The sequence below is a fragment of the Schistocerca cancellata genome, chromosome 3 (genome assembly GCF_023864275.1).
Source record: "Schistocerca cancellata isolate TAMUIC-IGC-003103 chromosome 3, iqSchCanc2.1, whole genome shotgun sequence".
Lineage (NCBI taxonomy): Eukaryota > Metazoa > Arthropoda > Insecta > Orthoptera > Acrididae > Schistocerca > Schistocerca cancellata.
This window is the reverse complement of record NC_064628.1, coordinates 544,779,099-545,280,269: the sequence shown is the minus strand read 5'-3', so window position 1 is coordinate 545,280,269 and position 501,171 is coordinate 544,779,099. Positions and strand designations below refer to the sequence as shown.

Sequence of the window (501,171 nt, the reverse complement as noted above, 5' to 3'; positions counted from 1 at the left end):
AAGTACATCAGTGGTATATAACTGTGTCCAGATACTTGATAACATGAGAACCAAAATAGGGTATAGTAAACCAGAGGTTGAATATTAGGAATTCTGTTGTCAGATGTTCCTTCACAAAGGAAAACAAGCAGCTGAAACTGGTAAAACTCAACTTAAGACCTGGTATAGTCTCTGCGATGATAACCTTTCATTTGTTTCACACATCTCAATCTCAATCATTTGTATGTTTATATCATCGTAAGAATTCTGTGCCTCTTCAAAGCAGGCCAACAATCTTTGGAATTTTTTATTTTCACATCTGATTTGGTGTTTTCTCTCGCAATATTGCTGATATTGCTCTCCTATGTTGAAGAGTCCATAGTCCCTTGAAGTGATGTGCCACATGCAAATAAAAATACCAACCCTCTTACAATATCTGCACATTTATCTGTGACATCTTACAGTTTTCATTGACAAGTGTCTTTCAGCAGTAAATCTAAAGTATGCTCCACAGAAGGTTCTAAAATGGCTTACTTTGGTTACTTCTAGTCCCTTGTAGCTTATGGAGTAGATTATAGGAGTAAAACTATTAGTTAAACAAAAGTTTTACATTACAGAAAAGAACAATTCAAATCTTGTCACATGGTTCTAGAAAGGCTCGCAACAAGCCCCTATTTAAAGATGATGTTTGTGCTTACAGTAACCTTCCTGTACATATACAAAACTGTGTTTATTACAAGAGATAACCTTGGAGCACTGCAAACTAATAGTAATCACCGTAGTTTAGGTTTACCGTGAATTCCCTAAATTGCTTAAGGCAAAAGCCGGGATGGTTCATTTGAAAGTGCATAGCTGATTTCTTTCCCTACTCCGATGGAACCAATGAGCTCACTGTTTGGTCTCCCCTCCCAAATCAACCAACCAATCGCTTTAATACTCACACCTGTGGGTCCCTCCATGTAGAGCGAGCAACTTATACTCAAAGGTATGTGAGCCACTTTGCTGTTATTTTTTATACTTCACTGCTAACAAACATAAAGAAGTTGTACAAGGACACAAATTTTAGAGCAGAATTAAAAATCACTTCTTGTTTTCGAAGTGTGTTTACATAGTAGGTCAATATGTTAGCTTGCAGAAATACTAGGCCCTTGTTTGTTGTTGAATATTTTTTTTACCTGTTAACAGATGCACCATCAACACTGTCTTTGTCTTTGCACAAGAATGCTGCTTCTGTTGATTTCCTTTATTTCAGATCTGATACAGTACACCTCAGAGAAGGGGTAGGCTGCAAGATTAGTTGTGATTGGTATAGTGTTGGCAGGTGGACATGCATTCATGTGTAACACTTTTAATTCAACAGTATTATATTATGTGTTCATGTGTTTTCATTTTTATTGAAGAATGTTTTATCAAAGTCATGCTTTAGTTGTGTCACTGATTATACTTATTGTGCAAGTTGTAATCTCCTTGCAGACTGTGTATATGTGGTTTCCTTTCCAATCATGTACTGGCTGAGGTTGATAAGCCAGTTTTAATACATTGGACTCAAATTGGGGAGGTTTGGGTTGTTTGCCCCTTACTGCCATCCGGATATGAGTTTTCCACGGTTTTCCCAAGTTGCTATAGTAAATACAGGGATGGTTCCTTTGCTAAAACCGAGGCCAACTTCCTGTTCTATCCTTGCCTAATCCTATTCTACTTTGTGTATATCTTATGTACGTACTATTGGAGAAACCCAGTGTTGTTTAGGTATTTATTTATAGCTGTGCATCCATGCCCATACCATGCAGCTTCTGGTCTTGTGCTTAATGTTTATGATTTCCTATGTTCGGAACCATGTGGTGTACAATGATATAATTTTGTAAGCACATTCAGTGGCGTAGGTGGACAATTTCTGCGAAACACGCTGTCATTGGTAGTAGCAATGAAGTAATAAATTTAAATGTCATGCATGATGCTGGACCTTTTCACAAATCTCGTTCATGACGTAATAATCTGAACTACACTGAGGTGACTCAAGTCATGGGATACCTCCTAATATCATGTCAGACCTCGTATTACATGGTGTAGTGCAGCATTTCAATATGGTATGGACTTGAACATGCTGCTGGAAGTCCCCCTGCAGAAATATTGAGCTATGCTCCCTCTATAACCATCCATAATTGTGGAAGTGTTACTGATGCAGGATTTTGTGCACAAACTGACCTCTCAATTATATCCCATAAATCTTTGATGGCATTTGTATCAGGTGATTTGGTTGACTAAATAATTCACTCAAATTGTCTGGAATGTTCTTCAAACTGATCACAAACACCTGTGGCCCAGTGACAGGGCACATTGTCATCCATAAAAATGCCATCATTATTTTGGACCACTAAATCCATGAATGGTCTCCAAGTAGCCGAACATAACCATTTCCTGTCAATGATTGGTTCAGTATGACCATTCCTTGTACACACAGCCTATTCCATTATGGAGCGATCACTGGCATGCACAGTGCCTTGTTGACAACGTGGGTCCATGGCTTTATGGTGTCTGCACCACACTCAAACCCTATCATCAGCTCCTACGAACTGAAATAGGGGCTCATCTGACCAGGTCACTGTTTTCCAGTCATCTAGGGTCCAACAGGTATGGTCACGAGCCCAGGAGAGGCACTACAGGCAATGTTGTGCTGTTAGCAAAGACACTCTTGTTAGTTGTCTGCTACCATGGCCCACCAATGCAAAATTTTGTGTCACTGTTCTAACAGATGCTTTTGTGATACATCCCATGTTGATTTTTGCGATTATTTCACAAAGTGTTGCTTGTCTCTCAACTCTGACAACCCTACGCAAACACCTCTGTTCTCGGTCGTTAAGTGAAGGCCGTCAGTCACTGCGTTGTCTGTGGTGAGAGGTAATGCCTGAAATTTGATATTCTGGGCACACTCTTGACACTGGGTATTCCAGAATATTAAGTTCCCTAATGATTTCCAAAATAGAATGTCCCAAGCATCTAGCTCTAACTAACATTCTGTGTTCAGAGCCTATTAATTCCAGTCATGCGACCTGAATGACATTGGGAACCTTTTCGCATGAATCACCTGTGAATCACTTGAGTACAGGTGACAGCTCCACCAATGCACTGCCCTTTTATACCCTTGTATGCGATACTACCGCCATCTGTATAAGTGCATATTGCTATCAATGACTTTTGTCACCTCGGTGTATGCTTTGTACACAGACATGATTTTGCATTGACATTCAGTGGTATATGTGCTTATTGCTGTGTTACAGTAAGGTATATGTGCACCAGATTGGTTGGAATCGGTCCATTGGTTTAGGAACAGATGTGGAACACACACACACACACACACACTTACTTTTGTTATGTATCTGACACATCCGATACTGCTGTTCTGCTGAATGGTCTAAGAACGAATAAATAAATAAAATTATGAAGCGGTAGTTGCTGGACTCAGTCTCAATCAGATATACCTGACTCCCTTTTGTCACATATTGTCAGTTGTGAAGTATGAACCATTTGTATAAATACACATTCTTGTTAGTTGGCTTCCTGTATAATGCAAAGTTAATACAAAAGTGAAATTTTGTGTGGTGAACTATAATATTTTCATCTAATTCAAATCTGCTGCATCTGTAAACTTCTAAATTACTAGGCTGTTCTAATTAAAATGTAGCTACTCACAGAGGTCCAGTGTGGGCTGTAGTTACCACAAGGCAGCAGAACTTGGTAAATATGCTAATGCATTAATGCAGAATCGATTTACACTGGAAAAAAATTTGTCCCAATTGTGACCATCAGTAAGACATTTCCTGGGGCAGATGTAGATTCTGACCACAATCTATTGGTTATGAACTGCAGATTGAAACTGAAGAAACTGCAAAAAGGTGGGAATTTAAGGAGATGGGACCTGGATAAACTGAAAGAACCAGAGGTTGTAGAGTGTTTCAGGGAGAGCATTAGGGAAAAATTGTCAGGAATGGGGGAAAGAAATACAGTAGAAGAAGAATGGGTAGCTCTGAGGGATGAAGTGGTGAAGGCAGCAGACGATCAAGTAGGTAAAAAGACGTGGGCTAATAGAAATCCTTGGGTAACAGAAGAAATATTGAATTTAATTGATGAAAGGAGAAAATATAAAAATGCAGTAAATGAAGCAGGCAAAAAGGAATATAAACGTCTCAAAAATGAAATCGACAGGAAGTGCAAAATGGCTAAGCAGGGATGGCTAGAGGACAAATGTAAGGATGTAGAGGCTTGTCTCACTAGGGGTAAGATAGATACTGCCTACAGGAAAATTAAAGAGACCTTTGGAGAAAAGAGAACCACTTGCATGAATATCAAGAGCTCAGATGGCAACCCAGTTCTAAGCAAAGAAGGGAAAGCAGAAAGGTGGAAGGAGTATATAGAGGGTTTATACAAGGGCGATGTACTTGAGAACAATATTATGGAAATGGAAGAGGATGTAGATGAAGATGAAATTGGAGATAAGATACTGCGTGAAGAGTTTGACAGAGCACTGAAAGACCTGAGTCAAAACAAGGCCCCGGGAGTAGACAACATTCCATTAGAACTACTGATGGCCTCAGGAGAGCCAGTCATGACAAAACTCTACCATCTGGTGAGCACGATGTATGAGACAGGCGAAATACCCTCAGACTTTAAGAAGAATATAATAATTCCAATCCCAAAGAAAGCAGGTGTTGACAGATGTGAAAGTTACCGAACTATCAGTTTAATAAGTCACAGCTGCAAAAATACTAACGCGAATTCTTTACAGACGAATGGAAAAACTGGTAGAAGCCGACCTCGGGGAAGATCAGTTTGGATTCCGTAGAAATGTTGGAACACGTGAGGCAATACTGACCTTACGACTTATATTGGAAGAAAGATTAAGAAAAGGCAAACCTACATTTCTAGCATTTGTAGACTTAGAGAAAGCTTTTGACAATGTTGACTGGAATACTCTCTTTCAAATTCTGAAGGTGGCAGGGGTAAAATACAGGGAGCGAAAGGCTATTTACAATTTGTACAGAAACCAGATGGCAGTTATAAGAGTCGAGGGACATGAAAGGGAAGCAGTGGTTGGGAAGGGAGTAAGACAGGGTTGTAGCCTCTCCCCGATGTTATTCAATTTGTATATTGAGCAAGCAGTAAAGGAAACAAAAGAAAAATTCGGAGTAGGTATTAAAATTCATGGGGAAGAAGTAAAAACTTTGAGGTTCGCCGATGACATTGTAATTCTGTCAGAGACAGCAAAGGACTTGGAAGAGCAGTTGAACGGAATGGACAGTGTCTTGAAAGGAGGGTATAAGATGAACATCAACAAAAGCAAAACGAGGATAATGGAATGTAGTCAAATTAGGTCGGGTGATGCTGAGGGAATTAGATTAGGAAATGAGACACTTAAAGTAGTAAAGGAGTTTTGCTATTTAGGGAGTAAAATAACCGATGATGGTCGAAGTAGAGAGGATATAAAATGTAGACTGGCAATGGCAAGGAAAGCGTTTCTCAAGAAGAGAAATTTGTTAACATCGAATATAGATTTAGGTGTCAGGAAGTCATTTCTGAAAGTATTTGTATGGAGTGTAGCCATGTATGGAAGTGAGACATGGACGATAACTAGTTTGGACAAGAAGAGAATAGAAGCTTTCGAAATGTGGTGCTACAGAAGAATGCTGAAGATAAGGTGGGTAGATCACGTAACTAATGAGGAGGTATTGAATAGGATTGGGGAGAAGAGAAGTTTGTGGCACAACTTGACTAGAAGAAGGGATCGGTTGGTAGGACATGTTCTGAGGCATCGAGGGATCACAAATTTAGCATTGGAGGGCAGCGTGGAGGGTAAAAATCGTAGAGGGAGACCAAGAGATCAATACACTAAGCAGATTCAGAAGGATGTAGGTTGCAGTAGGTACTGGGAGATGAAGAAGCTTGCACAGGATAGAGTAGCATGGAGAGCGGCATCAAACCAGTCTCAGGACTGAAGACCACAACAACAACGTGACCATCAGGTGCGAACCGGGCACTGTACACTGTTTGTATGACATCCATCTCGTTATTGGACAAGCCATAACATGAATGAACACTATGGCTATTATTGGCTATATTACTGAAACTTTTATGTAAATGGCAGACTAGGCATGATGTCATTAAATGGGTTATAGAAGATGATAATGAAATTTGGAAACAGAGATGAGCTTGGTGTGGCACCCGGAAGAGGAAGGTATCCTATCCTGATGTAAGTTATTGATAAGGTTGCTGTTGCTGTAAGTGACCATCATCACATGCCCTGGGTACTGCTAGTATTCAAGCAGTGTCACAAGAATTTTCCATCCCATGGTTAACAGTACGGAAAGTTTTGCGGTCTATCTGCAGCAATATTCTGAATTAATTTTCTATGGAGTGATAAGGCACATTTTACACTACAGGGTGCAATGAATACTCGGAACTGTGTATTTGGTGTATTATTAAACAATGTGTTGTGGGCAAAGAACTACAATACTCACCGTGTGTGACTCTGTGGTTTGGATTCACAAGCACCTTTATTCTCGTTCTATTCTTCTTTTAAGAGAATACACCTAGACATTCTGTCAGGTGTACTTGATGTCTGAATGTTATTAAGAGCACGTTGTACAGCATGTGGTTCCTACTCCGGAAGAGTGTAACTATGTGAAAACAACTGTTCTCAAGCAAGATGAGGCAAAATCTCATGTAGCTCACCCAGTGAAAGATCTGCTTAATGCAACCTTCCAATAACAGATTATATCCAGAGGATCTCCAGATGCATGGCCTGCAAGACCAGCTGATCTGAATTCATGTGACATTTGGCTCAGGGGAAAACTGTTCACCAGGGCGGGTCTGATGATGTCGCCATTTGGTCCATAACCCTTCTCAATTAATCAATCAGTTTACCAGGGACACATTCAGTCTCTACCGGACCTGAAGGCCAGTATGCAGGAATACATTGCTCAGATCCCACGGTAACTGCTGCAAGTAACAACTGATCATGTCGTTTTACAGATGCAGCATCTCATCAACATCTCCAGTACTCATATTGAACATATTGTTTAAGGTGCGGTTAATAATAAAATCAACAGTAGGCATTTCTCACTTTTTTCTGCCCGTGTCCCGTTCCTAATCCATTACACATGGAAACATTTCTTTCTTGCAATCACAGAACCAAATTTGCCTGGTGACTATTTTTTGTTCCACTCTGCAGTGTAAATCAGATCCACATTAACATATTAGAATATCTACCAAGTTTTGCTGCTATATGAGGGTTAACAGCCCACACTGGACTTTTGTGAGTAGCTGCACTTTAATTATACCACCCAGTATACCCTAAGTTTTAATTTGCCCTTTTTTTCTTTTTGCTTTATGTATAAGAATTTGGATTTCTGAGTCTCTGTTTTTTGATATATTTTGATTTATTAAGGAAACTGGTATTAAAATTTGGTCATATATTGTCTATGACATTTTATCATGTGTGAAATTCAAGTAACTAGCAACATCCATTCTTCACCAAGTTTGAATTCCTCTAAATGTATAGAGGAGAAATCTTTAATTATGAATCTGCTTCTCAAAAAATGATGACATCTGTGATTTTATAAATAAGTGTCACTTGGGCACATTTTAGCCTGTTAGGAAACATACCCTAAGAAATTTCGAAAATACCGGTAGCTTAGCAATGGTCTTATATATCCAGAACTAGAAACCAATCATAGCTGACAGTTTTGCAAGTTTTTAGTGACTTAGTAAACTTTGTAGTCTCCTCCGAGACTGCATTTTTTAAACTGATGTCTCCTGGTGGTACATACAGTGTTTGTGGAATTAAATCTAATGCTGTTATATTTAGTTGTTTACTTGTAGACACAATGTTGGCCATTCCTGTGAGGAAGTAAATACTGAATCTGGTGACCATGAATTCAATGGCTCACCATTTCCGCCTCAGTAATTTTTTGGGACAGGCCAGAAGTATCTTTAATAAGATGAAAAATGCATTCTGTTCGAGAGACATTTGTTTAAACACAAAAATGAGGTTGCTAAGATGCTATGTATTCTCAAAATTACTATACGGAATGGAAGCGTGGACATTGAAAAAGAAGGACATGAACAGTTTAGAAGCTTTTGAAATGTGGGCATATAGAAGAATACTTAGAATTAGTTGGGTGTCGAGGATTAATAATCAAGATGTCCTAAGAAGAATGGGAAAGGAAAAAGAATTAATTAAAACTATTAAAGTAAGGAAGCTACAATATTTAGGCCATGTTATTAGGGGAGTAAATTACAAAATATTGCAAATAATACTAGAAGGGAAAATTTGTGGGAAGAGAACGAGGGGTAGAAGACGGACATCCTGGATTGACAATTTAAAAAATTGGTACAACTGCTCAACGTCAGAACTCCTTAGATCAGCCAAATCAAGATCAGAAATTGCCATGATGACAGCCAACCTTCTTAGAGGAGACGGCACATGAAGAAGAAGAATTTTTTGGGAACTCACAACACTGTATTTGTGTACTCCTTGTTGAAGGTAATGAGAGTGAGCAGTGAGAAACTTTATAACATCAGGATTGGTGATCACAAAGTATAAAAGTTAAGGACTTCTGCCGCCTAGGCAGCAAAAATAACCCATAATGGATGGAGCAAGGAGGATATAAAAAGCAGACTAGCATTTGCAAAAAGGGCACTCCTGTCCAAGAGAAGTCTACTAGTATCAAACATAGGCCTTCATTTGAGGAAGAAATTGCTGAGAATGTATGTTTGAAGCATGGTAGTGAATCATGCACTGTGGGAAAATAAGAATCAAAGCATTTGAATGTGGTGCTACAGATGAATGTTAAAAATTACGTGGACTTATGAGGTAAGGAATAAGGTGGTTCCCCAGAGAATCAGTGAGGAAGGGAATATATTGAAAACACTGCAAGAAGAAGAGGCAGGATAGTAGGACAACTGTTAAGGCATTAGGGAATAACTTCCATGGTATTAGAGGGAGCTGTAGAGTGTAAAAACTGTAGAGAAAGACAGAAGATGTAGGTTGCAAGTGCTACTCTAAGATGAAGAGGCTGGGACGGAGGAAGAATTTGTGGCAGGCGCATCAAATCAACCAGAAGACTGACGACTCAAAAACAAAACAAAAAAAAAAGTTGAGAGGTCAGTTCGTACACATCCTGGACCGGAAACATCTTCGCAATTATGTACGGCTATAGAGGCAGCATCGCTCAATATTTCTGCAGGGGCTTCCAACGACTTGTTGAGTCCATGTCACGTCAAGCTGCTGCAAAAGACAAAAGGAGGTTCGACAAATTAGGGAGCTACCCCACGACTTCAGTGTATGTTCCCATGTCGTGGCATTTTAATAAACTGGCGTTACAGGACCAAATGGAAGAGAATAAATTTGCGCATACTTTTGACTTCTTTTTCATTGTGAGCGCTGAAGTTCCACGGTCTATGAGCACGAAGTTGATTTAGGTCTAATCACAGGTTTTGAATGTGACATTTCTGTTAACAGATTTTCATGTCTATAATCCTCTCTCATTTAAACCATTCTCTGGACCTGCGTCTTATTTTTTTCTTGGTTTTCGCGTTCCTCTTCAAAAACATTGCCAGAGTCAATGTTAGAAATGTTTCACCTGCATTTGTAGTCATTAGTATCAGAATACAGCGTACACGAAACGCATCTGTTTCAAGGGATTAAACTGAAAAATTTGCTTGATTTGGTACGTGTACGGACTTGTTTGACACATCCGTTGCTAAATACGAACGAGTCTGACAAATTTGCCCTTTTGCATGGGCCTTAAAACGTTATTAAAAGTTTAATCGTCCATTCGAAGAAAGCTAATGTAGATAATCATCGGCTTCTGACAGTAATATACCCTTTAGCAGATTTTCAGGGTCGGTCTTTCTCATGTTAATCTGTTCCCTTGATCAGCGGCTTCTTTTTGTTGTTTGTATTCTTAAAAAACAGCGCAGTAAATGCTTGCATTGGGGGCATAGTGAGTGTCACGTGTCCTCTACTGTGGTTGGTTGACGGAAACGAAACAGAGCAGGGAATTTTTTCTTGTGAAGTGCTGTATTTTGCACTTTTCGTGTTTTACAGTTCCACTTCTGTCTTCCCAAGTATCAAAGGATTATTATAAACTCATCATTTTTGTATAATTCCTAAAATAAAATGTGGGAAACGCTTTGTCTTGTCTGTCTATCAGCGTGTTACCTATTGTCACACTATTGAACCGCCAACAGAATCAATTTGGAATTACGAAAGATGAAAAGATGACATATCTGCCCACATACACACACACGATTTCGTTTCTATTGCGGGTAAACGGAAGTGCTAATATTTGAAGGTTTTGTGGCATTGTCTTTCAACGCTTAGGTGAAGAAGACATAGTTCTGTCAGTTGCTGAGAGTATGGTGCAAACATATTTTTATCTTGCTTGTTTGTTCGCGGGCTACAATGAAGTGTGGAATTAAATTAGGAGCCGTTATCTTTCTTGTCTGTGTTTTTATTATCATCGTTGCGCCAGGAAAGTTTAGTTACCAGCATACTCTAGACGTGAGTAGATTTCTCAGCGTTAGATTGTGTACAACATTGTGCAGTGCTACCTTAACTGTGAAATTGTGGTTATTGCAGATGGCAATCGACTGGAAAACTGTTGATATTTTGGGTAAAGAATTTCCTGAAGAAGCTATTAAGAAAAAAAATGATGTACAAATCACTTCCCACACGCATAAAATACACGTATGTACGCCAAGTTTTGTACGAATCCAACGTTTGTTCACATTAGCGTTTTAATACAATAGTAAAACATATGCCATTTAATAGGGCGTTGACATGTTTTACCGAGAAGCCGAAATTCCAAATGGTGTAAAGGCATCCGGACAATCGCTTCTTTTCCTACATGGACGAAGTTTTAAGTCAGAAACCTGGGAAAATCTTGGGACACTGCAGTTAATGGCAGCATTAGGTCATAAAACGGTGGCAGTTGACTTACCAGGTAACTTCGAGACTTTTAAACGACACGTTATAATGACTACAAAATAAAAATGTATGTGGAATCACTAATGCATCCGGTATTTTCATATTTAATATATATTTTCATATTTTAGTAGAATTATATTGGACCTCAGATATTTGCCCCCAGAATTTGAGGTACCTGTTTAATATGTATTTAAGTACTTATATTTTGACTAACTCTCTTACATTGTGACTGACTCCTCATTTTGATTACTTTTTATCAATCTATTCATTATACTGACATTTCAGTACCTGTTTGCAATAACAATACCTGTGCAGAAGGTTGTAAGGGACTTCAAACGAAAGGACCAGCTAATTGTTGTACTGAATTCACAATTTATTCAAGTGACAAAGTGGGAACGTGCCCAGAACACATTGTATGTGCTCAAAATTTCAATACATTGTATACTGTAATGATACATTAAGAGATGAGTAACATGAAGCAGTAGATAGATGCCTGAACAGGGGAGTACTCTCCCCCCCTCCCAGGACTTTGCAACCTGTAACTCTAGACAGAAAGTGTACTGTGGGGAAGGAGAAAGTACTTTAACCCTGCAGTGGACAACTTCTAATGGTCGATTCTCTGTCATTTTCAATCAGTCATGAGGCTGCAAATGCAGGCAGTGCACAACACCAGTAGGGAGTGTCCACTGCAGTGAACAGTGCGAGTTTGCAGCCTCAGGACTGATTGAAAATAGCAAAGAATTGACCATTAACAGTTGTCCACTGTAGTGGACACTATGTGCCACAGGGTTAAGTTTACTAATAAAATTAAATTATGTGTGTGACGGAGAGAAATGTAAACCTCATGAGAGTGAAAACATAAAAAGAGGATTATGAATTTGGCGGGACCATCAAGATTAATAAGCCTTTGTCGAATATTATAAATACATTCTCCAGAGAGGAAATGTATCCTAATGAGTTAAAAATAGCAAAAATGGGGTCCACCTACTGATATGGATGTCGGCTTCATAATATAGGCTAATCTAATGGAATGATAAGGTGGCATGTCATATCCTATGTGCTTTTATACAAACAGAAAGAGGGCAAGTGTATCAGATTTTGAAATGGTTGGTTGGGGTGACAATGATCTGTAATGTAACCCATAGTTGAGGTTATGCTGGAACGTGACAATTTGGTTGAGTTGGCAGTCACAGGATGTAAATACTTCGTCTTAGATAATAGTGAAATAATTACTTATCCATTGCGTGGCCCAAGGTTAAGATTTTTTTATGTTGAAAGGTGTTAGTTTAAGTCGGTTAAGTGGCATCAATTGCTTCAGTTGATGGACAAAAGATAGACTTTTGTATCAAAAAGGGAAAAATTGGCTTAACTAATTACGGAAAAATTGCAATATTGGGCTAAAATTATGTCTTACTTTCTCTCCCTCCCCAAAATTTTGGTTGTGGTGACAGACTGATGTATATAATGCAGCCTGAGGTCTAGCCTTAGTTGGAAGGTGACAGTTTGGTTGAGAATTGAAGCCTATTGTTTACAATCACACCATACTGCAAAATTCAAGGGGTTCCAATACTTACCTTGTGCTGAATATCAAATGTCTTCCTGAAGATATTCAATTATTCTTTGATGTAACATCAGAGAGAATCATAACCATAAACTGTATTATTTCATTTTCACAAGAGCATAATTTAATCATAGCTAACACTGAAAGAAGGTTATATATGTCGAAGAGACCTAGAGACAGTGGAGGGTTTCAGAGTGATTATATAATGGTAAGACAGAGATTTCAGAACCTGTTTCTAAATTGTAAGACATTTTCAGTGGCATATGGGGACTCTGACCACAATTTATTGGTTTCAAAGTGTAGATTAATACTGAAGAAACCAAAAATGTAGTAATTTGAGGAGATGGGACCTAGATAAACTGAAAGAACCAGACATTGCAAAGATTTTCAGAGGGACCATTAGGGAATGATTGACAGGAATAGGAGAAAAGAATACGGTAGAAGAACAATGGGTAGCTTTGAGAGATGAAATAGTAAGGCAGCAGAAGATAAAATAGGTAAAAAGATGAGGGCTAGTAAAAATCCTTGGGCAAAATAAGAGACTTTAAATTTAATTGATGAAAGGAGAAAATATAGAAATGCAGTAAATGAAGCACGCAAAAGGGAGTACAAATGTATAAAAAATGAGATTGATAGAAAGCGCAAAATGCCTGAACAAGAATGGCTAGAGGATAAATGTAAGGCTGCAAAAGCATATATCACTAGGGGTATGAAGAGTTCAGATGGAAATCCAGTCCTAAGCAAAACAAAAGAACGCAGACAGGTGAAAGGAGTATATAGAGGGTCTATACAAGGGAGATGTACTTGAGGGCAATATTATGGAAATGGAAGTGGTTGTTGATGAAGATGAGATAGGAGGTATGATACTGCATGAAGAATTTGACAGAACACAGAAAGACCTGAGTCAAAACAAGGCCCAAGGAGTACCCTACACAACATTCCGTTAGAACTGTTGATAGCCTGAGGAGAGCCAACAACGACATAATTCTTCCATCTCGTGGGCAAGATGTATGAGACAGGCAAAATATCCTCAGACTTCAAGAAGAATATGATAATTCGAATTATATAGAAAGCATGTGCTGACAGGTGTGAAAATTACCGAACTATCAGTTTAATAGGTCACTATTGCAAAATACTAACATGAATTCTTAACAGAATAAGCCACGGTTGCAAAATGCTAACACAGATTCTTTACAGAATGGACAATAAACAGTTTAGACAAGAAGAGAATAGAAGCTTCTAAAATGTGGTGCTACAGAAGAATGCTGAAGATTAGATGGATAGATCATGTAACTAATGAGGAGATACTGAATAGGATTGGGGTGTAGGTAAATTTGTGGCATAACCTGACTAGAAGAAGGGATTAGTTGGTAAGACATATTCTGACAAGGGAACCTCCCCATCGCACCCCCCTCAGATTTAGTTATAAGTTGGCACAGTGGATAGGCCTTGAAAAACTGAACACAGATCAATCGAGAAAACAGGAAGAAGTTGTGTGGAACTATGAAAAAAATAAGCAAAATATACAAACTGAGTAGTCCATGTGCAAGGTAGGCAACATAAAGGTAACTCTGAACTCAGGAGCACCGTGGTTAGCGTGAGCAGCTGCGGGACAAGAGATCTCTGGTTCAAATCTTCCCTCGAGTGAAAGATTTATTTTCGCAAAGTTATGATCTGTCCGTTCGTTCATTGACATCTCTTCACTGTAATAAGTTTAGTGTCTGTGTTTTGCGACCGAACCACAAAACGGTGCGATTAGTAGATGAAAGGACGTGCCTCTCCAATGGGAACCGAAAACATTTGATCGTAAGGTCATAGGTCAACCGATTCCTCCACAGGAAAACACGTCTGATATATTCTATATGACACTGGTGACAGATAATAATTGTCTGAAAATAAAAAATTGAACTCTTTACTCAAGGGAAGACTTCAATGCAGGACCACTCGTTCCACAGCCACTCACGCTAACCATGGGACCACGGCGTTCCTGAGCTCGCTCTTTCCTGGATGTTGCCTATCTTTCACATGGACTACTCAGTTTGTATATTTTGCTTATTTTTTTCATAGTTCCACACAACTACTTCCTGTTTTCTCGGTAGATCTGTGTTCAGTTTTTCAAGGCCTATCCACTGTGCCAACTTATAACTAAATCTGAGGGGGGTGTGATGGGGAGGTTCCCTTGTGAGGTATCAAAGGATCACCAGTTTAATACTGGAGGAAGTGTGGGGGCTAAAAGTCGTAGAGGGAGACCTAGAGACTAATTCAATAAGCAGATTCACAAGGATGTAGGTTGCAGTAGTTACTCGGAGATGAAGAGGCTTGCACAGGAAAGAATAGTGTGGGGAGCTGCACCAAACCAGTCTTTGAACTGAAAACCACAACAAAGACAGGACCTCTACACATGCTAGTTCATAGATCAGAAACCACCAGGAATGTCAAAAGTATTGTTGGTAAATGGTCTACCACTGAACATACACTACCAATTCATCCAATTCTGTGCAAGGTGACTGTATATTTAATGGGAAAATTTTAGGAAAGTGTGGTTCATCTGTCATCTGTAAAGGTGACCTTTTGTAAGACTGGTGCGACCAGTTCTTGAGTACTACTCAAGTGTTTGGGATTCCCACCTGATCGGACTAAAGGAAGACATCAAAGCAGTTCAGAGGACAGCTGATTGTTACCGCTAGTTTCGATCCACACACGAGTATGACGGAGATGCATTATGAACTCAAATGGTATTGGAACAAAGACAATGTTCTTTACGAGGAGCACTATTGAGACAATTGAGAGAACCTCCATTTGAAGCAGATTGTAGAACTATTCTACTGCCACCAACACATATTTCTCATTAGGACCATGAAGATAAGATTAGAGATATTACAGCTCGGACAGATACATATAGACAGTTTTTCCTGTTACTCTATTTGTAAGTGAAACAGAAAAGGAAATGACTCTTATGGATAAGTGTACCCTCCGGTCTGCACCATACGGTGGCTTGCGGTGTATTTGTGTAGATGTAGATATTCTCATCACTACAGGACGAAGGAAAGGAAATGTGTATGAGCTGGTTGTTCAAATTTCATGGGTGTTCATATTAATCAGCACTTTAATTTGAGAAAAAATATTATAGATTTCCTCACATTGTTTCTCAGTAAAATTTACTGTTGACTTTGGTGATAAAAACATTAGAAAATTATTGTATTTTGCCTAGTTCCGTCTGTTGTTGTTATATGGCAGAATTTTCTAGGGTAACTCCATACACAGCATTCATTGCACAGAAACATGGTGTAAGTATATCATCTGGTAAGTATATCATCCTCAAACTGAAAGGCAACTGCTTAAAAAATTAGATACAAGCCAACTAATAATGCCCCTGTACTTTTCACAATATTTTTGCTCTTTTACGAAGTGCAGAATCGGGCGTAATTTGAAAAATAGCCTGTGCTATCCACAACTTAACCTTACTTTAGCATGGAAAGGAGCAAATTATGCAGTCATAAAAATATATCTCAACCTCCCTTATGAATTAGATACTGGGAAGTAGTGAAAATGTTAAAAACAAGTAGTAATCATTTCTAATTGACAGTCCGTCTACTACATAGAAGAATTTCTGAATATGTAATATATATGCCCTTCAGTTCATTTAGTAAATTTTGTGTTAGGTTAAAATTTAAAAAATATATATATATAAAGTTACGCAAATAGCCAGCAAGTGGCCACGTTTTATATGTACAAAATCTGTATTTATAAACATGCTGACAAACTTTATATCATGGTGAGCTGTCATGAATATGGAAAAGAACTAAATCCACTGTGGGCATATTTCTTGAATAGTGAAAAGCATTTAATATGGTCAGCTTTGAGTTACTCGTTGCAAAATTTGTGAAATATGGAATTTGAGATGCTGTCTGTAATCAGGGGCGATTCTAGAAGTCTTTCAAGGGGGGCTAATGGGGGAGGGGTTTGGGGGAATGGAATATAATTTAACAAAAGGAGAGTTGGGGTCCTCCGCTGACATACTGGTAAAATTTTGTTATGCTTAAAGTAGTTTTTGGTAAGGGTTTTGTAGTTCAGGGTAAAAAATGTGTATTAATAAATAATAAGATGCCCATTTTAAGTTAAATGATATTTATTGGCTTAGATAGTATGCTATTAGCCACTCTTATTCTTTTGTTAAAGTGTGTTTGGAATACATTGCAACCTGTATTGCTACATAATTATAAAAAAATGGTTGAATCTGCTGGAGTAATATATTCGCTGATTTCTGAAGTCATTTTATCCAGTCTAATATGGTACTCCATTGGGAGGGGGGGGTGGGGGGGTGGGGAGGGACTATAGCACCCCCCTCCCCTTGCTACTGTACCTGTCTGTAACTGATGTTGTAGCTGTCTCTATGGAAAGGGGCAGTTTGCCGAAAACAGAAACTCTAAGAAGTCTTTATCTTACTGGCCAAGTAAGCAAAGAAAGTAAAATATATTGTTCCTACATGGCTTGGTTCCTGGTCCTGCCCTTTTCGCATTTTCGGGCCTATATTAATGACATGCCTAAGAATATTCCTAAGGCTAATTCATTTTTATATGCAGATAACACACAGGTACTGATAACAAGTGGAGAGAATATGCTTGATGATGTAGTCAATGGAAACACTTCTGATATAAAATGCCGGTCTAAGCAAACATAATTGATGGACACACAGAAAACTATAAGCATGAATGTTACCACTTGCTTTGCAGATATACGCTGTGGCAGAAGTAGCCTTGATAATACACAAGAAAATTAAATTTCTTGGGCTTACTACACTAAAGTGGAAATAGAAGCTTCCAGAATGAATATTTCACTCTACAGCTGAGTGTTTGTTATTTTGGAAACTAATTGATAACTACAGGCAGAATGAAACTGTGAAGGTTGGCTGTGTGTCATCCATGATAGCTCAGTTGGTAACAGCAGTGCCCACAGATGGCAAGCTTTTGGGCTTGAGCAGAGATCTGTCACAGAGTTTTAATCTGCCAGGAATTTTCTTTCGCATACATAATTGAAAACCCTTCCACTGTACATAGTGCCTCGACTGCGAAGTGAAAACAAAGGAGCTCATCCTGGTCAAAAGCTGGATCTGACCTCATCAGAAGTCAGGACAGTGCATTGGCAGTGGCATACTGTGTAGTACACCTAAAATGAGACAGAAACAAGGCCCAATATTGGAGATGATGTGCTTCATTCTCAAGCAATGAATTAGAAGGATGAAACAACATAAACAAAGGCTTGCAATCTGTAATGAGGTGGAATGTAGATCCATACAAGAACACACACAACTTTTTGAGGGCATACAAGATAACAAGTGCTTTCTTTTCAACTTGGGAGTAGTGTTGCTGAGCGGAGTTGTGCGTTTTTGACGCGTAAGCTATCGGATTCTCAGAACCGTCCTCACAGCTATGTGCAAGAATGGCCCTGTGACCATACTGAGAGACATCTGTAAACAAGACCGGGTGGTGGCCAGGATGGAAGGTAGACTGCAGAATGTAATTTAGATTTCAAAAGCACGTTCGCAGGCCAGCGTCCACCAGAAAGCAGCATGTTTGTGAAGCAGTTCATAGAGAGTATGGGCCAATGTGGCCACACCTGAAATTAATTTACGATAGTAGGCAATTTTCTCTAAAAACAATTTGAGTTCTTTGACATTGGAAGGGCGAGTCAGAGTTGTGACAGTGCCAACATGATGATCCTGAGAAACCTCAAACCCCAAACACACAATGGATGGCCAAAAAAAGTGGCACTTGGTCAAGTGGCACTTCAGCCCTGCTGTGTGTAAGACTGTGAACAAGGAACATAAACTGTATTAATTCTCTTCCATGGATGCACCCATCATGACAATGGCAGAGAGGTAGTTGATGCACCCTGGAAGAGACTTCATCAATTGTTGCAGAAAATGCTGAAAAATCAAGGGGGTGCTACCAAACTGAATGGGACGTGCTGATTTTGGTACAACTCAGAAGGTGAGTTGATCACAAGGAGCTTTTTGAAAGCCTCATCCAATGGAACCTGTGAATAGGCTTCAGGTAAATCTATTTTAGGGAAACACTGGCTCCCTGTGAATTTGGCCAACAGCTTGTCTTGGCAGGGCGAAGGGCAAGTGTCACTGATAGATGAACATTAATGGAAGCTTTTAAGTCACTGCAAAGGCAGAGCTGGACATTCAGTATTTAGACCACTCATTTGACATAATAGGCTGTATGACCCCAATGGTGTCAGTCTGTACATTTTTAATTTCACTTGATCGTGCAAAGCCATAGGGATAGGGCAAGTACGAAAAAAATGCAGCAGCACCGTAGGTTTCCTGATAATATGGGCTGTACAATAAGTGACATAACATTACTCATCTGAAAAAAAAAAAGAGAGAGAGAGAGAGAGGGAAGAACGCAGAATAACGCTTATCTAACTGCTGGTAAGGCCTGCTTGGTAACGAGGTGCAATGCATCTGCAATGAAAAAACCAAAAGCATCCAGACTGAGCAGATTGTTGGCATCAGCATCATTAACTACCAAAAAAGCTAAGGAACAGACCACAGATGTATATGCAATGGGAGCCATAAATTGCTCCCATATTGGAATATTCTGCCTGTTGTAATTCACCAAACGTCGATTAATTGGAGACAACACTTGAGATCCCAAGTCCACATAGATTTGTGCGTTCATAAATGTAACAGCTGCACCCATGTCCACTTGTAGCCCGAGTTCTTTGCCCATCACTCACACTGCAATAAACAGTTTGTTTTATTTGTAAGCAGGAGACAGGCAATTTAACATCCACATCCAATTCTGCAGCTGGGAACAATACACAGATACTCTATGTCATTTTTTCCAGTAGTTGTAAGTCACCCAGCACTTAAGGCACATGGTCCTGTCATGTTGCACAGTATGGGCAAGATGGGAGTGCTGCATATGTTGTGGCTGTTTTTGTTTGGGGCACATCAATGTCCTGTGTTGCAGAGGCTGTGTATGCATGGCTGCCTCACGGTCCTCCTCCTGGGAATTGACTGATGCCTGATGACCAGAAATAGAGCCACCATGGTCACCAAGCCTCAATCTGCTCACCAGCAGAATGAGATACCTTGAAAGATTGAGCAACATTTCAGCTAAAGATGGATTCTCCCACTGTAGTGCATGTTGATGCGCCTCCTTGTCCAGGGCAAACCAAATGATGGTAGCACGGACCGTAGAAGCTGCATAGGAATCCTGATGAACATCAGTAACAAACTGACATATGCAACTGAGGCTGTGGAGTTTATCTGACCAAGCCCAGTGGGACTAATGGAGCTGTTTATGACAGTGATAGACCTCGGTCCATGCTGCAATGATGTATGCAGTCACAGTGACAACTGGACAACAACTTATGCTTATCATTGAACAAAGCTGATGCTGGTTCCTGGAGCAGGGCTAACTGGTAAATAGCTGGTAAATCCGAGGGGAAATTTAAGAAAGGAACAAACCCTTACATGTTTGCAACAGTCACACCAAAAACAAGGAATTGTTGCCAACGCCACTTCTTTAAGGGTCTCAGTCATCAGCTGCATCATCCTAAGGGGCAAATGACGATGGGTAGGCTGATGGCATAGAAGACTGCATAGTCGATGTGACTGAAAAATTTGTGGTAGCATCCATAAGAGCCTGCTGCTGCTCGAGGAGAGATTCGAGTACTGCCTCCATGGACATTAGAACCAACAAAACAACCAAATAGGCTTAGCACCTGGAAGTGAACACCACACTCATTACCAGTTGTGCCATAATGCTAGACACAAACAGTAGTGTGGCTCGGCCACAAAGAACAAAAGTTTATTTGTCCACATTCAAGTAAACAACAAGCACAGAAATGGTACAATAAACAGCAGAATACAATCTGAGGTCGAGCACCTGCTGTGCTGTGCTTATATAGAGGGCTCCAGTAGATGGCATGTTGGGTGCCGTGCAGTGTGCCCAAGTCATGGACAGCGGCTGGCGCACTCAGGTGCTGTTGGCAGAGTATTTGAGTGTAGAATGCTGGTGGCCAGGTGCCGTGACACATGTCCAGATGTGATGCACAGGCTTATAGTGCTGAGGATACTGGTCAATGATCTGGGATTTTTTTTCTGATTTTCAACATTAGACATATTGTCTGCAAACAGAACTGATGGGGAGCTGATATTTAATGGTAAATCGTTAACACAGAATGGAAATAGGACTGAGCCAGGTATGGAGCCTTGTGAAACAACCTGAGCTATTATTTTCCAGTCAGAATTATTATTTATCCCATTTGAAATAATGCTAACTCTTTCCTTTCTGTTGCATAAGGGATTTAAGCCATTGTAGATTGCTGCACCTAATGCCATACGTGTCAAGTTTGTAAATAAATAAGGCATAGTTTACAGAATCAAAAGCCTTTGTGAGGTCACAGAAAAGTCCTACTACCTTATTGCTCTTCTCTAATGATGTACATATCTTGTCAACAAAATTGATTTCTGTTAAAATCAATATTTGTTCATAGAGGAGATGTTCTGCTATAACCAGCTCGTCTCTTGGAAAACAGTTTCTTGTAACAGCTGTATAATGGAATATTTTACTGTGAAGTATTGGATTTGGGTAACAGCAAATATCTCAAGTATTGTAGATATGACAGGGAGACCTGAGATAGGACAATAATTTCCTATAATCTCTCTTGATCCCTTTTCGAAAAGTGTTTATCTTTGGCATACTTCAGCACATCAGGAAGCAGAATCTCCAAAACAATAATTAATTGCTTGAGCTAGTGGATGTATGATTGTATTGTGTATTGCTTTTACAACTTTAGTGGGTATTTCATACCAACCTGCAGAATTTTTGTTTTTTATGCTAAAATTGCATTCTCTGCGTCCTTCATGGAAACTTCTGAAAACTTTGTCAGGTGTTCAGAATCTTTATGAAGGCCAAAGGGATATCTATTGTTGTAATAATCTGTTACACTGACATCAAACTTCACTACAGTTATAAAGAATTCATTGAAACATTCTTGCGTTTGGGTTGGATATACACGCTTACGTATCTGTGTACCTAATCAGTGATAATTAATTGTCCATTGTACTTTGCAACTTTACATTCAACAAAAATATTTGAATTCTGGTAATTCCAGTCATAATTATTCTGCCTCAGCATAGATTAGTATAGCTCATAAATGTACTTTATAAAATTGTTTCTCATGGCTGCTAAAACTACATTGGTTACCTGTTTTTTCATAAATAACTCGCCCCAACTTCATTATATTGATGTACTGTGTATCATATGTACAGATATTTAATGATCACATTTAAAGGACAAATAAGAATGAAAGGAAATGAAACAAGTAAAGGGAGCAGAGACAGATGTATGGCGGTGGAAGTTAAAAGACTGAAGGGTGCGTGGGAGGGACAGTTCCCATTTACAGAATTCAGAGTTACTGCTACACAGTGTTGAGGATGAATGTATATGTATGATCCAATTAGTATGTGTTGTGAACTGCTGAATCTGACCACACTGATCTGCAAAAAGATGGTGTATGCCATTTTCCTGGATATTGGCCTATACATTTTCAGATCCACCAAATAACCTTTGTATGTATAAACCAGTCAACCATAAACTGTATATCATTTTCACTTTCGTGTCTGATATTCCGTACTCACTAACAAGTCTCTCAGTTATGGCCATTTTTCATATTTGTTCTACAATTGGACTGAAGGTTCCACATTATTCTCACACTGAGTGCACAAATGTGTTACATTCTAATGCGCTTTTAATTCGTAAGTCACACCTGCCGACCAGCCACAAATAGCATAACTCTTATCGTTTTGTCTGAGTAATAGCAGTCATTGTTACCAGCTTGAAACAGCAACAGATCAGCATTTGATTTTGTGCCATTTACTTTCATGTGTGCTGAAGTGAATAGGATCTTATCTTGTCTGTCTTAATTTAGCTGTCTTATTATGTAAGGTTATTATTGTTACATGTGTGTATTGACTGTGTCCGGTTTAATTGCTTTTCCCTCCACGTGGTAGCAGTAAGAAGTGTCTCAACTGATTCTTAAGTTAGTGTTCTTGAGGTTTTTAGCTTAAATTATTTGGTTATATTAATGCGTACTGTGTGTTTCTTTGAAAGAACAGACACCACGCAGATCCCGCAGCTTCAAAACATTAAATTTAAATGGAAGGGGGATTGCTGCTGTCAGCTACAGTGGGACATTAAGTGGAGTCAGTGGCAACAAGCGAAAATGCATACCATCCGGGATTTGAACCCAGGATCTCGTGCTTGCTAGGCAGATAGGTGGCACTCGGTGGGAGTGTGGATTGGCTGTGAGGCGTACTGAGATAGCATGTGCAGTTGCGGTAACACTGTGTCCCAGATGGCACAGTGGTTACTGCACCTGCCTAGTAAGCAGGAGATCCCTGGTTCAAATCCTGGTCCAGTACACATTTTCGCTCATTGCCACTGATTCTGCTTAATGTCCTGCTGCAGCTGATAACAGTGATTCCCCTTCCACTTACATATAAATTATTCGGTTTTAGTATTTTTTTAAATTTTCTTAAGCTAAGATTATTCTGTTCGGTGGTGAAAGATGCCTAGGGACCGTACTAGTTATAGAAGCTGTGTTGCCTACTGTCTACAGGCTTTGGCTGCTGTCCAGTGCTGTGCTGGAGTGAGAGTGCCCAGCATAAAAACTCTGGCACCTAAGGTACCTTTGATGTCACCTGAGATCTCGAGCTGTACATTCTGATGTGACTGAGGAGATTGGTCCAGCTATGTCAGGGGTAGAATGGCAGACTGTTCACAGATCGTGAGTCTTTGACTACAAGGATATCAATTGCCTGGTTGTCGTTGACATAGTCTGTTGCTGGAAAGACTCTCGAGCTAGCCTCAGTTGTTTAATCTGTTGCAAATGAGATTGCTCTTTTTAGAATGGCCAGAAAAGCACACAGGGAAAGATTTGGTCTCATTGGGTACTCATGTATCGGAGGAGAAGGGTTGCCGTGAACAGTGTAATCGAGACTATAGAGGGAAGAAACAGCCAGCTTGGATGCCTTTGTTAGTGGCTTATTTACTGTCAAAAACAGTCACACATAGTGAGATGAATGCCAATTCAGGATGCCATACCATCTGAGAGAAGCTGTGCATGAAAAATGGCCCAAAAATATTAACTGGTTATCTATAGCAGCAAGTACATCAAGTATCAAATTGATTAAAAACTTCCAAGAAAGGTCAGTGAGTCTAAAACCATCAGTTCTCTTATCATGCTGTTGTAATGGGGAAGAGTGCAGTTTTCCAGGTTGTGAGATTCATAAGTTTAATACAGATGGCAGGGTTGAAGATCTACCGAGTGTTGTATTAAATGTCTTTTCAGAAATTTATCTAGGATACAGAATGATATTTTCACTCTGCAGCAGAGAGTGCGCTGATATGAAACTTCCTGGCAGATTAAAACTGTGTGCTGGACTGAGACTCGAACTCGGGACCTTTGCCTTTCGCGGGCAAGTGCTATACCAGCTGAGCTACCGAAGCACGACTCACGCCCGGTACTCACAGCTTTACTTCTGCCAGTACCTCATCTCCTACCTTCCAAACTTTACAGAAGCTCTCCTGCGAACCTAGCAGAACTAGCACTCCTGAAAGAAAGGATATTGCTTAGACATGGCTTAGCCACAGCCTGGGGGATGTTTCCAGAATGGCAGGTGACCTTGAACCGGACTTAGCCACTGCACGAGGTGCCACACAGGATCGCGCTAAGTTTTAACTAAGCGCGATCCGCTGGAAAGGGTCCCTTCCGGTCTGCCACTGCGCTGTAGCGCGGGCTTACTTCTGGTGCCACACCCTGATATTCTTATCTCTATGACGTCAGGGGCCGCCTTATCTCGCTCGTGAGGGAACAGCATGCTCATTCGACTCGAGGCAGCCGCACGCAGCACACAGCCATGCTGTACAGGAGGAGAAGATATACTCATCGTTCCAGAATGTCAGTTTACAAGACTGTCAGCAGTTTTGATATGGCTCCGAATGAAGTGTCTCAGCAAGAACTACTTACTGGTCCTCTTACATTTGTTGGGTGTAAGATTAATTTTTCTTGCACTATAAAAGACTGGTAATTCTTGGATGACCTTGGCTATAGTAAGGGGTACTGAGAAACCTCTTGCTGGCCTTGAGTCTTATTACGACAGAGACATTATTGCTTTTCGTACATTTGCAATTGGAGTTGTAGCAGACAGGAATTATGGTACCTGTGTTGTGACTACAGACAAGCCATTTTCATTGTATACAAGGAACAGGAGGAGAATTAATGCTAATGAGAGAGTTAATATTTGGTGTAAAATTGATGGTGTTTTGACAAAATATATTGATGTACAAGGTGATGTAACTGTGTACTATCATGCCTAATAAACGAACCATCCTTATCTATCCTTTCTTTCAGGAGTGCTAGTTCTGCTAGGTTCGCAGGAGAGCTTCTGTAAAGTTTGTAAGGTAGGAGACGAGGTACTGGCAGAAGTAAAGCTGTGAGTACCGGGTGTGAGTCGTGCTTCGGTAGCTCAGTTGGTAGAGCACTTGCCCGCGAAAGGCAAAGGTCCCGAGTTCGAGTCTCGGTCGGGCACACAGTTTTAATCTGCCAGGAAGTTTCATATCAGTGCACACTCCGCTGCAGAGTGAAAATCTCATTCTGGAAACATCCCCCAGGCTGTTGCTAAGCCATGTCTCCGCAATATCCTTTCTTTCAGGAGAGCTAGTTCTGCTAGGTTCGCAGGAGAGCTTCTGTAAAGTTTGGAAGGTAGGAGACGAGGTACTGGCAGAAGTAAAGCTGTGAGTACCAGGCGTGAGTCGTGCTTCGGTAGCTCAGTTGGTAGAGCACTTGCCCGTGAAAGGCAATGGTCCTGAGTTCAAGTCTCGGTTGGGCACACAGTTTCAATCTGCCAGGAAGTTTCTTATCTAGGATAATTAGACAATCTACACACGATGGTGAGAACTTGAATCTCATGTAAACAACAAAATATGATTCCAGATTGAAAATTTTGCAGGAGCGCTTTTGCGAAGTTTGGTGGGTTGTAGATGAGGTACTGGCAGAAGCAGAGCTGTGAGGATGCATCATGAGTTGTTCTTGTATTCCTCAGTTGGTACAGTATTTTCCCGTGAAAGACAAAGATCCTGAGTTAGAGCCTCAGTCTAGCACATGGTTTTAATCTGCCAGGAAGTTTAATAAGGTATGAACTTTAAAATTTATTAAAATTTGAGAAAGGAATTGGTGACCTTATGGCAATTAGATCTGAATGATTATTTGTACAGAAAAAAAGTTAAAAATCACATGAAGCCACTGTTACTTAACTGTTGTGACAAGGAACTGTTTCCCAATGAGTCTGCTATAGCAGAATATCTCTTCTAGGAACAAACTCATTATTTAAAGGGCAAACACTAAGTGCTCTTCCATGAGTAAAACAAACGTTTGGCCATTCATTTTGCTCTTCTACATTTACATCTATACTTTGCAGACCACCGTGAAGTGCATGGAAGAGAGTACATCCCATTGTACCAGTTATTAAGGTTTCTTCCCTGTTCCAGTAATTTATGAAGAATGGGAAGACTGATTGAATACCTCTGTGTGTGCTGTAATTATTCTAACCTTGTCCTCACGACCCATGTGAGTGTGATATGTAGGGGGTTGTAGTATATTCCTGTAGTCATAATTTAAATCCGATTCTTAAAACTTTGCCAGTAGACTTTCTTGCGATAGTTTACATCTGTCTTCAAAACTCTGCCAGTTCAATTTCTTCAGCGTCCCTGTGACAGTCTCCTGTGGATCATACCAACATTCACCATTTGTGCTGCCCGTCTTTGTATATGTTGAGTACCCCCGGTTAGCCTTGTTTGGTATGGGTCCCACTCACGTGAGCAATATTCCATGATGGGTCACAGGATTGATTTGTAAGCAGTCTCCTTTAAGAACTGATTGCATTTCACTAGTATTGTACCAGTAAATTGAAGTATACCCCTACTTTACCCACAATTGAGCCTACGTGATCATTCCATTTCATCTCTCTTCAAAGTGTTACAACCAGATATTTATATGTGTTGGCTGATTCCACCTGTAACTCATTGATGTCATAGTCATAGATACTACGTATTTTTGTTTTGTGAAGTGCACAATTTTAAATTTCCGAGCATTTAAAGCAAGTTGCCAGTATTTGCAACACTTTGAAATTTTATCAAGATCTGACTGAATATTTATGCAGCTTCTTTCAGACAAACTTCAATATAGATAAATTCATCATAAGAACGAGTCTGAGGCTAATATAAATATTGTCTGCAAGGCAATTAGTATAAAACATGAACAGCAAGTATCCCACACACTTCCCTGGGGCACACCCAAAGTTACTGCCACATCTGACAATGACTGTCCATCCGAGATAACGTGCTGCATTCTCCCTACCAAAAAGCCCTCAATCCTGAATCACTTGATACCCTGTATGATCATACTTTTGACAATAAGCATAGGTATGATACTGAGTTTAATGCTTTTCAGAAATCAAGAAGTACTGTGTCTTCCTGACTACCATGGTCCAATTTATTTCATGTACCGTAGATCCTGGTAGCGAGTGAATCACAAGGATATGGAACGTGTCAGATTCTGTGTAGTTCAAATATAACTTGTATAAATACAATAAAACGATACAATGTCACTAAAAATCAACTAAACAACAGAACACTCAATTAACAGAAAATTGTGATTCACATGTTACGGATGAGTAATATATTTATGATATAGAATGTGTCAGATTGTACATAGTTGAAATATATCTTACATAAATAAAAGATATGAAAGTAAGATATCAGCTAAACAACAGCTCATTCAGTTAACAGAACATTTTTGTTTCACATGTTAAGGATGTGTAATATATACAGGAGTCAAGATAAACTAAATATTCCAAAGGAAATACAGGAATACCAATAAATAATTGTCATATGCCTATGATAGTACTCAAAATAAAATTAATTATATTAAGTTTACAACACTTAGAAATTTAGTGATTATATACATTTTATTTCACATATTCATCAACTGTATAAAAAGATTTCTCTATCAGGTACTCCTTGAGAGTTAGTTTGAATGCCGGCAATATTTTGTGAAGGCGTTTGATGTGTGGTGGGAGAGCATTAAACAGCTTAATGCTGGAGTAATAAGCTCCTTTTTGAACCATAGTGAGACTTTTCGGTTCAGTGTGCAGACTGTTATTGGTTCTCATGTTAAAGTCATGAAATTGGCTATTATCTTTGTAGACAGAATGGTTTTTATAGACAAAGGTCAACAAGGAAAAGATATATTGTGAGGAGGTGGTAAGGATCCCCGTCTTTCGAAACAAGCGCCTGCAAAAGTGCCTGTGATGGACACCACTCTAATGGCTTTTTTTTTATGCAGTGATTATTTTCTTTGCGAGAAGTTGGTTCCCCCAGAATATAATAGTATATGACATTAATGAATGAAAATAGCCAAAGTACGAAGCCTCAATGGTGTCCACTTCAGCCACTGAAGCAATAACCCATAGTGCAAATATTGCTGAGCTAAGTGTTTTATAAAGATGAAGAATGTGTGCTGATGAGTTACATTTGCTGTCTATATTTTTCAGGAATTTTGTAATCTCAGGTTTTTGTATATCTTGATCTCTGCTCTTAATGTTAATTTCTTCCAGATTTCTTTGTGGAGTATGGAATCCCATATAAAGGGTTTTATCTGTATGAGTGAGAGACCATTTGAAGAAAACCAGTTTACAATATCTTTGAAAACTTTATTCGTAGTTTGTTCAAGATTGCTGTCTGTAAAATCGTCAATTAGAATTGTAGTGTCATCTGCAAAAACAGTAAATTTACTGATTGTATCAGAACAAAGTGGGAAATCATTAATGAAGATGAGAAATAGCAGTGGACCCAAAACAGAGCCTTGTGGCACACCACAACATACTGAGCCCCACGCAGATGAAGCAGGTTCTTTGGATGAGCCATTCAGCATTACAGTCTGCTTTCGGTCCTTTAGGTATGATTAGAGCCATCCAAACCATTATATTCTGCCTTTTTCAAAAGGACTAGATGGTTTACACAATCAAAGGCTGTTGAGAGGTCACAAAAAATACCTACTGGAGACATTTTTTGTTCATGGCTTCCAGAACTTGGTTGATAAAACAGAATACTGCTTGTTTTGTAGAAAGACCAGCATGAAATCCAAACTGACTCTTGTTTAGGATATTGTAGAAGCTAAGATGATTGACAATCAGCCTGTGCATGAGTTTTTCAAGAATTTTGGAAAAGATGGTTAAGAGGGATATTGGGCAATAGTTTGTAACATTGTTTTTCTCACCTTTTTTTAAACAGTGGTATCACTACAGCTAGTTTTAGCCTGTCGGGGACTATTCCTTCTTGCAGAGATATATTGAATTTGTTGCAAAGGACAAGACATATATTTATAGCAATATTTCACTATTTTACAGGAAATATTGTCCACACCAACAGACTTCTTATTTTTTAATGAGGTAATAATTCTTTCAATCTCTTTTACTGTAACATGAGGTAAGGATAATTGTGGGGGTCTATTACTGATAGCTTTCTGTAGAAGAGGCAATGACCCATCCACAGAACCTTTACAGCTTGCCTTCTCTGCTGCTGACAAAAAGTGCCTGTTGAAGATTTCTGCAACCATTTCAGATTTCTTTACAATATTGGTATCTTGTTTAATTTCAATGTGTGTCCTGTTCCTCCCCCCCCCCCCCCCCCTTTTTTTTGCCAGTTTCCCACTTCATTACATTCGAAATTGTTTGTATTTTGTTGTCAGACTTATCAATTTCAGACTTAATGCACATATTTTTTCATTTATTTATTACCTGCTTTAGGATGCTACAGTAAAGTTTGTAGTGCTGACATTTCTTTGTATCATTACAATACCCTTTGTTAATCCTGTTAGACATGGGTCTATGGGTCCCACTCACATGAGTAGTATTCTAGGATAAGTTGCACGAGTGTTTCATAAGCACTCTCATTTATAGAGTGACTGCATTTTCTCAGTATCCTACCAATAAACTGAAGTCTGACTCCCCCTTTATCTGCAATGGAGTCTGTGTGACCATTCAATTTCATGTCTGCACAGATTGTTGTAGCCAGGTATTTGTATGAGTTGACTGATTCAATTCATATTATTGACATAGAACTAATTTTTTTATTTTTTATTTATTTTTTATTATTATTTTTTAATTGCAATATCTTAAGTTGTTGAATGTTTATTTATTGATCCTGTGAATGTAGGACTGTACAGTGTACAAAAAGTATTGGACCATTTCTTAATCAATATACACATCTCTTGAAATTTTTTACAGACATCAGTTTAGCAAAAGGTAATATTACACAATATTACCGTATACACATTATAAAAACAATCTTAATTGATGGTACAGTTTTGCTTGTCTAGATATTCCCCTTTCTGTAGAGATGCAGTGCTTCACAAAGTGACCCTTCACTGTTGATCTGAAAATGTTTCAGTCTATTATTATTCTTTTGGAATTTGGGAATGCATTATACAGTTCGATGCCAGGATGAGGTACACTTTCCTATAATGGTGCTGTATTTGTCAGTTGTCCATATACATAATTTGTTTGTCTTGTGTGTACAGATTCATTGCAGGTGATGCATGGGCTGTTACTGTTCAATTTCTCTTTTATATTATTAACATTTTCAAGTATGTAAAGACATACAAGTAGAGTACTTTATTTTTCTTGAATAGTGGTTTGCATGATGATCTTTGATCTATCCCTTCCATTAGTCTAATGATCTTTTTTCTGTAATCTAAATGATCTCAAACTTACTCCACAATTTGCCCAAAATAGTGCACAATATTCCAATTTTGAGTGGACATAGCAAAATATATCGTCCGGAGATTATCATATGATGTGCAATTTCTTAGTAATTGTATTATGAAACAAGTTTTACTCAGTTTTATGTTCATGTAGTCTGTATGTCTGTTTCTTGCTCAGTTGTATCCATCTACCAAGAAAATTTGTACTCTGTTTTTCCAATTGTTCTTTCATTTATTTCAGTATGAGATATAGCTGGTGTCCTATTCTGGGTGGTGAATGTGTCCATTGCAACAGCTTTTTCCAGTTTGATTATGAAATTGATTTCATCAGTGTATTCAGTTTCTGTTCTGTTTATTCACCATTGACCACATATGGCAGAATAGGTTTGAATATTAAATAAGCAATTAACAGTTTTTACCGTAACATTTTTATAATGTAATTCCATAACTTTTGTATGAGGGTCGGAACTTAAATAGTGGCAACCACTTATTCACAACCGATATAAAAGAATTACATGTTTGCACCTGTTACTGTCCTTCAAAGTAGTCACTAGCATTGCTTAGAACCTGTTGCCAGCAATGTTAATGGCGTAGTATACCATTAGCAGAGCCTGTTCTGTTGATGGTGTGAATGGAGTGGTCTAAAGTTATGGTGATTCTCATGTATGACTGTGATGGTGTTATCCTTACACATTATGTTCCTCCACAGCAGACCATCAGTGCACGGTATTACTGTTCATTTTTGGAGCATCACTTGCGACCAGCTTTGCGAAAGAAGCAGCAACACTTTCTGCACAACCCACCCATCATTTTGCACGACAATGTGCGGGCCCATACAGCGCAAGCTGTCACTGTACCATCCATCATACTCCCCAGATTTAAGTCCGTGTGACTTTGATTTATTTCTGAAGATAAAGGAACCACTTTGTGGCATTCACTTCAGAACTGTTCCAGAGACTCAATAGGCAGTAGACCACTCTATTTGCACCTTCAAGACAACAGGCTCTGCTAATGGTGTACTACGCCTTCCACATCGCTGGCAATGGGTTCTGCACAACGCTGGTGACTGCTTTGAAGGGCAGTAACAGGTGCAAACATGTAACTCTTTTGTTTCAGTTGTGAATAAATAGTTGCCACTATTTAAGTTCCAACCCTCATAGGTATCCTTAAATACTATTGTCAGTCACGTTTATTTCATATAATTCGACTATTTTGTAAAATGGGTGTTTGAGTAGCCAATCATATATCTCAATTTTGAAAATACTGTAGGGTATTGCCCAAGTAGGTATTGGAAGTTTATTAAAAAAGTTTTAAGTGTGTTATTTTGTGTGAGTTTGCAGTCTTTGTGACTCTGGTCTCAGTATATCGAGGTCCATGTTGCCTCTGGTAGTGGGAAGGTGTATAGTCTCTCTCATTTAACTTGCTTTTGACATAAAGCAATGCTGTGTAGATATATAGATTAACATCAGTTAATAACTGGAGCTTGATAAAGAGGGGACAGCAGGGTTCCCTGCTCTTAATTTTTATATATTTTTCACTGACGTGGCAAGTGTGTTCCCAAAGCAGTATACTGTAGGAAAAGTGTGATTGAAATAGGCCAAAATAGGCCACCTTCAGATACTTTTCAGTGACCGCATCTGTCACTTTCCACATGAGATAGCATACTCTCGCTTTTCTCTTGCAGATGTGGTTAATATGTTCCTCACAGTTTAATTTGGAATCAATGTAAAAGCCTAACAATTTTATTGATTTGCTTTCCACGGTTGTAGCTAAACCCAGAATTAGTTGCTGTAAGATTACATAGAAGCCCAATGAAAGAAAACCAATTCATTGTTCTAATGTTTCCTGTGCTGCCTGTACAGGTTTATCACGCCATGGTGCATACTGAGCAGTGTTATGTCATATGCATAACAAACTATTGAATCTGCTCCTACAAGGTAAGTCAGATTGTTAATGGCAAAGATGAATGGAAAGGGGCCTAGGGCCAAGCCCTGTGGCACTCCACACCAGACTTCATTCTATGAGGAGCATCTATTTTTAACTGATACAAGCTGCCTCTGTTGCTTAGGTATAATTTGATTACTGTTAAAGACGGGCTGTTTATGCCATTATATGCCAGTTTTGAAAGTAGGAAATTAAATGGTATACAGTTGAAAGCTTTCCTGAGTTCATACAACACAGCTGATACTAGTTCCTTACTTTTAAGTGCAGTTAACATCTGGTTAACAGCTTCAGTGACAGCAGTAGTGGTGTTTTTGCCTTGTTGGAATCCATACTGTCTGTTGGGGGGAAGTTCATGCTTTCCGAAATCATCGAGTTGTTCACGTGATATTGATTGGACTGTTACCTGTAAACACATGGCCAGCCACTGTGGGCGAGCGGTTCTAGACGCTTCAGTCCGGAACCACACTGCTGCTATGGTCGCAGGTTCCAATCCTGCCTCGGGCATGGATGTGTGTGATGTCCTTAGGTTAGTTAGGTTTAAGTAGTTCTAAGTCTAGGGGCTGATGACCTAAGGTGTTAAGTCCTGTAGTGCTTAGAGCCATTTGAATCATTTGTAAACACATGACACATCAGTGCTCTTGGAAGAGAGCTGTGGCGGTGATGTGGCTCTGTTGTTGTTCCCGCACAGTGATTTGCAAAGATGGAAAAAATTGAGATTCAAGCAGTGATTAAGTACTTCATAAAGAGATATATGAAATCAAAGGACATTCATGCCAACTTCCAGAATACACTGGAGGACTCTGCTTCTTCATATTCAACTGTTGCCAAGTGGGCAAATGAATTTAAATTTGGTCGGGAGAGCTTAGATGATGATCCGCACAGTGGTCAGCCAAGAAGTGTCACTACTCCAGAAATCATTGCAAAAGTGCACAAAACGGTCATGTAGGATCGCCAATTGAAAGTGCGTGAAATTGCTCATGCTTGCCAGATGTCATCTGAAAGGGTATATCACATTTTAACTGAAGAATTAGAAATTAAAAAATTATCTACAAGATGGGTGCCGCGACTCTTGACACTGGATCAAAAACGCATGAGAATGGACATATCGCAGCAATGTTTGGCTGGTTTTAGGAGAAACGAACAAGATTTTTTGCACCGGTTTGTGACCACAGATGAAACTTGGGTTCACTACTATACCCTAGACACAAAAGTCAAAGCAGTGGAAATATGCTGATTCTCCACCACCAAAGAAAGCAAAGACAGTTCCTTCAGTGGGATAGGTCATGGCATCAGTGTTCTGGGATTTGAAGGAGCATCTTGTTTGTAAATTATCTCTCCACTGGGCAAACAATTACTGGAGAATACTATGCTAATCTCCTGGACAAATTGCAACAAAAGATATGTGAAAAATGGCCAGGTTTAGCATCAAGACAATGCACGCCTGCACACATGTGCCGTCGCTATGGCAAAATTACATGAATTAAGGTATGAATTGTTACCACACCCACCTTATTCACCCGATATGGCTCCATCAGACTTCCATCTCTTCCCAAAACTGAAAATTTTTCTTGGTGGATGAAGATTCACTTCAAATGAAGAATTGATAGCTGGAGTTGACAACTATTTTGCAGGCTTGGAGGAAACTCATTTTCGAAATGGTAACAAGGCACTGGAACATTGTTGGACCAAGTGCATTAATCTACACGGAGGCTATATTGAAAAATAAAAAAAAATCAGTGATGTACATACTTTATGTCCATTCTGTTCCAAGAACTTTTCAAACCATTCTTGTAGTTATTTAGGTGGTTGCACATTATATTCTAAAAAAGTTTGGAGTAAACTGGGAAAATAAAAATTGACCAGTAGTTTTGGGGCAGATGCTAATCTCCCTTTTTTTAAGACTGGCATAATCTCAGCAATTTGGAGTACATTGGGAAAACTCCAGATTATAAACACATATTATAAATGAAAGAAAGACGTGGGAAAGCGCTGGTAGATAGACACAATAAAAAAAAACCACACACACACAATTTTAAGCTTTCGCAACCCACGGTTGCTTCATCAGGAAAGAGGGAAGGAGAAGGAAAGACGAAAGGATGTGGGTTTTAAGGGAGAGGGTAAGGAGTCATTCCAATCCCGGGAGTGGAAAGACTTACCTTAGGGGGGACAACTTTTTTTTTTTTTTTTTAATATATTTTCCCCATGTGGAATGTTTCATTCTATTTTATATATATATATATATATATACACCTAAAAACAAAGATGATGTGACTTACCAAATGAAAGTGCTGGCAGGTCGACAGACAGACAAACGAACACAAACATACACACAAAATTCAAGCTTTCGCAACAAACTGTTGCCTCATCAGGAAAGAGGGAAGGAGAGGGAAAGACGAAAGGATGTGGGTTTTAAGGGAAAGGGAAAGGAGTCATTCCAGTCCCGGGAGTGGAAAGACTTACCTTAGGGGGAAAAAGGGACGGGTATACACTCGCACACACACACATATCCATCCACACATATACAGACACAAGCAGACATATTTAAAGACAAAGAAAATATGTCTGCTTGTGTCTGTATATGTGTGGATGGATATGTGTGTGTGTGCGAGTGTATACCCGTCCCTTTTTCCCCCTAAGGTAAGTCTTTCCACTCCCGGGACTGGAATGACTCCTTTCCCTCTCCCTTAAAACCCACATCCTTTCGTCTTTCCCTCTCCTTCCCTCTTTCCTGATGAGGCAACAGTTTGTTGCGAAAGCTTGAATTTTGTGTGTATGTTTGTGTTCGTTTGTCTGTCACAAGCAGACTGTCTTTCCCTCTCCTTCCCTCTTTCCTGATGAGGCAACAGTTTGTTGCGAAAGCTTGAATTTTGTGTGTATGTTTGTGTTCGTTTGTCTGTCTGTCGACCTGCCAGCACTTTCATTTGGTAAGTCACATCATCTTTGTTTTTAGGTATATTTTTCCTTCGTGGAATGTTTCCTTCTATTATAACCATATATATATATATATATTGTTAAAGACAAAGAAAATATGTCTGCTTGTGTCTGTATATGTGTGGATGGATATGTGTGTGTGTGCGAGTGTATACCCGTCCCTTTTTCCCCCTAAGGTAAGTCTTTCCACTCCCGGGACTGGAATGACTCCTTTCCCTCTCCCTTAAAACCCACATCCTTTCGTCTTTCCCTCTCCTTCCCTCTTTCCTGATGAGGCAACAGTTTGTTGCGAAAGCTTGAATTTTGTGTGTATGTTTGTGTTCGTTTGTCTGTCTGTCGACCTGCCAGCACTTTCATTTGGTAAGTCACATCATCTTTGTTTTTAGGTATATTTTTCCTTCGTGGAATGTTTCCTTCTATTATAACCATATATATATATATATATATATATATATATATATTGTTAAAGACAAAGAAAATATGTCTGCTTGTGTCTGTATATGTGTGGATGGATATGTGTGTGTGTGCGAGTGTATACCCGTCCCTTTTTCCCCCTAAGGTAAGTCTTTCCACTCCCGGGACTGGAATGACTCCTTTCCCTCTCCCTTAAAACCCACATCCTTTCGTCTTTCCCTCTCCTTCCCTCTTTCCTGATGAGGCAACAGTTTGTTGCGAAAGCTTGAATTTTGTGTGTATGTTTGTGTTCGTTTGTCTGTCTGTCGACCTGCCAGCACTTTCATTTGGTAAGTCACATCATCTTTGTTTTTAGGTATATATATATATATATATATGAGGGAAACATTCCACGTGGGACCAAGGGTGTATATGCGGATGGATATGTGTGTGTGTGCGCGAGTGTATACCTGTCCTTTTTTCCCCCTAAGGTAAGTCTTTCCGCTCCCGGGATTGGAATGACTCCTTACCCTCTCCCTTAAAACCCAAATCCTTTTGTCTTTCCCTCTCCTTCCCTCTTTCCTGACGAGGCAACCGTTGGTTGCGAAAACTAGAATTTTTTGTGTATGTTTGTGTTTGTTTGTGTGTCTATCGACCTGCCAGCGCTTTTGTTTGGTAAGTCTCATCATCATATATATATATATATATATATTGCACGTTTAGAGAACAATAACAGTCCATACTTATGGATATACTAAGATGGTATCTGTTCTTTCGGAGATGGCTCACCGGCCACTTGACAATCTTCTTTTTCTGTGCGAATGCACAAACAGTGCCCGAACTCTTACGGGAATCGGCAACGCGCCGCAAGTAATGAGTATAATGGGCGGGGCCACTACGAATGCAGTGCGGGACAATATGTTGAGAATGTGGATTTCACGGGAGGCGTGCCAGAGATAAATCCCTGCAGTCCGGCTATCCTCTGTGTCCTCGGTGGCTCAGATGATAGAGTGTCTGCCAAGGTCATCTGTTCCCGTTGATGTATGTCAACGCCTGTAAACAGCTAAGGGTGTTCATTTCATTGTAATTTCATACTTAAGGAGTTTGAGAACCTTGACACAGCTTTTATAATATCCTTGTGGGTGATAACTTTCCAGTGGAAGCCGTACCTCTTCACGTGATTCAGTACTAAGGTCTAAAGCACATACATACATAAATACTTGTTCCATAGATCATGAATACAACATTTCATAAGGATGTGGAACGTGTCACTTTACCATAAGTGGTGTTTTTTTTGACAGCATCTTCTACCTAATGTTCACATGCAAGTTTTTAGGCCAGTATCAATTTATTTTTGTCATTCTTTTTCATTGCAAGTAAGCTCTATAAGAAGTGTCATCCAGCTCAAGCCCTCATGTACAAGAACTTTTTACATATTCTGCACAGTCTAGTCAGCTAATCTGTACGCCATTTCAGCCGTTTCTTTTTCTGTTTATGCTTTGGGCTCACTTTGATTAATGGTGAACAGGAGTACCATAATTCAGTGAGTTCAGAAAATTATCAAACATTGCTCCCCCACCACCCTTCCCATGTTAGTTGGTTGGTTAGTTAGTTACATATCCCATATATCATGTTGCATGGTAGATCATGATTATGTGGAATGAGCCATTTTACATTCACATTGCAAGTTAATTTGTTCATATTGTTGCAGAAGAAGGACAGTAGCGCAGTCGCCATAGTGTAGTGGTTATGATACTAGATTGTTGCATGGAGGCTCGTGAGTTCAAAACTCTTCTGAACTGTAAAATTTTAATTTCAATATTAGATTCGAGTACATTCTAGAAGTATCCATAAATGGCAAGAATCATTGTACTGGAATGTTCTGTAGCTGTATACATACCATATGTGTTCTGGCCAGAGGCAGTTCGCTCCGCACTCTTGTATGTCAAGTGCTGAATAAGCCTTCATTAAGTGAAGTTAATGTTTGTCATTCATCTACTTACACCTTCCTCTATGTGATATTATTCTGGTGGAGGCGCTGGGTATTGGAACCTGTGATACGGCACATTATCGACGACACAGTGGCTCCCATTAGACCACGACAGATCTACCGTTTACGTGGCGAGAAACACGAGTTCGAGCCAGATTCAACAAACCGCTATCTATCTGAGACAGAATAAGAACAGGACATCACGATGACAGCAACTATGTGCCACCACATGTGACATCCTTCCGGGTTCTCTGGTGACAATGGCCAAGATCCAAACAAGTGGCTGAAGGTATATGAGCGTATAACTAAATTTAACAAATGAGATGACACTGTGTGTTTGGCTAACGTATTTTTCTACTTGGAGGGCACTGCCAAGCAATGGTATGTGAACAATGAGGAAAAGTTCACTAGCTGGGAAGTATTCCAGACAGAACTGCGGAAGTATTTCAACGACACACAACGACAGAAGTGCAAGGCTGGAGATAAATTAAAGTGCAGAGCACAGTGTCCAGGAGAAACTACAGCATCCTACATTCAAGATGTCTTAGAGCTGTGTAAAATAGTGGATCCTACAATGGAGGAGGAAGATAAGGTTGCACATCTCATGAGGGGTGTTGCTGTGGACTTATATCAAGCCCTACTCCTGAAGGAGGTTTCGACAGCAGATGACTTCATAAAACTGTGCCAGTATATCGAGACAATTACAAGCAAGAAGTTTGAACGGCTTCCAAACATCATATCTGTGATGAAGAAAGAAATTGATTTCACACGTGTTCTTCGTCAGATAGTGAGAGAGGAAGTGCAGAAGGCACTTGGATTGCACGGTGAGCAAAAACCCGAGACGCTTCAAGAGGTCATAAGAGAGGAAGTAGAACAGACATTGAACCCAATCTCTCGTCCTTCATTTCCCTTTAAAACAGTAAAAAAGTCAAGACCCAGGTGAAATTACGTTCCTACAATACCGCACTAGGAACCTGTTTGGGCACCAAGGAAGATTGATGTCTAGAGGACCCAGGATAACCAACTAGTATGTCTCCACTGTGGATGACTGGAACATGTGGTGCACTATTGTCGAGAAAGGTGGTGGATGTTTGATGATGCCTGTGCCAGAAGACAGCAGACCGATCTTAGCTGCCGCCAACTCCGGGACGACGGAGAGTAACAAGATGATGTGGGTGCAGGACGACTTAGGTCACCATCGCACAAGCTAGCCACTGGAGAGGACACTCCCCAACACGCCGATCAAGGCCTCCATCGCCGTTCAGAAGTTCCAGCTGATCACCTAGCCGCCGCAACCTGGAAAACTACAGGGTGCGACCTTCCTTGGAGGTGAGGCCGCCAAAGAGAAAAATCCTCCGCTGTTGATCACTACAAAAATGATAGGAAACTACATCAATATCCTCATGGATGGCCAACCAGCCAAAGCTCTTGTGGACTCTGGAGCATCATATTCAGTCATTTCGGAGAAGTACCATCGCCAGTTGCACAAAACCTTATTCATCGCCAACAAAACATCTCTGCTGAAGGTGGCTAATGCGAAATATGTAAAACCTACAGGAAGATGTGTCATTCGTGTGGGTATAAGTGGCTATACATAGCCCTTAGAATTCATCGTCTTACAAGAGTGCAGTCATGACGTCATTCTTGGATGGGACTTTTTGAAAGCTTCTCAAGCAACTATAGATTGTGGTTGCTCGAAGATTATGCTAGATGAGATGAGATACTGTGGACAGGAAGATGTGCATCCAAGTGTGTGGAGATTGTGTGTGCTGGATGAAGTGATCATTCCTGCAGTCAGCGCTAGAAAGGTAACTGTCTCGTGTCAGTCCGTGCATCAGCCCATGGATCTTGTAGTGGAATGTAAGAGAAGCATACAGCTGAAGAGTAACTTGGTCACCCAGCCTCTGTCATCTTGTTTAAGAATGGATTTGGTGAATTGTGGATAGTTAATTGTTGCTGAGAACAGCAGATCCTTCCAAGACACATGTGCATAGCAAATGCTGAGCCATTAATTGCAGAACAGCTGAGCGTCATAGAAACCTCCCATGCCGAGTCTGTGGGTGAAATTAGCACTACCATTATGAGACAAGATCTTCTAGCTCGACTATCACCAGATCACACTAAGAAACAACAGAAGAAGCTACCTGCTATTCTTCAAGAGTTATCTGAATGCTTCAATCCACAGGTGAAGAGCAAATTAGGCAAATCAACGGTGAACACTGGAGACCATCAACCAATAAGCCAGAGAGCATACAATGTGTCAGCAACGGAACGTTGAATAATTCATGACAAGGTAGAGAAAATGAAGAATCACATCATTCAGCCTTCGCAGAGCCCATGGTCATTACGAGTGGTTCTCGTCAGGAAGAAGCGTGGCAGTTGACACTTTTGTGTTGATTACAGGAAGCTTAATAAGATAACTAAAAAGGACATTTACCCTCTTCCACGAATTGATAATACACTAGATTGTCTGAAGGGGGCTAAGTTTTTCTCAACCATGGACATGTACTCGGGGTACTGGCAAATCGAAGTAGATGAGGCTGATCGTGAGAAAACTGCATTCATCACCCCTGAGGGCCTGTATGAGTTTAAGGTAATGCCGTTTGGTTTGTGTAATGCACCAGCAACTTTTGAACAAATGATGGATAATCTTCTGCGGCACCTGAAGTGGACGATGTGTTTTTGTTATTTAGATAGTGTTCTCGGAGACATTTGATGAACACATACAAAGACTGAGGACCGTTCTTAACTGTCTCCAACAAGCCGGACTGAAACTTAATCCAAGAAAGTGTCTCTTTGGAGCAAAAGAAATCAAAATATGTGGGCACCTAGTGTCAAATGAAGGTTTGCGGCCAGACCCAGAAAAGGTGAGAGCTATAATGGAATTTCCTATTCCTAAAAGTATTAGAGATGTGAGAAGCTTCCTCAGATTGTGTTCTTATTACCATCGTTTTATCAAAGACTTTTGTATCAAAGCCAGGCGACTCCAAGAGTTGTTAAAAGCTGATGATAAATTTATCTGGGATGGTGCTCAACAAGATTCTTTCGATGTGCTGCGAAAAGCTCTGTCGACTGACCTTGTACTTGGTCTGTATGATGAGAGAGCACCTACAGAACTACACACAGATGCCAGTGGGTATGGGCTCGGTGCTGTTCTGGTGCAGATTTTGGATGGAAGAGAGAAGGTTACAGCCTATGCTTCTAGGACACATACAAAAGCCGGGAGAAACTACTCAACTACTGAAAGAGAATGTCTTGCTGTGATCTGGGCCATGTGCATATTTCGACAGTATCATAATGGATGGCCATTCACAGCTGTTATAGACCATCATTCACTTTGTTGGTTGACAGGTCTTAAGGATCCAATAGGATGACTCGCCAGGTGGGCACTACATCTTCAAGAGTACCATAGTGTACAAAAGTGGAAGGAAACACCAAGATGCCGACTGTCTCTCAAGAAACCCTGTGCAAGACCATCAAGACTTTGATGAAGATAGTGACTGTCTCGCTGCACTCCAGGATCTCTCTGCTGAGCAGAAGAAGGATGCCAAGATATCTCAAATTATGCTTGCCTTAAATTGGTCAGGGAATGTGAAAGGACTATTAAGGTATTTAATGGATTACTTTACAAGAAAACTTTGATCTGTTGAAAAGAGGTGGCTACCAGTGATTCCTAAACACATGCGCTTAGATATTCTACAGAAATTCCATGACGCACCTGAGGCCAGACATTTAGGATTTATTAAGACATACGACAGGATCCGCAAGAGATTTTTCTGGCCAGGTTTATTTAGGAGTGTCCGTCACTGTGTGTCGCACTGTCGAGAGTACCAGAGGAGAAAGGCAGTTCCTCAGAAACCACCTGGACGACTCATCCAAAACGCCTTTCCAGATTCTTGGGATTGACCTCCTTGGATGATTTCTGACATCTGTTAGTGGCTATTGATGGATTATTATTTGGACTGATTATCTGATGCGCTATGCCATTACAAAACCCGTGAAAACAGCCAAAGCATTTGAGGTAGCCAAATTCATTGCAGAAGACATTGTATTCAAACATGGTGCTCCAAGGTCATTAATTACGGATTGAGGGAAAGTTTTTCAGTCGAATCTTGTGACAAAGATAAATCGTTGTTGCAACATTACTCATCACATGACGACTGCCGACCATCTGCAAACTAATGGGCTTACTGAACGCCTTAACAAGACCTTGGCCAACATGCTATCATTGTTCGTCAATGTTGAGCAGAGCTACTGGGATGAGGTGCTACCTTTTGTGACGTTTGCCTACAACACTGCCAAACAAGACACCACTGGATTTACGCCATTTTTCCTGGTGCATGGGCTGAGGCGATGACGACGATGGACACTGTGTTTCCGTTACATCCTGATGACATGGACAACGACTACATTGGTCAAGTGTTAACCAAAGCTGAGGAAGCTCAGCAGTTATCTCGACTCCACATGCTGCAGGCTCAAGAAAATGATTGCCAAAGGTATGACGCGAGCCACCGCCCTGTTGTCTACTAGCCTGGTGATCTCGTCTGGATCTTCACTTCTGTTCGGAAGGTTGGGCTCTCTGAGATGCTCCTCAGACGCTACTTTGGACCTTATAAGGTTGTAAGACAGTTTTCTGATGTTACAAGTCAAGTTGAAGATTTTGACCCTGACACAAGATGACAAAAGGTCAGAGATACGGTCCACGTCGTTTGAATGGAGCTCTATAAGGATCCTGCAAGCCAGGGTAAATTTGAAGCTCCAGCAGCAGGCAACAAGTGGAAAGGTAATAAAGAACGTAGTGGCAAAGGAATTTCTAAGATGATCACTGCCAGGGAAAACATCAGTCATCAAGAGTTGGAGTATGCAGGACCGATGACTCATTCCCGGACTAGGAGGATGTAACACCAAGACACTGTTCTCTTAAGGAGCGAGCAGTGTCGCAGAAGAAGCCAAGTAGCGCAGTCTCTGTAGTTAGTGGTTATGATACTAGATTGTTGCATGGAGGGTCGTGAGTTCAAATCTCACCTGAACTGTAAAATTTTATTTTCTATATTTGGTTCGAGTACATTCTAAAAGTATCCACAAATGGCAAGAATCATTGTACTGGAATGTTCTTTAGCTGTATATATACAGTATGTGTTCTGGCCGGAGGCAGTCCGCTCTGCCCTCTTGTACGTGCAAGTGCTGAATAAACCTTCATTAAATGAAGTTAGAGTTCGTCATTCATCTACTTACACCTTCCTTTACATGGCAGTATGGTTACATTCTGAACGTTTCTAAGTTTTTAATTTTTTTTAATTTTTGTAATTACAAAAAGAAAAAAAAGGATTTACATATGTGAGTTAGTAATTCATATACCCCACCTTTTACATGTTACAGTAATAGAAATCTTTCTGCGGACTAGGAGGAGTTGTTAAGGTTAAACTTCCTCAGTTTGTTATCAGATTTTACTTTGCTGTCTGTCAGTCTTTTTATATCACTGGGTAGGTGATAAAGAATTTTTGTTTTGGCGTTATGCATCCTATTTTGTGCTAAAGATAACCTTAATGTGGAGTAATGGATGTCATTTTTACTTATGGTATTGTAATTATGTACTTCATTATTCCTTTTCAACTGTAGTGTGCTATTTATTATAAACTGCACGAGGGAATAAAGATACTGTGAAGCAGCAGTCAGAATGCCCAACTCCTTAAACTGATATCTACAAGATGATCGTGAGTGAGAACCACATGTTATTCGTACAGCACGTGTCTGTGCAATGAAGACTTTCTTTTTTAAAGATGAGTTTCCCAGAATATTATTTGATATGACATTATTGAATGAAAGTATGCAAGCTACGTGAAATTACTAATTTGTCTCTTCCCAAGCTTTGCAATGATTCTATGCACAAATGTGTCTAAACTAAGTTGTGTTAGGAGTTCCAAAATGTGTTTTTTCCAGTTTAGATTCTCATCAATACGGACCCCTAAGAATTCTGAAGTTTCCACCCTATTTATTATTCCATTATCTTGTATTACACTTATCGCTGGTGTAGTACCTCTAGATGTGCAGAACTGAATATGTTGTGTGTTTTAAAATTGAGGATATGTCCCTTCACAGAAAACAAGTCAATGATTTTTTTAATAACTTTGTTTACCATTGCTTCTGTTTCTTTATGTATACTTGGATTGATTACAATACTAGTGTCATCTGCAGAAAGAAGTAATACTGTTTGTTGTATACTAAGACAGAAGATCACTTACATATATGAGCAACAGTAGTGGACCTAAGAGTCAACCTTGGGGAACCCCCATATGTGATTTCTCTGTAATCATAATTATATCCGTGCACTATATTGCTTGAATTGCTAAGTACAATTTTCTGCCTTTCATTGGTGAGTTATGACAGTATCTATTGATTCACTGTACCATCAATCCCATAAAATGTCAATTTATCTAGGAGAATACTGTGATTCACACAGTCAGATGCCTTAGAGAAGTCACAGAAAGTACAACCAGAGCCATTTTATTGTTTAATGCTTATAAAATCTGGTGAGTGAATGTGTAAATTGCATTCTCAGTAGAGAAACCCTTCTGAAACCCAAACTGTGATTTGCTGAGGATACCATTGTAGCTAAGGTGAGATACTGTTCTAGAATACATCACCTTCTCGAGAATTTCAGTGAATGGTGCCAGCAGTGAAACAGGTTAGTATTTATAAACATCTCTCGTATTGCCTTTCTTAAAGAGGGGTTTAACAACGGCATATTTCAGTCTCTCTGACAAAATGCCTTGAGTTAGCGATGTGTTACATATTTTGTATAAGACTGGGCTTATTACATGGAAGTGAATCTTTAGTACTTTACTAGAAACACCATCAAAAGTAGGTGAATTGTTATTTTTGAGAGAATGTGACACATTAATATGATTGAATTTTATGAAAGTTTTGCTCTTGAACTGTTTGTCCCTATGCTTTCTTCTGCATTTAAGAAATGATTATTAAATGCATTTGCTACCTGTGACTCGTCGTTTGTAGCCATTCCATTCAGTTCAGTAGTGATATTGTCTTGTACTGTGGCTGGTTGTCCTGTCTCTCGTTTCACTACATTCTATTAGGCTTATGTCTGTTGTCAGAAGTACTGATTTCTGACATTATGTGCATGTTCTTTGATTTTTAATAACCTTTCTTAGTAATTTTGAGTAGTTTTTGTAGTGTATAGCTACTGCAGGATTCCTACTTGTTCTTGGCAAAAGATACATTTCCCTTTTCCTTTCACATGATACTTTAATCACTCCAGTTATCCATGGCTTTTACATGGCTTTTTGGTGTCCTTTCTGATTAGCTGAAGCGGAAAGCTATTTTCAAATAATGATATGAATTTATCGTGGAATAGATAAAAAATTTACATTTGCATATGATTCATTATGAATTACATGCCATGTCATCTCCTGTAAACTATTCTTGAAACATTTGTCATGGAGTCATCAATTACTCTAATAGATTTCCACTGAGGAGTATCCATACTGTAAGGCACAGTGTTATTTATCTTAACTAAATGTACATCATGATCAGATGATGCATTTATTACTGTGTAAACTGTTATTTTCTTGCTTTGAACTTCATCAAAGAAAATATTATCAATTAGGTTCCTACATTCCTTATCCACCCATGTTTGAGATCAAATTGCAAGATCCAGGTTGTTTGTTCTACACAAGTCTAAGCTAACATGGGCTAGTCTGTCTGTAAATAAATTAAACAATGGAAATCCAGGATGGAAATTGCATAATATTAGTAAACAAATTAATATATTCATGTTTCTGGGTTGCTATCCATGTTGCATTAGACTGGATGCTGATTGATGTGTCTGTCTTGGATAACTGATCAAAGTGTACTGTAAAAATTAATGGTTCATGATCTGCTGGTGCACCACTAACAAGTCTGACATCACACATATCTCTAGAAAAATTAACTATAACATTATCCAATAGACATTTTTTCGTGTGGTGCTGTAGTTCATACAATGTCAATCTAGAGATCTTATGGATTAAAAAATATTCTTATAACTTGTTCATTATTGTTGGTCATTTCAGTGTTGAAATCACCATAGACAGTGACTTTTGTTTTAGATTTTAAAATTTTCCTCATAAGCAGCTCAAATCTTTCAAAAACTGTATTATCATCTTCACCTGGAGATCTATGTAAATTAACAATTATGGTATTCTCTGCATTCAGCCTAATATAGCAAAATTCACCATCTAGTTCAGTACATTAAGAGCTGACACATATCTTAGAAAACATTAAAGTTTCTCTAACAAATAAAGGCACCTCCATTCTTTCTTTCACTTCTACCCATAATGTCACCAACTGCATAATCTCTAAGAACGAAATATTCTATCTGATCTTGTCTCATCAAATGTTCTGAAACACTCACAACAACATTTTCAAATGTTGTAGATGTTTTTTTGCGCTGCAGCAACAGAGTTATGTTCACTGTTTATTGTCTGTAAACACTCACCCTTTTGATGTGTGTTGCTTTTAGTATCCAGCTCAAGTGCTGGAGGTTTATTGCCTGTCGTGTCACTGTCTTTTATCCTACAAAAATTGCATCCATTCCTGTTATTATTCAAACCACTACATTCATAGACAGTTTTATTCTATTTGATTTTTTTCGTTGACATGATCACATACTAACCTTTTCCCTTCATAGTTTTGGTGGAACTCATGCTTCTACGTATTAGAATGTGCCAATGTGGCACTGCAGCAAGTACTGTGTCCTTGATTTATTCTTTTCTAGAAAATTCTACAGAGCTCTTTTTTTTTTTTTTTTTTTTTTGTTAGTAAAAGCACAGTACTTGTTTTGTCTGATGATGTACTATACTCTTTGTGATGACCTCAATGTTATTTTCAAAGGTTTATTGAGTACTTCTTGTAATTAAGTGGCTGTGATAACTCTAGGAAAATGTGTTCCTGCTTTTCTAGGGCTGGTAGTATTTCATACAGAAAACAGTAGGTGTGGTTTTGGCCGAGTGATTTTTCCTAAAACCATGTTGTCATTCTATTAATATATTAAATTTATTTATGAAATTAGGCAGTCCTTAAGAAAAAGTTCTCAAGAATTTAAAGACATTTGTCAGTTTTTGCATCATTTTGAAATCTTACCAAGATCTGATCGGATATTTGTGTAGCTATTTTCAGATAATACTTTGTTATAGGTAACAGCATCAGGCTTTTAGTAATTATTGTCTTCCAAGTTATTAATGTGTAAATGAACACTGAAGGTCCCTACACACTTCCTAAGTGCACACATAAAGTTGCTCACATGTCTGTTAACGACTTTCGATACTAGATGAAATGCTGCATCCTCAATCCAGTCACAAATTTTGTTTGACTCTCCCATTTACTCAAACTTTTGTTAATAAGAATTGCTGTGGTACTAAGTCAGTTGTTTTTTGAAATCAAGAAGTATACCATCCACCTGATTGCCTTGATCTATGGCTTTCAGTATGTCATCTGAGAGAAGTGTGAATTGGGTTTCACTTGATCACTGTTTGCAGAATCCATGCTGGTTGGAATAGAGGAGGCCAGTCTGTGCAGAATACATTCAAGATGATGTAATACTGGACATTTGGTGTGTGAATGACTTCTATTACCTTTCTTGTAGGTGGATTTAACATATGCTTTCCTCCAACCTCTGGGTACAGCTTTTTGTTCCAAATATCTGTGGTCTGGTTTTGTTAATTCTCTATGGAATCTGACAAGAATTCCAGTAAGCCCTGGAGCATTGTTCCATTTTAGAGATATCAGCAATTTCTCAATACTACTGACACTAATATCTTAGCAATGTTATAAAAATTAAACTAGGGCACCACTCCTGAATCTTCTTTAGTGAATGAACATTTTAATGTGGAGTTCAGCATTTGTAGTTTTGCTTTGCTAACCTCATTTCAATTTCTGAGTTATCCAGGAATGTCTGGACACTTAACTTTGATGTCACTACCAACTTCATACAACATGAATTTTAAGGGTTTTGTGAGAGGTCTTTAGTATGATTGTGCCTTGGTAGTTGTTGGATGTTTCATGCATTGCCCTTTTCAGAGCTAAACACATTTCATTCAGCATCTCTTTCAGTACTTTACAGTGACTGTATGCTATTGGTGGTGAGAGGGAGTTCTTGTCGTCTTGCGAAAGCAGAGGGAGCCTCAACTACAAAGTGAAAATTGGTATGAAGGACAGCTATGTGAGGAGCATTCTGTATTTAGAATCAATAGCTCCTCCTTAAAAGAAAATGGTATTATGGAAGTCAATTAATGAAAATAAATCACCTGTCCAGTTACTGATTACACTGGCAGTAAAATGCAAGGAGTTTGAAGTATTAGTTACCTTCTTGCCTCACTGAAGAAAATTGCACTGCAGTTCCAATTATCAAATCATTCAACTGATAAAAAATTACAGATGTAAAGAAAAGGGATTACGTAACTGCAAGTAATAGGGTGAAGACCAGTGAACATGATGGAGTAGCTGTTATCTCTTATGGTGATTGCATGTTAGAACCAGCCTGTCTTTCAGCATTAGTTTATCATAGACCTCGGCTGCAGCTGAGTATTGTATGTGATAAAAGCACAGATAAAAAAAGGAGGTTGCCTGGTATAAGTTTTATTACAGTTTTGAAATAAGCATTTTGTTGACAAATGAATTATGTTGTGAAACCCAGCTTGCTTTTTATTAAATATATGCAAAAGACAACGGGAAACGGTTCAGTTGGTACTGTGGCTGAGACACCGGACTCATATTGAGGAAGAGTGTGGTTCTGATCCCTCACAGACCACCTTTATGTAAATTTTCTGTGCTCCCACTAAAACATTTGAGTCGTGTGTCTTGTGGTGTCTCCACCACACCCTCAGGTCTCTCTCTCTCTCTCTCTCTCTCTCTCTCTCTCTCTCTCTCTCTGCTGCTCACTCACTCACTCAACGTACAAAAGAGTTAGTTCCACAGCAATGCTTATATACAAAGGTGTGATCACATGGGGGAGTCAGACATAATCAGATGTAATGTAATATGCACAATAGGTCAGAATAGTGAATTTGTAGGATTACACCATCATAGAGTAATCAGTGATGACCATTAAATGCTTATTCGTATCATCCACCTCTACAGTTTCATTGCCCTCCCTTTATGTTTCCCAAATGCCAAATCTCTTCTGCATTCACCCAACCAACCTTATCTGAGACATCTGCCCTACTGCTCAAGTCACAGCATTCAGAGAAAGTTTAGCAGATGTGTATATGTTCTCTTATAAGTAGAGGGGCAGCAGCAGGGGCAACAGTCTGGATGACTGACTGATCTGGCCTTGTAACACTAACCAAAACGGCCTTGCTGTTGTGGTACTGCGAACTGCTGAAAGCAAGGGGAAACTACAGTTGTAATTTTTCCCGAGGGCATGCAGCTTTACTCTATGATTAAATGATGATGGCATCCTCGTGGATAAAATATTCCGGAGGTAAAATAGTCCTCCATTCGGATCTCCGGGCGGGGACTACTCAAGAGGATGTCGTTATCAGGAGAAAGAAAACTGGCGTTCTACGGATCGGAGTGTGGAATGTCAGATCCCTTAATCGGGCAGGTAGGTTAGAAAATTTAAAAAGGGAAATGGATAGGTTAAAGTTAGATATAGTGGGAATTAGTGAAGTTCGGTGGCAGGACAAACGAGACTTTTGGTCATGTGAATACAGGGTTATAAATACGAAATCAAATAGGGGTAATGCAGGAGTAGGTTTAATAATGAATAAAAAAAAAATAGGAGTGCAGGTAAGCTAAGCATAGTGAACGCATTATTGTGGCCAAGATAGACACGAAGCCCATGCCTACAGTAGTACAAGTTTATATGCCAACTAGCTCTGCAGATGATGAAGAAATTGATGAAATGTATGATGAGATAAAAGAAATTATTCTGGTAGTGAAGGGAAATGAAAATTTAATAGTCATGGGTGACTGGAATTCAACAGTAGGAAAAGGAAGAGAAGGAAACATAGTAGGAGAATATGGATTAGGGCTAAGAAATGAAAGAGGTAGCTGCCTGGTAGAATTTTGCACAGAGCATAACTTAATCAATGATAGCTAACACTTGGTTCAAGAATAATGAAAGAAGGTTGTATACATGAAAGTACCCTGGAGATACTAGAAGGTTTCAGATAGATTATATAATGGTAAGACAGAGATTTAGGAACCAGGTTTTAAATTGTAAAACATTTCCAGGGCCAGATGTTGACTCTGACCACAATCTATTGGTTATGAACTGTAGATTAAAACTGAAGAAACTGCAAGAAGGTGGGAATTTAAGGAGATGGGACCTGGATAAACTGAAAGAACCATAGGTTGTACAGAGTTTCAGGGAGAGCATAAGGGAACAATTATCAGGAATGGGTGAAAGAAATACAGTAGAAGAAGCATGGGTAGCTGTGAGGGATGAAATAGTGAAGGCAGCAGAGAATCAAGTAGGTAAAAAGACGAGGGCTAGTAGAAATCCTTGGTTAACAGAAGAGATACTGAATTTAATTGATGAAAGGAGAAAATATAAAAATCCAAAAAATGAAGCAGGCAAAAAGGAATACAAACGTCTCAAAAATGAGATCGACAGGAAGTGCAAAATGGCTAAGCAGGGATGGCTAGATGGCAAATGTAAGGATGTAGAGGCTTATCTCATGAGGGGTAAGATAGATACTGCCTACAGGAAAATTAAAGAGACCTTTGGAGAAAAGAGAACCAGTTGCATGAATATCAAGAGCTCAGATGGAAACCCAGTTCTAAGCAAAGAAGGAAAAGCAGAAAGGTGGAAGGAGTATATCGAGGGTCTATACAGGGGCGATGTTCTTGAGGACAATATTATGGAAATGGAAGAGGATGTAGATGAAGATGAAATGGGAGATATGATACTGCGTGAAGAGTTTGACAGAGCACTAAAAGACCTAAGTCGAAACAAGGCCCCGGGAGTAGACAACATTCTGTTAGAACTACTGACATCCTTGGGAGAGCCAGTCCTGACAAAACTCTACCATCTGGTGAGCAAGATGTATGAGACAGGCGAAATTCCCTCAGACTTCAAGAAGAATATAATAATTCCAATCCCAAAGAAAGCAGGTGTTGACAGATGTGAAAATTACCGAACTATCAGATTAATAAGTGACAGCTTCAAAATACTAACACGAATTCTTTACAGACGAATGGAAAAACTGGTAGAAGCTGACCTCAGGGAAGATCAGTTCGGATTCCGTAGAAATGTTGGAACACGTGAGGCAATACTGACCCTATGACTTATCTTAGAAGAAAGATTAAGGAAAGGCAAACCTATGTTTCTATCATTTGTAGACTTAGAGAAAGCTTTTGACAATGTTGACTGGAATACTCTCTTTCAAATTCTGAAGATGGCAGGGGTAAAATACAGGAAGCAAAAGGCTATTTACAATTTGTACAGAAAGCAGATGGCAGTTATGAGAGTCGAGGGACATGAAAGGGAAGCAGTGATTGGGAAGGGAGTGAGACAAGGTTGTAGCCTTTCCCTGATGTTATTCAATCTGTATATTGAGCAAGCAGTAAAGGAAACAAAAGAAAAGTTTGGAGTAGGCATTAAAATCCATGGAGAAGAAATAAAAACTTTGAGGTTTGCTGATGACATTGTAATTCTGTCCGAGACAGCAAAGGACTTGTAAGAGCAGTTGAACGGAATGGACATTGTCTTGAAAGGAGGGTATAAGATGAACATCAACAAAAGCAAAACGAGGATAATGGAATGTAGTCGAATTAAGTCGGGTGATGCTGAGGGAATTGGATTAGGAAATGAGACACTTAAAGTAGTAAAGGAGTTTTGCTATTTGGGGTTGAAGTAGAGAAGATGTAAAACATAGACTGGCAATGGCAAGGAAAGTGTTTCTGAAGAAGAGAAATTTGTTTACAACGAGTATTGATTTATGTGTCTGGAAGTCGTTTCTGAATGTATTTGTATGGAGTGTACCCATGTATGGAAGTGAAACATGGACAATAATTAGTTTAGACAAGAAGAGAATAGAAGCTTTTGAAATGTTAGATGGGTAGATCACATAACTAGTGTGGAGGTATTGAATAGAATTGGGGAGAAGAGAAGTTTGTGGCACAACTTGACTAGAAGAAGGGATCGGTTGGTAGGACATGTTCTGAGGCATCAAGGGATCACCAATTTAGTACTGGACGGCAGCGTGGAGGGTAAAAATTGTAGAGGGACACCAATAGATGAATACACTAAGCAGATTCAGAAGGATGTAGGCTGCAGTAGGTACTGGGAGATGAAGAAGCTTGCACAGGATAGAGTATAGAGAGCTGCATCAAGCCAGTCTCAGGACTGAAGACCACAACAACAACAAGTAGAGTTACATTGTCAATACTTTTACAGTGAGCATATCTTCTGCTCAATGCATATTCTATGAAGTAAATGTAATTCCTAAGGTTGGTTTTATGATTCATGGAAGGGTTATTTCAGTTTCAGTTTGCAATAACAATCCAGGATAAAACATTTGCAACTTCTAGGCTTGTTAATTCTAGGTGAAAAATTAAACTTTTGATGATCTCCACCATCATCTTTGTCAGCGATGACTGGCTGTCATGGCTTGTGCTGTGGTGGACTTGTGTAGCCCATGGACAGCTTCTCATTGGTTGGCATATGTCATTATGCTGTCATGGATGATGTTAAAGTCTGTGCTGGTGGCACCACCACTGTCATAGGAGTGCAAACAATTTGGCAAATTGCTCTATTTATTCTCTGCATCGAAAGCTTTTTTCCACTCACTGCTAAGATTATTTCCGGTGTTGAAGTTGTTCCCAGGGACAAAAATTTTGTTTTGCCCAGTGGTATATTGTGTTTCTTTGTGAGACAGTGCTCACCAACTTTTGATTTCTCAAGTTCCCAATTTTTTATGTGGCTTTGACGTTCTGCACAGCGATCGGAAATTGTACAGATGGACTAATCAGTGTAGTTTCCTCTGCACTCACAAGTGATGATATAAATCCCTGTGTCTGTGAGGATTGTCATTAATTGGGTACAGCATCTTATTTATTTTCTTAGTTTATCAGAAAGTAGGTCTATTTCTCATCTTTCCAGGTCTGTGCCTATTTTGCTAGATGTAGTACCACAGGTTGCAAGGAGCACAATCAGTGTCTCACCACGTGATTGTTCAACATTTTCATGTTAATTTTTCTTGGAGAGCACGACCTTTATATCACATGCTCTGTAGCCATTCATTGGGACATATAATTCAGATGTTTACTTTCAGACACCAAGTGGTGCTCATCAGAAATAGTTTTAGCTTGGTATATCAGTCTATTTTAAATGGCTGTCCTCAAGGTTGTATGGCCGAAATTCTGAATGCTGAGATATAAAATCAACTGAGATATAAAATCAGCTTGCAGTACACAGAGTGGCCTTGGTCCCCATCTGTCTCACTCAGATTGTAACTATATTATTACGGCCTGTTACGTTTTATGCTAAAAAGTACTGGTACTTTTCTGTCTTCTTTCTTGGCTATGGTAATATTTGCTTGACTTACTCAGGAGACAAAGCTGCTTACCTGAAGTCAATAATAGACGAACTAACATTGACTAAACCTATTGTAATTTCCCCTTGAGTGGTGGTTATTCTGTAAGCTTTTCTTTTGCTTGACCAACATATTCTTTTCTCTCCATCTTGACAGTGAACTGGTTGTTTCACTCCTTCCTGTTTATGTGGTCAAGTAATAGGTCAAGAGTCAAGAGCTTCAGCGAAACGTGGCCAGTCCGTAAACATGTCATCAACATAATGATAAAATGAAGATGGTTGAAATGGAACAAAATGCATGTTCCTCAAAACATTCTATCAAGAAATTAGCCAGTACTGGAAACTGTGGAGAACCCATAGCCATTCCATCAGTCACTTCATACAATTTATGTCATTACCATCTCTTTTTATCTACATGTCTCTCACCACTTGACTGGGAGTGAGTTGGTATGACCACAGCAGCTCATCAAAGAGCTCATCACAGCATTGTAATGGCAAAACAGACCAAAAAATTGAATGTCTTGCAGTTATGCTAAGAATGGTGTTATCTAATGGAACAGAACAGAACGTACTGTTATGAAGCCCTCAGACAAGAACCTATATGGAAGAACTAATTTTTTCCTGAATAGAGGATTAAATTCACTCTTATACTATGCACTGTGCCTACTGTGGATATTATTAGTGAAATGCAACAGACAGTGATACATCTCACACAGGACATCACTGATGGCGTACAAGTTGCCACAAGTTGTGTCTTAAACATAGCCAAGCCTCCCAAGTCAAACAATAACAGAGCGGAGACGGATGGAATTCCTGCATTGCAAAGAGATAAAGGTCTTATTGTGATTCCAGTTGCAAAGGGAAATACCACTGATGTTCTTTGGAGAACAATACATACAAGTGCCTAAAATGGATCCCTACCCTTTCATACAGCAGAAAAATGGTGGAGTTGCTGAAGAATTTTTGTGTATGGGGTGAAGAACTATACCTCCAAGGTGAAACAGATTATCTCAAATCACAAAGAAGGTGTCTCATTGACACATATTGATAGTGTCATTGACACACAATGTTAGTGCTGTTGGTCCTCCCATCTACTTGCAGCCAAGTATCTGACCAAGTTAATGACTCCCATAGCTGACTGCTATGAACACCACATTAAAAACTATCATATATTCATTTAGAAAATCAAACAAATTACAGTTGGTCCAAATAATATTTTATTCAGTCTGGATGGACTTTATGTACAAAAGTTAATATGGAAGACAATTGAAAATGTTGGCAGAGCACTTTTTTTGTTGTTGTAATTATAAAGTTGTTCCAACCTTCTTTGACCACAACCTACTTCTTGTATGGCAGTAAATTTTGTGAAATGACTGATAGAATAGCTATCAGTTTGCTATTGTCTCAAACTGTTGGCTAACTTCTTTATGGAACATTTCAAGGAACACACGTGAAATTTGGTTCAATTTCACCCAAACACCTAAGAAGAAAAAAGTCTTGGCTTCAGGTACCGGCAATTTTTAATATCCCTAGTGAGTGCAGAACAACTACATGAATCAGTCCATGTATACCATATCCTACAGCTGTGTAGAATATCAATGGCACATTAAAAGCCAAGAACTTGAGAAATCAGGAGCTGCTGATCACAACCTCGTATAAATAAATATAAAATTCTGCTTGGTGGAACAAAACTTATTTTTTAGAGTTGTACATTCTGCAGTTGTATTACTAATGTGGCTGTAGAAATTAGAATGTGTGAGAGCAACTTCAACAGTGAATATAATTTTAGTGGTGCATGGGTGCAAGATCTCGATGCAGAGAAGAAACAGAGAAATTTGCCAAATTGCTTACACTCCTAGCAGCTGTGGTGGCACCAACAGTGCACGCTTTGAAACTATCTGTTGCAGCATGCCAATGTAAGCTGACCAGTCAGAAACCATCCTGAAGCTGCAAAATCCACCACAGCAGCAGCCACAGTGCTCAGTTGCTCCTGGAAAATGCAATGGTGGTAAATGTCAAAAGTTTAAGGTTTTACCCAGAACTGATACGAGAAGAAGTTCAAGAATGTGTTATTCATTTTCAGATATTTGCATATCATATAGAATGTATTTCCTTAATCTATAATTTCTATGGTATTATCTTCATTTTTAGATATGATTTGATGCCCAGCAGCTATAAGAAATATTATTCTAAATAATTCACTGAATTTCAATTTCATGACATAAGCTGCAATGGGTATTACCCAATTGTAAAGACATACGAAAATTTGTACCAGGTTCAAGTCCTGGTCAGGCAAAAATTTTCATATCTCACAACTGTGTAATTCATGTATATCCACTGCACTGATGTCATGAAATTTGCATTCAGTAAATAATTTGGAAGAATTTTCTTCATTCTCATTTTTTTATTTGTTGTTTTGTTTCTTGGCCACTATTTCTCGTAAGAAGGTATTTCTTCTCATTTTTGTTTTGTATTATTACCTCCTACACCAGGAAATTTTCTCACATTTTTTTCTCAACTGATGTTTGTCTATCTTTAGTGCATTAAGTGATTAGTGAAATGTGAACTTATTTTATTTTGTTATATCTCTATAGTAATCTAACAAAAAAATTCTTTTTTGTGGCATAGTCTACAGTTTACATTGTGTGCTCATTACATTTCTGTGCCATTGTATGACATCACATTGTCTCACCCAGATTGTAACTAAATTTTTATGGCTTGTTACATTGTATGCTAAAAAGTACTAGTACTTTTCTGTCTTCTTTCTAGGCTATGGTAATACTCACATGACTTACTCAGGAGACAAAGCTGCTTTCCTGAAGTCAATAATAGAAGAACTAACATTGACTAAACCTGTTGTAATTTCCCCTTCTATGAGTGGTGGTTATTCCGTAAGTTTTTTGGGAAAATACGCTGACCTCATATCTGGTTATGTGCCTGTAGCTCCAGTGGCCTCAGATTCTGTACCAAAAAGCGTTCTCCAGCATATTGAGGTATGTTTTATGTCTCCCTCTTCCATGAATGATAAAATTGAAAATCACCTTAAAACATCAATTGTTTCTCTTTTAATGTTGCATACTTTTTCAAGAGTGAAATCATTTCTTGCATAACTGGTGAAGGCAATTGGAGCTTATATTTTTGGTTAAAAAATGGAGTGATAAACCATTCACCAACAGATGGTTTTCTAATGACATGTTAGCTTACCAAGCAAAAATCATTAATTTAACAATTTCACAGAGTCTAGTTTCACAAAGATTTATGCATAAGGTACAATGCTCTTTTCTGTATACATAGTTACAACCAAGGTAAATGATAATGCCAAAACTAATTGTACATTACGTATTCACATTTCATCAATTGTCGTTGCACACACCACACACGTCTTTGGACACAAAATATCCATTTTGTTCATTGCCAAATGGTTGATCAAGGTGCAGTTTTGTCTGAATGTGTTATATTATGTTAGAAGATTTAAAAAGATTGTCCTACTACTTTAAATTGTGTTTGATCACCATCACATTTTCAAGAAAATATTAGACTGTGGTCAGTTAACTTGAGGAGTGGCGCATAGGAAAAACCAACTGTATAACTAACAAACCTGAACTTTATGTTTGAAGTGACATTGTTTTAGAGGCTGTATGTTTGTGTTAATTTCATATTACATGAGTTTAAGAAGGGTGCCATTAACTCACAACTCATATGCCTCAAGTACCAGCAAAATACAGTGTGTTTTACTGGCATTATTACATCTGAGACTCAATACCCAGTTTGCTTATCAGAATCTGAAACACAAATAGAGGACATTTTAATATCAAACTGCTAATGACATAAACTAATTCCATCCAATCCTCAGAAGAGTTGTCATTTACTGAGGAAAAAGACATATTCAACAGGGACTGAGGTGTCCAGTGCATCAGACTTTACCGCAACTGTACTACTCGTTCCTTCACTTTAACTGTATCTCTTCAAGTTAGCTGTGCACTGTGACAGATGCCTGCCTTCCATGTCCAGCTAGCAGAATTAAGCAGCTGTGGTGTCTCCTTAGCTTCCCAGAGTTCTTCAGGGGAATGAAAGTTTCTTTTCTGTATGATATGCTCCACACTGTTACAGAGAGCATGCTGAGACAAAGATTATCAGTATACGACAGCTAGTTCAATGCAATACTGATATTGTACGTAGGTAAAGGAGGATGCAGAACTGGCTGTTGAAAGTAAGTTGTAAATCAGGTGTAGCTTCTTTAAAGGGCTGACAATGACATTTTCATACACTATAATAATGACTCACGTTGTCATCTTCTTCATGGGCCATCAGTATCTCATGTGTGCTTGCTGTATGTACTCCCATCAGACTGTGATGTATTTTTATGTCACAGCCCTATTTATATCAGAGTTTTGCTCCTGACACTCACTGCCCCCTTTGTCACATGTAAGTTTTTTTGTACATATGCCATTATCTTGTGAAATGCACTTTTCCTTGATGTTTTCTGCGTATTGGATGAAAAGCCTACAAGAGTCGTTACAGGTGTAGTGCCAGAACTCAGTTCTTGCTTACACTGAAATATATACGCTTGTTTATAAGATTTGTAACATCCGTGTTTCAATTTATTCCTTAATTGTTCTGTACCAAAAACTTGGAGCCTGTGCCATAATACTGGTTTTGTCATGTCTCATGCCATGATTGTTTTCTGGGCATCACTTAGTGATAGCTGATTTCGTTGGCTGTTTTAATGAAGTGCATCATTGATGCTCATTGCACACCTCCTCTCCTCTATCACCAAATTTTTCTTGGAGTAGCCCAGTTTGCAAGAAATTGCCCATCATTATGCATGATTATACAAATTAAACATGTAACCTATCATAGTAAATATATATTTTTTACATTTAACTGTACAGCAAACAATTTCTAATTCTGTAAATAATCTTCATTATAAAATCCTATTTCTTGCATCAGGGAGCGTCCTGTAATCCTTCGTCCACGCGACTGACACAATCTAGGACTCTTTGTTGGTATTGTCAGCTGCATCAGTAAAGAATGTCAGCAGATAATCATTTTTTTTAAAATCAGTCATTTTTTGTTTTGCTGCTTGGTAAATTTTATAGTTTCAGTAGTTTTGCGCATTTGCTAGTTCACTCTTTTCACCATGGATAGATCTGTAATAAGGAAAAAGAAAGTCTTAGATGTTGACAGCTCTTCTACATCTTTGGTCATCTGGTAACCAGAGAAACATAAAACCAGGATCAAGCATGGTCCAACATAACCGCCGCTATAAAGAAGAATATATAAATGTCAGAGTAATGTGGCCAGGTGAGGTGGCAAGCCTACAGCAAAATGTTTGGTGTTCTGCAAAGTGCTGTTAAATTGGTAAATGAGCCTGTGGTACTGTATTTAACAACCTGAAAAGGCATTTGGAATGAAACCACCACAGTGTCTTTCAAAACCCATGAGAGTATTTTCAACATCTGTGCACTATCATTCAATCATCTTCTGTCTTGATGAAAAAATCGATAAAACCTTGGCATCATTCAAATTTCTGAAATGGTTGCCATGAAACAGAAACCCCGTAACATCAGCAAAGAACTTATTTTCCTGGCATACACAGAAATTGTTGCTACTGGAAGCAGTTGAACGGCTTTCAAAAGTACCTTTGTCAAATGATACAGTTCATCATAGGGATTGTGGTTATGGTTGAAACAACCAAGTTTTGGTTGTGTTGGTTTTTTCGATGCTAATTTAACCTGACTGTTAAAACCACTAAAAAACAGTTTCTTAAATAGCTAATGTTTGGTTTTGTTTCCTATTATTTGTTGTAATAAACGTAGGAATTGAACAGAGATTTAAAAATTTAGCCTTCCTCAGTTTGAAGATATGTAGGATCAAAATATTAAATTAAATAGGCAAATAAAAGAAGACTTAGTTTGCTCACTGTTCACTGCTTTTCTCGAGAAGTGATAAGTAGTTGAATTTCTCTTACTGATTGTAATGATTTGAAAACTCTGCTCAAAAACATTTTGTAATAAAGAAACATACCACTATTTGGGCATTATGAATAGTCAGTAGTAAAGTGTGAAAACTGATGTTGAATAAATCTGTTTTTCATGTTAACTTGTCAATTTTCAAGACCACAAGTGGATAAAGGCATATTATGTAGACATGAATAGCAGATCAGCTACTTTCTATTTTTATCGTAAACTATGAATGAGTTTTTAAGTCTTAAGTTTTCTCCTCGCGTGATATCGCAAGCTTGTTGTGGCTCCTCCCATTTTTAATCTTTTAAAGCAAATGGTGCATTTTACTTTGTTGGTACCATACTTCGGAAAATACTTCCAGATTAGGGATGGTACCATTCTGTAATACAAGTGATGTCAGACGATGACAGTGAGAAACCACCATACAGAGCAGATGGGCAAGTCATGCATACTGCATGCACATGTATACCATCTAATAGGCCACACAATATGGTAACGTTACAGTATTGTCTCAGCAGCGCTGAAACATTTCTTATCCCATGTGTTTGTTGCTTGTTTCTGTCAGCATTGTCATGAAAATAGAATATTTGCTTATCCCATTTTCTGTTATAACCCAATATTTCAAACCAATGGAAACTTTATGTATAAAAAAGGTTTATTTAAAAACCATAAATTTTAGCACTGTTGCTATAGCTAATTGGCATTTTTCAAACAATGGAAAATCTTGGATGGAATGTAACAATATTGTGAAAAGGAAGGTTGCTACTCACCATATAGTGGAGACGCTGAGTCACAGATAGGCCCAATGAAAAGACTATCACAGATATAGCTTTTGCCCAGTAAGGCCTTTGTCAAATTAGACGACAAGCGCTCCCTCCAACCCCCCCCCCCCCCCCCCCCATGCTGAAACAGGAAAATTAAAGTATCTGTAGATATCGTTACACACACACACACACACACACACACACACACACACACACGCATGACTGCACACTCAGTTGAGTGTGGCCTCAGTTGCATGAGACTGCAGTTGTGTGTGTGAGTTGCATTTGCATGAGTATGTATGTAAGTGTTTGTCGTCTAATTTTGACAAAGGCCTTACTGGCTGAAAGCTGTATTTGTAACAGTCTTTATGTTGTACCTGCGCGCGACTCAGCATGTCTGCTATGTGGTAATTGATATTTTTTTTCTCTTGCCTGGTTATTAGTAAGCAATTAAAAAAAAAGCCTGTTATAACTCAGGCGAAAGAAATACAGGTAAATACCAGTTACTCAGAACTAAAATAATGGTATCAGTTTTAAACATTCAGTTTTTCCTGTCCCTAGTTCATTGGCTTATTATGGACACGTCAGTTGCTTTTCAAAGTAATGTTATAGAAAACAAACACGATAATTTGCGCTGCAGTTAGAGTACTGATATTTCTGGCAAACCTCAATTATTATCTCTTGTGAGATTTGTTGTAGATTGAAAATTACTGAGCAGTACCTATTTTGTCAAGAACTGGAAACAACAATCACGGGAGCTGATGTATTTGGTGCTGCTGAGAGTTTCTTTCAAGGTAATGGATTCAAGTGGATGGACTGCATTGCTGTATGTACTGATGGCACTGCTGCAATGACAGAAAATATAAAAGGGTTTCTAACTTCTGTTCAGAATAAAAAGCCATAATTAACAACAACTCATTACTTTGTAGATAGAGAGGCTCTAATGGTGAAGACTATGGATGGAAATCGTTTGTGTTATGTCATTCTAACAGCTGTTTTAATGATAAGCTACGTAAAAACTTGTATAAAATCGTGTGTGTTTGAGAAACTCTTTAAAGAAATGGGTGCAGATCGTAAAGCATTATTATTCCAGAACAATTTTCATTGACTTTCCAAAAGAAAAATATCTACTAGATTTCAAGAATTGAAAGACAAACTACTTGCATTTTTCTAAAATAATAATAATAATTTGATTTATTGAGCTTGTGTACCTTTACAATATTTCCAAATTTACTTACACACAGATGATATGAAATGATTATATCATCAAGCAATAAAATCAGCACATTTTTTAAAACACTCTTCCTTTGGACCTCAGCTATAGGAGAGAATGATCTAACTGTATCTCCAACTATGGCTACCACACCAAGTGAATTGAACGCAGAAGAAAAAGTCAGATAAAGGAACGCGTAAAAGGACGCATATCTGGATTACAAGCAGGGCTACCAAAAAATTTCTCTCAACCTTGACTACTGGCCAGGAGAGGTTGATTGTACCTGACAAGGAAGACATCTCAAAAACAGAATTGAACACCTCTGAAAAAGAGCAACATATCAGAATATCATTGAATACAGTCCTGAGATTGAAATTTAAAGAAACTGATCCCGACGTTTTTCAGATCTCAATAAAAAGTGAATATCCAGATATTACAAATACAGCAGTATCTCTTTTATGCCCTTCTCAGCATCCTACGTGTGTGTGTGTGTGTGTGTGTGTGTGTGTCTTTACATTGGAGAATATAAAATATGACTACAGGTCTTACCTCCTTATGTGGATGGTGAGATGAGAGTGTGTCTTTCAAGAGTTTGTCTGTGTGGCATAATAGCACCTCTGCTAACAAAAACATTCAACCAGTCTTTGAACAGGGATGCTTTTGTGATGTTTTGAATTATGCCAAAGTCAGACCTCTGTTCAGAAAGGCTTGAGGAAAGAAATGGGAAACTATCAGCGTATTTCTATTCTTCCGGTCCTATCAAAAGTGTTGGAGAAAGTAGCCTGCAAACAGGATCAAAACCTTTATTGTAAAAAATGATATTATCATAAGTAACCAATTTTTCTTTCAACCAGGAAAAAAACACTCTGGATGCAGTAAATAACTTTATTGAAAAGATAGGCAAATCATTGGGTCACAGGAGTAAAGTTGCATATATATTCTGTGACCTCATAAAAGCATTTGACTCCTTGAACCATGACTTGCTTACCTACAAATTAGACAGATATGGGATGAAGGACACTGCTCTAAATTACCTAACATCATACTTACACAACAGAAAACAAAGGGTAACTATCACCTCAGATGTGGTGAATTATTATTATAAACGAAGTGCAGTATCACAAGGTGTGTGTCAAAGCTCCATTTTGGGGCCAGTCCTTTTCCTGTTCTACATACATGACTTACCCATAAATATAAATTCCCCATCAGTTCTATCTACAGATGATACTTCTGTTTTAATTGAAGATGATGGTGCAGAAAAAATTCCAAGCTCCAGCGTAAGCACACTGGATACTTTAGAAAACTGATTCCAGTTAAATGGGTTGAAACTGAACTTTGAAAAAAACCCATATGGGACATTTCAAAACCAAAACTCAAAATATGTGGACCTTAAAGTACAACGTAACAATCAACCTATGGAAGAAGTTGACGCAGTCAAATTCCTCGGACTAAATGTGGACAAGAACCTAAGCTGGAATACACATATTGACTTCCTATCAAACAAAATAAGCAGTTTTACATTTGCAATGCAAATACTAGCAATTCCACTGACTTGTGTACACATGAAACTGCTTACCATAGTTATTTTGAATCTGTCATTAGATTAGATATGGGATAATTTTCTGGGGAAGTTCAAGTAGTGTATCTTGAATACTGAAACTGCAAAAGAAAATTGTCTGGTACATGTGTACTGCACAGCAAACAGAGTCTTGTCACCCATTATTTTGGAAACTACAAATCCTAACTTTTCCCTCCATATATATTTATGAAATTATAATCTTCCTACAAAACAAGCAAAAATTATTTGAGGAGAAACATTTTAACCACACATATAACACAAGAGAGAAAAATAATTACATGCTACCCACACACCAGTTGAAATTATATGCATGGACTCCACAGTATATGGGGATGACAGTACAAGAAGTTAATACGCAAAAACATATTTAATATGAATCCAGAAATTTTAGAAAAGAGGCTATAGCAGATTCTGTGGGAGAAATGCTACTATTGAATAGAAGAATTCACAGAGGATGAAAGGATAATTTGAACAATGGGTAATTAAGTGTTAGATTTTATTGTATGTATGTGTAACAAATTTGTACTATTATTATGATTCTGTTTGTTAACATCAGCTGTTCTTTGTTTATGGTGAAATTTTACCACAAATTGACGTGTCCCTGTATCAGAACCAAAAAGATTTAGATTATGTATGTTATGAGACAAATAAACTACAATTCACAGATCTACTTCGAAAAAATCACCAGGGCAAATATCTTACTACTTTTAAGTTTTCAGTCTCTCTATATTTCTGATGTTAATGCTTATTTTTTATGTTCCTGCTCGCACAGCACAAAGTCTGAAGCAACTGGAAAGAAGTGCAGGTGACCCCTGTATATAAGAGGAGTAGAAGGACAGACCTGTAAAATTACAGACCAATATCCCTAACATTGGTTTACTGCAGAATTCTTGAACACATTCTCAGCTGGAATGTAATAAATTTTTTGAGACCAACAATCTTATGTCCACTAATCAGCAATGCTCGTGTGAATCTCAGCTTGCCCTTTTCTTACATTATATCCTGCTTACCGTGGTTGAAGGGCAACAAGCAGATACCACACTCCTAGATTTCTGAAAAGCGTTTGACACAGTGCCCCATTGAAGACCGTTAACAAAGGTACAAGCGTAACAAATAGTTTCCCAGCAGCTCGTAGATTGCTTAAGTAATAAAATCTGGTATGTTGTTCTCGACTGCAAGTGTTTATCAGGGACAAGAGTATCGTCGGCAGTGCCCCAAGGAACTGTGACAGGGCCACTGTTATTCTCTACATACATAAATGATCTGATGGAAAAGGTGAGCAGCAATCTGCAGCTGTTTGCTGATGATGCTGCAGTGTGTGGAAAGGTCTCATGATTGAATGGCTGCACAAGGACACGAGATGACATAGAAAAAATTTCTAGTTGGTGAATAGCACCTGCCTCTAAATACAGAAAAATGTAAGTTAATGCAGATGATTAGAAAAACAGTCCTGTAATGTTGGAATACTGCATTAGTGGTATTCTGCTTGACGTGATCATGTTGATTAAATATCTAAGTGTAACATTGCAGAGTGATATGAAATGGGACGACTATGTAAAGATAGTAGTAGGGAAGGCGAATGACCAACTTCAGTTTATTGGGAGAATTTTAGGGAAGTGTGGTTCATCTGTAAAGAAGACTGCATATAGGACACTACTGTGGCCCATTCTTGAATACTGCTCAAGTGTTTGGGATCCCCACCAAACTGGATTAAAGGAAGACATTGAAGCAGTTCAGAGACAGGCTGCTAGATTTGTTACATGGTAATTTCAATCAACATAAAACTCAATTGGAAATCTCTGCATGGAAGGCAATAGTCTTTTTGAGGAACACTATTGAGAAAATTTAGAGAACTAGCATTTAAAGCTACCTGCGGAACGATTCTGCTGCTGCCAGCATACATTCCACATAAGGACCACAAAGATGAGATAAGAGAAACTGGGGCTCATCTACAGGCATGTAGAGAGTGGTTTTCCTTGCTCTATAAGGGGTGTTCAAAAAGAAATGAGCCGGAGGCATTATTACAGAAACCAGTACCTGTGTGTTAGAAGTAGTAACCCTGACTGTTGAGACACTTGTCCCACTGCGGCAGAAGGCGGTGAATGGCTGTCACATAAAATTCCCGGGGCTGCGATGATAACCAGTTCTGCACATACAGCTGGATGTCATTGTCCAACATAAGTTGTTTGCCCTTCAGAGTTTTTAAGGGGACCAAAAATGGCGTAATCACAGGGAGAGAGGTCTGGACTGTATGGAGGGTGGCTGAGAACCTCCCATTTGAATTTCTGCAGGAGTGCCGTGACTGTGTTGGACATATCAGGCTTTGCATTGTCGCGGAGCAGAATGACCCTACGGGTGAGATTGCGTGGTCATTTTGATTTGATCGCTTGGCAAAGGGTGGCCAAGGTTTGCGAGTAACGCTGGGCATTCACTGTTGTCCCATGCCACAGGAAGTGAACCAGAAGGGGGCCATCTTGGTCAAAGAAGAATATCCGCATAACCTTTCCTGCACTCACGTGGATGGCCTTGGCTTTTTTTGGTGGTGGTGACACGGGATGCTTCCACTGGAGACTTTGCTGTTTTGATTCTGGTTCGAAGTGATGACACCATGACTCATCTCCAGCCACCACTTGTGCCGGGAATGCATTGCCTTCCCAAGCATAGTGCTGCAGATGAGCAAGAGAGTAGGCCATTCGACATGATTCCTGGTGTGGTTGAAGACTGTGGGGCATCCACTGGGCACACACTTTGCGCATGTGCAGTTGTTCCTTCATGATGGTGTGAATTCCTTCATGATGGTGTGAACACTTCTGACGCTCAATGCGACCATGGCTGCTATGGCTTTGACTGTCACTCAGCAGTCCTAGGTAATGAGTGCATCCATCAGCTGGGCAATGTCATCAGTAATGCATTGTGATGCTCCAGACCGTGCATCATCAGCTAACAACACTCATCCTGCCCTGAAGCACTTATGCCACGCCTTGACCCTTGCAAAAGACGTGCAGTGTTTGCTGTATGCTTGTGACATTCGTTGATGAATGTCCGTTCATCATACTCCTTCTGCTGTCAGAAAACAAGCAACACTTCTTGCTCATCTTTTAATGCCTCCATGTCACTGTTTGCAATGCAACTGACAGCGTTGGACGATTGATGCATGCTGCTGCTAGCTCTGTATAATCACGTGACATGCACGCGTGCCCTCTAGTGATGGGCTGTGACCTTCCACGCTCTGGTTGGAACCACACCTCGTTACAGACGCCATGATATTACCCTCCTGTCACGAGTTTGCACATTCCAAACTCCAGCTCGTTTCTTTTTGAACGCCCCTTATATTTGGGAGTGGAACAGGAAAGGAAATGACTAGTAGTGGTAGAAAATACCGTCCATCACACACCATATCATGCCTTGAGGTGTATGTGTGTATATGTAGAAGAGGCAGAAGTTCCCTTATTAAATGACTTATGTTTATATTCAGCTGTTTCTATTCAAAAGTCTTAACACAATAAATTTGTATCTAATAGTTGTTCTGTAATTAAATAAATGTATTGTATTTGCTTTATGTGTTTGCATCATGGAATGAAGTCACATTTAGGGAGTGCCACGTACTTTGTTGTGCCCCAAAGGAAAACAGGTTGTGAAATGCAGAGTTAGTTGCACAATTGTTCATTCATTAATGCTGCTCTTTTTATTAAATGAGTAGCTATGGCAGTAAATGGGCACCTCTATGGTGTGATTATTTTTCTTTTTTGTGGTACGTGCTTCTGTGGGTAGCCTTGCTGGACAGTAGCAGGAGGCACCAAATGTCACGCAGGTACACAGAAAATTCAAGTTCTTCAATGTTTTCATTCTTATGTATTGATGATCACATTTTCCTGAATATCATGATATAATATTTGTGTAATAATGAGTACCCCTTACCCCATGAACCATGGACCTTGCCGTTGGTGGGGAGGCTTGCATGCCTCAGCGATACAGATAGCTGTACTTTAGGTGCAACCACAATGGAGGGGGTATCTGTTGAGAGGCCAGACAAACGTGTGATTCCTGAAGAGGGGCAGCAGCCTTTTCAGTAATTTCAGTGGCAACAGTCTAGATGACTGACTGATATGGCCTTGTAACATAAACCAAAACGACCTTGCTGTGCTGGTACTGTGAACAGCTGAAAACAAAGGGAAACTACAGCCGTAACTTTTCCTGGCGGTATGCAGCTTTACTGTATGGTTAAATGATGATGGCGTCCTCTCGGGTAAAATATTCCGGAGTTAAAATAGTCCCCCATTCTTCAGGTGGGAAATACTCAGGAGGGCGTCGTTATCAGTAGAAATAAAACTGGTGTTCTACATATCGGAGCGTGGAATGTCGGATCCCTTAATCTGGCAGGTAGGTTAGAAAATTTAAAAAGGGAAATGGATAGGTTTAGGTTAGATATAGTGGGAATTAGTGACGTTCAGTGGCAGGAGGAACAAGACTTCTGGTCAGGTGAATCCAGGGTTATAAACACAAAATCAAATAAGGACAATGCAGGAGTTGGTTTAATAATGAATTAAAAATTGGAGAGCGGATAAGCTACTATGAGCAGCATAGTGAATGCATTATTGTATCCAAGATGGACATGTAGCCCACACGTATCATATTAGTACAAGTTTATATGCCAACTAGCTCTACAGATGATGATGAAATTGAAGAAATGTATGATGCAATTGTAGTAACACTGTTCACGTTACGTCGCACTTCACTTAGCGTAGACCGGGACTGTGTCCTAGGCATGCCCGATGTTGACTGACTGCGCTCAGCCCGTCCTGCCGGAGTTGTTGTTGTTCTTGATGTTACGTCGGCAGAGGGCGCGTCCGAATTCTCGCGTGCCCTCTGGTGGACGGGACTCTACTTGCGGCAACTACCGTCCATGACGCACCGTGCCAATGTGCGCCTCCCGCGATCTTTCTGGTGGCTACTACACTCCTCCTCCTTTGGGGGGTGAAGCCACTGTGATCCACTGCGTCGGAAGGTGGAGCGTCGGGCAGGAGCGATGACCTCCACATCCATGGGATGGCCGGAGGCGAGGGAATCTGCCAACCCTCGAGCCGGAACCTTCGAATACGGCTGGAAGTGACCCACACGAAGAGGCCCCCGTCGTCCCACAACCGGAGCCTGGGACAGAACGGGCGACAAGCTGTCGAACTCTGGATCCTGTTCCACCTCAGGAGGGGCAAGACCCAGTGGCGGGGACAAAGGGGAAGGGACGACCACAGGGGAACTAGCCCCCTGCGAAACCGGGCCGGCTAGGGGGGCCGGCTCTCGCTGGGGCAGCTCGAATGACGGCGATGCCGGTGCTGGAGCCACTGGAGGCTGCCAAGGCTGAGAACCATCACAGTGCGGCAGAGTCACAGCGGGGAGAGGAGGTAACGTCCCCTGTGAAACCAATACAGGTGCCGGCAATGGGGAAGCCGGTGTCCGAGAGGTCGGAGGGTGGGCGCCCGAAGGTGGACGTAGCTGATTTTGGTGACGACGTACCACCCGGTCCCCCACCTGCAAGGTATAGAGCCGGCGGCCATGTCGGTGCAGGACCACCGCCGGTATCCAACGTGGATTGCGACCAAACCCACGGGCCCAGACTGACATACCCAGCTGATTTTGGTGACGACGTACCACCCGGTCCCCCACCTGCAAGGTATAGAGCCGGCGGCCATGTCGGTGCAGGACCACCGCCGGTATCCAACGTGGATTGCGACCAAACCCACGGGCCCAGACTGACATACCCAGTGGAAAGCCAGGTACTCCGTTTTGGGAAGACTGGCGAGGACCACGCTGGAGGAGGTGCAGCAGAGTCCTAGGTTGACGCCCTTGGAGGAGCTCTGCGGGGCTGCGGTCTCCCATTGGTGTGGTCCGGTATGCCGTCAAGAAAAACATCAATGCTTCCTCTGCAGGAAATTCGTGCACATACTTTTTCATCTGCGTCTTAAAGGTGCGCACCATGCGCTCAGCTTCCCCATTCGATTGTGGATGGAAGGGGGGAGAGCAAACGTGCCGAATACCGAAGCGCCTACAAAAATCCTGGAAGGTCTGCGAAAGAAACTGTGGTCCATTGTCCGAGACCAGGGTGATTGGCAGACCTTCCACAGAAAAGATTTTTGCTAGTGCCTGGATTGCAACTTCTGAAGTGGTTGAGGAGCAGCGAACCACATATGGGAATCGGGAATAAGCATCAATGACAATGAGCCAAAAGCCATTGAGAAACGGCCCCGCAAAATCGATGTGAACACGTTCCCACGCCTGGGTTGCCGGCGGCCATGAAGAGAACGCTGCCCTGGGAGATGCTTGTTGGCTCGCACACTGGGAACAGGCGGCCACCAAGTGCTCAATTTCTCTGTCAATACCGGGCCAGTGCACATGTCTGCGAGCCAAGGTTTCAGTACGGGAAACACCCCAGTGCCCCGCATGTAATAACTTGAGGACCTCCCGTCGTAAACTTGCAGGAACAACCACGCGAGGAGCTGTATCATCGGTAGCCAGAAGGAGAACTCCTTCCAAGACCGAGAGACGGTCTCGTAGAAGAAAATAATTACGAAGAGGGTCCGAGGCCCGGCCCGGAGGGCGGGACGACCACCCCTGCTGAATGAGGTGAACAACTTGCCGGAGAACCGGGTCAGCCGCTGTTTCCCTGGCGACTCGAGAACTGGTGATCGGGAAGGCATCAACCGCCTGGCGGGACGCCACATCCAAATGAAAACACATAATCTCCTCTCGATCAAATGTAGGGTCCGGGCCCACCGGAAGACGGGAAAGAGCGTCGGCGTTGGCATGCTGGCCTGTAGGGCGAAAACGAATGTCATAATGGTACTTAGAGAGGAACAAGGCCCAGCGCTGTAGTCTGTGGGCCGCCCTATCCGGAATCTGAGAGGCGGGGCCAAATAACGATATTAACGGCTTATGGTCAGTGATTAACTGAAACTTCGTGCCATACAAGAAAGGGTGAAACTTGGTAACAGCATAGACAATGGCCAAAGCCTCTTTTTTCCACCTGGGAGTAATGGGCCTGCGCGAGACTAAGCGTTTTCGACGCAAACGCCAGTGGTTGCTCTGAACCATCTGCGTTGCGATGGGCCAGGACCGCCCCCACCCCATACTGCGAAGCATCCGTAGCCAGGACCAACGGCTTATGGGGATCAAAAGTAGCCAAACAAGGGGCTGACGTGAGGAGGCCCTTCAACGAGGTGAACGCTCGCTCGCATGCAGGCGACCAAGCAAAAGGAACACCCTTGTGCAGAAGGCAGTACAGGGGGTGGGCTATAGTGGAAGCCCTGGGAATGAACCGATGGTAATAGGCTATCTTGCCTAAAAAAGCTTGTAACTCCTTCAGCGATGTGGGCCGAGGAAGGTTGACGATACCTTGGACCAAACTTCCTAGTGGCTGGATGCCATGCCGAGAGATGGTGTAGCCCACATACTCAATGGACGGTTGGAAGAAGGTTGACTTATGCAGGTTGCAACGCAAGCCCACAGACCTGAATTTGAGAAAGAGGGTGCGAAGGTTGTGCAAGTGGTCTGTCGTGCTGCGGCCCGTGACAATTATGTCATCCAGGTAATTAATACAATGAGGGATTGTCGACGTGACATGCTCAAGATAACGCTGGAATATCGCCGGGGCACTGGATATTCCAAAAGCCAACCGCTGGTATTGGTAAAGGCCAAACGGCGTGTTGACGACTGCCAGCCGTTTGGAGTCCTCATCAAGTGGTATCTGATGATAAGCCTCTGACAGATCGATTTTCGAAAAATAGTGGCCTCCCGCCATGGCGGAGAACAATTCATCAACACGAGGCAAAGGATAGGTGTCCACCACCAATTGGGAATTAATGGTGGCCTTAAAATCGCTACAAAGACGTAATTTTCCCGAGGGCTTCTTGACAATAACGAGGGGTGAAGCCCACTCACTGGAAGAAATGGGAAGAACGACCCCTAGGCTGTCAGCCGGTCTAGCTCTTCCTTTACCTGAGGGCGGAGAGCCAAGGGGATCTGCCTCGCGCGTAGAAAACGCGGGCGAGCCGACACCTTCAACGTTAAGTGAGCTTCAAAATCTGAAACACGCCCCAGGCCCTCCTCAAAAATATCTGGAAAGTCTGAGATCAAAGATTCCAATGAGTGATAGGGAACGTCTTCAGAGACCAACTGTATGGTGTCAGCGATAGAAAAACCGAAAGCTTGAAAGGCATCCAGGCCAAAAAGGTTAGCGGAGCTCGCATCACTGACAACAATAAAAGTAATAGGCCGAGTGACTGATTTGTAAGTCACGTCGGTAGTGAATTGACCCAGTAGGGGAATGAACTGTTTACCATAACCGCGTAGACGCCGGTAAACTGGCGCCAACGGGGGTGATCCAAGGTCTGAATACGCTTGTGCATTCAACAACGAAACTGCCGCACCCGTATCTACTTGCAGTTGTAACCGGCGCGACCGAACTGACACCTCGATAAAGAGTTTGCGTGCCGATGCGTCGGGAGCCTGGCCCGATGAAACTTCCTGAATGTCAACGTCCACGTCCTCTGTACTTGCTTCCTTCGATTCTTTTGAGGCTGAGCGGCAAACTTTAGCAATGTGACCGTTTTTATTACATTTGCGACAAACGGCCCAACGCTGGGGCCACTTCGACCGATCGTGATGTATATAGCACGACGCACAGGACGGCAACAGGGGCTGGCGGCCGGAATTCTGTTTACGCGCCGCGCGGGAGCGGCCGTAACGGCCGGATTGTACCGCTCGCACATCGTCCACCCCGGACACAGTGGACGCGGCCGCGCCGCCCTGAACCTCCGCGACGTCGCACCACGCTTCCAGCTGTTGACCTGCTGCGTGAGAGACTTCATACGATTGAGCAATGGACAGGACTTCTTCGAGGGAAGGGTCTTCTAACTGCAGGGCCCGTTGCCGGACCTCCCTATCAGGGGCCGAACGAACAATGACGTCGCGTACCATAACATGGGCATACGACTCCCGCGACTGCTCCGTGACAAAATGACACTTGCGACTAAGACCGTGCAGGGTTGCGGCCCATGCCCGGTAAGATTGATGGGGCTGTTTCTTGCATTGATAGAACTCGACCCTAGCCGCCACAACATGCGTGCGGCGGCGATAATATGAAGACAGCAATGAACACAATGCGTCAAAAGACAAGGACGAGGGTTCCTGCAACGGCGCTAGCTGCCGCAAAACTTGATACAGCGAGGGAGATATCCAAGACAAGAAGAGAGCACGACATACCTCCGCATCGGCAACATGAAACGTCTGGAAATGCTGCCGAAGGCGATGTTCATATGCGTCCCAATCCTCCGCCGTCTCGTCGTACGGGGGAAGGGGAGGAGGGAACGGCGCCGGAGCAGACGGCGTGGAGAGCAACGCCGGAAGCACTTGTTTCATGGTGGCCATGAGCTCCGTCTGCTGCGCAACCAAAACCCGCACCAAATCCTCCATGCCGTGGAGAAACTGCGAAACCGGAACAACGACGCAACACGCGAAAGAACGACCCTACTCGTCGCCAATTGTGTAGTAACACTGTTCACGTTACATCGCACTTCACTTAGCGTAGACCGGGACTGTGTCCTAGGCATGCCCGATGTTGACTGACTGCGCTCAGCCTGTCCTGCCGGAGTTGTTGTTGTTCTTGATGTTACGTCGGCAGAGGGCGCGTCTGAATTCTCGCGTGCCCTCTGGTGGACGGGACTCTACTTGCGGCAACTACCGTCCATGACGCGCCGTGCCAATGTGCGCCTCCCGCGATCTTTCTGGTGGCTACTACAGCAATAAAACAAATTATTCAGATTGTTAAGGGAGATGAAAATTTAATAGTTACAGGGGACTGGAATTCGTTAGTAGGTAAAGCAAGAGAAGGAAAAGTAGCAGGTGAATATGGACTGGGGGTAAGGAATGAAATGGGAAACCGTCTGGTAGTATTTTGCACAGAGCATAACTTAATCATACGTAACACTTGTGTTAAGAATCATGAAAGAAGGTTGTATATGTGGAAGAGGCTTGGAGACACTGGAAGGTTTTAGATAGATTATATAATGGTGAGATAGATTTAGGAACCAGGTTTTAAATTGTAAGACATTTCCAGGGGCAGAAGTGGACTCTGACCACAATTTATTGGTTATGAACCGTAGATTAAAACTGAAGAAACTTCAAAAAGGTGGTAATTTAAGGAGATTGGACCTGGATAAACCGAAAGTACCAGAGGTTACAGAGAGTTTCAGAGAAAGCATTAGGGAATGATTGACAAGAACAGGGGAAAGAAATATAGTAGAAAAAGAATGGATAGCTTTGAGAGATTAATAATGAAGGCAGCAGAGCATCAAGTAGGTAAGAAGACTGTTGTAACCACAACCAACAGTGGGAACGCCTTGGGCTGCGGATCAGAGCCGCCAGGTGGGGAAGCCGCCGGCGGTGGAGCACGCACCACCGTGTAAACACAGGACGAGTCGAACGACAGACCAACGACAACTGACAACAACCGACCACGACCGACTATGAGCGACACAACAAGGAAGAGATAAACAACAGAGGCTTGTGGAAACCACAACACCAAATGCCTAACGTAAATCCACTCGGAACCAGAGCCAGGCAAATGTCAACAACGAGCAACGACCAGAACGCAGTACCGCCGAGATAGAAACGAAATCCAGAGTGGGTAGCAGACTGGCTGGACTAGGGCAGAGCGGGTCCCTATATATGAAACTGGAGAGAGCGGCTATTGGCCGCTGTCTGCACGTGGCTTAGCGGTGGCGCCCCCGCTGCACGGAATATCCGCTGCGGAGGCGGAGCCCTCTATGGGCTGACCATGTCCATTTGTTCTGCCGCGTGTTCGACTTCCACGGCAGAAGGTACTAGAAAGATGAGGGCTGGTAGATATCCTTGGGTAACAGAAGAGATATTGAATTTAATTGATGAAAGGAGAAAATATAAAAATGCAGTAAATGAAGTGGGTGAAAAGAAATATAAATGTCTCAAAAATGAGATTGACAGAAAGTGCAAAATGGGTAAGCAGGGATGACTAGAGGATAAATGTAAGAATGTAGAAGCATTTATCACTAGGGGTAAGATAGATATAGCCTACATGAAAATTAAAGAAACGTTTGGAGAAAAGAGAACCACCTGTATGAATATCAAGAGCTCAGATGGAAAACCAGTCCTAAGCAAAGAAGGAAAAGGAGAAAGGTGAAAGGAGCATATAGAGGGTCTACACAAGGGAGATGTACTTGAGGGCAATATTATGGAAATGGATGAGGACGTAGATGAAGATGAGATGGGAATGTGATACTTCATGAAGAATTTGACAGTGCACAGAAACAAGGCCCCGGGAGTAGACAACATTCCGTTAGAATTGTTGATAGCCCAGAGAGAGCCGGCCATGGCAAACTTCTTCCATCTGGTGGGCAGGATGTATGAGACAGGCAAAATACCCTCATACTTCAAGAAGAATATCATAATTCCAATTCCATAGAAAGCAGGTGCTCAAAGGTGTGAAAATTTCTGTTTAATAAGCCACGGTTGCAAAATACTAACATGAATTCTTTACAGAAGAATGGAAAAACTGGTGGGAGCTGACCTCAGGGAAAATCATTTTGGATTCCGTAGAAATGTAGGAACGTGCAAGGCAATACTGATCCTAAGATTTATCTTAGAAGATAGATTAAGGCTGTTTACAATTTTTACAGAAACCAGATGGCGGTCGTAAGAGTTGAGGAGCGCAAAAGGGAAGCAGTGGTTGAGAAGGGAGTGAGGCAGGGTTGTACCCTATCTCTAGTGTTATTCAATCTGTATATTGAACAAGCTATAAAGATAACAAAAGAAAAATTGAAGTAGGAATTAAAGTTCTGGGAGAAGAAATAAAAAGTTCGAGATTTGCTGATGACATTGTAATTGTGTCAGAGACAGCAAAAGACCTGGAAGAGCAGTTGAACAGAATGGACAGTGTCTTGACAGGAGGATATAAGATAAATATCGACAAAAGCAAAACGATTATAATTCAATGTAGTCAAATTAAATCAGGTGATGCTGAGGGAATTGTATTAGGAATCAAGGCACTTAAAGCACTATCTAGGTTTTGTTATATGGTCAGCAAAGTAACTGATGATGGCTGAAGTAGAGAGGATATAAAGTGTAGACTGGCAATGGCAATAAAATTGTTTCTGAAGAAGAGAAATTTGTTAACATCAAGTATAGATTTAAGTGTCAGAAAGCCATTTCTGAAAGTATTTGTATGGAGTGTAGCCGTGTATGGAAGTGAAACATGGACGATAACTAGTTTAGACAAGAAGAGAATAGAAGCTTTCAAAATGTGCTGCTACAGAAGAATGCTGATGGGTAGATCATGTAGATGGGTAGATCACGTAACTAATAAGGAGGTACTGAATAGAATTGGGGAGAAAAGGAATTTGTGGCACAACTTGACTAGAAGAAGGGATCGGTTAGTAGGACATGTTCTGAGGCATCAAGGGATCACCAATGTAGTACTGGAGGGAAGTGTGGAGAGTAAAAATCATAGAGGGAGACCAAGAGATGGATACACTAAGCAGATTCAGAAGGATGTAGGTTGCAGTAGTTACTTGGAGCTGAAGCAGCTTGCATAAGGATAGAGTCGCATGGAGAGCTGGATCAATCCAGTCTCTGGACTGAAGACCACAACAACAACAACAACAACAACAACAAGTACCTGTGAAGTAAATGTGCTTTCTGCATATTTACTCATCTGGAAATTTTACACTTAAATCTCAGCACTAACCACACCTGACGGTTATATTTACATTCTAATATTTATGGAAATCTGAATCCTTTTAAGTGACTTATCCACACTTAAAACAAAAAGAATACAAATTTTGAAATTTAGGATGATGGCTTTTGCCTTTTGTGGGATATCTTTTGAAAATATGTCTTAATTCTATGCAAAACAACCATGCACTGAAGTGCCGAGCATAACCTGGAACATCCACATTTTCTCGTCAAGGGAAAACTGCCACATTTTAAAACAGGAATGACATCATATTCAAAATGGAAAAAAAACTCTGAAATATAGTCTCTCTTTTTCATTGAAAATTCTTTCTTGACTGAAGTAAAAAATAATTGTGGGCAGAGTTTTATATTGACTCTCATTCTTTATAATGTAGTAAATTTATGCTTCACCCAGACTGAGTAGAAAAATTAGAATAATGCTTAGTAAATCATGAATGAGATCAATATATACATCACATGTTACTGATCTTTTTTATTGTAGATTGAATACAGATTCTGGAAGTTTACAGAATACAATTTTCAGTTTTGCTAAAATCTTTTTTTTTTTTCCAGGTTCCTACACTAATAGTCTATGGAAGTGATGACAACACAGGTTTAGCAGAAACTTCATTTAAAAATTTGAAAGTGCTACCTAATAGCAGGGAGGTAAAGATTGAAAAGGCTGGTCATCCAGCGTATCTCAACCAGCCCGAGTTGTGGCATAAACTGTTGTATAACTTTATGAAGTTACTGCAGTAAGTTAGAGGTTATTTTACAAAGCTATGTACTGTCAGAACATAAAAAAATGTATTGTCAGCTGGTTATGCCACATGATGTGATACAGTATTTTTGAGTGATATGTAATATTTTTATAGGTGAGAAGTTTGTGCATACATTCTTTATTCTTCATCAGATTCTTGAAACTGAATTTAACATTGTATGTGACGCATGTGTCATTATTTCTGTATGCTCTGTCTGTTGTGTAGTGGGTAACTGCCATTGCCTCATTGGTTTGTTCTTTTGTGAAATGTTGAATGGCAAAGTAAGATAGCCTTGGTACATTTAATAAAGACTGATTCTCACAGGCTAAACTGCATTGTTGTCTTTTGTATCCCCTGCCATCAAAAGAGGTGGTCCCTCTCAACCTGGGACTCTGAGTGAGTGTTTCTCCATTCCAGTCTTCTACTTATTCCTCTTTCCTGCCCAAGAAAGGAACTTACAAGGTCAAACACCTACATATAGGTTTTTTTCCCTATTTTTTAAGGTTTCATTCAAAAATCCTGTTCTAATTTTGTCTCCTGGAGATAAGTACTGATCGGCCATTCTTCTCCTGTTGTTTTACATGTTACTTAATTACATTTAGACTGTTCATTTGTGTATAGTTCGAGAATTGTTTATTTTTTAGCAATTGTATTTATCCTTTCTCCATACAGTGGAAATTTATATTTTATTCTGTAAATGAAATTTTAGTACTGCATTTGGAAGAATGGTGTTTAAAATTTTTGGCCCAACCATTGTGTTAATTTCCCTGCTTTGTATAAATCACATTGTGTGGAGCTACAGTTCATTCCTTGCTCATTTTGTCCCAGTAGTTCCTTACTCGACAACACAATATACTGGGTGATCAAAAAGTCGGTATAAATTTGAAAACTTAATAAACCATGGAGTAATGTAGATAGGGAGGTAAAAATTGACACACATGCTTGGAATTACATGGGGTTTTATTAGGAAAAAAAAAAAAGTTCACAAAATGTCCGACAGATGGCGTCAGTGACTGCGCATGACAATTGTGTATAAAAGGAGCTGTAGTGAGAGACAGAATCTGATGCGCCAGCAGTCGCAGCATGTTGACGTTACCTTTTAGTGAAGCTGTATTATCAGAATGAGGAAAGTGCTAGTTCAGCGTTACGATCCTATCGCCATAGGAAGGTGATTCGAACGGGTAAAGGTCCATTGACAAATGCAGTTGTGCCGAGAATGATTTCGAAGTTCGAAGCCACGGGTTGTTTAGACGATAGACCCCATAGTGACTGACCAAGCACAAGGCGTAATGCTGCTGAGACAGTTCAGGAAGAAATGGAGACTGGAGCGGGTTCGTCTATGCACGGGGAAGTCAGCGCTCGTGCAGTTGCACGTCACACCGGCATTCCATACACTACTGTTTGGTTGGCACTGAGGCATACCCTCTGATGCTATCCGTACAAAATCCATCGGCACCATGAACTGTTACCTGGTGATTTAGTGAAGCGGAGGGCATTTGCGGTGTGGGCGTTTCAAAAGATGGCGAAAGATGACGATTGGTTGAGTAACGTGTTGTGGACCAACGAAGCTCATTTCACGCTCCTAGGGTCTGTCAACGCCCACAACTGCAGAATTTGGGCTACCGAAAATCCTAGAACTGTCGTGGAAACTCCATTGCATGACAAGAAAGTCACGGTATGGGTTGGATTTACCACATCTACCGTTATCAGGCCTTTTTTCTTTGAGGAAATGCGTGATTCTGGTTTTGTAACTGCTACCGTGATGGGTGAGAGGTACACCGATATGTTACAGAATCGCATCGTCCCCAGCCTGGCTGATAAAAACCTACTGGAACGTACAATGTTTATGCAGGATGGTGCTCCACCCCATATTGCTAGATGCGTGAAATATCTCTTGCGTGCATTGTTTGGTGATGATTGTGTGCTCATCCGCCACTTGCATCATGCTTGGCCTCCCAGGTCCCCAGACCTCAGTCCGTGCGATTATTGGCTTATTGGGTTACCTGAAGTTGCAAGTGTATCGTGATCGACCGACATCTCTAGGGATGCTAAAAGACGACGTCCGACGCCAATGCCTCACCATAACTCTGGACATGCTTTACATTGCAGTTCACAACATTATTCCTCGACTACAGCTATTGTTGAGGAATGATGGTGGACATATTGAGCATTTCCTGTAAAGAACATCATCTTTGCTTTGTCTTACTTTGTTATGCTAATCATTGCTATTCTGATCAGATGAAGCGCCATGTGTTGGACTTTTTTGAACTTTTGTATTTTTTTTTGGTTCTAATAAAACCCCATGTCATTCCAAGCATGTGTGTCAATTTGTACCTCTCTGTCTACATTATTCCATGATTTATTCAGTTTTCAAATTTATACTGACTTTTTGATCACCCGGTATATTCAAAGTACTTAAATTTGTGTGATAGTGGCATTCCGTATTGGTTTTTCTTAATTACAGTGTCATAATAGTTTGGTTGATTTTAGAATAATTACTTAATTACTGTGTTTAATAAATATAAAACATGCATAACTGTTAGCTATTGACTTGCACTTCATAATGTTTACAACTGCCTATCACTGTTCTTTACATTCCAAAGCCCGTGTATCAGTTTAAATTTGTAACACTGTGACTTTTCCTTATTTGATCTTTTCATGGGTTATCTCTCTTTGCCTGTTGAATACTTGGTACTGTCAGATACTAAAACTCTGGATGGCAAATATGTGTGAAGCTGAATTCAGTTTCATGTCAGCTATTCCCAAATCTACCTTTGCATTTACAGGGTACATCAGAAACACTTACAAACTTCAATGGTGAATTCATAATAATAAAATAAGGGAAGAATCTCACAAACATTGAGAGTCATTCATGTATATTAATTAAAGAGTGTTTTAAAAAAATTCCAACTAGAAAAAAAATTCAAAATATCTTTTATTTGCTTCTACAAATGTGTGGATTCATTGGGTCATGTACTATTACACCCATCCTCCAAGTGGTGTGGTGTTGAACAGTTTTGTAGGCTTCTGTGACATAGATGAATTATGCCTGTGTTCAAATTGCCTACTGTCTGTGACAGATGAATTATGCCTGTGTTCAAATTGCCTACTGCATGCACACATAGTAATCTACAATTCTGACACATTCATTAGCCAGCTGCTGCTGTTGTTCACCTTAAAATTCAGCATGAGGATTTTTGTTCTCCCATAAATATTGTGGGAGTGCATCCATTGTAGAGGCAAGCTGAGGACAACATTTTTATGCTTGAAAACATTGAAAAAAATTTCAGTAATAACTGAAAAAAAGGATTTTTGAATGTATTTATATGGAAAATTTGTCTTTTGCTGTCGGTACTGTACCTCCACAATTGGTAAAAAGGCCGAGCAAGGTGGTTCATTGGTTAAGACAATGGACTTGTATTTGTGAGAACAATGGGTAAAACCATTCAGATTTAGGTTTTCCGTGATTGCCATAAATTGCTTATGGAGAATGCTGAGATGGTCCATTTGAAGGGGCACAACTGATTTCCTTTCACTACCATTCCCAAATCTGAGCACGTGCTCTATCTCTAGTCACCTCAGTGATGCTGTGTCATTAAACCGATCTCTCCATTCCTCCTTTCTGTTGTTAAAAATATTTCTGATACATCCCATTCACCTGAAAAGCCACAGGACTGTGCATGGCAGATGGTACTTTGTACCAGTATTTGTGATTTTCTATCGTATTCCATTTACATATGAACCACTTGTATGAATATCAAGAGCTCAGATGAAAAACCAGTTCTAAGCAAAGAAGGGAAAGCAGAAAGGTGGGGGGAGTACATAGAGGGTCTATACAAGGGTGATGTAATTGAGGGCAATATTATGAAAATGGAAGATGACTTAGATGAAGATGAAATGGGAGATATGATACTGAATGATGAGTTTGACAGAGCACTGAAAGACCTGAGTCAAAACAGGGCTCCAGCAGTAGACAACATTTCATTAGAACTACTGGTAGCCTTGGGAGAGCCAGCCCTGAGAAAACTCTACCATCTGGTGAGCAAGATGTATTAGACAGCCGAAATACCCTCAGACTTCAAGAAGAATATAATAATTCCTATCCCAAAGAAAGCAGATGTTGACAGGTGTGAAAATTACCGAACTATCAGTTTAATAAGTCACGGCTGCAAAATACTGACACAAATTCTTTACAAATGAATGGAAAAACTGGTAGAAGCCAACCTTGAGGATGATCAGTTTGGATTCAAGAGAAACGTTGGAACACGTGAGGCAATACTGAACCTACAACTAATCTTAGGAGATAGATTAAGGAAAGGCAAACCTACATTTATAGCATTTGTAGACTTAGAGAAAACTTTTGACAATGTTCACTGGAATATTCTCGTTTCTGAAGGTGGCAGGGGCCAAATACAGAGCGCAAAAGGCTATTTACAATTTGTGCAGAAACTAGATGGCAGTTATAAGAGTTGAGGGGCATGAAATGAAAGCATTGGTTGGGAAGGGAGTGAGAGAGGTTTTCAGCCTATCACCAATGTTTTTAAATCAGTATATTGAACAAGCAGTAAAGGAAACACGAGAAAAATGTGGAGTAGGTATTAAAATCCATGGAGAAGAAAAAACTTTGAGGTTTGCCAATGACATTGTAACTCAATCAGAGACAACAAAGGACCTGGAAGAACAGTTGAACGGAATGGACAGTGTCTTGAAAGAAGGATATGAGATGAACATCAACAAAAGCAAAATGAGGATAATGGAATGTGGTTGAATTAAATCAGTTGATGCTGATGGAATTAGATTAGGAAATGATACACTTAAAGTAGTAGATGAGTTTTGCTGTTTGTGGAGCAATGCGACCAATGATGGTCAAAGTAGAGAGGATATAAAATGTAGACTGGCAATGGAAAGAAAACTGTTTCTGAAGAAGAGAAAAATTTAACATCGAGTATAGATTAAAGTGTCAGAAAGTTATTTCTGAAAGTATTTGTATGGAGTGTTGCCCTGTATGGAAGTGAAACATGAACGATAACTAGTTTAGACAAGGAGAGAATAGAAGCTTTAAATGTGGTGCTACAGAAGAATGCTGATGGGTAGGTCATGTAGATGGGTAGATCACGTAACTAATGTGGAGAAATTTGTGGCATAACTTAATTAGAAGAAGGGATCAATTAGTAGGACATGTTCTAGGGTATCAAGGGATCACCAATGTAGTACTTGAGGGAAGCATGGAAGGTAAAAAACATAGAGGGAGACCAATAGATGAATACACTGAACAGATTCAGAAGGATGTAGGTTACAGTAGTTACTCGGAGATGAAGCAGCTTGCACAGGGATAGAGTAGCATGGAGAGCTGCAGCAAACCAGTCTCTGGACTGAAGACCACCACAACAACAACATGAAGTTGGGAAAAAATAAGTTGCTGAATTTGGCTTGTCCTCCGTCTTCTGTATACAAGATGATTGCGAATAAAAACAATCTATGTTTCAAATGAATAGTAGAACCTGTGCTGGGGGGAGATCAGTCTCTATTCCTTGAGAAATGTCATTATGTTTTGATTAGGATTTCCTGTAGACTCTTTCAACATATTTGTGTTAGTTGGTCTTTAATTCTGTGCATGCAATTCTTTTACCCTTTTATTAACAGGAGTGACCTGTGGAGGCAACGGCGGCAGGGAGGGGGGGGGGGGGGGGATGCTTTCCTCATCTGCAGTGTGTGTGTATGTGTGCAATAAGTCACATTGCCCTGTTCCGTCAAATGAGCAGGACCTCAGACCACAGAGAACTCCATTAGGTTTGCTAGGTATTAGCTTGATGTTCTGAAGGTTTCCAAACTATGAGGTCATAAGCTCAATAATTTTTCTGATCTGGACATATTTTAGTGGCCACCATGCAGTGATGGAAAATTGTATGCTACAGGAAACAAGCATCTGTGCTCAACTGACTGGATCTATATGCTGGGGTTGTAGATGGCTGTTGAGTTGATATAGTCATTCCCGAGGAAACTCTTGAGTTGTTGCCTCACCTCAGTGTTATGCTTGTCCTGATAACTTGTGGCTCTGTCTGGATCAACCCAAATTTCCCTTGTTAATGTCAAATTCAAAATCTGAAAACGTTAAATATGAAGTCCCATACTGGCTTGTCAGCTCTTGACCTACAAATATATTGGAGTACTCTTCAAAATCTTTTGCATCCATAGATGGTACAGATATACTGATAAAGGATGCAAACATGTCAACACCAGACATAGCCAGGAGAACAGTGGAACCGGCTTACAACAGATTTACTGTAAACAGCTTGACTTCTATTTTTCCTCAGAAAAACTCATGTTACGTAATAGAAACCAAATAAAAACACCTTACAAGTATCAGAATAGAGATCAGTGTGCATACACTAATTTAAATTCTGTGTATAAAATTTCTTGGCATCCACATAGATACGAAAGATGAAGTGGAATCAGCATGTGTAATTATTCAAAACACTCAGTTTTACTTGTTTTGCGTGTAGAAAATTCTCTTACTGTGTTGTCCTGCAAATGAGATGGCTAAAATACTTCATCCACTTTCACTGAATACTGCCTCATGAAATCATCTTCTGGGACTGTGCAGCTTAAGTGAGAAAAGCTTTTATTTTGTAAAAGTGAACAGTAGGAGTATTGTGTAAGTTGGTAACTGAACATTATACAGATGGCTCTTCAGGAACCTTGGAGTTGTTACACTTATGTACTAATACACCTATTCCCTAAAAGTACACGGTGACAGTTATTAAACTGTATGAAAAAAATGTAAATTAGTTACAAACTACAGCATGCACACACTTTATTCAACTTGCAAATGTCACTACAGATATCCAGATTTAGGTTATGATTATGTTTGATATGCCTGCCTTCCTTGGTGATGATGTGGTGCAGATAAATAGCAAAATTCTGCATGATCCGCTGAAGTGACGAAACTTTGATGATGTTGATGACCTCCTGAAAGGCTGTTTTCAGCTCAGCAATGGTTTTGGGGTTATTACTGTACACCGTGTCTTTAATATGGAAATGAAGTCCCATGCTTTTTGACAAGGCCCATGCCAGTGGCCTCTACATACCCCAGAGCTGAATGCTGTTCCCAAAGTGCTCCTCCAGGAAATTAGATGCTCTCCTGCTTCGAAGGTGTCGAGCTTTGTCTCGCTTGAACCACATCTTGTCGAAATCAGGGTCACTTTGGATAAAGGGGATGAAATCATCTTCCAGAATCTTCAAGTACCATTCGGTAGTCTCCATGCCATCAAGGAATATCACATAGATTATTTAGTGACTGGACATAGCACACCACACAGTCACCCATTGAGGGTGAAGAGACTTCTCGATCACGAAATGCAGATTCTCAGTCCCCCAAATGGCCAGTTTTGCTTATTGACGAACGCATCTGAATGAAAGTGGGCTTCGTCACTAAACCAAACCATATTCACATCAAAGCCATGTTCGTCAATTCTGTGGAAAATAGTGTTGGCAAAACACAACTGCTGTTCCATGGCCTGGGACTTAAGCTGATGGGTTTGAATTTTGTATGGGAGGAGATGCAGGTCTTCAACAACAGTTTGTCACAGTGTCTCCTGGTTGATTCCCACCTGTTGTGCAAATTGTCTAATCAGTTTGCTGGGGCTGGTTTGAAACACAGTGCGTGTCTTCTTGATGTTTTCAGTTGTTTTCATCCTTTCTAGATGAACAACACTGCCATCACAAACACTACCTGTTTCCTCAAACTTGATTATTTTCGAGGGGGACATCTGCTGGTGCTAAAATTAGCCTTCCACCCCAGCCCCACATGTGTGGGTCAACATTTGTAAAACTCTAATCCCTCTCTCTCAAAACCCACCCTATTGGGGGGGGGGGGGGGGAGTTTTAGCTTAAGTGAATGAAAATTTACAAAGTAAATAAGTATGTTTTATTTATCCATAACCATTTTCCATGCAAAAATGAGAACATGGATATTCTTGAATTACAGCGTCAACTACCAAGAACCAAAACAAATGTTTAAGACAAAATGTATGTAGTTTTTTTATGTAGAATCTGATTCTGCAATAAAGAAATTGAAAGTTGAAATTTTAAAGTTGCCTCCCACCCCACCCCCAGGGGGCTGGGGAGGATGCTAATTTTAGCACCAGCAGATGTCCCCCTCGAAAATAATCAACTTTGGATTCTACACATTTTTTCATGTGAAGCTTATTTTTCGAGTTACTCTGGTTTGTCAACTTAAAATTTACACCCTGTATAGACGTCTGAAAATGTTTTGTATAAATTAACAAGAATTCTTTAGTTTTAGCTCTCTGAGACTGTAGACGTGTGTGCAAGTTGCGTTTGCGTGAATCTTTTTATTGTGCCTATCGCGACTCAGCATCTCCGCTATATGGTGAGTAGCAACTTGTTAGAATGGACATAGATTTTTCTGGTGAAATGATTCAGTTTGATTATGGAGAAGATGTTAGGGGAGCAATGTGAAGGAAGAGGTCAAGGGATGAGCTAAGCCTAGCAGAATAAGATATACACTATCCAAAAGTTATGGGACTCTGTGCTATGGTGATGAGTACTGAGTTAAAAGTTGAACACATAATCACAATGTCAGTGGAAGGGAAATGTAAGCTGATTTTTCATGGGTGGGATCAGTTACTAGCACTGCTGAAACGAAAACAAGCGTTCTTACTGAGACAATGAGTGGGAAAAGCTTCACTTGTAAATGGAGGATTAGTCTCTAGAAACTAATTTTTCTTAAAGCGTTTCCAGTCTGAGTAACTATTAAGAAAATTATTAGGGTTGGATTGACCAACTGGTGCAGTGAGTGATAATGAAAGCCCCTCAAAATTCTTATAATAACCACTTTGATGATGTGAAGAAACATGGTGGTTCAGTGTATTCATTGTTGGTTGTCCGTTCTCTGAATTGTTACATTAAAACTGAACAAAACAGATTACTAGTAATTGCAGAAATAAGGGTACCTTTCATTAGGAAAATGGGTGCACTCAGTGACTGTGATATGATTTATAAATTATAGAGTGCAGCAATCAGTCCTTTTTTTTTCCGGCTTTATTTGGCAAATCCAGATTTCGGCTAGTGCCTAGCCATTATCAATGCACTATTTTTTATTCTTGATTCATGTCAGTTCCTTGTTCTTTGGATGTCAGTCACAGTTTTTTGAATACTACGACATTGATAACAGTTAGGCACTAGCCAAAATCTGAATTTGCCAAAAAAAAAAGGGGGGATGACTAATTGCTGTGCTTTATAATTTATAAATTACAAAATTGATAATGAAGCTTGCTAGAGTGAACTACTTTCATCGCAATAGTGGGATACAAGAAGATGCTTCTAAAGGAAGAGTTGTGGCCCTACACAATGTTTTTATTCAAAGGACGTGCCTGTCAGATTAATGTCTTGCTTTTTAGAATTAAGGGGTCTGCACATGTGTTTATGAGTGAGTTGGACACGCCCATAGGATTGGAACTAAAAACACAGCCATGTATGTAGATGTGGTAATTGTCTCAAAGACCAGTGACATCCTCTGTTGGCTTTTGAACTAATTAGCAGGGCAAGGGATCACAATGAAATTATTAAAATATTAATATGGAGTAACTGAGGTTATGTTTCTTGGACATATGGTGAGTGCAGAAGGGTTAAAACTACTCCAAAGAAACTCAAAGCTGTCAGGAAATGTTGTGAACTGTAAATGAGATCCAAGTAAAAGCCTCTTTAAGAATGATAGAACTTTACCAAAAGTTTTTTTATTGCTAATGCAGTTGCTATACCTACAGTAGTGATGTTGAGGAGAGTATGGTTGTAAACCCCTAAATGTTGAACAGAATTTATTAAGAGAGGAATTAATGAGTGTGCCCTTATTGCACTATACAAATTGTGACCTTACTTCCAGCCTAGTAACCAATACTTCTGTTCGTATCCTTAGTTGTTCAATGTTCTGCATAGGTGGGTGTGAGGGGGTGCCGAGGGGGGAGGGGAGGGGACAAGAGGGAGCACTTTCCCTGATTTTAAATCTGGAATACAGAGTGTTTATTCACATGTTTAGTGGATGACCACCAATTCTCTGGGATATAATACAATTTTTGTGTCACCTATAAAATTTACCACTTGTGGTGTGACATTTCTTGAAACTAACCAACTCATTTACATGAGGTAAGGGATTGGGAGCAGGGCTTGTGTAAGGATGTACTAGTATATTGTGTAGGTTCAGTGGACGGTGGGATACCACTGTGGGAGGGGTGGGAAGGATAGTGGGCAGGACATTTCTCATTTCAGGGCACAGCGAGAGGTAATCGAAACCCTGGCAGAGAATGTAATACAGTTGCTCCAGTCCTGGGTGGTACTGCCTCTGTGGCCAGATGGTGGGGCTTTGGGAGGTGGTTGGAGACTGGAAAGATATTGCTTTTGTACAAGGTTGTGATGATAATTACAGCCAGTGAAGGCTTGAGTGACACCCTAGGTATATTTCGAGAGGGACTGCTCATCACTGCAGATGTGGCAACCACTGGTGGCTAGGCTGTACAGATGGGACTTCTTGGAATGGGTGGCAACTGACGAAGTGGTGGTTAGTAGGTTTGATATGGAAGGAGGTACTGATGTAGCCATCTTCAAGGTGGAGGTCAACATCTAGGAAGGCGGTTTGTTGGGTTGAGTAGGACCAGGGGAATCAAATTGGGGAGAAGATGTTGAGGTTCTAGAGGAATGTGGATAGGGTGTCTCACCTTCAATCCAGATAGCAAAGATGTCATCAATGAATCTGAACCTGGTGAGGGGTTTAGGATTCTGGGCGTTTAGGAAGGATTTCTCTAGATGGCCCATGAATAGGTTGGCATAGGATGGTGCCATGCAGGTGCCCATAGCCATACCCCTGATTTGTTTGTAGGTAATGCTTTCAAAGGAGAATTAATTGTGGGTGAGGATTTAGTTGGTCATGGCGACTAGGAAGGAGGTAGTTGGTTTGGAATTTGTCGGGCATTTGGAAAGGTAGTGTTCAATAGTGGTAAGGCCGCGGGCATTAGGAATGTTAGTGTACAGGGAGGTGGCATCAGTAGTGACAAGCAGGGCACTGTGTGGTAAAAGGGACAGGAACTGTGGAGAGTCGGTGGAGGAAATTGTTGGTATCTTTTATATAGGAGGGTAGGTTCCGGGTAATACGTTGAAGGTGTTGGTCTACGAGAGTAGTGATTCTCTCAGTGGGGACACAGTAACCAGCAACAATGGGGTGTCCTCTGTGGTTAGGTTTATGGATTTTCAGAAGTATGTAGAAGGTAGGAATGCGGGAAGTGGTAGGGATGAGCAGAGAGAGAGACTCCAGGGAGAGGTTCTGGGATGAGACTAATGATTTGAGTAGTGACTGAAGATCCTGCTGGGTTACAGGAAAGGGGTCACTGTGGCAAGGTTTGTAGGTGTAAGTATCTGACAGCTGGCAGAGTCCTTCCACCAGTTAATCCTTGCAATTCAGAACAACAGTGGTGTAGCCATTGTCAGCAGGTAGGATTATAATGTCAGCATCAGTTTTTAGATGGTGGGCTGCAGTTCTTTCTGCAGATGTAAGGTTAGTCTGCATGTTGAGGGATTTGGGGAATGATGGTGAGGCACAGTTTGAGGTTAAGAAAGGCAAAGGTCTCGTGTTCGAGTCTCGGTCCGGCACACAGTTTTAATTTGCCAGGAAGTTTTATGATATCCTTCATTTCAATGACTGCTTCATAGCCTGTGCCATATGGATCCTTCCCTCCAACACCAGCTTTTTTGAATTGTTTTTTTATTTATTTCTCTCCATTTCCGCTACTTCCCCCCCCCCCCCCTCTCCCCTCCCCCCCCCCTCTCCCCTGTCCACCACCCAACCTGCAGCAATTCACTGTCCACCATCCCCACCATACTGTCCCTCTCCCCACGCCAGCCTCCTCCTTTCCCCCACCCAATCGCCACTCCCATCATGCACTGGTGCTGCTGCTCGCAGTGTGGTTTCAGTTGCCTTAGACTGCAGTTGTGTGTGTGAGTTGTGTTTGCGTGAGAGTGTGTGTGTGTTTGCGTGTCTGTTGTGACAAAGGCCATTGGCCGAAAGCTTTAAGTATGAAAATCTTTTTGTTGTGCCTATCTGTGACTCAGCATCTCCACTATATGGTGAGTAGCAACTTTCCTTCTCATAGTATTGTTACATTTCATCATTGATTTTCCATTGTTTGCTTTCATAAAATTGTTTGTTTCAGGCTTCACCAAAAATTGAGTCACAGTTTTTAAACCTGTCATCTTTTCTTCTGTAATATCGGATTTGCATAAGATATTGCCTATTCTGTTGCCTCTTCCTTTTTGGTCACACCTTTCTTGAAAACATTAATTTCAGTCCATTGTTGTAGTTCATTGAAGGTCCTTTTAACCAGAATTTTGCCAGGATTACTAGAAGTAACTTTTTTCCATGAAAGTTTTGTAATGTTAATGTTCGCTGTGTTAATAAAAGTCCCTGCTGCTTTTTTGATGAAGAAAAAATCAGCTTCACTTAACATGTTTACTTTAAATGGATTTGTCACTTTAACATTTTCTGTCATAGATCTTAAGTCTTCTAGAACATTGTATTTAGTAAGTCTTTTTGCTTAGCAACAGTGGCAAAATCACGGTTGCAGTTGAGTGAGGAGTGATCCCTGACTAAGAACGTATGGTTCATTTCTGTATACATTTCAATGCAAGCTAAATACACCCACAAAAATATCATCATTTTATTTTTATTCTGCTCACAGCATTTATCACTTCACACTGTGAGTTTGTCTGTAGATTCAATTTCTTTGAGGACTCAAAAGACACAGGTTACAACTTCATTCCCTCCCCTATCTGATATTCCTTCATGCCACATATTTATCATACTGATTTTACTGTGTAAATGGGTGCAGAGGTTGAAATTGAAATTTGGCCTTAGGTAGTACATGTTAGTATGAGTGAAACTCAGTAAAGTTAGTACTTTTTCTAAATCAAATGCAAATGTCACACTACAGCTACTAGGAATGAGATTCATTAAAATCTTTTATCACTCCTTTCTTGCTTTTTCAGCTTTCAAATGATGAAGTTTTAGTTTATTTCTGAAATCTGTTTTAGCTGCACCAGACAGTGTTGCGATTTGACAAGCTAACAAATCACATGTTGTATTTGTGTCTTCTCTAGGTTGCTTGAAGAATAGTTTACTTCTGAAGTACTTATTAAATACCAGATAATAAAGATGGTACAAGACAGTGCTGCCAGGATATTGTTTCTTAAAAGCCTCGTACTATGTGGATATGTTCAAATTGTGTGAAAGATATTCCTTCCCTGAATCCTGCCTCCCATAGTGGTTTACATCTCTTGGGAATAATTGTATGCGCTTGAAAAGCTGGCACCTTTTACTGGAGATAGCAAAAATATTGCAGAAAGTATTCTTAAAGACTTGCACAATTTCCTCTTCCCCATCTGTAACAGTGTACATCGCCACTGATTGACACCTACTTTGTGCAAGATTTCCCTATATACCATGCCTGTGTCTTGCAATGTGATTAACTTGGTTTAGGCTTAGAAGATGGTTTTGTTGTTTACAATGGTCTAAGTTATAAAACTCATCAAAGAGTAAAAGTTTTTGGTCATACGGTATACATTTGCACTTGTATTTGCACTTACATACAGTTTGTTTTGATGGTGCATCCTTCGCCTTCACTACAGTACTAGTAGCAGTAACATAGGCCTTGCGAGCATTTCTCAGCTTCTTATTTTCTTCTCATAGTCTCCCTTCTCCTTTCTTCCTTTGCTTCTTAACACCCTCATCTGCCATAATTTATACTGAATAACACCGATAAGCCTTCTAATGATAGGCCTAGTCACTCACAACACACTGCAGAAACAACAGGCTGCAACATAACACAATAATGATGACTGACAAACACGAGACAGGCCGCTGGCACATCAGGAGTTGGATCCCTTTATGCATTTGACCATTCTAGTTGGTGTGATGAGTGGCAGCTTGCTCTAATTGTAAAAAAAATGTAAGTTAATGCAGATGAGTAGGAAAAACAATCCCATAATGTCCAAATACAGCATCAGTAGAGTGCTGCTTGACACAGTCGTGTCGATTAAATGTCTAGGCATATCAATGCAGAGAAATATGAAATGAAATGAGCGTGTAAGGATGGCAATAGGGAAGGTAAATGGTTGACTTTGGTTTCTTGTACAAATTTTAGGGAAGCGTAGCTCATCTGTAAATGAGACAGCATATAGAACACTAGTGTGACCTGTTCTTGAGTACTGCTTGAGTGTTTGGGGATCCCACCAAGTCAGATTAAAGGAAGACATCAAAGTAATTCAAAAGCATACTGCTAGATTTGTTACTGGTAGGTTCAATCAACATGTGACTATTATTAAGATACTTTATGAACTCAAATGAGAATCCCTGTGTGGAAGATGATGGTCTGTTGGTCTTTATGCGAGGCAATATTGAAAAAATCTAGAGAACTGACATTTCAAGCTGACTGCAGAATGTTTCTGCTGTTGCCAATGAAAATTTTGCGGAATAACCACAAGGATAAGATAAGAGAAATGAGGCCTCCTATGTAGGCATATAGACAGTCGCTTCATTTTGCAAGTGGAACAGGAAAGAAAATGGCTGTAGTGGTAGAAGCTACCTTCTGCCATACACCATATGGTGGCTTTCAGAGTACATATGTAAATGTAAAATAGGTTTACATACTCTCCATTTTAAAAAGTTAAGTACCTAATGAGGACAGAGAACTGGAATGTATATGTATTATGTAGGCTAAATTTAGGTTTACTTGCATGAGAGGATACGGAAGAACAAAGAAAGATTACTCTGTGAGGTCCTTTCAAAAAATTCCTTAACTATGTCGACAAAATGCAGATATGTTACTGCTCTAACTCTCCTATCTCGAAATTCACGAATTGTGCGACACAACATTTTACTCAATACAGCACTGAATACTAACTAACAAACATACAACAGTGAAACTTCTGGCAGTTACTCATTAAACACTATGTCTGCAGAGATGTCAATCACATTTTGCTCTTGAACAGACCTAGTATTTGCTAAAACTAAACGAGTATGTAGCTACACCAAAACTCTATGTAGGCACCTATACAGTCTCCAAATGAAGAGTGAGGAAATAAAGCAGCTTATTCCTATTAGAATACAAGAAAGAACAAGTATGTGAGGAGTGAAGATTGCATAAGGGATTATTATTCAGAAAATATTTTTAGCAGGAAGTCCATTGGTTACATTGACTCAAAAAGGTCATGGGAAGCTAATGTAATATATTCACACTGGGTATGCACACTTTAGTGCACAGTACTTTGTGAGGCATTTAAAAAACTATTGTCATTTCTGAAATATATTTTAGTTAAGGAATCTTAATTATCTGTATAGGGCGCCAAAGTTTATGGCCAGCTCAACAAGACAAAGCTTTTTGCTATGTTGACTGGAATAGACTCTTCGTAATTCTGAAGATAGCAGGGATAAAATACAGGGAGAAAAAGGTTATCTACAACTGGTACAGAAACCAAACTGCAGTCATAAGAGTTAAAGCACATGAAAGGGAAACAGTTGCAATGTGAGTGAGACAGGGCTTAGCCCATCCTTGATATTATTCAATTTGTATATTGAACAAGCTGTTAAAGAAACTGAGGAAACACTTGGAACAGGAATTATAGTTCAGGGAAAAGAAATAAAAGTTTTGAGGTTTGCCAGTGACACTGTAATTTCATCAGAGATAGAAAAAGACTTGGAAGATCAGTTGATCAGAATGTATAATGTCTTGAAAAGAACTTATAAAGTGAACATTAACAAAAGTAAAATGAGGTTATTGGAATACAGTCAAATTAAATCAGATGATGCTCAAGAAATTTGATTAGGAAATGACACACTGTAAATAATATATGATTTCCGATAAAAGCAAAATAACTGATCATGTCCAAAACAAAGGAAGTAAAATGCAACTGGCAATAGTGAGTAAAGAGTTTCTGAAAAAGAAGAATTTGATAATATTGTACATAAACTTAAGTGGTAGTAAGTCTTTCAGAAGGTATTTGTATGGAATGCAGCTTTCTATAGAAGTAAAAGGGACAATAAACAGTTTACACAAGAAGAGAACAGGAACTTTTGAAATGTGATGCTGCTGTAGGATGCTGAACGTACTGAATCAAATTGGGAGAAAAGGAATTTAACTTAACTGCATGAAAGGATCAGCTGATATGACACACCTGGAGGCCTCAAGGGATTATCATTTTGGAAATGGTGAGAAATGTGGGGACAAAAAGCTGTAGAGAGAGACAAAGTGTTGACTACAAGAGCAGGTTCAAATGGGTGTAGGTTACAGTGGTTATGGTGAGATGGAAACACTTGCACAGGGCAGACTAGTGTGGGGAGCTGTGCCAAACTGGTCTTCTGACTCAAGACCACAACAGCAATGACAAAACAGCATACAGATTTATGTCTGATATATCTCTAAAGGTCTCTGGCATTTGGTCCTCATGGAGCTCTATTGTCCACTGCCTAGAGATCAGGGAGACATGTCACTCCTTCTGGTGTTACACGAATACTGCTGCAAGCTCTTGAAACTGTATTCTTTGTAAGCTGGTATGGGAGAGGCCAATTTGAAGTGTCTTAGAGAAGATAAAAAAAACTCAATAAGGTATTAATGGAAAATGATGCTCTGTTTATGACAATAATGTTCAGACTTCTTAGCCTGATAGAGTGTAAGACGTATACAGATTACAAAATACCACCCAATAAAACCTCTCAAAAAGAGTTACGAGGTACCTTAGAAGGACCCATAAAATCTACTGTGGAAAAAGAGACATGGTGCAAGTAGAAATGTTGCTGGAGCTCAAAAAATCACTCAAGAAGTTAATTTATTCCACCACAATAATTGTAAAGAGGTGGTTGAATCTAGATAGAAGGCAAGACTTTGCTGGACAAGGTTGGCATAGCCCAAGGAGGAAGCAAGGAATGTGAATCTGTTGAAGGAGATTGTAGAATTACTGACCTGATTCTCATAGTGCCTCCTTGGTAATTCTCCTAGTGCCTCCTCGGTAATTCTCATAGTGCCTCCTTGGTAGCATCACTCTCAATCTCTGCAAAGCTGCAAGTCTAAACTAGTGCTCAGATACATATGTGTCACTTAATTTAGATAGCACTGACACTTGCCTTTATTCTTCACTAAGTCCAGTTATTAACAACAATGGCCAGTATGTCAACTATGAAAATATATCAGCACACTGAACCAGATCAGCACCTACAATAATGGACAATCACAGTCCTGCAGTGAAGTTAATTATTTAAATGTCATACAAAACAAAACATATTTACATGAAAACATCACAGCTCATACTTAATGCAATTCCATATTAATTTATTATGTTGGATTACACTTCTGTAGTTAAGCTCTTTCGGTCCATTATCTACATTTACATGTGCAATCTGAAACCACTGTGAAGTGCACAACAAAGGGTACAGCCTATTGTACCAATACTAGTGTTTCTTCATGTTTCATTCATGTACGGAGCATGCTGTAATTAGTCTAATCTTGTCCTCACGAGCCTGTGTGAGTGATACATAAGGGGTTGTAGTATAACCCCACAGTCATCTGCTAGTCCTAATTGGTATGAGCCCCACACCCACTTTAGCAGTATTCTAGGACATGTCTCACGACTTATTTGTAAGCAATCTCCTTTGTACATTGATTGCATTTCCCTAGTATCTTACAAATAAACCAAAGTCTGCTACCTGCTTTACCCATGACTGAACCTCTGTGATTATTTCATTTCATATCTCTACAAATTATTACACCCAGGTAATTTGTATGAGTTGGCTGATTCCAACTGTAATTCATTGATATAATAGTCATTGAATAGTACTTTGTTTTCTTTTACTGAACATTTAAAAAAAATGCCAATCTTTGCACCTCTTTGATCTTTATCAAGATCTGACTGACGATTTATGCAGCTTCTTCTGAGTATTTCATTACACATAACTGCATCATCTGCAAAAAGTATGAGGTTACTATTAATATTGTCTGTAAGGTCATTAATATATGATGTGAATATCATGGGTCCCACTGGGAAACACCCAAAGTTAGTTCTACATCTGACAATGGCTCTCCATCCAAGATAACTTGCTGTGTCCTCCCCATCAAAAATTCCTCAATCCAATTACAGAATTGTATATCTAAAAAGATGATGAGACTTACCAAACAAAAGCGCTGGCAGGTCGATAGACACACAAACAAACACAAACATACACACAAAATTCAAGCTTTCGCAACCAACGGTTGCCTCATCAGGAAAGAGGGAAGGAGAGGGAAAGACGAAAGGATTTGGGTTTTAAGGGAGAGGGTAAGGAGTCATTCCAATCCTGGGAGCGGAAAGACTTACCTTAGGGGGAAAAAAGGACAGGTATACACTCGCGCACACACACACACACACACACACACACATATCCATCCGCATATACACAGACACAAGCAGATGGTGTATCAAGCCATGCTTGTGTCTGTGTATATGCAGATGGATATGTGTGTGTGCGCGCGAGTGTATACCTGTCCTTTTTTCCCCCTAAGGTAAGTCTAACCGCTCCCGGGATTGGAATGACTCCTTACCCTCTCCCTTAAAACCCAAATCCTTTCGTCTTTCCTTCTCCTTCCCTCTTTCCTGATGAGGCAACCGTTGGTTGCGAAAGCTTGAATTTTGTGTGTATGTTTGTGTGTCTATCGACCTGCCAGCGCTTTTGTTTGGTAAGTCTCATCATCTTTCTTTTTAGATATATTTTTCCCATGTGGAATGTTTCCCTCTACTATATTCATACAATTACAGAATTGGCTTGATACACCATCTGATTGTACTTTTGACAATAAGTGTGGATGTGGTACTGAGTCATATGCTTTTTGAATGTCGAGAGATACTGTATCTATCTAACTGCCTTGATCCAAAGCTTTCATTAATTTTAAGTCATGTAAGAAAAGTGTGAGTCGGATTTCATATGATCAGTGTTTTTGGAATCAACACTGGTTAGCATGGAGGAGTTTGTTCTGTTCTCTTCAAGATGCCTCATTATGTTTTGAGCTCAGAATATGTTTTAAGACTCTACAGCAAATCGATATCGAGAATACTGGGCTTAGTTTCGTGGATCATTTCTACTACCCTTCTTGTAAATGGATGTGAACTGTCCTTTCTTTCAACTGCTGGGAACAGTTTCTTGTTCTAGGGATCTGTGATAGAGTGTAGTTAGAAGAGGTGGCTAACTCTGCCATGAATTCAGTATAGAATCTGATAGGAATTTCATTGGGCCCTGGGGCTTTGCTCAGTTTTAATTATTTCAACTGTTTCTTAGAGCCACTGACACTAATATCTATTTCAGTCATCATCTCAGTGGTACGAGAATTTAGTTGGGGGAAATACTCCTTGGTTTTCCTTTGTAAAGGAACATTTGAAAACAGAGTTAAGCATTTCTGCTTGTGCTTTGCTACTCTCAACTTCAGTTCAAGTCTCATTCTTGAGCGACTGGACGCTAATGTTGGTGCTGCTAACAGCTTCTGTATACAATCATAATTTTTTGGGCCATTTGACAGTATTCTGCTATGATAGTCATTGAAGGCTTCACACACTGCTCTCTTGATGACAGCCAAATTCATTTCTTTCAGCATCTCTCTATTTATACTCCTGTGCTTTCTTTTGCCCTTACTATGCCGTAATCACTTTTTCCTTAAAAGTTTCTTTGCATTGAATTGCATGGTCAACTGTTTGTTTAAACTTGAGCCATAGTTCATTTACATGCTCCTTCCCTGTGCTGGAAGTTTCTAGCTCCTCATTTGTATATGACACTAATGCATTTTTATCTATTTTACTCAACATATGTAGGGTGTTTTAAAATTATGTCATCAAACTTTGGGGGCGACGTAGAAGGTGTCTTGAGAAACAAAATGAGGATAGGAACCCATGTCCAGAAACATCATCCAGTGATGCTACAGAGCATCAGAGTTACAGATGTCGTCGCATTCCTTCCAGCAGTGGCGTGTCATTGTACACGAACAAATCGCAGGCACGTTGAGATCTGTGGGTTTTTATATTCAGTGATTGCGATTCATTACCATGGTTGCCAGTAGATCAGATGGAGCTAACTGCAGCATAGCCATTCCTTGTCTTGAATGAATGAATGCAATGCTCTGTTGCCATGGTAGCTGACAGTGTCGGACACAGGCTTTATCCACAGTATATTGTGTCCAAGAACACTCTACTCAATCTGTGAAGTTTTGTGATACAGTGTACAAGATTTAACAGACAGAGAATGACAGCACTGAAATTGCGGAGGCGAACATTGGCATATACAGGAGCCGTCACAGTCCACCCCACCATTACATGGATAATGGCAGACTTTCCTGGACGTCAACATCTTTATTGAACTTAAAAGACAGGTACCAAGAATGCAAGAAAATGGGAAGGAACCATATGTAGACACTGTGGTGGGAATCAGACAACAGGATATAAGAATGTACATTACCATTTATTCCACTGGCACACGAAATTAAATACAGCATACAAAGTAAACAACAGATGAAACAAATGTTAAAAACTAAATGTTCCATTGCAAACATTTTGTCCTTTGTATAAATTAGTTTATCAGATTGCTGGTATTCCCCACATCAATGCTTTTACCATTTACAAATTAAATACAGTTATAGTAGGTGCTCACAGCATGCCACACTCACTCAAAGCTACCTGGTATGATGCAAACAGCCTCACACGCTGCATTTAGCCTTGCCAGTATGTCTTCCACTGACTCCACCAGGTTTTCATGCACCACATTTTTGTGGTGGCACCTCCAATAATTCCAGCAGCACTTTCCAGATATCATTGTGTAGCTATCACCTGAGAGTCAAAGGGGAAGCATTTAGGACCATGCCAGCCCATACATTGATGGTGAACTTTTCTTGATGACCTTATTCATGGGTGATGTGTGGGCTCTCCTCCACCCACTTATGGCAGTTGTTCGGTATTGAACACATGCTCACAGGTGAAGTATGCCTCATTCATGAATAAGACACACACAGTGTAATATCACTGTGTGGTGCAACATTGCAGGAACCACTGATCAAACTCCCCACTTACAGCAAAATTGAGTGCTGCCAGCACCTGTGTCTTCGGAAGATGAACTGGTTACCTTCCCTTCTCATGCAGCGCCTACCAAACTGTTCATTGGGAACTTTGCATTGCATGTGCCACATTGTGAGTGCTTGTGGATGGGTCTGTTTCGAGCCTCTCTAGTATGCCCTCCACAAATTGTGTTGTGCGTGCACTTCGTGCATGACCGTTGATATTTGATGCTCTATGAAACCACTTGTTTAACCCAGACAGTGAGGAATGCCCGCAAACATGGAATGGTGTGGTTGACCATTATTGAGATACAATTGCCCATAGATGTATAATCCTACATGCCCGTTGCCTCTCTCCTCATTACGTGCAAAATACATGTCACACTGCTTGACCCAGATGAACAGTTCCATGATTTGGCAAACCTACATGCAACAACCTATGACTGAACACAGTGTTTCTCTGCATATATTTGTGATTGCCCACTGCCACTACTGCTGTTAGTGGTCTCTACAGTGATGGTGTGACAAGAATGTCTATGTTCAGCACCATCTAATGTCCAGTGTGCTGTCAGCTACGTTGTGAGTCATTGTGCCTATGGTCTCTTTGTGCACAGTCACAACTGTTGCCCCCGGGAGGGAGGAAGGGTGGGGGGGAGGGCTAGCAGCAAGTGGTGGCACCTTTAACTTTGACGCTCTGTAGTGTCACTGGATAATGTTTCCGGCCATGCCATGGGTCCTATACTGATTTTGTTCCTCAAGACATCATCTACATGCCCTCAAAGTTTGTCAGTTTAATATTGAAACACCCTGTGTACTTGTCACTTGTTTTAGTTGTCCTTTATACTTTGGTAATCGTTATTGCCACAACTGTGTCATGATCACAGATACCAGTTTTTATGTGGACAACTTCAAAGAGATCAGGTGTATTTGTTGCCTTTAGGTCCATTATATTTCCATCAGGAGTGGAGTATTGAACTAACTGTTCTAGGCACTCTTCAGAGAAGGCATTCAGTAGTGTTTCACGAGATCTTTTGTCATGCCCTCCACTAACAAAACTGTAATTTTTCCAGTTGATTGTTGGGTGATTAAAGGCTCCACTGATGATTAGAGTATGATTGAGGAACTTACGTACAAGTGAGCTGAGAGTTTCTTAGAAGTTTTTGGTTGCATCAGGACATGAGTCTGGTTGATGACAGAAGGATCCAGTTACCATTTTATGCCCATCTCCGATACTGAGACTTTCCCAGACAATCTTGCATGCAGCATTAAGTTCTATCTCAGTGGATTTGAGTTTCTTGTCTACTATGTCAAATATACCACCTCCCATATCATAGCCTTTCAAATAGCTTTCTATACCTAATATTAAATGAGCTTCAGTGCTTTTCAGGATTGCATCAAACTCTGGCATTTTGTTGTGGAAGCCTTAGCAGCTAAGTACTAGGATTTTAATACTCTCACATGGAGAGGGCGGGGGTCACATTCCATATTCTTGCACTTTTGGGTCTCCTATAACTATCATTATCTGGACTGGATGGAGACTCACCTAAACCGAGGAGGGGGGGGGGGGGGGGGACCCTTGGGTGCACTGCACACACAGTCAGCTACGTGGGTATCAGCCTCTGATATGTAGCACACACCTGACTAATTTAGGTAGACCCTACTGTTCTCAACCCCATGGTGCAAGTCCAGGAAGTTGCAGTTTAGCTTTTCACAGGATCTTCGAAGTCTCTGGTTCAGTCCTTCCAGTCAACTCAAAACCAGGGAGCCACGATCAGTTCTGGGAACAATGCTGTAAATTGTGAGCTTTGTTGAAATTCTGTGCACAAGGCTGGTCTTCTCAATCTTCTCTGCCAGTTGCTGGAATGGCCCAAGCATGACTTCAGAGTACAATGTGCAACAATCACTCATTTTTATGACAATGACATTGCTCACCATTTATTGATTACAAAATAAACTTGTTAAAATGTTCTTTAATTTAGAGTACTGAAATCACTCAAACGTCTTTAAACATAAAAGTTCTTGAGTTTTGCATATGTTGGTGGTTTTTTTTTCATGTACAGAGTGAGCATGACTCTGGCACGGGCCAACACCAAGAGTGCATGCAACATAGGTCTTACTGATGGAGTGTCTTTAATTATCAGTTTTGGATGACATCCAACTAGTTAAAGATGGACATGGGAATAAATTGTTGTTTTATAAACTACATTATTCTTTGAAAGTCAACCTGGGCGGATTTTACTGTTTTTTATGAACTGCAAGAACTAATGTGATTTTGGAATATAGGAAACATAGCTCATCAGAACTTTAGAAAAATGCAAGGACATTGTCATTCTTATGCAATGTGAATCCCCTTGGTTACATGTATGAGTGCCATATTGCAAATTAGGATAAATTTCTTGAAATTGTTAATGAGTGAGTTAATTAATCAGTGTTGTAGGACATTTTCTACAGAAAAATTAAAGTAACAAAAATATGTATTCACATTTTGGAATCTAACAATGATTATGACGAAATCTGCAATGAAAAATGGTGTTTCTTGTGAACTTGAATGCTAAATATCTGTTTGATTACCAGTAATTAGTTTCTGTTAATTCAAAGTACTTTACAGGAGAGTGAGACTGCCAGACTTTCTGTTGGCATATGTCACATTTCTCAAATACACTGATTAACTCAATGGGTTTTGCATATGCAAACTTTAGTTCTGACATCAGTTAATTGTATTTTCTAAGTAAGAGTGTCCTAATGAAAGCTAATTACATCATTGTAAACAGGATAATCAAATCATAATCTGATCAATAAATTCAAGTGAAATCAAATCTTAATAAGTACTTGAGATTTTTATATAAGTGATAAATGTACTGAAAATAAGGTGCAGTAGCCACCAGAAAGATCGCAGGAGGCGCATGCACCTCCACGCCACTCCACTCTGTCTCTCGCTACCGCTATGGCCCGCACAAAGCAAATGGCCCGCAAGTCCACCGGCGGAAAGGCGCCACGCAAACAGCTCGCCACCAAGGCGGCGAGGAAGAGCGCGCCCACCACTGGCGGCGTCAAGAGGCCCCTGTTACCGTCCTGCGCGTCGTGCTATATACATCATGATCGGTCAGAGTGCCTCCAGCGTTGGGCTGTTTGTCGCAAATGTAATAAAAAAGGACGAGACTTTACTTGTGGCAACTACTGTACGTGACGCGCCGTGCCGATGTGCGCCTCCCGCGATCTTTCTGGTGGCTGCTGCATAAGGTATACCTATTTGTCAGGGAATAGGACACATATGTTCTCCTTGAAAAATAGGTCCATAAACTGGATGCATCTCGTACACCAGCAGCAGGTTTAGGTAGGTAACTACAAGCTCCATTTCTTCAAAATTTTGGCTTGAAGCAATTCATCATTAGCTTCCTTGCAACTTTTGAGCATTCAAGTTGTATAGAGGTCAGTGGCTGCACATACTCAGTTGCTAACAGTTTTTATATTGTCATGTTGATTAATAGTGTTTCTACCAGTTATTCGTGTCTTTCCTGCATGATATTTCTTGCCCCTGGGACACCGGTTTCCAGCTGAGCTCGGCCTGGAAACCATCACTTGATCTTCTGAAGACACAATGTAGACAACATCCAGACCTCAAGGGACACAAGTATAAGGATGGAATTAGAGATGACAGCCCAGTACACATAACTAAGAACATACGTGAAATGGCACCTCAGACAACAGACAAAGTATCTGAGGACACTCTTGCAAGTCACGAGCGATGATTTGAACACAATCGGCCTGAAAATGATGCTGCAGTCGCTCCTGGGGGGCAAGAACTTTGGACAGAATGCTCAACATGACACAGCACGGTAATCAAATGTCCTAATTCACATGAAGACTCAAATGGAGACAACTGGAAGATAAAATGTCTAGCACAGCTTGGACGCCATTCAGAACTTAATTCAGCTATATTGACAATAGATAATAACCACAAAGTACGCACACAGTGTTTGGAACAGCTGTGGCTAGAAGATAATGCTACAGCTGTTGGTATTGGTCAGCGCACACCATGGACAGACTGCCAGACTTGGCGCGGACCGCAGAGGGAATGCCTATCTCAATGTAGGCATAAATACTTGGCTCATTCCACACTGGAATCAGTATCAGACAGCATCTGTAGAAGACTGCGAGTGACGCAGTTGAAATATTGTGCAGGAAAGACGCGAATAACCAGCAGAAACCCAATTAATCAACATGACAACATCTGGCTGGGAAAGCTTGAAGAATTACATGAGTTTTTATATTGTCCATTAAAGCCTCAGTTAGCATTGTGTTTACTGTGGAGATCCACTTGCATTGTACCTATATTGTGGTTTTATTTACAAACTATGGCCGCAAGTGACTGAATATACTAAAGAGCATTGAAACAGGACTGCAGAAAGTCATTTCAGGCCACCTCCAACTGAAAAAAAAATGATAAGAACTTGTTGGCATCAGGAAAATATTTTAAAGAAAGCACCTCACAGTAAACATAATCAGAGAAATGGACTGTTAAGTGGCCAAAACTTGAAGCAGGACTCAATACAGACTTGGACTTTAGAGAACAGATAAGTTGGATATTCAGTTTCTACAAAAGTGATCAGTCATCAAGTGAAAGCAGTACCCACTAACAAAGGGATTGCTGACTTTACTGGATCAACATCATGGTGTCCAAGATTTATGAAGAGATAGTGACCATGTATGCAAACCAAGACAAAAATATCACAGAATATGCCAGCTGAGTATGAAGAAAAAATTATTGAGTTTCATAAATTTTTTGTTAGTGCAAGAAAAAGTGAAAAGTTAAAACTTTCATAAACTGGAAATATGGATGAGACTCTGCTAACCTTTGATGGGCCTTTTAACAGAACTGTGGATTCCAAGGGCAAAAAATTGTTATTTTTAAAACTGCAGGGTATGAAAAGATTCGTGACACAGTTGTTTTATCATGCTGTGCTGGTGGGATAGAATTGCCACCATTTTTTTTTATTTTTAAAAGGAAGTCACTCCCTAAGGAACAGTTGCTAAAGGAGTATTTTTTCATGTACACAATAAAGGCTGTATGGATGGAGAAGGAATGAGGTTGTGGACAAATCAAATTTGGTCTAGGTGACATGGAGGCCTACTGAAGAAGCTTGCCCTGTTAGTATGGGACCATATTTGTTGTCATAGAACAGAAGACATTAAAAATAAACTGAATGAACTGAAGACTCAGTTTGCTGTAGTTCCAGGAGGGATACCTAGTTTACTTCAACCATTAGATGTGTGTACAAGATCTGTTCAAAAAATTCCAGAGCATTTGTAATTTCACACCAATACATGCTGGGGCAGAAATGCAGCTGGCATCCCTGCACACCCCTGTGTTTTGTGTGTAGCTGTCAGAAGTTTCATTGTTGTATGTCTTGTTATTTATTGTTCAGTGGTGTATTGAGTAAAATGTTGTGTCGCACAGTTCGCAAATTTCGAGATGGCAGAGTTAGAGGTGCAACATGTCTGCATTAAATTTTGTATGAAACTCAAGAAAACCTTTACACAGATACACCAAATGATACAGTAAGCTTACAGTGATAAATGCTTAAGCCATACTTGGTGTTACAAATGGATCACATGGTTTAAAAATAGCCAGACAGAATTTAAAAATGACCCTCGTTCAGGATGCCCTTCGACATCTACCAACAACGCTCATGTCAGGAACATCAATAAAGTTGGGTGTGCCAACCTTAGACTGACTGACTGACTGAGAGATTGCAGAAGAGTACAAAATTTCAGTTAGATCAAGTGATGAAATCCTGACACAGCATCTTGGAATGCACCATGTTGTTGTCAAGTTTGTTCCACGGCTAATGATTCAGGGCCAAAAAGACCTTCACCTCACAATCTGTGAAGAGCTTTTGGATTGCACAAATGAGAATGGAATGTTCCTTAAGAGAATCATAACTGGTGATGAGACATTGGTTTATGGTTATGATCTTAAGATCAAGGTTCAGTCTCCACAATGGATCATCGGGAAAGGTTATCCAAAACCAAAAAAAGCTAATCAGGTCAGGTCAAATGTGAAAGCCATGCTGATAGTTTTCTTTGACATTGAAGAATTAGTTCATCATGAATTCATGCCACAGGGACAAACTGTTAGTAAGTGGTAATGTCGGGATATGTTGCAATGCCTGTGAGAAAATGTGAGAAAGAAATGGCCTGAAATGTGCAGAACAGCATTTTGTGCGATCCATCAAGAGGTGTACCAAGACTGCTTCCTGAAATGGAAACGGCATTGGGAGCAAAGTATCAATCGTGGAGGAGAGTATTTCAATGGACACTGTGCACAATAAGTAAATGTTAAGTGTAGAAAAATTTTGTGGACAAAGTTCCAGAATTTTTTGAACAGACCTTGTATCAAGAGACCATTTTAGGCACTTGTGAAGGAGGAGTGGAACAGATGGATGAAATCTACAGATTTTGAAACTACCCTATGGGGAAGGAGGAAGAGAAATAGCATTTCTCAAGTTTTTGAATGGGTCAAAGGTTCATGAGACAATATAAAAACTGAAACAGTGATTAAATTGTTTAAGAATTGTAGAATCAGTAATGCACTGGATTGTACAGAGGATAATTTATTGTAAGAGGATTCAGTTTCTGATATGGTGGTCTCAAGCATTTTTTTCCTTCAGCTCTGAGGATGAATTTTGCAGATTTGAGGTCAAAACTTAAAAGGTGAGCACTTTTTCCTACTTATATTGGCTAGATATTTGATGTACATGCACATATTAGTTATAACTGTTCTGAAGTAGATGTATAAGGGGGCAATCAAATGAAAATGGATCCCAATCCACAATGGGACCAAGGAATGGTTCCATTCAAAAGTAAACACCACATGGGCTAAGACATTTTCTCTCTGGGAGATAAGATGATAAATTCCTGTTTTGTAGAACATCGTCAGCTGCTGGCGATCCACAACCCCACACACTCTTACGTCGTCCGACTGAAACCAATGTCCATGCAGGTCATTCTTCAGGTTGCCAAAGATGTGCAAGTCACATGAGGAAAGATGTGGACTGTAATGAAGACACTATAGTGTTTCCCAACTAAATTGCTGGAGTGTAGCCTTCATCTGACAGTGTGGGGACGGGCGTTATTGCGCAACAGGATGATTTCGTCCTACAGCGTTCCTGGGTGTTTTGACAATGGTACATCACAGTTTCTGCAAAGTGTCTTCATACTACTGTGCACTGATTGTGGTTCCATGCTTGAGGAACTTGATCAACAGAGGAGTGCTGCAGTCAAGAAAGAAGATTATCATGATCTCACCATCGCCAGAACTTGTGTGAACAGCATTGGATTTCTTTGGCTAGGGAGATGTGGGATGTTTCCACTTTTGGCTTTGCCATTTTCCCTTGAGGTGTCAGAATGCAGTCTGACAGAATCATCCAATTGTGTGGTAAAGTCAACTCCAACACCGCCAATCAGACGAAGGCTACACTTCAGAAATTAGGTTGGAAAAAACTGCAATAACCTCTGAACAGTCAGACTCTTTCAATATGTGAACTTTACATCTTTGAAAACTTGAAAAAAGATATGCATAGATGTTGGCATCGGTCAGACAAGGAAGTGGAAGAGTGGGTGGGGTTGTGGATCTGTCAGTGGCTAACCGTGTTCTATGAAGCAGGAATTGATCATGTCATCTCCATGTTGGATGCATGCGGTGATTACTTTTCAAAGAAACTATTCCATGGCCCCATTTGGTAGGTGTTTGCTTTTAGTTTGACTGTCCCTCATAGTAAGTGGGACATGTTTTCCCTAAAAAAAGTCTTAAAAAGTGGGTGCACATTTTATGCTGGTGCATATTATATGCTGGCAGATATGGTATATAGCAAAAAGAAAAAGAGTTATTTATGGAAATAGAAAAACATTGGGAATGGGAAGAATCCAGCATGCTATGTCATAAGGTGTACTACTAATTAGTTAAAAGAGAGATTGAAAAGTAAAGGAGAAAACAAGGATATTCAGTAGAGTATGAGGTGTGTTCGAAAAGTAAGGTGACTTTATATTTTTATGAAAAAATATTTATGTGTTCATCAATATTCATGTTGTCCCCTTCAAATTAATTCCACTCAGATACAATACACTTGTGCCAATGCTTTTCCCAATCCTTGAAGCATTTCTCACAAGCACTTTTTGGTACAGCTTTGAGCACTTCCAGCGATGTAGTTTTTATTTCTTCAATCATTGAGAATCTTCGACCTTTCATAAGTCTATTCACTTTTGGGAACAGGAAAAAGCTGCAGCGGGCCAAATCCAGCAAATATGGTGGTTGAGGCATGATTGTCATGTTGTTTTTGGCTAAAAAATCTCTCACAAGCAATGATGACAGAGCAAGTGCACTGTCGTGATGCAAAATCCATGAATTGTTTTCCCACAATTCCAGACTTTTTTTTGCATATTTCTTCTCGCAAACAGCACATGACGTCAAGGTAATACTTGTTATTGATTGTCTGACCTTGAGGCAAAAATTCGTGATGCACTACGACATGAAATTGCGGGGCAGGGGTGCGGGGGGGGGGGGCAATGTGACCAAAACTTTAAGATTTGATCGAACGTGGCATGCTTTTTTAGTTCTTGGCTCATGGGAATGCTTTAATTGTGACAACTGGGCTTTGGTTTCAGTGTCATAACTGGAAAGCCCTGTTATGTCACCAGTTATGACTCTTTTGAGCAAGTCAGCATCATCATTGATGTCATTCAAGAGCTTCTGAGTGATGCTCATACGATGGCTCTTCTGATAAAAATTGTGAAGTCTTGGAACAAATTTTGCTGACAAACGTCTCATGCCCAAAACACCCAAAAAAATTGCATGACACGAGCCGACCGATATGCCAACATCCAGAGTGACTTCTCTTACAGTAATATGACAATTTTCCAAACATTTTCTTCACAGTTCAGTGTTATTATCTGTTGTTAATGTGCTGGGGTGTCCAGATCAAGGTTCATCATTGACATTCTCTTGGCCATCTTGTACCACTTGTAAACTTTTTTTTTTTTTTGCTTTGAGCAGACTCCCCATATGCAACTGTCAACATTTCAAGTGGTTTAGAGTACTTGATTCCATTTTCACACAAAATTTAATGCAAATTCTTTGCTCCATCTTTTCTAATAATCAAAAATCGCTGAGCGCACTAAAACATGTCTAACATTTCTGTTTGTCAAACAATGGAAAATCCAGGATGGAATGTAACAATATTATGAGAAGGAAAGTTGCTACTCACTATATAGCAGATGTGCTGAGTCACAGATTGGCACAACAAAAAGATTTTCACACTTACAGCTTTCAGCCAATGGCCTTTGTCAAGAATAGACACACATACGCACACACACACACTAAAGCAAACACAACTCACACACACGACTGCAGTCTCAGGCAACTGAAACCACACTGAGAGCAGCAGTGCCAGTGCATGATGGGAGTGGCGACTGGGTGGGGGAAAGGAGGAGGCTGAGGCAGGGAGGGGGAGGGATAGTAGGGTGGGAATGGCAGACAGTGAAGTAGTGGAAATGGAGAGAAATAATAAAATAAAATAAATGACTGGGTGTGGTGGTCGAATGATGGCTGTGTAGTGCTGGAATGCGAGCAGGGAAGGTGCTGGATGGGTGAAGACAGCAACTAACGAAGGTTGAGCCCAGGAGTGTTATGGGAACATAGGATATATTGCGGGGAAAGTTCCCACCTGCACAATTCAGAAAAGCTGGTGTTCGTAGGAAGGATCCATATGGTACAGGCTGTGAAGCAGTCATTGGAATGTAGGATATTATGTTTGGCAGCGTGTTCAGCAGCAGGGTGGTCCACACGTTTCTTGGCCACAGTTTGTCAGTGGCCATTCATGCGGACAGACAGCTTCTAGGTTATCATGCCTGCAGAGAATGCAGCACAGTGGTTGCAGCTTAGCTTGTAGACCACATGACTGGTTTCACAGGTAGCCCTGCCTTTCATGGGATAGGTGATGTGACCGGACTGGAGTAAGTGATGGTGGGAGGATGTATGGGACAGGTCTTGCATCTAGGTCTATTACAGGGGTATGAGCCATGAGGTAAGGAATTGGGAGCAGGGCTTGTGTAAGGATGGATGAGTATATTTTGTAGGTTCAGTGGACGGTGGAATACCCTTGTGAGATGGGTGGGTAGGGTAGTGGGCAGGACATTTCTTATTTCAAGGCATGATGAGAGGTAATCGAAACCCTGGTGGAGAATGTAATTCAGTTGCTCCAGTCCTGGGTGGTACTGAGTTACAAGGGGAATGCTCCTCTGTAGCCGGACAGTGGGGCTTTGGGAGGTTGTAGGATACTGGAAAGATTTGTTTTGTTTTTGTACAAGGTTGGGAGGATAATTACGGTCAGTGAAAGTATATTTTGAGAGGGACTGCTCGTCACTAAAGATGTGACGACCATGGGTGGCTAGGCTGTACAGTAGGGACTTCTTGGTATGGAATGGGTGGCAGCTGTCGAAGTGGAGGTATTGTTGGTGGTTAGTAGGTTTGATATGGAAGGAGGTACTGATGTAGCCATCTTCGAGGTGGAGGACAACATCTAGGAAGGTGGCTTGCTGGGTTGAGTAGGACCAGGCAAAGCAAATGGGGGAGAAGATGTTGAGGTTGTGGAGGAGGTTGTGGAGATGTCGAGGTTGTCTTCACCTTGGATCCAGATAGCAAAGATGTCATCCATGAATCTGAACCTGGTGAGGGGTTTAGGATTCTGGGTGTTTAGAAAGGATTCCTCTAGATGGCCCATAAATAGGTTGGCATAGGATGGTGCCATGCGGGTGCCCATAGCCTTACCCCTGATTTGTTTGTAGGTAATGTCTTCAAAGTAGAAGTAATTGTGGGTGAGGATTTAGTTGGTCATGGCGACTAGGAGGAACATTGTTGGTTTGGAATCCATCGTGCATTGGGAAAGGTAGTGTTCAATAGTGGTAAGGCCAGAGGCATTAGGAATGTTAGTGTACAGTGAGGTGGCATCAATAGTGACAAGCAGGACACCATGTGGTAAACGGACAGGAACTGTGGAGAGTCGGTGGAGGAAACAGTTGGTATCTTTTGTATAGGAGGGTAGGTACCAGGTAATACATTGAAGGTGTTGGTCTACAAGTGCAGAGGTTTTCTCAGTGGGGGCACAGTACAGGCCACAATGGGGCATCCTGCAATACATCCTACATTCCCATAACCATCCTGGCCTCAACCTTCGTTAGTTGCTTTCCTCACCCATCCAGCCCCTTCTGTGCTCCCAATCCAGTACTACACAGCCATCATTCCACCACTATACTCAGTCTTTTTTATTTATTTTGCCTGCTGCCCAACCTGCAGCACTTCACTCTCCACCATTCCCACCCTACTATCCCTCCCCCTCCTCACCCCAGCCTCCTCCTTTCCCCCATCCTGTTGCCACTCCCTTCATGCTCTGGTGCTGCTGCTCGCAGTGTAATTTCAGTTGCGTGAGACTGCAGTCGTGTGTGTGAGCTGTGTTTGTGTGAGTTTGTGTGTGCGTATTTGTGTCTAGTGTTGACAAAGGCCATTGGCTGAAAGCTTTAAGTGTGAAAATCTTTTGTTGTGTCTAACTGTGACTCAGCATATCTGCTATATGTGAGTAGCAACTTTCATTCTCATAATATTGTTACTTTCTATCTGTCAATCTGTCAGAAACAAATGAAGGATGCTGTACACTTGGATCTGTGAACATATAATCAGTACATATGTACCAATATAACAAAAGAAAAAAAGATTGGTAATCGAATGTATGTTGCCCGCACAATTTGAAAAGTCACCTTATCTCTGAAGAGCCTTTTCATACCTTAATCAGAAGCACATATTGAGGATGGAGAATGAAAAACTGGCAATAAAATTGTTTCCCCAGTATGAAAGCTCTTTTTGGAGTTACAAACATACAAAACTATTAGTCCTGTGGCATCCAAAAATTCGTAAAGTCAAAATATTGTGAAGCAATCAGGATTTGAAAATGTTTATAGGTCAACAAGAGATTAAGTAAAGACATAATTTCAAAATTTTTGGAAAACAGGTATTGACTGTGGCATGCTTATTAGCAGTTATGTTCAGAAGAGGCTGGGTTAATTTTATTTTATCTTCAGAATGATAATTGTTTTAATTTTTGGTTTAAAAGAGAGAAAGAAGGATAGTGTCTTTTGGACCACTTTCGGAGAGATTCAGTTTTGGGAAATGGATGTAACCTTGAAGTTAGTAAAATCGGCTGAAGAGGTTGGAATTTTAGCTGAGGATTTCTGAGACAGAGGACTTTCATTGTCTCACAGAAATGTTAGTGGATGAAAAACAACTGATGAAGGAAGCAGACTGTAAATGAAAAGAATGGTTCCCCAAGATTGGCAGGCACTGAAGTTCAGAGCACAGTGTTGCATTATGACTGCAAGTGAAGTAGACTGCTCACACACAGAAAGGAGTCAAAGGGCATCTCAATGTCAGAGCACAGGTTAGGAGAGATACTGATGAATCCACCCCATCCTCATCATGTGGGAAATGGGACAGGTCAACTTCAATAGAAAATGTGCATGGGCTTTTGAGTAAATTTTGGATTATTCAATGTGTGATGAAGATCTTGGTGCTGAAAAGATGAGAGAAAGGAGTGAGAAGGGCATCTCACTGTCAGAGCACAGGCTAGAAGAGGTACTGATGAATCCACCTCATCCTCATCATGTGGGAAAGGGAGCAGGTCAACTTCAATAGAAAATGTGCACAGGCCTGTGAATAAATTTTGGATTAATCAATATGTGATGGAGATCTTGGTGCTGAAAAGATGAGAGAGTGGTGATAGAAATACAATTGGAGATAGTTTCTTCTTAGTACAAGATTGCTTTCATGATCAACAGTCTCATTCAAGTCCCAGAGCTTCTGAATGAATAATGACTGTAGAGGTTTTTTTTAGAAAATTATAGCTTTTTTTTCAATTGCAAATATGGTTTTTCTGGTTCCTGCAGGATACATTTCACTGCTAACATAACTGTTGATATATCAGCTAGTTACCTACCACTCAAGTTTTGATACTGCCATACTCAAGAAAAGGTTTTTTGAGAATAGCAATAGCAATAGCAAGAATGGAGCAGAAGGTGATGTTACTACCTGTAGATGTATCCATATTATGTGCGTCTTAACCATTTTTAGTAGCCTTGGATGATGACATTCTGTAGGACTCATGAACATCACTGCCATCCAATTTACTGGTGAAGCCCTTCTGCTGGAAGGATCTTAGGGGTGATGGAAGGGGCGGGAAGGGGGGCGTGAAGAATTACTTGTTATTCAGAAGTATCTTCTTCCTTCTTTTAATGTAACTGGATAGATAAGAAATCTACTCACTGAGCAGTGGTTGGAGGACACACAAACAAAGGTACTGAAATTTGCAAGCCTTCAGAACCAGTGGCTCCTTGTTATGGCAGAAAAGTTGAAGCGGAAGGAAGAGGGGCAAAGGAAAAGGACTGGTGAGGTTTAGGAAATGGGGAGAGTTCTGAAAAGTTGCTCCAGAACCCCAGGTCAGGGAGACTTACTGGGTAAGATGAGAAGGAAAGAATGATTGTTGGGGACTGCACCAGATGAGATTTGAAAACCTAAGAGTGTAAAGGTGGGAGATAATGTGATATGTAAGACAGAGATCACTGACAAAACATGATGCATGAGTTAGTAAGAGCAGAAAGCTAAGTGCATTGTATGTGGCAGAGGTTGTTGGATGGTGGGGGGGGGGGGGGGGAGGAGGAGGAGGAGGAGGAGATGAAGGCAGGGCAAAATGGACAGGTCAGAAAATAAAAGACATAGAAAAGTAAAAGGGAGTAAAGAAAGGAATAGTTAATGAGAAGAAATGCTGAGGCCAAAGAAACTAATGTAAATTAAGACTAGGTGGCTGGCGAGAACCAAGGACATGTTGTAAACCTTTCCCATCTATGGAGTTCTGAGAAACTGGTGTCTGGGAGAAGTATCCAGATGGCATGTGTGGTGAAACAGGCTCTGAGTTCATGAATTTCATGTTGTAGAGCGAGCTCTGCAACAGGATATTGTGTGTTGCCAATATATGCCCTGTCCCTGTGCCTATTCTCCCTAATTGATAACTTGGTGGTTGTCATGCCAATGTAAAAGACAGAACAGTGTACTGGTATACAACACATACCATTTCACTGGTGGCTCTCCCTTTGTCAGTATATGCTTTACCAGTTACAGGGCTTGTATAGGTGGTGGTAGGAAGTGCATAGGGCAAGTCTTACAGTGGGGATGGTCACAGGTATAGGAGTATTGTGGTACGGAAATGGATGCAGAAGGAGGAAAGGGTCTGACAAGGATAATGTGGAGATTGGGAGGATGACAAAAAGCTATTCTCGGCGTTGTGGGCAAACTGTCGGACAGAATGGACCTCACTTCGAGGTATGATTCTAGGAAATGATAGACTTGTCAAAGAAGCTGATGTTTTGTCAGTAATCTCTGTCCTGCACGTTACCCTATCTTATACCGTTAAGTTCTTACATTTTCAAATATCATCTGGGGCAGACATCAACTATCAGTCTCTCCTTCTCACCCTGTCTCGTAACTCTTCCCTGACATGAAGTTCTAGGTGACTTTTCTGAACTCTCCCCATGTTCTAAATCTCACCAGTCCTTTTCCAATACCCTTCTTCCTACTCCTTCAACCTTTCTGCCAGAAAAGGGAGCCACTGCTTCTGAAAGCTTGCAAATTTTGATACCTTTATATATGTGTTCTGCTGCTGCCTCTTGGTGAGTAGATATTTTATCTACCCAGTTACATTATATTTCCAGAAGCTGAGCTTTATTTGTATTCATTCTTCATTTGGCTTTGAACATTGATTTCTTTATTTTTCCTTTCTTCTTTCTGCTTCAGCTATTGGTAAGGCTTTTGATCTAGTGCCCCCCTTCACACATGTAGATGTTGCAGTGTGATAGCTCTCCCAGCCTTTAAACAATAATTGTCTTTTCTTCCCTTGCATCCTTGTGGAGGAACATTATTACAAAACTCTGTGAGGTGTGATTACCAGAGAGCAGTGGGTTCATCCACCTGTATGGAGTAGAGACAAGGTAATTCACGTGCTTTCTCTACCTCTACATCTACATCCATACTCCGCAAGCCACCTAACGGTGTGTGGCGGAGGGTACCTTGAGTACCTCTATCAGTTCTCCCTTCTATTCCAGTCTCGTATTGTTCGTGGAAAGAAGGATTGTCGGTATGCCTCTGTGTGGGCTCTAATCTCTCTGATTTTATCCTCATAGTCTCTTCGCGAGATATACGTAGGAGGGAGCAATATACTGCTTGACTCTTCGGTGAAGGTATGTTCTCGAAACTTTGACAAAAGCCCGCACCGAGCTACTGAGCGTCTCTCCTGCAGAGTCTTCCACTGGAGTTTATCTATCATCTCCGTAATGCTTTCGCGATTACTAAATGATCCTGTAACGAAGGGCGCTGCTCTCTGTTGGATCTTCTCTATCTCTTCTATCAACCCTATCTGGTACGGATCCCACACTGCTGAGCAGGATTCAAGCAGTGGGCGAACAAGCGTACTGTAACTTACTTCCTTTGTTTTCGGTTTGCATTTCCTTAGGATTCTTCCAATGAATCTCAGTCTGGCATCTGCTTTACCGATGATCAACATTATATGATCATTCCATTTTAAATCACTCCTAATGCATACTCCCAGATAATTTATGGTATTAACTGCTTCCAATTGCTGACCTGCTATTTTGTAGCTAAATGATAAAGGATCTATCTTTCTGTGTATTCGCAGCACATTACACTTGTCTACATTGAGATTCAATTGCCATTCCCTGCACCATGCGTCAATTCGCTGCAGATCCTCCTGCATTTCAGTACAATTTTCCATTGTTACAACCTCTCGACACACCACAGCATCATCTGCAAAAAGCCTCAGTGAACTTCCAATGTCATCCACCAGGTCATTTATGTATATTGTGAATAGCAATGGTCCTATGACACTCCCCTGCGGCACACCTGAAATCACTCTTACTTCGGAAGACTTCTCTCCATTGAGAATGACATGCTGCGTCCTGTTATCTAGGAACTCCTCAATCCAATCACACAATTGGTCTGATAGTCCATATGCTCTTACTTTGTTCATTAAACGACTGTGGGGAACTGTATCGAACGCCCTGCGGAAGTCAAGAAACATGGCATCTACCTGTGAACCCGTGTCTATGGCCCTCTGAGTCTCGTGGATGAATAGCGTGAGCTGGGTTTCACATGACCGTCTTTTTCTAAACCCATGCTGATTCCTACAGAGTAGATTTCTAGTCTCCAGAAAAGTCATTATACTTGAACACAATACGTGTTCCAAAATTCTACAACTGATCGACGTTAGAGATATAGGTCTATACTTCTGCACATCTGTTCGACGTCCCTTCTTGAAAATGGGGATGATCTGTGCCCTTTTCCAATCCTTTGGAACGCTACACTCTTCTAGAGACCTGTGGTACACCGCTGCAAGAAGGGGGGCAAGTTCCTTCGCGTACTCTGTGTAAAATTGAACTGGTATCCCATCAGGTCCAGAGGCCTTTCCTCTTCTGAGCAATTTTAATTGTTCCTCTATCCCTCTGTCGTCTATTTCGATGTCTACCATTTTGTCATCTGTGCGACAATCTAGAGAAGGAACTACAGTGCAATCTTCTTCTGTGAAACAACTTTGGAAAAAGACATTTAGTATTTCGGCCTTTAGTCTGTCATCCTCTGTTTCAGTACCATTTTGGTCCCAGAGTGTCTGGACATTTTGATTTCATCCACCTACCGCTTTGACATAAGACCAAAATTTCTTAGGATTTTCTGCCAAGTCAGTACATAGAACTTTACTTTCGAATTCATTGAACGCCTTTCGCATAGCCCTCCTCACACTACATTTCGCTTCGCGTAATTTTTGTTTGTCTGCAAGGCTTTGGCTATGTTTATGTTTGCTGTGAAGTTCCCTTTGCTTCCGCAGCAGTTTTCTAACTCGGTTGTTGTTCCACAGTGGCTCTTTTCCATCTCTTACGATCTTGCTTGGCACATACTCATCTAACGCATTATGTACGACGGTTTTGAACTTTGTCCACTGATCCTCAACACTATCTGTACTTGAGACAAAACTTTTGTGTTGAGCCAATAGGTACCCTGAAATCTGCTTTTTGTCACTTTTTCTAAACAGAAAAATCTTCCTACCCTTTTTAATATTCCTATTTACAGCTGAAATCATCGATGCCACAACTGCTTTATGATCGCTGATTCCCTGTTCTGCATTAACTTTTTCAAATAGTTTTTGTCTGTTTGTCACCAGAAGGTCTAATATGTTATTGCCACGAGTTGGTTCTCTGTTTAACTGCTCAAGGTAGTTTTCAGATAAAGCACTTAAAAAAATTTCACTGGATTCTTTGTCCCTGCCACCCGTTATAAACGTTTGAGTCTCCCAGTCTATATCCGGCAAATAAAAATCTCCACCCAGAACTATAACATGGTGGGGAAATCTACTCGAAATATTTTCCAAATTATCCTTCAGGTGCTCAGCCACAACAGCTGCTGAGCCAGGGGGCCTATAGAGACATCCAGTTACCATCTCCAGGAACACTCTTCTGAGTTTAAACACTTCCACTGGCCACCAAACTCCCCAGACATGAACATTGTTAAGCATATCTGGGATGCCTTGCAACATGCTGTTCAGAAGAGATCTCCACCCCCTTGTGCTCTTATGGATTTATGGACAGTACCAGTAACCCCACATAATCCATCCTTTAAAGAACTGAATTGCCATACATAAAACAGCTCCATTTTAAGAGAAGTTAGCTCTTCACACATTTGAATATTTAGGGCATAATATGTTTTGAACTTTGTGTTGTACAATGATGTAATTATGCTAGTACATTCAGTGGTGTATGTAGATGCTGTGCACAAAATGTGTTCCTAATAGGGTTTGTAGTAAAGTAGCAACAAATGAAAATGTCATGCCTGATGCTGAAGTTTTACTGTGTGAGCAGTGAAAATGTAGTAAGTGGTGGAGTTTTCTCCTTTCATTACCTTGTGGGTGGCGTCAGTGGGAAAAAGTTTCAAAAAGTTTTAAAATTATGCATAAAGTTTCATGAAAGTCATGAAGTGTTCTACTTTAAAATACTGGCTGAATATAGTCTGGGTCCATGTTTCTCAATATTTTTCCCTTTGGGGCATGCCAAAATACATTTCAGACTGCCATAACACCACTGAAAATGATTTTTTCACTAGATGCAAAAAAGCAAAGTACATGAAGTACAAATAATACATTTGTGGCGACCATCGACCACCAGTAACTGCTGCCTACCAAGTGCAGAGTAAATTGCCTTTGGACTTTGTGTTCTTTTGGACTGTGTATGCTTTTTACTCTGGTGTGGACATTTGAGTTGTTATTGTCTGCAATGTTTTTCCTGTGTCTGGTGTAATAATACGAGCCGTAATAAAAGTGCCCAATCATAATCAGTTGGAGTTTGCTGTGCACGGTCAGCCGCAATAGCTAGAAAACCCACTTTGGTGACCCGGAGTTGCAAAAATATGCATTAACTTGCTGTGTATCACCGCTTTCACACGAATAGACAATGTTGCAACCTCTGGCAGTGCAGGGTTCTGTGACTGCAGAAGGGACCTTTGACTGAGATGCACAATGCTTTACCCCATGTGCTACTAATACACTGGGAATATTCGTGCTCCCAGTGTTTGCTTCGACAGGCCAGATGATCCTAATCTCCACTGGCACACCACATGGGGAGCTGTAACATCAATGCGGGTGCCTTCTATGGCATTCTATGCTTGAAAGGATGCTTCTCCAGCACAAGATTCGAGATTCCCTTCACCTCATTTGCTACTGCACTCCAACAGAGACCACACAGCTGTCTGGTTTTGGGGTCCACACGCATGGCTACCCTCTCCTCAGAGCAGTCCATGGTTTAATGTGTTCCCCTCAGCACCAGTCGAAGGGACACCCGCATCATTCACACTGAGCCACATATACACCTATCCATTCTGCCGCTCTGCGCACACCTCTGGCAATGCACCTGACGTGGTTCTGCCATGTGACTCGGCACTCGTCACGATTTTGCGCCTCTGCTCAAGATTTCGTCTGCATAGGTTGTCGATCCTTCTGTGCCTGCTGCGTCATGCTTGTTGTGTAGCCATACAGATTTCCTTTCTACAGGAACTGGACACCACATCTTGCCTGCACAGCTACCTGATGGTCAACACACCACATTGCCCATCACCGAGGCACAGTTTGTGTCAGTGAATCCCCGCATGGTTCGTGCCTTTTCTACATCCCCACAAGCATTGGCCTCAGGTCATTTTCCAAAGCTGCCACTGTTACAACCGGACAACCCAGTGACGTGGTTTACCTTGGTGGACAACATGTTGGACATACATGGCATTGTGGACAACAGCACTCGTTTTGTGTGTTTAGTGAACCACCTGCATGACCACCCAGATCTTATCAGTGACATGTTGCTGAATCCACCCAAGAGTAAGAAATATGCCTCTGTGTGTGCACCACTCATCAAATGCCTTTCTTGTTTGCCAGCTGATACTATTCACAACATTATTTGTGACGAGACTTAAGGTGACACAAACACCTCCCAGCTGTGGTGACACTTGCATGCACAGTTCTCTACTAAGATCTTACCAAATTAGTGCTCTGGATATTGTAGTTGGTGAAGCTGTTGCAAGAACTATAATTACATTTGCTTCCCCACACTGAAGCAACACTCGAGGATAAACTACAGTTGGCACACCAGGAGGCATACACCATTATTTGGCACCGCCACCTTCCTTCGCGTAGCACAGCACCTAATACTGCGAAGGTTGGTAATACTGTCACTATACTTCCACCACAGGGGCAGAGGCTGTGCATGTGTGTATCGCCACCTAGTGGCCAAGATGGGGAATTGCCAGCGGTTCAGCGCCAGCCTCTCCCCACCCCAACCGGGCTAGCACCTGCCCTCTGAGCCTTCCCCTTGCCTGGTGCTTCAGCCGGTGGGATGAGTACAGCTGACTTGTGCATATGCTGGTTCCACTCCACTTATGGGGATGCCACTTGCAACTGCCGCCTGCCTTGTGCATTCCCAAATGCCGCACACAGGCCAAAATAGGTGCCATGGTTCGTGGGTATATGGAAGGGTGACCACAGATTCTGTCAGATCCTCCACCTCACGAGACCATCTGTACCCCTTGGATTTAGGTTTCCGCTGGTATTTTCCCATTGTGACTGGAGCAGACATTAGCGTCACACCTCCCTCATTTACTGTAATGGACACAACACCAACCAAACTGTTTCTTTGAGCAGCAAATAAACTGCCACTTCATGTCAATGGTTTTGCCGAATCACCTACTGAACTCATACCTGGCAAACGCTTCACTTGGTCCTTCTATGTGGCTAACGTAGATGACCTAGTATTAGGCATTGACTTCCTTTTTCACTTCAGTCTGTCTCCAGATCTCCAGTTCGCCGCATTATTGCATTACGCCTCATCTACTCATATTGTGTGTTCAGTTGCCTCCTCGGCTCCCCCTTCCCCTCAGCTTCACAATGATTTCAAAAGGGCTCTCATCGAGTGGTCTTCACTGGTGGACAGCCTTGCAGCTTCCATCACACAGCTTCAATCCGAGCACTGTGCAGTCGATGATCTCCGCACTTGCAACGCTGAACTGAACCGTGCCATATTGTTGGCTACAAAAGTGCTCACTGAGGCACGTTGCCTCATACAACACCTGTCAATGCCACTGCCCCTCCCCCTGCTCCCCACCACCACCACCTCCCCCGACACCGACAACACACCTCGTGGTTGATGCTGCCACTCCCCGACACTGGCGACGTACCTTGTGGAACTTTGATGCCGCCACCTCAGACAGCTCTGCCAGCACATCAGGTTAGTGACACTTGTGTGCTACTGAGTCCCATTCGCAATGGCCCCTGAGCGAGTTTGGTTGCCCTGCTGAATGTTATCACAAATGGAACAACACACAAAATTGTCACAATGGATGGGCCAGCATTGCGTCATAAAGCACGCAGACTACCGCTACATGAACTAAGCCTTGCTAAGGCTGCAGTAGAGAAACAGGTATTGTCCATCCATCAGGCAGCAACTGGCTTCACCAATACATTTAGTTTCCAAAAAGGATGGCACATTGTGACTCTACGGTGACTCTCACCACCTCAATGCGCGGACCTTATTAGACAATTACCCTATACCTCATATACAAGATTTTGCGAAAGTACTTAGCAGAGCACGCATCTTCAGCATCTTGAATGCCGCAAGGTATATTTACAGATACCCATGAAACAGAGTGACATACCAAAGACAGCATTTGTCACACCCTTCACCCTCTACAAATTTTGTTACATGCCTTATAGTCTCAAAAACACGGCCCAAACTTGGCAGCGTTTTATAGACTCACTTTTGTTTAACTGCTTATATTTTTGGCATATACCTTGATGATATACTCATTTTTTCCTCCTCTGACGGAGAACACAAACTCCACCTGGCCAAGTCAGAACTTCAACGCATCGCTGTCACTTTTCTGGGGCACACCATCTTCTCCAAAGGTATACACCCCCCTTGGGTCTGGGTTGACTTCATTGGTAACCTACCTCTCCAAGTGTCATTTCATGGATTATGCTGGCTTTTAGGAACCATCAATTTTTACTGTCATAACCTACTGATGCCGGCAGCCATTCAAACCCCTCCGGCTGGTAAACAAACCTCTGGCAATAGCCGAGTACAGTGGACTGACAATATGGTGAGAGCTATTGAAGATCTTAAATCAGCATTAGCACATGCTGTCACTCTCACGTACCCTTTGCCAGACGCCCACATCTCTATTACAGTGGATGCGAGCGATTTCATGATCAGTGCAGTCATACAACAGCACATTGGTGACATGACGCAGCAACTTCAATTTTTTTCCAACAAACTATCTGGAGTTCAACATAAATGGTCAATGTTTGACAGACAATTGCTGGTAGTGTACAAAGCTGTAAAATATTTCTGTGAAGACATTGAAGGAAGGAATATTACACTTTTCATAGATCATCACCCCCTCACAAATGCTATCCATAACCCCACTGTTGATCTTCCTGCACATCGGTCTTGGCAGATGGACTTAATAAGCCAATACATAACAGACATTGGTTACATCCGAGGTTCAGAAAATGTGGTGGCTGACTACGTATCATGTATCAATTCAATTTTGTCGCTCATTAATTTCAACGAAGTGGCCCACTTACAGGACAATGATACTGAACTGCAGAACCTCTGACAGGACTCCACTACTTCCCTCCAGATAATTTCCTGCAACCTACCAGGCTTGGTAACGTCACTATGGTGCGATATGTCCATGAGCACCAGACGGCCTATTGTTCCGTCTGTGCTGCTTCGCCAAGTATTCACTATGTTACATAACCTTTCAAATCCTGGTGCTAAGGCTACTATGTGCTTTGTTACAGAATGCTTTGTGTGGCCAGGTGAAGAGGGAATTTCGTACGTGGGCTTATGCTTGTATACAGTGCCCGCACAGCAGAGTCAGCAGGCACACACATCCTGAAAGGCCACTTCCGACATATGCATCTGGACCACATAGGACCCTTACCTGTGTCTGATGCTTTCAGGTATATGCTAACTGTCATCTACCATGTTACCTGCTACTTGAAGGACATTACCGTGGATTCCATAGCATGAGCATTTATATCCTCCTGGATAGCTCAATCTGGCTGCCCTACATCCATCACCCATTACCAGTGTAGGCAGTTTGAATCCTTGCTGTTTAACAAACTCTGTGTGCTTAGTGAGGTGGATAGATTCTGCATTATGGCTTGCCACCCACAGAGCAATGGACTGGTTGAGCATTGGCACAGGACTCTGAAAGTGACCCTCATGTGGAATGGCGATGAGTGGTCCAATGCCCTTCCCTGGGTTATGTTAAGAATACGCATGGCTTATAATACAGACCGTGAGGCTTCACTTGCGGAGCTCCTGTGTGGCAAGACCCTAATTCTCCCCACAGAGGTTGTCAACAACGAAATAACTGTCAACCTATCTGACCTCCCTGCTCTAGTTGAGAGTGTCTGGTTGCACAAAGCCACAATCTGCATTCCCCTCCATGACCACACACCTATCATCAGGTTTTTCTGTATTTGGCTCTGGACTCTTGCAAGTTTGTTATGTTACAGGATGACACAGTCAAATCAGCATTACAGCCACGTTACTCTGGCCTGCACTGAGTATTGGCTCACATGGACAATACTATGTATATCCTCATCAATGGCCATCAACACAGTTTCTCTTCAACATGTGAAACCAACCTGGACAATTGAAGAATCTGAACCACAACCTCCTGATTTGAGTGCTCCTGTGTCATGCAATGGCTCTGATCTCACACATACCGCCCACTCCCCTGTGCCCCACCCTGATCATATGTGTTCAGCTGTGATAATATTCTACCCTCACTTCACTCAGGCATTGCGTGTGATGATCCACAACCTCAGGCCCAACCACATGTGGTGTGTGACGTTAACCCGTCACAAGTGTTGGCAACCAATGCCCCACAGAATGTTTTACTGCTTCCCCTGAACTACATTATTCTCCCCACCCCCCATTCCCCCTAGTATTCTCTACATCCACTGTTGATGACCTTTGTCTGTCAATCAGTGCCTCTGGGTGTCCACATGATGAGCTTCCCTTACAGCTCCACGAGGGATCCATCTTCGTTCTCCTAATAGGGGACTTTTCGTAATGTCCCTATCTCAAACAGAGTGGATTCAGCTGGCATAGATGCAATGTTCAGCACCAACAGAATGCTCAAGATTCACACCCCCCTCTCCACCTGTACTTCAATGACGACATCTTCCGTGCCAGTCCAGTTCACGCATGTAGTCAACCAGTCCATCCTCCGCACTGGATGTCAGACTATAACATCACTAGTTCACACACCCATCCCCCCCCCCCCCCCCCATAGTTCTCCGCACTCCTGGGGCAAGAGGGGCGGGAGGGCGGCGGCCTCTGTGGCGACCATCGACCGCCAGTAACTGCCACCTGTCAAGTTCAGAGTAAATTGTCTTTGGACTTGGTGTTCTTTTGAACTGTGTGTGCTTTTGACTCTGTTGTGGATGTCTGAACTGTTATTACCTGTAATGTTTTCCCTGTGTCTGGTGCAATTATATGAGCTGTAATAGAAGTGCCTGATCGTAATCAGTTGGAGTTTTCTGTGTGTGGTCAGTCGGTATAGCTAGAAAACCCACAGATTTGTTGTTAAGGCATGGCTATGAGATATAAATTTTAGAAATTTATTGTGTAAGATTCTTGAAGAGGCTATCTTCTAGATATTTTTTCTGCATAAGATTAGAAGAAATTAAAAATCATATGACACATCTGATACATATTCATGACATACCATTGTGTCGCAACATGGCGGTTGAGAAACCCTGGTCTGGTTAACTTGCACACTGAGTTACATTGTCTTAAGTTATATACAAAGCTTCTAACTTTAGTATGTGACTTATTGTTTTAAGCCTTTAATATAAATTATACCTCTTGATGAGTAGATTATGACAGCATTTTAAATTTTGAAATTTGGTGAATAGTTATATTAAATATTGAAAATCAAATTTTTGTTCCCCTGTGAGCCTTTAGCTACACAATGTGCTACTGGGATTTGATGACTGTTTTGTAATAGAGATTCATAAGTCAGAGCCACAATTCCTTAGCCTCCTTGACCAATCTAGTTTAATGACATTATTGGTGCCATCATTGTTAGTGACAGAATAAAACATTAATAAGACTTTTCCTTGGGAGACAAGCCCACATGTAGTGCAGTGATTTATATGCTTTCAGTAGGTAACATATATTCTCTCATGGGTAAAGATTTCTTTCTTTATATTTAGAGGAATCCATACTTAAGTCAAAATACTGAAATTTGTGAACTTCATTTAACAGTAAATGGACTTTTTGTAGTGCATATTTCAAAATATTTAATTTGCACAAATGGCAAGTGGCTGATGTTTTGTTTTCTTACAGAAGTGTAGTTTATACCATCTTGGAGTAGGGGGTCTTGTGAGCACAAGACAGTATCAGAAATAAACAAGTATCTCAGTAGACTCTTTAAACTTTATTCTTGTCTTTTGAACTTAACTAACAAACTCCGTTGTTGCCTAATAAACTTCAGGTAGTTGTTAGAATTTTTAACCACATTATCATTCACTTTATAATAAAACACCAACATGAATATTCACTCTCTCTGACATGAAAAATAAAAAAATATACAGTTTTATCTGAAGAAACAATACACATCAATTACAATAACTAACATTAGTTATCTGCCTGCAGTACTTTTAAAATCTCTCAAAGCCAGTGAATAAGAATGTGCAGATTAGCATACACAACATATCTCATTCATTCATTGCCTTAGCAACACACGTCTTTTGAAGCACCATATTTCCATAAATCATTTTGCATGAAAACATAAATCTATTTTCATAGTTTTTCTTCTGTTAATAGTTGCAACAATTATGTATTTTCACATATACTGCTAACCAGTAGCAATATAGTTACTTGTTGTAGTACGTAACACTTCTTTTCTCATACAACATTGTTTTAGATATTTCTTAATAACAAACAGCAGCACTATGTAAAAATATGGAGGAAAATTTATGTAAAAATATGAAGTTTTTATGCTTACTAGCATATAATGTGAATGTTTCAATGTTTGATACATGGAAGTGACTTGTACGTCCACTAGCAAGGAATATAAATTGAAATTCATAAACTCAAGAATGTTTCTCTTCGTTTGACAGTGTTTTATGGTACCACCACGCTAAGTCTTACTTTGGACAAAGAAACATTTGTAATTTTGAGATTAGATGAGTGAATTGTAAATAAGTGAATCTATGAACAAAGATGTCAACAATACAATGACTATTTGTATTTTATTAAAAATACTAAAAAGCTAAAAAGATAAATGGAGATCATGGAAATATCTGTATGAACAAAAATAACTAACCTTACAGGCTTGCATTTTATGTCTGTTCTTTGTATTTAATAGAAATGATTTTTGGCCTCTGTCATCATAATCTTTTTGTGTGTGTTGTGAGTAGATTATTACCACTTATGGAAGGGGCATAAATGACATTCACTGGTGCCTAAAAGCATTGTGACTATGTAGATTAATGAGTGATGTGCTGGGTAGAGCAAGACTGGAAAAATGTTTAATGATGGATATGGCAGAAATATTTTTCAAAATTGTTTTCTGTGTAGGACTATTTGCATTATGCACACTACAGCGTAGCTTCACATTGAGTGCCATGTAAGGGGACACACTTTGTGGTTCTTAAAATTAAAAATGCAGTGTCATAAAAGTTACTGAATCCTGGAATCAAATGAGACAGAGAAAGCAGAGAAGAAACACCGAGAAAAAAATTTAGCACAACTCAGCAGTGTCAACGCCCATTGAGGAAGTTTCAGGAAAAATGAAAATATGTTAGACCAGTAGTGTTTTATTGGAATACAAGGTTTTCCATTAAATAACAGTGCAATTTTCCAACAATATATTTGTTTCTGAAACTGGAATTCATAGCTTGGAAAGAATGTGCATGATTTTAACATTCTAATTGTGAGACATGAAGGGTGAGACTGTAGAGAATGCAAGACATGGTTAATCTGCTTATGTGAAGAGACTAAGAAGAAAAGATGTGTGAACAAAACATAAAGAACTAACTGACTGGGTGAAAGGCTTAAATAGCAGGAGATGTAAAGGCAAGAAAGCAGTAATTGTTTAACAGTCATGTGAGAACCAACAGAAGATAAATGCATCTTGTGTGCCTAATTGTTGTTGTTGTTGTTGTTGTTGGGGTGGTGGTGGTGGTGGTGGTGGTGGTGGTGGTACATTACAATAACACTGGAACAAAAGGAGACAGGATCAATTTATATGCTACATTGCAACATTAGGTGGAAAGGGAAAGGGGTGGGTGAAGGGACAATCATGATGGTGGCAGTATTATATTAAATGATACAATTTCTCAGGTAATTTGTGTGTAGTTTTTTGGGAAATGTCTGTCTACAGACTCTTTGTTATTAAATTTCTGAAAGTATTTTAAAAATGACTTAAGGTAAACTAATATTGATCTTGATGCATCAGTTTCATTTGTCACTTCATTATGATAGAAAACAGCATTTTATTGCACCATCTTATTCCTGTTGTAGTAAGGCTGCATGATAAGAAAAGTAATTATTTCCGTCCAGGTGAAAGCAGCTCTACAGGTGGAATATATCAAATTTGTATGGTAATGCCCTCCTTTGTGAAATAGTTTGCGGACTCAGAGCATAATGAAATTGCATTAATTTTAAATTTGTTCTGCAAGGAATATGTAAATCTGTATCACAAATTATCACCACATTTTAGCAAATGCAGTCCTTGGGCTATTTTTCACATTACAGTTTTAACAACATTGGATATTGATGCCTTGTTTGAGAATGCCAAGTCTTCAAAACCATGACCTTTAAATGACAGAGAAATGCCATTTATTTACACCTTATTTGGTAATTAAAAAAGTCTTTAGTTCCTCACATTTGCTGCTGGCTTGTCCACTTCCACAGAAAATACGCGCACGCGCGCGCACACACACACACACACACACACACACACACACACACACACACACACACACACACACACACACACACAGAAGTTTGCTTGCTACTGTTTTTAAGTCACTTTGGTTTTATCATTTTCACTTGGAAGAAAATAAAAGATCCAGTACACAGCATTAAATAGCATGAAAGAAACTGGAAAAATGATCCGTGAATATTTATCTATGATATTAACATCCTTAATTTTTGGCATGGAGGCCTTAATAGCTGATGCTCCTCGTTTTAGAGCATTGAACACTTTTGGCCGATGATTTGTATGTTGTATATGGCTCCTCGATCCTCGAAACCTCAGTCCACCAGTAGATCGAACTGGAAATGAATATCCTGGAGAACGATTCATACGGAAACTAGGAGGAAATCGAGAAGGATCCACAGGCTCTGTGGATGATGTAGAAAAGCGACTGTTGTGTCGGTTGCGTATGGATGGTATTGGAGACATCCGCACATCTTGAAGTTCAATTATTTCCTGATCGGGTGATGCACCTGTTGCAGAAGCAAAACCATCAGTTGTTGAAGTAATGGGCTTCATGCCTGTGAGAAAGGAAATTATATTTTTATTATGTTATTTACATGAACAAATTTGATATAGATAAATGTTCACAAACTTGGTATTGTCGTGCCTTGCGTTGTCTTCTTCTCCTCAGCCTCCTTGGTTTTCTTAGACTTCTTTTTGGCCCGTGCTCCCCAGTATGTATAATTAACAGCTGCATATTCAAGCAGGGCAGCAAAGACAAATACAAAGCACATAACTAAATATATGTCAATTGCTTTGACATAAGATATTCGAGGAAGAGAACTGCGGACACCTGTACTTATTGTTGTCATTGTCAGTACAGTTGTGATACCTGAAAATCAATGAAATAACATAATTAACTCTTTATGAAGTTTGCATAACATATAATAACAAGAAAATTTGCATGGACTGTAGTGCTGCTCATTTCTACACTGTGTGGATGTTGTATTTTTATGGAATAGTTACTTTCTCAGCTTTATTATCATCTCATGCTAGCACATGCTTTTTGTTTAGTTTTGTTTTCATAACTGTGGTGCCAAATTGGAGTACCAATAGTGTGATGGATCAAAGGACTTTTTTTCATGTTGTAGTAAGTCCCACAAATGCCAAAGAAGAAAACTATGTGAAGAAATTCATGTGGAACAAACAGGTTTGATGCTACATATAAAGTCATGATGTAATGTAAGTGTGACAAGACTACTTACACAAGAACTTTGACTACTGTATATTGTTAAATACATGAATTGATTCAAACATGCATTGAGAAAATAGGAAAAATCCAGTGTGACTTGTAAAATTATGTAAAATTTGCAACATTAATCAGTAATCGTTAAGGACATGAACTATTAAAACATTATATTCAACATGAATAACTCGTAGCTGGGCTAACCTTTTTAGAGTTTGGTTTATACTTAACATGACAATTTTGTACATTCACATTTTAACTCTATAATCATACCAGAATATCATTCACATTGCATGGCACTGTGAAATGTGTTGCAGTTTCAATAAAAACTGTTTTTAATAGCTCTCAGAAAGATGTTGACCATGTTTTTAGACTTGATTATGCTTCTGTCAAATACTATGAAACTCCATACATGACTGCAACAGGGGTAAAAACTTAATAACAGATACAGTGAGATGTACCTTCTGTTATACACTTTGCAGTGGTTGGCAGAGTGTAGATGTTTATGTAGTTGTAGAAGGTGTACATAACAAACATACAACACAATATAGCTTTTTTTCCTATTATATCTGATTATTTACATTCTTGAAAATTTTAGTAGCAGTATTGGAATCTCATAACGTTTGATCAGAATTTCAACTCCTGTGTAGATCTTTATTTCTCTTCACATGAAAATTAAGTTTTACTCACAACTGCTTGACATGCAGTGGAAGTAAAAGAAATTCATTGTTATGAAAAAGATAAATCACTACCCACTATATAGAGGACTCAATGACTTCTCTACTCTGCTCTACTCTACACTACTCTACTCATCTGGTGAGTAGCAATCTATCCTTTTCATAAAAATGTATTCCTTTTACTTGTGCTATGTCTCTAACAGTTATGACTAAAATTAGTTTTCCCTGTGAGGGGAAATGAAGATCTACTCACGAGAAAGCGAAAAGTTATAAGCAAAAACTGTTCTGTTACCTGTGACATTGGAATACATGTACTCTATGGCATTGGCCCATTACTTAGCTTGCATTTATCACGAATCTCTAGTCCAGTGCGAAGTCCCAAGTGACTGGAAAGAAGTGCAGGTGACTTCTATGCATAAGAAGGGCAATGGAACAGACCCGCAAAATTACAAACCAATATCCCTAACATTGGTTTGCTGCAGAAACCTTGAATATATCCTCATTTTGAATATAATAAATTTTCTTGAGACCAAAAGCTCATGTCCTTGAATCAGCATAGTTTGAGAATGCATCACTCGTGTGAAGCTCAGCTTTCCTTTTTCTCATATTATATACTGCGAACTATGGATGATGGTCAACAGGCAGATTCCATATTTTGGAAAGTGTTTGACATGGTGCCCCACTGCAGGCTATTAAAGAAAGTACAAGTTTATGGAATAGGCTCACAGATATGTGAGTGGCTTGAAGGCTTCTTAAGTTATAGAAGCTGGTATGTTGTTCTCAATGGCAAGTGTTCATCAGATGGAAGAGTATTGTCAGGAGTGCCCCAGGGAAGTGTGACAGAACTGCTAATATTCTCTACGTACATACATGATTTGTTGGACATGTTGGGCAGCAATCTGTCGATACAAGACGACCTGGACAACATTTCTAGTTGGTGTGATGAATAGCAAACAAACCTGTAACGTTCGGATACAGCATTAGTGGTGTCCAGTTTGACACAGTCACATCATTTAAATATCTGGGCATAACACTGAAAAGCAATATGAAATGGAATGAGCATGTGAGGACTGTGGTGGAAAAGGCAGTGTATTTTATTGTACTGTATTGTATTTTATTTATTGGTCCTGTTGTCTACAAAGCAGCTTATGCATAAGACATTGGACAAGTCAAGTTATAAGTATACAGCTGTAAGTCATTTCTAGGCATTCTTATTGAAGGTTACAATAATACACTTTATACATAAGTATTTATATAACACGTTTCATAAATTTAAATGACTTTCAATGGAGTAAAAGCAGTGATTCTGTAAATATGAATTTAGAGATTTTCCAAAGGTGCATTTCCCATTTGGAAAGTACGTTTCTGGCACAGAGCTGTGCTGATTTGGGTTATATGTGAATTTCTGATTTGTATGGTAAAGTGATCATGTATATAAAAGTTTTTTTTTCAGTCCTTACCTATTACATTTATTTCAAAGAATAAAAGGGTTTCCATAATGTATACACATGGTAATGGAGGATTAACCAGATTTCTTAAACAGAGGTTTCCAAGAGTCACTAGGCTTGCACCCAGAAAAGATTCTAATGGCCCTTTTTTTTAGTTTAAAATTGCTACAGCTGTTTTAGAGTTTCCGCAGAAAGTGACTCCATATCTAAGTCGAGAATGAAAGTAGCCATGATATGCATTCATTATTGTTTTCTTACTACAGAATGATTTTAGTTAGCTAAAAAGGTAACATGTTCTGCTCAGTTCTGCATTGAGATATTCAATTTGCTCATTCCATTTTACATTGCTTAGCAGCCAAAGCCCTAAGAATTTGGCTTCAATACTGTTAACAATTAGTTTGTCATTGATAGAGACCTTTGAGATAAACAAGTCCTTGTTAGGAACATTGTGGAATTTTAGTACAATGGCTTTTTACTGTTTATTATAAGCTGATAATTCTGAGCCCAGCTGGTAAGTTGTTTTGTGACCATGTTAACTCACTGCTGTAACTGTTCATTGCTGTCTCCTTTTAGTAGAACTGTGGTGTCATCTGCAAATATGATTGCATCAGCATTTAAGTTTAGATCATTTATGTACAGAAGGAACAGAAGGGGTCCCATTACTAATCCTTGGAGTGCACCACATTTAATTTGTTTATAGTCAGATAAGTGTTCAGATACAAAATTGTTAAGGCTTTCATGGCCACTTGTTTACAAACTGCCTGTTGGTTTCTGTCTCGGGTTCTTCAGCTGACATTGGTCTGATGATTTTACTGACGTTTTGCCAGCACAAATGGCTGGCATTACCAAAGTTTCACCCTCCATTTCTGGTAGTGGACTAGAGCTGAGCTTGCGGCTGCAGACTATATGTATCTGGCATGCCAACGTCTGAGGGCTTCTCCACAAACATTTACGGTGTGGTTCTCTTGCTATTTGCGATGGTCGTTCACTGCAGCACAGGAAGCCAAGCTCCATTTGCCTTGAGGTTTTCCTCTTTCTTGTTGAAGCTATTCTCACGACTGTTCATTTCTACAGCTTCTCTGAACAAGTTGGTGTGATAGTTCTTCTCTACAGCCAGAACTTCCATGTCGCCGAATTTTACTACATGGTCGGTCTCACACAGTGAGTGCTCTGCCACAGCCAATTTCTCCAGCTGTCCCAACCTGCAATGTCATTTATGTTCAGTAATCCTGGTGTTCATCGATCGTCCAGTTTCCAACAAACTTTTCCACATGTGCATGGTATGCAGTATATTCCTGGCATTGCAAGTGGGTCCCTTTTCTCCTTTTCCAATCTGAGATCCTCTTTGATTTTCTTTGTCGGTTTGTTAATAGTCCTTACACCATTTTTGTGCAATCTACGGCCGATTCTGTCCATCACTCTGGGAATGTATGGCAGGAAGGCCATATCCGACACTTCTTTTCCTGATTTCTCACTTTCCTGAGTGTTTGGCTCTGTTATACTTCTAATATCACAGGTACTCCACAAGTGTTATTAGAAATATAACAGAACCAAACACTCGGCAAAGTGAGAAATCAGAAAAAGAAATGTTGGGTATGACCTTTCTGCCATACATTCCCAAAGTGATGGACAGAATTGGCTGTATATTGCAGAATTAGCCATATATTGCACAGACATCGCATAAAGACTATTTACAAGCTGACAAAGAAAATCAAAGAGTGTCTCAGATTGGCAAAGGAGAAAAGGGACCCACTTGCAATGCAGGAATATACCGCATACCATGCTCAGGCACAGAAGTTTATGTTGGAATGACTGTACAATCAATCAACACCAGAATTACAGAACATAAATGACATTCCAGGTTGGGTCAGATGGAGAAATCGGCTGTGGCAGAGCACTCACTGTGAGAGACCGACCACATAGTAAAATTGTAAAATTTGCCGACTTGGAAGTTCTGGTTGTAGAGAAGAACTATCACACCCGCTTGTTCAGAGAAGCTGTAGAAATACAAAACCATTAGAACAACTGCAAAAAGAAAGAGGAAAGCCCCAAGGTAAATGGATTCTGGCTTTGTGTCCTGCAGCGAACAACCATTGCAGGTAACAAGAGAATCGTATTGGAAATGACCGCGGAGAAGCCCTCAGACGTTGGTGCTCCAGATACATACAGTCTGCAGCCATGGGCTTGGCTCCAATCCACCACCAGTAATGGAGGGTGAAACTTTGACAATGATGGCCTCTCGTGTTGGCAAAATGTGAGAAAAATCATCAGATGAACGTTGGCTGAAGAACCCAAGACAGAAGCCAACAGGCAGTTTGTTCAGATACAGTTTTTAGTATGATATATGTGTGCTTGATGCACACTTTCTGCTTACGATTAGCCATATCTTTCAAGCTTTGATAGCAGAATTTTATGATCCACCATGTTGAAAGCTTTTGACAAGTTAGTAAAAACTCCTATTGATTTGTTTTTTTGTCCATCAGGTTTATGATGGAATTGATGCACTCACAAACAGCAGTTGTCGTTGAACTCTTATTTCTGTATCCATATTGTTCATTATGTAGGATGTTTTTTTTAGTTCATAAATTTTATAAGTTTGTCATACATAACTTTTTCTAATACTTTTGAGATGCAGGAGGCAACTGTGATCAGTCTGTAGTTATTTACATTATCTTTCTCGCCTTTTTTTATATACTGAAAAAACTTTTGACATTTTCAGTACATCAGGGAAAGTGTCTGCCTGAAGTGAGCAGCCACATAAGTGTGTGAGTATTTCAATTAGGTTTTTTGCACTCTTCTTTCATACTGTTAGAGGTACATCATCAATGCCCACAGAAGGCAAATGGTCAACTTTGGTTTATTGGGAGAATTCTAGGAAAGTGTGGTTCATCTATAAAGGAGACTGCATACTATATGCTAGTGTGACCCATTACTGAGTACTGCTTGAGTGTTTTGCATCCATTCCAGGTTGGATTAAAGCAAGACATTGAAGCAATTCAGAGGCAAGCTGCTAGATTTGGTACTGGGAGGATCGAATAACACACAAGTATTACAGGGATGCTTCAGGAACTCAAATGGGAATCCCTGGAGGGAAGGCGAACATTCTTTTCAAGGAACACTATTAAGAAAATTTAGAGTACCAGCATTTGCATCTGATTGCAGAATGATTCTGTTTCCTCCAACATACGTTGTGTGTAAGGACCATGAAGATAAGATACAAGAAACAGGGTTTATGCAGATGCATATAGACAGCTGTTTCTCTCTCATTCTATTTGTGAGTGTATGATCAATCACACTCCTCTAATATTACCTTTTTTTTTTTAATAGAGATAACCAATACCACGTATACCATCGGTTCTTGCATAGGTTAAAATTATCTCAGCTGTTTCATTAAAAGAATTCATATGATTTTGTATATAATGTATTATATTTCAGGCTAAAATGTATAAAAAAGGAAATTAATGTGTTACAATTGATATGTACTAACAGTTAAAATTATTCTTCTTCTAAAAATATTTGAAATTATGAAATTTATGGTATACTTAAAATTTATATTACTAATTGTACAATATAACTCTAATCATTAAATTTATTTCTAGATTTACTGATAAAATAACGATATAATTTGATGAAGATTCTTCTTTGGTAAAGAAAGTTTGTAAACTCTTCTGCTTTGTAAGCTCTTTGGAATAATGTCAGTACTGCAGAATGTAAGTAGTGGTAGACATGCCTCTGATGGAAGTAGATACTTGGTCCAAGAATTCTTTGACTGTGAAGAAAGCGAATGGACAGAGTGAACATGACATTGTAATTATTGTTTTTTTTTATTTTTTTATTTTTATTTTTTTTTTAATGTGGAAAATGTAAGTTGGTGTGATGTTGAAAGATGTGACAAAGAATAAAATTCAAGAATAATACAGGCAAATCTTCATCAGTTATTTAGTCATCAAGAACCTACAAAATCCAAATTTCTGCAGCAAGTGTTTGAGCCATCAACATCAACAACAACGAGATAATGAAGAGAAATAAAAAGTTATTTTTTGGTATATCTTATGCCTCTTGAAGCTTTCAAAATTTGTGCAAAGACAGAGAATTTTGATAGTTATGTGTGGGAGGGCAAGATTACAAGTGGAATGGGAAAGGAAATGACTAATAGTGGTAAGGGATACCCTCTGACATGCACTGTAATGTAGATTGTGGAATAAGGTAGAAACTTTCAGAGGTGATAGTATGGATGGAAAAAAGAAAAAAAAAAAAAACCTAGTAAACACGGGCTCTAAAATACATACCTTAAGAGCTATGTGGACTTGTTCAATAGAGGAGATGTGTTTCACAATAGCAAAGGTTAACAAGTGCTCATAGCTCCCCCAGTATGAATTTCAGAGCCCACATTCTTTGTACATTTCTTTCCTTATTTTGGTTCATACTACCATGTTTGAAAGCTGCCTATCCTACAGTATTGGCAACAACATTACCAATACATGTATTCCACTATCAGAGGTATCAGAACAGTTTTTTGACGTGTTTGTTTCTGGTACAGGGGCCATTACCTCAGATTGATACATTTATCCTTCTCCATTATCCTAGAAAGTTTATAACACAGAATCACCTTGTTTCTACATACATTACAGGTACTGGCACCTATAACACTGATGCTCTGTAGCATCACTGGATGAAATTTCCTATTCAAAATATTATATACTCACTCCCCTCTAAAAGTCCTAAAGGGAATTTCAAACACTCAGTACTAGAAAACAAAATGAACACTGATAACTGTCTAATATGCTTTGTTCCATAGCCACATTTTGTATGGATTACAGCTATGGAGTCATTTGGCAGGCTGCAAGGATATAAAACAAGAGAGACTTTTCTGGTGATTGCTGTGAGGATGTTCAACAAACTACCTGTTGAATTGCATTGAAGACCCTACCACTGGACAACTTCAAGAAACAAATTGCTGAAGGCCTAAAACAATGCCCACTATACTCAGTCCAAGAATTCTTTGACTGTGAAGAAAGCGAATGGACAGAGTGAACATGACATTGTCTATATACATTACCTGTATTAAGTTTAGATGTTATTCTGTAATTAATTATTTTTTAAATCACTTGATTGTAACTTTGACACAGTCTGTCCAGCCATGGCTGGTGAATGACAAAGACTGGTAATAAATGGTAGTAATAAATGGTAGTGGACATTCCACTGCAGAGTGAAAAATGTGTTTTGAAAATGTAATTGGCCATCAAGTAATATGTGGTTCCTGAAGAGGGACAGCAGTCTTTTTACTTGTTGCAGGGGCAACAGTCTGGGTGATTGAGTGACATGACCTTATGACATTACTCAATGGCTTCACAAGGCTGGTACTGTGATTGGCTGAAAGCAAGGGGAAACCACAGCTGTCATATTTCCTGAGGCCATGCACCTCTATTGTATGGTTGAATGATGACTGTATCCTCTTGGGTAAAATGTTGTGGAGGTAAAATTGTTCCTCATTCAGCATTCTGGCCAGGGACTACTACCCCTCCCCACCTCCATCTGGAGAAACAAAACTGGTATTCTATGGATTGGAGTGTGAAATGTTAGTTCTTTTACCATGTAGATAAGCTAGAGAGAGCATGAAATAAGAAACACTGTATAACAGGAAGCATGCTGGATAAAATGGATGAATGCAGGAAATGGAAAAATAAAAGTCTGAAGAAGGCAGAAGACAGTACATAAAACTTAACAAGGTGCTAAGAAAAGTTAACTGACCAAGCTGGAAAGGATTGGATGAGGAAACAGTTTGAAGAAATAGAATAACTGGAAAAGATAAAAAAAAGGGAACTTGGAAATATACAGAACAATGTAATCCCTGACAAGAAAAAAAGTAATGAAAATAAGAAAACAAGTAGTGTTAAATTAAGATGGAAAGAAGACATCACGTATAGATGAAAAGTTGAAAGTTTGAATGGATTACGTGGAAGACTTGCACAGTGCACATGCAGGTAACATCATACTGGTTTTCGAAGATGAACAGGGAAAGGAAGAGAGAATGAAGAAGACTGAAATCCTAAAATGGAGAAGTGGGAATCAGAGAAAGCAATTCAGGGGTTCCAGGAAAAGAAAGCATTGGGCTACTATAGAGCACCATCTGAGGCACTGAAAGTCTTAGACCTGACAAATTCATGGATGGAGCAATACATACAATAAGGGAAAGGCAACTACTTGCCTATACTCGATTATTGAAAGCAGTTGCCTGAGAAGATAGAGGTGGGGAGGGGCTACAGAAGGATGCAAGGAGGGAAAGAGTCAGGTCTTTGGACAGATGACTTCAGAGCCACACAACAATGCAAAAAGAATATAGACCAGACGGAACAACAAATGAGATGTAGGAAGAGGGAGAGGGGGGGAACTGAAAGGGAAGAAAGGGGTGGGGGGAAGAGAGAGAGAGGGGGGAGGGGGATGTTGAATGCCCATATGGGGGAGGGGGAAGTCAAGAGGAAAAGCGATGGGAGAAAGAAGACAGTGCATGATCCGGATGGAGAAGGAGTGGCATTGGCAGAAGAGAATAGGGAAAAGACAAGGTGAGGCAGTGGAAACAAGTTGGCAGAGGCTTAGGCCATGGGGATTGCAAGAATGCAGACTGAGTTGAAGAAACAATTCCCATCTGCATAGTTCAGATAGGAATTTCCTCCTGTACCCCCTCCCCACCTCCATCAGCTCAGGCAACTGCTTTCAGTAACTGAGTACCAATAATCAGGAGATTATGCATTTGGGTATCTGTGTGGTTGTGTGTGTATGAATGTGTGTACTACTACAAGAAAAAGAAATAGTACTTGAAAGCTAGTGTGAATACTGTTTTCTGTTATGTGTTTGTATGCTACATGCATTGATCACACAAGGAAATTATGACACAGGAATTTTGTCTCAAGACCTTCATAAGACTATTCTAGTACCTTTGCCTAACAACTGCACTGCAAAAAAATGCAAAGTCCACAGGACAGCTAGTTTTATTAGTCATGTTATGTTATGAAGACTGTAATGAGAATTATATTAAGGAGATTGAAAGAAAATTGAGGAACATATAGTGGAAGAAGACCAGTTCAGGTTCACAAAGGGTAAAGGAAAAAGACATGCGCCGGCCGAAGTGGCCGTGCGGTTAAAGGCGCTGCAGTCTGGAACCGCAAGACCGCTACGGTCGCAGGTTCGAATCCTGCCTTGGGCATGGATGTTTGTGATGTCCTTAGGTTAGTTAGGTTTAACTAGTTCTAAGTTCTAGGGGACTAATGACCTCAGCAGTTGAGTCCCATAGTGCTCAGAGCCATTTGAACCATTTTTTTGAAAAAGACATGCAACAGGTTGTCTGAGGAAAATACAGGGGAAGACCAGTTCAGGTTCACAAAAGGTAAAGGAAAAAGACATGCAACAGGTTGTCTGAGGATGACTGGAGAAAGAACAGTAAAAATTGCCAAGAAGCTATATATTTATTTTATCAGTTGGGAGAAGACTTTCGATAGAATCAACCAGAGTGTACTGCTGGTAATTTTAAAAGACGTTGGTATAGACTAGAAAGATAAAAGGTCAATAAATGAAATATACACAAAGCAAAATATGACAGAGTAGGGAAGAAGAAGATGGAATACATGAGCACTGGAAGAAGTGTAAGACAAGGATGTTCACTGTCAGTAAATCCGTTCAACGTATATGGAGAACAACTGCTACATAAGGCCATAGAGGATACAAGAGAGATTGTAATTGGAGGAGAAATAATAAAACTATAAAATATGTTGATGGTGAAGCAGATCTGGCAGAATCAGAAGAGGAGCTGCAGCGGATTCTGAAAAGAACTGCAAGAAAAGGCAAGGAGTATGGAATGAAAATAAATATAGAGAAGACAAAAGCGATGGGAATAAGCAAGAAGAAGCTCCATTTAACATATTCTTAGACAAAAAATATGTAGAACAAGTAAAAACTTTTCTCTATGTGGTAAGTATATGATATGGAATGGAAGATGAACAGACAAAATGAGGAGGAGGATATCTATAAGAAAGAGAAAATTTACAAAGATGAAGCAGTTACTAACATCTGGAATAATTCCAATGGCACTGAGGAAAAAAGGTTCTACAAAGTTTTGAAATGTTGCTGTGGAGATGAATGCTTAAGGTGAAATGGACAGACAGATGTAGAATGAAAAAGTAATGAAGAAAATAGGGGTAGAAAGCAGATTACTGAGTGTGATCAGAAAAAGAAAAAGATCTTGGCTTGGACATGTACTGCATAAGAATTATCTGCAACTAAGAATTATAGAGGGAAAAGTGTAGGGATAAAAGGAAGACTTAGAAAGATAATTGGAACGATGGATGACTATGGAAGGGGGACATACAAATAGATGAAGGAGGATACTCAGGACATAACACAGTGGAAAACCTTCAGTTGAAACCTGTCGTAAACAGATGTACTAAAGAAGAAGGCTAGAGAATTTAAAGAGGGAACTGTACAGGCTGAAGTGAGATATTGTGGAAAATAATGAAGTGTGGTGGCAGGAGGAACAGGACTTTTGGTCAGACGAATACAGAGGTATAAATACAAAAAGAAAATACGGGTAATGCTGGAACAGGTCTAAGAAAGTGAGTACAAAAAAGCCAAATAAATGTGAAGCCAACTCTCACCACAACAGATGGCAACTAGCAGTGCAGCCTGTCAAGAAGTTCAATAATGTATGATGAAGTAAAAGAAATTATTCAGATAGTTAAGGGAGATGAAAATTTAACTGTGATGGGGACTGCAATTTGATAGTAGAAAAAGGAAGAGAAGGAATAGACAGTGAGAGAACACAGATCAGGGGAAAGGAATGAAAGAAGAAGCCACCTGTTTGAATTTTGCACAGAGCATAATATAATCATTGCTAACACATGGTTCAAAAAGCATGAAAGATTATATATGTGGAAGAGACCAGGGGACTTGGGAGGATGTCAGACTGATTACATTATGATGAGACAGAGAATTTGAACCAGATTTAGTCTGCAAAATATTTCCAGGGGCAAAGGTAAGCTCTGATCCTAAATTATTGGTTATGAACTGCAGATCAAAAACTGGATAGTTTGCAACAAGGTAGGAAATTGAAGAGATGGGACTCAGACAAATTGAAATAACCAGGCATAGTTGAAAGTTTCAGAAATAGCAGTAGGCAATGCTTGACTGGATCAGGGGCAAGGAATACAACAGAAGATGATTGGGAGCATTGAAACATGAAGTAGTGAAGACAAAAGAGGATTGAATAGGCAAAACTAAGAAGCCCAGTAAAAATTACTGAATAATTTATAAGATACTGAATTCACACTGAAGTGACAAAAGTCATGGGATACCTTGTAATATCAAGTCTGACCTCCTTTTACCTGGCTAATGTAGCAATTCGACATGGCATGGACTCAACAATTTGTTGGAAGTCCCCTACAGATATATTGAGCCATGCTGCCTCTATAGCCACCTATAATTGTGTTGCCAGTGCAGCTTTTTTGTGCACAAACTGACCTCTTGCGCATGTGCCATAAATATTCTAAGGGATTCATCTTAGGTGATCCAGATGGACAAATCATTCACTTTAATTATCCAGAATGTTCTGTAAACCAACTGTGAAGAATTGTGGCTTGGTGATACATTTGGGAACATGAAGTATATGAATGGCTGCAAATGGTTTCCATGTAGCCAAAAAAACTGTTTACAGCCAATGATTGGTACAGCTGGGCCAGAGGACCCAGTCTATTCCATGTAACCACAGCCCACGCCATTATGGTACCATCACTAGTTTGCACAGTGCCTTTTTGACAACTTGGGTCCATGTAGTCTGCACCACTCTCAAACCATACCATCACCTCTTACCAGCTGTAATCAGGACTTATTTGACCTGGCCAAGGTTTTCCAGTCATCTAGGGTCCAACCAATATGGTCATGAGTCCAGGAGAGGTGCTGCAGGCAATGTTGTGCTGCTAGCAAAGGCACTCACGTTGGTCGTCTGCTGCCATGGCCCATCAAAGCCAAATTTTGCCACACTGTCCTAACAGATACATTCATTATACATCTCATATTGATTTCTGTAGTTATTACATGCAGTTTTTCTTGACTTTTAGCACTCACAGTGCCACACAAATTCCCTGCTTTTGGCTTTTGGCTATTAAGTGAAGGCCATTTTGCACTGTATTGTCCATGGTGAGAGGTAATGCCAGGAATGTGGTATTCTTGGCGCACTCTTCGCACTGTGGATCTCAGAATATTGAATTCCTTAATGCTTTCTGAAACTGAATGTCCCATGTGTCTAGCTCCAACTGCCATTCTGCAGTCAAAGTTCATTAAATCTCATTGTATGGCCATAATCACATCAAAAACCTGAATTACCACCATTTTTATATGTGCATATCACTACCACATGATTTTTGTCACATCAGTGTAATAGATGAAAGGAGGAAATATAAAAATGCAGCAAAGAGGTAGAAATTATATATGTCTAATAAATATGTATGACTAATAAATGATATCTAAAAACAAAAATGCTAGCAGGTCGATAGACACACAAACAAACACAAACATACACACAAAATTCAAGCTTTCGCAACAAACGGTTGCTTCAACAGGAAAGAGGGAAGGAGAGGGAAAGACGAAAGGATGTGGGTTTTAAGGGAGAGGGTAAGGAGCCATTCCAATCCCGGGAGCGGAAAGACTTACCTTAGGGGGAAAAAAGGACAGGTATACACACTAAAGGCCTTTACAAATGTCTGCTTGTGTCTGTGTATGTGCGGATGGATATGTGTGTGTGTGTGTGTGAGTGTATACCTGTCCTTTTTTCCCCCTAAGGTAAGTCTTTCCGCTCCTGGGATTGGAATGACTCCTTACCCTCTCCCTTAAAACCCACATCCTTTCGTCTTTCCCTCTCCTTCCCTCTTTCCTGATGAAGCAACCGTTTGTTGCGAAAGCTTGAATTTTGTGTGTATGTTTGTGTTTGTTTGTGTGTCTATCGACCTGCCAGCGCTTTTGTTTGGTAAGTCTCATCATCTTTGTTTTTAGATGTATTTTTCCCACGTGGAATGTTTCCCTCTATTATATTCATGTCTAATAAATGAGAGTGACAGCAAGTGCAAAATGGCAAAGCACAAATGGCTGGACAAAAAATGCAAGGATGTAGTAGATGTACAGCTAGGAGAAAGATAGATGCTGTGTGTAGGAAAATCAAAGAAAACTTTGGAGAAAAGAGAAGCAGCTTTTTGGAAATTGGAAGCATTGATGGGAAACCAGTAATAGGCAAAGAATGAGCGGTGCAGAAGCCCTGTGAAGGGAGATGAACTTGAAGAGGAGGAGGAGGAGGAGGAGAGAAGAAGAAAGTGATGGTGATGGGTGACTGGGTGATGGTGATGGTGATTTGGGAAAAATGATACTGTAAGAAGAATTTCACACAGCATCAAAACACCTAAGTTACAAAAGGCCTTTGGAGTCGATATTTACTCAGAATTATTCAGTTCTGTGGTAGAGAAAGCCATGAAGAAACTAGCCCATCTAGTGTGTAGGATATACGAGACAGACAAAACAGACTCAAACTCAAGAAAGAACATAATAATTCCATTTACAAAGAACACAGTAGCTGACAGTTGTGAATACTACCATATTTTCAGTGTAATGACTCATGGTTGCAAAATAGCACCCCTGGGGATGATAAATTTGGCTTCTGTAGAAACGTAGGAATGCGAGATACAATACTGAACCTATGAATTATCTGAGAAATTTGGATGATGAAAGGCAGATGCATGTTTATAGCAATTTTGGGTATAAATTTAAAGAAAGCTTTTGATAATACTGACTGGAACAGAAACTTTGAAAATTTGGAGTTAGAATTGATAAAATGCAAGGAGTGAAAGGTTACCTACAATTCATACAGAAACCAAACTGCGTTTACAAGAATCAAAGGGCATGAAAGGGAAGGTTTAGTTGAGAGGGGAGTGAGACAAGGTTGTAGCCCACCCCCAATGTTATTCAATTTGTACACAGAGTAAGCAATAAATGAAACCAAGGAATAATTTGGAAAGGAAATTAAAGTTCAGGGAGAAGAAATAAAAACTTTTTGAAGTTTGTTGATGACAGAGGAGGCAAAGGACTTGAAAGAGCAGTAGAACAGAATGGACATTGTCTTGAAAAGAGATTATAAGATGAACTTCAACTAACGTAATACAAGGCTAATGTGATGTCACAAAATTATTCCAAATGATGGTGAAGAAATTAGATTAGAAACAGAGACATTAAAGTAGTAGATGAGTTCTCTGTTTGGGCAGCAAAAAAACTCACAATGGGCAAAGTAGAGAAAATATAAAGTGCCAACTGGCTATAGCACAAAAACATTTTTGAAAACCAGGAATTTGTTCACATTTATGCTGATGGTATACTCATGCAAAGGGTAAACATTTTTAGCAAAAATCTGAAGAAGTCATTGATTGGTTTACTTCACATTTTTATATGATACTCTAATGAATATTCAAACAGACATAAGCTGTATAGATTAAAACTGTGTGCCGGACCGAGACTCGAACTCGGGACCTTTGCCTTTCGCGGGCAAGTGCTCTACCTTTCTTTCAGGAGTGTTAGTTCTGCAAGGTCTGCAGGAGAGTTTCTGTAAAGTTTGGAAGGAGGGAGATGAGATGAGGTAGTGGCAGAAGTAAAGCTGTGAGGATGGGGCGTGAGTCGTGCTTGGGTAGCTCAGTTGGTAGAGCACTTGCCCGCGAAAGGCAAAGGTTCCGAGTTCGAGTCTCGGTCCGGCACACAGTTTTAATCTGCCAGGAAGTTTCATATCAGTGCACACTCTGCTGCAGAGTGAAAATCTCATTCTATAAGCTGTAAATTTTTTTCTAATAAAAAAAGTTCAGGTTTTCTGTTAAAACAGACTATGAAAAAGAAGATGCTGTACTGTGCTGTGAAAATGTGTGCTTCATTTTCTTTCTTGGAGCCAGTTGTAACTGTGACAGCAGGGTATTTAAACCATTAGATAATATCTCCCACATATAAACTGATCCATTAGGACCACTGCCCACTGTAAGGTTGTATTCTGCTTCGTGGCACTGACGGCACAGAACATGGTAAGAGAAGTATATGAGCAGAGCAGAGATGAATGGGGGATCATTCTAGTGATGATAAGTGGCGCAAATGCAGAAATCTCCTGACTTAAGTGAATTTGATAGAAGCCAGATTGTTGTGACCCACTACCTGGGAGTGAGAATCTTGGAAATGTCAAAGCTGGTTGGCTGTTTGCATGCTACTGTCATGGGCATCTATGGAAAGTGGTTGTAGAATGCTGAAACCATGAGTAGGCAACAAGAAGCTGCACATCCATACCTCATCACAGAACATAGTGATCAGAGGCCTTGTAACTCTCTAAAGCAGGATAGACAGCAATATGAGACAGATCTGATGACAGAGTACAGAGCTGGTGCAGGGACAAGTGTTTTAGAGACTTTTCAGTGGACAGTGTGAATGTGGTGTTCTGCAGCACAGGACCCCTACAGGTTCTCATGTTGACCCAACAACATCATCAATTATAATTAGAGTGGGCACAGGATCATCGAGATTGGACTACAGATCAATGGAATCATAACCTGGTCAGATGAATCCTGTTATATTGTTAAACCATGTCGATGGTCATATACAGATATGCTGTCATCCATGCAAATGACTACTCGAAACATGCTGTGCCAGTGGGGGAGGCCTGTGGGAGTAGTATTATGTTATGAGGGACATTCACCTGGGCTTCCATGGGGACTGTGGAAGTAATTGAAGGCACCATGACATCTGTGGACTATGTGCACATTATTAGAGACCACCTGTAACCCTTTAAGCTTGATGTCCTCCCCAACAGTGGTGACATCTTCTCACAGGATAACTGTCCCTGTCACAAGGCTAGAATCATGCAGCATTGGTTGAGGAGCATGACAGTGAACACACATTGATGTCTTGGCCATCAAATTGGGCTTATCTGAATCCAATGAGACCCAAATGGGAGGCTATTGGGCACCAGCTCCATGCCCATAAACCATCCGCCTGTAAATTGTGGGAATTGTGTGACCTGTGCATAGGCATCTGGTGCCACAAACCTCTGGAAACTTATCAAGTACTTATTGAATCCATGGCATACAGAATGACTGCTGAATTGCATTACAAAGGTGGACCAGCATGCTTTTAAGTAGGAGGGCGTAATGTGTTGTATCATCAGCTTATTGTTTCTCCAAATATCTAATTTTAAACAAAGATTTATTGGATAACAATGTGCTGCCTTAAATAAAATTATGGGAATGGCCAATCACCAATACCAAGGCTGATGCATGGAACACAGAGACATTTAAGAGGAAGCAGCATTCACATTAGCTTTTAAGTTCTTGCTCTTTTTCTAACAAAAGTACACACACACACAGACATCAAAACAGGCACTCCCATGGCCACAGCAGATCTTATTATTAATACTTGGTTACTGAAAGCAGGCAGAGACTTACCATACAGGATGAAAAGGAAAGATGGATTGTTGGGGACTTGTCGGATGCCGTCCCCAACAATCAGTCTTTTCTTCTCATCCTGTACGGTAAGTCCCCCTGACCCGCAGTTCTGGGTCAATTTCCTGAAATTTACCCATTTTCCTAGACCTCTCCAGTCCCTTTTCCTTCGCCTTCTTCCTACCCCCTCAACCCTTCTGCCTGAAGAAGGGGCCACTGGCTCCAAAAGCTTGCCAACTACAACCATCTTTACCATACAAATTTGAAATACTGCCAGAAAATCTGACAGAAGCAGTTACTCAAATAAATTTTCTTGTAAGAATATGCAATAGAACTGATCCTACAATTTCAGGTGAAAAACAAAAGTCAGGATTAGTTTCTCCATAGGAGGCAAGAGGGGATACTTGCCCCCTTCTGGAATCTAGGTGCAGGAGTTTTATACATAACAGAATGCTCATAAATTCCTAGCAATGATTCTCTGTGACTTATCTAACCTGCACATTTAACTTTTCTGAGTTCAGTGGGAAATATAGTGACAATCACCTTTTATGTTGGATTTGTTTGCTTGTCACATTTTTCTTTGGAAATTATGATGATTCCTTAGTGTGGCACCAGTTTCGGCACTGTTCTATAGTCAAGATGTACACAAAACCTTGCAGAACAGCACCAATACAGTGTCCACAATATTTTTTCTGTTGTTTTTTCATAGAGCCCTTATTGAAGTAATAAAGGATTGATCAAACACACTGATGTGTGGATTCCCAGAACAACATGAACATGGCCTAGGCCTGTCATTCATCCCTGATTCCTTCAAGTATGCTCTTACTCATGCTGCATAACAGGATCATGACAGTATTTAACCATTTGTTTTTACACAAATAAGACCCTTGATGGTTGCTAATTCTACATTCAGTTTTATATGTGGAAGATTCTGAAGAACATAGTCATATAGGTATGTACATCTACACTTAATATATGGGACCAATTCATGCATCAAAAAACTATTTTCTGCATTAGAAGAGGGGGAAAACAGCGTGAAACTTCCAGGTAGGAAAGATGTCCTGTCCAAGCATTGTGATCTCCTCAACCCTATGGGATGGTACCCAACATTACATTTAGTCACGAGCTACAAATTTCACATTCGAGTTGGCATGGCAGCACAGTAATGTCACAAAATGGAGACACAAGGACTTCCTTGTTTCTATTTTAAGCTGTTAAAATCGATTCTATGAGCCAATTTAAGGGTAGTTTTGGGAGATTTCCCAAGCTCAGCTAGTCATATAGTGCCCCTGGGTTACATTTTAACCAGCCCAAAAAAATAATTTTCAGAGCTCATTTGTTTCACTTTTCTTCATGCCACTCAACATCAAGAAAAGTAGAAAATGTGAAAGCAGTTCAGTAAGACCATTAGTTATCAGGCATAAATTTTTATAAATGAACTTTAGATTATGTATGTTATGAGGCAACTAAACCACAATTCACAATTCAGCACCAAAGTTGAATAACTCTTGTTTAAAGTTTATTCTCTATTTCTCCTCTTTGAGGTGTATTAATGTACAGTAGCATTTTTGTTTGGTTATTTTTGTTGATATCCAATACGGTTTTCTGAACTGTTCTGATTTTTTTCTATTTAAGGTTTGTGAGTTTTCAGCTTCAACCTAGCATTATTGGAATATGAACACTTTTGTGAATAGTTCTAACTTTGTTTCATAACTCATTAGATACTCTGGATTTAATCACATGAGGATGTAATTTTAGATCATTGACTCAGTCTGCAAGATATGGGAAATCCTTCAGAAAAGGGGAATTGGAAGGCTGACTATGAGAAGAATAAAGAAAATGTATCAAGAAAATGTGAGTTGTTTAAAAACAGGAGGTCAGAAGACATAGAGGTTTGAATAGAAAAATAAACTGAAACAAGAGAGTGCACTATTCCCTCTACATTTCATCACTCTTATGGAAGAGATGATGACAGGGGTGTAGCATGAATAGGAGGTGAAAATATAAAAGTAGAGGTGTTCCAGAGATTTATTGGTATGGGGAAACTGAGAAATGCAAGAGAGGCTAAATGTATGGGACGAAGTAGTGGGATGGTATGACGTGAAATTTAATGCAAAGAAATGTGAAATCTGAAATGATTGTGTAAGTGAGGAATAAGAGAGGAGTAGAAATGGAAGCAAGTATCAGAGGGCAGGTGCTAAAGAAGGTGGAAAGTTTCAAGTACTTGAGGAGTATAATAGAAGACAGATGGAAGAATGAGAAGGGGTATGTAAGCCCATGGTTTCCTGCAGAGTGTAAGAAGACTGGTTTGGAGCAAGGAAGTAGTGCCAAAATCAAGCAAATGTTACAGCAAGCATATTATGCTCCAGTACTCATGTATTCACCAGAAATATGGATAATGAACAAAAGGCAGATGAGCAGGATACAGGCTTGTGAAATGAAATTTTAAAGAAGCAGAATGGGGCTAACTAGAGTGGGTAAAGTAAGGAATAAGATGGAGTAAAAAACAATGGATGAGAGGTCCATGCAAGAGACTACAGAGAAGACAAAATTAGAATGGTATGGGCATGTTACATGAATGAGAGTTGGCAGGAAACTGAGGCAGGCCCATGAAGTGACAGCAGGAGGTAAGAGGTTCAGAAGAAGACAGAGAGACAGATGGATTGTTGGAGTGAAGGAATGTGTAAAGAAGAGAGGAGAAGACTGGAACAGAGTGGAGAGAGAATCATGGTGGGATGATAGGGAAAGATGAGAGGTTGATGTTCTACACAGACCCAACTATGGGCAGGAAACTGTGGGAGGAGGAGGAGGAGGAGGAGAACAAGAAGAAGAAGATAATGATGATGAATCATTTTACATCCATGTTCATGTAAATAACATAAAGAGAATTAAGTACTTTTCATGAAGTATCAAAATATGCTGTCTGTTTAGTTATGAAAGCAATCTACCTTAAAAATACTAAGTGCAAAAATATCAATTCTATAAGATACACTTTTAGAATCTTGCCCTCTCTTGGCAAAGTTTCTACAGATGTACGTGACAGGTATTCAGATAGGTAAAATAGGATGATGTAGTGAATTTAAATATCTTTGAGAAAATGTACAGCAAAATGGAATAGAAATACCGTATTTACTCGAATCTAAGCTGCACTCGAATCTAAGCCGCACCTGAAAAATGAGACTCGAAATAAAGGAAAAAAAAATTCCCAAATCTAAGCCGCACCTGAAATTTGAGACTCGAAATTCAAGGGGAGAGAAAAGTTTTAGGCCGCACCTCCAAATCGAAACAAAGTTGGTCCATTGTAATATGAGACACAATTTAGGTCGAATGAATGACGATACAGCTACAGTAGTTTGGTTCGAGTCGAAAGCTTAGCAGTTAAGCTTTACCAGGTAGCCATTGCTATGCGTCAGGCGCTCCGTCCGTATTTATAAGGATACCCTTCCTTTTTCACGTGCTTCGTCTGGTTTGAATCGATTGATTATTTTGCTTTAATCTGATAAGTGCCGTTTTCTATGTTATAGGTGTTTACGTCAGTCACTCTAAGCTGAAAATGCGTTACTATACTGTGTCATGCATTGTTTGACGCATTCGATAGTGCGTGTTTACAGCCTGTCGCTGCTCGCGGCATGGCTTGCTTTTGTGCGCGCTACCGCCGCCTGCAATTAAAAAAAGAGAGGAATCGTCTCATTAGCGAAACAATGGCAAGAGACTGCTATTTGTTGTTACTTACACTGCTGCTTTCTTTGATAATGATCAACAAGAACCAAATAATAGACTGCGTATGATAGAACATGTTCTGAACGAGAGTTTGGCGAAAATTTTTCTCCGTTTGAAACTCTTTGCGGCCGCTTCTTTAGTACATCAAATTCTGCACAGAAATTAGTCATCTTAGATTTAAAAGTCTAGTCAGTTGCCGTGCTTCATTTCTGACTGTATCACTATTAGGCATAAGAGTAATACGAATATAAACATGACACGATACGTATATTCTTCCGCGTTTGCTGTTGTCTCACTCTAGTTTCGTAGTTTATTTGGCAGACAGGATTTAAATGAGATAGAAGCAAACACGAAAGAATACATGGCAAAATGTTTATATTCGTATTATTCTTATGGTGAAGAGAATACTGCATGTGATTCACATTTCATCAAGTTCCTATTAGCAACCATCTATTCTCACAGGTGGGAAAAAATTCAGAACGTAGAGTTGGCCATATTGACAAAAATCCCAGTATTACCAGTCGGATTTTCGTAGTACATTGAAATTCGAAGATGAACAATACAGAATTTGTATTTACTTCGTTGGATAATGTATGAAAAAGCAGTGGTCGAAACTCGGGCGGAGAAAAAAAACTCGTCTTCCAATTTTTATTTTATTTTATTTACTGACGCAGAGGTTTTGGCGCCAGTATTTATCTTTGTGCGTACAAAGGATGCCTGTGTAGTGAGTGCTACATATATTCGACGGCAGAAGTTAGTTGTGGCGGCACCTATCAACATTTTTCAGAACTTCCGCTTGCTTTGCACTCGATTCTAAGCCGCAGGCGGTTTTTTGGATTACAAAAACCGGAAAAAAAGTGCGGCTTAGATTCAAGTAAATACGGTATATACAATAGGTGTAATAATGAATGAAACAGAAACAGCATGTGGATCAGCTAAAAATATTTACATCAAGCAGTGCATCTCTGTATATACAAAACTGAAAAACTGTGCCTCAGTCACACTGCCACAATGTATAAGTGTGAATCTTGACAAATAATTTTAAGCTGGAAAAAATAGAACTGCTTGAATTCTTGGTGTGATTGATTAATGGAGTACTGTTGGGTGTTCTACCAAGCTGTTGTTTCCACTTTATGCATAAAACACGAACAACAACTTAGCAGGACATCCAGAAGCCCACCATTAGACAACACAGGGTTGGAAACTGAGAAGTAATGAGGAGATCTACCAAAACATAGGGTGCCCATAATTAAAATTCCAGTAGAGAGAGAACAACTGTTCAGAGTGATTTCAAACTTGAGCAGCTTATTATTTATGCAGCGGGAAATGTCATGGGGGGGGGGGGGGGGGGGAAGTTTCTCAGTTTGTATCCAAGATGCCCAACATGACTGTCTACATGAAGGGTCATGGAATGCTAGCAAAGCTCTTTTACAAGAACGGTTATTATGCACCAGTAGCTCTGCAGTAGTTTCAGACACTCAAGGGTATGAAAAAAGCATTCTTCCAATGTCTAAGAGTTTCATGACCATGATTACAAAATTAAAAAAGACAGATTCTTTTGAAGTGCAGAGTGGCAGAGGAAGGAAAGCAATTGATCTGACATCTGTCAACGATGTGGCTAAAGTATTGCAGGAGGGGTCAAGTGGTGGCATGCAAACTTGCTGTGCACTGGGAATGGCCCGAATGTTGGACATGCCTGTGAGCATGGTGCACAAAATCCTACAAAACATCCTGCATTGCTATCCATACAAAACCAAGCGTGTTCAGGAGTTGCTTCCTGCTGATCTTCCAGCAAGAAAAATGTTTGCTCTGGAATTTCTTCCTCACATGGAAATGGACAATGAATGGCCATGACACATTCTGCAGACAGATGAAGCCCATTTCTATCCCCAAGAACATGTCAATATGCAGATCTGCAGAATATGAGCAATGGAAAGTCTGCACACACATTAACTGTTAGCATTTCATTGTGCAAAGGTGATTCTGATATGGACTGATGGCATCACTTATTGTAGGGACATATTTTTTGAGTTGATCCTTGTGGGTCCTGTTACCTGTACTGTCACTGGTAAAAGCTATAAGAGTCTTCTACACATCAATGTCATCCCAATCCTTCAACAACATGGATGTGTGGGTAGCATCATTTTTATGCAAGATGGCACTCCTCCACACATTGCAAAGCCAGTGAAGTGGCTGCTGTAGAGGGATTTCAGAAATGCTAGAATTATCAGCCATTATTTTCCTACAGTTTGTCCATATGGCTCAGCTAATCTTAATCCTTATGACTTCTAGCTGTGGGGTTATCAGAAAGATGGTGTGTTCAGTGCTTCAATCAGAAATGTAGCTGAACTGAAGGCATGCATTGCACAACACATTCTTTATGTGCCCACTGAGACAAATTGGTCTGTTGTGGGACATGCTGTTACTCAGTGTCAGCTTGTGGCAGAAAACAATGGACAGCATCTTGCACCAGTCTCATGACAATTAGAAACAGATCCCATTTTGCTTTTTATGCAGTTTTTAGCATCAGGACAATTAAAAACTGATTTTTGCCATCCAGTGTGCTAAATCCATGATGTGGTGTATGGGCTTGCCTAACTAACTGTGCAACAACTGTTGACTGTCAAACTTGTGTGGTCATGCACATTGGGCAGTGCAGATGATGTAATGTGTGAATCAAGCCACAGCCATCATATTGTGATTCACCTGTCATTTGTAGCTGACCCCATTTATGATAAGATGCTTATGGTGCCATCTGTTGGTAAATTTTTTGTTTTTTTTCCCCATGACATTTCCCCCTGTGTTAATACTATCCTGTTCAAATTTGATATCACTCTGAGTAGTGGTTTTGTTTTTACAGCATTTTGAAACTGGGACTTTAATTGTGGATACCATGTATTTAGAGAATATGAGAATTAATAGCAAAGAGAAGGTTAATATTCTTTGGACACATCTACCAAATGAAAGAGAACCAGCTAGCAAAACAAATATACTTGTGAAAATAATTTACTGTGCAGCACATTCACACTTATTTCAAATGATATGACTTATTTTGGCTATCATCAGATCACAAAATACATATTATGTTTCAGTTCTATCACTGACGACACAACATTGTCAATAACTGACAATGTGGTTTTCTCAGTGGTATGACCGAACCATGAAGTGTTAACAACAACAACAAATTTTTATCATAACATAACATGCTTCATAAATCAAACATTGTGACATAGATGACTTGTCAATTTTAAGACCAATAAACTAATCTAGGGTGACATAGATATGTATTACTTTACAGGGTTATCATTTTTTTTTTCAAAAAAAATCTATGGTTATGGCATATATGGTGTTACATTTTAGAGAGATACTATATTACATGGTAATAATTCAAGAAATCTTCTACACTATAGTAGCAGTTACTTTTAAAATGTTTTTCAAGGTCACTTTTCATCTTACAGATTTTATTTATAAATTTCATGCCCATGCCCATGTAGTGTGGAGTTTTTCATAGTTGAGTCTGTCGGTAGGTAGCATGTAAGGCTTTTCAAATTGAAGTTTGCAGTATTGATTCTTTTTAGCTCCCACCATGGCTTGAATGATATTTTTTAATTTTTTTTATTTTTTTATTTTTTTTATTTTTTTTTTATTTTATTTTTTTTTTTTTTTTTTTTTTGTAGTCTAAAGGCTTTGAATAGATTACTTTTCTCAGATCCCCCAGAAAATTCTGCTATACTTAACTACTGAAACAAAATATGCATAATACACAGCTTTTTAACTGCTAAGTCAATGATACTAGATAAGACATTCATGACATACACAATATTGTTCAATCAACTGAGAATTCTGTCTACATTACTGCTCCACAACATATTTTTATTTATTAACACACCAAAGAATTTGACACTGCTTGTGGTTTCCAGCTTTTTGTCTGTGTAGCTTATTTCACTTATATATCATGCTGATGGTTTCAAATTGAAGTGAAAAATTTCTGTATTTGCAAAGTTTGATTTCAAATTATTATTTTTTCCTATGCCTCCATTTCCCCAAGTGCCTACTCAATACAGTGGATGAAATTTTCATTGGTTTTACAGCAGACTATCATTGCTGAATCATCTGCATAGAGGATGGTGTCTATCTCAACCTGGCATGGCATATCATTGATATAATACAAAAATAGTAGTGGACCTAATATTGAGCCTTGTGTGACACCTAATTGTAAGTGTTTCTAGCCATAAAGGAATTTCTTGCCACTGTTATGAACAAGCACTCTTTGTTTTCTTTTTGCCAAGTATGATAACATCCAACTAAGAGATTTTCCTTGAAAACCACAGCTAGTCAGTTTTTGAAGAAGCCAGTCATGATTTACAGTGTTGAAGGCTTAGGTAAGATTGCAAAAGATGCCTGATACACACTTTATTACTGAGACAACTGCTAACTCATGCTTATGAACTTGGTTGAAAAGTTATCATAGTTCTCGTTTATTGAAGTTTGTATGCTGACTGACCAAATAGTGAAGCTTAGTTTTTTTTAATAAATATCTCCATATTCATTTGCATAGGTTGTGCTGGAGCCTTCCCTGAAACTACATTGATTGCATAAAATAATATTGTGGGATGAATTATGACTTTCTATCTAGTCACATGCAGCTCTTTCCAATATTTTTGAAAAATTTGGTAACAATGAGATAGGCCTATAGTTTTCCATTTAATCTCGTTTGCCCTTTTTGTGAACTGGTACAACTTAGCATAGTTTAACTGATCTGGAAAACACCTCTCTTCAAAAGACTGCTTGGTTATGAGGGAGAGTGGGTGCGCAATACATGATGTACTGATTTTATTATTCCAGCGGTAACCTCATCCCAACCCAACTGAATTTAAAATGTTTATGTGTATTATTGTTTTAATGACAGCAGAGCTTGAAACAGGTGAAAATTGAAAACCCAAGGAATTTCTTTCCGTCATACTAGAAATTGTACTTGGTGTTGAGGAGTCACCAATTTTGTTACAACTAATGAAAGAGTCACATATGACACTGGGCTCTGCACTGTCCTTCCATCTATCATTAGTTTAGAGGGACATTCTCTTCACTTCACTGCCAAACTCACTTCTTATAACAGAGTAAACAGCATTGGATTTGTTTTTATTTTAAATGCATGCGTTGTTTGCAATATGCTTTGCTGGTTTAACTACTTTGTCAAATGTTTTTTTGTATATGGTAACATATTTAAGAAATTTAGGATTTCAATTAACTTTTGCCTCCATATGCTGTTTTGTCTTCTTGATGATAGACACTCTAATTCCTTTTGTTACCCATGATCTACTTTTATGCAACTCAGTCCATACTGTTATAAAAGGGAAGCATTCATTGAACATGCAAGTGAATTTGGTTGCAAAGTTATTGTAGTTGTCATTTGTTGAAGTGGGTTTGCTGACTGATCAAACCTTGAGGCTTAGTTTTTTAATAAATATCTCCACATTTTCTTTGCAGGAGTTCCTACATCTATTTGTTGTGCAGCCTGAATTTCATTCTGATGATGTCATAAATAGTATTGCATTGTCTGATATTCCTAAAATTAAATACATTTTTCTTTGATGCTGTAATTGTGACTACTTACAATATTATCAAGACATGTTGCTGCCACTCTTATGCATAGGCCAAAATTCAAATTTAGCCCATTTGTGTCCACCAGTCTTTAAATGTGAAGCAGATTTGTCATCAGTTCTTATTCTATGTTGCAGTCAGCACATATAACTAGTTTCTTGCACAGTTTTTCAGTTTTTAATTTATGTAACGGAGTTTCAAATTTATCTAAAAGCACAGAGCTTATATGGTACCCAGGTATGTGATATATACTGTTGATTAACATGTTATACTCCTTAAATTATGTACAACAACTTTCAAAAGTAAGTTCATATACATACATTAATCCTTGTTCCATAGATCATGAATACGACATTTCGTAATGATGTGGAACATGTCACTTTAACATAAGTTTTCTTTACAGAAAATAATTAATTAATTAAGTTTTTTATACAGTTACTACTTCATATCTAAGAATTCGTCTATTGAATAGAAGGAGTTGTCATTCATAATTTTTTTTAATTTGCTTTTAAATGTTGATTGGTTGTCTGTCAGATTTTTAATACTATTTGGCAAATGACCAAAGATTTTTGTGGCAGCATAATTCACCCCTTTCTGTGCCAAAGTGAGATTTAATCCAGAATAGTGAATATCATCCTTTCTTCTAGTTTTGTAGCTATGCACTTTGCTGTTATTTTTGAATTGGGATGGGTTATTAGTGACAAATTTCATAAGTGAATATATGTATTGCAAAGGTACTGTGAATATCCCGAGTTCCTTAAATAAATGTCTGCAAGGTGATCTTGGGTGGGCTCCAGCTATTATTCTGATTACACGCTTTTGTGCAATGAATACTTTCTCTCTTAATGACAAGAACATATTCATTTAGATAGCTAAAATTCTGTCTGATTTCACAGTTCACCATGGGAATGGATTAATATGAATGAGCCTCCATACTTGTTAGTTCTACAAAAGCTGGTGGCTAGTTTATAGCCTGGAAGTGTGTTGAGGAGATTGATATTTTCAGTTTTAAGCCAATGTTCATTAAGACATATTACCTTTACTGACTCTTTCATACTTCCTCATGGAATTTGCATATCATAAAGCTTGCGATCATTCCTTCAAATAGACATCCGATGTTCAAATGCATAATGAAATTACTACTGTATATATTATCAGGTAAAGCATGTTTATAACTAGTTTGTTTACATGGCAAAGGAACTTCCACCTGCGTACTGAATACTACTTTTGTATTGTTAGAGTTGGGCCAAATTTTTATGGTCTGAAAGACAAAACTAGTAATGTTGTTTAATTTAGTATGATTGTGCTGGATAATAAATTATTTTCAGAACAGTCAATTACTGTATGTCTCCAGCTCAATTGAATTATTGTTCTTTCCAAAATATTCATGTATTTCTAGAAAAAGAAGTAAACAATAACATGGGTTGCAGATTAAAAAAAGAGCTAGAAATAAATAAATCAAACAAGCAGAAATAATAGAAAGAAACTGTACTAAAAATGAAGTAGTAAATTTGGTAAGCTCCTGAGACAAAAAAGGTAAGAAATCAGGAACTGTATGGGTAGAAGGACTGATGACCTCAGATGTTGAGTCCCATAGTGCTTAGAGCCATTTGAACCATTTGCATGGGTAGAATAAAGTGAAAGACAACATGGGGATAGGATCAATGTTTACTTGATAAAAAGGAAACAACAAAGGAGGAACAGAAACTGAAGTTGGTACATGATCCCAGTAGGTCAGTAGATCAACTGATTCTCATTTGTTATCTCAGTCATCACAATCCCATTCTTATCAGTCTTATTACTGCAATGACAGCAATCAACAATCTAAATGCAAATAAAGAATATAAAATTTTGTCTGACGCACTCCATTAAGTGTTTCAGATAATTACCTAAAAATCTCTAAGATTCCAGATACAGCTGTAACTATCGATCTCTGTATATCAAATTATTACATTACCATAACAGCTCCTTGAACCAGTGTTTAATTTAACTGGCTGAAAATGACTGGATCCTTTCAAATGGTGTTTACTCCTTACATAGTTACATATTTAGTTGTCTCTAAGCATTTAGTTTCTTGTGTGTGGAGGCACTTTAAGATTTAAAAAGATGTGCTACTCCCATGCAATCATACTATTAAAATTTGTTTCATAGGTCACCAGAAATTGCTATTTTCTTCCTAAAGTCACATATATGTACATGGATGTTTGACAGGTACAATTTTTGATGTCTCCTTTTTTACTTCTTTTTATTTATTTTTACAAAGAGTGTACATTAAAAGAATGAAAAAGAGACTGCATTATTTAATGATCTTTCTTTTATTGTACAAGATGTGATCTGATCTCAACAATGACACTACCTTAATTTCAAATCTCACTAGCACTGCTTCAATACTTTTGCAACATGACCTGATTTGAAGGAAATTTTGGCTGTATCCACAAATAACTGGGTCATTTGACAAATACTTAGCAGGGTGACTTGGCCTCCTTATACAACTCAATGAGTATCATAATCCAAATGAACCATAATTAACTAAAGAAACATAGCAATATTAGTTTATGAGATTTATTATTAAATACTTGAGATGAAATAATTCCACTTTCTACTTTCAACAAATAAATGTGTTGTTTTGCCTGTCAGATTGTATTTTGCATGACACTTATTAATTTGTTTTGGTACTATTACAACAGTAATTTTATATATGATATGTTGTAGAAAAGAGTGTCTAAAAGACCTTTAAAAATATATATATATACTACTTCATTGAGTGGTGTTCACAGGGGAAGAACTAGAAAACCTTGCCAATGGCATAGCCACTTTTGCACCACCACATTAGGATCTGAAGATAAACTTAAGCACTTAGGATAACTGATTCAGGTTGAACTTCTGCATTTTTACACAGAACACTAAACATCATATAGTTGAAGCAGGTGGAAACTGTTATTATCTTGTGCCTACTTCTGGTCACTCATGAGGAATTATTTCAATTACTTCCTACATAAATATATTTGTCAGATAGCTGACCTATTTTGGGAGTTCCATATTTTTTTCGATTGTTGCAAATCATATCTCCATTGCAGTAGGTCCTCTTATATTAACAGGGATGAAGCCAGAAGCTGCTAAGAAGGGAGCTGAGTGTAGTAGGCAGCTGCTGGAGACAGGCATGCATAGGGTATGCTATACAAAGGAAAGTAAAAAGTTGGTTTATTAATCATAGGATAACTGGTTTTATGTAATGTGATCACTGTTATGAATTAATCATGAAACTGAAGGAAGTGGCTCATCCAGTGTGAAAGTCACGATTATAAGATCTGTGGGCAATAGAATGAGATTTGCTTATTGAGCATTTTCAAGGAAATTTGGATATAATTATACAAACATATTTTGTTTAACAAAGTTCCAAATCATTAATTAAAGAAAGCAAATAACAGACATTCAGAAATAAATACCACAGTTTGAAATAGCTCTTCAGTGAACTACAATTTGCACACAAAAATATTGTGCAACATGCAGAATTAGTGAATAAGGCACTGACATTGTGTAAAACTACCAAGTACTGACTCACCAACAAAACAGGAAAGCACCTGTCTGTCTCTTTTAAAAATGTAGCATTGTAAGCAGAAAACTTACCTAATGCTACACGAGCACTGGTTGCTTCATGATTGATCCAGAAAGATACCCATGACAGCATAACAATTAATATTGAAGGAAGATATGTCTGAAATATGAAGTAACCAATGTTTCTCTGAAGTTTGAAGGATAAGGAAAGTCGCTGATAGTTCCCAGTTGCCAGTCTTTCTTTGCGGTCATTGGTTCCATATCCAACAATTGTGAACTGAGGTAGTTCTGCCTCCTCCACTCCTCGTACTGGTGTTTCCTTCCAGTACATTACAACATCAGATACAGTGTACCCATCTGATGGAAAAAATGGAAAAATAAATTTTCAGAGAGGTGCATAAGTATTATCTGTTGCCATTACATGCAGTGCAATATTACTACTATTTGTATAAGGAAGAGAAAGGTCTGTTTCATTCACATGTATTACTGGTGCAGTGAACTGATGCTCACACTTTAATGTTTTTTTTTCTGATTTGGTTAATAACTTCTTCAGAACACAATGGGTATCAGGACAGCACTCCCAAATCATTGCAAAGTGAACAGTTTTTGCTGTAGCTAGCAACCAAACAGAGAACATATGGGAGAACATGTATGTCATTTTCACCATCCAGCACACCAGGTTGTGTGTATAAATTATATATATTGGGTTGTGTTCTGGGTGTCTTAATAGCTTCAAGGGCTCATTGTTTCACAATGGCAATATAAGTTTTCTTTTATGGAAAATAATTCTTATAATCTTTTTTGCGTTGGCAGGTGCAACTTGGATATTGCAAGACAGAAATATGTTGGAAGAAGTAGTCTGTTTTATAGTGACAGTAAGTTACTTGCATATAACAGAACAGTTCAGTGAAATTATTTTGTAATTAGAACTAAAAAGAACAGATATTGAGTCATTATTTGCATTTCACTTTTTTAATTCCCAACAAAGCTGCCTCTTTGCTGTGCCATACGCAAAGATATTAAGTTTTGATTACTGTGCCCAATCCTCAGCTATACCTTGTTACCAGCATCCTTACTGTTCTGTTTAAAGGTATGGAGATCTAATAGAGAGAAGTGGATAGAACTTTTGGAAAATCTGAAATGGGGTATCCAAAAGAAACCAGAATTATTATTTAAAAGTTACATATTTTCAAATTGTTTACAAAACAACCATATCCCCTTAAAAATATTCTCCATTACAACTAATATATTTGTCCCACCAGTGCTTCCAATGTTCAAAACATTTTTGTAGCCATCTTTGGAAATGGCTGACAGCTCCTTCCTTGTTTTTTCTTTACCTCTTCAATGTTGTCAAATTGGTGTCCTTTCACACCCATTTTCATGCATGGAAACAAGAAGAAGTCTCACAGGGCCAGGTCAGGAGAGTAAGGTGTGTGGGGCAGTGGAATCATGCCATGTTTAGCCAAAAACTGTCTAACAGAGATGGCTTTATGGTAGGTGTGTTGTTGTGGAAGAACCAGTACCCTTTCTGCCACAAATCAGGTCTTTTTTGATGAACACTGTTTTGTAATATTCTTAAAACTTCCAAATAAAAGGTTCAATTAATGGTCTGACCGGGGGGAACAAACTCTGACTGAACTATACCCTTGGCATCAAACAGACAAGTCGGCATTGTTTTGATATTTGATTTGACTTGATGACATTCTTTTGGACGGGTGACAATGACGTCTTGCATTGACTTGACTGTTGCTTCGTTATTGGGTCATAACCATAGTATTATGACTCATCACCAGAAATGACCTTTGACAGAAAATCTGAATCAGTTTCAAGCTGTTGTTTCAAAGCGCCTGCAAGAAAATGTGAGAAGGAAATGGCCTGAAATGTGGTGAGATAATTCATAGCTCTTGCACCATGATAATGCTCCTACACATTCATCCCTGTTGCTGTGTGAGTATTGCACAAAAAACAAAATCACTGTGCCGCCTCATCCTCCATACTCTCGAAACCTGGGCCCTGCAGACTTTTCATTGCTTTCAGAGTTGATAACTCCATTGAAAGGATGAAGATTTGCAGTGGTACACGAGATAAAAGAAAATTCATGATACAGCAAGAGGCATACCAAGACTGCTTCCCAATGTCAAAACAGTGTAGGGAGTGGTGTATCAATCGTGGAGGAGAGTATTTCGAAGCAGACCATGCACAATAAGTAAAAGGTAAGTGTACAAAAATTTTGTGGACAAAGTTCCAGAATTTTTTGAACAGACCTATATATGTATGTATCTTTTATCCTGAAGTTAGATGCTTTGATGTAAATAAATAATAAATTGCCAATGTAAACTACAGCCAGCTTTAGTTCTCTTTTTGTTAACTTACAGCCTTGTATTTTGTATATGAGAGTTAGCAATTATCAGAAGTATTTTCCTTCAGTTTTAATTAAACTTTTTGAATCTCTCATGTGACAGATCTTCAACAGTGTATATCTCTGTTCTGTAACAGTGCTTTGTCTTATTGTTTATTTTCCATAAGGAACTGACTTTTCTTTTTGTAAAGGTAACTGTACTCAGATAAGTATAAACAACCTAGAATCATATTTTACTGACAGCATGGAGTATATGATTCATGGCAAATTAATATGGCATGGAAATTTGCAAAGCAGCTACAGTAGGTATTCAGACCAAAATAGAAGAAATGGTACTTATACTCTGAATGACTGGAAACAATCACACTAGAAAATCTGGGATGAAGTAGTAACTTGAATATTAGGACAGATTGCTACTCATCACACAGAAGCTACCTTTTTATCCGAATATCTGTGATTTCGTTTTTTGTCCAGTACTCGCTTACCAACAGGGATGAATGTGCAGGAGCATTATCATGGCGCAAGAGCCATGAATTATCTCACCACATTCTTTGGTCTCTCAAATACAGTCATCCAGATTTAACTTCTTGAGATTGCCTAAAGCATTTAAGATGAATACCAGAATGGTCTCCCTGAACAGATAAGACAATTTCTTTCCTTATCCTGGTCCAAACTGAGTATATACTCAAATGGCCTATTTATCAATAGGGAGTTAAACCAGGTCTTCCTTGTTTTCTAGTTCTCAGTAAAACTAGGAACACACCAATTTACTCCACAGTTGTGGGCAGCAAGTCCTTGGAAAGTATTTCATAGGGACAGAGTTCAGTTTTGGGTGGGCTTTAATATTCTTTTGATGCACAAACTGACTTTCATTTACAAGGGAAAGATCCTAAGTTCTCTGACAGTGCAGAGATAATAGAGATATCAATGAAATTTTGTTTTTGTTATGTTGGTACATATTTTATAATGATGTAAATCAAGTGTTAACTTGACTGTTGATTGGCTTTACTTATAACTTAAACAGCTTTTTAAAATAACAAAGTATGTTTTAAGTTATCAAAATGGTACACTTTGTGGTAAAATTCTTTGTTTCAAATTGTTTATTACCAAAGGAAATGAGCCTAAATTTTATAAGGAGTTTGCTCCCTTGTTTAAAACAGGTGGGAAATAGAAGACTGAATTCACAGTTGCCTGTATATCTTCCATGCCCTTGTGCATTGTACGGTCAGCATGTGAATGCTTTTTACAAGATATTACTTGCATACTGTGTTATTCAGTCTTATGAAAGCAGTTATCTAACCAGTCTAATGATTTCATTTTCTTTGACATTTTTAGAATAACTGATTATGTAGTAAATGTAGTTTTTGAAATAATGGTTATAAATTTCTAATATCAGTGTCATAAAGCACAATGGTTAATTATCAATAGCCATGTTATGGTTATCTGAATACTACTTGAAAACTACAAAAATTGAACAGATATATTTAAACAGATACAAATAAACATCATATCATTACATTTAAAAAAAGGGAAAGCAAATGGCCAAGTAGATAAAATTGCTTTAATTGCTCCAATGGAAGTTCCAAGTAAGGACAGAAGAGTTTAGAGCAACAGCTATTGAAAACTTTGTTTTAGATCCAATTTCCATAAGTTACTGACACACAATAACTGCAGTAAATAGTGTAGCTGAGTATTGTGTTCAAATAAAAAGAAAAAAGCATTGCAACTTCTTCTTGTTTTTCCTCTTTTTTTTTCTCTCTTCATCCCTTCTTCTTCTTCCTTTTCTTCTGTACTTCATGCATAAGGCTTTTGCCCCTGGAATTTACTTTCTTGTTGTTAGCAAGAGACCTGCAACTCACTTCTCTACTGTAATACAGGGACAACACTACTTTATAAAACATCATAACTGTTACTACTCGTATATCTGTCTACATCTGCATCTATATCTGCATCTGCATCTATATCAATACTCCACAAGTGGAGGGTACTTATGGTACCACTAACTGATCCCTGCTTTCCTGTTACATTCACTAATGGCATATTGGAAAAATAATCATCAGTAATTCTCTGTATTAGTTCTAAATTCTTGAATTTTCTCATTGTGGTCATTTCACGAGATGTATTTGGGAGGAAGTAGTATGCTGTCCGACTCTTCCCAGAAAGTACTACCTTGAAATTTGTATAGTAAACCTCTCAGTAATGCTCAGCAAATCTCTTGTAGCACTTAACATTGGAGTTCGGTGAGCATCTCTGTAACACTCTTGCACAGATTCAATGATTCTGTGACAAAATGTACCACTCTTTGTTGGATCTTCTCTATCTCTTCTATTGGTCCTACATGGTAATGGTCGAAGACTGATGAACAGTACTCAAGAACTGGTTAAACAAGTGCATTGTAAACCACTTCTCTAATAGATGAATTACATTTCCTTAAGATTCTTTCTATTAATTTCATCCTTCTGTCTGCTTTTCCTACTATTTGTTTTCTGTAGTCATTCTTCTGAAGTTCACTCTGGATAGATACTCCTAGATATCTTATGGTAGTCACTGCTAACTTGTAATCAGTAGTGAAGTTGTACATAGTAGATTTATTTTCCTACGTATGCACACTGTATTACATTTATTTTGTTAAGGGTCAACTGTCAGATCACACACCATTCATCAATCCTCTACAGGCCATTCTGTAAATCAATACTGCCTTCTGGCATTGCTACTTTCTTATAGATAACTGCATCATCTGCAAACAGCCCTAAAAAGTTTCCAATGCAGTCTACTAGATCATTTATATATGTAAACAGTAATGGTCCTATCACACTTCCTTTTGGTACTCACAAAATTACCTTTATAGCTGTTGATTTTGTTTCAGTAAGAGCAATGTGTTGAGTTCTACCTACAAGGATGTCTTGAATCCATTCACCAATCTGGTCCCATACTCAGTAAGCTTGTATTTTTTGTCACTAAGTGGCTGTGCGGGACAGTGTCAAGTGCCTTCCTGAAGTTGAGGAACACAGCATCGACCTGAGGACTGATGTCTAGAGCACTATGGACCTCATGAAGGAACAGAGTGAGTTGAGTTTCACAAGATCTCTTTCTGCAGAATTCATGCTGATTTTTATAGAGGAGTTGGAAGCTGAAGAAATGAATCAAAGTTTGTGCCACAGCCAGAACTCAAACCCGGGTCTTCTTGCTTACTAGGCAGATATGCTGACCATTACACTACCACAGTACTATGGTTAACATAGCTGCACGAACTACCCAAGTCAAATGCCATCCCCGACACAAACTCTAATTCATATCTCCAGCTTATTTTCCCCTTACATTGTGACTATCGCCAGGGCTCTCCGACACTGGAACAGCACCACAGCATTGGACTTAATGGGGAAGTCCTCTACTACATGTGATTGTATGGATCTTATAATTATAAGATCTATCTTATCTACCTTCCCCCTTATGTCCAATGCTGGGGTGCTATTCCAATGTTGAAGAGCCCTGGTAATAGTGAGAATGTAAGAGGAATATAAGCTGGAGATGTGAATTAGAGTTTGTGTTGGGGAGGGCAGTTGACTTGGGTAGTTCGTGCTGCGGTGGTGTAATGGTCAGCATATCAGCCTAGTAAGCAAGAAGATCCAGGTTGAGTCCCAGCCGCAGCACAAATTTTGATTCATTTCTTCAGCTTCCAACATTATCATAGATAAAGATGAGACTTAAATGTCTCAGGAAAATTTAAATATAAAATTTATAGAGGAGATTTTTATGGTCCAAAAATATCATAATATATGAATATAAAATGCGTTACATACTTCTACAACAGATTGACATTAACAATATGAGCCTATAATGGTATGTATGTGTCCTAAAACTCTTGAAAGAGCGAATGACGTACGCTTTTTCTGGTCAGCAGGTATCCTTCATTGCACAAGTCACCTTTGATGAGCTGCTGCTAGAAGGGGAGCAAGTTCTTTCACATAGTCTCTGTAGAATCTGACTGGTATCTCATCTGGTCCTGATGCTTTTCCACTACAAAGTGACTCTAATTGTTTCTCTGTTCTGCAATCAGTTATTTCAATATGTGTCATTCTGAAATGCCACGAATTCACGAATTCCTTTCCTGTGCTAACTTCTTCATCTCAGAGTAGCACTTGCAACCTACGTCCTCAATTATTTGCTTGACGTATTCCAATCTCTGTCTTCCCCTACAGGTTTTGCCCTCTACAGCTCCCTCTAGTACCATGGAAGTCTTTCCCTCATGTCTTAGCAGATGTCAGATGTCCTATCATCCTGTCCCTTCTCCTTATCAGTGTTTTCCACATATTCCTTTCCTCTCCGATTCTGCGTAGAACCTCCTCATTCCTTACCTTATCAGTCCACCTAATTTTCAACATTCGTCTATAGCACCACATCTCAAATGCTTCAATTCTCTTCTGTTCCGGTTTTCCCACAGTCCATGTTTCACTACAATACAATGCTGTACTCCAGACGTACATCCTCAGAAATTTCTTCCTCAAATTAAGGCCGGTATTTGATATTAGTAGACTTCTCTTGGCCAGAAATGCCTTTTTTGCCATAGCGAGTCTGCTTTTGATGTCCTCCTTGCTCCGTCCGTCATTGGTTATTTTACTGCCTAGGTAGCAGAATTCCTTAACTTCATTGACTTTGTGACCATCAATCCTGATGTTAAGTTTCTCGCTGTTCTCATTTCCACTACTTCTCATTACCTTCGTCTTTCTCCGATTTACTCTCAAACCATACCGTGTACTCATTAGACTGTTCATTCCGTTCAGCAGATCATTTAATTCTTCTTCACTTTCACTCAGGATAGCAATGTCATCAGCGAACAGTATCATTGATATTCTTTCACCTTGTATTTTAATTCCACTCCTGAACCTTTCTTTTATTTCCATCACTGCTTCCTCGATGTACAGATTGAAGAGTAGGGGCAAAAGGCTACAGCCTTGTCTTACACCCTTCTTAATACGAGCACTTCGTTTTTGATCGTCCACTCTTGCACCATTTTATATTGTGGAACGCTTTTTCCAGGTTGACAAATCCTATGAAAGTGACTTGATTTTTCTTTAGCCTTGCTTCCATTATTAGCCGTAACATCAGAATTGCCTCTCTCGTCCCTTTACTTTTCCTAAAGCCAAACTGATCGTCACGCAGCACATTCTCAATTTTCTTTTCCATTCTTCTGTATATTACTCTTGTAAGCAGCTTCAATGCATGAGCTGTTAAGCTGATTGTGCGATAATTCTCACACTTGTCAGCTCTTGCCGTCTTCAGAATTGTGTGGATGATGCTTTTCCGAAAGTCAGATGGCATATCGCCAGACTCATATATTCTACACACCAACGTGAATAGTCGTTTTGTTGCCACTTCCCCCAATGATTTTAGAAATTCTGATGGAATGTTATCTATTCCTTCTGCCTTATTTGACCGTAAGTCCTCCAAAGCTCTTTTAAATTCCGATTCTAATACTGGGTCTCCTATCTCTTCTAAATCGACTCCTGTTTCTTCTTCTATCACATCAGACAAATCTTCACCCTCATAGAGGCTTTCAATGTATTCTTTCCACCTATCTGCTCTCTCCTCCTCATTTAACAGTGGAATTCCCGTTGCACTCTTAATGTTATCACCACTGCTTTTAATGTCACCAAAGGTTGTTTTGACTTTCCTGTATGCTAAGTCTGTCCTTCCGACAATCATATCTTTTTCGATGTCTTCACATTTTTCCTGCAGCCATTTCGTCTTAGCTTCCCTGCACTTCCTATTTATTTCATTCCTCAGCGACTTGTATTTCTGTATTCCTGATTTCCCTGGAACATGTTTGTACTTCCTCCTTTCATCAATCAACTGAAGTATTTCTTCTGTTACCCATGGTTTCTTCGCAGCTACCTTCTTTGTACCTATGTTTTCCTTCCCAACTTCTGTGATGGCCCTTTTTAGAGATGTCCATTCCTCTTCAACTGTACTGCCTACTGCGCTATTCCTTATTGCTGTATCTATAGTGTTAGAGAACTTCAAACGTATCTCGTCATTCCTTAGTACTTCCGTATCCCACTTCTTTGCGTATTGATTCTTCCTGACTAATGTCTTGAACTTCAGCCTACTCTTCATCACTACTATATTGTGATCTGAGTCTATATCTGCTCCTGGGTACGCCTTACAATCCAGTATCTGATTTCGGAATCTCTGTCTGACCATGATTTAATCTAATTGAAATCTTCCCATATCTCTCAGCCTTTTCCAAGTATACCTCCTCCTCTTGTGATTCTTGAACAGGGTATTCGCTATTACTAGCTGAAACTTGTTACAGAACTCAATTAGCTTTCTCCTCTTTCATTCCTTGTCCCAAGCCCATATTCTCCTGTAACCTTTTCTTCTACTCCTTCCCCTACAACTGCATTCCAGTCGCCCATGACTATTAGATTTTCATGCCCCTTTACATACTGCACTACCCTTTCAATATCCTCATACACTTTCTCCATCTGTTCATCTTCAGCAGCATGTATACCTGAACTATCGTTGTCGGTGTTGGTCTGCTGTCGATTCTGATTAGAACAACCCGGTCACTGAGCTGTTCACAGTAACACACCCTCTGCCCTACCTTCCTATTCATAATGAATCCTACACCTGTTATACCATTTTCTGCTGCTGTTGATATTACCCGATACTCATCTGACCAGAAATCCTTGTCTTCCTTCCACTTCACTTCACTGACCCCTACTATATCTAGATTGAGCCTTTGCATTTCCCTTTTCAGATTTTCTAGTTTCCATACCACGTTCAAGCTTCTAACATTCCACACCCCGACTCGTAGAACGTTATCCTTTCGTTGATTATTCAATCTTTTTCTCATGATAACCTCCCCCTTGGCAGTCCCCTCCTGGAGATCCGAATGGGGGACTATTCCGGAATCTTTTGCCAATGGAGAGATCATCATGACACTTCTTCAATTACAGGCCACATGTCCTGTGGATACACATTACGTGTCTTTAATGCAGTGGTTTCCATTGCCTTCTGCATCCTCATGTCGTTGATCATTGCTGATTCTTCCGCCTTTAGGGGCAATTTCCCACCCCTAGGACAAGAGAGTGCCCTGAACCTCTATCCGCTCCTCCGCCCTCTTTGACAAGGCCGTTGGCAGAATAGGGTGACTTCTTATGCCAGAAGTCTTCGGCCACCAGTGCTGATTATTTATCAAAATTTAGGCAGTGGCGGGGATCGAACCCGGCACCGAAGACGTTTTGATTATGAATCAAAGATGCTACCCCTAGACCACGGGTCTTTACAATGATTGAAAGGAGGAATCTTACTATGATTTTCTATGGTGAAAAAATTTTGGAAGACCAGATTCTCTCTCTGTCTTTTCCATTTTATTGCCATTGTGGTCACTGAGTGACTGAATAGATTATTTTGAAGTGCTGACTGATTTTACATAAGACTGAAACCTCTTAGGATTTCCATTAGATTGATTGACAGTTTTTTTCTTTCAATGTCACTGAACACAGCTCGCCTTATGTTCATTTTCACTTCATTAAGCTATTGTTTGTCAGCCAGATTTTGAGTTCTCTTGAAACTGTGAGGAAGCACCCTTTGTTTACAGGCAAAGCAGTTTTCTGAAATGGTTATTAAACTATGGTGGGTCTTTCCCATCCCTTAAAACTTTGCTCAGAACATACTTGTCTAAAGCATATTGAATAATGCGCTTGAATTTTTTCCATTTGTGCTCCATGTCTTTGCCCTCAGCACTGAATACTTGATGTTGACTACTCAGATACTCTGCACTTTGTATCTTGTCACTCTTGCTAATCATAAATATTTTCCTACCTTTCTTAACATTCGTTGTAATACCTGTAGTCATAAGTACAATTACAGCCTAATGACCACTGATACTGTCCTTTATGATAATTGATTTGAGATTGTTTTTTAAACAATATTAACTCAGCACATAGAGGAAGTATTGAGTGGCAGACAAGTACATAAAACAAAAACATAACCACCAGTCAAATATTGGGCCTTAGTTAATCCCACTGGATGACTGCCACATACAAGGCAATATGAGGAGCAATCTATGATGATGGGACATGTAATCAGCAAGTTGCCAATTGCTACAACCCTTATTGCCATTAGACAAATCCTGATGATGCCACCACTTCTATATTGAAGAAAATCCTCATTTTGTCTCTTGAGTCCGAGTTAAATCCATTCCAGACCTCCATACCTCAGAAAAAATTTGAGGAGGTACTGAGAATTGAACCTGGGTGCTTCGACAGTGATGCTACCAATTCGGACATGGAAGTGGTTCAAACAAGGATATTTAAAAGTAGATTAAGCTATCAGACAAAGTCCTTTCAAACAATAGAAAATCTAGGATGAAAATGATAGTTGCTATTCACCATATAGTGGAGATGCTGAGTCACAGATAGGAAAAAAAAAGAAGACTGTCAGAAAGTGAGCTTTCAGCCAACAAGGCCTTTGTCAAAAATAGACAAAACACACACACACACACACACACACACACACACACACACACACACACACACACACAGAGAGAGAGAGAGAGAGAGAGAGAGAGAGAGAGAGAGAGAGAGAGACTCATGCAAACAAAATTCATAACACACGACCACAGTCTCTGGCACCTAAGTCAGGCTGTGAGCAGCAGCCCATGGTGGGAGAGGCAACTGGGTGGTGGGGAGTAAGGAGGATAGTGGGGTAGAAATGAGGGACGGTAAAGATGGAGAATGTCATGTTGAACAGCTTGCTCAGCTACAGATTGGTCCAGCTGTTTCTTGGTCACAGCTTGTCGGTAGCCATTCATGCTGAAGACAGCTCATTGGTTGTCATGTCCACATAGAATGCAGCACAGTGGTTGCAGTTTAACTTGTAGAGCACATGACTAGTTTCACAGATAGTCCTGCCTTTGAAGGGATAGGTGGTGTTCTTGACTGGACTGCAGTAGGCGGTTGTGGGATGTGTATGGGACAGGTCTGTTACAGGGATACGGGTCATGAGACAAGGGTTTGGAAACAGAGTTGTGTACGGATGGATGAGGATATTGTGTAGGTTCGGTGGGTGGTGAAATGTCATGGTGGGAGGGGTGGGAAGGACAGTGGGTAGGATATTTCTCATTTCAGGGAATGATGAGAGGTAATCAAAACCCTGGCAGAGAATGTAATTCAGTTGCTCCAGTCATGGGTGATACTAAGTCACGACAGGAATGCTCCTCTGTGGCTGGTTGGTGGGACTTTGGGAGGTGGTGGGTGACTGGAATGATAAGACATGGGAGGTCTCTTTTTGTACAAGATTGGAAGGGTAATTTGTAAAAGCCTCAGTGAGACCCTTGTTATAATTGAAGATGGACTGCTCATCACTATGGTTGTGGGTGGCTAGGCTTGGTATGGAATGGGTGGCAGCTGCTGAAGTGGAGGTATAGCTGGCAGTTGATAGGTTTGAGATGGATAGAGGTACTGATGTAGCCATCTTTGAGGTGGAGGTCAACATCGAAGAAGGTGGGTTGCTGGGTGGAATTAGACCAGGTGAAGAAAATGGGGGAGAAAGTGTTGAGGTTCTGGAGGAATGTGGATAGTGTGCCCTCACTCTCGATCCAGATCATGAAGGTGTCACTAATGAATCTGAACCAGGTGATGGGTTTCGGATTCTGAGTGTTAAGGAAGGCTTGCTCTAGATAGCCCATGAATAGGTTGGCATAGTATGGTGGCATGCAGGTGCCGATAGTCACTTGAGCCCATCCTGGAAACTCTCCCTGGAGTCCATCCCTCTTCTCACCACTAGCACTCCCTGCACACCTACCTTCTATATTTCCTAAAACTCAAACTCCACCACACAGGACACCATTGTGGCCAATTACTGTGCCCCCACTGAGAGAATCTCTGCTCTCATCAACCAACACCTTCAGCCTAGTACTCACAACAGCTCGTGTTTCTTCACCATATGGTGCCCAGCTTATCACTATTGATGCGCCCTCCCTTTACACTAACATCCCTAATGCCCATGGCCTTACTGCTCTTGAACAATACCTTTCCAAATGCCCAAAGGATTCCAAACCAACAGCCTCCTTCCTAGTCACCATGGCCATCCCTCACCCACAATTACTTCTCCTTTGAAGGCATTACCTACAAACAATTCTGGGATATGGCTATGGGCACTGGCATGGCACCATCATACACCAACCTGTTCATGAGCCATCTAGAGCAATTCTTCCTAAACACACAGAATCCCAAACTCCTCCCCTGGTTCAAATACACTGATGACATCTTCATGATCCACATTCCTCCAGAACCTCAACACTTTCTCCCCCATTTGCTTCACCTGGTCCAACTCAATCCCACAACCCACCTTCCTCGATGTTGAACTCCACCTCAAAGACGGTTATATTAGTACCTCTGTCCATATCAAACCTACCAAACACCAGCATTACCTCCACTTTGGGGTGTCACTGAGGTCTTCACAGACCATAATTACCTTTCCAACCTTGTACAAAAACAGTATCTCATACCTTATCTTTCCAGTCACCCACCACCTTCTAAAGTCCCACTGTTTGGCCACAGAGGAGCATTCCTCAGTACCACCCAGGACTGGAGCAACTGAATTACATTCTCTGTTACAGTTTCGACTACCTCTTGTTGTGCCCTGAAATGAGAAGTATCCTACCCACTATACTTCCCACCCCTCCCACAGTGGTATTCCACAGCCCACCAAACGTACACAATATCCTCATCCATCCGTACACAACCCCTTCTCTCATCCCATTGCTTCATGGCTCATATCCCTGTAGTAGACCTAGATGCAATACTTGTGTCACAAGTCCTCTCCTCACCACCTACTTCATTCTGGTCACAAACATCACCTATCCCATCAAAGGCAGGCAACCCGTGAAACCAGTCATGTAATCTACAAGCTAAGTTGCAACCACTGTGCTGAATTCTATGTGAGCATGACAACCAACAAGCTGTCTGTCCACATGAATGGCCACCGACAACCTGTGACAAAGAAACAGCTGGACCAACCTGTCGCTGAGCAAGCTGCCCAACTTGACGTTCTCCATTTCAATGACTGCTTCACAGCCTGTGCCATGTATAACCTTCCCGCCAACACCCGCTTTTCTGAATTGTGCAGGTGGGAACCCTCCCTACGATGTATCCTACATTCCCATAACCCTCCTGGCCTCAACCTTTGTTAGTCATTATCCTTACCCATCTAGCCCTTCCCTGTTCCCATTACAACACTACACAGTCCTCTATTCCACCAATGCACCCAGTCATTTTTCTTCTTTTCTTTTCCGCTACCCTCCCTCCCCCACCCTCTGTCTAACCTCCTGACAGCACCTAGCTACCCACCCTCTCTCCACCTCATCCCTGTTCACCCTCACAACCAGCACTTTACTGTCCCCAATATGTACCCTGCTATCCCTCCCACTCCCTGCCTCAGCCTTGTCCTTACCCCCACCACCCAGTTGCCTCTCCCATCGTCCGCTGCTGCGTTGTTCCATGACTGTTATTGTTCTCATGTAAATTTTAAACATGCAGTAGTAGGTGGAATGCAGATGAGTGGTATGACTGCAGAAACAACATATGTTTTTAGAGTCGTGACTCTCCTCCTAATTGTGTAAGATATTCATTCAGATCCCTTTCTGGCACAAATAGAATAGAGTATGATTCTGGCAGTGTATACAGTTATTCGATATAAGGTGATGCCTATGGTTTGTAGGATCAAAATGAGTAAACTTTCATGGTGTTAAGTATGCTTTATTACTCACAGCTCTCAATTTCTACTGTGCAGTTTTGTGAATCAAGGGGATAATAATGTAGATCCATCATACAGGCCAATGTCGTCGTAAATCTCATGCCATATGTAATACTCCCATCTCCATTAAGCCGTACCAGTTTATTTCTTTCTGTCACATCATGAAGGAAGCTGAAACAGACAGATTTAGTAATTGCTGTAGGGGAAGGATTTACATAATAAGCCTCACAATGTGGAAAAGCTTACATATACACGTTGTTTCAGACACATAGAAAAGGATTTAACTATTTACCTGTTCTTGTCATTTGCAAAAAATGTGTCAGGTACCCATATCTTCTCAGCAAAATCACCTGATAATGTTAATATCTCTTCTTCATTACTGAAGGCAAGTCGTTCATCTTTCCAGTATTGATTGAGGTACATGGTAATGGTATAGTCCTGCAAGTAAAATATTTATCATTTACTATTTCAGCTTTTCCATGTATATGATTGGCAAATGAATAAATAAAACTATATCATGGGCTACAAAAATTAATTTATGAAATCCATCAATGGTAAAACTAGGATGGAATAACGACCATAATATGAAGATGATAGATTGCTATTCACCATATGGGGGAGGTGTTGACAGGCAGACCAAAAAGATGGCTATACATTTGAGCTTTTGGATAAAAGCTCTTCTTCTAAAGTAGAAAATGCATACACACACATAAGCACAACTCACACACATGACCACTCTCTCAGGCCACTGAGGCCAGACTGTGTGCAGCACTGGCGTTTGATGAGAGAAGCAATCAGTGGGTGGTGGGAATAATGGGGAGGCTTGGGCAGGGAGGGAGATGGAGAGCAGTGGGGGGGGGGGGGGAGGTGTGGTGCTGCTTCTGGGAGCATGTGGTGGGGACAGGGTATGACTGATAGGTGCAATTGGGAGGTTTGTAGGGGTAAGGGAGCGGAAAAGGAGAGAAGTAGGGAGGGGAAAAAGACACTAGATGCATTGGTGGAATGAAGGCTATGTAGTGCTGGAATGGGAGCAGGGAAGGGATAAGTGGAAGGAGGACAGGGACTAGTGAAGACTGAGGCCAGGGGATTACAGGAACATAGGATATGTTACCAGGAGAATTCCCATCTGTGCAGTTTAGAAAAGCTGATGTTGATAGTGAGAATACAGATGGCACAGGCTGTGAAGCAGTCACTGAAGTGAAGCACTTTATGTTGGGCAGCATACTCAGCAGCTGGATGGTGCAGCTATCTCATGGCCGCAGTTTGTCGGTTGCCATTCATGTGGACCGACAGCTTGTTGGTTGTCATGCCCACGTAGAAAGCAGCACAGTGGTTGCAGCTTAAGATCACATACTGCTTTCACAGGTAGCCTGGCCTTCGATTGGATGGGTGATGCTTGTGACTGGATGGGAGCAGACGGCAGGAGATGGTATATACAAGATCCAGAGAACAAAATTACCCTCCTGATCTTGTACAGAAACAGATCTCCCATGCTTTGTCTCTCTAGTCACCTACTACCTCCCACATTCCCACTGTTTGGCCACAAAGGAGCACTCCCCTTGTGATTCAGATCCACCTAGTACTGGAGTAACAGAATCACATTCTCCACTAGGGTTTCACCTTTCTGTCTGAAATGAGTAGTATCCTACCTACTGCCTCCCCCCCCCCCCCCCCTCATTGGTATTCTGCCACACATCATCCCTACTTCACCCCTGCTTCCAACCACTTGTCTCATGGCTCACACCCCTGCAATAGACCTAGTCTAGATGCAAGACCTGTCCCATATGCCCTCCTAGCACCACCTACTCCAGTGCAGTCACAAGCATCTCCTATCCCATCAAAGGCGGGGATATCTGTAAATATGTGATCTACTAACTAATTTGAAACCACTGTCCTGCTTTTTATGTGGCATGACAACCAACCAACCAACCAACCAACCAACCAACCAACAAGCTATCTGTCTGAATGAATAGCCAATGACAAACTGTGGCCAAGAGACAGCTGGACCACCCAGTTGCTGTACATGATGGCCAACACAACACACTTAATTTCAGTGACTGTGTCACAATCTGCACATCTCGATCCTTCCTACCAACACCAGCTTTTATGAATTGTGCAGTTGGAAACTCTCCCTGCAATATCCTATGTTCCCATAACACCCCTGGCATCAACCTTGTTAGCTCCTGTCCTTCAACCACCTATCTCCTTCCCTGCACCCACTGCAGCACAACAAAGCCTTCTGTTACACCAGTGCAGCAACTAACCTTTTTCCGCTCTCTACTTCTCTCCTTTTCCTTTCCCCTCCCTCTCCTGACTCCACCCATCCCCTCCTCAAAGCTCACAACTAAACCCCGAGCGGCCTTACCCTGCCCCTCCATGTCACTGCAGGCTCCCCCAAGCAGCACTATACCACCCTCCATCCCACTCTACCAACCCCCCCCCCCCCTCTCCTCACCCCAGCCTCCTCCTTACCCTCACCAGCCACAGATTGTTTCTCACATCAGGCACAATTGCTTTATGTAGTTTGGCCCCCATGGCCAAAGACAGTGGTTGTGTGTGTGCGCGTGTGTGGGTTTATGAGATGGGCTCTTGGCCGAAAACTGAAATGTATAGCCATCTTTTTGTGGTGCCTGTCTGCAACTCAGTGTCTCCTGTACATGATGAGCAGCAATCTATCCTTCTCATAATACTGAATTTATGGAATCCCATTGATAGCATTGTTCAGTGCATGTAGATGCTGACTGCTTGGAAACTGTATAATTTAACTTCTTTTGAGAAATTATCTACTATTACTTACCATGTTCACCTCAGAAATGGAATCAAAGCTTGCTATTGTGAGATCCATACCAACATACAGAGGGTCACCTGGAGAAAAGAGAAAAAGAAGCTGTATAACATTTACCAATAAATTTGGATATTTTTCTTCATTTGAGAGGTATCTAAATAGCATCATACACACTGATTCAACTTTTTAAAAATATATGATTTACATTGGCAGAGATTATTAGGTCAATGGCTGCACAGCTCTGTAGACAGTAGAGCAGCTGTTACAACTACTAATTGTAGACTTGTTAACAGCATTCAATGTTTATTCTTGGGCTGGGTGGTGTGTAATATGCAGTTCCTGGAAGAATAATTTTGAGGTCAAAGTCTAAATAGGTGTAGCATTATAAATAAATAAGAGAGTTTGAGATGTAAAATTACATTACAGATGGATAAAACTTGTAATTAAAATTCATTCAGCAGTAGAGAAGTTGTTGTTATAGTCTTCAGCCCGAAGAATGGTTTGATGCAGAACTCTACACTAGTGTTTCTTTTGTAAGAAACAGAAACAGAAGATATATATAACAATATAATATGTTATTGACTGCATTCGCAGTCAGCCAAGCATACTTTTCGTACCAGGCTGCCCGAAAAGTACGTTTTTGTTTGGCTTCACTTAAAACTACACTGAGTATAGGAGTAGGTCGTTTGTCTTCAATACCCACTTTTTTTCGTACGTAAATGTAGAAAAAGTCGTTTTTAATAAAAATTGTGTAAGGTGTTCAGTTGCTGGCTCACCCATGTTGGCGACACAACGAAAATATGCACTAAAATCACACAATAATGATTATGAACACAAACCGCGCGACTTCACTTCCGCGTTAAAAGCCAGCATAGAAGCGGCAGAGACTAGTCTCGATACCTGCTAGCAAGTGCAGCGCACCAGCCTTCGTGGAAGAGGGGAAGTGGAGGGGGCGCAGGTGCACACAGCCAGGTAAGGGACGGGAGGCAGACTGAGAGCAGTCAAGTCTCAAGCAGGCAGATCCACCAATACTCAGGGTGCGGCGGCGCGGGCTACAAAGCTGGTGTCTTCGTACATTAGTGCTCTCAGTAGAAAGTTGTCTATATTTTTGTTATGAATTACTATTGCATCTGTTTTAAGCACGAATACAGGGGAAACTAAGTCTCAAAGTCTCCCCTCACGCTACGCCACTGTAATAAATTGTAAAGCGAATTTCAACTTTCGCTGATAGTTTCTGATACATAATTGTTCAAAGTTACTATTCGCGTATGTATGCAATTCATTTAATATCCACAATAATTAGCTGTTGCCTTTTCCGGTACTGCTAAGTGTTAACAATGGAGATAAAACTGAATTAATTTTCTTTTTGATTTCTTGGCTTATGCTTTTTAATAGCATCTGTCTTTGCGCGGGTGTCAGACTTTCACAATAATACACAGTAGCACGTCGTCTTGCATTGATGCATGCCTGTATTCGTCTTGGCATACTATCCCCAAGTTCGTCAAGGCACTGTTGGTCCAGATTGTCCCACTCCGCAACGGCGATTGGCGTAGATCCCTTAGAGTAGTTGGTGGGTCACGTCGTCCATAAACAGCCCTTTACAATCTATCCCAGGCATGTTCGATGGGGTTCATGTCTGGAGAACATGCTGGCCACTCTAGTCGAGCGATGTCGCTATCCTGAAGGAAGTCATTCACAAGATGTGCACGTTGGAGGCGCGAATTGTAGTCCATGAAGACGAATGCCTCGCCAATATGCTGCCAATATAGTTGCACTATCGCCGGTACGGCGCCTCCCGTGACCACCAGCGACGTACGAACAACATCGGTTTGGTTCACTCCGAGACGCCTGGACACTTACCTTGTTGAGAGCCCTTTCTGGCACAAAGTAACAATGCGGACGCGATCGATCCGCGGTATCGACCGTCTAGGCATGGTTGAACTACAGACAACACGAGCCGTGTACCTCCTTCCTGGTAGAACGACTGGAACTGATCGGCTGTTGGACCCGCTCCGTCTAATAGGCGCTGCGCATGCATGGTTGTTTACATCTATGGGCGGGTCTAGTGACATCTATGAACAGTCAAAGGGACTGTGTCAGTGATGCAATACCCATAGTCAATGTCTATGTTCAGCAGTTCTAGGAACAAGGGGGAGGCAAATCGTTTTTTGAAGTGTGTAATAGCCACCTTCAAAGACTTATTAAGTCAGGGCTTAACAACTGGCCGGTTTTGAGCGCGAGTACTCGCGTCTGCTCAGGCACGTGCTCGCGAGCAGGTGCAAGGTCGCGGGAGGGAGGGAGGGGAAATGCGCGCGCACGTTTGAATAGGGCCGTAGCGTGCCTATTGAATTCGCGCCGACTGTGTAACGTTTAAAGTACTAAGATCAGCTCTAACAGTCACGTCGCTGGTTAAGAATCATGTCAAGTCGCCGTTGTGTAACCCCAACAATGCTTTCGCAGTTCAACCCCCATTGGGAGGAAATGTATATGTTTACAGAAAAAGATGGTGTTGCAAAATGTTTAGTATGTCACAAAACGCTGAATTATTTTAGGAAATTTAATTTGCAGCGACATTATATGTCGTACCACGCGGAAGACTACGGAAGTGGAAAATGTGATGGACCAGGTCGTGCACAGGAAGTTATTAAACTTAAAAGGAAGCATCCGAAGAAGATCTGGACGATGAAGAAAAATCAACTGAGGCAGCTCTCAGTTACAAAATTGCTTTGCTTTTAGCAAAATACCTGCGCCCCTTCACTGATGGCGATTTAATAAAAGAATGTTTGGTAGTTGCAGCGGAACATTTGTGTCCATCTCAAGTTGAACAGTTTCGAATTGTGCCATTATCCAACATGACCATTATGCATCGCATACAGGACATGGCAGACGACGTCCAGAGCCAGCTTGCAAATATCTGTAAAGATTTTATGGCGTATTCTCTAGCTCTGGACGAAAGTGTTGGTATCACTGGAACAGCGCAGCTTACCATATTTATTAGAGATGTTAATAGAGATCTTCAGGTGAGGGAGGAGCTCCTCGATGTAGTAGCCATGAAGCACACTACAACCCGAGGTGATATTTTAAGTAGTGTTGAAGAAAGTGTTGAAAATATAGGATTGTCGTGGAATTCTTTAGTTTCAGTGTCTACAGACGGTGCACCAGCGATGACAGGGGGAAAAAATCAGGTTTCGTTGCGTTGTTGAAGGAGAAAATGCAAAAACTGACCGTGCCGAATGAAATAAGGGGTGTTCACTGTGTGATCCACCACGAAAACTTACGTGCAAAGAGTATCACTCTAGAAAATGTGATGAGTGTTGTTGTTCGTACAACCAATTGTATAAGGAAGCATGGGCTAGAACACAGACAATTTAAAAGCTTTCTTGAGGATGTAGAAAGCCAGTATGGTAGCCTGCCTTATTACAGCGAGGTCCGCTGGCTTAGTCGTGGCGAATTATTAAATCGATTTTTTTGCCTATTAGATGAGATAAATATGTTCATGGGAATAAATAACATGTGTGTTCCTGAATTGAAAGAGCCTTCATGGAAATGTGATCTCGCGTTCTTAGGAGATTTAACTAGCCGTCTGAATGCTTTGAACATTTCACTACATGCTAAAGATCTGCTAATTACTCATTTCATAGATCGAATACGAGCTTTTAAAATGAAATTGACACTTTGGGTGAGTATGCTGGAAACAGGAAATGTAGCTCATTTTCCTAAATTATCATCCATGCAAGATGTTCACAAAGACTGTGAACGTTATTCACATAGTTTAGTTGCCCTTAAGGAAGAATTTGATCAACGCTTTCAAGATCTAACAGCACTAGACAGTGATTTTGATCTGTTCTCCTCTCCATATTCAGCGAATATTGAAGAGATTCGTCCTGAGCTGCAACTAGAAATTATTGACCTGCAGTGTGACAGAGAATACAGAGACAAATTTCAGAACAAGAAAAACATTTTGGAATTCTACAGACACTTTCCTCTGGATAGATTTCCTCGTTTGCACAAACTGGCGGCTACAATAATATCAATGTTCGATTCCACGTATGTTTGTGAACAACTGTTCTCTGCAATGAAATGTAACACGACGCGCCTGAGAAACGCATTGTCTGATCGAAATTTAAACTGCTCGCTGCGCTTACAATGCACAAAAACGCTTACTCCGAACATAGACGCAATTGTAAAGGGCAAAAAGTACAAGATAAGCGAGAATCACACACTTCAGTGACACCTTTTATTGTGTAACAGTTCACAAATTAATACGAATGTAGAGGCATACACTAAGCTAATAAAATTATGTGGCACGTGTACAATCTCCTTTATTTGTTTCATTTGTCGCAGTAATAACTCGTGAGTGATATCCCTGCAGGTGGCCGCGGATTTACATTGACTGGCGGCAGCTGTCGTGTGCCCCACGTGACTCTCCCCACTCTCTGCTCTGGTCCGGTAGTGGGGGTAGCGTGCTCGTGCTGCTCCGTGCTCGCCCCTTGCTGCTCACAGCTTGCTCCGCGAGCACGTATGTTGTGAAGCCCTGTATTAAGTGTTATAACATTTACTGTGTTCACAAATACTCACTGTAGCTCAGAAAGATCACGAAGCATCATACTGAAGATTTTTCTTCACAGCAAGTATTTTTGTTTCCTGTTTGATGTTGTTTGCTCAGATGCTTTGTTTTAATGAAGGTTCTTGTTCTAACGTAGAGAGAAACCACTTTGTGACGCATTTCGGGAAACTTTGACGTTATTTTAGAAATTATCCTTTGCAGCACTCTGCCACACATAGCAACATGTCGCCCATGAAAACTGCAAAATGTCACTTCAAACTCATTTACTTTATTGAACCAGTTAACTGAAGGAGAAGTGAACCCACTTCCGGAGATTACGGAGATGCAGTCATTATCGATGATGTAATCTGAATCCAGAGGAAGTTTCTCTGAGACTGAATCCAAGAAACTGTCAAAGTAAGACAAAACTGTCTAATTCGTTGTTTTATTGCAGAAGAAAACTGACAACTGACTCTAAATAATGAAAATGTGAAGTCATCCACATGAGTACTAACAGGAATTCGCTAAATTTCGGTTACGCAATAAATCACACAAATCTGAAGGCTGTAAATTCAGCTGAATACTTAGAGATCACAGTTACGAATAACTTCAATTGCAACGATCACAAGCCGCCCGGAGTGGCCGAGCGGTTAAAGGCGCTACAGTCTGGAACCGCACGGCCGCTACGGTCGCAGGTTCGAATCCTGCCTCGGGCATGGATGTGTGTGATGTCCTTAGGTTAGTTAGGTTTAAGTAGTTCTAAATTCTAGGGGACTGATGACCTCAGATGTTAAGTCCCATAGTGCTCAGAGCCATTTGAACCATTTTTTTGCAACGATCACATAAATAATATCGTTGGTAAAACAGACCATACACTACGATATATTGCCAAAATAAGTAGCAAATGAACAGTTCTACTGAGAGACTGCCTACACTACGCTTGTACATCCTCTTCTGGAGTATTGCTGTGTGGTGTGAGATCCACATCAGATGTGATTGACAGAGGCCATCGGAAACGTTCAAAGACGGGCAGCTCGTTTTGTATTATCGCGAAATAGCAGAAAGAGTGCCATGAATATGACATGCGAATTAGGACGGCAATTATTAAAGCAAACACGTTTCCCGTTGCGGTAGGAACTTCTCATGAAACTTCAGTCACCATCTTTCTCTTCCGAAAGCGAAAATATTTGTTTTCGGCGTCCATCTTAGCTAGGGAGAAATGATCATCGTAATAAAATAAGAGAAAACAGAGCTCGCACTGAGAGCTTTAAGTTTTCGTTATTCTCTTGCGCTGTTTGTGATGGGAATGGTAGAGAAATAGCTTGGAGGTGGTTCGATGAGCTCTCTACTGGGCACTTTATTGCGAACGGTAGAGTAGTCGTGTGGGTGTAGAAGAAGCATATCTACGAGGGCAGTTCAATAAGCAATGCAACACATTTTTTTTCTCGGCCAATTTTGGTTGAAAAAACCGGAAATTTCTTGTGGAATATTTTCAAACATTCCCGCTTCGCCTCGTATAGTTTCATTGACTTCCGACAGGTGGCAGCGCTGTACGGAGCTGTTAAAATGGCGTCTGTAACGGATGTGCGTTCCAAACAACGGGCAGTGATCGAGTTTCTTTTGGCGGAAAACCAGGGCATCTCAGATATTCATAGGCGCTTGCAGAATGTCTACGGTGATCTGGCAGTGGACAAAAGCACGGTGAGTCGTTGGGCAAAGCGTGTGTCATCATCGCCGCAAGGTCAAGCAAGACTGTCTGATCTCCCGCGTGCGGGCCGGCCGTGCAGAGCTGTGACTCCTGCAATGGCGGAGCGTGCGAACACACTCGTTCGAGATGATCGACGGATCACCATCAAACAACTCAGTGCTCAACTTGACATCTCTGTTGGTAGTGCTGTCACAATTGTTCACCAGTTGGGATATTCAAAGGTTTGTTCCCGCTGGGTCCCTCGTTGTCTAACCGAACACCATAAAGAGCAAAGGAGAACCATCTGTGCGTAATTGCTTGCTCGTCATGTGGCTGAGGGTGACAATTTCTTGTCAAAGATTGTTACAGGCGATGAAACATGGGTTCATCACTTCGAACCTGAAACAAAACGGCAATCAATGGAGTAGCGCCACACCCACTCCCCTACCAAGAAAAAATTTAAAGCCATACCCTCAGCCGGTAAAGTCATGGTTACAGTCTTCTGGGACGCTGAAGGGGTTATTCTGTTCGATGTCCTTCCCCATGGTCAAACGATCAACTCTGAAGTGTATTGTGCTACTCTTCAGAAATTGAAGAAACGACTTCAGCGTGTTCGTAGGCACAAAAATCTGAGCGAACTTCTCCTTCTTCATGACAACGCAAGACCTCACACAAGTCTTCGCACCCGAGAGGAGTTCACAAAACTTCAGTGGACTGTTCTTCCTCATGCACCCTACAGCCCTGATCTCGCACCGTCGGATTTCCATATGTTTGGCCCAATGAAGGACGCAATCCGTGGGAGGCACTACGCGGATGATGAAGAAGTTATTGATGCAGTACGACGTTGGCTCCGACGTCGACCAGTGGAATGGTACCGTGCAGGCATACAGGCGCTCATTTCAAGGTGGCGTAAGGCCGTAGCATTGAATGGAGATTACGTTGAAAAATAGTGTTGTGTAGCTAAAAGATTGGGGAATAACCTGGTGTATTTCAATGCTGAATAAAACAACCCCTGTTTCAGAAAAAAAATGTGTTGCATTACTTATTGAACTGCCCTCGTACTTACACGGAGAGCCAAAGAAACTGGTAGACCTGCATAATATCATGTAGGGTCCCCGTGAGCACGCAAAAGTGCGCAACACGACGTGACATGGACTCGACAAATGTCTGAAGTAGTGCTGGAGGGAACTGACACCATGAATCCTGCAGGGGTGTCCATAAATCCACAATAGTACGAGGTGGTGGAGATCTCTTTTGAACAGCACGTTGCAAGGCATCCCAGATATGCTCGATAGTGCTTATATCTGGGGAGTTTGGTGGCCAGCCGGTGTTTAAACTCGGTAGAGTATTCCTGGAGTCTCTCTGCAGCAATTCCGGACGTGTGGAGTGTCGCATTATCCTGCTGGAATTGTCCAAGTCCGTCCAAATGCACAATGGACATGAATGGATGTAGGGAATCAGACAAGATGCTTACATACGTGTCACCTGTCATAGTTGTATCTAGACGTATCAGGGGGTCTCATGTCACTCCAACTACTCACGCCCCACACCATTACGGGGTCTCCACTAGCTTGAACAGTCCTCTGCTGACATGCAGGGTCCATGGATTCATGACATTGTCTCCATACCCATACCATCCGCTCGATACTATTTGAAACGAGACTCGTCCGACCAGGGAACATGTTTCCAGTCATCAACAGTCCAATGTCGGTGTTGACGGGCCCAGGCGAGGCCTAGAGCTTTGAGTCGTGCAGTCATCAAGGACACGCGAGAGGAATTTCGGCTCCGAAAGCCCATATCGATGATGCTTCGTTGAATAGTTCGCATGCTGACACTTGTTGATGGCCTGTCATCGATATCTGCAGCAATTTGCGGAAGGGCTGCACTTCTGTCAGGTTGAACGATTCTCTTCAGTTGTCGTTGGTCCCGTTTTTGCAGCATCTTTTTCCGACCGAGCGATGTCGGACATTTGCTTTTTTACCGGATTCGTGATATTCGCAGTACACTCGTGAAATAGTCGTGTGGGAAAATCCCCACCTGATATTTATCGCGGAGATGCTGTGTCCCATCGCTCGTATGCCGACTATTAACACCACATTCAAACTCACTTAAATCTTGATAACCTGCCATTGTAGCAGCAGTAATCGATCCTACAACTGTGCCAGACACTTGTCTTGTATAGGCGTTGCCGACCGCAGCGCCGTATTCTGCCTGTTTACATATCTCTGTATTTGAATACGCATGCGCTCCGGTGTTCTTCCACAACATACTCGTATTTCGAATACTTGGCTTGCAGGACCCTGTTACTTCTTTTCAATGCTTAGTTTCCTCTCATCAGCAGTTGTGTCTTAATTTTTAATCTGCTTATTTCGTGTTTAGCAGTAATGTCTGTGTCAAGTACTACATATGTGCTGGTCGATTGATATAATTTAATTTTCTTCGTAGATGTAGCTTCTAAAGCAGACAGCACACTCGTCTCATTTCACATCGATTATCTCTATAAAAAAAAATTGCGATTAATTCTGAAGACGACAGTCCATAGGAACGCGTTTCTGAAGAGAATGATCATCTGGCAGTTATATGAACTTGTCCTTGCTGGTACTTGCGACAACCTTGGATACATCTCCATGCCAATTTGAAATTTTTATGATACAAAAAGTCACGCTTTAATTATCTCTTTGAAGGAAACCGCAAAAAGTTACATTCATAATCCTCTGAAAGGAAATGATCGCAATAAATCCTTGCATTATTCACATCAAAAGGATCAGTTCTTTTACAACGTGACATCCACCTGCGCTATAGTTCTCTTATGTTCAGGAAATGTATGGTAAGCGACATCCGCAGTTTTATATGAAACATTTTTTCAGTCAGCAATAGCACAATAATGTCTAATTTTGCTCATAGTACTACAAACCGACCAGCCAGAAGAACAGCTAATAAGCAGCAGTATTCTATTAATTTAAAAGCTACAATTTGAGAATCTGCGTGCGTTAACAATGTATGTCCAGCGTTCTCGCCTCCCGCTTTTCGTATTCCGAATGACGTCACGCCGTTTCGCCAGCAGTTTGCGCGCGAAGCCAATATGGCATGCCCTGGAAACAATTGTATACAACAATGCCAGTGATATGTATCAGTGTACTGTTTCCGTAGCTTTATATCTCTCTTTAGAAACATCAAGGCAAATTAGGACCAAAAGTTAAAAAAAAGACTGTTTGCTGCAAAAATCTTGTAAGCAAAGAAGCAAAATCTGGAGAAATGGGAGAGAATCATTTTCAACGTTAAATCCGAAATGTCTTGTTACCATTAGCAGAAAGCAATTTCTGTTTTTGCACCCTTGGTTTGGACATAACGACACTTCAGTTTTTCAGAGGCCGACGAAAACACTGTTCATATTATTCATAATAGTGTGATTCAGCCCCTTACTAAAGAAATATTTTTCGGTAGTGTAAAGCATTTTGAGAAAACTGACGGATAATACGATTTCCAATAGTTCTTTGCCATTTCAGGTTTTTCAGCGGAACACGATTGTTGAACTTCAGTCATTTCTGCATTGTCAATTTGCTTCACATATTTAATGCGTTTGATTGGGTGTGTCTAGTACATAGCACACTATGCAGAACAATGGCCATGATCATTACTTACTACATTCCAGTTCTGTCTAAATAAAACTAGTAATTACTGTGAAATACCTGAATGTATAATTTTTCTTTTTTCATGTGTGCCATATTTAAGGATAACGTTTTCTTAATTTAGATCAATTTAAATCAAACAGACAGTTCGTATTTTTGTGGCGACTACTGGGAATAAACAAGGGGCTGTTCCGTTGGTAATAAAATGTGCATCAGTGAAAATTTATGATAAAAACTATGTTAAAGGATTTTTTTATACAATTTGTAACGTCAATTGTCAACAAATTAAAGTTCAATTGATGGAAGTCGTCTGCAATGTAACGTCATACACTGCCCTGATTTTGTTTCCTCTGCTACTCACGTGTGTAGCAATTACATCTGCAACAGTTAAGATGTCGAGACGAACTGAAAGTTATTCAAAAAATTAATTATCTGAGACATTTTTGCTACACAGCGCTGTGTTCGCTCGTCACGGCAGCGACTGCTTACTCGCCGTACCGCGCGCTAGGCAGGAAAGGCTGTACAAAACGCTGTATAAGCGGTTCTTCGTACGGGAAAAAAAAAAAATCCTGCGACTAACTGATTTCTGACCGCTGCCAACGTGAACTAACAGACAGCAGTGTTTATTGCATCTACATCTGCGACAGAGGAGTGACTAAAATGAGGACGCAGCAACGGCATTTGGATCGCGTGATGTCCCCCGCTCACTCGAAGAATACTGATAAATCTGTTACAACTGTTACTGGGCATTCACATTCTTTGGATTAGTCAATGCACAACTGAATTATCACGTTTCAACCTAATCTAGCCCTCGGTCAACGCTACAGAACAGTCTGTCACAACAAAAAAAATCAACCGATTTCAGCCGAACTCTATTTGTATGTCCTCATTTTTGCGACTTATCTACGAGAGCGAAAGTGAGTCAACAATCGCTGAAATGTTTCGTATGGCCTAACTGTTTTATGGAATCGTCTTATTTACTGGCATGTTGGACCAGGTAAACACAGTGCCGTCTGCTGTCTAAAGTTGGTAGCGATCAGGAAGCAGACAATAACGATTATCGGCAGTTGATTTTAATTGACGCTGTCACTCCCATCAGTCACCTCTATGAGAGGTCACACCACATCGTCACTGGACCATGCCGACTAGGTGCGAGCCGAGGTTGCAGAATAAACACACGCTGGAGGGCGCGTATACTATTGTTGTACTCAAATGTCATACTATGTAATAAACTAGAGCTTCTTTTATCGAAATTATGGTTTGAAGTCCACTTATAGTCGTCCAAAAAACGAAGAGTCAGTTTTGTAGTCAATCAGAGGAATATGACGAGATGCACCCTATGTTTCATCAAGGTACTCATCAGTATGTATAAATGACTACACAACCGATGAAAGTCAACTGAAGATGCTCTACATCTGCGTTCAGTTTAAATCAGCTCAGACAAGCAGCTGCGCCAATGAAAACGGGTGATATTCCATAAACAGCGCAAAAATAAAACAAACCCAGGTTACGTAGCAATTGCTAAAGCCGTAGTATTTCTAATTGCGGTAGTTCACATCATCCCAGAATTGCCTAAAATATCCAGAAAATTGTAATAAACAGTTTACAGCAAGATTTCTGAATAGCTTAAAAGAATTAAAGTTTTAATGCAAAATCGATAATGTCGCACGTACTATAGACTATGAGCTAGGTAAAAGTAGATATATTAAGGATTCAGAGAACATGTTTTACCTTTTAGACGACTGACGATTTTGCATAAAGGAGATTGAAACGATTACACTGACTGGATAACGCGAACGCTTTCTTTGCGGCCCAGTCCAACGATCTGCTGTTTAAAACTGGATAGTACTCACGCGTCAGGACTGTACCCGCCAATAGCAGGAAGAGGAAATCGGCAGGAAAAAGTATTGGGGGCTGTGTTTCAGCACGGTTCTGCAAGGGTCTGCATGTGCGTTGATTTTAAATCAGCGCGAAAACGGATCTGCGCCAATAAAACCGGCGTGATTTCCCGCAAAAATAAAACTAACACAAGTTACGTGGCAATTGATAAAGCCATAGTATTTCGTTGTGGTCGTTCACATTAACACTGCAGTTTAGCGTAAACATAGACAATCATTTCTAGAACTGCATAACAGTAACTGTAATGAATGAAAAGTCTGTAGCCCAGATTCAAGAGGGTGGGGGTGTAGGGGACAAATGCGACGCCCCCCCCCCCCCTTTCCCCTCTTGCGGACGCCCTCTGGTTATTGCATTCCACGTATTTGTTTCCCAAATCGATGACAGAGTGATGAACACTATAAGCAATTTTCGACGTTGTTCCCTTTAGGATTAGGATATGCGGATAACGTAAAAGCACATATTTTCATCTCATTTTCCCAGCAGCACCACACATACTGCACAAGAGAGAAAGACATGCTGTGGTTCGACTTCAGAATAATCACTCCTGCGGTTTACGGCATAAGGACATCGCGTGTGGTGGTGGTGGGAATTAAAGCGACTGGTTCTCTATAAATATACGGATATTTCAAAGTGGCCAATCAACACCTACCCTCTTTCGTACTCAGAGAGTGTTTTTTCTTCTAAAAGGTAGGGAGTATTATAGTAAGATTACTCGTTGGCCGTTTACTTGCAAATTCCGCTGCGTCACGATTCCCAACAGATTTTAGTTTTGAACAGACCGTTTGATCTGGTACCTTGGTTACCTTGTGGCATTTCAAGTGCATCTGGCGTCTTCCGACTGATTCAGAAAGTCCCAAGTTATTGCAGTTACTGGAAGAGCCAATATTTCCAAGCACGTTCAAAGTCTCTGATTCTTACTCAGAAACCTCCACGGCGCTAGTGTAAGATGCAGTGTGCAAAAATGTTGATTCTTCCAATAACTGCGCTTCATTATCGGTATGTAAAGCATTCTTCCAACATGTAAATACTTGCAAGCAGTTGAAAAAATGCCACCGTTAAAGAATATAAAAGGGCTAAAAATCCTTCATGAGGCAAAAAAAGGAAATAGCTAATCCTCGTTTATTTCCAATATTTCCCAGGTCTCGTGCCCCTAAACGCTTTCAGAAAGAAAGAAAACAAAATTTCTATCGTCTGCAGAACGCAAGCACTCTATCCATCAATTAAAACAATCACTTCTGGCACTCTTTTGTTTGAACCCTGTTAAAACTATTGATACTGGCTACCAATGCGTTGCAATATGGCATAAGGGCTCACACAATAAACAGCCTTTATTTATAAAATGTTCTGCCTAGAGGATCAGAGGAAATTCTCAGAAATTAAGAAAGAATCTCTTTCCACAGTTTGCGCAATGAGGAAATTCCACATAGTACTGCAGCTTTGTCTGTGTCATGTCACCTGATGGCAGATCAAAAAACATTGCTACCCTCGTACGACCCCTGACCATTGTTGCCTGATAGTGAGTCATAATGTTTTTACAGATGGAAACTATTCTCGGTATTATTTTTTGTCGAATCGTGTATAAGTTTATCAAGCTTTATGCAACTGGAAATATCTCCTCCACGCTGCCAGCATAACCAAATTTCGAATCTGAGCGAGAAAAGGCGGTGTGGTTTAACTAGATTCAGAAGTTTCTCACGTTCTTGGCGAATTCCTCAATAGGGCTTCTACAGTCACAGCTGAATCCTGAAGGGATGCTACTCTCCGCAGATTTTTGAAATGGAAGGCAATTGGTTGGCCAGCTCAGCTACCATGAAAGCAGAACACGCATTAGAAGGCTACTTCACCATCAAGCATAACCACCATGAAGGAGTTCTGATATTAGTGACAGAGCAAGATTCGTATCAGGTGGTTATCCCAGTACGAGGGCTATATTTGTTTGACCTCCAGTCGGTCGCAAACTTTAAATCACGTGAAAATCCGATAAAGCTTTGCTCAGATGCATTGCACGGTGTCTGCAATACAGTCGTCGAACGCGTTACGTCATACTTTTCAGTTCTGAGCCCGCAGTGAGCCCCGCCAAGTTTGAAGTGACTGCGGAAGGGTTCCACCTGATTTCATGCAGCCCACACAACGTAACGACACTCCTGCAGCGTTTTCAATGGGAAGTGTTTGATCACTCACTATACAGCTCGGACTTGGCTCCCTCTGTTTCTAATTTCTTCCCTCATATGAACCGCAGGCAATGGAGACAGCATTTTGCGACAGACAACGAGCTACAGACCAGAATAGGAAAATGGTGGAAAGCACTGGCGGCTGCCTTCTGTGACGAGGGTTTTGGAAAGTTAGTTCCACGCTAGGGAAAATGTCTAAGTCGGAGCGGTGATTAGGTAAAGTAGCTGGAAGGTGTAGCTAGGTGTTGCAAATAAGACATTATTTATGTTTATTATAGTTTCGATTTCACGACCGATCGGAGGCTCAAAAGCAAATAGCCCTTGTAGGTCGTGCCGTATACCTAGCATTACGCCTGCTACTTCTGCCTTCGGCACAACACCCACGACTAGCAGGTAGTCTGCTTTGGTACACCGGGCGCTACTCCACTGGAGACAATAGGAGCTGATGATTGTTAGTAGACCGCGTGTTCTGGAAACATTGCTGCTGACAGACAATAAGCCGCCTGTTGACTAGAGATGGGCAAAACTGTTCTTTTCAGAGATTGGATCAGAACTGTTCACTCCCTGAAATGAATTAGCTCTTTTTCATGACTCACCACTCATTTAAAATAGAAAATAAATGGAAGGCACATTGCCCTTTAAACTTGGTTTATTCCAGTACTATACCTGTATTTTGATCTTATTTGATCCTATTTTGAAGTAACACAGATAATGAGTAAGAATTTTGTATTGTTTATTGAAATTTCCACGATATGACAAAGTTTTTGATTATTGATTTATTTTGCACTATCGTGGTTTTTTGGGTGATCAGAAAATGTTGTAACTTGAGATTTACGTTAACAATATATTTGGCTTTAATGTATTAAAATTTCATTAACCTCATACAAATACATCGCAAGCCATATATTTTTAAAGTGAACGTTTCCTTCCGAAGACGCCTAAAATCGCAAAATCCGTACCAGAATAAGAAAAAAAAATATAAATTTGACTGTAAAACGAAAGTGCTGCATATAGCCTTACGCAGAATAAAACAAGGAAAATATTGGTGTATCACATTTTGCGATACGTTTATCGGTTCGCTCGTAATTAAAGCGTAAATTCGAGTGTCCATAATAAAAATCCTATAGTAAGAGGAGTCATCAGGAACCTAATCTAATCAGTTTAAACAAATAAAAATAAAATAAAAACAATTGATGTATACATAACATAATAATGTAATATACATAGCGGTATTACTACGAAGAACAATATCCAGTAGGGACGAACTCCGATGCAGAGGCGCTGAGTCGAGCAGGTCGAGCCGCGAGCTGTATTACTGCATGAGCTGAGACCGCAGAGACCAGAGTGACGCCTGAGTCGCTTTGCTCAACACTCTGGCTAGAGTCGAGACGGTGGGGTGAGCATTGAGCGGGCGAGTTCCGAGGGTGGGGGGAGCAGTGAACTCACCCGCTTCGAGACAAATCGTCCATTCCCTTGCGAGCAGGTTGTTGCAAGTAGTTCCTATGTTATCCGCTAGGTGGCTCTCTGTCCTGTTGCTCGCATCAACTGCCCAGAGGGCAGGACGTGCGACTGAAATGATCGCCAACAGAGTGTGATGCGAAGTTAAGCTGCGCCAGACTCTGTATGCGGCAGACGACGCACAGAGACGGAATGGCATATGTGAAACACAAAATCCAATGGGGCACTGCACAATGCAGGCAGCCAAGGTAGAAGCAGGGCAGAGGCCGGCGCTGGCTGTGTTGTGTGGCGTGCACTGTGCTCTGACCAGCAGAGGTGCTGCTGATATGCTCCGTCTCTCTCTCTCTCTCTCTCTCTCTCTCTGCCGTGGGAAACGTTTGGAGCTACCGTTCTTTTTTTCTGAATCACTGATTGTTCACTCCTTTGAAAGATTCAACTCTATGAATTAGTTCAAGAGCGGATCCCCCATCTCTACTGTTGACACGCTGACCTCTGGAAGGTGCCACCAGAAGGCGCCAGCCTCGACCACAAGCAGCGTGAGCACCAGTGACAGGGGCGCTGCAATCGGATGGACTATGCTGCAAGCCTCGCCACATGCTCGGCGAAAGCTACGCGCTATCCTTCCGCTCGTTGCGTGTAAAGGCGCTGCTCAATCGCAGGCACACAGCTGGGGCAATGCCACCCCCGCCTATCTCTACCGTCTACAGACGGTCCAGAACCGTGCTCTCCGGCTTGCCCTCCGCCTCCCCTACCGTTTCCCTACCCGTGAACTTCACCTCCTTGCTGGAATCCCCCTCCTTCACTACCATGTCCGCTCATCCGCCACTTCCTTTTACCACCATTGCCGTCACTCCAACAATCCTCTCATCCTCTCCCTTGGCACCCGCCTACATCGACTGGCCACCACCCGTTGGCCTGACCTCCTTGTCCGCTGATCCCTCATCACCTTCATCCCCTCCCGTCCTGGTTCCCCCTTCCTTTCTTTCTCCCCCCTCCCTGCCGGCCGCCCCCCCCCCACCACTTGGACATTCCCTAGTTTTTCTTTCTCTCCTTGTTATCCTCCTCCACTCCCTCCACAGTCTGCCCCCTATTGGGGCCCTACTGACGCTCCACTCCTTTCCTAGGTTCTCCCTCCCCCTCAACCTACTAAAGTGCGCGTCATTTACAATGGCGGCCGAGTTTAGGTTAGTTCTGCGCATCTGACGTCACAAAACGCCGTCAGCCAATGAACAAAGAACAACGTTGCCAGAGTTCGACTGCAGTGCAGAGCACAGACGAGTGTCTTCAGTTTTAGAAAAGTCCAGTCATAAATAAAGTAATTGAATAAAAGCGATGTCTTGTCTTGATAGCAGACTTTCTTTTATAGAAAGTTTGGAAAAATCATTCTTTATACCAATTGCTTCATATTCTATTAATTAAACCAAACAAGCAATAAGCCTCCTAATTCAGGCGATAGCAAGGAAAGGTGTTTGTATCATTCTCACGAACTTTTTTGCAATAAAGAACAGCGTTAATTATTTATTTCCTATTGTACTTCGACGAAACGTGAGTAACTCATAGCCATACCAACAGTGTTTGTCCGTATTTTGTGTGACATGTTAAAGTCCTCCAGGTGCTCTGTTGAATGACGAGATGTGTTAGTGTAATGGTTAAGGTGTTTAGATGCTAAGTGAGAGGATCTACGTTGAAACCTCGTTTGACGCTTTATATTTTCTTTATTTAAAAACAATATCAAAGTGTCTTACTTCATGAATTTTATTCGTTTGAATGTATTTTTTTGAAATTTCTAGTGCTTTGTCTCTTCTTTATAATCATAAGAAGTTTTCGGTTTTTCTAATTTTCTCTTCCAATATTTCTTTTTGCAGCAATTAAAAGCAATGAAAAGGCACACATACAATATTCATGTTATCTGTTTTGTTTGTATATCTTCTCTTCTGCAGTCGCTGTTTTACTATTCATATTGACATATATTCTTTTGCGACAGTATTAAAAGTATTATTTAGAGCAGAATTTCGGCTCGTACGTTGCCGAGCTACTAGATTGTCGGACGCAATTCTTTGCTTCGCTGCTTTGGCGACATCATCATATTCAATGTTTTCGTCGAATGATCTATGTTTTGGCAAGTATTTGCTGTCCGTTGTGACAAACACAAATTGTTTGCGCACTGTGCCTCACTGACAATATATTTTAGTTTTTCTATGTTTTATTACGTCCACAATTCAGGTTCGTGTACCTCGCCAACTTTGTTTTAATCAGAACTTTTTAGAAAAAAATCGAAATGACTCTGGTATAAATAAAACTTTTATTACAGTCGCAAAAGACGGAATATTTCTCAATATTACGTATGACATGACGTATTACATACGACACCTATATGTTACTTAAATTAAATGAGGTATTGTTATACAGTAAATTTTATATGAAATTAAGGTACCTTGTCCACATTTCTTTCTCAACATTGTGGCAACTAAAATGACCATACAAAAAGTATACACTATGGACTTTTACCTCTGCAAACTCTTCAAAATTTCGTGCAATGGTTTACTACATTTAATGCTCCACAATAACTGCGTTGAACATCGAAACAAAATTAAGCCATTTATTGGGGGAAGGTATCAGTCAAGAAGATGTGTAAAAATCAAATTTTTGGGCCAAATAGTTTTTGAGAAATCGATTGATAAGTGTCAAAGCAGTTGGAACACTGTGTGTCTGCACAGGCGAGCAGTGCAGTGATGACAAAATTGCGCACAGCGCGGAATGCGGGGAGCACGTCTCTGTACCAGCGAAAGGATTAATGCGGCCGTAGTGGCTTACTTCATAAACTGCGCGCTCCCCCCTAAACGTAAATTTGCGAACTATACTATACTATGGCGCTGCTTCTCTTGGCGCGTGCGTCGTTTGCAACTTGCCAACGCAGCAATCTCCCGCGTCTGGGCGGGCATGCGCGAGCCGCCAAGATAAATGAATTTAACTATAGTGTCAGCCTCGCTATTCGATTGTCGACGACCGGCCACTTTGGCGTTCGTTTTTCTTTCTTTCTTCTTCTCTCACTCTCTCTTCTTCTTCCTGTCTTCTCATTTCTCATTCAGTAACCGGCTTGTCAATTGAGCCTTTCGTTTTCCCGCTTCTCTTACTGTCCCTTCTACTATCCTTTTCTATTAAAAAAAAAAAAAAACACCACCAGGCCAGTCACATAAGGCCTTTCGTTTTCCTCCTCTTCCACTGTCTCTCTCTCACTCCCTCCTGTCGTCTTTGGGTTAAAAAAAAACTGTAATTGCACACTGTCCAGATCTCCACACCGCCACGTCACCACTCACCACACCACCACGAGGTATCAAGTTGAGGTTTCACCCTCCTCAGTGCAGCCGGCCGGAGTGGCCGTGCGGTTCTAGGCGCTACAGCCTGGAACCGCGAGACCGCTACAGTCGCAGGTTCGAATCCTGCCTTGGGCATGTATGTGTGTGATGTCCTTAGGTTAGTTAAATTTACGTAGTTCTAAGTTCTAGGGGACTGCTGACCTGTGAAGTTGAGTCCCATAGTGCTCAGAGCCAATTCAACCATTTGAACCTGCTCAGTGCAGCGTCAGCATCAGCGTCGGCGTCAGGGTCAGCGCAGGCAGGCAGCAGTAGACCAGCTCCCGTTCCGGGGTTAGCGCTAGCCCCACAACCCGTCACTCATAGCTCGCACCAGCCGTGCTGCGCCACGTCAATCCGCCAGTCGTTGCTTTTGGATCCTGGCCCGTCTAACGCTGTACTTTGCAGATTCGGTACCATCACTGTTACCGTCACGACCCTCGTCACGATGGACCAGCGTCACGATCCACGCCACACGGTCACACCCCATGCCACTACAGACTCTTGGTTACGCCACATTACCAGATCAGGAGGATCCCTTTTAGTGGAACCATTCAGGAGCTACCTTATTTCGATCTTTGTTCTTTCTGCGTTGTGTCACTTAAATGCAGCTTGGGAACTCATCATTTACTGCCTGCAGCCTATCACTCACGAGACTAAAGGTCGCTCCAGATGGTCCTAGCACTTCTATATGCAGGGCACTGCGGTAACTCTAGAATGAAGAGCTTGGCCCACCTCTATGTCTACTGGTTGGGTATAGGTAGGGACATGGAGCGTGCTCTGATCGCACCAAACTCCAGCATGGATTTCATCATACACATTTCCAGCAGACCTGTGATATAGCGCCAGTATTGATTAAGATGGTTTATTTGTTAGTTCCAGGTGGCTTGTCTTCATTCATGCTTCCTCGAAATTTCTGTATGTTCGCTGTCTCCTCAACATCACATCGTAAACGCCTAGTTGTGCCCTGTGACAAATTTTCCCATAGTAGGCTTCGCGTACACTATTACTGATAACAATTTTCAATTTACCTCTTCAGTCTTTTTCGATTTCTGCACGGACCAAGGTAATGCCCATATATTGAACGCCCCACTACACTCTCAATCAAATGGTAAAGCTGAGAATATGTTGAGGACTTACAAGGGAAAATGAAAGCATCTCACTGATCTGTATGTACAGAAGGAGCTCCTCTGCCTGCCTCTCTGAGCATTTTTAGGCCCACGCTGGCAAATTAGAAGGTCACCAGAGATTCTAGGCATTCTGCTCTGCCCGCTGCAGCTGATGCTGCATGATGGAAGCAGCTCCACACTCAATATACTGCTCGTCCTGTGGTGTTCATCCGTCGTTAAGACTAGCAATCTGGATGGTCCCCTGTGTCCATCAGTGAGAAACAGAGTTGTTGTGGGTTCACCGTCGGCAGACCGCATTTTCCAGCTTTGACATCACAATCTAGTTCGTCTGAGAGTGGATGTACGAGAACAGGTTGTAGACGCATGGTTGTCGACATATGAAAGTTTGGGTCTGGCCTTAAGTTGCACACGGATAGCCAATTGGTAAGGTGACCACTTGTGGTTATCAGAAACTCCGGATTAGAGTCCCAGTGTGGCACAAATTTTCATTGTCGTCTGTGAAATCATACAACCTTTGGCAAGGTCCATGCTCTATGCGACTGATACGTAGCCACCCACTCCATCACTGCATCAGGCTCATGCTGGTACCACACTCTGACACCAACTGACTGGTCGCAACTGCCAGCCTCAGCAGAGCTAACTATGGCGAGCCCACTGCCCCCAGTCGCTTTCGCTTCCGATGTAGCTACCCCTCCCTCCACCCTCCCCCACCCCCCGGCTGACCAACCGCTTTTGGAGCCACCTCAGATGGAAGACATCACAGAACCGCTGTCTCCCTCTCCACCCCCCTCCTTTCCAACCTTTGCAACAGTACCCTCAACCAGCGTTAACTTCTAGACTGTTGAGCCAGTGACCTTCCTTCCTTCAAGACGCAACCAATACAACTTGGTATACTTATCCCTGTACCTACCGTCCAAAAAGAGGAAGAGATGCTACAACCAGCAACGAAGCAGACGTCAGTGAGGAAAATTTGCCATTATCAGCTATAGCTTAGCGCAAACTGAACCTCGATACACACTGTCCATTCAGATTGATGTGACCACTATTAAAAGCCTGAATAAGCAAATGTTTTTAGTGCAGACCGCTGCGAGACGTACAGGAAGAGAATCAGTGAGGGTACCAACAGGGATATGGAGCCATGACGACTTCAGTGCCGTGGCCAGCTGCCCCAGGTTTCGCAGTTGAGGATCCAAGCGCGAACAGCCCAATCAAGGTAGTCCCACAGATTCTCGATTGGGTTCAAATATGGGAACTTTGGTGGCAAGGGGAGTACGATAAACTCATACTGATGCTCTTTGAACCACGCACGTATACTGCCAGTTGCATTGACCTGCTGTTAGATGTCATCGTGCCAAGGAGAAACAAACAGCATTTAGGAGTGGACTTGGTTCCCAGGATGCATACTTGTGTTGATCCATTGTGTCTTCCAGAATGTCGAGATGACCCAGAAAATGGGACGAAAACATTTCCCAGTCCATAACGTCCCCCACTCTGTTGTGGACCCTTCTGAAAATTGCTGCTTGGTGTTTGCTTTCAGACATTTCACACCGTACACGCGAAGGTCAACAGTCAGTACTGGTGCATGAACCAGTCGCCTGCTACGGAGGCCCATACACAGCAACATTCGCTGAAGTGCCGTTGAGAAGACAGTGTTGGTAGCTCCTTGGTTCACTTGGGCAGTCAGCTGGACAACATTTGCACATCTTTTCACCCGTACATGTCTCCGCAGCTGTCGTTCACACCTGTCATCTATGGCTAGTGTTGCGTCACAGTTGCCTCGGTGCCGGTTTTGGATAGCGCCTTTTGGCTACTCACGGTGTGCTTTAACCGCGGCGGTGTGCTTTAACCACTTCGGAAATGCTTCCACTCTTGGCCCGAAAACCAATGACCATGCTCTATTGGATGTCAGGTAAATCGTTCCGTTTCCGCATTGTGACAACGACTGGACTGTTTTCCGCGTCTCCCCGACCCGCTTTATGTAACTCCCCCCCCCCCCCCCCGCTCCCTCTCCCCACTCCCCACTTCCAGAGCTCCCACCTGTCGTCTGCGAGTGATTACTGCACGTTGACGTCGAAAATGGGCGGTGGTCACATTAATGTGACTGCATCATGCGTTTACGCGGTCTGGTTATTTTTGGATGACCTGCTTAGTTGCATCACACTGGACAGGCTGTATCAAAAAGGATTTGAAAATTCTTACAAACTTAATCATATGTCTTACAGAGTTAGTGTTGGTTTCATCTTGAAGGATAAGAGATCAAGTTTTGACTCACGTTATGTGCTAGTACAGAACTGAGCCACTTCGTGAACCGCGTTACAAAATCAAACCAGCGTGCGTCTGGAGACTTGGGCTTCCCACATATGACTTTTCGGCGTGTGTTAAGAAAACGGTTGCATCTCAAAATACGAGTTTACAATGGGGCAAGTGGCTTGACCTAGGTGCACCAATTGCAGTTCTCTACGTTCACCTGACCTGACAATTTTTGTCTTTTTCTTTTGGGGATTCATTAAGGATTCCATGTTTTTCCATCCTTACCGGCTTCGCTACCAGAGTTCTGAGCTAGGATCTACCTTGCAACTGAACAAGTCGCTCCTGACATTCTGCAGCGAGTATGTGAAGAAACTGACTTGAGACAGGATGTCTGCTGCATAACCAGTGGAAGCCATATTTAACCTGTTTAGGTAGAAGGTAAAAACTTTATGTATTTTGCTATTAAATTACACTAAAATCATGTCTGTAAGTTAACTGAATAAATCAATATGAGTTTTCAAAGTCAATACCTTTCCTGTTCCACTGGCAAATCGAGGGAGAGAAAAACTATCTATTTGCTTCCGTACGAGCTCAGATTTCTCCGATTTGCTCTCTGCCGTCTTTATGCGAGATGTACGTTGGCGGCAGCAGGATCTTCCTCCACTCTGCCACGAATGGAGATATAGATCTAGGCAGGGAAATTTCGCTTATACACTGAGAACATTTTATTTTGTCTTTAAAATGACTGCTAATATTTGTTAATATTACGAGGGACAATTCATAATTAATGCACACTATTTTTTACTTACACGTTTTTTTTTTCAATATCTCTTTACAGTTCACCAGCATAATCTCCCTGCTTCCCTACGACAGAATCCCATCGTTTCGGAAGCTGTATTATTCCATACAGAACACCACTTCTGTTCATCTGTCAAACGGCTCGTGTAACGGTGGTAGAAAGCTCTTCCAGAGAAAGATAACGAAGTCCATGTACAGTGTTTTTTCAACGTCGGGAACAAGTCGAAGTCTGGTGGACTCATGTCCGGGCTCTAGTGAGGAGATGTGGCAACACTTCCCATGCCTATTCGGGCGAGTTTTGTCATGGAGAATGAGTGGTCTAGCCTCGAGCAGGTTTTGCATGATGTTATGATAACACACTGCTGTGACATTTGTTCCACTTGGGGCTATCTGCCATGAGGATTCCTTGGTGATCATAAGCAAAAATCGTAATTTGCTTAAGCTGTGATGGAGCGTGTAGAAAATATTTTGGATATGGAGAATCTGAAGCTTTCCAATCATTAGACTGTTATTGGATTGGATGGTTTGGGGAAAGAGACCAAACATCGAGGTCATCGGTCTCATCGGATTTCAAAGGAACCATCCCAGCCTTTGCCTGGAGCGATTTAGGGAAATCACGGAAAACCTAAATCATGATGGCCGGACGCGGGATTGAGCCGTCGTCCTCCCGAATGCGAGTCCAGTGTGCTAACCACTGCGCCACCTCGCTCGGTCATTAGACTGTTATCTCAACTCCAGTTCAAAGTCTCTAGTCCCCGTTTCAACAATATCGGCAACTGGACACAAGGATCCTTCACGTTCACCGTCAAATCGTTGTCTGAGTAAGGTTGCACTGTCTAGTCGTTTCTGTTTCTCTTCAGTAGTCAAACGGTGTGGGACCCCTCTTCTTTAAATCATTCGTCATAATATGGAATTCTCGTGGCTTCAGAGAATTCCTCACAAATCGCACTGCGATCGTCTTCAAGCTTCACACTTCGTTCATCTGTAGACGTTTCTGGCGTTCCGGGTCTTGGGTTATCGTCTGTGCTCATACAACCACCACGAAAACGATTAACTCAATGTGAAACTGTACTACGATTCACTGTAGACTCACCACAAACTTCACTTAAAGCACTATGGATTTCTTTCGGGTTTTTGTCGCTTGAAGTATCGATCTTTATGTACGACCTCTGGTCTTCAACAGTCACAGTACGGGGCAGCCCTGCAGAGTGCATTTGTACCTCTGGCCAGTTTTATGTTAGAGCACATAGCGAAAAAAAAAAACACGTGCTTCTTCCTCAAGCTCCCAACTACATCTGACGCAATTTTGTGTTATTGATGCATCAAACAATCCACAAAACACCAACCTGTGCATTATTTATGAAATGTCCGTCGTATTATACTCCAGGTTAAGAAAGCAGTTCACAGTTTTACGGTGTGATACCAGACAAGGGAGAAAGTAAGTATTTAATTTGGTGGCAAGCGTTAAATTAATAGCCATCCTGGACAAAATCAACTAAAAACAAGAAAGGCTGCTGTATCAGGGCTGTCTTGGTTGTAGAGAACGTAATCTGCAAGGATAGTGCGCTTGTAGGGCGCCCTGATTGGTCGCCATTGTGGCGGTGAAATTGCTGTCCCGTCCCTAATGCAGATCCCATGCAAATCCGCTTCGGGAGGCCCGTGTCCGCCACTACCAGCCGCCGGAGCCGCCTCAAGAAACCGCTGCAGGCCACTGGGCAGGCTGCCGCCGCCTCCACGACGCCCTGCCCACGTCTGCGCCGTTGCAGTAACTTTACAACGCTCTAGTAAGGTAGCAAGCGGCATTACAGAGAATATTAGACACGGAGCTCTAGGGACAGCGTTTGTGGTTAGTAATAAAAACGTACTGGGCCCAGGGTTGGAGCCCTGTCACTGCTTAAATTTTGAATAGAAATCGTCAGATCCTGCGGCCAAAGACTTCTGGCATAAGAAATCACACTCGTTCTGCGAACGGCCTTGTCAAAGAGGGCGGAGGAGCGGAAAGAGAATGAGGGAGCCCTCTTGCCCTTGTTGTTGAAAACTGGTGAAAAGCGAGAGAATCAGCAATGATCAACGGCGTGAGCATGCAGAAGCCAATGGAAACAACTGAAATAAAGACACTTCATTTGTATCTGTAAGACATGTGACCTGAAATTGAGAAAGTGTCATGATGGCCTCTTCATTAGCGAAAGATTCGGGATTAGTTCCCCATTCACTTCTCCAGGAGAGGACTGTCAAGGGCGTGGCATCACGAGAGAACGACTAAAATACCAACAGACGTAATATTTTACGTTTCGAAGCATGGATTGTCAGAAGTCTGAACTGGTCAGGGAAATTATAAACTCTGAAAAAGGAAACGCTAAGGCTCGACCGAGCGAGGTGGTGCAATGGTCAGCACACTGGACTCAAATTCGGGTGGACGACGGTTCAAACCCGCGTGCGGCCATCCTAATTCATTTATATTAAAAATGAAGAAATTCCCCCAGCTGTATATAAGATGTCGATTTTATTTTGGCAACTTGTTTCAACGTTGTAACAACGTCATCTTCAGGCCCATACACTTGTTGACGTCAACTGCTTGCGGCTGATACTAGAAGTCAGTGGTGAGATATGGACGTGCTCCGTGCGGACGGTGGATAGTAACTACGACTGCATATAGTGAGGGTCTGTGTTGGAAAAGTACCATAGCTTCAAGCGCTGATAGTAAGCACTGAAGCTGAAATCGTTATAGGAACAGAAAGCTGGCTAAAGCCGGAGATAAATTATGATGAAATTTTTACAGAGGCGCAAACCGTGTTCAGAAAGGGTAGATTAAATAAAGCAGGTGGTGGTGTGTTTGTATCTGTTGGTAGTAGTTTATCTTGTAGTGAAGTTGAAATAGATAGTTCCTGCGAATTACTATGGGTAGAGGTTATAATCAACAGCCGTACCAATAATAATTGGCTCCTTCTACCGACTCAGATGATTGAACGGTTCAAAGAAAACTTGAATCTCATTACAAATAAGTAACCCACTCATACAGTTATAATTGGTGGAGACTTCAATCTACCCTCGATTTGTTGGCGAAAATACATCAAAGCCTGTGGTAGACAGAAAACATCTTCCGAAATTGTACTAAATACTTCCTCTGATAATTACTTTGAACAATTAGTTCATGATCCCACACGAATTGTAAATGGTTGCGAAAACGCACTTGACCTCTTAGCCACAAATAATCCTGTCTAATAGAGAGCGTCCTGACGGATACAGGGATTAGTGAACACAGGGTCATTGTACCGAGGCCCCAAACCATATCAACCAAAATCACTAAAAATAAACGCAAAATATATCTATTTAAAACAGCAGATAAAAATTCGCTTGATGCCTTCCTAAGAGAGACTCTCCATTCCTTCCAAGCTAATTATGTAAGTGTAGACCAGGTATGGCTCAAATTCAAAAATACAGTGTCGACAGTAATAGATAGATTCATACCGCATAAGTTAATAAGAGACGGGACTGATCCACCATGGTACACAAAACACGTCAGAACACTGTTGCAGAAGCAACGGAAAAAGCATACCAAATTCAGAAGAACACAAAATCCCGAAGACTGGATAAGTTTCACGGAAGCTCTAAATTTAGTGCAGACGTCAATGCGAGATGCTTTTAACAGTTTCCACAAAGAGACATTGTCTCAAAATATGGTAGAAAACCCAAAGATATTCTGGTATTATGTAAAGTACACTAGTGGCAAAAAACAGTCAATATTATCTCTGTGCGATAGCGATGGAAATGTTACTGATTATGGTGCCACTAAAGGGTAGTTACTAAATACGGTTTTCCGTAATTCATTCACGAAAGAAGACGAAGTAAATATTCCAGAATTCGAAACCAAAACAGCTGTTAGCATGAGTGACATAAAAGTAGATATCTTAGGTGTTGCGAAACAACTCAAATCACTTAAGAAAGTCAAGTCTTGCGGTCCAGATGGTATACCAATCAGGTTCCTTTCAGAATATGGAGACACTATAGCGCCTTTCTTAGCAATCACAACCGCTCACTTGACGAAAGGTCTGTTCCTAAAGACTGGAAAGTAGCACAGGTCACACCAATATTCAAGAAAGGAAATAGGAGTAACCCATTGAATTACAGAAACATATCACTGAGTTCAATTTGCAGTAGGATATTGTAGCATATACTCTACTCAAGCATTATGAATCACCTTGAAGAAAATGAGTTATTGATACATAACCAAAACGGATGCAGAAAATATCGTTCTTGTGCAACGCAGCTCTTTATTTCCATGAAATAATGAGTACTGTCGACAATGGATCTCAGATCGATTGCATATTCCTAAATTTCCAGAAGGCTTTTTATACCGTTCCTCACAAGTGACTAGTAATCAAATTACGTGCATAAGAAGTATCGTCTCACTTGTGTGACTGGATTCGTGATTCCCTCTCAGAGAGATCACAGTTCGTAGTGATAGACGGTAAATCATCGAGTAGAACAGAAGTGATATCTGGCGTTTCACAAGGTAGTGTCATAGGCCATCTGCTGTTCCTGATTTACATAAATGATCTAGGTGATAATCTGAGCAGCCCCCTTAGATTGTTCACAGATGATGCTGTAATTTACCGTCTAGTAAAATCATCAGACGATCAATTCCGATTACAAAATGATCTAGAGAGAATTTCTGTATGGTGCGAAAAGTAGCAATTGGCACTAAACAAAGGAAAGTACGAGGTCATCCACGTGGGTACTAAAGGAAATCCGATAAATTTTGGGTATACGATAAATCGCACAAATATAAGGGCGGTCAATTCGACTAAATACCTAGGAATTACAATTACGAGCAACTTAAATTGGAAAGAGCACATAGATAATATTGTGGGGAAGGCGAAACAAAGACTGCGCTTTGATGGCAGAACACTTAGAAGATGCGAGAAACGCACTAAAGAGACAGCCTACATTACACTTGTCCGTCCTCTGCTGGAAATTGCTGCGCGGTGTGGGATCCTTACCAGGTAGGATTGACGGAGGACGTTGAAAAAGTGCAAAGAAGGGCAGCTCGTTTCGTGTTATCGCACAATAGGGGTAAGAGTGCCACTGATATGATACGCGAGTTGAGGTGGCAGTCACTGAAACAAAGAAGGTTTTCTTTGCGGCGAATTCTATTTACGAAATTTCAATCAACTTTCTCTTCCGAATGCGAAAATATTTTGTTGACACCCACCTGAGTAGGGAGAAATGATCATCGTAATAAAATAAAAGAAATCAGAGCTAGAACGGAAAGATTTAGGTGTTCCTTTTTCCCATGCGCCATTCGAGAGTTGAATGGTAAAGAAGTAGTATGAAAATGGTTCGATGAACCCTCTGCTAGGCACTTAAGTGTGAACTGCAGAGTAACAATGTAGATGTAGATGTAGATGTAGTCATAATGGAATTACGTAGTTTCTTTCCTAACACGAGTAACAAAATAAGGCGTTTGCATTTCCTGAATGGAAATTGGTATAAAGACACTAATTTTCATGTTGTGTTACTGCACTGTTAGTACTTTTTTCAACATATGCGGCTGGTCCCGGTGGAGGTTCGAGTCCTCCCTCGGGAATGTGTGTGTGTGTTTGTCCTTAGGATAATTTAGGTTAAATAGTGTGTAAGCTTAGGGACTGATGACCTTAGCAGTTAAGTCCCATAAGACTTTACACACATTTTCAACATAAGTTCTTCCTAATTACTTCAAAAATTGTCTTCGGCATGGATTTTATTATGATTTGTAATTCTTGCAATGAAATTGGCGCCTAGTCTCCTTGAATCGCTCTTTTCAGCTCACATACGGCCTCAAACTGCCTTCCATTACGATAAATGTGTCTTGGAAGTATTCTCGAAAGGTTTTCCAGTGGGTTAAAATCCGGGATTAATGCAGGCCAAGTCAAGATACCGATGTCTTTATCTTCAAACAACTTTTTGGTTGTAGTAGGAACATGAAAAGATGCATTATCTTGTTGAAACATTATTACTTTCGTCCCCTAGACTTAATGCATTCTAATTATTTCTGTCTCTAGTATCTCAGTGTACATGTCGTTCGTTGTAGTGTTCAACCAAGCAACGCGCGAACTGTCTTTAGAGCAGAAGGCTGCCCGAATCATAACACTTTTACCAACAAATTTTCTGTTCATCCTTACTTGCTGCTCTGTTATCAGATCATGCCAATAATACTGAAATCCATCCGGTCCATCTAAATTAAACTTCTTCTCATCATTAAAGATTACTTTATCTCATTCTGAAGTCTATGACATAGGAACTCCAGTCTAGCCTGTCTATATTTACACTACTGGCCATTAAAATTGTTACACCAAGAAGAAATGCAGATGATAAACGGGTATTCATTGGAAAAATATATTATAATAGAACTGACATGTGATTATATTTTCATGCAATTTGGGTGCATAGATCCTGAGAAATCAGTACCCAGAACAACCACCTCTGGCCGTAATAACGGCCTCGATACGCCTGGGCGTTGAGTCAAACTGAGCTTGGATGGCGTGTACAGGTACAGCTGCCTATGCAGATTCAACACGATACCACAGTTCATCAAGAGTAGTGACTGGCGTGTTGTGACGAGCCAGTTGCTTGGCCACCATTGAACAGACGTTTTCAATTGGTGAGAGATCTGGAGAATGTGGTGGCCAGGGCAGCAGTTGAACATTTTCTGTATCCAGAAAGGCCCGTACAGGACCTGCAACATGCGGTCGTGCATTATCCTGCTGAAATGTAAGGTTCCGCAGGGATAGAATAAAGGGTAGAGCCACGGGTCGTAACACATCTGAAATGTAACGTCCACCGTTCAAAGTGCCATCAGTGCGAACAAGAGGTGACCGAGACGTGTAACCAATGGCACCCCATACCATCACACCGGGTGATACGCCAGTATGGCGATGACGAATACACGCTTCCAATGTGGGTTCACCGTGATGTCGCCAAACACGGATGCGACCATCATGATGCTGTAAACAGAACCTGGATTCATCCGAAAAAATGACGTTTTGCCATTCGTGTACCCAGGTTCGTCGTTGAGTATACCATTGCAGGCGCTCCTGTCTGTGATGCAGCGTCTACTAACTGATAGTCCATGCTGCTGCAAACGTCGTCGAACTGTTCGTGCGGATGATTGTTGTCTTGCAAACGTCCCCATCTGTCGACTCAGGGATCGAGACGTGGCTGCACGAACCGTTACAGCCATGCGGATAAGATGCCTGTCATCTCGACTGCTAGTGATACGAGGCCGTTGGGATCCAGCACGGCGTTCCGTATTACCCTCCTGAACCCACCGATTCCATATTCTGCTAACAGTCATTGGATTTCGACCAACGCGAGCAGCACTGTCGCAATAAACCGCAATCGCGATAGGCTACAATCCGACCTTTATCGAAGTCGGAAATGTGATGGTACGCATTTATCCTCCTTACACGAGGCATCACAACTATGTTTCACCAAGCAACGCCGGTCAACTGCTGTTTGTGTATGAGAAATCGGTTGTAAACTTTCCTCATGTCAGCACGTTGTAGGTGTCGCCACCGGTGCCAACCTTGTATGAATGCTCTGGAAAGCTAATCATTTGCATATCACAGCGTCTTCTTCCTGTCGGTTAAATTTCGCGTCTGTAGCACGTCATCTTCGTGGTGTAGCAATTTTAATGGCTAGTAGTGTATTTTGACCAGATGTTAGTCAAAAACTGTGCTCGTACCATAGTTTTAATTCTCTTACGCCCATTTTCCTACTCTTGCTTGCTGTCACATAAATATTCCCTACTGCACTAGCAAGAAAGCGCACACGAAAAAGAACCAGAGGGGGCAGAGCCTCACCAACTTCTCGCAGCACGATAAATAACTTCCCAGCCAATTTACATCCAAATTAATAATCGGCATAATTGTGTACTAATGCGTTATGGCATAGATGTTAGTTGATCTGGATACAACTCTCTTGATACCTCTAATTTCAAGGGTTCCTTTCATATGAATTTTCTCTTCAAATCCTGATTAGTCAGACTGCAACAAATTCATTGCGGAACAATAGGATAAGTTTGGTTATCTCTTCTACAAATTTTCTGGCAGATTCCGCAGTTTGCTGTGAGTCGCCAAGTTGTCGCTTTGTTTGAAATTTCGTTATCTTACGTCTTCCTACTCGAAGCACTTTTTGAAGTTATGGAACCATCCATTCGTTCCCTTGAAATCGTTGTAATCTTGCTTGCGCGCAGTTTGATGCGCATAACATAGTAGGTCTATCATCCACATCCTGTAAATTGCATCGAGCATCCTTGAAACGCGTAGACACCAGTGTACCAAGTGCTCCTTCTCCTCTCTTGAATACATATAGTTTTTATTATGCACTTTACCTTCATACTGCTATGTTGCGGATGATCTTCCATGTACGTAATTGTGTTTAGCACCCGCTTCTTGCACAACGATTATCCTTTACTAAGGACTTCACTGAAGCCGGGATTTGTGGCTCCCTGTCCGGCGAGGATGATGAACTACGTGACTCGACACCTGTTTCAATATCACTTTCACTTCTTAAGCACGTATTGTCATAATTGTACTCATGTACACTGTCCGCTACTACTCATGTACATCGTCCGCACAATCCAGAGTATCCGACTCCACAAATTCCACTGACTCATCTTGCAAAAGCTCTATTTCACCTGTCACTTCTTTCTCACTCTGAGGAATTCCTTGGGTTCCATTCTGACGAAATGGCAACTTTGGCAACTGTTGTTGTAGGTTTACTGCAATGTTTGCTTTGTTTATCGTTGTCATTGGTCTGCTTTGTACCAACACCACTAGTACTATCGCACTGTTGTGTGTTAGTCGTCTACTAAGCAATTCAACTACGCTCCGTAGCCGCATGCAGTGCTTACCATTGGACACCACTGATACTGTCCCTGTTGCCATTAGCAACCAATACTGTGGTTGAGTAGTGGACAATACGTGGGTGCGTCGAATGCTGTAAACATCATTGGTCTTTTGCGACTCCTCACTCAATGGGTTCCTTGTAAGACACGTCGTTTTCCGGTTGCAGCATCTCGGTCCGTAAATAAAACGTAAAGATCTGAAGATGGGGTGAACAAACTGGATGTACTCTAAAAAAAAAAGAAAAACATGTTTTAAGGCATAATTTGTTGGCGTGACGTGTTGGGAAAGTGGTGCATTCGTATCAGCGCATTATCCCATAAACATTAACGTCACGGATGTTATAGTTTTGATTTTAAGCCCTAGGAGTGCTACTGTCGCGTCTTGGGTTGAGGCGGTTCAAATGGCTCTGAGCACTATGGGACTTAACATCTTAGGTCATCAGTCCCCTAGAACTTAGAACTACTTAAACCTAACTAACCTAAGGACATCACACACATCCATGCCTGAGGCAGGATTCGAACCTGCGACCGTAGCAGTCCCGCGGTTCCGGACTGCAGCGCCTAGAACCGCAAGACCATCGCGGCCGGCGGGTTGAGGCGGCCTTAGAGCTTAAGAAAGTACGGGGTGGCATCGAACTATAGTGCAGCCACTCACTGAGGTCCTCTATGGACTGTGATCTTCGTATGGCAACGAAACTGGATAGGTGTGCTAATGCGTTAATGCACAACCGATTTACCCTGGAAAAAGTAGTTCCAATTTTGGCCACCAGGTGCAAAGCTGGCACTGTACACCGTTTGTATGACAGTGTGACACCCATGCTGTCATTTGACAAGTCATAACGTGACTGATTAGTATGGCTATTGAGAAAAGAGACCGGCGCTGTCACTGGAACTGCTTTATGGGAATGGTACCAATTACAGCTCTTCATTGAGAGAGAATCACTGACTGATAGGTCTGAGAAGAGTCCCGATATCATTAAGCGGTTTAAAGATGATGTTCAGGAAATTCGAAAACATGGGTGATCTTGGTGTGGCAGCTGAAAGAGGAAGGTGTGCTATCCCGGTGGAAGATATTGACAAGGTTCCTGTTGCTGTAACAGACATGCAGGGCTTACGCCACGTACAAGATACAGACGATGCAGCAATTGAAACCTCATCATCTGCAACAACGTTCTTAATTTGCTCTTCGGTTCACGACACGGGTTGAAGTTGTATGGCCAGGCAATCTTCTATGGAGTGACAAGGCACATTTTACACTACAGACTACATTGAACACACGAAACTGCCGAATTTGGAATCGCATGTTGTACACGAAGAGCTATTGCACACGCCATAGGTGACTGACTGGTGTCGATTCACAAACATCGGTCCGTTATTCTTTGAAGAAACTACACCCAGAGGACGTGTCAGGTGTATTGTGGCGTCTGCATGTCATGCAGACCTCCATGTACAGCAAGTTATTCCAGCTTTGGAAGAGTGAAACCGTGTGAAAACCATTGTTTTCATGCAGGATGGGGCAACACTTCATGTCGCTCGCATGGTGAAACATCTGCTTAATGCATCCATCTCCAGAGGTTTACCGGATACATGGCCTGCAAGATCACTTGACCTGAAGCCATGTGACTTTTGGTTCGGTCTTTACCAGATCTGAAAGACAGTACACAAGAACAAGTTGCTCGGATTCCACTGGAACTGCAGTGAGCAACTGTTGATCATGTCGTTTTACGGATGCAGCATCTCGTCAAACGTCTCTCTTCCTGATTTGATCCGTTATAAATGGTTTTTAAAGACTGCGACTATGAAAACAATGGGTTTATTTATAAATAAGTCTTCTGCTACCTGTCACGATTTTCTTTATTTACTTTTCACACGACGCGTTTCGGGAAATGATTCCCATTTTCACCTGCGTTTTGTGTGCGTATTATGCCATTTCTATGCCATGTTGTCGATGTGTTACAGTCTGCTTTATTACGTTAACTTTACTACAGTGTATAATAAACACGCGAGTTTTAGTTGGTTAGCCATTCTTCGAAATTTCGTCACTAACTTCACAAAAAGATCGATAACCAACTATAAACCGCGTGTTTCTTATATATTGCAGTAAAGTCAACGAAATGAAGCAGACTCTCGCACATCGACATCACATAGAAATGGCATATTACATACAAAAAACGTAGTTGAAAATGGGAATCATTTCCCGAAACGCTTCGTTCGAAAAGTAAATAAAGGAAATCGTGACCGGTAGCAGAAGAATTATTTATAAACAAACTTTTTGTGCCTCGTCCTCATATTGAACAAATTGTATAAGCAGTGATTAATAATAGCCGGCCTCTGTGGCCGGGCGGTTCTAGGCGCTTCAGTCCGGAACCGCTCTGCTACGGTCCCAGGTTCGAATCCTTCCTCGGGCATGGATGTGTGTGATGTCCTTAGGTTAGTTAGGTTTAAGTAGTTCTAAGTTCTAGGGGACTGATGATCTCAGATATTAAGTCCCATAGTGATATTTCACTGTAAAAATACAGCAACCAGCCATTTTTTAATGCGTTTTATTTATGCCAATATGCATTTCGGGTTTGCACCCATCTTCAGCTGCCAAATTACATGGGCCAGCTGAAGATGGTTGCAAACCCGAAATGCATATTGGCATAAATAAAACGCATTAAAAAGTGGCTGGTTGCTGTATTTTTTACAGTGAAATATCATTATCCACGGCCACGGAGCTCAACAGTCCAAATATAATGGACAAATTGTTATTAAGTCCCATAGTGCTTAGAGCCATTTGAACCATTTGAATTTGATTAATAATAAAATCAATATTGTGCCTTTGTCACATGTTTGACATTTTCTGTCCACGTCCCGTTCCTAATCCATTACGTATGGAAAAATTTCTATACGTCTTTCTTGCACTCTCAGCGCCAGATTTGCACTTGTCGGCCACAACTGGTACTAATTTCTTGTGCAGCGTAAATTGGTTTGGTGTTAACTCATTAGCTGCCATACGATAATTACAGCCCACGCTTGACCTCTGTGAGCAGCTGCTCTTTAATTATGACCACCTGCTATGTGAATCAGGCTGCGGGACAGCGAAAGCTGTTGATGGCTGCCCTAAACGTTAAACGTTAGGACAGTGGGAGAGAGAGAGAGAGAGAGAGAGAGAGAGAGAGAGAGAGAGAAAGAGAAAGAGAATGTTTATATTACTTCATCCAATCCTTGTAAACATAGCATCTCCTGTCACTCCCTGAAAGCTGAGACGGTAAAGATGAGAGTGGCGCGCCGTGCACAGTGCAGCGATGTGCAGCGCTCGGCAGCGTCGACCGGTCCTCGGGTATCGACTGTGCGGGCGCAGCGCGACAGTAACGGAGCCCTTAACCCAGTTCCAGAGGCGCCACTCGCCGCTCCAATGGGGCGCTAAACGCGGAAGGTAGCTGGCCGCGGCCGGCCCGCCCACGACCGCCGACAATTGACCGCCACCGGTGCGGCGACCGCGTCACAGAACAGCGGCCGGGAAACGAACACTTTATTTACACTCGTCGACGGTTCTTATGTCGGGCAAACAACACGAATTCTTCTATAGATATGTGTAGAACATCAACGGTACATCCGCTCGCTAGAAGCAGACATGCCATCAGTGGCGGAACTTGCGAGTCGCTATGGGACACTTGAGTAGTAGAAAGGTGGGACAGCGCCACTTTCTACATTCCTACTCCTTAAATACATAATTTTTTATTATACGCGTAATGCATGTAAGCTTAGCGGCCCTAATTCCGTTCCTGCTCCTATTTTCGACGTCCTCGGAACTTCCGGCTTCCACTGTTGGTAACGAATGTTCAGATGCGTGTGCGTGCGATACCTCATTCCGTTGTGTTGTCTGGTGAGAGTCTGTTGTGTGCAGCACATTTAGCGTCCGTGTGCGTGGAAATTAATTTTAACACGTTTGTATTAGGTTTCTTTGCACAAATTTTGCAATTGATTTTAAACTAACTTCACGATGAGCTAGAGAATTGAAATTAACTCACTTTCTTGTCTGGTGTGTGGCTGAGAATATTCCATCTACCACTATCGTTTCTCGAAACTTTCAAAATAGCTCAGAAATGACAATGCAATATTAACCCTCTTTCGTGTCTGATGTGTGGTGGAGGGTACTTTGTGTACCACTGCTATTTCTCCCTTTCCTAGTTCCGCTTGTGAATGTTTCGTATTAAGAACGGTTGGTAGTAAGTTCCCGTGTGATCTAGATTCTCTCAAATTTTTATGTTGTTGGAATTTTCGTGAGATAATCGTAGGAGAAAGCGGTGTATTGATTGACTCAGGTGAAGAGAAATTGAAACAACCCCGAAATTTACCACATATATCTGTTGAAATGCACAAACATGTTTGAAATCGATTGAAAAATTTGACACACACAAGACTAAAGAGCAGGGAATAATTATTTTTGTAAAAAATTACGGCGGAATTCAGCTTATACGCTGATGTATGTTAGCGCAGCACTCAGATTAACAATGTGCTATTCCTAGTATGGCCACCGATTTGTCTTCAAATGTGGGCTGCATTCCACTCGCGTGTTGTAGTTTTTTGCATGTAATGGCTATAGTCAAAGATTTGACGTGTGTTACAGTAGCGGTCATTATAATAAATCTGGGAAGGTTCGTAATTTCGTCCTCCTTAGTTGTGAATGCAAGGCTGCGCCCCTGCGTATTCGGCCACTACAGTCGTGCTACTCAACCACGCTATTATTGCTCTCGGTGGTGGTGGTGGTGGTTAGTGTTTAACGTCCCGTCGACAACGAGGTCATTAGGGACGGAGCGCAAGCTCGGGTTAGGGAAGGATTGGGAAGGAAATCGGCCGTGCCTTTTCAAAGGAACCATCCCGGCATTTGCCTGAAACGATTTAGGGAAATCACGGAAAACCTAAATCAGGATGGCTGGAGATATTGCTCTCGGCCGTTATCGAAAACACGTGGTCACTTTACAGGAAACAATGACAGTGGTGACTAAGGTAAACGCGTCGCACTCTCAATCCTTCCAGGTCAGCTCTGCAACCCTGATTAGGCGCTGATTCATGATAAGCCGCCCGAATCGTGCTCATTCCTAGGTGCAATAATATTGTCGTCGACTAGTAGATATGCTCCGCGCCCCAAGTGCGGCCGATGCGTCACTTCGGAGGTCGTTTGTCAACAGAAGAGTCGCTGAATTGTTTACCGCTAAGCATCATGCAGCCGCCACAACGTCTGGAGTCGCAAGCCACGCTAATATGTGGCGTGCAGGGTGCGGTAAACGGCGGTGCAGTTGCAGGTACTTATTTGTGCCCACGTGACACAGTGCCTGCTGTCTTCCACACATGGATACGTAAGTCAGTTTTATAAGAGCGACTTTCTGCTCAAAGTGCGTGTACCTTTCGTGCCTGCGTGTAAATCAGTAACCAACCACGACGCGAGAGTGTCTATAACGTTAATGATCTATAGATTGTGCTGAGTGTGGAACTGTAAATTTCCGAGTATGCTGCAGGCTGCGCATGTAGAGACGAGGGACTATGGCAGCGTCTGGTAACGCAGGAAGTTATAACCTATTCTGGTCGAGCTCACCCCTATTATAGAAATGGTTGGTTGGTTGGTTGGTTGACTTGGGTGAGGGTACCAAACAGCGATGTCATCGGTCCCGTACACCTAGGAATGAGCACGACTCGGGCGGCTTATCGTGAATCAGCGCCTAATCAGGGTTGCACAGCTGACCTGGAAGGATTGAGAGCGCGATGCGTTTACCTTAGTCACCACTGTCATTGTTTCCTGTAGCGTGGGGAAGGAAGTCGGCCGTGCCCTTTGAAAGGAACCATCCCGGTATAGAAATAGGTTTTATGCTTTCATGTCTTCTTAACTTTTATTATGTTTTCATTATGTTGTTTGGTTATATTTCCCTACTAGTGTTTTCCTACAAGAAAGACGAAATATCTGAAAGCAAAAAGTGTTAACATTTTACAGAGAAAGAACCTACGCTATGCATAAAAAAGACAGTCAATAGATGGACGTGTTTTAACGAAAATTAGTTTAATAATGAAAAAGTCAGAATTATTGGGCAAGAAAAATAAATGTCGTTGTTATTTGGCACTTAGAAAACAAGATACAAAGGAAAAAGGCTCTATTTATTGCGTTCTACCTATTGCCTGATATGTCTGCAACTACACTCCTGGAAATTGAAATAAGAACACCGTGAATTCATTGTCCCAGGAAGGGGAAACTTTATTGACACATTCCTGGGGTCAGATACATCACATGATCACACTGACAGAACCACAGGCACATAGACACAGGCAACAGAGCATGCACAATGTCGGCACTAGTACAGTGTATATCCTCCCTTCGCAGCAATGCAGGCTGCTATTCTCCCATGGAGACGATTGTAGAGATGCTGGATGTAGTCATGTGGAACGGCTTGCCATGCCATTTCCACCTGGCGCCTCAGTTGGACCAGCGTTCGTGCTGGACGTGCAGACCGCGTGAGACGACGCTTCATCCAGTCCCAAACATGCTCAATGGGGGACAGATCCGGAGATCTTGCTGGCCAGGGTAGTTGACTTACACCTTCTAGAGCACGTTGGGTGGCACGGGATACATGCGGACGTGCATTGTCCTGTTGGAACAGCAAGTTCCCTTGCCGGTCTAGGAATGGTAGAACGATGGGTTCGATGACGGTTTGGATGTACCGTGCACTATCCAGTGTCCCCTCGACGATCACCAGTGGTGTACGGCCAGTGTAGGAGATCGCTCCCCACACCATGATGCCGGGTGTTGGCCCTGTGTGCCTCGGTCGTATGCAGTCCTGATTGTGGCGCTCACCTGCACGGCGCCAAACACGCATACGACCATCATTGGCACCAAGGCAGAAGCGACTCTCATCGCTGAAGACGACACGTCTCCATTCGTCCCTCCATTCACGCCTGTCGCGACACCACTGGAGGCGGGCTGCACGATGTTGGGGCATGAGCGGAAGACGGCCTAACGGTGTGCGGGACCGTAGCCCAGCTTCATGGAGACGGTTGCGAATGGTCCTCGCCGATACCCCAGGAGCAACTGTGTCCCTAATTTGCTGGGAAGTGGCGGTGCGGTCCCCTACGGCACTGCGTAGGATCCTACGGTCTTGGCGTGCATCCGTGCGTCGCTGCGGTCCGGTCCCAGGTCGACGGGCACGTGCACCTTCCGCCGACCACTGGCGACAACATCGATGTACTATGGAGACCTCACGCCCCACGTGTTGAGCAATTCGGCGGTACGTCCACCCGGCCTCCCGCATGCCCACTATACGCCCTCGCTCAAAGTCCGTCAACTACACATACGGTTCACGTCCACGCTGTCGCGGCATGCTACCAGTGTTAAAGACTGCGATGGAGCTCCGTATGCCACGGCAAACTGGCTGACACTGACGGCGGCGGTGCACAAATGCTGCGCAGCTAGCGCCATTCGACGGCCAACACCGCGGTTCCTGGTGTGTCCGCTGTGCCGTGCGTGTGATCATTGCTTGTACAGCCCTCTCGCAGTGTCCGGAGCAAGTATGGTGGGTCTGACACACCGGTGTCAATGTGTTCTTTTTTCCATTTCCAGGAGTGTATATATTTTCGCGAGCAAATAGATCTATATATGTTTTGAAATGTTTAGATGGCAGTTTTCCCACTCTTTCAATTCTCAGAGGTGTGAACAATTTACCGTACGACATTTGACAAGATCTTCCACTACAAATTCTGCCTTGTCATTGGTTGTTCATACATTTTGTTACTATATGTCGATTTTTCTGTAAAAAGGATAGTCCCTCACAACTTCAGATTTACCATTCAGATGCCAAAAAGCACGGCAGACAGCTCTCTTAACACCGGCAGTTTTGGCGCTGACTATACACGAAAAAGTACACTCAAAACAGATGAGACTCAGTACGGGTACGGGAATAAAAAGCCATGGCGCTGCAGTAGACGCACTTCTCTCGAGTAGTCAACTGAGACAGGAAATCGATCGTATAAAACGGGCTCTAGGTCGCCGCTCAGCCCAGTTCCGATTCCCGCTCCGGACCGACTGCCAACCGCCTCGAGTCTCCGCCACGGACCAACGGATGCCTCGGCTGCCTGCTACCCGTCAGGCAGTGCCGTACAGCCGTCGATGTGAGCCGTTCCAGAGGGCCCCGCTTCGCTGGATCTGCGTCTCGAGTGACCACGAGCCACTGCCTCGTGGGACCTCGTCGCTACGGCACTTGGCTGCTCGTCGTCTCATAGCTTCGTGGAGCCGTGTAGCTTCTCATCCACGACTCCTACCGGCTCTTCGTCAGTCCGACACTTATGGACTTTATAACTAAGAGCACCTGTTAGGCATCGTCAATAATTGACATTTCAGCTGTAATCAAGTTATGTAGACTTTCGTCCTCAGAAGCTATACCGAGTTCATGGTTAAAAAACAAAAAGTTGTTATTGCAACGTGTGTATTTCAGTTTGTTGCACAACTCGTCAGAGGACAGAATACCCTTGCAGTTCCTATGTGCCATCTAGGGAATAAGTTTGGAAATGCATTCGATTTAATTTTCTATTATGTAGATTATTTTACTTTTCAAACGCTTTTGAAACGCTTGGTTTCACACCACGTAATAGGCTAGCCATCTATTCAGACATACAAATTGTGTGTGACGCATGCTTAGAAGACTGAAAATAACTTGAAAACATCATTCGTTCATGGCATCCACATGATTTATAATAGCGAAAGTTTTTGCAAATATTCAGATGGAAAAATACATTTAAATTGATTGTACTTTGGAGAGTTTCTATGGGAGACAAAATTACGAACACTTTTCATAATTATTTCGATACTTACGATTGCTGACGCGCTGCAATACTGAGAGTTCTTACTTTTCTTGTGTGTCTATTTGTACAGTGTCAATGTTTACGTTAAACACTGAATATAGTATGTTATAACAATTTAATTGTAACTTGCTTACAAATGTACAATAAATTCAGGAACATTCCGAGTTTTAGCCTTTTTCTTAATCTATTATACAGGCCCTAATCTATTAAGATGACGAAATTTGAGTCCCCTACGTTACCATACTTAAAATAAACTGCCGCTAAATACGGAAGGAGAATATCGAGAAATAAAACAAAATAAGGGAATTCCGTGGATTGTAACGCACAAGAGCCGAATTTGTTGGAGATGGACAAATAATTGAACAAGCAAGAGAGTTTAAGCACCTAGGCTCCAATTTTAAATTTCCCAAGTCTGATGATGCAGAGCTAAAATTGGCCACATTCACACATTTCTGTGGAACCACGCAACTTACATGAAAACCTAACATACAAAAAAAAAAACATTCGTTAAAATTTACAAAGTAACATCCCTTGCATCTATTTGGAAACGAATGTTGGGCTCTTAACGTCTGATCAATTACGACGAACCGCATCATCATAGACGAAGTTTTTCTGCTTATTCGTTACTGCATCCTAAAAGAAACACCGATAAGAGACAGGAACTAAATTTTGAACCCATTGCAACCATAAAAGAAGAATACATACTGAACTGGAAAGGTCAGACCAACGTGTGCCTAATAATAGATAACCTAAGCTACAACATTGTATAACCGAACAGAAAAGAAAAATGCTGGACGTCCCTTAAAGAGATGGTATGAATAATTCTGAGGTGGAAGAAGCCAAAAGGTCTAAGACGATGATGATACTAAATGACTGAATTCTTATCCGCGACATAGTTTATGAAAATTTGTTGTTCACTGTGTAATTTCGCGATTAATGAAGACAATAATGTAGTAAGTTCATCAGCAACAGCTCAGGACAAATCAAATACAGCAATGGTAAGAGCAAAAACGGGCATATGCCCCAAGTTTTACTGGAATATATATTTTAAAGATTGGATTATAAACAAAAAGTCAATGCAGACGGTATCTTAACATGCCTTACGTTTGCATATGAAGTGATGTACTAAATTAGACATATGGCTGATTTCGGTAGGCAGCCGCAGGACACACACAATATAAAATAAAACGTAAAGTACATATGTAATTTAAAAAACAGCAAACTCCAGTGTACCGTATTTCCTAACCTAAACATAATCCGTATGTATGTTTTTCAGAAAGATACAAGAAAAACCACTGAGAATGTCACAACACCAGTGAAACATGTTTGGGTATTAAAGCAAAACAATAATTATGTACTTGCAAAAAGGCGGATCCATCCGTAATGAACTATTTACGAACACTGTTCAGTGTCGCAGAGGTAGTTGTGTGTGTGTGTGTGTGTGTGTGTGTGTGTGTATGTGTGTGTTTGTGTGTGTGTGTGTGCGCGCGCGCACATGTGTGGCTAGCAAAAAATCTGTAAGTATTGCTTGTGTTTTACTTCAATTTTCAATAATCCTTTTCGCCCAAAATTTTCTTGCATCCATAACGGGGTAAAACAGCAGCCAAAAAATGGCTTCTGACATGATGTCATTTCTGCAATTTGTAAGAGGTGTGAAACACTATTGAAACAAATATTTTTGTTTTTGTATATTTTTAAACATTCCAGCAGCGCAGGGTAGCCGCGTGGTCTAGGGTGCCTTGCCACGTTTGGAGCGGCTCCCCCGTCGGAGGTTCGAATCCTCCCTCGGGCGTGGGGGTGTGACTTCAGCAGTTTGGTCCCATAGGAATTTACCACAAATTTAAAAAAAAAACATTCCAACCTCTTTCAGGCCAATGAGTATTGTTTAAACAAGGTTTACATGCAAACGAAACTGGCAGAACTTCATTTACATACACTGAGTTGTCTATGCACTTCGCCATCAGCATAACTTAAAGTCACATGAAACTTCATAACCCGTAACGTAATTGTGATGTAGGGCTAGTTTCAAGCCTTGAGGATGATATCAAAAGCCGCCAGATTACAAGACAGCAAGCACACATTTTGAGAGCTACAGATGTGCATATTTTACAAAATGGCGCTGTATCGTTTTTTATTAGTGTGAAGGTAGGAACACAGTTGCAGCGAGGTACTTGAGTGCATCTCACTTGTTCTAAAAAAACGTCTGACGCAAAGAATGAATGTGTGGACCACGCTATATCATGTGGCAATCCTATGGACGTCAGCGTCCATCACTGCATTCTCCGCTTTCGGCTCTTGGGGAAGAATGGGCTGCCATTCCTCCACAGGCCTCCATACATGTGTTTGAAAGCGTCCTCAGCAGCGTTCAAGCCATAATAAAGCCGAAGGGTGGACGTACCCCATATTAATGTTCGCTAATAGGTGCCGATATTCTTTTGATCGGACAGCGTACATCTAGACTGGCTTACTGCGGATAGGAAGTATCGACTGTGCATGGCAGGATACTTCTTCGCGTTCCTGCAGGCTCTGATGTTAAGCTCACCGTTTCTTGTCAGCGACGAAAGCTGCCCTAGTCTCGGTCTACTTGAGGCCGCAGGGAACTTACGGCAGTGCCGGACAGCGGTGAGCCTCTTTCCCTCCCCCTCCTTCCGTCGTCCCCCCCCCCCTCCGGGCGAGGCTACCTCCGTATACTACTAAGCCTGCCTGCCGCCTTTGAAGCAGTGGCTTTGATTCGCCTGCGCCAAGCTAAGGCTAGGGCGGCGCATAGTAGGCTGTTATGTGCTCCGCTTTTGGTCGCTGTACGTTTCATAACGTAGTGCTTCAGAGGACTAGCGGAACTGTTCCGAGGGTTGCAGCACAAGAGTGTCATCCTCGATAGCGAGCTTTCGAAACTTCCATATCACGTTAATGATACTAGTGTGAGACGTCTTCAAAAGTTATATGTTATTGTGGCAGCCCAAGTAACCTCTGCTGAATGTTGCACTACACTTCAAAGTGACACACGTAGATGACACTATTTTTCGACAGTCATCAAATCTCTGTAGATAACGGCCAGAACATTCTGTCGGTCGTTCATTTCGTCGACGACAGGAAACCGCTCCTTGGTCATAGAGCTATTGGAGAAGCATTGTGTGAACGTCCTCATCGCTGGAAAATCTCCTTCCCCCAAAGATGTTCTTTCAGCATGCCGAGAAGGTGGAAACCGCGTGGTGCCAGATCAGCGTCACCCACGTCTGAATGGACTTGGTCAAATTGTTGCCACTGTTTCACTAAGACTGGACGCAACGTTACATTTGGTCTGTATACCGCCAGAATTTCGTGGTGAACATGTGTCCAATGTAGATATTTTGCCATACAAGAATCGTACGTATCCAGTTGCCTCACAGCTTCACTCGCACGCTGCGACGGACCTAATATCCGTATAGCAGCAGATCTGTGTCCGTAGGAAACTCGGAACTTGTACTCTCTTGTGAGTACGCGCTACTCTTATTGTGCAGGATCTCGTGTAACATACTTTCTGAAGACCCCACGTGTAAGCGTTATGATTTTTTGGACACACAGACTGGTTTCGATAATCTGAAAGAACTCAGAGCAGACAAGGAAGCCCAGATAACCAATATGACAGACTGCCACTAATACGAAATAAAAATAGAAATTTGTAAACATTGTGAACTATATTCAAGAAATTACAGGACCATATCATTAACGTCGATATGCAGCAGGATTTTGGAACATATATTGCGTTCGAGCATTACCTCTAAGAAAACGGTCTATTGAAATACAGTCAACACGGGTTTAGAAAACATCGTTCTTGTGAAACACAACTAGCTCTTTATTCGAAGTGTTCAGTGCTATTGACAAGGGATGTCAAATTGATTCCGTATTTCTGGATTTCCGAAAGGCTTTTGACACTGTACCACACAAGCGCCTTGTAGTGAAATTGCGTGCTTATGGAATATAGTCTCAGTTATGTGACTGGATTCGTGATTTGCTGTCAGAGAGGTCACAGTTCCTAGTAATTGACGGAAAGTCATCGTGTAAAACAGAAGTGATTTCTGGCGTTCCCCATGGTAGTGTTGTAGGCCTTTGTTGTTTCTTATCTATATAAGCGATTTGGGGGACAACCTGAGCAGCCGTCTTAGATTGCTTGCAGATGACGCTGTCGTTTATCGAGTACTAAAGTCATCAGAAGATCAAAACAAATTGAAAAACGATTTAGAAAAGATATCTCTATGGTGCAAAAATTGGCAATTGACCCTAAATAACGAAAGTGTGAGGTCATCCACATGAGTGCTAAAAGGAATCCGTTAAACTTCGGTTACACTATAAATCAGTCGAATCTAAAAGCTGTAAATTAACTAAATACCTAGGAATTACAATTACGAACAACTTAAATTGGAAGGAACACATAAAGAATGTTGTGGGGAAGGCTAATCAAAGACTGGGTTTTATTGGCAGGACGCTTAGAAAATGTAACAGATCTAAAGAGACCGCCTACACTACGTTTGTTCGTCTTCTTTAGAATACTGCCGCGCGATGGGGGATCCTTACCAGATAGGTTTGACGCAGTACATCAAGAAACTGCAAAGAAGGCAGCACGTTTTGTATTATCGCGAAATAGGGGAGAGAGTGTCACTGAAATGATACAGGATTTGGGTTGGACATCATTAACACAAAGGCGTTTTTCGTTGCGGAGCAATCTTCTCACGACATTCCAATCACCAACTTTCTCCTTCGAATGCGAAAATATTTTGTTGTCGCAGACCTACATAGGGAGAATCGATCACCATGATAAAATAAGGGAAATCAGGGATCGTACGGAAAGATATAGATGTTCATTCTTTTTGCGAGCAATACGAGATTGGAATAATAGCGAATTGTGAAGGTGATTCGATGCCGGCCGTTGTGGCAGAGCGGTTCTAGACGCTTCAGTCCGGAACCGCGCTGCTGCTACGGTCGCAGGTTCGAATCCTGCCTCGGGCATGGTTGTGTGTGATGTCCTTAGGTTAGTTAGGTATAAGTAGTTCTAAGTCTAGGGGACTGATGACCTCAGATATTAAGTCCCATAGTGCTTAGAGCCATTTGAACCATTTTTGAACCAAGGTGGTTCGATGAACCCTCTGCTAGACACTTCAATGTGATTTGTAATTTATGCATATAGATATACAGGGTGTTACAAAAAGGTACGGCCAAACTTTCAGGAAACATTCCTCACACACAAAGAAAGAAAATATGTTATGTGGACATGTGTCCAGAAACGCTTCTTTCCATGTTAGAGCTCATTTTATTACTTCTCTTCAAATCACATTAATCATGGAATGGAAACACACAGCAACAGAACGTACCAGCGTGACTTCAAACACTTTGTTACAGGAAATGTTCAGAATGACGTCCGTTAGCGAGGATACATGCATCCACCCTCCGTCGCATGGAATCCCTGATGCGCTGATGCAGCCCTGGAAAATGGCGTATTGTATCACAGCCGTCCACAATACGAGCACGAAGAGTCTCTACATTTGGTACCGGGGTTGAGAGCTTTCAAATGCCCCCATAAATGAAAGTCAAGAGGTTTGAGGTCAGGAGAGCGTGGACGCCATGGAATTGGTCCGCCTCTACCAATCCATAGGTCACCGAAACTGTTGTTGAGAAGCGTACGAACACTTCGACTGAAATGTGCAGGAGCGCCATCGTGCATGAACCACATGTTGTGTCGTACTTGTAAAGGCACTTGTTCTAGCAGCACAGGTAGAGTATCCCGTATGAAGTCATGATAACGTGCTCCATTGAGCGTAGGTGGAGGAACAAGGGGTCCAATCAAGACATCACCAACAATGCCTGCCCAAAGGTTCACAGAAAATCTGTGTTGATGACGTGATTGCACAATTGCGTGCGGATTCTCGTCAGCCCACACATGTTGATTGTGAAAATTTACAATTTGATCACGTTGGAATGAAGCCTCATTCGTAAAGAGAACATTTGCACTGAAATGAGGATTGACACATTGTTGGATGAACCATTCGCAGAAGTGTACCCGTGGAGGCCAATCAGCTGCTGATAGTGCCTGCACACGCTGTACATGGTACGGAAACAACTGGTTCTCCCGTAGCACTCTCCATACAGTGACGTGGTCAACGTTACATTGTACAGCAGCAACTTCTCTGACGCTGACATTAAGGTTATCGTCAACTGCACGAAGAATAGCCTCGTCCATTGCCGGTGTCCTCGTCGTTCTAGGTCTTCCCCAGTCGCGAGTCATACGCTGGAATATTCCGTGCTCCCTAAGACGCCGATCAATTGCTTCGGACGTCTTCCTGTCGGGACACCTTCGTTCTGGAAATCTGTCTCGATACAAACGTACCGCGCCACGACTATTGCCCCGCGCTAATCCATACATCAAATGGGCATCTGCCAACTCCGCATTTGTAAACATTGCACTGACTGCAAAAGCACGTTCGTGATTAACACTAACCTGTTGATGCTACGTACTGATGTGCTTGATGTACTGTAGAGCAATGAGTCGCATGTCAACACAAGTACCGAAGTCGACGTTACCTTCCTTCAATTGGGCCAACTGGCGGTGAATCGAGGAAGTACAGTACATACTGACGAAACTAAAATGAGCTCTAACATGGAAATTAAGCGTTTCCGGACACATGTCCACATAACAAGTTTTCTGTACTTGTGTGTGAGGAATGTTTCCTGAAAGTTTGGCCGTACCTTTTTGTAACACCCTGTAGATGTAGATACAGATGTGTGACGGGGATATATTGCCTCCACCTTTCTCATTACCTGAGTTTCAGCAAACACATAGACTGTGGTGACAAAAGTCATGGGTCATGGGATAGCGATACGCGCATATACGGATGGTGGTAGTAATGGCCTACACAAGTTATAAAAGGCCAGTGCATTTGCAGAGCTGTCATTTGTACTCAGGTGCTACATGTGAAAAGGTTTCCGACGTGATCGTTCAAAAATGGTTCAAATGGCTCTGAGCGCTATGGGACTTAACGTCTGAGGTTATCACTCCCCTATAACTTAGAACTACTTAAACCTAACTAACCTAAGGACATCACACACATCCATGCCCGAGGCAGGATTCGAACCTGCGACCGTAGCGGCCGCACGGTTCCAGACTGTAGCGCCTAGAACCGCTCGGCCACCCCGGCCGACGACGTGATCGTTGCCGCATGACAGGAATTAACAGACTTTGAACGAGGAATTGTAGTTGCAGTTAGACCCATAGGACATTCCATTTCGGAAATCGAAATGGAATTCGATATTCCGAGATCCACAGCGCCAAGGGTGTCCTGAGAGTACCAAATTTCAGGGATTACCTCGCACCACGGACAACGCAGTGGCTGACGGCCATCACTTAAGGTCCGAGAGTAGCGGCGTTTGCATAGAGTTGTCATTGCTAACAGACAAGTAACTTTGCGTAAAATAACCGCAGAAATCAATCTGGAACGTGTGAAGAATGTATCCGTTAGCACAGTGCAGCGAAATTTGGCGTTTAACTGGCTGTGGCAGAGGACAACTGACGCGAGTGTCTTTGCTAACAGTACTACATCGCCTGCAGCGCCTCTCCTGGGTTTTGGACTATATTGGTTGGACTCTATAGACGCCTGGGAAACCGTGAGCTCGTGAGATGAGTCCCGATTTCAGTAGATAAGAACTGATGGTCGGGTTCGAGTGCAGCGCAGACTCCACGAAGCTATGGACCCAAGTTGTCAACAAGGTACTGTGCTAGATGGTGGTGGCTCCATAGTGGTGTGGGTTCGGTTTATAAGGAATGGACTCCTCTGGTCCAACTGAACTGGTCATTGACTGGAGAAGGTTATGTTCGCGTACTTGGAGACCATTTTCAGCTATTCCTGGATATCAGGGTCCCAAACAATGATGGAATTTTTATGGATGGCAATGCGCCGTCTCGCCGGGCCAGAGTTGGTCGCGATTCGTTTGAAGAATATTCCGGGCAATTCGAGCGAATGATTTGGCCACTCAGAGCACCCTACATGAATCACACTCAACATCTATGGGGCATAATCAAGAGATGAGTTCCCACACAAAATACTGCACTTGCACCAATTACGCAAATACGGGTGACTGTAGAGGCAGCATGGCTCAGTACGTCTGCAGAGGACTCCCAACGACTTCTTGAGTCCGTGCCACATCGAGTTGCTGCACTACACCGACCAAAAGGAGAACCGGCACGGTTTTAGGAGGTATCACATGACTTGTGTCACCTCAGTGTAAGTGATCAGGAGAAAGTTATTGAAGGTATACACATCAGAAGTTCTGTGTACCGCTTTAGAAAAAGATCTTAATTTCTTAGACTTCATTTTTGAAACAGAAGTCGTTACTGAGATTAAAGACGACGCTAAGTACTCCATGCAAAAATTATATTAGGTAGCTTCCAGATGTCGCACGAGGAAACCAATTGGTTGGAAAATTTACTTCCATACAACAGAACTGTTCTACTGCAGATAAAATATGAGACGATTGTACAGATACATAGAAGAAAAAATGCTACCGATGGGATTGGACAGCAGTGCCACCTTACAAGGAATCCTCAGTCTAATGTTGTATCACTGCAATAAACAGTAATGTGCGAAAATCTGACAGTAGAAGATAGCAGCTTTGCCAGAACAGATATCAGAAACCATAGGTATTGGAAATACAACACCAGACCTACTAAAAGTTTTTTTTATAATATTGATTCTAAGGTTGAGACGAAATGGCTTACAGATATAAGACATATTTAAAAGTAACGAACATACCACAAGGCATTACATCAATCATTTATCCTTTGAACATTAGTAACGAACTTCAAGTTTACGCACAAACAAGGTTGGAAGAGCAACATGGTGGATTTAGACTGCCCAAGGAAAAGGTGAAGCACCTAGACGACGTGGTCGGATGTCAATATAACTTTGCGCACGTAGACACAGTTGGGGGGGGGGGGGATGCAGGGGGGAGGGATAGGGGGGGGGGTGTAAATGATTAGAGTTGCACTTCTCTATGACGAGTAGAACATCCACTAGAGTACATTAGTGTTGCTACTAGACCTCGTAGGGTTTATCGGGGGTGCAAACAGCGTCAGATGTTGAGTGGTCACTCTGAAGTACAAGGAGTTACGGCGTACACGTTTGAGGTAGCGTTAGCAGCGCCTGGCACCTCATTGTGGGTCTCCATTTGGCCAGCTGGTCGAATCTTGCAATATCCAGATTTTTGGAGCTTTCTTATATGACAGTGTCCCAATGTTGGGGTGCGTCGGCATACTTGTCATCAATGTTCTGGTAGACAATGTCTGACCACCGCAAGGATCGATCGCCACATTCTGCACCAAGCGCGTCGTAACGCCTTCTCATATTTGTCTGCCATACGAGAACAAGTACACCCTGCAACATTCTTTGTCATCACGTAACATTGGCAAAAGCTGGCAGCAGCCGGATTAGGGAATTACTGTCCTATGCATAAGCTGCCGTCAACACTACAATGCAAATAGCTGCGTTTGGAGTGGCTCTGTGTCCAGGACGCATGGCAGGGTGGCGATTGGCTTTGAATTATGTGCAGTGATGAGTCACGATTATGTGCTGCCCCCGATGACCATCGGCGGATATGGGGGCGATCTGGGTAGAGGCCCAAGTCGCCCAAGTCTCCCAAGTCTCCCAGTGTTTAGGAGAGGCTTAGTGATTTTATGCCGTCGTGGTGTGTTGAGCCATCTGGTATGACTTCGGGTCACAGCTGGTAGTGGTTGAGGGACCTCTGATAACACAGCAGTATGTTTCGGCATCGTGCGTCCTCGCGTGTTACGTCTCATGTATAGTATCTTGGTTAAATTTTCAACAGAACAATGCTCATCCACACATGGAGTTTTTCTATAAACTATCCGCGTGATCCCCAGATCTGTCCCCGATAGAAGATGTGTGGAAGCAGCTTGGACGTTGACTCCGTCTCAGTGCCAGTATCAAGGACACGAAAGCTCAGTTACAACGTTTGTGGGCTGGCTTGCCTCTGGAGAGGATACAACGGCTTTTGAATGAATCCATGCCAGAGGGGGAGCAACGTCATAGTAATGAGTGGGCTCGTACTGTCAAGCTCTTTGTAAATTTGACTTGTGGTTGAAATCACTAAAATAACATCAAATGCCCACTCAAACTGTGAATTATTATTAGTATTTCTCACTCCCCTTAAGGATACTTAACTATTTTTTTTTTGTCAGGTGGTCTACAAACGGACTCTTGGAAGAGATCAAGCACCATCTAACGAGTTTGACGAAGTAATGCTCGTACTGAAAGAAGTAAATATTAAATAAACACTAAAATGAAATAATATTGGCAGTAGCAGTCCCAAACGAGAACTATGGGTGTCACTGTGCTTCAGTAAGCGAAGAACTTAGTGACTATGTGACTAATGAGAACATAATATGTATGCTTTTGATACTTTTAGCCAAAGGTTATTAGCATTATAAACGTTTTCAGCTGCAATTTCATTGACTTCAGGGTAATAGTTTTTTATGAAAAAGAGTATTTTTATTTGTTTTATTAATTATTTACACATCAAGTTTCCTAGGACCAAATTGAGAAGCAAATCTCCAAGGTCATGGAACGTGTCAATACATGAAATTACAACATAAAGTAATAACAGATAAAAATAAATGTTTATGAATCCGAAAAAAGTCAGTCCATAAATTTAAGTAAACGCAATCAACAATACAATAAGAATGAGCTTAATTTTTCAAGGAACTCGTCGACAGAATAGGAGTGATCCATGAGGACACTCTTCAGTTTCGATTTGAAAGCACGTGGATTACTGCTAAGATTTTTGAATTAGAGTGGTAGCTTATTGAAAATGGATGCAGTAGTATACTGCACACCTTTTTGCACAAGAGTTAAGGAAGTCCGATCCAAATGCAGGTTTGGCTCAAAATGGTTCAAATGGCTCTGAGCACTATGGGACTTAACATCTATGGTCATCAGTCCCCTAGAACTTAGAACTACTTAAACCTAACTAACCTAAGGACAGCACCCAACACCCAGCCAAAATGCAGGTTTGATTTCTGCCGAGTATTAAACGAGCGAAAGCTGCTTATTCTTGGGAATAAGCTAATATTGTTAACAATAAATGACAATCTATAATATAAAAATGAATCGCAAAATGTGTTGGTAAGCGCATAACTCAACAACGCCTCGACCAATTTGGCCAAATCTTTTTTTAAAATGTTCGTTGAAGTTCAAGGATGGTTTTTACGGCGAGAAAAATTAGAATTATTGCTGGAAAAACCCTAAAAATAGCCCTTTTCTTTTTCCTATACAAATGATTTGTAACTAAAACGTAGTCAATTTGAGCTTTATTGCTATGGTATAAAGTTCATATTAAATTACAAGCACTCACTGTTGTCTAAGCAATGTAGGTGTGTTCCTAACGTCAAAGATCATATCTATCAAAACAATGTGCGTGTATGCGTTGGAGCACAGAATACATAGTTCGAGAAGTTTAATTTCGCGTTCCGAAACTCGCGTTTCTTTTGTATTAGTTTCGGCACGCGAGATAAAATGCATCAGTTTCCACGTCATTACATCAGTCAAACAAAAATCGCGTTACCAACAGTGTTTTATTATTTTTATAATATCCAAATTACAATTCGTACGGCTTAAAAGGATTTGACTTCAAGTCATATAAAATTTAAAAAAAAAAAAGTTGTCTGTGACCTAATCTACTGAGTTTGCTTTTGTCAACTGATACACGAAACAAATTCGTGTTTTGTGCAGAGTGTTTACTTAGTTAGTGTTTGTTTAGTTCGTGATTAGTGAAAAACTAATTTATATTTGATATGCCTCCTATAAGACGAAGCAATTTAGGTAGAAGAACCAGAAATGCTACAAACCAAGCTAATTACCGATCTAATCGTACGGCACAAGAACGTGACGACGGAAATTAACGTGAAAGAATTCGGATATCGCAAACGCGTGAAGCGCGAGCGCGACATTCAACTAATAATCGCGCAAGTTTGAATCGAGCTGCTTTCAGTTACGATGTGTCAATTGACTACAGTAACTACCAATGTGTTGTTATTGGTTCTATGAACTCGGTTTGCTCACACTGTAAGGCATTAAAATACAAAAACGAAGCCAATGGATTGTGTTGCGCAAATGGTAAAGTGAAATTGATACCATTGGACCCACCACCAGAACCATTGTACTCATTGGTTTCAGGAATAGGAACAGATTCTATACACTTTTTGACACATATCCAACAATATAACAATTGCTTTCAAATGACTTCATTTGGGGCAACAAATGTAGTTCGGGAAAATTTTATGCCAACTTTCAAGGTATGTATTATAGCAGTTACTCATAATTATTTTAGCAAACAAAATTTTCTGTCACAAAAGTTAAGATGTGTCACTAATCTTCAATTTCTTAATCACTTATATATCACTTAGTCATCATATTATATGGTGATTCAGTTTCAGTGACACTTTTATTATATTTTATATTTGATAGATATTAGTTCAAACTAAATATATACTTTTTAAGATCAAATATTATTTAAGTTTGATCACTGACAATCCATTAATTTATACCATACCATAATATTTTATTTTATTTACAGATACAAGGGCAAATATATCACAGAGCAGGTTCACTGTTACCAGTGTCAGATAGCGACAACAAATTCCTGCAAATTTATTTTATGGGCAATTCACCACAAGAAATTGATCTGCGTTGTGCACATAACAATTTAGTAAAGAGGTCTATTGTAGAACAATTACAAACTTTATTTCATCAACACAATCAATTGATTATATTGTTTAAAACTGCCCTGGATCTGATGCCATCCGATAATCACAAAATTGTAATCAGAGCTGATAAAACACCTGCAGGTCAACATACAAGACGTTTTAATGCACCAACTATTGATGAAGTTGCTATCGTTGTAGTTGGAGAAAACTTGGAATCCCGTGATATTGTTTTACATCGTCGGAATGATCAATTACAACGTATAAAGGAAACACACCGCTCATATGATGCACTGCAATATCCCATTATATTTTGGCAAGGTGAAGATGGCTACGATTTCTCAATAAAAATGATAAATCCCATTACAGGTAACTAAAATATTAATTTAGCTATGGCGATAATATCTCAGTCATTATATTATGTATTTTAATTTTATATTTGAATGTTATTAAAAGAAAATCTATTTACAGGTTCTGAAACCAACAAAAAAGTCAGTTCAATGAACTATTATTCATACCGCCTAATGATTCGGGAAAATGAAGAAAATCACATATTGAAATGTCGGCGATTATATCACAAATATGTTGTTGACATGTATGTAAAAATTGAAACGGAGAGATTAACATTCATCAGGTTGAATCAAACCAAACTCCGATCTGAAGAGTATATTCACCTTCGAGATGCGATTAATACTGATGGAAATGCACAGAATGTCGGTCGGATGACTATTCTTCCAGCAACATACATCGGAAGCCCTCGGCATATGCACGAATATGCTCAAGATGCCATGTCGTATGTTCGTCATTATGGTACAGCAGATTTGTTCATCACATTTACATGCAATCCGCAATGGATAGAAATCAAGCAGGAGTTATTCCCTGGGCAATCACCCATTGATCGTCATGATATTACAGCCAGAGTCTTTAGACAAAAGTTGAAATCTTTAATGGATTTCATCGTAAAACATAATGTGTTTGGTGAGACACGCTGCTGGATGTATTCTGTGGAGTGGCAGAAACGAGGATTGCCACATGCACACATTTTGATTTGGTTGGTTGAAAAGATAAGACCAAATGAAGTTGATGCAGTGATATCAGCTGAAATCCCTAATGTACAAGTAGATCCTGGATTGCATGAGGTAGTTATCAAAAACATGATACATGGTCCCTGTGGAACTCTTAATCAAAATTCATCGTGTATGATGGATGGTAAATGTTCAAAACGATATCCACGGACATTAATATCGGAAACAATTACTGATAATGACGGTTATCCATTGTATCGTCGCAGATCGACAGCAGACAATGGAAAATCAACAATTGTCAAATTAAATCAACAAGATATTGAAATAGATAATCGTTGGATTGTTCCATATTCACCCATTTTATCAAAGACATTCAAAGCACACATCAACGTTGAATCTTGCCATTCAGTGAAATCTATTAAATACATTTGCAAATATGTAACCAAAGGGAGTGATATGGCTGTGATTGGAATTGGTGCAGAGAATTCCAATGATGAAGTTACCCAATACCAAATGGGCCGCTATGTCAGTAGTAATGAAGCAGTTTGGCGAATATTTTCTTTTCCTATTCATGAGAGACACCCTTCTGTTGTTCACTTAGCTGTGCATTTAGAAAATGGACAAAGAGTGTATTTTACAGCACAGAACGCAGTACAAAGAGCTGCTCAGCCACCATCTACTACATTAACCAGTTTTTTTGAGACATGCCAAAACGATCATTTCGCACAAACATTGCTATATTCTGAAATGCCAAAATATTATACCTGGAATCAATCCTCAAGGAGATTTATACGACGGAAACAAGGAAAACCAGTTCCAGGATATACAGATGTATATTCCACCGATGCGATTGGCCGGATTTATTCAGTACATCCAAGCAATGATGAATGTTTTTATTTACGACTGCTATTAGTCAATGTACGTGGCCCAACATCATTCCAACAGTTACGAACTGTTCATGGTGAATTGTGTGGATCCTACAGAGAAGCCTGTCAACGTTTGCAATTGCTTGAAAATGGCGCTCATTGGGAGCAAACTCTCAATGATGCTGTAATATCATCACACGCTCATCAAATACGAACATTGTTTTCTATAATCATATCTACATGCTTCCCATCAAACCCAATTGATTTGTGGATCAAGTACAAAGATTATATGTGTGATGATATTTTGTATCAAATACGGAATAGAATGGGAAATCCAAATATACAAATCAGTGAAGAAATTTACAATGAAGCATTGATTTCAATTGAGGACATGTGCTTGATAATGTCAAACAAACTATTAATTCAATTAGGCCTGACCGCGCCCAATCGTCCAATGCATGACGCTTTTAACCAAGAGTTGCATCGAGAAAAACTGTATGATCTCAACGCTTTGAAAGAATTAATTCAAACAAATCTTCCACTGTTAAATGAACAACAGAAGTATGTATTTGAAACTCTTATGAAAGTAACAAATGATGAAACTGGAGGGATTTACTTCTTAGATGCACCTGGTGGTACAGGAAAAACTTTTTTGATTTCATTAATATTAGCAACAATTCGCTCACAAAATAAAATTGCACTTGCACTCGCTTCGTCGGGAATCGCAGCAACTTTGCTTGAAGGTGGTCGAACAGCCCATTCAGCACTAAAATTGCCATTAAATATGCAAAGCAATGAAACTCCAACCTGCAACGTTTCGAAGAACTCTGCAATGGCAAAGGTTTTGCAGCAATGTAAATTGATTGTTTGGGATGAATGCACGATGGCACATAAAAAATCTTTGGAGGCTTTAGACAGAACCTTAAAAGATCTACGGAGAAATAATAACCTATTTGGTGGTGCAATGATTTTATTAGCAGGAGATTTTCGTCAAACATTGCCAGTGATTCCACGATCAACGCCAGCTGATGAACTCAATGCATGTCTAAAGTCCTCCAATTTGTGGAAACATGTCAAAGTACTTCATTTAAGCAAGAATATGCGTGTCGAGTTGCAAAATGACCAATCTGGAAACATATTCTCTAAACAACTCATTGACATTGGTAATGGCAAATTTCCTATAGACATGTTGACTGGCTGCATTAACTTTCCTCAAAGTTTTTGTCAGTTAACTCGATCAAAAGATGAACTTATTCAGAAGGTGTTTCCAGATGTTTCTCAAAATTACAGAAACCATGATTGGTTGAGCGAATGAGCTATACTGGCTGCAAAAAACATAGATGTAAATGAATTAAATTTCAAAATTCAAGAACAAATTACAGGCGAATTGAGGATATATAAATCAGTTGATTCGGCTACTAATCAAGATGATGTAGTCAACTATCCACGGGAATTTTTAAACTCGCTGGATTTGCCAGGATTGCCACCTCACAATCTTCAATTAAAGGTTGGATCGGTGGTTATAATGTTGCGAAATATCAACCAACCGCGTCTTTGCAACGGTACACGGTTAGCGATAAAAAAATTACTAAACAATGTGATAGAAGCAACTATACTCAAAGGAAAGTATAAAGGAGAAGATGTTCTCATACCGCGCATCCCAATGATTCCGACTGATGTGGCATTTGAGTTTAAACGACTACAGTTTCCAGTGCGGCTTGCTTTTGCTATGACTATAAACAAGTCCCAGGGGCAATCATTAAGTGTTTGTGGTATTAATCTAGAAAACCCATGTTTCTCACATGGTCAATTGTATGTTGCCTGTTCCCGTGTTGGAAAACCATCAGATTTGTTTATCTATGCGCCAGGTAATCAAACAAAAAACATCGTATACCACAAAGCACTACAATGATAATAATAATAATTATGATTCACATGATTAACAATAAAGCGATTACTTACTTTTAAATCCTTATATATGTTTTATTTAATTATTTTTTATTCACAACGCCCTATCACCAGGGTGACGGTTCTGTTCAGGAGAATTTTTTTAAATACGTAGGCAAAAAAACTGCCATATTACAAATCTTTTTGACAGGACGAAGTCTGTCGGGTCAGCTAGTAAGGAATATATATATTGAGAGGCCAATGTCAAAATACCCACACTCGAGAAAATCGATCGACAAGAGGTTCGTGAACCTACACCACTTATTGCCCGAACCGCCCGTTTCTGAGCCAACTGGCAACTTGAAAATCTTTCTGCAAAACACAAACACAAACAAATAAATACGTTTGGTACTTACGGAATTATTTTTACTTTCAGTGCTGTGTAGAAACTAATATGTTTACCAAAATTATGGAATCTTTACGTGGCAAATGACGGAGTTAGTAAAGTGTAAGTAGGCTGTTTGGGTTTTTATGTTGATAACGCCACGTAGCGCTCTGTATGAAAATCACTGGCTGTGCTGTGTGCAGTCAGTGGCTGGTTGGCATTGTTATAATACTCGCCATTGTAGTGTTGGGCAGCTGGATGTTAACAGCGCTTAGCGTTGCGCAGTTGGAGGTGAGCCGCCAGCAGTGGTGGATGTGGGGAGAGAGATGGCAGAGTTTTGAGAGCGGACGATCTGAACGTGTGTCCATCAGAGACAGTAAATTTGTAAGACTGGATGTCATGAACTGATATAATGACTTTTGAACACTATTAAGGTAAATACATTGTTTGTTCTCTACCAAAATCTTTCATTTGCCAACTATGCCTGTCAGTAGTTAGTGATTTCAGTAGTTAGAATCTTTTATTTAGCTGGCAGTATTGGCGCTCACTGTATTGCAGTAGTTCGAGTAACGAAGATTTTTGTGAGGTAAGTGATTCATGAAAGGTAAAGGTTATTGTTAGTCAGGGCCATTCTTTTTTAGGGATGATTGAAAGTCAGATTGCGTTGTGCTAAAAATATTGTGTGTCAGTTTATTGATGATCTGAATAAGTAAAGAGAGAAATGTCTGTGCACGTTCAGTTGTTTTGCTCAGCTGTTTGAAAATCAAATAACGTAAGGGGTTTATCAGCACAATCATTCATAAAATTTTCTAAGGAGACGTTTCATAGTGGCCCATTACCTGTCTGCATGTCAAGAGTCAGCACTGTCTTTCCGTTGGAAGGACAACACAACTTCTTCAAGACTGCATTGAAATCCACTACTTCCATGTGCATTTTCTTTTACTGCTCAGACTTTGTGCATAAAATTGTAATTAATACTGTGATGAATGATCAAGGCTGTCTTTATGGACTGTGAGAAAATTTTAGCTTTTGACCAACATTGTATCGATAAGTGTGTGCATTTGATATATTTGTTAGCGTTAATATAAAACTTTTTTAACAAATATGTATTGGCCAGTGCCCAAAACAATTTGTAAAATTTTTGTGGGGAGCATGAGGGCTATGTAAGTAGGCTGTTTAGGTTTTCATGTTGGTAACGCCACGTAGCGCTCTGTATGAAAATCACTGACTGTGTTGTGTGCAGTCTGTGGCTGGTTTGCATTGTTGGAATATTCTAGTGTTGGGCAGTTGGATGTGAACATCGCGTAGCGTTGCGCAGTTGGAGGTGAGCCGCCAGCAGTGGTGGATGTGGGGAGAGAGATGGCGGAGTTTTGAGAGCGGATGATCTGAACGTGTGTCCATCAGAGACAGTAAATTGGTAAGACTGGATGTCATGAACTGATATAATGACTTTTGAACACTATTAAGGTAAATACATTGTTTGTTCTCTATCTAAATCTTTCATTTGCCAACTATGCCTGTCAGTAGTTAGTGACTTCAGCAGTTAGAATCTTTTATTTAGCTGGCAGTATTGGCGCTCGCTGTATTGCAGTAGTTCGAGTAACGAAGATTTTTGTGAGGTAAGTGATTCATGAAAGGTATAGGTTATTGTTAGTCAGGGCCATTCTTTTGTAGGGATGATTGAAAGTCAGATTGAGTTGTGCTAAAAATATTGTGTGTCAGTTCATTGATGATCTGAATAAGTAAAGACAGAAATGTCTGTGCACGTTCTGTTTTGCTTAGCTGTTTGAAAATCAAATAACGTAAGGGGTTTATCAGCAAAGTAATTCATTAATTTTTCTAAGGGGAGGTTTCAAAAGTTAGAATTCCACTGGGGGCTTTCTTTTTCTCCCGTTTGCACTTCTCTGTGGAACATTATAAAATCTGTATTTTTAGGGACATTCCATTCCATAAATGCTAATTATTTTGCTCAAATAATGATGTGTAAATATTCAAGTTCTGTAGTAAATTTTATCAGTAAGATTTAAAATTATTTACAGTCTGTCAGAGCATGGTCAGCGTTACATCACCTTAGTTTTTTTCACAACCAAATTGAGGGAACTTTTGTACTTCAGCGTCCATAAAGCATTAGTTTGAATTGTTGACTGACAAGGGGAGGCCATGACATTGGGATCACGGATGTACAAACTTTGTACACCTTCAGTAGGGCATTGAAACAGCATAATGTGCAAGTAGTAAGGTGCGCTACTCTGCCAATGCTGAGAAAATCACAAGAGAACTTTTACGCGTCAATTATGTAACTGATGTATGTGTGCGAAGGGGCTGGCTGCATGAAGTCATCGTCGTCAAATTGACAGCGTTCGCGCTTCGCAAGAGGGTCGTCGGCGAGGCGACAGTACGAACCCTGCTATTACTTATTTTTTGTGATCTATATTTTTTCATCACTCGTCACATTATTTAATTTATATGACACTGGAGAGGAAATATAATGTAAAAAACCCACGTGCATTTTCATGAAGTTGTTATGAATTTCACATGTTATTTGACTGTTTAAATTTCCAAAGACGAGGGACAGGCTTGGAAGGGCCAAGTCAAACCTCGATAAATAATGATGCGAATGACGTTATTCAGTAATATAGTAAGTCACCACATGCCAGACCACAAGAGTAATGTACAATTACTCATCGGATGTGCTCTCGATAAATCACCTTGCAGGATGGTATTTGTCATATAGACATTGAAAACAATTTGAAACGGTATGCAATACATCGAATGAATGCAGTTTGCCCGTATTTACAGGGAATGTTCAGAGTTTCTAAGGGAAAACACATCTAGTTGACATTTTGAAAAATTTCTCTTTCTTCCGATAGTATGGATTAAAAATTAAATTGGTGCGTGAGCCGAACCCTCGCCTCATACAAGTTCATCTTTACGAAGCTCGAACGCTAATCATTTGAACACCATGAGCTCTGACGTCCGGCACCTACTCACAGATACGTAGGCCACATAACAGACGCGTAAAACTTCTCTTGCTATTTTCTCTGAACTCACAGAGTAGTGCACCTTACTTCTTGCTCATTATGTTGTTTTAGTGGCCATTTAAAGGTGTACAAAGTGTGAAGTAAACCTGTCATCCAAATGTCGTGGCCTCCCTTGTGAGAAGAGAAAGATGTGAGCTACTGGATTGGTCCTCACAGTCACTTGACGCTAATCATACTGAACGTGTGTGGTCTTACATAAAAAAGAAGTTGTAAGGGAAAAAAAAAGATTTTCACTTTGAAATAGCTGTCAACATATTTGGAGGTCTCTTCCATGTGAATACGCGGAAAACTTCGTTTCAAGCACGCTTCGGAGATGCAAAGCAACTATCGATGCTGCCGTTGAATGGACGTATTATTAATTATAACTGCGTTTTCATTTGTATATACAGGGTGTTTCAAAAATGACCGGTATATTTGAAACGGCAATAAAAACTAAACGAGCAGCGATAGAAATACACCGTTTGTTGCAATATGCTTGGGACAACAGTACATTTTCAGGCGGACAAACTTTCGAAATTACAGTAGTTACAATTTTCAACAACAGATGGCGGATGTGAAAGATATAGAAGACAACGCAGTCTGTGGGTGTGCCATTCTGTACGTCGTCTTTCTGCTGTAAGCGTGTGCTGTTCATAACGTGCAAGTGTGCTGTGGACAACATGGTTTATTCCTTAGAACAGAGGATTTTTCTGGTGTTGGAATTCCACCGCCTAGAACACAGTGTTGTTGCAACAAGACGAAGTTTTCAACGGAGGTTTAATGTAACCAAAGGACCGAAAAGCGATACAATAAAGGATCTGTTTGAAAAATTTCAACGGACTGGGAACGTGACGGATGAACGTGCTGGAAAGGTAGGGCGACCGCGTTCGGCAACCACAGAGGGCAACGCGCAGCTAGTGCAGCAGGTGATCCAACAGCGGCCTCGGGTTTCCGTTCGCAGTGTTGCAGCTGGGGTCCAAATGACGTCAACTTCCACGTATCGTCTCATGCGCCAGAGTTTACACCTCTATCCATACAAAATTCAAACGCGGCAACCCCTCAGCGCCGCTACCATTGCTGCACGAGAGACATTCGCTAACGATATAGTCCACAGGATTGATGACGGCGATATGCATGTGGGCAGCATTTGGTTTACTGACGAAGCTTATTTTTACCTGGACGGCTTCATCAATAAACAGAACTGGCACATATGGGGAACCGAAAAGCCCCATGTTGCATTCCCATCGTCCCTGCATCCTCAAAAAGTACTGGTCTGGGCCGACATTTCTTCCAAAGGAATCATTGGCCCATTTTTCAGATCCGAAACGATTACTGCATCACGCTATCTGGACATTCTTCGTGAATTTGTGGCGGTACAAACTGCCTTAGACGACACTGCGAACACCTAGTGGCTTATGCAAGATGGTGCCCAGCCACATCGCACGGCCGACGTCTTTAATTTCCTCAATGAATATTTCGATGATCGTGTGATTGCTTTGGGCTACCCGAAACATACAGGAGGCGGCGTGGATTGGCCTCCCTATTCGCCAGACATGAACCCCTGTGACTTCTTTCTGTGGGGACACTTGAAAGACCGCCAGAATCCAGAAACAATTGAACAGCTGAAGCAGTACATCTCATCTGCATGTGAAGCCATTCCGCCAGACACGTTGTCAAAGGTTTCGGGTAATTTCATTCAGAGACTACGCCATATTATTGCTACGCATGGTGGATATGTGGAAAATATCGTACTATAGAGGTTCCCTGACCGCAGCGCCATCTGTTGTTGACAATTGTAACTACTGTAATTTCGAAAGTTTGTCTGCCTGAAAATGTACTGTTGTCCCAAGCATATTGCAACAAACGGTGTATTTCTATCACTGCTCGTTTAGTTTTTATTGCCGTTTCAAATATACCGGTCATTTTTGAAACACCCTGTATGTGATGTATGTATATGTTTTAGTTCATTGTCAAATACATCTTTTTACTTATTATCCCGACCACGATCTTACTTATCAGACTGTAATTCTACTGGCCCTTCGTATTTTGAGTAAGTATGGAGAAAAATATTTTCGACTTCAGTCATAATTAGAAACTTCTTATTGATACATTGCTTTCACTCTCCTATGAGGTACTTTGTTCTAGCGTTGCGTCTCTTTGGTCTGATCAATTTATGTGAAGTATTGCTGGGCAGACTGGAGCGGTGTCAGGGCAACGGAAGTCCACCCAGGTAACGGTTGGGAGGCAGCTGCCTTTTAGGTAGGCCAGATAACGTTCGGCAGGCATTGACAGTGAGTTGGTAGGCGGCAACGGAAGTTCGATAATTTAAACACAGAATTACACAGTGCCAAACTGCCAGTAGAGAACGACTTAAGTTCGCTATGGGAGCCCAATTATCTGCTGCTGCACTACATCTTCGCAATCGAGGTGATTGTTTATTGCAGTGAGAATGGTTTATCTATATTTCCGCCACTTCTCTGTGGTGGGCTGCAGTTCGTTGTCTTCATATCTAACGGTTGATGTGGGCGTAGATGAACATCAGCTGGATTGTATGGTGAGTGATCAAACAATTCCCATCGAAAACGCCGCAAAGGCCTCCTCATTGCCCCCGGAGTGTGCGGTCGGGAGTTATCACGAAGAAGGAAATGGATGACAGGTATGTTGTGTGGGGTTGCATGAAATCAGGCGAAATCTGTCAACGAGCTCCCATACTTGGCAGGAGACAACATTGTTCCAGGTATCTTTACGTGCTCACTGTGTGCTCACAACTGAAAAGAGCGTCGTGACATGACCTACAGGCATACTAGTGACACTACCCAACACATCTCTGCAAAGCTTCATTGGATTTTCACTCTTGTAGACTAGACTTGGGTTAGACTATGTGGAATACACGAAGCAATAAAACCACCATCTAAACTTTTCTCTATTTTTTATTAATCTAGTCTGGAATCTTTTTGGACTGTCGGTTCCTGTCAAGCAGCGTCTGGAATTGTGAGACTGTTTGGGAACGGAAATGGGGTATGAAGGAGTGGGGACAGTTATAGGGGTAGTAGTGATGGAATTGGAGATGCAGGGGGAAGCAATAAGGTTATTAGAGGCTTGTTTTAGGGATGAGCAGAACACATGTTCATGAACAATGCGGATGATGAGAGAGGGCAATTTGATTAGCTTATGATGGGAAGGCAAAGTAAATACAGAAAACGAGGTGGACTGCATGACGTTAGAGGATTTCGAGGCTCAAATGGTTCAAATGACTCTAAGCACTATGGGACTTAACATCTGAGGTCATCAGTCCCCTAGAACTTAGAACTACTAAAACCTAACTAACCTAAGGACATCACACACACCTATGCCCGAGGCAGGATTCGAGTCGGCAACCGTAGCAGCAGCGCGGTTCCGGACTGAAGAGCCTAGAACCGCTCGGCCACAGCGGCCGGTGGCTTTCGAGGAAGTGAGAATTTTGTGAAGAAGAAATCGAAACGATACTGGAGTGGAAAGGGTGGATCGAGGTTTTGTAGGTATAGAGTATCGTGGTGAGCTGCAGCCCCCTGTTCAGTTTTAATAGTTTAAGGCTGTATTGGGCTTATTGCTAGATGGTATTAATGTCTGCAGCTGAGAAGAAGGTGCATGACAGGATTGCAGCAGTGATTCGAGTATGCACTGTGCTGTACGCTAGGGCAGTTATCAAGATCCATTCTACACACATTCTCATGAAATACGTTAACATCACCATTGTAACTGATTGAATTAATGGAGTTCAAGAGTCGTAAATATATTATATCACCTCACATCTTCAGAGCTCTGACAGATACGACTTAAAATCGATCAAATTTTCCATCTGCTGTAAATGGTATGAATAGCTACTGTATAAATAGTTTATTTAGACTGGTACTGTAAACGTAACTATTACTGAAATGCATTATTTCGTCGCAATGCACGTTGCGTTTTATTCAATTAAAATGGTGCCAGTACTATGGGTTTCCCGCCCAATTCTTGCTTACATTGGGTGATATACTGTGTAGATGTACGTTTCTCTACAACCTTCCTCTACATGAAAAAAAAATTAAAGAAAATGGGAGACCATAACGTTGCATAATGAAACGGTGCTAGATTGACTGTACGTCAACAGGCTGGATAATATTTTTCGACGGTCAGTAACACAGACCTCTGACAGCCTAAAAAAGGTGGGGGGGGGGGGGGGGGGGGGGGCGAAGGCAGAGAAAGGAAGGACGCTTCTTCCGCATCCTGACTCACTGTCGTCTCACCCTTCACAGACATTTCTCTGAGCTGCGTGCTGTAAGTGAGATTTCTATGACAATAAATTAAAGGCCGAGAGCCAGTTGAAACTACTTTAGTTTGTTTGCTGTTTGGGTGTGACTGCGTTAACAGTAAATTGGAAGCTGAAAGACCGACCATCTTACAAATATTTCATAGGCGTTTGACCTCAAGGAGGATCTGGTTGCAAGAGGGGTGAACTAAGCGAAATCTGGCTGGAAGGATCACTGCGATTTGTAGAGGGTGATATACAGGACTAGAAAAGTAATATCACTGTTGCGGGAGAAGGTGGAAGGGAAGACCGGTTTTGGGCAACCCAGCAGACTAAAAGATTTATAGGAATGGAGAGATGCCAGAGCATTGCGACACACAGTGGAATGGAAGGTACGGGAACTGCTACTGTTTATGTTTACATCGGAATAACGATTGGATGGAAAGAACCAATAACGCTTTATCAAGGTCAGTAGACACAGAGATGGCGGTTTACGGTTGCTGAGTGGTGCAGAAGTAAATAAGTCACACGAGATTATCATCGCTTGAGAAGTTGGGATGGGAGCCATTGTGGCTAACAGCTGCTTCGCATCTGCCGAAATTATTTTGTATGTCACCTATCTGTATCGATGTTCCCTTGCTATATCTTCATCAGTAATTTACTACCGACAGGCAGACGACGCGAAACATTTTTCACTAGACGTTAGAAACAACGTTGCTTAACACATTTATTGTCTACGTAAGCATAACAAAATCCTGTCATGCATTAGGAGCGCTATCATATAGTGTGTTCATCTCTTCAGGGATGGATGGTCCTCATTCACTAACCTGTCAACCGCCGTGAGATACACGCTTGAAGCAAACGCAGTGTCATTTGTTCCAGCTGACGTTCTTAAGGCGCCCCCTTGGAAAAGGAGGAAACTTCGTTCTTAGGGAAGTATTCACGCTTCATAGCTAGCCATCTGAGCACTAAAGGGATCTGTTTATCGACCTACTCTCTGGTCTTGCTTCCCCTGTGACGCTAGTTGTGGCGCATGAAGAGCATAGCTATTTTCCAACGTTTCGTTTTAGAAAAACAGTGCGCCTTCTTCACATCGCAGTAAACAGCTGTCCTCTTCCAAAAATATGCATTTGTGTTGTATATTCGGAAGGCATTTTGTATCCCCATGAAGGAAGACGTCTACTTCCAACTGAGTTTCACTATCTCATATTCTCTTTAGACAGAGTCAGCTTAATATTTTGTGCTTTAAGTGCGTTCCGACTCATTTAGCAGATACTTTATATTCTGACAGCAAATGTGTTTATATACACTCCTGGAAATTGAAATAAGAACACCGTGAATTCATTGTCCCAGGAAGGGGAAACTTTATTGACACATTCCTGGGGTCAGATACATCACATGATCACACTGACAGAACCACAGGCACATAGACACAGGCAACAGAGCATGCACAATGTCGGCACTAGTACAGTGTATATCCACCTTTCGCAGCAATGCAGGCTGCTATTCTCCCATGGAGACGATCGTAGAGATGCTGGATGTAGTCCTGTGGAACGGCTTGCCATGCCATTTCCACCTGGCGCCTCAGTTGGACCAGCGTTCGTGCTGGACGTGCAGACCGCGTGAGACGACGCTTCATCCAGTCCCAAACATGCTCAATGGGGGACAGATCCGGAGATCTTGCTGGCCAGGGTAGTTGACTTACACCTTCTAGAGCACGTTGGGTGGCACGGGATACATGCGGACGTGCATTGTCCTGTTGGAACAGCAAGTTCCCTTGCCGGTCTAGGAATGGTAGAACGATGGGTTCGATGACGGTTTGGATGTACCGTGCACTATTCAGTGTCCCCTCGACGATCACCAGTGGTGTACGGCCAGTGTAGGAGATCGCTCCCCACACCATGATGCCGGGTGTTGGCCCTGTGTGCCTCGGTCGTATGCAGTCCTGATTGTGGCGCTCACCTGCACGGCGCCAAACACGCATACGACCATCATTGGCACCAAGGCAGAAGCGACTCTCATCGCTGAAGACGACACGTCTCCATTCGTCCCTCCATTCACGCCTGTCGCGACACCACTGGAGGCGGGCTGCACGATGTTGGGGCGTGAGCGGAAGACGGCCTAACGGTGTGCGGGACCGTAGCCCAGCTTCATGGAGACGGTTGCGAATGGTCCTCGCCGATACCCCAGGAGCAACAGTGTCCCTAATTTGCTGGGAAGTGGCGGTGCGGTCCCCTACGGCACTGCGTAGGATCCTACGGTCTTGGCGTGCATCCGTGCGTCGCTGCGGTCCGGTCCCAGGTCGACGGGCACGTGCACCTTCCGCCGACCACTGGCGACAACATCGATGTACTGTGGAGACCTCACGCCCCACGTGTTGAGCAATTCGGCGGTACGTCCACCCGGCCTCCCGCATGCCCACTATACGCCCTCGCTCAAAGTCCGTCAACTGCACATACGGTTCACGTCCACGCTGTCGCGGCATGCTACCAGTGTTAAAGACTGCGATGGAGCTCCGTATGCCACGGCAAACTGTCTGACACTGACGGCGGCGGTGCAAAAATGCTGCGCAGCTAGCGCCATTCGACGGCCAACACCGCGGTTCCTGGTGTGTCCGCTGTGCCGTGCGTGTGATCATTGCTTGTACAGCCCTCTCGCAGTGTCCGGAGCAAGTATGGTGGGTCTGACACACCGGTGTCAATGTGCTCTTTTTTCCATTTCCAGGAGTGTACAACGTGAGATTTGTAGCTTATACCTCAATAGTGCAGAGTTATCATAATATCTGAAGTCGAAAGTGAAAGTAACCCTATACTCAGGGAATGAGCACAGAGGAGCAGATCCAAGAATCTTGCCCCGCCGTTGTATGCAAAGTCCTGGCGGAGGTGGCTTGCCGTTGCCTTCCTGCGACCTGTTATGAAGTGCAGGGTGTGTGCCTGTGTCGGGTGGACGACTGTGATGAGCGCTTGTACAGCGTAGTGTAGCGTTTGTGTTGTTACCTGTGAATGGAAGGGAGAGGGTGAAATCCGGTTCTCGCACACAGCCTATTCCTCTTAAGAAGCTCCAGATGGCCGCCGAGTTTAACGTCCCCACCTGACAGGCGGGTCATTATCAACAGTGTCATACGCCAGCACTTCACAAGACACTTCAAAGAAATTTGGTGTTTAATCCATGATATTAGCGCTAAGGCTGGTGGCCAGGAAATTTAACGCCGCCCCATCTCCTCCTCCCGCCGGCCAAATACTGGAGGTGAACATTTTGCACCAACAAGATTCGAACCGGCTTACCTCCGAGTCAAAAGCCACCGCACAGCTGTGCGGTAAAGACCTCCGCTACCTAGGCGGTTAATATGTGAAGGGGGAGAACAAATTTAGACATTTCGAAATCAGGAGTGAACACGAACAGCGATCACAGTGGGACGACACTGTAAGTAACTTTCGGCCCTCTACTTCTACTATAAACTTCACGATATTTTAGTCCTTACTACTGCGTCATTGGTTCAAAATTTCATTTACATGGCATTTGAACATTATATTTTCCAATGTTTTCGACACTTCTATGAAAAAAGGTACACCTTAATTTAATAATTTATGCAAAGCATTAGTCTTACTGTTTCATATTGAAAGATTCCAGTAAGAATGCGTTACACGAATGATTCTTTACACGCAATTACGTACATATAAAATCCCGAATTAAAAAAGGACGTTTAAATGATGCTGCTGGCTTACAAATGAACACATTTCTATTATATTACAAGGCAGTTTCTAATGGCGTCGCTAAGGCAGAAGTTCCTAAGGTACAAATTTTTTAAAAAAGCCAGTAGATTGCATGTAATCAACAAATGAGATGGATAACTGAGATTTATTCTTTTGCAAGTCTTCCGACGCCTCACTTATAAATTGTAGCTAAATAAAAAGATAATGCACTCCTTGGTATTTATTTGCAATCCAAATGATAGTTTAATTTTTTTCCTTCCGTTCTAAGAAAGGAAGATAGCATCTTATTATTGTAATACTAGCGAGATACTGAACAAATAGAATGATACCAGAATCGCAGAGAGATTATCCCAGTGCAGAAAAATACAAGTGAGGAATTTTCCCCATCTTATACGTCAAAATACTTTTCTCAGTTGTTCAGAAACAATCTGCTCATCTGTTTGTACGAAATAGCTTCATACATTGTGTAATGGTTAGTTCCTCACAAGTGTGTTCCTCTTAATGAGCGCGAAACAAAAAATACGATTACAGTAAATATTCTGAAGGATGTGACATAAAAGAACGTAGACACGTAAGGGAAAACAAGTGGTTGAGAAAGCTTTTCAATACATGACTCATTATAATTCAGTTCTGAACGAAGACATGAACACAAGTTAATAATGACGTACCACAGTCAATATATTACATCTTGTTTGAAAGCGTGGCTACCTATGTCGGTGCCCGTGTGACTATCTGCACTGTTAAAGAGCCATCATCTCAGCCATTTTGCAGGCAAAATCCTCCCGTTTCTCTGTAAAAACTTTCGGTATCTTTGCATATGGTCTATCGTGTACAAAATATTTCTCTTGTCACCTATAACTTATTGTCTCCGTTTGTCTGCGGAATCCTCTGTTCAATACGAGGCTCGTTCAGTCTGATTTCTACGTCAGTGAAAAAAATATAACTCTTCTGCAACTGTTTATAGCCAACCTCAGGCAAAACTACCGCTTCTTTGATTAATTCTGACGTCTAACATACTCGATTCGAACATCTCAAATTGTTATGTTGAGACATTTTTACAGAAATCGAAAATCATAAATATACGAGTTCGTGTCTAGAGCAGATAATTGGATTGCTTTATGACACAGCTGTTATAAATTGTAAGTCGAACGTCCACGACGCAGTAAGGCATTTCATAAAGTGATCTCACATTCGAAAATAGCTTTCCCATTTGTAAGAATTTTATTTAAGGCAGTGGACTATGTGAACGAATTTAAGAAAACGGCAAAAATAAAATTAAAAAGATCTACGAACATCGTATAATTCACATACCATAAAAAATCTTGTTTGTTTATAGCTGAATCAGCACCACGTAAAATATAACAGCGAAATATTCTTCATCGTCGTTACGATAAAGAAGGACATATCGTAGGGGCTTTTACCGTTAAAGTGCCCTCTAACTGAAGATGACTCTGTACCCTTCCGTCTGTCCTGATGTGGTAAATTTTGTGTTATCCACAGAGAAATTCCTCGAAGGCTCCAGCCGTACAAACAAAATGATATCTCGTGGTATTCCAGTTGAAGATGACACTGATCTATGATGAACGGTAGTCAATAAAAACATTTATAAGAGAAGGGAGTAGTTGGTTTGTAAGCCGTACAGTGATAAAACACTTCTGCCCGGTCGCTTTTGATGAGCTTTATTTCTTAAATTTATTGTTCACGAGCCATATCAGAATGGAAATATTCTTTTCGAGTATAATTACGGCTTGAAAATAGCCTATAAGGAATGCGACACGTATCTTAACTTTACGTCAAGGTAACGGTTTTTCAGTCTGAAGCTTATCTTGAAAACACAAATAAAATACAAGGATGCAGAAACACACAACGTTTATAGTCTTCATAGTAATGTAAAACATAAAAGGGTCAGTTCTTAGGCTCATTCTCTTCATTCTTCAGAGCTAGCAGGCTTGTACTACATCCTGCAACACAGATTTTCAACACTGACGTAAAAACGGTCTCTGTGTAAATCCCGAAAAACCTTGGATGGAAGAGGGACGAGAATAATCTAAATAAAAAGATAAACGTATTCACATATCCTTTAAGAGAAATACCAGCCGTGCATCAATGGTCACAATGTAACTTGTCATTACTGATGGATGAAATTATCTTTTGGGGAGTTGCATAATTAGCAGACTAACGTATACACTACAGGAAAGATTGCCAGAATAATTAGATAAACTAAATACAGACCGTCTTGTAGATCAATATTTAAAAGTCTCAGTATGCTGTCGCTACTTTCTTTATATATCTACAAAGCACTAATCGTCACAACTGGAAGCATCTGGAAAGATGAAAATATCTCAAAGTATAAATGTAATGCCGGCCGTTATGGCCGAGTGGTTCTAGGAGCTTCAGTCCAGAACGGCGCTGCTACGGTCGCAGGTTCGAATCCTGCCTCGGGCATGGATGTGCGTGATCTCCTTAGGTTTAAGTAGTTCTAAGTCTATGGGACTGATAACCTCAGATGTTAAGTCCCATAGTATTTAGAGCCATTTGAACCATTTTTTATAAATGTAATTTTCACTCTTTTGATATCAGGCTACACAATTAAGACAAACATACTGGCCTCATGCTGTAAAACACATGACATCCTGTTTGAAATAGGTACAAAACTTATACAACTTTAAAATGAATCTTTAACAGTACTTGCTTGACCATTGCTTCTATTCTGTCTCTGACTCTAGAGCAACATAAAAATAGTGTAATTATATGAATGCATGGTGTCTGTTCCTTCGGACATGTCCGAAAGAACAGACACCACACGGGATTATCAGTGGTGATACATATTGTGTAAACTGAAGGGGGTGGGGGAAGAAAGGAAAGGAAAGGGAAGGAACTAAAGATACCAGCTGCATCGGCAGTTTTTGCGGAATAGGTGGCGACAAGTGACTTGTCAGAAAGAATAGACACCACGCATTCATGTAATTGATTCGCCTCGATGGACAGTGAATCCACAACTTTCAGTGCGGATGCATGTTTACATTCGACCTCCAACAGGAATCTAAAATTAGCGAGCATGGAGAACGTGGTCGGGGACTGTGGATAGTTGGCGCTAGGTGGGAGTGTGAGGCGGTCGGGCAAAGCGCCGAGATAGTTCACGAATTTACGCTAATATTGTGCTGAGGTGGCACAGTGGTTAACACAAGTATCTAGTAAGCAGGAGACCCCAACCTCGAGTCCCGGTCTGGCATATCTTGTCACTCTTCACCGCTGATTCCACACGAAGTCAGGATGCAGCTCATATCATTGGTTCCTTCCCTGTACTTTACTTTCTCCCCTTCGATGTACGTAATACATTGGTGTCCAAATTAAAGCAACAAACCGATATTTGCCCACCTTGTGTTTAATTCACGATATAACCACACAAACTGTCAACAGGTGTCCGCACGGTCGTGTTGTGCACGGAAGATGGCATTCCTGTCAACGGACAGTCACGCCAACGATGACGTCACGGCACCTATCAAACGGGGTAGTGTTTGATGGATAGTCCCACATCGACAACCGCTGTGTACACAGTCACAGATTGTGCAATATAGCACAGTGAAGACATCTGTCAGACTCTCTGCCGTAGAGGGCCAGAGGAAGAACGGAAGCAGGGCAGTTGCAAAATGATGTGGCCCAATGGCTTAACGTGAATCGTTCTGTCGTTTCTCGGAGGTGACGACGGTTAATAGAAACCAAAACAGTTTCCCGAAGACCTGGACTGGGTCGACCACGTCTGACATGAGAAATAAAGGACCGTTAATTGACTGTAAGGACACGATGGTACCGCCTTAGTACTTAACGGCAACTGGCATCTGGTCTCGTAGCATCCACTGGACGGTATACTGAAGGGTTTGACAGAGTGGCTTTTAATGTATGTGTACCTCTGACGTGTCTTCACATAAGGGAACGTCCAGAGTGGAGTCGTCAAAATGCCACGTGGACAGTCGAACAGCGGGCCAATGTTCTTTTCACAGATCTGTCCCGATTTGGCCTGGAGAGTGATTCTTGACGGATTTTCATCTGGAGGCAATGTGAAACACAATTTTGGGACCCAAACATTATGGAAAGAGACCGATATGGAGAAGGATGGTAATGATGTGGGCAGGAATTACGTTGACCACTTGAAAACCTCTTTGTGAAATTGTACCGGTGAATCGACAAGGTTTAACTGCAGTCAGGTATCGTGACGAGATCTAGGGACCCTATATGCGGCTGTTCCGAGATGCCGTCAATCCAAACTTCATATTGATGGACGATAATGCTCGACCTCATAGAGCACAGGTGGTTGATGTTTTCTTGGAAACGGAAAATATTGCACGCATGGCGTGGCCTGCTCACTCTCCCGATTTCAGTCGCACTGAGCATGACTGGAACTCACTGGGGAGACGGGTTGCATCGCATCGGCATCCGCCAACCACTCTCCGAGACCAGAGAGTATTCTGCAGGAATAGTGGGCGTTATTGCCTCAACATGAGATTGATGACATCATTCACAGCATTCCCCGTCGCCGCGAGGGATAACTGCGTTGACAGGGGCGCCTTGCCACGGTTCGCGCAGCTCCCCCCGTCGGAGGTTCGAGTCCTCCTTCGGGCATGGGTGCGTGTGTGTTGTCCTCAGCGTAAGTTAGTTTAAGTTAGATCAAGTAGTGTGTAAGCCGAGGAACCGATGACCTCAGCAGTTTGGTCCCATAGGAAACTACCACCACCACCACCACCACCACCACAACCACCATCCCCCGCCGTTGTCATGCCTGTATTGCTGCTAGAGGTGAGCACACCCTACACTGAGCTCATTAACCAGTTTTCGGAATGCGTGTACAAATCCTTTAAGTTGTTTCAAATGGTTCAAATGGCTCTAAGGACTGTGGGACTTAACATCTCAGGTCATCAGTCCCCTTGACTTAGAACTACTTAAACCTAGCTAATTTAAGGACATCACACGCATCTATGCCCGAGGCAGGATTCGAACCTGCGACCGTAGCAGCAGCGAGGTTCCGGACTGAAGGGCCTAGAATCGCTCGGCCACAGCGGCCGGCCTTTAAGCTGGAAAAAAAATTGTCCACCGTTGAAGTTGTTTACGTTCTGTGTTCTTTACATTGTTTCTACTTTACTGTCACGTGTTTACACTGTTTTGTTCTAAAATGAACGAAACCTTGCAAAATTTTCGTTTGTTGCTTTAATGTTGGCCACCAGGTAGTAAATGTCGTGTAACTAGGGCCTCCCGTCGGGTATACCGTTCGCCAAGTGCAAGTTTTCGATTTGACGCCACTTCGGCGACTTGCGCGTGATCAGCATGAAATGATTATGATTAGGACAACACAAAACCCAGGCCCTAAGCGAAGAAAATCTCCGACCCAGCCGGGAATCGAACCCTGGCCCTTAGGTTTGACATTCGTTTGCGCTGACTACTTTTTTTTTTTTTTTAATTTCATTTGCTTCGTTTTCGTTCGTTGCATCTGATCGGGGCGGATGTCGTAAGACACCCTTTGAAGTTCGTTGCTGATCTATTAACTCAGTTTTTTTTATTATAGAGGTCAGCTAACCCTCTGATCTAACACGCTGAGCTATCGTGCCGACTCCTCCACTCAGTTACCGGGGGCGGTCACCAGAGTAGTGTAACTGATTAAATGTTCTCAATAACACTTATTGCTTTCAATAATCTTATTTGTTTTTAGAAATATGTCACTATATGCAACATGTATCGGCAGGTCCTATATAGTATATACCGAGTATGTACCAAATAACGAATTAAGGAACTAATGAAGAAATACAAATACGAATACGCATTACAGATATTATTCCTTTGCCTTCTATCTACCTCTGATCTGACTTACCAGACGGTTTTAGTTTAAAGTGACTCTGAACCATATGTCAACATGATATGTTTCTGGTATATACAGCAATGGTAGAGGCAAAAGAAATGACGACCTATTGGGTCTCGAACCCAAGGCCTTTGGATTATCAGCATGACATATTTAAGAAGTATTGGACTGTTGAATGAAAAGAACACCAAAACAGAGGATACATTGCCTCATGAAACAGTAACATGTTGCACAGTTAGGAGAAGAGAGGACTCAAATAATCGTCCAATTATCCCGGTTTAGGAATTCTGTGATGCTGAATGCTGAGATGAGTCTGTAAACAGAGCATGGAAGATTCTGTCCCCTCTTCCTCTTCTTCTCCTTCTTCAGTTGAGTTAATGTCCAGCCCTAGACGCCTTGGGCTGGCTTTTTCTCACAGCGTGGTGTATGGAATGCGAATAATGTCACCTTGTTGTTTATCACAGTTTTAAGTAAGTTTACTAAAACTGAATTTTAAAGTGACATTAAACATATGAAAAGGCAGATTGGGAGCCAGGTGTGGGACGAAAAAATGTCGATTTTCACTACAAAGGTGTTGGAATGTCGGCCTTTTCAGGGCCCTAATCAACCGTCATAAAGAGGGGATTGGGTATTATTGTCAGAGAAACAGCTTCGATGACCCTTGGTGTACAAGAAATCAAACAGAAGATTGAATCATAGACGCACAGACATGCTTGTTATTTGGCTTACCACTGAAAGGTTGCGTGAAAAATATGGCTGTGAAATCCTTTCGAAAGCCTCAACTATAGGGAAGTGAAACGTTTTTTATGGAAGAAGTCAGCGTAGAAATTGTACCAATGATCTCTGATTGTGTACCCAAACATCAGATTTAAAATTTAACTGTAAATAAGGCTTTAATTTTGAGACGTACAAAATAAATTTTATCACGACTAACGACAGTTGGTTCTCCATCCGTTCTAATTATCTTATCTTAGATGTTCAAGAGAATCGTCATTAAAATTAATATGTAAAACCCAGTCCACTGAAAAGTTGAATCTACGCTTTCCACATACGCTGATGAGCCATGACATTAGGACCACTGCCCACAGAAAGACTGAATGCTACAGAAAGACTGGTACTGTGAGCACTTGCACAGAATGGAAAGTATATAAGTGGAGCAGAGATGAATGTAAACAACTCATTCTCGGTCCTTGGAAAAATCCTGCACATGCTCTGGACTCCTGATGCACCTAAGGGTGCCTTTATGGTATTGCCTCACTGTTTGCTGGCATGGCACAGCGAAGATGAATAAAAAACACCGAGTCTTACTCGCCCATTCAACCTGCATCTCGCTTTCCATCCTGCTGCTCGCTACGATCCTCGCCATATGATTGTATAAAGCTGGTCTGTGTTTCACACCGCGACCATCGCCCCATGTCCTGAAACTTGAGCCGTGTTTAGCTGCTTCAAGGCCAGCCAGCACTGAGGATGCATCGGCATATGTTGATGCTGCAGCCTCACTACTGGCGCCTTGCTGCTCGTTGCTGGCGCATTGTACCTCACTGACCGCCAGGGGTCTTGTTGCATTTACGCTGCAGCCTCGCTGCTCGCAGGGAGTAATTGCCCTGCAGCTGTTCACATAGCAAGCAGAGTGCTAGCTGGGTAAAACATGGTACTGCTGGTGTAGCCATGAAGCAGCCTATCACTTAAAATTTCCCCAATTGTTCTATGTACTCATTCCACTCTATCATTGGTCAGTGGATGAAGAGAATTAGCTCTCAACTTCTTCACATGCAATAACCAACATAGCTTTTTGAATAAGTCTGACTTGAAATTCGTACCTTGGTCCGTAACTATCGTACCTGTTACTCCAAACCTCATTCACTTACTAAACGTTGTTTCTGTGACTATCGGGCTTGCTGCTTTGGTATAGCAACACACATTATTGTAAATATAAATCAGCTTCCTGCTAGTGTATAACTGAACAGTCCAGATACACCAATCACAAGCATTTAAAATGGTTTTGATGCGTCTGGTAGCCTCTGCAAATGGTACTTGTTTACGATTCAAGTCAGCTCACTGTCCACGCTTTATGCAATTCTTCATGTATTGAGGCACATCCGTTTTCCTTCCTCTCCACTCTCCAGTTTGTTGCTCTGCACCTTCCATGACCAGATAACACATGATCATTTGTTTACTTTAAAATCTTCTCTTTAAACTTAGCTGATATTACTTCCCGGGACCCTACCCGCATTTCCTTGCACAACAGTCCATCATACTTGCTAACCTGAGACTGCCCCTGTTCTGTTTACAGACCCTTGCCTGCCACGCTGCAAGACTATGACCCAGAACTTTCAACACTCCTACCTTCATGTTTAATGCGTCTGCATTCCTATGTTTCTTCCTGGCTTGTGTACTACTTCGTAGTCAAACTCGCTAAGTTTGTCATCCTGCTGGACGGTACCTTCAGTCCCAACAGCCACTTAAAAGCAGTATGTGGTTAGTCACTACTCGAAATCTTTTAGTAAAGATAACATCTATACACTGCAAGTGAGGCTCAACATCTATTTCTTTATACTTACTTTTAACAGAGTCTGAAGAAACAGACATCGGTGGGATCTCGCAGCTGCATTAAATTTATGAAATTTATTTGTAATCGTGCAATCTTTCTGGCATTAGCTGTGAAGATATTACCTAATAGTGAAACATGGAAAGTTGAGGTGAACTGGAACTCGAACCTGGATTTCCGCTCATCACGAGCAATCGCCTTAATCACTGTCACTATCCAAGCACACTTCCAGGACCGAAGCAAACTGCCATATGTTGTAATGTCTATAGACCCTATCGCTTGAACTTTATTTGGACTCTCGCCACAGGGTTTCAAGGTCACAAACGTATTCAACGTTAGTTTTACGACCGTCATTTTGCCATTAGGGGCTTGTAATCAGGTTTGATTCCCTAGCGAAACCGTTGTACCCAGCTACTGTATTCATTTCAATTCGTAATGGGTACAGCAATCAGCTCCAGTGATGTTTGTTGCATATCTCGATTTCGGTCACTGTGTGACGATCTTCAGTGTAGTAAAGGTAAGGTAAAACGTCTGACATGAATAGTTCAGTTGGGACTGCCCGTGAGAAAGATTCTGCAATTACAAATAAATTTTATATATACCTTTCTCTGTTTCTGAATAGTTCTTCTCCACTGAACTGAGCTGTCTCGGCGCTTAGGCTAAAAGACGATCTTCAGTGTTAATCTTGTGGTTTAAGACACATCCCAAAGAATGATTAGACGCATCAAATGAAAGGGTAAACTCCCTCTGAAAGTCTGGAAATACTAAAATCGGGCTGGGTGTCAAAACACTCTTTAATTCTTCAAATGCACCCTGACACCCTTCTGCTGAATTTCACAGCTTTCCTAAGCAACTGCTTGAGCGGTCGTGCTATGTCAGTAAATCATTTTTACGAATTGCGATACTGCAGTGTCTGTGTTGCTAAGAAGGACGAAGCAGTGCACTGCAGCAACTATAGCCATTATGAAATACATATAAATGTATTCACAGTTGCAAATACGAACAACCATCAGCTGTAGAAGGGAATGATGACGATGAAAATTTGTGCCAGACCGGAATTCGAACCGGGAAATCCCACTTTACGTGAGCGGTTTCCTTCACTGCTTTGCCTATCTGTGCACAACTCACGGCCAGATCCAAACTTCCTTATGTCGTCGTTTCCGTAACACAACCTGTACCCGTGACATATTATGTAATTTCCATAAGGCGAAGGACAGTTTAATTGAACGTCTCTGCCTGATATCGGCACATACATACGATATCGCAGTGCCTGTGATGTTAAGAGGAACGCTGTGTGATGGAACACAGGCACTGCGGTATCGTATTCATCTGCCGATACCAAACAGCGACTTTCACTTAAAATGTCCTCCCTTCTACAGGAATCATATAATGTGTATACAACTACAGGTTGTGACACAGGAACGATGACATGGAAATTTTGGTCTGGCCATGAGTCGTGTACGGATAGCCACAGTGGTTGAGGTGACCACAGATGTAAATTGGGAAATCCGGGATCGAGTGCTGGTATATCATAAATTTTCGTTGCCATCATTCCATTGTACCGCTGACAACTGTTCGTATTTGCAACTGCAAATAGATTTCATGCGTTTCCTAATGGCTGTGGTCGGAGCAGGGTATGTCTGAAGGAAGATTGGATCGTTCTTCTTAACGACACAGGTACTACAGTATTGTATTTATCTGCCAATACCAGGTAGCGACCTTCAATTAAATGTCCTCCCCTGTATGTGAATTACATAATCGGTGGTGAGCCACGAATGACAACAAGTGCAATTTTGGGTCTGACCGTGAGTCATATACAGGTAGCCGAAGCGGTTCAGGCGACTACTCATTTGAAGTGGGAAACCCGGGTTGCAGTCCCAGTCCAGCACAAATTTTCGGATGTTGTCGACGCTGCTCCACGTGTTTTGAGAATATGATGACATCTTCTAAGTAAACTAAACGCTGATGCAGTTTCATACCTCTCAACATACCGTTAAATTATCTCTGAAATGCTGCAGCCGTATTTTTCAATCCAAAACGCATTCTCTTGAACTGTTAGTGCTCCTCTGGTGCAAAAACTGCTGTCTTCAAGAAGAACCTCCAATTGGTAGCAACTACTCCTCATAAACAGGGTCAAAAAGTACAGACAAAATATAGATGGTCTGAGTAATGTTGGGGATGGGGTATGCATCAATTACAGTCTTGCTGTTGAGCTGACAGTAATCACAGTAGATCCCATATGGTCTAGAACCATCTGTAGACATTTCTGATATGACCATGGTTCCTGGATCCAATGGACTACTACTCTCTTCTATTCTTCCATCAGCAAATTGCTAATTAATAAAATCTTCCCTAATTGGCCGAAAATACCTAGGTAAGCGATGGGGTTTCTGATGCACTCGTGCTTCGTTCCCTGTTGTCATTTAGTGTTGAGTCACAGGTGTTGGGCTTTATAGTTTTAGAGAAGTGAAGTATCTTGTTTTTCACATAGGAGTGTGGTTCTGTCAGTCTTAACCAGCTTTCAGTTAATACAGATTTCGATAATATACATTGAGTCATGTGTATCATTATGTGAAATTTGGATAACAATTCTGTAAAATTATAAGTTTTCCACAATTTTATTAAAAGTGCATAAACTGTATAGACAAATTCACCATGACGAATACAGAAATGAAAAAAAATTCACAATAACTGTAAAAGAACATTATACGGTAAATTTTATAATTACACAGGCCTACAAAAACATATTTTTGAAAGGTGCTTGAAATTTCATAACTGACTTTTATGTACTTTTCAGTGCTGATTTCAAAAATGCAATCAATTTTTTTCTATCACATCAGGTTTTCTCAGAAAAAAGGGTGTATTTTTGGCTATAATAACAAAATTTAAGCAATTTATCACATTTTTTCCAACGTTATAAAATTTTATTTTATTTATAAATCATGCTCTAAATTACATTTCCAGTACACTTCCATTTATCTTTAAGCTCATAATCCCTTATAATAACGCTTTCGCTTTCTGTCGAAGCTTCGTTTATTGCATTTCCGTGGACTCGTTGAGGATCATCTCTTTTTATCATCCAGCAGTTGTCTGCTATCATGTTGACGTTCCATCTTCCTTGATATCTTCTTTCCATTTCTTTGATGTCTTGGTGGAATCTTTCGCCCTGCTCTTCACTTGCATCACCAAGGTTTGCAGGGAGTAGTCAAGATGTGAGTGGAGAAAATGAACTTTAATGATTATGTTACAGCCCAGCTTCTTAAAGTTGTCGAGGATGTCTGCGACGATCGTCTTGTAGTTTGGATCTCTTTTGTTTCCTAGGAAACCGGTAACAGCTAATTGAAAAGATGTCCATGCTTCTTTTCTTTTGTTTCCATTTTGTCCACAAAGTTGGGATCTGTCATTAGTTTTCTAATGCCTGGTCCGACAAAGATACACTCCTTTAGCTTTGCCTCGGATAAACCAGGAAACTCTCCACCAAGATATCTGAAACACTCCCCTTCTTTTTTTAATGCTTCATGAGTCTCAACTTAATGTGAAGTGGTGGAAGTAACACCTTTTTCAGATCCACAAAGCTTTTCCTCTCAACATTTTTAACCCCTACCTGTAAGGTTTTATTCAAGGACCAAGCATCTATTATGTAGTGTTGCTTTCTGTCTCTACTGTCCCATTCACAGAGAAAGCTAGGGAACTTTGTATAGGCACTTTGTCGACCAAGCAGCATTGAAATCACTTTTAAATCACAGCATAGTGTCCATTTGTGGTCTGAATAGCAGAGTTTGCTTAAAACCCCAAGGTTTCCGTAACATTCTTTTAAGTGAACCGAGTGTCCAACTGGTATAGAAGCATACTTTTTGCCATTGTGTAGAAGTACTGCTTTAAGGCTTCTTTTTGAAGAATAAATAAAAGGTCTCCACTCATCAGGAGCATATTCTATTTTGAAACGTGCCAGAAGTCCAGGAACATCACTGCATAACACCAGGTCACCTTCTTGAGAGAAGAAAGATACAAACTCTTTTTCCCTCTATCGATACCAAGAAAAGGATGTACCCGGAGTCAAAATATGCTTATCTTTCAATCTAGATTCTAAAACCTCTGCCGATTCTTTAGAAAGGCCTAGGTCTCTAACTAAATCGTTCAGTTCAGATTTTGAGGATGGAATGGGATCGGCTGTGCCAGGATCGTAGCAATCTCTGTCTTCTTCATTGCCACCTTCCTGAGTCAATGGCTCGTGATCATCTATATCATAAAAATAATCTGGAGCAGAGGGTATTGGTACTTCAGGTCCATGAGGAACAGGGCGAATGTGTGACTGAATGTTAGGGTAAGAAATATCCTTTTCGTTTTTCAAATTGAAACCTCGTACGTTGCAAGAACAAAAATAGCAGTCATTACTATGTTTTTTGGGCTCCCTCCAAACCACTGATATTCCAAAACGTAGGATCTGCTTTTTACGTTGAAACCATTGCCTCAGTTCTTCAACACACACTGAACAAACTTTGTGCGGGGCAGGGCTTATCTTGACCGCCTAACTTTATACCAAAATAGGCGAAATATACTTTTTCAAAAAAATTGGAAATGTTTCTTTGTTTCTTTTTAACGGTATAGTTGCCACAAAAGTAGCAGAAGCAATCTGGCTAGTTTATACATCCTCTGGTAGCCATTGTCCATAAAACAACTTCACAACACAAGAAAACAGTCACTGCTTTAAAGCACTAGTAATAACAACACGTGAACAGCACAGAGTGAAGAGGTACTGTGAACTGAAGGACAACAGCAGAAGCTCACTGCTTGGTGATGGCGGGGCAAGGGGCAGCGCGACAGACAGGCACTGACATGAAAATACTGCTGGTTTCTCCTATTCTTTATTTTACGTATATATAGTATAAAAAGGCTAAATAATAGTTTATCGAGATCCTAAAAACCAAAATTCAAACTCACTAGAGTGATGAAATGTGGAAAAAAGTTAAAAGTATATAAGCAGTTTGTGAAATAATTGTACGTGATGGAATGTTTTCACTATTTTTCCCGAAATCAGCATTAAAAGCACTATAAAGATCACTTAACAAATTTGAAACAATTTTTATGTCGCAGACCTGTGTTGTTTTTTATCCAAGAATATTAGTAAGAAACAAAAAGCTGTGTCTATTACTAACTCATTCCATTGTATCTACTTTCCTTCATTTGGCGCACGAGGATTGCTCAGAAAGTAATGCACCGCATTTTTTTCTTCAACATTTCCTTATTTAACGTAATGAGAATTACATACACGAAAGAATGGTGTTTTATCTACACACCCTATTTTTTCACGTAATCTCAATCCCGTTCTATGGTATTCCTCCAGCGCCAGAAAGGAGCGTTTATGCCCTGTCGGTACCAATCCTTGTCCTGGCGGTGGATTGTTTGTTGGTTGTTTGGGGAAGGGGACCAGACAGCGTGGTCATCGGTCTCATCGGATTAGGGAAGGATGGGGAAGGAAGTCGGCCGTGCCCATTCAGAGGAACCATCCCGGCATTTGCCTGTAGTGATGTAGGGAAATCACGGAAAACCTAAATCAGGATGGCCGGACGCGGGATTGAACCGTCGTCCTCCCGAATGCGAGTCCAGTGTCTAACCACTGCGCCACCTCGCTCGGTCTGGCGGTGGAGCCAGTCATTCACTGCGTGAATTACATCCTCATAATCCTCAAATGTCTTCCACGAATGGCGTCCTTTAATGGCCCCCAACAAGTGGAAGTCCGAGGAGGCTATGTCAGGCGTCTCCCCGACCGCTGTAAATCGTGGAGCTCCGCCGAGCCGACTTCTGATGACCTCATCCTCCGTGCCCGGCAACTTAGTCCTGTCGATAGCAGACGCTCCATAGACTTTGCGCAAGAGTTTCTAAACATTCCCCACAGTTTATTTCTCTGCAGTGAGAAATTCAATTACGGCACGTTGCTTGTAACGTACATCACCTACAGACGCCATTTTGAAACTGTCCTGCAGCTACGCTATCTCTCAGAAGAGACGGAAACTTGGCGCGCTCATTCAGGAGACTTCAAACAATACATACGTAACGTTTCGCATTCGTAGCATTGTTTTCGGCTGAGAAGAAAATGTGGTGCATTACTTTATGGACAATATATATTCTCAGGCAATTGATTGATTGATTTTCAGCATTGATGAATAAAAGAAATTAATAGAGAAATGTACACTGAGGTGACAAAAGTCATGGGATACCTCCTAATATCGCGTCGGACCTCTTTTTATACGGCGTAGTGCGGCAACTCGACGTGCCATCGACTCAGCGAGCCGTTGGAAGTTCCCTGCAGAAATATTGAGCCATGCTGCCTGTATAGTCGTCCATAATTGCTTACGTGTTGCCGGGGCAGTATTTTGTGCGCGAACTGACCTCCCGATTATGTCCCATAAATGTACGATGGAATTCATGTCTGGCGATCTGGGAAGGAAAATCAGAATGCTCTTCAAACCAACAGCGAACAATTGTGGCCCAGTAACATGGTGCATTGTAATTCATAAAAATTCCATCGTTGCTTGGGCCCATAAAGTCCATGGATGGCTGCAAATAGTTTCCAAGTAGCCGAACATAACCATTTCTGGCCAATGATTGGTTCATTTGGACAAGAGCGCCCAGGCCATTCCATGTAAACACAGCCTTTTGTTAAGGAGCCACCGCCAGCTTGCACAGTGCCTTGTTGAAAACTTAGGCCTATGTCTTCGTGGGATCTGCACCACACTCGAACCCTACTACCAGCTCTTACCAACTGAAATCGAGACTCATCTTACCAGTACACTGTCTACACTGCTTTCCAGTCATATAGGGTCCTACCGACATGGCCGGCCGAAGTGGCCGTGCGGTTAAAGGCGCAGCAGTCTGGAACCGCAAGACCGCTACGGTCGCAGGTTCGAATCCTGCCTCGGGCATGGATGTTTGTGATGTCCTTAGGTTAGTTAGGTTTAACTAGTTCTAAGTTCTAGGGGACTAATGACCTTAGCTGTTGAGTCCCATAGTGCTCAGAGCCATTTGAACCATTTTGAACCTACCGACATGGTCGTGAAGCTAGGAGAGACGCTGCAGGCGGTGTTGCGCTGTTGGCGGAGGCACTCGCGTGGGTCGCTTGCTGCAGTAGCCCATTAACGCCAAATTCTGCCGTACCGTCCCAACGGATACGTTCGTCGTACGTCCCACATTGTTTTCTGCGGCTATTTCACGTAGTGTTGCGCGTGTGTTGGCACTGACAAGTCTACGCAGACCCCACTGCTGTCTGTCGTTAAGTGAAGGTCGTCAGTCACTGCGTTTTCAGTGGTGAGACGTAAAGCGTGAAATTTAATTTTCTCAGGACACTCTTGACACTGTGAAACTCGTAATACTGAATTCTCTAACGATTTCCGAAATGGAATGTCTCATTTATATAATTCGAGCTACCACTCCGCGTTCAAAGTCTGTTAATTCCCGTCGTACGGCCATAACCACGTCGGACTCCATTACTCATGAATTACCTGAGTACAAATGACATCTCTGCCAAAGCACTGCCCTTTTATACCTTTTGTACGCGATACTACCGCCATCTGTATACCTGTATGTGCACATCGCGTTCCTATGCCTTTTGTCACCCCAGTGTATAGCAGATGTTTTTCCAGGGGATTTCACTGCTCTTCTTAGACATTGCCTTATTTTTAGCCAGTTCGAAGTGGAAAATGAATTTTATGAGCAAATGGGTGGTGTCGCAACAGGCAATGTATTGGATGCATCGAGCAATAATTTCCATTTGGAAAAATTAGGAGAATCAGGTCTAGCAAAACATATAAGAAACCATCCCGATGGTATCCGTTTGTGGATAATGCCTTTGTGGTTTGGTCAGCCGGCAAAAAAGTTTTAAAAGAACTCTTTTGTTATTTAAGTAATGTAAATCGAAAAATTCAAATTATAACGGAAATGGAAAATGACAAGGTATGTCTTGGTTTGAGAAAGATCTATTGTAGGTTGGAAGTTTTTTTTTGCGAAGTCTCGATAGGGATAGATATAAGGGTTCCAACCATTATCCACAACCATTATCCACAACAAAAGAGTTGTCTCATTAAAAGCCTTGTCTACAGCGCCAAAAGAATTTGCACGTCGGGACATCTGGACGCCGAATTAAAACATCTGCAGCAGGCTTTTGAGAAAAAAGGTTATCCAGGGAAAGAAGGAAGTACAATTGTACGACCAAATAATAACAGGCTGAAGGACCAGTATAAAACAAAATGATAGAACAACGCGTTTCTCTATCTTTTATTAAAAAAAGTACCTGATCTCGCCGGCAATATTTTACAAAAATTTAAAATCAGGCCGTTTGTTAGACCAACATGAATTTTTTGAATGCTGTATTGTTTTGCTTTTAGAAACGGCGAGCGTATAGCGTATCCATATTACTGAAGGGCACTATGTAGGTCATAAAGAAGTATATTTTTTTAAAAAAATTGTGAAGTTACCTACACTGAGAATAAAAGTAATTGAAACCAAGTCTCATGAAAACAAGAACCACATCAAAGAATAGCAGTTTCCTGTACGGATACAGCAGTTAGTTGTATGGGTAGGCTAAATATTATCTACTTAGACGATCAAAATTGGACAATAGAGTTCATGTTATTAGCTAGGTTTTTCAGGGTTATATTATCTTTTAGTTTAGATATTTTAATTGTTTTTAACTATGAATGTCTTTAAAAAAGAAAAATTCCTAACGACCATATAAAACATAGTAGTACGTAAGTTAAATGCACGGTAAAGTCAACCCCACCTTTCTTGTCATAGACAGCGTCAGTTCGGTCCGTGACTCACGCTAGCGCCACCTCGCACATGTGGCTCGTAATATCAACTCATCAGTGCGGTTGACGAGGGCGCCGTACACATTTCCAGGCTACCTACAGCATGGTAAGACATTCAAGCTCTATTGTACCTATCTGTCGAAGTTAACACAGGTCAAAGCTGACACATTTAAATTTGGCGTTTTTAGTTAGTTCTCATAATTAAACAGCAGACAGGAGTTTAAATAGGTTTATCGACTTAAAGGTACTCCGCGGTGTCAGTGAGTTTCACCATTGTCCTCCGCTTTTAGGTTGCTGTTTGTTTCTTTCTTGACGATGAACGACGGGACTTGGCTGTAAGCAACCGCTTTGCCGTGCCATGGCTGTTTAAAAAACCAGTGAGTACACGGCTCTCATTGATATATGGCGCTTTATGGTGATCTATTCTCAAGCCACTGTAATTCTGTAATCTTTTCATTTCTTGTACAGATCATTTGAAGATGCATCTCTATTGATGCGAAGCACGTAGTGACTTTTTAATAAAAGTATTTTAACAGCTAAAGTGAAAGATTTTCTTCACTTAGTGGTGTATGTACAGTATGTGGCTCTACAGAATCAAAAGTTTTATCTCAGAAACGAAAACACCGCAGTTGAGTTTTATCTCTGACAAGGATTATCTCTGCCAATAGCGTGTAAACTTCTACCACGCCTATTTCTCACGGTACGTATGTCGCTCTCTGGCGCCAATCCCGTCAGTGAGAAGACTCAAAAATGGTTCAAATGGCTCTGAGCACGATGGGACTTAACATATGAGGTCATCAGTCCCCTATAACTTAGAACTACTTAAATCTAACTAACCTAAGGACATGACACACATCCATGCCCGAGGCAAGATTCGAACGTGCGACCGTAGCAGTCGCGCGGTTCCGGACTGAGGCGCCTAGAACCGCTCGGCCACTGCGGCCGGCTGGCAAGACTCAACGGAACCAGATACACCTCTGAGGATGTCAGTAGCAGCTCTGGATGAAACGACCATATAGCCCGGAAGATCCACCAGCAGCTAAGATAGTGGTTCCCAACCTTTCTTCGACCAATATCTCTTAGCAGGATGAGATATTAGCTAGTACCCGCCCCCTTTCCCGCCTTCTCATAGCAACACCCCCCCCTCCGAGCCCCACCCCCACCTCCCTCCCCAGCTTAAACGCCTAACAAATGATATTTAGTTTCTTGCATGTGGTTTATTAAACGGTAAATTAACGAGTCAGTAAGAGAGTTGGAACTGTTAATGTCTAACAACCGTTTTTAAATTTGGATTGTTCTTAGTGACTGCACAGCATAAATCATGTTCCAAATCAATTCAGTTAATTGTTTTTATTTTCATTGCCATTTTCGCATCTGCAAATCCTGAATACGACATTTGCTTTTCATGTGTGAGTTCGGGTGGCATGTGTATGTGTATGTGTGTTAGAATGAATGATGAAGTAATTCCCGGTGCATCGCGAGTGCTCCTTACAACTCCTCTTCAGGAAAGAAAGCTAAATACCCACCCTGACACTTGTTATAAAATGTGCGCCCCCGCTCAGCTTTTCTCCCTAGTGGCTTCTGCTTTACTCGCACCCTGTTTCGCCATTTAAAATCAACCACTTTAAAACGTGAGGACTATATTTACTGTTCTAAATCACTTGTTTGTTGCACTCCTTACTTCTGAACTAGTATAAATTGAAAGATTTTAGTCTTTTAATGATTTGACCACTGAATAATAATAATAAAGATAATAATAGTACTGTGTAGAGTACTACAGCGTCGCTTTACCAATTAGTTCATTTATCTATTTCCATGTGAGCAATGAAGCAATTTCCGATCTATTGCAGGAACCATTTAGAACTTGGAGAAGATCTTTTCATGAGATAATTAGCGTTTGTTACATATGTGTCTCACTTTTACTGTTGCAGATGTATGGTACAGGGCAGGAAGTATGAGTGTAGTGGGTGGACTATACGAGGAACCTGTAACCTCCACCGCAGTGTCACGGATTAATGCTAATAACTGAGAAAAAAGTAGTTATTGATAACTTTTGTAATCAATATTAGAGCTTTACAAAATTCTGATAAATAGTAGTGTCTTTTAAAAATAATTTAGTTTAGTGATTTAAACACAATCAACCCCCCCTCTCTTTTCCCCCTTCAAAAAAATTCATTTTACCCCTCAAGGGGTAATTACCACCAGGTTGGGAACCACTGACCTAAGATATCCGGTCGTGAAAGCCTTCGTTGTATGACTATAATGGAACTTTGTTTGCTTTCAAGTCACCAGTCTTCTCACTAGTTTGACGCGGCCCGCCACCAATTTCTCTCCTGTGCCAAGCTTTTCATCTCAGAGTAGCAGTTGCCACGTACGTCATCAATTATTTCCTGTATGTATTCCAATCTCTACGTTCCTCTACCGTTTTTACCATCTGCAGTAAAGTTTTATCTCTGACAAGCATTATCTCTCCGATACGTGTGAAAATGTACCACGTCCGCTTCTCACGGTATATGCTCGTATGTCGCTTTCTGACGTCCGTCCCGTCAGTCGACAAGACTCAACGGAACCAACATTTGAGGACGAAAAGTTAACAACGGAAAAGTTTCACGGACCATGGCCACACAAACTAGAAGATTCACCGGTACCTAAGACAGTGCTTCCCAGCCCTTTCTTAGAGTGCAATTAGCTCCCTCTTTTTCCTGCCCTCTCGCCACCATTCCTCCCATCATCACTCAACTTTAGCGCCTAACAATTTTTTTTGCAAGTGTTTTATTAAGCCATTTGTTCAAATGAATGAATGACACAGTTGGGACAGCTTATGTCTAAGAACCCTCTTTAAATAAGAGTTATTACTCTTTAATTTTCAGTTCACGTTGTAACTAATATTAATTTTCCTGCTGCAATAATTTACCAACAGCCGTACGTATTGTAGAAATTTATTTTATAAACTTCTTATGTGCTACCAGCTTTGGTATTACATTGATGCCATCTTCAGGCTCCACACGTGATAGTCTTAAGATCGCTATACAAGGAAGGAGCCATATAACTGGATCCGTGAATCAAATCGTTATGCAACACCAAGAGCCTGAAGATGGCATCAATGTAATGTCGAAACTGGTAGCACATAAGAAGTTTATAAAATAAATTTCCACAATACATAGGGCTGTTGGTAAATTATTGCATCAAGAAATACATGCCAGCCCTATGTCCCACGGTCCAGAATGGATCAACGGAGACTAATACTAATTTTTTTTGCGTTATGTGGTTAACATCCCTTAAAAGTTTCAGGTATTGCATTTTGTTTGCTTACAGAGGCATTTGTTGGAAAATGGCCCGCACCGTCCACACACTAGGTATTTAGCCGGTGGACTGCGGTGAGTGGTGGCCGCCTGAGCGACCGGAGGCAGCATCATTCCCGCCGCCGGGCTGCAGCACAATCGATGGCGTGGCGCGCTGCCAGCGATAAAGGGCCGCCGCACGCCTGTGCCAGCAGCACGCGCCCTCAGCTCGCCTGCGCTCGCCGTGTTCCGCACCGCTATTGCCACGTTGTTGCTCCTCGCACGGTCTGCCGGACCAGGCGATACGCGACACGAGACGCAGCGCAATCGCACCGTTGTCGGTGGAGGGGAAACATCAATCGACGGACCCGGCTCAATTTTCACCACGCTTTGACTTACGTAACACACAGCGCAACACAATTAAAGTATCAATTTTGGGAAACCACTTAACTGTCTCCCATTACGACACATAAGTTTGGAATTTGGCTTGGTACCCTGAGAGGTCACCTTCGGTCTTCGACGATTCAAACAGAAAGGTGTCGAGAAACGCAGAAAAAAGGCCAGAGCTTAGATGTTCAGATGAAGTGTAAGGCTGGTTAATGATGACAAATTTGCACCAAAATTCACCAATATTCTGATCCGAAGATGCAATGGGTGCTTATGGATTTTCAGCCGTGCTGTTTCGCGGCCTTCTATGGCGTGATTACTGAGGGGGGGGGGGGGGGGACAGGGCGGAGCGAGGCGAGAAACATTGATGTGTGGGCGAAAAGAAAAAAAAATACGGCAAAGTACCCCTCTAATACCTCCCAGCTCGGTAACAGGTGGCACTGGCCCACCTCTATTTTTAAAAAAAGTACCTGTACAGAGGCAACCTGTGTAGCAGTCCAAGGGATCTGCAGGCAGGCAACCCCTTGACATCCCTCTAATTCAAGATGCCTTCTGCAGGTGTCCAGGACCGTTTGTCTGCGTAAAGGCACTTTTTTAAAATTATCAATAAAGATGGACAGGTGCTACCGAGGGTGTTGTAGAGTTAAGGGGCTAGGGGGGCGGGGCTAACGGTTTGAGAGACACTTTGCCATTTTATTGACTCATATGACAATGTCCCTTCCAAATCCCCAGCCTCCTCCCAGAGATCAAGGCGTAGGAGACGGCGAAACAGCACGACTGAAATCGCATAAGCACCATTTCCTGCGTCGGATCATTTTCAAATTTTGTCGAATGGTTTTGAACGGTCCCTATTGGTTTCAAGCTGCATACTAGAGTAAAAATTGAAGTCTCGCTGCACCTCAAATAGGTGCGATCACGTTCAATTGGGATGCAGCCCTACAATGTCCTTAGAGAAGGTTTCAAACGTCCGGTGGTGTCAGCAGTGTCAAAGCTTGTCAAGAATGTCATCCAGTTGCTCACCTCACTTACGGTCATTTTCGACCACGACATATGTGTAAATGAATGCCCTAAGGAAAAACTGTTTTTTTATTGACGCACTTTATGCCACACTCTGAGGCATTTTGGTGTCGATTCTGAGCGACAGTACGTCTGAAAGATTTTTGTCTGCCACACACAAGAAAATCGCGCGATTTCAACGCTAGACGTCACGGTTCTGACATCCATCGCAGAGGCTTCAAAAAAGTTCTGAAATGGGAGTGACACGGGTATCACAACCTTCCCAATCGTGTGGCACGTCTACAGTGGCAGTGTACAGAATTTTGGTGCAAATGTGACATCTTTGACCAATCTTACACGTCACATGAACTTATAAGCTGTGGCCTCGTTTCTGCGTTAGTCGATAGCTTGCTGTTTGAAGCGTCGTAGAGTTCGAGAGTGGCGTAGCAATTTCGAAAAAAGTGATCCTTTAATTGTGTTGCGCGGTGTAGTTAAGGGTCGCCAGTCTCTCTTTGATCCGTGCCCCAAATTTAGTCACAACTATGGCACTAGTGATATGTGATCTGGTTGGACTCAGACTACTGTATAGGAGACAGCATTTCGCTAACAGTGTCATGAGTTTTACATACTAACTGGTTACCTGGAGTGACCTAGTAATTTTACAGAACAGCAATCTTAGGACAATAAGCTCACCGGACAAAGTCCACTGATCACATTGGAGCGGAGTGGACGTAAGCCATGGCGGTCAAGTGTATGCACGTGTGAGTTGTATGGAATCAGTGCCGGAAGACGGGCCTACATGGAGACGCCACAGAGTGGCGAAAATCAGCTATCGTGTTTGGACGTGCCCATGGAGCACAACGTGCATAAGTTGGTGTTTCAAAACAGACTGTCCACCTTTTGCAGCAAATGGTGTACCTCTTCTAGTCATTTAACACGTTGTAAAAATATTATAACCGATAGCAGTCAGTATCAAAGCTGCTGTCAATCGTCCAGGTCGATCTGAACAATTCGAGCGAACGTTGGAGTCGAGTACCTAGCATAAACGCCATTGCCAAGTGACACATGAAGCTGCAAGTTTTAATGCACCATACAAAAAGAAACTATACAACAGATGAATGGAGACGGGTACTGTCGTTCGATAAGTCGGTATTTAACCTCCTTTTAAAGCACCGACTACATAAATGGCTAATGAGGCGGTTAGCGCGCACACTCATTCGTGACACCTTCAACATGAATCAGGATGTGATTCTTGAGCTTTTCCGGGCGTACTTCGTGCACAAAATGCCGCGCGAACTGACCGCGCGGTTTGAGGCGCCATGTCACGGATTGCGCGGTCCCTCCGGCCGGAGGTTCGAATCCTCCCTCGAGCATGGATGTGTGTGTGTTGTTCTTAGTATAAGTTAGTTTAAGTAATGAGTAAGTCTAGGGACCGATGACCCCAGCAGTTTAGTCCTTTAGGAATTCACACACATTTGAACATTTGAACATGCCGAGATACACTGTCCAGTCACATTAATGTGACCATCTGTCAAACTCCTGAATAGCCGCCTTCTCCTGCACGGGACGTGCAGCTAGTCAACGAGCTTTTGGAAAGTATCGACAGAGGTGTGGAGCCCTGCTGACACCAGTACCGTGGCCAACTGTGCCAGGTTTCTAAGTTGAGAATCCACGGAGGGAACAGCTCGATCGAGGAGGTCCCATAGATTCTTGCATTGCGTCTGGGGAGTGTACGGTCAGCTCATCCTGGTGCTCTTTGGACCACGCACGTACACTGTGTGACTTATTGCGTTGCCCTGCTAACGGATGCCGTCGTGCCGAGTAAAAACAAACTGCTCGTAAGGTGGACATGGTCCACAAGGATAGATGCATACTTTTGCCGATCCATTGTGCCTTTCAGAATAACGAGATCTCCCAGGGAATACCACAGAAACATTCCTCAGACCATAAAGTCCCCTCTTCATTGCAGGATGTTTGCTTCTAAAAGTGTCACGTCGTAAACGCCAACGGGCATCTGTCAGTTGGTGCAAAAAACGTGATTCATCTGGAAAGGCCAACTGTCGGCACTCAGTGAATATCCACCTGCAGTACTGGCTTGCGAACTGTAGGCTACATCGACGATGAACAACAGTCAGTACGGGTGCATTAACCAGCAGCCTGCTGCAGAGGCCCACACGCAGCAACATTCGCTGAATGGTCATTGGGCGACACTGATGGTAGTCCTTAGGTTAATCTGGGCCGTGAGTTGCTCAGCAGCTGCATGTCTGTTCACCAGTACACAGCCCTGCGACTGTACTTCACCCCTGTCATCTATGGCCCCTGATGCGCCAGAGCTGACTCGGCACCAGTTTTTTGAATAGGGCCATTTTGCCGTGCAAGGTACATTTTAACCACGGCGGCACACAAACTTAACCGTTTCTGAAATGCTTCCACCATTGGCACAAAACTAATGATCATGCCCTACGAATGTCAGATAAATCGCTCCTTTCGCGCGTTAAAACAACTACTGCACTGCCGTCTGCGTTTCTCTGGATACGTTTTACATACCTCCACTGGTAATGCTGCCACATGCCTGTGAGTGGTTATTGCATGGTGACGTCGGACACAGGCGGCGGTCACGTTAACGGGACTGGACCGTGTAGTTGAAGGGTGAACAGCCGGCTGTTCAGTGTCCAACGGGCACAATATTTCGACAAGCGACCACTTTGCCGTCATCAGGTGCGCTGATGGACTGATTGTGGTGTAAAGCAGTGGATTGCTCCGCTGCAAATTCAGGAGCTTTTTTTTCTAATTTCTTCACGCAAACGTCGATGAACATGCAAGGAGTGCTCCTTAGTGACAGTCCAATCTTGTGACAATAACTCATGGTGCACTGTGCCGTAAAAATCTAAGAACAGGGTGACCATAGCTTTCACATTTGGCCGTACTTGTCGACATCTTTTCAGTCTTTGTAATCCACAAGCTCCCACTGGGATGAGTTTCGATGTCATATCCGAAACCCATGTATCTCCATCTGTTATGACGCGTTCCAGAAGTTTCCAAACAGCGACTCATGAGCAACTAGCATTCGCCGAAGTTTGTGTTCGAAATTAAAGTATTTTGGAAAACATTTTACTCTCACACGCTCTACCGGAAAAAAATTCGTGGCATGAGCCTACTGATATGCCAATATCACCAGCGGTTGCTCTGATTGTGACTCGGCAATCGCTCATAATAATTTCTTTCACTTTTTCCACGATTTCATCGATTGGTGGCGTGATGGTGCGTCCAGGTCGCTCGTCATTCTCAACGTCTCCAGGGTCTTCTTCGAAACGCTTACATCGCTTGTAAAGCCTTCTTTTATCCATAGAAGACTCACCAAAAGCAATATTTAACAATTCTAAAAATTTGTGGTATTTTATTAAGATCTCATATCAAAGTTTAATAGAAATTCTCGACTCGACATTTATACAAAATAAACAGTCGCCGATTCTACCAACACATATGCCACCTTCTTGACAGCTGACAGAGTAATTATCCGATATGGATTCCGTAGAAATACTGGAACACGTGAGGCAATACTGACCTTACGACTTATCTTCGAAGAAAGATTAAGAAAAGGCAAACCTACGTTTCTAGCATTTGTAGACTTAGAGAAAGCTTTTGACAATGTTGACTGGAATACTCTCTTTCAAATTCTAAAGGTGGCAGGGGTAAAATACAGGGAGCGAAAGGCTATTTACAATTTGTACAGAAACCAGATGGCAGTTATAAGAGTCGAGGGACATGAAAGGGAAGCAGTGGTTGGGAAGGGAGTGAGACAGGGTTGTAGCCTCTCCCCGATGTTATTCAATCTGTATATTGAGCAAGCAGTAAAGGAAACAAAAGAAAAATTCGGGGTAGGTATTAAAATCCATGGAGAAGAAATAAAAACTTTGAGGTTCTTCGATGACATTGTAATTCTTTCAGAGACAGCAAAGGACTTGGAAGAGCAGTTGAACGGAATGGATGGTGTCTTGAAGGGAGGATATAAGATGAACATCAACAAAAACAAAACGAGAATAATGGAATGTAGTCGAATTAAGTCGGGTGATGTTGAGGGTATTAGATTAGGAAATGAGACACTTAAAGTAGTAAAGGAGTTTTGCTATTTGGGGAGCAAAATAACTGATGATGGTCGAAGTAGAGAGGATATAAAATGTAGACTGGCAATGGCAAGGAAAGCGTTTCTGAATAAGAGAAATTTGTTAACATCGAGTATAGATTTAAGTGTCAGGAAGTCATTTCTGAAAGTATTTGTATGGAGTGTAGCCATGTATGGAAGTGAAACATGGACGATAAATAGTTTGGACAAGAAGAGAATAGAAGGTTTCGAAATGTGGTGCTACAGAAGAATGCTGAAGATTAGATGGGTAGATCACATAACTAATGAGGAAGTATTGAATAGGATTGGGGAGAAGAGAAGTTTGTGGCACAACTTGACCAGAAGAAGGGATCGGTTGGTAGGACATGTTCTGAGGCATCAAGGGATCACCAATTTAGTATTGGATGGCAGCGTGGAGGGTAAAAATCGTAGGGGGAGACCAAGAGATGAATACACTAAGCAGATTCAGAAGGATGTAGGTTGCAGTAGGTACTGGGAGATGAAGAAGCTTGCACAGGATAGAGTAGCATGGAGAGCTGCATCAAACCAGTCTCAGGACTGAAGACCACAACAACAACAACAACAACATGGCCAACACTGTACAAATACTTATCAGACATGTTTACCAACGCAAGAAAGAAAAAGAAATGAAACAAGCAAAATTACGAACTTACCGACATTTTTTGAACAGACCGCGTACCTGAAGAAACTGGTTGACTTTTTCTGCCCGAATTTTATTATCAACGTTAGAGGTGATGTCACACTGAATTAGCGCGAACTCTCCAGCGGGAGCCGATGAGGGAAACTAATGTTTTGTTTAGTTTGCTAAGTGCATAAGTACTAGAGTAAAAACACTCTTTATTTCCACTTTCGGGGAGTCAAAATATGTTCCGAGTAATGAACCTTGATTTGATCGACAATGATTATTGCTTGAGCAGTGTGAGTGAGTAAGGTATTTGTAAACTGCTTGTATTCTACAACAAAGAACTGTCTGCAGAATCAGCCCTGGTAGCGCTTCTTTCATAAAACACACACATTCGTCTGCGATGTGTCCATGGTGCGGTTCACCATCGTTTGCATGTCATGACTGATTTTCGCAGGTGGATGTTTTAATCCGTTACAGGAAAATGCAGACACGCTGTAACGTCTAGTGCAATCGATTGGTATACAGAAAGTATCGCAACAGGCGTCACTCTTATACATGTTCTGATCACATTAATGTGGCCACTGCCTACGTTCGAAGTCAACGTGCAGTAGTTACTCACATAAACACGTGGCAACACTAGCAGTGGAGGGTTATGTAAAGAGTGCCCGTGGGACACGGAAAACAGTACAGTTGTTGTCGCAATGCGGAAACGGAGCGATTTATGTGACATACAAAGGGCATAATCGTTGGCTTTCGGGCCAAGGGTGGAAGCATTTCCGAAACAGCTTAGTTTGTTCGCTTACCGCCGTGGTTTGTGCATGCAGTGTATGGCAAATTGGCACCATCCAAAACCAGCTTCGAGGCAACTGTGGTGCACCACGGGTCATAGATCACAGGGGTGAATGATAGCCGTGGAGATGTGTTCGGGCAAATAGACGCGTAACTGTTGAGCAACTTGCTGCCAGATGAAGCAAGGGGCTACCAACAGACTCTAATCAACGAATGTTCAGCGAATGTTGCTGCACACCGGCCTCTGCAGCAGGCGCGTGGTTCATGCAGCCACGCTGACTTCTGTTCACCAGCGAGTAACGCAACTGACCGTCCACCCAGTGGCGACAGGTGGCCTTTTCAGATGAATCACGTTTTGTGCTTCATCAGTGTGAAATGTCTGAACGCAAACACCCTGCAGCAATCGTCTGAAGTGTTCAGGGCGGAGGAAGGAGCCTTATGGTCTGGCGTACGTTTTCGTGGCATTCCTTGGGTGACCAAATCATTCGGGAAGCTCTTGTTTAATTAGCGTGTTAAATACGCGAAAGACGGGGTTTCTACGGAGGTGCCTCGCATTGAGATGGAAGAGAGAAAAAAATCGAGGATCAGTTTATTAAAAAAAAATTGCGGTTAGATCATTTAAATGCCGTAGAAAAACAGTCCATAATAGAACTGTGTTCTGCCTATAACGATATTTTCCATCTGCCAGGGGATAAGTTGACATATGCTGATAGAATCCAGCATCAATAAAACTGATTCCTGAAGCAGAGGGACGACTAATTTCCTCTCGCACTTATAGAATACCAGAGGTGCAGAAAGAGGAATTACAGTAGGAGATAAATCAGATTTTGGAGGACGATATAATAGTACCTTCAAGAAGCCCGTATAATTCCCCGTTAGCCGGCCGGGGTGGCCGAGCGGTTCTAGGCGCTACAGTCTGGAACCGCGCGACCGCTACGGTCGCAGGTTCGAATCCTGCCTCGGGCATGTGTGTGTGTGTGTGATGTCCTTAGGTTAGTTAGGTTTAAGTAGTTCTAAGTTCTAGGGGACTGACGACTTCAGAAGTTAAGTCCCATAGTGCTAAGAGCCATTTTTGAACCAGTTCCCCGTTACGCATGTTTCCCAAAAAGATGGATGCACCTGGTCAAAGGAAATGAAAGGTGGTAGCTTATTACAGAAAACTAAATGACATTAGTGTCAATACAGTCCTCCCACTTGCATGTATAGATGAAATTTTAGGTGGACTGGGTGAGGCAAAATATTTTTCAACGCTTGATTTGGCTAAGGGATACTGTGTTACTAGATGAAAAAGACCGAGAGTTTACAGTTTTCAGCACACGATACGCTCATAATATGTACTAAAGAAAGCCAATGGGACTCCGTTATGCACCTTACGCATTCCAAAAATTGATAAATTCCGTTCTCATGGGTTTACAGGTTGAAGAGACGTTTATTTGTTTAGACGACGTAGTAATTTTCGGCCCATCACTGGAAGAACGCAATACCTGATTGGGCGAGGCTTTTGAAAGGCTAAGGCGACATAACTTAAGTTGCAGGTGGATAAATGTGAACTTTTAAGGAAGGAGGTCACGTATATGGGACACAACCGAAGATGGGTTAAAACTAGACGCAAACAAACTGAAGGCACTCGCGGAATATCCTCAGCCCGGTGCAACGAAAGCTTCAAAAAATTTTCGTAGTGTTAGTTGGGTACTATAGACGCTTCCTAACCAACTTTAGTAAAGGGTCAAAACCATTATATGAGTTGTAAAAGAAAAATGTTAAGTATGAATGGGGCGTCAAGCAAGAAGAGACATTACAAGTGATAAAACAGAAACTATTCAAACGCCCTGTATTACAGTACCCAGATTTTTAAAAAAAAAATTTTTTCCCCACGGATGCGAGCCAAGACGCTAATGGCTCAGTTCTTAGCCAATGGGAGTTAGGTAAAGACTTTCCAGAGCTTTGAACATTGCACAGCGAAATTATAGCACAATAGAGAAAGATTTATTGGTCATAGTTAGGGTGGACAAACATTTGAGACCATATGTTTTTGGTCGTAAGTTTACCATTTGTACAGACCATAAACCATTGCAATGGGTCGGAAATATTAGCGATCCGTCCTTACAATTAATGAAGTTCGTGTTGAAACTCGAGGAGTATGATTATAAAATTGTATACAAAAAGGGCAAGCACAACTATGCAGCGGATGTATTGTCGAGGACAGGGGAAGTACACTCAGCTAATATCGAAACAAGGGCAAAAGAAAGCGAGAAAGTTCCGGTAGTCGAGGAGGACGGACAGCAGAAGATAACTGTTGACGAAAAGGCGGAAATTTTGCGGGAATTCCATGACGCACTCATAGATGGTGACCAAGGGATCGAAAGAGTAAATATCGAACGTGGTCCGGTATGAAGAGCGATACTGAGGACCACATCAGAAAATGCGTTGGTTGTCAAAATAACAAAATGACACAAAATAACACAAAATTCCGTTGGTTATAACACCAATACCAGAAGGAGTGTTTGATAGTTGTGATATTGATACCGTCGGTCCGCTGACGATAACAGAGAGAAATAATAGACATATATTAACATTTCAAAGTTCACTGCGGCAGAACCGATAGAAAGGCAGGATGCAGAAACAACTCGTGTCCTGGTGGAAAGAATAATTATGAGAAATAAAAGTTTCTCGGGCTTCCAGCCTCGTCAAGTGGTCTGAAATCCACGAGCTTTCGGTCGCGTACTCCTCGGCCATTGTCGAGTGGTGACTGTCTTCTGGTTGTTGCCGCCGTCCTTATACAGGGTGTTACAAAAAGGTACGGCCAAACTTTCAGGAAACATTCCTCACACACAAATAAAGAAAAGATGTTATGTGGATGTGTCCGGAAACGCTTAATTTCCATGTTAGAGCTCATTTTAGTTTCGTCAGTATGTACTGTACTTCCTCGCTTCACTGCCATAAATTCATACGAGATACTCCACCTGTGCTGCTAGAACATGTGCCTTTACAAGTACGACACAACATGTGGTTCATGCACGATGGAGCTCCTGCACATTTCAGTCGAAGTGTTCGTACGCTTCTCAACAACAGATTCGGTGACCGATGGACTGGTAGAGGCGGACCAATTCCATGGCCTCCACGCTCTCCTGACCTCAACCCTCTTGACTTTCATTTGTGGGGGCATTTGAAAGCTCTTGTCTACGCAACCCCGGATGTAAAGACTCTTCGTGCTCGTATTGTGGACGGCTGTGATACAATACGCCATTCTCCAGGGCTGCATCAGCGCATCAGGGATTTCATCCACGGAGGGTGGATGCATGTATCCTCGCTAACGGAGGACATTTTGAGCATTTCCTGTAACAAAGTGTTTGAAGTCACGCTGGTACGTTCTGTAGCTGTGTGTTTCCATTTCATGATTAATGTGATTTGAAGAGAAGTAATAAAATGAGCTCTAACATGGAAAGTAAGCGTTTTCGGACTCATGTCCACAGAACATATTTTTTTTCTACACTCCTGGAAATGGAAAAAAGAACACATTGACACCGGTGTGTCAGACCCACCTTACTTGCTCCGGACACTGCGAGAGGGCTGTACAAGCAATGATCACACGCACGGCACAGCGGACACACCAGGAACCGCGGTGTTGGCCGTTGAATGGCGCTAGCTGCGCAGCATTTGTGCACCGCCGCCGTCAGTGTCAGCCAGTTTGCCGTGGCATACGGAGCTCCATCGCAGTCTTTAACACTGGTAGCATGCCGCGACAGCGTGGACGTGAACCGTATGTGCAGTTGACGGACTTTGAGCGAGGGCGTATAGTGGGCATGCGGGAGGCCGGGTGGACGTACCGCCGAATTGCTCAACACGTGGGGCGTGAGGTCTCCACAGTACATCGATGTTGTCGCCAGTGGTCGGCGGAAGGTGCACGTGCCCGTCGACCTGGGACCGGACCGCAGCGACGCACGGATGCACGCCAAGACCGTAGGATCCTACGCAGTGCCGTAGGGGACCGCACCGCCACTTCCCAGCAAATTAGGGACACTGTTGCTCCTGGGGTATCGGCGAGGACCACTCGCAACCGTCTCCATGAAGCTGGGCTACGGTCCCGCACACCGTTAGGCCGTCTTCCGCTCACGCCCCAACATCGTGCAGCCCGCCTCCAGTGGTGTCGCGACAGGCGTGAATGGAGGGACGAATGGAGACGTGTCGTCTTCAGCGATGAGAGTCGCTTCTGCCTTGGTGCCAATGATGGTCGTATGCGTGTTTGGCGCCGTGCAGGTGAGCGCCACAATCAGGACTGCATACGACCGAGGCACACAGGGCCAACACCCGGCATCATGGTGTGGGGAGCGATCTCCTACACTGGCCGTACACCACTGGTGATCGTCGAGGGGACACTGAATAGTGCACGGTACATCCAAACCGTCATCGAACCCATCGTTCTACCATTCCTAGACCGGCAAGGGAACTTGCTGTTCCAACAGGACAATGCACGTCCGCATGTATCCCGTGCCACCCAACGTGCTCTAGAAGGTGTAAGTCAACTACCCTGGCCAGCAAGATCTCCGGATCTGTCCCCCATTGAGCATGTTTGGGACTGGATGAAGCGTCGTCTCACGCGGTCTGCACGTCCAGCACGAACGCTGGTCCAACTGAGGCGCCAGGTGGAAATGGCATGGCAAGCCGTTCCACAGGACTACATCCAGCATCTCTACGATCGTCTCCATGGGAGAATAGCAGCCTGCATTGCTGCGAAAGGTGGATATACACTGTACTAGTGCCGACATTGTGCATGCTCTGTTGCCTGTGTCTATGTGCCTGTGGTTCTGTCAGTGTGATCATGTGATGTATCTGACCCCAGGAATGTGTCAATAAAGTTTCCCCTTCCTGGGACAATGAATTCACGGTGTTCTTATTTCAATTTCCAGGAGTGTATGTGTGTGAGGAATGTTTCCTGAAAGTTTGGCTGTACCTTTTTGTAACACCCTGTATAGCCGCGCTGTGTGCCGTGACGTCACTGGTACACGCTCCGGCATCACATATGGTGATGTTTGCGTTGTGCGGTCGCCGCGCCCGCTTCAGCCTTCTGATGGCCGGGTCCCACGCTGTGCTTAGCTGCAGGCCGCCGTCTTTATTGAGCGTGTTGTCACAAATTTTTATTTCGATCGCTTCTTTTATTACGCTATCCCATAAACTGTTAGTCCATGTGATAAGAGATGTTTCGTCGAATGCAATACGATCACCGTTTTCTAATGCGTGCTCTACTACCGCTGATTTCTCTGGGTACCGTAGACAAACATCTCTCGTGTTCTACACAGCGCTGTTCAATGGTACGCGCAGTCGGTCCGATATAGAATTGTCCACACCCACATGGTAATTTTATAAACTCCTGGCGTTCTGAGTGCTATGTCGTCTTTCACAGACCTCAAGAGATGTCGAATTTTATCTGGAGCCCTGAAGACCGAATCGATTTTATGCCTCTTTAGGAGCCGGCTTATCTTTCCTGTTATTGAACCACAGAACGGCAAGAACGCATACTTTTTCGAGTCCTCCTCGGAGTCTTTCTGCTTACGTATTTTCGAAAAGATAGCTTGCGAAATCTGGCGGTTGTTGTAGCCGTTTTTCTTGAATACTTTCCGTAAGTGGCTCAGTTCCTTCGGCACGTTTTCAGAATCTGACACGGTTTCAGCTCGATGCACTAAGGTCCTCAGAATAGAACGTTTCTGCGACGGACGGTGATAGCTGTTAGCGTGCAGAGATCGGTTGTGTGGGTGGGTTTCCGGTAAACGCTTTGCGGCGGACGAGGACATCAAGGGATTTCGGGGCACCATCTGTCTATCGTGAACTTGATGTTGTCATGGGTATTGTTGATGTGGTCCAAGAATTCTCCCAGCTTTTCACGTCCATGAGACCAGATAACGAACGTGTCGCCGACGTAACGATAAAAGCAACTAGGCTTTTCAGGAGCCGTGCCCAGGGCGATGTTTTCAAAGTACTCCTTGAACAGATTGGCAACAACTGGAGCTAATGGGCTTCCCATCGCAACGCCGTCCGTCTGGTTGAAATATTCTCCATCATACATCGCCGTGAAACTATGCACTCCTATAATAATTCTGAGATTTGGAATACCCTCGGTAATAGTGACAATGGTAGCAATTTTTTTGAGTGACACGCTAAAGAGAGCGTGCAGAATATTAAAGATTGGTAAGGTACAGATCTCCCGTTACCATCGCTAATCGAATGGAGCACTGGAAAGATCACACAGAACTATAACAGAATTATTGAGGCACTACATCAATACGGCTCAATCCAGTTGCGACGAATGACTTCCATTCGCGTTATTCGTGTACAATAACACACCACACAGAGCCACGAATTATACACCAAATGATTTATTTTTCGGTAGAGCATGTAACATACCGGCTGTATTGCAGAGAGATCCCGCAGGTATTACTTGTAATTACGATGATTATGTGCTCGAATTAAAAGAGAAAATGAGACAGATGCTCCAGTGTGCCAGAGAATATAATAAACAGTGTAAGGAGAGGAACGAAGAGTGACATGACAGAGACCAGAATCCGAAAGATTTTAAAACTGGTGATCAAGTCCTCTCATACGATGAAAGCGTTAGAAGAGGCAGAAGCCGTAAGCTAGACACGCTGGGGCGTGGCCCATATACTGTAGTAAGGACAAAGGGCCACAATGTAGTCACTCGTTTAAAGAGAAACAGATTTTTAGCGGTGTATGCTAGTAAGTTAGAGGATTTCTACTGAAATAGAAATTTTTCTTGAGTTTCAGGCGAGGAAACGAGGTGGCTTAAATTTCTTGGGTGAAATCAGTAAAATATTGTTTGGGACATTCGATGAACATGATGCCTCCTGTTTCAAATCAAATATTAATTCAACTGAAAATGAACAAAGGAAATTGCTTAAGTTGACCAAAGAGCAAGTAACCAATATTAACCATGCACTAGCCCTGCACGAAACGAAGAAATGACTGTTAAAAAATGGAAAAGCTTCATAGATACATGAATGAATATACTAATAGTACTGTTCAAAAGACACAGCACTTAGCTGTGATCACTAATGTTAATGAGCAGTTAATACAGTTGGTATCGCATTACACTGATTTACAAAGGGAATATGAGATGCCAATTTCTACCACAGTAAATGCTCAGAAAGGAATACTGAAACATCATATAATTAATCCAGTGCAAATAGTTAGTTACCTGAATTTAATTCGGGACGATATTAAAAAAAAGACGTTCCCAATTGCTCTCACAGAACAGAGTTGGTACCAGTTATCACGCACAATTTTTGATGCGTTTATACCTGGCGATATACTCAGTTATGTACCGAATGTATCATTAGTAGAAAACGAACTGTTTAATCTGTACAAAGTATTACTCCTAACTTCTGAAGTTGATGGAAGTCTAGGATTATTTATATACATACAGCCAGCAGATGATTGTTATCTGATTGAATCCAAGCGACATTATGCAAAACTGAGTAACGAAGAACGGTTGTGTAAAAAGATCGATTGCCTTCGCAAAATTGTAAACAGAAGTTTGTTTTAATGTACACAAATGATCACGAAACATATGAAGCAAGGGTGTAGTAACGCGTAAGGGAAATTCCCAAAGATTGTATCAAAACGTTGGCTAAACTGAATGATAGTATTTGGACTCCAGTGAGTCGGGACCAATGGTTATTTTTTGCTCCAAAGGAGGAAGACTGGACAGATTTGTGTAATGGCAACAATCCAACAGCTGTAATGGTCAAAGGTACAGGGAGACTAACATTTTATGGAAAATGTAAAGGGTATGGAATTCAGGCATTCATACAGTTCGAACAAACAATACGAATTAATGTGACCAGTGAAGACATAGTACCAGTTTTAAATATGAAGATTAACTGTTGTATTATAAATAAAAAAAGATGAACATTTCTGACTTACGGTTAGACATGGCATTGGAACATGTAATAAAACATTTAGATGACCTTAAAGTAGCAGATCATAAAACTGAAACAGAAGAAGAAACAGCTTTCCAAGAGCAGCATAGTTTCTCAGATATACCTTGGTATCATTATTCGTTTTGAACTCACCTAGGAGTTGTAGTACTTTATATGGTGCTTATGCAGATATTTTAGAGACTGCTTTAAATACTTGTGGAAAGGCATGGGCGATGATTTTTGTGGTAGAATGTGTGTGCGGACGACCATAGTAAACAAGTGTGAAGGGTCGGAAATGACACGCATTCGTAGTAGATGGCCTCTTCGGTTAAGCAGAGCAAATGGTGAAAAGCATGATGAAAGATTTCGTTAGGTCTGAACGCAATGACGCAGCTGCGTTGCCTGTGCCACCAACATGCAGAGATCAAAGATAATGCAAGGTACTGCAAAAGTCCCTTAGTACGGAATAAATTACTGTTGTGAAACAAATAAGTAAAATGCAAACAAGAATTTTGTGAGATTGTGTGTTTTCTTTTCGATTTATTATTGTAAAGATGATATGTAACGTGCTGTATTGACATGTTTATGCATAAGTGATGTGAAGGAAAATAAACATATAAATATGGACGTGTATAAGTACTCCAAAAACAAACGAGAGAGAAAAATATTTGATTTTGTTGTGTATTTGTACCTATAATGTAAAAAAAGGGAAAAGTTAACTAGCGATTGATTTAAATTTATATTCTATGTAATGTGTGTGTTCATGAAAAATGAACAAATGTTTTTCAACTATGCTTCTATACTTATGTATCTATGTGTATACAAGTGCAATGAAAAATGAAACAGTGTTTTATGCTGATGTTTACATGCCTGAAAAATGAAGTGGAATACGAACTTTACAGAGTGCAAAATGTAAAGAGAACTGAAGTGATTAACCAAGAATTTCTAAAATGTTGTTTCTAGAGCTATTTTAACTACAACAGAAGTCAGGTTACAAATTTGTTACCAAATAATTATCAACAAATTTTTTCCGAGAGGAGTGATGTCATATACTGTCGACATATTGACATGTACGTTGTTACTCTTAAAGCTATTTGGACCCATCAACGGCACTCCAAGGTAGGAAATCAGAGACACAATGCAGTCAACAGGCAAAAATGGTAGCGTTTAGGTTACCAGAGATAAATAGCAACACTAGAGCCCTGCAAACTGCAGACGCTCTGGGCAGCTCTCCCATGGGAGAAAAAAAATGACTCTGAGCACTATGGGACTCCCCTAGAACTTAGAACTACTTAAACCTACATCTTCAATAAAATTCTTCAGGGTATCAGACCGCATCGTCATAATTTAAAATGCGCCAACGTTTCGACCAGCGTTGCAGCTAGCCTTCATCAGGGCCTTACGTTAAACTGCAGTTTAACGTAAGGCCCTGATGAAGGCTAGCTGCAACGCTGGCCGAAACGTTGGCGCATTTTAAATTATGACGATGCGGTCTGATACCCTGAAGAATTTTATTGAAGATGACAACGGCCGCGGAAGCCTACGCTTACATATACTTAAACCTAACTGACCTAAGGACATCATACACATTCATGGCCGAGGCAGGATTGGAGCCTGCGACCGTAGCGGTCGCTCGGTTCCAGACTGTAGCGCCTAGAACCACTCGGCCACCCCTGCCAGCTCCCATGTGAGAAGTTTCACTTCAGAGAATTAACTGGTAACTCCATTCACCGCCTAGACACTGTCGCAAGGCGTCACTGTAGATGATGGCTACGTCTTAGCAGAGGCAGCAAGATTGATACTTGCTCCTGAGAACTGCAACATCGTAGGGTTTACACAAGTTAGAGTGGTACCACAGCAGTCCTCACTCACAGAAGGACGGAGTGACGTAAAACACTGTTGTTGCTGGCCATAATAGGAGTGGTTCAAATGGCTTTGAGCAGTATGCGACTTAACTTCTGAGGTCATCAGTCCCCTAGACTTAGAACTACTCAAACCTAACTAACCTAAGGACATCACACACATCCATGGCCGAGGTAGGATTCGAACCTGCGAGCGTAGCGGTCGCTCGGTTCCAGACTGTAGAACCGCACGGCCACTCCGGCCGGCATAATAGGAGTGGTAGTCACATTTAGCTTTCAGCTGAGTGCTGTTGATACCAACCTTGGAGTTTGTTAATGTAAAATCCAGAAGCATCCCTACCTATAGAGTAGGAATGAGAGTGGAATCTAAATGTGGTTGGGCAGAGGCGCCCTGGAGGTGCAGAGTGACTCGTCACATTGGCCGAAACTTGTTAAGTGCCGGTGGATTGGTGGGTCGAGTACAGGAAGGGAGAAACGGCGCCCCGCCACTGTTCTTTAAAAGCCCATGTTTTTGTATTCGGGGAGAGTTCTCAGTCAGAATGCAGGGATGCCGACTCCGTGTTGCTCGTGGCCGGCCTCGGTAAACTCTATGTCTGTTTTCTCACTTGGAGCGCTGTTCTTAAGTTTGTACTTAACGTGCTGCTAGTGTTCGCTACCTGTTAGCATCTGCCCAGTGGCTTCAGACACTGACTTCTGTTGTGCAACCAGTTGCCTCCTTTGATTTTTCTAATGTTTGGAATTAGCTTTTGTGTAGTAGTTAGTCTGATCGCAAATAAGTAGTGCTAATCAGACTGCTGAATTCCATGAGTCTCCTGCTGCAAGCATACTCTCGGGTCCCAAAATCCACGTCCCTCGTAGATGCCCTGTGACAGCGTTTGGCGCTGATTCGAGTTATCCAACGTGATTTCACTGGGAATTTGTCTTTCTGCATTTGCTCCTCACTGCTCGGATATTGCAGGCTGATCTTACAGCCCCTGTCTTCCCTCTATCCTGTGTTAGGACACGACAGATTTTCGAACCCATAGCCGGATTTAACGAAAAAAATAAATAAAAATACTGACGTCTTCTCCGCATAATTTAGTCACCTAAATGTGAAAGTTGATTTGGAATCTTTTCACTGCTGATTGCAGTGACCTTTTACTTGCAGGTAATTACTTGCCTACAACGGCAATCAAAATAATTTCGTCTTGTAATTGTAAACTTGCATACTTTGTCTGCACTTGCAACTTGAGAAAACTCTGTCAAAGAGCCGCGGTATAAATAACTCGCACGCTGTTGCGCTTTTAGTGTGCTGTTAGTGCCTGTCTTGATTAAACGGGGCACTGGCAAGTACCTTGCTTACAGTCCGTTTTTATTTTGGCTGCGGTTCAAAATTCCACGAATTCTGTAAACATAAGCGAGCGAAACAGGTGCCGACTCCCCGAAACAAATGTGTCGCAGGATGAGCCCTGTGTTTATTTCAGAGTGGTTATGTGTTGTTACGTGTCACACACTCTGCAATCGAGTTATCCTACTACTTCCAATGCGGTTTCGTCCGCTAATCACATTAATTTCATTCATTCTTCAAAACGTCCAGTGTTCGTGTTTTTTGCAGTATAAAAACGTGACACGTGAAAGAGAGGACGTATTAAATTAAATAGACGAACCGTTATATATTTGGCCACAAATACACAGACACACACACACACACACACACACACACACACACACACACACACACACACACAAGAACACACATACGCTATTATAATGTATTTTGTCACTCATTATCAACATTTTAAATATTTTCTTTCTTATTTATGGATTCTTTCGTTACTTTTTGTCACATTAGGTTGTTTAATGGATTCTTCCGTTACTTTTTGGTAGAACAATTAGGTCGAATAACGAGTACACCGTTTTTATTCCGCTGAATTTCGTTTATTTCTTACTAGTTTTCGGCTTTTTGGGCCATCTTCAGGAAACAACTAGCTAGCATCTGCAGGACACAAGTTCTTAGCTAACGAAATATTTTAAGCAAAGATACAGTCAGCTTGCATAGAATGTTGTGCATCAAATTTGCTTTTCAACCTTCAAATTACTCTTTAGGCAGTAGACAATATTAAGCACAATAAACAATTAAACTACACAGTATTACAGAATTACCGGTTACTTGGCTACGATAACGTAGTGTCTAAGATCGTGAAATTGGTTGAGAATTGTCTAACTGAACACTAGTCACTTATGTTTCGCAACAAACAAGTTTTACATTGTAAATTACAGTTCACGCAATGGGAGATGCTAAAAAGAGCGCATGATTAAAACACACAATGTTACAGTATTACACGTTACATTGTCACACTGTTGAGGTTTGTGAGGTAAGCAAGGTGAGAAACATGAAATTCTATCGTATTTTGTTTTTGTGTAGCAATATGTGCCCTGGATTGTAACTTTGCTTATAACGCTTGGTTAGGTAAGAACTAGTGTCTCTAAGCACTATGGGACTTAACATGGAATTAGTGTCCCTTGCAGACACTAGCCAGTTGTTTTCTGAAGATAGTCCAATAAGCTGAAACCTAGTTACAAATAAACAAAAATCAGTAGAACAAAAACAGTGTACTTGCTGTTCAACTTCGAGTATGTTGTTCCTCCTACAACTACATGGTGTTACAAAAAGCTACGGCCAAACTTTCAGGAAACATTCCTCACACACATAGAAAGAAAATATGTTATGTGGACATGTGTCCGGAAACGCTTACTTTCCATGTTAGAACTCATTTTATTACTTCTCTTCAAATCACATTAATCATGAAATGGAAACACACAGCAACAGAACGTACCAGCGTGACTTCAAACACTTTGTTACAGGAAATGTTCAAAATGTCCTCCGTTAGCGAGGATACATGCGTCCACCCTCCGTCGCATGGAATCCCTGATGCGCTGATGCAGCCCTGGAGAATGGCGTATTGTATCACAGCCGTCCACAATACGAGCACGAAGAGTCTCTACATTTGGTACCGGGGTTGCGTAGACAAGAGCTTTCAAATGTCCCCATAAATGAAAGTCAACGGGGTTGAGGTCAGGAGAGCGTGGAGGCCATGGAATTGGTCCGCCTCTACTAATCCATCGGTCACCGAAACTGTTGTTGAGAAGAGTACGAACACTTCGACTGAAATGTGCAGGAGCTCCATCGTGCATGAACCACATGTTGTGTCGTACTTGTAAAGGCACATGTTCTAGCAACAGGTAGAGTATCCCGTATGAAATCATGATAACCTGCTCCATTGAGCGTAGGTGGAAGAACGAAATTAAAATGAGTTCTAACATGGAAATTAAGCGTTTCCGGACACATCTTTTCTTTATTTGTGTGTGAGGAATGTTTCCTGAAAGTTTGGCCGTACCTTTTTGTAACAACCTGTATAATGCAAGCTCGCTGCGATGTCGTTAACTGTGAGTACTACTTCTGTTACTTCAAGCTGTCGTTTTAACTTTTCTGTCGGTTGATATATTACTGTTCAATAACTGAAGATGAGTGATCTTCCGAGTGCCAGAATTTTATTCAAGGTGTTAATGTTTGCGGACGAGATTTTTCCTTTCGTCTTGCTACGTCTATACTCCGCAAGCCACCTAATCGCGTGTGACCGTGGGCAATTTGTGCACTGCTGTCACCTCTCCTCTTTCGGTTCCAGTCTCGGATGGTCCGCGGGAAGAACGACTGTTCATAAACCTCCGTGTGAGCTCGAATCTCGCAAAGTTAACCTTCACGGACGTTTCACGAGATATACGTGGGAGGGAGCAATAGGTTCTGACTGTTCTAGAAGCGGACGCTTTTCCAGTTTTAACAATAAAACGCAGAGTGTTGCATAACGCCTTCAAGTGGAGTTAGCCCAGCATGTCCGCGACGCTTTCGATCTTATTAAATGAACCTGTGACGCAAGGCGCTACTTCTTTGGATCTTCTGTATTTCCTCTATCAATCGTATCTGATGCACACTGACCAGAAGTACAGTACGTTTTTCGGATGCATGTATTTATTAAACGAATATGAAACTTTACACACATATTTACGAACCTCTCAAGTTCAGATTACAGATGTCCTCCATCAGCGATACGAACAATATCACACTGATACTTAGATTCCTCCCATTACTCCCACACTCGGGCAAGCATGTATGGATGATTGGGTATGGCCCTAAAGCGTGCTCGAATACGGATAGCCAAAGTGGTTAAGACAAACGCTCATAACAAATAGGAAATTTGGGCTCGAGTCCTGGTCCAAAACAAATTTTCAATGTCGCCATTCTCTTATACATCTGAAGGTTGTCCACATATACGACGACATATGGAAATTTGGCTCTGGACTTGGAGCATGCTCAGATAGCCTAAGTGTTTAAGGCGACTGTTAAAGACAAGCAGAAAACCTGAGTCCGACACAAATTTTCAATGGCATCATTCCATTATACACCTGAAGTGTGTCCATATTATTCAGGTATTGGTCGAATGAGGATTTTGTGCGTCACCTTCCTCATGGGTGAACTACATTTCTTGAGGATTCTTCCAGTGAATCTGTCCAGCATCTGCTTTACCTGTGATCAATTTTATATAGTCGTTCCACTTTGAATTCCACTGTACCCATGTTTCTACAAATTTAATGGATTGTCGATCTTTTGCAGGTCTTACTGCATTTAGCTACGGTTTTCTATCATTGCAAATGTTCAAATGTGTGTGAAATCTTGTGGCACTTAACTGCTAAGGTCATCAGTCCCTAAGCTTACACACTACTTAACCTACTACTAACTACAAACACACACATCCATGCCCGAAGGAAGACTCGAACCTCCGCCGGAAGCAGCCGCACACTCCATGACTGCAGCGCCCCAGACCGCTCGGCTAATCCCGCGCGGCTCTATCATTCAAAAATGGCTCTGAGCACTATGGGACTTAACATCTGAGGTCATCAGTCCCCTAGAACTTAGAACTACTTAAACCTAACTAACCTAAGGACATCACACACATCCATGCCCGAGGCAGGATTTGAACCTGCGACCGTAGCAGTCGCGCGGTTCCGGGCTGAAGCGCCTAGAACCGCGCGGCCACCACAGCCGGCGGCTCTATGATTCCAACTTCGCTTTTTACAACAGTATCATCCACGAAAAGCCTCATGGAACTTACGATGTTAACTTTTAGGCCATTCATATACACCATGTAACGGCTAGAACTGCAAATATTTTTGTGTGTAGAACCTTGATATTTACACACATCACTTTGTTTCTTTTTCCCTGCGTCGAACAGTCTTCCCATAAATACATTACAGACTGTATGGCTTGATGTTTTCTGCATGGTTGTAACTACACCACTAAGTGGCCTACGCCTGCCAGTGTACACTAACCATTTTGCGTCCACGTGCCTCCACTTCAACATCCGAACAGCTGCCCAAGAGAAAATAGGCGTTAATAGCCTGCTGTTTTCACAAGTGCTTGGAAGTACTATGCACCCTAAAAAAATATCACTTGTAATAGCCATAATTATTATTCTGCAAAGGACGTAGATACTAAGTAACTTTGTTCAGTACACTGTTCTCAGTCACAAATAGAAATATTTGTACTTAAACTCTGTACACACTGTATATAATGAAAAGTAATCCTTCTATACCCTTGGGGTACGGCCGATGTTACTTTTTCGCCTGAGGATTTCTCTCCATTACGAATGATAAGCTGTGTCCCATTAGCTAGGACGTTTTCTGTCCAGTCACAGAGCTGATGTGGTATTATGTATTTTGTTCATTAGGTTTCAGTGCAGAACTGTATCGAACGCCTTCCGGAAGTGAAGGAACATATTGTCAACCTGAGCGCCATATCTGTTGCCTTCCTGAGTCTCATGACGCAACGGTTTACATGAACCGTGTTTGCAGAGTCTATGTTCGTTTTAGATCTGCAGAAATGTCATAACATGTGAATATAAAAGGTGTTCCACGGTTCTGTAATATACTGACACGAGCTATAAGCCTACACTTTTGCGTGTCTGTTCAACGACCCTAATTGGAAAGGGGATTGGCCTACTCATTTTTTCAGCCGTGGGAATGCGTAGCTCCTCCAGTGACCAATGGTACACTGCTGTTAGTAAGGAGCCAGTTCTTTCGCGTACTCTATGTGGAGTCGTACAGGTATCCCGTCAGATCCAGTCGCCTTTCCGCTTTATCTCAGTATTTCCTAGATGATCTATCCAACTACACGTCAACTGGAAACCTCTACTGCTCGGGTACCATTTCAATATTAAAAATAACCTCCAAGAGAGATCAACGAACCGAAAAACACGGAAGTATAACAGTCATTGAAAAACCAAACAGCAGAATTGAGACTGGAGATATGAGTCATTTACAATGTAACACAAACAAAATACACGGAATTAGATGGAAAATCCAACACCAAATTGATGAAGTGTTCTAACATGTCGATATGCAGCTAAATTTTAGAACAAATAATTAACTAAAAAGCTAATGATTTTCCATAACACGTGTCGCAAATCAAGAATTCACGAACTCCTGTATGTTTCTTTCTCCAGGTATTATGCTGAGGAAACAGGGCTGTCAGAAAGCAAGAATTTACCTTCAGAGTGAGGTAACAAAGACCGTATTGGCACATGCAGATTTACAGTAGCTCCACTTCATCAGTATCTTTGACAGTATCTCTTCGGTTAAATAGTTTTTGTGCCATAAAAAATCACTTTCATCTGTTCGTAAATGCCCAGTTTCGACCGTGACTAGTCATTTTTAGAACTAATAGACAGAAAACGAAACTAATTAACGTTACAAAAGATTCATTTCTAAAGATTTCAGAATATGGTTAGGAGTGTCAGAGATCTTACTTGTGATAATTACTTACAAAGAGACTGATCTATGAGAGCTTCAACGGAAGTCGTCTACTATAGTCGACACAGCTGTCTGATGATTGGTGCAAATAATAGGCTTTACAATTCGGCGGTCCGTATCACTCGGGTTTTAGTGGCGCCAGAGTGACAGAGAATTTAGTGGTTTCGCGAAAGTCACTGAGAAATGTAACTCCTGTGAAATCTGTCTCACCTAGTGACCTGTACAACTATTCCCCAACCGAACTGAAAAATGTTCTTTTCTAACATTGTGACAGGAAACTGGTAATGCGTCTTTTTCCCTTGTTTCTCACACTCTTACTGGATGTTTTTCATTTCCTCCTTCCCAAACATTGTGTATCCACAACCTCCAATACCAGAAATGTCACTGCTCCCTTTGGTGTATCTCATAGGCATAAGGGCCTGGAATTTTATAGTTAGGACATGAGGTACTCCAGGCCATGCCAAAAGCAAGACACACGCTTTATTGCGACCAAAATAGCCCCAATTCTTGCAGATATGCAATTGTTGATAGTAATACTGAGAGAAGCAAAGCATCTCAGCGCGGAAAGGTCCATGATTCGTGAGGGCATTGTTTGCAATACAGATTTATAATTATTGTTGGCAGTAGAGGGTTATGGTTCTTACACTATCTCTCTTTCTCTTTCGCACTGACTTTCACTTCTTACATACGAGCGGAGTTCAATAAGTGATACAAGACTTTTTTCTGAAAGCTGGTTGGTTTTATTCGGGATTGCAGTACACTATATTATTCTTCATTCCTTTGGCAACAAAACCCTATCTTTCAGCACGATCTCCGTTCAGTGTGACGGCCTTACGCAACCTTACTGGAAGGGGCTGTATGCCAGCATGGCATCGCTCTACTGGTCGTCTTGCTGCGATAATAACCTCCCCATCAGCCACGAATTGCTTCCTGCGGAATGCGTCCTTCATTGGGCCAAACAGCTGGAAGTCGGTAGGTGCGAGATCTAACTGTCAGTACTACCAACAGAGAAGTCCAGTAGGTGAACGATGTGTTTGATTGTGATCACCTCGAATGATTGTCCACGCTTTCCAACATTGCAGGAGTCACAACTGTGTGCAGCAGACTGGCACGCGGGAGATAGGACAGGTTTGCGAGGCTTGTTGCGATGATGACAGACGCCTCGCCGTGCTTTTGTTCACTGCCACACCTCCGTAGACATTCTGCAAGCGTCTATGAATATCCGCGATGCTCTTGTTCTCTGCCAAAAGAAACTAACTGACAGCTCTCTGCTTGGAACGCACCTCCATTACAGACAACATTTTGAAGGCTACGTATAGTGCCGCATAGCGGGCTAAGCGAGAATATTTCAAAATGTCCTACAACGAATTCCGCATATTTCATCCGAAACTGGCCGAGAGAAAAATGTTTTGCATTACTTATAGAACGTCCCTCATTCTCCCTCTCAGGACACACACGCGCATACACACATGCAGATACACTAGCGATTTAAAGTGTAACACATAGTCTAGGCGGACTGTTTGTACAGTCGAGAGCGCACGCTTTCGGATCCAGCGGGAGCTAACGTGGATGTTCTGTGAACGTAAATGCGGTTAGCGCTGTTTGTGACTTGGATCGAGTGTGCAGCGGGGTAACACTGCTAAGAAAGCAGTCGCACAGGCATGGAGCTGTGTCGAGCACCGTACTCGCTTTGAAGTGCCGTTCCGCCTCGACGGGAATTTACGCAGTTAATATTCACCTCTGCCGAGGCGTAACAGGGTACTTCCCAACGAGACTGTAACATATTAACGCTTACAGTCAACTTCAGCAGATTCTGTACTTACTGCTTTACTTTCCACATGACGACTAGGGAGACTAAGGTGGTGGCACTCGTGGTTGATATACACTCCTGGAAATTGAAATAAGAACACCGTGAATTCATTGTCCCAGGAAGGGGAAACTTTATTGACACATTCCTGGGGTCAGATACATCACATGATCACACTGACAGAACCACAGGCACATAGACACAGGCAACAGAGCATGCACAATGTCGGCACTAGTACAGTGTATATCCACCTTTCGCAGCAATGCAGGCTGCTATTCTCCCATGGAGACGATCGTAGAGATGCTGGATGTAGTCCTGTGGAACGGCTTGCCATGCCATTTCCACCTGGCGCCTCAGTTGGAACAGCATTCGTGCTGGACGTGCAGACCGCGTGAGACGACGCTTCATCCAGTCCCAAACATGCTCAATGGGGGACAGATCCGGAGATCTTGCTGGCCAGGGTAGTTGACTTATACCTTCTAGAGCACGTTGGGTGGCACGGGATACATGCGGACGTGCATTGTCCTGTTGGAACAGCAAGTTCCCTTGCCGGTCTAGGAATGGTAGAACGATGGGTTCGATGACGGTTTGGACGTATCGTGCACTATTCAGTGTCCCCTCGATGATCACCAGTGGTGTATGGCCAGTGTAGGAGATCGCTCCCCACACCATGATGCCGGGTGTTGGCCCTGTGTGCCTCGGTCGTATGCAGTCCTGATTGTGGCGCTCACCTGCACGGCGCCAAACACGCATACGACCATCATTGGCACCAAGGCAGAAGCGACTCTCATCGCTGAAGACGACACGTCTCCATTCGTCCCTCCATTCACGCCTGTCGCGACACCAGTGGAGGCGGGCTGCACGATGTTGGGGCGTGAGCGGAAGACGGCCTAACGGTGTGCGGGACCGTAGCCCAGCTTCATGGAGACGGTTGCGAGTGGTCCTCGCCGATACCCCAGGAGCAACAGTGTCCCTAATTTGCTGGGAAGTGGCGGTGCGGTCCCCTACGGCACTGCGTAGGATCCTGCGATCTTGGCGTGCATCCGTGCGTCGCTGCGGTCCGGTCCCAGGTCGACGGGCACGTGCACCTTCCGCCGACCACTGGCGACAACATCGATGTACTGTGGAGACCTCACGCCCCACGTGTTGAGCAATTCGGCGGTACGTCCACCCGGCCTCCCGCATGCCCACTATACGCCCTCGCTCAAAGTCCGTCAACTGCACATACGGTTCACGTCCACGCTGTCGCGGCATGCTACCAGTGTTAAAGACTGCGATGGAGCTCCGTATGCCACGGCAAACTGGCTGACACTGCACAAATGCTGCGCAGCTAGCGCCATTCGACGGCCAACACCGCGGTTCCTGGTGTGTCCTCTGTGCCGTGTGTGTGATCATTACTTGTACAGCACTCTCGCAGTGTCCGGAGCAAGTATGGTGGGTCTGACACACCGGTGTCAATGTGTTCCTTTTTCCATTTCCAGGAGTGTAATTGGACAGGTAAGCTGAAGAGAATGCCTACGCCATGCTCGTCAGTCCTCTTCTGAACTACTGCTGCGCAGTATGGCATCCTTACCAGATAGGAATGTCGGAGGACATGCAAAACGTTCATAGAAGATCAGCTCTTTTGTATCATCATGAAGCAGAGGAGGAATTAAAGCAGATATGATGAACTACTTAGTGTGAGAAGGAAAAGGCGTTTTTTACAGCGGCAAGGTCTTTTCACGAAATTTTAACCACTTTCTCCTCCAAATCCCAAAATATTATGTTGACTCCTACCTGCACATAGAGGAACGAGCTTCTACTAAAGTAAGAGGAAGCAGAGCTAGCACGACAAGTTTGAACTGTTCATTTTTCCCATATGTAATTAGAAAATTTAGAGATATAGTTCGAAAGTAGCTCTATGTACACTATTAAGTGTGATTTGCAAGGTACTTATGTAGATGTAGATAATGTAAGAAATGGAGAGGTGACTAATAAACTCTTACTACAAAAATAAACAGACTAAGCATCATGTAGTAAAAAATCCAAAGAAAACAGATAGAGGGGTCAAATTATAGGAGCAAACAAAACTTCTGAAACGTAAGAACAGACGAGAAATATAAAACGCAAAATGCATTATCCAAGGTCTTTAGCAATAAAATTTTTTATAGTCAAAAATTAGCACAATGATTTTGTGGCGTTATCTGTTCCGACTCAGCAGTCATTAGAAGCTCATCGGATGTGTCTTGGCCAGTGGATGCGTGAGGTTTGCAATGATCCTGCTAACAGAGTCATTGGCCACAATCCAACAGCAGGGTTGTTAGATGGGCCATGACAAGCGAGTCAATACCATAGCGTTTAAACCGTATGCGATCATAAGAGTGAACAAGTTGATGCAGCACTCGCCCGAAAACACTACGTTTTACATCTTGGCAAGCCAACGGCGAGGTTCAACGTCGTATTTTAATATGAGACGTCTGTATGGGCTCTAGTCAATGGAAGACAACGCAACATAGAAACGTGGGGTTCATATTATTTTGTCTTCATGTTATATTGTCCAACCCCTGTAAGAGCTCAGCAGCTGTTTATCGTCAGAATGAGGTCATAACAAGAAGCGGAATCGAAATTAGAAATGAGTTGAGCTCGTGTCAGCAATGTTTTTCGTCTATAAATTCAGCTGTCCGTCTTTGTTATGCCAAAAGACAAGCGTAAGGGCGTAAATCACCAAAAGGCCCATTTGTGTCTGCGGTACGCCGTAAGCCGTTAAGTTCATATGAGTTATTTGCTTCACAGTTACTTTGGACTGAAAATATGTTTCCGAAATTTGTTTCCTTTTTTACAAAAAAAAAAAAATAAATAAAAAATAAAATAGAAAAATAAATAAATCACAAAATTACGACTTCTTAGAATCGATTGTTTTAGAATTATTAATGTATCCGATACTATATTACACTGTTGATAACGTACGTTGTTAAGAGGAGTAGTACCCAGGCACTGTCGCTAGACTGGGATAACGAAGTGAATTCTGGAACAGAGGTAGGTAATACAGGGTGGTCCATTGATCATGACCGGGCCAAATATCTCACGAAATAAAAGTGAAACGAAAAAGCTACAAAGAACGAAACTTGTCTAGATTGAAGGGTGAAACCAGATGGCGCTATGGATGCCCCGCCAGATGGCTCTGCCGTAGGTCAAACGGATATCAACTGCATTTTTTGAAATAGGAACCACCATTTCTTATTACATATTCGTGTAGTACGTAAAGAAATATGAATGTTTTAGTTGGACCACTTTTTTCGTTTTGTGATAGATGCCCCTGTAATAGTCACAAACATATGGCTCACAATTTTAGACGAACAGTTCGTAACAGGTAGGTTTTTAAAATTAAAATACAGAACGTAGGTACGTCTGAACATTTTATTTCGGTTGTTCCAATGTGATACATGTACCTTTGTGAACTTATCATTTCTGAGAACACATGCTGTTACAGAGTGATTACCTACAAATAACACATTAATGCAATAAATGCTCAAAATGATGTCCGTCAACCTCAATGCATTTGGCAATACGTGTAACGACATTCCTTCCGTCATGTTCGCACATGCATTGACAATGCGCGGACGAATGTTGTCAGGCGTTGTCGGTGGATCACGATAGCAAATATCCTTCAACTTTCCCCAAAAAAAAAAATCCGGGAAGGTCAGATCCGGTGAACATGCGGGCCATGGTATGGTGCTTCGACGACCAATCCATCTGTCATGAAATATGATATTCATTACCGCTTCAACCGCACGCGAGCTATGTGCCGGACATACATCATATTGGAAGTACATCGCCATTCTGCCACGCAGTGAAACATCTTGTAGTAACATCGGTAGAACATTACGTAGGAAATCAGCATACACTGTACCTTTTAGATTGCCATCGATAAAATGGGGGCCAATTATCCTTCCTCCCATAAATCTGTTCAAAAAATGGCTCTATGCACTATGGGACTTAACATCTGAGGTCATCAGTCCCCTAGAACTTAGAACTACTTAAACGTAACTAACCTAAGGACATCACACACATCCATGCCCGAGGCAGGATCCGAACCTGCGACAGTAGCGGTCGCGCGGTTCCAGACTGAAGCGCCTAGAACCTCTCGGCAACTCCGGCCGGCCATAAATCTGTCATCGTCCCGTAATTTCTCTTTTGCCCAGTGGCAGAACTGTACACGACGTTCCAAGTCGTCGCCATGCAATTCCTGGTGCATAGAAATATGGTACGGGTGCAGCCGATGTCGATGTAGCATTCTCAACAACGACGTTTTTGAGATTCCCGATTCTCGCGCAATTTGTCTGCTACTGACTTGCTGATTAGCCGCGACAGTAGCTAAAACACCTACGTGGGCATCATTATTTCTTGCAGGTCGCGGTTGACGTTTCACATGTGGCTGAACACTTCCTGTATCATTAAATAACGTAACTATCGGGCGAACGGTCCGGACACTTTGATGATGTCGTCCAGGATACCGAGCAGCATACATAGCACACGCCGTTGGGCATTTTGATGACAACAGCCATACATCAACACGATATCGACCTTTTCCGCAATTGGTAAACGGTCCATTTTAACACGGGTAATGTATCACGAAGGAAATACCGTCCGCACTGGCGGAATGTTACGTGATACCACGTACTTACACGTTTGTGACTATTACAGCGCAATTTATCACAAATCGAAAAAAGTGGTCCAACTAAAACATTCATATTTCTTTACGCACTACACGAATATGTAATAAAAATTGGGGGTTCCTATTTTAAAAAACGCAGTTGATATCCGTTTGACCTATGGCAGCGTCATCTAGCGGCCAACCATAGTGCCATATGGTTCCCCCCTTCAAGGTAGAAGAGTTTCGTTCTTATTAGTTTTTTCATTTGATGCTTATTTCGTGAGATATTTGGCCCGGTCACTATCAATGGACCACCCTGTATATTGTCTGATAAATTGTAGTAATGTTGTTGTTGTTGTTGTTGTCTTCAGTCCTGAGACTGGTTTGATGCAGCTCTCCATGCTACTCTATCCTGTGCAAGCTTCTTCATCTCCCAGTACCTACTGCAACCTACATCCTTCTGAATCTGCTTAGTGTACTCATCTCTTGGTCTCCCCCTACGATTTTTACCCTCCACGCTGCCTTCCAATACTAAATTGGTGATCCCTTGATGCCTCAGAACATGTCCTACCAACCGATCCCTTCTTCTGGTCAAGTTGTGCCACAAACTTCTCTTCTCCCCAATCCTATTCAATACTTCCTCATTAGTTATGTGATCTACCCATCTAATCTTCAGCACTCTTCTGTAGCACCACATTTCAAAAGCTTCTATTCTCTTCTTGTCCAAACTATTTACCGTCCATGTTTCACTTCCATACATGGCTACACTCCATACAAATACTTTCAGAAATGACTTTCTGACACTTAAATCAATACTCGATGTTAACAAATTTCTCTTCTTCAGAAACGCTTTCCTTGCCATTGCCAGTCTACATTTTATATCCTCTCTACTTCGACCATCATCAGTTATTTTGCTCCCCAAATAGCAAAACTCCTTTACTACTTCAAGTGTCTCATTTCCTAATCTAATACCCTCAGCATCACCCGACTTAATTCGACTACATTCCATTATCCTCGTTTTGCTTTTGTTGATGTTCATCTTATATCCTCCCTTCAAGACACCATCCATTCCGTTCAACTGCTCTTCCAAGTCCTTTGCTGTCTCTGACAGAATTACAATGTCATCGGCGAACCTCAAAGTTTTTATTTCTTCTCCATGGATTTTAATACCTACTCCAAATTTTTCTTTTGTTTCCTTTACTGCTTGCTCAATATACAGATTGAATAACATCGGGGAGAGGCTACAACCCTGTCTCACTCCCTTGCCAACCGCTGCTTCCCTCTCATGCCCCTCGACTCTTATAACTGCCATCTGGTTTCTGTATAAATTGTAAATAGCCTTTCGCACCCTGTATTTTACCCCTGCCACCTTTAGAATTTGAAAGAGAGTATTCCAGTCAACATTGTCAAAAGCTTTCTCTAAGTCTACAAATGCTAGAAACGTAGGTTTGCCTTTCCTTAATCTTTCTTCTAAGATAAGTCGTAAGGTCAGTATTGCCTCACGTGTTCCAGTATTTCTACGGAATCCAAACTGATCTTCCCCGAGGTCGGCTTCTACTAGTTTTTCCATTCGTTTGTAAAGAATTCGTGTTAGTATTTTGCAGCTGTGGCTTATTAAACTGATTGTTCGGTAATTTTCACATCTGTCAACACCTGCTTTCTTTGGGATTGGAATTATTACATTCTTCTTGAAGTCTGAGGGTATTTCGCCTGTTTCATACATCTTGCTCACCAGATGGTAGAGTTTTGTCAGGACTGGCTCTCCCAAGGCCGTCAGTAGTTCTACTGGAATGTTGTCTACTCCGGGGGCCTTGTTTCGACTCAGGTCTTTCAGTGCTCTGTCAAACTCTTCACGCAGTATCGTATCTCCCATTTCATCTTCATCTACATCCTCTTCCATTTCCATGATATTTTCCTCAAGTACATCGCCCTTGTATAGACCCTCTATATACTCCTTCCACCTTCCTGCTTTCCCTTCTTTGCTTAGAACTGGGTTTCCATCTGAGCTCTTGATGTTCATACAAGTGGTTCTCTTATCTCCAAAGGTCTCTTTAATTTTCCTGTAGGCAGTATCTATCTTACCCCTAGTGAGATAAGCCTCTACATCCTTACATTTGTCCTCTAGCCATCCCTGCTTAGCCATTCTGCACTTCCTGTCGATCTTATTTTTGAGACGTTTGTATTCCTTTTTGCCTGCTTCATTTACTGCATTTTTATATTTTCTCCTTTCATCAATTAAATTCAATATTTCTTCTGTTACCCAAGGATTTCTACTAGCCCTCGTCTTTTTACCTACTTGATCCTCTGCTGCCTTCACTACTTCATCCCTCAAAGCTACCCATTCTTCTTCTACTTTATTTCTTTCCACCATTCCTGTCAATTGTTCCCTTATGCTCTCCCTGAAACTCTGTACAACCTCTGGTTCTTTCAGTTTATCCAGGTCCCATCTCCTTAAATTCCCACCGTTTTGCAGTTTCTTCAGTTTTAATCTACAGGTCATAACCAACAGATTGTGGTCAGAGTCCACATCTGCCCCTGGAAATGTCTTACAATTTAAAACCTGGTTCCTAAATCTCTGTCTTACCATTATATAATCTATCTGATACCTTTTAGTGTCTCCAGGGTTCTTCCATGTATACAACCTTCTATCATGATTCTTAAACCAAGTGTTAGCTATGATTAAGTTGTGCTCTGTGCAATATTCTACCAGGCGGCTTCCTCTTTCATTTCTTAGCCCCAATCCATATTCACCTACTACGTTTCCTTCTCTCCCTTTTCCTACACTCGAATTCCAGTCACCCGTTGTTGTTGTGGTCTTCAGTCCTGAGACTGGTTTGATGCAGCTCTCCATGCTACTCTATCCTGTGCAAGCTTCTTCATCTCCCAGTATCTACTGCAACCTACATCCTTCTGAATCTGCTTAGTGTATTCATCTCTTGGTCTCCCTCTACGATTTTTACCCTCCACACTGCCCTCCAATGCTAAATTTGTGATCCCTTGATGCCTCAAAACATGTCCTACCAACCGATCCCTTCTTCTAGTCAAGTTGTGCCACAAACTTCTCTTCTCCCCAATCCTATTCAATACCTCCTCATTAGTTACGTGATCTACCCACCTTATCTTCAGCATTCTTCTGTAGCACCACATTTCGAAAGCTTCTATTCTCTTCTTGTCCAAACTAGTTATCGTCCATGTTTCACTTCCATACATGGCTACACTCCATACAAATACTTTCAGAAACGACTTCCTGACACTTAAATCTATACTCGATGTTAACAAATTCCTCTTCTTGAGAAACGCTTTCCTTGCCATTGCCAGTCTACATTTTATATCCTCTCTACTTCGACCATCATCGGTTATTTTACTCCCTAAATAGCAAAACTCCTTTACTACTTTAAGTGTCTCATTTCCTAATCTAATTCCCTCAGCATCACCCGACTTAATTTGACTACATTCCATTATCCTCGTTTTGCTTTTGTTGATGTTCATCTTATATCCTCCTTTCAAGACACTGTCCATTCCGTTCAACTGCTCTTCCAAGTCCTTTGCTGTCTCTGACAGAATTACAATGTCATCGGCGAACCTCAAAGTTTTTACTTCTTCTCCATGAATTTTAATACCTACTCCGAATTTTTCTTTTGTTTCCTTTACTGCTTGCTCAATATACAGATTGAATAACATCGGGGAGAGGCTACAACCCTGTCTTACTCCTTTCCCAACCACTGCTTCCCTTTCATGCCCCTCGACTCTTATAACTGCCATCTGGTTTCTGTACAAACTGTAAATAGCCTTTCGCTCCCTGTATTTTACTCCTGCCACCTTCAGAATTTGAAAGAGAGTATTCCAGTTAACATTGTCAAAAGCTTTCTCTAAGTCTACAAATGCTAGAAACGTAGGTTTGCCTTTTCTTAATCTTCCTTCTAAGATAAGTCGTAAGGTCAGTATTGCCTCACGTGTTCCAACATTTCTACGGAATCCAAACTGATCTTCCCCAAGGTCGGCTTCTACCAGTTTTTCCATTCGTCTGTAAAGAATTCGCGTTAGTATTTTGCAGCTGTGACTTATTAAACTGATAGTTCGGTAATTTTCACATCTGTCAACACCTGCTTTCTTTGGGATTGGAATTATTATATTCTTCTTGAAGTCTGAGGGTATTTCGCCTGTCTCATACATCGTGCTCACCAGATGGTAGAGTTTTGTCATGACTGGCTCTCCCGAGGCCATCAGTAGTTCAAATGGAATGTTGTCTACTCCCGGGGCCTTGTTTCGACTCAGGTCTTTCAGTGCTCTGTCAAACTCTTCACGCAGTATCTTATCTCCCATTTCGTCTTCATCTACATCCTCTTCCATTTCCATAATATTGTCCTCCAGTACATCGCCCTTGTATAAACCCTCTATATACTCCTTCCACCTTTCTGCCTTCCCTTCTTTGCTTAGAACTGGGTTGCCATCTGAGCTCTTGATATTCATACAAGTGGTTCTCTTCTCTCCAAAGGTCTCTTTAATTTTCCTGTAGGCAGTATCTATCTTACCCCTAGTGAGACAAGCCTCTACATCCTTACATTTGTCCTCTAGCCATCCCTGCTTAGCCATTTTGCACTTCCTGTCGATATCATTTTTGAGACGTCTGTATTCCTTTTTGCCTGCTTCATTTACTGCATTTTTGTATTTTCTCCTTTCATCAATTAAATTCAATATTTCTTCTGTTACCCAAGGATTTCTATTAGCCCTCGTCTTTTTACCTACTTGATCCTCTGCTGCCTTCACTACTTCATCCCTCAGAGCTACCCATTTTTCTTCTACTGTATTTCTTTCCCCCATTCCTGTCAATTGTTCCCTTATGCTCTCCCTGAAACTCTCTACAACCTCTGGTTCTTTCAGTTTATCCAGGTCCCATCTCCTTAAATTCCCACCTTTTTGCAGTTTCTTCAGTTTCAATCTGCAATTCATAACCAATAGATTGTGGTCAGAATCCACATCTGCCCCAGGAAATGTCTTACAATTTAAAACCTGGTTCCTAAATCTCTGTCTTACCATTATATAATCTATCTGATACCTACTAGTATCTCCAGGATTCTTCCAGGTATACAACCTTCTTTTATGATTCTTGAACCAAGTGTTGGCTATGATTAAGTTATGCTCTGTGCAAAATTCTACAAGGCGGCTTCCTCTTTCATTCCTTCCCCCCAATCCATATTCACCTACTATGTTTCCTTCTCTCCCTTTTCCTACTGACGAATTCCAGTCACCCATGACTATTAAATTTTCGTCTCCTTTCACTACCTGAATAATTTCTTTTATCTCGTCATACATTTCATCTATTTCTTCATCATCTGCAGAGGTAGTTGGCATATAAACTTGTACTACTGTAGTAGGCATGGGCTTTGTGTCTATCTTGACCACAATAATGCGTTCACTATGCTGTTTGTAGTAGCTAACCCGCACTCCTATTTTTTTATTCATTATTAAACCTACTCCTGCATTACCCCTATTTGATTTTGTATTTATAACCCTGTAATCACCTGACCAAAAGTCTTGTTCCTCCTGCCACCGAACTTCACTAATTCCCACTATATCTAACTTTAACCTATCCATTTCCCTTTTTAAATTTTCTAACCTACCTGCCCGATTAAGGGATCTGACATTCCACGCTCCGATCCGTAGAACGCCAGTTTTCTTTCTCCTGATAACGACGTCGTCCTGAGTAGTCCCCGCCCGGAGATCCGAATGGGGGACTATTTTACCTCCGGAATATTTTACCCAAGAGGACGCCATCATCATTTAATCATACAGTAGAGCTGCATGTCCTCGGGAAAAATTACGGCTGTAGTTTCCCCTTGCTTTCAGCCGTTCGCAGTACCAGCACAGCAAGGCCGTTTTGGTTAATGTTACAAGGCCAGATCAGTCAATCATCCAGACTGTTGCCCCTGCAACTACTGAAAAGGCTGCTGCCCCTCTTCAGGAACCACATGTTTGTCTGGCCTCTCAACAGATACCCCTCCGTTGTGGTTGCACCTACGGTACGGCCATCTGTATCGCTGAGGCACGCAAGCCTCCCCACCAGCGGCAAGGTCCATGGTTCATGGGGGGTCACCCATGACTATTAAATTTTCGTCTCCCTTCACTATCTGAATAATTTCTTTTATTTCATCATACATTTCTTCAATTTCTTCGTCATCTGCAGAGCTAGTTGGCATATAAACTTGTACTACTGTAGTAGGTGTGGGCTTCGTATCTATCTTGGCCACAATAATGCGTTCACTATGCTGTTTGTAGTAGCTTACCCGCATTCCTATTTTCCTATTCATTATTAAACCTACTCCTGCATTACCCCTATTTGACTTTGTGTTTATAACCCTGTAGTCACCTGACCAGAAGTCTTGTTCCTCCTGCCACCGAACTTCACTAATTCCCACTATATCTAACTTTAACCTATCCATTTCCCTTTTTAAATTTTCTAACCTACCTGCCCGATTAAGGGATCTGACATTCCACGCTCCGATCCGTAGAACGCCAGTTTTCTTTCTCCTGATAACAACATCCTCTTGAGTAGTCCCCGCCCGGAGATCCGAATGGGGGACTATTTTACCTCCGGAATATTTTACCCAAGAAGACGCCATCATTTAATCATACAGTAAAGCTGCATGTCCTCGGGAAAAATTACGGCCGTAGTTTCCCCTTGCTTTCAGCCGTTCGCAGTACCAGCACAGCAAGGCCGTTTTGGTTATTGTTACAAGGCCAGATCAGTCAATCATCCAGACTGTTGCCCCTGCAACTACTGAAAAGGCTGCTGCCCCTCTTCAGGAACCACACGTTTGTCTGGCCTCTCAACAGATACCCCTCCGTTGTGGTTGTATCTACGGTACGGCTATCTGTATCGCTGAGGCACGCAAGCCTCCCCACCAACGGCAAGGTCCATGGTTCATGGGGGGGTAATGTAGTAATGATGTATAGGAAAGTCCGTCGCCCTAGCTGAGTGGTTCGATTCCCTGTACTACCAAAGATATTTCCTTGATGGTACGGGATGCACTTAGTCCCTCAGACCCGTGGTGCCAACTGAAGAGCTACGTAAGCGAATAGTAACGGCCCCACGGTATGGAAAGTCTGCAAAACAGCGGGTACAGCGGTGAGCTGACCACATATCCCTCCATACCACATGTGCATGACCTCGCGAGGCAGAGGACGACGTGGCGACCGGTCGACATCACTTTTAGATAAAGAAATGAAAAATTATTATCTCGAATCTCTTAGGTAGCACACCATTCAGTTTTACTGTTCCATGATATTGAAGGCTTCTCTGTTTGAATTTTAAACGTAATTTACAGTTACAGATACAAGTATGTAAATAGAGCTTTCTGTTCGAATAAAGAAAATCGCCACGGCCGATGTGGCCGAGCGGTTCTTGGCGCTTAAGTCTGGAACCGTGCGACCGTTACGGTCGCAGGTACGAATCCTGCCTCGGACATGGATGTGTATGATGTCCTTAGGTTAGTTAGGTTTAAGTAGTTCTAAGTTCTAGGGGACTGATGACCTCAGATGTTAAGTCTCATAGTGCTCAGAGCCATTTGAACCATTTTTTGAAGAAACTCGAAAATTTGAGAAAGTCGAGTAGGATGAGTTGACAATTATCATTTGCACCGGATTGTAGCCGCAACACTGCAACCCACGCGAATGCTTTTAGTTATCATGCCAGAATAGTTATACACTATCTGATCAAAAGCATCCGGACAGCCCAATGATTAGATGTCACGAGAGGAGGACCAACCTTTATAAAAGGAGGCGGGGAGTATTGCGTTCTGAGCAGGGAAGCAGTAACAGCAGAATGGGTCGATCAAGAGAGCACCGTGGCTTCGAACGTGGATTAGAATAGGTTTTGGTATGTCCATCCTTGTGCCAGGAGATCTGGGGGACTTGTGACTTTCACTATTGTGAGGAAATGAAACACTTACTGCCGTCCTTTATTGTGTACCTACCAGTTTCGGCACTTCAGGCCTTAGTTGATGCTGAAGGGGTTATCACGTTCCATATATACGATGCATCAGTGGCCAACAACTGGTTTAAGCAGACTACCTGTAACTATGATGTCTCTCCAACTATCAACTGTCTACTCACTGAGTGTCACTTGAGTAACAAATCCATCTGGTACATTTCAGACCTTCTAAATCTGCCCGACTGAAGTGTTAGTGATGTGACTGTGTAGTGGATATGAGAAGAAACAACCACTGATAAACCATAACCAGGCAGACCTCATGTATTAACGGACAGGGATTGTCGAGAACTGCAGAGCGTGGTTGTAAAAAATCACATGAAATCAGTGGAATGAATCACTCGAAAGCTCCAAAGTGCTGCCAGCAGAACACCTAGCACAGTGACTGTGGTGCGTAGCAAGTTAAAAAGAATGGGATATAATGGTCGAGCAGCTCCTCATAAGCCACACATTACTGTAGTCTGTCCGCAGCTCGTGGTCGTGCGGTAGCGTTCTCGCTTCCCGCGCCCGGGTTCCCGGGTTCGATTCCCGGCGGGGTCAGGGATTTTCTCTGCCTCGTGATGACTGGGTGTTGTGTGATGTCCTTAGGTTAGTTAGGTTTAAGTAGTTCTAAGTTCTAGGGGACTGATGACCATAGATGTTAAGTCCCATAGTGCTCAGAGCCATTCGAACCATTACTGTAGTCTAACCTAAGCAACAGTGACTCCGCTCGACAGAGGAAGAATGCAAACGGGTAATTTGGAGTGACAAATCATGCTACAGCCCGTAGCAATCCGGTGGAAGGGTCTGGTTTGGCGAATGCCTGAGGAACGTCATATGCCAATATCGAAGGGCGGAGATTATGTGGTATGGGGGCGTTCTTCTTGATTAGGATGTGGTCTCTTCATTTCACTCAGAAAAACGCTAAATTCGGAAGGATATGAACACATTTTACAGCACTGTGCTGCACAGGAACAATTAGGAGATGATGACTGCTTGTATCAGCATGACAATGCACAGTACCATAAAGCACCATCTCTGAGGCAGTGTTTATGGACAATAATTTTCATGATATGGATTTACCTGTCCAGAGTCATTACTTGAACCCAACAGAATACCTCTGGAATGAGTTAGCACGTCACCTACGATTCAGACATTTTTCCTTATCTGGTTGCAGCTCTCGAACACCAATAGACTGCCATTCCTCCTCATATATTCAGTTGCCTCATTTGAAGTGTACCCAGCAGAGTTCAAGCCGGCGCAAAGGCCACACCTCATATTAATGTCATTTAAAAAGTGTCCAGATTGTTTCTATCAGATAGTGTAGCTAGCGGTAAACTGCGCCTTACGACATATGCACCGACTGAATTTCGTTACTGGATCTATTGAATGTAAGTATCCTATGGAAAATTTTAAAAATATGAAGCAGCTTGAAATTTCCTAGAAGGGCATTGATAATCAAAAAGGACATTAACTGACGATTGTTCTTAATTTAGATTACAACTAACATCTCTTGTTTCTTTATTGTGACTTACAATAACTTCATTTAGAACACGAATTATTGTGTTCTGTTATGCAGCATACTCTATCTTCTCATGTTTTAAGGAGCGTTGGCTCTTTTTAGCCGAACACCAGGCGAACTCCTAGTAGTGCAGAGGGGTTCCCATCTGGGAATAAATTGATGAGAATTATTTTAGTTGCTGTAGAACACGATGATCAGAACCGCGGGATTGTAACTATTTATATTTTTTTCTAGGACAAGTGCAAAAATCATCACAGAAAAATAGAATATCATTTTTTCTTGTTTTAGTCGTCAGGCAAAAGACTAATTTGATGCACCTCTCCGTACTAGCCTATGCTATGCAGGCCTCTTCATCTATAACTTCAGCAACCTACATCCACTTGCACCTTTTTAAAATAGTAAAGATTTGATCTCCCTCTACAATAAACTTCCCTCCATAGCGAAACTGACTTTTTCTTGAGGTCTCAGGATGCATCTTGTCAAACAATCTTTCTCTTAGCCAATTTGTGTTAAAAGTTCCTTTCTCTCCAACACGATTAGCATCTCTTAGTTATTCATTCTACCCAAGTAATTTTCGGCACACTTGAAAAGCTTTCCTTCTTGTGTGGAGTATTTAATGTCTACGTTTCACTTTCATATATGGCTACACTCCAAATAAGTACTTCCAGAAAATGCTTCCTGATAACTTAAATCTGCATTAAATATTAGCAATTAGTCTTTTTCACAAGCGCTGCTTGCTATTGTCAATCTGCATTTTATAGCTGCTCTTCTTCAGCCATCATCAATTAGCTTTTTGCTCTAATAGCAAAACTCTTCTATAACTTTTAGTGCGTCTTTTCCTAATTCCATTCCATCAGCATCGCCTGATTTTTTCGACAGCTTTCCGCTATCTTGTTTGACTTTTCATGTAAAGATAACCGCTCAGGGGTAGATCTTAGGCCTGTCGCGACTGACCGACTTTTGCCTATAATGCAGTAGGAGGAGCGATCTATGATCGTGGGATATGTGTTCGGCATGTCGCCAATCGCACCACCAGTTATTACCAATAGATGAATCCTGGTGACGCTGCTGCTTTTTTATGCAAGCAACTTTTTATTTGGCCTCAGGAGGCCGAGTGGACCCCGTTCCATGCCTCCCATCCTGAGCAAAAAACGTGAGGAGGCACCGGGAATCGAACACGTGTCCTTCGGCACCGAAAGCAGTGACGGTAACCTCTTTTTTATGCTTCCTCTTTTTGCTATCTACGTATCTAACTAAGTTTAGTATTAACAAATGAAACAAAAATCAAAGCTACCTCTACTTGGCACCGCCACTTTCTCACTACCATAAAAAAATGAACTATCCCTTTAGAGACGTTGCCCCTAATATTTTTCCAATAATTCTCTCAAGGCGATAGGATCCCCGGTTCTATAATCCGTTAATCCGATAGCTTGGGGGCGGTGTCTCGTAGCATATTTTTTGTTTGTGATTAGATACCACGTCGCGAGCACGGTGGCGGTCCCCTCCGGCTGTGGAGGCGCTCAGTTGACATTAATCGTGTGTGTGTGTGTGTGTGTGTGTGTGTGTGTGTGTGTGTGTGTGTATATTTGTGTCTGTGTGTATCACAAGTGATGTGTTTCATGTGATCACAAATATCTTCGTTTATAACGAGAAGAACAACGGCATAGTTGTATGTAAGAGGGGCTGAGGTAAATGATAGACAAAGATTCTGGATGGAGCGAGCGAGATGGCGCGATGGTTAGCACAATGCAATCTCTTTCGGGACGATGACGTTTCAACCTCGCATCCCATCATCCTGATTCAGGTTTTCCGTCATTTCCCTAAATCGCTTCAGGCAAATGCCAGGATGGTTCCTTTGGAATGGTGCGGCCGATTTCCTTCCCCGTCCTACTCTAATCAGAGCTTGTGCTCCGTCTCTAATTACCTCGTTGTTGACGGGACCTTAAGTACTAAACTCCTCCTCCTCCAGATTCTGGATTGCAAAAAAAAGGACTCTTAATGCCAACAAATCTGTGGTAACGCTTCCAAAAAACCACATTCTGCATATTGGCTAGCTCTAGCGTGCCTGCTCCACAACGCACACTGTTAGAAACTTCCTGGACGAGCAAAACTACCTGCTGACAAGGAGATCGTACGGACTTCCCTCACCGTTTAGATTCATACTGACAGGATGTCTAGGGCACGACTAGATCTTCAAGATATGTAAATAGCCAGAAGCAACTGTTCTCGAGAAAATAAAATTTGAACGTGTTACACGTCTTTATATACTTCGAATGGTCGCTAGTAAACAAGGATTCCGCAGCCAACCGAATAAGAGCGCAGATTCATAAGCACGAGGTGTGTGGATCTAAGGTAACTTCCGGTACTCCTTTTTTATTTCATTACCACGTAATTCTAGTAACAGATAGCGTGGTAGGTCGCGAAATTATTTGATGATCGAGAACCGCTTACAAATGTAGCCGACGTTTCTTTTGTAGTAGACACACTGAAAAAAAAAACATGTACAAGCAAAGATTTGGCGTTCACTACAAGTGTTGTATGATGCAGTAATTATTGTTTGCCATGTTCCTATGATCAGTATCGTCCTGATTTGTACTGTTCTCCATAGGTTGCACATTACACTTGCCACACATGTAGATGAAATAAGATAAAGAAAACGTCTACACCGATTTGCTTGAAAATTCTTGTGTATCCATTTTTTTCAATATAATTACGAAAACGTTTTTTCTCCTTTCTTCATGGTAAAGATTATGAAAATAATAAATGAATCACTAAATAGTGTCAGTTTGCAGAGTCATAAGAATTACGTCGGAAGAAAAGAAAAATGCAGCCAGGGATATTCGATCGACGTACCTCACGTGCATTAAACTAACAAGCTAACACGCTCGGCTTCTTGCGCAGTGCGACCATGCAAAATACATAACTACGTGTAAAATTATCAAACTCGATTTTCTCGAAAACGGTTGAGAGTTGCATCTTTCTATTTACATACGTTGAAGTCGTTGTCGTACCCTACCCATCTTGCCCATATGAATCAAATCGGTGAGGGGAAATTCGTACTGCCCGTTTGTTAGCCTGGCTGACTCTCTGGGAAATGAGTTGTCCAGGAACTGCCCGCTACCGGCCCTAAAGTTGTGAGGGCAAGTCTTCAGTGGAGCTTTGACAGCCGAATCGGTAGAACTTTTTCACGCGAAAGGCAAAATTATGGGCTTCGGTCCCGGTCCGGTACATAGTTTTAATCTGCGAATAAGTATTAAAACATCGAAAATGCCACCGCAAAGTGAAATTCATTTTGCGGTACTTTATTTCTTTTTTCAGCGTCGTGGGAAGAAATGTCACGCCAAGCTGGCGAGATAACTGGCGGCAGAGACGGTTTCGTGTCTGCCGCTGTTCCGGCTAACTCATTGTGACCGACATGGTTTTTTAACACGGTGACTGTTGTCACGGCTGATTAGACTGTCGAGGTCAGGATCTCAACGGACGGATCACAATGCCCTGTGCGGATAGACTCCTAGCTGACGGCTAATTCATCGGGTCAGACGAGTGTTCGAGTGTATAGTTTCTCATCGATAAAATACTCTTACAGTAGAGTTGAACACGAATTTTGAGGCAGTAATGTGAAACATGAAGCAAATTTAAGCGGTATCGTTTTAACATCACAGCACATGTTTTTGTGAATGAAACTTTTTATTCATCTTACGCACGAATAATTTAAGAAACTACGTATGATTACAAAGTCTCTGTTTATACAGTGTCTGGATTTTCACATTACAATGTCTTCCGTGTCTGAAGGAACAGACAATGTTGTTCATACGGTGTCTGCATTTTCACGTGACATAGTGTGAAGTCCTCTATGAAAACATGTACAAACGGATCAGCCAAAACATTATGACCACCTAACTCACCATCTTTGGCTCGGATAACAACGTCGACGCTTCGTGACATGGAAGCAGTGAGGCCTTGGTGGGGCACTGGAGGGAGTTGGCATACATCTGCACACACAGGTCACCTAATTCTCGTAATACCGAGGAGGGGGGCTATAAGCTTTGACACCACGATCAATTACATCACAGAAGTGCTCGACCAGGTTCAGATCTGGCTAATTGGGAGGCTAGCACATCAATTGGAATTGGCCATTGTGTTCCTCGAACTACTCCATCACATTCCTGCCTTATAACATGACTCATTATGTTGAAGAATGCCGCTGCCGTCGGGAAACACGATCGTCATGAAGAGGTGTGCGACACCCCTTGGCCGTCATGATGTCTTGAACGAGCTCCACTGGACCCATGGATGTCGACGTAAATGTTCCCCAGAGCATAATGGAACCGCCGCCAGCTTGTCTCCGTCCAGCAGTGCAGGTGTCAAGGAGCTGTTGACGGATTCGCGCCCTCCCATCGGCCTGATGAAGAAGTACTGAAGTTCATCAGACCATGCAATGCTCTGCCACTGCGCCAATGTCCAGTGCTGATGGTCACGTGCCCATTTCAGTCGTAGTTGCCTATGTCGTGGTGTTAACATTGGTACATCCTGCGGAGGACCACCTTTAGGAGTTTCCGGTGCACTGTGTGTTCAGACACAATTTTATTCTGCCGAGCGTGAAGCTTTGTGTTACTTCCACCACAGTTGCTCGCCTTTCCTGTTTTACCAGTCTGCCCAGCCTACGACGTCCGACATCTGTAATGAGGGGTGGTCACACAATCCCACGACGTCTGAACGTGGATTCACCTTGGTTTCGCCATGTGTTGAAGACACTCACCCCAGCAATCCTCGAACACCCGACAAGTCGTGCGATTTCCAAAATGCTCTCGCCGAGCCTCAGGGTCATCAGAATCTGCCCTCAGTCAAACTCAGATAGATCGTGCGGCTTCTCCATTCTACACGCGGACAGCACGCTCATTGATACTACAAGCACTGTGCGTGTGTCTGACTAGCAGTCGTTCCTCGCCAGGTGACCCTGCTATCGACTGGACGGGTTTATATCGATAGTAGGTCGGTGGTCATAATGTTCTGGCTGATCAGTGTATGGTACGTACACCAAATACTGTTCAAAAAGAACTTGTCAATAAACATCATAAAAACACCATAAAAATAAATTTTGTATGACGACGTTTAAAATCTAGGAAATCGACATGTGTCACATCAGCTTACGACAGGCGTCTTGGGAGAACAAGAACGACTGCTGAGATGTGCTAGGAGGTGGCGCTTACATGTGGGAGAGACAAGTTACAGGGGCGGCTTGTAGGTGCCAGCCAAAGCAAGTGATGAGATAGATGTAGGCGCTGGTTATGTCGAGGATGCGCATTGACTCGTCTTTTTGAGCTGACAAATGGAGTAAAACGTTTACTCACAAAATTTAAATCCGATCTAGTAAAGCATTTTATAGATGAATGATGGATTTGTCGATTTCCTTGTTTGAAGTATTTTTAAGACGAAGAACGGATTAACTGGTTGGCTTTTTTCGATATACTCAACAAATTCAACGAGCTCACTCTTCAACTCAAATGTTCTGGCAGAAACATTTCTAATGATCTTGAGTAACTAAAGGGGTTTCACAAGAAAGTCGTAGGGGTACACGGTACCCTCCGCCACGCACCGTACGGAGGCTCGCGGAGTATCTACGCAGATGTAAATGTAGAAAGTACCATAGTGACTAAAAAAAATGTAGAAAGTTGTATTTTGGATCGAAAAATTTGTAATTTGTGGTAAAGTTCTATGGGACCAAACTGCTGAGGTCGTCGGTCCCTAGGCTTACACACTAATTACACTAACTTACACTAACTTACGCTAAGGACAACACACTCACCCATGACCGAGGGAGGACTCGAACCTCCGACGGGGGGAGCCGCGCGAGCCGTGACAAGCCGCGTCACACCGCACGGCTATTTTGGATTGATTGCGTTAATAAAGGCAATACTGCGGATTTACCAGCCGTGATGGAACATAGTGGACAAAATGAAGTTAGTATTGCTGATGGACTTCTGTAAATAGTCGCATTCCACCTACAAAAACTCAGCTTTTAAAATACCTTCCAGAAATTGAGAAAGACGATAATACGCAAGAATGGATTGCATATCCGTTTTGCACCACCCATATCAATTCCACAGTTCTTCCCGTAAAACTAGAAGAAAGTCTTTTGGAAATGTCCTTTGACAGCTGACTGAAAATAAAAATCGAAAACATGCTAGTTGGTGATTTTGGTCTTTTTCACACAAAGAATACACTGATTAGTGACACTGCCATTACACCACTTCATTCCCCACTGCTCATCTATGTGAGCAAGGTTTCTCTGCATTGACAGCAATGAAAATGGAACAAAGAAATCGCCTGAATACAGAATCACCATTGATACTCTCACTAACGAAGATTCAACTGGTATCCAGAAAACAAGCTCAGACAGGTCAGTAAAGTATACAGATCCATGTGATTTGTATGTGTGTTTGTGTGTGCGTGCGCGCGCGCGCGCGCGCGCGCGTGTGTGTGTGTGTGTGTGTGTGTGTGTGTGTGTGTGTGTGTGTGTGTGTGCTGTCTGTAACGTAGTACGTGTATTTATTGCATACATTTGTAGCATAGTCCTCCATTTTGTAGTATTTGATAAGTTATGCATTTTATAATCTACTTTAAATTCGGTTATTTATAATATAGGAGTGCAGGCTGGAATGGAAAATTGTCTCTAGGGGTACGTGGAGCAAAAGATTGAATACCTCTGGTCTAGTGTACGCCTTGATCGGCCTAATAAAATATTTCGTGCTGGAAGATATCAGACGCATTTCGGGTAAAGTCAGCACTTTAACGGCTATCACCATTACCAACATTTACTTCTACTAAAATAAGTACTTCCAATAAATGTAGGTCACATTTAGCCACTTCGGTGAAATACTTTGTGCCAATATTAATCGATGACGCAGGTCTTACAATAAGAATTTAACCTTAGCAGTAACAAAGTATACCAAGAGGGGAGAGGATAGTTTGTGCTCACCATAAAAAAGTTAAAAAAGAAGATTCGTTAATTGTTATTAACAACATAAATTTTAAAGAGGTACTGATGCGTAAATAGGGCCCAGAACCTGAAAATATTTTTTAGTACACTATTAGCAACATCAAAGCGTTTCAATAACGCGTACAACCGAACTGGAGGTACTTTACGATCACCACGAAAAATATAACATACAAATTTCGTATGTCATTCACTGTGGAAAGCGACATCTACTGCTATGATTTACACTTTTGGGTTATGTTCAACTGAAGAATTTCTAACGTTTATGGAATCTGGTAGAAGAACCAATTTAAAATGACAGATATTTTTTTCAAAAGTTTAAAATATTAAGTAGCTGCCTAGATTACAATATTTTCAAAATATGATGCGTTGTTTTATGAATGACGTTATACGTTCTGCGAATTAACTGATTTATGTATTTTGCAACTGCATTAATTACGAAACAAGTGTCATATTACAACCAACGACCACGTACAACTTGCAAGAAAATAATCGGAAGGAAGAGAAACTGGAGGGAAAGCTTATTAAGAGACTCACAAATTCGTAACAAATCTGATTGTGCCCTCAACATCTATCAAGCTAGCGAATGCTGTCGTATGAAATGACAGCCAATTATTTTCAAATATGAACAGCAACTGCACAGAACTGAGTGGCATATCACTAGACTACTTGCAACTGGAAATTTCTTTCTTTCAAAGGGTTTGAGTGAGCTCTAATGGCGATATCGTCGGTAATTTTAAATTTATGATATTGATGGCAGTAGTAATATTTCTAATAGCTTCGTTTATTTTTAATCGTGTTTCTCTTGGAAGGCGAAATAATGAAAAGAAATCTGAATATTAGTGAACATTTCTGAAAAGAACAAGGTATTGTTACCACTTTTGTAGTGAGGTGTGACTGCAATGCTTTTGGATCTTCAGACGCAAATAAGAAGGTGAAGATACCGAGAAACTGATATGAATCCCTCTAACATTAGTAACATAGCTGCGAAGTATGATGCCATGCAGCTGTTCTGTTTCAGGTGTGTAACAATTAAACATGTCTTTGTTGTGATACCTCGAAAGAGCAATATCAGTTCGTTATAACTTATTAAAACATGTTCTTCAGTGGCAGAGATTTATACTTCCTGAATAGACAAAAGTGCATGAATTTCGTGCAGTGAACCGCGTGTAGTACGTCCCGCTACACCCCCATGATCAGAAAGCCCTCACGAAAATGCAAAAGCACTTAATTTTCATAAACTAAAGAAGGAAAAAAAAACTGTCACATTTTATGAAGATTGCTGATAATGGGAAATTATAATATAAACTCGCACTTCCTGGAAGTGCCGTACAGTATCTTTCACATAGGAGTGTTTAATGAATCCAAAATTAATGAATTTTATCGGTCGTATCTGGAAAATACAGATAGTATGATACTCAAAACCCGGCAATGGCACGCAGATCCTAAGAAGACTAAAGCTAACTTACTCGTCACCTGTAGCAAATATTTGCAGTGTGGTCTACGATTCAACCATCCGTACACTGCTCTGCAAAACTTAAGGACGAGATAGATAAAATAACACGACATATAAATAATTCGGTGGAAATGAAGTGTGGGAGCATGTTGCGCGAGAGGTCTCGCGATCAAGCACAAAATGCTGGACGTCACACAGTGAGGTCAGCGTGGTTATGACGGCAGTTGAGGCTGGCCCCGCAGCACGAGGCATTTGAAGAAACGAGAAAACAGAGTGTGTGTGTGTGTGTGTGTGTGTGTGTGTGTGTGTGTGTGTACGTGTGTTAGTGAGCCTTAACGGTGGACTGTGGTGGTCTTCGTTACATTACTCGTAGACAACATCTGGATGACTTCACACGGGGAAGAATCATCGAAACGAAAAACTGGAAGAAGAACGAGTGTGATGGGTATAATTCAAAAATTTGTGGTATTGCTCACAGCAGTGTTTCAACAGCAACATATGACTGCTACATTGTGCCACAGGCACTACATTTAACAGGACTGCACGGCACGCAATATCAAGCTCGACATGGCACGACGACTGCTTGGCGGTCCCTCTGCCAGTCGACCATTATATTGGGTTCTGTTGACACCCGCACGTCGACGGTACCTTTTGCGGTGGTGCCAAGAGAAGAGAGACTGATCCCACGAGGATTGGGGTCACGTGTTTTTCTCGGACGAGAGCACATTTAGTCTGAGGAGTGATTCTGGCCGTACCCTATGGCGGCAGTTGGGAACACGTAATACACCCAGGAACATTGTCGAACACGATCGTTTTGGTGACCCAGGCGTTATAGTGTGTTTAGTATAAGGCTGAATGGGCATATTGACCTCCAAATTGTTGAACACGGTACATTCATCAGTCAGCGCTATTGTGACACTACACGTCCTTCACGTGCGTCTTTCCAGGGGTGCACTTGACCCTAACTTCATTTTTAAGGATGACAATGCGCGACTGCATCGAAGAGCGCAGGTGCAGGGAACACGCGTTGGGAAGACGTGCTGTAACACGTCCACACGTACCAGAAGTTGTCAACCACGCTGTTATAAGAATGGAACACCCTGCCGCAAGGACAACTTTCCGGCCTCGTGGTCAGTATGGGAGCACGCTGCGGAGCATGCATTGTCCCTTGCGGTGATCACACACTCTATTAACAGCCACGTCCAGCATTTTTCATGTCCAGGGGACCATCATAAATAGTTTTGACTGCAGAATAACTGTTTTCTTTGAATAAAAATGTCATTTCAGTTCGTCTCACTGCGTATTTCTTCCAGTTACCTTCTGTACAACACTGTAGCAGTTCTTTCTATGTTTGGTCCAAGTTTCATCGAACTATGTTACTTGGGAGTGACACATCATGTGGAAATGACTTGGATCGTTAACTTTTTTAGACCCGTGTACGTTATATAATGTAAGCTTAATGACATCACCGTAGTGTGTATGTGAAAGACAGTACCATATGTAATGGAATGAACCGTATTCTTGAAAGTGGATTACAAGGTGTGAAGCCAGCTTATGGTGGGAGACGCCTCGTCTGTTTAAGAAAGACGGGCGGTAAGAAAATATTTCGTTTGGAGTCACAGGTAGCTAATTATCTGGGTTCACAGTTCAAAGGCGTTTACTTTCAGATGATACACCTGTAGTGAAACCCAATGCTATTCCGGCTACAGTAATATGGGGAGAGATTGACGTGCCAATTACCAGTCGGCTGTCACTTTCACTGCGTCTCGTTTTAATCTGAAAAACAATGTGTGCCGAATACACACAGGTTTTTATAAGTGTGAGTGCAATCTCTCTGAACGAAATATCCGATGCTGGTTTGGACAAATACTTCACGCGACAGCCTTCAGACAAACTGGGTGTCACAGGCGATCCCTTCTGCTCTGAATTACGAGTACTCCCGACTCTTAGTGGGAAACGGAGATTTCCTGATGTCACACCATACTCAATGCTTTACGTGATGTATGTTCTAAGCAGAGCAAAATTATTTTTTTTTTGGTACAAATTCACGTATTTCCCGCTGTGGAAAAGTTGTATGGGAAAATAGCAGTGGCTCAGAGTGGTTCAAATGGCTCAGAGCACTATGGGACTTGACATCTGAGGTCATCAGTCCCCTAGAACTTAGAACTACTTAAACCTAACTAACCCAAGGACATCACACACATCCATGCCCGAGGCAGGATTCGAACCTGCGACGGTAGCAGACGCGCGGTTCCAGACTGAAGCGCCTAGAACCACTCGGTCACACGGCCGGTTAGCAGTGGCCAGTGTACGGACACGTTCCATTGACTCGTTGTACATAGATGAGCCTAAATGTAATGACTGCTTACTACCGCGCAGCTGAATGCCAGGTGGTGGATATGCGGGCACGTGCCGCATTAAGACGGAAGCACAGACGGATGAGAGATCATTCTAGCGACGATAGGGATTGCAAATGAGGAAATACACTAAGTATGCGATTTTGCCAAAGGGCAGATTGCCTGGGAACGAGCATTTCAGAAACGGTGAATTTGGTTAGCTGTTCGCGTACTACTGTCGTGAGTACTTATGGAAAGTGGTTGGAGGGTGGTGAAACCGCAACTGGAGGACATGATGTGGGACGTCAGCGCCCCGTCGCAGAACGTGGAGATCGGAGGGTTAAGTGAGGACAGGTGGCGATCTGTAGCAGATCTGGCGACAGAGCACAATGCTGATGCACACATTATTGAATAAGGGATCCCGCAGCAGGCGAACCTTCCTGTTGACCCAACGAAACCGCCGATTACTATTGCTGTAGGCGCGGGACGATTGTGAATGGACCGTGGATCAATAAAAACTTGTCGCTTAGTCGGATGAATCACGTTTCTTGTCACACCCGGTGGACGGTCGTGTTCGGATAGACCACCAGGCAAACGACTGCTCGTAGCAAGCACCGCACGGACAGACGGAAGCCGGTAATGGCAGTATTATACAATGGAGACACAATGAGAGCTGAGATCTACATGAAGATTATTGTGGACCATCTGCATCTCTTAGTGATTATATCTTCACATATGACCATGGCATCTTCCAACAGGTTAACTGTGTGTGTCACAAGGCCAGAATGATCCTAAGTGGTTTGATGAACATGATAGTTCATGTTTTGGTCGAAGCAATCGCCTGATACGAACCCGATGGAAAACATCTGGGACTCCATTGTGCAGCCACAAACCACAGGCCCTTAATTTAAGTACATAGGCATCTGGTGCCTTATACTTCCAGATACCTACCAAGGACTCGTCGAAACCATTTCATACAAACTCGTTGCTTTACTGTGTTCCAAAGGTGGACCAACATACTCTTAGGCGGGCGGGTGATATGTTTAGGGTCACGAATGTAGATGTGATGGTTTTCAAGGTACAGCTGACGACGGAATTTTTAATAACAAGTCGATCGTGTATGTTCTATTAATACTCACGATGAATAAAGTGCGACCTGAGAAAACCTGTAATCTTGACGCAATAAAATGCATTGCAGCAGCATGCGTCCACCATCAGCAACGATGGGGAGATTAAATCAAGTTGTCAGTCTTTGACCCACTTTGTAGTGTTATCCAGATCTGACTCGATATTTGGGCAGTTCTTTCCGATATTACTTCAGTATAGATAAATGTGTCATTTGCAAAAAGTCGGAGATTACCATTAATGTTGTTTTCCAGATCATTAACACACAATATCAACAGCGAGCACTAAACACTTTTACGCGTGTCGATGACCCACCATCCGAGATAAGGAGCTGCACCCTCACTGTCAATAAATCCTTAATTCAGTCACAAATTTAGCTTCATACTCTTCTGAGTTCTGTAAAAATTCTTGGTATTTCCATATGTGATACACAGTATATCTAACTTATCTTGACACCTCAACTAACATGAAGTCCACAAGCAAAATAAAACATGTTTCAAGTGAAAGTTGTTTAACTACGTGGGAACATATTAATCAACAAGTTCACCTTTTAGTAACTTTGTTTGTTACAAAGATATGAACAGCAGAACTTATTTTTTAAATACCATCCTCTTCCAAAGACTTATTCAAAAACATATCATGTATTCACATAAATAAAACACTTAACTTGATCCTAAACAGAAACAGAAATCTTTAATACCGTTTTATAGTACTGTAACTCACTGGGAAATAAAAAGGGGTAAAGAGTTCAAAGGTACTAAAAATGATGACCATGGACAGCGATACACTGGTCAACACTTTGAATGAAAGTTCGTCGCATCTTTCAGTGTTGAATGCTGAAGTGAATTAGAGACAGGCGCGATACCTCCCTGCATATTCGCTGGACTTTTTAGGATATCGCAATACACTTCTTTTATGCATCAATAAATGAAAAAGTCTAGAGAAGTTACGTTCCTGGATGAATTACGTGTTGCCACCTTTTGCCGTATGAGAGTAAGTCCAGCGTCGTCGAGCATGATCGTTTTGGTGGTCGAGGTGTCATGGTGTGGGATGTCATAATGTTGCATGGGCGTACTGAGCTCCAGACCCTTGGACACTCTCTATTCAACGTTATCGTGACACTGTACTCCTCCGTCACGTGCGTCTTTTATTGAGTGGATTCGGCCTTGACTTCATTTTTAGGGAACACAACGAGTGACCGCATCGAACAACGCTGGTGGGGGAGCTCTTGGAACGAGAGGATATTAGGCGAATGAACTGGCCTGCCGGTTCCTCCCGACTTAAATTCCAATAAGATCGTGCGGGATACGTTGGGAGGCGTATTTCAGCATGAGCTCATGAACCAATGACCATCCATCAGTTGTTAACCGCACTAGTGTAGGAATGGAACGCCCTACCAAAACATCTCCTTGCCAACCGCGTGGCCAACATGGGAAGACATTAGAGAGCATGTACCGGCGTCCGTGGTGATCACATACCCTATTAAGAAGTACGTCCCGCCGTTCACGAATCGCGGTGACTTCAGTGTGATTATTGCCTCTGAATGAAAACGTCATTTCTGTTCTCATTGCGTATTTATTTCAGCTGTACTGTACTGTACAGGGCTGTTACAAATGATTGAAGCGATTTCATAAATTCACTGTAGCTCCATTCATTGACATATGGTCACGACACACTAGAGATACGTAGAAAAACTCATAAAGTTTTGTTCGGCTGAAGCCGCACTTCAGGTTTCTGCCGCCAGAGCGCTCGAGAGCGCAGTGAGACAAAATGGCGACAGGAGCCGAGAAAGCGTATGTCGTGCTTGAAATGCACTCACATCAGTCAGTCATAACAGTGCAACGACACTTCAGGACGAAGTTCAACAAAGATCCACCAACTGCTAACTCCATTCGGCGATGGTATGCGCAGTTTAAAGCTTCTGGATGCCTCTGTAAGGGGAAATCAACGGGTCGGCCTGCAGTAAGCGAAGAAACGGTTGAACGCGTGCGGACAAGTTTGACGCGTAGCCCGTGGAAAATTGGCTCATGCCACAACTGGAGACCGACAGCGCCGACTTCATCTTTCAACACGATGGTGCCCCACCGCACTTCCATCATGATGTTCGGCATTTCTTAAACAGGAGATTGGAAAACCGATGGATCGGTCGTGGTGGAGATCATGATCAGCAATTCATGTCATGGCCTCCACGCTCTCCCGACTTAACCCCATGCGATTTCTTTCTGTGGGGTTATGTGAAAGATTCAGTGTTTAAACCTCCTCTACCAAGAAACGTGCCAGAACTGCGAGCTCGCATCAACGATGCTTTCGAACTCATTGATGGGGACATGCTGCGCCGAGTGTGGGAGGAACTTGATTATCGGCTTGATGTCTGCCGAATCACTAAAGGGACACATATCGAACATTTGTGAATGCCTAAAAAAACTTTTTGAGTTTTTGTATGTGTGTGCAAAGCATTGTGAAAATATCTCAAATAATAAAGTTATTGAAGAGCTGTGAAATCGCTTCAATCATTTGTAATAACCCTGTACTATACTGTATTTTACTATACTGTAGCAATTCTTTCTTCGTATGGCCCAAAATTTCATTGGACTATTTTACTTGACAGTGCGACATTATGAGACGTCCTTAAGTTGTGTACATCAGAGTATGTCTACCCATATTGCTAATAAGGAGACATTACTGTAATTACAGTTCTAGTCGCACACATTCTTCACACTCAGGTAACTTTCCTACCTTCGTCGGTGTATATTGTATCCGAACAAATCTTCAGTCGAAGGTGGTGACTGAAAATCGGTGGTCATTTCCCTTATGTTTCCATTTATTTATGGCGGCCGAGTCCCAATGCTCTGCTAGTGCAATAGAGTCAATTTTCTGCTTCGTTTTTAATCACGCCATATTTACGTACATGGCACACTGTGATGCGTTTTTGAACAGGTGTAGAGAAGAGGAGGGGGTTGGGGGTTGTTTTTAGGAAGAGACCAGACTGCGAGGTCATCGGTCTCATCGGATTAGGGAAGGACCGGGAAGGAATTCGGCCGTGCCCTTTGAAAGGCACCATCCCGGCATTAGCCTGGAGCGATTTAGGGAAATCACGGAAAACCTAAATCAGGATGGCCGGACGCGGGATTGAACCGTCGTCCTCCAGAATGCGAGTCAAGTGTGCTAACCACTGCGCCACCTCGCTCGGTAGAGAAGAGGAAGTGGAGTACCAAATAAAGACGTATTACTGCTGAAATCTTCGCAACGAATAAAGTTACAATAAACTAAATCACGCTGTTTACTGTCACGTTGGAAACTGAACAACATTTGCTTGGTGTATTCCTTGTTTTGCTCCTGGACAAAAAGTTGTTTGTGTTGCTCAATATAAATGGGACGTTCAAAATCGGTTCAAATGGCTCTGAGCACTATGGGACTTAACATCTATGGTTATCAGTCCCCTAGAACTTAGAACTACTTAAACCTAACTAACCTACGGACATCACACAACACCCAGTCATCACGAGGCAGAGAAAATCCCTGACCCCGCCGGGAATCGAACCCGGAAATGGGACGTCCTAAATAGCACGGAGAAAGAGGTCGTTGTTTGCTAGCCCTTACCCCCGAAGTTGGGCCGAAGACGGATGTCGTAGCCCTCGAGGAGCCGAGATATTGTCTGCGTGACGTTCTCCAGCCGGTCGGAGGCCGTCGACCCCTGGTACTGGTCGCTGCTCCTGGGAACAGAACAGGGCATCGGAGTCGTTAATGGGCCTGTCGGAGTAATGCAGGAGTAGGGCTTGCTGCTAACGTTCTAGTTTCTCCGTGAGATTGTTTCGAGGCTATTGCAATGTCTTTTACTGCTAAAATTGACACCGTGGGACGCAGAAGGGTGGTGAGGTGGTGATGGGACTACCTTCTTGCAGAAGCGTTGTTCACCATCTTACAGCATGAATCAGTTTTCTGTACTAACGTTGAAATGGTTTCTAGATGAAGGGCATAGTCGGTCTCCAATCATTGTTCAAATGACCTAGTGCAGGGTCTGAGGTCATATTTACATTCGTGCGCTATTTAAGGCTGCGCACAAGTACGTGTAGGGGAAGAACACAGAAGGAAAACGGCTGTAACATTTCCAAAGGAATCATCATAACTAAGCCAGCATACATCATGACTGTTTTAAGGAAGTATGTAAAACCTGACTCAAGTTGACCTGACGAGGGTTTGAACACTGCATTTCTCGAATGCGAGACTAATGTCCTAACCACAACGCCATCTCTCTCGGTCTTGTAAACAGACACTCAGCAGAAATAACCTCTAGTAAAACAGCAACAAACTTCTATTATCGTAGTCAAATATGAAGGGTGAATTTATTTTAAGCTTTGGTTATGAAAGTACCGTAAAAAAGGTATTGTTGAGAAAAGCATTGTGCTCGCAGGCTGTCACATGAGGGGAGCATGTTTTGCTACTGTGAACCGTTGCGTTGTGTTCACGTGATCAGAGAGCGACACGCTGGTGGAGACGCTGCAGAGAGGAACGCCAGCGTGGCAGTCCGAAGAGCGCAGTCACAAGGAATCGGAAGGCGCCGACAGAGACAGAGGGACGAAAGAGTGGCAGTACAGAAACGCACATAAACTCTACCCAAGAAACAGTTCTTCGCAAATACGCAATAATTTTCTTCGTGGCTAGTTAGCAAATGACGTGCTGCAGAAAAAAAACCGACGAAAAAGAGCACAAAAGACCGGTGTATAATAATGCAGCTCATTTAGAGATGTAATTTTAAGGTGAGTGTCTAAACAAGACAAAGCAAATTGGACATATTGTAATTATTAGGCCTATAACAGTTAAATTATTATAAATTTGAAATTGTACTTTACAGAAATAAAAATTTGACCCACAGAAGATGACACATAGGTGTCAAAACATGTCTGGGTAAGTATGAAAAATAAACTAATTGTGTTAGTATAAGGCTGGTTTTCAAAACAGCCCAATTTATAAATTGCAAACACGGAAAAACATTAAGAGGAGCTTCACAAGTGGCTCTGAGCACTATGGGACTTAACATCTGAGGTCATCAGTCCCCTAGACTTAGAACTACTTAAACCTAACTAACCTAAGGACAGCACACACATCCATTCCCGAGGCAGGATTCGAACCTGCGACCGTAACAGCAGCGCGGTTCCGGACTGAAGCGCCTAGAACCGCTCGGTCACATCGGCTGGCTGGAGCTTCACACCTTAGTAAAAAGGGTATCAGTTGAATGTATTATTCAGTAGCAGCATATCAACAGTAGGGGCAGTTACAAGGTAGTGGGACGCGGTGAGTGATGTTCGTACGGTGGTGTGAGTGGCGATAATGCCGCTAGTTTCGAGTACAGTATGTTCTACTTGGACCGTTAACCTTGAATTTACGCACATAACGGTGAGTACTGATTAATAGGAGAAACATGAGCAATTTATATACATTTCGTTAAGGAATTAGACGGAGCTGTATTTAACTGAGACATTCTAGAGTAATTAATTATTGACTTCTAATCCCACTGCACTTAAAGCTCTTTAGAATTGACTAAAAGAGATAAAAAGTATATAAACTTTTGTCTGTGAAAGTAATTTACAGCGTAACACTTACACCAGGAAACTTTGTTTGTGCAGCTGCAATTTTTAAATATTAAGCTTCATGTTTAGGGACAAAGTACTACGGGCGTGTGTGGTCGTCCCTAAAAAGAAACATCACAGACTAGACCTCATATTTTAAGGAGACAATAGCGCACTTGCAAGATATCGGGCCCAGCGATCGACCCTGTGCGAAAAGTTTGGCTATAATTCTGTCTGTACATAGTTATGATCTTCAAAAAGTACTGATTTTAAATACGTGCGCAAACCGGATGTTTGTCACTCGCTCCGTCCCACTGCAGCCGACTAATGCCAGAACGCGAAGTTTAGTAGAGCCGAGTGATAATCAGAGCCCTATTTGCGGAATGTCGAAGGAGAGGGGAAATTGGGAGAAGCAGACGTTTGCTGAGCGTGAACGCGTTTTGAAATCTTGCTCGAAATGGCCGGTACTTTACGTGAAAAGAGAACATAGTATATCAACCTCTACCACATACATAATGAATTTGATTTAAGCAACGGAAGTATTATGAAATTTGCAATCCTTCCGATTTTTACACTGCATTTGTGAATCGAAACAAAGTATTTTTCAAAGCAAAGAGATTTCTGGCACCAGTTGCAGGCTACAATCCGCGTACTTTGACACAGAGAACAAAGCGACGTACAGCAGTTGGACACAAAGCGTGAGAAGTCGAGTGGAGCGAGTCACAAACAACTGGTTCGCGCACATGTTTAAATAAAAGAAGGTCATAACTGTGTACAGTCAGAATTATAGCCGAAATTTCCTCACTGGGTCGATGCTGGGGCTGATATCTTGGAAACGTGCCTTTTTTGTGCGTAAAATATGAAGCAAATTTGTGACGTTTCCTTGTGAGACGAAGAGCGGGACAAAGTGTCCATAGCACATCCCGTCTTGTCACGACGTCCATTCCACTAAAGTTTCTCAACAAAGGAGTGGTAGCGTAAAACGTTCTCATTGCGCATACTTGCAGTCATTTCTTTATGTAATAACGGGAGAAATTTGGTTTATTTGTGCGTCTCAGTTTATACACTACATAAAGTAAAAAAATGAAATCTTTTGTCAACTGTTTACTTCTTTTCTTTAAGTGTTTCATCTAAAGGGAATAACAGCAGGAATCGAGTCGTGTCGTACCATTCATTGCACTAAAGTGTTCGGTTACAATGGAAAACAAAAAATGGACAGGTGCGAGTAAGACTCGCGCTTTGAGACTTCCGTATGAGCTCAACTATTTACACATACAATTCATTCGATCGGGAAGTCGAGAACCTCGACCCTTTTTGCCTGTAATCGACACTGATACTACAAAGATATCGGTTCCAGGGATCCCAAGATTTTCGAGAATGTTTTAATTTCAGTAAAATAAATGTGACATAAAGTCACGCAGGAGGCAGGTAATTATAGTTGTCAGTTGTTCTCCATTCAAGTTGACTGGTTCGCAATGGTAAAAGTCAAACATCAGCCAACGAACGAGTTTATTGTTCATATGACTCGTTTCGGAATTAATGCATCATCAGATATCCAGAAGCGATTACTGCACGTAGATATGATGCTTCACATACAACTTGAAACGCCATATTTTCGTGCCGTAATCACTCCTTGAGATCTGACGATGGATAAATTCCGAAACACGTCATATGAGCAATAAAGTCATTCCTTGCTTGATGTTTGACTTCTACCATTGCTATACAGTCAGCCTGAATGCAGAACTACTGATCATTAAGAAGTCGAGAAGCTTATGAGATCTGACGTAAATTAATAATGCGGATAATAAGATTAAAACTATATGGAATATTGTCAAACGGGAGACGGGGGGCAGCCTGACAGTGCACAGCATACCATAGCAATAAAGCTAAATGATAATGTGAGTGATAATTCACAAGTCGCAAGTATTTTTAACAATCACTTCCTGAATGTAGCAGCAAAAATAGGGTTAAAGGGTTCAGTTGAAGATGCAAAAAAATATGTTAAAAATGCCATTCCCAAGGATTTTAAGCTTTTAGAAATAGCACCTACATCCCCCACTGAAATCAAGGGAATTATAAATGTACTGAAAAACAAGAGCTCATGTGGTGTTGATGGAGTCTAACAGAGTTTTGAAGTGTTGTTATAATTTAATAAGTGGAGTCCTTAGTGATATATGTAATGCTTCGCTGGCACAGGAAATTTTTCCAGACAGATTGAAATACGCCTTCATAAGAAAGGGGACAAGAGCGACTTAAATAATTATAGACCAATCTCATTGCTGACTTCATTTTCTGAAATATTCGAAAAAGTTATGTATTCAAGAGTAGGCTTACATTTAAGTGAAAATAATTTACTCAGCATGTCACAGTTCGGATTCTGGAAGGGTTACTCGACTAAGAATGCTATCTACACATTTACCCATCAAATAATACAAGCCCTAAATAACAAATTATCGTCAGTTGGTATTTTTTGTGATCTTTCCAAGGCATTTGACTGTGTGGATCATGTCACACCCTCAGAAAAATTCAGGTTTTATGGAACTGAAGGCTATACACACAGCTGGTTTGAATCATACTTAACGAACAAAAAGAAAAAAAGGTTGTGCTAAATAACACAAATAATGTTGGGAGGGTGGTCAATTCTAGTGAATGGGGAGTTATCACAAAGGGAGTCCCACAGGGTTCAATTTTGGATCCTATACTGTTCCTTATTCATGTGAATGACCTCTCACTTAACGTTCAGCAAGAAGACCCAGTACTTTTTCCAGATGACACGGGTGTTATAATAAATCCCATTCCAGAAAAATTAGCTGATGATATTGTTAAGGATGTCTTTTAACAAATTATTAAGTGGTTCCCAGAAAATAGACTCTCCCTTACTTTTGAAAAAACTCACTATATCCAGTTCTGTACACGGAATAGAGTCATACCGACAATTGATGTAGCATATGAACAGGGCCTAGTTAACTGGGTAGATTTCTCCAAATTTTTGAGTGTTCACATTGAAGACAAACTGGAGCTTCTAAAACTGAGCTTCTAAAACAATTAAGTTCAGCTTCTTTCGCTCTTCGTATAATCGATAGTCTAAGGTACTTTGCACTTTCCACTCAATTATGTCTTATGGAATAGTTTTCTGGGGTAACTCACCACTTAGACATAAAGTACTGATTTCCCAAAAGAGAGCAGTGAGAATAATTAGTGGTGTTCACCCAAGGACGTCATGTTGGCACCTATTCAAGGAGATAGGTATTTTAACTGCACCATCAGAGTACATATATTCGCTAGTGAAATTCGTTATAAATAATCCATCTCAATTCACGAAGAACAGTGATGTTCATAGGTACAACACTAGAGGAAAAAATGACCTTTCCTATCCGTTATTGAAGCTGTCAGTTGCTCATTTCTTTTGGACAATTCCTTCTATTCCATGGACGAGAGTTTCTGTTTCAGAACTGGTGTATATTAAGTGTAGTTGCATATGTAGCACTAAAAATTTCGGTAATATTAATATTAGCCCAATTCATGTGTGTGTATATATATATGCCTTGTAATCTGACTTATTCCACAACATATCGATAAAATAATCGTGAAAACGATCTACGGAACAGGACATAACTAAACTAAACTTAATTTAATTTAGTGCTTGACGTCGGATAACAAATGACAAAAGAATTTTTTTTGTTTGATATAATTACAAATTCTTAACGTGAAAATATATTCTCACTGGAAAGGATCATTCGAAGAAATGACGTCTCTAACGTTTGTCATGGGCAAAATTTCACCATAAGGCAATATATGATGGGGGTGACGAGAATATTACTGAAAGGATTCATTAGTTTTCACGCAGTCACCTCCTTGGAATTAAATCAACAATGAGTTCGCTCTGTAAGAAGGGAGCGTGCACATCCTTGTAACTTTCTGAGACTCTTACCCCTCAGTGCAGTCAGATATTAACTGCTACTCCCCTCCCACAGCCCTTTGAGTCACCCTCCCCCCCCCCCCCCCCTCCACCATCAACATCAACATTAGAACCTGACTAAACTTTAGAATGGAAAAGAATTTTCTTTGAAAGATAAATGATATTTACTTTCTGTTGAATTTTTATTAAACCACGAAGTCATGAATCAATGACACGATTGGTACTGCTTGTTTCTGACAACCGTTTTTACAGAATGATGAAGCAATTCTCAGGGCATCGCAAGTGGAACCTGTAGTCCCTTCTCAGAAAAGAAAGGCAACTACCCACATTGAGGATAGACACTTTTTACAAAATATGCTTCTTTTACACCACTTCTCTCCCTAGCGATACTTGCTTCACTCTGTACCCCTACTCAAGATTAATCGAATTAAATGTTTACATTACACCTAGCCTTGCTTTTTGTAAACCACTTGGCTGCTGGACTCCTTACTTCTGAGCTGGCAGAAATTGGAAGACTTCAGGACGCCACTACTTTGCCTCTGACCACTCCTAACCATAATAATAATAATAATAAGGAAAGGAAAGTAAATTAAAGTCCTGTGGCATGAGAGACCCCGAAGGGCAGGTTCAGCCGCCTAACTGGAAAGTGTTTTTGTATCTCCGCTCCCGCAGGGACCTTTCCTTCGCGAAGTATGAGAGCTATGTGTGTAAGTGTATCTGCTAAGTGTTAATGACTGTAACTGTGTGCGTGTGTGTGTGTGTGTGTGTGTGTGTGTGTGTGTGTGTGTGTGTGTGTGTGTCGTGTTCGAGATGGTGAGAGAAGGGAGAGAGTGAAACGCGGTGCCAACACATTGCCCACTCCTCACTAAGAACACCGAGGGTCCGCCAAGCTTAACGTCCCCATCAGACGGACGGTTCACTATCAACAGTTTTGCATGCCTCCAGTTCATGAAACACTACGGAGATGTTTGAAATTTAATTTAGGGCAATGGCGTGTAGATTGATGGTCAAGGATTTCACGCCACCATTTCTCCTACCCGCTCTGTGAAATAGGAAAAGAGAAAACTGTCAACATGAGGTTTACCCGGATGGATACGTATTCAAGTATGAGCCGCACCCGATCGTGTGTAACTTGGGTGACCTGATGGGATCCGGTGTATTCCCATTCGCACGGACGTTAAAACACAATACTAATACTAATAATAATAATAACAGGAATACTATGTAGGTCTTACTGCAATATAGTATCGATTGTATTCTCACTGTAGTGTTGTGCTGTCAACTAGTTCGTTTATCTGTTACGAAGTGAATAATGAAGCAATTTCCGGTTCATTGATGGGATTACTTATCACTCAGAGACGACATTTTCATGATATGATTAACCATATACACTGATGAGCCAAAACAGCTCTGCCAAACAAGAGCTGTAGGCTAACTGGTAGCGCTCAAGGCACGTGACGTGGTACGAGAGTATATGAGCAAAACATAAAACGAATCGCTCTAGCGACGACAAGTGGCGCAAGTGCGGAAATCCGGCGACTTAAGCGACTTTGAGAAAAGCCAGATTGTTGCGGCCCAGTGCCTGGGAGCGAGCATCTCGGAAAGACGAAACTGGTCGGCTCTTTGGGTGCTACTGTCGTGAACATGTAGAGAAAGTGATTGAAGAATGCTGAAACCACGAGCGGGCAACAAGTAGTTCGACATTCATACCTCATCACAGAACATAGGGATGGAGGCCTGCCCGCTTTCTACATCAAAATAAGCGGCGATATGTGGTAGATCGGACGCCAGAGTCAGTGCTGGAGTAGACACAAGTGTTTTGGATCACACTGATCAGTGCGCATTGTTGAACATGGCATCCCGCAGCAAAGGAACCTACGTGTTCTCACGCTGACTCAACAACATCGTCAGTTATGAGTAAAGTGGGCACGGGATCATCGAGGCTGAACCATGGTTCAGTGGAATCGTGTCCCCTGGTCGGATGAATCCAGTTAATTGTTAAATCAAGTCCACGGTCGTGTCCATATACGCTGTCGTCCAAGCGAAAGGCTGCCCGTGCAGTGCGCCAAGGACACAGGCCGGTGGGAGCAATATATTATATAATGGAGGGACATTCACCTTGGCTTCCATGGGACCTGCGGTACTAATCGCTAATCGAAGACACCATGACAGTTGCAGACAACGTCAACATTATCAGGGACCACTTGTGATCCGTTATGCTTGATGTCCTCCCCAACAGTGATAGTATCTTCCAGCAGGACATCTGTGCACGTCACATCGTGTTGCATAGGTTTGAGGAAAATGACAGTGAACTCACGTTCATATCTTGGCCATCAAATTCTGTTTATCTGAATCCGATGAAATCCAGCTGGTAGCGCCAGCTCCGCCCCCAGAAACTAACCGCTCGCGGATTACGGGAAGTGACGGACCTGTGCGTAGGCATCTGGTGCGTAGGCTGCTGAATTGCGTTTCAGAGGTAGAACAACACGCTTTTCAGTAGGTGGTCGTAATTTTTTGGCTCATCAGTGTTGATGAATGTTTCAGTTTCACTGTCATAGATTCGTAGCGCAAAGTATACGTGTGGTGGGAGGTCTATGTGAAGAAGATGACGTTCATACATTTATTTCTCAAGCTGAAAATTCTACCAAAGACTGTCACACATTAATGGTAGTATTTAAAAAATTATGAAGTCCTCATCAGGATTCAAGTTTCACGAAATAGCATTAACAACAATGATCTTTAAAAAAAAAATAGTTCCGCGGCCATACCATGATCAAACTCTTTTGTTTTTGCCTCTCAAAAAATTTCATTTCACCCTTTCTGGGGTAATTACCTTCAGGTTGGGAACCAGTGTCATATAAATTGGTACTACTGCCTTTGATGCTGAAGGCGATGAAACATAACGCGGCACCCGTTATGTCGCGCACGGCGGCAGCAGCCTGGCGGCTTTGGCAGCGACTCCTCATCTTGTGAGGTTATTGCGAGGCGCAGATGTTCGAGGTAGCAGCCTGGTCACTGCTCCGGTGGCAAAGCTTCAGTCTGAAAGGCGGTTAATTACTGCAGCCAAAAATTAATTACCGCCCTAGTTTACTTTAAAAGTGGTCCTGTCAAACCCCAACTTCCAATATCTTTTCTTTCGTCCAGTCTACTAGGGAGATCAAAGCGGTGGATACGAATCTAAGCTTCTACAGGAAGGGCCCAATTTGTTTTATGTACTGTCGAGTTTGGTTACGCTCGTCTGAATGTGCCGTATATTAAGGAACCGTGCTATCACGCTGTCATTTCTAACCTACTCGAACTCATTTAGGACGCACTCAATCACAAGGCGCACTTTTTGAATATGTTGAGAGTACAGCGTTATTCTCGAATTAATTACATTTATTTCTGGAATCACCTAGTATGAGTCCAGTAAAATTAAGGCGTCTTAATTTATCTGCGTGCACGTAAATTGTTTGCAGTCTATATGGAGTCTGTATTCATTGAGAGAAAAGAAGAAACGTACTGAGGATACAAGCGAGCAAAGGCAGTTATCTCGGTATGCAAATGCATGCAGTGCATGAGAAGACCGTACTCCACAATAAAATTCATTAACTTTGCCGTATTGGTCAGTGCTAAAAGATTGATAGCTCACAGGAAGTTTCGAGGTGGCTAAATATCAGAGAGAAACAATAAAACTATGGAGCACATGGAAAGTATATCTTGTAATTTGATTTCGCTGGGTTGGGAAAATCACGAGTGCACAGAATTACACACGGATATCACAAACGTCTGTCCGTTGCAAGTTCTTGGAGGATATTCTATAAAGACAATCAAAAAGTTTCAGTATCGGGGCGTTGTTGCAACCTGCATGCAATGTAGTGCGACTCTGACGCTGCTATACAAGCATCGACATTTAGACAAGGGATTAAAGCGACATTCGTGTATTTATGAAGTGCGCGCGGTAACTGCGAAACGTGAACTATGGCGACGTTATTACCAATTGCGTACAAATAGGACCAATGGGGAAGGACAAATACAGGTAGGCGGTCATCAAACAATTAAGGCGAAACGTCCTAGAAAACTGCTACAAGCGGTGCTTCTGCTTCATATAACGCACGTCCTCACATTGCAAATGCCGTAACGCAGAAGCTACGCCAACTCAAGTGGGAGACATTCGAGCACACGCAATATAGTCCCTACCTCTCCCCATGCGATTATCACGCCTTTAGTCCCATAAACAAAGCCTTGAAGGTCGATGATTGTTTTCGGACGAGAATGCGCAGCAGGCAGTTACAGTCTTCTTCAAGCAATAGGCCAGGGTGTTTTACCAAACGGGTACCTTCAGCCTGGTGTGTCGGTGGGATGATTGCCTCAGCGCTCACAGTGATTTTTCCAGATTGGCATACCGATTTTGGAACGAACGGTCTCCAAATGGAAACATTTTGATCACCCCTTTATAAATTCGAACGTGATATTTCTTGGAAAACAGAAGCTTCTATGAAAGGATCAGCACATGTTAATGGAACATCATTTCTATGAGACTCAATTTCTTTATCCATACAGGAAGTCTACAAAAGCTCAGGGGAATGAGTCGGTTCCGCCTACCTTAAATTTCGAAAGAAGTTCAACACTATTGACTGATGAAATACTGTTATCTTTTTAAGAGTCGTTTGTCTTTTAAGAACCCAATGTGCTATACTGATAAATAAATGTTTACCAGTAATGTAACGTTGTATTAATGCTATTCATTGAATAATAATATCAATGAAATTGGATAAGATGACACTTCTACATTTACGAAATCTGTAAGTTTGCAAAATGAAGACTTAATTCTTTAATGTAAATTGTAACGATGGCAATACTGGAAGTAATTTACATGGATGTAACAGAATTTGCTGAGGTGGAGGCGGACAACACGGTTCGGAATGATAGAATAAATTAAATCATCGTCGCCACGTCCACCTTGGTATATTCCATGCCACTATACAAAATTTCTTCTGGATCCACCATACAGCTAGCAGAGAGAACAGGCAAAAATGGGTGGCGTTAGCGGAGTACGCTGGCATATACGGGGTGATTCCTTGATGATGTTACAAACTTTCAGGAATGATGGAGAATGGTAAAGGTATCAATTTGAGATGAGAATCCTGGTCTGGGAACGACAGAGTAAAAAGTTCGCTTCTAACTTCCTCTTGTACTGAAAAAGTGCCGTCGAATGTGGCCATCACATACACGTGGAGTAACCAAAGCACTGTGACCACATGATCGTTATTCGAACGTGACAAAAAGAACGCGTAAACCACGTGAAAGGGTGGAAGATTAGGGTTTAAGGTTCTATCGACGACGGAGAACTAGTCCGGATTCGTCATGGACGAGGAAGAAAATTATCAGTGGCTTTTTTTAAAGAAACGATTTCGACAATCACTCTAAGTGCTTTAAAAATATTGCGACAATTCTAAATACAGATATTCTTGAACGGCATTCCACTGCATTAACCAAAGCGCTACCTCGATCGGTTGCCTGTTTTGAGTGCTGAATGACGCACAAAAGATACGTTACTGTTGGTTGGTGTGCAACGAAATCATTCGATTTACTGCACGGCGCGAGAAAGGTTCGTCACATTTTTATGCGCCATTATCATCAGTATCTTTGGAAAGTAGACGAGAATTGTGGTGAAAGAAACAGAAGACAAAACGTTGGTGGCCCGTTCTACAAAATGCAGATGTCTGGGTATTACTCCCCCCCCCCTCCCTCCCCTGTATAACACAATAGAAGACAGCCACAATGAATCTGAGAGAAGAATACAGTGTCTGGGCTGCACAATAATTCGACTACAAACTCAGTCGTCTTCTTCAGGTAGTGCGAAATGTGTTGTAATGACAGTTTCATTGGAGTCCCAGTCCGCATAATAACACAGCTCGAAACATCTGAAGAAGATGACTGTTTCTTGCTCTCTCTCTTGTTGTTGCATTTACGGGTAACACGTACATATCGTTAACATTTTATTGTATTCTTAAATATTAACTGAAACCGTACTTGAGATGGTACTATATTCTGTTACTTTTATGTAGTACTGTGTTTTGAAGATTAGGAAACAGTTTCTATTATTTGATGCAGAGCTATTGTTCATCTAAAGATATGGATTAGTTATGTCGCATTCAAATAACAGCTATTCAATACACCGGTCCTTAACTTTATTTTTTCCTTTTTCGATTCAAACGGTATTACTGTCTTCTAGCTAGAATTGAAAACTTCGGGGCAATTAATTTTAGATTGGAATTTATCGTGAAGGCGGCCAACTGAGCAAACTTTTTCGAGCTATTGTGCTAGACATTAGAATATAGGCGTTAACTCGTAAAGAAAACAGAAATCTGAACTCCATTGCGGCTTCTGAATCACGTTACATACGCATGATTAAGGAAGTATTATTTAGATTCTGGCAGAGTATTGTGTGAGGTTACTGTATGCTAATTATCATAATGCTCATTATGATGTGGCTTCGTTTAGCAGCTTTTCAAGTGCTCATATACCTTTCTAATGCCACTGAATACTTTTCTGTGTAATATTGTTTCCAACTGGGTTTCACTCGAAGTGCATCTAATTGAGAATAAAATAAAAACAATATTTTGTCCACTGCAGAAAAAAAGTCTCTTGTCAGAAAACTCCGATTTGTGTTCGAGAGCCTGCATTGTGAATTAGTCTACGACAGCTAATACTACGGCAGTTCAGTGTCTCCTACTCGGAATAGTGTTAACAATGGAACCTTTTGGACTAGAACTCTTCCATTTGCCCAAACATCAGTCTCCTAAAGCTGTATAACGTAATTCTCAAAAAACTAGAAAAAATGGTGTTTGAAAATTAGAAGATTTCCGACCGCTGTTAAGTACAAAACATCTCGTGTTTATAAACAAAGTACGAGTAGCTAGTTGCTGATTGCGTAGCTTGCAAGTACAGTAAACCTGAAGTTAAATGTTTGATTCAAGTTAGAAGCATTTTTTGTTTTACTTTTATTTAAATTTTAAACTTATTTTCAAATGGAAGTGTCGATTACAAATACTGAATCTCAATTTCTTGGTAAATATAACACCTTTTGATTTTTAATTAGAGAGAATAAATTAAATTTTAATACTGCGATGCGAAATGCCTTAGTGCTAAATGAAAAAATTATATGAATCAATATGAATTCTCAATATCTAGAAATAAAAAACTCTTTTATTTCAATATGGTATTTTGCTTTTTTATATTAAATTTATTGTGAATACTCCCAGTTACATCCAATTAGTAGTTAAAATTGCAGATGTATTGAAAATAAAGATATAATTTAAATAAAAATACTTTCTAGATCCGAACCGGTGGCTTCAGGTGTCTGCGGCTTGTACACTACGCAGTTGTCTACGAGCGAATATGTTAATTCACTCGAAATGTTTTGTATTTAACAGCGGTCGGAAATATAATTTTCAAATGTGATTTCGTTAGAGGTTTTTTAAAATTATGGCAATTGCTTTGATAAATTTATGTTCAAGCGCTGAGCTTCAAATACTACAAATATTAAGAAAATCGAAAAGAGACGATCCGGAATATCCCCTTGAAAAATGTACTACTTATGACATTATATGTTTATTTTGATTGTATATGCACCTGGCGATCATAAGTTTGTTTTTTGATCTTTATAGTTCTAGAGTTGCGCAGTTTACACAGGCGACGAAGCTCCGATTAAACTCTTGGGATCTCGCAGACTTCGAATTAGTGTTTGTGCTTTGCCTTCGCGCTGGCTGCAGTTCTCCTGGATGCAGGGCCGTGACGCCGCACGAGTTCCGCTTAATCGCGACGCCTTTGCCGGCAGCCGGCGGCTGTAGCAGCAGCAGCTGCAGCAGCAGCAGCAGCAACCGTAAACAGGAGGCGGGCTGCGCCGCGAGTCAATCAATACGCCACGCCGTGCCGACACCACCTTGGCGCGCGCGCCCGCCGCCTCAGCGCCTGCAGCTAGGCTACCAGGCACTACAAGCGGCCAGCGCCAGCCCGCACTACCGGCGGGTGGTGACCGTCCGACTACCAGACCGCTTTGTGACTCGTACCAGAGCACATTCCACGTAGCTCATCACAGTATATGAACCATCTCTCTGCCGTATAGCAGTGTGCCATATGTACGACTAATAGTTACCTATTAAATGTAGAAAGAGGAAACAAGAAAACAGTAATCAACAAGACCAAAAATTTGTTGTTGCCGTTCTCCACACCTACAAAACCTTGAACGGAACCATTACTCGTATCCTTTACTGAAGCACAGAAATATGTCACAATATGCACTTAAAAAGTCAATAATAATAAGCAGCAGTAAAACATATAGAAGTCCCCAAAGAATACGCTGAAAAAACTGAATTTAATTTATCTGCAGTAAACATAACTTATAGAAATCAAGTATGAAACATGGGCAAACCATAAGGGTCAGACGTTGCAGCTATCTCGGAGAGAACATAGAACTGTCGGGGATAGTAGACGAAACACAGACAGTCAGATTACAGAAATTCAAGAGAGCTTACAAGGGAACTCATAACAGCTACAACAAGCAGTGCACACCCTCACATACGCTGAAGAGCCAAAGAAACTGGTACACCTGCCCAGTATCCAATATCGTGTAGGGCCCCTGCGAGCACGCAGAAGTGCCGTAACACGACGTGGTATGGATTCGACTAATGCCTGAAGTAGTACTGGGCTGCCCATAAATCCGTAAGCACGTTACAAGGCGTCCAGATATGCTCAATAATGTTCATGTCGGTGGAGTTTGGTGGCCAGCTGAAGTGTTTAAACTCAGAAGAGTGTACCTGGAGTCACCCTGTAGTAATTCTGGACGTATGGGGTGTCGTATTGTTCTGCTGGAATTGCCCAAGTCCGTTGAAATGCACAGTGGACACGAATGGATGCAGGTGATCAGACAGGATGCTTACGTACGTTTCACATGCCAGAGTCGTATCTAGATGTATCAGGGATCCCATATCACTCCAACTGCACATGTCCCACACAATTACAGAGCCTCCACCAGCTTGAACAGTCCCCTGCTGACATGCAGGGTCCATGGATTCATGAGGTTGTCTCCATACCCGTACAAGTCCATCTACTCGATAAAATTTGAAACTAGACTTGTCCGGCCAGGCAACATGTTTCCAGTCATTAATAGTCCAATGTCGATTTTGACGGGCCCGGGCGAAGCGAAAAGCTTGTGTCGAGCAGTCATCAAGAGTACTCGAGCGGGACTTCGGCTCCGTAAGCCCATATCGATGATGTTTCGTTGAACGGTTCGCACGCTGACACTTGTTGATGGCGCAGCATTGAAATCTGCAGCAATTTGCGGAAGGGTTGTACTTCTATCTCGTTGAACGATTCTCTGCAGTGGTCGTTGGTCTCGTTCTTGCAGGATCTTTTTCAGGCCGCAGCGATGTCGGAGATTTGATGTTTTACCAAATTCCTGATATTCACGTTATACTCGTGGAATGGTGGTACTGGAAAATCCCCACTTGGAGATCCTGTCTGCCATCGCTCGTGCGTCGACTATAACACCACGTTCAAATTCACTTATATCTTGGTAACCTTCCATTGTAGCAGCAGTAACCGATCTTAACAAAATGCGCCAGGCAATTGTTGTCTTACATAGACATTGTCGTCTGCTGCGCCGTATTCTTCCTGTTTACGTATCTCTGTATTTCAATACGCATGTCTACACTAGTTTCTTTGGTGCTGTAGTGTATAAAGATTAGACATTACAACACGGCGATCAAGCCTGAAGCTTTATACGCCAAACGTTGAGACTGAGAAACATGATTAGGAAACCGGAAATTTAAAAAATGTACCATGGATCCAATAAGTTCAAAAAGACCTAGGGAAAGCCCAGACAGAAGCATTGGTAGTAGAAGTCAAAAGGTAAATTGTTAGGCATGACAGGCTGAGAACGTGGTTCCAAAAAGATCAAAAACCAAGTGGACTGAAGAAAGAACAATAACTTAGAGAGAGAGAGAATAAGACCCATATTGAACATCAGGGAAACGAAATTAAAAGGGCTGCTTGATGAAATATGGTTCGTACGCGGATAATAATAATAATAATAATAATGATAATGATAATAATAAACGTTAGGAAGACAAGATCCAACTTACTGTGTTTGATGTGAGTGACAGTTGGACGTATTAATGTCTATTACATCTATAAGAATTGAGCCCTTTTTCGAAGATGATCACTGCTGCCTAGGACCATAAGACTTTGTACCACGAGTATTTGAGCAGCAGAATTTCCTCAATCAAAACTAAATGGATTGAATACAGAGTGTAAACGACAAATGTTTACAACATACCACTGTATAGGAAGGCAATACGACCAATTTGACACGGGACCCTTGTAATCTATGAAGTCGAGAAACTACCTCAGTTTGGCCTACGAAAACCATCTGAGCTACAACGCATGAGCTTCGCGCCAAATTTTAAACATTCTTGCTATCTTCGCGCCAACTATTAGCCATAGTCAAAAAATAATAGGACCTTTTTGTAGGAAATGTATTCTAGTTTAATTTGTTGGCTGGATACGCTTTCGCTAGAGGCCGCGATTTTCGAGTTATTCAAGAAAAAAGTACAAAAGTGATCTTCAAACACACTCTCACCCTTCACACTCACCCCATCCCCAACCAGTTAGGAAGTTTAGTATGCTGTTCATGGCACTCTCTCCTACCACTGTAGAATAATTTGGTACCACATGAATTGTCTCCCATATTCGACCTTTTATGATCTTCATCGACTGGACTATGACTCCACCGGCTTCGTCGTACACTTAAAAACTACAAAACTGACGTTGTGTAAATTTTACTTTATTATTTTGTGAATTGTTTTTGCTGAAAAATAGTGGCTTCCAATTTTTTTACGTGAAAACTCTTAAAGTTTTTTAAATAAAAAGTACGGTGTTAACAGTCTTCATCTTTGTTCATCATGTCTACATATTTATTTCTCAACATAGCGACCCTGGCGACGAATCCATTCTCCCATCTAGGGACCATTTGTTGATACCGTCCTCCTAGAATGTTTGACATTTTGATGGAGCCACAACTTCACCCTGGCTAACGTTTAGAAAAGTCTTTTGTTTCTTTCAATACCCTAACTGGAAAGTTTAAATTAGTAATACTAAAGAAGCAGCTGACTAAACCGGTGTCGTAATAGCCCAGTCAGTGAAGAGCAAGAAAGATCGAATATGAGAATTAATTTGTGTAGTCTCAAATTTCTGTACAGTGGTAGAATGGAGAACTATAACAACATACTAAAAATCCAGACTGTTAGGGTGAGAGAATGAGAGTGGGGTATTTTTGAATGTCACCTGTGCACGTTTTTCTTGATTAACTCAAAACTGCGGCCTCTAGCGAAAACATACCGCACTACAAAATTAAAATACATTAAATATCCTACAAGAAAAGTCCTATTCGCGTTTGCACGAAGCATATTGAAGCGAGATGGGCGTGTGTTGTAGCTTATATCTTTCTTTGTCAGGCCAATCTAAGGTAGGTTACCAACTTGAAAGATCATAGGCGTTCTATATCAAATTGTTTGCCTCGACTTCCCCAAAACCATTGTGATTTGCTGTAAACAATTATCGTTAATACCGTGTGTAGAAAACAAGGTGAATTTTTACGAAATATGACATCCTTCTAAATGAGCTGAAAATCCGTTTTAACTGAGGGAGGGAGGTGGTTAACAGGTACTCAGCAGTTGTACGAGAAACAAGTTTGTAATGTGATCCAGTATTTTCAAAACAGCAGCTCACAATCCGTAAAGCAATAATGGCGGCAGACATATTGTAATTACCCACCATCCTATCTGGCAGAAGTATCCGGAACAGTCCCAACGTCTACGACAGAAATAATTAACACCAAGATAATAAATCGGCTTAGAAGTGATCTACACAGGAAACTTGTGACTAACCTCAGCCATGATAATGTCGATTTACAACCATCGAACAAGTAGTTGAAGTACGCAAGGATTTCCGACAGCGATAAAAGATCAGATCACTGCGATAAAATATCAGATCACTGCGACGAGGAACTACAAAAGGTGTATCTTGAATCACGTGTATCTTGAATCTGATTACCGAATGTTAGTTAAATTTATGAGAATACACTAGTATAGAGCTTACAAATTAAAACAAACTATTTATAAGGGACGCGCTGTAAAAGAAGTCCGGCTCAACTGTTGATCCAATTGGATAATTTCACAGTCAAGGTGAGTTTCAGTTTCACTACTCATAAGGCTTTCTTCTTACAGCACTCGGTGAACGCTTTTGGTGTATATCTGATACTCCTGACGTTATTTCAGATTTCCAGCTACGACAGTTCGTTTTATGCTCAGTATGTAAGCTCGTCCGCCTCCATAGCTGAGTTGTCAGCACGGCTGACTTCTATGCGGAGGGCCCCGGTTCGATTACAGCGATTTTTCCTTAGCGGGACGCATCTCGTGGTCGTGCGGTAGCGTTCTCGCTTCCCACGCCCGGGTTCCCGGGTTCGATTCCCGGCGGGGTCAGGGATTTTCTATGCCTCGTGATGGCTGGGTGTTGTGTGCTGTCCTTAGGTTAGTTAGGTTTAAGTAGTTCTAAGTTCTAGGGGACTGATGACCATAGATGTTAAGTCCCACAGTGCTCAGAGCCATTTGAACTTTAGCGGGACGACTGAAACGGGGCGCACTCGCCATGCCAACTGACGAACTACCTAAATGAGAAGTAGCATCTTGAAGAATTGGAAGGCCAACAACGGGAAAACGTTGTGATGGCACCACACCTGACCTTACATCACCATGATCCCACATGGCAGAGGATGAGATGGTGGCTGGTCGGTAGTGTCGTGCGGTCCTCTGGTCCTGATCGCGGAAGACTGTAAACTGGATGTGTCTCCTTTATAAATTACTGGTCGTAATGGTATCTCTTTCGAGCAAAATTATTAATATCATATTACGTTCGAGTGTTTTCATGTAATTTATGAATCCTGCAGGCAGCTCAAGAAGTCGTTTAAAACCGATGGATTAACTGTCATACAACTAAGCTTAGGAACTTGATTCATATACGGGTCACATGTTGACGTGAAAATGGATTCCAAGATCAAAATAACAACAGAGTGAGTCGTAAACTATATGAACAGCATCAGAGACCGCATATGATAATTTATCTTCATGTTTTCCTCATTGCTTTCCGAGTTGATTATTTGTGCCTGTCCGAATACCCGCAGAACAGCTTTTCCGGCGCGTTTTTGGCTTCTCGAAAATACCGTGTGCCAACACTAGCCCACGAGAGATGTAGGTGATTTGTGTCGTACCTAGCCTTACAGAAGAGGAGCAGTAACTACGTCGTACAAATATTCTGGTACAAATAAACGAGTTTTCAGTGCTCACAATTACGGACAGTTTCCGTACACATAAGTTCATGAACACTATTCTTTCTCCGAGGAAACTGTTCAATTTTGTCTGGTGGTACACCGCTACATTTGACTGTTTCAGACTGACTATGTTAGCAGTAGGAGTTAACACAATCATGTTCCAACTAGCTTTCTGACTGCAGCCTCACCCGCGCAAGCACATATTTTACACATAATTCAGATGTAAAGATGGTCATCACTAGCCACAGTCGATAATATCAGGAAAAAAGTTGTTTTCGATCATAGAATGGAATAAAAGAAACAAATTCTGCATTTCCTGGATCACTGTTTTTGTTCGCGACTACGTAACAGCTTGTAAATTGAACATATTTAGCACATATTTCAGCTGTATATTTAGTGAATTTCCCACTGCAGTTTCAGCTGAACCGTGACGAAATTTTAATTCTAGCTGTGTAGGAAGTATAAGAAAAGTTGTGGTCAATGGTCAACTTTCTAGTTGTGAAAATGGAACAAATAACTTTTATATTTGTAGTGGGGTGAGAACAGGGGTTGGACAAAAATATGTAAACACTGCGAGCAACGCATGCTGTAACATAAATGTGGATGCTAGCCAAGCCGGCAGGTTATGCTGTTGCGCTTAACCAAGCCGTGTGTAGTTGGAGCTAAGTGACTTCGAACGTGGCCAAATAGATGGCGGTCATGTGGTGGGTGCTTTCGTAACTAAGATAGCCGAAATGCTTGGTGATGCAAGAGGCAGCGTATCGAAGAGCTATACCGCATACAGGGAAAGCGGAAAACCATCAACCGCTAAGCCACAAAGCGGGAGAAAGTGTGTGTTGAGTGATTGCGAGAGACGGTCACTGAACAGGATTGTGACGAAAAATGAGAGGACGACAGCTGCAAAAGTTATTGGAGATCTGAATGTCGCATTCACGAACCGTGTCAGCAACAAAAAAATACAAATTGGGCTCCATAAGCTGGAATTTGAAAGCCACACACCAGTGATTCAAGTTCCCGTAGTAGGAAAGCCGTCCAATCTGGAACACGAAGCAATGAAAGAAAGTAATTTGGTCGGATGAATCTTATTTCTCACTATTTCCAACTTATGGCCAAGTTTACATCTCAAGAGTGATACATGGCGGGGGTTCGGTGATGATTTGGGCAGCCACATCGTGATATTCCATGAGCTTCGTGATTACTCTGCAAGGTCGCATATTTTTGTCCGCTCCATGTACTCGTATTTCGTCTCATTGCTTCACGTTGATTCACAATTCTCTTAAAAAGGATACTTTATCGCACTGTACAACACAAATAAGAAACAGATTGCGACACGCTTGATACTTTTAAAATATTCCAGGTCAACAAAACATACCGAAGAAATACCAACAGATCAACCTGAAAATTTTTGGTGTCAGACCTTCTCGTCCCCATACCCAGTTCTACAGAAGTTTTACATAATTAATGAGTCACGTATATACTAAATGTTTTTAAAATAGTTACAGGCGTTCCTTTTCCACGTCAACCCTCCGTTGTAGAGGCACAGTATTTTTTTCCTGTTTGCAATTCTCCCTCTACCGCCATCATAGGAATGAAACGACATCGGGAATGTCATTAGTGCGCCTAGCGGCCCAGAAAATTATGGATTCGATAATAATATCGGTTGTTATATGTAATACCCAACCCCACCACAGAGGCGATAGGGGCACGTGACCTCTACAGTATTTTTATACAAATAGTGAGTCATTTGTATACAAAATTTGGTTCAGTTGCTCCAGATGTTCCTGAATTATGGCTCTATCACCACCTTTTCACCCTCACCACCAGCCCCACATTGCATCTTTCTAGGCAGATATATGTGCCCAAAGTCTTGTTGAAACCGATGGATCAAGATTAGATTAGTTTTCGTTCCTTAGACCCAAAAAATGAGATGATTCTCGTGGGTATGGAACATGTCAGAAGGCATAACATAAAAACATAAAACATTTGAATATAATACTTACTACCCTGATCATTTGTCAGGAGACTGTCGAAATAGGGATTTTATACATATAGGATGTCCCTTGTAAGAATCGTCAGGCGCATTTTGTCTGGTGTTTCGCCATATTTTGAATTTAGGATCTGTAATGTGTAGCTGAAGTCAGCCCAAACAAACACTTTCATCACGTCTTTCATTGAGACGCCCAACGTCCACAACAGCGTCGTTGTTTCCTGTTACAAGCAAAATTCGGTAGACCTGTCGTATATTAGTCTTTTGTGACATTCTTGTTATAGAAATGTATTGACAGGAACAGTAAAACGCAAAAAATAACCAGTACTCCAGCTGCGAGAGCACCGCCCTGGCCCCGCTGAGGCTTCCTCCATACAGCAGCGCTACTCGGTTGCTACTAGAGTACTTGTTATTTTTCGTGCTATACTGTCGTTTTCCTGTTGCAGTAAATATATATCGATAAAACAAATACTGCCCGAGACCCATCTGGGACCGCTCTATCGAACGGGTATGTTAAATGCGGCTTCCAAAATAATTTTGTTATTAATGGGTTAGAAACCAACGACACTTGGTGTCGCATGAAAGACGTCAAGAGCAGTATTTGTTTGGGCTAACTAGCTACACACTGTACGACAGAAATTGCAAACATCTGTCGAATTATCAAGGACAGTGCTCCTACCGGCTGTTGGGAGGTACAACCTCCATAATTAATATTTTCATGACAACAAACTGAAGGGACTGAGGGTATGCGGAATGTAGACTCATTTTTCTTTGGAAGGGGGGCGGGGGTTGGTGGTGGGTGGGGGGTAGGAAAATACAGTCGCTACACTAACTTACGTAATGTGCCAGATTTTCTAACTGGGAAATAAAGGAAGTCATACTTCAACTCTTTCGCCTACAGTAGCAGCATTGGGGATGAAAATACCGCCAAATGCATTCAGTAATTCGGTTTAGTGGCAAATATTTTCTGAATTGTTGACATTCATACCAAAAAGTAAGGTGTACCGAATGAAGCAAGTGAATGAGTTGTGTATCAATGGCGTCGTTTGCTAAGGAGTGTAAGGATTTGAACAACATTCCGCAGAGTTTTGGTATTGTTTTGTGCAAGGTAGTGACCAAGCAACACAGGAAGCACAACTTCTGTGCTCGTTGTGTTAAAATACTCCTTTCTGAGAGCTCCAAAACTTAGTGAATAATGGCATCTCTAGACTTCCGTTTCTGTACTATAAGAAAGGATAGGCCCTACTGAACAATTTTTTCATCTCTTCATGAACGTGTGAAAGTGCCTCGGCTCCAAACACCTGCGATGAAGGAATTCAAGAAATTGCCATGATTTGGCAATAGTATCAGGAGGCAGTATTTTAAGCATTGGGATTTAGCGACTTCGTTAAGAGGAATGATGAATGGTTAAAACCTGAAAGGTAATTATGTAGAGAAGTAGTATACAGTTGTAGGAGACGGTTTTTACCGGTATGTGACGCATCTTTGTAGCTTGTCATTTTATAAACTAAATAGATCCTGAAGGGTGCTGTACTATAGTGGTTGTTTGTGCAGTTTTATCGGTATTTTGAAAGAGCCATTAGTTTCCATTAAGTTAGTGCAGTGGAATGATACATGTTTTGCCACCATTTGTTGTCATTTTTTCTACTGTGAATTTTAAGAGGTATGACTAGTTGTGTAACTCGTTATTAAATGGATTTATAATAGGAATAACCTTCATATGTTTCTACATCCAGTGAAAGAATATTTGAGATGCTGACACTTAAAGAAGAAAGCGGATGAAAGGAAAAGCGAAAATCGGAAAGTAACGAAAAATAACGAAGAAGAAAGCAGTTCCTTTTGAGACAAAACGAAGTACAAGAGAAAAACTGATTTTCCATAATTTGGATGTGAATCTGATTTTGACTTGACCAACGTTGTGCGACGACAATGAAATAGATCTTACGGATGGCGATTCGGGAAAACGATGAAATTGAAAAAATACGGGGAAGTTTGCGTATCCTACTCGTGTTGGGTCCATTTAGAAAACTATAGATGCACCATTCAATGATAACGTGATATATGTTTATGCAGACAATGAATCTCTAATGTTTTCACAGAACTGTTCAACAATGGATACGATGCTCTATTTCTATAATTAAAATTCGAAGATTCTGTTTCTCAGTCTAATTTGGATAATTTAACACGCTAAAACGAAATTAATTTCTGAAAGGAACTACATGAAGCAGAAAATTAAGCATCATAAGATGCACTTTATATGCCATGTTACCCATTTTCCCGCGACGTCCAGGTAAGATGGTGCAATGTAAAAATTACGGTAGGTCACATTTTCTTAACACTCAGTTATGGACGCATGGATGACAGTTTATGAGCATATTCTATGGTTTTAAGAATACAATCGTGTCATGGGAATGCAAACTTTCTTAGCGAATTTCATTGATGATCTTCCCGGGTTATCAGCCGAGACATGATTTCACAGCGTTTCGACGAGTTTCCTATTCGTCATTTTCAGATGAAGATATCGAGTAGGAGACTCACTGAAACACGGCGTCAGCACGACGCCACGTCACGGCTGAGAAAGCAAGAAAATTTCATCAGCATTCTTTATGATTGTAAATCAAAATCACTTTTTTTTTTTTTTTGGTCATCAGTCTACTGACTGATTTGATGCGGCCCGCCACGAATTCCTTTCCTGTGCTAACCTCTTCATCTCAGAGTAGCACTTGCAACCTACGTCCTCAATTATTTGCTTGACGTATTCCAATCTCTGTCTTCCTCTACAGTTTTTGCCCTCTACAGCTCCCTCTAGTACCATGGAAGTCATTCCCTCATGTCTTAGCAGATGTCCTATCATCCTGTCCCTTCTCCTTATCAGTGTTTTCCACATATTCCTTTCCTCTCCGATTTTGCGTAGAACCTCCTCATTCCTTACCCTATCAGTCCACCTAATTTTCAACATTCGTCTATAGCACCACATCTCAAATGCTTCGATTCTCTTTTGTTCCGGTTTTCCCACAGTCCATGTTTCACTACCATACAATGCTGTACTCCAGACGTACATCCTCAGAAATTTCTTCCTCAAATTAAGGCCAGTATTTGATATTAGTAGACTTCTCTTGGCCAGAAATGCCTTTTTTGCCATAGCGAGTCTGCTTTTGATGTCCTCCTTGCTCCGTTCGTCATTGGCTATTTTACTGCCTAGGTAGCAGAATTCCTTAACTTCATTGACATCGTGACCATCAATCCTGATGTTAAGTTTCTCGCTGTTCTCATTTCTACTACTTCTCATTACCTTCGTCTTTCTCCGATTTACTCTCAAACCATACTGTGTACTCATTAGACTGTTCATTCCGTTCAGCAGATCATTTAATTCTTCTTCACTTTCACTCAGGATAGCAATGTCATCAGCGAATCCTATCATTGATATCCTTTCACCTTGTATTTTAATTCCACTCCTGAATCTTTCTTTTATTTCCAACATTGCTTCCTCGATGTGCAGATTGAAGAGTAGGAGCGAAAGGCTACAGCCTTGTCTTACACCCTTCTTAATACCAGCACTTCGTTCTTGATCGTCCACTCTTATTATTCCCTCTTGGTTGTTATACATATTGTATATGACCCGTCTCTCCCTATAGCTTACCCCTACTTTTTTCAGAATCTCGAACAGCTTGCACCATTTTATATTGTCGAACGCTTTTTCCAGGTCGACAAATCCTATGAAAGAGTCTTGATTTTTCTTTAGCCTTGCTTCCATTATTAGCCGCAACGTCGGCACTCTTAATGTTACCGCCGTTGCTTTTAATGTCACCAAAGGTTGTTTTGACTTTCCTGTATGCTGAGTCTGTCCTTCCGACAATCATATCTTTTTCGATATCTTCACATTTTTCCTGCAGCCATTTCGTCTTAGCTTCCCTGCACTTCCTATTTATTTCATTCCTCAGCGACTTGTATTTCTGTATTCCTGATTTTCCCGGAACATGTTTGTACTTCCTCCTTTCATCAATCAACTGAAGTATTTCTTCTGTTACCCATGGTTTCTTCGCAGCTACCTTCTTTGTACCTATGTTTTCCTTCCCATCTTCTGTGATGGCCCTTTTTAGAGATGTCCATTCCTCTTCAACTGTACTGCATACTGCGCTATTTCTTATTGCTGTATCTATAGCGTTAGATGACTTCAAACGTATCTCGTCATTCCTTAGTACTTCCGTATCCCACTTCTTTGCGTATTGATTCTTCCTGACTAATGTCTTGAACTTCAGCCTACTCTTCATCACTACCTGAGTCTATATCTGCTCCTGGGTACGCCTTACAATCCAGTATCTGATTTCGGAATCTCTGTCTGACCATGATGTAATCTAATTGAAATCTTCCCGTATCTCCCGGCCTTTTCCAAGTATACCTCCTCCTCTTGTGATTCTTGAACAGGGTATTCGCTATTACTTGCTGAAACTTGTTACAGAACTCAATTAGTCTTTCTCCTCTTTCATTCCTTGTCCCAAGCCCATATTCTCCTGTAACCTTTTCTTCTACTCCTTCCCCTACAACTGCATTCCAGTCGCCCATGACTATTAGATATTCGTCCCCCTTTACATACTGCATTACCCTTTCAATATCCTCGTTTTCTCTATCTGTTCATCTTCAGCTGGCGACGTCGGCGTGTATACCTGAACTATCGTTGTCGGTGTTGGTCTGCTGTCGATTCTGATTAGAACAACCCGGTCACTGAACTGTTCACAGTAACACACCCTCTGCCCTACCTTCCTATTCATAACGAATCCTACACCTGTTATACCATTTTCTGCTGCTGGTGATATTACCCGATACTCATCTGACCAGAAATCCTAGTCTTCCTTCCACTTCACTTCACTGACCGCTACTATATCTAGATTGAGCCTTTGCATTTCCCTTTTCAGATTTTCTAGTTTCCCTACCACGTTCAAGCTTCTGACATTCCACGCGCCGACTCGTAGAACGTTATCCTTTCGTAGATTATTCAATCTTTTTCTTATGGTAACCTCCCCCTTGGCAGTCCCCTCCCGGAGATCCGAATGGGGGACTATTCCGGAATCTTTTGCCAATGGAGAGATCATCATGACACTTCTTCAATTACAGGCCACATGTCATGTGGATACACGTTACGTGTCTTTAATGCAGTGGTTTCCATTGCCTTCTGCATCCTTATGTCGTTGATCATTGCTGATTCTTCCGCCTTTAGGGGCAATTTCCCACCCCTAGGACAAGAGAGTGCCCTGAACCTCTATCCGCTCCTCCTCCCTTTTTGACAAGGCCGTTGGCAGAATGAGGCTGACTTCTTATGCCGGAAGTCTTCGGCCGCCAATGCTGATTATTTATCAAAATTTAGGCAGTGGCGGGGATCGAACCCGGGAACGAAGACGTTTTGATTGTGAATCAAAGGCGCTACCCCTAGACCACGGGTACTTACAAAAATCACTTACGTCCGCCAAATGCCTCCATTTTCTATCACTTTTAAAATTTTCCTATTGAGATTATTTTTATATATTCCAGTATTTTAATTTTAGCCTAATGGAATTACTTCCAGGATAGCCATTGAGCACTAGTAAAGAGTGTTGGATTTTATTAGGGCAGTAGCTGAAGTTCACACGTTACGTGTATCGCTTCGGTCCAGGAGATCGGCCGATTCTTGAATACAGTGTGTGAACGGCTCCGACTCTCCGTGAAAACAAATGGTGGCTGCTGTCACAGGTATTGTTGTGTGACAGGCGCCATTAGACATCACAAGGTGATGTGTTTGGCCGAGAGTGCATCAAGGAAGCGAAGCGCCGCCAGCATTCGAGTCGGTTCTAGTGGCGGCGCAGCCAGCGTCGCGCTAGACAGGGGGCGCTAAAAATAGCGGATTGGCAACCGGCGGACAGACGTGGGCGGCACGGCCGTCGCGTCGCCACCTGTCGTCCAGCTCCACGCGGACTCGCCGCAGCCGTTGCGCGAAGATGCGCTCAGCATGGTCGTAAAGTACACTACTGGCCATTAAAATTGCTACACCAAGAAGAAATGCAGATGAAAAACGGTATTCATTGTAAAAGTATATTATACTAGAACTGACATGTGATTACATTTTCAAGCAATTTGGGTGCATAGATCCTGAGAAATGTGCCCAGAACAACCACCTTTGGCCGTAATAACGGTCTTGATACGCCTGGGCATTGAGTCAAACAGAGCTGGATGGCGTGTACAGGTACAGTTGCCCATGCAGCTTCAACGCGATACCACAGTTCATCAAGAATAGTGACTGGCGTATTGTGACGAGCCAGTTGCTCGGCCACCATTGACCAGACGTTTTCAGTTTGTGAGAGATCTGGGGAATATGCTGGCCAGGGTAGCAGTCGAACATTTTCTGTATCCAGAAAGGCCCGTACAGGACCTGCAACATGCGGTCGTGCATTATCCTGCTGAAATGTAGGGTTTCGCAGGGATCGAATGAAGGGTAGAGCCACGGGTCGTAACACATCTGAAATGTAACGTCCACTGTTCAAAGTGCCGTCAATGCGAACAAGAGGTGATCGAGACGTGTAACCAATGTGCACCCAGATTCGTCGTTGAGCACACCGCTCTCCCGGCCGTATGTCAGTTCCGAGACCGGAGCCGCTACTCCTCAATCAAGTAGCTCTTCAGTTTGCCTCACAAGGGCTGAGTGCACCCCATACCATCACGCCGGGTGATACGCCAGTATGGCGATGACGAATACACGCTTCCAATGTACGTTCACCGCGATGTCGCCAAACACGGATGCGACCATCATGAAGCTGTAAACAGAACCTGGATTCGTCCGAAAAAAATGACGGTTTGCCATTCGTGCACCCAGATTCGTCGTTGAGTACACCATCGCAGGCACTCCTGTCTGTGACGCAGCGTCAAGGGTAACCGCAGCCATGGTCTTCGAACTGATAGTCCATGCTGCTGCAAACGTCGTCGAACTGTTCGTGCAGATGGTTGTTGTCTTGCAAACGTCCCCATTTGTTGACTCAGGGATCGAGACGTGGCTGCACGATCCGTTACAGCCATGCGGATAAGATGCCTATCATCTCGACTGCTAGTGATATGAGGCTGTTGGGATCCAGCATGGCGTTCCGTATTACCCTCCAGAATCCACCGATTCCATATTCTGCTAACAGTCATTGGATCTCGACCAACGCGAGCAGCAATGTCGCGATACGATAAACCGCAATCGCGATAGGCTACAATCCGACCATTATCAAAGTCGGAAACGTGATGGTACGCATTTCTCCTCCTTACACAAGGCATCACAACAGCGTTTCACCAGGCAACGCCAGTCATCTGCAATTTGTGTATGAGAAATCTGTTGGAAACTTTCTTCATGTCAGCAAGTTGTAGGTGTCGCCACCGGCGCCAACCTTGTGTGAATGCTCTGAAAAGCTAATCATCTGCATATCACAGCATATTCTTCCTGTCTGTTAAATTTCGCGTCTGTAGCACGTCATCTTCGTGGTATAGCAATTTTAATGGCCAGTAGTGTATGTGGCATCAGGTTGTGCGACGTTAACGCGGAGTCAAAATTATATCTACATAATGAAACTTGATTTTAGTAAGCATCAGCTGTGTATGTTTTCGCTCAGCGCTACCATTATCAAGCCACTTCAAGTAGACCATTCTCAAGCCACATATATAGTCTTCTTACCACGGCGGAGAGCAATGCACCATTTATTAGGGTTTCTTCCCGGTGTACTCTACTGTGCAGCACGGAAAGTGCCTGCTTAAATGCCACTGTGCGCGATGAGATTGGTCTAATGTTGTCTTCACAGCCCTTACAAGAGCGATATCTACATCTAAACTCCATCTCCATCTTCATGTATACTCAGCAATTCACCAAACGGTGAATGGGGGACAGTACCTTAAATCACCGCTAGTCATTCCCCATTCTGTTCCACTGATAAATGGAGCGAGGGGAAACGGTTGTCTACATGCTTCCATGGGAGCTCTTATTTCTCATTTCTCTTGTCTTGTATTGCCAACGGCCTTGCCGCGGTGGAAACACCGGGTCCCGTCAGATCACCGAACAGCGCTGTCTGGCTGGGCTAGCACTTGGATGGGTGACCATCCCGTCTGCCGAGCGCTGTTGGCAAGCGCGGTGCACTCAGCCCTTGTGAGGCAAACTGAGAAGCTACTTGATTGAGGAGTAGCGGCTCCGGTCTCGGAACTGACATACGGCCGGGAGAGCGGTGTGCTGACCACATGCCCCTCCGTATCCGCCTCCGTTGACCGCTATGGGCTGAGGATGACACGGCGGCGGGTCGGTACCTTTGGGCCTTCATGGCCCGTTCGGGAGGAGCTTCATCTTGTATTTGCGGTCCTTACCTGGGTTGTATGCTGTCCGCAGTCACATTAATGTGACCAACCTGTCAAAAGCCCCATAACCTTTTGCAACCCGAGAGAAAATTTCTTAGAAGTCTATCTGATAGTTCCTATACTTTATGACCTCTGGAATTAGGTAAATGTACTGAAAAAATTCTCATGGAAATAGTTCCTTCAAGAAGTCGCTAACATGATCGTGCTTCTCAAAACACAAAAATATATGTAACATCCAAAAGACGCTTCATGCACGTGTTAAGACACCTTACATGAGTTAAATGAGACATTATTAATTTAAAATAACGCAGGAATTACCTTCAACCAACGAAATGTAGGAAATATCTTATTTATCTCGGTGATCCATGGCTTCGTCCTCTCGTTGAAATTTGAAATGATCTGTTGCGCTCTGGTTGTCACAATACTTATAAAAACAGCTGCGAAACGGAAGCCGCGTACTCGCAGAATCATTGCAATCCGGAGTTACACAGGAAAGTGATGTTGTTGACCCACAAAAAATGTAAAACCAGTGTGGAAAGGGATAACCACCTTTTACAGCGCAAGACGTGCAAGAACAGAGTGAGCGAGGTTCTGGAAGATACCGACCTGGATGTAAAGACACGCCGACTCCAGTACAGTAGCCAACCGCACTAGGCTTTTCGGTTGAGGATGCAGCCCGATCGATGTGGTTCCACATATTCTCCATTGGGCTTAAATGCGAGGAGTTCGGTGACCAGGGGAATAAGGTAAACTATCCCTGGTGCTCTTCAAACCACGCGTGTTCCCCGCAAGCTGTGTGACACAGCCATCGTACTGAGGAAAAACAAACTGCGTTTAGGGTCGGACTTCGTCGTGAAGGGTAGACACAAACTTGTGCCTTGCAGAATGACGAGATCACCCTGGGAATGCCACTGAAACATTCCCCAGATGAAAACTCTCCCTCCTCCGGCCTGGGCCCTTCCGACGTTTGCTGCAGAGTGCTTCCTTTTTGACGTTTCACGATGTGCACGCAGACGGCCCATCTGTTCAATGGAGCATAAAACGTGATTCGTCTGAAAAGGCTAACTCTTGTCACTCAGTGGACGTCCAGTTGCGGTACACGGGTGAACATTCCAGCCTTCGTCGCCGATGAACAGCAAGCAGGCGGCATGGGTTCATGAACGGGGGGGCCTGTTCCGGAGGCCCATATGCAGCAACGTTGGTAGCCCCTTGCTTCATCTGGGGGATCAGGTGCTCAACAGCTCCACGTCTATTCGCCCGTACAAATCCCTGCAGTATCGTTCATCCCTTCCACAATTGCCTCGTCATCGGTTTTGGATAGCGCCATTTCCGATGTTCGGTGTACTTTAACCATGGCGACAGGCGAACAGTTTGGCCTAAAAGTCAGTGATAATGCCCTTTAGCATGTCAGATTAATCATTCCATTTCCGCATCACAAAAACTGCACCGTTCTCTCCGTCTCCAGAACACGCTATATAGACCCTCCATTGTTACTGCTGCCACCTGCCGTCTATGAGTGATTATTACGTTGAACATGGACAGTTTCGAATCGATCCGTAGTCCGTCGCAAATGCCGGTTCTCTAACTTTCTCAACAATGTTTCGCAAAAAGAACGTCTTCTCCCTCTCAAGGTTTCCAGTTTAAATTCACTTGTTATTTCCGTAATACTCGCGTGTTGTTCGTACATACCGGTAACAAGCCTTGACACCATTCGTCTGGATTGCTTCGATCTCTTCCTTAATCCGATCCGGATGGGAGCCGAAACACTGGAGCAGTACTCAAGAACGGATCGCATTGGGTTTCTATACGCGCTCCTTTTCTTGGATGTGCTGTATTTTCCTAGAACTCTCCCAATTAACCGAAATCAACCACTCGCCTAAAGCCGATTTCAGGTGCTCGTTCCATTTCAGTCGCTTTGCAACGTTACGTCTAGGTATGTGTCAAGTGCACTACTAACACTGCATTCGAATATGACTGACCTTCCCACTCATCTGCATTAACTTACAATTTTTCTACATTCATCAAATTAAACAGAAATTCTATCCAGGTTGCCTGTGAACGGGAAAGCGTTATGCGGATCTTGGTGCCTCTCGCGTCCATCTAGAAAAGATTACCTGAAGATGCCTAAATAAGGCGAAACGCGTCGTTGAAAAATAAAAAAAATAATAAAATTGCAACCAAGACTGTTTTTAACCAATACAGGTCATCCTGTATCCTCATAAGGGCACTCAACAACAATGCATCCCCGTACCATGCAGCGTTATCAGCAGAAAATCGCAGATTTCTGCTCACCCTACCCGTTAGATCGTTTATATATGGTGGTCAGAAACAGCCTGATAAGTTTGTAAGGGTGTTGCAGGGTGAGGTGTTCTGAGAAAGAAATCGTTAAGAAAAAAAGAAATCGATACGTTGCACCGTTTCCGAAGCTAGCCAGTCAGGCTGTTGCGCTCTACAATTGAAGTGGCCTGCCAGATACAATTCAGTGTCAGTTGTTCTCACAGCTTAGATGATATCACGCGAGAGTGCTTAGCCTGTGGCTCGTGTTCGAGCCTTACTGCCGTCGCATGTCGAATTTTTGCCTCGCTCTTTTGTTCGTCTTTTGGAAACCAAACGAAGTACACGTCTGGCGACACCGTCTCTGACAGCCAGCTTGAATTTGCGCGGACAACAGCTTGATTGGCTAACTTTAGTGCTAATTAACTCTGAAACGGCGCAACGTTTCAAATTTTTTCGTTTTCCTGCAACATCCTCACAAGCTATTTACACTGTTTCCGACCACGACGTATCTATAAATATTACAAAAATGTATCTCTCTCTCTCTCTCTCTGTGTGTGTATGTGTGTGTGTGTGTGTGTGTGTGTGTGTGTGTGTGTGTGAGTGTGTTTTATGTGAATACCCACATCTCCTCCTAAACCAATGGGACGATTTCAGCCAAACTTGGCTTACTGTCAGGCAACAGTCGCTGTGGAGGTAATAACCACCTACCTATTATAGTTCAGGAGATATTAACAATGAGATGTGTAAAAAAACGGCTGTACAACGCATGACGTTTAAATGTATTACTTCTGTGCTGTGAACTGCATTCGCAATAAATTTCGCAGTCAGTATCTACTTATCCGCTAAATGCACGTACAAAAGTCTATCATGGTACCACATGTACACCAATGCAAAAAAATCTCCACAGGTAGAAGAAGTTGTGCGACATAAATGAAAGCTGGTAGGCGTGTTTCTACGTCTGAATGATGACACCTGATGAAATTTCGCATCAGTCGCATAAGAGTGACGCTACTAGCGCCACTATGAGGATGTAAATCAGGTTTGCTTTAAACACCTACTGTACGTTCGTGAGCGCCAGTTATCTTTGAGACTGGACGTGGCTAGTTGATGTTAGCCAAAAACGCCTTTAAGACGATAAAGGTGCCATTATCATCAACTCATTGAGTTTGAGTGAGGTCGTGTAATAGGGCGACGAGGACTATTGCTTCTGTTATACTGTAGAAAGGCATGGCGGGAATGTAGCCGCTGTACGTGGTTGCTAGCAGGACTGGTCACGAGAATGTACCGCGCTCTAGGGTTCGGACGGCCATGTGGCGCTACAGAGAGGGAAAAAAATGGTTCAAATGGCTCTGAGCACTATGGGACTTGGCCGCGCGGGATTAGCCGAGCGGTCAGGGGCGCTGCAGTCATGGACTGTGCGGCTGGTCCCGGCGGAGGTTCGAGTCCTCCCTCGGGCATGGGTGTGTGTGTTTGTCCTTAGGATAATTTAAGTAGTGTGTAAGCTTAGGGACTGATGACCTTAGCAGTTAAGTCCCATAAGATTTCACACACATTTGAACATTTGAACTATGGGACTTAACGTCTGAGGTCATCAGTCCACTAGAACTACGTAAACCTAACTGACCTAAGGACATCACACACATCCATGCCCGAGACAGGATTCGAACCTGCGACCGTAGGTGTCGCGCGGTTCCAGACTGTAGCGCCTAGAACCCCTCGGCCACTCTGGCCAGCACTGAGAGGAAACGCCACTGTGTTCACGTATGGCTGTGGCGCTTCATATTGCATCTTCAGCAGAAATCTGAGCAGAAATTGACACCACAGTGACACAATGAACTGTTACAAACTGTTTAATTCAACGACGGCTCCGACCCAGACACCACCGACTCCAAACCACTGCCGTTTCGACTTCAGTGGTGTCAGACGAGAGCACATTGGAGGACAGGGTGGAAGTCTGTTGTTTTTTCTGATGAAAGCTGATTCTGCCTCGGTATCAATGATGGCGTGTGTTGATTAGGTGGCCAGTTGAGGTCCTGCAACAAACCTGTCTGCGTGTTAGACACACTGGACCTACACCTGGAGTTATTGTCTGGGATGCGATTTCCTATCAAGTCAGGAGCACTCTCGTGGTTGTCCCATGCATCCTGACTGTAAATTTATGTGTCAATCAGGTGAGTCGACCTGTTGTGCTACTATTCACGAACAGCATTCCAGGGGTTGTTTTACTACAGGATAACGCTCGCCCACATACTGCTGTTGTAACTCAACATGCTCTAAGGAGTGTCGACAACTCCAGCGTCATCCATAACCAGCATTAACCATCCACGTATTGACCGACCAAGTGCAACAGCCGTGAAACTCCATCCCACATACGAGGGTTGGACTTAAGTATTGACAACTATTTATTCACAAACGATACAAAAAGCTACGTGTTTGCACCTGTTATCGTCCTTCAAAGTAGTCGCCAGCGATGTGGAAAGCGTAGTATACCTTTAGCAGAACTTGATCTGTTGATGGTGCGAATGGAGCGGTCTACTGCCTGTCGAATCTCTGGAACAGTTCTGAAGCGAATGCCATGAATTGGTTCCTTCATCTTCAGAATCAAATCAAAGTCACGAGGACTTACGTCCGGGGAGTATGGTGGATGGTACAGCTTGCGCTGTATGCGTCCGCGCATTGTCGTGCAAAATGATGGGTGGGTTACTCAGAAAGTGTCGCCGCTTCTTTCGCAAAGCTGGTCGCAGGTGATGCACCAAAAACGAACAGTAATACTGTGCATTGACGGTCTGCCGTGGAGGAACGTAATGCTTTAGGATAACACCATCACATTTGTACACGAGAATCACCATAACTTTAGACCGCTCTATTCGCAGCATCAACAGAATAGGCTCTGCTAACGGTGTATTACGCCTTCCACATCGCTAGCAACGGGTTCTACACAACACTGGTGACTACTTTGAAGGACAGTAACAGGTGCAAACATGTAACTCTTTTGTATCGGTTGTGAATAAACAGCTGCCACTGTTTAAGTTACAACCCTCGTTCTTACAACCGACATCGCTACAACACAATGCATGCACGTCTGCATGCTTGCATTCGACATCCTGGCTGTTACACCTGCTGTATATGCTAGCTTTCCACATTTGCAATGGCCTGTTACGCGCTTTTTAACCTGTGATCTTGCAATGTCAATCATTTAAATATGTTATCTAGACAAATGTATACCAGAAATTTCATTACTCTACATTAATTATTTTTTGCTGAAACGATTTTTTTCGTCACTGTAGTTCAGGGGGAATAATGTCAAAAAAAGGAGATGCTTGAAAAACTGTCGCATTTTGCATGACGTATAAATTTATTACTTCTTTTTTACAAACTCTATTCGCAACAGAAATTGCAGACAGCATCCACAAATTATATCATTGCATGACACATAAATAACGAGATATGACGTCATAAACACTTAGATGCGTGAAAACTTTCGCATCATGCATGACGTTTAAATTTGTTATGTATTTGCTACTAACCCTATTCGCAACATATTTCGCAGACATATGCCACTGAATGTATTTACATAAATATATCATTGTACGAAACATGTAATGGCATAAACACTGACATACGTGAAAAAATGTCACATCAAGGAAGTTTTAATACATTTATTCTTTACTACTGAGACACTCCTACAGTCAAGCCAACTTAAGGAAATCCCCGACATCCGGCAGCGCTTTTAACAGTTTTCAACTGCGAAGCGCAAATGGTTGTAGGGTAAAATGATAGCCATCTATGTAGCTATGATGAAGAGTAGCGATTGAGATGTTTACAAAATCCCGTTTTAGACGCGTGAAGCAGTTGTGCCTGGCTTACGCACTTTGTCGGGGATCATCTTCCTTAATTTGAATCCTGTACCTATACATCTGGACATTATGCATGTTTCTTTTTATGACTGTTTCATAATTTCAATGGTGTTTTCACGAATACAGGAAAATGAAATTTTTTCGATACGTCATTACAAAAACAGTTATTTTTCTTTTGCAATAGAAAACTCGCGAAATGAATATCCGGACAATGCTGGGATTGTAAGCTAGTAGAGACATAACAGCAGCTGTCACATCACACTTCCCTGAGGCGCTCCTCGCGATACCTCTGCCTCTGATGAACACTCGCCGTCCAGGACAACGTACTGCCTTTTATTACTCAACAAGTCTTCTAGTCACTCATACATGTGAGAACTTATTGTTGGCACAGTTTTCAGTGTGACAATGTGTCAAACGCTTTTCGGAAATCCAGGAATATAGAATCGACCTGTTGCCCTTTATCCACCGTTCGCTTATTCAAGAACCCTTGTCATAAATATTCACTTACTTCCACTACTTAAAATCCCCAGTTTGGGACACTTTGTATAACTTTTAAGAGCACAGTTATCGATACCGCTACGAAGTATCGAATCTTACCATAACCAGTGTCTGATGGAGACCGTCAGCTAGGTAGTGAAGTGAACTGTTGGCGCCTGCAGGAAAGGGCATAAGTAGTGAATATGCGGGGTCGGCTCATCGACTGAACGAGTGGGGCAGCGGGGCCCGATGGCGCCAATATAGCCGCGAAATATTTCCTCGAACAAGGGAGCCACCGGACTGGTTTTATGTTTGTGGTACCTGAAGTTCAGTACTCGAATATCAATCAGTCTCACAAAGCTGTTCCATGCGACTCTCAAATGTTCTCGATAAAATCGACTTGAAGTTCTCCGAGCAACTTTAATTCAGTGAAAGTAATACAATTTTCGAGGGAACGCGTGGCTGTATCTGTAGTACTCGATGCTGGGAATAGCTAATTCGCTGGCTGGAATCTCGTTACGGTCATTATTTCTTTTGCCTTTTTTCGCGCACTTCGAATCCCTAAGTCACTTAAATATAAATTTTTTCAAAAATATGCTAATTCAAGTGTCGAACTAGTGGGATTAGATCGTCGTCAAGGTAGCCAACTAATAGTAACAAGTGTACTGCGAAGTGTGTAAACAAACGCAGGCAAGAAGTGGTGTTATTCTGTTAGAGAGGCGCTCACCACGATGGCGTTTCTTCATTCAGATGTGATTTTCACACGAAACGATAATTAGCTATGTGTTAATCCTCATGCAGTTTGCCGAAATGTTGTTTTCCTGTTACATCGTTGTTCTTTTCTTGTATTTCGTAACTGACGTTTTTTTGCGTTACAAAATATATCTCTGTTTAAAGCAGATAAATATGTAACTTCATCCTATTATTATTAGTGCTTACGTTATGTCTGAATCAGCTTCATCATAATTTCATGTGTATAATTTTGAATGTACAGTAGCCTAGTTGTTGCTGCGGCTACTAGATGGCACTCGTAGCAACACCATGTTTACTTGCCCACACTTTATAATGTGGGCACCTCAGTCTTGTTGCAACCCTTGTTCATTCAAGTACGAACAGCCCTTAGCGGCTCGCCATCTTATTGACAACTATTCACGACGTCGCCTTTCCGGCTTAGATTTTTTTAAATGTGACTTGTAAGTACTGCATCTCTTTCCAGTCAGCACAAATTTTAATTTTATTAGTGTATTATATACCTAACATGTTTTAGAACAGTTTAATTCTGAAAACGACGCTCATAGTAACGTCGAAACCTGGTCAATTTTGACTCAATATTTGTGACCGAGGGCTTATTTGTTTCTAACATAATTCTGACACGGTCACTGAACCTCAGCAGCTATGTTCAAAGTTTTATATTTTAAAGTCATGTGTGTTCAAACTCAGAAGAAGAAAAGAAACGGAAAAATAACTGAAGACTGAAACGAGAACGAAACCCGCAATCCAGCGATTACTAGTCTCGAGCAGTATCGAAAGAGTTATGTGGCCCGTAGACCATGCTACTCCCTTTAGTATATTAAAGGCGCCTGGGGAACCTCAAAGCAAATTTTCTGGAGAATTTTAGACACACATCGAACTACTTTGGGCGAATGGTATTTGAATTCTAATTTTCAAGTAGCGTGAACATAAAATAATACAAAACTCCGATAGCCGTGTGGTCTCCTTGCACGACTAGTATGGTTTAACGCAGTGCAATATAGTTTTTTTACGGAGACCGATCGGAAACAAAACTGGTAATGGATAAGTGAAGTTACAATGTGAATGTGCATTTGTAGGGACATTTCCATGCACTCAAGACATAAATTATTTAATTTCAAGATACCTTTTCATTAAAAAAATATTTATTTTGTTGTACACCTCAGAGATGAAAACTCCTATTACATTGTGACGCATCCATCGGCTAAGTTGTAGTATGGGCTATTGTGAATGACATAAATCTCGAAAACGGGCCAGCCAACAAACATTATATGTGATCATTGACGACCTGTATTGTATAGGATGAAAATACACTCGTTGGTAGAATGGGGGCGTCTTTACTTTTCTCCGGGAGGAGACCGAGTGGATACTGTAACACATATTATTTCACTTTATTACAACACAAATAAGAATGGCTTAACTATGCACAATTCATTTCCACAGGAATATCATGTGTATTTACAACTGTCTCTGAACATTAACGTGTCACTTGATACAAACAAAATACAAGTCTCTCACTCAGAGTACATATAGTAATAACTTTCATGTCGTGTTCTGCCTAATCCCTTAATCACACAGGTGGCCTACTGGAAGACGATGCTGCCGTCTTAGTCGGTGACAGCTGACTGAACTGAGCGGTACTGCGCTTGGCGGCGCAGCGATACGTTTCTGGGAGTGGATACTCCAGTGTCGCTCATTTGTCCACGTGGCTTGCACTGACTGCGATTTGGCTGCGAGGTACCAACCTTGCTGTGGCACGTCGCTCTGTAGTCACTTTAATGTGCTCAGTGATACTCTATGCCAATAATATGGCAGATGTGAACTGAGGATTAGGCAAATTAGATAGCTCAAAGAAACATCAAGAATGCCTGACGTATCGTCGTGGAGGAAAGAAAAAAAAAATATCCTATTGGACAGTTTGGCGCAACACTTCGTCAGGATATTTAGGTGGTATGCTTCTGTGACGGTTTTCTCCTAGCGTGCATAGTCTGTTAGTACCACACCACACTCAGCTTCACCTTGCCCGCGATGGTTGGGCCTTTGTCCCTTTCAGTGGTGGTGAATCCACATGTTCGCACCGCTTGCTTTGCTCCTTCGTCTCGGGGTCATAACAGTACACGAGCACTCGCCCATTAGGCGGCTAAAGAAGTCATTTGGTCTGGCCTGATACAGCTGCCACATTTCCCTTGTAACCTTGGTACGGCGGGATTTTTGAATTGACGTGGACCACGAAATCCAGCGGAGGACGATTTTTGTCATGTTATAAATATTGTTCAAGATGTTGAAAATTGATCCATGACTAAGTTTAACTTTTTATACTACAGTTTCGTTTGAGATACTACGGTCTTCGAGCACCAGGACAGTTTTTTCTGTTGCGATCTCGTGGTTCTTCACAGAAGGTGCTCTACCATTTCGTTCTAAGTCGTTCTGATTTTTTTGTCTTTGGCATCTAACCATTCTGTCGTGTGATGGTGGTTTGTTGCCACATACTACCACCAACCCACCGTGAATTTTTGCAGCGTAGTTCCCACTCAAATACAGAAAACGAGTTACCGCATTCTCACTGATTACACCATTTGCAATTGCCTCCTCTAGCAGTGTGGTACGGTGGTGTGGCGCTAGGATTTCGTTGTATACCAGTGCTGGAGGCGTGTGTCTGCAAACAAAACGAATAATAATTACGTAACGTAATGTCTACTTTCTCAGTGTGATCATTTCGCTTCTCGTATGTGGGAGAAAGGACTATGTTGTCCGAGTCTTCTTGGAATGTACCTTTCACGAGTAAACCTCTCCGAGATGTACAACGCCTCTCATGTAGCGTCTGCCGCTGGAGTTCGTTGAGCATCCTTATAACACTCTCGTGCCGACTAAACGATCCCGTTACGAAACGCGCCGCTCTGGACTTTCTCTCTCTCTTCTAACAGTCCTACCTGGTAAGGATTCCAGGTGGATGGTTCAAATGGCTCTAAGCACTATGGGACTTAACATATGAGGTCATCAGTCCCCTAGAACTACTTAAATCTAAGTAAACAAAGGACATCACACTCATCCATGCCCGAGGCAGGATTCGAACCTGCGACCGTAGCCGCAGGACTGAAGAGCCTAGAACCGCTCGGCCACAGCGGCTGCCTCCAGGTGGATGAACAACAGAATCGGTGGAACAAGCGTCTTGTAAGCCACTTCTTGGTGGATGAGATACATTTCCTTAAAATTCTTCCTATGAATCTCAGTCTCGTATCTACTTTTCCTGCTATTTGTTTTATGTGGTCATTCCACTTGTGCTCTCTCTGGACAGCTACTCCTAGATATTTTATGGCAAAGACTGTTTCCAATAATTTGTCACCAGTAGTATAGTTGTACAGTACTGGATTTATTTTCCTACGTATCAGCAATACAATTTACGTTCAGGGCCAATGCCAGAGTCTGCAGCATTCATCAATCTTTTGCAGGTCGTTCTGCAAATCTGTACTGTTTCTGGCCTTGCTACTTTCTTATACGTAACTGCATTATCAGTGAACTGAACTGTCCTAACGAGCGTTCGACGCTTTCAGCTAGGTCATTTATAAACAATATAAATAGTTTTTCGATATGATTAAAATTTTATGACTACTCCACGTGTGTAGGCCCTACCTATGCCTGCGCTCCCATTATCCCTCACGTAAATTGACAATTTGTATTTCTCGTACATCACAGTATGTACACAGCAGTGGCACATTTGAAACAAACAACCATTCTGAGGCTGATCTTTAACCCAAGTTTTCTGTTTTACGACTCTGCTCAGAGGCCGCGCGGGGTAGCCATGCGGTCTTAGGCGTCTTGTCACGGTTCGCGCGGCTACCCACGTCGGAGGTTCGAGTCCTCCCTCGGGCATGGGTGTGTGTGTTGTCATTAGCGTTAGTTAGTTTAAGTTAGATTAACTAGTGCGTAAGCCTAGGGGCCGATGACCTCAGTAGTTTGGTGCCATAGTCCTTACCACAAATTAAATTATTTGCTCAGAGACCGTGCAGGCCACAAGTTAGTGTACTTCGTAAGGCAAGTTTTGCAAGAAAGAGATTGACCGTGTTCTTTCCAAAGAAGCTGTCCCCGCTTTCAGCTACAGTAATTTACAGAAATGAAGAAATCAATAATTCGATGTCTTAACGGTGTTAATGAATGAGCTGCTTTAGTACAGTACGAACTAATAGTCTCAGGTAGATTAGTAAATCAGCAGCTTCAGTTGATGGTGCACTTTCTTCTGATTACTTGCTTAGTGCTAATTTGAAGCATGATGGCACATAACTACATTGTCTAGCTTCAAAGATAATTTTGGATGAACTCCACAGAAGAGGAGCTACATCTTTATCGTAACGGATATTCCCCACCAGTAAGTGAACTTCTTTATGAAATCTGCACAACGTGTTTTATGATTGAATGAATCTATGATCCTGAAGTGACTGTGTACGTGGTAGAACGTTATGTCTCTTTTTAAATGAGGACTTAATATAAGGAATAAGAAAATAAAGGTTTAGAATTAAGAAAATGGCTCTGAGCACCATGGGACTTAACATCTGTGGTCATCAGTCCCCTAGAACTTAGAACTACTTAAACCTAACTAACCTAACGACATCATACACATCCATGCCCGAGGCAGGATTCGAACCTGCGACCGTAGCGGTCACGCGGTTCCAGACTGAAGCGCCTAGAACCGCACGGCCACACCGACCGGCTTTCGAATTAAGAAGCAAAATGAAACAATCGAGAAATCAGCAGCATCATTATTTTAACAGACAAACACAAAGTATTTCACAGTTTGTGCAGACGCTTGTACCAGGGAGAAGCTGTGAATGCTACTTGGTTCTGATCCAGGAGTCCAAAGATAATTTGGGCAGATACCACGGACCGCCCACCTCTAAATCACCTGCACAGATAGCATCATCTCATTTAACAGGCAGTTGCTTCGTGAATTAATGTCACCAGCCAGGTACTGGATTTGTAGGTTCCACATCGTGTTACCACTTATTTATAGACAGTATTATTTGGGACGTGTTAGAATTCGAACTGGTGTTACTGACATTTCTCATCTTCAGTCGTTCTGAAGGAATGAACCCATTTCTCGGAATATTCTACCATTCTGCCTTTCGCCACCTCAAGTTATTAATATGGGAAGAGAGACATATGAGCTTAATTTATTTATTTATTCTTGTTTCACCGAAAATTTTCGAACATGTCCTAATCTTAGACATTTTAATGTTAGATGAGATTCTCAAAAGTAGTCCCAGGATAATTATGCATGGCTTAGGACGTTTCATTTAGATTGGCAGATTGCTGATTATTGCAAGTTGATTATTTGACTGAAGATGGTAACGTTGCAGACTTTTCTGTGGTGAAAAGAGGGTAGCTACCATTTGGGTTTTTCTGGCAGTACGATTTTCTGATGACATTAACGCTGTTTTTAAGGTAGGTTGCTTGTGAGTGCTGGAAGTGTAACTAGTACAGAAAAGGCTACTCGCAACAAATTTGTTTCGTTATGGATGTTAGGTTTGATATGCAATGTCCTGGAGACCGTTGGTTTGCTTTGTGATCTTTATTGTTTTGGGGTTGTGCGGTTCACACAAGTGAAGAAATTCCGACCACTCCCCCTCATTCTTAGCACCGTGCAATGAAGACGTTGTACTTTCCACCGTGATTTGTTTGTCACAAGTGGGCGTTATGCTTGGCGGTCTTTCTGCTGCAATTCGAGCGGGCAAGGCTGTTTGTCAACACTGTCTTTTAACCCCATCCCGATCTCTCTCCAACATCAACAATACAAACATTTTGTAATAGAAACATTCAACATAGTCACCTACTGTTACATAAGAAATGTAAGATGCACATTTCACGAGGAAATCGTGTCAGTAAGCCTGAAGAAAGAAAACCTTTCCCGGGAGGCCGCTGAGTCTCCTGCCGACAGAACCGTGAGTCTTACGTCTTTAGAATTTCATACATATCCCGCATAGGTATACAGGAAGAATCCGAAATCCACCGACAGTTTTTCTGAGGCTGTGCAGGGATATTTTCAGATATTTTGGTTTCAGGCTCCATTCTCCTCAGTAAGCCCATAAAATTAGCAATTTTACGATTTTTTCGAAAGCTAATGAGGCAGTCATCGTAAATCTTTTGACACATTATTTATTGACTCTTGGAGAACGTTTTCTGATTTTTTAAAAAAATTCAGTCACCATTAAGCCCCCCGTCCGAGGAGTTAAAGTTGCTCTGTACAAAATGAGGTGTGTCCTTGACGGAAGTCCTATAGTCTGAAAATCTTATTTGAAATCAAAAAGCAAACACTTTTCTTAATCTATAAGGTATTGCCCACGGAGAAATAACATCGTTTTTTTTTTAATTTAACAAAATAATAAAATGATGAACGTTTGAAATAAAGATATAGTTTTGTCGTGTATTTTTGGTCACGTTCTTTTTGCAATAATAAATAAAAATCAAGCTATTACGCCTTGGGGAAATTTCCGAGGACTAATTCATCCAAATTTAAGAAATATATCTTTGTTAGTGTGCCTGCAATCCATTCCGTCAGTTTCAAATACATTGTAGATCAAGCTGACGAAATGTATTGCAAGCACACTAATAAAGATATCTTTCTGAAATTTAGATGAATTACTCCTCGGGCATGTCTGCAAGGAATAATAGCCTGATTTTTATTTATTTTAATTTATTCAGTAGTTATCGCAAAAAACATGACCATAAACAGACGAGAAAACTATTTGTTACAACCATCCATAATTTTATTATTGTGCCAAATTAAAAAAAAACTGTTATTTCTCCGTGGGCAATACCCTATAGATTAAGAAAATTTGGATTTTAGACAAGAATTGCAGGCTGTAGGTCTTCCGTCATAGACGTACCTCATTTTCGACAGATCAACTTTAACTCCTGGGATGGGAGGCTTAATGATGACTGAATTTCTTTAAAACACCAGAAAATGTTCTGCAAGAATCAATAAATAAAGTGCAAAAGTATTTACGGCGATTTCTTCATTAGTTTAAAAATAAAATAAAAATCGTAAAAATCGTTTATTTTATAGGGTGACTGAGAAGAATAGTTCCTTAAGGGAGCTGTGGTCCCCGGTGTCTCGTTATAGACTAATGCCGTAATTAGCATTTATTTGCTTTTTAATTAGGATTTATTAAGTTGATTAGGATTTATTCGATTTTTTCGATTTTGTGGAAATATTTCCACAGCAGTGAAAAGGTCTGTAATACGCAATCACCAATAGATACAAAACTCAGAGCACGCAATAACTCCTCAGAAGCAAAAGTACTGTGATGTGCGTGAACAGATCAGCATAGCCGCGTTGCGCCGCTCTTACATTGCATTATGTAAAGCCATACATAAAGTGGACAACTGTCATCTGCTCAGCAGTAGACGTTTCCATATTGCTATCACGTTAACCTGCAACTAACACTGTTGGAAAAACAAACCCAAGACAGAGCAGAACAGTAGTAAATGTGTATTTGACAGGGAAGAGTAGAGTGGTTATTTCTGTTGTCGACAGCAACTACGTTGTTTCCAAACGAGACAAGGAGCGCATACTGTCAACGCAATACAGATATACATGGTTGTCAGAAACAGTCTGAAAGGCTTGTAAGGGTGTTGCAGAGTAGGTTGTGCTGCGAAATAATTGTTAAGAAAAAAACTGGATACATCGCACCGTTTTCGAGTTAATTAGCATCGAAGTTAGCCAATCAAGCTATTGCGCAAGCAAATACAAGCGACCCGCTGGACAGTAATTAGTCTCAATTGTTCTGGTAGCGCAGATAATATTGCGTGAGACTGTTCAGCCTTTGGCTCGGGTTTGTATTGTTCGCTTGTTCGGTTTTAGGAAGGCCAACGAAGAAAACGTTTGGCGACACCTCCACTGGCAGCTCGCTTCAGTTTGCGCGAGCAACGGCCTGATCGGCTAACTTCAGTGCTAATTAACTCGGAAACGGCGCAACAAATCGATTTTGTTAACAACTGTTTCTTAGTACAGCCCCCCCCCTCCCCCCTGCAACACTGTAGCAAGCTTTTCAGATTGTTTCTAACCACTCTGTATACATAGACAAGTGCGGATAAGAAATTAAACGAAATGCATTTATTCTGTAACGACCACTCGAGACCACGGATCGCTCGTACCAAAATACTCAGGAAATATCACTGAACAACCTCCGCAATTTTGTCTGTTGAGTTCGATTTCACACTGTAGTATTTAACCTCACTGACTACATTGTTAAATTGGTGTGCCAGATTTTATTGATCTGTCGGGACCATCATGGCAGTTTCAAGCAAAATTTCCTTTGCATGATTTTTTGAATCATCAGTCTTACAACTGGCTTGATGCGGCCCGCCACGAATTAATCTCCTGAGCAACCTACGTCCTCAATTATTTTCTGGATGTATTCCAGTTCTGTCTTTCTCTACATCTTTTACCCTCTATACTCCCTCTAGTATACCATGGATGTTATTCCCTGATGTCTTCACTAATGTCCTTTCTTCTTGTCATTGTTTTCCATAGCCTGTATTCCTTTCCTCGCCGATTCTGCACAGAACCTCCTCATTCCTTGTTTTATCAGTCGACATAATTTTCAACATTCGTCTGTAGCACCACATCTCAAATGCTTCGTTTCTCTTCTGTTCCGGTTTTGCCGCAGCCTGTGTTTCACTACCATACTATGTTATGCTGCAACGTACATTCCCATAAATTTCTTCCTCAGATTAACACTTATGTTTGATACTAGTAGACTTCACTTGGCCAGGAATGCCCTTTCTGTCAATGCTAGTCTGCTTTCGATGTCCTCCTCCTTCCGTCCGTCACGGGTCCTTTGTGTGTTGAAGGAAATTCCTGCACGTTTGCCTCGTTTAACAGTCGAAGGATTGATTGGAGACAAATTTACCCGTATCAAATACAATAAATTTTTTCGATTTATGTCAGTGTTGTTATTTCCGCCACGAAAAGTGAGCATATAGCTCGGAGGCGCGTTATCAGCAATTCCCCAGCCAGTTTATAATTAATTTTGGAAGACGTACAACGGAAAAGACAAATTTATTGTTCACTACAGCCGAAATAATTGTTTTGAGAGATTCAGCTACCAGATCTATATGTAAGATAATTTTGTTTATTCTTTCGCTTCAGTTGCTAAAGAATGTGTAACTGAGATGAACAATAAATGAGATTTAAAAATTTATTGTTTTTGATGCAGTGTTGACAATCGCAGCTTCAGTCTTGTGATATCTGATTAAGTTATCAGCGATACTGATACAAGAAACTGCTTTGCCGGATTATACAAATATCAGGATTGGAAGAACAAATACGCTGCCGGGAAAAAAATTAGTACTCCTGGAAAGACGACCTCGATTTTGATCCGATGACTGCATATGCCACCTGGGGGATAATAGATGTACTGGTATTGCTTTTAACGCTGTACAGATAGCGTAGTGGCATCGCTACCAGAGCGCCATCTGTGTCTACCCTTTAATAGGGAATGCTCACAGCCAGAAGGCTCAGTGTCGTGCAAACGTGTGAAGCAAGCAGGGGACTATGGCACGGAGATGTACTCGTGCTTCCTACAGACAAGTGAGTGAGTCTGGTGAAATTGTGGCCTTCCGAGTAGCGGGATGGTCCTTTCTGAGAATTGCCACACATGCTGGACTTGCTACGTTAGTCGTGCAGCGACGCTGATGTCAGTGGTCTGGACGGACACGCAGCACGGACGCCCGTTGCATTGTAAGGCCAGAAGTGGCAGACTGAACAGCAATCACAGTACAGATAAGGGTGCTAGTGAGCCCAGACATGTCGATACGAACTGTTGCGCACGGGCTCTTCGCAGTGTGGCTACGGTCACTCACACCTCTAGCCCGTCTTCCACTCACGCCACAGCATCGACGTGCATAGTTCAACTGGCGCGCACGGGCTCTTCACAGTGTGGCTATTGTCACTCACACCTCTAGCCCCTCTTCCACTCACGCCACAGCATCGACGTGCATAGTTCAACTGGTGCGCGTGGGCTCTTCGCAGTGTGGCTACAGTCACTCACACCTCTAGCCCGTCTTCCACTCACGCCACAGCGTCGATGTGCATAGTTCATCTGGTGCGCACGGGCTCTTCGCAGTGTGGCTACAGTCACTCACACCTCTAGCCCCTCTTCCACTCACGCCACAGCATCGACGTGCATAGTTCAACTGGTGCGCGTGGGCTCTTCGCAGTGTGGCTACAGTCACTCACACCTCTAGCCCGTCTTCCACTCACGCCACAGCGTCGATGTGCATAGTTCATCTGGTGCGCACGGGCTCTTCGCAGTGTGGCTACAGTCACTCACACCTCTAGCCCGTCTTCCACTCACGCCACAGCATCGACGTGCATAGTTCAACTGGCGCGCACGGGCTCTTCACAGTGTGGCTATTGTCACTCACACCTCTAGCCCCTCTTCCACTCACGCCACAGCATCGACGTGCATAGTTCAACTGGTGCGCGTGGGCTCTTCGCAGTGTGGCTACAGTCACTCACACCTCTAGCCCGTCTTCCACTCACGCCACAGCGTCGATGTGCATAGTTCATCTGGTGCGCACGGGCTCTTCGCAGTGTGGCTACAGTCACTCACACCTCTAGCCTGTCTTCCACTCACGCCACAGCATCGACGTGCATAGTTCAACTGGTGCGCGGTGTGCGCGGGCTCTTCGCAGTGTGGCTACGATCACTCACACCTCTAGCCCGTCTTCCACTCACGCCACAGCATCGACGTGCATAGTTCATCTGGTGCGCACGGGCTCTTCGCAGTGTGGCTACGGTCACTCACACCTCTAGCCCGTCTTCCACTCACGCCACAGCGTCGACGTGCATAGTTCATCTGGTGCGCACGGGCTCTTCGCAGTGTGGCTACGGTCTCTCACACCTCTAGCCTGTCTTCCACTCACGCCACAGCATCGACGTACATAGTTTAACTGGTGCGCGCGGGCTCTTCGCAGTGTGGTTACGGTCACTCACACCTCTAGCCTGTCTTCCACTCACGCCACAGCATCGACGTGCATAGTTCATCTGGTGCGCACGGGCTCTTCGCAGTGTGGCTACAGTCACTCACACCTCTAGCCTGTCTTCCACTCACGCCACAGCATCGACGTGCATAGTTCAACTGGTGCGCGGTGTGCGCGGGCTCTTCGCAGTGTGGCTACAGTCACTCACACCTCTAGCCCGTCTTCCACTCACGCCACAGCGTCGATGTGCATAGTTCATCTGGTGCGCACGGGCTCTTCGCAGTGTGGCTACAGTCACTCACACCTCTAGCCTGTCTTCCACTCACGCCACAGCATCGACGTGCATAGTTCAACTGGTGCGCGGTGTGCGCGGGCTCTTCGCAGTGTGGCTACGATCACTCACACCTCTAGCCCGTCTTCCACTCACGCCACAGCATCGACGTGCATAGTTCATCTGGTGCGCACGGGCTCTTCGCAGTGTGGCTACGGTCACTCACACCTCTAGCCCGTCTTCCACTCACGCCACAGCGTCGACGTGCATAGTTCATCTGGTGCGCACGGGCTCTTCGCAGTGTGGCTACGGTCTCTCACACCTCTAGCCTGTCTTCCACTCACGCCACAGCATCGACGTACATAGTTTAACTGGTGCGCGCGGGCTCTTCGCAGTGTGGTTACGGTCACTCACACCTCTAGCCCGTCTTCCACTCACGCCACAGCATCGACGTGCATAGTTCAACTGGTGCGCGCGGGCTCTTCGCAGTGTGGCTACAGTCACTCACACCTCTAGCCCGTCTTCCACTCACGCCACAGCGTCGATGTGCATAGTTCATCTGGTGCGCACGGGCTCTTCGCAGTGTGGCTACAGTCACTCACACCTCTAGCCTGTCTTCCACTCACGCCACAGCATCGACGTGCATAGTTCAACTGGTGCGCGGTGTGCGCGGGCTCTTCGCAGTGTGGCTACGGTCACTCACACCTCTAGCCCGTCTTCCACTCACGCCACAGCATCGACGTGCATAGTTCAACTGGTGCCCTCAGAGGATCGCTTGGAAGATGGAAAGGCGCGCCGCGGTTTTCAGCGATGAAAGCAGATGCTGTCCGCAAACAAGTGATGGTCGTTTATGTTAACGACATAGAACTGGTGAGTGCTGTCACGTGGAGTGTATTCGTCCAAGACATATTGAACCCACCCCTGGCCTCATGGTCTGGGGTGCGATAACCTACAATTGACGTTCACCTTGGTGTTTCTGGAGGGAACGCTAACCAGCGCTTGGTACGTCAGAATGTTGTTAGACCCGTTCTGTTGTCGTTCTTGCAATAAGAATGTGATGTGTTGTTCCAGCAGTATAACGTTTCCCCATACACTGCTGATGAAACTCAACGTGCTATTCAAGACGTGGAGAAATTTCAGTGGCCAACACGATATCCAGTCTTGTTTCCATTTGAGCACTAGTGGGATATGATGAGAGGAGCAGTGAGCCGCGTGACTCATCGAGCTACAACTGTTACAAAATTACGTGAACAGGTCGAGGAGGCGTGGCATAATCTATCTCGGGGCAGTATCTGCGCGATGGACTGAACGCCCGACTCAGGCCTGCGTTGCCTCTCTGGAGGTTACACCACATACTAATGTGAGTGTTTCACCTGGTACTTCAGAACCACTTCTGCTATAGATCTGTAAATTTTATCATTTCACATACTTCAAGCCGGCCGCTGTGGCCGAACGGTTCTTGGCGCTTCAGTCCGGAACCGCGCTGCTGCTACGGTCGCAGGATCGAATCCTGCCTTGGGCATTGATGTGTGTGATGTCCTTAGGTGAGTTAGGTTTAATTAGTTCTAAGTCTAGGGGACTCATTACCTCAGATATAAAGTCCCATAGTTCTTAGGTAGAGCCATTTGAACCACATACTTCATATGCGCTGTTTCAACCATTGAGTGAATTGGAAACCTCTAAAAGGGTGTATTAATTTTTTTTCTAGCGGTGTAGCTGATAAATGAACCTTACGTAACTGATGGAAATTAGTCGTTAAGCGTGGAGCAAATAGCTACATTACTGAAATTTGGAAGTGTTCCATGAATAAAGCCAAGGTGAATTAGCGCTAAATATGTATCAGAAATGAACTGTCGGAAACCGTTATGAGCAACTATAACCGTTCAGGTGGTAAGCAGCTAGGTTGGAGGGGTAAGGTGCTGCTGCACAAATGACACAATCTAGCACACCACACGAATTTATCAAACAAACTCGTTATCTTAACAAATTACAGAGGTAGATGATTAACGAATTTTGCATAACATACGACTCTGACAATCAAAGCTTAACAAAATCTAACAGTACTTATTGCTGTAAGGTCAGCAAGCAAAATCTACCCAACCATCAGAGATCGGTAGTAGCGGCTGCTCTAAACGTTACACCAAATAAGACATTCAATTAAATTCAAGTAAATGCAATAATTTAACTAAATGAAATAATCACTAAGCAAAACTAAACCAAGCCTTGAAAATTTGAAACGATTCAGAAATACACACTTGACGGCTGTTTCAGAATTTAGCTTGTAGTCAAACAAATTCATAACTTAGTAACCAATAACAAAAGATATACTGGTTGAATAAACAACAAAATCAGAATGTCTTAATGAACAATATGGAGACGCTGAATGCAAGAAAGTTTTGGCAGCAACAACTGCTTCAGGCCTAACAACTCAAAACAAGAGCTTATAATCATTAGTTTTTTCAGGTAACTTAGCCAAGACAATTATTTAGGGAATCTGAAATCACTTAAAATTTACAGTGATCGTTCCATGAGACAATTTAAAGTCACAATTCAGTACCCAAAAATCATGCTAACTCAATGCGAACTAGCAAGTTAATCTCTCAATTTATTATTTAACACAGATACGTGCTTAGCTGGTGCAAAGCCCCACCAAAACATATAGCACGCCAAAAGGCGCCAAGTCTCAACAGTAATTAATCTTACGCCCAGAACACAACGAAATGGTCAGCTGATACAGAGATTAAAATAGTGGACCAACAAATACACCTTTGTCATACAGGCTAGCATGCTGTGGAACTAATTTTTACACGCTCTCGGATTCACACCACTTAGGTAATCAAACACCAACCCCAAGGCAGTGGTCTACCTTAGTGTCATAACTGAAACATACAAACATACAACATAGAAACTATCGAGGTATACGAAATACAACTGTACCCATTTGTAAAATCGAAAGGAACAATTTGACACCAAATTGTCTAACATGTAAAGCTTTGTTTCATATATAGGAACTTAAAACAACTTTTTAAGACGTACAGTAACTTAATAACTTTTTAACCTGCTACCTTGGTTGATCATGATATGTACCCACAACCTTTGGCAAACAGACATAATACAGGTATTCAGATTCAATGGCGCGACTCACCTGCCATTACACATATAATATAGAAACCATAATGGGCACCCAGTCTACATATAACAGAACAGACAGAAAATTATATTTCAGTAATACAGAATACAAATCCGAATGCACATGCTGAAAATAATTATGTGTGAAGTGCCACTGACATAAATCAGCCCCCACGGTAAAGCCAATTTCAAACGTTAAGTGCTCTCTCCAGTAACACAGTACACAAATCCGAATGCACACGTTGAAAAGAATTATGTGTGAAGTGCCACTGACATAAATCAGCCCACACGGTAAAGACAATGTCAAACGTGAAGTACTCTTTCCAGCTAACAGGAACTTTATGTATCACAATAATTGCCGCGTGGGATTAGCCGAGCGGTCTCAGGCGCTGCAGTCATGGACTGTGCGGCTGGTCGCAGCGGAGGTTCGAGTCGTCCCTCGGGCATGGTGTGTGTGTGTGTGTTTGTCCTTAGGATAATTTAGGTTAAGTAGTGTGTAAGCTTAGGGACTGATGACCTTAGCAGTTAAGTCCCCTAAGATTTCACACACATTTTTTCACACACATCACAATAATTAACAAAATACAAATCTGAACGCTCATTGGGTAGTACTACAACAAGAGCGACTGTCGACACTTTAATTCGGATCACACTGTATGCAAGTTCAGTAGGCTTACAATAATGTAACAGGTGCAGCCAATGGCCTAAATGCACTAGCCTAATTCACAGCCAAACGAGCACAGTGCCTCGGCGACAGAAATATAAAAAGCTGCTTAATGACCAGATGCTGGGATGCTCACCACAAGGTGCAGTCTGTAACGTGATCGGAAAATTAACACTCAGCCGCCGTCTGTGCAATTTCAAACGGCCGTCTGCAGTGCCTGCCGCGGCACGACCACCGCGTATTCCAGTATCTCCTGCCTCGTTACGATCGTTCTCGGCCGATATCAGCGGCGTCGCGCCCTGCCCTACACGCTACAACGGGCCTCCACACCGTCTCCAGACGTAGACGGAAATCAGCTCTCCTCCCGCTGCTCGAGCCTCTACATCCGCGTTTCCGGCACGTCACGGCCATTTCAACTCTGCAAATCCCCAAACCAAAATCAAGAAATGGCACTCTATCGACCAATCGCTGGCGCCTTGCTTGCTTGCACGGGTCAACCGTCTAACACCTACAGTGTTGGTATGGTTGTCTTTAGTAATGCCGTCGGTCTAAATTACACCACCGATTTTTCAGTTATGATTGGATTTATTCTGTTTAATATGAAATCAAATATTATTCGACTTCATTCAGTAAGAGTCACAAAGGCAAATTCACAGGATTGTGTGCTCACGTAAGTAAATTATGATTTTTTTTTATCGAATGTGTAGGCATTTCTTTAACAGAATTACAGACTTGATAGATGTTATACAACAATCGGCGACAACCCCATTTTTCCTATATACTCAGTATGTGTCTTTATCGTCCTATGGTCTCTGTAGGTGCCATCTTGTTTTTATATGTTCGGTATGATGGTAACTGTCGGAGAAATATTCTGCTGGCAATTGGAGAAGAATAATGGCCTCACACAGCATCTCTATAGACTGTCACATTAGCGGTATTTTTAGTGGTATTTTCCACGTTCGTTGGTATGTCAGGTATTGGTCAAGTTGTTGGTCACTACGATTAGCCGACCTAAAATGCAAATATTTCTTTTTCTTGGTGGTATGGAGCGTATAAGCACGCCCAGAAGAGGTGGTTACTGGAGCCGTTTCTGAGGTTTTTAAAAATATCATAAAACCGTTATAACATTACAGTAACTCGCTTATCTGATACCATTCAACTGCAACACCTTTTTCACGTAAAAAAGCTTACTTGTTACTTAGTGCCTTGATCAATTCTAAAATATTACTAGGCAATGTTTATGATTTACCCGCTGTGATAATCATATAATATATGATTTAAGTCTTATCACCAGGGAAGGAACGTTGGATAAAAATGTTTTATGTTCTAACAGCGGGCTCTCCAGTGGTGCGTTTATGTAAATGACTTCTCCATTGTCCACACTGTTTGCAGCGTTTTCGTTGGTGCCCTAATCTTCTAACATGTTCAACAAAATAGTAAGTTCACTGATTATTTCCAGTCTGTTATTTCTTATCGCCCCTTCAATAATTGCTCTGCAGTTGTCTCACTTTCTGTAAGTATAGCACCAGGAATTCTACCTCAGTGGTGAAAGTACCAGCAAAATTTTGCAATTGATCTGATTTTTTATTGTTATTTTCTTCGTTACTAAAACCCTATTACAATGTTTCTAGTCAAGTTAGACAATAATCCTTATACAGTTACTATTTATATATTTAGTATGCCACCCTCGCCAAAATAAGTCTATCACACCATCTCTTAGATCAATCAAGTCCAGTTTTCACTGGAGATATACATATCTTTAAGACTTAACGGGGCTACGTAAGACTTTCGTGTGCAATACAATATTTCATTCGTTTTATGAAAATAACACAAAATTAAAATTTAGAAAAAGGAAGAAAAATGGTTGAGGATGAAAGAAACCAGAAGAAAGGAAAAAAAAGAAAGAAACAGAGAAAAAGTACGCAGACAGTTAAAATGTATTTAAGACACTGGTCAATAATATTGCGAATAACGACAAAAAACACTCAGCACTCAATAACCATTTAAATTATCATAAAATTATAACAATTAAAGAAGTCCAGAATGACAAGGTGTTTCCAAAAGCTGCATAGCTGTGCGAAGATGCTTTGTTTGCAACTCCAGGTTTCATGTCAGTATAGACGCATCTTCAGGTTTATAACGGTTATATCTTCGTAAAGTAGATGGACAGTTCTACCCGTCAGGTTAGCCGAGAACGCTAATATGCTGCTTCCTGGACTCTGGTAGGCGCGCCGGCCCCGGGCGGATTACCGACGAGGGCCGGTGTGGCGGACAGCCTGGATGTTGTTTTTAGGCGGTTTGCCACATCCCAGTAGGCGAATACCGGGCTGATCCCCACGTGCCGCCTCAGTTACACGACTTGCAGACATTTGAAAACGTTCGCACTATTTCACGATTTACACAAGACGCAGGCAGCTGGGGTACACTGATTCCGTCCTGGGGGGGTGCGGGGTGGCGGCAGGAAGGGCCTCCATAGTAACAAGGCCGACCCCGCACTGAAGTGGGACAAGGGCCCGAAGAAAATGATGTAGATGGACAGTTACGGAGTTCCAGCATTCGGGCAGTTATTCAAGTTAACAGTCAAACCACATTGGAGGGTTGTCATAAAAAAACTGAGTACCCTCGAAAGATGTACTCTAGGGAGAGCTACCATTATTTCAAGAGATAACTCACTAGTTAATATCTGAAGCTGCACAGATTTGTAACTTGTCTGTTGTTTTGGCGCTGGTTATTCCACGCGACTTAGGTTATTCCAGAACTTAATGCAATTGTTTGTGGTACGAGAGGAGGAAGTCGAAATAATCTAGAATTTAAGACGGGAAACCATCTTAGACGTACTTTGCAGTTTCGAAACCAGTCAAGGAAGGGACTGATGCGGTTCACTGCCGACCTTTCTCTCTTCTCAGCATGTCATATAGCTTATTGGAGAGGCTAATTCTCAATCACATCCAAGAGGTCGCTGCTATAATAATCCCAGCCGAGCAGGATGATATTAGAAAAAAAGTTCGGACCTGCTGTCATCAGGTGCTAATGCCTGTAAGGGTACAGATACCGATCCCGTACACTACAGATCGAATCTGCCCTTACCCATCTCTGCTCGGGTGTAGCAGCGTCGATGGCGTGGGGAGGGGAGGGGGGGGGGTGCCCATACTACGAGCGAGGCGAGGTTGACGCCTGCTAATATTTTGCGCGGGAATGTCAGTGGAGCCCGAACAAGTCTGCAGGTCAGGCAGCGGATGCACGCGCTGGGCTCTTCCGCGTGGGAAATGTGTGAAATAAGTAATGAGTCGCGATAGGCACAATAAAAAGATTCATACAATCATAGCATTCGGCCATTAAGGCCTTTGTCGGCAGTAGACACACATACACACACGCACACACACACACTCACGCAAAAAATGACTCTGAGCACTATGAGACTTAACTTCTGAGGTCATCAGTCACCTAGAACTTAGAACTAATTACACCTAACTAACCGAAGGACATCACACACATCCATGCCCGAGGCAGGATTCGAACCTGCGACAGCAGCGGTCACTCGGTTCCAGACTGTAGCGCTTAGAATCGCACGGCCACTCCGGCCGGCACACTCACGCAAGCGCAACTTGCACACACGTCTGTAGTCTCAGAGAGCTGAAACTACTAAGTAATTTAATGTTTTACGAATGAGTATTTAATAGGAGTCGGCCGAATCGAAGCGAATGGCAAAGGTAAGCCCAGAAGGAACTGAGAAATACGAGTGATTGTGACTGTAGTGTGAATGGTGATTAGGCAACACAAAGACATTTTTGTTTGAGCCTAAAGATAATAAATTCATTGTTCATATTAACTGTGTTGGTTTCGAAACAAAATCTTATCGTCATTTTTTATTATTTTGATGAGGATTAATGGACAGAAATAGTAAGAGTTTCGATAGGATAGTGTCTGAAGAGCATGGTTAGAGGATTCAGTAAAGTGACACGTACCTCGGTCGTAAGCCTGCCCTCTCGTGCTCTCATAAATATTCAGTCCGGTGTCTGCTGATTTCGACGCAAGCATTTTTATAACGAAAACCAGAGCAGGCTTACTCGATTACAAAACTTGCTGAAACTTGATTTTAGAGAGATCTCAAATACGCTGCAGCTTTCGTGAATCTGACAGCAAGCAAAGATACATTTGTTGATGTAATTCCACGTCTGAACCAATAACGTTTCTCACCGACAATTTCTACAATCGATGGTTTTCAGTTCCCCTGGCTCCGATTCTGTTTGATATGCCAGGGTTACCAATGAGACGACGACATTAAGATACACCCTCTCTCATTCTACTGTAAGCCTCACCTACCAGTGGTGTAACCTGCCTAGCAAACAAGGCTCTGCTGAAAGTATGTTGGCAGTATAACCATAACATCGAATACAGAGGAAATAATGTAGCATACGTAGGTGAGTTACGAGCTGTAGTCCATGAAACTCTGGGATGGCGGCCTCATCAACAGTTTATCTGAGATGGCATTCAGGGACTCAAGCAACGTACTTGGAAAAGTCATTCTATCCTTGGAAACGGGATTATTTACCGGGATGCGATACTAGCAACAAATGGGAACAACAGAAACGGTTTGTTGAAGCTTGGATAGTTGCACCTGGGACGTCAGGGGAACTGCTCTTAAGGAAGTCGAATTAGCTAAACTTTTGAAAGAAAAGGAAACAGATTTCCTGGAAATTACGGGAACAAAGAAGAAAACATCTGGAACTAAATACGTAGATGTCTATATTATAATCTACAACGGAGTAAAACAAGAACGAAGAGCAAATGAAATAGTTTCCACCTACATTCATAGAAAATAGAAAGACAAAGCACTGGACTGTGAACAGGTCAATGAACGCATTGTACTACCAGGAATCAAAAGCCCTAGAGAAATCCTATGAATAATAGCATCCTATGGCCGAGAAGATGGCGAAATTGACGACTGCAAGGGCTTTTACAAACAACTGCAAATGATATTAGAAGGATGCAATAAAATTTAGATTTTGCTCGTCTGAGAGCTCAATGTTAGAATTCGAAATATTTCAATTCCGAAAGTAGTAGGCACTTTTGGAGAAAACCTATATAATGTAAAACGTTAAAATATTCGAATTTTGCTACCTTAAATCATTTAAATTACCAACGCCTTCATTAGGAAGAAAGGCACACACAAATTTACCTGCTCAGTAAGAGGATACAGATCTGTTATAGATTATATAATAATATATCAGAGACTTCCTGGTCAGGTCGCAGATACCAGAGTTTGTCGACGAGTGGATGTTGGATCAGTCTGCTTCTTATTGGTGTCAATAATTGACATCTATCCAAAAATGGGGAAATCGAAGAAATCAATTAAGGATGAAAAGGAAGAACAAGTTTTCAAGGTGTACATTTTAGAAGATATCAGTATGAGCGACCTCTACAAAATTCAAATGACGAAACGTTAGCAAATTTGGAAACAGTAGACTTGGATGAAGACTGGAAAAACTTAAATGAAACCGTATAAAACATAGCTAATGAGGTTTTGAGGTAGATAAAGAAATACAGGGAACTTAGAGGAAAGGATTTGGACAAAGCAATTAAAGGAAAACAAGAAGCTTTCAAGACATACATAAGTATCGCACAAACGAAAACTATAATAAATATAAAGAGAAAAGAAATAATGCAAAATACGTAACTTGGAAAGTGCACGTAGCGTCATGGGAACGCTTTATTAGCAATATAAGCATGATTCACATAACAGACAACCTATCACTTATCAAACGGTGAAATCACTCAACAGATAAGAAATTGATAGTATACACGTCAATAATATAGGGAAGAGAGAATGGATAGCTGATTATAAAAAATTATGGAATGACAGCACCTCAATTCAGACATTACCCGAATTAAATGACACAAAGGGCCTGGACGATACTGATGTGAGAGAAATGACGGAAGCACTAAAAGCTACAAAAGAATAGGAAAACCACTGGTTTAGATGGTATTAGTATGAAAAATTTGGCGAGCAAAATAACTGATGGTGGTCGAAGTAGAGAGGATATAAAACATAGACTGGCAATGGCAAGGAAAGCGTTTCTGAAGAAGAGAAATTTGTTAACATCGAGTATAGATTTAAGTGTCAGGAAGTCGTTTCTGAAAGTATTTGTATGGAGTGTAGCCATGTAAGGAAGTGAAAAATAGACGATAAATAGTTTAGACAAGAAGAGAATAGAAGCTTTCGAAATGTGGTGCTACAGAAGAATGCTGAAGATTAGATGGGTAGATCACATAACTAATGAGGAGGTATTGAATAGAATTGGGGAGAAGAGGAGTTTGTGGCACAACTTGACCAGAAGAAGGGATCGGTTGGTAGGACATGTTCTGAGGCATCAAGGGATCACCAATTTAGTACTGGAGGGCAACGTGGAGGGTAAAAATCGTAGAGGGAGACCAAGAGATGAATACACTAAGCAGATTCACAAGGATGTAGGTTGCAGTGGGTACTGGGAGATGAAGAAGCTTGCACAGGATAGAGTAGCATGGAGAGCTGCATCAAACCAGTCTCAGGACTGAAGATCACAACAACAACAACAATATGAAAAAAAGGAATCCTCACGATCAGGCCCTGAAGACCACGTGGTAGTCGACCAACCGCCGTATCATCTTCAGCTATTCATCACCGGTACGGTATGTACCTTGGAGCCGTTACCTCTATCAGGCTGCTTCTCACTTGGCATCACGAGGGAGAGTGCACCCCGGTCCCGTCCTCCCACCAGTACCGGGAATAGAATCCGGCTCCTTACTTGGCTATAGAAGCGGACTGTATAATATGGAACTGTGGAAATATGGAAAGTTATTCTTACATCTAAGACTTATTCATATCTTCAATCTGTGTTGGAGAAATAAGAAGGTGCCAAAACACCTGCTAAGAGCCGTAGTAATATCTCTTTAGAAGGGGCTATAAGAAATAAATATTAAATTAAGTAACTACTGAGTCATATTCCTTTTGGATTCAGCCTATAAATTATATACCAAAGTCCGTAATGCAAGACTAAAAAATATGATGGAAAACCTAATATCTCAACAACAATCAGTTTAGAATGGAATAATCAACTATTGACAATGTTTTTACAATACAACAAGTTTTAGAAAAGAGTCGAGAATTCAGTAGGGAAACCCATCTTGCTATTATAGGTTTTGAAAAAGTATTTGATAATGTGGACAGAGAAATGCTATGAAACATATAACTGACCAATGTTATCCAACTCATCTCATAAATGCTGTTAGGAGTCTACATACAAACACTGAAATTGTTTTAAATATGGGAAATATAATCACACAGCCAATGAAAACAAACACAGGTGTACGACAAGAATGCTGTATGTGGAGAAAACTGAAGTGATGGGATTTCAAGGCTTACAGCCAGTTAAGATCAAACGTAGTATTGCGTAATAAAACTTGCTCAGTAAGACCGGGAACAGAGATGTCAAGCATTGTGAGGGTATATTCACAAGTGATCTCACCTTACGGAATGAGTACTTTTGCAAATGAAGACTCCAGTCAAAACCATCTTTATAATAAAGAAACACACACGAAGTTTACACGACTTTATTAATGGGGCCGAAGTTTCCCATATTTAAATCTCTAAGCATTTATGACTGGCCGCTCGATTAGCGCTGCCATTTCAGCAGCATCGTACGTATCTATCAAAAAAGCTTGATTCAAGAACAAAACTGCTTCATAAAATATTTGGAAACACCTGGAAAGCAGTACTGCAGTTCGACTTGTGTATTCGGCTTGTGAATATTCTGCCGCTGCATGGGACAAGTGTTCACACACAACTGAGATAGATGTATGTCTGTATGAGGCTATTAGGACCATCATTAACTATGTGAGATCTAGTCCAATGAAGTGGCTGCCTATTCTACCCAATATTGCCCCTCGGGATCTTAGGCGAGAAGCAGTCTAAGTACAAATCCTTAAGAAGAATTTATCAGCTATAACTTACCTCCTTGGGTCGAACTTGATGTCACAAAAGTTTGCATTGTCAGCGGAAAGTGGAAAGAACGCAGCAATGAACATCCTCCGCAAACGCAGGACTTGATCGCAGAATTTGATCTCCGCTACGAATAGGTGAGAATCAACAGCATCCAGACGGGACAAAGGACCACATCTTGAAGCAAAGAAGTTACTGTAAAAGTGCTGCGTATGACTGCCGTGCGAAGGAACGGACAATAAGAGGTATTGAGGAGAACTTCCGACTCCGTGCTTTTACAGGTGATATTAAAGACGTGAATGTACAGAAACCTGCGGTCTGATTTTCTAAATATAATCATTTTGTATGCGCATGTGTATGTTCTGGAGTGCCATACTGTAATAATAATAATAATAATAATAATAATAATAATAATAATAACTGTTCCTTGAAAGTTATTTCTCCAGCAATGCTACATATGGAATAGATGTTTGAAGCTGTGACTATTGAGGAACAGACAGGAGCAAACATAGTCGTGGCACTCTCGAGTTGGAACTGTATGATGAGGATGCTGTATGATGAGGACGCTGCTGAAGACTCCATAGCAGGAAGGAGAGGGAGCAGCTCAGTTATGACGCTTGTCATCTATTTATTAAATTCGTTTGTCCATACAGCATTATTCTTTGAAAATTTGTTGACACACCTGCATTCGATTCATGGATACTCCCATCCTTAGGCCGTCCGATGTGGCCGAGCGGTTCTAGGCGCTTCAATCTGGAGCCGCGCGACCGCTACGGTCGCAAGTTCGAACCCTGCCTCGGGCATGGATGTGTGTGATGTCCTTAGGTTAGTTAGATTTAAGTAGCTCTAAGTTATAGGGGACTCATGACCTCAGATGTTAAGTCCCATAGTGCTCAGAGCCATTTGAAACATTTGAGCCAACCCATCCTTAGGCTTCTAGAGGCCGTGGGTAGAGTGGCAGTAAGGGTGTCTAAGCCTCTGTGGGTTCTACGACCATGGCAAACCACCAAGCAACACACCGACTGCCAAAATTTATTATGTAATATGAAGTGGTGCTCATACTTTCTGCTCCTATTTAAGTTTTAATCCATTGTTACGTGATGATCTCTAATATAAACTGGAAGCTTTTGCTGTACGATAGAGGTAGGAAGTATACGTGGGGCTAGAACTCTGCGTGTGGTTGAATAGGATTCAACTGAAGTTCTGTTTTATCGCCCCAGTCATAAACAGCTTGGAGTACAAAGTTGCACTTAGATTTCTGGTCTGGCGGTCAGATACAGTCGAAGATCGCCTGCATATGAAGGATAGCTGCAGAATAAGAATGTGCATGATATGCTTTGTATACGGAAGGGAAACAGCAGAAGCACAGACATTCATTATTGAGGGACACCTGTCATTACATGTCTTCTTTATGCACTTTTGAGTTTCGTACATTATGCGCTTTTGTCACATTGTAAAAAAAAGGGCAGATAAAGATTTAGACGTTTATAGCTTTTGTCGAAACTAAAACATGTTGAAATCAAGAAGGATCAAAGCAACAAGGAGTTGTGTGTTTTCTGTCAGTTCAGTGTCGTCTCTTTCATAAGAGCTGTTTTGGGACCGTGATGTCGGCAAAAATAATTCATGTTCCTTAGCGCATTCAGGTAACTAATCAAGCGGTACATAATGCAGTGCGTATGAACACCGTGAAGGACAACATTGGTCTATAACAAAAGAGCAAATTTAATGTGTCTTTATTTATCAGTGATTCTAATGTGGTATACTTTAAAGTAAAAGCTAATAAAGATGACTTAAGAGAAAGTTTGTATCCTTCGCAAACAGATTTGATCCGCATTAGCCTAAATAATAATACATCATAGAATGGATTTCTCAACAGGTTTTCAATTTACTTTTCTGGCACAAGTATCATCGGTCTTTAAACGTGGCTTGATTGCACCTGATGCTGTGTAGACTCAATCAAATGGTTCAAATGGTTCTGAGCACGATGGTACTTAACATCTGAGGTCATCAGTCCCCTAGAACTTAAAACTACTTAAACCTAACTAACCTAAGGACACCACACACATCCATGCCAGAGGCAGGATTCGAACCTGCGACCGTAGCAGTTCCGTGGTTCCGGACTGAAGCGCCTAGAATCGCTCGGCCACCACGGCCGGCTAGACTCAATCGTGTTGCTCAATAGTAGAGATGCATTTTTAAGCTACAGGCAAAGACTGTGTTCAATATAGTTTGTTGTTAGCGTGCGTTAACTTTATTAATAGGGAAACCCGCAAAATCCATTGAACATTAGGATACAGCTGTACCTCCTTGAAATCATAGGTTATCAAGTGTCTTTGAAGAGAAGCTATGTTAACAGGCTTTTAAATTCTATCCAAGCACTGTAAATTTGACTTCAGAGCTCTGCTTTTTACGAGGTACTTAAAGTCGTGTCTCACGTTTATTTTGTAATTTGTGCTAGGCCATAAAACTACGAACTTGTGAAAGCTCTTGACAGTTTTACCCGGGCCCTACACCACAGAGTAGGAGAACTTTCCGGCATTGTCTTCAGTAGACGTTCGTTTTCAATGCTCCAGTATCTGCTACATGATGTCTGCGACGTGGCGCACTGAAATCAAGTGTGCTCCTAGTCCGTATGTTATCCTCATGTATTTTCGGGCACTTAAAAAAGGTCATTTTATTTAGTGGGACCACCAACATTAAGAGCGCTGATGGAAAGTGAAGAAAAGAAGTAATTCTATGAATCTACATATGGCTATGGTTTAGCTACATTTCGAATGCCACGAAGAGTAGTGAGAACGAGAGGTCTGCGTAGGAAAGATGCCAATAACGAGGAACTGTGAGAGCTTTTCCAAAATATTTTTCAATTCTGCACTGCAATTAGCTGATGGAAAAGTTACTAATATTGGAATGATTATTTTGATCTGTAGGGTTCCGCGTAGATTGCTATTACTTGAAAAATGATCTAACTTATGGACTCTATAAGAAAATGCTCAGGTTCGCTGTGTTCTCTCGGTTACTTTTGCATAAAATACAAGTCTAACTTTACACTACTGACCATTAAAATTGCTACACCAAGAAGAAATGCAGATGATAAACGGGTATTCATTGGACAAATATGTTATACTGGAACTGACATGTGATTACATTTTCACGCAATGTGGGTGCATAGATCCTGAGAAATCAGTACCCAGAACAACTACCTCTGGCCGTAATAATGGCCTTGACACGCCTGGGCATTCTGAGTCAAACAGAGCTTGGATGGTGTGTACAGGTACTGCTGCCCACGCAGCTTCAACGCGATACCACAGTTCATTAAGAGTAGTGACTGGCGTATTGTGACGAGCCAGCTGCTCGGCCACCATTGACGAGACGTTTTCAATTGGTGAGAGATCTGGAGAATGTGCTGGCCAGGGCAGCAGTCAAACATTTTCTGTATCCAGAAAGGCCCGTACAGGACCTGCAACATGCAGTCGTGCATTATCTTGCTGAAATGTAGGGTTTCGCAGGGATCGAATGAAGGGTAGAGCCACGGGTCGTAACACATCTGAAATGTAACGTCCACTGTTCAAAGTGCCGTCAATGCGAACAAGAGGTGACCGAGACGTGTAACCAATGGCACCCCATACCACCACGCCGGGTGGTACGCCAGTATGGCGATGCCGAATACACGCTTCCAATGTGCGTTCACCGCGATGTCGCCAAACACGGATGCGACCATCATGATGCTGTAAACAGAACCTGGATTCATCCGAAAAAATGCCGTATTGCCATTCTGCACCCAGATTCGTCGTTGAGTACACCATTGCAGGCACTCCTGTCTGTGATGCAGCGTCAAGGGTAACCGCAGCCATGGTCTTCGAGCTGATAGTCCATGCTGCTGCAAACGTCATCGAACTGTTCGTGCAGATGGTTGTTGTCTTGCAAACGTACCCATCTGTTGACTCAGTGATCGAGACGTGGCTGCACAATCCTTTACAGCCATGCGCATAAGATGCCTGTCATCTCAACTGCTAGTGATACGAGGCCGTTGGGATTCAGCACGGCGTTCCGTATTTCCCTCCTGAACCCACCGATTCCATATTCTGCTAACAGTCATTGGATCTCGACCAGCGCGAGCAGCAATGTCACGATACGATAAACCGCAATCGCGATAGGCTACAATCCGACCTCTATCAAAGTCGGAAACGTGATGGTTCGCATTTCTCCTCCTTACACGAGGCATCACAACAACGTTTTACCAGGCAACGCCGGTCAACTGCTGTTTGTGTATGAGAAATCGGTTGGAAACTTTCCTCATGTCAGCACGTTGTAGGTGTCACCACCGGCACCAACCTTGTGTGAATGCTCTGAAAAGCTAATCATTTGCATATCGCAGCTGTCTGTTAAATTTCGCGTCTGTAGCACGTCTTCATCGTGGAGTAGCATTTTTAATGTCCCGTAGTGTAAACACCTACAAATGTGACACATTCTGCCGAGATACTTAATGTTATTAACAGCCGGATAGATTGGCCGAGCGGTTCTAGGCGCTACAGTCTGGAACCGCGCGACCGTTGCGGTCGCAGGTTCGAATCATGCCTCGGGCATGGATGTGTGTAATGTCCTTAGGTTAGCTAGGTTTACGTAGCTCTAAGTTCTAGGGGACTGGTGGCCTCAGAAGTTAAGTCCCATAGCGCTCAGAGCCATTTGAACCATTTGTTATTAACAGGCAGGAAAATCCACTTGGCTGGGTGAAATGAAATTATGCAACTTACATGTGGGTTTAATGACACATTGAAGTTAATACAAGAAGAAAAGTAGGTAAATGTAGATAACCTTGCTTCAGAGAGTTCCGAAGACAAAAGAAAAATAATCACGTTCGATAGGCTAGTGAACAACTGGCTGTAGCTTTTGCAAGTGAGTCTCATACTGTAGCCAGATTTATCTTGGCCACAAGCCTAGAAGTTTTCTACGCCATGCAAAATGCTGACACGCAGTCTTTATTTTCGATGAAGGAACATCAACGAGACTTTAAGAAAAGCAAACGAGTGCCGCGGTAAAATTGTAACTGGTTGCTTGTTGATAGTCTCAAAATTCGCAGCGCCCCCTTTGTCCTGCGAGGTGTGTGTGTGTGTGTTTTGTAAAGGAGCGATACGGCCTGCCGACGTGAAATGTTGGAGGTGTCACTTTGTGGGTCGGCAATTTGGCGCCGGGCCAGTCCGAGCCCGGGCTGCCCGCGGCGAGGCGAGGCGGCGCAGCAGCGGCCGCACGCGGAAGGAAGAGCCTCTCCCTAAATCAAGGGGCGGCCGCCGCCGCTGATTCGGAGCCAATTTCACGCATTGTGTGCGCAGGCGCCGCAACGCAGCGGCTAATTGTCTCCTGACAGCTGCGGACGCGCGTGGGCCCGGCCGCCACGCATTCCTCGGCTTTCTTCTGCTGGCGCGCTGGCCAACGTCGCACCTAGGCAGTCGGCGTGAGGAAATGCCGCAGATTTCACTCTCGACGCAGTGAAGATACATCGGCGCGTTCGGATTCCATTTATAATTGCTGATAGACGTACTTGCACGACTGAAATACCCTGAACTTCAGTGAGTGATGGACAGGATGCAGGACCTTTCGACAGGAGTAGTAAATACCGGGTGATAAAAAAGTCAGTATAAATTTGAAAACTGAATAAATCAGGGAATAATGTAGATAGAGAGGTACAAATTGACACACATGCTTGGAATGACATGGGGTTTTATTAGAACAAAAAAAAAAAAAAAGTCCACAAAATGTCCTACAGATGGCGCTTCATCTGATCATAATAGCAATGATTAGCATAACAAAGTCAGACAAAGCAAAGATGATGTTCTTTACAGGAAATGCTCAATATGTCCACATCATTCCTCAACAATAGCTGTAGTCGAGGAATAAAGTTGAGAACAGCACTGTAAAGCATGTCTGGAGTTATGGTGAGGCATTGGCGTCGGATGTTGTCTTTCAGCATCCCTAGAGATGTCGGTCGATCACGATACACTTGCGACTTCAGGTAACCCCAAAGCCAATAATCCCACGGACTGAGGTCTGGGGACCTGGGAGGCCAAGCACGACGAAAGTGGCGGCTGAGCACACGATCATCACCAAACGAGGCTCGCAACAGATCTTTCACGCGTCAAGCAATATGGGGTGGAGCGCCATCCTGCATAAACATCGTACGTTCCAGCAGATGTTTATCAGCCAGGCTAGGAATGATGCGATTCTGTAACATATCGGCGTACCTCTTACCCGTCACGGTAGCAGTTTTTCTGTCCAGCGCCATCTGTCGGGCATTTTGTGAATTTTTTTTGGTTCTAATAAAACCCCATGTCATTCCAAGCATGTGTGTCAATTTTTACCTCTCTATCTACATTATTCCGTGGTATATCAAGTTTTCAAATGTATACTGTCTTTTTGATCACCCTGTACATGCTCGAAAGGATTAGGGCAATATGACTTTGCGTCTGAGCAATAATTGAGGACTGATTATACTATCAAATGACACCTTTATCTTTCACAAAACAAGTTCATAACAAAACATCATAACATCCTAGATCGTTTACATAACAAGAACTGAAATATTAGACAGGTGTCGAAAACAAACTGAAAACAATCATTCAGCCCCCTCATCCCGGCTTTGAGATCTTCAATAATATGTATGCCCTCCGTGTGCGTTTATCACTGCCTGACGTCTACGTGGCGTGCTCCGAGTAAGCCTGCAGAGGTCACCATGAAGTATCCACTCTCATCCTTCAATGAGAGACCATGACTGTGATGGTGGATAGGATTACCACGAACACACCTTTCAAGCATGTCCCACATATGGAATATGGGGTTTAGGTTGAGACTCACCGCCGGCCATTCCGTTACTTCAATGTTCAGGCTTCGCAAGACATTAGTGCTGACGCCCACCACATAGGCCCTGGCGTTAGAAGGAATGCAGGACCACCATGGTATGCAGCAGCCACTACATGATAGGATCTGTTCGATGCAGTGTCTGCCGGTATTTCGATTGTGAACAACGATAAGATCCGTATGGCTGTCAACACTGGAGCCTCCCCACAACGAGACAGAACCGTGGAAATATATCGACTTCCTGGATAACATTAGGCAGGTACCGCTCACCACAGGTCTCCGTACACGTACACGGCCATCATCGGATATACGGACTCGTCTGTGTATAACACATTTCACCAGTGACGAAGCTGCCATTAACGTGGGAACGGCGGAACTGAAAGTGAGCTGAGTTTAAAAAATTTTTAATGAATCTTTAATGTCATTATATCTCATTCTTGCAACAAAATAAATGGGAAGAATGGACTTGCTTCTTCATCATCAGTTCTTCAAATCGTGGCACATAATTGGAAACTCCCCCCCATGAACCATGGACCTTACCGTTGGTGGGGAGGCTTGCGTGCCTCAGCGATACAGATAGCCGTACCGTAGGTACAACCACAACGGAGGGGTATCTATTGAGAGGCCAGACAAACGTGTGGTTCCTGAAGAGGGGCAGCAGCCTTTTCAGTAGTTGCAGGGGCAACAGTCTGGATGATTGACTGATCTGGCCTTGTAACAATAACCAAAACGGCCTTGCTGTGCTGGTACTGCGAACGGCTGAAAGCAAGGGGAAACTACGGCCGTAATTTTTCCCGAGGGCATGCAGCTTTACTGTATGATTAAATGATGATGGCGTCTTCTTGGGTAAAATATTCCGGAGGTAAAATAGTCCCCCATTCGGATCTCCGGGCGGGGACTACTCAAGAGGATGTCGTTATCAGGAGAAAGAAAACTGGCGTTCGACGGATCGGAGCATGAATGTCAGATCCCTTAATCGGGCAGGTAGGTTAGAAAATTTAAAAAGGGAAATGGATAGGTTAAAGTTAGATATAGTGGGAATTAGTGAAGTTCGGTGGCAGGAGGAACAAGACTTCTGGTCAGGTGACTACAGGGTTATAAACACAAAGTCAAATAGGGGTAATGCAGGAGTAGGTTTAATAATGAATAGGAAAATAGGAATGCGGGTAAGCTACTACAAACAGCATAGTGAACGCATTATTGTAGCCAAGATAGATACGAAGCCCACACCTACTACAGTAGTACAAGTTTATATGCCAACTAGCTCTGCAGATGACGAAGAAATTGAAGAAATGTATGATGAAATAAAAGAAATTATTCAGATAGTGAAGGGAGACGAAAATTTAATAGTCATGGGTGACTGGAATTCGAGTGTAGGAAAAGGGAGAGAAGGAAACGTAGTAGGTGAATATGGATTGGGGCTAAGAAATAAGAGAGGAAGCCGCCTGGTAGAATTTTGCACAGAGCACAACTTAATCATAGCTAACACTTGGTTTAAGAATCATGATAGAAGGTTGTATACATGGAAGAACCCTGGAGATACTAAAAGGTATCAGATAGATTATATAATGGTAAGACAGAGATTTAGGAACCAGGTTTTAAATTGTAAGACATTTCCAGGGGCAGATGTGGACTCTGACCACAATCTATTGGTTATGAGCTGTAGATTAAAACTGAAGAAACTGCAAAAAGGTGGGAATTTAAGGAGATGGGACCTGGATAAACTGAAAGAACCAGAGGTTGTACAGAGTTTCAGGGAGAGCATAAGGGAACAATTGACAGGAATGGGGGAAAGAAATACAGTAGAAGAAGAATGGGTAGCTTTGAGGGATGAAGTAGTGAAGGCAGCAGAGGATCAAGTAGGTAAAAAGACGAGGGCTAGTAGAAATCCTTGGGTAACAGAAGAAATATTGAATTTAATTGATGAAAGGAGAAAATATAAAAATGCAGTAAATGAAGCAGGCAAAAAGGAATACAAACGTGTCAAAAATGAGATCGACAGGAAGTGCAGAATGGCTAAGCAGGGATGGCTAGAGGACAGATGTAAGGATGTAGAGGCTTATCTCACTAGGGGTAAGATAGATACTGCCTACAGGAAAATTAAAGAGACCTTTGGAGATAAGAGAACCACTTGTATGAACATCAAGAGCTCAGATGGAAACCCAGTTCTAAGCAAAGAAGGGAAAGCAGAAAGGTGGAAGGAGTATATAGAGGGTCTATACAAGGGCGATGTACTTGAGGACAATATTATGGAAATGGAAGAGGATGTAGATGAAGATGAAATGGGAGATACGATACTGCGTGAAGAGTTTGACAGAGCACTGAAAGACCTGAGTCGAAACAAGGCCCCCGGAGTAGACAACATTCCAGTAGAACTACTGACGGCCTTGTGAGAGCCAGTCCTGACAAAACTCTACCATCTGGTGAGCAAGATGTATGAAACAGGCGAAATACCCTCAGACTTCAAGAAGAATGTAATAATTCCAATCCCAAAGAAAGCCGGTGTTGACAGATGTGAAAATTACCGAACAATCAGTTTAATAAGCCACAGCTGCAAAATACTAACGCGAATTCTTTACAGACGAATGGAAAAACTAGTAGAAGCCGACCTCGGGGAAGATCAGTTTGGATTCCGTAGAAATACTGGAACACGTGAGGCAATACTGACCTTACGACTTATCTTAGAAGAAAGATTAAGGAAAGGCAAACCTACGTTTCTAGCATTTGTAGACTTAGAGAAAGCTTTTGACAATGTTGACTGGAATACTCTCTTTCAAATTCTAAAGGTGGCAGGGGTAAAATACAGGGAGCGAAAGGCTATTTACAATTTGTACAGAAACCAGATGGCAGTTATAAGAGTCGAGGGGCATGAGAGGGAAGCAGTGGTTGGGAAGGGAGTGAGACAGGGTTGTAGCCTCTCCCCAATGTTATTCAATCTGTATATTGAGCAAGCAGTAAAGGAAACAAAAGAAAAATTTGGAGTAGGTATTAAAATCCATGGAGAAGAAATAACTTTGAGGTTCGCCGATGACATTGTAATTCTGTCAGAGACAGCAAAGGACTTGGAAGAGCAGTTGAACGGAATGGATGGTGTCTTGAAGGGAGGATATAAGATGAACATCAACAAAAGCAAAACGAGGATAATGGAATGTAGTCGAATTAAGTCGGGTGATGTTGAGGGTATTAGATTAGGAAATGAGACACTTAAAGTAGTAAAGGAGTTTTGCTATTTGGGGAGCAAAATAACTGATGATGGTCGAAGTAGAGAGGATATAAAATGTAGACTGGCAATGGCAAGGAAAGCACTTCTGAAGAAGAGAAATTTGTTAACATCGAGTATAGATTTAAGTGTCAGGAAGTCATTTCTGAAAGTATTTGTATGGAGTGTAGCCATGTATGGAAGTGAAACATGGACGGTAAATAGTTTGGACAAGAAGAGAATAGAAGCTTTTGAAATGTGGTGCTGCAGAAGAATGCTGAAGATTAGATGGGTAGATCACATAACTAATGAGGAAGTATTGAATAGGATTGGGAAGAAGAGAAGTTTGTGGCACAACTTGACCAGAAGAAGGGATCGGTTAGTAGGACATGTTCTGAGGCATCAAGGGATCACCAATTTAGTATTGGAAGGCAGCGTGGAGGGTAAAAATCGCAGGGGGAGACCAAGAGATGAATACACTAAGCAGATTCAGAAGGATGTAGGTTGCAGTAGGTACTGGGAGATGAAGAAGCTTGCACAGGTTAGAGTAGCATGGAGAGCTGCATCAAACCAGTCTCAGGACTGAAGACAACAACAACAACAATTGGAAACTGAAACTTGCATCCCTTTCTCCACATTCATTCATGATCTGTATTTTGTGTTATGAATGTCAGCGCTGAAAAACCCACCTCACGTAAATAGGTTGCAAAAGCTATCGGAATTGTTAGGGCCTCGTTAGCTACTTATGGATAATCCTGCTTCACCAAACTCCGCCGACCGGAGTGTCCGAGCGGTTCTAGGCGCTACAGTCTGGAACCGCGCGACCACTACGGTCGCAGGTTCGAATCCTGCCTCGGGCTTGGCTGTGTGTGATGTCCTTAGGTTAGTTAGGTTTAAGTAGTTGTAAGTTCTAGGAGACTGATGACCTCAGAAGTTAAGTCCCATAGTGCTCAGAGCCATTTGAACCATTTTTTTTTCACCAAGCTCCAAAAGTCAAACAGTGATGAGAAAATGAGATTCGACTTTAATGTGGGGTCTCAAGAAATACAAATAAATTGCTGCTGTTCTTCAGTGGTAGGTGTTAAGTTCCGCACTGACATCATCTTTGAAGCACTTGTGTTGATCAACTTGTTCTCGAAAGTACTTGACCCATGGTAAAAATTGCTGTTTTGAAGAGCGCGCCACAGCGCGTAGTGTGAAGCAATCGCCCTCCGTTTCTGGCGGTGGCGTCGCTGTGGCAATCGCAGCTTTGGTGTATCCCTCTGGTGGGTAAGGGGAAAGGTTGCCTGCTCACGTGCATTTAAGGGGCGTTATGAGCTCGCCGGTCAGTTAGTTGGTCAGCCGGGTCAGTGTGGGGCAGTCAGTGTCTGTCTGTCGTCCAGAGTGCTAGAATTTGTTAGGGCGCCAGTGTGCTCGAGTTTGTTCAGGCAATGGTCATTGGCAGTTGGATCGATCGGTTGCTCGGTCGCGCACTGGGACACAAGATGAAGTGTCCGTCTTGAGAGTCGGCGCATGTGAGGTCGCCACGTCAGTCCAGTGGGCCGTGCCGTATAGCGAGGGGTAGAGGCTTCGCAGCCGACACGAGAGCAACAGGAGTCAACCCACGACATCGGTCTGGCCGGTACGAGCTGCGACGACGTGAGACGGGAGATCTGCGCGCCTTCCTGCGTCCGCTGAAGCGACTGGCAGCGGACGGTTCGGGAGAGCGTTTTGGGGGTGCTATGTCAGGTCTTCGCCAGACATCGCAGTTTATTAGAAGTTAAGTGATTCGTGATGTGTTGCTTCATTTACTGTGTTAAATTCTACTTGTTTTCTTGGTCAGTCTCTCTTCCCCAGCTTGCTCGTCTGTCTCCCGTCCGCATTGGTTAGGCAGTTAGTGTCTGGTGCAAATGGTTCAAATGGCTCTGAGAACTATGGCAGTGTCAAAAGGGAGCGGCAAAGTTTTCAGCCCGAAAGCCCATACGGTCAAAAATTTCTTTCTGCCGCTGAATAAATTGTAAGTTGATATTTAGAGGGTGCTTTCTGATTATAATTTTAAATCTGTTTTAAAAAAAGACTTTAGGAATAAAATTTCCATTTGTTGAAAGAAATTTGATTCGTTTTCATCAGTTATCCACTGGCAACTACTTCCACGCTCACATAGTGTGATTAAATGTGTTAATGTTCCTGATGAATCGCTAGTAAATAAAGTACATTCTTAAGAAAAAGTAAATTCACGGTCAGTACTTTAGAAACTAATCATTGTTTCCAGTTAAATGATTCACAAAGTCAGAATTCAGTTTTTCAGCCAGCTGAAAGTCGTTGTTGTCTAAAACCGTGCAAAGAGCAGGGAAATATGTTTATCATACAACTTTTTCTTCCACAACAGTAATTTTTCTGAAGACTAAAAGTTTATCTGACAGTTGCAAGATGTTCGTCTCATTATCTTGAAGGGATGCATTCAATGAATTTTGATTTTCAAAGATGTCACAATGACACGCCATTTTCAAAGTAAAGTCACTGTCTACTAACATGTCGGAAGTCAAATGTTTCTCATGAACAAATTAAGAATGAGGTTCATTACTGAGTTCATACACCCTTTTCAAAACACTCCCATTGGTAAGTCATCCAGACTTCTTGTAGTAAATTTGGGAAATGTACTCAGCCTCATACCAACACACATTTGTTGCAAACGACTCAACTTTCGTTGTCTACTTTTAACGAAGTTTATCACTTCGATCACCGATTTAAGAATCTCATTAAGGACAGGATTTATGATTTTTTGTACCAGTGTGTACAAATAGAATAAGAAGGCTCTTTATTGATCAGTATTTTCAATCCGACGTAACAGCCAGCCATACTAAGACCTCCATTTGTACAAGAAACTACACTATTTTCCCGATTACTGTTGTTTTCATTCATAAAAGACTATTGATCAGCAAAGGTGCCCGCTGATTTTCTTCAAAGACTGCTTTTCCTGCAGAAAAGCAGATCTTTATGAAATATGTTGTGATGTATAAACTGAATTGTGGTTGGCTGTGGCTAAATCGAAATGAATAGCGAAATCGCCAGTACATTAGCGTTTTTCGTCCAAGTGACCAGTAATATCGTCACGCACATAGAGTATTCGACGACTAACAGTGTCGCCTGACAAAGGCATACTTGTCAGTTGCTTCGCAGCTGACTCACCTAATAGACACCATGTCTATTCGACAAAACTAATCTTCACACTGAGTGATACTGAAGACAAATAAGTCACGTAGTACGATTCGACTGCCATCTACCACAGTGCATAGCAACAAGTACTTGCCGGCTCACTAGATATCGTTTCTAGCTCACATGTTACTCCTTTACTCACAAAACAAATAAACCAAACTATTACTTACTAATTTCCAGAATTTTAGGAAGCATGACATTAGCAAATATTCCGGTTAACTAAATTACGAAATAAAATGCAGAGAACCGTCAAAGTTGCAGTAGTCATTTCGTTTATTACTTGATTACTTGCTTCGAGCCTAATCTCATTATCAAATCATCCTAAAAAAACTCAACCAAACAGTAAGTACTTCGAACGTTGCAAACCACTGGCACTGCACAAAGGTAACTGATGGCAATTGTTACATATCAGTAAGCTATGCAATAACATACATTATGACAGCCACATGAATTTTCGTTGTAGTTAAACATGTTTTTAGTATACAGCAGATATCAGGATAGGGATCGCTTATCGCACCAGCGCCCTTTCCAATATGGTATTTAAGTTACAATTTAGAACGAATGAAAAAAGGAGTCTATATGTCATGAGGGCAGCGTCATTCTCGGCAAATGAACGAAAGAAATTTTTGAACGCCTCGATTAAAGCCAGTAACACAAAAGCAAATTCTCAGATCACCAAGAAACAGAATCATAGACAAACTTAAAAGACAGAACTATATGGTAAGAAGGGAAGTCCAACATAAAGAAAACCACGCGATCGGATATAAAACCGTTACATAAAAGTCAGACATAAAACAGTGATAAAACCGCACAGCCAAGTATAAACGATTAGATGAAATGGACATAATAGACAACTAAGTATAACATGGTAAGATAAGAAAGTTCAGCATGAATAATAGCACACATCAGGTACCAAAAAATAACATAAAAATCAGATATAAATTAGTGGTAAAACCACACAGACACGAATAAAACCATTACATAGAATCAGAGATAAAATAGAGGTCTATCTGCCTTTAAAATTCTTTTAGCAAAGCCCTATGCTTACAAAAAAAGAGCATAATCTCATAAACGTTTTAAATTATCGTATGTAAACTTAAGGTTTTCTGACACTATTGGCTCTACTCTTTTACCTCTCAAAAATGACTAGAACAGAAATCAATAAAAAAATATTGCAATATTAACGCAAAAGCATATTTCTAAGAGAATCTTAAAATAGTGCTTCACTCTTAAAACATAGCTTCGTGGATATAATAGCTGAGAACATCAAATTCTGAAAAACGAAAATACTATGTATATTATATTATTATTTTTTATTACATTTTTGTAATGCTTGTTACCACATATGGGATCAACCGTTTTATAAAAACTGAATAAAGAAAAAAAATGTAAAATAAAGCTGATCCTAAATGGCACTATTCTGAGAGGCACCCCCTACCCTAGTTTTCCTAATATCTTCACCCACTTCGATATCTCAGTAACGTAAATCAACTTCAACCCTGTACTGCTTTATACCAAAGACGTGTTTAACTATAATGAAAATTCATGTGGCTGTCGTAATATATGTTATTGCACAAGTTATTGGTGTGCACGAGTTGTTATCAGCTATCTTCATACTGTGACACAGGTTTGTAATATACAAAATGCTTAATATATGGTTCAGTTTTTTAAATAATTTGCTAATGAGCTTAGGCTCGAAATTAGCCAGCAGGTAATACAGGAAATTAGTAGTGCAACTTTGACCGCTCTCTGTAATTTATTGCATATTTTGGTCAAATTATTATTTTAATGAAATGACCACGACACGCCTGGGCAAGACTGCGACGCCCAGGGTGCCGCCAAGCGCAGCTTGAAAACCACTGGTTGACGACTAGAATGTCCAACGGCCCTACCGTGCTGTAGAATGTACCCATTGTTGCACTCAAAGGAACCTCTTTCAATGATACTGGAAGTTCGTTTTCAAGAAGGACACTATAAGAGCATTCAGTGACACAACGGGCCAATCAAATGTCGTCTATCGTACCATATCACGCTTCTGCAGAGAAGCGTTCTTGAAAATGTCTGCACAAAGTCGTGTGGGTTTTCGTCTACATGGATACGCTGCAAATCACATTTAAGTGCCTGGCAGAGGGACGTCGCACCACTCTTGTGAGTTACCGAGTGTTATTAATACTACGAGTTAAAGTGGCTTCATCAGTAAACACTATTAAGGGACTACTCTGCGATTTGCAATTAGCTAACGACAAAGTTCCAATTGTCTACCTTCGTCTCCTCCCCGAAGAGAATGATAATTATTTCGCACGGTGCGTACGTAAATTCTGTCATATTCTTGTACGTGGGAGACCGGTAAGTGTAGAAACTGTGTATGTGCTTGTTGAAGGATTAAGTTCTACTAAATGAATAATGTCTTAACACTTTAGTCACATTCTGTTTATTTGCAGATTCAGATAAAAAATGACTGTTGGACACTGGACCAATTTCAAGAAAGTTTACTGAAAATACGAGTAAATGCTCTGCGGTTACAAACTGTCTGCCGTATTCTCTTCAAGCAGAGTACCATTACAAAATCCGTACGTGAATACTGTACAGCATACAACGCAATATAGTGAAAAGAAAAATATCGCAACACCAAAAAATAATTAATGTAGAGTAATGAAATTTCGGGAATACATTTGTCTAGGTAACATCTTTCAGTGATTCACATTGCAAGAACACAGGTTAATGTAAGCGCTAGATAATTAATTGCAAATGTGAAATGCTGGTACATTAAGAACAGGTGTAACCGCCAGAATGTTGAATACAATCGTGCAAACGTGCATGTCATGGCTGTTGCACTTGGTCGGCCAATACAGACATGCTTAATGCTGTTCGTAGAAGATGCGGGAGTTGTCGTCCGACGGTGTCCCATATGAGCTCGACTGGAGACAGATCTGGTGATCGACCAGGCCACCCTGCAGAGCATGTTGGGTGGGCGATATACACTCCTGGAAATTGAAATAAGAACACCGTCAATTCATTGTCCCAGGAAGGGGAAACTTTATTGACACATTCCTGGGGTCAGATATATCACATGATCACACTGACAGAACCACAGGCACATAGACACAGGCAACAGAGCATGCACAATGTCGGCACTAGTACAGTGTATATCCACCTTTCGCAGCAATGCAGGCTGCTATTCTCCCATGGAGAAGATCGTAGAGATGCTGGATGTAGTCCTGTGGAACGGCTTGCCATGCCATTTCCACCTGGCGCCTCAGTTGGACCAGCGTTCGTGCTGGACGTGCAGACCGCGTGAGACGACGCTTCATCCAGTCCCAAACATGCTCAATGGGGGACAGATCCGGAGATCTTGCTGGCCAGGGTAGTTGACTTACACATTCTAGAGCACGTTGGGTGGCACGGGATACATGCGGACGTGCATTGTCCTGTTGGAACAGCAAGTTCCCTTGCCGGTCTAGGAATGGTAGAACGATGGGTTCGATGACGGTTTGGATGTACCGTGCACTATTCAGTGTCCCCTCGACGATCACCAGTGGTGTACGGCCAGTGTAGGAGATCGCTCCCCACACCATGATGCCGGGTGTTGGCCCTGTGTGCCTCGGTCGTATGCAGTCCTGATTGTGGCGCTCACCTGCACGGCGCCAAACACGCATACGACCATCATTGGCACCAAGGCAGAAGCGACTCTCATCGCTGAAGACGACACGTCTCCATTCGTCCCTCCATTCACGCCTGTCGCGACACCACTGGAGGCGGGCTGCACGATGTTGGGGCGTGAGCGGAAGACGGCCTAACGGTGTGCGGGACCGTAGCCCAGCTTCGTGGAGACGGTTGCGAATGGTCCTCGCCGATACCCCAGGAGCAACAGTGTCCCTAATTTGCTGGGAAGTGGCGGTGCGGTCCCCTACGGCACTGCGTAGGATCCTACGGTCTTGGCGTGCATCCGTGCGTCGCTGCGGTCCGGTCCCAGTTCGACGGGCACGTGCACCTTCCGCCGACCACTGGCGACAACATCGATGTACTGTGGAGACCTCACGCCCCACGTGTTGGGCAATTCGGCGGTACGTCCACCCGGCCTCCCGCATGCCCACTATACGCCCTCGCTCAAAGTCCGTCAACTGCACATACGGTTCACGTCCACGCTGTCGCGGCATGCTACCAGTGTTAAAGACTGCGATGGAGCTCCGTATGCCACGGCAAACTGGCTGACACTGACGGCAGCGGTGTACAAATGCTGCGCAGCTAGCGCCATTCGACGGCCAACACCGCGGTTCCTGGTGTGTCCGCTGTGCCGTGCGTGTGATCATTGCTTGTACAGCCCTCTCGCAGTGCCCGGAGCAAGTATGGTGGGTCTGACACACCGGTGTCAATGTGTTCTTTTTTCCATTTCCAGGAGTGTAGTTGGAGAACACCACCTGCTCTGTTGTTCATGAACAACAACACAACAGGTCGAATTACGAGACTGACGTACAGATTTTCAGTCAGGGTGTATAGGCTAACGACGAGAGGGCTCCTGCTATCATACCCCAGGTCATAACTCCAATGCACAGGCCGGTTGGTTGGTGGCCCTTAAATGGCCTCCTTCTAACCAGCACACGGGCATCATTGGCATCGAGGCAGAAAACACAACATACATCCACCCTGCCCTCCAATGGGCTCCTGCTTGACACAACTGAAGACGCAAAAGATGGCTGTTTGGAGTCAATGGAATGCACGCTACAGGGCATTTGGATCAGAGCGGTCCTAGAAGTAAGCGATTTACAACAGTTCGTCGTATCACTGTGGTGCCAACTCCTGCTCAAATTGCTGCTGCAGATGGAGTACGATGCGCCAGATCCATACGTCGAACACGATGGTCCTCCCTTTCGGTAGTGCCATGTAGTCTCTCGGAGCCCGGTCTTCTTGCAACCGTACACTCCGGTGAAGACCGCTGCCAGCAGTCACGTACACTGACCAAATTCCTGGCAAGTCTTTCCACATTATCGCAGAAAGAACATCCAGCTTCTCGTAGCCCTATGACATGACCTCGTTCAAAGTTAGTGAGGCGTTGATAATGGCCTTTTTGTCGCCTTAAAAGGATTCTTGACTAGGATCAGTTCACCACGTCCAGTCTCAAAAGAAATTAACGCCCACGACCGTTACAGCGTGTAATTGAAGCAAACCTGATTTGCATCCTCACAGACGCGCTATTAGCGCTCCTCTTATACGACCGGTGCGAAATTTCGAAAAGACATCATCTTTCAAGATGTAGAAATACGCCTACAAACTTTGGTTTATGTCGCACAACTCGTTCTTGATGTAGCGATTTTTGTTTTTCTGTCAGTGTACTTGCGACATGCATAAACGATATACTAGAAATGGTGAACAAGTCACAATCATAACCACGGTTGAAAAATTAAATTATGTTAACTCAAGCATAATTCCACTGCCTGAAGTTCAAAAGAAAAATGATTATCGCTAAATAAAGTTGCAACATCCGGAGCACCAACACGCGAAATGAAAACTTTTCTCTTTAACCAGTTGTACCGCTAACCGACAATAGTTTGACACATGTTATATGGAATCTTTTATTAGAATTAATCTGTATTACCACTTTCCAAAATGTTAACTGTTCGTCCTGAAACATCTTGTAGAGCAGAAGTGACACGTCCGCAATAAAGAAGCAAGTAGGAATAGTACTAATGTTCGTCGGAGACAAGGGTAACTTCAGGAAAGTCTCAGGGACGTGTGGCAGGACCGTTGCTATTTTCTGTATATATAAATGATCTGGCAGACAGCGTGGGTAGCAATCTGAGGTTGGTCACTGATGATGATGAGGTGTACAGGAAGGTGTCGGAGATAAGTGGCTGTAGGTTGATACAAGATGACCTAGTCAAAAATTCTAGTTGGTGTGATGAATGGCAGGTGGCTCTTAATGTAGATAAATGGAAGTTAATGCGGATGAGTAGGAGAAACAAAACCCGTAATGTTCGGATATAGCATTCGTAGTGTCCTTCTTGACACTCACGACATTTAAATATCTGGGCTTAACGTTGCGAAGCGATACTAAATGAAATGAACATATGAGGAGTGTGGTAGTGAAGGCAAATGTTAGATTCGGTTTATTGGGAGAATTTTAGGAAAGTGTGGTTCATCTGAAAGGAGACCGCACGTAGGACACTAGTGCGACCTATCCTTGAGTGCTGCTCGAGTGTTTGGGATCCGCACCAGGTTGGATTCAAAAGAGGACAAGGAAGCAATTCAGAGACCAGCTGCTAGGTTTTTTACCGGTAGATTCCATCAGCATGCAAGTGTTACGGATATGCTTCGGGAGCTCAAGTAGCAATCCCTGTAGGGACGAAGACATACATTTCGAAAAACACTGCTGAGAAAGTTTAGAGAACCGCCATTTGAAGCCTACTGCTGAACGATCCTACTGCCGCGAACATACCTTCCCTGCTGGGGCCCCGAAGATAAGATACGGGAAATTAGGGCTCATACGGAGGCATATAGAAAGTCGTTTTTTCCTCGCTCTGTCTGCGAGTGGAGAAGCAATGGAAACGATTAGTTGTGGTACAGGGTACCCTCCGCCACGCACCGTACGGTGGCTTGCGGAGTGTGTATGTAGATGTAGAAGTAACGGTTTTATTTGTCGATTACAGGGTACAGTGAACCCTCTGATAACGACACAATGGGCGTCCTAACAAAACGAGCAATGAACTTAGGTGAAATATTAACTGATAAACTTCCTTACCAACGCAAGGAAGTGTTAATCAATGAAAAAAGCGAATAACATCAGTCAGGCGCAACGAGACTAGACCACGAACTTAAAAGCAGTGCATTAGAACTGGTTGAGACCTGAAACAGCATTATCCCCATAGTTTACTTATTGGAACAGAAGCATGTGATTCATAACAACACATAAATCATGGTAAATTTCCAATCCATCCGTTCGCGATAGGATTGTAGGAATCTCCATTTTGTTATTTATGCAATAAAGAAGCAGACTTGGACCTACTATTTGTGTGATCTAGATACAAAATGCAACAAAAATATTTTGACGGAGTATTGATTATTGCCGAGGTTCCCCTTCCAACAACAGCTGCTGTCTTTCTAAAAATTTTAAACAATGTAGCATTAAATTAGAGGTTGAACTACTTAAGTATAAGTGATATATACTGGATAGTCAAATGAAAACGAGACAGATCATTATTTCAAAAGTAATCACCATAACTGTTAGTACACGCGATTTCCATATTTTTGGAACCCTGAAGAACGACTTTCGTTGCCGTCATCTTGCTTCGGACAAAGAGTGGACGTCTCTATTCAACCATGTTTCCGTAGTCAACCACAACATTTTTACATGAAAGCACTGACCGTCTTGTCAAACGTATACAGGGTGGTCCACTGATAGTGACCGGGCCAAATATCTCACGAAATAAGCGTCAAAGGAAGTAACTACAAGGAACGAAACTTGTCTAGCTTCAAGGGGGAAACTAGATGGCGCTATGGTTGGCAGACTAGATGGTGCTGCCATTGGTCAAACGGATATCAACTGCGTTGTTTTTAAAATAGGAACCCCCATTTTTTATTACATATTCGTGCAGTACGTAAAGAAATATGAATGTTTTAGTTGGTCCACTATTTCGCTTTGTGATAGATGGCGCTGTAATAGTTACAAACGTATAAGTACGTGGTATCACGTAACATTCCACAAAGTGTGGACGGTATTTTCTTCGTGATACATTACCCGTGTTAAAATGGACCGTTTACCAATTGCGAAAAGAGTCGATATCGTGTTGATGTATGGCTATTGTGATCAAAATGCCCAACGGGCGTGTGATATGTACGCTGCTCGGTATCCTGGAAGACATCATCCAAGTGTCCGGACCGTTCGCCGGATAGTTACGTTATTTAAGGAAACAGGAAGTGTTCAGCCACATGTGAAACGTCGACCACAACCTGCAACAAATGATGATGCCCAAGTAGGTGTTTTAGCTGCTGTTGCGGTTAATCCGCACATCATTAGCAGACAAATTGCGCGAGAATCGGGAATCTCAAAAACGTCGGTGTTGAGAATGCTACATCAACATCGATTGCACCCGTACCATATTTCTATGCACCAGGAATTGCATGGCGACGACTTTGAACGTCGTGTACCGTTCTGCTACTGGGCACAAGAGAAATTACGGGACGATGACAGATTTTTCGCACGCGTTCTATTTAGCGACGAAGCGTCATTCACCAACAGCGGTAACGTAAACCGGCATAATATGCACTATTGGGCAACGGAAAATCCATGATGGCTGCGACAAGTGGAACATCAGCGACCTTGGCTGGTTAATGTATGGTGCGGCATTATGAGAGGAAGGATAATTGGCCCCCATTTTATCGATGTTAATCTAAATGGTGCAATGTAAGTTGATTTTCTACGCAATGTTCTACCGATGTTACTACAAGATGTTTGACTGCATGACAGAATGGCGATGTACTTTCAACGTGATGGATGTCCGGCGCAAGCCGGCCGGCGTGGCCGTGCGGTTTAGGCGCTTCAGTCTGGAACCGCGTGACCGCTACTGTCGCAGATTCGAATCCTGCCTCGGGCATGGATGTGTGTGATGTCCTTAGGTTAGTTAGGTTTAAATAGTTCTAAGTTCTAGGGGACTGATGACCACAGATGTTAAGTTCCATAGTGCTCAGAGCCATTTGAAACAATTTTTTTTTTTGTCCGGCGCATAGCTCGCGTGCGGTTGAAGCGGTATTGAATAGCATATTTCATGACAGGTGGATTGGTCGTCGAAGCACCATACCATGGCCCTTACTTTCACCGGATCTGACGTCTCCGGATTTCTTTCTGTGGGGAAAGTTGAAGGATATTTGCCATCGTGATCCACCGACAACGCCTGACAACATGCGTCAGCGCATTGTCAATGCATGTGCGAACATTACGGAAGGCTAACTACTCGCTGTTGAGAGGAATGTCGTTACACGTATTGCCAAATGCATTGAGGTTGACGGACATCATTTTGAGCATTTATTGCAGTAATGTGGTATCTAAAGGTAATCATGCTGTAACAGCATGCGTTCTCAGAAATAAGTTCACAAAGGTACATCTATCACATTGGAATAACCGAAATAAAATGTTCAAACGTAACTACGTTCTGTATTTCAATTTTAAAAAAAGTACTTGTTACCAACTGTTCGTCTAAAATTGTGAGCCATATGTTTGTGACTATTACAGCGCCAGCAATCACAAAGCGAAAAAAGTGGTCCAACTAAGACATTCGTATTTCTTTACGTACTACACGAATATGTAATAAAAAATGGGGGTTCTTATTTTAATAAACGCAGTTGATATCCGTTTGACCTATGGCAGAGCCATCTAGCGGACCAACCATAGCGCCATCTGGTTTCCCCCTTCAAGCCAGACAAGTTTCGTTCTTTGTAGTTTTTTCGTTTGAGGCTTATTTTGTGAGATATTTGGCCCTGTCACGATCAATGGACCACCCTGTGTAGTTGTGGCGATTACTTTTGAATAATAAGCAGTTTACTTACTTTTTTCCATCTGTCTCGTTTTGATATGAGTGACCGTTATATCTAGAGATACTGCGCACATGATGTCTAAATATTTCGTACGTTTCTTTTCTTTTCTTTTTTAAATCCTGTGATATAGACTTAGGTGACAAAAGTCATGGTATACCTCCCAACACTGTGTCGGACCTCACATTGGCCGGTGTAGCGCAGCAACTCGACTTGGTATGGACTCAACAAGTCCCTTGCAGGAATATTGAGCCATACTGCCATCCATAATTACGAAAGTGCTGACCGTGCAAGATTTTGTGCACGAACTGACCTCTCGATTGTGTCCCATAAATGTTCGGTGAGATTCATGTCGGGAAATCTGGGTGGCAAAATAATTCGCTCGAATGGTCCAGAATGTTTTCAAACCAATCGCGAACAGTCGTCGCCCAGTGACATGGCGCATAGTCATCCATAAAAATTCCATCGTTGTTCGGGAACATGAAATCAATGAGTGGCTGCAAATGCTCTCCAATTATATCAACAGAACAGAGCCTGGGCACACGTGACGAGGAATGTGCAAGTTCCTCCAAGGAATGGCGTGCAAGACTGATTCTCTGGCCTGTACGTACGCCTGAGAAGTCGTCCATCAAACATGTCTGGGATGTGATCGTTCATTAACTTGCTACTTCTTGTCCTGTTGCCACCGGTGCCGATGCCGTATAGATGCTCCTACAAACTGCGGTCAGTGTTTTCCACAACACCATATACAGGCCTTTTTTTATTCCAGGCCACGACATCTAGAGACTCATCGGAGCAGCGTATGGCAGCTGCAGACCATACTGAATTCTGACAGTCCAATTGCATGTACAGTTCTGTACTTCTAATAGTTTGCGTACTGTCATGAGCCTAATATGTGGAATAAATTTAATTGTAATCACGTGCCTTCTTCTTGGTGTTGCAATTTTCACGAACAGTGGTGTAGATTCATTCACGATTTTAATAGAAAATTGCGATGTAACGTATTTGAATTTCTTACTGCTCTGTTGCAAGTTACTAACTTATTGCTAGACAGATATTACTATAGGATCTGACATAGGACAGAACGCAATATGTAATATTCAAAGAACTTGTAGTCCAAACTTTATTCATCTTTATGACTTTTTATGGTTGCAGTCAAGCTACGTCGTTCATGGGCTGTAGAACTACTCCTTAGCGACGAAAAAGATAGATTTCTTTAATTTCTTCAGTTACTGAAGTCCACATTGAAAGTGTTTTATCTTTAAAAATGTTCAAATGTTTGTGAAATCTTATAGGACTTAACTGCAAAGCTCATCAGTCCCTAAGCTTACACACTACTTAACCTAAATTATCCTAAGGAAAAACACACACACACCCATGCCCGAGGGAGGACTCGAACCTCCGTCGGGACCAGTCGCACAGTCCATGACCGCAGCGCCTTAAACCGCTCGGCTAATCCCGCGCGGTTTTTATCTTTACAGACCATGAAGTTTTGTTATATTTGTTTACAGCTTTAATCATTAGTTACTCTAGTATTGGTCATTCGTGGAATGACTCAAGCTCGCCTACGTTTCCAAACAGCTACAACTTCGTTACAGAGGAAAAAAATTAACCTGCAACCGCATGTAAAGTACTGTGCTGCTAGTAATTTGCGCATGGTCAAATCACGCTCATGTAGTTGATTTCGAGCAAAAATCAATGAGGCTAAATCAATGAAAATGTATTACACTCTTGTGCCATCGCGAAGGACTTCAGCGGCACAAAACTGCCAGAAAAGTCAGGTATAAGTTATGAGAAAAGGGCAGCTAATAATTAAAAGACTGAATGTTCTCAGACGACCTGAGGAATTGATGAAGGAACAGAGACTGAAATCTTCCTGAAAGATGAAAGACTGGTTATTCATTCACGAGACGCTAACAGGGTATTGGATGGAGGCTCGGGAGGCAGAAACTGTGTTACAGGTGAAAGACCAGAGTACACGAAGCGGGCAGCGAAAGATACGGCTTCAGAAAGAACGCAGATATGCACTCTGCGAGATAGGTGATGAGTAATCAGTTGCACAGCGCCATATACTGTACGCCAAAAATTCATTACTGGTAGCGTTTTGCCGGCCCAGTGGCCGAGCGGTCCTAGGCGCTACAGTCTGGAACCGCGCGACCGCTACGGTCGCAGGTTCGATCCTGCCTCGGGCATGGATGTGTGTGATGTCCTTACGTTAGTTAGGTTTAAGTAGTTCTAAGTTCTAGGAGACTGAGACCTCAGAAGTTAAGTTCAAATGGTTCAAATGGCTCTGAGCACTATGGGATTTAACATCTGTGGTCATAAGTCCCCTAGAACTTAGAACTACTTAAACCTAACTAACCTAAGGACATCACATACATCCATGCCCGAGGCAGGATTCGAACCTGCGACCGTAGCAGTTGCGCGGCTCCGGACTGATCAGAAGTTAAGTCCCATAGGGCTCAGAGCCATTTGAACAATTTTTTTTTTTTTTGGTAGCGTTTTACTGTTATCTGTGAGGGACAAATTTCCGTCACACGTTTAACGACTAACCATTTGCCTTATTTAACGTTGCTGTTTATGACTGCAGCGAGGTTTTGTCAAGAAGGGAGTATGGCAGGATTGCACCTTAAAGCCTCTGTTCCCACAATGAATCTCTCTCTCTTCCTGCAGTGGAATGTGCACTGTTCCCAAACTTCCTGGAAGATTAAAAACTTGTGCCGGTCCGGAACTCGAACCTAGAATCTTGCCTTGGGAGGAAACGATTTTATCTAAGTTTCTTATTTTTTCTTTCGACGTAATGAAAAAGAATTTAACAAATTAAATTTACAAATTGTACAAAGAAAAATATCTTACTTCACAACTTATGAAACAGATGTAGAACTGATAGACAACTATTGTTTATTCTTAACAAGAACACTATAAATCACTTCAAGTGCTGTCTTCAGCCAAGGAATCTTGAGCATATGTAGTTACACTTCCAAGAGGATCATCAGAAATGCCATACCCAATTCCGTATCCATTTTTAGCCGCAGGTCCAAGAGCACCAGCCATAACAATATCGTATGAAAGTAGAGATGTGGGAAGGATATTTGATTTTCTGACATACTTCAACAGCAGGTACATGTCCGTTGTTTTATAGAAGCCTACGTAATGCAAACAAAGGCCTGTCAAGTCCGTGCACCATAGCTGCTTCACTTGCAATTTTTCCATGTTCGTCAGAGTTACCTGACCTCAAAGCCTTAGTGGCCATCGTGCAAAGGATTCGAACACTTGTGCGGTGTGGCACTCTTTGCTGAGATTCAAATTGGCACCAGATACAGTGCGTGCGCAGATTATGTCAAATTCAACAAGTCTCGAGAGAATTGCTGCAGTGTCGCCATTTTGTAATATTATCCGACAGTAATTTTTTGTAATACACACATCAAAAATGTTTTGCATCACCTCGGTTCCAAGAGTTCCGAAACCTGTACAGAAAATTGGAATAGAGACCAACATAAACATCACTTCCGCCCTTTTTATTGCTCATGAAAACCACACATTGCATGTCGTACCACCATACAGCGAGGCCTTCAGAGTGGGTGGTCCAGATTGCTGTAGACACAGGTACCTCTAATATCCAGTAGCACGTCCTATTGCATTGATGTATGCCTGTATTCGTCGTGGCATACTATCCACAAGTTCATCAAGGCACTGTTGGTCCAGATTGTCCCACTCCTCAACGGTAATTCGGCGTAGATCCCTCAAAATTGTTGGTTTCCAATCTATCCCAGGCATTTTCGATAGGGTTCATGTCTGGAGAACATGCTGGCCACTCTAGACGAGCGATGTCGTTATACTGAAGGACGTCATTCACAAGATGTGCACGATGGGGGCGCGAATTGTTGTCCATGAAGACGAATGCCTCGCCGATATGTTGCTGATATGGTTGTACTATCGGTCGGAGGATGGCATTCACGTATTGTACAGTCGTTACGGCGCCTTCCATGACCACCAGCGGCGTACGTCGGCCCCACATAATGCCACCCAAAAACAGCAGGGAACCTCCACCTTGCTGCACTCTCTGGACAGTGTGTCTAAGGCATTCAGCCTGACCGGGTTACCTCCAAATACGTCTCCGACGATTGTCTGGTTGAAGGCATATGCGACACTTACCGGTGAAGAGAACTTGATGCGAATCCTGAGCGGTTCATTGGGCATGTTGTTCGGCCCATCTGTACCACGCTGCATGGTGTCGTAGTTGCAAAGATGGACCTCGCCACGGACGTCGAAAGTGAAGTTGCGCATCGTGAAGTCTCTTGCGGACAGTTTGAGTCGTAATACTACGTCCTGTGGCTGCACGAAAAGCATTATTCAACATGGTGGCGTTGCTGTCAGGGTTCCTCCGAGCCATAATCCGTAGGTAGCGGTCATCCATGGCAGTAGTTGCCCTTGGGCGGACTGAGCTAGGCATGTCATCGACAGTTCCTCTCTCTCTGTATCTCTTCCATGTCCGAATAACATCTCTCTGGTTCACTCCGAGACGTCTGGACTCTTCCCTTGTTGAGAGCTCTTTCTGATACAAAGTAAAAATGCGGACGCGATGGAACTGCGGTACTGACTGCCTAGGCATGGTTGAACTACAAACAACTCAAGGTGTGTACCTCCTTCCTGCTGGAATGATTGGAACTGATGGGCTGTCGGACCCCCTCCGTCTAATAGGCGCTACTCATGCATTGTTGTTTACATCTTTGAGCGGGTTTAGTGACATCTCTGAACAGCCAGAGGGACTGTGTCTGTGGTACAATATCTATCTTCAGGAATTCTGGGAACCGGGGTGATGCAAAACTTTTTTTGATGTGTGTATTTTTAAATATGTGCACAATAACTACCTCAAGTATTATTTTTCTATCATCATTCCTTCCAGCCAAAAACAAATTGCCTCGAAAAAGCTTTTTTAGGGCGTAACAGTGGTGTTATCCGTTAAACTTATTTACAATATTTATAAGACTGACAATGTGTGTGGCAAGCATTAAACTACTTTTCATATGTACATAGTTTACAGTGGCTGTGACCTTTTCTTCTTCAGTGGAATTTCTGTGCGTCGGAGACAAGTTCGTTTGTGCAAAGACGCCTTTCGCTGCAACGCTACATATCGCTTAGCCAACCGCTGGTCCAGAAATAGTCGTAGAAGCTTTCGGTTTTTAGGCTTGCTCTGCTGAAAAGGCAGCCAACCGTCACCCAACACTTCCAGGGGCAGATATGCTAGAGCTGAAAACATTCTTATGTAATAGTGATTTCTTAGGAGGGCGCTGTGTATTCTGTCCACACCGCACAATGATTTTGATTTGAGGGTAAGTGCTCCGTCGTAGAGTTATTCCACATCGTATAATCATCTACCGGGAAGTTTAAAACCGCTCTAATTGCTGAAATGTTCTTTATTACAGTCTACGCAGGAGTCAGGTTTTGTATTGAACGTTTGACATTGCTTCTCCATAGCACAATTTTTAGATCCATTATAAAACGGCTTCAATATAAAAGCTGGACAAGCTTCTTAATTCCATGTGCAAAGAATTATTTGGGTCATGTGCGTTACTACAATAGTTATACACTGCTGCGTGGACTTCGTTGTCATCAGTGAACTTTGATCAGCAAAATCTTCTTTAAGTGGGTTAAAAATGTGATAATATGAAGGTGTCAGATCTTGGGAACACGGAATCGCAAACAGGCGAACTTCAGATCTCTCTGCAGACACCCATGCGCCATTCTTTGATTTTTTAATGTCAAATGTTCTGTAACCCACCTTGCACACACCTCTTCGAACATCAGTATCTCATGAACAACATGGTGCGCTGATTCGACACTCACGCTCTTCGTTGCAGCAGCATCGTTCGCAGCAATACGCCTGTTTTCCCGTATCAACTCATCAACTCTCCCAACGTTGTTCTTCGTGAGTGCACAGACAGATCGTGTGGCTGTGGCGAATCTTCAACACATCCCGTTTGAACTTACGTTCCCAGTAGTGCATTTGCTTTCGACTAGAGAAACTTTCACCATAGTGGGATGCCATCCGACGGTGAATTTCCATAGATTTCAGCCCTGTAGCTAACAGAAATCTAATGACGCTCCGCTTCTCTACGTTTACGTATACCTGCAAGGCTGCAGTCATTTTGTTTCACTGATTCCCAACATCCTGTGTGCGAGACAAGCGTGCCAGCCCCATCTGATAACAGTTCTAGGATACCACCAAAAAATTGCAAAGACGTACAAAAATTTTCGTCGAATTTTTTATTTTTTATACAACTCTCCCGGTTATTTATGGAATGGATCTTGTATTTAAAATATGATGTCATAGTAAACAGATGACGAATGCAATGAAGAACTACAGAGGAATAGGTGAGAAAATAAGACTATGGCAACCCCTTAACTGTAGAAGGGACTAGTTAGTTGTACAACTGTTGGGATATACTGGAATAATTAACATTGTCGAAAGTAACATTAACTGCAAGGTTCAAAAGAAGGGAAAAATTGCAAAGCCAATACAAGCGTAAAATAACTAAAACATATAGAGGATGTTGGGCGTAGTACTTGTGTAGAGGAGAAAATAACAGCGCAAAGTAGAGAAGGTGAAAGACACGTTCAATCGGTCGAAAGGTTTCACTTCCTGGTTTGAGACTCAAGCGACTGTTTAACGAGCGGGTGCTTAGTACACTTAGAGCGTACTTCAGAAATTCGCTGTATTTGCATTCGACCCAACGAAAGATGTAATTCCTCCTGAGTTATGTTGCTGATCGAAATTTTTTAAGTTTTGCTGGTGAATCAAACCCTCGATCAATTTTCGGGAGTGACGGCAGCTTAAATTGATTTCCTTTACCAGTATTTCAACTGAGAACTGTTCAGCGAAGGCGAGGCCGAGAAGGCAGAGCAGTAGCAGGACACTGGACGCGTATTCCGCAAGACGGCGCTTCATATCCTTGTGCATTCAGTCATCCAAAATTTTATGTGACCTCCCAAAATCATTTAAAGTCAGTGCCAGTTTAGTTTAATTGAAAACGCACGACCGATTTCCATTCCTATACTCATCACGCACGGGATGTTTAGTCCTAATATACCCTCCTTTTTCCTATCGATACCTCGCTGAATTACCTGCAGAAAAAGTTTTTGGCATAACACGCGTTCGATATTTTCAAATTCAGTCAGTTCCATTTTCAGTTGATTAAAGCAAAAACCTTTGTAAATTAGAAATGAGAAGAATCTTTCTCTTCATACAAATACACTGCCTGGTAAACGAAGGTGGATCACCTATATCGGATGTCAATGTAATTGCGTACACGCGTACACCATCGGCGAGAATGTAAATGATTACAGTTGCTACTTTATGCGACACGTAAAGCGGCCACTAGAATGAATTAATGTTTTTCGTGTTTAGTGTCGTTACTAGGCTTGGTACGGTACATAAGGGTTTGATAAGCATCATCTGAGAGATCACAATGAATAAAACGGAAATGCCGCAATACTCATACGAGACAGCGTTATGAGCATCTGATAGAGTTTGAATGGCAGTTCATTGTGGTACTTCATTTGGCCGGATGGTCGAATCATGCAATGTCTAGATTTGTGGGGCATTTAGGTAGGACGAAGATCCCACGCTGAACTGCATGGGAACGTAATGGGAGGCTTACTCGTCGTCAAAGTCTGACAACCACAAGGAAGCATCGCCATATTGTGCTCTAAGATCAACGTAACCCCTTCTCATCCGAGAACAAGTAGTGGACCCTGGAACAGTCGGTGTTATCCCTCACTATTTGTAGGAGACTAGCGGCAATGAGAGTAGGGAATTGCCGTCCGATATGTAGGCTGCCGTTAACACCGAAGATAGAGTGATGCAGCGACCGGGAAGCATTGAGCGCTTATGAATGGCGCCGCACTGTGTGGCGATGAATCACATTTCTGCACTGCCTTGGAGGGTTAGTGTTGTTTAACGTCCCGTCGACAACGAGGTCATTAGAGACGGAGCACAAGCTCGGGTTAGGGAAGGATGGGGAAGGAAATCGGCCGTGCCCTTTCAAAGGAACCATCCCGGCATTTGCCTGAAACGATTTAGGGAAATCTCGGAAAACCTAAAGGATGGCTGGAGACGGGATTGAACCGTCGTCCTCCCGAATGCGAGTCCAGTGTGCTAACCACTGCGCCACCTCGCTCGGTCCTGCACTGCCTTGGATGACCATCGTCGGCGAGTATGGTGGCGACATGGGGGGGGGGGGGATGTCACGGCTTGTAATGATTGAAAGACACTGACAACACACTGGTAGTCACGGACATCCTGCGTTCTCATGTGGTATCTGTCACAGTACTGTGGCGTATTTTTGAACAGGACAATGATCATCCACAAATGCCACGTGTCTTTGTTAAATGCTTGGATGCTGGTGAGGTACTCCGGTGGCGGCGAAAATCTCCAGATATGTCTGCGATAGAATATGCACTCCTGGAAATGGAAAAAAGAACACATTGACACCGGTGTGTCAGACCCACCATACTTGCTCCGGACACTGCGAGAGGGCTGTACAAGCAATGATCACACGCACGGCACAGCGGACACACCAGGAACCGCGGTGTTGGCCGTCGAATGGCGCTAGCTGCGCAGCATTTGTGCACCGCCGCCGTCAGTGTCAGCCAGTTTGCCGTGGCATACGGAGCTCCATCGCAGTCTTTAACACTGGTAGCATGCCGCGACAGCGTGGACGTGAACCGTATGTGCAGTTGACGGACTTTGAGCGAGGGCGTATAGTGGCCATGCGGGAGGCCGGGTGGACGTACCGCCGAATTGCTCAACACGTGGGGCGTGAGGTCTCCAAAGTACATCGATGTTGTCGCCAGTGGTCGGCGGAAGGTGCACGTGCCCGTCGACCTGGGACCGGACCGCAGCGACGCACGGATGCACGCCAAGACCGTAGGATCCTACGCAGTGCCGTAGGGGACCGCACCGCCACTTCCCAGCAAATTAGGGACACTGTTGCTCCTGGGGTATCGGCGAGGACCATTCGCAACCGTCTCCATGAAGCTGGGCTACGGTCCCGCACACCGTTAGGCCGTCTTCCGCTCACGCCCCAACATCGTGCAGCCCGCCTCCAGTGGTGTCGCGACAGGCGTGAATGGAGGGACGAATGGAGACGTGTCGTCTTCAGCGATGAGAGTCGCTTCTGCCTTGGTGCCAATGATGGTCGTATGCGTGTTTGGCGCCGTGCAGGTGAGCGCCTCAATGAGGACTGCATACGACCGAGGCACACAGGGCCAACACCCGGCATCATGGTGTGAGGAGCGATCTCCTACACTGGCCGTACACCACTGGTGATCGTCGAGGGGACACTGAATAGTGCACGGTACATCCAAACCGTCATCGAACCCATCGTTCTACCATTCCTAGACCGGCAAGGGAACTTGCTGTTCCAACAGGACAATGCACGTCCGCATGTATCCCGTGCCACCCAACGTGCTCTAGAAGGTGTAAGTCAACTACCCTGGCCAGCAAGATCTCCGGATCTGTCCCCCATTGAGCATGTTTGGGACTGGATGAAGCGTCGTCTCACGCGGTCTGCACGTCCAGCACGAACACTGGTCCAACTGAGGCGCCAGGTGGAAATGGCATGGCAAGCCGTTCCACAGGACTACATCCAGCATCTCTACGATCGTCTCCATGGGAGAATAGCAGCCTGCATTGCTGCGAAAGGTGGATATACACTGTACTAGTGCCGACATTGTGCATGCTCTGTTGCCTGTGTCTATGTGCCTGTGGTTCTGTCAGTGTGATCATGTGATGTATCTGACCCCAGGAATGTGTCAATAAAGTTTCCCCTTCCTGGGACAATGAATTCACGGTGTTCTTATTTCAATTTCCAGAAGTGCACGTGGAACCAGCTCGGACGTCAATGCCGTCCCAGCGGCAGTAACCAAGATACCAAAGGCCAGTTACAACTGTTGTGCGCCACCTTTCCCAGCCGAATCAGTGCATGCATCCAGACCAAAGAGGGAGTGAAAAGTGGGCTCATACAGGCTAGTTCTTTGTAAATGTGACTCGTTTTGTAATCACTGAAATAACATCACACAGTATTTAACCCCTGAAATTTAATTTCATTACATGCTGCCATTTTGGGTGATTCACTTTTTTTCAGGCACAGTAAGTGTATTTGCATAAAACGGCCTGCTAAGGGCGCAGCAGTCCAAGCTACACACCTCCCCTTCCACCACCCTCCCTCTCCAACCAGCAGAGAAGTTGTCTTTATCTCACGTTTTGTTACTCTATACTCTCTATTACAAAATTATTCTAAATTCTTTTCATATTAACAAAAAAAAAATGAAACAGTTTCTAAATGTACCTGTAACCACCCTTCCTAAATATGGATGATTACTAGATTGTATGAACGTGGGTGTAATTGCAAAGACAAGCACTGTGGTAAATTGAGATAGGCTTTCTAGGTTGAGCTTCGTAGCAGGGCCTGGGAGCAGCTGTTGAGTTTAATTTTTCGAAGTTGGCTTGGGGAGCCAGTTTGGTGGGGCATCTTTCTGATCAGTCTTTCATAATGCACCACCTTACTTCTGGTTTCCTCAGATCCAGGTGCAAGGCAAGCGCTTATTCAAGTTTTAGACAGTGCAGTGAAGGAAAATTTTGAGCAAAAGAGCCTCTCCTATCTTGCGATCGGTGGGGACACCTGGTGTCAATGAAAATTTCGAATTGTCGATCGATCAGCTCGCCCCTTCCATGGCGACGAGGCGGTTTGGATTTTGTGCAGAATTAGTCGCCCGCTAGGCTTGAGATATAATGAGAATGACTTGCCGCTTCTGTGCGCACTTGGAATGTGATTTTTTAATAGGAGTTATTTCACTTTTCCGTGTTGTGAAACTTCCTATAATTTTGAAAGTCGTTTGTCTGAAGCATTGTGGGGCTCTCATGAGTGAACTTTTGTGTCGTCTAATTGTACTCAGATGGAGCCGATTTGGTTTTTTATCAAGTTACAATTCACCCCATGCATCATGACGCCACTCAAGTTTCATGCTTCTTTTCACTGTGGGCCACAAGCCAGTACTGACTACCCAATCTTTAGTGGACGAGTTATGATATCATTTAGTCTTTGAATGTTTTCATCTTTGTGTGTCAGCACATGAAGATCCATGTTAAGTTTCTTAGATAATCTAATCCTCGCTAAATAACTATGAATAATGTAATGAAAGACAGTTTCACCTTAAGGACCCATAGTGTTAGCCTTTAGTAATTGTTAAAATGTTTAGTGAAGTTGAAGAGTATGCTCCATTTTATGAATGTGTCAATTCGGAATTAAATTAGTTCACTAAAGTTACCACAGTGTGCGTACCAGCGCGCCATTCCACGTCCTGTGTTCATTAACTTTATTTTCCTGTAAGAGAAAGATACTAGGAAGCATTTAGTGAAGTAAATTTCCTAATCGGTCGATCTAAAGTCCGGTATTTAAATTTCCGTTGCTAGGTTTTCTCTGTCATGTAACACACGGTCAGTTCCAACTAATTTTAATGTGACTTCAGACATTTTGGCATTCAGTGGAAGTTAGAGAAGGATAACCTTTTTTTTTTCAGTAGCAAGCTCTCGGCAACGAAAAGGCCCATGTTATGTGGCAAAAGTTCGACCATCCGTAGATCCTGTTATCAACATTTAGACGTTTACAGTATTCTATAAATACTGGGCTACTTTTATCTTTCAGAATATTTTAGACGTCGTGGATCTTTTGGGACGCGTTAGACAGTAGTAAATGTTCATATTATATATTTTACTTACGGGAATAATACAATTTCCTTCTCGCGTACAGTTTTTGGCATTGAAACGACAGCGTTGTCATCTTCTAATTTTTCATGTGTTTTTTGGAGGGTTCATAATTTTTCTTGTGGATACTAAGTGTGTCTATGTGAGACAGCTGGTGTTTACTATCAGTTACCGTAGGGTATAAGATTACCTTCTGAAATCTAAGATCTTTCGGACACTATTCTGAGTAGTTTGAGATGTGTATATGTACCGGAGCCCAGAGAGAATGGATCGCCAAAGAAGTGCTAGTCTGCCAAGTAACGGCAACTAAAGCGAAGGAGGAAACATATCAGAAGGCGAAAGTGTGCTGCTAATGGAGGCCAAGCAAGCACTTAAGCGATAGCCCGCATCTCGTGGTCGTGCGGTAGCGTTCTCGCTCCCCACGCCCGGGTTCCCGGGTTCGATTCCCGGCGGGGTCAGGGATTTTCTCTGCCTCGTGATGGCTGGGTGTTGTGTGCTGTCTTTAGGTTAGTTAGGTTTAAGTAGTTCTAAGTTCTAGGGGACTGATGACCATAGATGTTAAGTCCCATAGTGCTCAGAGCCATTTGAACCATTTTGAACTTAAGCGATAGTGGGGCAGAAGTATTATCCCCTAGTTTCTCGACAGTGTCGGCGACTGGACTCTCGGACGACCACAGAGAAGGAACCAACCTTATGGTGGTGGTTGATCTGGCTGCGCTGGCAAACCAGGTAAGGAAAGTACGCCAGAAGCATTTATTTTCTGCGTCTGATCGTGATTTCACTGCTTTCCAAAAAATTGATGCACGTATTGAAGAAGAGAAGCGGGAAATGTGGGAAGTTCCACATTTTCTCCTCTTCTTTCGACATGCCGTTCTGTATCCCGCCAGCGCTCGGCAGTTACGTGAGGCGAAGCTTCGTGCGTTAGTTCCAGAACGTCTGACGGCTTAAGTGTCTTGTTATTTCACGGAACAGATCACTAACTCGGTTGCAGGTCAGTCCTGTTGGGTTCATATTGCCATGGTACGGTGGCAGCTGTACAAATGCAGCATTCGTATGGTGTGCTCGATGCTGTGAAAAATATTGTTTTCCATTTTCTACAACGCTCTGGATCGTGAGAGACTGCATCTGTGATGTAAAACAATGGACATAGTCCAAATAAAGAGTAGTTTTTTCATTTTTATCCTAAAATTCAATTTATTAGGTTTTTTAATTTTAACAATCGTTATTAACAATTTTTTTTGTAAAATATCGATGACTAACTAAATTTATATTTGCAAAGAAAACTGGAATTTTACGTTCAATATGTAACTAGTAACGAGAAAACGAATACTTTTCACAAAAATGATGATTAGACATGGTTAATTAGCATAAACTTGATGAATTTTACATTTAAATATGTAGGTATTCTGAACAAAAAGCAAGAAAGACCAGAGCGACATTTGAACGAACGATCAATGGACTGTATCAGATTACCATTCTACAAGGCTACCAATTAAACTATGCATCCTGATTCAAGTAATTGTCTTACTGTACTAAATACAGTTCCCTGGAAAACTTCAAAGGTGATTTTTTTCGGTAAACGTGCGAAAAACATTAAGAAGGACCTGTTTCTCGTTACAGTTAGAGCGTAACAGTCCAAAGGTTGCGATTGTATACGATTTTTGAAATAAAAATCACATAGATAAATCATGATTATGAAAAACGGTGATGCCCGTTACTACATTAGAATATCTTGAATTTTCATCTACCGTAACTTAGGAATAAGATATCTAATACGTAAGTAGGACCTATCTCCAAGAGCGTAACAACACCACACTGGACTCGCATTCGGGAGGACGACGGTTCAATTCCGCGTCCGTCCATCCTGATTTAGGTTTTCCGTGATTTCCCTAAATCGCTCCAGGCAAATGCCGGGATGGTTCCTTTCAAAGGGCATGGCCGACTTCCTTCCTCGTCCTTCCCTAATCCGATGAGACCGATGACCTCGCTGTCTGGTCTCTTTCCCCAAAAACAATCCAACCCAACCCGTAACAACACCAGTGTAGTTTTCTACAGGTGCTGACGATCATCTCGTTTATGTTAGTTTACATCAAGTTCAGTCTTATGATGAACGACGTGCAAAATCCCATATGACTGGCGATATTCTGAAACATAGATAACGCACACAGTTTTGATTTCGAGAATTTACTACGGCGGAAAAAAAACAATTCGAATTACATCTATTATGATCAGTCACTTATTAACGTGAGAAACGTTTCTTGGAAGCAATTTGAATCGGGTATCATTAAAAGAACTCTAAAGCGGTGGTGGTTTTCGGTAAACGTGTGAAAAACATTAAGAAGGACCTGTTACTCACCTTAAATAAATCAAATCTAGTGTCAGAAAATACACTGTACCCATATAGCTCGAGTGTAGATAGCGATATGCAGTTTCGAATATATGTATATGTCGGGAGTAAATCGAAACGGTTATGACAGGAACAACTTTGTCGGAGTGAAAGCGAGCAGAGTGTTGTAAAAAGAGCTCTACAATTCTAGTGGGGACCACGATCCACAGTACAAACTAAAAAGTTGAAACTGTAGAGAAATCATAACTAATATTGAAAAACACGCGTAACTATGTAGTTCAATTGTAAATAAGTTCAGTTACAACGTGAATCTTGCATTATATTTCACACATATCACTTAATCAGTTCTCATATTTCCAGAAAGCAGATTTGCATGGGACTTGGGTAACCTATCATAGTCGGTTCATTATTTCTCTAAAAGAAACCCAAGTGCATCTAGATACATCTCAAGACAATAATATCCAAACGTTACTATACAAATAAGAATTACAGTTGGGGGATATTTAGTAGTATTTATCAACAGCGTTACACACGGCAAACAAGGGAAATTTCGAAGCTACTTAAATACAAAACCACAAGACTCCAAAACGAAATACAAAACAGTAGTAGTAGGATCCATATGTATCTAAGCCAGTTTTAGCACACTGCAAGACATGAGAGAAATTTGGCTTTCAGCACTCTTGCTCTCTTCATAAATATCTTCTACATTGATCATCCAGAACTTGTAGCCGGTATCTCCACCTATGGCATGGATAACAGCGGTGACGTGCAGTGGCTGGAATCAGTGAGCCCTTGGTAGGTCCCTGGAGGAAGCTAGCACAACATCTGCACACACAAGTCACCTAATTCTCGTAAATTCTGGGTTGGGGGGCGATGAGTTCTAACGCCACGATCAGTCACATTCCAGATGTGCCCCACAGGTACAGATCTGGTGACCTGAGATCTGGAACTAGCCACCGCATTCCTCGAATTACTCCATCACACTCCTGGGCTTGTGACGTGGCGCGTTATCTTCTTGAAATGTACCACTGCCGTCGGGAAACATGATCGTCATGATAGGGTGTTAGTGGTCTTCAGCCAGTGTACGATATTTCTTGGCCGTCATGGTGCATTGCACGAGCTCCATTAGACCCATGGATGACTACGTGATTGTTGGCCAGAGCATAGAGCCGCCGCCAGTTTGTCTCGGTCCCGCAGTACAGGTGGCAAGGAGCGGTCCTCCTGGAAGACAGCGGATTCGCGCCATCCCTCCGGCATGGCGAACTGCGCCAACGTCGAGTGCAGCTGGTCACGTGTCCGTTTCAGTCGTAGTTGCCGATTTCCTGGTCTTAGCATTGGCACTTGTACGGCTCGTCGATTGCTATGCGTTCACACACCTGTACTCTGCCAGCATTAAAGTCCGACGTTAATTCCGCCACAGTACGCTGCCTGTCCTGTTTTACCAGTCTGCCCAGCCTACCACGTCCGACAGTTTAATGATGAATGGCCATCCAATCAAAATGGTTCAAATGGCCCTGAGCGCCATGGGACTTAACATCTGAGGTCATCAGTCCCCTAGAACTTGGAACTACTTAAACCTAACTAACCTAAGGACATCACATACATCCATGCCCGAGGCAGGATTCGAACCTGCGACCGTAGCGGTCGCGCGGTTCCAGACTGAAGCGCCTAGAACCCTTGGCCACACCGGCCGGCGGCCATCCAATCTCACGACGCCTGGACTTGATTTCACCACGTGTTCAAGACGCTCACCACAGCACTCCTCGAACACCCAACTTGTCGAATGCTTGTACTGAGCCTCTGGGCCATCACAATCTGCTCTCGGTCAAACTCAGACAGAGAGCGTGGCTTTCCCATTTTACACACGGACAACACGCTCACTGATACTACATTCACTCTTCGTGTGTCTGACTAGCAGCCATTCCTCGCCAGGTGACGCTGCTGTCGCCTGGGAGGATATGTATCGATAGTAGGTCGGAGGTCATAACATTCTGGGTGATGAGTGTAAATCTGTCCCAGTGCTAAGAACTGGGATGTACGCCACGTTTCGCAATTAATATGATTACAAAATAACTAAATGTTAGAATTCCCTCCGGCACAGAAGAGATAGTATTTTGGTTTTCGCGCAGAAAAGACTAAGAACTACTTTGTCTCTAAACCAACGAGAAAGTGACACCAAATAATGCCATATAGGTATACAGTTCAACGTATGCACAAATGAGTCATTTCACAGTAGCCATTACTGGTCAAAGCTGAATACTAGTATCGCAAAATTCCTCCCGATACTTCATGGATTATCAGCAAATATCAGTCGAACGTTAAGGATGGAGATAAAACAGAGTGGTAATTTATCCCATCTTGATTACGCTGCATACTGAAAGTGCAATGAAGGAAGTGAAATAAACATTCACAAAAGAAGAGGAAGGGTTGGCAAGATTAGCTTTGTGCATATCCTAACAGAAAGTAAGAAAGATGGAGATGAGTTATTTTGCAGATTTAGGGAGCGGTCTATTTGACAGAAAATATTCAAGTTTTAAGGCAGAACAATTGTGCAAACCGTAATTCTCGTAATGGTTTCGTAAAAACCTTTTAAACAGTTGTAACGTAGTATTGTGTGTTGGCAACCTTATTGGGTCATAGTTGTCATACTGGTCGTAACAGTTCGGGCGTGGCGGTCTAGTGTTAGCCAGCATGGTAGCTCATTATGTTCGGTCAGGGGACTCTGTAATAATAATTAATAATAATAATAATATTAATAATAATAATAATAATAAACTGAAATTTTCATCGAGAAAATTTCATAGGTGTGAAGCGACCTCCACACACGAATGATGGCGAAAAATTGACGAAGAAACAGATAGAACAATAGAAGAAGAAATATGTTTGAAAACTGTAAGGGAGGATCGGAAAGTGACGCACTGGGATTGCAGGTGAAATGTTGAAATTTTATGACGACATAGTTAGAAGTTAGTGCTACATAGGGTATTTTGTTTTCATGTGCAACCCTAGCAAGAGAAGCCTAAACTAAAAAACAAACATGGCGCGCATGTTACTGTGGTCATGTTGTGAAAATGAAATGAAATGAAATGTCGTGTGGCTAGGGCCTCCCGTCGGGTAGACCGTTCGCCTGGTTCGGGTCTTTCGATTTGACGCTACTTCGGCGACCTGCGCGTCGATGGGGATGAAATGATGATTAGGACAACACAACACCCAGTCCCTGAGCGGAGGAAATCTCCGACCTAGCGGGGAATCGAACCCGGGCCCTTTGGATTGACAGTCTGTCACGCTGACCACTTTTTTTTAAAAAACTTTTCTCTTTTTTTTTTAAATTCTTTGTTGATCTCATTTTGTTCTATTTTGTTCATTGTATATGATCGGGGTGGTCGTCTCATGACACCTGTTGAAGTTGTTCGTTGAACTGTTCACTCAGTTTTTTTATTACAGAGGGTAGCTAAACCCTCTACCGGCTACCGGGGGCGGACTGAGAGCATCGAGGTGTAGTTCGATATTTGTGGGCCATAGGGCATAAATCTAGTGAAATGGACAGGAATACGGGTGGCATATATGGGGACGCCTGTGTGGACGTAGCAATGTCTCCAGGTGGTGTGCAATCTTCTAAGACGGCCGTGTCAACCTTAGAATTCGCCTCGCTCTGAGTGGCCGGTAACAGATGCAACTTTTCAGAATGTCGAAGTCATTAAGGCAACGATTTTGAACGAACGCCGTGTGCAACTGCGAACCTTATCGCAGCAAATCACCATTTGGTATGGTGCACCGTACGATGTCGTTCACGACACGTTGAAATCCGTAAAGTTAATGCTCGCCGAGTGCCTAAGTAGCTGACAGACAACCACATGGGACAGCGAATGGTGACAGGCCTGGATAACTTAACGCGTTACTCCGCAGAGTGGCATGATTTCCTGGAAGGAATCGTCACTGATGATCAATCTTGGGCGTTCCACTATGCATCCGAAACCAAGCAGACATCTATGGAGTCAAAAGTGCTGGTTCCCCAGTACGAAAAAACTTCTGCTAGGAAACTGCTTGTGAAAATGTTCTGGATATGCATGACGTGTTCCTGGTAGCTTTGCTGAACACGGGGCCACGGTGAATGCTGCAGCCTACATTAAAACTTTGGTTAAGTTGCGTCGTGGCCTTCGTGACAAACGCCACAATATTAATGCTGACTGTGTCAAATTTCTCTACGACAAGTTCTCCCCATGTTGTTGTTCCTGTTCGTTAGAAAATTGCCAAATTTGTGTGGAAGGTGCTCCAGCATCCACCATGCCGGACCTTCCATCGTCGGATTTTCATCTGTTTGGTCCCGGGAAGAAATTCCTGACCGACCAACGCTTTGCGACAAATGCGAAAGTGAAATCAGCGGTCTGCAGATGGTTTACTCTAACCAAACTGACTTCTACGGACAGGGTATAATGAAACTGGTGCCATAAATGTATTGAGAACCTTGGTGACTATGTAGAAAGTAGTTAAAATATCTAAATTAATTTGTGATTTTTTATTTTGTTACCTATTAAACTCTTTGGTAGTAAAATGATTGTGCTTTACTTTCCAATATTTCCTCGTATGAGGCTGCTGGGTTGAATCGCAGTCGGCGCAGACGGTTTTTTCCATCTGCCTTTAATGTAACCGTCACTTCTCAGTGGCATGAGGAGTAACCAGAAGTGACAAATGGTTTGAATTCCACGTAAAACTGTAGTCACCGTTTCTTAGTTGGGAGACTGAGAAGAATTAGTGGGAACGCGCAGGTCATCGCAAAGCATCCAATTGAAAGACTTGAGCTCGGCCATTGGGTCACATGAAACTGTTGTTATTGTAGTACTTTCAACATTGCAGCCCAGTCAGCAATCGTGATAATCTAATATATAAGAAAGTATCAGTCTCGGTTGCGGTAATGAAACAATTACCTGGGTTACAGCGCAAGTAATTGAGACTTTTTGAGAAGATAAACCTGATTCTATAATATGTCTACGAGGGCATGGTCTAGAAATAAAACTAAAACAGCCTGAATAGGCGTAGTCACATTTTAAAAATTGAAATGCGAGTGTTGGAATTCGTGGTAGCATGATACATATTCTGAGCAGCTCATACTTTCCTTGTCTAGAATGAAATTAGAAGTTTAATTTGTGATTTTGTCTCATTAACTTCGAATTCCCGAGCTACCAGATAAGGATATCTTACTGTGTTTTCTCCTTGCAGTCTTCCATATAGTTTGATTCCTCCGCCCAGTGTTATCGTAATTTTGTATAAATCCCATTGAGTGTTCAGAGAATTTTACTCTGTCAACTTCTTGAAAACTGTGTCCATCAATTAGAGCAAATTAAAAAGTCTCGTAAGGAGATTTGTTTTAAATTTCGAAATCCTTTAATTTTCCTACAACTTTTCCATTGTTAGGAGACGTATTAATAACAAATACTACCTGTTCTACTCCTAAGTTTGTTGTTCTCACCGTGACGATGTCATAGTTAAGCACAGTGGACAATCTCATCGACCAGTTGCTTATTATTCAATAAAGGTAAGGAGCGTTGCACTCGCTCTTCTTGTATGAGTACAGATTTTATTTATAGACTAGGGACGGCTGTGTCGAATTCCCCGAGGATTATAGCTTTGTTTTGTGCTGTTTCATGACAATTTGGCTAATGACCTTTCAGTATTTAGACGTAATAAGCAACAACATTTCATTAGTAATGTCATATCATAACGCATGTCAAGGGCACACTGCCTTCACGATCAGAGAAACAAATACGCAACTATGATTAAGGGACTGGAGAGAGATTCTCGAGTAGAACTCAAATCTCATCCAGTCTATAAAACTTTGATGTTTCCTATGTTATTCCTAAACCGCTTAAAGCGATTACAGCGACTGTTCCTTTGAAAAGGATGTGGCTGATTTCTTTCCCAGTCCTCGCCCAATTAGAGGTGGAGATCCTTCTCCAGTGACTTCATTATCGAAGGAAGATAAATATTATTCTTTCATTCCGTTCACGGCATATTTAGATGTCAGATGGAAGTTTATTTTGTAAAGATGGTCACTAAATTTTATAATAGCGACAGGGATGTTCGCATTACGATTTATGTTAAGGCGGCAGGCAACTCATTTGAATAAGTAACATACTGAATGAAATTCTGCATATAACGATGCTAGTACTTGCTTCATACTTCAAACTTTGTTGGCTTATGCGATCTATAATGAAAAAGGAGATTTTCGAACTCATGATGTACAACCTAGTATTTTATAACTGATATATGGCTCTGATAATTGTACCCGATTAGAATGAATAATATAATTATTGTGTATTTTATATTCACGTGTTTCATTTCACATATTTTTTTGGTTCGCAGTGAAGATGTTAGCAGTGAAGAATTACCTAACTGCAAAACTGTTCCCAGGAAAATAAGTTTATTATTATATATACGTGACGTACGTTCAGCAACAACGGAGCGTCATACCCCAAAATTGAAACATGGTTTCCCACTTTCTTGGCACTTGATTCTATACGTCCACGACAAGCACGGTGACTTGGGCGCTAAGAGTGTATGCATTTATTTGCATTCATGTCTTTATAACAAGAAAATTAACTCATTACCACACACTTCTGTTTTTACTTGGTGGAGCACCTTCGCAAACGAAAGTCACTAATTTTGAATGTACTACACTATGTATATCTTCTTGTCAATCGGCTTCCAACTTACAAGACAGCCACAGATTAATTTGATTGTCGCCATCCATAAGTACAGCGTTATGCTCAACAACCGCAGAAAAGCCGTCATAGGCGATGGCTGTATTATACGTCTATTTCATTACTAGCTGACAAGCCCGGTCCCGCCCGGGGATTCATTTTGCCAATTTACTATTGTAAACGGAAACAAAAAAGTGAACTGTATTTGTGGCGAAATGTCGAAAAAATTACATTTACCTTTATTCGTGGAAACACCTTTGCAATTATGGAACAGTCGTACAGAGAAATATACATAACGTACAAATACAGAAGTACGGTATCCAAATTAAGACACATGATCCCAGACAACTTCCTACGCTGGGCGCAGCTGCTTCGCGTTGGCGCCACGAGTATCTAGCAGGTGTTGCTACAACGCGAATTTGTAAACGTCTCAATGACAAAGCCTCTTCACAGCTCTGTAGACATCTATCGTTTCTGCCTGCAGCCTTTTGCGCTTTGCAATTGAAAGCTGTCAAAAGCGCTGGAAGGTGTCAGGCATTTCCTTAAATTGAGTCGAGTGTGGGAGTGTCTTAGTAGTGAAGAATAAATGTATAAAAACTTCATCCATTACGCGGCGTTCTTTCTCTTTTCTCGGTGTTTATGGCATTTCTCTTGAACTATGAGTCGTACAAAGATATAACGTTGTAGGTACATTCAGCGGCAAGCAGTGATCTGACGGAAGTCATGGGATAGTGATATGCTCATATACAGGTGGCGATATTATCGTGTAACAGGGATTAAAAGGGCGGTGCACTGGCGGAGCTATTTGTACCCAGGCGATTCATGCGAAAAGATTCCCGACGTGGTTGTGGCCACATAACGCGAATTAACAGACTTTGAACGTGAGATGGAAGTTGGAGCTAGACGCACTGGTCATTCCATTTCGGAAATCGTTAGTGAATTCAGTATTTCGAGATCCACAGAGTCTAGAGTGTGCCGAGAATACCAACTTTCTGGCATTACCTTGCACCACGGACAACGCAGTGTCGGACGACCTTCACTTAACGACCGAGAGAAGACCATTCTGGACAACTCGAGCGAATGATTTGGTCACCCAGATCGCCCGACATGAATCCCATGGAACACTTATGGGACACAATCGAGAGGTTCATGTACAAAATCCTGCAGTCGAAACACTGTCGCAATTGTGGACGGCTATAGAGGCAGCGTGGCTCAATGTTCCTGCAGGGGACTTGCAGCGACTTGTTGGGACCAGGCCACGTCGAGGTGCTGCGATACACCGGGAACAAGCAGGTCTGACACGATACTGGGAGGTATCCCATGGCTCTTCTCACCTCAGTGTGCATACTGTCTGCAAATGTGTTGCGAATACAGTTAGTAGGAGAGAAGTACTAAATTTGAGCGTCTTGCACAACGTGACACTTCTTCACGCACCTTTGTTTATGACGTCATAGCGTTTGTTGCCTGACAATTAGAGATATGTGCACGAAGTTTGATTAAACTCGTTTCGTTGGTTTAGGAGGTTATGTGGAGCATGCGCGCGCGCACACACACACACACACACACACACACACACACACACACATGCACACATACATCCATTTTTATAGTATGTATGGATTTATTCACTCTGGTTCTCATTATATTCATGAAATCGTTATGATAATCATTTTTGAGTGCATGCTACTATACCAAATTTTTAACTATCCTACTATATCTGTTATTTTACTTTTTGCTTACTTTTGTTTGTTTCTGCAACTATCACTCTAAATTCAGTAACCACTTATACTCTACCCAACATACTGTTTAACTGTGGCAGCTTTTTTCATTCTGTCAGATGTTTCTTTCCCGCCTAAGAAAAAGTACCGTAGATGTTTATTATCTCAATCTGTTTTACTCTTAATTCACTGCTGCTACTATCACAATAAAAACAACCACTTCAGTTACAAATATCAGTAGGCTTTATTACTACTACTGTCCCCTACTAGTAGGTTTCAGATGCAATTACTACTAGTATTCTTATACTGTACGTCTGTTACGATTTTCTAAGTGTTTGAGGTGTGATGCTATAGAAGGACGTTGAAAATTAGTTGGGTAAAAACTGTAGTATATTCAGCAAATAACTGAGGATGTAGGTCGAATGCGCTGCTCTAGTATCACGAGGTTGGTACAGGAGCGGAATTATTTGTGGGGCGCATCAAACCAGCCAGAAGACTGATGGAAAAAAATATTATACCCAGCAAGAAGTACTACTGGGGTACTGTTCCGCACACTTTGAGTCCCGAGTAATGACGACGCGTGGACGCCTGCCGCTACTTGATTTTCATCTGATTCTGAAGCCTGATTCCAGTCACAAACGACACTTGTATCGACGACTCGACATATCCTTCAGCATGATTTTCCTGTTTACGAAACACAAGCTATTAACACGTCCAGTAAATAGCACTTCACAACACTCACTGCCCTATTCATATTAGCAGCAGCCAACTATATGATTACAGCTGGTAACCGAACTTGAATTTTGCACGCGAACGAGTTCACTGAAATAGTTAGGTACGAGTCATTCTCGAACCAAAGGCATGTGGCTGCGAGCTGCATGAACTTTGTGGTCGTAAGTGAGAATATTTCCATTGTCGCGTAAGCGTGAACATTATGTACAGGTGCAAAAGTTTTGTTTTAAATTCAGGAAAACTGCTGCAGAAACACATTAAATGTTGAATGAAGGTTTTGAGAAAATGATTTTGATCAATATAAACTTAAAAAGGATCGAAAGCCTCAAAACACCAACTGCATCAACTAGCATTCAATCAGAAAAATCTCAGAAAATGAGGGTACTGACTTTGAGACTGCGGTGAAGTGTGTGTCAACACTGCTTCAATACGAGCAAAAGCCACATTGCATGGAAGTATGGGGGCCCAAGCCTCATGGGGGACACAAGTCTCTCAGGGTGTTCAGTTGGCAAATATCAGACTACTATTGTAAAATAAATTTTGTACCACATAATAAATTAAAGAATATTTCCGTAGCACCATCACTGTCAAACTAGCTATAGCTTACCACATCCGTTCTGCAGTTTTGTGAATCTTACAGGCCACTTGCATACAATTCTGTTTCGTGTTTAGTCTTGAATGCACAATATTTGCCTTAAGTATTGTTGGAAATCCTACCAAAATATTTCCCCAATAAACGAAAGTGGCACCAATTGGAAACAACGTTATAGAATTGCCGATAACATTCAAAGATGAGCACTTGTGATTCCATCGCAAGATGAGTTTACACGAAATATGCAGAAAACATTTTCCATTCAAGAGTAGAGAAAAAGGATATCTACTTGTGTAAATACAGTTGTTCTGGAAGAATCGTAAAAGTGAAGAAATGAAATGACATACAAGAGGTACAGTACATTGGCAATGCTGATGCTCTGAAGTAAAGAGCTAATGCTCTTCTTTTGTTCGTCCGTAGAATACCTAAATTACATGGGAACTCTCGTGGTACATGATGTGATATTACTTTTTGGTCAAAGAGGCTTAGCACTAAGAGATACAACTCAGAAAACTGGGAGAGCCAAATAATGGAAATTTTCTCGGAATATCAGAGCTCTTGAGTCACTATGATCAAATTCTTGCAAAACACAGTAACAAGATCAGAGAAGGACAAGAACCTGGAAATCAAACTTCCTGGCAGATTAAAACTGTGTGCCCGACCGAGACTCGAACTCGGGACCTTTGCCTTTCGCGGGCAAGTACTCTACCAACTGAGCTACCGAAGCACGACTCACGCCCGGTACTCACAGCTTTACTTCTGCCAGTACCTCGTCTCCTACCTTCCAAACTTTACAGAAGCTCTCCTGCGAACCTTGCAGAACTAGCACTCCTGAAAGAAAGGATATTGCGGAGACATGGCTTAGCCACAGCCTGGGGGATGTTTCCAGAATGAGATTTTCACTCTGCAGCGGAGTGTGCGCTGATATGAAACTTCCTGACAGTTTTAATCTGCTGTTTAATGAGCTGTATTAACATAGATTAAATAAATCATTCGTACATTGTGGCATGATTCCTCTTACCTCTACAGTATTATAGTGCAGTATATGGACAGGAAGGTATTTACAAAACACGTATTTAATCACAGTGCACATATTTGGTATGTATATGTATTTTCGTGTTTTCATGAAGGTAGCAAATTTCAAATTGCACGTAACTTTCGTATTTAAACCAGACAGCAGTTAGGAAAACCATTCATGTTGGCTCTGATGTTGTCAAAAATATTACAAAGAGCAGCCACTTTCGCAGGCATGAACACATTTCTAAAATTCATAACTGGTTATAAAAACCTTTAAAATTAACATAAAATGAAATTAAAATTGCCATTTTCTCAGGCGTTGATTTACGTATGTCGTATTTACAAATGCTCATTAAAATCTTTAAAAATCACCTACAGCTAAATGTATTGCAGAAGTCGAACATAGAGACATTATCATTTAAAGATTGTCGTTTATTAAGGAGCATGAAATTTTCACAGTTAAACAAGACGGCAAACAGATCGTTCATGTTGGCAAAGATAACATCACAAAGGTGGTAATGAATCGCAGCTTTTACAGGCATGACGGATACCTACAATTAACCACTGTTTTAACATGACGTAGTAAAACACAAATAAAAATTGTAATTGGCTTTATAACTAGTGTTAAGGTGGCAAGCACAAAAACAGTTAAGTATCATTTTGCAAGTTGAATCAGTGAACTTATCTTATTGTATGGTGGTGTAACACATTGTATTTCCACTACTTCAAGTGAACTTCAACTAGAGTTTTAAGAAGAAAGAATCGTTCGCAAATAATAAAATCAGTTTGACTTAGTTTTCTGATTTTGAGAAATTAACGACCTGTTTCACTTGGTAAATCTTATACATCTAAGGTAGTTCTTTAATGGTTAGAATGTGTCCAGCTAACGTAAACAGACGTGCTGCTGTCCATTTTATTGTGTACAATGATTTTTATGACGTACCAATCATCTATGAGGGCTACTCATATAAATGTTTTACTTATGACAAAACTTTGCATAATGTGCTATGTTTTACCCACTAACATGACAAGTTTTGTAACAAAAATTTTTGAAGACCTGTATATGACAGCAAAGTCTGTAGAGACTCGTTGTTGTAAATAAAGAAATTCTTATGCGATCTCGGCTTCAGAAAATTTTTACGAAGAAAATCAAGTCGAATGGCTGAAGATTTGACACAGTGGAGGATATCCAAATGGAGTCGCAGATGGAACTAAGCACTAACAAAAAAGAGACTTCGGCGATGTAACTCAAAAGTGGCATAAACATTAGGATATCTGTATTCGCTCTAAAGAGGATAACTCTGAAATTGATGGTGCAGAGCAAATCTAGAAAAGATGTGACAATTTAACTAATGTCTTTCGGGAGCTTTAGATACCGCCTCGTATATACTCTACTCAGTTCCCAACAAAGTTCTTGCTCTAGAGTCATACCTCCCAAGTTGTCTGAGGATGTAAAGGAAATATATTCGCAACTACGAATATGAACAACCATCACCTGTATATTGGAATGACGATGGTTAAAATTTGTGCCGGACCGAGACTGGAGCCCCGATTTTCCGCTTTACGCGAGCGGTCGCCTTTACCGCTTTTTTGTTTGTTTTATTTGTCATTGCTCACGTCATTTGGTCTGGGCGAACATTACATAACAGCCCTTAAAGTTCGTCGTCATATACTTCACTCAGTTTTTTTAAAATTTTTATTTATTTATTATTATTACAGAAGGCAGCTAGTCCTCTAACCGAACACGTGAGCTACCGTGCCGGCACCGTTTCGGCTATCTGTGCACGAATCGCGCACGTATATTTACGTGCAGTAAGCACTTATTTACTGAGAGTCAAGGGCCTGGTATTGGAGAAGAAATACGAAATAGCAGTGCCTGTGTTATCAAGAAGTACGATGTAGTAATGTTCCTTCGGACATACATGCCTATATGAAGGAATATTGCATCGAATTTCTTAATAACACAGGCACTGCTGTTTACTATTCGTGTCTGATGATGATTCTGTACGCCCAGAAACGACTGACAAGTGAAACACTGGACAATACCTGTAGTTTTTGTTTCTCATTCATGGATAACTCATTATCTTTTTGAAGTAAGATGCCTTTTGGTGGATTTAATCTATTGCGGAAAACAATCGCTAGATAATCGACTTGGAAGTGAGTAAATATTCTTGAATTATAAAAAGAGATGAGCAAATTATTTGCCTTCACGGCTTGTACTTTAGGCAGGGAAACAGTGAATGATTCGAGATTGCTGGGTGTGGATTTAAAGCGGCGTCTGCTCGAGGCGCTGTAACTGTCCGCCCACGGCGAGCGGAATCAGCTGCCGCCCCCGCCCCCGCCTCCGCCTCCGCCACCCCCCCTCGTCTCCCTCCCATCATCGCGATGTAACCGGTGGCAGGGCTAATGGCACTCCACGTTCAACTGCTCACCATGTCGGCCTAAATAAATGGCTTCTGTCCAGAGCACGAAATATGTAATTCATGCAACATATTTTTTACTTATTTCCTAATTTTCTGTAGCTGCTAATACAATTTCACTAATCTTATATAATAATATCTTTTCATACAATCGTGTAAAAATAAGATCTAAATTTGATGACAGTTATCCCCCTTTATCTTTTGCAGTGTTATCGTATTAGACTTTCCACTTTATTTCTTGACCTTCTTTTTTAAAAAAAGTCCTTTTCACAAATCCCGAACACGAAGTCTATCTCAATTTTCCTCTTTTCTTGTAATTTACGTGATTGTCTACACCCCAAAGACAGAACCGCTCTTCTGATCATGTTTCCATTAAAGACTTGGAAAGAATTTAAGAGTTTCCGTAAAATTTTTATGACTTATTCCATTAAAAGCATCCACTACTTCATGCCATTTTTATGATGCGTGAGTTCTGATATGTTTGCTCTTTATTCGCTTCAGTCGTCAGCAAATTCAGAGTGTTTGTAAATTTTTTACACAAAAGAGACCTTCAATTGTAAAAAAAGTAAATAACTTACAGAAATGTTTGATACAGCACTGATTACTGTATATCTTCAAGTTTTACTTACAAATGTTCAATGTGGATACCTTTGAACCACGACAAATGTCTCATCCATAATCAGTTTCCCGCCAAATCCTATGAAGCAAGTTTTGATGTATAGTGGCAGCTGCTTGTGTTATCCGTTGTCGCAGTTCGTCAACGTTTCCCGGAACCACGGGAACAAACACTTTCTCTTTAATGTAACCCCAAAACAAAGGTCCATCGGGGTTAAATGAGGTGAACATCGTGGCCAAAGTATTGTTCCACCATGTCCAGTCCAAGTCAGCACATTATTTCGGAGATACGCGACAACTTCACGATGATAATGTGGTGGCGCTCCATATCGCTGAAAAATAAATCCTAAACCCATATCCTGTTCTAATTGAGGCATTAGATAGTGTTCAAGCGTGTCCAGATACGATACGCTAGTTACAGTTGACTCAGAAAAAAGAAGGGACCGTAAATCCTGTTACAGTTTACAGCGCAAAAAATGTTTATCTTAGGCGAGTTCTGCACATGTTCCAATACGTGACGGGGTTTGTGCTCACCCCAAATCAGCACATTATGCCGATTCATTTCACCGCTGGTATGAACGGTGGCTTCATCGATGAACACAGTTTGATTAAGAAAATTATCTTCAGTCAGTATTTTCCTAAACATTTCTGCATAAAACTCTGCCAGTTTTTCTTTGTCACTTTCTCTTAATGCTTGCAACAGTTCCAGTTTGTAGAATTTGAACGAGAGACGTTTCCTAATGCCTTTCACATTGTAACACTAGACATATTCGATTCGAAGCTGCCACCGTCCTCTTGATTTATCCGGACGGCTAGTGTAGGACTGCTGTGTCGGAGATTGCTGACCGACGTCCTACGTGATACACAGCTAGTTTCAGTGAAACTCTTGCACCAGTTAATAACAGTTTTGTCCCTGAGGTAGTGACTTATGATATTTATTCCTGAATTGTCTCTGAAATGTAGCAGCGGATTTGGATTCATGAAACCATAAATAACACTGCGCACGTTCTGCACCGTTGAACGACTTCATGATCGCTTGGAATAACTCATTCGGGCGTGCCGCCTAACGGGAGTGCCGACAACTAACGGCGTTAGGCGGGACTAATACTTGAAGATATGCTGCATTCATTGCTCTGGCATGAATTCCTGTAAGTTATTTACCGTTTTTGCAATTAAAGGTTACTTTTTCAGAACTAATTTATAAACACCCTGTATTTGACGCACATCTCTAGTCGTTAATAGCACTTGCGCACGTACGGAACGACGGAAAATTACTGTTCAACGTTCCGTCTACATCAGAATCATTAGAGACGATAATGACAAATGGTTAGTTACTCTGCGTAATGTCTTACAGTTTCCATCGGTGATATTATTTTACACTTACGTACAAATCATATGAAATTAATGGCAAAGAGTACTAATGTCACCATTTATCATACAGGTTTGAGCACCAACAAACCTCCGGAGCTCTGCAATAATGGCTACTGTCTATTAATCTCGTAGACAAATACCAGAAATGACCCACTCTTATTTTCAAATTTTGTTCATGGGTGATAGCCTACATTTCTCAGTGAACTTCAGATATTCAAATTTTTATGCATATACCACCCCCAAAAGAAAAATGAGTCATTTGTATGTGGTCAGATTTTAGGCCTTTCCAGTGTTGTGAATCCAACTTACTCAGAGTACACCTCTACCAAGAGTTTTAAACGTTAACCAACCACCCACTGTATCGTGCGAGCAAGGGATCAGCTTCGAGGTGAAGTGCTGTGTGATAACAAGAACACGACATCGATGTTAAGAGAAAATGACAACTTTTTTTAATATACAAGTGGCTGAAAAAAGTCTGTCGCCTTAACTGCATTTTTCACCGAAGGTTATATAAAAACGGACTGATGGAGGAAAAATGGACTTTTTTTTCCTCCTTCCATACGTGTTATTTTGGATGAACGTGTTGAGTACTGATTGCACAGATTCATAGACATTTGAATATAATTCCACACAGAAACCTGTAAGTCTAGTATAGCTACTTCGCTAAGATAAAGACGGGCAGTAAAATAGGAAAATATTAAGATATTAAAGAGCATAAAATAATGGACAACAAAACAATAGGTTACTCGTCCCATGTTTTATGAACTTCTTGCAGAATGTCCAGCGTCCCACATTATGTGTCATCCATAATATGTTCTGGAAGTTTTAAGCTATTAAACTTTTAACGCTTACAACAAGCATGAAAGGCGAAGAACCGACTATTGTATTTTATGGTCACTGTTTCTACGAGCAAGTGGAACACTCACGGTTTATGAAAAGAGGAATACAACAATTTTCAGTGTCTTCAGCGAAATTTTTGGAGAAACACTCTTAAAATGCCGCTCACTACGCAGAATTTGCTCCTCCGCTGTGCTATAGTTACGTGAGTGGGGCGGTGGAATCTCACTTTCTCAGCAGCCACACCAAGCAGAATGTTTAAATTCTTTGCCTCTTTTTACAAAAGTTTTACTAAATAAGTATTGCATTACTGAACTCCTGTTTTGGGAAATATCTAATTTCATCATCTACAGTAACTTTCGTGAAAATAACGACGAGAAGTAGGATGCAAGTGACTGGAATATACAAAAAATTACCACAGAGTAAGTACATGGCAAATGTCTCAGACTGCAGAACTGTGCATGATCTCTATTTTTAAGAATATAATACGGCTTGTACCCTCCACGTATTGCGATCGCAAATGCACAAAAACTTCCAGAAGATCGACACGCGATGCAGGGACTGATATCTGACTCTCAACGTAAATAAATATGGGTTACTGCGAAAAAAATAAGGCAAGCGATCCATTGCTGTTCGATTACACTATTTATGTTAAATAACTAAAAGTAGCGAAACCGTAAGATACTTAGGACCAGGATGACGAACAATCTTAAGTGGAACGACCACATAAAACATGTTGCAGATAAACAGATGACAAGCTGAGGTTTATACTAAGAAATATTGAGACTTATTGAATTCTGACGTTCGAATAGGCATGGTTCAAAGGGGTTCTCCCCAATCCTCCGCTGGAATCACAGAGTTAATCAAGAGTTAATAATGTGGGTTCCGAGCAGTGAGCTGGTTTGGAGAGTGAATGCCATATCTTTAATTCCCTGCATATATCTCTGAATTCACAGTGATATTATATTCAGTTCAGAGTTGACCGTAGCGTTTTTGATTTTGTCGTTTGAAATTCTTACCCAGAGATTCTATATATGTTGAACCGCTGGATGCAGTTTCTGCTTTTATTGATTCCTCTTCTAATATTGATTCCTTCCGCTTTTATTGTTTCTTAAACAATACACTGCAGGAAATGCTTGAATTCACATTGTAAGTAATTATTATTACACGCTTTTGGACTGGTTTATTGAACTACCTTAAAATATATTATAGTATGAAAGTAAGCACTATATGTTAGATTTTCTATATCACCTACGTCTAACAATATCAATATTACAAATAAAGATTCGTTTAGGCGTTTCAGACGTTCGGTAGACTTCTCCTCCCATACCACTTTATTATCAAGTTGTACTCCAAGCAATTTAATACACAACATCTTCTACTTGTCATCATATTTTTGACATATAAGCCTCTACTGGTTGGAAAACTTTGACAAGTTCTGAACAGCATATAGTGTGTTTTTTCAAAGTTTAGTGACAATGATTTGACTAGAAAACATTTATTAATGTCCATAAAAAGTCAATAACTGTTCTTTCTAAAATTATCTTTCATTTGCTATTCACCGCAATTTTTGGATAATCAGCCTACAAAATAAACTTATCAAGTGGTAATATTACTGGCAAAAGGTCTTTAATATACATAAAAAAACATCAAAACCCTAAGGTACAACCTCGTGGCACACCATATGTAATTATTTCTTACTTAGATGGTGAGTGATAGATTAACATAGGGTGCTTCTTGTTTGCTTTTTCTGATGTAAATGACAGAAGTTCCTGTGACACCAGAATATTGTAATTTATTAAAAAATGTAATATTATTTTCGATGTCAAACCCCTTTGAGAAATCAGAGATTATACCAGTAGCCTGTAATTTACAGTCTGCTGAATTTAGTTCATTCTCGATGTATGTGCAAACAACCTTCTCAATGTCGGAACGGTTTAGAAATCCAAATTGTGGTTCGACAATATATTAATTGTACTGAGACGGTTGAGGAGCTATCTGTGTATTACGGTTTCTAAAATCGGAACAATTATGTTCAGACATACGTTAAAACCTTCTAAAAACTTGACAGAAGAAGATCCAGAAACGTTACAGAGTCGAGTAAACACTACGGACGAAGCTAGACCATCAGTTTCAGCCATGCAAGTAAATTGGTGGAAATCCCATGCTATGACACATTTAATTGCCCGGAGTATGATCGCAGTTGTGTTCAACTGTGTTCTATACACTGCATCTAGAAAATCACCATTTTTGTAGGAGTCAAAATATAACGATAAGACAACCCATTTCCCGAATTTTGTTCGTACTACACCTTTCGAACTCGTTTATGTGTTCTTATAGAGCCCTTTTTATGTGACAAGGGACAATGACATTTCCCAACGCTAACCCTAGTGTGCGCCATCTGTCTACAATATTCAGTTGTTTACTGTGACTCTCTGCCCTGCAGATCGTCCGAATCTGGAACCACTAAAGTCATCATTTCTGAGTGTTTGGGATTCTCACAAGTGGTTGGTGTACGTACGTCATTCGTTGAAAAAAGAAAAGGACTCTTCAGCTTCTCTGTAGAATAAACTGTCTCACAAACTAACCAAAAATCATATTTGCGTACTATGTCTTACCGAAAAGTTTAAGCATCGAGGCTGGAGATATTAATGTGATGCAATTTAGCTTCCTCATACTTTTCTAATATAGTGGTCAGCCAGTCACATGTGATGTACTGTTATTCTGTTATTCTTCGGTTCTTTTACAGTAAATTTTCTGAATAGCTGATTTTCTGATCTATATCAGACGCGAATCCGCGCGTATTTCTGTGACAGAGGAAATAAAATAGCAAGCTATTTTACAACACATACTACAGGCCGTTTTGATCATTTTTGTTAGTTTCAACTTGAGTCGCTTCTTATTGCTTTACTACAGACACAGAAGCCCGTGACTAGAGACAAATATCGTCAGTTTCTCAGGTTTACCGCTCTTCTAAACCATGTCCAGCCTTTCACAGCGAAAGTGACGTTGGTGCAACACCATACAATTTAATGTACATGACTATGATTAAAATCTGCTTAATTTGCTTACTTACATTTTCTTTTAACAGTGTTACAACTTGTGAAGTAGTATGCGTACTATCACTGGAAACAAAGTTGTTTACTGATTCTCTTGTTTATGTACTGATGACGTAATTGAGAATTTGACTGAGACGATCACATTCTCTTACCCTCAGGAACTTATTTGCGGGGTTTAAATGTTCTAACCGCTGGATTATTGTTTTGCTCCATGTCTTCGCGCAACCTACGGGAGAAAGAGATCCTGAGTATTTGCTATTCTGTTAACTAGGCGTGGAATGAAAAAGAGGTGATCGTTAATAAACGTTTCGCGTATTTTGTCTTCGTTTCCTACCTTTAGGAAAACGGATCTTCCGACTGCTACGCGTTTAGTAGCAGCCAGCCCAAACGAAGCACCAGCCAGGATGAAGATCGAGAAAGGTTTAATTTTACTTCATTTTTAGCCGTTCAGCTATTCTGACTTGGCGCTCATAGTTCGCCAGCAAAACGACCGACATGATGGAAAAGCTCCTGGAAACAGATCGGCAAAGTTCCAGCAGCGATTGCAGCTCGCTGTGGCCTCCATCAGACGTCTGGCTTGTGCTCTTCATAAGGCGCCGAGCGAGATATTTGAACACAATGGCTGCACAAGTTAACTGTAGAGATTTTGTCTGATGTTATAGCACAGAAAGGAAGTTTAAGCGGCATAAATAAACAGTCTCAGCAAGAAGCGAAATGTTTTGTGCATCAATATCTAGTGGAATCTTTCACTACTTACGATATGTAATACTTATCGGAATAATGTGAAGAAAAGGTCAGCGGAATTTTACTCGGTATCTACATCTACATCTATATGGACAGTCTGTAAATCACATTCAAGTGCCTGGCAACGGGGTTCACAAACCACCTTTACTATTATTCCAGTCTCGTATAGCGCGCGGAAAGAATACACCTATATCTTTCCGTTAGAGCTCTGATTTCCCTTATTTTATCATGGTGATCATTCCTCTCTATGTATGTTGGTGTTAACAAAATATTTTCGCATTCGGAGAAGAAAGTTGGTGCTTGGAATTTCGTGAGAAGATTCCGTCGCAACGAAAAACTCCTTCTTTTAATGATTTCCAGCCCAAATCCTGTGTCATTTCTGTGACACTCTCTCGCATATTTCGCTATAATACAAAACGTGCTGCCTTTCTTTGAACTTTTTCGATGTACTCCGGCAGTCCTATCTGGTAAGGATCCCACAACGCGCAGCTGTATTCTAAAAGAGAACCTACAAGCGTAGTTTAGGTACTCTCCATAGTAGGTCTGTTACATTTTCTAAGTGCCCTGCCAAAAAAACGCAGTCTTTGGTTAACCTTCCCCACAACATTTTCTATGTGTTCCTTCCAATTTAAGTTTTTCGTGATTGTAATACCTAGATATTTAGTTGAATTTACAGCTTTTAGAGTAGACTGATTTATCGTGTAACTGAAGTTCAACAAGTATATGACAGTATACGTAAAATATTCACAAATTTGGTAAGGCCTGAAACAAGACCGTAATTTAAATCAAATTTATGGATTAAGGATGTACATCTGCATATATACTCTGCAACCCTCCACACAGGGTACGGCGGAGAGGGATGTCTACAGTCAGCTGGATTGGAGGCGGCAGGTGGGTTATTGGTCTTAGGGTGCCGGCACGGTAGCTCAGAGGGCTGGTTGTCCTCTGTAATAAAAAACCAAGTAAACGAATCAACGACCAACTTGAACGGATGTCATGTGACGTCCGCCCAGACCAAACGCAACGAGCAATACCGAAAAAAGAGGGGGGGGGGGTATGATTCCTGGTTTGGGAGTAGCAGGTCCCAGGTTCAAATACAGGACGAACGCGACAGTTTTGACCGTCCTGAAGAAGCTAGCTACTCTGGCAGTTCCGAGAAAATCGCAAGAGACGTTTTATGAGTCTGTTATCTGACCGATGTATCTGAGCAAATGGACTGGCTGTAAGAAGTCATTGTCTTCAAGTGGATAGTGTTCGTGCTGTGCATGAGGATCGCGGACGAGGCGACAGTTCGAATCCTGCCAAAACATTTTTTTAATCAGTATTTTTTTACCACTGGTCACATTATTTAATTCCTATGACATTTGAGAGGCAATGTAATGGAAAAAAAAACCACCCGCATTGTCATGAAAGTGTAGCGAATTTCGAATGTTATTTGACTATTTACTATTTTTAATTAAATTTTCAAGCACGAGGGACACGCTTCGAAAGACCGAGTCAGACCTCGATAAATATAGTAAGACACGATCTGCCAGACCACAAGAGTAATGTACAATTACTCGTCGGATGTGCTCTTGAACATCACGCGCAGCAGGATGGTATTTATCATACAGACATGGAAAACATAAATTGATACGGCATATACTATATCGAATGAATTCAGTTTCCCCGCATTTACTGGGAATATTCATTCTAAGGGAAAACACGTCCTGTTGACATTTTGAAAAATTTCTTTTCTTCCGATAGAATAGATTAAAACTTAACTTTGAGCTGGAGCCAAACCGACGCCTCATATATGCTCGTTTGTACGAATCTCGAACGCTAACCTCTTAAGGTCCCGCCCCTACGTACAGATACATAAACCACATACCAGTTGCGTAAAGCTTCCTTTGCTATTTTCTCGAAATTGCCAGACTTGTGCACCTTACTAACTGCAACTATGTTGTTTTAATGGCCTACTAAAGTTGTACAAAGTTTGGAGTAAATCTGTGATCCAACGGGGTGGCCTCCCCTTGTCAGTAGTGTATTTTCGTCCCTCCAGTCGTTTCCATTTGAGTTCACGGCGTATTTCCGGACGGCGTGTGTTCATCGGAGACATCATCAGTGCCCCAGAGGAGAGTGAGAACACCACTCTTGTTATCTATAAACATAAAAGAACCAAAGGATAAGGTAAGCAGTAGTCCGTGTCAGTTTGCTGATGATGCCATACTGTACGGGATAGCGCCTTCTTTGAGTGACTGTAGAAACATGCAGGATACCTTCTATTTCGATGAACACTCGTCGTCCAGGACAACTTACTGCGTTCTTTTCGACTGATAAAAACCGCAACAGCTGCGTCAATATGATTTCGCACCGTTACAGTCACATCTTCAGATAACAGTTTTAAGGACATTATGTACTGAAAGGCCAACAGTTTCCTACCTGAAGATGTGACTATAACGCCACGACACTAGTCGTATTTAACATAGCATTTTGACGCGGCTGTTGCTGTTTTCATCAGTTGAAATGTATCATCACAGGTGTGGTTATCCTTCGTATCAAGTGATTTGTAACTTTCTGGGTTCTATTCCTTAAAAAGATTTAGTCCCTCTCATATCTGAGAACCTATTCCGTATGCTCAGACCTTAACGGTCTACACTTTGGTATTGTGTGAAATGCTTTTCAGAAATCTAGGAATATGCAATCTGCCTGTTGGGTTTCATTAATGGTTCTCAGGATGTCATAGGAGGAAAGGGTAAGCTGATTTTTACACTAGCAACGCTTTCTAAATGCGTCCTGATTTGTGCATAGCTTTTCCCTCTCATGGAAATTTATTTTGTTGGACCTTAGGAATGCTTAAGTGTTCTGCAGCAATCCAGCGTTAAGAATATTTGTTTGTAATTTTGCAGATCCGTTCTTTTACCAATCTACCTGATCAAAATTATCCGGACACCTATTAGTGGATATTATTATGGGATGTCTCCACCCTTCGCCTTTATGATGGCTTGAACTCTGCTGGGGACTCCTTTAATGAGCTGTCTAAATGTCTGTGGAGGAATGGCAGCTCATTCTTCCTCAGGAGCCGAAACCAGAGAGGATAGTGCTGTTGGTCGCTGGGGTATAGAGGGAAATCGACGTTCCAGCTCATCCCAGAGGGGTTATATTGGGGTCGGGTCGCGACCCGGGCAGACGAGTCCATTTCGGAATATTATTGGCCACAAACCGTTCCTTCACCGATTGTGCTTTGTGACGGGGTGCATTGTCATGTCGATGTAAATAGGCATTGCCACTGAAATGTTCTTCCACTATATGCAGTACACAATATTGTAAAATGTGCTCATCTCCTTCTGCATTTAGCATTTTCTTAAGTACAATAGGGTTATGGCATGCTAACCACGGAAAACACCTCCACACCGTAACACAACCGCCTTAGTAAATCACTGTTGGCATTACACATGAAGACCGGTAACATCCTCCAGGAATTTGCCAAACCGAGACCCTTGCATTGGTTTTTCATAGGGTACAGCGTGTTTCGTCACTCCAAATCATTAGTTTCCAGTCATTCACTGTCCAGTGGCATCACTATTTATAGCACCTCAAACGTCGCCTAGTGCTGACTGCGGAAATGTGCGGTTTATGAGGATCTGCTTGAGTGTTATACCTCATACTTCTTAACTCACTACGGACAGTCACTGTGCTAGCTGGACTGCACATAGCATTTTGGAACACACGAGTGGATCCTTCAGCTGATGTCATGCGATTTTTTACAACTACCATCCCAAACGCTCAACGGTCCTTGTCATTCATTACGTGATGTCTGCCTGGTCTTGATTTAGTTGCGGTTGCTCCTTCACGTTTCCACTTGACGATCATATTGGGAACTGTCGAATCGGGCAGCCATAGAGGTTTGAAATGTCCTTGATCGAAGTAACTGACCTCTCCTGGATGATCCACTCAGTTATTACTGCTGATCTACTAACAACACACTGCGCGTTGCCTACTTTCCTACTGGCAGATCCACCTCTCATGGCGCGGAGTGGTCGATTTCGCATTACTTAGGGGTATTCGGATACTTTTGATAGACAGTGAACCATAGGTCTTCATTTGAGGAAGACATTTCTGAGAACATACGTTTGGAACACAACATTGTATGGTAGTGAGAGATGGTCTGTGAGAAAACTGGAACAAAATAGAAGCATTTGAGATGTGTTACTACAGAAGAATGCTGAAAATTAGGTGCACTGATAAGGTAAGTAATGAGGAGGTTCACCACAGAATCGGTGAGGAAAGAAATATATGGAAAACACTGAGAAGAAGGAACAGGATGATAGGACATCTATTGAGACATCAGGCAGTAAATTATATGGCACTAAAGGGAGCTGTAGAGGGTAAAAACTGTAGAGGAAGACAGAGACTGGAATACATTCAGCGAATAATTGAGGACGTAGGTTGCTACACTTAGATGAAAAGGCTGACACAGGAGGAATTCGTGGAGGGCCGCATCAAACCAGTCACAAGACTGACCGAAAATAAAAAAAGTAGTGGCTGATAACAAACTTGCTCTGATCCTCTGTCTGTCTTCAGTAACTCGCTTGTAAGAGATGGTCACATACAGGGGGTGTACAAAGCTCTGTAAACAACAAAAGTATAACATAGTACCTTGCGTAGTGAAGTGTAGGAAACCCGTTCGCATTCAAAACAACTTGCTGTCTTATGGAAGGGATAAATACAGGTCCTGTAATGTTTTCAAGAGTGTTTTCTCAAAAATAGTGCCAAGTCCAGGTAACGATGATGAAGCTGGATATCGATCAGGCACCCTTCTCCTCAAAGGCTCAACAATACTGCGATCTTGTGCCTGTGGTGCGATAGTTCATCCTCGTGTTCACAAAATCAGTCATGGACAATGAGAGTTGCGTGAACACGTGCCCCGTCACCTTGGACCTCAGCATAAACAATGGCGAACGAATGTTGTACCGTGCGATGCATCTGGTCACATAGTCGTTGGAGTTAATGTTACATTGCAGTGTAGGAATACACGATATGGCTGTCCAGATCATCACGGAGCGCTCGATATGCTCCACTCTTGGGAGGTCAACTTGGCCAGAAGTTGGAAACAATGTCAAACACGACTTATCCGATCAAATGACTTTCTTCCGTTGCTCCATAGTGCAGGTTTTATGGCTTCGGCGCTACCTTTCACTGTTACGGTAATTTGCATAACTGACGAGTGGTTTCGGAATCCCAGCTTGCCTTGCAACTGCCTGCTTATGGAGTTCCCTTAGCGTTGTTTTGGCCCTGAAAGATTTCGGGAGTGCGATGTTCTGTTCTGCAGCGGCTTTTGCAGCTGTCGACTTCGTATTTTCCCTCACAATCCTCTCGAGCGACCATCACTCGACACACACCTTCGTCCGCGTTGCGACTTAGTGGACGAAGTTTCTCCGCTTCCCCTGTATATAAATCTTCGGCGTGGTTCCTCTTGAAACAACTAACACTTCTGATACTTTGGTTGCGTAGTAACGAGTACCAACAATTTGCTTCCGTTCGACTTCACTTCAGTGCCGTAGACTTACATCGACACACAACATTGTTCTGGCTGCGACTGGCAATTGCAATATACTGAGTGTATTGCACAGGAACAATTCGTAGTAAAATACAAAAGTACAACCTGTATGTTTAAGCATGAATTTCTTGCGGTGTTTCCATATTTTTGCTCAATTCCTGCGGCTCATCCTAGGGTTAGCGCAGGTGTTAGTGTTCGTTGTGATTGAAAACTGACGATATTAAGGTGACTGGGTTGTAATGTCTAAACACACGTAGAGTTATTGTTTCTGGAACTGAATGTACAGGATCAGAAATGTTAAATCGTTGTTGTCCACAAAGCTCTCGGAACCGGCGTAGTATCGTCGTTGCAGCCTTGCCTTCACTACCTACTAGTGTCACGCTGTGGTGCTATCCTTATGGCAGGTACGTATATGGACCTGCAGCTAAACTCACGATCTTCATAGAAGACTATTTAATGATATGATCATTACATACCTAGGTCTAACATTCTTAAGCAACACAACTATAATTTGTATAGGTATGGTAACAAGGAAGAGGAGAGTAAAAGTGATATGAACCAATGAAAATTCTGCTCTTGATCTTTCTGCTTAAGACGTAATATTCAGAATACATTCTGTAGCGACCGACAGAGAATATTCGTGCTTAATAGTGGACAAAAGCCAAAAACACTTCAGTCACGACTCTCTACCAAAGGGATGTTCCGATACTACATGGCAGGGTGTAAGTAATGTCACTTTAGAGAATAAAGTTCGAAAATTCACTTAGACACACTGCACATTGATGGGAACCGCACCCAGCGTTCTGTCGCAGTGAACTGACAACATGCTTCACGGTTGCCTGTAGACTTTCTCCATATAATGGATAAGCAAGGCTCTGCACACACAGGATTTAAACGAAACCAAACACCTCAATTTCTAGAAAAGCCAAAGCTTTGTGCTGCTTTTCGTAGTTGAATTAATTGGCTGTATCTCGAAATCCATCAGTTTTCAAGTTTTAAAAAATGACAGTCGAAAGACACACATTCGAAGACAAACACATTTTTCTTGAAACATGTTTTCTGCAAACAGAGAAAGGAAAGCCATCATGAGAATCTCTTGAGCGTACGGATGGTAAATATTTTAGCGTATTATAAAAACATCTTCAGTTTCTCTCTTGCTAGTAGTACGTACACTGGTCTGCAAAAGTTGAGGAACAAAAGTAGCTTTGATATAATGTATCTTGCCAAGTAACATAGCTCGATGAAACGTGGACAATACATACAAGAAACTGCTACAGAATAGTACAGAAGCTAAGTGAAAGAAATACTCAATGAGACCAACAGAAATTATAATTTTATTCTAAGAAAATAATTACACTGAAGTCATCGCGATTTATGACAGGCCCCTGGACAAAAGGCGTGACATTGTTCTTTATAGGGTAAGTGGTCACCACGGACAGCAGCGTGCCCTCACGCTGGATACAAGGTTGGTAAGGAGTCCTTGTGGTATGGTGTTGCACTGCTCCTAGATCGCGGTTGACAGCTGCCGGATGTTGGCTGCATGTGGAAGGGCTGCAACACGTCTTTCCAACACATCCAACGCATCCAGCATGCATCAAATGGGATTTAAGTTGGAGAAACTGGCAGGCCAGTGCATTCGCCGAACATCTTCTCGTACCAAAAGACCGTCCACCTGCGCTGTTCGATGTGGTCGCGTATTGTCATCCATAAAAAACGAAGTCAGGGCCGAAGGCGCCCCTGACAACACGCACATGGGGATTACAGTACCACAATAACGTTGACCCGTGAGTGTATAGTGTTCTAAGATTTAGAGGTCAGTACGCCAAAGCAACGTTTTACTTCGCCACTCGATAACGTCTGTATCAACGAAACGATCATGTTCGCCGATGTTGCTGGGTGTATTACGTGTTCCCACAATTCGCCATACGTGGGCCGGGCCAAAACCACGGCTCACAGTCGAACTGAATCTCTTCCAGTGCGATTCCCGGCTGGCTCTGAGATTATCTCCGCTCAGGGACTGGGTGTTGTGTTTTACCGAGCGAGGTGGCGCAGTGGTTAGCACACTGGACTCGCATTCGGGAGGACGACGGTTCAATCCCGCGTACGGCCATCCTGATTTAGGTTTTCCGTGATTTCCCTAAATCTCTCCAGGCAAATGCCAGGATGGTTCCTCTGAAAGGGCACGGCCGACTTCCTTCCCTGTCTTTCCTAATCAGATGACCTCGCTGTTTGGTCTCTTCGCCTAACCAAACCAACTCTTCCAGTCCGACAGAGCGAGGTGGCGCAGTGGCTAGCTCACTGGACTCGCGTTCGTGAGGACGACGATTCAAACACACTTGCGGCCATCCGGATTTAGGTTTTCTATGATTTTCCTAAACCGCTCAGGGCAAATGCTGGGATGGTTCCTTTGGAAGAGCACGGCCGAATTTCTTCCCCACCCTTGACCTAACCCTAGCTTCTGCTCCGTCTCTAATGATCTCGATTTCGACGGGACGTTAAACCCTATCTTCCTTCCTCTAATCCGAGAAGAGCACGCGCATGCAGTGATCGTTGGTCCTTGGCGCCCTCGCAAACAGTGCCGCCGATGCGTGGCAGCTAACGGCACACAATGCACTGCTCGTTGGTCTGAGACCACCGTCATCACGCAGTCGTCGTGCCACTGTGGGGCGCGAGACGAAACACCCTGCAGTCTAGTTAAATGTGGCTGCAATTGCACCGGCTGTTTGACGTGGGACCCTTCTTACCTACTACACAACGAAGCGGTCATCTGCTGCTGTAGTTCATCGTGGTCGATAATTCTCTGCTTAGGGAAGCAGTGCCTGTCGTTCGGAACGCTCCTCGTGCACGTGAACAATGCTGTGAATCTTACCAAATTTCTGGCCTACACCCGTCACACTTCGCCCTTCTTCCAGTTTCCCGATGGCCTTACCCCGTGTGACGTCACCCTGATGTTGTTTCCAGGCCATGTTGTAACGAAAAGCTGTTCATTGATTTATACGCACTGTCTTTTCCTGTTCCTTCAACTGCTTCGTTTTCATATTTAGAACTACGAGTATACCCAAAAACGATAACTGCAACATCACCGACCCTTCTAAAGGCCGATTAACGTAATTACGTAGGAAATGATAAGTTTTGGCCTTCATTGTACATAAACAGTTGACTGATCAACTTTGCATTTACAACACAGTCACGATAAATAGTAATCAGCCTACCGAAAGTACCATAGTGCATTAACTGAATTAATTAAAGTGGTTGATGATCTCAAACAAGCCGTGAGCAGACGCGAATCAGCCATTATAGGATTGCTTGTTACCAGTAAAGTGTTTGACAGCATTTACCTCAATGTATTCCTTTTGAAGATTAATCCTTTCGTGGTTAATGAGGCATGTAGACCCACTAAAGTAATATGCAGTTCTGAACGTTAGGACGGAGATAACTCACATCTCTCTAGTGCCAGCATGTAGCAAAATGCTTTCGTAACTTGGAGGAAAATACTACGGACCATGGGACGGATATAGAGAAGGCTTTGAGCGATCAAATGGGTGGCGTGTGTTTATAGTGTACCTGTTCCATGAGAATAAGATCAAATCACCATCTTCTCCATTCCAAAAATGTTCGAAGAAACTAATTGTGGCCGGCCGGTGTGGCCGAGCGGTTCTAGGCGCTTCAGTCTGGAACCGCGCGACCGCTACGGTAGCAGGTTCTAATCCTGCCTCGGGCATGGATGTGTGTGATGTTCTTAGGTTAGTTAGGTTTAAGTAGTTCTAAGTTCTAGGGGAATGATGACCTCAGATGTTAAGTCCCATAGTGCTCAGAGCTATTTGAACCATTTTTTTAACTAATTGTGTTTTCTTACACATCATAGATATTATTTTAAAAATTACTACATACCTCAGGAATTCTGCTGGTCTGTACATAATCAGTATGTAGTGGGACATATACGCCCCAGAAAACTTCATAGAATATGTGTGGTATGTTAAAGCCATCTTCAAATGTTATATTGAAAACTTGTGTGCAATATTTCATCTTTTTTGTTTTCAGGAAAATAAATGTTTTGGTACTGGTTTATTATACTTTTTTCTGTAACTTCCATTCTCATAAAATGTTTCTAAAATTAAATGTTTAAGCCTGACAACCCTAGGTTCATGTGAAAACATGGATCTAGTTAGTTTCATGGGAAACACATGTCAGACTTCACCGTCTTTCAAAATCAGTCAGCTTAAATTTTTTTGGTAAGGAAAGTGTATTATTTATCACAGAGGAAAGCGGGTTTTGAGCCTTTATTTTTCAAAAATATGCTAAAAAAGTTTTATCCATGAAACAGTTAATTTCTAAAATATTGTGGAACTGTGTTTGGACAGCAAGCTGAGAAAAAGACGTGACGCAGTCATCTATAGATCACAGACATCATCACAGTAAGTTATGCGGTACATAGTTCGTTAGGGTTCTCATCACGCTTCGTAGATAACTGGTCAGCATAATGGCTGTCATGCAGAGGACCCGGGGTCGATTCCCGGCACTGCCAAGGATTTTTCCTCGGTGAGAGGCCAGCTACGAGTTGCACTCAGCCTCCTGATGCCAACTGAAAAGCTACTTGAACGAGAAGTAGCGTCTCCAAGGTCTAGAAAATCGGCAGGCAGGAAAAAAGTCGGGGAGAGCAGTCTGCAGACCGTATGCCCCTCCATACTGCATCCACATCACGCCGCAAGGCAGAGAATGACACGGTGACCGGCAGACATCCCTTGGGCTTCCACGCCCTGGACGAGCTGCTTGATTTCTTTAGTCCCCTAAGGTTCAGTGCTCGGCCTGCTGCCTTTTCCCTGTACACGTATATCAAAGATATTCCGGCTGTGTTACATTCTTATCAATTCAACTGACAATATAGCATAAATTATACCTAACGTTCCGAATGATTCAGTTTTTCCACATATTGCTTATACAGGGTCGTCCATTGATCGCGACCGGGCCAAATATCTCACGAAATAAGCGTCAAACGAAAGAACTACAAAGAACGAAACTTCTCTAGCTTGAAGGGGGAAACCATATGGCGCTATGTTTGGCCCGCTGGATGGCGCTGCCATAGGTTAAACGGATATCAACTGCGTTTTTTTTTTTAAATGGGAACCCCCATTTTTATTACATATTCGTGTAGTACGTAAAGAAACAGGAATGTTTTAGTTGGACCACTTTTTCGCGTTGTGATAGATGGCGCTGTAATAGTCACAAACATAAGGCTCACAATTTTAGACTAACAGTTGGTAACAGGTTTTTTAAATTAAAATACAGAACGTCGGTACGTTTGAACATTTTATTTCGGTTGTTCCAATGTCTACCTGTTTTGAACTTATCATTTCTGGGAACGCATGCTCTTACAGCGTGATTCAATAAATGCTCAAAATGATGTCCGTCAACCTCAATACATTTGGCAATACGTCTAACGACATTCCTCTCAACAGCGAGTAGTTCGCCTTCTGTAATGTTCACACATGCACTGACAATGCGCTGACGCATATTGTCAGGCGTTGTCGGTGGATCACGATAGCAAATATCCTTCAACTTTCCCCACAGAAAGAAATCCGGGGACGTCAGATCCGGTGAACGTGCGGGCCATGGTATGGTGCTTCGACGACCAATCCACCTGTCATGAAATACGCTATTCAATACCGCTTCAACCGCACGCGAGCTATGTGCCGGACATCCATCACGTTGGAAGTATATCGCCATTCTGTCATGCAGTGAAACATATTGTAGTAACATCAGTAACATCGGTAGAACATTACGTAGGGAATCAGCATACATTGCACCATTTAGATTGCCATCCATAAAATGGGGGCCAATTATCCTTCCTCCCATAATGCCGCACCATACATTAACCCGCCAAGGTCGCTGATGTTCCATTGTCACAACCATCGTGGATTTTTCGTTGCCCAATAGTGCATATTATGCCGGTTTACGTTACCGCTGTTGGTGAATGACGCTTCGTCGCTAAATATAACACGTGCAAAAAATCTGTCATCGTCCCGTAATTTCTCTTGTGCCCAGTGGCAGAACTGTGCACGACGTTCAGAGTCGTCGCCATGCAATTTCTGGTGCATAGAAATATGGTACGGGTGCAATCGATGTTGATGGAGCATTCTCTATACCGACGTTTTTGAGATTCCCGATTCTTGCGCAATTTGTCTGCTACTGATGTGCGGATTAGCCGCGACAGCAGCTAAAACACCTACTTGGGCATCATCATTTGTTGCAGGTCGTGGTTGACGTTTCACACGTGGCTGAACACTTTCTGTTTCCTTAAATAACGTAACTATTCGGCGAACGGTCCGGACACTTGGATGATGTCGTCCAGGATACCGAGCAGCATACATAGCACACGCCCGTTGGGCATTTTGATGACAAAAGCCATACATCAACACGATATCGACCTTTTCCGCAATTGGTAAACGATCCATTTTAACACGGGTAACGTATCACGAAGCAAATACCGTCCGCACTGTCGGAATGTTACGTGATACCACGTACTTATACGTTTGTGACAATTACAGCGCCATCTATCAGAAAGCGAAAAAAGTGGGCCAACTAAAACATTCATATTTCTTTACGTACTACACGAATATTTGATAAAAATGGGGGAACCTATTTAAAAAAAAACGCAGTTGATATCCGTTGGACCTATGGCAGCGCCATCTAGCGAGCCAACCATGGCGCCATCTGGTTTCCCCCTTCAAGCTAGACAAGTTTCGTTCTTTGTAGTTTTTTAGTTTGTTGCTTGTTTCATGAGATATTTGACCCGGTCCTTATCAATGGACCACCATGCATATAACGTGTATGTTGACGCCATACTATTATATATAAATGGCAACCCTGCCACTGTCTCTTCTTCCGTTTTTGACCTGAATATGGCCTTTGGTCAGTATCAAAACGGGCGGGAAACCTAAGTCTTAAAGTAAAGTTCCATAAGCCACAAATGAGGCTCATATCGCTCCGAAAGCTCTTAACCATTGGACTCCCCAGAACTTTCTTCTCATGTCAAATACTTATCTTTATTCCGTAATCGCAATACAAGATTTGATACCTGCAGTACCTTGGCTGTACCTATCATAATTATAAATATTTACCCCTCTTCCTTTTCGGCTATACGTTAGCCGCTGATTCAAAATCATGCTGTATCAAAAGATGTCTAACGATTTTCCTTTTATCTTCGACGTAGGTTCCCTGTCTGCGTATCTCACTAGTTTCCCTCCTTCCCTCCTGTGCGATAGACAACTATTGGACAGGAGGGAAACTAGTGGGACATCAGCGCTGTCCCAGACTTCGTTAGCCCTCTTTCCGTTTCTTTCTTCCTTCTGTTTCTCTTTTTCCTCCGTCTCTTTTTCTCACTTTTCTAGGAACAATTTACTTCTGCAAATTTGATCTTTCGGTACTACTGCCTTTTTGTTCGAACTACTTTACCCGCATTTGACAGGAATCTTACATTATGAGAAACGTACTTAAATCAAATTCAATAGCACCGACATTACGATGATTAAGTCATTACTATAAAATAATAGTAGTAATAGTTATTAATATCAGCGTATTATTCGATGTACAATGTCCGTTATGTTAAATGTAAAAAGAAATTCTAATAATCCCTGATTGATAAGGGGCTAAGGGACTGCCATTGTCACACAATATAAATGCTCAAGTAATTAAATAAAGAATTTCGTACAATAGTGCCCACGTTTGGTGAAAGTACTGCTTACTAGTTACAGAATAAATACCTCAGCTCTGTCAAAACAAGGAAGTAACAATATAAGAGAAGAGAAATGTAACTAGAAATAATGAGGAAGCGTCTCATTCAAACAAATGAACGTAGCCTTCTCCCAGCTGTATTTTAGTGCGTAAAACAGCTGCTCAACCTGAAGCCTTTTGTGTCTGAATGAAACAGTTGCTTCCTTTTTAGCTTCCTTATTCCGTAACGCTGACTTTATTAATGGCTAACACCAAACTTTGCAGTGTTTAGAAAAATCCCAGTCACTTCCTGTTTTCATATTTTAGCAAGTTTATGCAAATCTTTAGACAGGATGTTTATTATTATTATTATTATTGTTATTATGTCACCATTATTTGTATTAATGCATTTCATATTTCAAAGTTTATTTATTATTTTTCCTTAAAAAACTCATCAATATGTGGTGAATGGCTTTATGATATTTTGTGATATGCACACAACAAGAAATATTCACGATACACATGAACGTCCACGAATTACAATAAATGTTTGTGTCATAACATCGAAACACCAATCTAAAACTATTCCAAAAGTTTATTTATAAACCTCTGATCTTTGCATGTCTGGATCTGTTTTCATTTTTAATTTTGTATTCAGGCATTTCATATTTCAGAGCTTCTTTATTTACTGTCTGTCTTTAAAAATGTTCTCAGTATGCGACGAAACGCTCCATGATAACGTATCATATACACAGAAGATCTAGGGAATAAAAGTAATAAATAAAATAGGCCATACATGTGATGTTTACGTCATAACATTGATACACCAACTTTAGACGATTCCAACACTTCAAGTATAAATCTCTGGTCCCTGAGTGTCTGGATCTCATTTTAAAAAAGAATGTTTGAATTCTAATTCATAGTTATATCGAAGCAAAACTTGTACACTTTGCATTTTATGTGTGTTTCTGTTGTTTTTGTGAGTATGTATTATGGTAGAGCTCAAGGCAAAAGTGACTCGAATTTAGATTTTTTAGATTTTACATTTATTGTCGTCGATTTCCGGATTGAAATAATGAAAACAAGTGGCAAATTATTCGAATAAAAAAATACGCAATGCTATTGTAAACATGTAAATTTTCTGTCAAAACGTTGTTAAGAACTATTAAAAGTAAACATAAGAAGAGTGTTATAACGTTACGCTGACGGTGCTTTCGGTGTGCATAGCTGCAGCGCTTAGTACTGTTGAGAATAATCCGAGACGATCGTATTAGTGGCTTTTTAAAAATGAAACAGAATCTTGCATTCTGCGACTAATGACATACGTATTGGAACCATTGTTTCTGTGCGGAGCTGGTCTGGAAAACCTATGTTAAGAAAGGATATGATGATTCTCTCTCAAGAATGTATCTGAGCAGTCAGTGATTAGTTTACTACTTTAAGAAAAGTTATTTTTATAATTTTATTTTTGATAACACCAGGAACATTAAATTAATTTAGATATTTTTTTCCACGTAGGAACCACAGATTTTCGCGTGTTCTAAAATTTCTAAATTAGTTTCTTTCAATCTCTGCTACGGTCCAAATGTTAGATGGTGGTCTGTACAGTTTAGCATGCTGTTGATTAAACATTTCCACGATTATTACATGTCACCAGTAAAATTTTTATGTCCGCTATTTTGCTGACAGTCCAATCACAGATCACGCTTCAGAAACAAAAGAAGGTAAAATCTATGACGGATGTTTACAAAGCGTTTCATTCTGTCAAGATATTTCCCATATTAAAAAGAAAATCACTTATTTTTAATCACTAAGACACAGACGGAAAGCTTGTGACAGTTATATTATCGGAGAAACGTGAACGTCAGAAACGGTAGAGAAAGCGTGACTACTCACCCTGCCGAGGACACCTCTGCCGCCGTCCATGCGAAGGTGAGGAGACATAGCAAGCTGGCAGCCGCCGTGCCCCTCAGCATCCTTCTCGGCGTTCCACGTTGTCAGCCCTCTCAGCGAAACCGCAGAGGCGGCGGGACTTCACGTTACTTGGTTGACGAAAGGCATCGCATGGCTGCCACACATGTTTACGAGAATTCGGGATCGGGGGCAGTGGCGGTAGGCAGTCGCCGGTGCGCGTGGTGGGGCCAGCGCTCGCAGCAGCATCTCAGGCGGCAGCGTCACATGGGGCGGGCGTATTGTGGGGGCTGCGAGCGGCGTGGAATCTGCACGAGCGCTGCTCCGGGTTTCGGCACTGGGCGAGGAAATTGGCGGCGGGCGAGCGCGCGCGTGTGTGTGTGCGTGAGTCGGCGTCCTCTGTGTGTGTGCGGCGGAGGCGGCGCGCCGCCACGGCGCATGCGCGGACGCGACCGCAGCATCGACGCTGGCGACGCCGCGCCTCGCCGAGGGAGATGCGCCGCTGCCGCTGCCGCCACAACCACAGATGGCAGCACGCGCGAGGGACCGCCTCCGGATCTGCTACGTCGTTCCTACCATAAGACCAATTTGAAAAATGTAGTTTCTACAGGGTCCACAGCCGTGACAACATTCTTAAGAATTTCCACTTGCTGACAAACCCGGCATTTTCCGGGTACTAATTCTTCCACTTTTCTATTATAAACGAAAACGTATAAGTACTATTGTAGTAGACTTGGTCGGAGATGATTCAGGATAGTTACCGTACGCTGTGTGCAGTTACTTCAAATGTCCACAACGCGATTATGTAAACTACTCTATGCCAACGCTTCTTCATAGCTCTATAGATGACTATATTTTCGCCTATGGCCGTTTGCGCTTCGCAATTGAAAGCTGTCAAATCACCAACTTTCTCTTCCGACTGCGTAAATAGATCTCGCCGCAAAGAAAACCGCCTTTGTTTCAATGATTGCCACCCCAACTCGCTTATCATATCAGTGACACTCTCACCCATATTGCGCGATAAGACGAAACGAGCTGCCCTTCTTTGCACTTTTTCGATGTCCTCCGTCCCATACCGCGCAACAATATTCCAGCAGAGGACGGACAAGTGTAATGTAGGCTGTCCCTTTAGTGGGTTTCTCGCATCTTCTAAGTGTTCTGCCAACAATGCTCATTCTTTGCTTCGCCTTCCTCACAATATTATCTATGTGATCTTTCCAATTTAAGTTGCTCGTAATTGTAATTCCTAGGTATTTAGTCGAATTGACCGCCCTTATATTTGTGAGATTTGTCGTATACCCAAAATTTATCGCATTTCTTTTAGTACCCATGTGGATGACCCAGCACTTTTCTTTGTTTAGTGCCAATTGCCACTTCTCGCATCATACAGAAATTCTCTCTAGATCATTTTGTAATTGGAATTGATCGTCTGATGATTTTACTAGACGGTAAATTACAGCGTCATCTGCAAACAATCTAAGGGGGCTGCTCAGATTATCACCTAGATCATTTATATAAATCAGGAGCAGCAGATGGCCTATGACACTACCGTGTGGAAAGCCAGATATCACTTCTGTTCTACGCGATGATTTACCGTCTATCACTACGAACTGTGACCTCTCTGAGAGGAAATCACGAATCCATTCGCATAACTGAAACTATACTCCATATGCACGCAATTTGATTAATAGCAGCTTGTGAGGAACGATATAAAAAGCCTTCTGGAAATCTAGGAATATGGAATCGATCTGAGATCCCTTGTCGACAGCACTCATTATTTCATGGAAATAAACAACTGCGTTGCACAAGAACAATATTTTCTGCATCCGTGTTGGTTATGCATCAATAAGTCATTTTTTTCAAGGTGATTGATAATGTTCGAGTACAGTATATGCTCCAAAATTCTACTCCAAATTGAGATCAGTGATATGGGTCTATAATTGAATGGGTTACTCCTACTTCCTTTCTTGAATATTGGTATCACTTTTGCTACTTCCCAGTCTTTAGGAACAGACTTTGCGTCAAGTGAGCGGTTGTATATGATTGCTAAGAAAGGCGCTATTGTGTCTGCATACTCTGAGAGGAACCTGTTGGTATACCATCTGGATCGGAAGACTTGCCTCTCTTAAGTGATTTGAGTTGTTTCGTAACACCTAAGATATCTACTTTTATGTCACTCATGCTAACAGCTGTTTTGGTTTCGAATTCTGGAATATTTACTTCGTCTTCTTTCGTGAAGAAATTACAGGGGCGTTTAATGCTGTTTGTGGATGACGTAGGACTTGTCGTCCCATGATGTCTCCTATATACTCGATTGGAAACAGAGCTGGTGATCGAGCAGGCCAATCCAACGTGTCGACACCGTATATAGCATGTTGCGTTACAACAGCGGTATGTGGGCGAGCGTTATTCTGTCGAAAGACACCCCATAGTATTCTATTCACGAATGACAGCGCAACAGGTCGAATCACCAGACTGACATACAAATTTGCAGCCAGGGCACATTAGATAACCAAGAGAGTGCTCCTGCTACCATATGAAATCGCACCCCAATTCATAACCCAAGTGAAGATTGTAATGGTCGCCTAGTCGTAGATGTTCCTAATTGCTATAATCGCACTATTTCACTCCCATTTACGGAGCTTGTTAGCACTTGATGTTAGGTTGGCACCATTAAAATGCATTGTGGTAATCGCTGCTGTTTGCTGGATCGCTGCTGTGTCTCGATGCTCATGCTGACTCTAAATCTGGTTGTCTAGGGTTAAAAACATGAGGTCCCGTGTTTTTTATGTGCTTTGATGATAAAGAACGAGCGAAACCAACAAATATGTAAACTTCAAATATTTATTACTTTGGTGGCCATCTTAATTCCACTGTCCACCAAAGACCATGACACAACACAAAGTAGTACTTCCTTTACATATTCTTTGCATTGTTTATGCACCTCAAACAATAACACACAAACACACTTTACCAAAGTGACATTCCGACTGCGCCCCCGACCCTTCTTGCTGCTGGTATTTATAACATTGTCAAAGAACTACTAAAAAGAGATATAGTTTATAAGTCACATGTACATCTGTTATCATAATTTGTGCAGAAAAGTTATTAATTTGCATCGAGTGACATAATTTAACATGTTATTAAAATGACAGACAGATTTGTTGACTTGACAGAATAATTCTTTGTTACAAAAAGGCCGTTTTTTAGAAGTTTGTCAATTGACTTCTCTAATTTGCATAAATAAGTAAATAACATGAATTATTAAGAATTACATTGGTTTTTGTCTAAAATAGGATTGATTACATGAATACTGAGTGAAAACGCTCCTAGTGAACAAATAGGTTTCACTGGGTGATTTTTATTTAAGGAGATCCAAAATACCTAAGTTGGCCACTATTTTTCGTACTTCATATTAATTATTTAAGATGAACTTAGTGTTTTTACATGATGACATTTGCTGTATCAGTGATCAAGTGATATTAACTTTTGTGTGGGTCAGTTATTCAGTATAATTTAATGGGTTGACTGTTTATGGAGACATGTTATGCAATCATTGTTAACATACACAATAACTTTTCTATAATCATAAATACTCGTTAAACTGGTTGAATTTGGAGGGTATCGCATACTTCGGTAAAGTAAAGCCTTTAATATGTTCCGTTACAAGATCTAGTGTTACTAGCATGCAGACAGGTTCGTTGCATGTTCTCAACTAGCCTCCTTCTAACAAACACGCGGTCATCACTGCATCGAGGCAGAACCAGCTTTCATCAGTAATTATAATAGACCTCCACCCAGCCCTCCAATGAGCTCTCGCTTGACGCCACCGTTAAGTCGCAAATGGCGGTGGTTTAGGGTATATGGAAAGCACGTTACAGGGCTTCTGGCTCAGAGATGTCCTTGATGTAACCGATTTTTAACAGTTCGTTGTGTCACTGTGATGCCAACTGCTGCAGATGCAGTACGATGTGACAGAGCCATACGTCAAACACGATGGTCTACACTCTAGATAGTGCCACGTGGCAGCGCAGAGTGCAATCTCGAGACATCCACTGCCAGCAGTCATATACAGTGGCTACATTCCTGAAAAGTATTTATTCAGTATGGCAGAAGGAAAATGCAGCTTCTGGTAGCCCTATCAAAAGACCTAGTTCAGACTCAGTGATGTGATTATAATGGCGTCTTTGTCGCCTAAAAGGCATTCCTGACTTACAACAACTCACAATGTCCAGTCTCGAAAGTAACTAGTGCTCACGACCGTTGCGGCGGTTATAGTGGGGCCACTAACGCCTCCCTTACGCCACTGGTACGAAATCCGAATAAAAATCTTTCTCCACATATAGAAACACGCCTACCAACTTTTGTTTATATGTCACAACTCCTCCTTGCTGTTTCGATTTTTTCCCTTAGTGTATTTCATATTCCGATAATATTAGGTTGAAACTGAAAATTAAAAACATAAAATATATAAAATACATCACAAAAATCAGAACAATTGAGAAAATCCTATCAAGAAGAACCAGCATTAATATCCCTCGAAGGGGAGAAACAGGGAATACAATATTAAAAAGTCATCTACAACAGTTTGTCCGCTTACAACACTTCACGTCTTGATGAATTTATTACGTGACTCCATATTCTATTTTTATTTCTTAATGTTGAAGGTAACAACTTACGGTGAACAAAATGTGTTTTCAAATCTACGTTATTGGGGTTGGTTAAATGAAGTGTAGCCTATGGCTAGTAGAAGACTAGGTCTGTTGATTTAAGATCATCCCATTCCCTGGGGAGCTCATTTTTTCGACCTTGAAGTCTGACACTTTTTCCCCACACCTCTAGCGCAAAAAATGACATTTTAGTTTTTCAAATTACATATTTTGGCTCATAGATTAAGTAGCGCAAAAATTACATTTTCTTTTTCCATCTTATGTGTTTCGGTCCATTAAGTAAAAATGGACACACATATAATACAGGATGGTTGTGTTCCTCATAGTCTACAGCTTTGCGACGTAAAATTGAATGTAGAACCAGCAAGCCAATAGGAGTCTTTTTCTGTCCACAGAACAATTGTAAATTGCTGTTATGCCCCCACTGACATCAGCGGAATGCGGATTTATAGCGGTAATTGGAGACAGATTATTGGCACGCGTATAGTGCTGTCATATTTATGTGGCAGGAAGCCACGCACCAGGATGTTGGAAACGTCTCTTTATACAGCTCGGAAACTGCTGTACGAGGAAACATAGAGAAAATCATAGAATGGAGGCTTTCACGGTCAGTATATGGGTAGTTACAGATACTTGTTTTGTGGATCACGGCTCTATGTCCATAAAACAAGTATCAGCTATTACAGAGAGGAAAGATGGGGACACTAAGTACAGAGTGACAATTATTGAACTACATGAAATAAAATCGTAATAATTTCTGAACGGTTTGCGTTAGGACGTTCAAACTGCACGGTTGGCCGCGGGACGTGATGGGTGTTGGTATGGTTGGGTTTAATGACGACGCCCACTTTCATTTGGATGGTTTCACCAATAAGCAAAACTGGCGCATTTGGGGGACTGAGAATCCATATTTCGCGATGGAGAAGTCTCTTCACCCTCAACAGGTGACTGTGTGGTGTGCAATGTCCAATCACGGAATAATCGGTGCGATGTTCCTTGATGGCACAGTGACTACCGAACGGTACGTGAAGGTTTTGGAAGATGATTTCAACCCCATGTCCGAAGTAACCATGATTTCGACAAGATATGGTTCATGCATGACAAAGCTCAACCCCATCGATGCAGGAGAGTGTTTGATGTCCAGGAGAAGCACTTTGGGGACCGCATTCTGGCCCTAGGGTACTCAGAGGCCACTGGCAAGGGCCGCGATTGGCCGCCATATTCTCTAGATCTGAACACATGAGACTCCTTTTGTGAGGCTATATTAAAGACAAGGTGTACAGCGATAACCCAAAACCATTGCTGAGCTGAAAACAGCCATTCAGCAAGTCTTCCACAGCATCGATGTTCCGACACTTCTGTGGGTCAAATGGGATTTCGCTATTCGTCTGCGCCACATCATCTCCAATGATGGCAGGCATATCGAACACGTCATAATCTAAATCCGAATATGTGTAGTGAAGTTTACATGTTGACTAAAGTGTGTGGACGCTGTAGTTTGTAACTAATTTACCTTTTTTTACACATGGCTCAAAAATTGCCACCCTGTATTTCGGCACTGTTCTGGAAATGGTCGCAGCCACTTCCCTGCAGAACAGCGGCGAAATTGTCGCCGCACCAAGGAACTGGGATAGTTTCCCTTGAATAGCATGACAACCTAATAAGCAAAAGGTATAAAGTGACTGATTAAGTCAGTGTTTGCCATTGAGCTCAGTTATTTTAAATCTGCAGTTTAGAAGAAACGTAGAAAATCCGATAGTGCATTGCCGTTGTTGTTCAGAAGCAGGATACAAAGTACTGAGGAGACTGCAGCCGTTATGGTTCAAATGGCTCTGAGCACTATGGGACTTAACATCTGAGGTCATCAGTCCCCTAGAACTTAGAACTACTTAAACCTAACGAATCTAAGGACATCACACACATCCACGCCCGAGGCAGGATTCGAACCTGCGACCGTAGCGGTCGTGCGGTTCCGGACTGCAGCGCCTAGAACCGCTCGGCCACCACGGCCGGCTAGTCGTTATGAAATACACGACATGTAATCGGAGTTGCGAATATGAACTACCATCAGCTGTACAATGGAATGTCAACAATGAAAATTTGTGCCAGACTGGGACTCGAACCATTCCGTGAGCGGTCGCCTCATCATTAGGCTACCCGAAAGCGCTCCACGGCCAGACCCGAACTTCCATATGTCTCTAAAATCTGCACTCGTACATTCAGTATGTACATTTCCGTACTGGGGAGACATTTTAATTGAAAGTCCTTTCCCAGTATCGGTGAATAAATACGGTATTGCAGTGCCTATGTTGCTTGGATTTACGATGGAATATTCCTTCTGACACGCATGCGAAATCAAAGAATATAAAATTTCACGTAGAATGATGTACTTAAAAGTGACAATCCGTTCAGCCGTTTAGCCACAATCGATCGTCAAAGATCGGCAATTTATACGAACTTGGAGGAGAAGTGAGTTATGCTCATGTTCCAACGTCTGCAAATGAAAAACGATTACTCCAAATGAAAAGTGTCATGCATGAAAGTTTTGCGTAAAAAAGAACCCCCAAATTTTAAAATTCGCTGACTCCTTTGCAAAGAAACAATTAAAAACGTAAAAGCAATCGTAGCGCTAAATTACTATAAAGGCTTTTTGTGGAGTTAAATTACTTTTGAACTCTAAATGATATTCATCCAAATATTCACATTTAAGGGCAGTTTACTTAGGGACCTACCTACTTAGTTAAGTGGCTCTTTTTGTTAACTGTTATTCAAGCAGATGATTTATAGTGTATTCTGTCAATTACTTGTGTTTGTGGTAATCATACAAAGAATATCTAATAAAAGTCAAGGGAAAAACCTTAAGGAAGTGCAGGACCTGTGTAGAATCCAGTAAAGTCTCTACGAGTTGTGAGGTGTAGTCAAGATGAATGGTGAACCACTCCCTGTCAGTCCTGATCCAGTCGGATCAGTCGTCTAATCCATTACCATATGAAGTCACCATAACCGTTCGAGTCATACTTTGCCTTTGAGTTAGGCCCATATTCATTAACTCTTTTTGATGACCCAGGACAAGACATCTTTAAACTGTTCAGTCCAATCAGTGTTAAAATCACAAACAACAGAGACTTCATCATTGGCGGTGGGTTCCTCTTACGCCGAATTGTGTGGAATACTGACAAAGTATTTTTCTTCGTTCTTGAAAAGTACGTGAGCTGTTTTTGTCGAGAACACTTTGTGTCCAATTGCACCAAAGTGTTTGATGGATACCCTAATGAGAGATCTGAAAAAAGTAGAAAATCTGCTGATCGTGCCCGAACAGCTTGCTCTATGGCAACTGTTACTGTTTTGTTTGATGAGACAATGCAACTAACTACCCTAAAAGAAAGTTTATTACTAAAAGAACTTACTAAGAAACGTATTATTTCAATGCTCACAGAAAAATAATGTGCTGAAGGGGTATAATGTCAAGCAGGCCATGGAGAACGCAGACCCTTGATTGCTGACACAGCCATAGAAAAGTCGAGACAGGGAGACGTATTCATGATCGAGGAAAATACTAATTTGTTGATCCTGCTGACTGATCGCATAGCTGATACTAGTGAGCAGGAAGAAGCCGTCACCAATATCTCCCTTATGAAAACTGGAAAAGGCAACCAAGACACATTCGCTTACATTTCCGACAATTCTGAGTTCTCTGAAGAAGCCAAAAAACATATGTTAATTCTTCACGCCTTCAGTGGCTGTAACCACTACGTCTACGTTTTTTTTGACAGCACAAAATCATATTTATAAACGCATTTCAAAAGAAGGCCGACCTCCAATACGTCACCTCAGACTTCATGGCTTCCAACGCCATTCCTGACAAGGCCGCTGAAGCGGGAGTGAAGTTCAGTGTGTGTTTGTACACAGCTGACAGCTCCAGATATTTACATGAAATTCGTCTGCAACTGTTCCAGAGAGCTTTCCAATCCAACGTCTGTTTCCGACTGAAGCCGTCGCGCACCAGCGCTCCCTCAGGTTCTACTTCCAGATTCAGATCTGGAAGAACGATCAACTGGATCGGCTGAAATAGGGACAGAAGACCACAAAAACGGTCTGATCCCCTTTCAGACCACCAACGCCATAGAAACAGCTCAACCCAATATCCTGCATGTGCAAGAAGCCATTCCAAACAGCTTGTCCCTGCAGAATGTCGTCTGTAAAGTGCTCTGCCACATGCAGCAGTTGTTCGGGATGACAACTTCCTTGATTCGACGCAAATCGACGATGAGATCGACATCGTCGAGGAGGGAATCGATTTAATTAAGATCCCGTGCCAAAAAAGACGAGGAGCTGGATGATGACGTTTCCTCGCGGACCATCTTTCCCGAAATGCAGAAAAATATAAGCAAAACATAATTTAATTGTGTAGGCTTCGCGGCCAAAGTAAGCTGGCTTAAAAGTTTTGTGAGTATCGCATCATGTCATAATGTAAAAAACCATAACGGTAACACCAACGTTTCGGCCGCTGTTACAGTGGCATTTTTTCTGGGTCTAAAGATCAGTAAAGGTAATTTGACTTCCCAATACAAAGTATAAGCAGGAATTTAGCGCCACGAATGCTTCCGCGTTTTAATTTGTATCTCTGCAAAAAAGGGAACGAATTTTAAAATTTAGAAGCTGTTTTTACGCAAAATTTGAGGCTCTACAACTTCCATAAATGACAATTTTCATGTGAAGTAGCCTTTTTTGAGTTACATGCGTCGGAACATAGGCATTACTCACTTTTACACCAATCTGATAAAGAATTGCCATTTTTGACGATTGATTGTGGCTAAGTAGCCGAACTGATTTTAACTTGTAGGTACATCGTTCTAAGCGACATTTTATGCTCTTTTATTCTGCATTTTTGAGAATTTTCTGTAGGATTTATTGTTTTCCAATTATAAGTGAAAAGCTGATGAAGTTCAAAAGTTTTATGGTTTTGCGGCCATCAGGCGTTTACCACAAACAGTCGCACACTCAAATTCTTGATTGGGATGCCTAAAGTCGAATAATTATTTGCAGCTTGCACATATTTATAGGCCAGCAAAAGTCTACTTGACCTACACTATGATAGTTTTAGCCCATTGTTTCTAATGGTTCTGTTTTTCAGAGGAAAGATGGAAATCTGTACGTTACCTTAGATCATTTTACTACTGGAAACTGTAGATAACAACTGTTACATAATGTTTTTATTGGATCAACTTACTTTAGGTTTTATATTTCCATAAAATTTCGTATTTTATATCACTATTTTATACAAATGTCCAGGAGCATCATGTGGCCGTGACCATATTTATCAATACAAAATACGTCAAACAAAAACGCCACGAAAATAGTAGCACTATAGTTACATTGCTTATCGTTTTATCTTAATGTCCATAATAGCTCTGTTTCTAAAAAGGAAGATGAGAACCTGTACATTATCTTGTTTCGTTTTATTGATGCAAATTGTATATGACAATTGTTACAATGGTATTATTGAGCATCTTATATTTCAATGGTATTAGCTACAAGTCCCATAGTGCTCAGAGCCATTTGAACCATTGCAATCCTTGTAGACAAAATAAACAAATTAATCCTTCCTTTCTTCCCTTCCTAAAATTCATGTTAATTCCTTAAATAGCGCAGAGCACACACAGAGCATAGCTGTTCACTCAGGTTTATTGTTCAATTGTGTGCCAGGAAGTGTTCGGTTGTCCCTGAGATCAGTAAATGGCGTAGCTATATGCTACCGTCTGTACTGCACCTAATATGATGGCTACACCTTTCAAGCCCAGTAATGCGGTAAACGTTTTTATTGTATGATATTTTCAACAATTCCCTGCTTAAAATTTTTGCTTGTATTTACATACTGTGTAATCTTTATTTATTTTCTCATACTTTATATCTTAAATTTTGAATAAAAATCATCAGCAATGGGGGCCGAAGACTTCCTGCCTAAGAAGTGACCCTCATTCTGCCAACGGCCTTGTCGAAGAGGCCGGAGGAGCAGCAGAGGTTCAAGGCATCTTCTTGACTTTGAAGTGGGAATCCGCCCTACAAAGCGGAAAAATGAGCAATGATCAACAGCATGACGATGCAGAAGGCAATGGAAACCATTGCATTAAAGACAGACAGTATATATCCATCGGACATCTGCTTTGTAATCCAAAAAGTGTCATGACTATCTCTCCATTGGCAAACGATTCCGAACTTGTCCCCCATTTGGATCTCCTGGAGGGAACTGCCAAGGGTGATGTGACCATCATAAAAATATTGAGTAACCAACGAAAGGGTAACATTCAACGAGTCTGGGCGTGGAACGTGAGAAGTTTAAACGTGGTAGGGCATCTAGAAAATCTGAAAAGGGAAGTGCGATAGCTCAATCTAGATATAGTGCGTGTCAGTGGAGTGAAATGGAAAGAAGACGACGATTTCTGGTCAGACGATTGTAGGATAATATCCACAGAAGTAGAAAATGGATGAAATCTGGCTTCGCAGGACAGAGCAGATCAGGTTATGGTTGTGGAAAGGGGCCAAGATCAGTTACTGTTAGCTGCACAAAACACACAAACTTTATTTTCCTAGAGACACTTAACCGCACATGCTCTTATCAAAACAATACAGCTGAAGACCCGAACACAAGCTGTTAAAATTACTTTAAGGAATACACACGGCTGAAGGCCTTAGTTAAAAAAAAAGGAAAAAAAATTACATAATTACTCGGCTGAAGGCCACATATTGAACACTGAAGAACTGAAGGCTTAAGGCCTAAATAAGAAAGATTTGAATTAGAGCAAAATCTCCTTTTTTAACGTAAGTTTTAAACAATTCAATCTAGAAACCTTAATGTAAGTCGGCTTAAGACCTTATTTTAAAATTAAAACAGACTAAATTATAGACGGCTGAAGGCCTCGCACAGTACTTAAGACAAAAGAAAATCACAATCATAAAACAACAGAACAGTGGTGCTCAGAAGTGTTCCAAGGGTCGGCCTGAGGAGGTAACTCTAACATAAGTTTAGGTGAGACAGGCAGAAAGGAATAAGATTAAGTAATCAGATTGCAACCTGACCCAGAGACGGCTGAAAGACCGACCAACAACCTAATCAATTCCCTTCCGGCCGACCATCGGCACGGTAACGAAAAATGTCAGCCGAGGACGAAGCACTACGTCTTCAAATTGGCGTCTAAAAACAGCCAAGGCACAACAACCACTCGAAAATGTGAACAACACCAAAGGCTGTCTTAACTACACGCCACGTGGTACCGGACAGCATCAACACGGCGAGGGAGAACTCACTGCGGGACACTACGCTAATGCCCTGCCGCGGATACCTCCTCGCTGCTCTGTTTCAGCCGACCGACTGCCTACTCCAGTACGCAGACAGCATTAATGTAACTGTTCAGTCGAAATTACACAAGCTAGACACAGTTCCACGAAAACACTTGCACCAAGAACTCTGATTATCCTAAAAACCAATCATTGTGGAACAACAAGGACGAGTCACAAGTCGACACACGCAGAGTTTCCATTAAGAGGTCGGCGACCAAATACACGCCGTCCGATGGGACGACCGATCGAACGACCAACCAATGTCGTCCCCATTTAAGTTATGTGTGTCGGCAACGGTCGGGCAAGTCATGGCTGTCCGGGGCTCACTGCAGCTCCATCTCGACTCCCTTGTTGTCCATCTGGAACTCGGAGACACGGCGACTTGGGCACACTGGCTCGGACCCAACCGTGCACAGGTAACACTTGCCCATCGGCGATCCAACATCTCTGCACAAGGAAGGAGCCGACCCACGTCCGACAAGATAACTGACGAGGCCCAGAAACGGTCAAAAGATCAAATACACGTCGCCCGATGAGACGACCGACAGAACGACCAACCAACGGTCGCTGCCGGCCGGGGTAGCCGAGCGGTTCTAGGCACTACAGTCTGGAACCGTTCGACCACTACGGTCGCAGGTTCGAATCCTGCCTCGGGCATGGATGTGAGCGATGTCCTTAGGTTAGTTAGGTTTAAGTAGTTCTAAGTTCTAGGGAACTGATGACCTCAGAAGTTAAGTCCCATAGTGCTCAGAGCCATTTGAACCATTCTGAACCAACGGTCGCTCCCGCTCCAGTCTCCTTCCGTCGGACAGTGCATGTGTGTCGCCCACGGTCGGCGAGTACTGGCTGTCCTGACCTCACTGCTGCTGTGTACCAACTGAACTCCCTGACACACGACGAGCCGGAAATACTAGCGGTCGCTTCAGAGATAATACGACAGTGTTATTATCGATAAGCGCTGCTGCTGCTACTCACGGGCAGGCAAGCCAGCAACTTAGTGACGCCAGTAAATCGAATAAGAAACGGGGCGCCAGTTCCGTAAAGACAAGCTGTCAAGCAAGAAACGGCAGGAACACGAGCCGCGCACGGCTCAATGGAATAACGGGGATAGGATATTTTATGCATAGGACAGAGTGTGGATTGCTGTGAAAAGTTCAGTGATAGGATAGTTCTCATTAGAATCGACAGGAAGCCAACAACGACACTATACATGCCGACGTCGCAAGCAGAGAACGAAGAGGTAGAGAAAGTATATGCGGATATTAAACGGGTAATTTCTTACGTAAAGGGAATGAAAGTCTAATAGTCGTGGGAGATTGGGATGCGGTTGTAGGGGAAGGAGTGTAGAGAGCGTTACGGCAGAATATGGGCTTGGTAGTAGGGATGAGACAGGGTAAAGACAACTGAGTTCTTTAATAAATTTCAGCTAGTAACAGCGAATACTCTGTTCAAGATTCACTAGAGGAGGTATACCTGGAAAAGGTGCGACAATTATCGCATAATTAGCTTAACAAAATGGTTCAAATGACTCTGAGAACTATGGGACTTAACATCTGAGATCATCAGTCCCCTAGAAGTTAGAACTACTTAAAGCTAACTAACCTAAGGACATCACACACATCCATGCCCGTTAGCTTAACAGCTCATGCGTCCATACTACTGACAACAATAAAGTATAGAAGAATGGAGAAGAAAATTGAGGATCTGTCTGGTGAAGTTCAGCTTGGCAGCTTGGCTTTAGGAAAGGTAAAGGCACCAGAGAGGCTGACGCTTCGGTTGACAATGGAAGCAATACAGAGAATCAAGACATGTTCATAGGATTTCTCGACCTGGAAAAAGTATTTGACTATGTAAAATGGTGCAAGATGTTCGAAATTCTGAGAAAAATAGGGGTGAGCTATAGGGAAAGACGGGTATTACACAACTTATACAAGAACCGAGAGGGAACAATGATACTGGATCACCAAGAACAAAGTGCTCGGATTAAACAGGGCGTAAGACAGAGAGGTAGTCTTTCAGCCCTACTGCTCAGTCTATACCTCGAAGAAGCAAATGACGGAAATAAAAGAAAGGGTCAGAAATTCCAGCTGAAAGGATATCTGTGATAAGAGTCGCTGATGACGTTGCTATGCCGAGTGAAAGTGGAGAAGAATTACGGGGTCTGTTGAATGGAACGAACAGCGAAATGAATACGGAATATGGATTGAGAGTAAATGGGAGAAAGGTAAAAATAATGAAAAATAGCAGAAATGAGAACATCGAGAAACGGAATATCAATATTGGTGATCATGGAGTAGACGAAGTTAAGAAATTCTGCTACCTAGGCAGCAAAATAACCCATGATGGACGGAGAACAAGGACATAAAAAACAGACTAGCACTGGCAAAAAGGGCATTACTGTTCAAGAGAAGTCTACTAGTATGAAATATAGGCCTTAATTTGAGGAAGAAATTTCTGAGAATGTACGTTTGTGCGGTAGTGAAACGTGGACTGTGGGAAAACCGGAACAGGAGAGAATCGAAGCATTTGAGGTGTGGTGCTACAGAAGAATGTACAGTTATATACTTATATTGATATGGTGTCTGTTTTATCTGACATGTCCGAAAGAACAGACACCATATCAATATAAGTATATAGTTCTGTCAATACGTGCCATGACCTTCTTCTTCTGTGCGGATGCACACATATTCCCCGAACTCTTACGGGACTTGGTAAGAATGTCTTCCACGAGTAATGAGTGTGTTGGGGTGGGATTCCACGAATGTAGTGTGTGGACAATCAAGGTGAGAATGTGGGTCTCGCGAGAGGCGTGCGCGAGATAATCCCTGCAGTCGCACTGTCCTCTTTGCCCTCGTTGGCTCAGATGAATAGAGCGTCTGTCATGTAAGCAGGAGATCCCGGTTTCGAGTCCCCGTTGATACATATCAACGCCCGTTAGCAGCTGAAGATATTGATATAATTCTAATTTCGTGTGTACAATTAGTTGGAGTCATAAGGTATCTAATGAGGAGGTTCTCCGCAGAAACGGCGAGGAAAGGAATATGTGGGAAGAAGAAGAAAAAGGATGATAGGACGCCTGTAAAGACATCAGGGAATGACTTCCGTGGCGCTAGAGGGAACTGTAGAGAAAGACAGAGATTGGAATACTACCAGCAAATAACTGAGGACATAGTTTGCGATTGCAACTATGAGATGAAAAGACACAGAAGAGGAATTCGTGTGGCGGGCCGCATCAAACCAGTCCGATGAAAAAAATTTAAAAAAAGAAGAGGAAGAAGAAGAAGAAAAAGAAAACCAATGACGGGCTGCCAATAAAAATGACTTCAACCAAAAACAAATATAGAAAGTAGGTTAAACATTGTAAGTGCTGGTTTTAGCTTGATTTTACTCTGATTACTCTAACCAATAGTTGCTTTGTAGTTTGTGTTGTGATTATATTTTTCTGTTATGTGTACAGCCATTTGGGAATAGCTGCACAGTCGCAACGCCGTACTGCACGGAATAAAAATAAAGTGGAAATAAATAAGAGGCAAAGTACGAAACTCATTTCTTTCAACAACTTGAGGAACGCAGCGTATATCAGTAGAATTCTTATTTTTCCTGCTACTGCAACTGTAGCTTCTTGAAACAGATAACCAAGACTCAGGATATTTTTACTGACAAAAGTTCGACATGGGCTGGATAGTAGTATAATACATGTAGATTTATTTGGAAGAAAAAGTTATGTCAGATCCGTATGCGCCTCATGCATATGTATGTTCAGTGGCACAGCAATTTAAAAGCTAAATATTAATACTTCAACTTACAAAACAACTTTCTTTTTTTCGTAATAGTCACCATGGTCTAGTGCCTGTAAATACTGAGTTCACACGTAGTCAGCATTCTGAATACTTTACGTGTCCAAACGATGCTTACACGCACGAAACTTTAAATACGCTATGGTGCCAGTAATTTCGGTGTATGTTTTGTGTATTAAAAGGCCACTATAAACCGTCGTTCTGGTGTAGATGGACATTAGACACAATCCAGGCCTGCGAGATAAAAAAAAAATTAGTAATTCCTACCACATAACAGTAACCCTGACGTTCTCAAATTCGCGGGAGCTATGCAGCACAGTGCGTCAACACAGATGCGAGTATTTCGTTACGTGTATACCTCCCTCTACGCATACTGGAATTATAGCTGACCATAGATTACCACCACCCATCATATCCTCACAGCACTGACAGATCCTACCAAACCATTCCCCGCCCCATAGCGGAATAGTTTTGTGTTCTTGTGGGATTCCCTAGTGTTAGCAGTCGCCGTTATACTGGACAGCAACAATTCCCGGTCATAGGGTATTCAATCATTGTCATTAGACACGGACCACTGTAGTAAGTACACCGGACAGAAAGGAGACGGGGGTGTCTGTATTCACACATTTATACGCAATAGTGCTCGTAATCATTCTGAATGGTTCGTTGTTATCTTTGTGAGTACACTGGGAACCCCGTTCCATGTTTGTAAAGATCAGTGTTATGTGCATAAAATCTTGTGGTAGCTCCGTCGAAATGTTACACTTAGACCCAGAAGAAGGCCGCTGCAATCGTCGCCGAAACGTTGGTTTTTCTATAGCACCAGTAGTTTTTACATTATGACGCGGTACCAAACCCAGAAAACTTTTATATCGACTGTTACACTTTTGTTCCAGTTTTATGGACATTAATTCATTCTCCTACCACAGTCTTGCTCAGACCGTAAGAATTCCCAATCATTATGAGGCGCTTTTCGAAATAAAGTTGACGAACAAAAGCAGGTACTTCGCATTCCACCTGGTTGACCGCACCTCGAATGCAGATGCCTTCCAGTCGTTGGCGAAGGCCATGTAGCGCTGGTTCGAGGGCCGCCGAGAGTAAGAACATCCCTTTTGCACCTATTGTCCAAGACTGACATGTTTGGTCAAGCGGCAGTTTACCATAATACAACAGCATGCACCGTGGATTAAACGCAGAATCACCTTAGTTGACGTCTGTGAGAGGCCCATGCCTTCAAGCACGGCGTGAAGAAAACCGTGGTCGATATGCTCAAAGGAGTGATCAAAATCGTCGGCGACTTACGGCGCCTCGGAGGCTGCAGCCCGCCGCCAAGGCCTTGAAGTCGTGGAAGGCGCCAAGTTCCCTGTGAATGTTGTTGTCGGCGCCTAAACACGTCTTGTTAGGATACATTATGTGTCCGATTGTGGCCTGAAGACATGTGTGAAGGACACGGGCGAAAAATTTTTAATCTGCGTTTAGGAGAATAAGAGGACGGTAGACACGACAATGGTGTGAACGACTCGGTTTTGGAACGAGTATCACGATGCGTTCGAGAAAATCCGTGGGGATGGAAAATAGTGGCGGAGGAGCTCTTCGAACATTTCAATCCACTGAGTGCCTGTCACGGAATAGAGGCGCGGTAGAATTCGTTCAGTAAGCCGTCTGATCCTGGTGATTTGTTCACGGTGCCACGCTCAAGGCCACTGTTAAGGCTTCAGCAGTTATAGATCGTCCTGGCCCACTACTCTGGTTACAGGCGAATCTCGCGAGATGCCTTCGTAATCGCGGGTGGTTCACAGGTCCTCAGCATAAAACGTCCTGTAATGCTGGACGAACGCTGCGGTGATGGCACACTGCGTGTCAACACGTCCAACCACTGCTGTCTCTACTCATGTTATAACGTGGCGCTTAGGCTAGGCGCGCACTGGCGATTTTCCGTCGCGCGGTTTATTTGTCGCAAGAATGAAACACAGTGGCTCGAATAGGAGCGCGCGCACGTGCGACAAAAAAGTAGCGGCGATTTAAAAGACGCAACCGGCCCTATTTCACGCGCGACGCGATTGTCGCAGGTGTGGAATGATTCTCAGGCATTGGCATGGGCCCGCGCGCACTAGCGACGCGATTACTCGGTCAGTCGCTCTCGCTCTGTGTTACACAGCATGTCTGATAACGGGAGTTGCGCTACGGATGACATTGTAAGTTGTGTTGTCGATTCAGAAAGACTAATTGCAGAAGTAGAAAAGCGACCAGCTCTCTACAACAGGAAATTAAAAAGAATACAGTGATCGCAAATTGAAAGAGAAACTATGGGGAGAAGTATGCTGCAGCCTAATTCGGAACTGACTGAACTGCCTGGACCAGAAAAGACTAACAAAGATATTTTATGATTCACTTATTTTATTCATTCATGTAGACATCACAGTTACAACAATTTAAATTTTTTCATATTGCCAAGATACTGATCCTTGTGAAGACACAAAGTAGTTTGCAAAATAATCCCTTATCTGCATACCACATGCATCAGCTCTTATTCCTACAGGCTCACAGCCTTACAGAAGGCATTCGTACGACTCGTCCTCAGTTCGTACACCGTCATTTCGTCTTACGAAATTATGCAGAATACATGCTTTTATAATTACGTTTTTGCAGTTTTCTCATGAAACAAGTTCGCCAGTTTCGACTCGCAGTGGTGATTTTCTCGATGTATCTGACCAGTAATGTAAAATGGCAACAGCAATTGTTGAATGAAATGATTCTCTTGATGTATCTAATCAGTAATGTAAAAGGGCAATAAAAACTGTTGAATGAAATAATGTGTGCTCACCTCAAAGTCACTGATAAGCGCTCCTCATGTGGTATACACTTCCTCCATGTCGTACCTTGTTTTGTTACATTCGGTCTTACTGTCTGAAGCAGTGTATCAAAACTATTCTTACTCATTCGATAGTATTGAAAGAATTTATTTTGGTGATTTTGTAACTCTTCGTGTAATTTGTAAAACTGTCCTTTCACTAGTCTTTGACTTACAATCGGATGCACCCAGTAACGACATTTGCGCTGCTTTCTCGCTCTTCTTCGTAGTAAAAGCGCCACCAAACAAGCTGTTTCGATGAAATCCATGATGGTTCTGAGAGTAGTTGCGATTTTCCTGCCGCTGTGTGCGCACCACAATGTACTTCCGCGACAGCGATTGTTAAGTCGCGCCGACTGAAAAATCGCCTGTGCGCTCCTAGCCTTACGGTGACGTCTCTCTCGGATGACGGTATATACGGACGCCATTTCGGTGGGGATAGTATCCTGTGCTCTCCTGGACTCGGGCTCCATCATGTTGTTCCATAGTGAGGCGTATTAGGCGAGATTTGAGACGATTAACCGCTGTCTGCTTGTCTCGTGACGGTGGCTGTGTCATTAGTTCCCTCGGCACTGTGTCATAAAATTCCGACGTCGTCCGACGCCAGCAAGCTCTTTCAGGGACATATCCCATGAGCACCCGTCGCAGGGTCGGCTTGGTGCAGTCGAGCCACCAATGTACACTCCTGGAAATGGAAAAAAGAACACATTGACACCGGTGTGTCAGACCCACCATACTTGCTCCGGACACTGCGAGAGGGCTGTACAAGCAATGATCACACGCACGGCACAGCGGACACACCAGGAACCGCGGTGTTGGCCGTCGAATGGCGCTAACTGCGCAGTATTTGTGCACCGCCGCCGTCAGTGTCAGCCAGTTTGCCGTGGCATACGGAGCTCCATCGCAGTCTTTAACACTGGTAGCATGCCGCGACAGCGTGGACGTGAACCGTATGTGCAGTTGACGGACTTTGAGCGAGGGCGTATAGTGGGCTTGCGGGAGGCCGGGTGGACGTACCGCCGAATTGCTCAACACGTGGGGCGTGAGGTCTCCACAGTACATCGATGTTGTCGCCAGTGGTCGGTGGAAGGTGCACGTGCCCGTCGACCTGGGACCGGACCGCAGCGACGCACGGATGCACGCCATGACCGTAGGATCCTACGCAGTGCCGTAGGGGACCGCACCGCCACTTCCCAGCAAATTAGGGACACTGTTGCTCCTGGGGTATCGGCGAGGACCATTGGCAACCGTCTCCATGAAGCTGGGCTACGGTCCCGCACACCGTTAGGCCGTCTTCCGCTCACGCCCCAACATCGTGCAGCCCGCCTCCAGTGGTGTCGCGACAGGCGTGAATGGAGGGACGAATGGAGACGTGTCGTCTTCAGCGATGAGAGTCGCTTCTGCCTTGGTGCCAATGATGGCCGTATGCGTGTTTGGCGCCGTGCAGGTGAGCGCCACAATCAGGACTGCATACGACCGAGGCACACAGGGCCAACACCCGGCATCATGGTGTGGGGAGCGACCTCCTACACTGGCCGTACACCACTGGTGATCGTCGAGGGGACACTGAATAGTGCACGGTACATCCAAACCGTCATCGAACCCATCGTTCTACCATTCCTAGACCGGCAAGGGAACTTGCTGTTCCAACAGGACAATGCACGTCCGCATGTATCCCGTGACACCCAACGGGCTCTAGAAGGTGTAAGTCAACTACCCTGGCCAGCAAGATCTCCGGATCTGTCCCCCATTGAGCATGTTTGGGACTGGATGAAGCGTCGTGTCACGCGGTCTGCACGTCCAGCACGAACGCTGGTCCAACTGAGGCGCCAGGTGGAAATGGCATGGCAAGCCGTTCCACAGGACTACATCCAGCATCTCTACGATCGTCTCCATGGGAGAATAGCAGCCTGCATTGCTGCGAAAGGTGGATATACACTGTACTAGTGCCGACATTGTGCATGCACTGTTGCCTGTGTCTATGTGCCTGTGGTTCTGTCAGTGTGATCATGTGATGTATCTGACCCCAGGAATGTGTCAATAAAGTTTCCCCTTCCTGGGACAATGAATTCACGGTGTTCTTATTTCAATTTCCAGGAGTGTAAGTTAGAAAGCCTTCTTGAAATAAGAGAGTCTGGTTGCAAAACATTTTTTATTTACACAAAATGAGGCCCTTTTGGGGCGTCATCAGATTGGCGTAAAAATAAATGTGGAAAACCAACATTCGTTCATTAATGCCATGGGCGAATGTTGGTGTTCCACATTAATTTTGACGCCAATCTGATTTTGCCCCAAAAGGGCGAAATGCGTCATTTCTTGTACATATAAAAGATCTTGCGACCGAGAATGTCTTATTTCAAGAAATTCATAACTGGTCGCTGTACCAGGCGCCCAGTACGGAATGGAACGGTCTCACGGAGCAGCAATATCCCGCCGACATGCGTCCTCGAACAGATAAGAAATGTTCGGCATCCATGGACCGCAACTTCGCCGTGTAAGTTGTCGGGGGAATGTAAGCAAACGGATGTATGCCAAATGATCGGTGAAGGTTGTCGGCCACAGTTCCACATCCCTTGAAGTGACTTGGTGTCCTAGGGAGATGCTTATCTTGTCGAGGCAGCTGGCGGAGGGGTCGGTGAAGTACCGGGTGATCAAAAAGTCAGTATAAATTTAAAAACTGAATAAATGACGGAATAATGTAGATAGAGAGGTACAAATTGACACATATGCTTGGAATGACATGGGGTTTTATTAGAACCAAAAAAACACAAAAGTTCAAAAAATGTCCGACAGATGGCGCTTCATCCGATCAGAATAGGAATAATTAGCATAACAAAGTAAGACAAAGCAAAGATGATGTTCTTTACAGAAAATGCTCAATATGTCCACCATCATTCCTCAACAATAGCTGTAGTCAAGGAATAATGTTGTGAACAGCACTGTAAAGCATGTCCGGAGTTATGGTGAGGCATTGGCGTCGGATGTTGTCTTTCAGCATCCCTAGAGATGTCGGTCGATCACGATACACTTGCGACTTCAGGTAACCCCAAAGCCAATAATCACACGGACTGAGATCTGGGGACCTGGGAGGCCAAGCATGATGAAAGTGGTGGATGAGCACACGATCATCACCAAACGACGCGCGCAAGAGATCTTTCACACATCTAGCAAAATGGCGTGGTTTGTTTTTTGGTTCTAATAAAACCCCATGTCATTCCAAGCATGTGTGTCAATTTTTACCTTTCTATCTACATTATTCCGTGGTTTATTAAGTTTTCAAATTTATACTGACTTTTTGATCACCCGGTATGTATATCGGCGGCGGTCCCCATGAAGGAGTCGCCAAGTGTCTTGGAGCGCCAGATCTCGTACGAGTGCCTGTAGCGTTGGACAGGTAGGGTAGAGCAGCGTTTGGTCTGCAGGATGCAGGACACTATTAAAATCGCCGCCTATGATGTAGTGCTCCGTATTCCCATGCAGGAGTGGAGAAATTTAATCGGAATAATACGTGATTCATTCTTTGTAGCAGGATGTCCCAGAGGGAGCATTTACATTGACAATACAGGCTTCCCCCATCATAATGGCCAGGCCTCATGCAGAGGGCAGATACGTGATGTCTGATGCCTCGATGCCATCGTGTAAGAAGATGGCGATTCTGCCGGCACCGTCACTTGATGGAGTGCTGTAGGCCGTATACAATCGCAGCTCCAACTCGACTAATTGAAGGAGGGTGGTATCCAGGTCTGCTGCCGGAAGCATGTCATGAAACATGCGTGTTCTGATGAGAGAGCGCATGCCATTGTCGTTGACCATACCCACATGGTTGGGACTGGGACATCTTAAGGTAGGGTATATACTGTAGATGCACGTGGCGACCCCTTGGTGGTAATGGGGCCGCTTGGCTACCCAGCCTTTCCGTAGGCTTGTTTAACGCGGTCCTTCTGCGGGCGTCAGACTCCCCCCAAGTGGGGTGACAACCCTGTGTGGCGGAGGAACGTCAATTGTTTCTGGTGCATCGTCTGCGTCCATTTCAGCGGCCCAGTCACCGAACAGGGAAGGGGTCGGTGATGGCATGTCATTGCGGGCAAGGGGGTCCATCGCCTGGTTTCATCCTGAGGTGCGTCGGTCTGAGGTGGGCAAGGCCACCGTCCTGCCCGCGGCGTCAGATCCCTGCCTTGGGGCGGTACTGGTAAAGTCCATTGGCAACGACGAGTCAGAAATGGTGTCGGCAGCTTGCTCTCTAACTCGACCCCACTGGTCGCTATTCATCGAGAGGCGGCATTTGTTATGACGCTTCGGCGACCGTCGTTTCCGGGACTGTGTGTCCACCTCCCTCGAAAGGCAGGGATCAGCACCTTCGGCCGTGAGGTCGACGTTCAGAACCGATGTCCCTGGTACGAGGACGGTTGTGGTGGTGGCGGGCGTCGTGTCCTTCGTGCGATGCCGTCGGCGGTTGATCTCGTGTTCGCGTGTGGCTGCCTCATGGCCGAGGCGTCTGTGAGCACCGGCCGCACCGCTTCCATATGAATAAGCGGTAATGCGGTCGCCAACGTTATCTGTACTGGTTCCGCACGTGGCACCTGGACGAGGCGGGGCTGTAGGCAGTCTGATCGGACATGGCCTTCCTGTCCCCATCTGGAACATATCCGCGGTTGACCGTCGTTGGCACGGCAACGCCGATGAACACTTACGACAGCACGTGCTTGCGGACGCCATTGAGAACTTGATACGTTTCGAAGATGTTCCACTTCTCTTCCATGTAGCTTAGGACCGTGCCACACTGCCGTAACGCGTCAGTGACGAGCGCGGCCGGCACTTCGAACGGCAGTTCGAATATCCGCACCGTACGCACCTCCATACCCGCGTGGTCCAGGGCTACCTTCGGTCGTCGAATGTTTCACCGTCGCCTGGCGGTAAGAGAACGATATATCAGGTCAGAGCTCTAAATCACAACATTCGCAGTACCTCGCGCCAGCGAATAAAGAAAAACACGCGCGGAGCACCGCTCGGCGAGCCACGCGACCGAACCGTGTCGTGGCTGAAGGTCGACTGTGCCATCTGGCTATCCCTACACGACTCACAGCCAGACCCAAACATCGATATGTCGTCAACCATGCATCTACAACCTGTACTCGTACATCAAAATAACACAGGCACTACAATATCGTATTTATCCGCCTACACCGGGAAAAGTGTCTTTCAAGTATGGGAATGTACGTAATGGATGTACGGGTATAGATTGTAGACGCATGGTTGACGAAGTATGTAAGTTTAGGTGTGGCTGTCTTTCGTGCACGGATAGCCAAATGGTAAGGCGATCGCCCGCTATAAGCGGGAAATCCGGGTTCGCCTCTCCGCCCAGCACAAATTTTATTGTCGTCATTCCATTCTACAGCTGATGATTGTCTATATAATTGCGAATACATTGAATGTGTAAAAAATAGGTGTTGAACTACCAGCGTTATTTCCAAGGAAGAGACATAGCTGCTCCAAAACTACGAGATTTTCAGGCCATGAGATCTATCTACCAACGAGACAAGCTTCCGTATGATGCTTTAAAAACATCAAACAGTGCAGATTCTAGTGAGCGTGATGAATGTATTTAATATTGGACATAATAATTATATTCTCAAAACTATGTAAATGTTCTCATGACTTTGCTTTGATAGTGTTCATTTGTTAAACTAATTTACTTTCTTAAGGTTCAACTATCTGTGCAAAAGTAAGAGAAGAGTTTTTTTTTTGTTCAGGTTTGTTTCCATTAGGAACAGCGTCCTTCGTGATCTTGTTAATAAGATCCAAGAAAGGTGGAAGGGCAACATCAATCGTAAGTTTTTAGTCTGTTCGTTGCAGACCCATTTGAGCTACTATGTAGCTATCTTCAGTGCAGTTATACCCAAGTCATGATGACTAGTCGTAAATAAAATCGCATATGGTACCACACTGACATTACAGATAAAAGTTTTCTTTCGATTTCTTGTATTTTGTAGTTACATGTACTACACTGACGAGCTGAAGCATTATGACGGGAGTGAATGCCGCGACGCGGCGAGGAAGATGCAAAAGTGGAGCAGAGACGAATTGGGAATCACTCTAGCGAGGATGAGAGCCGCAAATGTGGAAAACTAGTGATAAAAGTGACTTTGAGAAAGAGCAGCTCATCACAAACCAGCGTCTCGCAACTAGCACCGCGGAAAAGGCGCAGCTGGTCTGATGTTCGTGTGCTAGTGCCGTGAGCGTCTACGAAAAGTGGTTGGAGTGCGGAGAAATCACACGTGGGTGACTATGTGTTCGATGTGGTCCATGCCTCACCTCAGGACGTGGAGATCAGAGGCCTGCCCACTACGTAAAGCAGGATAGGAAGTGATCTCTTACAGATCTGACGACAGAGTACAGCACTGGTGCAGGAGCAGCAGTCTGGCGAAATTGGACATTAAGACAGACATTGTAAAAAATAAGCTGAAACTTTTCAGACACGTCCAGGACAATGACGGATCAAAATCTCGAAAGTCTAAAAAAATCCACTTTGAGGAAAATCTACTGTCTTGACCACCGCCATCTTGGAATTTTCGAGTTTTAACCTTAGTAATTGAATCAAGCGTTCGACTGGGTTCATTTTTCCACCAAAGTAATGAATTACGCAGTGCTATCGTCTAAAACGATAAAATTATGTTCTACAATCCATGGTCATATCAGTCAAAATGCTAGACCAAAACTCTTCAGATCGTCGGACATTGTAATAGCCTTCGTTGACGAACTGATGGTGTCCAAGAGCGTCATATGTTTTCAAGCTGCAATATTTGCTAAAGCTGAAGTGTCGCGCACAGTGCCTTGCACGCAGGACCGGTGAAGAGCCCAGTCTCCCGAACGATCGGCTGTCACAAACAGTCGCATGATGCCTACTACTTAAAAGTATTGCACCCGAAGTCTCGCAGCGCGCCGTCAAGATGAGGTGGGGTGTTTTAGTTTTGCGTCGATCTCTGAGACATTGCTATTCATCACAAGGACACAAAGCAAATATTCTGCCGAAGTATACAGAATATTAATTCTTCCTGACTTTTTTTAAAAACTAAAACAACATTTTAACACAGTACAACCGATTATTTTAGCTTTTATATTTTACCTCTATTTTTGGTTAAAGTAGACCACAGAACAAACAGCTTGGCGCAAAAATGGAGCCAGTCGGTCGCTTGGTCCGTTACTATGGTTGAAAATTCCAAGATTGCCGATATCCACCTAAATGGATTTCTCGGGACTTTTGGAAGCTTGACCCAGACATCATCCTGATCCTTCCTGCCAGTTTTTTTTAATGTCAGCGTTGGCGTGATTTTTTGTGTATTTTGACTAGATTGCAAGCGGCTTAAAAGTTTTTTGGGTATTGTACCGCGTCATAATGTATAAAACTACTGTTGCTGGAGAAAAACCAACGTTTCGACCACGGTTTCAGCGGCCTTCTTCTGGATCTAATGGTGCGTTCTAGCTATGCAGTGTCCTTTATATTTTGTTGTTACTGTTCACTCCGCATGCCGTCATAATTTTAAAAAGATAGTTAGTTTCATTGGTCACTTAAGGAAGAAGGCGAGGAACTTTATTTTAACAGGTTATTGCGGTGGAGGGAGAACGTAACCTCTGTTCTCTACGGGCTCTTATGTTATGTGCCATGATTGGTGGTCACCGTCGAATGAGAAGTTGGATGCTGTTTACCAACTTCTCATTCGAGGTGACCACCAATCATGGCACATAAGACAAGAACCACAGCAGCAGTACTTTCACACATTATGACGCGGTACCATACCAAGCAAACTTTTATGTCGACTGGCTCTGGCCGCGGAAGCCTACCAAATTATATTACATTACAAGCGTTTCGGGCATACCTTTGAGACAGCGGGCATTGTTGAAAATTGGGCTCCGCAACAGATGACTCGTGTGAATCCAACGAGATTGTCAATTGCAATTTCGGTGGGAGGAAATAATTGAAAATGAACCGTGCATTAATGGAAACTTTCCCCTTGGCCGGACGAATCATATTTCTGTCATTTAGCTCGTTCATTGTTGACTGGCATCCGCCCCCTCCTCCTCCTATGACGCGTGCAAAGTAGCAGTTTTACATGTATGTCGATGAATGCATAAAAATAGACTATAGTAGGCCTACTATCCCGCCACCAAATGGTGTTGCTGCTTGCCATAGGTGCCGTGTTGCAGCAGCAATTATTCCGGCTTGCGAGCACGCTAGTGGACACTAATAAAACAACATGGAAACATACAAGCATGGGCAACAGTGGACTGTCTGGTTTCTCTGGACAGAAGGATGACTGTTTCACATCCACAAGAGGCTAGTAACAGACCGCAAATGCGTGTTTCGTTGGGTATATGAATTTTGAGACGGCAGGGGCTGTGTTGAAAAATGCAAAAGCACTGGGCGTCCAGCAGCTGCGCTCAAACTAAACAATGCCCTACGCGTCGATGGCGTGATAATGGAGTACAAGCGAATCACATTTGATGAACTAGATAGGGCAACAGGTCTGTCACGGGGAATCCCCTCCCTCCCGCCCCCACACCATCATCCAGGACCGATGACCTCAGCGGTTTGGTGCCATAGGAACTTGCCGCTACCATCATCCGTGAGGATTTGAAGACGGCGCGTGCGCAGTGTGTGCCCCATTCCATCACCAATGTGCAAAGACAGAAGTGTATGGCGATATACAGTACAGTGCAGATCCAACGGAGTCCTTCCTGCGCCTGGTCACCGTCGATGAGTTACGGTTCTTCCACGAGACTCCGGAAAGAAAGAAAACGCCAGCCTATAGAGTGGAAGCATATTACGAGCCGTCGTCCCAAAAAGTACATCGATGACTATTCGTGCAGAAACAAATGGCGAGGGTGTTCTGGGATCACTAAGGGATATTACAGATGGACTGGTGGACTGTCTCCCTTTCAGTGCGACCCTCAACAGTGATAGGTACTGCGGTTCACTGTAGCAACTCCGCCGACGCATTCAACAACGCCGCCACGCAAAATAGAGCCGTGGAGTTAGGCTGCAACACGTCAACGTGCTGCCACTTACCAGTCGCCAGACGATTGCCACCGTGAGTGAACTAAGTGTCACTATGCTGCCACATACTTCGTATTCGCCGGATCTACACTACTGGCCATTAAAATTGCTACACCACGAAGATGACGTGCTACAGACGCGAAATTTAACCGACAGGAAGAAGATGCTGTGATATGCAAATGATTAGCTTTTCAGAGCATTCATACAAGGTTGGTGCCGGTGGCGACACCTACAACGTGCTGACATGAGGAAAGTTTCCAACCGATTTCTCATCCACAAACAGCAGTTGACCGGCGTTGCTTGGTGAAACGTTGTTGTGATGCCTCGTGTAACGAGGAGAAGTGCGTACCATCACGTTTCCGACTTTGATAAAGGTCGGATTGTAGCCTATCGCGATTGCGGTTTATCGTATCGCGACATTGCTGCTCGCGTTGGTCGAGATCCAATGACTGTTAGCAGAATATGGAATCAATGGGTTCAGGAGGGTAATACGGAACGCCGTGCTGGATCCCAACGGCCTCGTATCACTAGCAGTCGAGATGACAGACATCTTATCCGCATGGCTGTAACGGATCGTGCAGCCCCGTCTCGATCCCTGAGTCAATAGATGGGGACGTTTGCAAGACAACAACCATCTGCACGAACAGCTCGACGACGTTTGCAGCAGCATGGACTATCAGCTCGGAGACCATGGCTGCGGTTACCCTTGACGCTGCATCGCAGACAGGAGCGCCTACGATGGTCTACTCAACGACGAATCGGGGTGCACGAATGGTAAAACGTAATTTTTTCCGATTAATCCAGGATCTGTTTACAGCATCATGATGGTCGCATCCGTGTTTGGCGACATCGCGGAGAACACACATTGGAAGCGTGTATTCGTCATCTCCATACTGGCGTATCACCCGGCGTGATGGTATGGGATGCCGTTGGTTACACGTCTCGGTCACCTCTTGTTCGCATTGACGGCACTTTCAACAGTGGACGTTACATTTCAGATGTTTTGCGACCGGTGGCTCTACCCTTCATTCGATCCTTGGGAAACCTTACATTTCAGCAGGATAATGCACGACCGCATGTTGCAGGTCCTGTACGGGCCTTTCTGGACACGGAAAATGTTCGATTGGAGCCCTGGCCAGCACATTCTCCAGATCTCTCACCAAATGAAAACGTCTGGTTAATGGTGGCCGAGCAGCTGGCTCGTCACAATACGCCAGTCACTACTCGTGATGAAGTGTGGTATCGTATTGAAGCTGCATGGGCAGCTGTACCTATACACGCCATCCAAGCTCTGTTTGACTCAATGCCCAGGCGTGTCAAGGCCGTTATTACGGCCAGAGGTGGTTGTTCTGGGTACTGATTTAACAGGATCTATGCACGCTAATTGCGTGAAAATGTAATCAAATGTCAGATCTAGTATAATACACTCCTGGAAATAGAAATAAGAACACCGTGAATTCATTGTCCCAGGAAGGGGAAACTTTATTGACACATTCCTGGGGTCAGATACATCACATGATCACACTGACAGAACCACAGGCACATAGACACAGGCAACAGAGCATGCACAATGTCGGCACTAGTACAGTGTATATCCACCTTTCGCAGCAATGCAGGCTGCTATTCTCCCATGGAGACGATCGTAGAGATGCTGGATGTAGTCCTGTGGAACGGCTTGCCATGCCATTTCCACCTGGTGCCTCAGTTGGACCAGCGTTCGTGCTGGACGTGCAGACCGCGTGAGACGACGCTTCATCCAGTCCCAAACATGCTCAATGGGGGACAGATCCGGAGATCTTGCTGGCCAGGGTAGTTGACTTACACCTTCTAGAGCACGTTGGGTGGCACGGGATACATGCGGACGTGCATTGTCCTGTTGGAACAGCAAGTTCCCTTGCCGGTCTAGGAATGGTAGAACGATGGGTTCGATGACGGTTTGGATGTACCGTGCACTATTCAGTGTCCCCTCGACGATCACCAGTGGTGTACGGCCAGTGTAGGAGATCGCTCCCCGCACCATGATGCCGGGTGTTGGCCCTGTGTGCCTCGGTCGTATGCAGTCCTGATTGTGGCGTTCACCTGCACGGCGCCAAACACGCATACGACCATCATTGGCACCAAGGCAGAAGCGACTCTCATCGCTGAAGACGACACGTCTCCATTCGTCCCTCCATTCACGCCTGTCGCGACACCACTGGAGGCGGGCTGCACGATGTTGGGGCGTGAGCGGAAGACGGCCTAACGGTGTGCGGGACCGTAGCCCAGCTTCATGGAGACGGTTGCGAATGGTCCTCGCCGATACCCCAGGAGCAACAGTGCCCCTAATTTGCTGGGAAGTGGCGGTGCGGTCCCCTACGGCACTGCGTAGGATCCTACGGTCTTGGCGTGCATCCGTGCGTCGCTGCGGTCCGGTCCCAGGTCGACGGGCACGTGCACCTTCCGCCGACCACTGGCGACAACATCGATGTACTGTGGAGACCTCACGCCCCACGTGTTGAGCAATTCGGCGGTACGTCCACCCGGCCTCCCGCATGCCCACAATACGCCCTCGCTCAAAGTCCGTCAACTGCACATACGGTTCACGTCCACGCTGTCGCGGCATGCTACCAGTGTTAAAGACTGCGATGGAGCTCCGTATGCCACGGCAAACTGGCTGACACTGACGGCGGCGGTGCACAAATGCTGCGCAGCTAGCGCCATTCGACGGCCAACACCGCGGTTCCTGGTGTGTCCGCTGTGCCGTGTGTGTGATCATTGCTTGTACAGCCCTCTCGCAGTGTCCGGAGCAAGTATGGTGGGTCTGACACACCGGTGTCAATGTGTTCTTTTTTCCATTTCCAGGAGTGTATATTTGTCCAATGAATACCCGTTTATCATCTGCATTTCTTCCTGGTGTAGCAATTTTAATGGCTAGTAGTGTAGCTCCTAACGACTAAGCCCTTTCGACGCAGTTAAAGAGATCATGTGGGATTTGAAGTTCGCTCGTCACAATACGCCAGTCACTACTCGTGATGAAGTGTGGTATCGTATTGAAGCTGCATGGGCAGCTGTACCTATACACGCCATCCAAGCTCTGTTTGACTCAATGCCCAGGCGTGTCAAGGCCGTTATTACGGCCAGAGGTGGTTGTTCTGGGTACTGATTTAACAGGATCTATGCACGCTAATTGCGTGAAAATGTAATCAAATGTCAGATCTAGTATAATACACTCCTGGAAATAGAAATAAGAACACCGTGAATTCATTGTCCCAGGAAGGGGAAACTTTATTGACACATTCCTGGGGTCAGATACATCACATGATCACACTGACAGAACCACAGGCACATAGACACAGGCAACAGAGCATGCACAATGTCGGCACTAGTACAGTGTATATCCACCTTTCGCAGCAATGCAGGCTGCTATTCTCCCATGGAGACGATCGTAGAGATGCTGGATGTAGTCCTGTGGAACGGCTTGCCATGCCATTTCCACCTGGTGCCTCAGTTGGACCAGCGTTCGTGCTGGACGTGCAGACCGCGTGAGACGACGCTTCATCCAGTCCCAAACATGCTCAATGGGGGACAGATCCGGAGATCTTGCTGGCCAGGGTAGTTGACTTACACCTTCTAGAGCACGTTGGGTGGCACGGGATACATGCGGACGTGCATTGTCCTGTTGGAACAGCAAGTTCCCTTGCCGGTCTAGGAATGGTAGAACGATGGGTTCGATGACGGTTTGGATGTACCGTGCACTATTCAGTGTCCCCTCGACGATCACCAGTGGTGTACGGCCAGTGTAGGAGATCGCTCCCCGCACCATGATGCCGGGTGTTGGCCCTGTGTGCCTCGGTCGTATGCAGTCCTGATTGTGGCGTTCACCTGCACGGCGCCAAACACGCATACGACCATCATTGGCACCAAGGCAGAAGCGACTCTCATCGCTGAAGACGACACGTCTCCATTCGTCCCTCCATTCACGCCTGTCGCGACACCACTGCAGGCGGGCTGCACGATGTTGGGGCGTGAGCGGAAGACGGCCTAACGGTGTGCGGGACCGTAGCCCAGCTTCATGGAGACGGTTGCGAATGGTCCTCGCCGATACCCCAGGAGCAACAGTGCCCCTAATTTGCTGGGAAGTGGCGGTGCGGTCCCCTACGGCACTGCGTAGGATCCTACGGTCTTGGCGTGCATCCGTGCGTCGCTGCGGTCCGGTCCCAGGTCGACGGGCACGTGCACCTTCCGCCGACCACTGGCGACAACATCGATGTACTGTGGAGACCTCACGCCCCACGTGTTGAGCAATTCGGCGGTACGTCCACCCGGCCTCCCGCATGCCCACAATACGCCCTCGCTCAAAGTCCGTCAACTGCACATACGGTTCACGTCCACGCTGTCGCGGCATGCTACCAGTGTTAAAGACTGCGATGGAGCTCCGTATGCCACGGCAAACTGGCTGACACTGACGGCGGCGGTGCACAAATGCTGCGCAGCTAGCGCCATTCGACGGCCAACACCGCGGTTCCTGGTGTGTCCGCTGTGCCGTGTGTGTGATCATTGCTTGTACAGCCCTCTCGCAGTGTCCGGAGCAAGTATGGTGGGTCTGACACACCGGTGTCAATGTGTTCTTTTTTCCATTTCCAGGAGTGTATATTTGTCCAATGAATACCCGTTTATCATCTGCATTTCTTCCTGGTGTAGCAATTTTAATGGCTAGTAGTGTAGCTCCTAACGACTAAGCCCTTTCGACGCAGTTAAAGAGATCATGTGGGATTTGAAGTTCGCCACCACTGACGAACTTCATTCAGTTGTCCACTAGTGGCGCCGTGGTACCCTCAAATAATGGTTTTTCTATGCAAATACTGAAGATGCCAGAACGATGGAAAAAGTGCATAGGCGTCCACAAAATCTGTATTCGTATTGTCAGTAAATGATTTCTGTCAACTAAAAAAAAAGGGAAAAAATGTGCATTTTTGAGTGCCCCAAGACATAAGGTAGATGGTCATTGTCGGATACGCCATCATCTAGGCGAAGTGCTGCTCGAAGTATGCATCGCGCCATGGACGCAGAATTGTGCTATGGTGGACTTCCATGGGAGCTGTGATATTAATCGAAGACCTTACGACAGCATGGATTACCTGAAAATAACTGCTCACCTCCTGGAACTCTACTTGCTTGATATCTTTTCCGATGGCGATGGCGTCTACCAGCAGGAGGAGCGTGATAGTTGATGTCTTGGCCACCGGATTCACTTGATTTGAACTCGATGAAACACTTTAGGACGCTATCGTGCTCCATCCTGCGCCAGCCACATCACCTGAGCGTACATATACGGTGTCACATACTGAAAAGGTTCGACCGGAGAATAGTATTACCTCAGCAGTTGATGAGATACTTCTGTACCAATCTCTTTGGCGGACTGTTTTGCCGGCTCCGTGGGTAGATTGCGGCGTTTTGCGTGTAGCGCTCGGTTTTATCAGGGAACATACTGGTCGCTCAGACGCTGTCTAGCTCGTGCCTAACCTGATTACGCCGTGTCTGCCAAGGGCGAGGCCGTTTGCTGCGATTGTGGCTGCCACAGTCTTCGTCTCCGCCGGGGCTACCATACTCGGGTGATGGTCTGTTTAAGCGCTCATGAGCGAGAATTTACCACATGCGTGGGGTTTCCCTATACCTTCTCAGTTTTCGTCATCATTATCAGTTCTGGAATTAAATTTGATGTTGGCAGTTGCCGCTGGTTGAACCTCTTTCAGTGTTTAATGTCTCATAAGCCAAACTTATATTAATTTCGTCGATTTGTATACCACATGATGACTAGAGACCTTAAGGTGTTTTGTTTGATCTGATTAAAGAGGGAAGAATTTGTCCATCTTTCACGAGATAAGACTATTTTTACCCGGTAACATAGATGATACTTACCCGATTTAGCTTTCAGAAGTTTGCATTTTTATTTTAATTCTGCAATACCATCAGCTTCGTGGCAGATGTAGGTATTACTGTCTGTCGTCATGTTTTCTATTTTAACTGTGAATGATGTATCTTCCCTTCTTTTTTCTTTAATACACAACGTCAATGGGTTTAGATTTCGTTGACTTGGTTAGCTAAGTTTTCATTCCTCATTGTTCTGTTCCAGCACGGAGCACGTGTGTCATGTAATCGTCAGTTAGTTTTCCTTTGAATAATGCACTCGTCTGTTCATGTTTTGCAAAATTATAACTATATTTATATTAAAATATCCAATATATGACTGAATATAGCATCATAGCACTGATAGTAGCACTGTCTCCAATAGTCACAAAATATCTACGTACCCATCTACGAGGGTTGACTGAAAAGTAATGCCTCCACTTTCGTAATTCTTCAACAGTTGGCAGCATTCTTATGCGGCAGGTACTGGCTTGCTCCGTAGCCTCTTATCTACAGCTCCAGTTGGCGGGAAGCCTTAGCATTGAACGGTTGTGTTGTTACAGTGTAAAGTATGGAACCTGCACAGACGGTCGGTAATGTGATTTAAGCAACGCGCAGTCATTGAATTCTTGACAGCAGAAGGTGTCACCCCAAAGGAGATTCATCAGAGAACGAAAGCAGTTTATGGTGATTGTGTTGATGTGAGTACTGTGCGTCGTTGGGCGAGTAAGTTTAAATATGTTGAGGCAGGGACATCTGACCTGAGTGACAAAGTGTTCGACGTCCAGTGACAGCAACTACCGAGTTGCACAAGCAAAATGTTGACAGATTGATTCAGGACGATCGTCGTATCACTCAAACTGCAGGCACAATCGGCCTTTCACACTTACGTGACGTTCGCAGTATTGCTTTGCTTGGCTATCGGAAGATCTGTGCACGATGGGCACCCCGGATACTGACTCCTGAAATGAAAGTGCACAGACTTGAAATTTGCCAGGAAGTCCTCTCGCGTTACAAGAATGAAGGTGACGCCTTTCTCCAGTCAGTTGTGACAGGAGACGAAACGTGGGTACACCGTTACGACCCGGAGACGAAACGTCACTCTATGGAATATCGACACAAAGACTCGCCCCAGAAAAAGAAATTCAAGACGCAGTCTCAGCTGGAAAAATCATGGCCACAGTGTTCTGGGACGCAGATGGTGTTATCGACGTTGATTCCCTTGATCGCGGAACAACAATAAATTCAGAGCGTTACATCACAACGCTGCGAACTCTGAAACTACGGATCACAAGGGTCCGAAAGGAAAAGAGAAATGTTTTTAGACAGCATGACAATGCCAAACCACACACTTCACGCGCCACCACAGCAGAACTTCAGAGACTGAATCTCACAACCGTACGGCATCCTCCATACAGTTCAGATTTAGCACCGGCTGACTTCCATCTGTTCTCGATTATGAAAGACGATCTGCGAGGACATCACTATGCCTCTGATGAAAACGTTGAGAGAATTGTGAGAATGTGGTTGCGGAAACAGAGTGTCGACTTCTTCCGTGACGGCTTTAAAAAAAACTTGTTCATCGTTGGCAGAAATGTACCCAATTGGCTGGTGATTACTTGGAAAAGTGAATATTGGCAATTAAATATCACAAAATGGCTCTGAGCACTATGCGACTCAACTTATGAGGTCATCAGTCGCCTAGAACTACGAACTAATTAAACCTAACTAACCTAAGGACATCACACACATCCTTGCCCGAGGCAGGATTCGAACCTGCGACCGTAGCGGTCTCTCGGCTCCAGACTGTAGCAACCATAACCGCACGGCCACTCTGGCCGGCTAAAGATCTCATTCAAAGGATTATTTCTGCGTTTGATTTATTAAAATATTCCCATACAAACCCAATTAACAAAGGTGGAGGTATTGCTTTGCATTCAACCCTCGTATATTTTTGGGACAAAAGCAATTTCTCGTAATTTTTTTTACTGGCATTTGCCAACTTGTGGGATAGACCCTCCGCAGCAAATCGCCAGTTTCACTACAACAAAATTGTGTAACTGCTTAACCGTACAAGTCCGACGCAGAGTGGTGGCTCTCTTTGGCACTGTCGATAGATGAGTTGTCCATTTCAGCAGAGTAGCCGTACAGTATTTGCAACCGCTTCTCAGCAAGAGCGGGTCGCGAGCAGGCGTGCAGCGCGGTCACCAGCGCTTTCGTACTCGGTACTACCACCGCGTCGCCTAGTTCCTCCTGCGACTTCTCTGCTGTTATCTGAGCTACGAGCGCGAGAAAGGGAAAAACTTTGCAGCGCCAGAACAAGTTGTGAGAAGTATCGGAGGCAGTTCCTGGCTGAACTTTGTGGACTCGATTTTCACCTGTGCTGCCCCAGCGTGACTTCTTCGAGAAACTGATCGACATCTGTCTCTAATGCGTTTATAAGAAGAAAGTTGAAGAAACACTGTAACACCTCAACATATGTGTACTATGGTCTGTAATGTTTTTACTCTTCTTTCTACAGTATACGCTGAATTTCATACACATGCCCTACATTAATGCATATTGTAAATATTGCGTTCAGAATAATAACCAAATTGTAATGGTAATTTACCTCACTGGTACATTTAATGTGTATTGTTGCAAAATCATAGATTCTGTTTAACTGAACTGTTCTGTATTATTTCGACATATTATTTAGACTAAGTTTCATTGTAGAACCTAAAATCTGATATTCTTCTCAGTCCTTCCAAGTTAACAGGCTTCAGAACATCTTTGAAAATTAAGTCAGTTATCAGTAGCCATCCATAGACGTTGCGGTTCGTTGGAAACTTAATGTAGATATAATATTCTGTGATCAATTGGTTTGCATAAAACCAGTTTATAATTCTACTCTGAATGATCAAATGAATTATTTTTGTGGACTTCATCACTTGCACTCACTTTCAAAGAACTTGACTATCACTGTTTAAAACGTCTCTGTTGTGACCAAAGCACTTTGTTCAATGTAATAAGTTATATGTCACATACCAAAGATCAATATACTCAACAACATTGTTTAAAGTTCGTCACAGTTCGCAAATTAGTATGTTCTTACTATTGGCTTTTGAATGTTGATTGCCTTTTCAGTTCATAAATAAAGAAATTCCTTTCAAAGTCTCTCACTAATAGGCTTGTGGGTTATTAATCACTTTCCAGTAAATTGAACAAGTACTTTTTTCTTGCCGATGTAGAGGTACTAATCTACTCAAAAGATGTACTCGACATAAATTAACAAAGACAAACGTTTTTTTTTAATGACAGAGTGATACGTGTTGCTTAGATCACTACATGTGAAAGACTTTTTCAAGATTGATTTAACACTGATAGATAATCTTTTTTGAACATTTTGTTACTTACATTCAGCATAGTAGTTACTGACGTTATGGACAACGAAGCCCAGCTGTTCTCTTCATCATGAACCTATGACACCCTACGTTCAGTGACACGCTCTGTCAATCACTGAATTGGCATAACACTGCTGTTACACATTGCCAGGAACATACAAAAAGAAGAAAACATTTTTTGTATACACATCACGTACAATGTACGTGAACGAACTTTTAAATTTTTACTGACTGGGCGTCCCTTAAGCGGAAATGAAGGACGGTGCTGGTTCTTAAAATCAGGAGCACTACATATCCTCATCCCAAAGTGTGCGACCTCATGTTTCTTGTTCGAAACATTAATGGGTTTAATAGTAACGTAACATTTGTACATTTGTTATTTATATATAAAGTATTGATTAATATCTAACACAAACTGACTTTTCTCCCAGAGAGGGATAACTGAATTTTACTAGTTGTCTTTAAAGTTTTCCTTTCAGAAAGTATTATTTAGTTAGTTAGTTATTGTTGCATGTTCCACGGTTCATTTTGCACTGTAGATGATAGTTATGTGGAACGAGTCATTTTACATTAACATCACAAATTAATTTGTACATAAGATTACATATGAACATAAGTTTTTTTGTTTTTTACGTTTTATTACAAAAAGAGAAAAGATATGCAGATGAGAGCTAGTAATTCCTACTCACCATCTTTTACACATCTACATCTACATACATACTCCGCAATCCACCATACGGTGCGTGGCGGAGGGTACCTCGTACCACAACTAGCATCTTCTCTCCCTGTTCCACTCCCAAACAGAACGAGGGAAAAATGACTGCTTATATGCCTCTGTGCGAGCCCTAATCTCTCTTATCCTATCTTTGTGGTCTTTCCGCGAAATATAAGCTGGCGGGAGTAAAATTGTACTGCAGCCAGCCACAAATGCTGGTTCTCTAAATTTCCTCAGTAGCGATTCACGAAAAGAACGCCCCCCTTCCTCCAGACTCCCACCCGAGTTCCTGAAGCATATCCATAACACTCGCGTGATGATCAAACTTACCAGTAACAAATCTAGCAACCCGCCTCTGAATTGCTTCTATGTCCTCCCTCAATCAGACCTGTTAGGGATCCCAAACGCTCGAGCAGTACTCAAGAATAGGTCGTATTAGTGTTTTATAAGATGAACCACATCTTCCCAAAATTCTACCAATGAACCAAAGACATCTATCCGCCTTCCCCACAACTGCCATTACATGCTTGTCCCACTTCATATCGCTCTGCAATGTTACGCCCAAATATTTAATCGACGTGACTATGTCAAGCGCTACACTACCAATGGAGTATTCAAACATTACGGGATTCTTTTACCTATTCATCTGCATTAATTTACATTTATCTATGTTTAGAGTTAGCTGCCATTCTTTACACCAATCACAAATCCTGTCCAAGTCATCCTGTATCCTCCTACAGTCACTCAACGACAACACCTTCCTGTACACCACAGCATCATCAGCAAACAGCCGCACATTGCTATCCACCCTATCCAAAAGATCATTTATGTAGATAGAAAACAACAGCGGACCTACCACACTTCCCTGGGGCACTCCAGATGATACCCTCACCTCCGATGAACACTCGCCATCGAGGACACATTACAGTAATAGAAATGATTCTACGGAAGAGGAGTTGTCAAGGTGAAACTTTCTGAGTATGTTTTCAAATTATGCTTTGTCTGTCAGACGCTTTATATCACTGGGTAAGTGATGAAATATTTTTGTTGCAGCATTTTGCATGCCTTTTTGTGCTAAAGACAACCTTAATGTGGAGTAATGAATGCCATTTTTCCTTCTGGTATTGTAATTATGTACATAATTGTTTCTTTTGAATTGTAGTGGATTATTTACAACTAACCTCATGAGGAAATAAATATACTGTGAAGCTGGATTCAGAGTGCGCAACTCCTGAAATACATGTGTACAACATATTGGTGAGCGAGCACCACATATTACACTTACAACACGTTTTTGCACACTGAGGACTTTCTTTCTTAAAAATCAGATACTTCAGAACATTACTCCATATGACGTTATTGAAAGAAAACATGCAAAAATATATCAAGTTACTGATTTCTCTCTCCCCAAAATTTGCAGTGACTCTAAACGCCAATGCGGCCGAACTAAGCTGTTTTCCAAATCGTGTTTTTTCCAATTTAAATTCTCATCAATATGAATCCCTATGCATGTAGAAGTTTCCACCCTATTTATTATTTCCGCAGCGCGTGTTACATTTATCATTGGTGTAGTATTCCAAGATGTGTAGAAATGAATGTGATGTGTCTTTTTAAAATTGCATTTAGATCATTCGCAGAAAACTAATCAATGTTGCTTTTAAGAACTTTGTTTATCATTTCTTCTGTTTCTGTATATATCCTGGGACTGATTGTAATACTAGTGTCGTCCGAAAAAAGGACTAACTCTGCTTGTTGTATATTAGATGGAAGATCGCTTACATACGTGAGGAACAGTAGTGGACCTAAGATTGAACGTGGGGAATCAAATACGTGATTTCTCCCCAGTGAGAATTATGTCATTGGACCATGTTGTTTGAATATCTACGGAAAACTTTCTGCACTCTCTTGGTTAGATATGACATTATTCATTGGTTGGATGTACCATGAGTCAAATGAAACGTGAATTTGTCTTGGAAAATACTGTGTTTCACATAGTCAAATACCTTAGGGAGGTCGCAGAAAATACCAGATGGCGCTATTATATTATTTAATACTTGTAAAATCTGGTGAGTCAACACGTCAATGGCATTTTCATTAGAACAATACTTCTGAAAGCCAGATGGCATGTGCTAAGGATATTGCTGTTGCTGAAGTGAGATACTATTCTAGAATACATCACCTTCTCAAAAATTTTGTAGAATGATGTCAGCAGTGAAAAAGGTCGGAACTGATTCACAACTCTCTTATCATCTTTTTTAAAGAGAGGTTTAACAATGGCTTTATTCACTTAATACATGGGAGAAAATCTTTAGTACTATATTGGAAATACTATCAAAACCAGTTGAGCTGTTACTTTTGAGCAAATGTGTAATTTCCTTAATTTCAGAAGCAGGAGTTGGTGATACATTCGTATGATTGAATTTTATCAGAGTTTCAACACACTGCTGTTAATAGGGACTTGCATTTGACACCCAATAATCATTTTAAAATTCATCCAAATTCTAATTAAATTTCTAAAGATTTTGAATGAATAATTTGTATATTATAAGCTCAAAGGTAACAAGCTTCTTAGAACTCAGCTTCATCCACATTAACGTTAACAGCTGCACGATCAAATTTCATAGTCGGTATTTCCTATTTAGGTCCTAAAATATTTTATGGCTTCGTAAAGTAGTATAGGAATTAGTCCCCATGTTACATAATCTAAGACGCTTGTAGCATCATGTTTAAAGGAAAAGCACTGTTGACTTGTGTAAAACTCAGCGCCTGTCTGTCGGTCGTACACCCGAGATGGAAGCGACTCCATTGTCTTACTGAACACCGGGCCGCCCTCGTGGACAGACTTCATAGCAAGAGACACCGATTGTGCTCACGAGGAAGGCGGTCACGCTTTTTTTAGAAGCCCAGATGCTTTCGTGGAAGAACCTACGGCTGCTTCTTTGACTTCTGCCACTATGGCCACAGCTTTCTGCCGTCCTCGACGACACAGAACAAATATAGTACTGCAAATACTACTGCTAGTGCCAAACAAACTCTGTAATTCCCTGTCATACCTACAAATATTCGTCCTGATGACTCGCTATATAGCTGAGATGGCTGCAGTGCCTCTGAAAGGGCTCTACAAGGACAGAGGGTACCAATTTTCAATATGTATGAACTAAATCATTTCCATATTACTAACGTCTTTAGTATAGCTTCTAACAAGACCATCCTTCATCACAGTGCTACTTTGGGAATCCATTATTAAAAAAAAAATACCTTCTTGCCAGTATATATTGTCCTATTTTTCTTTATATGATATTATTAATAACTACGCTTCTGCAATATCAGTTAGATGTTACCCATTACTTCCAATTTGGAAAAGAGAAACTTTGTTTTATGGAAGTCATTTCCTTATCCATGCTGCTGGAAAGATTGAATTTATCTTTTACATCATAATACACTCCTGGAAATGGAAAAAAGAACACATTGACATAGGTGTGTCAGACCCATCATACTTGCTCCGGACTCTGCGAGAGGGCTGTACAAGCAATGATCACACGCACGGCACAGCGGACACACCAGCAACCGCGGTGTTGGCCGTCGAATGGCGCTAGCTGCGCAGCATTTGTGCACCGCCGCCGTCAGTGTCAGCCAGTTTGCCGTGGCATACGGAGCTCCATCGCAGTCTTTAACACTGGTAGCATGCCGCGACAGCGTGGACGTGAACCGTATGTGCAGTTGACGGACTTTGAGCGAGGGCGTATAGTGGGCATGCGGGAGGCTGGGTGGACGTACCGCCGAATTGCTCAACACGTGGGGCGTGAGGTCTCCACAGTACATCGATGTTGTCGCCAGTGGTCGGCGGAAGGTGCACGTGCCCGTCGACCTGGGACCGGACCGCAGCGACGCACGGATGCACGCCAAGACCGTAGGATCCTACGCAGTGCCGTAGGGGACCGCACCGCCACTTCCCAGCAAATTAAGGACACTGTTGCTCCTGGGGTATCGGCGAGGACCATTCGTAACCGTCTCCATGAAGCTGGGCTACGGTCCCGCACACCGTTAGGCCGTCTTCCGCTCACGCCCCAACATCGTGCAGCCCGCCTCCAGTGGTGTCGCGACAGGCGTGAATGGAGGGACGAATGGAGACGTGTCGTCTTCAGCGATGAGAGTCGCTTCTGCCTTGGTGCCAATGATGGTCGTATGCGTGTTTGGCGCCGTGCAGGTGAGCGCCACAATCAGGACTGCATACGACCGAGGCACACAGGGCCAACACCCGGCATCATGGTGTGGGGAGCGATCTCCTACACTGGCCGTACACCACTGGTGATCGTCGAGGGGACACTGAATAGTGCACGGTACATCCAAACCGTCATCGAACCCATCGTTCTACCATTCCTAGACCGGCAAGGGAACTTGCTGTTCCAACAGGACAATGCACGTCCGCATGTATCCCGTGCCACCCAACGTGCTCTAGAAGGTGTAAGTCAACTACCCTGGCCAGCAAGATCTCCGGATCTGTCCCCCATTGAGCATGTTTGGGACTGGATGAAGCGTCGTCTCACGCGGTCTGCACGTCCAGCACGAATGCTGGTCCAACTGAGGCGCCAGGTGGAAATGGCATGGCAAGCCGTTCCACAGGACTACATCCAGCATCTCTACGATCGTCTCCATGGGAGAATAACAGCCTGCATTGCTGCGAAAGGTGGATATACACTGTACTAGTGCCGACATTGTGCATGCTCTGTTGCCTGTGTCTATGTGCCTGTGGTTCTGTCAGTGTGATCATGTGATGTATCTGACCCCAGGAATGTGTCAAAAAAGTTTCCCCTTCCTGGGACAATGAATTCACGGTGTTCTTATTTCAATTTCCAGGAGTGTAGTTAGATACAATTTGTTTACTCCCCATTTTGAGCCAGGTTTCACCATACTCTCCTTTAAAGATATGCCATTAAGAGATAATAAAGTGAGTAAAATTGAATCTGACCTTCATACCAGCATTGATAAAACTTTTAGCTGACAATGAGCACACCCGTTTTAAATCGAGGATATGTCTAACAAAGATTACAAGGTCTAGCATTCTGTGTCCCTTAGGATAACTCTCATTTAATATGTCATTAAGTATAATTAGAAGTGATTCACCCTATGGTTCTGACAACTAATCCCTTCACCATCTTGGTCGTATTTGTACCAGTGACATAAAATGCTAGTCAGCAGATAATTAGTTTTCTTACAAAAATCCTAAAGAGCAGCTGATGGCTTTTAATTTATGTAGCACTACTGTTTTTCCAAACGAGCAGTAACAGCCCCAATGACAAAATTATTTCCCATGCAGTTGTCATTGCAAAGATTGCTTCCATGCAGTACTCTGGGCACTAATCATCAAATAAATATAAATTACACCTCTAGAGGTTAGTGGTAATCCTTGTGCCAACATTTTGGGTAACTAGGTTTAGCACATAAAGTATCTCCTTAAGAATTGCTGCACCACACTCTCTATCGTACCTTGAACTATCTGCAATTTTTGAACATCGCTGGCTAATTTCTTTACCACTTCAGGTATGCCCTCATAACCTTTCTTCTAAACTAGAAATTTCTGTCGAGATGCTTGATAAACCAGAATCTATTCCCTTTCCTAATTCTTTATCTCGTTCGTCCATTCAAGCAACAGATTCCTTTTCTCGTTCAGCAAGTGTGGTATTTATCTGCAAAACGAACTGTTTGTAATGTTCATCCATTCGCGCAGTAAATTCTTTGTCTCACTCGGTAAATAGGATATTTGCTTGGCAAGAAATTTGTGTGGTCAATTCTTTGTCAAGATCTATCAGGCTATTTTTATTTGCACATCAAAGCCTTTGTCACTATCTACAAGAGTAGTGTTTACGTGAGCAGACGCTCGCGGGGCTAATTCTTAATCACGTGTACTGGCCATAGCTCCCATCTTTCTAAGTAAATTTGAAAACACGTCGACTATCTCATTAGTTTCCGAAATTCCCTCACTAGGTGTTGATGCTTATTTATTTGCGATTCAGTTTTAGATGCGTTCGTTTTCTCTGTTCCCGGATCGGCATTGCTGCAGCCATCGACAGCAGATTAATATTCATCTCATTTACGGTTTTCATTGGTGCTCTTTTTTCAATTTTGGTCATACCACACAATGATAAAAGTTGCTTAAAAGTGATTTGTCTAACATTATTGATAATAAACGCTACAACTATCTTGAACAAAAATTATTTACGTGTGTAGGATAACAAGATGAACACTACATTCTAAAATAGAATAGGCATCTACAGTCCACCTTGTATGAACGCTGGTTAAAACCTGCAATCTTGGTTATAGTCTTTTACAACAATGCAGTTTACAGATTGTAATGTTTTCCAAACTAAAACTTGTACTGGCTTAAATCGAGTTATGAATTGCTCAATGACGTAATCGAAAATGGAAAAAATTGCGATCCACGAAATGCAAGCTACCAAACAAGGGTATCCGCTACCTATGTTTCTGCGGTTATGTGTTGCTGTTTCCTTTTACCATCTAATCAAAGTCCTTCCTTAAATATTGTTCTGCCATTTTCTTAATACAGCCGCTTCATATTTTCGCTCTTTCTTCAGATAACATGATTCATTGTTCCAGCATTGTATATCGTAATCAAAGACACAACATGTAATTACAAATAGTAATGGGAATTTTCATACAATCGAGCCCCACATTAGGCGCCAGATATAGTGTTTTTAAAACCTCCTGTTTCACAATGAGAGGATTATTTTAAAGTTTTCTCAGAGGTGCGGCATTAATTTAGCAATTTGCAAATTATGCAATTCCGTATGTTATGACAGTCACAACATGGATGTAACCCACACTGAGGATGGACAATTTGTGCATAAATGCAAAGACGCAGTGCAGCACACCGAAGTTTATAATTATTGTTTACAGAGTACCTTATAGCAGTCCACCATCAGATTTTTTCACAATCATTAATTTCATATAAGGCCAATGAAAAGGCTGGCAGGCGCCATAGTTCGGAAACGGCAACCGATCAGACCCGCATAATTCTCGCTATAAGATATTGCATATATACCTGAAAAATGGTAGAATAAAGTATCTCAGTGGGTTCTGACTTTTAACTGAAAAGCAGTTAACGAAAGAACATCAGTAATGTCCTGCCGCCAACCTTGACTGTTTTCCCCGTGAAACATATATAAGTCACAACGTAAACTGAATAAATAATAAGGAAACAAGTTGGTGACTTGAATTAATGGTGGACTCGACAGAATAATCGTATATAGGTGTAAATAACATTTACCGAGCAAACAATAAAGGATTACACAGCTTACATCAGCTCAGCTTGAGGTCTCAGGAACAAGAGACATTTGACAAGCCTACAACACCTTCACCTTCTTCAGTGGCCATAGACTCACCAGGTACGCAGTTTCTGGAAGTATCCATGTATCAAATATATCCTTTGGGTCTTTGGCGAATATTGTCATTCACTAGATAGTTACTTATTCTTGCAAATGAAATTATTTTTTCTTACTATACATTATCACATCCCAATTAACCGAGGAGGAACTAGAGAAAAGAAAGAAATAACGAGAAACGTTTGAGACAGAGCAGGTGGTTTTGGAATTTGTAATGTGTCAGTTTGAAATGTAAGGCACATTACGTATCTAATTTCACTTCAAATCATTCTACATCTACATCTACATGATTACTCTGCAATTCACATTTAAGTGCTTGGCAGAGGGTTCATCGAACCACAATCATACTATCTCTCTACCATTCCACTCCCGAACAGCGCGCGGGAAAAACGAACACCTAAACCTTTCTGTTCGAGCTCTGATTTCACTTATTTTATTTTGATGATCATTCCTACCTATGTAGGTTGGGCTCAACAAAATATTTTCGCGTTCGGAAGAGAAAGTTGGTGACTGAAATTTCGTAAATAGATCTTGCCGCGACGAAAAACGTCTTTGCTTTAATGACTTCCATCCCAATTCGCGTATCATATCTGCCACACTCTCTCGCCTATTACGTGATAATACAAAACGAGCTGCCCTTTTTTGCACCCTTTCGATGTCCTCCGTCAATCCCACCTGGTAAGGATCCCACACCGCGCAGCAATATTCTAACAGAGGACGAACGAGTGTAGTGTAGGCTGTCTCTTTAGTGGACTGCCAATGAAACGCAACCTTTGGCTCGCCTTCCCCACAATATTATCTATGTGGTCTTTCCAACTGAAGTTGTTCGTAATTTTAACACCCAGGTGCTTAGTTGAATTGACAGCCTTGAGAATTCTACTATTTATCGAGTAATCGAATTCCAACGGATTTCTTTTGGAACTCACGTGGATCACCTCACACTTTTCGTTATTTAGCGTCAACTGCCACCTGCCACACCATACAGCAATCTTTTCTAAATCGCTTTGCAACTGATACTGTTCTTTGGATGACCTTACTAGACGGTAAATTACAGCATCATCTGCGAACAACCTAAGAGAACTGCTCAGATTGTCACCCAGGTCATTTATATAGATAAGGAACAGCAGAGGTCTTAGGACGCTTCCCTGGGGAACACCTGATAACACTTCAATTTTACTCGATGATTTGCCTACTACGAACTGCGACCTTCCTGACAGGAAATCACGAATCCAGTCGCACAACTGAGACGATACCCCATAGGCCCGCAGCTTGATTAGAAGTCGCTTGTGAGGAACTGTGTCAAAAGCTTTCCGGAAATCTAGAAATACGGAATCAACTTGAGATCCCCTGTCGATAGCAGCCATTACTTCGTGTGAATAAAGAGCTAGCTGCGTTGCACAAGAACGATGTTTTCTAAAACCATGCTGATTACGTATCAACAGATCGTTCCCTTCGAGGTGATTCATAATGTTTGAATACAATATATGTTCCAAAACCCTACTGCAAACCGACGTCAATGATATAGGTCTGTAGTTCGATGGATTACTCCTACTACCCTTTTTAAATACTGGTGCGACCTGCGCAATTTTGCAATCTGTAGGTACAGATCTATCGGTGAGCGAGCGGTTGTGTATGATTGCTAAGTAGGGAGCTATTGTATCAGCGTAATATGAAAGGAACCTAATCGGTGTACAATCTGGACAGGAAGACTTGCCCGTATCAAGCGATTTGAGTTGCTTCGCAACCCCTAAGGTATCTACTTCTAAGAAACTCATGCTAGCAGCTGTTCGTGTTTCAAATTCTGGAATATTCCATTCATCTTCCCTGGTGAAGGAATTTCGGAAAACTGCGTTCAATAACTCGGCTTTAGCGGCACAGTCGTCGGTAACAGTACCATCGGCACTGCGCAGCGAAGGTATTGACTGCGTCTTGCCGCTTATATACTTTACATACGACCAGAATTTCTTCGGATTTTCTACCAAATTTCGAGACAATGTTTCGTTGTGGAACCTATTAAAGGCATCTCGCATTGAAGTCCGTGCCAAATTTCGCGCGTCTGTAAATTTTAGCCAGTCTTCGAGATTTCGCGTTCTTCTGAACTTCACATGCTTTTTCCGTTGCCTCTGCAACAGCGTTCGGACCTGTTTTGTGTACCTTGGGGGATCAGTTCCATCTCTTACCAATTTATGCAGTATGGATCTCTCAATTGCTGTTGCTACTATATCTTTGAATTTGAGCCACATCTCGTCTACATTTGCATAGTCAGTTCGGAAGAAATGGAGATTGTCTCTTAGGAAGGCTTCTAGTGACACTTTATCCGCTTTTTTAAATAAAATTATTTTGCGTTTGTTTCTGATGGATTTGGAAGAAACGGTATTGAGCCTAGCTACAACGACCTTGTGATCACTAATCCCTGTATCAGTCATGATGCTCTCTATTAGCTCTGGATTGTCATTATAGTGTGACAAGGCAGCGTTTGGTTTATTACTAAGCTGGATAGTAATTCTTAGTGTGAAGGTGTTCTACGTATGTTAGTTGCATTCATGTTTTAGAAAGAATAAGTTCTGAAGGATTTCGTCGCGACAATGGACGAGACCAAAGATGATCACACGCAGCGTTGCCGTAAGGGAAAGATGCTGAGGGGCTCTCACCGAGCTGCCGCTGTTCGACGACGAGACGGCCACGAGGGAAGTTATGTTAATTGTTAAAAGTGTGGCTAACGCTGTTCATTTACTAACCTAAATGGCTTTAAATTCTGTTGGATGGGTTTCACTGTAGCCTGGTTTTAAGTGCCGTACGAATAGGAGCCACTGGTACCGGGAGTAAGGTTACAGCCGTGGTAGGCTAATTCGATGCGTGTTTGTTGGGAAGAAATACTGGATGTTCATTTTTTAAGGTAATTTGCATTTTTGGTCGTCATAATTTGATTTGATCACTGGCTTTGAGAGTCGTAAAGCCGACTATTACGGAAGTTGCTTTGCACTGGTTGTAAGATATTGAGTAGCTGATCTCATTAAACTTATCGAAGAAGGAACTGGTGATTCGTCGGTAGAAAAAGAGAAGTGGTTACCTAAGAAAAAATGGGTAATTACGAACAGCTTCATCTGAACCATACTGTAGACGTTCATTGAAGTATCGTCGGTATGAGTTCGACTGGTATGGGTTTGGAACTAATTCGTGTTTGACACACTCGTGAAGTGTTGTTTCGTATTGGAATTATGGTGAGAGATTGTCTGGAGTACGAGGTTACAAGCAAAGTTTACTCTTGGGGATAACAGAGTAAAGGTGAATGATACCGGACTTCTAATTTTGTTCCTAATTATTCGAGTTGTAACATAGGTCTGTTTAGTGTTGAGATCATTAGCAATGTAGAGCCTGACAATTTTAATTGGAACAATTGTGACGACAGTTGACAGAGTTAGCCACTATTTGAAGTAAATGTTCAACAAGTGACCATTGGGATCGAGAAAGAGTCACCGTAGAAGCCACGCTTGAAGATGTCCAGAATTATGATATCATTGATTAAAGTTTAGGTATAAAGTGGCAGTGGTGACTTAGTGATTTATTTTCCTTCATTTTTTTATATTGAATTTGGCTCTCGACCCAAGTCATACCAAGTTCATGAATACTAACTGACGAAAAACATAGGATACTTCAGAAAGAAAAAAATAAATAAAAAATAAAAATGAAATAAAGTGAAGAGGAAATGTAAATAGGACATCATTTTTTTCACACATTGTTCCATAATATATCCATTGTATTTTGTACAGTTACTTCAACAGCACGAAGCAGAGGTGCGCGCACCTACTGTGGGCATGCCCCGTTCAGCGGCGATGCTGTGCGTGCCACTGCGTCGTGCCTTGTGGCACTTGAGGGGGGCGAGGCACACGTCATGAGCTATACTTACCCAAACGGGTAGACACGTGAGGACAACTGACGTTATTGCATGTATAATAGATTACTTATTCACCATCACTCATCACACACCAGAACTACTGATATGCAAACACAGCCAAAGGTAACAGCTAATATTCAATAAAAACCTCGGATACAGATAGAAGAAGCTCTCTTAGTTAGTTACTGTGATAGAGCTGAAGTGAGTGGCAAAGAGCGCTTCAAATCTCCACCTCCTGTAGGGTAATGGGTTGGTAGTCAGTGTTCGATCAGCAGGATAAAATTATACATAATAAGTGCTGAATTACACAAAAACGTGAAGGTAAACAAGAGAGAAATTCTGTCGAATGATACTACTGCAGGAGTTGAATTTTTAGCATTCCCTGAGTGAGTGATTCCTTGGTTAGAATGCGTTAGCACTTTCGGGTTTGGAATACTTATGCCGAGTCATACTTCTGCAGAGATACATTTCTGTTGAGCCTAGGACACTTGCTGCAATAATCGGCTTTTGCCCAGGCAGCATAAAAGCACACTGGGAATCTATTTCCTGTATAACAGCGAAGCGTTATTTGTTGTAGTCTATGACATGTGTTACAAGGAATTAGTTTTATTACATGTTGAAAGGTTGAGAAAACTTCAACCTATCAAATTTGTAAGAAAATTTCTTTTGCCTTGACCGGTTTCAGGCTGGTTTGACCCCCCCCTCCCCCTTTTCGACGAGGTCTAATAAATGTGAAAGCGAAAAACCTGGCTGTGGTGTCAGAATGATCTGGAGCTTATGCCGAGATCCAGGTTAGATTGGAAGGTGATAGGCTGGTTGTAGGTTAGCGAAGCTGACAAATATGTTCCGGGCTCCGCAGAAACGTCAGCACATTTCATCTATCCTTAACTGTCACAAGCTTAGTGTTTTAGAGCTATCAGTATAATTTCTGCAAATCAAGTTGTTGGGACTATTGAGCAACAACCTACTTAAATGTGTCTTCTGCGGTGCCATCTTGGACTGCCGTGAAGAAGGGAACATGCGTTTCCGCGTTATGTACAGTCAGCCTCTGAACCACACGGCCCTACAGCTTAGGCAACATGATTGGCAGCATTCATTACTCCTGAAGGCAGACGTTTCGAGAAGGATGCCGGATTTCAACGTGCAACCTATTTAAGCGTGTTTCAATAAAATCTTCTCGGTTTACAAGCGGCGTCACTTCGAATAAAACACTCGAACTTTCGATAGCTCTCGACTAACGCCATCAGAAGTTAAAATGACGAACTCCCCCGGATTTCGCGGTGTTCTACTTGTATAGATGCAGTGGCGGCGTCTGGAACCTTCCACAGAGGGCCAAATGGAGCATGTGCGGTAGACAAGTTGGGCACCTCCCAGCAGCTCCAGCCGGCGCTACAGTCTGGAACCGCGCTGCCGCTACGGTCGCAGGTTCGAATCCTGCCTCGGGCAGGGATGTGTGTGATGTCCTTAGATTAGTTAGGTTTAAGTAGTTCTAAGTTCTAGGGGACTGATGACCTCAGATGTTAAGTCCCACAGTGCTTAGAGCCATTTGAACCATTTGAACCCAGCAGCTCCGTCCCACCGCGGGACGAAGTGACGTTAGATGGCGCGAGGGGCCGGCGCCACGTTTTAAACTACCGTCCCTCGTCCCCACAAGCTCAAATACCAATATATTATAAAAGAAGGGTCTAAAATTGAAAAAAAACAACGTTTTAACAGAGACCAGAGGTATGCACATATTAGGGCATGGGGGCGGGGTTTGGACATTGAGTGAAAGACGGAGGCTTGACGCTTAAAGGGACGCGGGATGGGCAGTTTCAAACGTTGCGCAGTCCCCCGGTGTTATCTGACGTAACTTTGTCGCGCGCGAGGCCTACGAGAAAGACAGGCCGAGGTGCGGACGTCAGGAAGGTAGGCCTGCACTCGCTCGCTCGCTCAACTCAGAATACAAAATGCTTTGCCAAACCTGTTAACTTGTGACTAGGTGTGTACGTACTTCTTCTGGAATCTGCTATTATGACGTCTGATTACTAGTCGTACAACTAAATTTAAGATCAATTCGCGACATATATGGTATAATTGCTTTGTCATAGCATTTAGTCTCTTCTGCGTAACAGTCTTCATTTCATACAAGATGCGGTGCCTTATGCAGCTGATAATAATTTTGGCGTGATTTTAATTTTATTATATCCCAGTACAGCGGTAAAATAAAATGAATTGATCGTATGGCACTGTTGACCGGGATGTCCCATTCGGGTTCGACCGCCAAGTGCAAGTATTATTTCAATCGGCGCCACATTGGGCCACTTGAGGCCGATGATGAGTAAGAAAACCATAACATTCAGTCCCCGAATGGAGAAAATCTCCAACCCGGCCGGGAATCGAACCCGGGCCCAGTGCATAGGAGGCAAGCACTTTACCACCGAGTTGGACAGGCGGACAGTACACAAATTATTAATAGGTCTCTGGACTTCATATCGTTGTAGGACAACTAAACAGTAAAACTCCATAATAGTGGATTCCAGTAGAAGATGCAATTCTCGTTTGTACATTGGTATACACCCAGTAATGAGTTAACAGGCGCAGAAAAGCAGTTTGTTTGCCGAGCTGTGCGAGCGAGCAAGGGGGGTTTGGGTTGGCTTGTTTGGGGGAGGAGACCAGACAGCAAGGTCATCGGTCTCATCGGATTAGGGAAGGATGGGGAAGGATGTCAGCCGTGCCCTTTGAAAGGAACCATCCCGGCATTTGCCTGGAGCGATTTAGGGAAAGCACAGAAAACCTAAATCAGGATGGCCGGACGTGGGACGAGCAAGGGGGCCCGGCCTACCTTAGTGACGTACACTCCAGAATCTTTCTCGTAGGCCTCGGTCTCGCGGCGGGACGGATTCGCTGGGAGCTGCGCAACTTGCCTTCCGAAGTGCGCCACTCCGGCCCTCTCTGAAGAGTTCCAGACTGCACCTGTGTAAGCAGCCACTGTGTCAGCCCCAGCCGTCAGTGATTTTAACTCCTGATAAAGATGGTGGAGACAGTTATCGAAAGCTCGAGTATTTTATTCGAAGTGACACGACTTGTAAATCGAGGAAAGTTTATTGAAACACGCGTAAATGGCATGCATGTCAAAATCCGGCATCCTGTCTTCAGGACTAATGAACGCAGCCAAAACATGTTGCCTAAGCTCTAGGGCCATGTGGTTCGGTGTTGGCTGTACCTACAGCGGAAACGCGTGTTGCCTTCTTCACGGCAATCGAGTGGAACCCAAACCTTGTTTCGGCTGTTGTTGAAATCCTGGATCCCAAACGAATAATCTGACAGACAAAGCTGACATAAAATTTTTTACTAGACAGCGTAATTGTATCTTTTTTTCAGCAGTTCTGGAAGGTACTTGCAAGTACTTGTGTCTCCTAACGAACAACTTCACCTTGAAGTTGTGCGAAATTACAATGAAATCCAGACCATTAGCTGCTTACAGGCGTTGATAAATATCAACGGGAAAAGTCGAAAATGTGTGAAACAATATCGGTGCCTATGTATCATCGTTATCTATTTATCATCACTAGGCTGATCTCTCATCACACATAAAATTATGAGTAAATTTGTCGATTCGTTAATTACTGAAGTTTCTGAATTAATTTTTACTACAATTGCTTCATTTTCTACAGTCTAAATAATTCTAAAGCTTCCTCGTCAGTGGCACCACCATTGCCGGCCGGTGTGG

General features: G+C 42.1%; 2 protein-coding genes across 4 annotated transcripts; one reads left to right on the top strand and one right to left on the bottom strand.

Moving 5' to 3' along the window:
• Positions 1–9,972: 9,972 nt before the first annotated feature.
• On the top strand, positions 9,973–76,536 carry LOC126175381 (putative protein-lysine deacylase ABHD14B). The gene is made up of 5 exons (XM_049922155.1): positions 9,973–10,540; positions 10,619–10,726; positions 10,811–10,982; positions 55,934–56,157; positions 76,019–76,536. Exons 1-5 carry the CDS (start codon positions 10,442–10,444, stop codon positions 76,202–76,204), a joined length of 789 nt encoding a protein of 262 aa, XP_049778112.1. The 5' UTR covers positions 9,973–10,441; the 3' UTR covers positions 76,205–76,536.
• Positions 76,537–124,802: 48,266 nt separating this feature from the next.
• On the bottom strand, positions 124,803–448,861 carry LOC126175380 (gamma-aminobutyric acid receptor subunit beta-like). Of its 3 annotated transcripts, none has more exons than XM_049922151.1 (8): positions 448,458–448,861; positions 316,663–316,775; positions 172,636–172,703; positions 170,131–170,276; positions 169,852–170,009; positions 155,789–156,073; positions 125,627–125,866; positions 124,803–125,552 (listed from the first exon to the last, which is right to left on the bottom strand). In XM_049922151.1, exons 1-8 carry the CDS (start codon positions 448,535–448,537, stop codon positions 125,077–125,079), a joined length of 1,566 nt encoding a protein of 521 aa, XP_049778108.1. In that variant the 5' UTR covers positions 448,538–448,861; the 3' UTR covers positions 124,803–125,076. The 3 variants fall into 3 exon arrangements, with proteins under 3 accessions (XP_049778108.1, XP_049778111.1, XP_049778110.1); XM_049922154.1 differs by having other exon boundaries at positions 124,803–125,504; XM_049922153.1 differs by having other exon boundaries at positions 125,642–125,866.
• Between the last annotated feature and the right edge of the window lie 52,310 nt (positions 448,862–501,171).

Excerpts from the sequence above, each read along its gene's own strand:
- LOC126175381 (XM_049922155.1), top strand. The coding sequence starts at position 10,442 with ATGAAGTGTGGAATTAAATTAGGAGCCGTTATCTTTCTTGTCTGTGTT. Across the intron at positions 10,727-10,810 it reads CCCACACGCATAAAATACAC|GGCGTTGACATGTTTTACCG; the intron begins GTATGTACGCCA and ends GCCATTTAATAG. Across the intron at positions 56,158-76,018 it reads GCGTTCTCCAGCATATTGAG|GTTCCTACACTAATAGTCTA; the intron begins GTATGTTTTATG and ends TTTTTTTTCCAG.
- LOC126175380 (XM_049922151.1), bottom strand. The coding sequence starts at position 448,537 with ATGCTGAGGGGCACGGCGGCTGCCAGCTTGCTATGTCTCCTCACCTTC. Across the intron at positions 316,776-448,457 it reads GCAGAGGTGTCCTCGGCAGG|GAGCAGCGACCAGTACCAGG; the intron begins GTGAGTAGTCAC and ends TTCTGTTCCCAG. Across the intron at positions 125,867-155,788 it reads CAGTGCTCGTGTAGCATTAG|GTATCACAACTGTACTGACA; the intron begins GTAAGTTTTCTG and ends ATTGATTTTCAG.